Source organism: Meriones unguiculatus, chromosome 7 (assembly GCF_030254825.1).
Source record: "Meriones unguiculatus strain TT.TT164.6M chromosome 7, Bangor_MerUng_6.1, whole genome shotgun sequence".
NCBI classification, from domain to species: domain Eukaryota; kingdom Metazoa; phylum Chordata; class Mammalia; order Rodentia; family Muridae; genus Meriones; species Meriones unguiculatus.
Window position 1 is genome coordinate 96,834,244 of NC_083355.1, and position 554,450 is coordinate 97,388,693.

General features: G+C 39.6%; 2 protein-coding genes and 1 pseudogene across 6 annotated transcripts; 2 read left to right on the forward strand and 1 right to left on the reverse strand.

Moving 5' to 3' along the window:
- Positions 1 to 67,087: 67,087 nt before the first annotated feature.
- On the reverse strand, positions 67,088 to 418,505 carry Cep128 (centrosomal protein 128). 3 transcript variants are annotated; one of them, XM_060387986.1, is made up of 26 exons: positions 418,355 to 418,505; positions 416,165 to 416,321; positions 402,749 to 402,889; positions 396,872 to 397,033; positions 395,598 to 395,684; positions 387,044 to 387,170; positions 385,730 to 385,845; positions 376,381 to 376,472; positions 371,413 to 371,485; positions 362,990 to 363,106; positions 334,270 to 334,356; positions 331,667 to 331,741; positions 329,404 to 329,539; positions 326,809 to 326,960; positions 305,529 to 305,879; positions 298,343 to 298,993; positions 291,462 to 291,626; positions 273,405 to 273,581; positions 270,156 to 270,215; positions 261,775 to 261,967; positions 144,862 to 144,911; positions 127,756 to 127,779; positions 89,569 to 89,646; positions 86,163 to 86,273; positions 74,520 to 74,628; positions 67,088 to 67,271 (listed from the first exon to the last, which is right to left on the reverse strand). In XM_060387986.1, exons 4-26 carry the CDS (start codon positions 397,016 to 397,018, stop codon positions 67,135 to 67,137), a joined length of 3,315 nt encoding a protein of 1,104 aa, XP_060243969.1. In that variant the 5' UTR covers positions 397,019 to 397,033; positions 402,749 to 402,889; positions 416,165 to 416,321; positions 418,355 to 418,505; the 3' UTR covers positions 67,088 to 67,134. The 3 variants fall into 3 exon arrangements, with proteins under 3 accessions (XP_060243969.1, XP_060243970.1, XP_060243971.1); XM_060387987.1 differs by lacking the exon at positions 127,756 to 127,779; XM_060387988.1 differs by lacking the exons at positions 67,088 to 67,271; positions 74,520 to 74,628; positions 86,163 to 86,273; ... (1 more) ...; positions 127,756 to 127,779; positions 144,862 to 144,911 and adding an exon at positions 243,153 to 244,309.
- On the forward strand, positions 197,728 to 199,243 carry LOC132655065 (mitochondrial amidoxime reducing component 2-like; annotated as a pseudogene).
- Positions 418,506 to 430,112: 11,607 nt separating the features above from the next.
- Positions 430,113 to 552,620, forward strand: Tshr (thyroid stimulating hormone receptor). Of its 3 annotated transcripts, none has more exons than XM_060387989.1 (10): positions 430,113 to 430,861; positions 501,505 to 501,576; positions 508,264 to 508,338; positions 513,175 to 513,249; positions 515,565 to 515,639; positions 518,532 to 518,609; positions 521,309 to 521,377; positions 528,996 to 529,073; positions 544,456 to 544,644; positions 549,095 to 552,620. In XM_060387989.1, exons 1-10 carry the CDS (start codon positions 430,692 to 430,694, stop codon positions 550,506 to 550,508), a joined length of 2,295 nt encoding a protein of 764 aa, XP_060243972.1. In that variant the 5' UTR covers positions 430,113 to 430,691; the 3' UTR covers positions 550,509 to 552,620. The 3 variants fall into 3 exon arrangements, with proteins under 3 accessions (XP_060243972.1, XP_060243974.1, XP_060243973.1); XM_060387990.1 differs by having other exon boundaries at positions 430,604 to 430,861; positions 551,180 to 552,578; XM_060387991.1 differs by lacking the exons at positions 544,456 to 544,644; positions 549,095 to 552,620 and adding an exon at positions 533,010 to 533,548.
- The last annotated feature ends 1,830 nt before the right edge of the window (positions 552,621 to 554,450 follow it).

The window sequence follows — 554,450 nt, forward strand, 5'->3', positions numbered from 1 at the left end:
CATCTATCATCTCTTCTCTTCTAGGATAAACAAAGTGACATGGTAGTTGTCACCCTGCTAGCTGATGATGGAGCATCACTTCCAGCCTGTACTCTTCCGCTCTGTCATCATGGAGCACTGTATAAAGTGATCACCAGCTTCTGGCGATCCATCATGAATAAAGTTATCAGGCTATAAATTATGAGAGAAATCCTTCTAATAGCAGGGAAAAAAAATCAAGTGATCATCTTGGGAACAGAGTTGTTCTTAGGAAGAATGACAAGTAAGAGGGTCCTTTGAATAGAAAGTGGTAGAAAAGGAGATAAATGCACCAGACTGGAAATGTGGAAGAAATAAACACATGATGTCTGTTGTTAAGCATTCAGTGGTGCTTACTATGAGCATTCAGGTCCCAAGTACTAACCATCGCAATTTGTTTCACCTTTCAAGACCAGAGAAACTGATCTTGAAACTGTAAATATTTCAGAGAGAAAAAAAAAAAAGCATATAAAAGCTTACCAAACAATGTCTGCAGGTTTCACAGACACTTCTTTGTGTACACAGCTACTTTGAACCTATCCAGACAATTTTCCAATCTGGAACTTACATCCCTAAAAAAAAACTGGTAATACTTATATAGTGAGATAGACTTGGGTTTGCTGGGCCTCTCCTTATGCAACTTGGGAGTGCTTCTAGAAGAAGAAAGAATGTGAAACTGGAGATGCAAAGCTGATTGTGAAAATACAGTAGTCATTAATGATTATTGGTAGATTATCTAATATTTTGAACTTAAAAAAAAAACAAAAAAACATGATCATGTGAATACACCACAAGAGTTCTTGCCTGAGACATCCAAGGGCTCGTGCAAGCCAGGGGTCTTTGGATATCTTATGTGCTTCCTGAGGTAACTGTCCTTGGAAGCAAAAAAGAAGTGTGCATACTTAACAGGGTGGTGAAAAGGAAGTGATTGTCAAAGCTGCAAGTTGAGGACCATTTGAGATTAACTACAAACAGCCCAAAGTGTTAACTAGGCCACATGGGTGGCTCTTGGTTCTCTGGTAGAAACATGTATACCACAGCTGATCACCCACCTTCAGGTGGAGGTTATGTCAACCAGTTAAACCGTGAGTCTGGACATGTTTAACCTACTATAAGACAGTTACATATTGTGATAGTCTTTAAACCCCTTCTGGAAAGTAACAACTACTCCTCCTGACTGTGTCAAAATACATCAGACCAGCAGACAAACAATACCCACATTTGCCACATTTCTGTTCTTGTGTTTTGATACAAGGCACAGGGCAGGGCAGGGAAGGACAGGGAGAGGTCTGGTAAGGCCATGAGCATCCTGTTACATATAATCTGTCTGGTAGAACAGAATTCATCTCCTGAATTGCAATCGCTTCCCAGGATTCTTGGTTTCTCAATTATAGATGAACTCATTTTTTTTCCTTCCATCTTGGAAAAGTCCACTTAGTAAGAATTAAATGCATTTTTCTACATGTAGACATACAGTTAGACCAGCACCGTTTGGTGAAGATGCTGGCTTTTGTTTTTTTTGTTGTTGTTGTTTGTTTTTTTGTTTTCCCATTGTATGGTTTTGCCTCCCTTGTCAAAAATCAAGTGGGTATGTATGTGGGTTTATTTCTGGGTCTTTGATTAGATTCCATTGACCAGCCAGCCTATTTTTATGTCAGTACCATACAGTTTTTCATTACTATTCCTTTGTAGTATAGCTTGAGGTCAGCTATGGAGATACCTCCAGAAATTCTATTGTTGTATAGGACTGTTTTCACTATTCTGGGTTTTTTGCTTTTCCATAGAAAGTTTAGAATTGTTCTTTCAATATCTGTGAAAAATTGTGTTGGCATTTTGATGGGGATCGCATTGAATCTGTACATTGCCTTTGGTAAGATGGCCATTTTACTATGTTAATCCTACTAATACATGAGCATGGGAGATCCTTCCATCTTCTGGTATCCAGTTTCTTTCTTCAAACACCTAAAGTCCTTATTGTACAGGTCTTTGAGTTCCTTGGTTAGAATTACCACTAGATACTTTATATTATTTTTTATGTTATTTGTGGCTATTGTAAAGAGTGTGTTTTTTCTAATTTCTTTCTCAGCCTGTTTGCCATTTGTATATAGGAGGGCTACAATTTTTTTCAAATAACCTTGTCAGCCACTTTGCTGAAGAGGTTGTTTAGCTGCAGGAGTTCTCTGGGGGAAATTTTGGGTCCCTTATATATACTATCATATCATCTGCAAATAGTTAACTTTAACTTCTTCCTTTCTGATTTGTATCCCTTTTAGCCTTAGTTGTCTTACTGTTCTAGCTAAAACTTCTAGTACTATATTGAAGACAAAGGGCTAATAATCAGAATATATAAAGAACTCAAGAAATTAAACACCAACAAACCAAATAATCCAATTAAAAATGGGATACACAGCTAAACAGAGAATTCTCAACAGAGGAATCTCAAATGGTGGAGAAGCACTCAAAGAAATGTTCAACATCCTTAGTCATCAGGGAAATATAAATCAATATGATCCCAAAATTCCACCTTACATCTGTCAGAATGGCTAAGGTCAAACACTCAAGCGACAACACATGCTGGTGAAGATGTGGAGATAGAGGAACACTACTCCATTGCTGGTGGGAGTGCAAACTTGTACAATCACTTTGGAAATCAATCTGTTGCTTTCTCAGAAAACTGGGAATAGCCATACCTCAAGAACTATCTATACCATCCCTGGGCATATACCCAAAAGATGCCCCACCATACAACAAGGACTTTTGCTCAATCATGTTCATAGAAGCTTTATTTGTAATATCCAGAATCTGGAAACAATCTAGAAGCCCCTCAACCAAGGAATGGATAAACAAAATGTGGTACAATTACACAATGGAATACTACTTAGCCAATTAAAAACAAGGAAATCATGAAATTTGCAGGTAAATGGATAGAACTAGAAAAGATCATCCTTTGTGAGGTAACACAGACCCTAAAAGACACACATGGTATATAGTCACTTATAAGCAGAGTTTAGTCATTTAGTACAGTATAGACATACTACAATGCATAGACCCCAAGAAGATAAGTCCAATGGACATCTTAGGTTTCATGTTGGCCCACTAGTTAGGGGAGAGGGGATATCTCTGACATGGACTATGTTACCTGCATTCTGATCACTTCCCTCTGATGGGACTTCCCTACAAGGCCACAGGGGAGGAACAAACTCATTCCTTATGTGAATAGATGAGCTGGGATGTGAGGGTAGCCACCCCCCATTCTGAGGAATAGGGAAGAGGGGATGTGGGAGGGAGGGTGGCACTAGGAGAAGAGGAGGGAGGGGCCTATAGTGAGATGTAAATTGAATTAATTATTAAAGAAAAGAATTGAATGCAGGAATTGAAACCATTAAAAATATTACTTAGTAGGACAACCCATTTACAACACGACCCCAAGAGAAAGACAGAAAAATAAAATATAGATACAGGAATCAAAGGGACTGGGAGAATAGGATTGTAATGCCTTTTCTTGAGCCTGTTCTAATGCAATGAGTTAGGATAGCTTTCCTTTGAAAGCAATCTGGAAATGAAAGAAAAAGTTCTGAGACTGGCTGAAACAGAATTTTTCAGATGCCAGACACAAACTGGCTTCCTTATTTTGCCCTTGGACTTCTTGAAGGCTAGGGAGATTGAACCCATCCCTGCTGTTTGTTTGATTTGGTCTGAGATGAAGCCAAGAGATGTGGTGATGGAAGTTTGGAAAAACAATTAAAAAGAAATGTATGTGGTGGTTTTTCTGGGATCCTAATTAGCTGACCCATTTCTAGGTAACATTAGGGAAGTTGTGGGCAGTGATTATTATCTCTTTAAAGTCCTAATTAAAATGTCAAACTGTAAGGTAGAATGTCTTCAAAGCTGCATGTAATTTGATTGTGTTGGCCTGTTGAAAAAATGGCCTTGGAAATACAAATAAGCCAGCCACTAAAAAGATCCCAGAAGTCCAGGCTGTATTCCAGAAGTATAATCTGTTGAACCAATAGCATTTTATAACTAACCACTCACCAAGTAGTAGGCATCCAAATGTCAAAGCCAGTTTCATAACATGGTAACACATAGCATGCTGCAGAAGGGTGCCTGCCAACAGCACACTCAGGTTAAAAAAAAAAAAAGGTAAAAATAAGGTGTGTGGAGGTTAGTTCTACCTACTCATGCCTGTATGCACACCAGCCAGATTTAAATGTGTTTGTTTGATGAGCTTCCTAAATGGCTGGCACCCGACCTATTCTCTAAATTGGTCTGCTGAAATTTTGGTTCTCTAAAAGGATTTCTGCCTACTATGGTGAGCTTCTGTTACTGTCCAGCATCAGGATCTCAAGAGGAAAAAGTTCCCTGTCTCATCTATGCCTGGGCATTAGCAAAGCTATTCTTTATGTGCAATGGCAAGGCAACAAGCCTCAGACATAAATTCAAAAAAAAAAAATCAACTTAAAAAACAAATTTAAAAAGCCAAACTTCCCCAAAATCGGTTTAAGCAAGAAAGACATCTGTTGTTGTAAAACAGGTCTAGCAGTTGATTCACACAGCCTCTCAACACATCAACAGTGACCCACTTTCTTCCCATTTTCATTTCCAAACTACCCTTCTCTGTGCGCCTGCTGCTCTCGTTATCTGGTCTAGACATCAGTTCTCATATCACCGAATCTAAAGGAAGGACTGTTGTAGCTCATGAAAACTTTTGTCCTTTCCTAGAAGCCTTACCCTGGCCTTCTCGTCACATTTCACTGTCCATAATTATATCACATACCTGTTCCCGAATGGAACACTGACAAAGAAAACCGTTACAAACCAGACTAGCTTGATCATCATGAAGATCCAAGCCCACAGCTAAGGAGAGCTCCAGCCTTCCGACTTTTTGATGTCCATATAGGCCAGTTGTCATGTAAAATAAATAATTATTTGTAAGGAAAACAGTGGAAGTAGTGCTGGGTAGGCAACCAAGGTCCACCCAACAGTGATACAGCAACGTCAGTGATTAGGTCTACATAGAACTGTGTTTCTAATGATACACAGATGTATACTATTCCTTCATATTTTTATCTCTATCTGTGTCCATTTATTTCCTTAATACTTGTCCATTATCTTTGGCCTTGAATAAGAGAAAGAGTGAATTTTATCTTGGTTTTTACCTGTCCATCACAAATGTTGTTGAAGTACCTACTCTGTGGCAAGCTCTGTGTTTAGAGATATAAAATCAGAAGACAGTCTGTAATATCAGAAAGCTTGTAGTCTAGTTGAAGAATACATTAAGGCAAAGAGGCACTGTGATGGTGCATTGACGGAGAAGTACGCTACTATGACGCACTTCAGAAGAGAACATCAGAATCGCTTTGATGGCACAAGTCTTAGAAAGTAGAGAGATACACACAGGCACAGCCCGGCTCCTTGGCTTAGAGATTCTGATGTGAGATTAATGTTAGAAAGAGAACACAAGTTCAAAGCAAACTCTACAATGAGTCTTTATTGTAGAGTCTTTATTACTTTTGACTCATTCAGCTAACTTCTCAATCCTTGACACTTGCACACTGCTAAAACGGGGATTCTTAAATTAGGATTCATGGATTTTATTTGGAAGGTCAGTGAACTCAAAGGCTAGAAAAACAATTACATCTTTATTCTCATTAATCTCTAACAGAAACTTAGCATCCCTTCAATAATAAGAATTTGGGGCCAAAAAAGGGGGGAGAGGGACCAGCAATGTTATCATTATCCACAGCTTTGTCAAATAGAAACTGGAGTTTATTTCATACTAAAGTTGATGCAGTTGTCTCATAGAATTGCTCAAAATCAGACACCTTCAAGGCTCCCAGCTGATAGGCTCTGTTTAATAAGACACTATTTAAATTATACTGATGTTTTTCTTTTGATTAGTTCATTTAATATTATTAGTCCTTGAAGGTTTTTTGTTGTTGTTGTTGCTGTTCTTTACATTGTATTTTTATGCAAGTAAAAGCAATGGAGAGAAAGGGTTTGTGAATCCCACCAGACTAGTAGAGCTATGTTACTTTGTTGTGTCAGAGAGTCTCTGTGTATCACTGACCTGAAAAAGGTATGAAGTAAACCTTTGTTGTAATCATGCAACCTGCTCAACTATATTTTTAGTAGTGTTATCATCCTTGTGGCTACACACACATGCATGCATGCACACACAAACCCACGTACCCACACACACACAGGGAAGCAATTTGAGTTCTTTGAGTATAGAGATTGCTATTTCCTCTTTTAAAGAACAGTAGTATAACTGGAAAATCCATCCCACACCAAAGTTCATGAAATCATTCTTACTCCCTTTACAGTCAAGCTCATTAGCTTCTTAGGCACTTACTCTTTTTTTATCATTTTTAAAATTATTATTATTATTTATTATAAGTTATTCACATTGTATCCCCAGCTGTGGCCCCCTCCCTTTTCTCCTCCCAATCCCACCCTCCCTCCCTCTTCTCCTCCTGTGCCCCTCCCCTAGTACACTAATGGGGGAGGACTTCTTCCCCTTCTATCTGATCCTAGTCCATCACTTTTAAAGCCTTTATCATCATCAATTGTGGCTGCTGATTTGACTGAATGAGACACTGCTAGACATCATCCGTTGCTAGTACCAGATTTCAATATTGAATCAATTTCTAAGCCACATGTTGGTGTGCCTATCATCTGAGACCATTGGTAGAACCAATTTTGGTTATCATTCATGGTCCCAAGCAGGAGGTAGGAACCATATCAGTTATTTGAATACAGGAAATTGAATATCCGGGCAACTTAGACCAATATATTTGTTAATGTAAAAGTTCAAAATAAGGCTGGGCTGTAATTTGGTGGTAGAATGCTTGCCTAGCAAGTATAAGATTGGGTTTAATTTTCAGCTCTGAAAAGAATATTTTTTTTAACTCTAGACTACATTACTTAAGTCAGAATTCTTAAATGTTTTGTACAAAGGTACCTATGATACATGTTTTTGGCTTTGTGGTAATATGATGTCATGTACTAAACTCTTCTTTTTTCAGGGACAAAAGTAGCCATAGGCAATATGGAAAAGTTTGCCCATCCCTGCATGAAGGTGTCATAGAGATAACAGTCACCGAACTTAGCCACATGCTTTGCAGAACAAAGAAGAGAGGTTGCAACGTTTTTAGACTTTAAAGACTATAAGAAATGTCCCAATGTAGATGCTGAGACTTATGGGCAACCTTTGGGCAGAGTGCAGGGAATCTTAGGAAAGAAGTGGGAAACAGTAAGATCTGGAGAGGACAGGAATTCCACAAGGAGAGCAACAGAACCAAAAAATCTGAGCACAGGGATCTTTCCTGAGACTGATACTCCAACCAAGGACTATGCATGGAGATAACCTAAGATCCCTGTACAGATGTAGTCCATGGCAGTCCAGTACCCAAGTGGGTTCCATTGTAATAGGTACAGGGACTATCTCTGACATGAACTGATTGGCCTGCTCATTAATTACCTCCCCCTGAGGGGGAAGCAGCCTTACCAGGCCACAGAAGAAGACAACACAGCCACTCCTGATGAGACCTAATTGACTAGGATCAGAAGGAAGGAAAAGAAGCCCTCCCCTATCAGTGGACTTGGGGAGGGGCTTGCATGCAGAGGGTGGAGGAAGGGAGGGATTGGGACGGGAGGAGGGAGCGAACCATGGGGGGGGATACAAAGTGAATAAAGTGTAATTAATAAAGAAAAAGAAAAAAAAAAAGAAATGTCCCATGTAGCTCGTGGTGGTTTGAAAGAAAATGGCCCCTGTAGGCTCATAGGGAGTGGCACTATTAGGAGGTGTGGCCTTGTTGGAGTAGGTGTGGCTTTGTTGGAGGAAGTGAGTCACTAAGGGGTGAGCTTTGAGGTCTAAAATGCTCAAGCCAGATATAGTGTGACTTTCACTTCCTGCTTCCTGCCGATTTGGGTGTTCAACTCCTTTCTACAGTTTCCATTCGGTGCTCCTTCTCCAGCACCATGTCTGCCTGTGTGCCGCCATGCTACCTGCCATGGCAATAATGGACTAACCCTCTGAACTGTAAGCCAGCCTCAATTGAATGTCCTTCATAAAAGTTGCCGTGGTCATGGTGTCTCTTCACAGCAATGAAATGCTAACAAGGACATAGCTGAGGAAGAAGGGTGCCAGCCGAATTTGATGCCTCTGAAGAGAGTACAAGCTGGTTATTCAAGTGTGAGCAAAACAGCAAGATGCTTTCAGATGTGTATGGTGCCATTGTCGCTCCCAGGACGAACTGCCAAGCAGGAAGCTAACAGGAAGGAATAACATTCCTTCTCTTGGCAATCTTGCCATTTCTTCCTCTAGTGCCCCCTATGGGTACAGCCTACCGTGGAGGCGCTTGGCCAGGACAAATTGTGGCCTCAAGTCCCAGCCTCAGCCTCACGATGAGGACCTTAGTGTCTAGAACTGAAAAAAATAGCTTATTAACTGGTGCGCAGGTGGATTATAAGCTTTACCCAGCTACCAAAGGAGATACTGTTCCCATAAACAAGGTCAGCTAGCTCGACTTTCCAATGATCTCTGACGACTGAAGAGCTCTGAAGCAGTCTCTGTGCACTGCAGGGTAGTTCATTGTTTACATGTATGCCCTAAAACAGTAACCAGAATTAACAGTAACACCCTCTTGTCTGAAATTTTCGTTTCTGTGGTTGCCGTTACTTAGTCAACCCTGGTGTGAAAATATTAATGGAAATTCCAGAAATAAATGGGTCTTAAGTTTCAAGTTGCCATACAGAGAAGAAAGATGAAATCTCACAAGGTCCCTCTCTGTCTGGCCTGGTGTGTAAATCATCTCTTTGAAAATCCACCGTCTGCACCGCCTACCCTGTGACACTTAGGGGAGAGACCACAGTCACATAACTTGCATTACAGAATAATTATTCCAATTTATTATTAGTTACTTCAAGCACTTGCTGTACCCAATTTAGGAATTAAACTTTATCGTAGTTGTGAATATCTTTAAAAATGGTATGTCCAGTGTATTATAGAATTCAGACATGTATTGGGATCTTAGAATGTACACCACCCACTATACTGTCCAGCCTCTCTCCTTAATCATATAATATAGGATAAACATACTAAAATTTGTAGTCCTAAAGAAGCTAAACAACAAGGAAGACCCTAGGGAAGATGCTTAATCCTCATTCAGAAGGGCAAACAGGATAGACATCGGAAGCGGGAAAAGACAGGCAACAGGGCAGGAACCTACCACAGAGGCCTCTTTAGAATCTACCCAGCAGGGTATCGAAACAAATGCTGAGTCTCATAGCAAAAACTTGGACAGAGTGAAGGGAATCTTATGGAAGAAGGGTGAGATAGAGAGATCTGAAGAGGACAGGAGCTCCACAAGGAGATCAACAGAGCCAAAAACTCTGGGCCTAAGGGGTCCTGCAGAGACCAATGCTCCATGCATAGAGAGGACCTAGACCTCCTGCACAGATATAGCAAATGGCAGCTCAGTCTCAAAGTGCATTTCCTAGTAAGGGGAGCAGGGGCTGTCTCTGACATGGACTCAGTGGCCTCCTCATGGCAAGGGCAGCCTTGCCTCAGTCACCTCCTCCTGGCAGGAACAGTCTTGCCAGGCCACAGAGGAAGACAATGCAGCCAGCCTAATGAGATCTGATATGCTAGGGTCAGATAGTAGGTGAGGAGCACCTCCCTTATCAGGGCACTAGGGGAGGGGCATAGGGGGAGAAGAGGGAGAGAGGGTGAGATTGGGAAGAGATGACAAAGGGGGCTGAAGCCAGGATATAAAGTTATATAAATTGTAATAAATAATAAATTAAAAAATGAAAAAGGCTGTAATGTAATCAAGGGCCAGTGAGACAGTCCAGTAGGTAAAGATAATTGCTGTGAGCCTGGTGAACCTGAGTTTGAGTCCCAAAATAACACTGTGAAAGGGAAGAACCAACTCTCTAAAGTTGTCCTCTCTTCTCCTATACTCACACACTACAGCATGTATGCTCATATACAAAGCAAGTAAATAAAAGTTAATAAATAAATAAACAAATAAAACCAGGCATCAGTGGCACACATTTTTAATCTCTGCACTAGGGAGGCAAAGGCAAGCAGATCTTTATGAGTTTGAGGCCAGTCTGGGCTTCAGAGTGAGTTTCAAGGCTACACAGAGAAATCCTGTCTAGAAAACGAAAATAAGTAAAACAGATAGAGAGAGAGAGAGAGAGAGAGAGAGAGAGAGAGAGAGAGAGAGAGAGAGATGCCATAATCAATAAAGATAATAAATGCTTACTCAGGTCACTTTTGAGAGAGACATAGCCACAAAGGCTGAGAAAATTCATCCTGAGTTTACTGTTAATCTTTCTGGGAAGATGATGGTAGTTTCGTTATCTCTGGTAAGTCTGCTGGAAACTTTAAATTAATACAAAATTCAATACAGAATTTAAATAAAGTAGTAATGTAGGTACCTCATGGCTAAGAGTAGCAGATGTGGACTGATGATGGAAGAAAGAGTAATTTAGGAAGATATTTTATTTATGGAACCTAGTCCCTGTCCAGAAGGACCACACATTCTTTGCCCTTGGATGATATCCACTATTAATAATTACAGGAATTCTGAAAAATAAAAGAAAATATGACATGTTCCAGGTCAGCACGGCATAATTGGAGGGCTCAGGCAGGATTCCTGGTTTTGGTTTCCCTAGGGTGTTTTCATCAAATGACACAGTGGACCATATACTTGGATTTTTCCTTCCCATCCTTACCCATCTAAGTCTTTGGGAGAGAAGAGACAAAAATGCTTTCAAAAATTCTGTTGCTATCTTTGGAAACCATTTCTGACTAGCATAATCCAATTCTTGCTCATTTCCCTATACTTTGCATTCTGATGACTTTTTTTTTTTAATTTAATGGTGATCCCCTTATTAGCCATTTTGTCCCACATAAGACTCTAAACAATTGTCAAATTGTTTACTATATGGTCAGGACAGCTAAAAGAGAATATAGGAAACTAGTGATGCCAAGAGAACATAAAATGAGCTGATTTGTTTCCCAGTAACCCAGAAATGGATCTTCCCTCATGTAGAAGACTAAATGGTGTGATCCTAAAATAACAACTGTAAGAGATCCAAGTATGCCACCCAAAAATATACACCCAAAAGTATTGGCATAGGATTATCTTAAGATAATTATCTAGAGGAAATGCAGACACAGAAGAAGATCTGAAAACAGCATAGAGGTAAATGTCTGTAAAAGAAATAACCATCCACAATGGAAGTCTCCATTGTAGAGATGTCTTATTCTTCTTTACATGGGTACAAGGACATACAAAGATAGTAGTAGAGTAGTAGAAGGTTTACATCACAGAAAAGATACCAACTAAAATCTGCAGAATAAGCCTCCCCCGGATACTATACTTTTCCGAATTAGCTGTGGGTTTGAAAGAAAAAGGCACCCCTAGGCTCTTATGCTTAAATGCTTGGTCCCCATTTTATAGAACTGTTTGGGAAGTATTATGAAGCATGCTGTAGGAGGTGTTTCATTGGGGGAAAGGTGAATTTTAAGATTTCAAAGGCCCATGCCAGGCCCAGTCTCTCTCCTTACTTGCTGTCTGTGGATCAGCATGGAAGCTGCCATCTACTGCTGAACGCTATGCCTACCTGCCTGCCGCCATGCTTCTTGCCATGATGGCCATAGACATACTGTCTGGAACTGTAAGTAAGCCCCCATTAAATGCTTCACTTTAGAAATTGCCGTGGTCATGGTGTTTCATCACATCAATAGAGCATTAACTAAGACAGTCCCCACCTTAGCCTACCCCAACATCCTTATTTCTTTGGCTCTTTTGAAGATGGCATTTAAACCTGAATTTGAAGTCACTTCTTTGAGATGTATGCATTTTTCCCCTGTGTCTCCCATATATCCACAAGAATCTGTTTGTTCTTCTCGTAATCTGCACCTTTTCATACAACTCATCTCAAGTTAAAATTCAGAATGGTAGAAAGAAATTTACTTTTTTTTCCTCCTCTTTACGGGCAATAAAGCAAATCAACATTCACACACTACTGTATGCTGAAAGCAAGATTTAAATTGGGCCTCAAAGGCTCTATAGAATCTAATTCAAGGAAAGAAAGGCCTAAAAAGAGTGGAGAAATAAAAACAAGTTGTGAATAAATGTGGGTCAAGGGTTAAAGATATGATAAAAAGAACTGTGTGAGAAAAGGTTCCTGATAGCCCATTGTTGAATCTGAAAGGTAAATAAGAAGTCAGGAACTTTAAGCAAGAACATCAAATCAATGTATTACACATACTGAAAATAAAATGTTGGAAAGGTGTGTTATCAGGGTCAAGAATAGTCTGGTGAGAAAATGGCATACTTTCTAAGAATTGCCAAATGGGTCTGGTATTGTAGTCTGGGTACTGGTAGACCAGAATCTTAATTACATTAGATTCATGATAATAAACAGAAAGAGGCTGAGAATCCAGAAGTGTAGATCATTATGAAAGCTGTGCTCCAATGGTTGATTTATGGTGATAGTGTCTTTTTAGCATCCTGATTCCCTCTAGCCCATCAACCTTTACTGTGTCTTTTTACCTCTTTATACATGGATTGTATGGGATCTAAGCAAGGATGATAACACACCACAGAAGAGAAGGATGAACATGTTTTGAGTAGCATGCAGCTCCTGATAACCTGGAACATTCCATAAATATTGGTATATTTTTCATCATGTTCTTTTACTGAATACATTAAATTTTGTGTAGAATGTTTTGACATCTTTTTAAAAAAAAAATTGTAAAGCAACTCTCCAAGGACTATCCAGATCTTAGGGACAACTAAAGGCTCAGATGGGATCATGCCTTTGATAACCACACTAACCCTTTTACCTAGAACTATATCTCCTGCCCAGCCCAACCATGTGAAGAAAGCAAATATCTTTCCATTTTATCATATAGATCCAGGTACCAGGCAATCAAGGTCCATCCTATAGCTTTGAAATCATTCAAGCTCAATTATTCTAACTTCCTCATTTGGCCCAAGGTGATGGTGGATCTTGGTTGTCAAACTGACTAGATCAGTTATCAACTACAAGGGAAGACATCTGGCATCCCTGTGAGAGACTTTCTTGATCAGGTTATTTAAAATGGGAAGAACCACCCTAAGGGTAGGGAACACTTTCCAGTGACAAATAAATAATAAAATAAAATGGAAATGAAATAAACTTTGCTTTTTGCCTGCTTGCCTTCAGTCTTGTAAGCAATTTCATCAATCTTGCTGCTAGTGGTTTTGTATCCCTTTCCTGATCTTATAGCCAGCTTCTTCAGACCTCCAATATAGATAAAAGACCAGCATCTCTCCAGGAATCCTCTAAGCCTCAAGTACTATATTGGGAGTGCTGAGACATCCAGCCTCATAAACTGAAGAATTACCACATTCTGGACTTGTCCAGTGTAAAATGGTCATTGTTAGACTGCCAATTAGAAAAATCAGAAGATGCTTGGGGCAAAAATAAAGTTTATTATAATTATGATTCAAGAGACATGACTTATAACATGTTATATGGAACCATGTGAAATAAACATATCATAAAAATTATAATAATTTGCTAGCACAATGTATATGTGGAGCTATCATATCCTAGAATCTTACTCCTTTCTCTAAACTAAGAAAATAAGAGTGTTCTCCGCTGGGGAAAAGAGGTTACCTTAAATCATATCTGATCACATTTGCTTTATATTCAAGTCCTCATTTCATCTGGGATATTTGGCTAAAGATTTAATAAAATATTTTTGTTTTACCTGGCTGTTCCTGTTACTGACCGATCATACCTTCAATATACCTACCTGCATCCATACATCATGAAAGTACCATTCATTTCTTTGGTCTGATTTTAGTTTTATGTAGCTTAATTATATTATATAAGGCTTTATAGTAGATATGTATACTATGTTTCTACAAACTTATGTTTTTTTTATCTCATTACTAATCAAAAATCTCTGCATACAAAGACCTTGCACTAACCCTACAGGAGAATTTACATTTTATATCTCAATGGATACTAGCAAATAAGCTCATCTTTTGTATGTTTATCATGCTTGCTAAGGGGCAGAAGATGAAGGTACAGATGGAGATGTCTTGGCAACATGTTCTGCCTGGACATTGCTAACAGGCCGGTAAAATTTCATAAAAGGCATTTCCATTAAATGAATGTTTGTAGATAAAAGATACATGTGTATGAAGTCGTTTGCTTTGAAATAATACATTTATAAACCGCCCTCAGAAAGCTCTTTGGAAAACATCTTCAAAGTCAAATACAGGTTAACATGAAGACCAAATCATATTTTTAAAAATAATGGCATCTTAAACTCTAAACTATTTTTTTCCTGTTTCTGATGAAATATACAACAACAGCAACTTAAGGAAAGACAGGGGTTTTGGGGGGGGTCATAGTTCATAGGTAAACAGTTCACCATTTTAGAAAGTCATGAAGGCAGAGGCCTGAGGAGCCAGTAACATTGTGTTCCCAGTCAGGAAGCAGAGAACTATGAATGTTCATGCTCAGCTTACTTTCTCCTTTTTATTTAGTGAAGAACTCCAGCCTACAGAATGGTTGCACCCACAGTTACAGTGGGTCCCCCCACATCAATTAACCTAATTAAAATCCTTCACATGCATGCCCAAGAGGTTTGTTTCCCAAGGTGGTTCTGTCAAGGTGGCAATATTAACCATAGCCCGAGAACTTAGACCTTTCAAAGATAATAATTACTATTGTGTCTCATTTGTCTTGAAGAATTAAGTGGCCCTTGTCTATCTATTATCAGGAGATCACAGTAATCCACTTCTTTTGGACATTAACTTGTGTGGTGTTTTCGATGACTCTAAAGCAAAAGTTTCAACTTGATGTAGTGCTAAAGAGAAGATGGAGGTGGCGTCATGACAGGCAGGTTGAGGCTAGACTTGGCTAAACCTTAGTTTACATTCCGAAGCCCCACGAGCTCCATGTAAATAGCAGCAGGGCCCATTACTTTAGGGAGTATTGGACTTGTTGGTAGAGATCAGATTGAAACCTATCCCATAAAAACTTTTTTGGCTGCGGATTCCTCATATGATACTCAGAGTAGGAAAGGAGTCCCAGTAATAACACAGGAAATTGACTGCCACTCTGTGGTGTTGGAACTTGGGGTCAAACTTACTTTGATTTATGGGATAACAACATTATGTGATCGGACACTTAAATTGCAAACTACAGTTTCAACCCCTTATAATCTTTTCCATGTTTACATAACTCTAACAGGAGCACAGGACCCAGAATAATCATATTTATCCCCTCCTTATTCCCTTCTTAGAATTTGTTAAGATTCCTACAGAGTTCTATGACAGCCAAATGCTTAACTAAAAAACTAAAAAATCTCTTAAAGAGTTGCCTTTTCATACAGAACTAACATTACATATGAGAACTACTTTAACCTGGGTCCCAGTTTTCAAATGAATTTTATCAAAGAATACATGAGACTTGAGGGTGATGTTTCCCTCAACTGCATGAGAATGTCATCTGTAACTTTAAAAGCAAAAATTTCTTCTTCTATACTCTCTTTTTCCTCTATGGGAAAAAAAAATTGCGGGCATTGCCTAGGTCATGGATCTATCTTTATAATTTTATTGGTTCCTCCTATTATTTCCAATTAGATCCTGGATTGTCCCAAAACTATCAATGTTTTCTCTCTCTCTTTTCTTTTTTTTTTTTGCACAGTCTTTCTGATATGTCAATCCTCCTCTTTTATTTAAAACTCCATGAAACTGTTTTTTCTAACCTTACCCAATTATTTTTTTACTTTTTTCCACTTTTTAGAAATTTGTTATAATTTATGCACTTTATATCCTCATTGTAGCCCCCTCCCTCATCTCTTCCTGGTCCCATTCTCCTTCCTTTTTCCCCCTATCTCCCTCTCCTAAACCACATCTGACCCTATCCTATCAAGCCTCATCAGGACTGCATTCATCCTCTTCCTCTGCGGCCACGATGAATATACTCTTGATTATGAGGCCTTTATCTCTAAGCTAAGTCTGTCTTCTTGATGTCAAATGTAAATAATCTCTCCTTTTACATATATCACCTCTACGATGTGAACATTGAAGGTCACAAAGTTCTGAAACACTGAACATAGTTTTATACTTTCTCCTTGCAAGCTTCACTTAACCTTCCACCTTTCGTTTGCTGTTGCCCCTCCTTGTAGTCCAGGCTCTTCTTCTTATCTCTCCATCAGGCTCAGATGCCCATAGTAGCTGGGAGGCTCTGCTTGTGAAATTGTGTTAAGGTGCCAAATTAAATTTTAAAATTCATCTTACAGCAAAGCAAACAGGAGATATAATGAACTCAGGGCAAAAGGCTATTTCCCTGAGCAAAAATTCCTAGGAGTAAACCACTAATTTTGGTAGTTTTCCTGGATGGCAGATACAGCCCCTTTATACCCAGGAAGGTCATTCTTCTGATCTACTGTTCTGTGGGATATATATCCAATAAACAAGGAGTCAATTGCAAAGCAATTGAAAAGCATTAAAAAAACAACCTAAATAAGTGAAGGCAGGCCATAGTCATGCTGTGAGAGACTTCATGCCCTAATAATGTATTCTTTCCAAATCAATGTACGTATTCAGTGCAGCATATTTTAATAGCAAAGGTTTATTGAGTGGGGAATGGGCAGTCATGCATGCATAAGTAAAGCCTTGTCACACATTTTAGTATCAGTACAGTACATAGTTACAATACCCAAAATGTCCTTAAAGAATTGATGTTGGGTATTAAAGAAAGTGATTTTTTTTTTTAATAATGTCAAAAAGTACTCTTTGGGATTCGAAAAACATTTCAGGGCATAAAGCACACTAAACCATATACATTAAAGTGTATCATTTGTTGGGTCCCAATATGTATACATTTGTGAAACCATCACTGTCAAAGTCTATCTTGGGGCTGGGGAGAAGGCCCAGTGGTTGAGTACTGGCTGCTCTTGCAGAGGACCATGGGGTAGCTCACCACCTCCTGTCACTCCAGTTCCAGGGAAGCTAGCACCATCTCTGGCCATTAAAGGCATCCACACTTAAATGAGCATACTAACACAGAGACAACCAACACATGATGATTTTTTAAAACGTTTCCCCAAAATAGCAGCTGCCTGCAGATCTTTTCTTTCCTTGCCAATAGTGTTCTCAAGTGAGATATAAAGTGGAAGAAAGAATTTATTTTGGCTTATGGTTTTAAAGATAGAGTTCATAGAGTTCACAAAATGGCAGAGGCTGGCAGAAGGCAGCTAGATTAGAAAGCTAAAGAATCACATCTTTAACAGAAAGCACCAAGCCCAGAGAGCAAACTGTTGTGCGTACAGATTTTACCTCCTCCTGCAAAGTTCCTAAAAGTTCCTATAACCTCTCCATAGCGTGCCACACTCACCTGGGGACCAAGTGTTCAAGTCCCTGAGCCTATGGAAAACATTTCTCCTTCAAATAGCCTCACTAATGGACCAATAACGGGCCAATGACAGCAACCAACATTTGCCTTATCATTCCCTACATATTTGGTATTATTATCTAAGTCTTCCACATAATATTTCATCTTTAAATCCCAATGAGATAAGTGCTATTAGTCATTCTTCATTCAGGGAAAACTGAGACATGGGACAGTGCAATCAAAGAGTAAGTTCAGTGGCAGGATGGAGCCGAGCTGAGGAACAGACTCCAGAGACACATACTATGGTGAGCACCCAGTTTCCTTGTTCCCTGAATAGACACCTCTAGAGTAACTCCGGTAAATAACAGGTTAGTAGATGAGATGCATACAACTGCTGAGTAAGCAGTAACTCAAATAATTATCATTGACATTATTATTATTAGGACCAAGCAATAATTTTTCCATCATTTAACTTGAGTCAGTTCCTCAGTTAAATATCTGTAACCCTGGTAATCAAATATGAGTTTGTATCCCTTTGAAATATTTGATATTTAAAAGCGTAGGAAATTAATATTAAAATGAATCCCAATTTTCTACCAAAATTAATTTAGTGCTCTAATAGCAATCGTATTTCCTGACCACAAAGACAAACTAAGACAAATTCTTCATTTTCCTTAAAACACAGCCAAGGGGACACACTTTACACTTCACCCAGCAACAGTGTGTTTCACCACATAGGCAACTTGACTTTTTGATTAGCGATACCTGATTTACTTTGTTTAGCTTATTCTCTTAGTTCTCATGTTTTCTCTCACACATAAGGTGATAAACGGTCCCCCCGCAACTTGACTTACAATGTGACTATGAAGTCACCAAGGTGTACTCCTACATACCCCACCACACATGTGCACACACACACACAAACACACACACACACACACATGGTAGGGCCACCTATGATATTTTAAAATTGTGTATAGAAAAGCTTGTGAGCTTATTCCTGAAGACAGTCAACCCTTGTCATGGTGCATGCCTTCTTTCTGCACACATCTTGTAATAACCAGAGATTATGAGCTCTTATTTTAAACAAGGTTGGGACCACCTTGCCACATAGCTTTGCATGCCACATGACAAAAATCAGGCCTGCCAGCTGCATCTTGCTCCACTCCCATCCCAGTTCAGGATTAGTGCAATGACCTTGTCTAATTTGATGGCACAAACTCCTGTCTGGAGTCTTATTCTGAATTGTATTACCAGTCATATGACTGTAAGAAAATACTTCAGGCTGTCAGCACTAGGCAGCTGGGAGAAGAAATCATCCTTGGCCTTTTGTAGCTGTACAGAATGGGAAACACTATATAGCTTTGTGGGAAAATTAAGACAGCATTTGGCTGTTTCACCGGCTGGAAACCATCAGGTATTTCTCAGATGCCTGCATTCCAAATGAAGGGCAATGTTACTGATTGTAGCCCCTTCTTAGAAGAAAGAATTGCAAAAGACATTAGCCAGAATACAATCCTTCCTTACATCAGGTTTATTTCCCTGGCTCTATATACTTAGGATCTATGACATCACTTGCTCACCTCTCCCTCAGTAGCACCTCCTATGGTATACATAAATACAGTCCTCAGACCATCAATAACTGTATGATCTCTTCTGATGAAGCACTTTCCTATTCATCACTCAAAATGGCCAATTCCACCTCTACTTTCCATGCTCTTACTTTTCAGTCAAAATGAAGTTATCCTCCTACTTACTATAGAAAATGAAAGCCTTGCCAACAATTTACAACAGCAATCCTACTAGATGTGCGCTGACATCCAGTATGATATAGTATTCCCTTCTGTAGTGAGAATGGACACTGTTTTGTTATCATTAAAGAGGATAGCCCCTCCACCTGTGCTTTGGACCCCCTAGAACATCTTAACTCACATACAGCAACATCTGTCATTGACATCTTACATTAACATATCCAAATAATCCATTCTGCATGTTCAAAGTGGCCTCCTGCATAGTCAGTCTAAACCATGATTTCATAGCCTCCTCGCTTAACAATGTCGCCTCAGAGGACCTTATGCTCCTGGAGAAAAACTCTATATAAAAATAATACTATCAGTTCTCTTTCCACCTCTCATTTCCCTATCCTCCTCTCACTTGTCCTCAGGAAAGAAGAGATGAGTTACTTTAGAAAAAAACATTCCACTCCATGTTCTCCCCCCCCCCTTATTTTTGTTCAAATACTAACAGTGGATGCATTTTTAAACACATTGGAATAAACTTAACCAAACAAGAAAATACACACATTATTGAGCATAAAATATCATCAGGGAATATGTGAAAGAGTGACATCTCACATTCATAGGTGAGAAGGTTTAAAATTGCTAAGATTTGCCTTGAATTAATCTGTGGATTCCTTACATATTCTACCAAAATACAAGTTGGCCTTTTCTGTACCAGTTGAGAAGCTCAAACTAAAATTCATATGAATATACAGAGGAAGAGAGCAGCTTGATAACAAGGAGCTGGAGTACACCATTCTAAATCTGGAAGTTGGAAGAATTACACATAGCAGTTTAGAAACTTAACGAAGAGTTTCAGTAACTGAGATGGTAAAGTATCTGCACAGCATATCAGATACCTGAGGCAATAGGGATTAAAAAATAACTATATCTAAGAATAGATAAATGCAGTAAAACTAAAAATTTTTAAATTAAATTATACTAAAAGGGGGAGTTCTCCACTATTACCATCTGCCCATAGCTTGTTAAGTGTCATCAGGACTGCCTGGATCCTCTTCCTCTGTGGCCTGACAAGGCTGCATCATCAGGAGCGAGTGATCAAAGAGCAGTCACCTGAGTTCATGATAGAGGCGGCCCCTGTTCCCCTCACTCAGAGATCCACATGGAGACTGAGCTGCCAATCGGCCACATCTGAGCAGGGGATCTAGGTCCTCTCCGTGCATGTCATCACAAAACTTTAAATAAAGCCATACCACATGGTCCAGAAATTCCATTCCCCAGTACACAGCCAAAGAAATGTTCACACAACTTGTGCATAAATGCTCAGAGTAACATAACAACTAAAAAGTAGAAAAAACGATGTTCAGCAGCTGACAAAGAAATGTGGGAAGAATGGCGTATCCACATTTACCATTCACCAGAGAGAAGTAGTGGTGCAAGACCTAATGGGCTTCAAGAGTGTTGTGTTAATTGAAAGAAGCTAGTCGTTCCTGCCACACACACGGTAGGGCTTTGTTTATATGACATCTTCACAACAGGGACATCTCTGAAACATAGTCATAGCTTGTGTAGTTATGCCGAAGTGCCCGGGAGCTTTGAACTTTCACTCTGAGCAAGTGGAGTGCGTGCTCCATTCCTGTCCATCTTCAAAACCAGCAACACCAAGTCTCTCTGATTATCATCAATAGCCGCATCTCTTTCCACAACCAAGACAGAGGTCTTCTCTTAATATGGGGACGGGGAGATGGCCTGGTAGCTTTTTTTTTTTAAATCACATATTTCTCTTGTGGAGGACCTGAATTCAATTAATTCATAGGGCGCATACCAGGAAGCTCATAACTTTCTGTAACACCAGCTCCAGGAGATGGAGGTGCCTGTGCATACACACATGCAGACAGACATACAGGCACATAATTAAAAATAAAAATTTTGAAAGTTATGTGGGGCTGGAAACAGCTGAAGGAGTAGCATGCTTACCAGGCAAGCATGAAACCACCCGTTTGGCTTCCTAGGACCCATTCATAGCCAATATGTTAGAGTATATCTGTCATCTCAGCACTCCTACAGAAAGATGGGAAGCAGAGAGAGGAAGATACCTAAAAGCTCATGGGCCAGATAACCTGGCAACAGCAAGAGACCCTGTCTCAAACAAAGTGCAAAACAAGAACTGAAACCAACTAGACTTGAGGATAGATTAGGTGAAATATCTACAGTTATGTCAAACCAACACAAACATAGCAATTTCCTGAAACATGGACTTGGGGGAAAAATCATTAATTCTTTGAGTAAAATAATGCAGGCAGATTGTTTAGGCTCTGTGATTTAAATTCATACAGTTGATGTGTTTTGGAGTTTATTTGGAAATAGGTAGCCATAGCAATACTTCAAATATATAGCAAGATACTATCTTTCTAAGATGGGCAGACCTACTTTGAAGAGATGTAAATGGGGGAGCAAGTTTGTCTAAACACAGCACCCAAAACTTATATCTCTATGTTAAATGTAATCTGATGTTATTAACATGAGTCTATACCCAATAAAATCCATGGACTCTGTGAAAAAAAAAAAAAAAAGAACTGAAACCAAGGCTGTCTTCTGACCTACACACACATATCATGCTATATGCCCCTGTATGCACAAACATACACACAGAGAAGGGAGGAGGAGAGATTAAAAATAAATAAAGTTATGTTGGCTGTACATGGTTGTACAGACCTATAATTCCAGCAAGCCACTCCAACACAAAAGTTGGAGGCAGTTTGAGACAGCCTAAGCTACATAGAAAAGCTTGTCTCAAAAAAAATAATCAACCTAATAAAACTTCATGGATTGCTGTTCACTAGTTCCCTTTTAGAGTCCATTACCTGCATCATGAGAAAAAAAAGATTACTAGAAGCTTATAGCAGAATTTCTTTCTACCTTCTAGACTCATCACTTTTTACTATACCCTTACTGTGATAACTTTGCCGAAGGCTTCTGTTCTGTGATAGCTCATTGACATTACTGAAATGGCTGCTTTGCACATTTCCTATTCTACTCCACTCTCTTTGAGACATATAATTCCATTCCTCTCACTGACCACTCACTCTGCTCATGTTGCTATTGTGATAAAAGTCTTGAATGACCCATGTGCTATGCCATGTTTGAACCATTGTTCCTTTGACTCTGCAGGCCAGGACCCTGGAGAACTGTTTCTGTTCTGGGTGATCCTTCCTCCCCAACAATCTTTACCTGGATGTTTCCATAAACACAAGTTAGAGTAAACATTTCTTCCCGCTCCACTCCAAGTAAGAAACATTAGCAATGTGCACAGTTTCCTTGGCATCTTTTCTTCTCATTTGGAACACAGATTACCATTAAATGTGTTAGTTTCTTGGTTTATGGATTAAATAAAGCTTAGTAAATTTTAAATGTTATGTATATGTGTGTTTGTCTGTGTCTGTGTGTCTATGTGTGGGTATGTCCACCACCAGCAGAGCTCAGAGACCAAAAGAGGGTGTTGGATTTCTATAACTGGGATTACAGTCAGTTGTGAGATGCCAAATATAGGTGCTGAAAACTGAACCTAGGTTCTTTGGAATAGCATTAAGTGCTTTTCATCACTAAGCCATCCCTTCAGCCCTTGAAAATGTCAGATAATATACATAAAACAATATACAGTAAACGATTGACCACAACACACAAAATTCTTTTTCCTAAACTTCAAGAAGCTGTGTGTGTGTTTACCTCGTGGTTTAGGTTTGCAATGTAAAGCTTACATATGGCTTTCTGCCTACCCTTAGGAAAGCTAACACTGATTTATTTAAATAGAAAACAATTCTTACTACACCACTGTAGCATGCCATCCTCCATGGATACACATGGCATTACCATCATTTCTCTTTCTTCACTTCTCAGTAACGTGTTTTAAGCCTGGTGGGCTATAAATGATGGTTGTCTATATACTGGCCCACAACTTAAAACAGTATCCTCTGCTCTACTCACAGGCCTTTTTTTTTCAAAGCTCTGCAAAAATTATACATCATTTTTCTCACCAGAAAAGCTCATTGTGGATGTGTGATATGGGTGGCATCTGGTCAAAGATAAAGGCACCAAGGAGGAAAATTACAAGTTGACTATGTGATCCTGACCATCATTCAGAGAATGGCGTTCACTAAAGCAACAGTTAAGTGGCAGTTCTGAAAGAGAAGCTTTGAGTTCATCTTCCAAACTACCTTCCAAGTACCAGCCCCATAGCAAGATATGTCTCTAGAAAAGACAATTTCCTTCTTTCCTTTTTTTCTTTCTTTCCTTCCTTCCTCCTCATTCTTTAATTTCAGTTTCTTGAGACATAATCTCATACAGCACAGACTGGTCTTGACCTCACTATATTCCTGCCTCCACCCATCCCAAGTGCTAGAACCACAGGCATGGACCACCACATGCAGCTCTTTCTTCTTCCTATTAACTTTTACTCACTAAAAGTAGTGAGTATCTGCTCTGAATAATTTGACAAAGCAATAATAGTGGGGGTGGCTGTGGAGATTGCTCAGTCTTTGAAGTGCTTGCTGCACAAGCAGGCGGAGCTTAGGTTAGGTGCCTAATACCCAACAAAAGGTGATATACGGTAGCTTAGTCTCAGCACCAGGGAGGAAGAGATAAGAGGATCTCTTGAGTTCACTGGGAGACCAGCCTGAGTAGTATGCTCCATGGGTCAGTGAGAGATCTTGTCTGAAAGAATAGAGAGGGAATGATAATGATTCCTAGTCAACGTCAGGCCTTCCTCTTGCACATGTGCTCACACTTGCACCTGTATTTGCACATGCACACCGCCACATCGATGTACACAATACCACACGAACGTAAGAAAAGTGTGAGGGATAAAGCAATCCCAGAAATCAGATTTTTACTGCTTAACTGTTTCTTTAAGTTTAAGGATGATTGTGTGATTTCTGCACGTCAGTCAACACTATGTGAAGACATCTTACCTCTCTTTATTTCCAGGTACTTACTTAGCTTTTTTCCCCTTGATACAGACTTGGGAGGCAAAAGACATGGACTTCAGTATAACCGTCACCAGTCTTTGACATGAGCTATGTGATCTGGGAATAACTCATTAAAATCTCCTGAGTTCTGCTTCCATGTGTGTAAAATCAGCAAGTTGCATGTGTAAAGTAAGTATGTATAAAATCACAGTTCTTGTAAAGGGATTCAAATATTTTCTTACTCTGTTGAAAAGCATGTAGGGTGCTTGGGACAAAGCCAAGGGGTCTTTGTTAAAACTTAGCTCTTCATGTAGAACAACACAATATCTCTCTCTCTGTGTATGTGTGTGTGTTTGTGTGTGTGTGTGTGTTTGTATGTGTGTCTTACTTAAAACAAGAAGGTAGGCAAAGAGAATGCACAGGGTATGAGCCACTGGGCTTGGCACCAAGCTTTTCCAAGATTAAGAGAGGGAAAACAGGCTTTTTCCCCCCTCAGGCCAAGCTTGCAAATTCCCAAGTGTATCACGAGCTATAAAACATTCCATGTTAACACACCATTCAGACAGAAGATTGTTAGGTTCTCAAGCAAAGTTATAGACTTACCCCAGAAGGAGATGTATGCAGAGCAAGTAGGGCTGTGTAATCTTAAATTATAGTGAGTTAAATGGGAGCCTTTGAGAGATGATTATGTTCATCCATAGTATCTGCAGGGCCCTCTTGCCAGCTTACATACTGCTGCCACAATCAGAGCGCAGGAATCATGGATCCTTCCATACAGCCTTGCCAATTCCCTTTCGGAGGAGGAAGCTGATTATTCAGCTTGGAAATGCACCCAGATTCCTTGCTTCTCTTTCTGCCTACTTTCCTCCCCTACTCCTGATCGTTCTGCTTATAGAAGCTCTGCCAAGGCATAGAAAGGAACACGTTCAGGAAGTATTGAGTCAGTGTTTCATTGTTTTCTGGGAGCACAGATAAAAGTAATTTGGAAGACTATATTCCAAGACCAGACTTCACTCCTGATTATGCAAATGACATATCAATCAAAGCCCCAGTAAGATTATCTTGTTTTCTACACCAACCCTTGATTCTTTCAAAGTAGACAATCAAGGTCTAACCATCTCCTTTTCCGCTCATTACCATGAACAAATTAAATCTGGATGAAACAAAACTCTCCAAAGGTTTTATGTTTATTTTCTGCTTCACACATTAGATCCAAAATTGTTTAGAAGGAAATAATAAAGTGAATGCAATATTTGAACTGATGAGAACATGTTGAACAACTCAGGCTGCTTCCATTGTATGACAAGTCAACAGTAGATATAGTGAAGTTTTCTGCCTTGTGACTAGATTCTGTGGACAGGATAGATGTAAAAAAAAAATTTAAGCACACTATTCTCTAGCCACTAAACCATTGTGCAATATTTATTTTACTGTGGAGAGATTTTTTTTTTTCTCTGTTAGCCCCAGCTTGAGGTCATTTTATGCCCTGAAGCACATCATAGGATGCCCTCAAGCATATCTTGGGAATCAGAAGTGAATCTTTAAATCACCTAATTTCACATCTCAGCAGCTATGGTTTGGTCAATATCAGTTCTGAGAACACGCTGAGGCAGAGGTTAAAAACACAAAGACAAAACTCTGAAGTGAATGGAATAAATAACTTCTAGTGGAAAATTGTATAATTTTGTTGACTTTGTCTTTCATAACACTTCTTTCAAGAAAAGAGGAGCCCCTAATATCCACAGGACAGCACCCGCTTCCAGAAAGTATTTTAAAAATAATTACGTAGTGCCATTATTCCATGTGAGTTGTCAAACAGAAGAACTATGCCTCTGGAGTCTGCTTCTAGGTAATTTATCACTTCAGGTCTTTATTTGTTCAATTTGAAGATTATTGCTTTTCATATTGCCTGTGAGCCCTTGGAAGCCAAAAATGAGATCTGGGCATCGAGACTGAAGCAAGCTATCTTTTCAAAATACCTTTAAAAGGCTTGAGCATGCAGATCCAACTAGAGACAAAATGTATTTTTTTAATTTTATTTCATAAAATTGTAGAGGAATGTAGATGGCCACCAGAGAGTGGCAAAAATTGCTTTGTGATCATCATCAAGTAAATTAGGTCTGGACTTTTGTTCTGAAAAAAAAAAAAAAAGAAAAAGAAAGAATGGATTTAGAAATTCTGTCACATCATTGGCTTTTTGTGAACTATAAAGGTGGAGGTCTCTTGTGTACACTGTCCAAAATATTGCCTGTCATACAAGAGATAGTCAGATAGTAATTCTCTTTATGAGCAAACTTGAAAAGTTAGTTAAATATCTCTGTATCATGATCAGGATGACCCTATATGAAAACAAGATTTTCCTGAAAGTATCCAGAAAAAAAAATTATGTTTGTTCTGACTCGTTTGTCTGCCTTTGGGTTTGGGTTTGAATTCTTACTGTAACACAAAATTCATTAGGCAAGGCAGTAGCAGTTTCTTTCTGTATTGTACCAGCAAAGGCTCAATCTTTGTTATTTATTCTATCTCCATGTGAATTGCCTAAGAAAATGCTGGTAATTCCACACCTACTGTCCTGCTGGGTTCAGGCTCAGGATTTGCTAATTCTGGACAGAGAAATATGAAGCAACCTTAGGTGAGAGGACACTTGCTAAAACATGACCATAGAGGCTGGTAGGTAGGTAGGTGTAATGACTCCTGTACAAGCATCATGAGTTCAGATCCCTACCACACGTGTAAAAAGTCAATTGAGGACATGCATATCTGTAATCTGGAGTGCTGGGACTTGAGAGAAGTGGATCCTGGGAATTCACTCCCTGGCTAGCCAAGCCAGCCAAACCTGCAAGTGGCAGATTCAATATAGAAACTATGTCTCAGAGTTTAAGGTGGAAAAGCATTGAGGAAGGCATCTAGAGATCAATCTCTGGCCTCTGCACGATTATTTGTGTGCACACACATACATCATCCATCCATCCATCCATATACATACATATATGCATGCATGCATATATACACACATACATACAGAGAGACTACCTTACAATATAACTTCTCCCTTACCTCTGGCCTTTAGTCACTTGGGTGCATGATAGACAGAGATACAACAGTTATGTTTTTCTACAAGCATGACGAGAATGAAATTTAAAAAAAAAAAAAGGTCAAATAGCAGAGGGTAATTCCTAATGAAATCATTGAGCTGATGAAACAATCAGTCCTAGACTACATAATGATACTGCGCTGCTTAAGTGTGAAATTAGAAACATACTTCTGCTGGGGGCAGAGGTGGGTGTAACAATGGCTCAGTGGTTAAGTGCATTTAATCCTCCAGCAGAGGAGCTGGGTTCAATTCCTGGCACCCACATGGGATTCACAAACATTCATAGTACAAGCCCCAGGGAATCTAGCACCCTCTGCTGACCTCCACAGGCACCAGAAACACATGTGGCATGCAGATCTTGAATGAATCAATGTGCCACAGCACATTTCTCTTGATAAAAGTTTCCAGTCCACCCCACCACCCAACACCTGAAATACACTTAACCTTTCCAGAAGACAACACCAACAAGGATGGGAATGTGTAGGAAAGAGCTGAACCTAACTGCAGTCTGGAGTCAACCACAACTTGGGCTATGTGCAGACTAAAATTGATGAAAGCTGCATCAGCAGATCCATGACGGTGACAATAAATGTATGTTCTTATAAGACATTAAGTTTGGGTGCTTTGTGAACTCTTTGTATGAGACAGGAACTGCCTAGCATACTTTCCATGTTGTTTTCTACATCCTCAACAGGAGTGTAATATTTTCTTAATTGTGTTAAATCAACCCTGTGTCTTCGATGAAACAAATCTTTTTTCATTGCCCATATTCTCATCTCAATAATAACATCTTCAATAAAAACAGAGGCTACAGCCTTGCTTTGTACATTAGTCATTTTTCTTTATGTGTCTTTCCACCCATCTTTGAAGACTATTTGTGTGCTAGAAACAATGATGAAAATAGAACTCATCCCCAGCGAATTGTTAGCCTAATAGGAACAAACATAAACAATTAGGACAGGAAATGAGCATCCTAACTTCCAAAGTAGTCTTAGCTTCTTAATTAAATTTTAAGATGTCATGTAGGGAAAGATTTATTTTATTATTTCTGGATTCCATTGTAGCACCAAGCACAATGATTTTTCTAGAACGAGTAACATGGCTTATTGTTAAATGGCCAGGACATCACAGTGTCACTTTGCTGTGTCTAGCAACTGAATATTTGGTTAGTTGTTCCCAATAAAATGTGTCCACACTGTGTAGGCATGGTGTAAGTAACCAGGTGGTGATAGCCATCAAGAAACATAGTCGGGCATATAATTACATTAGCACTTACTGTACTTTACTAAGGGACACAAGCGGACTGTGGGACCAAAGGTGGGTAACCAATTTTCTTTGAGAAAGTAACTTTATATTTTTCTAAGTAGAATTGTGACTTTTAAAACATGTAAAAATTTTAGGAAACAAAATAGAAACCTACTCTCATTCATAGGAACACTGTGTACCAGAGTACAGAAGCATAAAGAAGCAGATGGCTTTAGAAATCAGTATGTAGGACATAGGTAGAAGCCACTTTGGGTGGCAGCAAAGTGGTGAAAGATGAGACTACAGCTGAAGTGAACTGAGCAGAGCCTTGCGTAGCCAAGTGATAAAACTAAAGTTCATGAAGCTCAAAAAAGCAAATGGGTGGTCTCGGCACCAAAGAATTGCCAGCACATGTTTTGCATGTTTGGGGTGTCATCACCTCATGACAATGCAGTAACTGGAATAGGAAAAGATAATTCAGTTGTGGAAAGAGCTGTTAGGAAAGTTATAGTGGACCAATATCCTAAATGATTAAAGTCAAACTACAACGGGAGGTTGACTAGACAGACATTTCCACAACAGAAGTGGTAGGGAGGCAGAAGATGGGGGGAGTTGGAGTGTGGTCTATTTCCAAGTCAGAGACTTCACTTGAGTCATCTATAAAGGCAGTTACCCAATGGAAAGGTCCCATCCGTTTCACCCGTTACTCTGCACTGTCACGTAAAATACATTAACCTTTTTGAGCCATGGGCTGCATTCTAAAAATGGGGGGAAATCTACTTCATGAAATTGTTTTGAGTTTAAATAAGAGTAAGGCACACAAAAGTCATCTAACTTACTGCCTGACATACCAGCATTGCTCAATCAGTCATTGATAAGTGCAGCAAATTAAGAGACGTGGAATGAAATGAATGGAAGTTACTTAAGAGGAGTAACACAGAACATGGGTGAAGGAAGTGCTATAATTATTGTAATAATCTTACCAATAATTACTCATGGGCTTTTGGAATTGGAATAGGCTTAGGTGGTTGAGGTGGTTGAGTTGATTATGTTCCCTGTTACAGTTTAAAGGTGAAATGTCAACCTCGTGATATGATACTTGGTCACCAGAGATTATGGAGCCTTTCAGACAAGGTGCCTAGCTGGCAGATGTAGGACCAGAGGGCAGGAATTGATAGTTAAAGGCTGGCTCTACTTCTGGTATGAGCTCTTTTCTGTAGAGAGCCTTGTTGCAAGCCCCTGGAACAATGGATAGAGCGCTAGCTTCTGGATCTTCCTGACACCATAATGGATTGTAGCCACTGAAAGCATGAGCCAAAATAAGTCTTCTACTCAAAATGAGTCTTCTACTCAAAATGAGTCTTCTACTCAAAATGAGTCTTCTACTCAAAATGAGTCTTTACTCAAAATGAGTCTTCTACTATTGTCACTTTTGTCAGGTACTCCAACAGTCTTAAGAGGAGTAACACAGAACATGGGTGAAGGAAGTGCTATAATTATTGTAATAATCTTACCAATAATTACTCATGGGCTTTTGGAATTGGAATAGGCTTAGGTGGTTGAGGTGAAGAATCCCTAGAATACTATAAGCAGAGCATTAGGGGAGTGTGTGTGTGTGTGTGTGTGTGTGTGTGTGTGTGACTACAGAAAAACAGAATGCTAATGCTAATAAAAATTTAGATAGTAAAGTCTAGACTTACAGCTTACAGAGTACATAGAACAAAGACTCAAGGACTTACATGAAATGCATATTAGATTCTTCAGGAATGAATATGGGTATTTTACGTATGCCTTGAAATTGTGAATGAGGCTTAATTTTTAAATACTGGACTATTTTGTTTAGTGACAAAATTTCAATACTGCGTATTATTTGATCTGTGGCAGTATTTGTGCTTACTGCCTTTACTCCAATTCTTGTTAATGAGAGTAGAAAGTGGAGCAGAATGATGTAAAAAAAAAATGTGCTGTTTGTCAAGGAGATGAATGCAAATGAAGTTGAAGTTGGGACAAGTCAGATATGGACAAATCAGCTATCATCTCTTCTCCCATTAGAGGCTGCATTGCTTAAACATACAAATTTATTTAACGAAGAGTGGCTAAAAGGATAGTATCTAAGAAACTAAAAGTTTATAGCACACCTTGCTTGGCAGGGCTTCCTAGAGTTATGTTTTCAAATTCAGCCTCACAGTCACGCTTAGCCTGCTGAAGCCAAGAACAAGAGGGGCAAGCTACATCCTGAGCTGGCAGCAGAACCTGGCATTACCCGTATGGTGCTGATTTTGTAGGCATGAAGAATGCAAGCGTTATAGGCTCATGGAGCCTTGTGCCAAGGCTTCAGAAAATTGCTGAAGGCCAGAACATGTGTAGTATGATTGGATTTTCTGAAGAGACGTCCCAGGAGGCCTATGTGTAAAGCTGTGAATGTGAAGACCGACTTGCAATGGAGATCCCAAGATGTTTGAAAATGCCAGGATGTGGAACATCTGCCAACCAGATCTCTGAGCACTGAGTGAAGATGGCTTAAGAGAGTCCGCATGTGCTGTAGGTGGCAGAGCCGTAGGGGTGAGACCACACAAGCTCATCAGATGGTGCCACCACAAGTCCCAGATGTCATATGTGGAAACTATAAGGTTTGGTTTTGCACTGCTAGTTTTCATTCTTGCTTTGGTCTGATCCTGTCTTCTTAAGCTCATTTTGGAAACAAAAGGTTTTGTTGATGCCACTGCATATTGGAAGCATGTAACTTAGGATTTTTATATGACGGAGGCTCACAATTAAGAGAGTTGGTGAATTTCAGAAGAGACTTTGGATTTTAAAGGGTTGAGACAGTTAAGAATACTGGAACTTGTGAAGTTGGACTGAATACATGGGATGCCCATAGCCCTTAGTTCTGTGTTTCTTTGTCTACTGAGATATCCAGGCAATGCTGTACGCACACATCACCATGGACAGAACCAAGCTCTCATGCATTGTCCTCCATAACAGACTGTCTTAATTCAACTGAGCTAACTATATCTCATTTGAAGAAAATACATTTATTAACTCTCTTTAATAAATACCACATAGATACAAAAGGATATTATCCTTTAAGATGGAATTATCAAGTTTCCATTATTTGGAAAGTTGGTTCACTTAGAACAGTTCATTCTTCAATACTGTTAAAAATAATAGTATGTCTCTGATCTACTTGTATTGAAACTAGACACTATTTTCATATTGCCTCATAAACATCAAAGAATAAAGCACAATTAAATCTTTAGGTAGAGAATAGAAATGTTTTTTTGCTACCAAGAAGTAGTTTGCAGAAAACTTCAGAATCTCATTTTTTTTTTAAATTTCTTTACTGATTAATGTGTATGTATGTGTGCCTGTGTATGCAGGTGCCTGTGTGAGCAGGTGCCTGTATATTTGGGCACCTGCAGAGGTCAGAGGACATCAGATTTCTGGAACTGGAGTTTTGGGTGATTATGGTGTGGTTGATGGTAAGTGAACCCAGATCTTCTGCAAAAGTAGTGTGCACTTTTAATAGATGTGCCTGTCACCTTTTTAGCCTTCAGAGTGGCAACTTTGAAAGAAATCAGGTGTTCCTCATATTAATTCATTCTTTGCTTATTAGCTTTTGAATGATCTGCCCCTCTTCTGGCTTGAAGGAGTGTATTTTACTTTGTATTTTATAGCCATTATAGATTCTGGCTGATACGCCAATCCTGTTTTTAATAATTGAACCTACATTGTTCCACACCTTTAAAAAATAAGTTGACTTCTCCCATGTTTATGTCCATAGTCTGTGCTTCCCCTGTGGGCCATGTTTGTATCCATGGCCCATGTTGCCAGCCAAAGCCATGGGGATGTCCATGGTCCTTTTGGCTACCTGAAGCCATGCTGATGTGCGTAAGCCATGTTGCTGCCACTAAGGGCCATGATGCTGTTAGTGGTCCTCGCTGTGGCCAAGGGTCATGTTGAAGTCCACGGTCTGTGTTCATGCTGCAGGCCATGTTGATGTGTGTGGCCTGTGCTGCTGCCTGAGGCCATGTTGGTATTTAGGGTCCTGCTGTGGCTGGTAGCCCTGTTCATATCCATGGTCCATGTTTCCACTAAAGGCCATGGGGATGTCTATTGCGTGTGTTGCCACCTGAAGCCATGTTGATGGCCATGGTCCGTGCTGTAGCCAGTAACCATGTGGAAGTCCATAATCCATGCTGCTGCTGAGTCTATAAAGGGCAAGAAAGCTTCTTTTGCAGTGGTATGGATGACTACAGAATCACAGTTGAGAATGAGAGACATAGAAAGCTTCTGTGACATCTCTCCCCGCCTTACCCATTAAAAGAAAGAAAGAAAGAAAGAAAGAAAGAAAGAAAGAAAAGTAAGAAAGAAAGAAAAGTAAGAAAGAAAGAAAAGTAAGAAAGAAAGAAAAGTAAGAGAGAAAGAAAAGTAAGAAAAGAAAAGAAACAGTCTAGAAAGGAAGCCATTGAAGAGAACTTTTATTTTCCCTTCCAGTGTCTTCTGTAATGCTGGATTTGTATGTAGGTATTGTTGAAATTTGTTTTTGTCATTGAATATCTTGTTTTCTCTGTCTATGAGGATTGAGAGTTTTGGAGGGTATAGTAGCCTGGGCTGACATCTGTGTTCTCTTAGAGTCTGCATGATATCCGTCCAGGCCCTTTTGGCTTTCATAGTCTCTGTTGAAAAGTCAGGTGTGATTCTAATGGGTTTGCCATTATATGTTACTTGGCCTTTTTCCCTTGCAGCTTTTAGTATTTTTTTCTTTGTTCTGTATACTTACTGTTTTGATTATTATGTGGCGGGAGGATTTTCTTTTCTGGTCAAATTTGTTGGGTGTTCTGTAGGCCTCATGTATTCTTATTGGTCTCTCCTTTAAGTTGGGGAAATTTTCTTCAATGATTTTGTTGAAAATATTTTCTGGGCCTTGGAGAAGGGAGTCTTCTTTTTCCTTTATACCTATTATTCTTAGGTTTTGTCTTTTCATACTGTCTTGGATATCTTGGATGGTCTGTGTCAGGAATTTTTTGGATTTAACATTTTCTTTGACAGATACATCGATTTCTTCCATTGTATCTTCTATACCTGAGATTCTTTCTTCCATTCTCTTGTAGTCTGTTGGTTATGCTTACCTCTGTAGTTCCTGTTTTCTTCCCTAAATTCTTCCTCTCCATTATTTCCTCCATTTGTGTTTTCTTTAATTTTTCCCGTTCTATCTTCAGGTCTTGATTTGTTTTGTTTACTTCCTTCACCTGTCTGATTGTATTTTCCTCTTTTTCTTTTAGTTCCTTCAACTCTGTTTCTTTTACTTCTTTCAGTGATTTAATTATTTCTTCTCTGAAGGCCGCAAACTGTTTGGCTGCATCTTCCCGTATTTTTTCACCGATGGCCATAATCTGCTTGTCTTTAATTTCCTCCATTTCTTTACGGATAGCCATGATCTGTTTGTTTTTATCTTCCTCTAATTCTTTACGTATTTTTATTTGTTTCCTCTATTATCCTCTTCATCAGCATAGACATTAGGTCATCTCCTTGATTTTCTATTATGTTGCGTTGTCCAGGGCTATTCGCCCCTGGATGGCTGGGTTCTAGAGATGCCATATTGCTCTGTCTTTTGTTGGTTGAGCTTTTACGCTGACCTCTACCCATTGAGCTGTTTTAGGTGTTGGCTGTTAGTTTCTGTGCTTTCTGGAGTCCTGAGGTAGCGAGAATCCCCTTGGCCGGAAGATGATTTTTCCTGAAAGAGTCCTCCTCTGCTTTTTGGTTATGGTCACTGTATGGCCAGTGTTTCTCAGGAATTGCCACTGCTCACCTCAGGTGTATAGTCCTGAGTAGTAGCTGTGGTCTTTGTTAGGCAGGGGGGGGCTCTCCTCTTACCCATAGAAGTTCTCAAGACAGCTGCCCCACTGCTGGGTTTCTCGTTATAAATTTAGTGAGCTGCTGCTGTTGTTACAGTTTTCCAGGTACAGTCCTCTTGAAGAACCTGCTGATTCCCTAGCTGTGGGGTTTTCTCCCAACAGGGAAACTCAGTCTGTTATCCTGGGGCACACAGTTCTGTCCGGGAAAGTGAGAGGAGCACCCAGCAAGTCTCTGGGCCAGAGGCTAAGTGCTCCGCTCTGGGCCTGGAGAATGTGCACCTAGGTTGAGTTGGCGCCTAGGGGCGCCGCTCTGGTCTGGAGGCTGGGTGCCTCAATCTGGACCGGAAGCTGTGTGTCCCTGTCTGGGATGTCCGCTGTAGGCACTGCTCTGGTCCAGATGCTGTGGGTGCAGCCCTCTTGAAGGACCAGGGATTCCCACAGTTTTGTCAGTCTAGCTAGGGGTAACTGGTTGATCCTTGGCACAGTATCTGAGGGCTGCTGTAATGGCTCTCTGGCTTTTGTAGGTCTGAGGATGCAGCTGTGTGCCCCAGTGCCCTAGCACTACTCAATAATGGCAGATGAGCACAGCGCTCATGACTGCATTAGAAAGCTAGAGCCTAGAGTCTGCGTGAATCAAAAAGTCTTTTGGTGCTGGGTGTCCTGAGTGTTAGACCTGATGATCCCCCCCCGCTGGGGGTTTCCTCCTGCCAGGGACACCCAGTCTTTCCTTTGGGGACAGCCGTTCTGTCTGGGGTGGCAGCGAGTAGAACCCACAGGCACAGAAGCCCATCCATGGCTCCGCCTTTCTGGCCGTTGGGATCCTGGGCATCTCCCTAAACTGGGTAATTTTCCTGAGACCTTTTCGGGGTGGTGGTATCAGCTGAGTGCTCTGAGATCAGACCAGCCGTTTCCCTCTGTGGGTTTGCACCCAACGGTGAAACTGAGTCTCTGGTGCCCTGGGGCCCACAGTTCTATCTGAGGCAGCGAATCAGGCTCGCAGGCAGGCTGGGTTCTGTGCCAGCGCCTGGGTCCCCCGGCTCTGGCTCTAGGGCTGGCTCCTAGGGCGCCCGCAGTCTTTTCCAGGGGATGTCTGGGTGACCTAAGGTCGGTCCCAATCGTTTCCTGCTCCGTAGGGTTATCTCTCGACTGGAAAATCCAGTCTGTGATGTTGTGGGCCCACAGTTCAGTCTGGGTCAGTGACCAGATCACGCTGGTGTGTAGCTCTGGGCTGGTGACCAAGTGCCTGGCGGAACCAGGGTCTCTTCCGTGGTTTAACCGGGTGAGTTAAAGCTGATTGAATCCCCCACCATGGGGTATCCTCTCACCTGAGAAACACAATCACTTGTGTTTTATGGCTTCGAGTTCTGATTGCTGGTCACTGTGCCTGTCCCACTGTGCTGCTGTTCAGAATGAGAGTCCTCCCGGCACCGCCATCTTGCCCTGCCCCAAAGAGAACTTTTAAAATTGTGCTAGTATTGCTGACTTCTGGCAAGGGCAGGATGGGGAAGGACTTTTTTTTTTTTTTTTTTTTTTTTTTAGGAGCTGCCCACTGGAGGTTGGCCCATCCTCTAGTGAGTATCTAGACAACACAAATTAGACTTTTTTTTTCTTTCCATTCTTTTGTTTTGGAGGAGGTCACAAAGATGTGTGTGTGTGAGGGTGGACCTCAGAGTACTGGGAAAAGAGTGTGGTCAGAGTACATAATGTGAAACTTCAAAATAATAATAATAAAAAAATATTATGTTAAAAAACAAAAAATAAGTTGGCTTCCCAGCTACAGAATATATTTCTTAACATCCCCTGAAGCCAAAGTACGTTCACAGCATGGGGCTTTCATCAACGGAAGAGGAGTGGAACCCTCAAGTGCCATTTCTGTGTCATCACCTTACAGACACCTGCCTTGGATTCTCTCCTGGTGTCTTATAAGGCTTGTAACATACACAAAGCAGTGAGCCAGCCTCGGCAATGTGGAGGACCATGATATTCAGAGCACACCACTGAATGGGGTAAAGCAGGGACCTGAGTGCTTTAATGATGCAGAGGAGTGGGTACGTTTTGCCATATCAACAGGTCAAACTAACACACAAGAAAAATACATATCGAACTATGTAAGCCAACCCTTTGGGAAGGGTCTGTATTATAGCATTTTAAGCATTAACTCAAAAGAATACTAATAGGTTTCTTTCTTTTCCAAGGACTATGTTCTATGAAATCTATATGGCAGATTTATAAATAACATGCTGATATGCCATGTAAACTTTGAAAATATACATCATCACAGCAAGGTCATTCCTGAGAGATTGCCTTGTTTGGTGTGAATCATGACTGTTGGATTTTGAGTGGCTAACCCTTAATTGTCAGCTTGGTTTCTTTTGTTGTTGTTGTTATCATTACATTTTTGTTTATAATGAAGCAGTAGTTGTTTTCATTTCTTACTAACTGTGCCACTGAATCCAGATTGAATAATCTAAAGATATTACAACTTGTCTTGCTTCTGATATTGAGAATAACTATGAATTAGACAAATATGAGCCTTCAAAGGGGAACGGACTTTAAAAAAGGATGACTTGCTGATTTTAATCTTGAAATAAATGTTGATATTTGTAACTATAATCACTAACTTGTAAATGCAGTCACCACCTATCATTCTCAGCTTTAGAGATGCCAAATGGGTTTCTTCCCTCAGCCTTCCCAGTAACTACTGACAGCTGTTGGAGTGGAAAGAACTCTTGGCTGAGCAGCCGGAAACTTCCCTGCTGGTCCCAGCCTTGACAGTTATTAAGTGTGAATTTGGACAGGTCATGTAACCTCTGTACAGAGTGAGTATGAAGTTCAGAATAAGATGAGCTATGGCAAGTATTTGAGAAATAAAATGCTTTATGTAAGTATATGCCAATGTGTGTATATAAAATAGTAACATTAGTAATAACAAAGCAGCCGATTTAGGTATATACCTAAATGTGTGTGTGTGTGTGTGTGTGTGTGTGTGAACTTTGTGTGTTTGTATTATTCAAGGACGTCATTGTGTACATTAAAACTTTTCAAATTTAGGATAGCCTTCTGGAGGTGCCTATTATAGATTAAGCTGTATTGCCAAGGCACACTGCGAAGCTTATGTATAACACAAGGGTCTGTCTAGATGACATTTAGAAGTAAGTACTTTATGGGAACCTCCTCCTCTTATTGATGGCTGGAAGCAAAGCAGAGAATAAGACTTTCCTAACACCATAATAACATGTTACTAATAACATATTGAATACCTGAGAACTCCAACCCTCTTCTTTCAAATAAAAGAATCTTGACAAACACCTACATTTACCCCCACAATTTCAGTAACATCCTATTCATCTGCCTTCCACTTTCTTGTTGAAAATAGTTTTTTGGCCAGCCCCACAGGAACTTGGGGAACACCAAGGAGACATGAAGTTCCCACAATGAAATACATGTCATTGTGATTTCCTCTTGAAGTCAACAGTACTCTTCTACACAATGTTTTTAGGAACTTTTTTCTTCAGTGGGTATTATCTATTATGAAATTAAGGGACAGATGTCAAACATGAGAAACTTAGTTTTTCACTAAGGCCTCCCCAGTCTACCTTCTAAAATCACCTCAAGTGAACAAAAGTTCTTTATATACATCTTGTTTGGAGTTCATTTTCTTCTGAGATGCATATCGCCCAGAGGAATCAGATCAGACAATATCATTGTCTGAAACCATCTATCAGTCTCCCTGATCTTTATTCACAAACAACCAGAAATAAAGCCTTGCATTCTCTGGCTTTGGTCCCAGAATGCATCAGAGCATATTTTTATTGGACAGTTTAGTATTGATAACCATTTATCATGAACTCCAAATTGCACAATAATCACTATATTAACATCTGAAACAGCATACAATGGCATCTAAGGGTTTTCCCTCTTCATCCCAGTCCTTTAAAAAAAATGATAACATGAGAAATAAATTTGCAATGTCTTCACAAAAGGGATAAAAATGGAGAGAGCTAGTCACTGAATCACATTCGAGTGTTCCAATGATGCGGTTGGTCTTATCACTTAAGAAAAGCATCACGCCAGGAGTCAGTACAGTTCCAGATATTAAGAAATGCTCAAAACCGAGGTATCATTCTTTCAGAAGTTGTAATATCTTTATCTATGGGTTAATATTTTCATTTTCTGATCTTCACAAGACAACAGTTCTGGAGAGGAATTTATTTAAAGTTTGCCTCCTTACACTCTTAATGAGCCACTCTTCCAGGGGAACCTCAAAAAGTGGCTATGGGATTACAGCGTGTGTAACCAGATTCTGAAGATCCCTGGCCAGCTTGATTTTTCCTTTTTGTTTTGTTTTGTGATAGAGTCTCACTGTGTAACTCTGGTTGGCTTGGATCTCACTAATATAGACCAGGCTGGCTTCACACTCATCGAGACTCTTCCACCCTGCTTCTCACTCCATTTTACTGGAACTACAGATTAAAGCCTAAGTTTCCTGACTCCCAGCCTCTGCCGTGCACAGACTGGGAGGAGGCAGTGAACCCACCCTCTCTGTCCAATATTCCCCCTTGCCTCTCGTGTGCATTTGTGAACTCACTATCAGTGAGAGATGCCTCAAGCAGGTATAGTAAACAGGTGTACTGCCTCAGGACTGCCAGTTTCTATAATTATAAATTACTCTTATCCCAGAGAACAGGTCCAGAAATAAACTACATGCATGCAATACTGACTAGTTGATCCCAGAATTACCTAACCTTCCTGTCTTCTAGAAGCTTTAAATACGTTGGGAAATTGATACAAGACTTCTTTTTTTTAATTTTTTTTCACAATTTATTCATTTTATATCCTGATTGAAGCCCCTTCCCTCAACTCCTCCGAGACCCACCCTCCCTCCATTTTCCCTCCTATTCCCTTCCCTAGTCCACTGAAAGAGGGAGTTCTGCTCTGCCATCTGCCCATAGCTTATCAAGCCTCATCAGGACTGCCTGGATCCTCTTATTCTGTGGCCTAGTAAGGCTACATCACCAGAGGCAAGTGATCAAAGAGCAGGCAACCAAGTTCATGAGAGAGGCAGCCCCTGCTCGCCTTCCTTAGGAATCCACATAGAGACTGAGCTGCCTATCAGCTACATCTGAACAGGGGTCTAGGTCCTCTCCATGTATGATCCTTGGTAGGTGCATCAGTCTCTGCAGGATCCCCTGGGCTCAGATACTTTAGCTTTGTTGGTCTCCTTATGGGCTCCTACCCCCTCGCCCCCCGCAATATCCTTGTATCTGCTTCCTTTCTTCCCTAAGACTCTCTGCACTCTGCCCAAAGTTTGGCTGTGAGCCTCAGCATGTGCTTAGATCCCCTGTTAGGTGGAGCCTTTCAGAGGACCCTCTATAGTAGGCTCCCATCCTGTTTCCTCTCTTCCATCACTTCTGGTGTCTATCCTGTTTGCCATTCTGAATAAGATTTAAGCATCCTCCCTATGTCCACCTGTAGACACAAGACTTCTTAAACAGTGAGGAAATAAGGAAGAAGAGAGGGAAGGAGCAACGGAGGGACAGACAGAGCAACAGAGAAAGATAGAGGGAGAGAAAGGGAAAGACAGGCACTGTCTTGGTACAGATATCAGATATCCTCCTTTTCACTGATTGGTCTCAATGCCATTGAAGTCTTCTCCAGTCCTTAGTATTCAAAAATTAATGTTTTCAACTTCCCTAAGCTCCTGTGTGTTTGTCACCTGAGCAGGTATGTCCATTTAATGAGATCCAGAGTGACAGCAGGACAGAGTGACTTCCAGGTCCTTCTGCTCCTTGCCTCCCTCTCACACTTTTTCTTGTCTCTTCTAAGAGGCAAAGGGAAGTCACCTGTCCTCCTCACCTGCGGGTTATAAGCCTTCACGTGGCTCTGTTATAGAGAGGCAGTCTCCATGATGGGCAGAAAGAAGTAATAAGGCTGGAAAGAAAACTCGGCTTACATAGCTGTACCCCAATCTCATCTTCCAAGCAGCTTCCCACCAAGACACTGATCAATTTATCATCTCCTCTTCTCTTTGAACTTTCTACCCAGGTAAGCAATATTTTTTTTTTGTAATCTTTTCTCCCCTCCCCTCCAAATATAAAATTTCTTCCAACACAATTCAAAGTATAGGTTCTATTTTTCTAAACATGAGAAAAACTGTTTTATCTCTAGTTTCTCATAATGTATTACAGAATGAACCCATATGACTTCCAGAGACTAATAACTAGAATATTTTTCTTATCATTTCATCTTCTGTTCTTGAATGTCCAAATAAACATTCAGGTTAAGTCCTGTCTTAATAGGTAAGAGAATTCTGAGTTCCTTTCTTTGTGTGAAATTTTATTAAATTCAGTACTGAGCAATGGAAAAAGAGAAAGTTATGAAATATTTGGCTACTGTAATGTTATTTGCCAGAAAGGCGGTGAGTTAGTATATTTTTAAAATTTCATCATGACCATTTATGATAGCCGGATGCTATTATTATTTATTTCTTAATTTTTACAAGTTGACCTATGTACAGGCAGGACAAAAAAAAAAAAAAGAAAACACTTTTTTTTAATGAAAAATCACATTTCATTGACTTTAAGTGCCTTCTGTTTTCCAGATGTTTCTTCTGTATTCCTTATTTTAATGAAGTCAGATTGGTAGCAAGATTTAACATTTTCAACAATAAATTCACTGCACGCTAACTTAATTCTCTTGAAATCTTGAAGCTGACCAACCCACCCATCCTTTTCACTTTCTCTGGATGGATATATACTGGATGTCTCTGAATTCTCAGACATGGGTTTATTCTTGATTGCAGATTTCTACTGGCCACCCTTGAATAGACACAGTTTTGTCACATTGCCTTAGGAACCACCATTAGCTGCGCTGCCATTCTACACCAGGCAGCCAGTTACAAAATTGCCTCCCCCTTCATTGATTTTTTTTTTTAATAATGACTCTCTTGTGTAATCGGCCTCATTGCAAAATTTCAGTTCATCACGTTGCATACTCATGATACATGTTTCTAAAAACTGGGTATTTTCTTTGCTCAACTTAGCAAAACCAAGAACTTCATTAACATCTACACATTTGGGTTGTGAAGTTCATAATATTGGCCTAGAGAACTATAGTTCCTAGCTTTTCTTTTGTGTTTCTCTTCTCTTCTTCATCTAAACTATATACTTTTCTATGTACTTCTACGCTTATAATAAAAACCTAAGTCCCACATCAGCTTGCTCATGCCTAACTCAAAGGTTGACTTTAACAAAATATTTTTTTTTTCTTTGACAGCAAGCACCTATAGAAAACCACATCAGTTAATACACAGAGTCATGGGGCCCAGTCCTGATGAATATATCTACAAAACACTCTCTCACTTAAGGATTGGGGAGCATTGAGGAAGAGGGGGTGGAAAGATGGTAAAAGCCTTATCAGGGAGTTGCTGTGAGATTGCGTCTCTTAGTGATGTCAGAGGCTGTACCCATGAAGTTTCAGCAACATGACTGCACAAAACATGAGCTGAACAGGAACACCACCAATGAACATGCCAAGTGGACAGCAAAGAGCCCAGGATGCCTCAACCCTACACAAACAACTACAGGCAACTAAGGAATGTCGGGAGTAGGAGAAATAATCTTCCCTAGGGTGGAGCATACCAACTGGTTATCCAGAAGCAAATGCTCTGCCCTGAAAACATACATATGAGTAACATTATACAGGCTGGGAAGGAGTAATGACTAATGGAAAAAAATAAGCCATGAATTTGAAAGGGAGTAAGGAGAAGTATATAATAGGGTTTGGAGAGAGGAAGAGGAAGGAGGATATGTCATAACTCTATTGTAATATTAAAGGTTAAAATTAAACAAGCACCTGGTTTTGATGTTGACCTCTGTGGATCCACAGGAACCCATATGCAGTTTTTCACGATGATCCTTTGCATGTGGGCAGTCTGAAAGTAAAATTGTGTAAACATGTTGTTTCTCTGCTGTGACCTCTGCTCTCCCCGTACCCAAAGCAGCTCCTCACAGTATGTTTGTTATCAAGACTTTAAATGTTTTGTCTACCTACTTAGAAGTCTTCATTTTAGTAATAACTATAAGAACCAATGGATTTTTAAAAGCTAAGCTTCCAGATTCTCTTTCCCAACAGACAAGAAACTGGGGTGAAAATCTTGACAGCGTATGAAAAAGCTAATAAATGTACTGACCCAAATTCTACAAACTAACAACAGCATTTCCACACATTACTGCCAGTCTCCACACCGCAATCTAGGCATTGCTACATCCACGTTTATATAAAAAAAAAAAAATGTGCTATGTGACATGCCCAGGGTCACTGAACAGAAGGGTGACGGAATCGGAACTCACAGCAGGTCTGAACAGGTCTAGCCAACCTACCTGTGCTTGCATACATCAGTGATCCCTCCCTGTCAGAGGGGATGGATGAAAGAGCAAAGGAAGTCTCAAAATCTCCAAGTGCCATATAACTAGGTGTTTTTTAAATAAAATACTGAAGCAGGCAATGCACACAGAAAACATACTCACCCCACACCTGCCCCATATATTTGTAAGATCCAAGGAAAAGAGATGAACATAGAATAAGTATTGCATGGCCTTAGCCTGTAAACATCTGGGCAGAATTCCATTTCTCCCTCTCATTTCTGACAGCTTATACCCTGGGCTATAATACTTAGCATTTTGGATACATGTGTGTTCACGACAGAACACACATACATATACATATGTACATATAATGTGTACTCATGAGGGCTACTCCAAGGGCTAAATAAAATAACTTACATGAAAGTGTTGAGAGCAAATCTCCATCAACAACAAGAATGGCTCCTTTCAGCATGTTAGTCTGTTTCAATTTTTTTCCTTTTCTTTGTTTTTATTATTATCATTTATTACAATTTATTCAATTTGTATCCTGGCTGTGGCCCCCTCCCTGGTCTCCTCCCAATCCCACCCTCTCTCCCTCTTCTCTCTCTATGCCCCTCCCCTAGTCCACTGATAGGGGAGATCCTCCTGCAACCCTAGCCTATCAGGTCTCATCAGGACTGGCAGTATTGTCTTCCTCTGTGGCCTGGTAAGGTTGCACCACCAAGGATCTCTGTTTCCAATCTTTAAGAAAGGTATTTGTGGTCTGATCTCTGATATTAGAAATAAATTGGGACTTTGTACAAATGTTCATTTAGGTGTCATCCACCCAAAGAGCATCGGACCCGTCCGATACCTTTTTCTCAGAGGCGGGACCTGGGGCATCAACCCGCATGCAATCAGACATGCTCTTCTCTGGGTCCAAAGCGGCTGACCCTGAGTGCAGTGCTTAGCCTCGCATCCTGAGCGTATCATTTTAGCTTTTTATGGTATCCAACCATGCTTGGGGAGAATGTCCTGCTTCAATGGCTGTAAAGGCCTGAATGATCATGGCTGCATCACAGTGTTGTGAGACTCTAATCTTGCATATATACCACAGGCAAACCAAGGAGGCCAACACCAGAAGGCCTGCTAACACTCCCATGCCCGCCCATTCCTTCAGATGATGCGTCTAAAACAAAAAGGGGGAACTGTAGAGAGCTGCGGAATGCTATGCCTTAAAGATGGAGCTGGTTTCCGCCTTCCACCTTCCCGATGGTGAGTGCTCTCTGTCACGAACAACTCCACATTTGGCTAAGGCCAAGGATCTGGCTTGCTTCCATGTATGTGGACCTATCTGCATTGCCCCCGTGGCACGCCTGGGTTGGCTACCCAGAGGCTATTTAAGCTGTGGGCTGGCTTTCCCCGGGGTCCGAGGATTGTTCAATGTTCCTGAATAAACTGCATTGAAAAAAAAAATAAATTAAAAAAAAAAAAAAAAAAAGAAAGGTATTTGTGAGGACTATAGCAACACATTCTTAGATAAGCACTGGGCAGTGGCTGTAAGGTCACAGTATCAATTCTGAACAAACTGTAGGTTCAGCCTGTGTGAATCTTGTGCATTGGTTTGTTTAGGAGACCAATTGAATTTACCACCTGAGCCTTTGTAAAATACAAGCACATGGAGTACTTACGAGTAAGCTCTTGGCAGACAGACAGACTGGCACTTAGTAAGCAGTCCACAATGTTATCATTATTAAATGTGTAAATAACACAAAAGAACCCATAGTTCTCAGCTGTGGTGATTTAATGCTTAGGGGACATTCTGCAATATCTGGAGACTTTTTTTTTTTTTTTTTTTTTGTTATAACGATTTAACCCAGGGATGTGCTTGAAATCTGTAGGCTGGGATATTGACAAATATTCTAATATATACAAGACAGCCCTTAGAGCAAAGAATTATCTAGTTCAAAATGGTAACAGTGCTGAGAATAAGAAGCACTGACCTCAGAAAATCACCCTTAGTCTACAAAGATTCTGTGGCATTTTCTATGGTATGGAGCAAAGGCTGATACTAATGAGATGGTTCTGGAAAACTGAGCACCCTACAAAAATGGTACTCACGTAATCTGTCAGATTAAAACTGAGTGAAATAAGGAGACAGGGCACTGTAGCACTTCAGGATGGTCAATATTTCTTTAAATGTATGCTTTAGTTCTAAAAATAATCACTGTTCTAAAATATATGGTAACACTCCTGTGGTCACTCTGGAAGTAGAAAATGATGACAGGAGTTCAAGGTCATTCTTGGCTACGTAGCCAGTAGGGAGGCACCTGGGCTACATGATAATCCCACTTTAAAATAAACAACTAAAGAGATGGCTCAGTAGTAAAGCATTTGCTCTCAAGCACAAGTGTTTGATCCCTAGGATCCCCATGAAAAGAACCATAGATGGTGGTGTATGCTTGTAAAAACAGCACTGGGGAGGCAGGGGCTAGTAGATCCCTGAGAAGACTGCTACCCAGCTAGTCTCACCTATTTGATGAGTCCCAGGCAAAGGAGAGGCCCTGTGTCAAAAATCAAGAAGGGTGTCACTAAGCAATGACTACGGAGGCTGTTCTTTGGCCTCTACACATGTGCACCTACACACACACGCACACACACACACACACACACACAAGAATTTTGAAACAACATGAACAAAGGGGCATTAATGGTTTCAATAATCAAAGATCCTAATATAATAATAATAATAATAATAATAATTATTATTATTATTATTATTATTATCACATGGGACTCAGGGAGTTGGATAGCCAAGTCACATATAATGGGTAGGAAGATATGTGAACAAACATGTTCAGGTTTTTCTAATATGGTGATCCTACTCAAGGTGTGCAAATGCTCTCTGGGTGATGGGATTAAAGAAAGCTAAAGATTCAAGGTTCTAAGTATCTCTGTGCATCTACCATTACAGGTGAATGGAACAGTCTTTTGCTGAATGAAAGCCTGGCCAGTACTTCCTGTGGGTCCACCCTGTTTTCAACTCCAGATTAAGTTGAAAAGGTACAAGGGTCACCTGAGCAAGATATATTCATAACAAACAAACAAACTGTATTGTTTGTTTTGCTGCTCTGACCACATACCTGATTAAACCAAAGGGTGTGTGTGTGTTTTGCTTTGGTTCATAGTTAAGGAGACATAATCTTCGCCAGGAAGGGACAGTAGAAGGAACATGATAGATGGTCACATTGCTTCCAAAATGAGAAATTGAAGATGAATGTTGATGTTATCTTGTTTTCCCCTTTTATACAGTTCAGGACTCTAGTCCATGAAATTCTGGCACTCATATTTAGGGTGGCATTTCCCACCTCAATTAACCTCATCTAGAAATCAATCCACAGACACACCTAGAGATTTGTCTCCAAGGTGATTCCAAATCCCTTTCAAATTGAAAATCAACATAAGTCATCACAAGTCTACCCTTCTTAGCGTGACAAGAAAACATATCACTTTAAAGATATACCCTCCCATACCTGGTTTTCATAGGCTCACGGCCATTTTATAATGCTAAGTAAATTCAGTCTAACTTCAAAAGTCCCCACAGTCTTTAAACAGTTCCACACTGTTCAAGAACAGTCTTCTAGGATGCAGGCACGCTCTTAACTGTGAGCTTCTATAGCATGAAAGTATGCTACAAGACCAACAAGATGTTTCAGCATGTGAAAGCATTTGCCATATAAGCCCAACAACCAAAGTAACGGTAGAAAGAGAGAATCAGCTCCACAAAGTTGTCCTCTGACCTCAAGCGCCATTTGACATACATGCATGTATGCCCATGTGCACACACACACACACACACACACACACACACATAACAATAAAGCAAAAACAAAATAATAAAGCTACATAATTTAATACCATATAGTCAACATTCCTCTTCTAAAAGGAAGGAAGGAAGGAAGGAAGGAAGGAAGGAAGGAAGGAAGGAAGGAAACAAGGAAGGAAGGAAGGAAGCAAGGAAGGAAGGAAGGAAAGGGAAGGAAGGAATAGCAAGGAATAATTGGACCAAAGCAAGATGAAAATGCTGCAGCCCCATATCTAATATCTGGGATTGTGAAGGAATTACCTAGACTCCAAAAGGCTTGGAGCATTTTACCATTCAAGCTCTGCTCACTTAGCACACGCTCTCTTGAGCTGGCATCCCACGTGTCTGCAGCTTTCCTCAGCACTCTTCCTTGGGTCTATACTTTAGCTTAGGTCTCACCTTCACAACATAAGTCAGTGGCCCCTCAGAGCCACCTTGCAGGGAATCCTACCCTGCCACGTTACCTGACCTCAATAGCCTTCTAGAAATTTGGCACAGACTTCCACTGCCCCCTCACTCTTACGTAATTATGTATATTAAACCAGTACTCCACACATGATACCACCAAGCGTTGCAGCCTGTTCCCCTTGAACCACAGTTACCAAGGCTTCTTCTGCCGGCCCAAGTAGTTGCTGTGGATTAGAAAGGCCTTCAGCTTTTTCAGCATCTACTGGAGAGTCATGTGTGGTTTTTTGTTGATATGGTGGATCACATTGACTGATTTTTTTTTTTTTTTTTATGTTGAACCATCCCTGCATTCCTGAGATGAAGCCTACTTGATTATGGTTGATGATCTTTTTGATGTGTTCTTGGGTTCAGTTTATGCGTATTTTATTATTTTTTATTTATATTCATAAGAGAAATTGGTCTGTAATTCTCTATCTTTGTTGAATATTTGTGTGGTGTGGGTATAAGAGTGACGGTGGCCTCATCAAATGAATTTGGCAATGTTTCTTGTTTCTTTTTTTTTTTTTTTCCATTGAGAGACCTTTAATGACTGCCTCTATTTCATTATGAATTATAGGTCTGTTTAAATTGTTTATCTGATATTGATTTAACCTTGGTAAATGGTATCTATTGAGAAAATTATCCATTTCTTTTAGATTAAAAACTCGTAATCCCCAGGGGGAGGTGATCAGAGAGCCTGTCACTGATTTCATGCCAGAGAAAGCTCCTGCTCCCCTTATTAGGGAAGCTATTTGGAGACTGAGTCTATGGGCTACATCTGAGCTGGGGTTATAGGTCCACTCCATGCCACAGAGGAAGACAATGCAGCCAGTCCTGATGAGACCTAGTAGGCTAGGGTCAGATTGAAGGGAAGGAAGACCTCCCCTATCAGCAGACTAGGGGAGGAGTATAGGGCGAAAAGAGGGAGAGTGGGTGGGATTGGGAGGAGACAAGGGAGAGGGCCACAGCCAGAATACAAATTGAATAAATAATAATAATAACAAGCTTTTTAAAAATTTGTAATCCACAATGTTGAATAAAATATGACATAATGATTCTTTAGATTTCGTCGGTGTCTATTGTTATGTCCTCCTTTTTGTTTCTGATTTTGTTAATTTGGATTTTCTCTCTCTGCCTTTTAGTTAGTTATTTTGGATAAGGGTTTATCTTATGAGTTCCTCAAAGCACCAACTCTTTGTTTCATTGATACTTTGTGTTGATCTTTTTGTTTCTATTTTATTGATTTCAGCCCTCAGTTTATTTCCTGCCATCTATTTGTCTTGGATACACTTGCTTTTTTTGTTCTAGAGCTTTCAGGTGTGATTTTTAAGTTGCTAGTATAAGATCTCTCCAATTTCTCTATGAAGACACTTAGTGCTATGAATGTTCCTCTGAGCACTGCTTTCATTGTATCCCATAAGTATGCGTATGTTGTGTCTTCATTTTTATTGAATTCTAGGAAATCTTTAATTTATTTCTTTATTTCTGCTTTGATCCAGCAGTCATTCAGTAGAGAGCTGTTCGGTTTTCATGAGCTCATAGACATTCTATTGTTTCTGTTATTGTTGAAATCCAGTCTTAATCCATGGTGGTCTGATAGGATGCAGGTCTTGTTTTTGTTTTAGTGTTTTCATTTTTCTTGTAAACTGTAGAGACTTGCCTTGTGACTGAGTATGTTATCAGTTTTAGAGAATGTCTTGTGAGGTGCTGAGAAGAAGGTGTATTCTTCTGTGTTTGGGTGAAAGGTTTGTAGATATTTGCTAGGTCCATTTGGTTCATAATGTCTGTTAGCTCCTGTATTTGTCTGTTTAGTTTTCTGATGGGAGCAGATGCAGAGGTCCACTGCCAAATGCTATGCAGAGTCAGGGGAACCCCACAGAAGATGGGAAGGAAGGGTTGTAGGAGTCAGAGAAATTGAGAATATCACAAAAACACAGCTCATAGAATCAACTAAGCAGTCCTTACAGAGACTCACAGAATCCAAATCAAAAATTAAGGACCCTGTGTGGGTCTGAGTTAGGTCTTCTGCATACACCTTATAGTTGTATAATTTGGTGTTCTTGTGAGATTCCCAAAAATAAGAGTGGGAGGCCTATCTCTGACTTGTTTGGCTGGGCTAGGGACCCTTTTTATTCCCATTGGGTTGCCGCTTCCAGCCACGATATGAGGATTTATGCCTAGTCTTTATTTATTTATAGGATTCATGCCTATATCGTGTTAGGCAGTAGATAGCAGATATCTCTGGGAGGCAGGCCTCTTCTTTTGGTGTTGGTAGGGGGTGGAAACAGAGGAAGTCTTGATCTGTACTGGATGAGAGGGAATAATAGGAGAGGTAGAGGGAGGAGAAACTGTGGTGAAGATGAAATGTATGAGGAAAGAATAAAGAAGAAGAGGAAGAAGAAGAAAGCCAACTGGCAGCTCGGTCCCCTTGGTTCCAATGCACTTGCATTCTGACCAATCAGAGCCTCAACTGGGCAGCTTCTTACTGCCCTCAACTTTAAACATGCTCACATCTTCCCATGCCGGGCTGCATGACTTTCTCTCTCTCTCTTTCATTGTAGATATGTATAAGAGTAGTAAATGGTAGCTATGCCACATACTAAATACTCTCCTGTCTTGAAGTTTGCTTTGTCAAAGCAATTAGCTTGATATTTATTATTATTAGGTTATTGTTTTTTTGTGTGTGTGGAGCCACCGTACATGTGTAGTAAAAAGAACTTGTGCAAATCAGTTCTTTTCTTCTAATATGTGGGTCTCAGGGATTGAATTCTAGGCATTGAGTTTGACAGCAAACATCTTTACCTGGTGAGGCTGAGAGACCAAAGACTTAAAAATCAGTGGGTATTGTTTTAAAGTTTAGCCTTAATGCCCTGAGGGGAAGAACTAGCCTCACTGCATTCTTTCCTGCCCATTAATTATACAGTTGCTAGGAAACTGGCCTATATGACCAGGCCAGAACTGTTTGTAGTCTTGGAGCCTAAAGTGGACCAATCATTTCAAAAGTCAATTTCCCTTACCCAATCTTGTAATGCCAAAGCATGTAAGTCCCTGCTTGTGTTTTTTCCCTTTAAAAACTCTGTACCCCTAGAGGCCGCATTCCTCTCCTGTTTCCACAGGAAGTTTGTGTCCAGTGATTGAACATGTATACAATTAAAAAACCTTATGTAAAAAAACCAAAAAACAAACAAACAAACAAACAAACAAAAAACCCATGTATTTACAGCAGAGTCTATTCCTGGTCTTTTGGAGGTCAAGAAATGGCCATAACAAGGCATCTTGCTGGCCCCTCTATTACTTTCTAACTCAGCCTAATGCAAGTTTTCAGGACACAGGTAAAATGTAACTGGGCATTTTGTCAGAATATACCAGGAATATTCATGTTCCTGTCTTAAATCTCATTGGTCAGGCCTCTACCTGTGTGCTCTTTGAAGCCAGCAATTTTCTACGTGCGGGTCAGGACTCGAATGGCAAACCTCTATCCAAAAATATTTACGTTGTTATTTATAATAGTAGCAACATTACCATTATGAAGTGGCATTGAAACTCCTTTTGGTCGGCAGGGCTCACTGCAACATGAGGAACTGTATTAAAGGGTGGAAGTATTAGGAAGGTCAGGAACCACTGCTCTGAGCAGTCCTACCTGACCTGTTTGCTTTTTACTGCTGTGATAGGCATCATGACCACCTCACAGCATACAGTCCCTAGCAGAGGGAAAACAGGTTAGGAATTCAAGCAGGAGACAGGAACTGAAGAAACCTAGTTTGAACTCCCCTACTTGCTCAGCTTTCTTTCTCAAACCCAAAACCAACCTTTCCAAAGGCAGCACTGACCTTAGAGCACTAGGCCTTCCCACAGCAATCAGGAAAATGCCCTACAGACTTGCCTACAGGCAATATGACAGCATAATCTCAGTTTAGGTTCCCTCTTCCCAGATAACTCCTGCTCACATTAAATTAAAAAACAAAACAAAACAAAAACAAAAACAAAAACAAAACCAACCAGAACATTGCCAGAAGGTTCCACCAACTTCTGCCGACAGCATTTTTATCATTTTCTACTTCAAAACTCCAAACCCATCAATATTTCTCTTGAAAACCAGTTCCAAAATCCTAGGAAACAGTCAAGTTCAGTACAATGCTCCACTTCTAGGTCTCATTTTTCTGAACTGGCTACATTTCTCTTCGTTGTGGCCACATATCTGAAAACACCCTGTTGGAGGAAGGGCTTGCTTTGGCTTACAGCTGGAACAGAAGTCTGTCAAGGTGGGGAAGAAAGAACAGCAAGAGCCTGAGGCAGCTGGCCATGTGGCGTCCACAATCAACAATCAAGCAGTGGAGAGAGGCAGATGCCTGGTATCAGCTGCCTTTCTCCTTAATATTATATCCCTGAGGCCAGCCCAGGGAATGATGCTGCCCACATTTAGGGGAGGTCTTCCTACCTCAATTACCCTAATCTGGAAAATAGCTCACAAAACATGCCCCTATCTCTAGGGTGATTCTAGATCCTGTCAAGTTGACAATCAGGGTAAACCAACACCAACCAGGCGAAGCAGCTTCTAAAGTCTGAGGAGGAAATATCACCCCTTCCCCCATCACACACAACACGGGGCTTGACCTCTATTGCTTAGGACTTGATCTGTGCTCAGTACTTGGCACAAACCCTTTTTCCTTTTCAATTCTTGGCAGAGAGGTGCAGTCCCAACACTGAATGCTGTTCTGACAAACAGAAGATACCAGGGTCGGTCTGCTCCCATTCTTGTGTTTTAGGTGTGAGCCACCCAGCACCTCCAGCCTCTTCACTGACATGAGGGCTACCTACTAGATGTAAGCAAGGGAGTCCGCAATCAATACTCGGATTGTACTGCGTGGCACAATAATGACTACAGCTACCACATGCTGCTGCCCATGGTGGCACAGGCCTGTAATCCCAGCCCTTGGTAGGTATTGACAGGAAGACAACTTAAGCTGTTTCGGCCAACCTGGTCTCAATAGGAAGTAGCGAGGCAGCTATAAAGTAAGAAGTTGCCATACACTAATTCCCTGGGACTAATCTGTATCTCGTCACTTGGAAAGGTGTTTTTTTTCAGGGACAATTAAGTTGAGGATCTTGATACTGGAAAGAGTGTTCTGGGTTATCTGTAAATGTTATCACAGGTATTCTTGTAATGAGGGTGCAATGGGAAATCTGGCATACAGAAAACTGTGTGACCACAGAAGCAGAAATTGGAACCATATGTCCACAAGCCATAACCAGCCAGACCTTGGAAGAAGCAAGGAATGGGTATCTCGAAGAGCTGACACCTTAATTTTGTTCACTGAAATTGACTGTGGACTTCTGATTTCCAGAAACAGGAGATCATATCTCTCTGTTGTTTGTTACCAGATAGTTTTTGGTGATTTGTTTTAGCTGCTATAGGAAAACTAAGGCACTGGGAATGTCTGGGGATTCTCCTCTCTCGGGCCTATATTACTTACCCTCATGTGTAAAGAAAAAAAGGAAATGTGTGAAGAGGGAGAGAAACCAGAAACACAAGTCAAGCAAGAGATGGAAGAAGATAGGATGAGGAGGAAGACATGAAGGAAAAGAAGTTGAAAGACTCAGGAGTGATGGGAACATTTCAGTTGTGTGGTCTCTAGTCACACTTAGAATGTTTCACAAACAGCAGGTTTGAAGCTGGCTGCTTTCCCTGTGGGAAAGGTGTACTTTTACTGCCCTCTTTACTGGGCGCCAGACAGCCTAGGGAGGCTTTGTGTCTGAGACCACTCCATGACCTTGAAAGCATTACTGTAGCTTCTTACAACTTTCTCACAGTTGCCAATGGCTTTCTTACTGAAAATACTATGATGCCCTCATCATCAAGCTTGTAGGGACACTTACCAACACTGAACACTCTTTAAAAGACCATACTTATGGCCTGCTTCCTCTACACAATGGCTTGTGACCTCAGTTGTTTCCATTTTCTGAAATACATATTCCACTCACAGGAAGTATGTCTGTCTATTCTGTTTCTCCAAAAACAGCCAACAATTCTGGTGAATCTCTTAAATGCACAAGGCTTCCTTTCCACAAAGAATTATGGTGTGTGTTTCCTTTCCGTCAGTCTGCACTGGGTTGGGCTGTGGTGGTCCTTGAAGAGACTGACTGTCCCCCATTCTGAGGGCTGTAATACAAACAGTCTCATATTCTTCATGCCATGCCTATTTATCATATTGCACAATGGTGACTGATATCAAGAATTACATCCCTGAGGCATGTGAGGTCTAAATCATAAAATATAGATTAATAAAATTCATTGTCTTTCTACCTGACAAAATTGACTCATACATTTTGGGAAAGTTTTCTGTTAAAGAAGTTGAGGTCAGAATGCATTTCTCATCATCTTAATTTCAACACAAAATGCAATTAACTGCAGCCCCTCAAGTCCCAAATATTCAAAGCATCTGGAGATTTATTTTGTCATCAAAAGAGTTACAGCTGTGTCCTGTGAATACACCTGAAGGGGTCTACTTTCCGTTATTTATTTTTCAATATGTGGCAAGTCAGTATAGAAATCAGCTTATTTTTAATTGACTATATGTTACTGCCTTACAGCTGCCCAGAGGGAAGACTGCATTCATGTGCTGTTTGCATTCATCACAGTGTTTCTTTACCCCAGTGTAACTGAAAGGGAACTTCAGTTAAACTTCCCATCTTCAGACATGGAAAAATTGTACCATGAATCATGTCCGAAGAGTCTAGTCATGAGTATATGACTGTATCTTATGATTTAATGTTTAACATGTACTTTTACAGACAGAGAATTCAAAAGGACATCCCTGGTATTCCCATTATGTTAAAAAAAATGAATGTAAGCCATGCTACGCAATTAAGAATCACAGAGCTCAGGGCATAGAAACAAACAGACAAGATGATTAATTAATATGCTCCTTGAAACTGTAGCTGCTCTTATTTTAAAATATATCACATTCCAGTAAATGCATTTCCCACTTTGGAAAAAATTACATTTCGGTTATGTGACCTATATGACCTATATGGTGCTTTAGGGGTGTATGTATGTATGTATATATGTATATATGCAAGCAATAGCTTTTGAAACAGGACCTTTCATTGTCTACTAACTCAAGCTTGCTTGGGAAAAGCTTTCATTTATTTTCCCTGGCTCCGTAAGAATGCTCCGAGAGAGTGATGCAGATGAGCCATAGGATTCAGTCATAATGAGGTGGTGAGGATGATAAGTATGCCACCTAAGGTGTCGCCCATGCAGTCACAGTGGTGGCATGGACTGTGTCACAAGTTCCTATTGTAAGGATCTTAATTGGGCTGCCATAATGGCAAGGGCTAAAGGCCCACATGCCACAGACAGCATCAACAGTCTAAGAAAGGGAGGCCTTTGACTGGGCTGGGTTATCAGGCTCCTTACTGTTCAAAGGGATGGCTACTCTTGGCTAACAGGGTGCTTAATATTCTCCTAGCACTTTCTGAAGCTCTTTAATGTCACTGTCATTTCAAGAAATCTCTGCCCCTAATTGGAAAAAAAGAACTTCGCTTCACCCAGAGCCTTTTTCCTCGGAGTAATATGAATATCCCATGAGCATATTAGCTAATGGAGGAAGGAATCTGGTGGCAAAATTCTACATTAACTTATGAAATTCACCCTGCTCTACTCATACATGATGTGAGGCCACATGGAAGAAAACTCCCCACTCACAGGGCCCTCTCTCCTCCCCTCAGCTTCCTCTATAAACACTCTCATGCCCTTGTCTGAATCAAAACCCACTTTTTGTTTGGTTTTGTGCTGTTTGTTTTTTAAGACAGGGTTTCTCTGTGTAGCTCTGGCTACCCCAAGAACCTGATCTGTAGACCAGGCTGGCCTCAAATTCACAACAATCCGACTGCCTCTGGCTTCCTGAGCGCTAGGATTACAGGCATGAGCCATCACTGCCCAGCCAAAAACCACTTTTACTGGCAGAGGCTTCTCTAAGCCATGGACACAGAAGAGTATTTAAATTCTAAAGTCACCTGACAGGTTGGTTATGTTCAGACTGCAGCAGAAGCACCTCCTCCAACCCACCAGCTGCCCCCCTCCTTGTTCGTGTGAAAGAAAAGTGGGGACATCACCACTATGTATCATCAAAGAAAGTGGCATGGTCTGGACAAAAAGCTCTCTGTGCTCTCCCTGAAATGCTGTTTAATTCACCCTCATAAGAGAAGGAACCCTTCCCCCCTTCGCCCCGAATTAATGATTCCGTATGATGACCCCTCTGTCCATCCCCTTCCTTGTGCTGGAACTTACACACACAAGGCACACATCTATCTTTCCTGAATGATCCAATCCAAGATAATTTTCAAGTGTGTTTGCTTAGGCAGCTGAGTGACAACACATGTGGACTCTGAAGCCATAATATGAATTCATACTTGCACTCTCTCTGTAATATGTGATCTTGGCAAGCCTGTCTCCTTATAACTCAGTTTTCTCATGCAAAAAATATCCTCAGATGAAATGGTCACATGCCAGTCTCACTGGGTTCTAGTAAGCATACAACACAACAGGAAGATGCTATTTGTATCTTGCCTCAACTCACACAAGAAAATCTGAAGACACAGCCATAGCAGTAGATGTAGTAACAGGGTATTCAGTAAATGGTTGATGTATCAATGCATTCTGAAAGGCTAAGTATGCTAATGCAAGGCTTGAGTTCAACGTGTCACTGAATTCTGTAGTTTACACTTCTGCACTTCTGTTTAGTAAGTGGAGAGAGAATCTAGTTCGTGGGATGGCTTTGTCAGGCCCAGGTGGTTAGGAAATATGGAGAACCACCATGTCCATGTGCTTTCTATACTACTGTACACAAGTCAGATAAGTCTGAAAGTAGTCACAGGATGATTATGGAGGTAAAGTACGAAACTCAGAAGTGCTAATTAAATTGTCACTTAGAAATCACAGAGCTTCTAAGTTAATTATAGAGACAGGATCCTAATCCAACACAATTTCAAAGCCAACCACAACATGTAAAGAGCAGGAGGAAGGTAGATTATGCCAATAAAATGGCTTTCCTAAAGGCCAGTATTGACTATGTCATTGAAAATAAAACTTATAATTCAGAGATGGTTTAGCCTCTGATTTAGCTTTGTAGCACAGATTCAAACAATCCCCTGTATGTTTTTAGTCACGTGAAGAATGCTGTTCCTAAATATCTCAACAGCCCATTCACAGGCTATCAGAGACTGAAAGTGACTAGAAGATTAATGAGGTCAACCTCCTCAGCTGGCATATGATGTGTCAAGGTGGCCTGGCAGGCCCAGTGTCACACAGGCAACTAGTGACAGAAACAACCAGAAGTCTGGACCTAACAGGACTCTTACAGAATGCAAGACTCATGAAGACATTCTGTTTTGAGATCCATGTAAATGTAGACAGATTTCAGTTCATGTCAAATACCCCATTTCCTACTTTAATATCTAAGCTTAAGAAGATTGTTAGGGTAATTCTAAAAATTCTCAGCACAGACAAGGCATGTCTGCATTTCTCTGGAAGGAAAGCGGGTAGAATTTATATTTAGGAGCTTCCATTTTTAAAATTTAACAATATTTTTGATATAGTTGCATCTTGTCCTGTGAGAACAGAAGTTAAATACAGACTTTTAAAGAGAACGTGATGTTCTACTTTATTCTATTTTTTAAGTAGTTAATGAGACTCTTCCCTTTAGATTGCTTTCAATTACCCAACAATTACAAGGCTGCTTCTCTCCGCATCCTTCACAGCCCTGATTATAATGCTGGGCTTCTGGCACCCTGATGGACCACTGGTGCTTCCTCCTGTACTTGGTACATTAGATGACTTCAGGACACAGCTTGCTGGAATTATGCTCTTCTATAGAAGCAGAAGAAATACATGTTTCCAGTTCCAATGACTAGCACCTCCAGAACTACAGTGTATAATATGCACTTTCTTGTTACATTTTCATCATTGAAGTACAAAGCCATGGTACTCAGTTTTTTGTCAGGCTGACAAGAAACAAGTTGCAAGAAGGTGTCCTTGTTGTAGTTGGTTTTTCCCTCGCCCCAAGCTCCCAGAATAATGACTCATAAGACTAAAAATATATACTTAGCAATACCTAGGCCATACAGCTAGGCTCTTCTCTGACTAGCCTTAAAAAATGACCCATTTATTCTGACTACATTCTGCCACATGGCTGGTTACCTCTGCTCAGGTACCATACAGTCTGTCCTTCACATATCTTCCATACCTGGCACTATCCCAGAATCCTTCCTGCCTACTGGATGTCCAACCTTCTATTCTACCCTTTCCCATAGGCCATAGGGTTTTTTTTTTAATTGACAGGTGATGCATCCATACAATACACAAGATATTCCCCTCTATATAGCTTACTTTTAAAGAGATGCATCATCAAATTATATCATGAAGGCCTAGGGAATGCAGCTATAAAATATATGTGAAAAAAAAACAAACACATAGAATAATGTGGGAATATAATTTAGTGATAGAGCACCTTCCTGAAACACCGCCTGGGTTTATTCCCCAGAATGATGAACAAAACAGAATGAAAGAAAAAGGGAAGAAAAAAAGAGGCACATTGGGTTATTTACCCCATGTCCCTTCAGCAATCCTTTAACACTACAAGCACAAACACAGTCAAATAGCTGCAAAATCCAGAATGTGAGACATTTAAGCTTTATGCCCTAAATTTCACACATGTACTTGGCGTCAGTCGGTAGAAAGGACTGTTACTGCAACAAGTCAGAAACAGAGGGCATAATAGAGGCAAAAACAAAGAGAAGTACATCATCCAAGTGATTTTTGTAGCAGACACAGCCCAAGTAAGAATTTATACTATGAAATAATAATGAAATAGCATATGAGTGAGCTGAGCAAGTTTTCCACACCAAATGTGTGCAAATGAAGGTACAGTGGTGGGACAAACACACAAGCAAAGCACAATCACATGCACATCAGCTGCTGGTGGCAGATCAAAGGTGCAGCAAAGATTTGCTGCACAGGGAGGGAAGTTCAACTTCAAAGTGTCAACAGTTGTAGAGCAATTGGTGCTCATGCATCATTATGGTGGCCAATATCTACCCTTGCACAAACACAGAGGAAATAGAGCCTGAGATAACACATATTTTACTGACAAGCATTATGGAGGAATTGAGTACATTAATCAGTTGTTAATAATAGTGATGTGGGGATGTTAGCTGGTTGCCATAGTTTCAGTGACATTCATGGCACTTGAAGGTATGTTTGAAACCTAGGCCAATATTCTAAGAACAACAGTTAAATGAAAGCAGTGGGCCACTGGTTCTGTTGAGTGCTGAAGCTGTGAATTGGCTCTCCAGACAAGTTAAACAACACTTTTGTTGGCTGTACTTGGGAAAGGTGGAAAAGCATAGGGTGGTTGGTTTTGAACACCGCACACACCGGCTCCTGTGTTAGGTAGAAACTGACACCCAATTTCAAAGAGCTTGCTGTCCACCTATGCTGGTGTAAACCCAGCATCATGTTTACAGGGCCAAGCCCAATGTGATGGATAAGCTGTGGTTAGGTGCCATTGGTTGCATCTGGAAGTCTTCCGTGCTGGTCGCAAGATTCTAACAGTGGACACATATCTACTGAAAGGAGTAAGAAGATATTTAACACTCTAATCATGTCTATAATTATCCAGACTTGTATATGTCTTGTATATGTATATGTGTATAATTGCAAAATGCACTGTTGGTATTAAGGTGGTGATAATTTACTTTGATCTGACTTTCCCAGTCTCTACTTGGATTATAAATTTTATAGCCTGGCTCCTCACCCAAGTAGTAGGTAACTTAAATAAACTTCCATGATGATACTGTTAAAAGGTTAAGTCATTTTGCTGGTAGGGAAAAAGGGGGAGTTTGTTTAGTTAAATTGATCAGGCATGTGCAAAATCAGAGCATTGAGATGAGTTGGGATAAACATGGATTCCACTCTGTTACTTACCAGGTTAGCCGGTGACAGTTATCACATTAGGAAATCTGGGATATTTCAAATGTCTGCCCATGTGGAAAGACAAAAAGATCCTCCACACATCCATGCTTTCAACAACAGGATTTTAATTTATTCTCTCTGAGGTGTTCTGTTTCTAATTCACTTGTAGCTACCCTTGGAGAATAGTAATAAGCACCAAATATTTAAGGGGACTAAACACGAGCCTGATCATTTACTTGCATGAACATGCACTGCTCTGTGGCACCAGAATCTTTGTACATCCCACTGTCAGTCCCGTGGGGCAAAATTAAGGAGAGAGGACAATTGACTTTAACCATGAGCATTGGTCCAAGAAATTCACAACACATTGTTCCCAGCTCAGAAGCAATGCTCTTGACACAATGGCAGACTCTTGGAGCTGTTCTGTAGGACATCTGGATCTCAGTGGCTCTGAACTGCCTTGCTCTCTCACATGATATCTGTCTACAAGAAGCTCGGCCCATATTCAGTGACAGCATGGAGAACTGAAATCTAATCTTCACACTGTACCTCCTGAACTTTAAGTTATTTCACATACATAAGACCACACCGTTTGGAATGTAAAAGTTGCCCAAAAGTAACACATTAACACAAGAACACCTATGTGGGAGTTTTACAGCAACATCCAAGCCATCCAGTGTCTGCCTTCATAATGTCAATGAGAGGTAAAATGATAAGGTAAGGGCCTTACCTTTCTTTCCGTTTGATTGTCTATCATCTAAATAAAACTTTTAAGTGCTTTCTTTTCTAAAGCTCATTATATTTTCATTTCTGAGAAGAATATTGCACAGGGAAGTGTTGCTAGATATTGAAAGTTTAGTATATTCAAACAGTTACATCTCCTATAACATATGCATATTCAAACATATATACTGCTTTCATCAACTTTATAAATGCATAAATGAGTACATAAACTTTTAAATTCTTAAACCGTAACAGGTTGAGTGGTAATACATACTGAAGAGTCTTTTAGGCAGGTAAGCAAGACTTAGTAAGAGCCTCACAATCATTGAAAATGAATAAAATTATAAAAAGTAAATTTAAATAAAAAATAAAATTAACTGAATTATGAAAACAGTGATTTGTTTTCATGTGAAAGGGCAAGTCCCAAGGAAACTTCTGCCTCTAGGTACATACTTGCTGACCTAAGCCCCATTCATCACTGAACTCTGCCAAAGAGGATGGGAAGTGGAATAAACTACATCTTTAAGCCTTGTAGGCTCATTTTGAAAGAGTTATACACATAATTATATCCCTTAGGTAACCAGAGACCACTCTGTAAATAATAGTGAGTCTTACGTTATAAGTCCTATCCTATCCTCAGTGATGGCTCCTAATTAAAAGAGGAGACCTGTTCAATAGAAACCAGTCAAGAACAACAGGCATAAATCAAGCATTCCTGGAAGCTGCCTTAGGTCTGTCACTGAGAGAACCTCAGAACTAGAGTTGGAACTGGCCCTCCTGGGGATAATATACAATACTGTTAACCAATACTAAATAGTATTCTTGTACACTGAATTACAGAGGGTTGAAAGAAACCACCAGGAAGGCCATCATCAAGTGAATATTGAAATGCAGTTCTTGAAAGCAAACATTCAACAAAATCACCTGGATTTAGTACAGCACAGACTGCTGGCTCCACCCCCAGAGGTCCTCAGGCAGCATATCGAAGGATGGGTAAAGTTTCTAGATCTAACAAGTTCCAAGGTGATACTGCAGTTGCTGGTTTTGTGGTCAGACTTTGAGAAACCGTGCTTGAAGGATACGCATTGTCCTCTCCAAACTATGATTTGCCCTCAGTGGAATCTAATCAGCAGGCTTACATGCAGTTAAAATTAAAACACGAGCACTGACCACTGTTAATTCAGAACAGTCAAACTAACCTCACAAAAGACTTCTCCAATGGAAAAAATGGGAAACTCTTTCCACCGTACACACTGGCTTTATTGGCTGTGGTCTCAGCTGAAGCACAGAATGAACCTTGGCCAGCAGTGTGAGGTCTCTCAAGCCTGCAGCTGTTGGGAGGAGGCTGCTTTGCCAGAGACTCTGGGCAGGAAGTACCTTGTTAGAACTGATATGTCTATGTAGCCCAGGAGAATAAAAAGGCATAAAAACTCCTAGGTTGTTCCAATTCTCTTTTAACAGCCACTCTTTCAAAGCCACCTTGGTAGATGGCTCTGCCACTATGGCTGCCTTACTTCTGGTGACTGACAGTTGAGGTTCATTGTAATGGGAATTTTTTTTTTTTAATGCTAAGTCATAAATCAAGCCTGTACTTTCACTCATAGTGAGATTAATGGTAGCATAAATAAAACAAAAATCCAAAGTGACAGACAGGCATGAGACATCCAGATGAAAAATTGGTAGAAAGAAGTCCACTTTGCATCTCGACCAAAGCTGCCAGCAAGAGGTATAGAAATAATGTAGCAGATTAGGGCAGCGCTGGCCAGATATAAATTTCACAGTATGCATCCAATATAACAGGGCTCCTTCTTACAATGTTCCATAACCCCAAGACCCCTTCTCAGAGACAATTTACCTCCTGACAAACAAGCAGTTTAAAAGGCAACACAGCTTCCTGTTTATCTCATTTACACCATTCCCAACATCCTTCACTGCCCAATCTAGCTAACTGCTCAGCAAAAATGGACAAACAAGTATTAGCACCACCCTAGAGATAACACTGAAAAGGAATTATGCTGGATGGTCAGAAAAAGGGAAAAATCTACAGAGGACATCTATTCCAAAATTAAAATTTTAAATCCTGTCTGCAACTCTTCTCATATTTTGTACCTGTTCTTTTGGCTATATGCCAAAGAAAGCACTATAAATATGTTCTCTGGTACTTCATGTACAAATGAACACAATGTGCAAATGGCTATGTATAAATAAGGAGAGGGAACTACAACATCCATTGTAGGATACAACAATTGAACAAAATCAAAGGTAGGCAACCTTGTATTCACACACACCACAGGGCTTCACATGTAAGTCTATGGTGAGCTATAATAGGGAAGAAAAGATTGCCAGCTGCAGTATTCCTAAGGTTTCAACCACAAAAGCATTCAAAAATGTGTGGTTTAAAAAGAAAACACACACACACATACACACACACACACGTCTTTAGGGGCCTCGTGCTAAGAAGATATTGTGCTTGTCCTGTGCACATGAGGCCTTTACTTTGATCCCCAGCAACTAGTAAGGCCAGGGCCGGGGCAGTAGACAGCCAGATCTCTGGGCTTTGCTGTCAGCCAGTCTAGAAGCATCAGCGAGCTATAGGTTAAATAAGAAACCCTGTCTCCAAAAATGAGGGGGAGAAGCAATTGAGAAAGGGACATGGACCTCTATCTTCATTTATATGCATAAGAAGTATACACTGATATATACACTGATTGTACAAGAAACTGAAATGCCACCCCCCTCCCCAACCACCCAACCCATCAGTTCCTCCATATAGCTGAGGGATATCAGCGGCCAATTGGCTTGGTAGACTAGTAACACCTAGGTTGGGCCTGGATTAGACACAGCCAGAGATATAACAGGAACTCAGGTGGGACAGGCCATGTTGGAAGGGGGAGCTGCTTTTTTTCCAGGCAGTGCAGGACATTTTACTTTGCTCTTAATCAAAAGCAAGAGTGGCCTCTTTGCAATGCAGCTGGGGGCTTGGAATCCAAAGTCCTGCTTCTCACATATGCATTTTTTCCTACCCTTAAACTAGATGTGTTGTGTTTATATGGAAATGAGACTAAGTGAAATGTTTCATGGTTTAGGTCTCTTTTCTCAAACAGGAATAAGTTGATATTTTTCTATTGCTAAACATTTGAAGACTTAAGAGTTGAAAGATGTAACTATTTTTATATTATATTTTGGAGTGTGGAATGCCTTTATATACAAACTCTTCGATTTGCTTTCCAGTTTGAGGCTCGTTCTTTAGTTTTGATCCAAGAAAGCCAGATGCTTTCGTGAGAACTGCTTCCTCATTTGAAGGCCGTAAAAATCACAACTTTGTTTTTGTTTTGTCTAAAATGGGAAGAAAATATTGGGATATTTGCTTGGGGGGGGCATAAGAATTTCAAAAAGGAATCTTACTCAGTGTTCATTCATAATCCTTGATAACATATGATATATAGTTATGTTTATAATATTCTCAAGTCCTAAGGAAAAGTAGGAAAAAGTTTGCCAAGTAAACAGTCTCATTTTACGTAAGAAGTTGGTCCCAATTAAAATACTATGTTATCTAACTATAAGATTCAATACATATTAGATAGACGTTAAAGGTAACAGTCTCTGCGACTCTAAATATGAACTGCTCACCACTGAGTTAGGATTTAAACTATAAACATGCATCTACCATAGGCATGAGAAAAAAGGGTTCTTAAGTAGATGTGTACTTTTTACCTGAGTAACTTTTAAATGATATCACACTCTGCTATACTGTGCTATCAGCTTTATCTCTCTGCTGGTAACATGAATAAGCAATACTAAGAATAAAGTTAGTTCTGGAAAACTGGGTGCACAAAATGTTATATAACCAATTAGTTTCCAACCTCTCAGTCAGACACTGGTCGGGGGAATAATATGACCTTAGCCAATGGGAAAAACAACAAGCCAGAATCCTTCCAGCTGTGTTTCTTCCCTCTGTGGCCTTCAGCAACTTCAACAGAGTTTAGCATGCTTAGGGGAGAAAGATGGCCAGAAGAATCAAAATTATTAAACCAAAAAGGTCAATCTTCAAATTAAGTCTCGGACCAGGTGCACTGCAGAAGGATGAAACCTTCCACAGTCCCAGTGCTACCAGCAACTTGACTGACCATCTGAACTCAAGCGATCACACACAGTCCAGGCTACCCTGCCAAAAAAGGGAGGCAAAAAGAGGCCCTGGCTCTGGGATATAAACTCAGACTATTAGTGCTTCCTTAGCATTTCTCTTGATTTTCAATGGAAGCTCAAGATAACTGCAAGAGATAGGAAAAATCTTGAGAGAAGACAGGGCCTCGGATTAAGTCCGTAGAAATAGACAGCCAAGGAATTTTGACAAATTGTTGCTCACAAAAAGTTGACTTGCCAGTGAGGTTCTGGTGGGATCAATATTTAAAGTCAGACACTTCATTCATCCAACAGAAGCATAGGGCATTGAATAAAATACTTGCCTTATTTTTTTTTTCATATTTTAAAAGTTCTTCCACAAGAGTTCTGTTCAGTTATAAAAACATAAGCTAGTATACTTTAAAGGATTTTCTGAGTCAATGAGTCCCCTCCATCTTTCAGGTCTAACTGGTCTATTGTAATTTTTGTGTGTTACCATAGAAATACTAACAATGGCTTCCCTAAGCTCAAATAATTCCTTTACATATGGAGAGCACACAGTCTCTGCTTGTTCATGAAGAGAAATACCTTTCAACCTTTGCCTTTGGGATTTAAACAGACTGTCAATTTTATCTCTTATTTTCTTAACCGTTATCTAGTTCTAAATAGATAAAGTATAGTGTTAATCCATATTATTGCCATTGCTCTTTGTTGCCCACCATAGATAGGGCAAGATCCTATTGTTGAAGATAGGGCTCACTACGGATGCAGGACATAGAATAATCAACTTCAAACTGACAAGAACTCTAATTATGACTAACATATAGTGCCAGAAGGTGCTAAACAGGCTGCTGGAGGAAAAAAACAACAATAACAACAGCAAAACAATACCAGTGATTTTATCACTGGATACAGCATGCTACTCATTGGTGCAACAGTGGCATAATGGTTATGGGAGTAGACAACCACTTTCTGAGGCCTGCTCCATAGGGGCTGTAGCATGCCTGGTACAGTAAACCTGATAAAAAAATTATAGGCTGGGAAGGACATAGGTGTTAGGGGGAAGCTACTGTTGTTACATTGCTAGGTGGTCATGCTGTCAAACTACCCTCTAAATGTTTCTGTTCAAACCCATAGACTTATGCTGCTCTTAACTTGGGTCAGAGAACCCTCACTCCCCTTTTTTACTTTGCAGTGGGTAGTGGTTTACAGAGAGACTCATAACTGGTCAAAGTACATAGCATAAATAACTCTTGAGTACTCAGCTGTGTCAGCAACCCCCTCATCCAAGGCTCAGTGAGGAAGAAGGAAGAGGAAGAATATAAGGGCTGGGGGAAGGGAAAGAGTGAAGTGAAATGTTGACTTCTTGACGTATCACTGTTGTACACACCAACTCACAGCAGCAATGTTGACTTGAAAAAGAACTGTACAAGATCAAGTCACTGAAAAGTACAGCATGGGTTGGGGAGGCACCTAGAGGCTCCTTTTCCTATCTGAGGAACAACTGGCAACTGATAGCTACTGAGGGAGGGAGGATGATTCTCCTTTGAGATGTGGCCACTGGTAGGCTGCTCATGCCGAGGCAGTTGGCCACACACCTACACGCATGTGTAGGCTATGAGACTGGGAAGTAGCTGTAGTAGGGACCGCTAGGACAATTGTGAGGGAGGTAGTGGTGGACGGATATAATCAATGTATATTGTAGAAATGTACAGACTTTCCAAACAGTAAGAAGTATGTATTGTTAAAAATACAGTGTTAGTCAAAAATCAGTAAAAGTACTAAATTCTCAGAGCTCTAAACTCTTATCCTAGATGCTACAGGTCACAGTGGACAGCAGGAGTGTGACCTACTTCTCCAAACGAGTTTCTCTTGCCCTCACCTTAGAACACTGAGAACTTCCGGGCTGAGAGAGGACCAAACAAATCTGTTAAATACAGATTTGTTTCTAGCTGGCCAAGCACATTACCGCCTTTCCCACGTATTTTATAAAACCAAGTGTGCTTTTGCACAGGCACACCTTTTATATTTTCTTTTTCCTTCTTATCACTGACACTTGGGAGGTCTTCAAGAAGAGGCTGCCACACTGAGTAAGTGGCCTCAGAGCTTATGCAGCATGTGGAAATTGATGTGAAACAGCTCCATGTCAGGTTGTAAGAACTGCACTTACATTCACAGAGCGGAGGCGGGGGTGGGGTTCATTTTTTCTACATCTTCAAGTGTTACGGTAAGTTAGTAAAATACATTTTGATTGAAAACACAGTGCTTTTATAAAATGTGAGAAATGTAACAAACAAGCGTATTTTAACAGACACAACATGCAATGTACATTACAAAGGAATCACTTTATTGTTCCTGCCTCTGTGCAGAGTCCTTCCACCACAGCCCAAGAGGACTCAGTTCCTGGATGATGACCCTTACTTAGAAATTTAATATAAAATTTCTTCACTGGTAGATGGGCACAGAAAGGCAGTAAAGTTTTAAGAACACTTTGATGTTGAAAAGGCTGGGATGTGAAAAGCAGGCAGGTAGCACCAAAGTATATAAGGATTCTTGAAGAGTGAATCCCACTGACCCAGGAGAGGGCTGCTGGGATCAGAACCAGAACACACCAAAGATCATCCGGGGTATGACTGGGGTGATCACAGTGGGGCATTTGACTACAACAAGACAAATAAATAAATGATGTTATGAAGTCTTTACAGTGTTCTATGATTCAGCTATCATTTATAAGTTCTTTTGCAATTAAAAATGATGATTGGAAGAGTTTTAGGATATATATGTAGTGACAGACTGTTGCGATGACAGATGAATGATGATAAACATTTAAAAGGTAGTCTAATTTTACATAGGCATCTACACAACATGTTACAACACATGAGAATTGATTAGGGAGAGAACACTTAAGAATTAATCGTGTGCAAATGCTCCTGAATCTAAACTGCTGGAAGCCTTTGCCTGGAGGGAACTCCTTTTCCTCCTTTTCGCCAGTCATTTTTGAAAGGCACCGATTATAAATTCAAGGTGGGGTTGAAAAATTGTGACACTGGAAAATGGGAAAATATAAAGCAAAACTGATCACTTTCTCTGTCGGTATGAGCTGCCTTTAAATGAGCTGTGTATCTTCATAAGTTGATATTACCTACACTGGTTAAATTTACTCTCACTCACAAAGACTGACTGTAATGCCATGTTAGCCAATGCTTCGCAGTTCCAGGGAGCCAAAACCACATGGTGTCTGTCTTTAGATAATCTGAGCCGGATAGCAATAGGACCATAGGCTATTATTTGTTAAATACTCAAGTAAAGTTGCAAATTACATTTTGCATTTTTTGTTCTCAGATTCCTCCTTCTTGGACTGTGGATTTGTTCCATTCACTGGTAAACTTGTGGCATCTTCCTTGATTGAAGCTGGATCTGGGGAAATGGTTTTTTTGGTAAATGCTGGCAAGGCTAGGGAAAAGAGAAAAAGAAAGCAACGTGAATATAAAACTTGAGCCAAAAGTCTAATCTTGTAGAAGTTAGTCAATTAGGCATTAATCTAGTTTTCTATAATTAAACTTTACATAACAAACCTGTAGCATACATTAAAAAAATCAGTATATTTTCAAAAATACAATTGATTTTAAAATTGATTTTTTTAAAGTTTGTATCTGAGAGTGGAAGGTGTGTGCTTTGTCAAAATACAATGATATAAGCACAAAGACTTTACAGAAAATAATTTGAAGGCTTCCTATCAGGGAATCCTCTCTGTTGCATCCTCTGGACTACTTAGTACTAGATCTAGAATCTAGGTTTACTATTTTTCTTATCTCCCTTCAAAGCCAGAGACCAGAATCTCACTGTTGATGTGAACTTGTCCCTTGAGGTTTCAGCTCTCTGATCCCTGCTCATCCACCACTCTCAGAAACCAATATAATAATAACGTACCATAATATGATTATTATAATAACTCTGTATTAGAACAGATAAAATCTCCCCCATGTTTGCAGCATCTGCTTCTCTCTGCCTGACCTATCTACCTCATTTAAGAGTGAGTCTTCGTGATTCTGTCTCCTAAACTCACCTGTGTCTTCTTCACACTCTTACGATTTCCTCGGTCCAGGCTGCCATTTCCTCTCAGTCTACTTTTATCATGCTAATCAGAGTGACCTTCCTTAAAAGTAGACCAGGGTACACCCTGCTACTTGACAGCTCTCCACCTTTATTCATCTCCTGGTGAACTTAGAATGGGATCCAGGGTCCTGCCAGTGGCTGTCCCTCTCCCTCCCTCCCTGGATCTGTTCATTCTCTCAGACCATGTGCCCTTTTCTCAGAGCTTTTGAACATTCTGCTTCTGATGCAAGGATCTCTTTTCCCACCCAACTCCAACTCGGCTGGCTTTTGTTATCACTTGCGTTTGGGTCAACTGACGCTTTCCGGAGATGCTTCTCATGATCACTCAGTTCAAGTAGAATTCTTGCCCCGCACCAATCACCAATCTAAATCCTTTACTTTTTCAATTCCTTTTTTCTTCATGAGATGAGATGACCGTGTCTGTCATCTTCATTACTGCCTCCTCCAAAACTGACCTCAGAGCCTGGTATATACGACACTCAAGTAGACACAAGTGACTACATTAAGAGCTTCTGCAAACTTTCTAGGTGCTTTCTAGAGAGAAACTAGAAAGTCTTTTGTTAAATTACAATAATTGGAGCTCAATTATTTGAAAATATTTAGCACTTAATTGGTTAAGAGGCAAAACCAAAGCCTAGTTTAATAAAATAAGCAAATAAAAGTGGCAGATATAGTATGCGTCCACAAAATAAATAATCCTTTAACAGACAAGAAACCTTTGTTCTTATTTTATCAATATCCCCAACATTTCTACTGCCACATATTTTTGGCATTTGATCCTGTATGTGTAGGGCAGATTACTTAAAAAGGAGCTTGTAACAGTTATTCAGGAAGGCCTTGAACCAGTAATATAGTACAAATTTTTCTGAGGACAAATGATTTTCATCCAAAAGATGTAAACTCCCATACAGAGTCCTTCAAAATGGAAACCAAGAACGCTAAGTTTTCTTTTTCTAGCAATATAAACTGAGGTAAGAAATAAAATTGATTTTCAAGGCAACTTTCTAAACTACTTTTCTGAAATTTAGAATATAACATGTAATTCACTTCTAAATTCTATAATTCTAGATAATGTTTTGAACTATCGCAAAAAAAAAAAAAGAGCCACAGTCGTTTTCTTAGGTTCACTCATTTAGTTTTTAAAAAATTTACTTTTTAGGGCAGTTTAAAATTTACAGACAATTTGAAATCTATGTTTATTTTAAAATTTGGTTTGGAAACACTAATTCCACAGGAATTAAGCATGTTAGTCTCCGAAGCTTGGAGAGTTCTAGAAGTTACCAGACTGCTACAGACCTCATTCAAGTCTAGTCTCAGCCCTGAGAGGGACCGGCCTGGGGTCGTGGGCCTTTCATCTCAAAGGAGCTACACATGCAGAGCAGTGGCCAGTCGCCACTTATAAAAAGTGAAAACGACGGCTCCAAAAGCCGACACTGTGACTGTCTTGACTAAGCCCCCACTGTCTACAGGCTGAAGGTAATGGAACCAGTCTTCTAAAAGAGGATCCTGACTCAGGGCCACAGCTTCCAGCCAGCCAGGATAAATTTGCTAGTGATCGTGCTTTTAATAATGGATTTCTGTGTTCTTATTTCCAATGGTAATATAAATTTACAATTTATACATTTCTTCCCTTCTTCCTGGCAGAGGGAATCTACCTTTTCATGAATTGACCTGAACTACACAAAGCTGACATAAATTACTTCTTAAAACAAACTTTCATTAATGCTGGAGCATTTTAGAGACCACAAATTATGCAGTGTTTTCCCATTTCCTTTGTTTTTTCCATGGTCAGTGGTTCTATGCTTGATTTGGTCACAGTCTCACTGAGCCCCTGCAACAGCAGAATGAACGCCGTGGCCTCCATGGCACAGGACAAAAGGGGCCTCATACAGTTCACATTCCATCACAAGCAAGAAGGTGTCTGCTCTGTGGGTCCGGAGAGTAATGTCCTTCCACGTCTACAGGGCCACAGTCATCTCCTCGCCAAGTTTCCACTCAGGTTGAAATGGTTCAGAGCTCCAAAGCCAGACTTTACACTCAATTGAGAAGTTAATAAGAAAATTGGACATTTGCTGGTCAGATAGAACAACTGAGGTTTTTGTGGCAGCATTTGTCTTTATAAGAATCATTTCTAACCAAAGTGTGCATCTATACATCAGATAGCTTCAAGCTATTATAGAGAACACCCAGAGTCTCCAACTATGCTCCTTGTAATGCTCTAGAGACAGCCACAAGCAAACTTTTTCTGTCTTTCCTCTACTTATGCAAAAAATGTCTACAAATGCTATTTTCTGATTTATCATTTTTAGACATTATCCACACCCACCCACTCCTTCACACCCATCTTTCCAAAAAAGCTATTTTTGAAGTTTCAGTTATGTCAATACTGAGTGTTTATAACTTCATGACCATGTAAATAAACACAGCTCACAGACAACTAATAGGTAGACTGCGACAATGTTTCTTGTTTTATTTTCCTCCCCAAGTTGACTCATATCTTACTTTTTATATGTTTTTCTTTTCTATGACTATGCTTCTAATAGGTCAATTAAATTTTCTGAGTTTCTTTTTTTGAATTTTTTCTCCCTAGGTAATCAGTCACATCAGATAACATTATTTCTTTGTTTCCTAAGGATTTTCTCAATAGAGTATCTCTTTAATATGAGATTTCTTAAGTGTGTGTCAACTCAGGCCAGGAAGCAGATGAGAACAAATTCAGAGACCCACAGCCAGACATAATGCAGAGAGTAAGAAACCTTGCTTGGCATACTCAGTTCCAAATGGGATGTCTCTATCAAATCCCTCATTTCAGGGCTCAGGGCACCCTGCATAGGAGGAGGCAGAAAGCATGTAAGAGACAGAGGGGATGGAAGACACCAGGAGAATAAGGCTCTCTAAATCAAAATGACAAAAGGTCATATGAATTCACCGAGACTGAGAGAGAACGCATGGTGCCATTACAGATCTGCACCAGGTCCTCTACACTTAGATTATAGCTTCCAGTTCATGTTTTTATGGGTTTCCTGAGGGTGTGAATGAGTGAGTCTCTGTTTTTGTGCCTTCTTTTGGGTTCTTTTCTTTCTGTTGTTTTGATCAATGCCAATGTGTTAGTTTATGTTATATGATATTATGTTATATATTGTATTATATTAATTCTATTCTATTTAATTACATAATACTTTATTATTATCCCAAAAAGAGCTGTTTTGTTTGTTTGTTTCTAATGAGAAACAGAAATGGGGTAGGTCCAGAAGAGAGGGGAGGTGGGAAGAAGCTGGCGGGAGTAGAGGGAGGGGAAACCAGAATCAGTATATACTACATGAGAAACACTATTTTTTAATAAAAGGGCAGAAAAAAAAAGAATGAGTGTCCATTAAAGGGATCACCAATCCTGAATATGAAAGAATGAGTAACACAAAGCCACAAACTCACTGGGACTCAAAGGCAGAGTTCTTCAAAGTTTTCCAGGCCAGCAGTGGAAAGGGAAAGAGGACACAGTAGGGAAAAGGGTGGAGAAGACAGAAGACGACTTCAAAAGATGAGAATAAAATAACCATACTTTTCAACAATGATCCTGGACTTGGGGAAATATTTTTCCAATGCCCTCATAAAGAAAATCCTTTTCAATCTAGAATTTTGTAGCTGACCAAACTTACAATTTTATAGTCAGCCAAAGCCTTGATAAAGCATCAGTGGAAGATTCCATTTTCAGTGATACAAAGACCACAGATATTTACTTTTTTCTCCTCAATGCACTTCCATAAAAACAAGAGGCAGAGAAGCAGGTATAGGAAACAAGGCATGGGAAGGCATAAAGGAAAGTGTCTGGGTACCCACATGCATCATGGGTTTCTTAGACAAGCTCCTTTACCCCTGGCCTGCAAGTTTTCTCTGCTCCCCAAATTTACAAACCATGTCTTGTCCATTTTGAACTGAGTTTAAACGTTTGTTTTTAAATTATTCTTACTTTTTTATGTGTACTATTTATGTGTATGAGTATTTTGCCTGTATGTCTGTGCGCCAGGTGCATGCCTGGTGCCTGCAGAGACCAGAATATAATTGGATCCCCTGGAACTGGAGCTGCAGACACTGGTGAGTTACAGTGTGGATGCTGGGAGCTGAAATGCAGATCAGCTGTAAGAACAGTCGGTACTCTTAACCACTGAGCCATCTCTCCAGCCCCTCCCTGAATTTTAAAAGTTTGTAAATTACATTTATTTGTGTGTTTGGGTGTGTGTATGTGTAGTGTATGAGAAAGAGAGGGAAATGTATGTACATCATGGTATGCATGTGGAGGTCAGTGGACAACTTGCAAACATCTGTTCTTTCTGTCCATTATGTGGGTCATCAGGTTTGGCAAGTGCCTTTATCATCTTACCAGATCTTGGTTTTTAAAAATAATCTCAACTTTTCTATTCTATTGTCCCATTCTTTCCCTTGGCCATACTTATTTTACTGTGTGCTTTCTCGATTTTATTTTCCACGTCCCTAGTTTCTTTGACCTTCATGTTAAGAACATTTTATAATCCTGAGACTTTTTACGCTGTCTTCCCTCTTCATAGACTCTAGCTTCAGTGTCTTTTCCAGTCTGAGGACACCTTCTCTAATTATCTTATTTGACACAGGTTCTGATCTACTCTCTGCTGAGCTTGGTGCCTTTGAATTTTTGAGTATGCTAAAAGAAGTTAGAACATAATTTCTCTAAATGGAATTAGTCTGCTACAAAAACAGAAGTATTCAGCTAGTGTTAACTAAGTTTTGAAAAGTACTGGAAAAATGGGAATAATCGTGGCAGGAAAATTACAAATATTAATTAATCAATGGAGGAAAATAATTTTTTACTCCTAAAATATAGGCAGTGACAAGTATTTCTTCATTCAGACTATACTGTAAGAATAACTTTTCCTATACTTTAATTTTATTTACTTTTGAATCACCACATTTAAACAGAAACCCATGTCTACCTATGAGGAATGTATTTAGAAAAATGATCAAGGCTGGTCACAAAATAGTACAATCAAAAGCTAAATCTCTTTGAATGTCTGTTATAATATTAAATATAATTCCCATAACCTTGATATTTCCTATTTCATGTCTTCTAACCACTTCCGTTTAGGAGCCATTTAAGCAAAATTAATAGGCAGTAGGAAAATGGCTGCTATACTCCACTCATGGTCCTCTTATCTCCAGTCTTTTCAGTGTGTTAGTAGTTAGGACTTCTAATGTTCTGAGGTACTCAGTTCCTTTCTTCCTGGTTAATAGTAACCCAGGGAAATTTTTACATTGCTTAAAATGAAAGACACAAATTCTGCCCTGTATATAAACCAGATTCGGTGATGCCATATCCAACTCGAGACGTAATCCACATTGAAGAGTGGCTGCAATGTCAGAATAGCAGAGGGTTTACACAGATACAAAAATCGCTTGGTAAAATTATTAAGATGGGAAAGAGAAAATGCTTAGCTTTTGGAATAAAATAATCATGATATAATGAAAACTAAACCATTTGTCAGAAACTGATAAATATTTATTAAATGAATCCATGAATATAAATAAGCAAAAATGAGAAACATCACCTTTGGATTTGACCTACTTCTTTTAACACTTATTTTGGTATATTATTTTTATAGCGGACTAACTATTTTAAATGACAGAATTATCAAATTTAATGTATAACCCTCCAGGTATAATAAATTGAAGAACTAAATTGTTATGCAAATTAGAATCTATTAAATAATATTTGAATCCCAATAGCTTAGATAAAAGTAGGCTTCAAAAAAGGACTTGTATATTCATTTACCTAATTTAATTGAATATTAATTGGACTTTTAATATGTGGTGAGCTAAGGAAACAATGGTGAACAAAGCAGACATCACTCATGTTTTCATTGAGTTCAATCTGTGGTGGAGGCATAATAAATCAGTAAATGAAAAGTCACTCAAATTATTTTTAAAAACCTATATATTTATTATCCTAAGATTTATAAAAATCTATTGTGCTGAGTTAGGGGTATTTAAAGTAGAAACTCCTATAAAACCATAGCTGATGCCTTCTCCAAGGATGAAGTACAGATGCTCAACTCGGGGACACATGGCAGTACCTGGCTCCTGGGCTGCTGAACCATGACATTTTCCTGTTGTCACAGGGTACAATCAGTGACATTTGGTGTGCACTCATGTATGTGTTCTTATTCTTTATACAAAGAAATACATCCGAATAGTTATATACAAAAATCTTCCTTTCTTGATAATTTCTATTTTCTTACAAAATAATTTTCTTTATCTGAGCAGGAACAGTTAACAATCTTTAAGCCAAAAATGGTTTTAATTAACAGTTTTACTATGGATGATTTACTTTCAGTTTTCTTTAAAAAGTTTGAGGTCTAAAAGGAATCCATGTTTTTTCAGTGAATTGGTTAATATCAGAAGTGTTCTGGGGGAACTTTTTTATGATTCATAATGAAAAATTTCTCAAACTTTTGCATGAATATTATTATCATATACTGGCCTTAAACTTTAATTTCCCCATGAGTTACATTTTTAAAAGATTCAATTTAATAACTGGTGGGAGACTTTATTACTTACAGTTAAAGTGTGAAAACCGTGGACTAGACAGGAAGTAACTGCGGTTCTGCCAAGCCGATGCGTGATCTAGGACAAGAGCGTGGGAACTTTCAAAAATGGGCCTGTCGTCCTGAGAAAGAAAGTGGTACACTTTAATCCCATGGTCACAAGATACATGGAAAAAGTGTCATGTGAATGTACTGACTGAGAAACTGGACTTTCCTATGCAAGCTACTTTACACATGCACGGGTCAGTGTTGATCATGGCAGAAAATAAAACACGCGTGTTAAGGCATTTATATGAAAAAGAAAAAAATCACTCACTGCTCTGCAGCGTCACATTTTTTTTCCAGACTTCCCCTCCCCCGAACCACAAGAATAGGCTTTAGAAACACATTCACCAAACGTTGTGTTCTTTGTGTTTAGTTGTAAACAATTTTAAGTCATCATATTATCCTAATCTTCAACTTCAGTGTTACTCCTACAACAGCCAGTGGGCACACTCTGCTCTGTTCAGCCATTATTTTCCTTGGCATTTAGATGGTGTCCATGCTTTTGCTTCCATAAATAACACTGTAAGAAATACCTTTAAATATGCAACCTTTTCCATACTTAGGTCTATCCCTTATGACAAATTTTTAGGTGAAAATAGTGAGTCAATAAAAACAATATGATGTTTAAAATGTATTTTGCCAGATGGCTTTCCATATGATTATATTAATAAAGTCTTACACAACCAACTTAACTAAAAATATCCATAAGAGGGCTCAAGGAAATGCTCAACATCAACATCAGGGAGGTGCAAATCAAACGACCCTGAGATTTCACCTTATACCCATCAGAATGGCTAAGATCAAAAACTCAAGTGATAACCATGCTGGAGAGGATGTGGAGAAAGGGAAACACTCCTCCATTGCTGGTGGGAATGTAAACTGGTACAACCACTTTGGAAATCAATCTGGCGCTTTCTCAGACAATTAAGAATAGCACTTCCTCAAGATCCAGCTATACCACTCCTGGGCATATATCGAAAATATGCTCAAGTACACAACAAGGACATTTGTTCAACCATGTTCATAGCAGCTTTATTCATAATAGCCGGAACCTGGAAACAACCCAGATGTCCCTCATTGGAGGAATGGATACAGAAATTGTGGTACCTTTACACAATGGAATACTACTCAGCAATTAAGAACAAGGAAATCATGAAATTTGCAGGCAAATGGTGGGATCTAGAAAAGATCATCCTGAGTGAGGTATCCCAGAAGCAGAAAGTCACACAGTATATACTCACTTATAAGTGGATACTAGACCTATAATATAAGATAACATACTAAAATCTGTACACCTAAAGAAGCTAAGCAAGAAGGAGGACCTCACTCAGAAAGGCAAACAGGATTAGACTCATTTCATTGGGCCAGAATGTAAAGGCCTCAACCCATTGAGCAATCTTGCTGGGTCAAGATTAAATTTCTTAAATATCACTGGAAGACAACAAACATTTTGTAAAGAGAAAGATGACAACAAGGTGGGACAATCATCTAAACACGCAAGGAAAAAGACTGGCTAGGGATAACTGGTGTCTGGGAAGAGGAATCAAGAACTTCGGAAAAGAATTCACATCAAATAACTGTGGGTGAGGTGATCTAAGGAGATATCTCAAAATATCCTTCATTCAGGAAGGCCTCACATAACATGGACTATCTGTTAAATTCAATACCATTCTTTGGACCACCTTCACCAGATTTGTTGTTGTTTTGGATCACATATACTGTACATAAATGCAAATACACAAAAAGTTTAAAATAAAAAGCACACATACACACACAAATAGATCCTCGTGTCCCTCTTCTTCCTCAAGTCATTGTATATTACAAGCACAAGCTCTATTACACATCTATACCAACCTCCTGATTTTTCTAATATCATTGTATGAGACAGTATTTTCTCCATTATCATTATAGCCATCATCATCTATATACAGATATATAGATCATAGTTTTATTTACATTCTCCTAGTATCCACATAATTTATCTCGTTATTTTCTTCCTAGTAAGCTCTGTGACAAACCTGTTGCTACAAAAAGGCCTGCTTATATTTTAATTTCCTGGAAGTGAAATGACTGTATGGTACATTTTCACATCCCATTAATGTTGTTGTTCCCCACAAATTTCGATAAGCTCTGTTTTTACTTTAACATAGTTAAATATTTATAACTTCCTTTGGCTTGTCTTTTTGGGCCATCACGGGTTAAAAATATGATGTTTAATTTCTAAGTATTTGGGTATTTCCCAGACAGCTTTTGGTTTTATTTTTGCTTGTATCCCATTGTGTATAATTTTTATAATTTCAATCATCTTAAAATTTTTAAAATAATTTTATCATATAGAATATAGTTGATTTTGGAGAATTTCAGTATGTACTTAGGCTGGTAGCTGGGGCTGGTCTGAAAGTGTCAGTTGCTGATGCTACTCTACTCTTCATTGATTCTTTTACCAATGGCATCAATTATAAGAAAAGAAAGGGTAATGTCTACAATACAGGCCCACTCTTGTTTATGGTTCTGTTGGCAGCTGTTGCTTCATGTGCTCTGATGCTCAGTTGGAAGTGGTCTTCCTTCCCTTCACATGGCTTACTCACGACTTGAGGGCTCATATTTCCTCTCTTTACAAGCAAGAACTATGGAGGTTTAAAGACTTCTAATATTTCATAGCCTCAAAATATTGCCAGAGAGGGCTAGAGAGAGGACCCAGCTGTTAAGAATCTGGATGTAACTTTAATTCCCTGTGGGTCACAACTCCCTGTAACTTCAGATTCAGGGGATCAGCACCCTCTTCTTCTGGTTATCATGGGCACTTACACATACACATACACACAGACACACACACATGCACACAAATAAAATATAAAATCTTTAAAACTTTGCCAAGACCTTCCATATCATCTTGAAACAGAACCAGCGAAATTAATTAGTCAGTTCTGAATTATGAAAAAAACTACTTCACAATTTCTTTGAACAATCAACATGCTAGAACATGAAAGGAGTATTTTCTTTTCCTATGTTGCCCTTTCACTCCTATATTGCTATTGAATCTGTGGAATTTCAATTTGAATATATTTTACAAGGTGATCAAAAACTAGATGCCTTCTTTTCAATGTGTATCTATTATTTAATCAAGCTATTTAGTACCAAGGAGAAAGTATTTATTAAAAAGGAAGACGCTTTGCAATGTTTGTAGTCCAGGCTTCTGCTTTTTAACAATTCTTTTATCCCTAAAACAAGGGCCTGTTTTTATTGCCGTCTTCAGTCTGAATAACCCAGTTAGCCAGAATTCTCTGCAAAAATTCAATGGATGAAAGAACTTGCATTTTCTAGTATTTTCCCTGGGCTTCTTCCACTTCTCTTTCATAACTCACATTGTAACTGGCTTCTTAAAAGCTGTTCCAACTTGACTCAGTTCCTCTGACTCAGTGATATCAAATGATTAATATTTAACGATGCACACCAAATACTTCTCTCCCAGGAATGCTGTTAGTTCAATGTTTATAAGTGATACGTTTAATTTTAAAGTTTTTATCAATCTCTTCCTTTGGAGAAAAGGGGGGCCGAGTATGTATTTGTGGATCTGTGGCAGGATGTTTTTCTAAACTTCTTTTTGTCAAATAATGCACATTCTCTCTACTCCCACTCCACTCTGAATATCTGATATTCCATCAGTATTCCAGAGCTTAACTTCTTCCTCAGTAAGATTCATTCTCATTGGAAAATTCGAACTGGACAGTTCATGTAAAGTTTACACTTCATGTTTCAATTTGTACTCCTGCTATTTCCGATTTTAATCACTAGGGTGGGTCTTTGATTCCCAGCAGCAGCTCATTTTTCCACAAATCCACCCACAACCCTCCATGATTTGTTACAGCATTCCCTGTAGTAAGGGGAAAATAGCATTATATGCTGATATGTTGAAATTAAAATTTGCTCACTGAGATGTCCCCACCTTCATTTCTCTTTTCTCTGTGGGCCTTCTGTCCTCTTGCCCTTGCTCTCCTCAGGTCTGATCTCCATCCACTTAACTCTCTCTGCCCCGTCTCCTACTTTGTCCCCTTTCTTCAGCTATCACCTCTCTCTATTCTTTTTTTATTAATTACACTTTATTCATTTTGTATCCCCCCCATAAGCCCCTCCCTCTTCCCCTCCTGATCCCACCCTCCCTCCTCTTTCTGCATGCATGCCCCTCCCCAAGTCCACTAATAGGGGAGGTTCTCCTCTCCTTTCTGATCTTAGTCTATCAGTTCTCATCAAAAGTGGCTGCATTGTCCTCTACTGTGGCCTAGTAAGGCTGCTCCCCCCTCAGGGGGAGGTGATCAAAGAGCAGGCCAATCAGATTATGTCAGAGGCAGTCCCTCTTCCCATTACTATGTAACTCACTTGGACACTGAACTGCCATGGACTACATCTGTGCAGGGGTTCTAGGTTATCTCCGTGAATAGTCCTTGGTTGGAGTATGAGTCTCTGGGAAGTTCCCTGTGTTCAAATTATCTTGTTCTGTTGCTCTCCTTGTGGAGTTTTATGTAAAAAGTGGGAAATAGTAAGAGCTGGAGAGGACACCTCTCTCTATTCTATTTCCCCTTCTGAATGAGATTTATGTGTCCTCACTTGGGTCCTCCTTATTACTTCTTTGGGTCTGTGCCTCGCTTATCCTGTACTATATGGCTAAAATCCACTTATAAGAGAGTACATAACAAGCTGGAGACCAAAGTCAGAGGATACTGGGAGGATATGAGGGAGATTCAAGCTGAGACTCCTAGTAGCACAGACCTTGGAGACTGAAGCGGACATCCTCTAACTAGACTAGTCTTCTAGTAAAGGGTGGGGAACACCAACCAACCCACATAAACTATGACCCAAATTAACCCTACCTATGAGATGTGCAGGGATAAAGATAGAGTAGATAGAACAGAGATTGAGGGAATGCCCAACTGATGCCTGGCCCAACCCAAAGACCCACCCTATCAGAGAGCGCCAGCCCCTGACCCTATGAACGATACTCTGCTAAGCTTGCAGACAGCTTGCAGACAGCCTGTCAGAGTTGTCTTCTGAGAGTCTCTACCCAGAAGTGCCTCAAAACAGATGCTGAGACTCACAGCCAAACATTGGTCAATGCAATGCATAGGGAGTCTTGGAAAATAGTGGGAGGAAAGAGAAAAGGACCTGTAAGTGATAGGAGCTCCACAAGAAAAACAACAGAGCCAACTATAGCCAGGGCCCAGAGGGGCTTGCTGAGACTGAAGCATCAACCAATGACCATGCATGATCTAGACCTAAGCTCCCTACAAAGATGTAGCAGGTGAACAGCTTAGTCTTCAAGTGGGTCCTCTAGTAAGGGAAGTAGGGACTGCATCAGACTCACTTGCTAACTTTTAGATCACTTTCCCCTGGTGGCACTGCCTTGACAGGCCGCAGGGGAAGAGGACACATTCAGTCCTGATGCAACTTGATGAGGTAGGTGGATGGGAAAGGGAACGCCCTTTTTTGGAGGGGAAGAAAGAGAGGGAGGGACTCAACGTGGGAAGAGGAGGAGGGAAGGGGCTACAAGGATGTAAAGTGAATAAAATAAATGAGAAAAGAAAAATGAAAAACAAAAAAGATCACTTGGCTAAGAAATTTTGGTTGCAGAACTATATAATTCCATGTATACCAAACTAAATTTAAATAAACAAATGTAAACTCATAAAAAAATTTGCTCACTGTAGATGCTGGCACATAGGAAACTGCTATTCTTGAAACTGTAGGTCCTTTTCTCTTCTTTTTCTTTGTTGAAAGAGTGTATGTAGCCTAAGCTACAGATCCTAAGATCCTTCTGTAAGTGCAGGGATTGCAGGTGGGCGCCATACTGCTCAGCTATAATAAGGGGTTGTACCAGATCACCCTAAGTCCTTTCACCACTAATACTTTATTACCTGAGCCTGTACTGAACTCCCAACTATGCGGGCCAGCTTTTCTATAGGAAATCTAAACTGATTTAACAACACTATAAACCTCAAGCAACATTCATGACTAGAGTAACAGACTGATGAAAACTGGACTCAATGGTACATCAAGAAAATTCTGTGTTACAGAAGACCATTTGATGTCTCTTTAGGAAGTTTTCGATCAGCATTAGTAAGTATTATTTAATTATTGACAGTTGTATAAACTTCTATATTCTACACCAAGGGAACTGGAGTATATAGAATAAAGCTGTAAAGGGATAAAAATTAATATGCTTAACTAAGTTATCACTTCTGATCCATAGCTGTTTTCAGATTAAGAAAAAAAAAGCTCCAGTTCAATCTGGGTTGTTTAAAAAAAATCTTTTGTTTAACTTTTTAAAAAGAGGGAAAATTAGCTAAAAAGTAGCTAAATATGGCAGCATGTAAGTCCTGATGAAGTTAAAGAAATAAAATGATTCATTTTTCCACATGATTTGATTTCCAAACCAATTTGGGATGTTTCACCTGAGCATTATTGGAAAAAAAAAAACACAGCAATTAGACTTTTGTTAGACTTCTCCATTGGCTGAACCTAGAATACAATCACCACTTTATTGTACTTGCCAGCCCTTTATTCTGGGATCAAAACTGAGGCAGATGGTGTCTGTGCTAAACTGCCATGCCATATAACAACAAATGGAATTGCTTAATCCTTCATATTCACTTACACTAATGTTTTCTATCTGTTCTTAAAATTTTACCTCACACTCTATTTAAGGTTCTCCAAAGAGTGACAAATTGGTTAGGTTAAGGGATGCATAGTGATATATTTGCATAGCAATTTACATTTATTTTCTCATCAAAGATAAGGAAAGGTGGCTATAAATGACATAATAGGGAAAGAAGGGTTAATGCTCTCTTAAGCTCTCCCATGGTTGCTCCCACTATTTCCAAGCAATGTCCATAAAATTGCATGAATAATACACCAGAGATATATTTTAGAGTATGAAAATAAAAATGTTTATGCATCAACTATAATCTTGAATTGCACTAGGAGTTGAGCACAGCATGTTTTAGAAACTAGTGTTGCAGATTTAAGTTGAAAATAGCTGACTTGGGAAAGTGCTGAATGCCATTAATTGCTATGAGCAAGGCATAAACAAATTAGAGAGATTCAACGAGGGAGAAATGACTTCCAGGAGCAAGCCAGGGACTTATATCACACACATGCTTACATTGAGCAAACACAGCAAAGGGCTTCAGCAAACTCTGTTTTCCCTTTGTAAAGACTTCGGAAAGCCATTATCAACACTTCATCACCTCGATCCTCTAATCCTGTAAAACATCTGCTTCTTCAAATACAAGCTGCACACCAACTCTTCAACTAGTAAGTTAAAAATCACGGTTTTCTTTTCAGAAACAGGAACAATGGGAACGGGATATGCTTTTAGTGATTTTACCAAAAATTCCAGTGTTAATTAAAGCCACATATTTAGTATGAATAAATGTAACAAATGGAGATTTTTTTTTTTTTTTTCTGGGCAAACCATGCTCCTTCGTGAATTCAGATTAGTGATGCTGTGTTACTGGCTCGCTGTGGACATTGTGTTCTATTTGAAACAGCTGGGACAGCGAGGAAGACTGCATTTCCTACAGAAACTCAATTAGGCTGGATGGAAAAGAGGCTATGAAATGCTTCTGTTGTCTACAGAGAGTCAGGGAGAGTGTGCTGGATTCGGCTTTGAGTTGAATTCTAAATATAAATGTTGAGATCAGGCTTTGTGCAATTAGCTTGGTTAGCTTAGTACAATCTTATATTATCGTGTTTTTCTATCATATCATGCTCTTAAAATTGTGCACACTGGGCTGCTCAAACAACAGGTTTCTAGAAATTGGATCATTTTTATCTTGCTGGTTGTCACAGGGGTAAACAGCAGAAGAGGTGCTCTAGGCCTGGGCTGAATGAAAATCTGACTTGTCTACTTCCTGCTCACGCTTCTTTCCCCGCAATGGTGTGCTCATGCGAGATGTCACACTGCTTTCTTACATAGGAGCGATAACATGAGAGAAGCCCGATGCCAGCACGGTCCTGCCTTTCCAACAGCTATTTGTCAACAGCAATACAGGACTCTACAAATGAAATGCTAGCAAAGAACCTCTTCCAAATTAAGACATGAACAAAACACTTCCCTGCACCTTGTCATCAAAAGCACCTTTCAAAAGATTCAACATCTCTGTCCAAAACCCTCAGGAAAGTTGATTGGATAACCCTTTGTTGCATCTATCCCTTTTCATCTTTACCATCACTGTTTACATGAAGGATTTAAATTGCTAAGGGTTTGTATATATTAGTAAAAGCTAATTTAATTTTCACTGGATGCTGGATTCAGAAAAATAACAAACAAGAACATTCTCCAACTAGTGTTCAGAAAAATAAGTCCCAAATAGAAGAGAAGCTCCCCAAAGACTCACAAAACATTATATAGTGTGTAAGGGAAGAAAGAAGAGTGTCAAGTTTTCCTTTTTCTAGGTAGAAATTTGCATTTTTTAATACAGAATGTCAAAGGTAGATATTTTAGGATTTATGGGCCATACCATTCCCATTGTACAATCCAAGCCTGCAGTAGTGCACAAAAGCAACCCACGTAACATGTACCAAATGGGTGTGGCTGCATTCCAATAAAGCTTGAAGTGCCCTTGTCTATGTTAAGGTCAAGTAACTTGGAGAGGAATGGGTTTATTTTATCTTATACTTCCAGGTAAAAGTCACTGAGGGAAGTCAGGACAGAACTCAAGAAGGAAAGGAACCTGGACAGAGGAGCTGATACAGAGGCCATGGAGAAGTGCTGCTGACTGGCTTGCTCAGCCTGCTTTCTTATAGAACCCAGGACCACCAGCCCAGCGGTGGCCCCACTTACAATGGCCTGAGCCCTCTCCAATCAATTACTAATTAAGCACACATCCTGAAGGCTTGCCAACAGCCTGATCTTGGGGAGCCATTTTCTCAGCTGAGGTTCCCTCCTTCTCTGATGACCCTAGCTTGTGTCAAGTTGACATAAGACTAAACAGGACAGACATGTTCTCAATTAAAGTTCTCTCTTCTCAACTTGTGTCAAGTTGACAAAACTCTAACTAGCACAGGCCTCTTCTCTCAGTCTTTTTAAATAATTTATTGCAAAAATGACTAGTGGTGTCCATAACTGGAAAGACAGTCTCACAAAACCGTCAGGCTACTACATTATTTAAGGTAAGTACCAGCTGAATTTGGTGATAATCTATATATTCATCATAAGAATGAGTAAATATGTGAAAATGTCTACAGAATATTAATTCTGGAGGATTAATTTGTGGGCCTCTGCTATACCTGTATCATCTATTTCTAAGTTTCTCAAGCTTATCTCCTCATACTTCCAAGTTTTTCCACCTGATTGTGTCTTCAGCTGTGAATGAAACTTTACACAGAACTATGCAGTTACTTGCTGCACATGTTAAACATTCATGCCTTTGCCATATGCTATTATGAAAATTGCACTGATTTATAGCATTTTGACACCACTAGACAGAATAGATTCATGAGATAGCAAATCATGCTGCATGGAGAAATAATGTTTTAAATGTTTAATATGTATCTAGACCTCTGTTAAACTGGTTAAACTGCTATGTAATGGAGTCATGTAGTTGTGGAGAAAACTTTTAAAACACATTAAAAATAAAGTCCTACATTTTGTGACTGTAAGCAACATGAAGTCCAAACAGTCAGTAATAGCATAGTCATCAAGAACATAGAATATTGCACCCACATAGACTAAGTTTTAAATACTGAGTCAACCATTTAATCACTCTGAAAATTTACTATGTTCTGTTTACAGGACAAATAATATTAATCTGACAGTTGCTGTAAGGAATAGGCATGACTTCACAAAAAACATGGAGTACCTGTAACAGTCTGTTCTAACATACTCAATAATTAGCAATTATCACTAGCTCCTATTGCCTGTATATCATATTCTATTGAAGTAGAAATAAATAATTCAGAATATATAGGACATTACAGGAATTTTGGCAGATGAATTAAAATGTCATACAAGACAAAAAGCTTACCACTGTAGCTAATGAAACTAACTTTAAAATAAGTGAATAGATACAGTATAATTGATATTCATCAATATTAAAATGGACACTTTTTTTCTGTAATTGTAAGTACACATCTGACCATAGATGGATTCTCTTTGAATCAACATTCTTTATAGATATGTTGGGGGCTGTAATTTGGTCCTGCAGTAGTCATTTGGCAATGCCTGGAGATGTTTTTGGGTGTCACAATTTGGTGTAGATGTGCTCCTGGCACAAAGGCGGATGCTGAACTGATTAGGCTTTAAAGATATTGCCAATCATCCCATAATACATAATATAGCATCTGCAACAGAAATTATCTGGCCTGAATGTCACAATGTTCAAGTCAAGGTACTTGGTTCTGGGCTAAGATCATGCAGGGCCAAGTGGGTTCAACTGTCTGCTCTCAGTGGATGGTGGGGCAGGATAGAGAATGGTACTCTTTCTGTCAATATGATCAAATGTTCTCATGCATCTATGTGCTGCTTACACATTAATGTATCAGAAATCCTAGTGTGGCATTTTCCCACCTGAAAGAGTAACTAGAAATGTTAAGGCTGCAGGCTGAATATAAATGGCACACGATACTGGACTTCAAAATTACAGAAGAGGACATTGCAGTCAGTTCTGAAGAGACCTGATAAGCTAGGGTCAGATGGAAGCGGAGGAGGTCCTCCCCTATCAGTGGACTTGGAAAGGGGCAGGGAGGAGATGAGGGAGAGAATGAGGGAGGAGGCTACGGCTGGGACACAAAGTAAATAAAAAATAAAAATTATTATAAAAAATTATTTCAGTGCTAAGAGCCACTTGTCTTCTTTCTTTCTTTTTATTAAACTTTCTTTTTATTAAACTTTTATTTTTTGCATTAGTTACATTTTATTCACTTTGTATCCCACCTGTAGCTCCCTTCCTCATTCCTTGCCAAACCTGCCCTTCCTCCCACATCTCCTCCCATGCCCCTCTCTAAGTCCACTGATAGGGGAGGTCCTCCTCCCCTTCCATCTGACCCTGGTTTATCAGGTCTCATCAGGACTGACTGTAATGTCCTCCTCTGTAGCCTGGCAAGGCTGCTCCTCCCTCGGGGGGAGTGGTCAAAGAGCCAGCCACTGAGTTCATGTCAGAGACAGTCCATGTTCCCCTTCCTAGGGAACCCACTTGGATACTAAGCTGCCTTGGGCTACATCTGAGCAGGGGTTCTAGGTTATATCATGAATGGATCTTTGTTGTCTCGTATAAATATAATGAAGGAGGGCAATCATTTATAGTATCTTTGACCAACCAACTGACCAACGTTTTCCTGGCTCTCGAACTCTTAAGTAGCATCAATTTCCACAGAGAGATACATGCTATCATAACAATGGCATGGATTTAAGGATTAAAAAGCTAAAAGTGCAATCTTTACAAAGGCTTACAGAATTAAAAAAAGTATTTTGTATATCAGGGGGAATCTTTTCTTTCCCAAATATCCTCCTGTCACAAACAATGCCATGGCTGTTTATCAGGTTATGGACTTAAAGATGCTTAATGATCCAAGACCCCCTCCAAAAAAAAAAAAAAAAGTATATGAAGAACATTACTTTAAAGTTCTTGATTCTGTACTTGGTGTCATCTCCACACTGTTGAAAATCGCTCTGAATTCTGTATTTGGAGTATCTGACATCAGTTTTCTCAGGTAAACTGGAAGAATCCTGGAAAAACAACAAAGGGTTTGAAATTGGTGGATGAAAGAAAAACCAGTGCTTGAAATTAGAGTAAGAAAATACTGATAGATGGGAAAGTAACTACAGTCACCATTTAGAAAGATACATAGAGGAAAAGCAAACAGAGAAAATGGACACACTGTACTTGGCCACAGCGGTAAAAAGGGTATCATACACTTAGAGAAAACTGTCCTATTCCAGCTGTAACAACTACCAATTGCGCCACAGCTGGGGGAGGGGCACGGACTGCATACATTTTGAAATTTAAGTTAATTAATCTTCATAATCACACAAATTCAGAGAGCAAAGAAATTAAGAAAGCAAGATGTTCAAGGCCTTCTATTTAATTTCTTCACTCCATTTTCAGGGGAAAGAAGGAACATGGCAATTAGCTAGGAGAGCCAATTATTTAGGAATTTAGTATTTGGGGGACAATTTAAAAGAAAATGAAGGTTAATGATTTTGATGTGTATAATTATCTATGGTAGGTAGAGTCTGAAATACTCTTAAAGAACCTTCATCACACTGACAGTTCAAGTGGGAAAGAGAATTGAAATTCCAGTTCCAAGCTTTCCATTTTCTTTTTTTTAAATTTAATTTATTTTTTATAATTTATCCATTATATATCTTGATTGAAGTTCCCTCCCTCAAGTCCTCCCAGTACAAACCTTTCTCCCTCTTTCCCTCTGTCCTCTTTCCCCTAGTCTGTTGAATGAGGGAGTTCTCCTCCTCTGCCATCTGCCCATAGCTTATCAAGTCTCATCAGGACTGCCTGGATCCTCTTCCTCTGTGGCCTGGCAAGGATGCATCTCCAGGGGCAAGTGATCAAAGAGCAGGAAGCCAAGATCATATCAGAGGCAGCCCCTGCTCTCTTTACTCGGGGACACACATGGAGACTGAGCTGTCAATTGGCCACATCTGAGCAGGGGGTCTAGGTACTCCTCATGCATGGTCTTTCATTGGTGCATCAGTCTCTGCAGAACCCCCTGGGCTCAGGTTTTTTTTTTTTAGCTTTGTCGGTTTCCTTCTAGCGATCCTGTCCCCTCCATGTCTTACAAGCCTTTCATTTTCATGAGGAAAACAGAGAAAAGAAAAGAAGTCATGAATGCTTTGGCTAGAGCACAGCAATCTGGGTTGGAACTCAGTGCCACATCCTTCCCACCTTATTAAATAAGTGATGTGTAAATACAGATGACAGAGATGAACTGTTTTTTTTTTTCTCCCAAGATGGGGTTAAAAGAAGAGGAAGAGAGAGAAGGAGGAAGGGAGAATGCAGCAACACTCAAGCAAGAATAAAGTCAAGCATATCAAATTAGGATGAGTATCTATGCAGTCATAAATATGGACTATCAGGAAACACACTTGTAAAGTACATTTTTGCATATATATTAGTGGTGGTGCCATGAGTAGTACCTACACGAATGATAATGTTCATGTCCCTCAATTTATATTAAGATAGTACTCCCTGAGACATTCAGCCATCTGGGACTTAAACACACACACAGGTCTTTAAATTCTTGTTCATGACACACAAATTGATAGAAAGTTATAGATACCATATACATGGATACATATATATAAATAAATGTATATATATGCATATATGTACACATATAAAAATAACCCATGTTTAATAATATGAAAGGTTTTTATATTTTTACTTAAGCTATATCTAGTTATTTAATGAAAGTGATTTAAATAAGCTTTTAAAAATTGTTTTGATGGCTTTAGGGCACACATGGACACAAAGACTGGGTTTCAAGATAGAAGCAATAGTGAAAAGAGAAAAATTAGAGCTCACTCAAAGCTAATTTACATATTCTAAACTTCAATTTCCTTATAGGGAAAATAGCTCTGAATATTAAAAAAAAAACACTGCAATGGACTTAGCTACTGTTTGTTACACAGTGAAATAATAACACTAATATGTACATTATTATAATTATAAAATGTAATGTGTGATAACAAGAATAGCTAGCATGTATGTCCTTTTTTGGATACAGGCTTTACTTTAAGTGAGTCAGAGTGTACAATTCTGAACTTAAAAACACATTCTCCCAGAAAAATTCAATCTAAGCAGATCCCCACACTGGAGTCTGTGCATGTGTAAACAGGGCTTACAGACAACCACTAGACTTTGAGTGATAATAATAGACCTTCTGGTAAGAGAAGATGACTTCTGAACTGCCCTCATGAGCATTCTGCTCACTGAGCACAATGGGGGACAAGTGAGCGGCTGCTGGAAGCCTAACTTCATAAGTTTATCCTGGTCTCATGTTAGCATCTGTTTCTTGCCTATCCCCCATTCATCTAGTTGACACTTACTGGTTCAGAGGGAAAAACAGTAATGGTGATGGTTGGTGGTAAGACATCTGTCACACTGGGTTGCATGAGGGTGAAGGGAAAACACATGGTCCTGTAGGTCAGAGTCCTAACGGATGGGGGTGTGAACTGTAAATACACATTTACATCATGAGAGAAAATTGACGCCTTAGTAGAGTAATAAGGAATGCTTGTTTTAGCCTATTTGCAGCTGTACAGCTTCAGGATGTGTCAACCCCTCTTGGATCATGATAACAACTGTTTAGTTACGTCCTTATCAAAATACTCATTGTATATTTTGAGAATCTGCATCATATCAGTGTTACTGTTTGTTTGCATTTCCTACTGAACTCTATCATCAAAAAAATATGCTATATTTAAAAAGAACCTAAATTAAGTCATATTTTTAGTAATTTTTAGGGCCAATTTGAAAAAAGGGGCTACACGCTTACAACATGAACCTCGTATCACTTCCAGCTTTGATCTTTTATTTATATCTAGTGCGCTGATACTGTAATAAGCTATAAATTGTTATGGCTGTACTTTATGTTTGCATCCCTAAGGAGACATGTGAAGAAATGAACTCTAAACTACCATGAACTTAATTTCACATGCCATGGGTAGAGGAATACGAAACACGATATCTCTAAAAGAAAAAGTATCTCAGTGTCCTGTTGTCACCAGAATTAATTCTTAGGATCTCCTAAATTATCATTACAGCTTTAAAGGAAAGAGTAAATTTCTAATAGTAAGATAAAAGTTTCTATTTTCCAATATTAATTTGCCTATTTTCAGTCCTGAATTCAAATGTAAGTGAACCCTGGTAAAATGGCGTTGTTGGAAGTCTCCAGTGTTTTTCAGAACTTCCTCTCTTCCCAGAAGTTTCCTTGCGCATCAGGAAGATGTCAAGTGTTCTAACTCAGACAAACAGAATGAAAGAGACAAGCCAATTCTTGCTCACTCTGAAGTCTTTGAAATCCTCTAGCAGGCTCAGTTTCTCAGGCACAGACTCCAGATGGTCTAAGGCCACTCGGGTACTCTAGGAAAAGAACAAAACAAAGCATAAGGGAACTCAATTTAAAACTTAATATTCTTAGAATCTAAATACTGAATACAAGACGCACCACCAGCAGATTAACTATAAATTTATAGCCAAATAAGAATAAATATTTTCAATAGATCTTTTAAATAAGAATTATTTCCTTTCACAAAGCATATGAGATGCATTTGCCAACCTGACTCCGGTAAAAGGCTTCCTAGATAATTGCTTTCAACTGACACGCTATGAAATTTTCTATAGAACATTTCATATTTGCATTAATTTACAAAAATTGCTTCAGTGAACACCAGAAATTAACCACCAAGTAATAGCGAGAAAAAGATGAGTTTGCAGTTACGTTTCTATGAAACATATTAGACACTCTCAAATGTTGTCATTAAGAAGAAAGACATTCACAACAATTATTTTTAGGCAAGAAGAAAAGGCAAAACAGTTCTCAAAAGACAGAAGAAATGACAAATCAAATATTTGTGATGGAGGCATGAGACTCTGTCAATTATACATCAATCATTTATTACAAAACCGTTGAATAGCTGCTCCTGCTACATCCACCAATATAAATGTCAAGAGGGAATGATCTGGAAATTACCTACCAGCAGCTCAGTAGTTAGAAAAACCTGGAGCCAAAAATGGTGTATATACCGGTAAACAGTGTCAGATTTTGAATTTGAAATTAATTTTAATAAAAAAAAAAACAACTAAAACCTACAGGTGATGTAAAAGTTAGCACATCAGTCTTAAAGCTCCAGATAAGTTAGTGGCTACCATGTTCCATGTCCCCAGCCTTAGTCTCTTCACCAGGGCCTCACCAGGACCTCACTGAGGCAGTGTTTCCAGGGCATGCATGTCCTTTATGTCTCCCACAGGCTCTGGGCATGGCGACGGATGGAAACATGAAAGTAATGGGATGTCTTTGTTCAACAAACTTTCAATTCACCCCTTTCCACCTCCCCTTTCTTTAGTAATTGTACCAATGAGTTCAATCAAAAGCCTAGCTAGAATTCTACAGAGCGAATAATGCTTGTTTTCTATTGCTATCCCCTTGACAGACACATAAGTTCTGCTTTTTCTGTTCTTCTGACTTTTTCAGTGTTCTGTGACTTGGAGTTACAGCTGTTTTCTAGTTTTGTCGTATACAAATCAGTGTTTCTATTCTTTATAAGCTTATTTAATAGCCTGGTTTTAGAGAGCAAAGCAAAGGCGGCCACTGCCATTTTGAATAGGACTTGCTGTTCCAAATTAGTAAAGTATTCTTCCTTAGGGTCTATTTAAAGGATTTAGTATTTTGTTCCTTCTACTTAACATTTATATTATTGTTAGTTTCTCTCCTTCATGTACTTACTTAAACTGCCATACCTTTTAAATGGCTTCACTTAATTTTTCCATGGATTGGAAATATTCATCAAAATGACATTTTTCTTAATATAGGACACAACATGTATGTTTTAGAGAGCAGGGAGTTCTGTGTTTTATTTTTAGTCACTATGCAGGCTCTATTTATTTAAGTAATAAAATTATAGATATTCAAGAACCATATTAGCTTTTGAAAATAAAATACAAAGTAAAGCTCTGATGACTATTTTAAGACAAAACTGTGCATTGAATAAAATCCTTTTCATAAGCAGATTCTAATAGACTTTTATTATTGTCTTTGTTTTTCAACATTTTTTTTTTTCTAACTTGGGACTGATCCTCCGAACCTGGGCTAAGTATGTTAAACTCATTTCTTTCTCAAAATAAGCAAACACTCTCTATAAAGCCTGAATAAGTCATTTTCAACCAACCAGGTGATCGTGACCCTTCTGTTTTGTTTTTGCATGCTCACATATCAATTTATTGCTAGTGTGATATATATTCAAAAGGCTCCACTACTGTGGCATCCATGAAAAGTTGTCAGCTCATTATTAAGTACAGTTATTTTTATAGTCCCTTTCTGTCACCTATGTCCCCATGAACTGTCTTCATATTCTCTCATAATTTATTTCAGTTGAGATGTGCATGTGTGTGTTGTATTGTGTGTATGTGTCTGCGAGGCATGTCTCTGTTGTATGTATGTGTGTGTACTAGAGAGAGAGGTGAGATAGATAGATAGATAGATAGATAGATAGATAGATAGATAGATAGAGTGGGGGAGAGATACTAGAGATTGAAGCCACACTCCTGTGTACCGCTGGGCTAACTTCCTCCTGTGACTTGACTCGCTTTATATTCCACTGATTTACTACTATGAAATATGTTTTCAGTATCAGAAATGCTGTCTTGTTCACAGGTCTTCCTCTTCATCCTTATATTCTATTCTATTGGTTTACAGTGAGTATGTATCTTAAACATAATAGAAAGCTCTGTAAGACACGTGACAAACACCTCCCTTGTTTACTTCCTTCCTCCTTTTGGTAGGACTTCTTATCTCCCAGGGAGGGTAGGGAGAACAATGCATATGCAAAAGATATAAACAAAACAAAACAAAAGTGATGCAAAGAAACAAGTGAATTTCACCTATTCTAAGGAAAATATCATGCATAAATACTTTCCAGGGTACTCGCAACAGTAGTGTATTAAGTTATGAAGATAATTAGGCCAGGCTGCAGGACCTGAGGGTCTCATAAGATTTCACCTTTACGTAATATTTCAGCAAGTGATTATTTTCTCTCTCTCTCTCTCTCTGGTCTCTCTCTCTCTTCATGTATAAGCTTAAAACCATTACTTTGGTGTAAAACCTTGCTTTAATTCTGCTCTTTTTTTCCTATTGAAACATAAAATTGGATGGAATTATACAATTGGATCTTACCATATTACATACATTTCAAGTTCACTTCGATCCCTGACCAACGGTGCTATGACAGGCAGCAAACACTCCAATAAGAAACGTGCTTGATTCCAAAGATTATACATGTCAACTCAGGAAAACTGTGTTTCAAGTTGCTTCAATTATGTGTGTGTGTTAATGTTGACCAATAGTTTAAAGGGTGTGAAGAAGTCCCCAACAATAATCTATAGACTAAAATTTCAAGTATATTTCAGTACACAGTAATAGAAAATGATGTGGTTAATTCAATTCTTCAAAACATAATCAGATGTTCACAGAAAGGCTTAAAACTGCTTCTCGCTAGTCATTATGGCACATGCCTGCAACCTCAGCAAATGGGAAGCAGAGGCAACAGGTGCTGGAATACCGAGTGAGTCGATCTCAGAATAGAAGAAGGTTCTTTTCTGAAATGTACTATATGAGAACAGTTATCATAGTATATTTTAAACAACGAAGAAAGCACAATGACATGTTAAAGAAGGAGTCCACCGTATATTTCTCTCTTTCCTCCAGAGGCTCAGGGAGCTGTACTTGCATGGCCTGGAGGCACTGGTTAATTCAAACCCTGTTTAAAAGTATAATGAATGATTAAACCAAAAAACATAATTAACCCATAGATTCAATGCTGCGTTACACTTTAATCTTCTCTGTGCTCCTCACACCGCCACCTGTAGTGTGGACATATGAATGTGAATACATCAGCGAGGTGATGCCACGAAGGACCACTGAGTGTAAGCACCTATGGACAATCACACAGTAGCAAAACTGGGTGCAAATTCCAGCAGCCTGAATACAGAAAAGGCAATGTTCTCACTACCAAAAATGAAACAAAAGAAAACCCCAACAACAACAACAAAACCCACCCACATTTATATAACAACAGGCTAATAAGGTATGGAAGTCACCTGCAAGCTGTAATCGTGGCTATTCATTCATTCATTCATTCATTCATTTATTTCCAACCCCTTTCCAGCTATCAACACTTTTTAGTCAAGCTCTGAACATGTGTTCTGGATGGGACTGCTTTTGTTAGAGAAGTTTTAAGAAGAAATCACGAAGAATTTCATCTTGCTAGGGCCTGGGCATTTATGTTCATTTCCATGTATACCTAAATATACATGCATATGCACAGCAGCCAGAAAGGCAGACACACACACACACACACACACACACACACACACACACACACACACAGGAATTTTGATACCATAATGTGTGGGACTAGAGCATAGACACTGGCTCACCAGAGTTTCCTCAAATAAATGTTGACTGAGCAAAGACAAATGCAGTTACCATGTTCCAAACATTCTAATAAACTCATGTGCCCTTATGAAAGGTCCAAACAAAAGTCTGTTGTTCGATTTTATTTTCTCCTCAGAGTATAAGCAAGTGGTGGACATCACTGGAATTTAGAAACTCTCTCTGTGAGCCCCTGTGGCTTGCCCACTTACAGATGTGTTCACATGTCTGTCAACAATGGCAAAGCACAAGCTGCCAACTTTACTCTTCCAAAATTTCAACACACATCAGACTCCTATGGAGCTAAGCAGTTGGAACTGGCCTACAGAACTGTTCCCTTAGATCTTCCTTTGTTTCAGACCAGAAGGAAATTGAATAATATCATATGACAGCATAAGTAGCATCAATTAGGAATTAAAGGGAGGAATGCATTACAAATCTTAGATCCTGTCTCCTGTGGAGAAAACTTACGGAACAAATGTGACCATAGGCTGTACATAGTTCTCTTTGTAAAAAGGCACATCTGTTCAGTTTCATTAACAGATAGCATATAACAAAGACAATTTTCTCACACTGGTAATGAAATCACATGTGTTTTGAGGTCTAGATGATAAAAGAGAATTTGTCTATATTTTTAAAGACTATGTGTATATTTCTGGCACAATGTACATGTTAAATAAACAAGGTTATGAAGCAATTTATTTGGGTTCAAAAATGCAATTCTATTTCATTTGGAAAGAAATCTACTGCTGAACTTTCCTGACAAATGACTGAACGGTGGTGAAAAGACCTGAGTAAACACAGTCCAAGGAAAGGAAGGGTGAGATCACATAAAGGACACACTGTATGCCTTTCACTAAAGGTGACTCCATCCAGCGCAGCTGTATTGGCATTACAAGGCCCTGTTTTTATCCAAGCTGTCTAACACTCCCTGGAACCAACCCGAACAGTAGCAGAGAACAGGCCTGCAAAGCCTGGTGCTGCTGATGCACATCCTTCATGAGGCCTAGGAAGAAAGCCCTGTTGGTTTCCCCAAAGATAAAGAGAATCCTCTATGTACTCTGAGAACAGGCCTGCAAAGGCTGGTGCTGCTGCTGACATCCAGTATGAGGCCTAATGGAGAAAGCCGTGTTGGCTCCTCCAAATGCCAAAAGTCTCTGTATTAGATCTGCCACTATAAACCTGGACAAAAGCCAGTGGTTGGGGAGGCCCTATGCCCTATGGAGAACCTACAACTGTTATTTTGTTAAATGTGCAGAGCACCAAATTGTCTACTGGATACTTGACCTTATACCCTCAGATGAGTTTAGCTCATACACCTCATCAGAGAAGCTTCTTTTTTGCAGTGAATTGAGGTTAATACTGGTCAAAGACAAAGGTTGATAGTAGACTGCTTAGTCCAAAATGAGGTATTATATTCCCTCTGGCTAAGGTTCAGGGAACATTGCAGAGGAGAGAAATGAACAGATTATAATGGGTAAAGGATGAGGAGGGGGTGCTGTGAAATTGTGTCTTCTGGAAACAAGGCCACTGTACCTATGAACTCACAACAGCTGTGGATGCCTGTACAAGACCCACATAAGATAAAGCCAGTCATCATTCCAGCACAGATATGGGAGAGGCTCATGATAACCCATCCCCTAGCTAAGTCACTGGCAATTGACGGCAGCAATAGAGAGAGTCAGTTTTCTGCAGGAGTGTTATCCCTAAAATGTTAACCCCACACACAGAAACACAAGGAATACAATATTCAGAGAGTTATAAAACAAGCAAGCAAGCAAGCAAGCAAGCAAACAAACAAACAACAAAAACTGAGAAGATGGCCTGAAGTTGGGAGTGGAACAGAAAGGAGGAATCTGGAAGAAAATGGAGCAAGGAATAAGTGATAATAAAAACACATTGTATACACACATGTTTGAAATTCTTAAATAATGAATAATTGTATTTTTTAAAAATATAAGGACATTTGCTCAACTATCTTCATAGAAGCTTTATTTGTAATAGCCAGAATCTGGAAACAATGTAGAAGTCCCTCAATGGAGGAATGGATACAGAAATTATGGCACATCTACATAATGGAATACTACTCAGCTATTAAAAACAAGAAAATCTTGAAATTTGTAGGCAAATGGATGGAACTAGAAAAGATCATCCTGAGTGAGCTAACCCAGAAAGAGAAAGACAAGAATGCTATTCACTCACTTATAAGTGGATATTAGCCGTACTAACACCTACAGACCTAAAAAAGCTAAATACCAAGGAGGACCCTGTGGAGGATGCTTAAATCTCATTCAGAATGGCAAACAGAATAGACACCAGAAGCGGTGAAAGAGAGGAACAGGATGGGAGTCTACTATAGAGGGTCCTCTGAAAGTCTTTACCCAATGGGATCAAAGCAGATGCTGAGATTCAAGGCCAAACTTTGGGCAGAGCACAGGGAGTTTTATGAAAGAAAAGAGGAGTGGGGATAGAGGGACATGGAGGGGACAGGAGCTCCACAAGTAGACCTACAAAGCTAAAGGATTTGAGCCTGGGGGCATCCTGCAGAGACTGATGCACCAATGGAGGATCATGGAAGAGGACCTAGACCTCCTGCTCAGATGTGGCCAATTGGCAGCTCAGTCTCCATGTGGATCTCCGAGTGAAGGGAACAGGGGCCGCCTCTATCATGAACTCAGGTGACTGCTCTTTGATCACTAACCCCTGGTGATGTGGCCTTGCCAGGCCACAGAGGAAGATTATCCAGGCAGTCCTGATGACACTTAACAAGCTATGGGCAGATGGCAATGCTAGAGAACTCTCCCTTTCAATGGACTAGGGGAGAGGAGGGAGGAAGGGTGGGACTGAGGAGAGTTGAGGGAGGGAGCTTCAATTAGGATATGTAATGAATAAATTGTAAAGAAAAACATAAAAATTAAAATAAAAGATTTAGAAGTAAATTAATTTACTTTAAAAATATATTAATGGTGAACATGGAATAAAATGTATTTAATATAATTTTAAAATAGATACCTTTTGTTGATATACACACATACATATGCACCCATGTTTAATAGATTTCACTTAATAAATCACAATTATTCAAAAAAGAGAAGATACTATCTCAAACGCAGATCTCTTGCTCCAGATTATAAATCAAAGTCAATATTTACCTTCTTATTTGCTTACAAAAGACACAGCCCTCTTTCCAGGTGGATGAGAAAACACTAAGAATGAAGTGACTGATAAGAAGACAGGGAGTAAAGCAATGTGTCTGTTGGCTGGAATCACCCCAGATGGTCTCTGTAAGTACTGTTCTTGCTACTTACTCCCTTCCATGAAGAGCATGTGAAAACAAATGTGGAGTACCCGGAGTTTTCTCTATGTGCTGAGCAATATGATACATACTTACAGTTCCTTGACAAGGGATTCTGCAATTTGTTTAATGGAAGTAATTGTATTTTTTAAAAACTGAAACTAAAATGTACTCAGGAGTCAGGGAAACTGAACATTAGGGGGGGAATTAAAACATTAGCCCTTACTGAGGAGACTCAAAGTTCCAGAAATGTTACTTACTTGTATTTTGTGCTTTGGGGAATATAACTTACCCCATGTCCTTCTAAGTCACGGTCTTTTATTTTTTCAAATGGGGATGAATCATGGTAGTCTTTGTTATCCTATGCCCACCACCAGCAGCTGTGATTATCAAGCAAAAGACCGGAATGAAAGTACATCGAGATTTGTCAAGTACTTTCCAAACATCAAGTATAAAAAAATGCTGAATCTGAGGCACTATAAACTCTAGTAACTTCCAAATATCAGAGAAGCGCTGAACACCAGTCTATAATTACAGTGAATAAAGACTATCAAAAAGGGCTATGTAGAAACAAGTTATTTTTAGAAATGCACCTGCATTATGTAGATATTATTTTAAAATATAAAAGAATAATGGCACATACATTTTGAACATATTGTACCCTCCTCTTTATTTGGTGAACATTTTTTCATAAAAAAGGAGCATTCTCTCTCTTTCTCTCAGAGAATAAGAGATAGCTTATTCTAGAACCAGGAACATACAGAGTTTTATTCAAATAATAATAATAATAAAAACATCAAAAACACAATTTTGACTAAAAGGTTAGGACTTTTTCCTGGGCTATAAAACTCAGATTATAACCTGTCATATCAGCTGAGAACACATTCATGAGGACTTCAACCATGGTAGAAGACTCTCATCTTCAAAGCCACTGACATTCACGTACCCAAATAACTGAACATTTCTGTCACTTTTTATATTTATTAAGTACCCTCATAACTAGATTTAAAATATTTTTCACAGTATTTAATATCCCACATATTTCTATGTGAATAAATAATACCAAACTTATTATAAATGAAGATGATGGCATGTCCTTTTACTTCATCATGTTCTCTGTTATGCCTCCTTAACCTAAACTCCTATCTTATTCAAAACCGATTTCATCTCAAGCTGTACTACAGGGCAACAGTAATAAAAACTGCATGGTACTGGCATAGAAACAGAAAGGAGGATCAATGGAACCGCATAGAAGACCCAGAAATAAATCCACACACCTATGAATACTCGATATTCGACAAAGAAGCCAATTCCATTCAATGGAAAAAAGACAGCATCTTCAACAAATGGTGCTGGACCAACTGGATGTCTACATGCAGAAAAATGAAAATAGATCCATATTTATCACCCTGCACAAAACTAAAGTCAAAATGGATCAAGGACCTCAACATAAAACCAGATACCCTAAATCAATTGGAAAAAAAAGTGGGGAACAGCCTAGAACTCATTGGCACAGGAGACAACTTCCTGAACAGAACACCAACAGCACAGGCTCTAAGAGCAACAATCAATAAATGGGACCTCATGAAACTGAAAAGTTTCTGTAAAGCAAAGGATACCGTCATCAAAACAAAACGACTGCCTACAGATTGGGAAAGAATCTTCACTAACCCTTTATCTGACAGAGGACTAATATCCAGTATATATAAAGAACTAAAGAAGCTGAAAAGCAGCAAACCAAGCAGCCCAATTAAAAAATGGGGAACAGAGCTAAACAGAGAATTCTCGACAGAGGAATATCAAATGGCAGAAAAACACTTAAAGAAATGCTCATCCTCATTAGCCATCAGGGAAATGCAAATCAAAACGACCCTGAGATATCACCTTACACCCATCAGAATGGCCAAGATGAAAAACTCAAGCGATATCACATGCTGGAGAGGTTGTGGAGAAAGGGGAACCCTGCTCCACTGCTGGTGGGAATGTAAACTGGTACAACCACTCTGGAAAGCTAGCTGGCGCTTTCTAAGACAAATAGGAATAGTGCTTCCTCCAGACCCAGCTATACCACTGCTAGGTATATACCCAAAGTTTGTTCAAGTACACAAAAAGGACACTTGCTCAACCATGTTTATAGCAGCTCTATTTGTAATAGCCAGAACCTGGAAACAACCCAGATGTCCATCAACGGTGGAATGGGTACAGAAATTGTGGTATTTTTATACAATGGAATACTACTCAGCAATCAAAAAGGAGGAAATCATGAAATTTGCAAGCAAATGGTGGGATCTAGAAAAGATCATTCTGAGTGAAATATCCCAGAAGGAGAAAGACAAACATGGGATATACTCACTTATATAGACCTATAAGATATGATAAACATAATGAAATCTATACACCTAAAAAAGATAATCAATTGAGCGGACATGGGGTAAGATGATCAATCTTCATTTAGAAAGACAGATGGGATGTGCATTGAATGTATGACAGGAGTCTACTGAGCGCATCTGAAAGACTCTAACTAGCTGTGTTTTCAAAGCAAAGACTCATGACCAACCCTTTGGCAGAGTACAGGGAATCATAAGAAAGAAGGGGAGTTAGTCTGATGGGGAAAGGATAGGAGCTCCACAAGGACCAAATATATCTGGGCACAGGGTCTTTTCTGAGACTGACATTCAACCAAGGACCATTTGTGGATATAACCTAGAACCTCCACTCAGATGTAGCCTGTGGTAGCTCAGTAACCAATTGGTTTCCCAAAGTGAGGGGAACAGGGACTATTTCTAACAGGAACTCAATGACTGGCTCTTTGGTCTCCCCACCCCCGAAGGGAGGAGCAGTCCTGTTAGGCCACAGAGGAGGGCTTTGCAGCCAGTCCTGAAGATACCTGATAAAACAGGATCAGATGAATGGGGAGGAGGTACCCCCTATCAGTGGACTTGGAAAGGGGCACGGTGGAGATGAGGGAGGGAGGGAGGGAGGGACTGGGAGGGAATGAGGGATCGGGACATGGCTGGGATACAGAGTTAATAAAATGTAACTGATAAAAAAAAATAAAAAAAAATAAAAAAAAATAAAATAAAATAAAAAAAATAAAATAAAATAAAAAAAAACCGATTTCATGTTTAAAAGATTCAAGTGTTTTCACTATATATGTATATAAATGTTTATCATATAAATATATATTAAGTATAATTTGGATAAAAAAATCCAATTTTTAAATTAAACTTTAAACCCATTTACTCTAGCTATAGATACTTAAATATTTGGGTTAATTCTTCTTATTAAAATTATACAAAAATCACAAAACAATATTTATAACTTATATCTTAAGGACTGATGTTTCTCGATTAAATTAACATCTAAGTTTATGTAGAGTATAATTAGCCAGGGTTTAGAAATTAATTAAACAGTGTTTAGGGCATGAATTACCCTACCTTAACCATCTTTGTGCCAGAACTAGCATCCTTTGACGAATAGTTAAAAACCTTCTGAAAACTATCAAGCAAGCGGACGGCCGGCTTCCACCGCCTCAAAAGCTACCGATACCATCAGACAACATCTGAGGCCAACAGGAAATCTTCTCCCATCTTGCTGCTCCCGCCTCTCTGATGTACCAATGTATTTTATATTGACTTCATTTATGACTTTCTTATGTAAAGGCATAAAAATTTCATAAAATTGCTTGTATGCTAGAACAAAATGCATATTTCCAAGAACATAGGAAACAAAGAAAATGTATGGAAATCTTGCATATGCCTAACACCTGATGTTAATAGCACCGTTACAGCTTTGTTCCTTGCCAACGCATGTATCAATAGGTAAACTAGATGTAGTATTTGATCCAATTCATAGTGTGGGTGTGTTTAAAGAGTAAACTGGGTACTTCAGTGCATGATCTCGCATACCCCATCAACTTTATCATGCATACCATTCCTTCCAGGGCAATGCTAGTGTACAATTTCCCCATGTCTGTGTGTGCACATGTAGGTAAGTGTGTGAGATGCCTATGTGTACATGTGGAGGCCAGAGACTAACTTTGAGTTATTACTATCATCTTTATTGAACAGGGTCTCTTGCTGGAACCTGGGCACACTAATTTGCCCGTGTTGGACAACCACGTGGCCCAGGGGTCTTCTTGTTTCTATCTCTTTGGCAAAAGGTTCTTAATGTGTGGTTCCATGTATGGCTCTTTACAGGGGTGCTGGGAATTGAACTCAGGTTCTTATGCTTGCATGACAAGTACTTTTCCAACAGAGCTATCTTCTTGGCCTTTACTTCCTGTTTTAAGTGTAAAGTTTACAGATAATAAACTTAAGGGAACTGGCTAGCGGTTGTTATGTTTCATATCATAGTTCGGTTGTGGTTCCTCAGAGAAGGCCTCCCTTGCCTTCTCTGATTCTACCAAATGAACTCTCATTAATCTTTCTTTGGTATCATTCACCATAGGTTAAATACATTTATCTGTATAACTGCTGGTCTCAAGAATATCAGTTATCATAACAAGAGTAGAAAATATTTTCCAAGCCTGCCACTAAATGTTTCTTAAGGTGAGATATACAGTAGATGATTTTTCAGTGGATAAATGAATATTATTCAATGAAAGAAAGGCTTTCCTCATTAGCTTACCTATAAATGTTACTGAATATCTACTTTGTACTGAACACTTTTCTACAGGTGAATAAGTGAGGAAAAAAATCTGTGTCCTCTGGGGGAGGGGCGCTACATTGTACTTGGGGAAAAGAGAGAATTCATAAAATATAAGGTTGTAATATAAACTCTGTAAAGAAGAACCTTGGTAACTGGTAGGAATGACAGGGTGTTATTTTAAACACCTGGAGGTCCTCAACAGCTCCTGTGATGTATGGCTTAGAGTGAAATGAAGGAGAAAAGGAGTTATGAGAATATTCCCACTCCAAGCACTAAGCATTTGAGATAGGATAAAGGACAAAAGCACTATGGAAGGACCCTGCCTTGTACCCTGCAGGAATGAATGCCTGAGAACCTGGCATGACTCACTGGGTGGGCATAAGCTCAGTGAGGTCAAGGTGAGGCCAAAGACACCTGGAGCAAGATTGCACTGATCCTGGGAGCAAGATCTTAGAGAGCATTTGAGGCTGTGGCCAAGTTGCAGTATTTGAATTCACTCATGCCCAAAGGCCAGTGAACAGATGATCAGCACCTCTTATTCTTAGTATTATAGACGAGTTTAGAGAACACTGCCCAACTCCTAATCAAAGGTAGATTTGTGGAGTTCAGAATTTGATTTTTGTTTACTTATTTTTCACTTCTAGGGAAAGTACCCAGGGCTTTGCACATGCCAGGGAAATATGCTGTCACAAGGCCATTACTCACTCTACCCCCACTCTCTAAGTTTGGGAATATTCAAGGAAGGCTGGGGGCCTGATAAATAAGATAAATGTTCTAAGGTCGTCCCCCCCCCCAGAGGCCACTGGTGTAGAATTCTGTGAAAGATCTCCTGGAAGAGTATGCTGAATTCCTGGAAGGCCACAGGTGTCACCCCAGTTTTCCTGATCTACCCCAATATCCTCATGCCTCAAGAACACTGATTGTGATATAAAGTTCTGTGAACATTCTATATGCATAACGCTTTTTCAGTAGTCTTCTGTTTAAGGTAACATGGCAAGATGCACTGGAAATAAAACACTGGCTAGTCACCAGGAGACACAGTGGTTTATCAGTGCTGACAAAACCAGGTATGTGAACCTGGGCAAACAATTCAACCCATGGCCCACAGCTTTCAAATACCGAACATGGGAAGTTCAGATCTGAACACACTAATGACTTTTGTTTTGGTCTTAGTTCGTGGTAGGCTTAAGTTCCTCCCATGGCAGCTGGAGGTCCTAAATGTTAAGCTAAAAAGGCTGTAAAGTATGCATGCATGCATGTGTGCATGCATATGAATATGTGAGTATCTGTGGTGGTATGGTGGCTATTGCCTCCAAATATAAAGTGGCAGGAGCAACTCTGTAATCACAGTGCTAGGGTTCTTTCACCCAGGAACATGTCTGCAGCTGAAGAACATCACTGTAGTACAAAGGACAATTAATAATAGGAAGACGAACAGAAGTCTGTCTTGAGTGTTTGCACCCAAGCTACCAACTCCAAATATTTATCATTTAATATTTGTTAAAAAAAACTTCCAGTCTTCCAGTTTATAACTGATCTAAAACAACAACAACAAAATTACATTAGTCTTCCCTTATCTAAATGCTGAGCTTCCAGGGCTATTGCCACAAAGGCTAGTCCACACTGAATTTCTCTCCCAAATGCTTCTAGCCATGATGACTTTGTGCACCAACGTCCATCTGCCCAGACTGTTCTATTTTGCTATATATGAAGCTTTAATTAGCTCCTGATTCTCCTGAGAGATTTGGCTGGGCCACCACTTCTAATGGCATTTAAAAGGCATGGGCCCTTAAGCCATCTGTCTAAGTTTAAATACTGGTTTAGTCACTTACTTGCTATGAGTCCTTAGGGAAGTTCCTGATCCATGGGAATATTTGGATCACATTTATAAATAGAAATGGAAAAAAAAAAACCCTCTCCTGCAGTAGAATTACGAGTAGGAAGTATGTTGACAAGCAAGCTCATAGAGGAGGACCTGCAGGTAGTAAGCAGGCAATAAACACTAGATATATCTACACTGATAACAGCAGTTATCATTTCATGGACTTTCCTATGTATTAGGAGCGACTGAGTCTGATTCCTATGTGAATATACAAACGACTCCTGTCACATGCTAAATCAATTAATTTTGTACGTGTCTAAGTAGGCAGCCAATTCCTCAAAGGAAGGCCAATGTCATCTACTTTTAGTGCTGAATATAAGCAAATCACTGATAATTTTTTTTCTTATGAGGGCAAAAAGTCCCATCCAGAAAATAAAGATAGCTAGAACTTAAAGAACAGTATCTCACATGTGGTGCGGGGATGTAATTCAAAGAGTACCCTGCTTCATATGCATGAGCAACAGGGGCATCAAGCACGCAGGCCAATGATGGGAACCCAGCAGAGGGTAGAAACTGAGGAAATGCCAGTGCTTTCCAGCCAGGCTTCCCTCAGGCCCCCGACACACACTTAAACATGCAATCATATTTACGTTGTTTCCATTTAACACAGAGAAGAGGGTCCCAACACAGAACAGTGACATGGAATGATTACTGTTCTGGTGAGACACATTCATTTGAAATCACCTGGATGAAATGAACATAACTGATCCATGTTTTTACAGGGAAGGGGCCTTCTCTTTGTAAGAGGTGTTCTGTGCTCTCTTAAGGAGGATGACAAAACACATTAATCATGTTCTGTTGCTCCACACACAGAGCCTGGATGTTGAAAGAGCTTCTGAACAGTTAATCCCCCATATGGATGACTCTCCTGTGACAGGCAGGTCAGATGTAAATAGAAATCATGCATGGTATTTTATTTTTATCATTGTAGCTTTGAGAATTAATTCACAAGTAACTGAGATCAACTGCCTATATTTTTAATGTTTCCTTTCATAATTAATCCTTTTTATGAACACTCAGAAACACTGCAATGGATCTTGTACAAGGCATTCCCCTGGTGACTGGTCAAAGCAGACAGAAACAGAGACTATCAAGTATATTTCTAAACCACCCAAATACAACTAAATTCACTATGAAGTAATTTTCACTAATAGAACATAACTTGGATCAAAGCACCAACACTTTGCTGCTAGAGTGATGGTTTATGGTAGACACATCTCTCAGCAGCTACCAGGAAAAGTAAACATTAGCATGTTTCTCATGGGTTAGCCAGGTGGAGCTTGAACTCACCCAGGTGTCAAATATTAAACCACTGGCTGAGAAAGGGGCACCATAAAAGCCAGTGGGCACACAAAACAGCTTTCAGGGTTATTTGGTTTGTAAATTCTTCTGACATTTGCCAGAACCAATTGTTTCCCCGAATCTGAAATTGCTAACATTTCTTTTTCTTTTCTTTTTCTTTTCTTTTTTTTTTTTTCAAATGAAAGTCGCACATTCATTCAACTGGAAAACAAGGAATTGCTGGGTCATGGTGGCTGGTATGCAAAGAGGCTGTCTGGCCAAAACATCTGAAATTCTTAACTCATGGCCCCTCCATGACTTCATATTTAAAACAAACAAACAAAAAAACCTTCCACTTACAAGGAACAAGTGTGACATCATTTGCTCAACATATTAAAAATGAAAAGTGGCCTGACCACATGATGTGCAAATATATGCTATGCAAACTATAAAAACATGTAATACATAGGAACTAAAGAGAATTTCAAGCACATTTACCATATAGACACCGGCTAGGATATTACCTTTATTACATACTTATTTGTGCGCAATCAAATCTATTACCATCCCTACACGAAATTTCACTTTACTGAACAGATTTCTTTAGTAGAGTAATATTCAAGATTTTAGTAAAAAGAAATTGTTTGGACCATGGTGATATAGAAAGAGTACACAAACATACACAGATACAAACATAAGTACTATTTTACAATTTTTCATTTCCTCTTTTCTTTTTCCTATTAATTTGAAAATCCTTAAGTATACGGACTGGCTATTAGAAACATTGTAGAGCATGTAAAATAGGCTAGAAATATTTATTCCTCAGGGTTCTGAAGTCAGGAACTCTAAGATCATGGAACTAACAGATTCCCAATCCTCAAGAAGATACAATAACTGCGTTTTTACTATAGCCTCACATGGGGGCTAGGTAGAGGGAGACCATTTCTCTGATACATTTCTTTTTCTTGCATGGTCACTAATTCCATGATGGGAGTTCCATCCTCATCTGAACCCTTTAAATTCCTAAGTTCCCATCTCCTAAGATCATTCTAAATGACATTATTATTTTGACATTTAATTCTGGAGGGACACAGACATGGCACCTATGAAAGGGACTACCTTCACATGCTATCCTTATAATTGATAGCACTAATATGTAATAATTACTGAAAAAAATGTGTGCTGAATTTGATGGCAGTTATTCTCAGTCATCTCTAATAACTACATACATATTTCAGTTTTTATATTGTTTTCCTAGTCCTACAGCACATACTCTCAAGCTTTAGCTTGAGAGATTTAGGTGAGAAATTTGTTGAGATAATTTCTAAGAGTGAAGATATAGCACTAAGCATGTCGGATGGCTACATGCTTAGTCATCCATTAACAGTATTCTTTTAACATATATACTGTCACTCTCTTAAAAAGAATTCAAGGCTTTAAAGGATGTGTCAGCGATGTAAAGAAAATACATATTGATAAGTAAAAATGGGGTCTATTATGTATATTACAGTATAACCTGAAGACGCTAGATGACATTCATATACCTTGAAAAAACCAGAATATCCATTTGTGAGTATAAAAACAATAAAAGCAGGGAAACATGGAAAGGCAATTTGCTATCACAGTCTATAATACGAAAATTTGCTTTTCTTTAATTTCCAGTATATCAGAATAATTAGTAATAAACATTTACTATCTAGGCCCAATGAGTGTTAAATTCTTTACATTTTATTCATTTAATAAAGAAGTCAGAAAAGAAAAGAGGTAGGACAAATAATTAGCTAGAAACTTTAAAAATAACTTGAAACACAATTTCTGTATCCATTCCTCAACTGAGGAACATCTGGGTTGTTTCCAGCTTCTGGCTGTTATAAATAAAGCTGTTATGAAGATGGTTGAGCAAATGTCCTTGTTGTATACTTGAGCATATTCTGGATATATGCCTAGGAATGTTATAGTTGGATCTTGGGAAAGCACCATTCCTAGTTGTCTGAGAAAGCACCAGATTGATTTCCAAAGTGATTGTACAAGTTTACATTCCCAATGGCAATGGAGGAGGGTTCCCCTTTCTCTACATCCTTTCCAGCATTTGTTATCACTTGAGTTTTTGACCTTAGCTATTCTGATGGGTGTAAGATGGAATCTCAGGGTTGTTTTGATTTGCATTTCCCTGATGACTAAGGATGTTGAGCATTTCCTTAAGTGTTTCTCTGCCATTCAATATTCCTCTATTGAGAATTCTCTGTGCCCCATTTTTTAATTGGATTACTTGATATGTTGCTTTTTAACTTCTGTAGTTCTTTATATATTCTGGATACTAGCCCTCTGTCAAATATAGGGTTGGTGAAGATTCTTCCCCAATCTGTCATTTGTTCTGATTACAGTGTCCTATGCTTTACAGAAGCTTTTCCATTTCATGAGGTCCCATGTATTGACTGTGGATCTTAGAGCCTGTGCTGCTGGTGTTCTGTTCAGGAAGTTGTCTCCTGTGCCAATGAGTTCAAGGCTCTTCCCTACTTTTTCTTCTAACAGGTTTAATTTGTCTAGTTTTATATTGAGGTCTTTGATCCACTTGGACTTTAGTTTTGTGCAGGGTGATAAGTATGCGTCTATTAGCACTTTTCTTCATGTAGATATCCAGTTAGATCAGCACCATTTGTTGAAGATGCTATCTTTTTTTACATTGTATGGTTTTGGCATCTTTGCCAAAAATCAGGTGTCTATAGGCGTGTGGGTTTATTTCTGGGTCTTCTATTTGAGTCCATTGATCCACCAGCCTATTTCTATACCAGTACCATGCAGTTTTTATTACTGTTGCTCTACAGTACAGCTTGAGATAAGGAATTTCTTTTATTGTAGAGGATTGTTTTAGTGATTCTGGGTTTCTTGTTATTCCATATGTAGCTGAGAATTTTTATTTCAAGTTCTGTAAAGAACTGTGTTGGTAATTTGATGGGAATTGCATTGAATCTGTATATTTCTTTTGATAAGATGGCCATTTTTGAATACAGAAATTGTGGTACATATACACAATGGAATACTACTCTGCTATTAAAACAAGGAAATCATGAAATTTGCAGGCAAATGGTGGGAACTAGAAAAGATCATCCTGAGTGAGGTATCTCAGAAGCAGAAAGACACACATGGTATCTACTCACTTATAATTGGATATTAGATATATAATATAGGATACACATACTAAAATCTGTACACCTAAAGAAGCTAAGCTATATGGCGGACCCAGGGTAAGAGGATCAATCCTCATTCAGAAAGGCAAACAGGAGAGACATTGGAAGAAGAAAACAGGGAACAGGACAGTTTACCACAGAGGGCCTCTGAAAGACTCTACCCAGCAGGATATCAAAACATATGCTGAGACTCATACCAAACTTTGGGCAGAGTACAAGGAATCTGATGAAAGAAGGGGGAGATAGAAAGACCTGAAAGGGACAGGAGCTCCACAAGTAGAGCAACATAAGCAAAATATCTGGGCACAGGGGCCTTTTCTGAGACTGATACTCCAACCAAGAACCATGCATGGAGACAGCCTAGAACCCCTGCAGACATGTAGTCCATGGCAGCTCAATTTCCAAGTAGGTTCTCTAGTAAAGGGTACAGGGGCTGTCTCTGACATGAACTCAGTGGCTGACTCTTTGTTCACCTCCCCCTAAGAGGGGAGCAGCCTTACCAGGCCACACAGAAAGACAATGCAGACAGTCCTGATGAGACCTGATAGGCTAGGGTCAGATAAAAAGGGAGTAGGACCTCTCCTATCAGTGGACTGGGGGAGAGATATGGGAGAAGAGGAAGGGAAGGTGGAATTGGAAGGCGATGAGGAAGGGGGCTACAGCTCGGATACAAAGTGAATAAATTATAATAAATTAATAAAAAATAATTGAACTGCAGGGAGACTAACCAAAATAGCAAATGTTTGTGTGGAAACCAAGCCCTTACAAAACATTAACACTTGGTGTTGGTAGTGTATCTATTAATATGCTCAACACAATCTTCATTCTAATTTACGTGATTTAACCTTCATTAAAAATTTTACATCAGAAGAAGAAGAAAACAGGAAACAACCTAGGAACCTGCCACAGAGGGCCTCTGAAAGGCTCTGCCCTGCAGACTCTCAAAGCAGATGCTGAGACTTATGGCCAACTGTTGGGCAGAGTGCATGGAATCTTATGTAAGAAGTGGGAAATAGTAAGAACTCCACAAGGAGAGTAACAGAACCAGAAAATTTGAACACAGGGGTCTTCCCAGAGACTCATACTCTAACCAAGTACCATGCATGGAGAAAACTTAGAACCCCTGCACAAATTTAGCCCATGGCAGTTTAATGTCCAAGTGGGTTACATAGTAATGGGAAGAGGGACTGCCTTTGACATAAACTGATTGGCCTGCTCTTTGACCACCTCACCCTAAGGGGGGGAGCAGCCTTACTAGGTCACAGAAGATGACAATGCAGCGACTCCTGATGAGATCTGATAGACTAGATCAGAAGGAAGAAGAAGAGGACCTTGCGTACCAGTGGACTTGGGGAGGGGCATGTGTGAAGAAGGGGGAAGGAGGGTGGGATCGGGAGGGGAGGAGGAGGGAAGGGCTTATGGGGGCATACAAAGTTAATAAAGTATAATTAATAAAAGTTAAAAAAAATTTACATTGATATGAAAAAAAATAACTTAAACCTACTAAATATCCATTTGGCTTTGGAGATAGGAGATAGATAGCTGAAAAACTGCTATTAATAAGTCTGGAAGAAATCGTCTTGCAAATTCTGGTTCCCAATTTTAAATACATTTCTTGTGCACTTTAATTAATCACTACTACTGGGCCATTCTTGGGTTTGTACTTTCAAAGCACAATGATTTTTAAAAAACGTAATTATTTCTCTTTAAAAAAGTTGATCAATTACTACTCAGTGATAATCACATTACTATAAAACAGGTTTTTTTTTTGAATAATGAATGATAGTGTCATATTTGCATTTTGTCTTTAGAAACATGTTCTCAGGATCAGGAAATGGCTTAGTGGGTAAAATATCAATTGTGTAAACATGAGCAGATCCCCAGCGTCCATATTAAAAGCCAGGCATAGCAGAGTGTGCCTGTAACCCCAGTGCTGGACTAAGGTGGGCACAGGTAGTAGAGGCTTTAGGGCAAGGAAGTCTATCTAAAATGAGCTCTGGGTGCAGTGAAGGATCCTGTCACCAAGAGTAGAGAAGTAACTAAGCAAGACATAATGTCAGACTTTAGACTCGCTATATTCCTGCCCTGTCATCCCATGTCGAAACTGTTCAGAAACAGATTCTTGAATCTTTAGTCATTTACAGAAGGCCATATCATTTATAGAGGTTCAGTTTAAATTTTTGCTTATATGATTCTGATTATCAGAGTCTGATGCTAACTGTACTTTTATTATATCTTCTGAGTTTCTGGAGAAATGTCTTCTGCTGTCCCTTTCCTTTTCTTTGTCATTATGGGATGGAGTGTACTAACTGGTTTTGTGTGTCAACTTCACAGAAGCTAGAGCTCTTGGAGAAGAAGCTTTATCTGAGGAAATGGCTCTATGAGAGCCAACCATAAAGCATTTTCTCAGTTAGTGATTCATGGGGGAGGGCCCAGGCCATTGTGGGTGGTGCCACCCTGGGTTCTGTAAAGAGGCAGGCTGAACGAGCCAGGGGAAGCAAGCCAGTAAACAGTATTCCACCATGGCCTCTGCATCATCTCCTGCCTCCAGGCTCTTGCCCTCCTTGTTTTTCTGTCCTGACTTCCTTCAGTGATGATCAGCAAAGTAAAAGTGTACGTCAAATAAACCCTTTCCTCTCCAACCTGTTTCTTTGGTCATGGTATTTCTTTGCAGCAATAGGAACCGAAATGAAGACCAGGGGTAAGTTTGAATTGTTATCTAGCATTTTTTAAAAGTAATAATTGCAACCAATGATAAGGTATCTTTATACCTTGATGAACAATGATAAAGAATCAGTTGAAAAATGTCTCCAGGGATTACTACCTCCCCATGGTACCCTTGGTAGAAAGGTACTTATACAGCAAATAGTCTTGGAAGGTACAACCTTTGCTTAATTTGGGGAAGAAAAAAGAAAAGTGATAAAAATATTCCTAATATTTTTATATTGATAAAAATATTCCTAATATTTTTATATTACTAAAAATATTCTGCTATATGCATAGGTCAGTGCTTTATTAAGTCATACTCAGAGAGGCTTTCTCCTCAGAAGATAGAGCAAATATAGAGGCCCACAGCCAGGTATACTACATAGAGAGACCTTAACACACTCAACTCTAAATGAAGGTCTCTATCATATGCCTCTCCTCAGAGCTCAGGGAATCCTGTGCAAGAGGAGGCAGAAAGAGTGTAACAGCCAGAAGAAATGGAGGACACCAAGAAAACAAGGTCCTCTAAATCAACATAAGCAGAGCTCATATGAATTCACAGAACCTGAAGCAGCATGCACAGGGCCTACATGGGCATGCACCAGGTCCTTGCTGTATTTACATTTTGAATTCTAGTTTAGAGTGTTTATGGATTTCTGAGTGTGTGAACAGGTGGGTCTCTGATTCTTGTGCTTTCTCCTGGGCTTCTTTCCTTCTGTTGGTTTGTCTTATCTAACTTAATGTGATAGTTTTTGTTTAATCTCATTATGTATTATTTTGTTGAATGAATGTATGAAATCCTCGCTACTTAGGGTAAAGATTTGTCACTTACCCTGCTGGGAGAGGGAAAATCAGTTTTCTCCAATAGACTGGTGCTAGGTATATCAACCACTCCAGGACAGGCTTATATTCAGGAGAAGCTGAGCAACATACTAGACTCCCCAATTTTTCCTCTCTCTCTCTCTCTCTCTCTCTCTCTCTCTCTCTCTCTCTCTGTGTGTGTGCGTGTGTGTGTGTGTGTGTGTCTCCATCTTGGCTGTGGTTTTATTTTGTTTTCTTGGGTGTGAGGGAGCTTGTTGTTGTGCTGGGACTTAAAGGAACTTAAAGTTGAGTGGATAGGGAGGAGGAGAAGATCAAGCAAGAACTAGGGGGAGAGGAATATGATCAAAATATGTTTAAATTAAAAATGCTTTGAATGATAAAGATTTAAAAAAACAAAGCTTTAACTACTTTCTTACCAGTATTCCTGGGAATACACATACCAAATTAGTTATCTTTGAATTGTATTATGTTAGCATGTTTGATTTTAATAATTGCTATTGGAGAAGCTGCCTTGAGTTTCATATAATTAAAAAAGAGAAATTCTAAAGAAAAAACCCACAAAATTAGGTCTAATTGGCCTTGATAAAATATTAACAGTACACCCACCATTGAAGGGTTTTCTATTTTTTTGTCATCTTGAGAGCCTTTTAATCGTCTTAATCATAAGTATCTGCTCACAGATTACTTATGTGGGGGCCGACAAACTCTGACAGACTTCCTGGGTAGTCCCCCAAGCTGCCTTGCAGTAGTGTCCCTGAGGAGGAACAATGTTTAGACCCCACTGTTTTGCATGTAGTAGCTGGTAACCCACATGGAATGGAAACTGGGATGGGAAGCAATGAGTGATACCATGGGGGTTTCACACAGCTGTGAAAGAAATGAGTGAGCGAAGGAGAGGCAGTTCAGATATTCTTAGTCAACTCCCTCAAACAAATTAACCTTGATTTGAGAAAAGAATGATGAAAATCAACACATTTGCCCAGTATGCTGATTTTCTTTAAAATGTATTAACTGTTTATGTTGCTTCTAAAGATGCTAATATTGTATATTGTCCAATTTGCTACAAATCATAGGACTGATCATCCAGAGAAATGACTGAACAAACTGACTCTTCAAGTTAGTCAGACAAATAATAATTTTAATTTCAGTAGGATTCTAAAAATTAAGCTCTCAAGGTTCGTGGAAGACTAACAAATATGTGAGGTATGACAAGGAATGTTATTAGTACTATTTTGGTAGGTCTTAGGAGAGAAAACACGCTGGCCTCAGCATAGAAGTGAAACTCACTGAGTGGCAACAAAAAATGAAGACAATAAGGGAAGGTAGAGTGATGACAGGCTCCATGGGATAGAATCAGGGGGACTGCTAAAGAGTAAAGAAGCTGGCCCAAAGCAGTGACTGAAAGCCATTGCTATGTGTTACCACCATCTAAGGAGCCAGACCTGAGGCTGTGGTGTGCCACACTAAGGCAACTGGAACTTGTAAGAAGGCAAAGTCCTAGTTAATACTGTAGAACTTTGAAGGTAAGAGTTAGAGGATTGCCAAGAAGCTCAGTTTAGTAAAGCCAGGTGTCAAACAGATATCAAGTTAATAAGCCAATCCATTTCCGTCTGTATGCTGCTCTTGTGTCTGGTGACAGGCATTTCAAAATTTAAAAATATATATATATTTTCTCACCTATGATCTCATTGGATCTTCCTAGCCTGTGAGGTATCTGGATAAGCATGAGATTCCTTCCACGATAGCAGACATTGGGTTGAGAGAGGCCAGGTGAGCTGCTGTGCGAGCACGAATTTCCAATCTCGTCTTCTAACTCCCATGTACCAAATCTCAGTCATTTTCTGGACATCTGGACCTCATCTGGCTTTGCCTGACAGGATACTAAACTCTTTGTACACCCAAAACAAGTAGAAAAAGACTGATTCCCAAATATGATAGGAGTGAAGACGGGAACAGGGTATGCTCAAAACAGAAGGACAACAGTACTTCATAGCATGCAAGTGGCAGTCAGTGAAGTCTACCTGCTTGACATGACGTATCTTGCTTGTGTCTGGTAGCAATAAAGCATGTCACAGACATGCTCCAGCAGCCTCCACAGAGGACACATGTATAAGGAGGAGCTACTAGAGAAAACCATTGAAATGCCCCAGAAAAACACTTGCAGAAAGCCAGTTATCCAAAATAATTAAGGGTACCCAGGAGGATAATGAGGAAAGGGCTACTTTAATGGTTTGGTTTTTACTGTTTGATGTTTAAATAGAATGCAGTTGGGGGCAATGATAGGTTGAAATAGTCCACTAATGTTAAATAATTAACATGAGGCCATCTAAGATATTTATATTAATAATGCTAATAGTGACAATTTATACTGTCTCCAGCCTTTCATCTGAGATCAAAGTTTATTAAAGGCCCCAAACAAACTTTATAAACACTTGTGAAAGTGGTATTAGAGCTGTTATGTAGATGCATGAAATGAAAAGAGATCAACTGAGGTGTTTAATACAAGAGAACAAGCGCAAGACAGGACTAGCACTGTAGCCTAGGGGCATGTCAGCATTCACAGGCAAGAAGGAAAAAAATGTAGATCAAAGCTGCTCTACGGAGCTCTGTTTACCCACAAGTTCAGGGCACATTCTGAACATGGTCTATGGTGTTAGCCCCTCATTTCTCTCTACTTCTTTTCCAATAGCCCTGAAAAACACAGAGATTAATGTTCTTCCTCTCCACTTAGTATGAGTCGTACACAATTTGAAGAGTTCCATCACATGCATTTATTTACCTTCACTAGTTATAGACTTAGTATGAGTCGTACACAATTTGAAGAGTTCCATCACATGCATTTATTTACCTTCACTAGTTATAGCAGAGAATACAGATGGACTGAATATTGTCACTAAACAGGACACTTAATTCTAACTCTAGGTTTTGCCTCACTAACAAAGTCATGAGGTCTCTGGCCTACACACTACACCTGTACAGACCAAGGATGCAATACAAGGATATTTAAGACTCAATCCAGTTTGAACGTTTTAAAAATGTAAGGCCCCTGGCTCAGGAGCTAATTGGCTGTATTTATGTAGTAAGTTAAGCATGGAGGGATTGAAAAGTATCTGATACACACTATTTCATGATTAAACTAGTATAGGGTGATGATGACAAATACTAACAGGATGGACATTTCATGAACTCTCTTGTAGCTCCTGCTAGATTAGACTGGGCCAATATGGGGAAGGAGCTTTTATGATAGTACTGACTCCACCCCAATCATTACAAAAACCAAGTAGACACGAAATGAAGAGAATGTTAATAACTCACCCAGGGTCATGTACTTGGCTGTCATAATAACATGAGTAGAACCTAGACATTCTCACAATTAACCAGGTATGATTTTTATAAATCTGTACCCATCACTGAAAAACAAGGCAACTATCATCTGAAACTTGTAATTCCATCAAATCTAGAACCCAATGAAAATGACCCAAATCAGTTTTTAAAAGCCCAGTTCAAAAAATAAAATGCATGTAGACTATACTACTCCTACATATGACATATTGAAACTGTGATGCCATTTTTTTGCTAACTGATTTGAGATCTGAAGTAAAAACCTCACAAACTGTTACACTGCAAGTTTACCTAGATACGTTCTTTTAAAGACAGACGGCATTTCTTACACACTTCACATTTTTCAGAAAGATGATTTTACTTTGCTTTATAAGGTATATTTGCATTATTTTCGCAATAGGAAGCAAGGGAGAGTACAATTTGTTACTGAGAGCATGCAGACCTGGACTAGAAAACACAGGCCAGGCATTTTGACAAGCAGCGTGACTCCGTGTCAGCATCGAATAGGAAGGGGCCAGTCTAACCTCCAAACACTGCGCACTTCCATAGTGGTGCTACCTTGCTCTGCCAGGGAAACTGTACCCCTTATACAGTTTCTCAGTGGTACACTCCCTATGTGTACACTCTTATAAAAAAGCTGACAAGGGTGTAACAAACAATCTTTTTTTTTTTTTCCTAAGCTGGAAAAAAATCTTGGATTTTCAACCTGACCATCACCTCTTGCCATTGGGTTGCGACTATCAACAGGCCACTTGGTTTAGCAGTGTGACTATGCTTGACTGTTAGCAGTCATCTTTTAGAGGCTTAACCGTTTGAAGATGACCCCATTATTAGGAAAGACAAATATTTTAATACTAATAAATACAGCGCCCAGCTTCTGTATTTGGGGAAAAGGTGGACGAAGGAGAATGTCTAGATTGTTTCACTCAAGGTCCCTCATGAGAGATTCATGAGATATTTCCGTCTGCCCTCAATGCGAATGCACAGAAGGTGGACCAATGCTGGAGCAGTGGGAACCTTGGCAGGGCAGGCTGGGACAGGATTTGTGCAAAACCTTTTTCCGGTTTCAGTTTGAATGGGTTCCCAGGAAGTGTCAAGTCCAAACAAATCCAAAATTTTACAATGTGGCTCAGCCAAGACTGCTGAGATTCACCTGATTCTGGGTCAAAAGCGTACAGAGCACACTGCGTTTTATTTGGTGAAAAGCCAACTGGACTGAGCTTCTCAAGCAACTTCAATGAGAAGCTCATAGTCCTGGCAAAACCAAAAATGAACATGGCTTCATCTTTGGGTTTGAAACAGCAAGTTTGGCCTTTATAAAGAGATAAAGGCAACTTTCACTTAGCTTCAAGGTCCTTGTAAATCCTGAGGGGAGGCACTGAAATAATTAACAGTTATCTGGCCTGATTCAGATTCATATACTCAGGTCAGTGTTTCCTGGGCACAGCAGGGGCATTTAGTAAGAACATTAACTCATTGGTGACCATATACTCTCAAGTGTCAGGGCACAATTCATCTTGTTAACAGAGAATGCCTGTTCTTCATCTGCTGAGCCTGCGAAGTTCTGTGCAAATGTCATCAATGGTGAATAATTACTGTAAGATTCAGGGTAGTGCAGAAAGAAAGTTGTAACAACTGGCAACCCCACTACACATAGGGGAAGTAAGCATATTTGGCAGTCCATTATAATTTCCAAAAGGACATAAACACACCCTTGTGAACTTGGTATAAACACGGACTGGACACCAATATTCAAGGTCACTAATATATGTGTAATCCAAATATGTTACCTCTAAGACAGCAGGATGGATTCCATAGGTCTTTGCAGAATTGTTTATGAGGCCACAAGTGTTTTAAATATAGTACTTCTCAAAATTTCAATGGGGTTTGTATGGTTTTGAATAACTTCATGTTAGAACTTACAACTATACAACCAAAAGTAAGGTAATAAGATGGTTGTAAGTAGTCAAGAAGCAGAATGGATGCTAACCCACTGCAAATTTATAACTGTACATCTGCTTTCAGTCAGTGGTTTTGTCAAAAACTGAATTACTCTCTAAGGTAATTATTTAAACTATTTAGATCCCCAACACATAAACACACACATAGGTTTTAACGTTGTCTAGCTAAGATTCGGTGAATGCAAAGGTGATCACATTTCCCCATGCTAGCATTTCCTGTGTCAATATCTGTGTACATGTTACTGTGTGTCCACATGCTGAGTGTGCATTTGTGTGTGTGTGCACACTCACACACTCATGTGAAGCAAGAGGGCAATACCGCCTGGCTTCCAATTACTCCCAATTTTATTTTTTAAAATAATCTCTCATGGAACCTGGCACTCACAGTTCAGGTTAGACGGCCTGGATAGAAGACCAGAGGAATCCTCTTATTTTCCATCTCCCTTGCTATGATCAGCTATTGACATGGGTGTAGGAGATCACACCTTGGGTTCTTGTGCATGAAACACTTTACTAGCAGAGGCATCTATTGCCTCATAGTTAATAGTGGCTTAAAAAAATAAAGCGATATGTTACTCATTTAGACTTATTCAATGAACTTTTTATCTCAGTTGTATGTTGACATTATTTGCTTAAATAAAAATTATCCTTAAAAAAAGCAATTTTGCAGTGCAACAAAAACTGTATTTGATAACTTAAAAATTAACGGAGATGGTATGAAGATGAACACGGCCATCCCCAGAAGTCATGCATTATTAAAGGAAAATCCCAGGGTCCGGGGTACCCACCTCCCTACCAGCTGTTGGCCATGAGGCCCCCAAAACAATACAAGCCACTTTTGTTGCAGTTGACTGCTTACCAGAACTAGGTGAGACTGTTGCTGAGGACACCACATGCCTTGATCACAGGACACAGTGAAATTGACCTGGAATTGGGGTGTGAGCTTCCTCCCTAGTAGGCAGCCCTCACAGTGCTCCAGTAGGAGCTATTGAGACTTCTGAGAGGGCACGGTCGAATCTTACTCAGCTGTGTGCCCTGTGTGCAGCAATACAAATTGGATGAGGAAGATGAGCTTACTGCCAAGTCTGTTTTGGGGGTAACCAAATGCCTTCTCACTGGATTTGATGACATCTTCATAGGGGGATTAAGGTGTGGAACTATAAGGTTGTTCAAAACACCCATGGCTGGCAGGGGAGGGGGGGTGTCTCGTGTGTAAACTATTGTTGCTACTTTCTACATGGACATGATATGGCTGTCATATTTTTGATAACTGTGTTTACATACACTGTGTTCAAAGAAGCTTCCTTTTGCAGTGGCCAGCAGTGACTACAGAAACTTTAATTAATAAATGACTATATAGAACATCAATATCCTCCTCTCCAAGGCTCAGGGAACATCACAGAAGGAGGAACAGAAAGAATGCACCACAAGGAGACCAATAAAGCTAAAAAATCTGAAGCTAGGTGGTCCTGCAGAGACTGATGTACCAACCAAGGACCACGCATGGAGAGGACCTAGAACCCTCTGCTCAGATGTAGCCAATTGACAGCTCAGTCACCACGTGGGTCCCTGAGTAATAGGAGCAGGGGCTGCCTCTGTCATGAACTCAGTTGCCTGCTCTTTGATCACTTGCCCTTGGCGATGTGGCCTTGCCAGGCTACAGAGGAAGAGGATCCAGGCAGTCCTGATGAGACTTGGTAGGCTATGCGTAGATGGCAGAGAAGGAGAATTCCTCCTTTCAGTGGACTAGGGGAAGGGGATAGGGGGGAAGAGGGAGTGAGGGTGGGACTGGGAAGAGTTGAAGTAGGCGGCTTCAATCAGGATATATAATGAATAAATTGTGGAAAAAGAAAATAAAAGAATGCAAGAGATGCAAGAAGTGTAAATTAGAGGTATAGAATGCTGACTTCCAGGAGTGACATGAATTCATAGCAGCTGTGATTAACTGCACATGGTCTGCACAATATTGGGCCCACCAGCAGCTTGTCATGGCGTGGGAAGGTTCTCATGACGCTTAACTCTTTCACAAAAATTTGTAAGTAGTTAACAGTTGATACAGCCACTTCAGGAGCTTATGTTCCTGAAAATGACCATACAGTAACTCATTTGCATATCATGAAAACCCACAACTGCCAATGTGCAGAGAGTAAGAGACCCTGGAACACCCAGCCCTAAGAGGGATGTTTCCATCAAAGCCCACCCATTGGAGCCCAGGGAACCCTGTGGAGAAGGAAGTTGAAAGACTGTAAGAGACAGTGGGGATGGAAGACACCAAGGACAAGGTCTTCTAGACACAAGATTGAGATATATAGGAACTCACAATTCTCGCTATACTGTTTCTGCCTGAAACACCTTGGAAGAACTTAGCATGTCCAGGAGAGCATGTTACCTCAGCAGGAAGTCACACTGTGTCACTAGTTATCTCCAGACATCACTGTTGGAAGTAGCAATAATCATTTTGAAGTAAAACAACAACAAAATACAAAAAGTACATTTTAATAACGTGTTTCAATTTACTTTGTTTTAAGTAAAATATATCATGGCCAAAAAACATGGATAAAATAAATATGTATAGGTTAACAAAAGTGACAATTTTTTTTTGTAGCTTTAATTACCTAGTTACTAATGAAGACCAGCACCTTAAGGAGTCTTCTCTGATTTATCAGTGTGGTGAATTACATTGGATAATTTTCCAATGCTAAAATAATCCATATTCTGGAATAACTTCAGTTTATTCATGACTACACTTTTAAATAAATCTGTATAAAACATTAAAAATGTATTTTTCTAATAATTTGGTACATTAATTTTGTACACATGGTAATAATTGAAAAGACACTAGTTTTCTTTATTTACACTGTCTGGGTTTGCAATAAAGTCATGCAGCTCATAAGGCAACCTGTGCACCTGCCTTCTCCCTCAGACTGTGGGAAAGTTTTTATGAAACTTAACTCTTTCTGGAATACTTGAGAAGCTTAATCTAAAATTGTTCTGTTTTCGTGAACCTTTGGGAGAAAATTTTTTAAGAATTCAGTCATGGGTTTATTCATTAAATTTATTCTTAGTCCTAGAAATTACATTTTCTAGGAATTTGGTCATTTCCCCTGATATTTCAATTGTAATTTACACACTCCTCCCCTTTCTGTTCCAATTCTAAGTGTGGTTGTATCTTCACTTATAAGAAACAATGTTCACCTGCACCAGGGCAGGCTGGTCAGACTGAATTTGAAGGTGAAGTTGCCAATCGCTTTGCCAGACCCGTTGCATGATCACTTCTCACTACTTCGTTAATTTCCAGTCTTCTTGCTGTTTTCTATTTTTGTTAGATTTATCTATGTTTATTATCCTCTTCATCTTAATGTGAATTTTCATCCCCTCTTTTTTATATAATCATCTAAGTACTTAAATTTCTTACTAAGCACTCTTCTGCTAATCTGACATACACCATCATCATCATCATTCCATTCTAGACAATTTACAATCTTCACTACAATTTATGTTTTGAACTGAGGGTTGTTAGGAAGCTTGCATTGAAATTTTCAAATGGCCATTGTTTATATGGTTATTTTTAAACCTCAAAGCTATGTATACCTGTGTGATTAAATTCTTGCCCAGGGATATAAACACACATGTGCATACAACTTTCAAACTTCATTAAGTGGGATATATCTGTCTTTTCTCTTTACTTTTCTTTTACTAGTTATAATGGAGTCATAATGACCACAGATGGACCAGGCAGGATTACACGGACCAGGCAGAACAGAAAGAAAAGCCTAAATTCCTAGATTTGGCCATGGCACCATCCTTCCAAGTACTCATTATGCTTGAACCGCTACCAGAAACTAATTTTATCTTAATGAATCTCCACTATTATATGGGGATGTCTGTGGTACCACAGTCATGCCAAGTTTCAATAACAAAATATGAGAGAGAATCTAAAGTACCAAGGTGTGGCACAGCCGTATCCACTTGAAACGGCAAGAGTCATGAAGCCAACACAGCTGCTTGACACAATTCCAGCAAAGCTGAGCAGATTGCTACAACTGCTGTCCTTCTAACTGTTGGGTTTTGGTCTCTGCATGTTGCATTCCTGGGGACTTTCTGCATTATGATGCATTTTAAAATGCCTTTTCCTGAGAACATTATGTCTGAGTCTTTTTTGAAAAATCCTAAAATTAACTTTATCTGGCCTCTATTTGGAAGTTTTCTTTATGCCCTGGAGATAATTAAGTATAAATAAGCACATAGCTAGATGAGGCCATCACTCCAGGAATCTTCTTGGGGTATTTGCCCCTCAGCAAATTCAAACAGTAAGTATGCAGGGTACAGAGACAACTGACAAATGCTGACTGGCCAGAACAGGTTACAGAGTCGAGGTGTTAGAGGCCTCTAAAAATGTAGTAAAAACATAGGGATCATACAGGGTATATTCCTGAATGAATAAAATTCAGTAAATAAGACTGATTGACTAGGGGAGATAGAAAGACCTGGAGGGGACAGGAGCTCCACAAGGAGAGCAACAGAACCAAAAAATCTGCCCACAGGGATCTTTTCTGAGACTGATAACTCCAAACAAGGACTACTCGTGGAGATAACCTAGAACCCCTGCCCAGATGTAGCCCATGGCAGCTCAGTGTCCAATGGGGTTCCCCAGTAATAGGAACAGGAACTGTCTCTGACATTAACTCATGGGCTGGCTCTTTGATCACCTCCCCCTGAGAGGGGAGCAGCCTTACCAGTCCACAGAGAAAGGCAATGAAGCCAGTCCTGATGAGACCTGATAGACCAGGGTCAGATGGAAGGAGAGGGCCTCCCCTATCATTGGACTGGGGGAGGGGCATAGGAGAGGAAGAGGGAAGTGGGTGGGATTGGGAGGGCATGAGGGAGGGTGGCTACAGCTGGGATACAAAGTGAATAAACTGTAATTAATAAAAAATAAAGTAATAAAAATACAAAAAAATTGACTAAAGTAAACTTTTTCTACTTTATAGTGTACATGATGAAATATATAGTAAAAAAAGTTAGATATTAGTACTTGCTATTCATGAAAAGGCTGGTTCAGATAATTTGTTTGTCTGGAGTGCTCTCAGACAAAAACTGCTAGGTTAAAAGCAGGCTGTCATATAATAAATGTGTTTGCTTTGGGGGAGAAATTCTTTGGATTCTTTAAATTGGAGTTATAGGGATGATAATAATAACAATGAAATCTGTTCTGTTTGTATTTTCTAATTGTGACTGAACTTGTAACCCTGGACATGTAATGAAAAATCACATAATCTGTACTTTTTGGATAATCATTAGCCTGTCTTTGTCCTATGAAACCTGTATAAATAAAGAAGCATCTGGTTGCTAGACAGCGCCAATGAAGTGGTCTCAAAGTTAGTCAGAGCTGCTAAATTCCCCTGACATTGTCTGACTCCCTTCCTCCCTAGCCTACTCCTTATCTCCCTTAAGGGCTGTCCTGCCAGCAAGGACACCACCCCCATTCCCCAACCCTTCCCCAGCCCTTTTTGCTGCCCTGCCAGTAAAGACAACCCCTCCTCACCAGCCCTCTCCGCTTCCCCCCAAAAGGTGTTCATAGAAATAACAATAAAGGGATTTGTAAAGTAAATGAAAAATGAGTTCAAGATCCAAGTTGAATTACTGTGAATCCTGTTTGTCTTCCTTACTTTCTAACTAGTTGCTCTTCTTCCTCTTGGCCTTGATCTCCACTTACTGAGTCTGTTAGCCCTTAATTGGAACAATGACATCACTGAATGTTCCCAATCCTTCATTTTCCCAAGCACATTTCTAAAGCTGGCTTTCATGTAAGTTGCTCCTTCCCATCTTTTTTAATTAATAATATATATATGTATTATTTATTACAACTTATTTAGTTTGTATCCCAGCTGTAGCCCCCCCCACCTCGTCCCCTTCCATCTTTATCACAGTCTTTCGCCACACCACTCGGTCAGGGCCAGGGTGACTACAACCTGTCTTTTGACCACATTTCAAACCACAGGTAAAGGCATGAAAGCCATTAATGGCTCTGTATGGAATTTTAAAAATCTACTACTCTTTGGCTCTCAATGTTCATGCCCAAAGAAAAGCTAGAATTCCTCCCAAGGATATCTCAGCATCTAGTGCCAACTGGTTCTCAAGAGGAAGCCACTTGTACTTCGGGTGTAGCAGATCAAGCCCTAACTCTTTGGTCAGACTGTTAACTATTACTACTATCAACTGTTGCCTATGTGGAAGGCTGTAGTGAATCTAGCCTGAAAAAATCGTGAAAGGCTTTGAAAAAGAACTAAAGCCAGGCGTTTCAGTAGGGTTTTTTTTTTCTTTTGTTGGATTTTCTGACCCCACAAGATCACTACACCTGGCACTGCTATCGAGTCTGCATAGTTCTGAGCTGCAGATAATTGACAGCAAATGATTCCTGTTTACAGATAATTGATTTTGTCTGGTTTCAATTGATTTCATTTTCCACTATGGAAGATGCTAATTCACTTCAGCACCCCTCCCCGTCAGTGCCCCTCCCATTCTTTCCTCCTCCTCCCTCCCTTCCTTGCCCCTCTCCTCTGTCTGTGCAGTTCTGTGTTCTTTTCAATCAATTATAATATCCTGCTCGTGCCATCATTAAGCAGCTAAATAAGCATATTTGACAGAAGCTCAGTGTATAATTACATGAGAATCATGATATCAACTGTCTTTAAAGTATTAGCTTGACAAACACTATGTTCATTTCTATTACATCCTCAATCTGGAATGTCTCCTTTGGCTCTTCCTGTATGACACTACCACCTCTTCATATTTCACAGACGAATTTCTTCTCATCACTATGTCTTCAAACTACAAAACCTGTAATTTTTATGATGTGCCCAGACACACTGTTGCCCTCCCATTTATCCTACCAGTCTTTCTTTTCTAACAGCTGCTGCAATGTGCACTCTCTCCCACTCAAGTGCTGTGAGCTGCACTTTTACCTCACAGCAGTAACTCACTTACAGGTAAGTAACATCCAGCCTCAATCTAACCACAAGTTTCTTAAAGGCACTGATCCCAGCTTATTTTCCTTTTCTTCTCCTTCCCTCAACACAGTACCTTGAGAGTTCCCAGAGAACCACAAGTCTCATATTACCACTGCCTATGAGCTGAGACTCTTAGTTCAAAATCTTCTTCAGGTAATCACATTTTTATTTGGGAGATCAATTTGACATATTTTGGCTGAAGAGGTTTCCTTTTCAGGACAACTCAAGGTAAACAGAGAACATGGTTAGTGCTCATTAAACACCAAATAGGGTAGGGTACTATCTGGAAAAACCCAAAAAATAATTAATGTATTTCCGGGGAAAATTTCCTGTCAACCACTGGACTGATAATATTTATACTTATTTTGCTACGTACAGTCTTATATAAGAGTAGGATATATAGAGTACAGCATTTTTCATGGAATGCACATTTACTGAATGTCTATCGGATATGTAAAGTTTTTGATCATGTTGATTCATTTACAAGCAAAGTATAATTTGAAATCCAAAGAGCTTGTCTGATAGTGATGCAGAGGGGAAATGTGAGGAAGGGTGGACCCATAAACACAGACATCACTGATGGCAACTGTCCAATGACATCATAGGATAATAAAAACGAAAAGCAAACAACAACAATAAAACAGCCTTCTTTGGGTGTTACAACTACCTGAACCCTTAAAATAACCTAACATTAGCACCCTTAACAGAATGATGACATGCAAAACAACACCTGCTCCCTCACAACACACACCACGCGAGTGATTCTTGCTGTGACCTTCACAGCTACAGCCAAGTGTAGGAAACCAAGATGTGCTTATGATCTAGAGACTGAATTAGGAGGGAATAATAAATGATTCAGATTACTTTCAGCATATTTGACTTTATGGACTATAAAATACTTTACCACTGAAGAGCCTACCACGTGAATTAAACTCTCCTTCTAATAATGCCATATGAAGTCAGAGGACTTCATAATATTTAAGGATTAAAATTACTATCAACCATTTTCATTTTTACAGTTTTACTTATGATTATTATTTTTTGAGAAAACTGTGACTGTACCAACCACAGTCCATTTAGTCATTTTATTTTTCTCATGATAACTTAATTTTTACCTTTCGTTCCAGGGGACACTTTGGAAAAGACATTTAAAAGATTCTACTGCAGGAAACTTCATTAGGAAAGATGTTAAATATATAAAGACCAACAAATACAAGAAAATGATAAAGACTTTGCATTGAGGTAACTTTTAGTTTTAGATACCACACTGATAAAGGTCTGATATTTAAATAAGAAAAAAACACACAATCACAATGATAATGGCAACCCAACACTAGGCTTTAATATTTTTCCAAGGTTTTTGTTTGTTGTTGTTCTCAGGCATCAAGATTTACTAAAATTATTTTACAGATGCAGAGTCAAGAATGACACTTTTCTAGATGTATATACATAATATTTTGTGCTCTCAGTCTAAGTCTGCAAATACACACATTGTGATTTTGTTCATATTTTTTAAAAGACTATTTAACTCATAAGTTTGTTGGCAAGACACTCCTAAAACTAAATACAAATGTGGAGAAAAACCAACAATGTACTCCCCCAATGCCATCACACTGAAAGGGGAATGATGAGTGAACATTGAGTAGTCGAGTTTGGACAGTGTCACTTTATAAAAACAAGCAAAATTTGGCTCTTTTGTTCTCCTTGTGGAGTTCCCCTCCACGTCTTTTTATCTCCCCCTTCTTCCATAAGGATTCCTGCCACTCTGCCCTAAGTTTGGCAAAGAGTCTCAGTATCTCCTTTGATACGCTGGTGGGTAGAGTCTTGCAGAGGTCCTCTGTGGAAGGCTCCTGTCCTGTTCCTTGTCTTTACCTATTTCTGGTGTCTATCCTGTTTGCCCTTATGAATGAGGACTAAGCATCTTCCCTAGGGTCCTCCTTGTTTATCTTCTTACAGCTATAGATTTTAGTAAGTTTATCCTATATTACATGGCTAATATCCACTTATAAGTGAGTATATATCATTTGTGTCTTTCTGCTTCTGGGTTACCTCACTCAGGATGACCTTTTCTAGTTCCCACTATTTGCCTGCAAATTTCATGATTTCCTTGTTTTTTTATTGCTCAGGAGTATTCCATTGTGTAAATGTACCACACTTTCTTTATCCATTCCTCCTTTGAGGGAAATCTAGGTTGTTTCCAGATTCTGGCTATTACGAATAGAGCTGCTATGAACATGGATGAGAAAATATCTTTATTGAAAGGTGGGGCATCTTTCGGATAAAATAGCTGGGCCCAGGGGATCCTAACAGAGACTGATACTCCAACGAAGGACCATGCATGGAGAGGACCTAGACCCCCTGTTTAATGGAAGCCCATTGGCTTCCAACTAGTAAGGGGTACAGGGGCTATCTCTGACATGAACTCAGTGGCTGGCTCTTTGATCACCTCCCTCTGGGGGGGGGTACAGCCTTGGTAGGCCACAGAGGAAGATGATACAGCCAGCCTTGATGAAATCTGATAAGCTAGGGTCAGAGAGAAGGGAAGGAAGACCTCCCTTATCAGGGAACTAAGGAAAGGACATAGAGGGAGAAGAAGGAGTATGGGTAGGACTTGGCAGAGCCAAGGGAGAGGGGCTGCATCAGGGATGCAAAGTGAATAAATTATAATAAATAAATTTATAAACAAAATTAAATTAAAAAACAAGCAAATTAATTTCTAGTTCTTAAACTTAAAGTACAGAGACTTTCCTTATTAGCTTTATTGCTTTATTCTTTCCAGCACATTAAAAATTTACCAAAAGAAAAAACACCACTTCTCAAGATTCTGTTAGTGTTTTATGTAGTTTTCTAGTGACTGTTTAATACAAAAATATGCATATTCAGTATTTGTATAAAAGTTCTATACATTGCTGTATTTCTGCTCTCACAACAGCAAGGCAATCTTTACTTCTTCCAATATGCCTTTTTATTGCTGAATAGTATTTTGCTATAAAGTAATACTATATTTTATTCTACTGTTTGTTTGTTTTTTTAACTTTCATTTATTCTGTATGGTGCTGGTGACTGAACTTGCAAATGTCAGGCAAGTACTGAGCTATACCCCCCAGCCCTGTTTTTCTGATTTACATGGCTTCTGTGAAGAAATGCTTATCAAAGTAAACAGCCATGTTTTCTAAACCTGGAAAAGCAGAAAACAAATCACAACACAGAATTCTTATCTAACAAGTGCTTGTTGTGGGTTTTCTCGTGCTCCTGTTTCCCAGGTCTGTAAGCCATCACTGAGGTACACAGGATTTTGTTTCTTGAAAAAGTTTTCATTTGTATAACCTAAGTCTGTCCTATGATGACCACAGCATGGTGCGTGAAAAGGCTGTACTTAACCGACTTACTTCAACTACAGACATGTTGGTTTCACTCATATATTTTAATAAATAATTTTCCTAATAAATAAAAGTAATTGTGTAGTGTTTAAAGCTAAAAAACTTAACTTATTCCCCAATACTGGATTTCTTCAGTAAGGTTGTCAGAAAAAGAACTGAAAACAATATGCTAAAAACCTGGACTTCAAAAGCGCTTGCCAAGCAACCATTGCAGTGAGGGTGAAAGGCAGAAACAAGCACAAGGCATGGATCATATTGATATTAATCCTGTTTTCCACAGAGTAGAATGACTCGGCATGTCTGTCCCACGACAGCTGCAGCCCCTTCCATACATTGACGCTCTTGTTTTGAAAGCTGCCGTTGAAAAGCCAACATCCACCTTTTAGTCAAAGCTTAGTGCCTTCCCTGCTTTGACTCTTAGCGGCAGTTTTAGAAATGCTTTCTGGAACTGCTTCCTTTGGTGGGCTCTGAAATCCCTATCAGAGAGCAGTAATTCTGATACAAGAAGGAAAATGACCCCACTTACCATTTGTAATGCATTTACACGGTCCTGCAAATGAAGCATAATAGAGAATTATTAAAGCAATGCTGTAGGTTGATTTTGTTTGCAGATTTTTCTGTCTACCTGCTATTAGCAAATATTATTTTTAAAAATGTGAAAACTGGAAATTCATTACTTGGATGATCTCAGCCACAAAATAAAAACAGACATAAAGGAACCACAATACCTCTTCTTATTGTGAATAGGACCTCAGGGCTTAATTTAATAGTAAATGAGTCAAATTCAGGTCCAGTTACTGAGAGGAATAGCTAACAGTACTACTCCACTGTTAAAATTTTTCACTTAAGGATATGTAAATGTTAGATAAATCTGAATATAGGAGTCACAGCTGGGTGGTAGCAGTGTCACACAAATGACAGACACTAGCGTCATTAGGCAAACAGTGAAGCATGTGACCTACTAAAATTTTGATGTAACTTCAATAGTTAAGTCATACACAAATACTGAATGAAAAATATTTCCATGCAGCCAACCCTGACTCCCAGAGGGCCCTGCTATATTGTTACTTTACAGAGTCACTGCAGTGTCTTAGTTTATAGAACTAAGATTAGATATGTGTGTGTGTAATATATAAGATTATAGGAACTAAGAACTATAAATTCTGCAGTTAGTTCTACTACTTTAAACTTACTACTAGAACTTGGTTTAAAGGAGTCACAGACAACAACACTGCTTAACAAGCCAAATGATTGAGAAAAATAATTTTGAAGTCAGTATCTATAATTGCAACTCTTCCTAGAGGTGAAAAGTGCAAACTGGACGTATTTACCAAGTTTAAAACTATTTGAGAGGAAGCTATGTCTTAAGGACAGGATGAAGACCAGCTTTTCCAGGGGGCCGAAGCCATGTGTCTTTCTTTTGCTAATTTAAGCAACTGGGGGGGGGAATCTATGGAATCTCAAATATTTCCCTTTAATCAGATTAACAAATCATTTACCCCTCACCTCTCACCCCTCTCTTCTGCATGGTATCACACAGCAACTAGGGGCAAAATGAAGTAGGCCCTCACTCACATCCTCTCAGCCTCACCAGAAACTGAGGGTTCTTCCCTGAGGAATTGTGAGCTGGCTGCTGAGCAACACAATCTGTTTAATTACAATTTGATGGCATAATCGGTAGGACTTTAGCACCGTGATTTTCATATTTCAGTAGTCTATGGTTACTAATGGAGTGTCACATATGAGCGTTATCACAAATGTAGATGGCACCTCAACTGGTCTCTACTCTGTTGCTCCTAGGCTCTCTACTCAGAGCAAACCTGGAGCAGCAGCATTCAGCAATGCTTCAGCGTCCTGTGCAGACTGAGCAGACAGAGCAGCACTGGCCACTTAATATTAAACACTGTACAGGGAACCCAAATATCTACAACCTTTACTTGGACTTGAAGTGTTTCCCATACTATGCTCTGTGGGCCGACACTTTCAGGGTTAGTATATTTTAAGAAAACACAAGAACTGCCTTGAAACAAGCACATTCATGTAATGTCAAAACAGAAGAACTCAATTACTTTCCATCTGCTTTAGTTTTTATCATGATTATGACAAAGATACCGTTCTGATTTATGCTATGTCTGAATTCTATCCATCTGCATTCATTCTTATCACACTTATGGCAGAGATTATCTGATTTATGTTCTATGTCTGAATTCTATCTAAATATTTGTATGATTTGTAAACATGTGCCTAATCCATAGGACTATGGGTCCAAACAGTCAGATAACACCATCTGTTTAAAACAAAAAGGCCAATCAGTACTACATCTACATACCAGTAACTAACTCCTACTTGTCTACAGCCTATTTTCTTTCCAAGTAGTAATGGGGTCAGGGTGCAAGAAAAATGAATAAAAAAAAAAAAAAGCAGAAGGAGCCTATGAGGTGGCTTATGGGTGGTGCTTGCCAACAAGCCTGATCACCTGAGTTTGATCTCTGTGACCCACACTGTAGAAGGAGACAGTCAACTCATTGGTGTCATCTTCCAACCTCTACAGGCATGCCCCGCCCCCAAATAAATAAATCGTAAGTGGATTTTTTCATATAAGTGAGGAAATTAAAGAAATAGGAAGTTCTTATTAACTTGGATTTTATTCATTCAAGATGTCTAAGAACAGTTAAGAGTCCAGTCATTGTTCCCATTTTTGAGCACAGTATAAATAATAGTTTAAAGTCTCAATTGAAGGACATAAATAAGACAAAATGTCTCTTTATCTTTTAAATTTTATGCCATTTAAACACTTATGAATGTAGAAAATCCTAAGTGACCAAAATGCAACCACAGCTCTACTAAATGCTTTAGTAGTAAGGTTTTTATTTTATTTTTCTCATTGAGTTGCTAGGTTTTGTTTCTATAATCTTTATCTTCAAGATCCACCTGTAATCTGGACACCCTTTAAAAATCCTTCTTTCTAAGTCTAAACCTTAAAAAGCATAGTGACATTAAAGGGGCAGTTAAAGGTTGGAGGCTCAGAGAGAGAAGACAACCTCCTCAGCAATGAAAATACTGTCATGGTAACCAAACTGTTTTAGGTGATAGATTTATCTTTCCAGTTCTAGATTGGAGTCTATGATGAAAATATATCTTCTCAGGAAAATGCACACTGTATACAAAACACTTACACATAATTTTGTATGGGCTTTTAAGAAAATGGCAGACTCTCCAAAGCTACCTAAGGACCTCCAGTTCTTTCACTCTCTACAAAAACATCTAAAATAAGATGTAGGAACAGTATACAAATAAGCTATTGAATTAAGCAAATCCACTTCTCCTTTATGAAATCGCTAACACCAGTAATGAGGAAGTAAGAAACAATTAAGACTAATACAGAGGCAAAAATACGAATTTCTGAGGAGAATATTACCTTAAACAACAGTAATGTGAAAAAAGAAAGAAAAGGAGAAAGTTCCTTCAAATATATTAAACAAAAGGTAGGGAGGACAAAGTCTACAAGTTATCTTTTTTTTTTTAATGATTCGATAATTCACTTTCTACCATTCTTTAATTGAAAGGTAAAGTTTAAGAAATGTCTACAGTGTCAACAAATAAGGATTTTAATATTTATGGGACTGCCACAGAGGGGCTGCACAGTTACTGGCTTAAATGGACAGCGCTAACAGCTATTCTCACCTGCGACTATCTTACACTATCTAGTGAGAATAATGCAGCTAGACACTGTGTTCTAATTTATGCTGAGCTTGACAGGCCATGTACACAGAGCTATATTTGAGAGGAAGCTTACAGCATGCATACTGTTAAGATATATTTTAACTTTTTAAAATGAGGTGACTACTCTACCATGAACCATAAATATTCATTTACTGATGGTCACAGTGGAGCGTGCATTAGAATTCAGGAATGAGCCGAGGCAAATTCATTAACATCCCTGCAGATGGGAAAGGACTGTCGGCCAGGTTGGGAATGAGCATGAAATGGATCACTGGTATCTGAATGGCGGATCACTAACAGTTCTCTTGAATCAGCTGAACCAATCAATTAGACACACTGAATTAGCTATCACGTTTAAGAGATGAATCAGAAGCCTACAGATTATAATAATACGAATTCTTTTGCCATAGGAAGGTACAGTCGAGGAACTCTACCGCCCTCCTAACAATCACACAGCATTTTCAGAGAGGGGCTTTAAATATATCATGAACACAGGAGAAAAGCAACACAGGCATACAAACGTAAGATGAATCTGCCCTTTCCAAGTCAGAGCCTTACATGTAAAAACAAACTGGTAATCCTCTTTGGAACATAGGATCATGACGGACATATAGTTTTCAAAAAGAAAATCCCTTAGTGAAAATCCCACACGGCCTACTCAGCTTCATCCCAAAGCCCAGTACCACTGTCAAGAAGCATTCCTCTTGCCAACACTAACTCTTCTTTGTATGTACGTACACGTGTGGCTGCGTGTGCACGTGGAGGCCAGGAGTCAATGTTGCGTGTTTAATCACACTCTTCCTCATTATTTTGAGATGGGGCCTCTCAGTGAATCTGGAACTCAATTATTTGGATAATGTAACTAGTCAGTAAGTCTGAAAGATCCCATTCTCTCCAGCTCCCTGTCACTTGATTATATTCATCTACCAAAAGGTCCAATTTTGTAAGTGGGGATGAAAATCAAGTCCTCATGCTTGCACAGCAGGCACATTACATACTGAGCCCTCTCACCAGGCACCCTGTCACCTCTGTCTAATGGACAATCATGCTACACCTGCTCTCCTTAATAAAGGAGATATCCTTTAATAAAGGATACTTGTATGAAACAAAGTGAAAGCAGTATATATATATTTTTCCTTTTGGATTATTTCCTCATAGCAAGTTTAACAGTTTGTTAGTTGTAATTTAATAACCAAAGAAGTTGAAATAACTTCAAAGACATTCTTACATTCTTCCCCAAATGTCAAGATAGTACAAGAAAGGAAGACCAAAGCTTTTACCGATTATCACCAACAAAGTGTTTCCTAGAGAGATTTCAAATAAGCTGAAATAAAATGAAGGTTAAAAAACACAATCTCAACACAGCAACATAAAAAAATCTCTACAATATAACATAAATTGGATCTGAATACACCACGTGCTATTATGATCTATACAATAAACATGTCCCCTTTCAACAGTCAAACAAAGTTGCCCTAAACTCTCAAAAGCTTGAGGATAGATGGTATTAGAGAAGTTTCTACTGGTGTGTTAACTATTCAATGTTCATTTTACCTATCAATGGGCAATAAGAGTTTATTATTACCTCATCTCTCCAGATATTGTGAGTGTATTTGTTATTTCATTAACTACTTGTGTGCTTTTCTTTTTTTCCAAATTAACCTACTTCAGGGTCTGAAACAACAAATCAAAACCAATGAAAGGAATGGAAAAAAACAAAAAACTACGATAACATACAAAGGTTTTATCCTAAAATATTGTTAGTAAATGGCCAAACAGACTTAGCAAGGAAAGCAAGCTTAAAGTGAGATGTCAAATCCTGGCCTGGACATAGTGCTTAATAATAGTCCTTACTGTCTAGCCTGGTGCGGCAAGTGTCTGAGACACAGAGATGATCAGGATTTAAAAGCAGACTCAAAGACTCCTCTATTTTCCCAGTATGCTCTCTTGAGTATCACTGCTGTCAAGACAGAGACCTGTGGGCCATCAGCTGTTTTCCGTACCTTCCTTCTGCTGCCATCTCAGATTAGCACTCATGTTCGTAGTTTTGCTTGTTACAAGACCATTACTGATCAGTCAGCTGGCTGTTTGGGAGACGGTGACACTGTCCTGTCACAAGGATTGGGTACAATTTTGTATCTACTGTTAAGGGAAATGCTGAAGGGCCTGAGTGATGGTTTTGAGAAATGAGGAATGCCAATGGGGTGGCTGAATGAAGCTTTGTAGATTTGCCTCTGGACTTCAGACTGGAAAATACAGCCTGAAGGGAGGGAGGGAAGTTTTGTTTCAAATGCTATAAATTCTTCCCCTTAACTTTATAAAGCTAACACTGAAGTTTGGTGTCTTTGCTCTATTTCAAAATCAAAAAGCAAATAATTTTATCTTTTAAAATGAAGGATAACTCCAAGATTCCTCCTTTAAGGTACAATGCAATGGAGTATAGAGGTATGTGTCTACAACCCTACCTTAAAGAAATAATGAAGGCGGAAGATAGAATTATCTTCTCGTGGGAGTGCCCAATTCCTCACTGAGATGGCTACTAACAGGAAACAAAGGCATTTGTTCAGTGTGGCGTCTGGGTTACAGCACAAGTGAAAATTATCAGCAGATAAAATAAGGCTGACGGCAGTGGCTGAGGCAATGTAAATGAGAGTAAATAAGGTAATGCAATTTCCAGGATTGACTATTCCCAAAGAGATGTGCAAGAACAGCACTTGGGTAGTAGAGGAAGAACGGCAGCAACTCGGAAAACAACACATCATAATCCTTCCAAGGATTTACACAACGAAATAGAGTGCTGCTCTCCAACTGTGAGGTTAGTCACACATTTGCAAAAATTCTCTGAAACCTGAGCAGGCCCTACTGCAGTGGTGATTATGCCATGGCTTATGAACAGGCCTCTGTCACATAGAATGTGTAGGAAATAACAGGTTGTGTTTTCAGGTAGAAAAGAGATATGTACCTGGCGGCCTCCAAATGTAGCTGGCCCAAGGAAAGGCCTGAGTATGACATCGCCTTTGCTTCCCTCAAGGGCACACATCTTCTTAGGAAGAAAACAATCACAAGAAACCCCATACAAGCACTGGACGCTTTAACCTAAGCCCCTTCTTCCCAAGGACTGATTTATAGCCTTCTCATTACCTGCCCTGTGTGTCACACACCACACAGTCCACCTTTGTGATTAAATGGCTCAGCTCTGTGCAATTCCAATAATCCAACAATCCACATACACAGAGTCATTAACTCAACCCTCTGCAGGGAACACATCATATACACCTACACACTTTTGGTTCACACATTCCATCCATGTGTACCTGTGTGTAGCTACTTCTCAGTATTAAATGTCAGAGTGGCTGCAGCTGAGGAAAATCAAGACCTGAGCTGGAAGTTTTAAAACAAACTATTTGGTTGACTTTGGGTTACATTTTCTTCTTCTTCCTATTTGTTTTGGTTTTAATTAAAACACTATTATTAATCTGCATTTCCTAATACACACAGACAGGTACAAAAGAAAGGTGGTTAAAGGATACAAAATAAGCCATAGATTATCTGTCTTTGTGTAACCACTAAGAAGCTGTTTTTTGGGTTTTTTTGTTTTTTTAAATATATATAACACCATACAGGAAAAACACAAGTAAATAATTTGTTTACATGTCCATGTCAGAAGCATACCTGAAGGCTGGATTATCCTCTATGCTCTAAAATAAAGTAGATGCATTTTCCAGCTATTCAATTTAAATATCCTAAATATTCCTATCTATGAAATACTTAACTGCTTTATCTTCAAATTGAGCTGCATTCTGAGTTTTCACTGTAGACTGACTAGCTTCTTCCCAAGGTGGAAGTTTAAGTAGCAGATTCGGCTGTTTTGAGAGAGATGCGAGTTATGAAAGAGTTCGAGAGCTCTCTTATCTTAAAGTTACTGGGAGTACTCAAAAGAGTATAGTGATACAAATAACACAAATATAGACCATAATTTCCAACTAATTTTTGAATTTCTACATTTAGCAAAAATCATACCATGCTGTGTTTTAAAATGGTTCCCCAGATAAGTCCTTATCCAACTTAAAACCCCAAAGTCTAGAGAAGTCATCACTTGAAATTTCAAACATTGTCCCCCCAGGCTTATAAAGAACATGAGGATTTAGTTTCATGTGCCCAAGTTGTCTTAATTTCACAAAACTGTACTGAAAGAGAGGGATACTCAGTCCTCAGGTCTAAGAAGAGATGAAATAAGCAGAATTATAGCTTTTCTAGTAGCCACCCCTGGGCAGTTTCAGGTACCATGACTTTTACTCAGACTTTCAAGTTTACCATAGATAATGGAACATGCAGAATGCTGAGTGGTTATAGACTAGGAAGGTCTGATCGTATGACATCAGACTTTTCTTCCATCTTACAAATTATTCTAAATTTTACTAACCAGAACTTTATCCTGTGTAGAAGTGAGACTTACTCCTAATTTTCCTGTGCCAGTTCATCTTGCAAAGGGCAAGCATTTTCCCATAAGATAACCATGAAGCTGGTCCAGGAAGTCTCGGGAGTGGTCAGATCAGGCAGCTACCTGTTTTCACATGACCATGCACTGTAATGAGCCTTATATTTTTATTTATTTGTATAAAACCAAAGGAGGAAAATACAAAGTGAAATAGTATGAAATCAAAATTTCGACATCCATAAACAAAGCTTCATTGGATCACAGCCTGGTGATTGCTTATTCCTTGCTTATGGCATTTTCCATGATAAGTACATTGTTTCTTTGTAGTTAGTTATGCTGAAGAATAGTTGTTTTAAAAACTAGCTTACTTGCCAGGCTTGGTGGGGCACACCTGTAATCCCAGAACTTGGGAGGCAGAGGCAGAAGGCTCTCTGTGAGTTCAAGACCAGCCTGGTCTACAAAGTAAGTCTAGGACAGCCAAGGCTCAAACCCTGTCTCAGAAACCCAAAACAAAACAAAATCAACAATAACAAAAGAATTACTTTCTGCTTTACAGAGGTCACTGTGTTTCTGGAGAGGATAGAGTGACATGTACACACACACAGTGGTGGTGAGCAGGGAGAAGAAAGAGGAGACATACATATGGATATGGTAGGCAGGGATAAGAGCGGGGAGAGAGGACAGAAAGAGGAGAGAAGAGAACAAGTGCCATATTATTTCTACCCAACCTTAAAACACTCTTTAGGGGTTGGGAATGCATTAATACCAATGCCCGAACTAGAAACTGTTTCTTAGGCCATTGATTATTCCTTTTAGCAATTTTTATTTTTATTTTCTCCCAATGCCTTGCTTCCTTTCTTTTCCCCTCCTTTGTTTCTAGTAATTTATGTACTTAGTTCTTCACATCTGTTGAGACAGGCACTATGTTAGATGTACCATCAATAAGGAAGATGAAGTCTGTCTTTCTTTGTGGAGCTCACTTTTCAAAAGAAAACAAAGATATAAATAGAGAAGGTAGCCAGGGATTGTGCCTGCGACATGGACAGAGGTTTTCTGTGCAGAGGTTGGGCAGGTTCAGTCCTTCTAAGAGGTAGTGTCTGAGTGGGTGCTTAAAGGATGGAAAGGAGAAAGTCACTGAGAGTCTAGGGAAAAGATAATCACAGCAGTGGGTAGCAGTGCAGAGGTCCAGAAATTAGAAGGATTTTCCTAATTCCAAGGTTTGAGAATAAAAGGGACACACTGTGCTCACCATACTGTCTACTGAAACATCTCTTTCAGTTGCCTGCATCAAATATCAAAAATGGTTTTACAAAGACTATGCACCAAAACTTGTATTAACTACTTTTAACGTATGTATGTTCTTAATTTTAATATTCCCCCAAACTCCCATGGGCAGATTACTATTAACTTCACTTAAAGTAAAAAGCAGACTGAGAACATTAGTGTTGAATTTCATAACATGTTTACATAATGGTCTTAGTCTGTAATACAAGTCTACTCCAAATGAATCCAATTCACATCTCTCTGTCTTGTCTCTTCTCCTCTCCTTTCCTCTCCTCCCCTCCCTTTTCCTCCTCTTCTCTCCCCCCCTCCTTTTCTTCTTTATTTCTTCTTTATTTATCTTGCTATGTATGCCAGGATGGCCTCAAACTTGCAATCCTCCTGTTTCATCCTCACTAGTCCTACTATTCTTGAAAAAACAATTTAATCAAATCCTTGTCTTAACAGTCTTGGGAAATGAAGCCAATGGAAATACAACATGCTGACAATGAAGTTTTGTGAGCAAACAAGTAATAAATACTGTTAGTTATCATGGCTATTTTGTGTGCATGTTTAGAGATCCACTGAAAAACTTCTGAAACCTGCTCCTTAAAATTCCTTATGCCAGAGGTATGCTCCTGAATGCCTGCAAGAGCTATCAGATGACAGTGCAACAAGACACACACTACATCATAATAAAATTTAACGTTCAGAAAAAAATTGTTATTTGTATACCTTTATACATATTTTACTACATAATAAAAGGAAATGTATTTTTGTTGTATGCTTTTTAAGTAGGTTCCAATATCAGGCAAGCTCTAACACATGGGTTCAAACTCAAACTCACTGGGAGAACAGCGGAAGGATAAAGGAGGAACCATAAACCTAAGACTGAGATAGCATGCATGCAGTTACATGATTCTGCTGGTGCTTTCATCCCAGTTCTTTGAGATGCAGACTGCAGCATCTATCACTATCAGGGAGCACAAATCCTCCAAGGCTGCTTGTACTTGTGGCAGATCTGTTGGTTCTCTTCTAAAAAGGATGACTATTCAACCAGAATGAGTAAAAAAGTGAGCAGATGGCATATAGGCAGGGTTTTCTACCTCCCTTCATGAATGAATGCAGAGATATTAAGACATGACATGTCATTTGCTGACACACTAATGCCATTGCACTGTAAAATAAAACAGTAAAGTTCTAAGAAATTAAATCCAGAAACAGATGCAGTACAGATGCTGGAAAACAAGAGTGCATTACATCTAATTTTAAAAGCTAAAAACAATCATGGATTATGATATGAGGAAATGCTTATTAGCCATTTTTCCAGCTCATTTTAGTTTTATCACCCTTTACACAATTTAAAATTTATGGAAACGTTTGAATGGTGCCTTTAATTTTTGCCAGAATGTTTTGAACTTGGTTTAAGACTGAAATTGAAGAAGCCTGAGGAGGGTTTTAATAACAACTTTCTTCAGTCTGTTTATTTAAAACATGATGAATAAGCACAAAGAAAAGGTGCAGAACTGAAAAAAGAAAAATGATCCTTTCTCCTTCCTAGAAGTGTTTGAGGTTTCTGGATTGTTCAGCATCTTGACCCAAGAACTGAAATCTTTCTTGCCTGCTGGTAGCCAAATCTATCTGCTATTGTCCTGGTTCCTGTGCATGTATGTAAACTTGGTGTCTAATCGCTAATGAATACTTTTAAAGTTATAGAAGTCAGCAAGATGCTTCATTAATGTTAAGTCATTAGCGTTATCCAGCTTCTTAAAAAACACACACACAATTTCCTGTAGTCTATTTATTTATTTTGAGGAAACAGCATGCCGAAACTTTAATCACACTAAATATCTAGTGTCTTTCAATCAATCATTCTCATAAAAATGGGAGAATGATAAGAAGAAGAAAAGAGGGAAGCCAGGAACCAGAGGTGGCGGTGGTGGTTTTCCTAAACTCTGTAACCCTTGAGATATGGTAAGAGCAGTGCCTAGGAGCCAGGTGGACTGTTAGTGGCTACACGAGCTTCAGTGTTTGCCTCTAGCAACGAGAACAGCAATGTCTACTTCAGAGGACTGCATGAGGACTAAATGGCATAGACTTAAAACATCAGCACAGTGAATGAAATAGAGAACTGCTCCGTAGCTAGCAATCCAGAACCCACCACACTGCCTTGATGCACAGAACGCCACTCTGGGATGGCTTGCCACGGTCTTTTTGCTGCTCGTGAAGTTGGCTGTGTTTCTGAGAAAGGTCACACTCTGTAGCCTATGCTGGCCTGGAACCTGAGGGCAGTCCCCGGCCTTACAAGCACGAGCCACCATGCCCAAGTTTGATTTTGCTCAGTGTTGACAGGAATTAGTAAAACCACTGAAAGGATTGGAAGATTTAAACATAGTGAGTTTTTAAGATTCTCTGCAGTATTTCTTCATATCCTAGAATCTCAGTCAGAGACCAGGAAGGGAGAACCTAGAAATGACAGCTATGGTTTCTTTTAGCAATATCCAATTCACAGTTACATCTATAGAGAATCATCTCATGGGTCAATAAAAACCATTCCAACCAGAAAGGTGTTAGTGCTGTGCTGGTTTCCAGGTGGGCTGCTCCTGGCAGTCTTTACTTAACATACTGCTTTTCACAACTCATTGTCATCACAAGGTGGAAGACAAAACAGAGTAACATGGCTGCCTTCCCATGTCTTAGGCCTGTTTAGGGTGTCAGATGACATGCATAAGCAATAAACTCTTAAGGGGAACAACACTAAAATGATCACTTAACTCCAGCAATGCAAGTGGAAATGCCCAGTTCTACAGGAATGTTGGCTCTGGAGGCTTGTAGACTCTCCTCAACAAGCTCAGCATCATTAAACACCATGAGGAGCTGAGAACATCTTTCATTTTTCTGAAGAAAACACAGGTTGCTATGTCACTCCCTGAGCCCCTGGAGCCCAGAGGGGGCTCTGAGTGTGCCATGGAGGAGGGCGGTCTGCCTCTGTGAAGTCAGTTGCCAGGGCGAGGGTGCTTGAAGGTGCCTAAATTGCTCTTGTGAGAGCAATTTATAAAATTTGAAAAGACACCGGACCGATAGTATTTTAGTAAAGTTGCTGTTACAGAGTGAAATTGGGGCTTTTAAAGACTATGCTTTGTCTCACGCTTTGCAAATGTTTCCAAATGGGTCTCTCTTTCAGGAGGCTTTCATATTGGCTGGACACTGAAAACTGCAGAGTCCAGAGACTTGTGCTTTTCATACTGGTAAATAAACAAAGCACGGCACACTTTTATATTTCTTTTATTCTCAAAAGAAAACAGCCTAGTCAATCAACCTCTGTGTATTAGATGATAGAAGACTGCTCTTGGAGTATCCTATTCTCAATTTTTATTTGGTCATAAATTGGAATTAAAATTAAGTTGCAAGTTTCAGGTGAAATAGGGTGATAAAATTTAATGATCACTAAAATACCAGGTGAAATCCACTTTATTGAGCTTGCTTCCTTGCTCTCCAGAGGCCTCCTGACGGAGTAAATTGAAGTATGCAAATCTAATGAGCTGAGACCCTGCTTCACCCAAAGACATGCTGCTAATGTCCATCCCTGTTGAGACCTCATACTGAATGTGAGGCTTGCTAACTGTCTTCACCTCTACAACAAACAGTGATTTTAATGAGCTATTAATCATCTTGCCTTCACAATGGCAAATGGTGGCCTGCCCCTCCACCCCCATAATCATGCATGCTTATTTTTGGTGATGTCATTGCTTGGGACACCCCACCTCTGCCCCCCTGTGTCTTAGAGGAAACGGACACGTAGTCATTTGCTTGTGTTCTGAAGGATGCATCCTGGGAAGACTGTGTATGTAGGTGTGTGATGTGATACATTCTGGTTTCTAGGTTGGCAGGAGCTATACTAACTCCCAAGAATCATCCCAGGAACAGACAAGCTATCGCAAGCCCTTGCAGCTTATAAAACCTTAAACAATTAATTCCAATTTGTCAATTTTTCAAACTGAGGACTCTAAAAATATCCTTCACAGCTTCTGGAACATGAATATTTCTGGGACATGAATTGCTCCAATTCATCAGAGGGAGAGGACAGACTCTATTTCACCATTACCTCCTTTTGAAGGTAATTTTGAAGACTCTTAGCAGCTGCCCCACCCCTTCATTTGTGCACTGGAAGAAAGCACAAGCTTTTGTTACTCTACAGTCTGGTGGACATGACTGGCAGAAGAACCTTGGAAGTGACCAAAGCAGCTTGTCACAAGTTCATTTTCTGCCATGGTCTTAGCAGTAAGACCATCTTCTGGGTCTGCTGAGATTTTAATGTACTATGCTGTTAGCTTCTGCCAGGGCATTTATTTCTATGTGCTGGTCACATTCATGGTGGCTTTTCTTGCCCAGTTATCTCCAGCAATGTGCCTGCCAACTCTATATTGGTATTCTCTATTATAAAACCGTCTAGATTAAGATTTCCTGAGCTAGTTAAAAAAAAAAAAAAAACAAACCTAGAAATTCATTCCTTATTCTATTTGTTCTCTTTATACTCTGTGCTGCCACAGGCTGCTCCTAAGTAGCCAGCAGAAAGTAATGACTCTAGAAAGCATTATCTCCTTCCTCTTCATTGTAAATAATTTGCTAAATACCATGAAGGTGGCAAAACCAAAAGCTAACACCTACCCCTCCAAGGAGGAAGGCAGGGAAGAAGAGGGCAGGTAGATTCTACAAGGGCAAGGGCCTCATCCAGGTTTTTAAATACCATTCTCCTGGCAAAAGGCACTATGTCAGTCATGTATCAGGCTCACAGTGAGCATGTAGAATCCAAACTCAATGAGGATGTGCCAAGGAACAAGACTTTCAGAGTTCACATCACAATACCGGAGGGTAGAAGTCAGGACTGCCTAATTCATAAGCTATGGAATGCCATCTCAAAGAGAGGAGAAAACTCACGTTCAGCTAAGCTTTGACTCATTCCAAATAAGACAGAGAGAAAGATGACTACAAATGAGCAAAAGAAGAAGGAACTAAGAGTTGTTGGGTCCTCTGCTCAGTGACCCTCAGATAGCATGCTGAGCTGTGTGTGTGTGTGCAGGTGCACATATGTGCTCATGTATGTGGAGGTCTGAGGACAACATCAAGTACAGTTTCTCAGAAGCTGCCCACTTTTCATGTTTAATTTATTACTTGTTCAGAACTCACCATGTAGGCAAGCTGGCTAGGCAGACCGCGGTTCACCTGTTTTCACCTTCCCAATACTGGGACAAACCCCCACACTAGCTGGCTGTTACATGAATTTAGTGACATTTTCCTGACAAAAGCCTTCGGATGCTTTTCTTAATCAAGTACTTGAGCAACTTAACAGGATTTTGTCATTATCTGTGATGTAAGTATTGGTATTCCCTATGATCTGATCCATTTTTTCACATTCTCCATATTCCTATGGTTGTTAGGTCACCCAAATGCAGTGGACAACAGAATCAACAACATCTAATTCTTAGTGCCTACTCCAAGGCCCTTCTGAGTTGTAGTCTCAGGATCACCACACAAACAGACCCTGCTCCTTGGCACTTCAACACATCAGTAACTAAAATACTCAGTTTCCGACACTCATTAATGAAAATAACCATCCATGAAATGGCTTCATCATGCAAGCCAAAGGCTTTTCCTAACACATTTTTACTTTCGAAAAAATAACACATTTTTTTTCCTTTTTCTTTTTCTATTTCCTTTCTTCCTTTACAGTCACTCATACTGGCTACTGTGACCTAATGCATGAAACTACCATCTGTTGCCAAAATTCACACAAATCCTAAGGGGAGTGGCCTTCTTGCATTCAACCTTAACAAGGCCCCAGTTATTTTCAACTTTATAGTCAAATAGATATATTCAAGATTCAAATTCCATTATAGTAGAATACTTGCAGTCCCATAAACCTGGGAGTGTGCCCAGCACCTAAATTTTCCCCAGATCCCAAATTCCCTGGATAAGTAAGTCTATTCAGTAAGTCTACTGAGTAGGTCTACTCAGACTGTCCTCTCATGCTGGCTCAACCTATCTACCATCAATCTATTCACTCCCTCTCATTTTCATCAGTCCTACCTACCACACACAAAGACTGGTGTTCTTATTACATGTTGACACACTTAACATTTCCTCTAAGAAGATTTTTAATATTTCACTGTACGCACACATTTAATGGTTTCCCATGAATTCTTCTAGGGAAGGCAAGAATATATCCATAATTCACATATGACTTATCTACCTAGCACCCAGCAGTGCTGTATACAAATATATTATCATTCATTCAATATTTGTTCAATGAGTCTATAGGAACTGCTTAGATTTAAGGACATAGAAAGCATACCAGCCCTTAGGAAAATAACATTAAATGTGACTGGCTGTGACACATGTGTATAAAATGATAATAAGCTCCTATTAAATAATTTTCTCTCCTTTGCCAGTCAGCTCCAAACTAAACACTTCAGGGAGATAGTTCTATGATTGGGTATTACAGATAAGAAGATGGGCACAGCCAAGTAAACTGAGTTGCCTGAGGTTACCCAATGCCTCAGAGGCAGAGCAAAGCTTGAAAACACAAGTTCTTGACTTCCTCTCTTTACTGTCATCATTTTTTTTTTTTTTTTTTTTTTTGGAAAGCATTTCTTACCATAGAATTACTGGGTCAAGAACTCATCTTACTTTAGTGGCCCTTCCTGAATTCTCGCCTATGGTATTTATACTGGATATATAAACATATTCCATTGGTCTTTCCTCTATTCTTTAACAGGACTTTGCTATGATATGCCTCTGAACTCATCATTCTGAGGGGTCAGCTTCCTCTAGTTTAATGGATAGTACCAGATACTAACTGACATGATGTCAATGCTTTATTCTCTGGAGGTGGGACATCATACAGAGATACAATGTATATCTGTAAATGCTCACAAGGAGCTGCCCGGTTCATTCTTTTGCATTTTGGCAAAAAAAAATGGCATCAATAATCAATAAACATTTTAGAGGCAAAGTAGGTACTACATTGATGAGGGAACTGATTCTAAGGTTTGTATTATGAGAGAAATAAACAATCTGTGCTACTATTTTAAAAGACTAGCTATAGCCAATAGATATGCTACCATATTATTTTGGGGCCGGTGGTAACTGTAACAGTTCTTTCTCACACTAATTTCAGGTGAGTAGGGTGGGTATAGACTTGATATTCTTCCTGACCTCACACTTGTTTGCTTTTTATATTGTAATATGGTGGGGAAAATGTTAAAAAATAACCTATACAAAACTATAGCTAACATGGCACCCTTACTACCTGTCTATAACTATACTAATTTTGAGCATTTTCAGTTCAGTTGTACAGTTTTCTTTTCATGTTTACATCAAAATGAAGAAAAATACAACTAAAAACTATTTCCCTTGTTTGCTGTGGTCAACCTGACCCATTCTTCATTTACTAGAAACAAAAATAGTCACTCCTAAAGCACTCATGCTAGCTTATTATTTTATCCTCCAGTCTTGCTTTACTGCTCAAGGCCCACAAAGATCCTCAAATGGGCAAAGTATTTAGAGTGCTTAATCTCCAGCATGACATTAAGTGAAGGGTTTGTCAATGAGTAGGCATGATTATGTCTGCTCCAATAAAGACAGACAGGAGAGCTACCCATTTGTAAGTTAGCTCTGTGAAAGTTCTTTCAGATACTGACTGAACAGCAATTGCTCAGAGCATGGAACATCCAGTTAGAATTCTAACAGAACCTTTCAAACATAATTTTCCTGCCCAAAATTCTCCTTCCCTAGTAAGTTGAAAGTCTATACAAGGTGAATCCTGCCTTCCATGGATGTGCTAGCATGCTGATTTAATTACTGGTAGAAGAAAAATATACGCTCTATAAATTAATTCACATCTGCCAGCTCCACTTTTTGAGAGCATGTTGTCTTCATCTTTAAATGCCAAGATTCCCATTATATTGCACCCAGGCATACAAGGTATTCAAAAGTAGCCTATGGGTAGCCTGGCACCTCCTTTGAATGGTAGGTGCTCTCAAAGACAACAAAGGGAAGCAAATTCAGACTTCCACTTTAATGTTCCCATGTGGTTACTTGTCACCTCATGTGGAAGAGCAGTCTGAGAATGATAAGAGAAACAGATAACAGATTAGAAAAGCAAATACTTTTAGCACAGTGATACATGGCCTATCTGAGAAATGACTCTACCTGAAGAGTTTCCATTTCTTCGTCTTTTCTTTGAGTCTCTTCCTGCAGACCTACAATACGAAAATAAACGCCCATGAAGATGCAGTGTAAAAACGGGTTGCTTCTTAAGTCAAATATTTGTTAAGGGGTGAGAAACAGGGTGGAAGCAGTGCACTTTGCTCCCAGCTGATGAACTGTGTGAGTACTCTCAGCTCTGTTAACCCCAAGCCAGATGAGAAGCCTGGAAGTCCTCAGCTTTCTAGGACATGAAGGAGTCATATCAATTCAATTAGAAACCAAAGGAACATACCAGCATCTGAAGCATTTTATCTAATGATTATATAATCAACATGTAGCACAAAATTCCTTAAAGAAAAATTTAGGAACAAGCCATTTTTTCTTAAGATAAGTTCTCAAGTCAAGTCTGAACCCCAAAGTCAAATTTTATAACCAAATTAAAACACCTTGCAATAATGAATGCTATTAATGGAAGCAGAATACCATGTCAAATGTAAAGTCTTATTACTAATTATCATTTTGTACTTAAAGAGTGGGGTGTATTATAGGTATATCTGACCAACAGCTTGGCAGGGTCTCAGAGAAATGAATGGCTAGAAGGTAAAATAGTCAAGTGGAGAGAAATGCATCTTAGTGCACCCGTACAGCCACAGTTTCTCAGTGCATTAATTTATGCACTTGCTACGAAGGAAAAACATATTTGGCAAGCAGATCTTTCTGCCTCTAGCTATACCACTTTGTGTTACAATCTTATTAGATTTCACAAACCTAAAGAAGGCTGGGCTGAGTCAGAACTTGGATACAAGTAGCAAAAATCACCTTTAGCAGTGAATATGCGAATTAGCATTGGCTCTGCACAGCGACTGGTTTACCTTTCCAAGGGGCTGTGCTGTATAAAAGTCAAACATAACTGGAAGAGATCCATTATACATATCAGAGAGGCAGACACAGTGTTTTAGCAAGTGCTAAACTAGACACAGCAGGAGGAAGTAACACAAAAGAACAAAGTAACACGGGTGTATGTCATACCCCCAACTGCTGCCCTGAAACTGAAGGAAATATCAAGGTAAGTGATAAAGGATGACGATGAGCTTTTGAGACTGTGCACTGAGAGGGCCACAGAGGTAGAAGGCAATCCCCATAAGATGCAATGCTGCACTGGGAAGTCACAGGCGGTTTCTGTTTGGTATTCTTTAAAGGAACTGTTTTTGACTCCAAAGGTTTCCCCTAATTAAGAGAATCAATGATAAAGTAGCACAGTGATGTTCAGAGGTATATTTTGGGGGCATATTTTCATTGGCATTTCAGGTTTCTTAGCAACAAGTTTTAGAAACAAACTTGGGGTGTGTTATATTGCCCAGTGTCCTCAGCTCTCCGGCTTCTTTCTCCTTTTCTCAGTTGTGCTGAGATCTATTTCCTGCATCTAGCCTAGCCCTTTGACCAGATTCTGCATAAAAACCTCTGTCACTGGTTTTTGCACATTTGTACTTTTTCACTGTTATTACCATATGGATAAATCCCAGACAATCTGCTCATGACAGGAGACACATGGCCCAGGATGTTCCCTACCCCTGCCATCCTGAAGGCTGCTCCAGTAGGCAGCCAGTAAATGCCCAGAAGCAGAGCTGCCCAGCTGATCTGAAGGTGATTACAGATGGCTCATACTGATGTCCAACTAAGAACGCACAAATTGCCAGCCAAGCCAGTACCCCTCCAACTCAGAGAACCATGACCTTAAGAATGGGATTATGAAGCAGTTTTGCTGAAGCCTAGCTAGTGATCATGGCTGAGAAGCAAAACTCTCCTGTGAAAGTGTCCCAAGTGAATCGACAATAAAGCAGCATAGTGTTGCTGCAGGATAGATTTTGGAGACGAGTTTTCATTGGCATCTCAGGTTGCTTAGTAACAAGGTATAGAAACAAACTAGGAAGGAATCTAGGAGAATACAGTATAAGACTGCCAAAGAGGTGAAGGACCACAATACTGTCCCCACTGAGTCACTTGTCACTGCCATGACAAATAATTTTGTTGTTTGTTCTCACAATTAACACACAAAGCCATGTTTGTTCTCACAATAAATACACGAAAGAGTAACTAACCTAGTTAGTGTTAAAGCCAAATCTAGAGCCTTGTTCTCCTAACTTACAATCTACCTAGCATAGCACACACTCACATGCACCACTCAGTACTTATGTATAACTCTCCTGCTATATATTCTTTAAAGGGTACACATTTGCCTTCCCCTGACTTCCTGTAGGAATGTTCTGATATCAACATTTGGGACTTCCCCATCTTTCTAACAACTGCTTCTCTACCTTTGACATCTTACTTAAAAACCCCAAATTGCATTGTTCAGATACCTTTGTTGGGAATAAAGAGTGGAATTACGAGCCTGTGTTGGTGAAGCTTAGCTGCTGACCATGACTGAGAAGAACAGTGTATGCCAACAGAAGAAAGCTGGAAGAGGACAGTGAGAGTGCCAAGGAGGTGAAGGAACACAATGCTGCTCCTGCTGGTGTGGCTGGTGGCCCTCTTCATAACGAGTGATCTCATTTGTTCTCACAAATCTCAGAAGAGATGGCTGGGATGAGAGGCTGGAGGGCCGCTTTGCTCCCTTACTCAGCGCTGGCACACTCAAGCTCTCCTTCACTATTTTATTATAATCAACTGCCACAGAAGCTGCTGTGACTAAGCAGCTTCTATGGAAGACGTTACTTAATGAAAAGAATTTAGTGCAAAGGGTGGCAGCCTGAGTGCTTTCCTTGGGGCAGCACCCAATTATAAACTAGCTGATGTTAACTCATTGTGTTGTACAGTGTTTGGAGGAGAGATCTTTCCCAGAAAAAAAGCAGGATCTCATAGGTGGAAAGCGAAATCTCTAGTTTTGTTTGCTTCTACTTTCTGTTTTGAAGGAACAGATACAGTAACACAGCACAGCAACAGTTTTTGGTAAGGTATTTTCACACCACTTCCTTTGCAGTCTTTGCAACCAATCTCTTGGCTATTTAAGGAAACCCTACACTGTCTTATTTACCTTATTTCTGGCTTCATCAAAGCAGGTAGTATACTCATCTTCAAAAGGTGAATTGCATCCAGGTGTGCATCACCAACACCCCTAACTAATAACTTGACTCTTCTTAAACATGCTGAAGATCAAGCTTAGAAATGAGTATTTTTTTTTCTTTAACCATTTACTATAAAACATCTTCCATCCTAACTTGGGGCAGGTGACTGGCCAGGGAGGCACTGGAGATACAGTAGCATTTACAACAATGCTTTGGGCAGAAGAACATTGAAGTTTAGACAGATGCTTTGAGCCATCAGCTGCTGTACCCAGTTAGTTAGAGGACATACTTCCTATGTGTCCTGTGTTTTACTAAGAACAGCAGAAAATAGAAGTTCTCAGAAGTTCAATATTAGTCTGTGTATCTTTCTTTGTGGGCAGTGGTCATAGTATAATGATATCAAAATAGTACATGGCATCCCACAAGGGACCACAGATGATGGACTTAGCCTACTACAGGTGTGGTTTTGTTTTGTTTTGCTTTCCTGAATGATCACTTAATAATCTTCTAGCTCAATATGACACAGATCAGCAAATATTTCTCCTATTTCATTATACTAGGCAAGGTAATAAAGGTAAATATAGTCAAACATGTCTGCCTTTCAATTAACATTGTTAACTCTCTGGGTTTCATATCCATGGATTCACCCAACCATAGCTTTAAAATCTTCTTTTAAAATTATGTAGGCAATGACCATTTGCAGATCTTTTCTCTCTTTGCCAATGAATCCTAAAACGATAACAACTATTAATATGTCATTTACATTGTGTTGGCTATTATGAGTAATCTGGGTTTGATTTAAAGAATATGATCTAAAGAATATGATTTAAAGAATGTGAGTTATATACATACTACATTACTAATTAACTAGAGGGACTTGCTGCCACCAGATTTTGGTATCTATAGGAACAAATACCCAGTAGGGAAAGAGAAAAATACATATAGAAAACACTTATAACGGCAGGTGCATAATAAAAATCAGACATGTTACTATTTTTTTCAGTTCACCCTAAGTATCCACTGTGGGATCAATAACATGTGTAAAAAGCATCAGCTATCCTTTTAAACAAACAAGCAAAGAGGCCATTCAGCCCACCGTCTTCAGACTCCACCTAGATAGAAAGATACATTACTAAAACTTTGTCATATCTACTGCCACCAACTGGCTGTCAGTGAACATGCCACGGTGACAGAGTCTGCATCAGACCTTAGCACAGAAAACGCAGGTAAAAGAGAACAGTAACATTCAGAACCTCTGTCTATCCCTTGCGGCTTGTGAGACCCTGAAACAACATGCCCGTCCATAGATGGGGCTGATCTGGCCCCGTGTGTGATGGCTCAATAAACAAATGGTTTTACAGCCAGTCTGTCTTGGTTATGTCGTAAGACACATAAACACAGGCACTCATGTTTTCATTTAAAGCTAATTTATTTCTGGGAAAATAGCCTCCCACCCCCCCAAAAATTTAAAAAGCACGACAGCCTACCTCATCCCATTTTGCTCCTTTCTAGCTCTGGGGTTGAAGAAAACCATGTTACAGAAGGAAAGTTCTGATGTAGTCAACAATTAATCTTTTGTTATTTCTATTAAGAGAAACTAAGGGTGTGCTCACTGAAAAAAAAATCACCATCCTAAACTGGTCAAAAGACTTTTTGCTTGAAAAGACATGTGACTAACAAAATGGGAAAGAGAAATGTGTGGTTGACTATAAGCATTATTTCAAGGTTAATAAGTTCCTTATGCTCAAATGATGGCATAAAGTCATGCCTATTCATATAGATAATACCTATGAACTACAAAAATTCTTGTTTTATGATGCAGGTACTAGGTTACAGTAGTGATGTTTTATAGGTTACAGACTGAATGAAAATAAAATAAAATAAAAAGAGGACATGACTGCTCGTAAGGAGTTATTACAGATATAAGGCAGAGCAAAGGAAGAGGCATCTGAAGAGTTCAGAGTGAACATGACCAGGTGGCTGAAGGAGGTCATGTCGAACAGTGGGGAGGAAAAAGGGGAGAGTTAGGGGTCAAGAGGCCAGGTGTAAGCCCAGACACCAGAAGGCCAGGAACGCAGCACAGCAAAATGGCTGGGTTATGTATCTAGGGAAGAGGAGCTGGAGAAAGGGGCCTAGCCCAGGCCCTGGGCTGGAGGGTTTAGGGTAGGAAGTGGGGTTTGCCAGCCAGAATGTCTCCTTAAATAGGTGTTGGTGTTGGAGACAGTGTCTGCTTTGACATGCTAATAGGCACCTCAGTTAGCCTTTTGTCCAGGGTTTGAGACCTAGCAAGGTTTCTTCTCTAGAGCCAAAGCAAATTTGAGCTTTTAGAAAAAAATTCTGCCACTACAATGAGCTAGTTGTAAACAGACCCTAGAAAGGGGATGCTGGAATGGGGTAGAACATGCTTGTTACAAAATACAACTCAACCTTAAATACCAGCAGTGTCTCCTTTGGGAATTCCCACACACAGCATGTATCTGTATGTTTATGTTGGCTTTGAAAATAGAGGAAGGCTGACATGCGTCAAGGCCTGTATATAGCCTCCAGAAGCTAGAAAACACAAGAAAACAGACTCTGCTCAAGACCTCATATGAGAGTGTAGCCTGGACTTTGGATGATGTCAACTCTGACCACTGGACCCTTCATAAAATAAGCTGGTATGGTTTTCATCCACCAAATTTGTGACATAATAGGAACCCCATACAACAAAGAAGTTTTAATAAATGATATTCCACTAAGAACACATTTAGGGCAGTAATGATCAAGAATCACAGGAGCAGGTAATCAACGTGAAATCCCTGGGGTACAGGGGACACCACAGGAGATACACAGAATTCAGTGAAATCCAAGCAAAGAAAGCTGTAGCAAACTAGGAGTAGTGAAAATGTAGCCCTGCAGGGCAAATTTTTCAATGTTACGTCTGTCATAAGTGGTGACTCCAAAGACAGTCCTATCTTCAGGTCCTCCAAAAGTTCTTAATGTTTTAAAAACTTATCCCTAGTACTATGTCTACACTGAAGTATAATTCTATAGACAAGGGTATACAATGTAGACATTCCTATAAAAAGTATATACTGATATGAAGATACAGGATCCAGGGTGGAACAAAAATATACCAAGGGAAGAAACTGCTTCCCGGCACTATGTCTCCAGCACCTGCTCTAATTCCTGCCTCACAATGTACAAGATAGTCACATGTATTTTGTTATATAATGAAGACATTCGTAAGAATCTGAGTCATAACTGTCAGATGATAATATCTAAAACAATGGAGAAACAGTTATAATAACTGAATGTTTTACCTGCATTAAAATTTCTGGATTAGGGTCACAAATTCACACAGTTTAAGCACTTTATAGTCCCCTGGCCCAAGTGAAGAACACTGAGGCTTCAGAAATATAGATGCCATATGAAGAGCAACTGAAAGAAGACGTGGCTAATAGCCAATTGGACAAAGAATGTAAAGCACAGTTCTGGGTGATGCCAATACAAGATCAAGGCAAAGATGAGAATCCAAATGGAACTGGGAACTCACCATCATTTAGCAACCACGTACCTACACACTGGAAATTGTTCAAATTTTGATAAAACACAAACTTCAGATTGAAGAAAACATGTGAATGCTAAAGAGAAGTCACCCAAGGAAACCCACACTGAGACACCTAGTAGTCAAAGTTCCTGGAAACCAAAGACAAAAACATCTTGAGAGCAACAACAAAACAAAACCAGCCAACCAAACAAATAACCTTTAACTTTAGGAGGAAAATAATTAACAACAATACAAACTGTCATAAAGAAACGTCATATTTTTAATATAAAAGGGAAGTGGCTAACAACCTAGAATCTTCTATTTAGTTAGCATTTTTAGGAATGGAAGTGAAATGAAGGCTTGTTTCCAAAAAAAGATAATAGTAGTGGGCTGGAGAAATGGCACAGCTGTTAGGAGTACTGGCTGCTCTTTCAGAGGTCCTGAGTTCAGTTCACAACACCTATATGGTAGATCACAATTATCTAAAACTGTCATCTCATGGGATCAGATGCCCCCTTCTGGTATGCAGACAGACGTCCATGAAGAGACAACATCCATAGGCATAAAATAAATAAATCCTTAAAAGGAAAGATTAAATTAGTATGTATGTGGTGTATCCAGGCGTCTAAAGTAAGCTCTCCAAACAGGAAGGAAATGTATTGAGAAGGAATCTGAGGCAGAGTTCACGGCAAAGAAAGACAGAAACAAAACCGTGGGTTATGAACCAAAGACAATAAATAGCTCTGTTGGTTAAGTGTTTGCTGTGAAAGCACAGACGCCCAAATATTAGGTCACCAGAGCCTACATTAGAAAGCCAGGCACAGTGACACACACTGGCAACTCCAGCATTGGAAAGGCAGAGGCAGGGGAACCCCTGGGTCTCACTGGTAGGAGAGCCTAGCCTACTCAGTGAGCTATGGGCCAAGGGAGAGATCCTATTTCAAAATAATAATAATAATAATAATAATAATAATAATAATTAAGATGGAGAACAATTTTCAAAAAATAATCAGTGTCAACTTCTGGCAACATAGGTACATGCACAGGTAAGTATATGTACTCCACATATAGTGTAACACACACACACACACACACACACACACACACACACATACACACACAGTCGATAAAGAAAGGAAATTTAGGAAATGCTTCAGAAAGGATAAAAATACAATAGTCAAATTTCATGAATTCAGTGGGTTTATTAAGAAAGGTCTGATGGCCGGTAATAATTATGAACTTGACAGGCTATGAAATCATTTAGGAGACAAGCCTCTAGGCATAGCCCTGGCAGATTTAGGTTAGCCTGTGGGCATGACTGGGGGATTATCTTGATAAGGTTAAATTAAGGTGAAGATTCTTCCTAAAGGTGGGTGGCATCATTTTGGTCCTGGATTGTATAAAAAGAAAAACACAAGGTGAGCAGAAGTATTTTCTTTGCTTCTTGATAACAGATGCAGGTGACCTGATGCCTCAAGCTTGTGCCACTGTGGCTTCTCTGTTGTGATGGCTATAACTTTAAACTGTGAGCCAAAAACAAAGCCTTTCTTCTTAAGCTGCTTTTGTTAGAGGATTCTGTCATAGCAGCAAGAAAAGAAACTAAGACAGGGGAACTCAGAGTTCATTTTCTGAAGTACCCCTAGGCACCCATGTGCCCTGGCTTTGTAGTATGGCTTAGTAAGTAGGTATAAACTTTTGTGAATCAGCAACATCTCTGATAGCCAAATACAGGAAACAACTCAACTGTTCATCAAAGGATGAATGAGTAAACAAAGTGATACTTAATTATATGTTGTATCTTTTGGTGATATGAAAAGGCTGGATAGGCAAACCCACAGACAAAGATAAATTACGAAGGAATATGAAGGTGGAGCGAAGAAAATGGACACATGTCCTCACATCTGTGGGATCTATCTGGGCTTATGTGTGAAATTAGACAGGAGTAATGATTATAAAAAACTTATATAAAAATGTACCCTTCAGAGTGGACTGTTGTTCTGTGTGAATCTTACTTTTGAAAAAAAATCAGTTTACCATCTCCTGAATGAATGAAATACAGGATATGGGCATTGTTGTTAAAATGACTTGAATAGAAAATCATCCATCCTTTTTCTACTACTCTATGGTGACTAAGAAATAGAAGTCAAAAGAATAATACTATTCTGTCTGTCTATATATCTAGCAAAAACAAACCCAAACACAAACAAACAAACAAATAAACAAACCAGTAAAGGCTATTGCTATTGCCCTTTGTTGCCCCTGTAGGTGAAAGGTGAGTCCCTGTTGCTGAAGATACCATAGGAAGCAGAAGCCCACTGAGCTGGAAATGATTTGAAAGCCTCCTCCCTGGGGCTTTCATGGTACTAAACGTCATCATGCAAATTTCCAAAGGGGGAAAGCAAAAAATAGCCCTACCTAACTATGCTGCCTATGAACCATAACAATAACCAGCCTTGCATGAGAACCTTAAGGTTGCAATAGTAGCACACATACTTTGGCAGTAACCAACAGCTGTCCAATTTAATTTAAGACCTGCTCAACAAGGGGAAAAATCATGCCTGGTACTAGAAACCTTACCATCTATCCAGGGCTACTGAATTCATAGATCTTGGAGACCCTATAACTACCATCTTATTAAACAGTAAATTATCTACATTGTAAATATTCGTCTTTATATTCACAAGTTAAATGTAGTTCTCCACCCTCATCAAGAAAACTTCTCTGCAGTATGTGGAGACCACTACAGAAAACCCCAAACAATTCCATTCCACAGTTGTGGAGACTACAACACAACTCCTTCACCTAAGGCGCAGTGATCCTCACAGAAGAGAAGGCAGAAATATTTTAAGACCTAAAGGATCAGGCAGTTTGCTGTGAGATTGTGTTTCCTAGGAATATAAGAAGCTACACCCATAAAATCTCACCAACACTACTGCCTAAACATCAGCTAAATAAGGACAATAAGAATAAATATGTTTAACTGGTTGGGGGAATGCCTAGGAGACCTAAATCACACAGAGAGAACTAGAGGCAACTAGAGACTGCTGAAAGCAGGAGAAACAGCTTTTTCCAGGAAAGAGTACATCAGCTGGGTGTCTGACACCAAGTGGTAAGCCCTGGAAACAGACATATAAGTAACATTACAGAGACTGAGCAGATTGTATATATGTATTTGGGAACAGGGTGGATAGAACGGAGGATTTGCAAACAGAAAGACTTCCAGCGCCCAGAGAAAAAGTTGGGTATGACATACAAGTATATATACATGCAACAACAAATAATGCAAAAACAAGACCATTAATTTGAAAGCATGGAATGGTATATAGAAGGACTTGGCATAATGAAAGAAAAGAGAGTAAATTATGTCATTATATTACAATCACAAAAAAATAAAAGAAATAATTTAAAAAGAAGTAATAAAAAAATTAAAGACTTGTATTAATATTTAAATGAGATGGAGTACACATCCTTATCAACTTCTAATAATTAACTGTATCACACCAACTTACAAAAATGATGATACTTATTAGTATTCATCACATACTAAAACACATTGAAAGAGTATTGAACTCACACAGCAGGACAGACACCATGCTATTAGTACAAGTTATCAGTAGGATAAAAAACACTCTCACAGATACTTATTCTTTCCTGAAACTGATATGATGCAACATATTGCCTTTCTTTCCTTAGACCTTATTAATGAAGAATTAAGTGCCTTTGCTGAGTTCAGTATGTGGAGAACAAGCTGAAAAAGCTATGAAACAATGAAGTTTAATTAAACGCCAAAAAGATGATATGTGTAATTCAAGATGTTATTTCATCCCAGGACTACAGAGATGGCACAGGGTAAAGTGTTGACTTTGCACGCATGAAGCATGTGGACATGAGTTTGGACTCCCAGACTCCAGATAAATAGCTGGGCACAGCGTTGTGTGCCTGCACTCCAGGTCTTGGGAATGAGGGACACTGAGAAGACAGAAAAAGCCCTGGTACTTGTGGGCCAGCCAGTACAGCTGAAATGCAAAACCACAGGTTCAGTGGACAGACTGCCTCAAAGAGTGAGGTGGAGAGAGAAGAGCAGGTGGCCATTGTCAACCTCTCATCTCTACACATATGCAGAAAAGAATTCTCAGGAAAGCAGTGGGATCCTTGGGTTCTATAAGTCTATCGCTCTTCTGTAAAGCATACATGCATTCTACTTTCAAATACTTTCCAAAATTTCCCGACTGACTTACGAATCCTGCAACCTGAACATGGCATCCTTCCTGTTCCCACTCTGCTCTCACACTAAACTTTCTAGGATTGTGGATCTTCAGCAGGATTTCTTAATATTCATTTAAAGATATTTGATGAGATTGGATACCAATCGCGTATATGGTCAAGTACAAAGAAGTATATCTGTCACTTTCCCAATGCTATGCAAAAACAACCAACTGAAACAACTAGAAGAAGAACTCATGGTGCACTGTTTCAGGCAATTTAGTCCATGGTGGGAGGAGACGCATGACAGAGAGTGGGAGGCAGAGCCACGCACATGATGTGGACCAGGAAGCAGATGAAAGGACCAGAAACAAGGATAGGCTCTAAGCCTCCAGTGATCCAGGCCCATTAGCCAGGCTCTATTTCCTAATGGCTCTACAACCTTTCAAAACATCATAACCAGTTTCAGAGCAGATCTTCAAATATCTGAGCATAGGAGAGGCATTTCACATTCAAACCATAACATGGGATAATGCCAAGGAAATTAACTCTATTATGATATTCTCTATGTATATGGAAGAAGGGCACAAGAGCTAAAAATGGCCAGTATTTCTTATGCTAGCATAAAGTCCAGACTCCTAAGCACATGGTTTATAAAAGATCTGCCTAAAAAGAATTACCATCTGTCTCAGTGAAGTATCTCCTTATAATGTCTGCAATAGCAACTCAAAGTAAAGCTAATAGGTTTTCAAAACTACACTGTGACAGAATAGGTGAGAAAATAAAATTTAAAAGAGGAAGGGCTTATTTCAGTTTGTGGTTTCTGAGATTTCTTTCCATCATCAGGTGGACTCACTGTTTGGGGTCTGTAGTTAAGCAGCCTATCTGGGAAGGGTGTTATGTGTCAGAGCAAAGAGGTTCACTTCAATGGGAGAGAAGCCAAGGAAGTAAGAGGGGATCAGTGTCTCAGTATCTCCTTAAAGATGCATGGCCAACAAATTAATTCCACAGGACTGGACACACATCCTACAAGTTTCCCCACTATCAACAGATCCAATCCGCAACATAGCTCATGGTCAGACTCCACTAAACATCCGTGTTTGTTTCCACGTCAATCACGCCATTATTCTTGTATATTCTGTTCTCATATATGCCTTGCATTTCAATAGCCTCAAATTCTTTGCTATCATATTTAGAAGCGTTAGTTCTGAATGCTATTTAATTAAGACTTGTTTGCTTAATAATGTTTTTGTTGGAGGGGATTAAACCCAACATTAGGAAAGCACTCTAGCTTGAGTTATGCCAGCAACCCATGGAATTTTAAGTAAATAATAAAAGCAAACTATCCAAAGTGTTTGCAGAGTTAAAGAAGAAAGAAGAACATACAAAGCATTGACACTGACTTTGTTCTATTCTGTTCTCTATATCTTTAGAAGGTTATGCAGCCTGGCACAAACCAGAATGAAAGTGAGAAGAGCAGCGCTCTCCTGCTGCTGTTGGTTACCTCAGTAGACTTGTCAAAACGAAAACTTAATGTCTTTTGTCCACAATGTTATAATTATAAATGAAATTATGGGATTCCATTATTAACAACTTTACAGTGCATGGCGTACATGTCTCTAGCATTGGAATGTTAAGCACTGCACTTTGGTATCTACATGTCATCGTCTTGGTTAAGTTACTCAGTGGATATGAAGAATAATTATTTGCAATGAATATGGATAGCAATCATCTCCCAAAAAATTTGTAAAAACGCAAAACAAAATCTTCACTTAGTTCCAGTAATTATTGTCATTGTTAGGCCAGCATGCTGATAATGAGCACCGTGCCAAATTATTCCAATTCACCCCTAATATCTGTTTTCTTTTATACCTAGGATAAACATACTTTACATAATCACACACCTTCCCTTTTCTTCCTCACAATTACAATGATTCCTCTATAACTTACCCAGGTCCTTCAAATTCCAATAAACAAATTAAATCACTGTTTCACTTGGAAGCTGAAAACAGCACACAATAGTTCCCCACCGCCACAAATGGATTATATAACACGAAAATTTTCATTTGCTAGATCAGCTTCTTTTACATCAGTGTCAAGGCAATAAAAGACTCAGAAGGCCTTCAAAAGACAGCTTTCCCCCAAACCAGACATCAGAGAAAACTTGTGAAGGGCAGTCAAGCATACCAAACCCGGTTTAAGGAGAGGAAGGGTTGGGGGTTTAGTGGGTTCAGCTCCTTACTATTAATGAGAATTTAAAATGTGAACCTCATTCCAATAGAAGGGACTGAGCAAACACCAAGCTGAAGAATAAAAGTAAACAAGACAGTTGCCAATGTGAGATTACAGGAGTGAAAGAGATGGAGCGCTCTCGTGCATGCTATGTTCAGATGGCAAATGGTTTGCCTGGATAATCTCACAGGTCGTTGCTTCCTTTAATTAGTAGCTTTCATAAACATAAAAAAGCCTCAAGTAATTTTTAATACTGATTACAACTGCCTAGTCCATTAACAAATTGTCACATTAACACTGCCACATTGCACTGCCTATCTTTAAAGGGTACTTGTTTCATTTTCATAGATTTTAATTAACTTTTCCTTCCCCACTGGGGTTGATTATTAAATGGCAACTGAGGCATTTTGCCTTTTAAGCTTCTGCCTTTAGACAATTTTAAGTGAAAAGGTGATCAAGAAAATGTAAGTAAGTAAGTAAATAAGTAAATAAATAAATAAATAAATAAATAAATAAATAAATAAATAGAAAGAAGTAAATTCCCAGACTTAGAGAGTGGGGATGATTTCTAGGTACAAAGAAGCCAGGCTCTGTAAACTCCACCAGCACACTGACTGACTCAATTTCATGCTGTCACAATACTTTGAAATTCCCCTCTTCCATCAGCAGCTTTGCTTTTTGCATTAGCTGGAAGCAGTACATATAATCATAACTGATAAGCTAGAGAGGGCTGGGTCTCAACAAACTGTGAAAGGAAAGAAAAAAGTGTTCATCTTCAGATCCCCTAAAGTAGAAACTGTTTTCTTTATTTGTAAGACAAAATGTCTTGCTCTTTCAGGCTAATACCTAAGGTTTAATACACGGCAAAGGCTCTACTCTCAAGCAGTGACCTCTTTGCCCAGCACTTCAGTATGTTGCGGCAAGAAATGCCTGGTGCTGAACAGTTGTAATATGCAATAATATGCACAACCTCCACTCAAAAGCATCTCATCAGAGAACTTCCCTGACCTAAAATGACCCAATATAATCATAGGACTCTTTGCTTCCATCATGATTCCTACATCCTTCCTTTGCTTGGTATGCATACATACATATATGCACATAAGCATACATTTACTAACAATGTCTAAAGCTGTATCTAATGACAAATATGTGCAGTTCATTTTCAAATGAGTACATACACTTAGGAGAAGACTGGAGACACATAATTAGTATGACCAGGAGCAGGGCAAGCAGCAACACACAACTAGAGGATGAAGGGTGTGAGATAATGAGAATCAGTGGAAAACACAACACCAGGGAGAAGTGAAAATGAAATGAGGCTGACTCTTAAGAGAAGGGCCCTTTTGTCAAGAGCTAAAAGATCATCACAAACTTTCAAGAGAAGAACTAAAACTGCCCAAATCCACTAAGCTAGCCTGTATATGTTAGGTATTCCATAATAAATATAAAGCCCTCCAGAAAAAGAACAATTCTATGTGGACTCAAAAGCTGTTAATCTTTTATGATAGATAATCAGGATGGTCAACTTAAACAGATCTGGAATCAACACTCTGGGCACTCCTGTAAGGAAGTTTTATGATCAGATTATTTGAACCAGGAAGACTTGCCATAAATATGAGCAAAATCTTCTGATGCCAGTACAGAAACAAGGACAGAAAAGATGCTTTGCTTTTGCCTGCCTACTTTCACTTTCACTGGCAAGTGCATCCATCGTCTTATAGCCATAGCATTCCTTCCTTGATATTAGAGTCAGCTTCTCCAGGCTTCCGATATAGTCCAATGACCAGCCACTCTCAAGGAATCCCCCTGTCCTCTAGTGCTAAATTGGGACCGCTGAGACAGCCAGGCTCGTGGGCTGAACAGCTGTCAGATTCTCAGTCTCTCCAGCGTGAGATGGACACTGTTGGATTATCTGGACCACATCCTGCAATTCAGTTTATTAAATCCCATATATATATATATATATATATATATATATATATATATATATAATTTACACATGTTTTAAACATTTAATATATACATACGCATACATATATATATAGAGATATAGATATATAGATACATAGACATGTATACATTCTATCAGTTCTGTTCCTTAGAGAATCCTAATACAATTCCCAAAGATCAATTTTGAAATCTGGCCTCTCTGTCATAGTTTTCAAGCGTTCAATAAGTAGGATTAGCAGCATCTAGGTCTACCTGTAATGGCTGGTTCAGGCAGGTCTATAAAGAATGGAAGCACAGCTGCTTCTCCACGGTCCTATACCAGGACGTGCTGCACAGGTTAACTCTGCACACTTAAGTTTACAGGTTCCCTACCAGCTTTGATTTCCCCTCCTAAGGTAAATCTCACTTCAGATTCTATGTCCACACACCCACCCATCCTTTCTGAATCCTCCCCCTCTCTGCTACTCACCTATGATAACTTCCCTTGTCAGTACCATGGTTTGCCTGCAGTTCTGGAAAGCCACCTATAATATCAGGCTGGGGGTGTGTCGAGACCAGGTCTGCCCTCAGCACCTGCTATGGAACTGAATTTTTACTCAGGATGAACTGCTTTGAGGTAAAGAGATCTAAAACATCACATACACACTTGTCCCATCCCATACGCTCTACTTGGACTTTTTCATACTCTTCAGAAACAGGAAACATTTGCTGTGGGAGCACCATGGTGTCACTGATCTTGTTGCCTTGAGTCTCTTCAGAGTCGGACATCTAGAGAAGTACTAGGCTCCTAATAGGTATTCATGAAATACATGCTGAATTCATGACTACATTTCAGTCCTTCCTTCTTGTGGAAAATAAGCTTCACAGAGCAAAAACATTTCACCCTAAACATTTGCAATGGATTTCAGTATATGAATGTTATTTAGAACTTGACGTTTTCAAAACCCTTTATGAGTGTGACTCAGTTTAATCTTCCATTATCCCTTTATATCTTCTAATCTGGAAACAATATTCATGGTCAAGTATACACTGAACTTCAATCCAAAACGTTTGCCTGTTTACCCTGATATGTCTGAACGCCCATGTCCTTCCAAAGTTTCTCATTAAATTTAAAACCCAACATGATGCTGTTATGAGCGGGGGTCCTAAGCATGTGAAGGTAGACTATTCGTGGATAAGAACACAATATTATAAAGATGTTAGCGCTAACTAGCCAGAGCCCTCTGGCTTTCATTGCCCCTCTCTTGACATATGAGGACACAGAGTTAAGTCCTGCCTCCATTCAGGAAGTTATTGGAAGCTGATAGCTGGCTTCTACCATAAAGAGAGAATGAAAGCATCTTCATCCTAAGAATTCTCAACTTCTATAACTGTGCAACAGTAAGTTTACGTTGTTACTAAAGTACCCCGTCCAAAGCATTTTGTTATAGTACAATGGAAAATGGTAATTCTTTGCAGTCAATATCTTGTTTCATGCTAAACACTGCATTTCTACACTATTTCACAACATGATTACATATTTATTCCTTACTTATGTGATTCCCCTTTTCTCAGTATTTGAAAAAACTTTGGAAACTGCCAGATATCCCCTCATATTTACTCAACAGTATGCCTGGAAATCAGTAATAATGAATATCAACTGCACAAATGTAGATTAAATATTTATGTTAAAATTTTAAATATCATTTTTTGGAGACTTGAACAGCTTTGAAAGGAGACTTGAAAATACTGGCAACTTGTTAAGATGCTACAAAAACTAAAATTTAAAATTTTTGCAGTATAGATTTTATTTTCAATAAATTATATAATTGAATATTTGTCACATATAATTTCAAATATAAGACAGATATTTTAAACTCAGTAAAGCATTTGGATAAGTAAATATTATGTAATTGGGAAGGGCTGCGCATGACTCACTTTTTTTTTTTACAGTAACCTTGCTTAATATTTCAAAATTTGCCTATAAACTGAGGTTATAACTGACTTTGAACCCAGAAACACCAACACATTAAGTCATGTATCTTGATCTCCATAACACAAATAATAGGAATTTCATACTGTAAAGATGTAAGTTTGGGGATTCTATTAAGACAATCTTCCACTGCCTAAAGTCACATCCGTTGGATGGGTGTCTGGGTGTTCATTTCCCCACATGATGGTAGATTTGCACTGGGCTTCCTAAAGTATCCCTTAGGCCAGGAACACATTTCAGACATAATTATGGGAACAGTCTGCGGCAGCGGAAAAAAGCTAATGGAACCACATGGAAATAAACCCATGTCATTGGTGTCATTACCAGTACACTCTAACCAGAAAAGCTAACCTCAATGTAAATAGCAGGCAAAAATAGCACAACACTCCATCTCTTAGAGAAATCAGTTTCTCTGGAAAAATTGCAATAAGATGGAAACACCTGAAGAGTCATATTTTTTTGGACCAAAAGAGAACACATATGGGTTTCTTTCTTTCTTTCTTTCTTTCTTTCTTTCTTTCTTTCTTTCTTTCTTTCTTTCTTTTTCTTTCTTTCTTTCCTTCTTTCTCTCTTTCCTTCTTTTTGTTTCTTGCTTTTTGGTTGGTTTGTTTTTTCCATTTTTGTATGCTCTTTTGATTTTGTACGTATACATGTGCCAAGAAAATATTCAAATTAGAAAAGATGGTAGGGGAAAAGGCATGCTTTACTTGCCAACACTTAAATAACTGTCTACCTATCTAGCAGAATTCTCAAAAGTCAATCACTTTCAAAATAAGCCACCAGCTCAGTGTCCTTGTTACTATATGTGCTGAAGCATATGTGGGTCGCATGCATGCGCAATTATATTTTCCTCTAATCTAATGTTAGCAAATTACATATGTGCAAATTTCAGATGACAAACATTTGCTTCATTTTGAATTTACTCTGCTGGCAATAACACAGTATGTTTTATACCTTACCTTTTCTAGTTGGCTTAAAATCAGTCAGAGACTTGTCTATCTCTTTCTACTTGATTTGAAAAAAAAAACCTATGCTATTGCTTTTACACTCTAGTCATTTAACATTCATTTTACATTAAAATGGATATTTTTTTAATTCATCAAAAACAACATAGGAAAAGATGAAGTACTAACTGTAACCAAAGATTTCTGTTTTTGTTTTTTTTTTTCTTCCTTTTTCCCCACAGCATAATATTTTTATCCCAATCACTTCTGCTGGCATTCCTCCCAGGTCTACCCTCCCATCTTCCTTCCACTGCCATCCCCAACCCCAAAATGGAAAAATACACCAAGACCACTTTGTGATGCCGCACTCATTGGAACATGGTCAAATTTGTATTGGCTTTCCTCACACTCACAGAGATCCACCGGCCTATGCCTCCCCAAGTGCTAATATTACAGGTGTGAGCCACCCCACCGGGCACTTTATCACCCAATTTAAAAGGACTCTTCAACAGCTTCCTGTCTGGACTGTTTCTTTCCTTTTCTTTTCTTTTTTGGTAGATGGGGTAAAGGTGGAGAAGTTGTCTCAGAAGCCTCCAATGTTTGTCATTCTCGGAGTCTGCAGCCATCGAGACCACTGCAAAAGAAATTTCTTTGCCCATAACGGCCAACAGCATCATGGATCATGGACGTCCACATGGTTTCAAATGGCAGCAGGGACCATGGACATCAAAAGGCAGCCCTGATCACAAACATCAACGTGGCCCCTAGTGGCAGCATTGTCATTGCTCTTAATGTTCTGATAGCTTACAGGAATCACAAACTTTAGCAATGCACATCCTGTAGAAAGAATGCTAAACACTACCATTCATCATCTTGAAGCTTAAGGGTTCACACATGATTTAAAGATAAAAACATTTGCTTTAACGATAAGACAAAGCACAAACACATGCATTTATATAGAAACCATTTCCACGCACTGAGTAAAAGTATAAACAAGTACCAAATTATATGGAAGAAAATTATGCAAACTCTACCCAACTAATCTATCCAAATACCTTTTGACTTCACAAAATTCATTTAATAACTACTTTACTTGTATCAATGACTTTATGCTATTAGTCACTGCTGGTTATAAGAAAAACTGAGAAAAAATACTATCCGTCGGGCAACATTAAATAAATTGTGGTATATATATAAAATGGAGTTTCCTCATTGCTGTTACAACCAATGAGCAAATATTATATGATGATATAGAAAAATTCTAAAGAAATAGAAGACAAAAGATACTCAGGTATATAGTGACCAGTTTCTGAGTACAAGTGAATAAGCAGAGATAGTATATTAGCATTTGTCCATTTAAACAGAAGTTATTCATGGAGAAAATACTTTAAAACTGATAGGGAAAACTAGGGCTAGAAGTTGAATTTTTCAGAATATCCTTCAATGTGTCTTATTAGTTTACAGTCATCAAGTCAATGATTAACTTTAAATTCGATGAAGGAGCTAAAGCATTCAGATTAGGGAATTTCATTTCTGTTATTAAATTATTCCATTAAGCTTTAAACACTCAAGAAGTAAAGAGAAAATAGTATAGACATGACACAGTCCTAATTGACTGTAGAGAACAAAGAAGACAACATCATATAATAATGGTACAGTAATCGTTTCACTGTTTTACCTATGGTAAATTTCACTTTGGAATAAAAATTATACATGCACTGTAGATTATGGTCAGGTAAATCAACTGGAAATCTAACAAACTTGAAGAAGAATACAGGGAGAGTCCAATTTTAGGGGGAAAAAATCATAACACATGATTTAAAGATAAAAACATTTGCTTTAACAATAAGACAAAATCATAACACCTTAGTTTGAGGTTATTATAGTCCCTAGTGCTCCACCAAATTAAGCTACAAAAGAAAACTAAACATAAATATGAGCAACACCAGTAAGTATTGTTCTAAAAACCTTAGGCAGTTGTGTACCTGCTAATAGCACAATAATGCTGTAAACTGTCAAGCATACTCATGGCTGCAATCTTCTGGTTTTGTTGGGGGAATGTTTTGTGCGCTGTGCATTCAAATGCTGATTTCTGTACCCAGAGATCTGGTGGCAGTCAATATTGTCATTATTATGAAGCATCTCCTGTCTCAATACTGTAAGAGAATTGTTCTCTATCAGCCTCTGATAGAGGCTGATTGGTTAATAAAGAGCTGATTGGTTAATAAAGAGCCTCTGATTGGTTAATAAAGAGCTGATCATCAGGGCAGGAGAAGAGAAGGCAGGACTTCCAATCCCAGTGAATGGACCCAGGTGGAAAAGAGGGAGAAAAGTTGCCATGAGGGAGTTACCATGAGGACACTGATGAGCAAGGAGCAGCCAGAGTGAGACTAAGATGGCAGGTAACAGGCCTGGTGGCTGGGAAGTAGGCCAGGCCAGCATAGTTGAGTTAGAATAGCTTAGTATCTGCCCAGGTATAGTGCCTAAGGCTGTTATTAATAAATAGAATAGGTGTCTGTGTTATTATTTGGGAGCTAGAATGGGCACAGAAAAGCCTATACTTTTAATTTTACATGGTTCTGTGAATACCAGCTATTAGAGTTTTCACACATTTTGAAGTGACAAGAACTGTTCATAAAATGTTTTTGGAACATATCAGAGTTATTTTATTATCTGATCAAACACTTAAAATAAACCACCTCAGAAATCTGAAAATAATTAAATAAAATGAGAAGGTAAAACAAGATAGAGCTGTGTGTGTGTGTGCGCGCATGTGTGTATCTGTGTGTGTAATAAGAGAGAAAAAAAAGTTAAAATCAGAAGATTAGAAATAGGAGTATTAGAAACTAGATGATTATATTACTTGGATAAATTCTCTGTTCTTATTAGATATGGAAGCTGGATAAATAGCATATTAGTTCTTAATAAAGCAGAACATTATAATTCCTTTTTGCTTAAGGGTGTTGTTTAGTTTTCAACCATAGTTTCAGCTAAAAAAAATGTCTTAAGGTGTAGCTTAGTGGGAGAGCACTTATCAAGCAGGTGGAAATCCCCGGGTTTGATCCTCAGATGTGCAAAGCACAACCACACAAAAGGATGATGACATTCTATGAAAGCTTGAATTATTTAATGATATTATATCTTAGCAAATATATCTTTGTTAGAATAAAATACCCTAATAACAGAAAGTAATCTGAAGAAATGTGAACATAATACACTTTAGATATCTTACCAATATTGGCACATTGACATACCAGCACATTCTGGATTAGAACTGACAATGCTGAATTCAGCTGGCTCATCAGGAGAGTGCCAATAGATCCAAACACAACTAGAAAGCAATTTCTAAAAACCCCAAGAAGAGAAACACCACATAAAGCTTAGAAATAAAAATCTCATGATAGAAAGTAAGGCTGTAGGGTCACTACATACAGTCATGGCTTACATAAAGATAACTGCACTGAATAATAATTACAGAAGAATTATCTCTATTATATTTAACAGGACTAGATTTTTAAGTGATACAGAGGAAGGGTTATGTAAAAAAAGCTGTGAAAATAAATGATCAAAATATTGAAGATACAAATAAAATGGAAAGAAAAATATTAAAGTAGATTAAAAGAAAAGAAAAACATTGCCTTTCAATGAAAAAAAGTTACTTAGAAATATTATAGTTGGTTTTCATTTATAGACTTATGTTATCATTACTGTTGCTAGGCCATCGATACTCAGGAGCAGACACACATCTTTTACAGACCTTGTTAAAGTAGAACGAGCAACAAAAGATGATCAAACATACAGTTCTATATATTTTCATTAAGCACATATCTGCATATAACTATTTATCTCATGACATTTTTCTGTCCTTAATGGCTAAGAAGTAATAAGCACTATATTAGTATACAATAAATAGTAACATATGGCAATAGTTAGGTTAGCATTTATTTATCATTGCAGGAAATCAAACCAGTGCTATGATGTAGGAATCAAGTTTTAGATATGAAAATTTCACATCACTTTTTTGTTTGTTTGTTAATGTGTATGGGTGTTTTGTCTGCATCTATCTATCTATCTATCTATCTATCTATCTATCTATCTATCTATCTATCTGCTATGTGTGTGCCTGGTGCCTATGAAGGCCAGAAGAGAGCATCATCTCCTAGAACTGGAGTTACACATGGTTGTATACTCACATATGAGTGCTAGGAATCAAATCTGGGTCCTCTGGAAGGATGGACAGTGTTCTTAATTACTGAGCCATCTCTCCAACTCATACAGCCTTTTTTATCTTTATTAATTACACTTTGTTCACTTTGTATTCCCCCTGTGGTCCTCTCCCTCCTCCTGTCCCAAGTCCCAATCCCTCCACCCTCTGCATGCATGTCCCTCCCCAAGTCCACTGATAGGGGAGGTCTTCTTTCCTTCCTTCTGATCCTAGTCAATTAGGTCTCATCAGGAGTGGCTGCCTTGTCTTCTTCTGTGGTCTGATAATGCTGCTTCCCCCTCAGGGGGAGGTAATTAAAGAGCAGGCCAATCAGTTCATATCAGAGACAGTCCCTGTTCCTATTTCAATGGAACCCACTTGGATACTGAACTGCCATGGGCTACATCTGTGCAGGGGTCTTAGGTTATCTCCATGCATAGTCCTTGGTTGGAATATCAGTCTCAGGAAAGACCCCTGTGCTCAGATTTTTTGGTTCTGTTGCTCTCCTTGTAGAGATCTTACTGTTTCCCACTTCTTTCCTAAGATTCCCTGCACTCTGCCCAAAGGTTGCCCATAATTCTCAGCATCTGCATTGATAGTCTGAAGGGCAGAGCCTTTCAGAGGTCCTCTGTGTCAGGCTCCTGACTTGTTCCCTCTTTTCTCCTTCTTCTGATGTCCAGTGTCTTTGCCTTTCTGGATAGGAATTGAGCATTTTAGCAAGAGTCCTCCCTCTTGATTAGTTTCTTTAGGTGTACAGATTTTAGCAGGTTTATCCTACATTATATGTCTATATGAGTGAGTATATACCATGTGCATCTTTCTGCTTCTGGGATAGCTCACTCAGGATGATCTTTTCTAGATCCCACCATTTACCTGCAAATTTCATGATTTCCTTGTTTTTTTATTGCAGCCATTTTTTTTAAAAAGAAGGAACTCAATACCCATACAAATTTGCTAAATTAAGAGATATGCAATTTATAATTCAAACTAATAGTTTGAATAAGCGCTAAATAATAGTTGAATAATATTAAATAATAGTACTACCAAGAAACCCAAAGTATAGTTTGGTTCTATACTCCAGGAAAATACCAAATAATATTACTTGTGGTAGCATATCTCATTAAGACTTACAGCCATAGACTATCTTTTACAGTAAAACTCTGAGATCTGCACACCTTGGCAAAGGCAACTCAAAAGGATGGTAACAGTGAAACAGTTATGGTCACCTGCTTCACAGTGAGGGATGTACAAGATTAAGATGGATGGGCAGGAAAAATACTACAGAGGCATCAACAGCACAGGGCCAAGAGTGACATGCTAAGAGGTGATTCTATAGGCAGGCCCCCATGCCATACAGGAGTAAGAGAATTCGTCTCGATTTATGTCACACCCTGCAGCCAGAGACACTAACCAGCAGAAGTCTAAGTACAGAAAGGCCGAATAGGCAGTGGCTGTAGCTACAAACTACAGGGACCGTGGGCATTTGCCTTCCTCAGAAAGGGCTGTGGCTGCTTCATTCATTCTGGCTTACGTGAACCTGTGTCTCCACCAGACTCAATTATTTAATAGGATTGAAAAATTTGCATTCAATTTCAGCATCATGTATTTTCTTCCCTGATTGTTCATTCAGTGAGAGCTCCAATACAAGGAAAGACGCTTAGCAGAAACCATCACAGTGACAATGCCATGAGAACAGCTGGAATTCGTGATGCACACTGTGCTCCAGTCACTGTGCTAAGGGTGTTTATGCATTTCCTCATTGAATCTTCGTCTAATTATGCAGACTATTATTTCCTCCATTCTACAGAGAGGAGGCAGGCTCACAGAGAAATCTCCTCACACAACAGGAAGTTAGCAAAGATGGCGTCCATCCCAGGCTTGACACTTGAGCACCTCTGCTTTCTATGTTATGTCAAGTTACCTGAATTTAAATGATTTCTTTGTGTGACATAGTATTATAAACTCAAGGGTTTGTATTTCTAGTCATAATGAAGGATGTGAATCAGATTCTTCAGAGAAAATATTAAGGGGGTCATGTAAGCTATCCAAACTTACTTGAGTTTTTCCATGTATCAGTAATGAATTTCACATTCACATTAGCAGTTATAAGAAGAGGGAGTCTCAGTGAGGGAAGAAAAGCAAATATAGACAAAATCACCAAGGCCTAACTCTCCTTGGCGTTAAAAACTAAATTACTATGACCATTTTTGTTTAATTAAGAGTATGAGAGCTCATTCAGCCCTAATAGAGGGTTTGTGCCTAATCTTATTGTAACTTGATAAGTCCTGTTCTGTTGATATCCTGGGAGGCCTGCTCTTTCTGAGGGTAAGCAGAGGAGGAGTGAAATCAGGGATAGAGGGTAGGTATGTGTGTGTGTGTGGGAAACTCAGAATAGTGGAGGGAGGGGTAAGTGTGGTTGGGATATAATGTGTAAGAGAAGAATTTTTTTAAAAAAGGAGAGCTATAACAACATTTGCATACGATGTTGTTTGTAGTCAAAAAAAAAAAAAAAAAACCAAACAACTAAAAGCCACAGAGTACATTACAATTAAATCTAGCCAGGCATAGAAGAAGGACTCTAGACATACACCAGTCAAATGATTCTACGTTATCACATTGGAAATCATTCTATTCCTTGAACAAAATTTTCCAATAGGTAGGGTAGTGATTTTGCAAGCAAAAAAACAATATAATAAACTTCAAGGGGAATAAAATGGTAATAACTAGCCAGTTACTATATGGAAGAGGCTTTGAAAATAAAGACCATCTAGATTAAAACTCAGTTCTGTGATTCATGTGGCATATGTTTGTAAGTCATCTAGCCAGAAACATACAAGGCCAGGGTGAACTAGAATTAACTACTCATGTGACCATTGACGTGAATGAGATAGGAAATGCCAAGTTGATGCACAAGACTTGCTGTACTTTGCTAAAGGGATATGCACTGTCTTTTAGTTATAGTATTACCTCTGTCAGCTTCAAGGGTTCAAAACCCACTTCACTTAAAAAGCAAGGTAACCCAGGGACATCACTGAGCTTCAGTGCTACAGGGACCCCATTTAGAAGTGGGGTGATAGCACCAATAGGCAGGTGTTACACTAGGTAGAAATGGAATTATATGGAACATATCACAAGGAGAAACATCTTAAAGAGCAATGAATATATGCTACATGAAGAGAAAATAAAGAAAAGTAACTTTAGAAAAGGAAATGTCTCAGACAACTAGGAATAGCGCTTCCTCAATATCCAGCTATACCACTTCTAGGCATATATCTAAAATATGCTCAGGTACACAACAAGGACATTTGCTCAACCATGTTTGTAGCAGCTTTATTCATAATAGCCAGAATCTGGAAACAACCCAGATGTCCCTCAACTGAGGAATAGATGCAGAAATTGTGGTACATTCACACAATGGAAAATTACTCAGCAATTAAAAACAAGGAAGTTATAAAATTTGCAGGCAAATGATGGCTACTAGAAAAGGTCATCCTGAGTGAGTTATCCTAGAATGAGAAATACACGCATGGTATATACTCATTTATAAGTGGATATTAGACATATAAACATGGATAAACATACTAAAATTTGTACACCTAAAGAAGCTAAACAAGAAGGACCCTGAGTAAGATGATCAATCCTCACTTAGAAAGGTAAACAGGTCATCGGAAAACAGAGAACAGGACAGGAGCCTCTGAAAGACTCTACCAGATAGGGTATGAAAACATATGATGAGACTCACAGCCAAACTTTGGGCAGAGTGCAGGGAATCTTATGAAAGAAGGGGGAGACAGAAAGACCTAGAGGGGACAGGAGCTCCACAAGGAGAGCAACAGAACAAAAAATTCTGGGCCCAGGGATCTTTTCTGAGACTGATACTCTAACTAAGGACTATGCATGGAGATAACCTAGAACCTCTGCCCAGATGTAGCCAATGGCAGCTCAGTCTCCAAGTGGGTTTCCCTAGTAATGGAAGCAGGGACTGTCTCTGACATGAACTCAGTGGCTGCCTCTTTGATCACCTACCCCTGAAAGGGGAGCAGCCTTTCCAGTCCACAGAGGAAGTCAATGCAGCCAGTCATGATGAGACCTGATAGGCTAGGATCAGAGGGAAGAGGAGGAGGACCTCCCCTATGAGCGGACTTGGAGAGGGGCATGGGAGGATATGAGGGAGAGAAGGTGGTATTGGGAGCGGACCAGGGAGGAGGCCACAGCTTGGATAAACTATAATAAATAAATAAATAAATAAATAAATAGATAGATAGATAGATAGATAGATAGATAGATTTTTTTTTAAAGTGAAATGGCTAGGACTCTTACAGAAATGGAATGATGAAAAAAATATAATTAGGAAAAATAAGTATATTAAAACTGATGCTATTCTAAGAACCTAAAATTATGGACAATGGGCAAAAAGAACTCAGAAAGATGGAAAGAAAATTTGTCTGCATAAGTGACAATTTGGTAGAAAAAAGATAACATTAGCAAAGGCCACTTAAAAAAATAAAATACTTTGAAAATGTTGACAGAATGTAATCGTCAGTCTTGTAGTTTTTATGAAGATAAATAGCCAGGAAAGCAACATAGAGACATTACATAGATGAAGAACTCTTTTATTCATTAAAAGCAGGGCTGGGGATATAGCTCAGTGTTAGAGCATAAGACAGAGCAAGTGCAAGGGAAATGGTAAAGAGTAAGCAGTGCATATTTCTTAGCGGAGGGTACACATACTTAAAAACTATAAGCTTCAAGTTACGTATGGATAGACTTGGAGCTTACTGTGCCAATGGTAGTTTTCTAATACTGACCTATATTCCCAACTCAGGGATATAGAAAGATTACCTATGGAAATAATATTGACAGTTCTAAAACCTAAATGTAGAAACAAAAACACAAAACAATAACCAAAAAACCAAAGATCCAAGAAAATGCCAAACAAGTTAAAAATACATAAAGCAAATAAATAGCAACGTAAGAATGTTAAAGATTTACCATAATGGTCATATCTAAAAACTGAAGGAAGCAAAGGAATCTGTGCCACTAACATCATAGTAAGAAAGACTCAGTTAGCTAGAAAGTACATCACTTACCCTGTTATTCTCCAAAGTAAAATGTGATCAAACAACACATGAACAACAGGCTAAAACAGGATCTCAATGCCCTTGAATTTATTTCAGTTCACTTCTGTTTGATTCTGATTGTATAAAATTTATGATTAAAAACTGCATATGTTAAAGCTCAAATGTTACGTCCTTACTGCAAAGGCAGTTCTCTGTGGCCAGATGAAGGCTGTATATGAAGGATCTATTATCACACTGAACATTACACTGAGCTTCTGCAAGGCTGAGAAGAACTTCAGTGACTGTGGAGAGAATAAACTTCAGCGAGCACCTAGACCCAAAACATCTCAACCTTTGTACCCATCCCTTGCCTTCCTTTGTGTCTGATCTAGTGTTCTTGGAGCCTAATAGGTAAAATCCCTTGGGATAGATTGAGTTGACTGCTCATGAGCTGCCAACCACCAAAGGCTAAATGTGTGGGTTAGAGTTTATCTGAGGCTGATATCATTGAGAGGGCCACTAAGGGGGATTAAAAGCAGATTCTACGTTTCAAACAAAACCCTGGAAAATTATTTGAAGTAATGGTGACACACTAATCAGGTGACACACCAAAGGAAAGACTTCAGGGAGACAGGAGGAGAGCTGCATTCTACTTTGTGAACTTGGTCAGCTTCTTTATTCCTCAAAGGTCAACTCGAAATCTGCTGTTATATTTTTTTTTGCTTTGAATTCAAAGATATCTCGCCTCAGCATTTTTCACTGATAATTCAAGTCTGATGCTGTTTATGAGTGGTGTCTTGTTTCTTTTTCCATTTAATAGCACACGCAAATCATGCCTCTTTTCTTTCAAAATGACTCATATGTTTCAGCACGCTGTTTACTAACTTGAAAACAATTCCTGTTAGTGACTGTTCTGATATCCCCAAGAAAAGGAAGGCTAAAATTAGAGCTTTTGGCGTTAGCTCTTTCAGGAGCAGGTATGTGCAGGCTGTGACCTTTCATCTCTCCATTTGCTCATTTCTTATAAAGCAATAGGAGAAGGGCAGAAGTCAGAGAAATGGAATTGCTTGCCTAACTTTTAAAATTGAAACTGACAGGTAGAAAGGACTAAAAAGGAAAACATGAGCACATGGATTACTTTAGGGAGCTGCTTAGGGGTTTAGGCAGCTAAAAATAGGTATGTGGATTAAAGTGGTTTTTGCTTGTTTCCTCCTCCCTTTTTTTGGTTTCTTTTACATTTAGACAAAAATATGGCAATTTTTGAAAGTTTTATTTTTCATTCCAGGGCACCTGAAAGCTTTTCTATCTCTGCCAACCTCATTTATTCAAGGTATATAACATTTTTTTTTTCTGAATCAAAAAAGTACCTTATACTTTGTAGTCAAGAAGTAGAAAGTGTTCTAATATATACTCGTATGCTGTGTAACAAAAACATCTGTACCAGGGTGCAAAGGAAACAAAGAACAAAGCAGAATGGCCCACGAATCAGCATAGGGAGCACTCAACCAACATTTGCTGAACCCAATGGAAAGGAAACAAAAGCCACTGCTTCCCTAGGATGACCAGATAACAATGCTGCCGACATTACAGGCTCCACCTTCTTCTTTTCACAAATTGCACTGAACAGTGTAAGAATTACCCTGGGGACCATAATCAGTCAGTCTTGAAACAGAATTCAGTGATTTCGGAGGACTCTGAATTCTATTCCTGAAATTTATAATTGGATTATGTACAATTGAATGGAGAGCATTATAAAAGATATGAACGATTTAAATGCATGAACAAGGTAGTTAAAAAAACTAGTAATTAATATATATATATTAATTATATAGCTGTATATATGTATATATACGTATATATATATAAGACTGTATATATGTATATATATACATATATGTGTATATATATATATACACATATATATATATATATATATATGTTTTTCTCTTCAAGCACCTTTGCCTGAGACTAGGACAAAATAAATCAAGTAAAAGCAACGTACCTTGAAAACACATTTATTTAAGCTGAATTTTATAACAATTTAAAGATAAGGACACTCATACATAAAATGTCTACTTAAGCTTCCCTGCTTAAAGTCAGGAAATGTGTGCGTGTGTGCATTTTCCTGTATAGTTAGTGAAGCTTTCATCAGATTTTCATGAGGTCAGTGTCTCAAAAAGCAGTGATTAAAGCTAATTAAATTAAGTAATACCCATAAAGAGCTAACTTAAAAAAAAAGTTAGAACAAATTAGCAATTCACGCAGCAAAAAAAAAAAAAACAACCTTTCTCTCCAAAAAGTTACCAGATTAATTCCCCCATTCATACCAATTTCACGAGGACCTGTATTGTACTACAGAAGTACATAAATATTAGCGTGCACAGAATCTCATTGCTGTAGCTGCTACTGATACCGCTACAATGTAAGGCTGTAAATGTTCCAGTAACAGCTACTGAGCAAATTAGTGAGTAAATAGTGCATTAAATTAGTATCATTTGTTGTAGTCAAGATGTAGTCAGCTAAATATGTATTTGAATCTCATTTTAAAAAAAGAGTTTGGAAGTTGTGTAACTCAAGAATGAAATGGGAAATGTAAAAGGATCCCAAAACTCATTAGAGTCTACTTTGAAAACAGTGACTGCTCACCCAAATGTTTGGCATTAGACAGAATACAAACAGAGTATAATTCCACGCAGCTATAAAGTCCTACACAAGAGTTCCCTTAATAGTTTTCCCCATTGTTGGCTGTCACTATGTCTCAACCAGTTCAAAAATCTCCTCAGTAAAGCTCTTTTAATGGCAGTTTAGTTTGCAGGAGCTTATGAACTTGAAAAAAAAGCTTAGACTGCAAGGATAGAAAGTTTAGTGAACTTCACACACACAGGTTACAGACCCATGCGGTGGTTTGGCAGATCCAGCTAATCCCTGAAAGAGAACTTGCCCTTTCAATTACAAGTACATGGTTTCAGACATAAGCTTGAGACTTTATGTGGAAACTAGATCAATGTACCTATCACCGTAAAGAGTGAACCCTAGAGGTAATCTGCTCCCCTTCCCCAAGTCTCGGCCTTCCAACTCCCTAACTCCTACAAAAGTACAACCAACAGCTGTAAACTGTACCCCATACCTTGCACTCCATTCCCCCACACCCACACACCCGCCTGCTTTCCTGAAAACCAGCCAGCACCAGGGATACCAGGTAAGCTCCGCACCCAAACCCTTGCCCACCAACTCCCCTAAAAGCACACCCAACATCAGTAAACTGCTCCCTATACCCTGTGCTTCATTGTCCAACCCCACAAATCTGCATGTTTTCTGGAAGGCCTGCTAGCAGCAGGAATACCAGGTCATGCCAGTACTAGAGATCACACTGGCAAGGTTACAAGCAAAAAGAAAACCCCAGAGACTGCAGATCAGGTCACAAAAAACCCAAGGGAAACACCCTACTGGACCTAAAGACTGACTATGCATGAGAATCCCAAGCCACTTAGGCTAGAAGACAGAGAGAAAGCAAAAACCAGGGGGGAAAGCATCTAACAAGCACTTATCCAACACAGATAAACTCAGAAATCAGCATCGTAACCTATAAAAATGGCAAAGCACATATGGGTAAAGGCCAGCATGAAAACATAACCAACAACAGCAAGGGCAATTTGGTACCAACAGAGCCCAGCTATCCCACCATGGCATGCCCTGGATATCCTAATACAGTTGGAACACAAGAAAATTACCTGAAATACAACCTCATGAAGATGATAGAGGCTTTTCAAGAGGAAATGAATAAATCCCTTAAAGAAACACAGGAAAATACAATCAAACAGGTAAAGGCAATGAATAAACCTGTTCAAGACCTAAAAATGAAAATAGACGCAATAAAGAAAAAAAACTGAGGGAATCATAGAGATGGGAAACCTAGGGAAGAGAAAAGGAACTACAGACATATCATCAATGAAATACAAGAGATGGAAAACAGAATCAATGAGATACAGAGATGGAAAACAGAATCTCAGGCATTGAAGATATGATAAAAGAAATCAATGGAACAGTCAAAGAAAATGTTGAATCTAAAAACACTTCTGAAACAGAACAACCAAAAAATCTAAGACACATAAAAAGGACCAATTTAAGAATAATAATAATAATAGAATAAGGAGAAGATTCCCATTTCAAAGACCCAGAAAATGTTTTCTACAAAATCATAAAAGAAAAATTTCCTAACCTAAAGAAAGAGATGCCTATAAATGTACAAGAAGCTTATTGAACACCAAATAGGTTGGACCAGAAAAGAAAATCCTCCTGCAACATAATAATCAAAACACAATATTTACAGAAGAAAAAGGCCAAGTAATATATAAAGGCAGATCTATTAGAATTACACCCTACTTCTCAAGAGAAACTCTAAAAGCTAGAAGGGCTTCGTCAGATGCCATACAGTCTCTAAGAGATCATAGATGCCAGCCCAGACTACCATACACAACAAAACTTTCAATCACCACAGAGAAAAGAAGATATTCCATGACAAAACGAAATTTAAACAATATCTAGCCACAAATCCAGATGACAAAAAGATAGTATACAAAAAACAAACAAACAAACAACAACAACAACAACAAAAAACCAACTTATATGGAACACTCCAACCCAAGGAGGCTAAATGTACCTGAGAAGACAAGAAATAAATAATCCCCTCACCAGCAAAATGAAAAGAAGGGAAGAACACACATACACTGTACATACATGCACACACATATCCTCTACCACAAACAATATCAAAATAACAGAAATTAACAATTGTTGGTGATTAATATCTCTCAACACCATATCCCCAATAAAAAGAGAAAGGCTAACAGAATGGATATGAAAAGAGGACCCATCATTATGCTGCATTCAAAAAACATACCTCAGCATCAAAGATAAACATTACCTCAGAGTAAAGGGCTGAAAAAATATTTTCTAACCATGTGGGCCCAAAAAGCAAGCTGGAGTAGCTCTTCTAATATCTAAAAAAAAAAATAAGACTTTCAACCAAAATTAATAATAAAAAAAAGATGAGGAAGGACACTTAATGTACATCAAAGAAAAGAAAATTCATCAACATGTTGTCTCAATACAGAATTTCTATGCCCCAAATGCAAGGGCACCCACTTTCATAAAAGAAGAACTATTACTAAAGCTTAAATCATACACCAAGCTCCACACATCAATGGTGTGAGACAACACCCCACTCTCACCAATAACCAGGTAGGTCATCAAGACAGAAACTAAACAGAGAAATAATGAAACTAATAAACGTCATAAATCAATTGGACCTAACAGATATCTACAGAAGAGTCCATCCAAACACAAAGAATATACCTTTTTGTCAGTACCTCATAGAATTTTCTCCAAAACTGACCATATACTTGGTCACAAAGCTAGTCTCAAGAGATACAAGAATACTAAAATAACCCCTTGTATCTTATCAGACCACCATGGATTAATGCTGAACTTCAACAATAACAGAAAAAACAGAAAGCCTACAAACCCATGGAAAATGAACAAGTCCCTACTCCATGACCCTGGGTCAAGGAAGAAATAAAGAAACTGAGGACTTTCTAAAATTCAATGACAATGAAGGCACAACGTGCCCAAACTTACGGAACACAATGAAAGCAGTGCTAAGAGGAAAGTTCACAGCACTAAGTGACTTATAAATTAATAGCACACCTGAGAGCTCTACCACAAAAAAAGCGCAAACACACGCAAGAGTAGTAAATGGTAGGAAATAATCAAACTTAGAGCTAAAATCAATAAATTAGAAGCAAAGAGATCAATACACAGAATAAGAGAAAACAAGAGCTTGTTCTTTGAGAAAAAAATCAGCAAGATAGACAAATCCTTAGCCAAACTAACAAAAGGCAGAGATAGAGTCTCCAAATTAACAAAATTAAAAATAAAAAGGGGGATATAACAACAGGCTCCAAGAAAATCCAAAAAGTCAATAGGTCTTACTTCAAAACTCAACAATATTTGAAAATTTAGATAATACTGCAGCCTAGAGAATGTAAAAAGAGCTTCACCAACCCTACCTCCCATAGTGGGCTGATACCCTGTGGAGCCGAGGAACAGTGCTATATGGGGAGCCAGCCTGAACCAAGAGTGAGGTTGAGGAGGGTCCAAACCTTGAAAACCTCTTTTTGAGACCAGTAGGAGTAGGACTGCTCTCTCTCTGCCTCCATGTTCCAGAGCACATAGCCTTAGGATCCCCACGTCTACCACCTGTGAGGCAGTCACATAGCCTGGCAGCCAGGGGCCAGGTTACAGCTTAAACTTCCCCTCTCCTTCTAAGGTCATGTCCAACAAGCACCTGGAATTCTTCATGCAAATAAGATATTCCCAGAATCTTAGCCTGACAAATGAAGCACAAACATGGACACACACACACACACACACACACACACACACACACACACACACAGGAAAGCTTCTATCAACTCCCAAAAGATTTAAGTAGTCTTTGTTTCCCACAAGTAAATTAGCTGTCTCACTGAAGCCAGCCTCCTTGAATGTCTATTTCTGCTTCCTCCTCTCAGAATCCACTGGCAGTAATTGTGGGACCACTGTGCCAGGAAGATCTGGTAAGAGGAATTCGAATGGCAATATACAAAATATAAAAAGAATTCAAGCCATCAACAGTCCAATTAGCCCAATTAAAAATGGGCACATGTCTAAACAGAGAATTTTAAAGAGATGTTAAAAGAGAACTTAAAGAAATGTTCAATGCCCTTGGTCATCAGGGAAATACAAATCAAAATGACTCTGAGATTCCATCTTATACCCATCACAACGGCGAAGATCAAAAATTCAAGTGACAGCTCATGTTGATGAAGATATGGAGCAATGGGAACACTCCTCCATTGTTGGTGGGAGTGCAAAGTTGCACAACCACTTTGGAAATCAATTTGGTGGTTTCTCAGAAAATTGGAACTAGTTCTACCTCAAGACCCTGCTATAACACTCCTGGGTATAAACTCAAAAGATGTTCCACCATATCATGAGGTATGCTCTACTAAGTTCATAGCAGCTTTATTTGTAATAGCCAGAAACTGGAAACAACCTAGATGTCCCTCATCTGAAGAGTGAATAAAGAAAATGTGGTACATTTATACAATGGGATACTACTCAGCTATTAAAAAAGAAGACATCATGAAATTTGCAGACAAACAGATGGAACTAGAAAAGATCATTATGAGTAAGTTAAGCCAGAATCAGAAAGACAGTTGTAAGTGGATTTTAGCTATAAAGTACAGGATAACCATGCTATAATCCACAGACCCAAAGAAGCTAACTAACAAGGAGAGCTCAGAAGGAGTAGCTTGAATCTCACTGAGAAGAGGAAATAGACATTGGTCATGGCTAGAAGGAGTGGGCAGGCAGGGTTGGGTTGGGGAAGGAAGCAGGGGGGATCAAGTTGGAGGAGGACGGAGGGAGAGAGGACTAGGTAAGAGGATGAGAATTGGTGTTGGGGCATCTCTGGGATCAACTAGAAACACAGGCTAATGGAAACTCCCAGGAATCCTAGCTGAAATTCCTGCCAATGGGGAATATGGAACTGAAAGGCTATATGCAGGCAAGACTTCTAGTGGAGAGTTTGGGATGCCAACCCAGCCACAAAACCTTCAACCCAAAATTTGTCCTGTCTACAAGATGTGTAGGGATAAAGATTGGCCCCGTTTGAGACCTATGCCATGCGAGAGGGCCAACCACTGACACTATTAGTGATATTCTGCTATACTTGCAAAAAGGAACATAGCAAAACTGTCCTCTGAGAGGCCTCATGTCGCAACTGATGGAAACAGTCAAATATTAGGCAGAGGTAGGGGAATCCTGTGGAAGAGAGGGAGACAGGATAGAAGCCAAAGAGGTCAAGAACACCACTACAAAATCAAGTAACCTGGGTCCCTAGTGGCCCACAGAAACTGGACTTCCAAACTCAGAGCACGCATGGGACAGATCTTGGTCCTCTGCAAATATGTAACAGTTGTGCAGTTTGGTCTTCGTGTGGTAATCCTAAGGGCAGGAGCAGGGGCTGTCTCTGACTCTGTTGTCTGCCTCTGGATCCCTTTCCCCTAACTGGGCTGCCTTGTCCAGCCACAATAGGAGGAAATGCCCTAGATTTACTGTAACTTGATACGCCAAGGTGAGATGATATCTATGGGAGGCCTCCCCTTTTCTAAGGAGAAAAGGAAGACAGGATAATTAGGGGGAAGGGAATGAAAAGGAGACTGGGAGAAAGAAGAAAGGGGAAATTACAAATGGGATGTAGTGTGGGAAAAAAAGTAAATGCTAGCAAAGAAATACTTCCTCTCTATCCCAGAAAGCATCACACAGAACTATGTATCAACAGCTTTGTGTTTTATAAACAGGTACATTTTATTTAGTTTGATTGCCAAATCATTAGCTATGGTAACAAGCATCAAATTATGAAAACCAATCTCCAAAAGTCTTACGTTTACTAAAAGATAAAGAGGAATATCATATACCTGAGCCACTTTCAAGATGTAAACTGGCACAACCATATCCTTTCAATGTGTGGAGAAACAGGAACAATCTTATGTGTGTATTTGTAGATTTTTGTTCCATAGGTAGAGTGACATGATTTCTCTGATAATAAATTTTCAAATTCTAAACACATACCCCTCAATAAATTTCTGAGATGAAAACATCTGTTCTAGGAGAAATACCATTTTAGAAATAAGTTATTAATAGAGGAACTAAGTAAAATACTTACATATAAGGAAAGTTTTCCACAAGCACAATGATGTGAGGCACATTTTTAGGAAAACCCTCAGGTTTCTACAAGGCTTTTAGTGCTAGCTGGTTGAAAGAGGCTTAAGATGAACTAAGTTTCTGTAATTTCCAATTCACATATTTCTCTGGTACTGAATTTCTAGAAACAACACACAAATTAGTTATCCTAGTAACAACACATTTTTACTTTTTTTTTTTGTAGAACTGTCTGCTTAAAATTTATTGTGTTCCAGTTGTATAGTTTACCATTCATTGCGCCAATCAACAACATAAACTAAATTGTAAAAAAAAGTCAGGCAGATAAAATACAGACTACATTTTTCTTTTGGGCAGTAGGGAAATAGCTTAGTGCCAAGAGCATGTAGGTAAGCATTCTCAAGACCACAAGTACAATCTTCAGCTGTGTCCCCCAATTTTCTTCCTTTTAACCACAAGCTAGGTGAATGTCACCTTGATATAATTATTATCTATACTCACAAGAAATAAAGCAGTGGCTTCTGCTTTGTTTGCATGACTGAAGAAGATGATCAGTGATCAGGGACATCAGGATTAAATGTTGATATAAGAGGTTTACTACGTTAATCGTCATGCTTCATACTATAAAAGTTTCATTGTGAAATTTTACCCATCAGCACTAAGGTAAAACATTCATATAATTCTCCTGCTTAGAGCATAAAAGGTGCCCTGGTGGCCCTATAATTAGGTCAGTACTCCTTGTATGCCATACAAGCTCACTTCATTCTATCACTAGCCTCTGCTTGCTCTTCAGCCAATTTTATCTTTTTAATTAATTCATTTTCAACACCCGCTCCTGCCCTTCCTTGTTTCATCCTTCATATACTATTACGTTAGTCAGCCCTGCAATGAAAACTCTCAGTCACAGTTAATATACTTCTTACCCCCCTCACTCCCACACCTAGGATGACTAAAAGGAATTCTGCTTAAGTTTTGCTGATTTTCTTATTTTCGGTTTTTCAAGACAGTGTCTCATGTGGCTCAGGCTAGCCTTAACCCTGCTATACAGACAACGATGTCCTTAAAGTTCTGATCTTCCTGTCTACATCTATTGGACGTTTTGAGGTCAGAAGTGATAGACATGTACTATGTATTCCTAGTTTATATGGTGCTAGGGACCAAGGCCAGGACTTCAAGCATGTAGAAAACACACTACCAATGAGTTATATCCCTAAGAGCTCCAACTATGTACTCCATCCACGGATGGACTGGAGCTCTAAAGAAGCTGGGAACGAGATCTCCCAGATCATGTGTATTTCTTGCCTAGCTCAATCCACTTCAAGTTTAGTCCTTAATAAATACATGACTAAATGGCCAGAGTGAAATAAATGTTCCCACGGAATACATCCATTCTTGATGAATTCCTAAACCACAGCAATCAAGCTCTAAACAATTACAAATATACCAAGATAAAGAGCTATCTACAGAGGCCTCTGAGGTTAAAGAACCTCATGTCTGGGATAGGAGTCCTTGAGCTACATAGATCCTCTCTAATATATAATACATGAATAATTCTACACATCTGTAATCTGTAAGAAGAGAAAAATAAATGAGACTAGATGTTTGTCACACAGTGTCCTACGTACCACTACTGAGTTCAGATTGTGTCATGTGACAAATGGAAACAACTACAAGATTTAAAGCCTTCGGTAGTCATGAAAATTGGTATTTCTAATTAACTCTGTAGGATGCTTTACAGAGGTGTACAAATCACTGAGAAATCTATGATGCCTACTAGGATCTTGTATTAACTATGCTCATAAATAGATGAGGTATTAGTGTTTTTTCTCTCTCTATTGTGTGTATGTGTGTGTATGTATGTATATACACACGTGCATGTAGATATATATGTATATATACATATATACAATGTATATGTATGTATATGTATACATATACATACAGAGATACACATACCCATGTACAGAGCCATATATATGCATATTTTAAAAGCTCTTGAAATAGCAGTGATGTCAATATAGATATTTCACAGAGATACAAATAGGCAACAAAACCAGCAAAATAGTAAATTTTATTGTACATTTTCCAGTATTTTGTATTCTGTAATTCATGAGTTTTAGCCTAGTATTTTTTTCCACATTGTACAAATGAGAAATTACCTAGCAACATCATTCCCCCATTGGTCTAACAATCACTTCTTCTCAACATCTAGCTCAGAAAAGAAAACATCAAAATCTAAATTTTCTTTCCCTCTTTACTCTACCTTCTTCTGCTTATTTTCTCCTTCTCAAACTATCATTTTATAATCTCCTATGAAATTGCTTAAATATTTTTCCACTTATTCAGGCCCTATGTTGGTCCACTCCCTGATGCTTCCGTTACAATTAAAAATAACTTCTAGCAATTTTTCTAATTGTGTTTCCTTTCTACTCTAGTATATCCCCTGCCACTGACATCATAATTTCCATTTTACCATTTGTAACATTTTCTTTCTTTGATAACAACCACACATGTTTTCCCATTGCTTAGATTAGCAATGTGAACATAGCACATGTATGAAAGGCCATTTATACAGGACCCAGCTTCAGGGTTACCAGGCTTCCAGATTCACCAATAAGCATGTTGTCTCTTTATAGAAACCAGTTGCTTCTGAATAATCCTTATACTTGGCTTGCTCTTTCAAGATACCTATTGCCTGCTCTTCATCAGCCTTAAAGAAATATGCCTAGCTTCACCTCATTCATCTCTGATCACTTCTCTAGCTTGCCAATGAAAATTCATTATAGTGTTCTCCTTGAAGCCAATACTCAATTACAGACAAGGCACTTGCTAATTGAATTCCCTTTGACTTTGACCTAGAATAGACTTGACACACTGAATTCCGATGCTGAGACATTACAGGATAGCTCACGTCATCCTACACCTCTGCATTACCCTTTCCCCAAACCCACCACTCACAGGGAAAATAAAATGACAAAGGCAGAGTACTCTCTCCAAGGTCATCCATGAGGCCTGGTTCTTTTACTATATTTTTCTACATTAATATACAAGTTTTGAGAAATACTTAAGAGATTAAAACTGTAATGACTATTTCTGATTGTTACATTGAGAGATTATGATGCTATACAATGAAAATGCTTTAAGTTAACTAATCCAAACACTTAAATAAGCCTTCACTGTGAGTAAGGCAGCATCTTAGATAAAGCAGATCGATCAGTGAGTAAAGGAACTTGTCTGAGACTTCAGCATGTTCCTATTACTTACTGATTCTTTGTCTTTCTGGTTTCTGAAACATTATGTGGCTGCATCTGACCTTTTTAGATGGGACTATACAAACTGGGAACTGTTTATGTACAAAAGTTGGTGACTATTAGACACTTGAAATGGTATAAGTTAATGACTTATTAATATTCAAATAATTAAAAGCCTATTTCTTGGAATAGAGCAATGGCTCAGTAGGTAGAAAGCTATTTGTTCATAAATTCCTAACATCAGATCCCGGCCTAAGTAAAAAGCCAGACCTGACAGCTCATGCCTATAATCCCAGTGCTCAGACGGTACAGACAGGGACATCCAGGGGCTTGCACTCAGTGAGACTGGTTGAACTGGTGAACTCCAGGTTCAGAGACAGACACTGCCTTAAAAACTAAAGCACATGGCAATTAGAGAAGACACTAGATGTCAATCTCTGGCTTCTACATGAAAACATACACAAATAGAAACACACAGATGGACACACACACACACGTATGCATGCATGCACATATGTACCACTTCCTAAGCTAGTATCACATCCCACTCCTTGGGAACACAGGTTGTCTTATACAGTCTTAGTTATCACATAAAGACACTCCTCTACTTATCTGGAGTGGTCCACTCACGTCACCTCTTATTCCAAATGTCTCTCATTTCTATGCTGTTATTCTTTCTGCTACTTGTTGCCACTATGCTTTGCCTAAACACACTTATTCTCTCTTCCAAAACTTTCTCCCCTTTCAATATTCATGCCATCAGTAGGAGCACTACAAAAAAGTTTCTTCATTTTATATACCAAAGATACAGGAACCATCATCTCCAATCTGTCACAGGATATCACCTAGGTTATTTTTCGACTCCAGTCACTGCTTACCATTCCACTGTCACTGCTCCAAGATCATACTGTATTTATTTCCAGGACTCGGTCCTATATTCCTAGCTTGTTTAAACCCTGCAACTAAATGACACTACTCTGTTTACTGTTGCAGGATAGTTGATCACATTGGGACCCCCCCAGATTATGAACTGTAAAAACCTGTTTCAAATTGTGATACAGCTCAATCTTTGATCAAAGAGCTACCTATTTACTGTAAACAAGTATTTATGGTTTGCCTCAGCCCTAACACACACCTTTAATCCAAAAACTTTCTGTATGTTGTAAACAGGTGATTGTGGTATGCCTTAGCCCTAGCACACACCTTTAACCCAGAGCTTTCTGTTAACAGGATTAAATAAAGTCAACCTTAGCTCAAGAGGCCAAGCAAGCAACCAGATGGACAGAAAGTGACATGGAAAAAAACATGGAGAGTGAAAGTCTGGAGAATGTATAGCAAGACTCACAAGAGTTAGAAAGGAGGGACATTGAGTTAAAGGGTATTTAAAACAGCATGGAGGAGAAAACATTTTCTCTTTCTGTGCGGTAAGCTGAGTAGGAAGGGTTCTTCTCTTTTACCACTATTGTTATTTAATTTTGAATACATATTTTGATAGTGGCACCTTTTTTAATACATTTCTTTTTTTGTGTGTGTATATATATGATGTATATTATTGCTCAGTGTAAGTGGCTAGAGTACAGTATGAATACATCTGATTAAGTGTAGAATGTATCCCCAGTTTTCCACTAGATAACATATATGATTTAGAAGGAAGAAGACCCAAACCTGAGATTAAGAATAAACTTTTATTAATCAATTTTAATTATTCTCAAAGGAAAAAAAATGGTCATAATAGTAAATACTATTAATATGTGAAGGACTACTACATTTACCACAGAGAACCGTATATTGGTAATTATTTTCACTCAGCCATCTATTATTATCTTCCATTACTCTAATGGCTTAAAACCTATAAAACGCCTGAGTCCAATAGACATTTCAAATGACTTACGTAAATGTACCCAGCTGCCACTTGACAGCTCTATAACATAAAGAATAAAACACACCCAAGAGGAGTAGATGGTAGGAAATAAACTAGGCTAAAATCAGTAAATTAGAAACAAAGAGAACAATACAAAATTCATTGACACCAAGTAGTGGTTCTTTGAGAAAATCAAGAAAATAGACAAACCCTTAGACAAACTAACTAAAAGGCAGAGAGACAATACCTAAATTAACAAAACTAGAAATGAAAAGGGGAACAAAATAACAGGTACCCAGGAAATTCAAAGAATCATTAGGTCCTACTTCAAAATCCTGTACTCCACAAAGTTGGAAAATCTAAAAGAAATGGATGATTTTCTTGATAGATACTACTTACAAGTTATATAAAGATCAGGTAAACAATTTAAATAGACCTATAACCCCTAAGGAAATAGAAGCAGTCACTAAGCATCTCCCAATCAAGAAAAGCCCAGAGCCAGATAATTTTAGCGCAAAATTTAAACAGACTTTCAAAGAAGAACTAATACCAATACTTTTCAAACTATTCCATAAAATAGAAACAGAAGGAACATTACCAAACACATTCTATGAGGACATGGTTACCCTGATACCTAAACCACACAATGACTCCACAAAGAAAGATAATTTCAGACCAATTTCCTTAATCAACATTGATGTAAAAATACACATTACAATACTAGCAAACCAAATCCAAGAACATATCAAAAACATCATACACCATGATCAAGTAGATTCATCCCAGAGATGCAGGAATGGTTCAACATACAAAAACTCCATCAATGTAATCCACCATATAAACAAACTGAAATATAAAAAAAACACATGATTATCTCATTAGGTGCTGAAAAATCCTTTGACAAAACCTAATAGCCCTTCATGTTAGAAGTCTTGGAGAGATCAGGAATACAAGTTGCATACCTAAATACAGTAAAGGCAATAGACAGCTAGTCAGTAGCCAACATCAAATAAAATAGAGAAAAACTTAAGCAATTCCTCTAAATCAGGACATGACTAGGAGGCCCACTCTCTCCATACCTATTTAATATAGAATTTGAAGGTCTAGGAAGAGCAATAAGAAAACTAAAAGAAATCAAGGGGATACAAATCAGAAAAGAAGAAGTCAAAGTATCTCTATTCATATGATATGATATATGATATAATATGATATGATAGTATACATAAGATACCTCCAAAATTCTACCAGGGAACTCTTACAACTGATAAATACCTTTAGCAATATGGCTAGATAAAAAATTAACTCAAAAAATCAGCCATTCTGTTTTTGTTTTGTTTCGGTTTTTTTTTTTTATTTTTTTGTTTTTTTGTTTTTGTTTTTGATAAACAGGGTGAGAAAGAAATTAGGGAAACCAAACACTTTACAACAGCCACAAATAATATAAAATATTTTGGAGTAACTCTAACTAAGCAAGTAAAAAAAACATATGACAATAACTTCAAGTCTCTGAGGAAAGAAAATAAAAAAGATATCCGAAGATGAAAAGATTTCCCATGTTCATTGACTGGTAGGATTAACACGGTAAAAACGGCCATCTTATATCAAAAGCAATTTATAGATTCAATGCAATTCCTATCAAAATTCCAACATAATTCTTTACAGACCTTGAAAGAACAATACTCAATTTATAAGGAAAAACCAAAAACCCAAAATAGCTAAAACAATCCTGAACAATTAAAGAACTCCTGGAGGTGTCTCCATCCCTGATCTCAAGCTGTACTACAGAGCAATAGTAATGAAAACCACATGGTACTGGCATAAAAACCGAAAGGTTGAACAATGGAATCAAATTGAAGGCACAGGAATAAACCCATATACCTATGGACACCTGATTTATGACAAAACCATGGGGGAAAGATAGCATATTCAACAAATGGTGCTGATCTAACTGGATGTCTGTGTGTAGAAGAATGCAAATAGTTCTATATTTATCACCTGGCAGTAAACTCAAGTTCAAGTGGCTCAAAGACATCAACATAAAATCAGATACATGAAATCTAACAGAAGAGAAAGTAAGGAACAGCCTTGAACACATTTTTGCACGAGACAACTCCTGAACAGAATACCAACAGATCTGGCACTAAGATCAACATTTAATAAATGGGACCTCATAAAACTGAAAAGCTTTTGCAATGCATCAACAGGACAAAATGGCAGCCTACAGAAAGAAAAAAGACCTTTACAGACTCTATATCCAAAACGAGCTAATATCCAAAGTATATTAAAAAAGAAAAAAACTTAAGAAATTAGACACCAACAAACAACCCAATTAAAAAGTGGGGTACAGAGCTAAACAGGGAATTCTCAACAGAGGAATCTCTAATGGCTGAGAAGCACTTGAAGATATTGAACACGCCTAATCATCAGGAAAATGCAAATCAAAATGACTCTCAGCTTCCATCTTACAACCATCACAATGGTGAAGATAAAAACCTCAAGTGACAGCACATTCTGGCAAGGATGTGGATGAAGGGGAACACTCCTCCATTGCTAGTGGTAGTGCAAACTTGCACAACCACTGTGTAAATCAATTTGGTGGTTTCTCAGAAAACTGGAACTACCTCAATACCCAGCTATAACCCTCCTGGGCATATACCCAAAAAGATGCTCTACCACACCAATAAGAATACTTGCTCAACTATGTTCATAGAAGCCTTATTCTTAACAGCCAGAAACTGGAAAACACCAAAACACCTAGATGTGTAAATATGATACATTTACACAACGGAGTACTATTCCAGTTAGCAAAACAAAGCCATCATGAAGTTTGCATACAAATGGATGGAACTAGAAAAGATCATTCTGAGTAAGGTAACCCAGACCCAGAAAGACACACATGGTACATACTTACTTATAAGTGTACATTAGCCATAAAATACAGAATAACCATGCTCCAGACCCAACAGAAGCCTAGGAGTGCCCAAGGAAGAATGCTTAAATCTCACTCAGAAAGGGAAATAGAATAGACATAGGAGGTAGATGAAGGGAGAGAACTGGATGTGAAAAGGAGAGGGGAGGCAAGAAGAGGGATCAAGTGCAGAGACGACTGAGGGAGAGTGCACTAGAAAAAAGAAATGAAATGAGTGGAGGGGCATCTCTGGGAAGAGCCAGAACCCTAGGACAGGGGAAGCTCCCAGGATTCTATGAGGGTGACTCTAGCTAAGACTCTTAGCAACAGGGCATATGGAACATGAAATGACCACCTCCTATAACTAGGCAAGAATTCTAATGGAGGGATGGAGACAACAACCCTTTACCCAAAATTTGTCCTGCCTATAAGAGGCTCAGGAATAAAGATGGAACAGAAATTGAGGGAATGGCCAACCAATAACTGGCCCAACTTGAGACCCATCCTATGAGAAAGAGCCAACTCCTGACACTATTAATGATATTCTGCTATAATTGTAGACAGGAGCCTATCATAACTCTGACAAGATTCACCCAGCAGCTGATTAAAAGAGATACAGAGACCCATAGCCAAACATTAGGTGGTGGAGCTCCAGGAATCTTTTGGAAAAGGATGAAGGATTGACGGAGCCAGAGAGGTCAAGGATACAACATGGAAACCTACAGAATCAACTAAACTGGCCTATAGGTGCTCACAGAATCTGAACCACCACCAAAGAGCATGCATGGGAAGGACCTAGGGCCCCTACACATATATAACAAATGTGCAACTTGGTTGTCATGTGAGCCCCCTAACAGCAGGTGCAGGGGCTGTCTCTGACTCTGTTGCCTGCCTTTGGATCCCTTTACCCTAACTGGACTGCCTTGTCTAGCCTCAGTATGAGAAGGTATGACTAGTTCTATGTCAACTTGATATGCTAAGGTAGCTTGATATCCATGGGAGGCCTCTCCTTCTGAGAAAAAAGAGAAGGGGGCATCTCAGGGAGGGGAAGAGAGGGAAGATAAGGAGGGGCTAGGAGGAGGGAAGGGAAGGAAGGCTACAATGGGTATTCGAAGTAAATAAATTATTTAATTAATGAAGTGAGAAAAAAATTACCCAGCTGTAGGCCAACTCCTCAAATTTTCTTCCACAATAGCACCTTATTTTTATCTCTCTGAACTCTCATTTCTCTGAAATCTTCCCTGGTTAAGCTTTTAATCACCCCATAAAGATGCTGAGTTCCATAGAGAACCATCCTTTCACTGAAAATTTAACACCTAGACAATGCTAAATATGGCTTGAACAAACAGTCATCTATAAACATGTCCCAATTTGGCCATCCTGAATAATACAGTCTTTTCCTGACCTTCAGTTCAAAATGCTAATAGTCATCTAGAAGATGTGACAGAGCAGAAATGCAAAGGAACCTGATATCCTTCATATAAAGCTGAAGTTGTTTTTCAGTCTAATTCTATCCCAAAGCCAGAAATCATGAGCTTTGGAGCCAGAGAAATAGCAAGCTCCATCAAGGCCAACTACCAGAGTCTCAGGTTAGTTATAGTCCTTGAGAATTTACTTCAAAACTAAGCATATTACATAATGGTTCTCCATGACCATAGATTTCTAAGTTTATGTCTTTCTCACTACAACTCAGACAGATGAACTTCTGAGTTCCTCTGGAAATCTCCCTGCTCAGTGTTTCCACACCTAGAAAGGAACAGGCTCTACTCACCAAGTGTGTGCAAACCCAGCTATACCCTCTCACAGCCCTGCTCATTTTTAGATTACATCTTCACCATTCACAATTAAAATTACACTCATATCCACCATTCTAAATGAAACTTTAAACTACCACTTTAAGTTAAAAAAAAAAAAGTACAGTGGCTCATTCATGTCCACAGTAAAAATTTTATAGTTTAGCATGGAATAAAAGTACCTTCCCAACTAAGCACCTACCTGTTTTTTTCGACTTTACTGACTACCATTTCCCTACTAACTTATGCTTTACTCACACACTACTAATGGTACCTTGACATCATTTCTCTCTTTTGATTATGAGGCCAGACAAGAATATCAAGTGTGCTGGTTAGTTTTTTGTCAGCTTGATACAAGCTAGGGTCATCTGTGAAAAAGAAACCTCAATTGAGAGAATGCCTCCATCAGAACGGCTAGTAAGGAGGTGGGGGTGGGGGTTCTTGGTCAGCCTTCCATGATACTGAAACAGGAGTATACAGCCTATCATGGCAGTGCTAGACCCTGGGCCCTGACGAGCTGTACGAAAAACATGTTGAGATGAACAAGCCGTGGAGAACACACGAGCAGGCAGCATTCCTCCACAGTCTCTACTTCACTTCCTACCTCCAGGTTCATGCCTTGAGCTCCTGCCCTGGCTTCCTAGTGATAGACTATACAATACAAAATGAAAAACAAAAAAGGAAGAAAAGGAAAAACAAAAATCCCAAACCAAAATACCTGTTCTCTCCAAGGCTTTTTTTTTTTTTTTTTTTTTGTCATAGTGTTTATCATAGCAATAGGAAGCAAAGTAGGACACAGAAACTATCACTGGCCCTTTTCTCTAAAAGTTGATATATTATAAAATGTTCACTATAAATAAACACCTACTGAGTTAAAATTCTTTACATTTTAAGACTTATTTTCAAATTATTTACAGCAGTTAATAGAGTCCATTCTCAGACCTGATGTGAATGTGCTAAAAGTCAAAACGAAGCTTTTCCTCCCTAGTTAACAAGGTTCACCCTGGGAGTGAAAGGTCTATTATAAATAATTAAAGTAGGCATGTCAGAACAACTTGGCAATATACTTCAATTCTGAATGGTAGCATGGTTAGTATGGGGAAAATACAAAGAAAAGGAGCTAGTTCTACCTTGAACTTGATCTGAAAGCTGCTGAGACTTCTATCAGCACAGAGATATTTAAATAGCAGGTAGAAAAGGATTAATGGGAAAATATGATTAAAACACAAGAGCCCCCCTAGAAAGATGAATACACGGATCTAAGCTTTGTCTAGTAACAAAGTTTTACCATTACTTAAGAGGAATAATTTGTAAAGCAGGATTTGTGACTAGGATTTATTGCTAGTCCAGAAACCAAAGAGAAATCAGTGACTCAAGAACAGAGGAAAAGACAGCAGAGATCTGAAATAAACTTGAAAGAAATGTTTCATTCATCAAGATCATTAACTGCTTTGAAATCGTGAGGGATGCTTCTGAACCACGAAGTAAAAAACACTGCTTCAGAACCTTCCTTGGTTGCCTAACCTCAAAGGAATATGCTGTGGCTCCATAGCTTCTGGCGTGTCAGCAGCGGTGCCACGGGAGGGGCCTGGCATCAGGGGAGATGGCAGTGTTGCTGGACAGTAACAAAGTCCAGTGGGCATCAGAAGAGGACACCTGGCAAGGCTCAAAGGCCTCACTAAATACACGGTACACTCTATCACAGGCAATGAACTTGGGAATGCATGGATACTCAGCAATACGCTCCTAAAATGGCACAGGTGGTAACTGACACCGAATGCAGCCTGACAGGAGCAGAGCATGTGCAAAGCAGGAAGCCTTTGGCTTGGCTCACACTCCACACACTATGTAACTGGCTTTTTCTAAATGGGATTATCTATTCAGCTCATTAAATATTCCTTGGTCATCACTGCAAATGGATGTGCAATACTGCATTAAATACTTTAATGAATGTATTCAACAAAGGACACTGAGGCAGATGTCCTGTGACTAACTCAGTGTTCTCATTCCTTTTGCCAATTATGAATATTTCACTTGGTATCGAAAGCTTAAGACCAACAAGCATGTGTCTTACTAACAGCAATTTCTTAAGGTGGAATGTTGAGCCAAACAGTGCTTTCATTTTGCATTGATAGAAGTAAACACCCAGGAGATAGGAATGCAGTGTCTGAGAATTCCTACGTCACTATCGCTTAATATTGCATTAACTGCCAAAATCTCCTTATAACCTAATCCCTTTATAACCTCCTTCCATACCTTTTCTCTACATCCCTGTTTAGTTTTTTGTGTCTTTATTTATTGATTGATTTAATGTGTGTGTGCATGTGTGTGCATGCATATGTGTAAATGCATCTGTACTATGATGTGTGTGGAAGTCAGAGATCAAAACTCAGGCGTCAGTTCTATCCTGTCACCTTTAATGTCCCGGGGATGAGCTCGGCTCATCAGGTCTGCACACAGTCATCTCTCTACCTGCTGAGACATCTTCCAGGGCTTCAGAGTATTGTCTCTACAGGAACTCATACTCCTATTCTGCAGCTCCCTCACTTGAGGTCTGGCATTCTGTTGAGTACAGAACATAAAATACTCTGAAACTTTTTTCCTGAAACTTAAAGAACACTGTTTTCAAAGCTCTGATTTTCCTCTGAGCCTTTAAGTACTATTTTCTTTTTCTTGAACTACAGTATTTTCAATGTAAGCTGTATATTGATTTTCACTCCTCTACTGATCCTTAAATAAAGGAATAGCTATCAAGACTCCTTTTGCAGTTTGCTATTGCACATCAGGATACTGGGCAATATCTGAAGATACTTCTGATTGGCATGGTAAGACAGGAGAGATGTGCTACTGGCATTATGGAATAGATGTAAGGGATGTGGACAAACAGACTAACGCACTAATGCACAGCAGAGTCTGACCCTCAAAAGAAGTATATATCCCAGAATATCAATTCTGCGGAGACTGAGAAACCTCTCATTGATGGGTTAATTGCATTCCTTGTTCTAGACACATTCACAACATTTGAATTAAGATGGTACAGCTCTACATTCAAAGCTGTTATCCAAAATTCTGTGCACACTTATTAGACCTTCTAGAGGTTAAAAATATAGACTATCATATTTCCAAAATACTCAACTTAGATAATTTTAGGATTTTTCTATAGTTTGATACACGAAATAGGGTCTGACATGTCAACATGTTTACAATCAGTTTATTCCTTATGTCCTGATGAATTACTTGCTAGATTTTACTTGCCAGTCATATATATATGACTCCTTCAAAAATCAATTCTGACCTTCTAGATAGAGCACTGGTTCTCAACCTGTGGGTCATGACCCCATGGGGCCGCATATCAGATATTTACATTACAATTCATAACAGCACCAAAATTACAGTTATGAAATAGCAACAAAATAATTTTATGCCTGGAGGGTCACTACAATATGAGAAACTGTATTAAAGAGTCACAGCATTATAAAGATTGAGAACCAGTATTTCAGAGTGAGAAAGTAGATTCTTCACAACATGGTGAATCACATGAGAGAGAACAACAAGGAATAGATACTGTTCCAAAGGCAGCAATGTTGGAAGGGCAGCCAAAGGCACAATAATGGTAAAAGAACAGTAGAAAGGTGTGAAGAAATAAAAGGACAGCACAGAAGAAAACAGAGAGAGCATATAAGGTTCCAGCCCCAACCCCCAGAGCTAGAGGGTAGGAAACAAAAGACTTCTGTAAAAGCCGTCTTTTGAGATCAATAATACTAAGCGCTAAGTCTGGGAAAGTGTTTTGCTTATTAAGACCACCAAACAGAACTGGAAGAGATATCCTAACAGAGACAAATAAATAAAGCATAGGAACATGAGAAACGTGAAAAAAAAAAAACTTACTTAGCATGTCTGCTAAGTAAATTTTAATTCTTCAATACTCAAATCTAAAGACATTGAAATCGCTGAAATGCTAGAAAAAGAATTCATTAATAAACTTGCAAGACAGGCCATTGACTTACGGAAGAAATAAACAAACAAGTGAATGAAATAAGAAAACAGATTTGAGACATAGGTAAGAAAATCAGTGGCATAAAACAAAAAGTCAGCAATGTGAGAAGCTAACAAGAAAGTTTCTATTAAAAATCGCAAAAAAAAAAAAAACCCACAAGGAATATTGAAAATAAACTCAATGAATCAAATAAACAAACTATAGTAGAAGCCATCACCAACAAACCAGATCAGGCAAATGAAAGAAAATGAGGTCAATGCTGAGGAAATGCTACCTTCAAACACCCAGATAGATAGATAGATAGATAGATAGATAGATAGATAGATAGACAGACAGACAGACAGACAGACAGATAGATAGGCAAGCAAACAAATAAATAAGTAAACAAGAAAGTTAAGCATTAACCTAACTTCTAATAATTCTGTGGTTTGATAAAGATATTAAGTCAAAGACTCTATAGGTACAGCACAAATCTGAAATGAAAAATGGAAAGTATAGAATCTAGTATGCGAAACTACAGTAGAAAAGTCCCAAAGACAAAAAAATCAAAATGACATTAGTGAAAACCTCCAAAGTCAGAAAAGCATATAGGACCTGTAAGAGGGCACAGTGTAGAGGCACTTACTTTTAACTCCAGCACTTAGCATGGGGGAGGCAGAGGCAGGTGGATGTTTGTGGGTTCAAGACCTGCCTGGTCTAAATAGAGAGTTCCAGGACAGCCAGGGCTATGTAGAAAGACCTTGTCTGAACTTGTAAGAAATTAATTAGCAAAGATTATTCTATACAACAAAGGTATATTTAGGACCTAAAATAGACAAAAAGTCAGTTAAGACAAGGACGGACACACACACACACATCATTTCATGATCACAAAATCAGAATCACAGAACATAATTGAAGGAATCCTAAATAGACAAAGAAAACAAACAAACAAACAAACAAAAAAAACCATCTAATCTCAAGAGTACAAGAATGAGTAAATTTCATGAGATGAACAAATGAGCAAAAGAGAACTAGAAAGGAATTATGCACAGTTCAACAGACCACCAAATCCATACAAACTAAGGAGATAAAGAACAATCCAATCTGGTTTTATATTGAGGTCTTTGATCCCCTTGGACTTTAGTTTTGTACAGGGTGATAAATATAGATCTATTTTCATTTTTTTGCATATACACATCCAGTTGGACCAGCACTGTTTGTTGAAGATGCTGTCTTTTTTCCATTGAATGGTTTTGGCTTCTTTGTCAAAAATCAAGTATTCATAGGTGTGTGGGTTTATTTCTGGGTCTTCTATTCGGTTCCATTGATCCACCATTCTGTTTCTATGTCAATACCATGCAGTTTTTATTACTATTGCTCTGTAGTACAGCATGAGATCAGGGAGATACCTCCAGATGATCTGTTGTTGTATAGGATCGTTTTGGAAATTCTGGGTTTTTTGTTTCTCCATATGGAGTTGAGAACTTTTCTTTCAAGGTCTGTAAAGAATTGTGTTGTATTTTGATGGGAATTGCATTGAATCTTGAATTGGTTTTGGCAGAATGGACATTTTCACTATGTTAATCCTACCAATCCTTGAGCACAGGAGATCTTTCCATCTTCTGAAGTCTTTTTCAATTTCTTTCTTCAGAGACTTTAAGTTTTTTATCAAACAGGTCTTTCACCTGCTTGGTTAGAGTCACCCCGAAGTACTTTATGTTATTAGTGGCTATTGAGAAGGGTGTTGTTTCCCTGATTTCTTTCTCAACCCTTTTGTCTGGGTATACAGGAGGGCTTCTGATTTTTTTGAGTTAATTTTGTATCCAGCCACTTTACTAAAGGTGTTTATCAGCTGAAGGAGTTCCCTGGTTGAGTTTTTGGGGTCACTCAGGTATACTATCATATCATCTGTGAACAGTCAACATTTGACTTTTTCCTTTCTGATTTGTATCCCCATGATCTCCAAAAGATGCTCAAGTACACAACAAGGACATTTGCTCAACCATGTTTGTAGTAGCTTTATTCATAATAGCCAGAACCTGGAAACAACCCAGATGTTCATCAACAGAGGAATGGATACAGAAATTGTGTTACTTTTACACAATGGAATACTACTCAGCAATTAAAAACAAGGAAATCATGAAATTTGCAGGCAAATGGTGGGTTCTAGAAAAGATCATCCTGAGTGAGGTATCACAGGAGTAGAAAGACACACACAGTATATACTCACTTATAACTGGGTACTAGACCTATAAGATAGGATAAACATACTAAAATCTATACACCTAAAGAAAATAAACAGGAAAGATGACCAGGGGTAAGATGATCAGTCCTTACCTAGAAAGACAAAGGGGATCGATATTGGAAGTAGGAGAAAACAAGTAACAAGGCTACCACAGAGGGCATCTGAAAGACTATACCTACAGTGTATCAAAGCAGATGCTGAGACTAATAAACAAACCTTCAGTAGAGTGTAGGGAACCATATGAAAGAAGGGGAAGTTAGTATGACCTAGAGGGGACAGGAGCTCCACAAGGACCAAATTTATCAGGCCACTGGGGTCTTTTATGAGACTGTTTCTCCAACAAAGGACCATGCATGGATATTACCTAAAACCCCTAGAGTGTAGGGAACCGTATGAAAGAAGGGGAAGTTAGTATGACCTAGAGGGGACAGGAGCTACACAAGGACCAAATATATCAGGCCACTGGGGTCTTCTATGAGACTGTTTCTCCAACAAAGGACCATGCATGGATATTACCTAAAACCCCTGCTCGGATGTAGCCCATGGTAGCTCAGTATCCAAGTGGGTTACCTAGTATAGGGGACAAGGATTATTTCTGATATGAACTCAGTGACTGGCTCATTGATTCCCCCACCCACCCAAGGGAGGAGCAGCCTTGCCAGGCCACAGATAAGGACATTGCAGCCAGTCCTGAAGATACCTGATAAGCTAGGGTCAGATGGAAGAGGAAGAGGACCTCCCCTATCAGTAGACTTGGAAGAGGGCTGGGAGGAGATAAGGGAAGGAGGGTGGGATTGGGAGGTAAAGAGGGAGGGGGCTATCGCTGGGATACAAGTGAATGACCTGTGATTAAAATAAAATAAAATGAAAAGAAAAGAAAAAAAAAGAACAAACCAATCAAGGTATGGCCAAGAAAACTATAAGAATCAGTAAATCTGACACAAAAATAATCTTAAAGGTAAATAACTTTCTAATTTAAAAGACTTAGACTGAATGGACTGACTACAAAACAAGAGCCAACTGTCTATTGACTACAAGAAGCACCATTCATTGGGAAAGAGACAAACTGGAAGTAACATATGGAAGTCATTATACCAAGCAAATGAAAGCAAAAACAAGCCAAAAAGCTATACTTATAAGAAACTGAAACTATACAAATGATAGAGACTACAAAATGTACTCTTGAATGACAGTCTATGAATAAATCAGAAACAAAATTTTAAAACTTTTAGCATCAAATAAAAATGGGCATACAACTGAACAGAACCTCTGAAACAGTCATAATAAGAGAAAAAAAACCAATAAATGGATACAAAAACTTAAGCATGTAGATTAGGTAAATATATCCAGAAATGAATACACATCTACAGGCACTTGAATGCAAATAAACTTGCCCCAAACCTTCACTAAAGAAAAGAGAGTATGCCCAGTAAATAGTTGACTGTAAAAGAATGACAGTAGACGATTATCTCTCACCTCATGTAATTCAAACATAGAACAGTTCAAAACACAGCAAAGACATTAAAATAAAATCTGAAACGTCAAACTGCTACTGGCTGCACTGAGTGGTTTAACATAGGTGCCTCCAGCTCCTCTGCTCTGGATCACCTCAGCCTCAAAAAGCAGCTGTGGTCACCTGGCTCAGGGTCACCATGCTGGGACTGGCTGCAATTGTGCTGAAGACTGTGGACTAGTAGTGACAGTGGCAGCAGATGAGCACAGTGATGAATGGATAGATCTATTCCTCTGCAAAGGGGTGTCCATGTGCAAGGCCTAATGCACCTACATGGGGCTGTGTGGGTTCAAAGTGCGTGACAGATTTCGAGCGGTAGTTAAAAATGATGGGCACATGATCACTGCCCCTCGGGAGCCTGCCTTGTCCTGGTCTCCATCACCTTGGAGAACGTCAATCTGACCCTCACAGCTCCAGCCATGGACCAGATGGTTTTGCCTAGCAAGCTTCCATTTTAAAATAAGATCCACAACTGTAGGATATTTGCTCTTGACATCCAAGGCGGAGCTTGTGGTCATGAGGTGGCTGAAGGGTTCAACAACTAACCTGCAGATGCAAGCCAACAGGTGGGTTCTGTCTGATACCAGCATTAAGACAACAAAGAAACTCTGCTCTTCATAGAATTGCCTTCAGAATTATGAAGTAGCTCCCCCAGACTGCAGCCCAATTTACGTTAGTTCTGCAGGATCCCTGGTTGATCTCAGCACTCTAAATTGATGATACAGAGATGAAAAAGGTATTAAGCTGCCCCAGACACGTTCAGACTACATTGGACCCACGCAGGAAAGTGCAACTGGAAACCCTGAAGAGCTTCCACATGTCTAATCTTTCTGTAAAGGATATACACCAGTCATCCTTACTTTGGGGGAATGTAATTTCATTTTTCAGTTTGGGAAAAAATACATAAATAGAAGCCCAAGAGTGGGTGAGCCTGATGGTTCCACCAGAGTGGCATGCTTTCAGGTCCTAGGAGATTTTACATCAAATCCTTACAGACATCCACAGCCACTGTCTGTCTAAAAATGAATCCCCATTTTTTTTTCCATAAGAGTTACATGCACCTGAGTCAATGCAAGAAAAGCACCAGATGAGGTATGAGAATCTGAGGGTGGATACATTTTAGACAATGAGGATTTTCTTAAATAAATGAAATATTACAATTATTCTCAATGTCATCCCAACTATTACATTTCTCTATTTCTTGTCTTTAGTATTGCTAAGTAAGTAAAGTTTAAAGAGTCAACTTTTAAAAAGCTGCTAGCTGTTTTTTTTTTTTTCAAATGCTTATACTTTATATAGGTATATTGTTAGAGGAGAAGCAAAAAACAAGTCATCATGTCCTGAATATTTTATGTGCTAACATACTTACAAATGCCTGTTAATTGGTCTGGACCTGGATGTCAAGATCTGTTGAGTTTTCATTTATGGTTATCTTTGCTTACCGTTATAGAACAGGGTTATGCTTAAATGTAGAAATGATTTCATAGATCATGGGTTTATTTTGTTCACAGACAATTTCTTTACATTTTATTCTGACGCTATTAAGCATATAATATTTATCTGTAATTGTCAATTTCTCTAATTAATTGAAAAGAGAATGGAATTTTCAAAAGAAGGAATGCGAGGAAATCATGAACAAATTGCTAAAGGTTATAACAAAAAAGATTAACAAGTTTGCTGTAACAGTGAAAATGTCCACCAGAGTAGCATACAAATGAAATAAACCACTTACAACTAAGTAGTTTCTTTGTCATTAATAAATGTGAGTCTCTTCAAAAAACAAACAAACAATAAAACAAGAAAATAAAAACCACACACACACAAACAGAAACAACAACAAAAAACAAAGAAACAAAAAACCCTGCTACTGGAAAGCAAAGGCAAAATAGTTCAAGAAACAAGAATAGGCTGGGACTTCCTAAGAACAGTTTCAGTACTTCAGGGAAAAACTGACAAATGGGTTTGCATAAAATGAATTAGTATCTGTAAAGAAAGGGGAGCATGAAAAAGAAGACACTCTATGGATATAACCTAGAACCTCTGCTCAGATGTAGCCCGTGGTAGCTCAGTAACCAATTGGTTCCCCATAATAAGGGGAACAGGGACTATTTCTGACAGGAACTCAATGGCAGACTCTTTGACCTCCCACCCCCCCAAGGCAGGAGCAGTCCTGTTAGGTCACAGAGGAGACTTTGCATCCAGTCCTGAAGATACCTGATAAAACAGGGTCAAATGAATGGGGAGGAGGTCCCCCCCATCAGTGGACTTGGAAAGGGGCAGGGTGGAGATGAGGGAGAGAGGGTGGGATTGGGAGGGAATGAGGGAGCGGGATACAGCTGGGATACAGAGTTAATAAAATGTAACTAATAAGAAAAAAATAAAATTAAAAAAAATAATTTAGTTAAAATAAAAACGAAAAGAAAAAGAAGACACCCTACAGAATGGAAGAAAATATTTCTCAGCTATGTATCTAGCATTGGATTTATATGCAGAACAATAAAATCATCATAATAATAATAATAAAAGAAGCAAACATCCAACCCACAAATTATCCAGTCAAAACTTTAGCCCCAGCTTACTTCAGCGAGGTTTTCCACTAGCTCCACGGAGCCAAAATATTATCAGAGTCTTAAAAATCCTAAAACACAGTGTAAACCCATTTTATACTATTTATTATTTACTGGGAACTTACTTACATTTTACTATAGTCTTGTTTTTACTTGCTCAAATGAAGTGTTTCCTTTATTCTTACATAAACACACACAAAATAATTTCCCAGAGGCAAAGTAGTGTTTCTGTTTTCATTATGTTATGTTTAAGACAATTACATATGTAATGAATATTTAATATGTGTAATGTTTACAAGATGAATGAATAAACAGATCAACTTCAACTTATGTAGTAAACTAATATTTTAAGTTAGGAATGCACAGGTAACTAAACATCGATATTGACTCTTATCACCATAGTTTATTATCAAGCATCTATCTTATGATCTCCATAGAGAATAACTGACTTAAATGTTAGTGTATAGAGTAAAACAGAGGAGAAACAGTTGAACTAATCTGTTATTGTCAATCACTGAAAAATCAAACATTTAGAATTTAAGGTCTCTGAACCCTCAACCAAGGTCATTCCAAGTGACCATATATATGCATATATGTATATATGTATGTATATAAGTAACAGTAACATGGTAGAGAAATAAAAAGTACCTTGTAAAGAGATTATAGTGGCCTCTTAGTTACTTACAAGAGATTATTTATGGGATTAATCATGGGATCCCAACACAATAATAATCAGAATCTCTTGGCAATTAGACTCAAAATTCTGCGTTATTAGGAGATTTCAAATATTATGCATATTAACTTTGGAAAGCAAGTGGAAGAAAGATGTGGCTGCATTTCTGACTGCAAAGCAATTTTCCAAGCCAATCTGAAGAGTTATTTAAAACTGTGGGATATCAGTCACTAGTAGACATTGATTAACTTAGTCTTCTAAGTTTCTTCATTATATAGAAAATGTAGTATTGTTTCCTAACTGCAGTTTGGCATAAGAAACATATTATTTTACAAAGCTTGCCTCTGTCATAATTACATTTGAAGTGTGTGTGTGTGTGTGTGTGTGTGTGTGTGTGTGTGTGTGTTTGTGCTCACTACTACTCGTATGTATTGTTAACATATAAGACAATTCTCACAGAGGGTCATGGTGAAAACTATGTAAGAGCCATCACTGCATCAAAAGAGACCTAGCTACTTTATCAAGTCCACTGATAATTACTTATCATTTCTTATTTACTTTGCAAAAACAGTCAGAAAAAAATAAAATATACACGCATTGACTCTAATGCCTGAGAGAGAACTGAAGAGTTTGAGCGACTTTGTTTTAGTTTCTTTTGGCAGAAGGTCAGGACATTAGTAGAAAGGAAGAATATAGAAAATGATCAACTAGATATATAGATGAGGCAGTTTCTAAAGCAAGAATAGAATGTCAACATTGACAATTATCAGGAAAAGAATTTATTCCATCATTACTAGGACAAAAAAAAATTTCTTTCATCAGAATGTTAGAGATGGCTTTGGATCCAAGTCTGAAAATGCGAATGGTTTAAAATCAGATACAATACAAAATTTGCACGGTGAGCTAAATATTTTATATGAGAAAGTAACCTAGGGGCCAAGGACTGTCCTGACAGCCATGTTTACACATGCATCATGAAAATATAAGTGAAAGTTGCTGTGCACTCTAAAAAGAAGGATAAGATGAATCCATTTCAAGCTTCAGTTGTAAGACTTGCTCATGCCATAGATCACACACTTTCTCCCCAAAGGAAGAAAAAAAAGAACACCAAACATTAAGTAGAACACCAAGCATTAAGTAAAAGAAACCTGATTGATGTAAGAAAGACATGGAAGAATTTGGGTAGGAATCTAGAGGACGAAGCTAGACAGATACTAGAGAAAAACTTTTTGTGGACTATAGCTTTTAAAGTAGGTTTTGTATGAAGATTAAGTATTGATATATGTCTGACTCAGGGCAGTGAAATGGAGTAGGTTGTTTTAGAAACCCAATTCAATGTAGTGGTAAGGGAATAGCAACATCCCTCAGTCCTCAACGTATTTATAGACCTATAAACTTCCCAACTGCATGTATGTATGTGTGTGTGTGTGTATGTGTGTGTGTATGAATCAAAATTAGGAAATATAGTGAACATCTGTTCTGTAATGACAGGAAAAGGCAATAAGGCAGTATTTCTAGAACAGTCTATCTTGTCTTGTTAAAAAGACAACCAGAAGTTATCTTGTCTAAGTACATTGCAAAGCCAGAAAGAATGATTCAGTAGTGAAGGACACAAATACCACTATAAAGTCATGACATGTAACTGTATCTTGCTTATGTTATTCCTGAATATCACTAATCTGCAGTTAACATGTAAACATTTGTTCAGTGAATGAATGGAAGAATAAGTGAAAGTTGATGGAAAAACAATGCATTCAATATTTTAAACTACAAAGACAAGAGAACAAAAGACATAAATGGCTTCAGTTTGGCTGGAATAATTGTAGCTGGTAGATGAATACAATGTTCTCCTAGATTTGAGGTTGGCTTTTACTGGATGCCTTGAGTCCTGGGTGTATTGTTTTGCTTTGTACATAAAGGAATGGGAAGCCACTGAGAGTTCCTTTAAAAGAAGAGACACGATCTAAACCCTGGGACAATTATTTGGTAATGCATAACTGGGTGGATTGGAAGTAATGGGGATAGATAAGGTTTCTTAGGAGAAGGATAAAAATGACACTTGGAACTCTCTTCTCATCAAAAACCTTCCTGAAAGTATGCTAATGTTTCCTTTTTTTTAAGGTCAATCTAATGCACCTGATAGTGCCTCAAATGTCTACAGTGCTCAACTCCCCTGCGTCCTGCTCTCTCTTCACTGTCCTTTTTCTTTGTCTGCCTTGTAACTTCTCTGGGTTTCCAAGGCTGCGTAGTGAGTGACCACTCTGGCCACACAGAGAACGCCTGTCTCTGTAACAGAGCAATTAGTTCCCAAGAAGATGACTGGTGGAGGGTGAGCTAAGGAGGCATTTCCATGGGACTTCTGTTATATTTGCAGGAAAAGATGCCTTCCCCTACAGGTAGAGAAAACACACAGAAAGAAAGATTAACCCTAGACTCATCTTTCAACTACCCTCATTTTGGCTGGTAGAAAACAGGTGGGTGAATAGGTGGCTATCTTTGACACCACTTGTCAGGAATCTCCTTTACAAAAATGGGTGAAGATGCTAAACAAATCAAGGCATGTACCTGGCTAGAGACCTTGGGCTTTCTGGATGACATGAATCAAGGACACTTTTCCACTGTGTATGAGCAGTTTCAATGTATCATTCCTATGACACAACTAAGAAGTACTAGTAAGATCTCCTCATGTCAGCGTGCATTACCCTGAACTCACCTTCTGTGCTATGTGCTAATTTACACTCCAGGTAGCATATGTCTGGTCACAGAGTTAGATTAGAAAATGGAGGAGGGAAAAGGGAAGAAGGTAGGAGGACAGGAAGGTGAAAGCTACAATCAGGGTGGAAGGCGAATAAAAAAATTAACAAAAGAAAGAAAGAGAGAGAGAGAGAGAAAGAAAGAAAGAAAGAAAGAAAGAAAGAAAGAAAGAAAGAAAGAAAGAAAGAAAGGCAAGAAAAATGAAAGCCCAAGGAGAAACTAGTTAATTCTCCAAAAGTTCTCCACTGAGATGTGAGAAGTGATAAGTTAAAAACAATCTATATCACATTGAAGATCTTCAATCACTTCTTCATAAACCAAAGAAAACTATATCAAACCTACCATTTCCCTTCTTGCTGCAGCCTGACTTAAAGGTTGCATTTAGTCAATTTCACTGAATGATAGGGCAGTCACAGGACAACATGTTAGAACACAGAGTGTGATACAGCAGGGCTTGAACACAGCAGGACTGAAGAGACAGGACCTCCCCAGTTTTTAGCCTCCACTTTGAGAGTTCTTTCCTCTCTCAGTCATAAGTTTTTTTCAGATATTAAATGGAGAATGTACTCAATTACCTATGATATTAAATTTGGATATAGTCTACCCAAGTCTAACAGAAAATTTGTGAATGGCATTAGTAATAAGAAAATCAAATCCAAATTTCACATTTTAAGGCAAAGAAATCAGAACTATTTTTTGTTTTGTTTTGGGGTTTTTATTTTTTTATATTATGTTTTATAATTTATTAACTTTACATCCAGATCTTAGGCCCCTCCCCATCTCCACTTAGCTCCAACCTATCCTCCTCCCCTAGTCCTCAGAGAGGGAGAGCCCTCCTCCCCTGCCATCTGACCCCAGCCTACCAAGTTTCATCAGGATGGCCTGCAACCTCTTTCTCTGTGCCCTGTCAAAGACCCCCGCCCCCACCAAAGGGAAGTGATCAAAGAGCAGCGTCCATGTCAGAGACAGCTCCTGCTCCCCTTACTAGGGTACCCACATGGAGACTGAGCTGCCTATCAGCTACATCTGAGCAGGGGTCTAGGTCCTCTCCATGCATGGTCTTTGGTTGGTACATCAATCTCTGCAGGACCCCTGGGCCCAGATTTGTTGGCTCTGTTGGTCTTCTTTCCTATCCCCTTTCCAGGTCCTTCTTTCCCGACTTCTTCCATAAGACTTCTTGCTCTCTGCCCAAAGTTTGGCTGTGGGCCTTAGCATCTGCTTCGATCCTCTACTGGGCAGAGTCTTTCAGAGGACATCTATAGTAGGCTACAGTCCTGTTACACTTCTTCAACTGCTTCCAGTGTCTATTCTATTTGTCCTTCTGAATGAGAATTAAGCATCCTTCCTAGGGCCCTCCTTGTTGTTTAGCTTCTGTAGGTCTGTAGACTTTAGTATGTATTACATTATATGGCTAATATCTGCTTATAAGTGAGTATATACCTGCATATCTTTCTGGTTCTGGGTTCCCTCACTCAGGATGACCTTTTAGAATTTCATCCATTTGCCTGAAAATTATTTATAGTGTCTTTTTAAATTCTCTTCCTCTGCTCAATTTCTAATAGCCCCACCCACTCTCCTTTTTACTAGCTCTGGTCCGCTCACATCCACTGGCCCAGAACTATCCCATACCAAGCTATATCCTAGCCTAAGAGATCTAATATGAATTGAACTCAACTAGATCTATTAACAGAGCAGTCAAGTTCTACGATTCTTAGCTTCACTCATTTTCTAAGAATGACCTGAACTCTCTCTGTGTGTGCCATGTACATGTGCACATGTCTGTATATGCATGTGGAGGCCAGAGGACAGCCTGGCCGATCACTCCTCAGAAGCTAGCAACTTTCCTTTCAAATAGACTTTATTGAGATTATGGTAAAATTACCCCATTTCCCCTTTCCTTCCTCCTTCCAAACTTCCCCATATGCCCTCCCTCGCTCTCTTTCAAATTCATTTCTCCTTTTTTACATTAATTGTTGTTATACATGTGTCTCTTCCCAAATATCTAAGTACAGCCTATGTACAGTCTGTATAATGGTACTTCAATGTATGTTTTCAGGGCTGGCCATTTGGTACTGGATAATCAATTAGTGTGTTCTTTCTCTGGAGAAGGCCATTTCTTCTGCTGTCAGCATTCCTTACTTGCCTGTAGTTCTTTGTGTAGGGCTGAGGCCTTTTGGGCTTTATTTCTACTTTGGGTGCTTATTGGTGTTTTGTTGTTGTTGTTGTTGTTTTGTTTCAAAACAAAGGATCTCATTGTTCCATTCTTAGGCAATTTAATTAGGCTGGCTAGCTAGCTAGCCACAGGCAGACACCTGTCTCTGCCTAGCCAGATCTCTGCACCTGGCATTTGTACCCAGGTGCCGGATCTTTACACCTGGCATTTCTACATAACTGCTGGGAACTGAACTCAAGTCTTCAGTTTGGCATGGCTGCACTTCACTGACTGAACCAGCAAAATCAGAATAGACAGGATGTTTTCGCTTTTCTTTCTTTTTTTTTATTATTTTAATTCATTTTTAAAATGGTTGGATTATTTGTTGTTGTTGTTTTACTTTGTTCCCCCCCCCCCCCAAGAGGCTGAAATCTGTAGCCTTATATCTGTGGTGGCCACAGAAAATGTAATTAGAACCTCAAAGAAATCTCATGAAGAAGCCCCCCACTGAGCATGTGATTACATAGTTCCAATTGCTACTTGACAACAGTGCGTAAAATGGTTATGGAGGGCAGGGTAGACAAGGAATGTCAAGGACTTTTCAGTGAGGCAGTCAAAAGTCACTTGTAAGCAAGAACGAGAGCTCTTTCCTAATCCAGAAGACTAGTAGGTGGCGCGTACTATATTCAGCAGGACGCCGAATTAGAATGTCTTTGCAAGGCCTCGAAAGTCAACCAAGGTAAAGTTCCAAGTCCCTTGGACATGAGACCTCATGCTATTGTTTAGACTTTTAGCTTTTAAAAGCGATCATCACAGCAGAGTCCTTTAGATTGATAATTTAAATCTCATAAGACCGTGGAAAAAATTAAAAGTTAATTGGTTTTTAATTCACCTAGAACAAAGTTTTAAAAGGTAATCTGTCATTTCTGATCTGACATTGCTTATGGGCATGGCAACTATACACGAGTTATGGTAGAGGATATGTAAAATGACAGAGGAAGAAAATTGGTTTTGAAACTTCTTGGGTTCTGCATCAACATTCTTTTGTCGTTATTTGCAAGCTTTATAGCCCTATTCATATTTATCCTTGTCAGCAAGTTTCCCATGGCTATATTCAAAAGGCAGCTGTTCATTCACACTCCCCAATGACTAAATCTATCAAAGCCAATGTATGGCCCAGAGACATGATCTGGTTTCTAGAAAAGCTGCCAGCTTCATTCCTATAAGAGACACACAGTATGTCTGTGGGACCCTGGCAGCTTGTGTATTTATTTACTTATTTTAAATTAACTATTACTATATCTCAACAATAATATTTAAAAGGTAGAACAATTACTTCTGATGGTAGCACGCCTCAAAGTAATAATTAGTGTGGTACTCTAATACTTCTACAGGTACTGAGCTTCTACACTGTCTTGATATGACAGACTTCTCCCTAGAAGCTTATAAAAAGGCCCAATGAATGAGGTACCCTTTTGAGCAAATGAGAGAGAATTTGAAACAGGTGGGCTGGTGACACAGCTTAGCCACATGCACCAGCCTAGTGCATGGAAAGTCCAGGGTTCTACTGCCAGCAGAAAAGGTGTGTGTGGGGTGGGGAAGCGAGAGAGATACCTACTCAGACACAAGTGTCTGGCAGAGCTCCCACAAGTGCTCCATCGAGAGCTATTCTGCAATAGGAACACTGCAGCCAAAATCATTTTAGCCATTAAGCTTTTTGATCCTTCTAAAATGATTCAGCTTCCAAAACAGTGACTTAAGATAGATAATACTGTTGACAAAACAACCAAAGTGAACCACACTTTCATTCTGGTTAATTGATTCACATGAACATGAAGTATAAAGGGAACTTAGACAAGAACAAGACAGTGTTCACCAAAGCAAAAAGAAGGAATATTGTGGCAAGAATACAAATGATTTCCAAAAATAGAACTAATAAATTTAACTTTCTTTCAAAGTACAGGCAGGTCACAGAAATTTTAGCTGGCAAAGACAAGCTAGAGAGAAAGCTACAAAGATTTAGCAAAAAGTTTGCTCTATAGCATGAAGTACATTGAAACCTTGTTTTAAATTTGCCTATCTCTGTCCTAAAGTAGTTAGTCTTAACATGCATTTCAACTTACACCTATTTTTTGTGTTTCTTCTTACGGTTTCTTCTTTTCCTTTGGAGCAAACATTTCCTGATTACAAGGAGCTAAACATGTATTTGCTACGTGAAGTGGGATAAGGACACCTTAGTGTGAAAGAATAAAATGACAACATCCCTTCCACACTTTCTGGCTGTCTTCCACTTACTAAAAGCTGGGTATGACTTGTAGGTTCCCATCCTACCAGGTCAGGAACTCACCAATATTGAAACTTAACATTACTATACCAAGGAACATAAGAAGCCAAATTAAGTAATTAAGGTATCGAAACATAACAGAGACATTTGTACTTGAATCAGAGTCAGAAGCCACCCCCAATCTGTTATCCCAGAAGCTGAACATTTGACTGTTTGCTTTTAACTCCTAGAAAGCCATTCTAAAAAATGACAGCACTCATGTCCAAAGTCACATGTACAGTCATAACGCATGTCCAGTACTTACACTTTATCAAATATTGCAGTGAATCTGATGACCTGTGTCCCTCATTAGTGGCTTGAGAGACCCATCTACTGGATACAGCACAACCCTAAACTGTCCTCCATCCCAAGTTCTTTTAACAGCAGTGTTCCTAAAGCCAAATGGCTTGTGCTAATGGCATACTTATCAGAGAATGAAGATTGGAGATAGGCACCAAATTCTTGTAAATGGATGGGCAGGTCATTTATACACACTAGAAAACACTAATATTATAACATCTGCAGTCTCTCCATTTATTTTTTCCCTTAATCCTTTCTTTAGCCATGTACGCTAAATGTGTCCAAGATTCAGAATAGAATCTGACCTTTTTACATAGAAAGTCTAAAATAATGGGAAAGGGCACACAATACTTTAAATATGACACATAAGGTTTTCAGTTTATACATATTACTGAACTACCATACAACTTTCTTTGCTTCTTGTATTATATAAATGCAATAAGAAATATTGCAATAACTAATACCCATACAGTAGCTTAATCTACCAAAGACCCAAGTGTAGATTACAGTTAATCAAAAACTTACTTTTGACCTTTTGATTGAAGTGATAAATATGAAAAAATATAACTAATACAAACACAGCTTTGCACAATCTTGGTGGGAAATAAAGTGGCTATTATGGAAACCATTTTGAAGTTTCCTTCAAAGGTTAAAAACAGAACTAATCTATATCCTACAATTCCACTAGGAGAAGATGTCCATAGGAAATAAATATGGTGAAGGGGCATCTGCCCTCCAGTGCTCACTGCAGCACTATTCACTATGACCAAGAAGTGCTCATCAATGCACGCATGAATAAAGACAGACATCCCTAGAACTCTATTCATTCATACAAGAGAATGAAGTCTTGGCAGTTGTGATGACATGGATAGAACTGAAGATCACTGTGCTAAGCAGAAAAGCCCAGGCACAGAAAGACAAGTATCATATGATCATACTCATATGTAAAAGCTCATTTCATGAAGCTGAAAACAGAAAGGTAGTAACAGACACAGTGGGGAAGGAAGGGCTGTGAAAGACGTATTGATTGTATCTTATATAGAAACAAGAGACTATGCTGTGCTGTGCTGTTGCATACTACAGAAAATAGCTAACACTTATGCGTTACAAATTTCCAGAAGATAAAGCGTTTGGAATGGTTTCGCTATAAATACTTAATGGGACAATACAGGCTGTGTAACATGTGGTGCAGGGAGGTATATGCTAAGCAGTGACTGAGAACTGAAAAGAGCTCACAGTCCTAGCACGCTGTCAAGAGAGCCTCAGTAACAAGCCTGTGTTTGTTATCTTCAGGTGCTAGGCTAAGCACACGTAATCCTCCCACCTGGAAAAGACTGTATTATCATTGTCCCTGTTTTATTCATGAAAGGAAATGAAGGGCTAGGGCTGTTAGACAGCATTCCCACAGGACGGAGTACAACTGAGCTGGCTTTCTTAGCCACTTCTTAAAGCTAGCCTGTGTACCTGCCATGTTCATCTTTTACTCTGATTTTCTAAATTACTGATTTTTACCTTTAAAATTTGTTCTATTCAACAGCTTTGTCTCTCACATCTTTCCTCAAAATATAAATACATATTCCTGTCAGGGAACTGAATCACATCTGTCTACAGAACCCTCACCATACAAACCAGAATCCTAGACTCTGGGTAAGAATCATGAAACTCCACTTTCTCTATCCAAAAATTACTTCCCTGTCATTGAGCCTCAATGAAACAGAAATATAAGGTTGAAACATGGAACTAGTTGTATAAAAATAAGTCAATAAATAAATAAAAAAATTCCCCTACCAGAAAAACAATACCATCGAATAGCAGTCTCATTTTCTTAATTTCCAACTGTGGTACAATATCATTTTCATGTACTCAAAACGTAGGTACTTACTGGCCAGTTGTGCTGTTCTATCATTGCTGGTCCACTACTAGATCTCAGAGACTACACTACTAAATCTCAATAATATTTCACAGGTACAGAGCCCCTGACTAATCCCAAAGGAAGCAAGAAGTTACTCTACTAACAGCTCAACTATTTTAATTGAAAACTGAAGCTCAATATGAGATAGGGATAAAAAGGAACTCTACCTTTAAGAGCAACAACCACACATATCATCTTATACATGTTACATTAATATAGTGTACAGTGATAATCAGATGGCAGTGCCCCTTAACAAGCTGGAAAATTATAATTTTTATCTTTAAAAAAAGATCTTTTCCAGTCAGTAGGACTTCAGTTGTATGCATTAAATAATGTATTCTCCCCAGAATACTTTGTTCTATGATTCACAAATTTCACTAATGTTGCCTCCCGACTTCAATTAATGGGATTTGAAAAGTGATCAACAAAATATTAATGCAAATGAGCGTTAGCAAGGGTGTATAAAATTGGTTAATGGAGCAAAGCACAGCACTTCCATCATTATACGAAACACACTGAGAAACAATGTCATTCCCTTCGATCAGATCTATCAGCAGGGACAGAAGCTTTCTAGATGGTCAAACAAACGTGATTTCAAATCCTAAAGAACTACATGGCTTTCAGACATGAACAACTTCACATCAGCAGAATGAGTAGAAAATATAGCAGTGGCATTTCAAATAAACCCAACATCAGAGAACTTCTGCTCACACACTGAATAACTAGCTGATTCAAAACAAATATATATATATAAATATAGAAAACGATATATATGTATCACACTATATATAGTATAGATTAAATATATAAATATTTTATCCATTCCATCCATGGGTACTGAAATATGTCAGGACACCAGATTAATTAGTCTGTCATAGAAAGGAGCTGACATACATGTCCCTTCAGAGAGAGCTAATTGTTCCTATTTAGCATAGAAAATATTAAGCATACTTTTGAATTTTGAATTTTAAAACTTTTGAATTTTTAAAATGTACATGTAATAAATAGTACATATTATGGGAAAGTGTTTGTTGGACTTGCTACCATAGTCTAGTTATGTATTACAACTATGTATGATGTATTTATTTGTGAGTTCAATACAATAAAACAAATAAACAACAAGAACAACAACAAAAGAGTTCACCAACATGGCTGGTCTATTGGCCGGCTTGCCCCAAGAATTTACTTACAGTGTTTGGTTCACAAGCCTGGGATAACAGGCCTGCCTCTTCTGTGGGGCCTGGAATCTAAACTTCAGTTACCATGCTTTTGCGGCAACCCTTTACTTACTGAACCTTGTCTTCAGTCTCTGAGATAATATCCTTACATTTCTTTAATCAATACCTATATGTACATATTAAAACCCAAGCTTTGAAACAGCTGTGAGTCCAGGAGGTCATGGCCAATCTCTATTTTTCCCACTCAAAAGTAAAAAGCTTACATGTCTGACCTTAAATTTGGTGATGTGCAATTACAAGAAGGGTATGCAATACTGCATAAAAATTAAGAATGGGGTAAAAGCACGAGCTATGTAACTGTATTCTGTAACTTAAAATGCACCTGTTTCTCCAAATGTAATTATTAGAAAGAAAATAGTAAGATATTTATCAAAAAACCTGAAAGAAAATAGAGCATTGGACAAAATCTGAGTTAAACAATATAAACGTAGGCCCTGAGACACTAAGGGAAACCAATCTATGCATTACTACCAAGCATCTGGAAAGGGAGTGTCACAACTGGGGACTAAGCTTTGCTTCACAGGCATAAGGGGCTAGCTGCATCTATGCTGCAGCTATAGGCTGTAGTTCTATACCTTACAGCAGATCTATCCAGGACAGTCTTGATGAGTAGAGGACGGCCCTGAGGCTTTCTGGTAGCAAACATCACTAAGGAATGACAGGAGTTTAGATCAAACGTGACCATTTGAAGGGCTTGGAAATAATTGGACTGATAAATTCTGAGATAAGAACAGCAACAAGGGGTTCAACAAGCTAAGTAAACAGGAAGAGAGCTAAGAAAGGCCCAAGAGTGGGATGTAGGGATGCTCTGGCTGCAGGGCAGGTCGCCAGGCAGAGAGAACAGTGGAACATACTGGATGTACTGGCAACCTAGGACCCTGTACTGAACAACTACATGCAATCCATCTTGAAGTTTTCACAGATAAAAACAAGGCAACATTTAGTGTTGAGACAGATTTTTTTTTTTTTTTTTTTTGAAGAGGTAGTACAAGTAGGGGCCTGGAAGATGGCTCAGACAGTGAAATGACTGCCACACAAGAAGTAGTAGAGTAGAGGAAAAGCTGCCAATGAGGGTGAGTACCGGCCTAAACCAAGGGCTGCACAGCTGACCATATGCTTTCAGATTATAAAGCTCTTTCCTATAGCAAATATAGGATTTTGCACTCATGATCACCCTCCTTCCACTAGCATGATTGCTGTGCCGCTTGGTAATTCAAGGGAACAATAAAAAGAACAAAGTAGGTTCACTTTAACAAGACACCAATGAAAAATCATTCTGACAGCAGGATTTGCTCCAGAGAGGACAGTAAGAGTATAAACTGTATAGCAGCCTCACTCTAATGGCACATGCACGCGTGTGTGCGCGCGCACACACACACCTCAGAGTGGCTCTAAAGTCATTTCAGAGTCCTAATGCTTCAGTGAAGTTTCTGTCTTTAACAAACATCAAGGCTAAATTCTTTTAATTTTTAGTCATTAAAAAGCCATGTGAAATGAAGAAATTTAGAATTTATACACCAGAATGTTTAATATAAGCATTGTCTCAAATACTAAGTGTCTAACAGAATGTCCCTGGGTTATACAAGTACATCACAGGCTGCATGGCTCCACACAGCTGAAAATCAGCTAAGCATGTGACATAACACTGGAATCTACCCATAATTTAAAACAAATAAGGTGCATTTCCTGATAGCACCAACAGCCAAAACAAGTATAGCACATCCCTAGGCTAAAGAAAAAGAAGATGCAATTAATGGGTGATGGCCAGGAGACATTGGAAGTTAATTAAAATGGGAGAAAAGCCATAAGGCAGAAATTGAAAGGGAAAAGAGGGACTATAGCTTTAATTGCCTCTCAGCTACAGCACTCACACCTTTATTGTCAGGCTCTAGAGCAGTGGTTTTCAACCTTCCTAATGCATCGACACTTTAATACAGTTCCTCACGTTGTGCTGACCCCCCAACTATAAAGTTATTTTCATTGCTCCTTTATAACTGTGATTTTGCTACTATCATGAATTTTAATGTAAATATCTGATATTTGACCCCTGTGAAAGTCATTTGACCTCAAAAGGGGTCTTGACCACAGGTTGAGAACCACTGCTCTGGAGAGTTTGACAGGTCCATAGTCATGTTCCTGATTCCATGCATATAGTTTTAACCTTGGTCACAACAACCACAGTAAAAGTTTCAAATTCCATAACATTAAGAAGTAGACAATATATAGGTTAAGCATGAAGAAAACATGCCAGACCATAGGAATCAGAGCCACTATCTGAACAATTACTCCCTAACCTTATGCTGGAATTAATAGAGACAGGGAGGTAGAAAAAGATGCTATTATTAAACTTTTTAAAGATAGGGAGGAGATAGAAAGCAAGTTGACGGAAGGAAGGAAGGAAGGAAGGGAGGGAGGGAGGGAGGGAGGGAGGGAGGGAGGGAGGGAGGGAGGGAGGGAAAGAGGAAGGAAGGAAGGAAGGAAGGAAGGAAGGAAGGAAGGAAGGAAGGAAGGAAGGAAGGGCAGACAGGAAGGATAAAAGAAAGGAAGGAAGGAACAAACGAACGAATGAACGAAGGAATGAAGGAACGAAGGAAGGAGACGACATCTGTACCAATGCAAGGAGCCAGAAAGCATGGCACATAGTGAGCAATGAAAACTCACTACAACAGCTGATACACTGGAATGAACTGGAGAATGAAAAAGAGGGAATCACAGCTCAGATCACAACAGCACACAATTACCTCTGTGGCAGAAAAAAATAGTAGGTCTTTTCCAAAAAGCAGCTGCTAGGACATATCTAAATATCAGGAGAAAACAAGCACTCATGGAGGGAAGTTTCCTGCTCTACTATGCTTGCTGATAACCAGCAGCCAGGGTCAGGAGCCCCTAAGGAAGACCCAAGTGATCTCTGAAAACAAAGCAACCCTGTGACAAGGAGATTGCTGGCAGACATAAGTCTACAAGCAGCAAAGATTCCTGCTCAGCCTGGAGGACCAGAGTTGCCCTGTTTGCAGCTCTAGCTCAGACTCACAGACTCATGTCCAGGACAGAAAACGCAAACAGTGAAGATTTGCAAGAATCACAGAAGGACTTCATTCTAGGAAACTATATTGGGAATAAACTATATGTGGGAATATTCCATACTCTCAATCAAACCCACCATTCCCTGAGACACGCAGAGAGGCCCAAGTACATGTTAAATGGGAATCTAGCGCAATGAAATGAAACCCTCCAGGACAAACAGCACCCCACATTAACTGACACTGCAAAGGCTTACTGTGTACTTTGCATAAATAAAGGGAATATTGTAAGGAGTTAGGACTATAACACTGAAAAAAGGCTAACATATTTCAGTAAAGAGCACATAAAGACAGAGTTCTTAAAGAAGACACCCAAATAAATATATAAGCACAACAAGCGTGAGCCCAGAAGGAAACAAAAGCAAGCAAAGAGATGTACTGACCAAGGAAAAAACTCCTACAGACTACAAAATAGCAGAGCTGCTATGTGGTAAGGCATAGTTTAAATACAGGCAGGCAGCAGGGGACGAGGGCTTGTAAATTAGCTATATCATTCTGTCCCTCTGAGAAAAGGAATGGATTAAAATCCGTTTCCTGGTATTAATAAATTGCGAAATATAAAAAGGCAGAATAAAACAACAGATTTTACAGGAAGGAAGGAGGGAGGGAAGAAAGGAGGGGGGAAGAGAGGAAGGGAGGGAGGAAGGGAGGGAGGAAGGGTGGGAGGGAGGGAAGGAAGGAAGGAAGGAAGGAAGGAAGGAAGGAAGGAAGGAAGGAAGGAAGGAAGGAAGGCAGGCAGGCAGGCAGGCAGGCAGGCAAGCTGGGGTGGGGAGTAAAGCAGCCAGTAAAGTGCTGAGGATAAAAACATGAGGCCCTGAGTTCCAACCTTAGAATGCAAATAAAGCAGGGAATGGAGACAAACCCTCGTGATCCTGATGCTGGGGAAGCAGAGACTGACGGACGGACGGGTATGGGGAGTGGCTCGCTACCTGACTAGGCTAACCTAACTGGTAAGTCAGTGGAGAAGCCGTGCAAAATTAAAGCAGGGGCTGGAGAGAAACACAACGGTGCCTTCCATGATGCTTAACAACCCGAGTACAGTCCTGGGATTTGCATGGTGGTAGGAGAGACTCTTGGAAGGTGTCCTCAGACTGCTACACATGTGAATGTCCTGTATGTATGCACAGTCATACACGTGCACACACACACACACACACACACACACACACACACACACACACAGAAATATATACCTACACACAAAGAATTCTATTGGTACAATCTCAGAAAGCACTGGGAAAACAATATATAGGTACACAAAGTGAAAGAGAGACAGACAGACAGAGACAGAGAGACAGGGAGAGAGAGGAAGTGAGGAAGAAAAGAATTGAAATTCACAGTTCTTCCAATAAAGACAAATGTAAGTGGTAAGTTCTGGAGAACTGGAGAGTGCTGAATCCTAAAGGCTCATTTTCATGCAGGACAGAGAGATAAAGTACTTGTCAAAATAACATTAAAAGCAAGTATGCCACACACAGGAGAGAATAGGAGGTTCCAATGATCTCTTACAGGAGTTTCACAGAAAGAAAATAAAGGGACCATCAGACTCATTACAGAATGAAATAATGGCTGAGACTCTAAAGACATGATTTCTCAGTTAGTAAATTTGTCTGAAATGTGAGATCTTAACAAAGAAAATATAACCACTAAGAATATCAAATGAAACCCAAAAAACATTATAAAACAGGATATAATCTTAAAGGCTGGTATAGACAGAGATAAGATGTAAAAGGAAAGAAGGACTGTCTGTGAGGAGATTTTCTCCTTTTTGAAATGACTTCCCAGAGACAACCACAATATTTAAAATTAAAAAAAGTACAACTTAATGTACAAGAGAGACTCTATCACCAACATCAACCAAACTGCCTCTCACAGGAGGAAAAATGCTCTCTCTCCACTGACATGGGCCACATGATCGGCCAATGAAACAAGAGGAGGGACAGGCACTGAACTGAACAGGTTCAGCGTGAGGCTACTCTAGCCTGCCTCTGACAGTGCAGGGACACAGGAGCTATTCCTAGCCAACAGGTGATGTGGCCAGTTGGAAGCCTGCTCTCAACACACCAGATACAGATGTTACTAGGCAAATATACACAGAAAGAATTTACCACCACGAAATAAAAAGAACTCTTGAAGAAATTATTTATATAGTGAAGTGAGACTTCAGGGAAAGTATAGGCTATATAAAAAGGATATCGCTTAAAATAAAAAAAAAAAAAACCTAGTCTTACTAGGTTCTAAAAATTCCCACAATATCAGCTTATGATTCTTTTTTAAAATATAAAACAAATGATAAATCTACACTTTTGAAAATATCATAGAAACAGATGGGAAAATACATTATCAGTTCTACCCAGATAATAAAGGATTAAAGGCAGAGCATAACAGGAGTTACCAGAGAGAGCTCAAAAATAAGTCCAAGTAATGACCGGAGCCACTTCTTACAAAGGAAGTAAACTTACCATCGGAAGGGTACTTATGAATTACAAATAAAACACTGTTCTTTATAAAACATGACCTAATGTTAAACAGAAATGAAAAAGATGAGAAATGAAAAATACAGCATACAGCTACAAACACACAAAAGCACATGATATTAGAAACAAAGAAAATTACACTAGCTTTAGCATGCGCAAGTTTGAGAAACTTGAATACACAAGCCACGAAGACTTAATAATAATGAACTTGCATGCAATAAGCAAAAAGGGAAGCCAGGTATGATGGGGCATGCCTTGAGCCCAGCACTCAGGGAGGCAGAGGCAGGTGGATCTCTGTGAGTTTGTAGCAACCCTAGTCTACAGAGTGAGTTCCAGGACAGTCAAGGCTTCACAGAGAAACCCTTTTAAGCAAACAAATAAATAAATGGTCAAAAGACTGGAAGCAAATTGAGAGAATAATGATACACAAAATCTTATTACAAAATTTAAGCACATGGCTCTCAGAATCATGCCTTGAGCAGTCAAAAAGATACAACCAGCATTACTCACAAAAGAAATGCAGGGATTCAATCAGATTGTATAGAACTGGTCTACGGGACCTCCATGCTCAACACAGAGGAGGTGGTCAAGGAGGAGGCTGGCTCAAAGATTTATTTTCAGGTAAGTTTGTATGTGATTCTACGCTTACGCGCTCTCCTGTAAAAATAAGCAGTTACCTACACAGTGTCATACATTTCCTTCCTGCTTTTTATTAAAACACAGTAGCAACTGGGGAAGGGAGATGAGGGGTCTTATTTCTGACAAGTTTTAGAAAAAGAAATACTGTGGACATGAGTTTGAAACTGTTGCATTGACAGGTTTCTGTAAAGTGGTTTGTAATTAAACTTTCAGATTTTCTTTAAGAAGTTGTGTTTGCTTAACATTTGTCTCATTAAAAGTTTTCTGAGTGGAAGGAAGGAAGGAAGGAAGGAAGGAAGGAAGGAAGGAAGGAAGGGAGCTAGCATCCACTAGCTTGTTTGAAACCTTACCCTCTAAAGGACTGCAACCTAGACTAAGCAAGAAAGGTCTTTATTCCAATAACAGTTTCCTGTTGTGTAGATCATTCTGTAAAGACTAAGATAATGTAGTGAGTTGATTCTATTTCGTTGTTGGTTTTGTACCAACCCCATTATGATTTGACTCTAGAAATTAAGTCTTCTAACACAGAAAACCAGCAAGAACAGAAAAAATATTAATATGGGTTGATTTTGTAACTTCCCTACCAACTTCATCACAATGCTGCTGACAAATGGAACCTGAGGTGCTGACAGGTGGCTCAGTGGTTAAGATCAAGTGCTGCTCTACAGAGGCCCCAAGTTCAGTTGCCAGCACTCATATCAGGCAGATCACATACCAACTTCACCTCCTTCAAAAAAAGACTCAGAACTTGTCCATCTGCGTCACATTTTTATTCTCCTCAGTGTAATTTTCTGAAAAGCCCTCATACTGTTATAAAGGCTGTACACACACATTCCCCCTCTGACAGAATACAAAGTTGTTTTGTTTAACATCCTCAACAACAATCATTACTTATCTTTTGGCAATGAGAGTTTTAATGTGTAACGTGAAGCCTTGTGCTGTAATATACTTTCCATGACCTTGAGCACCATCTTGGATGCTTCTTGAGCACTTTCAGATCTTCTTTGCTATGGTACCTATAGATGCTTGTTGCCCATGTATTTAATCAGATTGAATTTTGTATGGAGTTATGGAAGTTCCCCACATGCTTCAGATATTAAGCCCTTATTAGCCAAGTAGCTCCCACTTAACATAAGTACTTCCACATAACACCTTTTCTTTTACTCACTATATGCTTGGCAGTGCAGGATCATGTTTAGTTTGCTGTATCGCCCCCCATATGTGTGTATGTATGTATACATATGTATGTATGTATATACATATATATATATATGTACACACCCATACATAGTTTTTAGTCTGTGATTTTTGATAACAAATTGAAAACAGCTGCAGACAAGGTCAATGGGAAGGAGCCATTTCTACATTTTCTCTAAAGAGTTTTCCAATTATTTTAATCCTCATTGGATTGATTTTTGAGCACTGCATAAGGACCCAGAATTCCAACACATTCCTTTTCCCACAGTATATTCTTGGCATCTTTGCTAAAGTTTACTTCACACATGTGTGTTTGAGTCTCTATCTTTTTTCCCCTTTGCTGGAGATAAAACCGAGGGACTTGTGTATAATAGAAAAATGTTCTACCACTGAAGTACATTTCTAGCCCTTGGCCTCTCTATTACACAGACTACGAAAATATGATTATTTATGGCAGGATCCTACCATTAATTATAATAGTTTCATGAGCTAGTTTGAAATCAGGAAATGTGAATCCCCCATCTGTGTTTTTTCCAATGTTCATAGGTTAGAAAAGCAGATATGATTAAAGCATTCTGGCTACTCAGATCTGTGGGTGTAAGGTTACTGTTTAAATCAAATGCTGATTTTTGTACCCACCATATCTGGTTGTAATCCTTGTTCTGAGATTCTCCTGCACCAATGTTATGTAAAGGCTGCTCCCCAATTGTCCCCCAGTATGCCAATAAAGCAGCTTACGGACAGTTGATGAGCAGGGGAGAAAATAGGGCTGGACTTCCTGCCAACCAGTGAAGGAGGCGTTAGAGGAGGAAGTCGAGGATTGAGCCACTGGCAGAGGCTGAAAAGAGATCAGGAAAGGAGCTGGTTAAAGAAAGCTACACAGTGCAAGTATGCTGGGAGGAGACCAGATTGACATAGAAGTTTAAGAATGGAGTAATCCTGCTCAGGAAGCTTGTTAAAATAATATAATAGGCACAATTATTTGTGTGATAGCCGGATTAAGAGAGAAACTGAGAAACATAGTTTTATAAAAATAACTGGAACACAAATCCAACTATAGATTCCATGAAATCACCATCAAAATAATAATGGTACATCTTACATATATAGGGGCAGGGGAAGTGTACAAAACCATAAAAGATATGAATAGCTTAGAGGAGAGAAATCAGTTTTACCTTCAAAATGGCGATAGAGAATTTTAAAGTAGGAGCTGGAGAGAAGGTTCACCCAATAAGATGACTGCCTTCCAACATGAGTTTTTGGCTTCAATCCTGAGAAATCAGTACAACAGCACAGTGTGGTGGTACACGCCTAGTAATCCCACAGTGGGAAAAACGGAGGCAGCCTAATGCAGGGACACATATTTTCAAACTCTACTAAAATATGAGCAATGGAGGACAACCACATTGGAAATCAATCTGGCGCTATCTCAGACAATTAGGAATAGTGCTTCCTCAAGATCCAGCTATGCCACTCATAGGCATATATCCAAAAGATGCTCAAGTACACAACAAGGACATTTGCTCAACCATGTTTGTATCAGCTTTATTTGTAACAGCCAGAACCTGGAAACAACCCAGATGCCCCTCAACGGAGGAATGGATACAGAAATTGTGGTACATTTACACAATGGAATACTACTCAGGAATTAAAAACAAGGAAATCATGAAATTTGCAGGCAAATGATGGGACCCAGAAAAGATCATCCAGACTGAAGTATCCCAGAAGCAGAAAGACACACATGATATATACTCACTTATAAGTAGATAATAGACCTATAAGATAAAACAGCATAAACATATTAAACTCTGTACACCTAAAGAAGCTAAACAAGAAGGAGGACCCAGGGTAAGAAGATCAATCCTTACTTAGAAAGACAAATAGGATGGAAATTGGAAGTAGGAGAAAATGAGAAGCAGGATAGGAGCCTACCGTAGAGGGCCTCTGAAAGACTCTACAAAGCAGTGTATCAAAGCAGAGGCTGAGACTCATAACCAAACTTTGGGCAGAGTACAGGGAATCATATGAAAGAAGAAAGAGTTAGTAAGACTGGAGAGGACAGGAGCTCCACAAGGACCAAATATATCTGGGCACAGGGGCCTGTCTGAGACTAGTTCTCCAACCAGGGACCATGAATGGTTATAACCTAGAACCCCTGCTTGGATTTAGCCCATGGCAGCTCAGTGTCCAAGTGGGTTCCCTAGTTAGGGGACCAGGGACTGTCTCTGGTATGAACTCTCTGGCTAGCTCCTTGACCTCCCCAGCACCCCATAGGAGGAGCAGCCTAGCTAGGCCACAGAGGAGGACATTGTAGCCAATCCCGGTGATACCTGATAAGCTAGGGTCAGATGGAAGGGGAGGAGGACCTCTCCTATAAGTGACTTAGAAAAGGGCAAGGAGGAGATGAGGGAGGAAGGGTGGGTTTGGGAGGAAATGAGGGAGGGGGCTATAGCTGGGACACAAAGTAAAGAAACTATAATTAATATAAAAAAATAAAAATTATAAAAAAATCTGAGCAATGTTGGAATCTTTGCCTCTCCAGGTTCTTCCTGTACTGTCTGCTTCTTGCTACTGTAATATGTACCAATAAAATATATCTAGAAAAACTGGAAGAAGAGGACAAAGAGGATCATTCAGTTTCACTGTGAGGCTAATGAAAGGCCAGGAGACTAAATGTTTATGTCCTTTAACCTACAACTGTGAGAGGGTACCCAGCTGAATTATCACAAATGAGTGTGTTAAACATCTAATGCAGCCATTCTCTGCTCACAGACACAGGGGCACATTCACACCCCAAACTTTACTTTAATCTTATAAAGATCTGTAACTACTCTGAAAAACACTATAAACCTTAAATTATTTTAAAAGTTTCTTTATGGGCGAGAGATTCTACATTGTTTAATCTTTAAATCACTTTGATTCGATAACAGTTACCTTGAGCTATAAGAAGATTTAGCACTTTTTTCTTCTTACTTTTAAGTTATATTAAACCAATGAATCCTTACTTAAACCTCTGGGTCATTAGAGAGTAACTACAATCATTTGGTTGCTCTGTAGGATATGGTAGGTAATCACCAGACACGGGCCCACAAAGGACACAAACAATGGCTTCAAGTATTTCATTATGATGTTACCAAATGACGCACACTAAAAAAAAAAAAAAAAAAAAAAAAAAAAAAAAGAAAAGGAAAGCTAAAGGTTTCCTGTAGTGAACTAAAAAACAAAAATCTGAAAAAGCAGTATATTAAGCTGTTCACAACTTTTTATCTAAATATAGAGAATAGACTTATTTCTCTATGGGTATGTGGCTTTGAATTTGCTTGCTGGCTTGTTTGCTTGAGTGTGTCTGAGCCCCACTACCCAAGCTGAGATGGCCTTGAATTTACAGTGATCCTTCTTGTCTCTGCATCTAGAATACTGAAAATACAGGGTGAACCACAAGAACTGGCTAGGCTTTATGCTGTAAGAAAGCTGCCAGGGTTATCAGAGGATCAACAAATGTTGAGGTTTCTGACAACTTCTCTAGGAGTTCTATATGGCTCATCATTAATGAAAATACCATGAGCGGGACACCTAGAGAAGAGCATTAAACCTAAGATTGATTCAGCCATTCTTAAATTTTATATCATGAGCCACCACCATTGTCTTGAACGCTAAAATAAGACCCACAGAGATTCCCAATCTTCATAGGTAAATCAAAGTTAAAACTCCTTTATGTGTCAAAGATAAGCTATGAAGAATAAATGGATTCAATCATGCAACCCACTAACAAAAGACCAGAAACAGTCTGGCTCTGTGAACAATTCTAAATGAAATTCACTATTTTCCTGCCAGCTGGGGCAACTGGATGTTTTATTTTAATGAGCCATGGAAAAGACTGACTCATTACAGGAAATGTTGCTTTATGGTTTACTATTCAGAAGTCACTGACCTTATTGTAATATCTATATAGTCATCTGTTCCCTAGGATTTTTTTTTTTTTTTTTTTTTTTTGCGGGGGGAGAAAGAGCAGAAGGGACAGGTGGGAGAGAGCTTTATATCTTCAAAATTATCCTCACATATCAAAACTGACAGGCCTCTGAAATTTAAAAGCACCTTTCACAATTCCAATTTGGTAAAAGCAAAAACAGATTTACAACAAAGAGGTGACACATATAAATTCTGACCTTGAAATTCAGCATCCAATTATAATTATAGATTATATACTGGTTTTTGAAAATGTAAAAAGACACTAAGGTTCCTACAGATGCAATATAAATGCATTTTTACACTTTCTTACATGAAAACTTAAAGTAGAAAGAATATTTTATCTTCTCAAGAAGTATATAGGTCTCATTTTGTTTTCTCTGAAACATAAATTCTCATTAACTTCTAAAATACTTAGTAAACAAAAGGAAGTAAACTGAATTAACAGAAAACATTTTTAATTTAAAAAATGGAACAGTACATTAAACATTTGTCCAAATTTGGTTTCAATAGGCAGGCAGAAAGAAGTAAAGAAACAAAAGAAAGAAGTAAAGAAAGAAGTAAACAAACAAACAAAAAAAATCTAGTACACCTGAGTATTTTAGGTAAGATATTAAGTACAAAGGTATTTGTAAAAACAAGAAGTAAGAAACAATTTGGAACCAAATGTTGATTTTTTTAAAGCTATAGCTTGCTGCTTTCATCTGTAAACAGTGACAATTAGTGATTTCCACAGAAACGTGCTTAGAAGTGGATGTCTTTTACACACTTCAGAATTATAGACTCCTATGACAACAAAAACAGCAACAAAAAAACTATGTTAACTTCATCTGTATACCTGAGTTTTCCTTGCCTTCTGCAAAGGCTGTTTGAGATTGCTGTCAACCCTCTGACTTCAACATAGACAGTTTCCCACAAAATAGGTTGGACGGAGAAGGGTCAAGGGTAAACCACTCAATAGCTGAAATTATGGCATCAGTCAGCATGGATTCCCACAGGTGACCTGAAAGCCCTATGCTAATTAAAATGAATTAGAACTGCATGGTTTCAGCATGCAGATCAAACTTTCTATCACTTTTTCTTGGATGACATCACTGGAGATAATCTGTAATCGTGCTGTCCAATAAAATCAACTCAAAATGCTGCAATCAGATAAAAGATCATTTGTCAAAAATACCTTACGCTGTTCAATACAAAATAAACTAATTTTATTTCTTGAAGAAGAAATACTACAAAATTTTATGAGTACATAAATTGAAAATATAAAACAAACTCTCCCTAGAAGTATATTAGACTCATATACTCAAAGCAAACATATGATTCCTAGATGCTACCAAATTAAACACCTTTAAAAAAAAAATCCTTAAGGATGTGTCAGAATTTTCCGGGAGCCCACTACAATATATGATACAGTCTAAGAAGGGATCACATGCTTGTGTCAAGACTTTACCACCTGCTCCGTTACAGGTAGCTTACTCTATTCTGGCTTGACCTATAATACACGAAGATGTTGTCTAAACACCCAGCTCTAGATTTCTCAGCTATTTCTTTAGCATTATCTCATTTTAACAACACTGTTTAACATACATCATCAAGCAAAATACAATCAATTTTTTTAAACAAATGCAGGATTTGGTGATTTCTTCCAATCCTTCATATCTACTAATCTATTCTAGAATTCATACTCTAGAAACGGCCTTTTCATCAAATATAAAGAATGAATAGACTTGGTCAGTCATAAGCCTAGAATTTATCCACATAGTAAAAAAAAAAAAAAAAAAAAAATGAATCCACATCCTTTATTTAGTAAGTTATATAGGCTTTAGCAAGAAGCAATTCTCAATAATCCTCAAAAATAGTTATTTGTTGCTGATCACAGCTCACTTTCACACTTATTTCATATTGATTCCCCAACAGTTCCATCAGAATAAGGAATCAAATAGAAAAGGTCACATTCACTTTCTCAGTATGCAAAGTGCTACTAAAGTATGAGGCTAGGTAAGAATGCATGCCTGTCACCTCAGCACTAACGAGGCTGAGGTAGAAGGATCATGCATGAGTTCAAGGCCAGCATGACTCCACAGTGAGTTCAACGATAGTCTGGACTTCACTGAGACCTCATCTCAAAATGAAGGGGAGAAAAGAACAAAAATTATGAACTGGAAAAAACCCTAATGTCACTATCTTAGAGTTTCAACAGCTGTGATAAAACGGCACGACCATAAGCAATATGCGGGGTAAACGGTTTATTTTGCTTGTATTTCCATGTTACTGCCCATCACTGAATGAAGTCAGGGTGGGAACTCAAGGCCAGATCTTGGAAGCAGGAACTGAATACACACGAAGGAATGCTGCTGCTGACTTGCTCCTCACAACTTGCTGAGTTTGTTTCTTTTGTTTGTTTAATTTTTATTTTTTTCTTCACAATTTATACATTATATCCCGTTTGAAGCTCTATCCCTCAACTCCCCCAGCCCACCCTCCCTCCCTCTTCTCCTCATCTCCTTCCTCTAGTCCACTGAGAGAGGGAGTTCTCCACTATTACCATCTGCCCACAGCTTGCTAAGTCTCATCAGGACTGCCTGGATCCTCTTCCTCAGTGGCCTGGCAAGGCTGCATCATCAGGTATAAGTGATCAGAGAGCAGTCAACTGAGTTCATAATAGAGGCAGCCCCTGCTTCCCTCACTCAGAGATCCACATGGAGACTGAGCTGCCAATTGGCCACATCTGAGCAGGAGGTCTAGGGCTTCTCCATGCATGGTTCTCTGGTGGTGCATCAGACTCTGCAGGACCCCCTGCGCTCAGATCTTTTAGTTTTGTGGGTCTCCTTGTGAGGCTCCTGTCCCCTCCATGTCCTTCTAATCCCACCTTTCTCTTCCTCCAAAAGACTCCCTGTACTCTGCCCAAAGTTTGGCCCCACTGAGACTCAGGGCCAAACTTTGGGCTGGGTTTGTTTCTTAAACAACCAGAGACTACTTGCCTAGAGGCAGCAGCATCCACGAGGGTCAGGGCACTCCCACATCAACCATCAACCAAGAAAATGTCCTGTAGGCTCTTATAGAGGCATTTTCTCAAATGAGGCTCATTCTCTCTTCTCAAATGACTTTAGCCTGAATCAAGTGACATACAAACTAGCCAGCAGTCACTTAAAACTAAACAACAGAATTAAGACTGCACAAACAAATAGAACTTGAGCCTTCCTCAAGTTCATAGTCCAAGTAACACATAAGCAAGTACATCGAGCAAATATGTACAAGGCATAAGTAGAACAAGCTTGGAAAACCAATCTGGAAGGACCATAAACAGAAGACAAAGCAACAAACCAAGGTTAGATATAAAAGAATTAGAAAAATGGCATGAATTCTACACTACTTCGTATACTATACACATAAAACTTAATCTCAAGCACAACAAGGCAACTACATCTAACTTTTAAAACGTGGCCCAAACATGCTCAGTAGATGTTAACTGATAGATGTTTACATACATTAAAAAGGCATAAAGCTTTGAGAAGGTATAAAGGTATAAAAGATATAAAAGGTAAACAGGTATAAAGCTTTGCATGAGCTTATACATAAAATATATATGGGTATGTATATAGTTTATATATAAAAGAGTCATTATATTAGAAGCCAAGGATATTCTTCTATAAAATAGATATGTGGGAGTTCATAAATTTTGCCCCTTAAAAATCCCACAAATGTTTAGGAAACAGTATGAAGGACAGTAGGACAGTGAGCGATGCTCTGCACAATTAGATACAAAGTACAGCCACTGTGCATACCTAACCCCTTCTTCCTGAGATTACACTACCAAGTTGGTCTTGTAAGTGACTTGTTCCTGGCTTTGTGGCACCGGACATGACGTTTTAAATGAAGCTTGGTGTTTTACACTGCTCTTATCTTTATAGCTGATGGAAAACAACAACTTAAGAGATGTAAATACTTGTTACTCAGAAGAATGGGGCTGCTGAGGAGAGACAAAATTAACATAAAAATTCCTCATTTAAATCCACAGACCAACAAATAAACTATAAATAAATCTTATGCTCCTGGCCTTTCAGTACAAATGCACAAAGTATGCCCTTATATTCCACTTTTAAATGAGGCAAAGTTTATGTCAGAAGTTACAGAAGTTGGAAAGGGCAAATGATACTTAGCAGAAGAGCTAATTCTCTAGGTAGCAAAAAGTAATGGTGGCGATGATAATCTGTGAGCTGAGGATGCTGCGATCACACTCCCAGTTAAACCACTCACTATGGCTAAAGAGGCAGAAATTTAGGTCCCAGTCACTTGGGCCTACACCATTAAAGACCAGAAAGGTGATAAGTATTTGGTGTAGGCAAGGTGGAAACAAAAGAAAGGAAGGAAAACACCGAGTTATTATCTTAAAAATAATCTAAACCAGTGATTCTCAACCTTCCTAATGCTGGCACCCTTTAATACAGTTCATGTTGTGGTGACTCCAACTGTAAAATTGTTTTGTTGCTACTTCATAACTGTAATTTTGCTGCTATCATGATTATAATGTGAATATCTGATACAGCATCCTCAAAGGGTGGAAACCCACAGGTTGAGAACAGTTTATATGGACCCTTCTAGCTTTAAAATTTCCAACAAGGCGAAGAAACAAGTTATTCACTAAACTTTCTTCAAAGACTAGCTGTACAACTACAGTCTAAACAAAGCGTAGTTTGAGTAGGTCAGACAGGTCAGAGTAAGTTCAGTGAAGATTAAACATTAAAGATTAAAGGTTATGATAATTAAGACTAAATGAGTTTTTGTCATCTTATACTTGTTGATGAGATACGAAATTCTATCATGTTATACTCCCAGAAATAATTAATAAAGGTTTGCAAATGTGTTGAATTGGAAGTTATCATAAAAAATCTAAAGAGATATATGCAATAAAAACATTAAACAGTATGATCTCTTTGCTAGAGACAGGATGGATAACAAGGGCCCCAGAGATACACCATTATAACTGATAACCCATTTAGAAGAGTTTGTAGACAAGAAATTGAGTCTGGACTTTGACATCTGAGAATATGTTAAAACAGAGAGGCTGTAACTAGCTATCAGGAAAGGCAAGATACAGAATCCAACCAGAGAGAAGTGTTACAGAGTCAGGCCTAAGGCAACGTCTCTCAGGGAGGAGATGAGCAAAGCAACAAGTGAAGAACTGAGATCAGGAAAAAAAAAAAAAAAAACAAACCATCCAGAAGGCTGAAGACAATGGAACTTCTAAATGCTGGCTGCAGAACAACATCCACCAGCCATCTCTACACTAATAAACCTCAGAGGAAATATGCCAATAATGAAAATTATTATTCAAAGTATTCTGAACAGTGCCTGTGGTGCTAGAGGACACCAGCGAGAGGACGTACACTGAATATTAAAAGTATTTTCAGGTGTGCCGCATACAAAAACTCCTAATAGCGTAACACACTTAAGAGTCATGCCATATGGTATGAACACTGAATTTCTTGGACAGGTAAAATTAAAAGTACACAGTATGTCTTCCTCAATACCTAGTAAAATAGCATGGGTATGAATCATTTTAGAGAAGAACATGAGAATATGAGAATGGAAATCTCAGGCAAAAGCAAACTGTAACCTGGCATGACATCACATGACAAGACAAAATGGTGTGGAGAACTCAAATGCCTATCATGATGCCATTACTTATCCCTTAAAGGCCCCAGCTCTTCACACCATCACAGCAGATACAAAATTTCAGCATGAGTTAGAGGGAACATTTAAATCTGCAAAGTTATGCTGTAGTTCAGAAAAAGAGTATTTGCATTTAATGTCTGCAAAAAAAGAAAAACCTTTATTCCTCAACTGGAAATAAAATGTTCCTTAAATCTCCATTATTTTCCTATTTAGAAACGGTTTTGATTATTAAAAATGAATTGGAATCACTCTTACCTTTTGTGCAAAAATAGGCGTCAACTATTTTAAAAGGCATCAAATAGAGTACACACTTCTTTAAAGGGGGCAAATGAGGGAGCATATGAAAGTCCAACAGAAAGTTATGAAAGATAAAAATTAAAATATTAACAGTCAATTCTAAACTCAACAGTGTGCTTAAATTTAACCCTAAAACAGTTATTTGAAATGTAGAATATAATTATACACTTAAAAAATGTGGGGTTTTTTTGTGGGCTATATCACTGTACATAAGCAAACTGGCGATTTATGCTTACCTTGCCAAACAGATACACATTAGAAAAGCTCATCAATAATTTAAAGGAAAAATTATGGCAACTAAATAAAAATCATTTTTAATTTTTCTTGGATATTAATGCTTTAAAGAAGATGGTTAGAATAAGTTAAATAGGGATATGCAAGGATTCTGAGAGAGTTTTTTCCCTACAAGTACTTTGTTTTTCATAATAGAGAAAGCTTAAACTTTACTTTTTCATTAAAAGAGATTTTTCTTGCATAATTTTGCACATCAGCCATAAATAAAGACTGCTTATTGTCTGGCTTATTAGGTTAATCACATCACCCATAGTTTATGAATGGAGAGAACAACAATGAGAAGAAAGCAGAGAGATTGTTGTAAGGGTAGTTGCTGTTTTTACCCCCGAGAGACAGGATGTCTATAGTAGAAAAATGAGGAGTAAAAGAAATGGAAATTATTCAAAAAATCACCCTATAAAGGAAAAGCTACAGCATGGGAAACACTGGATCAGGGGCCGGAAACTAAACAATGTTTTGGAGAATAAGATGGCACAAGCTGAGCTTTGAAAGATAATTAGTTCACCACCAATTAAAGACAGACTTTGAGGCAAAACATTCCCAAAGAATAAGGACATAAACTTACAGAAGCTGTCACATCATTCAGGAGAGCGACAGACAGACAAACAGAGGGCGAGCGAGAGCGAGAGGGGGAAAGAGAGAGAGAGAAAGAGAGAGAGAGGGAGAGGGAGGGAGGGAGGGAGGGAGGGAGGGAGGGAGGGAGGGAGGGAGGAAGGGAGAGGAGACAGGCCTGCTAAAATATAAGTACTAATGACCCTTCGAAGTGTTGATAAAAGACCATAATATCTACAAGTATCTCTATGCCTCAGATATCTTCAAGAGTCAAGAGGTATGACATCACAGATAACATATAGGACGAAAGAAGAGTGGAGACAGGCAGTGGTCCATGTGAGATACCACTTTAAATTAGAAACTGGGGAAGACAAACAGGCTGAGAAAGAAATTAGCAAACAGAACACCAGCAGCCCAGGCTCTAAGATCAACAATCAACAATGGGACCTCATGAAACTGAAGATCTCTTGCATGACAAGGGACATTGTCAATAAAACAAAACAACAGCCTACAGACTGAGAAAAGATATTCACCAACAGAAGGCTAATTTCCAGAATATATAAAGAACTCAAGAAAGTAAACACCAACAAACCAAATAATCCAACTTAAAAATAGGGTACATATCTGCTTATAAGTGAGCATATACCATGCCTGTCTTTCTGCTTCTGGTTTATCTCACTCCAGATGATCTCTTCTAGTTCCATTCATTTGCCTGAGCCCAGGGGGTCCTGCAGAGTCTGATGCACCAACGGAGGCCCATAGGACCTAGAATCCCTGCTCAGATGTGGCTGATTGGTAGCTCAGTCTCCACGTTGATCTCTGAGTGAGGGGAGCAGTAGCTGCCTCTATCATGAATTCGATTGACTGCTCATTGATCACTTGCTCCTGATGATGCAGCCTCCAGGCCACAAAGGAAAAGGATCCAGGCAATCCTAATGAGACTTCACAAGCTACGGGCAGATACCAATTATGGAGAATCCTCCTTTAAGTGGACTAGAGGAATGGGATTGGGGGGGGGGGTGGGAAGGAGAGTAGGATTTGGGAGAGTTGAGGGAGAGGGCTTCAATCAGAATAAATAATGAATAAATTGGGGAGAAAAAAGGATAGGGTACAGAGCCAAACAAAATTCTCAACAGAGGAATATCACATGGCCGAAAAGCACTAAAAGAAATGCACAAAGTCCTTAGCCATCAGGGAAACCCAAATCAACACAACTCTGAGAGTCCATTTTACACCAGTCAGAATGGCTAAGATCAAAAACTCAAGTGACAATACATGCTGGAGAGGATATGGAAAAAGGGGAACCCTACTCCATTACTGGTGGGAGTGAAAACATGTACAACCACTTTGGAAATCAATCTGATGCTTTCTCAGAAAATTGGGAACAGCTCTATCTCAAGACCCAGCTATACCACTCCTGGGCATATACCTGAAAGATGCTCCATGAACACAGCAAGGACATTTGCTCAATAATGCATATAAAGGGTTCATTCATAATAGCCAGGAACTAAACAGAACCCAGATGTCCCTCAACCAAAGAACAGATAAAAAAAAAACTACGGTACATCTACACAACAGAATACTATTCAGCTATTAAAAACAAGGACATCATGAAATTTGCAGGCAAATGGATAGAACTAGAAAAGATCTTCCTGAGTGAGGTAACCCAAACCCAGAAAGACAAACAAGGTATAGAATCACTTATAAGTGGATATTAGAAAACCATACTACAATCCACAGACCTAAGTGACAAGGAGGACCCTAGAAAGGATAGTTGTGGATGTTTTGGTTTAGTATATGTAAAAATGTTTTTGTTCAAATTTCAAGTTGGGGATTTTAGTTTGTCCACATTTAGTGTCTCATGCAGAACATGGTCTTGCCAAGTGGAATTAGTTGAATTCTAAGTACTTTGAGGGGTATAAATATGACAGAGGAAGGTGTGGCTGCTTGAAGGAGGACTGTTTACCGCTGGCTTAACCTGCTGCTGCATTTGTTGTTTGCTGAACTGCTGGTTACCTGTACTTCTGCATTTCTGGATGTCTTATATTGGTATTGACCCCCAAAGAATCCTACAACCCTACCCAGTGGGAAGTAGCAGAGAGAATTCCAGCACCTCTCCCCACTAAAATCCCCCCCACCCGGGGTTGAGGGGTTGGAGGGGAGGTAAAAGCATTTAAGTACCCTAAATAAAGTAGGTTTGTTAAAAAAAAATCAAGTACAACAGAGGATACTTAATTCTCATTCAGAAGGGCAAATAGAACAGACACTGGAAGCAGTTGAAGAACAGGACAGGAGCCTACCACAGATGTCCTCTGAAAGAGTCCACCTAGCAGGGGATCAAAGCAGATGCTATGTCTCTCAGCCAAACTTTGGGCAGAGTGCGAGCGACGAGTCTTATGGAAAATTTGGGGGGGGGGGGGTAGTAGGACCCAGAGGTATAAGTAGTAACTGAGGATACTGTTTTGGCTTGGTAATGAAAGACATGGTGACATCAAGGGTTAAAAGGGAAAGGGCAAGTAAGATTCATCTTCTGATGCCCAGGATGGACTCATGGAACAAGACAGACAGGCTGTCAGCTACACCAAAGCCTGCTGTTTTCTCTATATCTGCTTTTAGTGAACCCAGCATGCTTATTAGCTGAGTGTAGCGTGGTTGTGATGTAAAGAATACCCCAGCAGGACTGTGACCTGGCTACAGAAGGCCTAAAGAGCAAGATGTCTTCTATGAATTCATTTTCCCTTCTCTGTGCTCTGCCTAAAAGGGAAAAGCTCATTACAATAGTGTGGGGAAAGGAAAACTGAAAACTGAGGGCAAAACAAAAGCTCTAGCCTCATAATCTTTGCTCCTTTCTGGAAAGAGACCAACTATCCAGCCTCCAAACTAACCAGAAGCCAAGGCCTTATCAAGTTGGCAGCAGTGCACTGGCAGGAAGCAGGAGGATTCAAGGCTTTAATGCAGCGAGTCATCTTGGTTCCAGTACATTTCCAAAGGGGAGCAGGGGCCACTAAGAGTGGCTGGCACTCCTACAAAAAGGTAGTCACACGCTAGAAAGCTACAGAGCAGACTGCCCTGCAGAATCCGGCCAAGTATATATGCAGGCCATTAATGCTGACTGAGTACTTTCTTTTATACACTTTATGTATATGTGTGGATCAGGTACGGGTCTATTACTAGGTAAACATTATCAACTGCACTGAAAAGGGAATAAAAGACAAAATTGCTGGGAAAGCTTCCAACGTGTCAATGCTCTAGGATTCAAACCAAGGCCATATGAGTGCACGTCATAACTGTTCATTTCACCCCATGGGTTGGGCATTTCCAACAATTGGTTGAATACCTGACAGCAATTATACGTTATTTGTGAATTCTACTACGGAAAAAGCTAGCTCTTAACAATAAAACAAAAACTAAAAACTTGAGGTATAGTAACACAAATACATGAAGAAACTGTTAAATAAAATGTTCAAGGAAGAGCATGTATATACCATGAAAATTTTTATTTTAAATATTCTTCACAATATTCAGAAAGAATGAAACTAACAGGAAAGAGAACGATCTTAAAACAGAATAAAAGCATACAAGGTACGTGTGTGTGTGAGAACCAGACAGACAGAGGGACAGAGACAGACAGACAGACAGAGTTTAGTTTGGTTCTGAGCAGCTGTATGCAGTATGTGGATTTCCTTAAACACAGAGAAGACAGACCAGCTCCATCACAAGCACCTTTCATCCTACACTTTACAGACACAGCTACCAGCCCCTCCCAGCACTTGTTTAGAGGACTAGAGAAATTCAGTGAGCAATAACATCTCAATTTAGAGTAAACTCAGAAAATGGATGCTGATAAAACATTCAACTACTAGAATTTAGAAACTACTCACTCATTCTACCAAGACAAATTCTTACATAATAGGAAAGACACACTAAGAATCACAATTTTATTTGTTCCTTATCACACAACTACAGTTAAAATGATGGTATCTGTAGGAAGCAGTATCAGTATGTAGTCTTAGAACATTAGATTTTACTAAGATTAAGTCGCGAATTGAGCTGCCAGTGTTTGTGTGGAGAGTGAAAAAAAAAAAAACTAACATAAACATTGTAATAAAATGTATTCTAGCCAAAGGATTCTTAAAACAAATCTTATTAGAGAAAAAAATCAAGTAACATGCTCTAAATAAAATTTACATTTCAACTATCTGAAATAATCAGTTACATGTTTAAAATAAACGAAATGTCAAAGATGGTTTCATATTTCATATATGTAATATAAAAATGTGCAAAGATTACATTCACATTAGAAATCAGAGACTGTGCTGTAAGTTTACATATTCTTCCCATCATATCTGGACCTGGATAGAGATGCACAGGGAGATTCAGGGTGGTTCCTGTCAGAGGAGATCTTCAGGAGGTAAAGAAGCCACTCAGCTACAAATGCAGAGTATCCAAAAAAGGAAACATACACCTGGGAAACACACAGATTCAACCTCTAACTTCCTCCCTCCTTTTCTATCCAGCTGAATTTTTTCCTTTGTTAATAAAATTGCAGTCATGGAAATTTTCCAGCTTATTCAACAGGAGGCAGGCAGATCAATTCAACAGCTGAGAAATCCCATCCAATTACAACTATCATCAATGCAAGGTTAATACTCTTAATTTACATCCAAAGCCACCTACCACAGCAATCCAATAAATTCAATGGCAAATAACAGAACATCTGGGTTTTTAATACTCCTTTACAATTTAAACCATGCTATGATGAGAAATCTTATTTACTTGGGCTTTTCTATTATTTCCATTGTGTCTTTGACATAGAATCATTAGAGTTAAAGAACCAAAACAGAAAACTAACTGTACTCAAAGCATTTTTTTTAAATTACACTTTATTTACTTTGTATCCCCCCATAAGACCCTCTCTCCTCCCCTCCCGGTCTCACCCTCCCTCCCCCTTCATCACGCATGCCCCTCCCCAAGTCCACTGATAGGGGAGGTCCTCCTCTCCTTCCTTCTGATCTTAGTCTATCAGATCATATCAGGAGGGGCTGCATTGTCTTCCTCTGTGGCCTGGTAAGGCTGCTCTCCACTCAGAGGGAGATCAAAGAGCAGGCCAATCAGATTATGTCAGAGGCAGTCCCTCTTCCCATTACTATGTGACCCACGGAGCTATGTCATTTAACAACCCAATAGATAACGTATGAGATGGTTAGTTCCCTCACCTCAGAGACACCGTCACCACAACTGGAATTTTTCCAAGTATTATTTATATATTATGCTTGGTCAATGAAATAGTTGATCCCTCCCCACTTATTAATTTGGTACATCATTTATGGTGTGCATTTTCTATCAATTTAAAACATATTTTATGAAATCAAAACTTTCATTTCTATTTCCCTTATTGCCTATGAATCCTAGCTATTAGTTAAATTTTGCCTGATGCCAGGTTATACAAGCATTGCCTCTAATTTATAGTATTTGAATTATACATTTAAAATATCTTTACCATTTAAAATTTATAGTAGTAGATGCTGTCAAGAATAATGTAATTTTTTTTACTTTAAGACAAGTCCGATTTTTATAGCATTTTTATTTAAAAGCCCATCCATCTTTACTGATTTCAAATCCCAGCTTTAATGTAAACTTGTAAACTACATTTCTCTAAGCATTTAGTTCAGTCTATTTCCGGATTTCCTATTCTGTATCATTGAATGTTCCTTTCTTTTTTTAATAGAAGTTATATATTACATTTTAATGTTTGGCAGAATTAATCTTTTTCTCTCCATTATTATGGTTTTACTGGATATTCTCCCTTTACATTCAAACAAATAAACTATATAATCAGCTTTCTAGTACCAGTTTTAAAAATTTTGTTCATGTCTATGTACACAGAGAGTAATTAAGTACATGAATGAATGAACTTTGTGTTGAATGGCATTCTATAAAGATGTTTGCGATATCTTAGCAAAAAAGAGTGGTCTTTCAGGTACATTTTATACTTTTCCTCAAAAGTATTTTAACCACTTTAGAAATCAATCTGGTGGTTTCTCAGAAAATTGGGAATAAATCTACTGCAAGACCCAACAATACCACTCGTGGGCATATACCCGAAAGATGCTCAAAGACTTCAGTTTAAAACCAGACACACTAAATCTGTTAGAAGAAAAAGTGGGGAAGACCCTTGAACTTACTGGCATGGGAGACAACTTCCTGAACAGAACACCAACATCACAGGCTCTAAGATCAACAGTCAATAAAAGAGATCTCATGAAATTGAAAAGCTTCTATACAGCAAAGGGCACGGTCAACAGAACAAAACAACAGCCTACAGATTGGGAAAGGATCTTCACCAACCCTATATCTGACAGAGGGCAAATATCCAGAATATATAAAGAACTCAAGAAAGTCAACACCAACAAATCAAATAATCCAATTTAAAAATGGGGTACAGAGCTAAACAGAGAAGTCTCAACAGAGGAGTATCAAATGGCAGTGAAATGCTTAAAGAAATGCTCAGTGTCCTTAATCATCATGGAAATGCAAATCAAAGTGACTCTGCGATTCCATTTTATACATATCAGAATGGCTATGATAAAAAATTCAAGCAACAGCACATGCTGTCAATGTTATGGAGATAGGAGAACACTCGTCTATTGCTGGTGGGAGTGCAAACTTGCACAACCACTTTGGAGACCAATCTGGGAGATTTTCAGAAAAATGGGAATAATTCTACCTCAAGACCTAGCTATACCATTCCTGAGTATATACCTAAAAGATGTTCCACCATATTACAAAGACATTTGCTCAACTATGTTCACAGCAGCTTTATTCATAATAGCCAGAATCTGGAAACAACCTAGATGTCCCACAATTGAAGAATGGATAATGAATGCAACTCAGCTATTAAAAACAAGGACATCATGAAATTTATAGGCAAATGGATGGACCTAGAAAATATCATCCTGAGTGAGGTAACCCAGACCCAGAAAGACACACATGGTATGTTCTCAATTATAAGTGGATATTAGCCATAAAGTACAGGGTAACCATGCTATAATCCCCAGGCCCAAAGAAGACAAGTAACAGGGAGTGTCCAAGGAAGGATGCTTGTATCTCACTCAGAAAGAGAAATAAAATAGACATCAGAAATGGATAAAGAAACAGGGGTGGAGAGCAGATGTGGAGAGAGCAGGAAAGGGAGAGGGCTGGGAGAAAAGGAGAGAAAGGAAATCACTGGAGAGGCATCTCTGAGATGAGCCAGGGACCTGGGACAAGGGAAGCACACAGGAATCTATGAGGGAGACCTTAGCTGAGACTCATAGCAGCTGGAGATATGAAGAGTCCAACATGGTCATCACGTGTAGCCAGGCAGGACTTTGAGTGGAAAAAGGAGGACACCATCTCACCCACAAAACCTCTGTTATGCTTGCAGACAGAACCCTAGCATTAACTGTCTTCTGAGAGGCTTCACGCAGCAGGATGAAACAGATGCAGAGACCCACATTCAAAGATTAGGTAGAGCTTGAGAAACCTTGTAGAAGAAGGAGACAAAGGACTGAAGGAGTAAGAAAGGTCAAGAACACCACCAAAAAAAAAAAAAAAAAAAAAAAAACTACAGGATCAACCAACCTAGGCCCATAGGGGCTCACAGAATCAGAACCACCAACCAAAAAAGATGCATGGGATGGACCTAGCCCCCTAAACATATGTAGCAGATGTGCAGCTTGGTCAACATGTGGGTCCTTTAACAACTGGAACATGGGCTGTCCCTGATTTTGTTGCTGGCTTTTGGATCCCTTTTCTCTACCTGGGCTATCCCTGTTTGGCCTCAGTGGGAGAGGATGCACTTAGTCCTGTTGAGACTTGATGTGCCAGGACAGGCTGGTACCCACAGGAACTAAAAAAGATTAAGAATATATAAAATAGAAACTCCATTGCTAAAATAAAATTAGTTATCTCATCAATTGCTTCTGACTAACCATGATTTTTGTTTTAAACCCTGAGCTTTTAGGCAATAGAAATGCATTTTATCCTTCTGCCTGATACTACCTGTTAAATACCTCAAAAGGATGAAATCATACATGAAGTAGGTAGAAATAGAATTCCAACTTTAAGAGAGTTTTGCGCACAGTTGCACAACCACTGTATTGGTCATCCCTTCCTTTCTTGACATTCTGCTATTAAACAATGCATTTCATTGACATGTTTATTACGAGATCCCACAAGTGCAGAATATCAGTTAATCCTATTTAATACAGAGAGAAGAAAAGTTAAATTCTGATTCAACATTAAGAAAATATATCCAATCCCAGTTACTTTCCTACCAATTACATTTATAGATATCTTTATACCACTTATCACAATAATAAAAATATAGTGAAAATAACCATAACTTATTGATCACAAAATTATAATATCTTACAATTTTTTGGAGTGCTATAACCACTAAAAGAATAGACTCACATTTCTACATCGTAAATGCTATTAACAGATAAGATGAAATAAGAGACATAATTATACTGTCCTGAAAAAGAATAACAATAAAATGATCTCTAAGGACATTCTGCTTTATATAGATCAGTGTCTTGCTCAGCCATCACCAGAGAAGCTTCCCCCTGCAGCAGGTGGGAACAAATGCATAGACCCTCAGCTGGACTACGTGCAGAGAGTAAGAGAGCTTGAAACACGCAGTCCTAAGTGGATGTCTCCATCAAATCCCTCCCTTCAGGGCTCAGAGAACCCTGAGAAAGAAGAGGTAGGAAGGGTGTAAGAACCAGAGCGGGTAGAAGATGTCAAAAAAACAAGGTCACCTAAATCATCAAGATCGAATGTCTTATGAATTCACAGAGACCGAAGCATCATCACAGGGTCTTCACGGTCTGCGGCAGGTCCTCAGCGTAAATATTATAGCTTTTAGTTTGCTTTTCATGGCATTCCTGAATGTGGGAACAAGTGGGTCTAAAATTCTTGTGCCTTCTTTTGGGCTCTTTACCTGCGGTTTGTTTGTTTTGTCTAATTTCAATGTGTTAGATTTTGCTTTATCTCATTTTTAAAATTTTGTTATTATCCTTTAGAAGCCTGTTTGTTTTCTAATTGAGAAACAGAGGGAGTGGATAAAGATGGTAGTAGAGATTGGGGGGGGGTGGGGGGTGGGAGGAGTAGTGGGAGGACAAACAGTAATCAAGATCTATGTTCAATAACAGAAAAAAATGTAAAAAGAGAGACTTTTAATGTTTTCAATTTTTTAAATCGTGAAATTAATGAATATGTGCATTCAAATGATACACAAATTTCTAGGAAATATATGCCATTAATTGGTTATTTTCTTGAGCAGAACTGATTTAGAATAACAAGATTTGACAACAAACCAACTCCAGAAAAACATTCACCCAGACATATTCAGAGACCACAATAAGATTTGGGAAATAAATTATCTGATATGTAAACTGCCCAATATTTTCTCCTAAAGTGATACAAATAAGTATTGCCTGCAATCATTAACTTGCATACTCTAAAGCATAAATAAATCTTAGAACATAAAAAAAAAACCTCAACAAATAGAACAAATATTCACTTGCTGCAAAAAAATATAGCTGCTAAAATTATGATGCTCTTTTGACATACGAAGCTAATTAATTCTGTTTTTCTAATTTTATGAAATGGTTTTCATGATTTCCATAGGTAAGGTCATATGTTCTCCACAGAAGAGTCACATGTTCTACTGAGACAATATAAGGCCAATGAAAACACTTAGGAATACCTCAATAAATTAGTTATTTATTGCTTGCCCTTTTGACTATGTGACCAAAAGATTAACTCATGAGGTCATACTGCACACATGTGAATATGTAAATGTTCACAGTGTATATGCATGTATTTTTATCATACTACTTTCTTGCATAGGATGAAAAACATAAAACCATGCTCTTTCAAACAAGAATAGCATAATGAGGAAATACATGACACTGCAACAGTGATATCTTTGTTCTAGAAAATGGAGTTAAAACATTCAGCAAACCAACAGTATTTACTTACTGAACTATGTGCATGTCAATTCACTTTGCTTAGCTGATTTTGCTATGAATACATAAAATTAATTTGTTTCTTCGAATTTAATTTCACAGATGACACAAGGGCACCTCCAGAAAATTAGTACCTAATATCATAATTCAATGTCCTCTTTAGAAATAATTTAATTTGAATTATGTCTTTAATAAATTAATAAGATGGTGAAAAAAGTTTGAAAAATTTGCATTGTAAAATACTAAGATCTGCCTCGATCACAGCCAAGGGACAGGGACAGATAACAGAAGGAAAAGGACCATGCGTGTTTTGCAAAGTGTTCTGGAGATTCCTAATCACTTCAACTTCTGCAGTCCCAAAGAAAACTTACAAGATCTGGGCACACTATCTTCATATTTTCCATCACAAAAACAGAGGTCCCACCGTTTAGGGGTTTTGCCTTAAGCACCAGCCACGTCTAGCACTGAGCAATGAAAACCAATAAACCAGTGAACACAGGCAAATCCTGTTGTGCTCTCAGGCAGATACTTCTCATCCACCATTATATCTGGGAGACCCTGCATATACTTAGAGAAACAGCCCAGCTACCTCCAAGCAGATGGACAAAGAATCCTAGGGCCTGGGTACCCACAAGTGCAGTGCAAGAGAGGGACCTTCTATAGCTGAATGGACTGGCAGACAACTATGACTCCATGAATGCTTCATCCTAGGAAGAGGTGAGCATTTCCCAGGCCTCTGAGAGAGGCTACTGAGAATCACAGTAACCATCAAAATTTCCTTTTTGCTATGTTTTGTCAGTTGCCCAATCAAACTATCTCGGTCAGCAACGCACCAGTGACTCCATGCTGATAGCCTGAACTGATGAATACACAAGTAAGAAGCCACAGGAACAATTTCCCAAGCTTTTCATTCCTTAACCAATGTAGCCAATTTGCAAATGCCCTAAGCTTACAAACTGTTACTTGGAAAACACAAGTTTGGACCAATTTCATCTTTTCACAGATGATGAATGGCCTGACCTAATAGGAAAGAACATGAGAGTTAAATCTAATCATATCATAAAGCAATAAAAGCAGAGATACCACCAAGTTAAACATATCCACAGCTGCTTCTCATGGATACTAATCAAGTCACTATGGAGGAGAGGAGCACTTTATGCGGAACTTGTTACAGGTAGGCAGCCTTCTCCTTGCACCCAGCATTGTCCTATAAATAAAACAAATCATCAGACTTGCTGGAAGACACATCGTGCCTTATATAAAAGACTTTATAATCTGGCAGCCACATTTCTAGGTTTTTCTTTCCTTTGCTGCCTTCCTCAGGTCTCAGATGATGAAATTAATACCTGAAGCTGTCTACTCCTCCATTCCATCAGTTGTTTTTCGTTTGCCCCATTTCCTTACCAGGTTGGCCTTTTCAGAACTCCATATATATCAGAAGTCGGATTGGTTCCTTCTTGACCTCTGACCTAGTACCTTCTTATGAACCTGAAATAGTGCCTTTCAGTTCCTAGACATGGTTCAGTTACTAGTCATAGTTTTGCTCTGTCTGTGTACAGAATACCTTCAATACTATGTAGAGCAATACACAGAAAGGGGCATTAAACTACTGGACTCTCACTGCTCCAGGGCAGAGACAAGCCCACTGCAGACTGCTTCTAAGAAGAACGCTTCTGATTAACAACATCTACAGCACCAGGTAAGTGAAAATGCTAATTCAATAATAATAGTTTTAATTTTATATAAGTTATATTTGTTACCCTACAACTAACCAAGTTTTACAGATGCACATGAACATACACTCAAGTTAGTTAAATGAAAAGGAGTGTTTATTAGAAATTATGAAAAAACAACTGGAAACTGGCCCTTTAGTGCCATAATCAGCATCTAGTGTTTATCTCCCACTCCATGAGGAGAGAAAAGCTGAAGAATCCAATTCTTTCATTATCTACCCATGTGGGATCCAATTTTAATATCTGGAAAAGACAGTTACTTGTACAAATATATTGAATATTTATTCTTTGCAATAGAGCAGAGATGTGCAAAATTTTAAAATTAAATCTCAGCATCTAATTGTACAATACTCTTCTTTGTAAATAATGTTGTTTCAGATGTGTGACTACAACAGGAATCTTAGATTTTTCTCATGAGTGCACCAGGTAAAAACATTAACTCAAGAAGAAATGTATACACAAACCTATATTAAAAAACATTCCTCAGCTGAGAAAGGCTGTGTCAGTTCATGGCATCTGTGTGTGTGTTTGTTTACTTAAAATCAAAGCACCAAAGATAGCAGAGTTTCTCAGTACTTACAGTCCACTAGTACCAGATAGAAAAGCTCTAGAAAAGAGTTAAGCTCTTTGCTGGTGAGCCTGATATGTCCTCTATGTTCTCCACACTCACCATAGCAACATCATTTCAAAGCCCACATGAAAACAAGAGCTAAGAACTACTTGCCCCACAGTTCACACACTCTTCCCATTGACAACACTAGACAACAGAAGATGCAGCCTTTATAAATTGTATATAATAACACCATATTCTGAAAGGCAATTCCTAATTTCAAATTCCTAATTTCTAAGGATGACACTTCAAAAAATACTATTTTATTTTAAAAATACAAACTTGCAATAAAATCTAAAAGACACACAAAAAAAGAAGCTTATAGGAAATAGTGCAGACATAAGACGCTTGCTTCCTACATGCATTTAATATTCAGAAAACTGGCCTACATGATAATGTCTCAGTATTTGATATCCTACCTCAAACAAGCCAGTCAGTCAGTAAACAAGAACTGCCTTGTGCTTAAACTATTTCCAGGTCTTATCCACGAGCAAAAGACATGTAATTGAAATGTGTAAGTACCATCATTTCAAGTGCTGGTCAGTGCAATGAAGAAAGCACCTGCAGGAGCCAGATGTGAAGATGAGATATCCAGCACCCAGATATAGAGCAGAGCACAGCAGCCAGTGTTTGTCGCTCTAGCATTCAAGAGGACAGGCTGGTAGATACCTGGGACTTGGTAATCAGCCGGCCTAGAAGAATCCAACCAATGAGTTCCAGGTTCAGTGAGAGACCCTTTCTCAAAAAGTAAGTGGAGAAGGATTGAGAGAAACGTGGTATCTATCTCTGGCCTCCACATATAGGCCTACAGGCATGCCATTGCCATAGACACAATACACATACACAGGAGAATGCCAGAGCAAATTAGAAGGTTTTATTTTTCTGTTTTGTATGTGCACGTGTTCGGATGTAAGTGTGCATGGGTGTTTGTGTCCTTCCATGTGTGGTATATGTGTGTGTGTGTCTATGCACACACACATTTTCGGCCAGGTCAACCTTGGGTATCTCTCCTTAGGGCTATTAACACTGTGGGGTACTGCTTTGTTGACACAGTCTCACTGATTGGCCTTCAGCTTGACAACTAGCCAAGCTGGTTGGCCAGCAAGCCTCAGGGATCCTCCTGGCTCTGCCTCCCCAAAGGCTGGCATGACAATTATGGGCCACCACGCCCAAATTTATTCATTTTTAAGATGGGGATGGACTCAGTTCCTAATGCTTGCACTGCAAACATGTTACCAACTGAGCCACAAGTTGGTTTTTTTTTTTAATTTTGCCTGTATAAAAATCACAAAAACCAAGAAAGCAGAAAAAAAAACAAACTTTGAAATACATGAGGCAGAATGAACAAGAACACACAACACCCTGCAAAACTGAAGCTGGCAGAGGAGGTTAGTAAAACAGAGGGACAAAGGACTGAGAGTCACTGGAGAGCTTAGTAAGGGTAGAATGCATGAAATCCATTTGCAGGATACATGACCTTCAGCTAAGTTCTTCTCCGTGTCCTTCCATCTCTTCTTCTGTAAGACAGGGAAGGTAGAGAAGCACCTTAGTCACAGGCTGTGTTGGGGATTGAAGAAATCAACACTTAGGGCAGAGGTTGGCAAGCAGAGCGTGAAGCTGCATCAACCCCTGCTGTCCTGACATTAATATTATCTACAGGCCCCTCCCCTTTTCCATGGCACATGCATTCAAAGATTTTTCTGTGTGTGCCTAGAACACAGGAAAGTAACAGTTTATATACTGTTTTTGACCCATATATACATACCTATAAGGCTTAATGAGTCAATGAGGAACATTAAAACAAACAAACAAACAAACAGCAGGAAGCTGGAGAGATGGCTCAGAGGTCAAGAGCACTGGCAGCTCTTCCAGAGGTCCTGAGTTCAATTCCCAGCAACCACATGGTGGCTCCCAACCATCTATAGTGAGATCTGGTGCCCTCTTCTCCTGTGCAGGTATGCATGAAGAAAGTGCGTTGTACACATAATGAACAAATAAATCTTAAAAAAAAAAAAAAAAAAGAATAGCAGCATCTGATAGTAAGCAAAAATAACAACATACTAGAATAAAAGTAATTTAAAACTTAAGTAATTTTACTTCTCATGTTTCCCCATTCACATTTCCAGTCTGCTGTCAACAATGATAATGAAAACTACAGAGTGAAACTCGGGGCTACTGTGTATCACAGAGGATCAGCTGAAATGTAACCATTGTGATTGGCAGACGATCTGTTGGTGGCTGGAGATATGGAAGTCAACCAGGAGCCTATTGCAGTAACATCAAGGCAAAAGATGAATCTGGACAACAATACAATATAAGATGGATCTGAGACACAGTATAGCAGCAGGGCTGAAAGGACTATCTAGTGAATCACACATACACAGTGAAGGAGAGAGGAAATAACTGACTCTAAATGTTTAAAAGGTTAATTGTGATTTCAAAAAACCATATACTTCATAGATTTGAAGCAGATGTCCCAATGGCTAGTCATACATTCAGGGTTGAATAATAACCGCAGTCCAATTTCAAGTGCTTTCCTTATTCATATAAAGGAGCTTTATACCACCAGTTCCCATGAATGCACTTGTGTTTGCATCTATCAGCCAGAGTAAATCCTTCCTCCAACCCCCCCACACAAACAGACGGTGTGTGTGTGTGTATGTGTGTGTGTGTGTGTGTCTTTCACTCAGGCTTCTTGCATTTCTCATTTTTCTAAATTCATTCATATTCTGAGATATTTTAGTAGTGTATTTATTCTTATTATTTAATGATAATCTTTTATGAGTTCCACATTGCATTTATCCATGAATTAGGTAGAATATCGGTATTATTTTAGAGTGGGGAAGTAAGGTGGGCACACATAAAATAATGCCAACCGACAGGACTACAAAGCCTCCTCACCAAAGGCACATGTAAGGGACAGTGCATGCACAAGAAAAGTGCACTCTAGTTAATGTAGAAGAAGGCAAGGACCATGAAAAGGACCCACAAAGGCTCACAACACATGTTGTTCAGCCTCATCATAGCTCCTGACCTTCCCCAGCTCTCTGGCTCACATCCACCTTTGGAAATGTGCCCTTCACAAGCCATTTCCATTTCTACCACATCTGTGTATCCCAGCTCCAGCTGTTTCTTGGGGACACAATAGCCTAGAAATTCCATGTATGCTGTATGCCCATGGTGGTTTTCCTTTTTAGCCACTGTGGACACTGCCTGCTGGGGACATAAATATGCATGTACAAACGTTTGTAGAACATATGTTTTCACTTCTCTGAGGCACATAACTATGAGTAGGAATGCTGGGTTCAGTGGTAATTCTATAGGTCACTTAGCGGCTACATCACTGTCTCCTCACCAAGGGAAAATAAAGGTTCCACTCGGCATCCTTTCCAAGAGTTGCTATGACATGTGTTTTTTACTGCAGCTACGCTAGTACACATGAACTGTTACCTCGCAGCAGTTTCCATTTGCATGTCCCTGGTAGCTACTGTGCGCACTTCCACGTGCTCATTAACCACTCAGTATGTACTTTCAAGAAGGGTCTATTCAGACCTTTACCCATTTTTTTTAATTTTTCATCAATTACACTTTATTCATTCTGCATCCCCCCAAGGGGATGCATCCCCCCACAAGCCCCTCCCTCCTCCCTCTGCTTGCATGCCACTCCCCAAGTCCACTGATAGGGGAGGTTCTCCTCTCCTTTCTGATCTTAGTCTATCAGTTCACATCAAAAGTGGCTGCATTGTCCTCTACTGTGGCCTGGTAAGGCTGCTCCACCCCAGGGGGAGGTGATCAAAGAGCAGGCCAATCAGATTATGTCAGAGGCAGTCCCTCTTCACATTACTATGTAACCCAATTGGACTCTGAACTGCCCTGGGCTACATCTGTGCAGGGGTTCTGGGTTATCTCTATGAATAGTCCTTGGTTGGAGTATGAATCTCTGGGAAGTTCCCTGTGTTCAAATTTTCTGGTTCTGTTGCTCTCCTTGTGGAGACCCTGTCCTCTCCAGCTCTTACTATTTCCCAGTTCTTACATAAAATTCCATTCGCTCTCCCCAACAGTTGCCCATCAGGCTCAGCATCTGCTTGGATAGTCTGTAGGGCAGAGGCTTTCAGAGGCCCTCTGTGGCAGGTTCCTAGTTTGTTTCCTGTTTTCTTCTTCTGGCTTTCAGAGGCCCTCTGTAGTAGGTTCCTAGGTTGTTTCCTGTTTTCTTCTTCTTCTGATGTCCATCTTCTTTGCCTTTCCGGATGGGGCTTGGACATTTTAGTTAGGGTCCTCTCTCTTGCTTAGTTTCTTTAGATGCACAGGTTTTAGTGGGTTTGTCCTATGTTGTATGTCTATATGAGTGAGTATATACCATGTGTGTCTTTTTGCTTCTGGGACAACTCACTCAGGATGATCCTTTCCAGGTCTCACCATTTACCTGCAAATTTCATGATTTCCTTATTTTTCATTGCTGAGTAATATTCCATTGTGTAGATGTACCACAATTTCTGCATCCATTCTTCAGTTGAGGGGCATCTGGGTTGTTTCCAGCTTCTGGCTATTACAAATAAAGCTGCTACAAACATGGTTGAGCAAATGTCCTTTTTGTGTACTTGAGCCTCTTTTGGATATATGCTCAGGAGTGGTATGGCTGGATCTTGAGGAAGCGCTATTCCTAGTTGTCTGAGAAAGCGCCAGATTGATTTCCAGAGTGGTTGTACAAGTTTACATTCCCACCAGCAGTGGAGAAGGGTTCCCCTTTCTCCACAACCTCTCCAGCATGTGTTGTCACTTGAGTTTTTCATCTTGGCCATTCTCATGGGTGTAAGGTGAAATCTCAGGGTTGTTTTGATTTGCATTTCCCTAATGGCTAGTGAGGTTGAGCATTTCTTTAAGTGCTTCTCTGCCATTCGGTATTCCTCTACAGAGAATTCTCTGTTTAGCTCTGTTCCCCATTTTTTAAGTGGATTACTTGGTTTGCTGCTTTTCAGCTTCTTTAGTTCTTTATATATACTGGATATGAGTCCTCTGTCAGATAAAGGGTTGGTGAAGATTTTTTCCCAATCTGTAGGCGGTTGCTTTGTTTTGATGACGGTGTCCTTTGCTTTGCAGAAGCTTTTCAGTTTCATGAGGTCCCATTTATTGATTGTTGTTCTTAGAGCCTGTGCTGTTGGTGTTCTGTTCAGGAAGTTTTCTCCTGTACCAATGAGTTCTAGGGTATTTCCCACTTTTTTTTCAAGCCGATTTAATGTGTCTGGTTTTATGTTGAGGTCTTTGATCCACTTGGACTTCAGTTTTGTGCAGGGTGACAAGTATGGATCTATTTTCATTTTTCTACATGTAGACATCCAGTTGGACCAGCACCATTTGTTGAAGATGCTATTTTTTTTCCATTGAATGGTTTTGGCGTCTTTGTCAAAGATCAGGTGTCCATAAGTGTGTGGGTTTATTTCTGGGTCCTCTGTTCGGTTCCATTGATCCATAATTCTGTTTCTATGCCAGTACCATGCAGTTTTTAAAACTGTTGCTCTATAATACAAATTAAGTTCAGGGATGGAGATACCTCCAAAAGATCTTTTTTTGTAGAGGATTGTTTTAGCAATTCTGTGTTTCTTGTTATTCCATATGAAGTTGAGAATTTTTCTTTCCAGGTCTGTAAAGAATTGTGTTGGTAATTTGATGGGCATTGCATTGAATCTGTAGATTGCTTTTGGTAAGATGGCCATTTTTACTATGTTAATCTTGCCAAGCCATGAGCCTGGGAGATCTTTCCATCTTCTCATATCTTCTTCTAATTCTTTCTTCAGAGGTTTGAAATTTCTTTTTAATTGAGGAGTTTATCATTTCATTATGGAGTTACAAAGCAAAGCTAAGTATCTTAATCAAGGCCAAGACTGAAAAGAAAAATCAGATAATCCTACTGTAAGATGGTGGCTCACAAAATATGAACTCTCTCAGGGACACAGATTCAATCATGACTCACTTTCAGTGATGCTTGTGCCTTGCACTGTGACCAGAGAACACAGAGTGAAAGATTCTAAAGAACATACGAAAATTCAGGAAATAAAAGTATCATAATAAGCTCAAATGGAACACTGTGTTGAGAACTCATTAACTACTGGAACTAACAGTCATATTTAATTTTGTGAGTCAACTCAAGAAAGAGGAAAGGCTACCTAGAGAAAGTGGAGTGTGCAGGAACAATGAAACAAGGATTAGAAATGTGTGTCATGCCCACAAGAAAAAACAGTGTTGGCACATGGAGCAAGATATATCCCAAAGTTGACATATGAAAAAAATAACAGTAAGTTAGATTTTTAAGGAACAACACTTGGTTCAAACAAAAATAAATCATAGACATTTATAATAGCATTCACTTTCTAAAACTGATCAAAAGAAACCCAAGAACTATCTATCTACTGAAACAAACACTAGGTTCCACAGTCAAAATGACATGAGGTCAAATGGGCATTGGTCCAGTTAGCAGGCCATTTCATATACATTTTCTCGGAGCTTCCATCAGCCACAAAATCCTTAAGCTCATGGGACTTAAAACCCCTAAATGAAGCCAGCACAAAAGAGGTAGAGGCAGGTGGACCTCTATGAGTTCGGGAGAGTCTAGTTCACAAAGCAAGTAGATAGCCAGGGGTGCTACACATAGAAATCGTATCTAGAAAAAGCAAAGCACCACAAAACAAAATAAAAAACGACTAAATGATAGGCCTCTTGCACTGCCGTGTACTTGAAGACATGCCTCACACTAGAGAGACAGCAAACCCTGACACCCTTTGCTAGCAGACTCTCATTGCTGTCACTCTATGTGTCTACAGACATTTTTAATGCGGATTCACTCACTCCAGTCTGAGGCTGATTTTACATTAGTTGACACCTAAATCATTTTTTTTTATTTTAACAAAAGTAAGGATATACAATATTTGCATCTAAAAATTACTAAAAATGCTAACAAAATCGTGTTCTTTTAATAAGAGTTGTATGATACTGTTTCTGAATACATTTTTTTTTTCAATGCAGTTTATTCAGGAACATTGAACAATCCTCGGACCCCGGGGAAAGCCAGCCCACAGCTTAAATAGCCTCTGGGTAGCCAACCCAGGCGTGCCACGGGGGCAATGCAGATAGGTTCACATACATGGAAGCAAGCCAGATCCTCGGCCTTAGCCAAATGTGGAGTTGTTCGTGACAGAGAGCACTCACCATCGGGAAGGTGGAAGGCGGAAACCAGCTCCATCTGAATACATTTTTTTAAAATGCTGACTCACAAAATGTAAATATAAGTTTCACTGAAGAGCCCAGAAGTTACAGGACACAAAAATACAATAATTTAAGCAATAAAAAAACACCTACACTAACAGTATACTCAGACATCATGTATTGGTACATTATTTTATTAGGTTTTCAGAAATTAAAGAAACTAGATGAGAACTCTGAATGCAGAATAATAAGAGCAGAAAAAGTCAATCACTATTTCCAAACGTAGAAAACATAGGTAAATGTGAGAATATCCTTAACTTCATGTAGGAAAACAGAGGCTATACTCTATTATATGTAACAGGTAAATGGCTGGGAGTGTTACCCTGCAGAGACTCTGTTTCTAAGAAGGAACAAAAGTCTAACTAGCTAACGCTCAAAAAAGGGTAAGGAAGTGGCTGTGTCTGAAACAAAGCACAGATATAATAAGGGTAAACAGGAGAGAGGCTCTGATAGCAGGGAGCCCATTGCCTGTCCCACACAGCTGCTTCTCTCTGAGTACTAACATATTTCTATTACTGCCTCTGAAAGAAATGTATAACCTTTCAATAAAACAATCAGGTTTTTTTTTTTTTCTTCTACTTTTAGTTTGAATGTTCCAGTCAGGAGGAACTGAAGAATGGCCTTGCCACATCTCTTGAAATTACCCTTGTTTGTGAGGCATTAGGCAAGGCTGGGCCCATTACAAAGCTGGCCATTTAGGTCAGGCCATGTTGTATGACAGGATATGTAGGTCAGGTCATGCAGGTCAGGCCATGTTGTATGTCAGGTAATGTACGTCAGGCCATGTAGATCCACTAAAACAAGTCACAGGAAACTAGAATGTTAACCCAATTCATACCAACTACAATTTTAACAACAGTAACAAATGAAGCAGAGGAGAAGAATGGATACAAAATTGTGGTACATTTACACCATGGAATACTGCTCAGCAATTAAAAACAAGGAAATCATGAAATTTGCAGGCAAATGGATCAAACTAGAAAAGATCATTCCTGAGTGAGGTATCCCAGAGGCAGAAAGACACACACATGGTATATACTCATTTATAAATGGATATTAGCCATATAATATAAGATAAAGACACTAAAATCTACAGTCCTAAAAAAAAGGTAAACAACAAGGAGGACCCTAGGGGAGAGTCTTAATCCTCATTTAGAATGGCAAACAGAATAAACATCAGAAGTAGGAAAGACAGGGAACAGGACAAGAACCTTCCACAGAAGGCCTCTGGCATACTTTACCTAGCAGAGTATCGAAGCAGCTGCTTAAACTAATAGGCAAACTTTGGGTAGAGTGCAGGGAATCGTATGGAAAAAAAGAGAGAGATAGGAAGACCTGTAGGAGACAGGAGCAGCACAAGGAGACCATCAAGGCCAAAAAATCTGGGTCCAGGGGGTCCTGCAGAGACTGATAAATCAATCAAAGACTATGTACGGAAAGGACCTGGACCCCCTGCTCAGATGTAGCCCATAGGTAGCTCAGTCTCCATGTGGGTTCCCTAGTTAGGGGAGCAGGTGCACTCACTGGCATGAACTCGGTTGCCTTATCTTTGATTATCCCCCTCCCCTGGTGAGGTGGACTTACTAGGCCATAGAAAAAGAGGCTCCTGACAGTCCTGTTAGACCCAATAGGCTAGGATCAGATAATTGTGAAGGAGGACCTATCCTATCATTGGACTATGGAAGGTACCTAGGGTAGGAAGAGAGAAGGAGGTGGGACCAGAAGGAGACAAGGGAGGGGGCTACAGCAGAGATACAAAGTGAATAAATTATAATTAATAATAATAATAATAATAATGAAAAACCATTTGGGGGCCTTTTAGTACCTTTTAGTACAGGTACTAAAAGGAAAGTATTTGTCCTCAACTCATAATTCCTGTGCACATACTACAGCAAAGGCAAATGGTCAGGTCACTGTACTTGGACGTGTCACAGGCAAAGTAGAGCATATACCTGAGTATGATACCGATCCTCTACTGGACAGCATTGTCCAAGAAGGAAACCATGAGACACTGGACATGTGAGATATGTCTGGTTGAAACTGGAATGTGCTGTGGAGCAATATGTCTAGCTTACTTGAAGGCTCAATTGATAAATAATGCTAAATATCTAATACTGACATGAGTAATACATAACAATATAAATATATTAAAATTAATTTCACACCTTTCAATGTGGTTATAAGAGAAGTTAAAATTATATTTTTAGGTCGTGTTTCTGTCTTTGTTTTTCTTGGATATTATTCTTTTACACTGTTGAACAGTTTTTAATAACTATGTAAATCTGTTACAGAATATTCTAGGACATGAATAAATAAAAAGATTAACCACAAAGAAAGCAGTTGGATAAATATGTTATGCTCAAAACATATCTATGGTTAAATTGTTTCAAAATATCGCTGAATAATTAAGGAAATGTTAAGCTGCTATTACTAGGTAAACATTCTTGGATAGCATTTCATGTGGTAAACAAGGATAATACATACTTACTGGTAGTACACTGTGAAATGAAATGTTTGTGGGACATGAGAAAGACATCTGGTACAAACAGAAAGGAAGAGGACACTCTTCACTCTTCTTATTCCAACCATTGGCAGAACCTCCGCAGCACGGGGCTAAGGCTGTACAACTACATGTGGCCCAGTATCTAAAGTATGTTAAGCTGATTGAAACTGTCATAGTCTCACTGCTGGGAAACAGTATCTTGCCATGCTGCAGGCAGGATCAAAATGGTAGAACACAACAAACACTGTAGCATTCATGTGATGCCAATCCCTTATTACCCTTCGTAATTTCTGCAAATACAAGACAAAACCATGTAGAATTATCTCTGCTCTTTGGAGTATATCAGTCACAAACAAATGACATGGCGAATATACTTATATTATTCTTATAAGTGTATGAGGGATAATATATTTTGCTATTCTCAAGTCTAATTTAAAAAATACATTACTTGAAGCATTTTTTATCTATGAAGCAGAATATTCACATATAAACAAGTAATTTATACAATTTTCTCCCACGAGCCTTGGCTGTATCCCAGTCACAGAACTCTTTCCTGCTATGTGTAAGCCATGGGTGCAATCCGCAGCACCACAAAACAAAACAAATCTAATTAGTCTCAATACTTTTGTTTCTGAAACTGGATTATATTTCTTGTCATCTTTCTCTCATTCTCAACAGACAAATAAGCCAAAGAGAAAAAAAAAGGTGGGGGGGGGATAAAGTAAAATTAAAGAAAGGACTACGATCATTTGGCAATAGAGGGGTCAGTTTCCTTCCTCCAGCCTTTTCAAAGGATACTGCCAACCAAGCATGGTAGGGCGGGCAAACGATTTCATCAGTGCAAAGTGACAGAAGCCTTCAAGGAAAAGTGCACAATGGAGTCAAACTGCTATAAACAGAAGTGAGAGTGTTCGCTCTATGACAACAGAAACGCATGTGTGTACAAAGCCCATGAAAATACTCACTACCAAATCAAAGAAAGAATATCTGAAGGACTTATATTCTAGAACTTTATTCAGGCTTGCAGCAACAGAAATGTCTTGAGTCGTGCCTAAATCTAACACAGCAAAGCTATTTTCTTCAAAAGTAAGGATGTAATACCCTTTTCCAAATGTCTTATTCTATAACTTAATTGCCCCTATAAGAAGCAAGGAAAAGAAAAAAGTGAACTATAAATTATGGAGGAAAATCTAACATAATGGTGAAATAGTATTCAAAAGCTGATACCCTTTTTGCATTAAAATATTCAGGGCTAATTATGATTTTAGCACTTGTTTTTTATCCTTGCTTTGTTCACTGGCCAAACTTAAACACTTCTCATCTCCTTCAATGAAAGTAGCGCTATTATGTTTCTGGAAGCATGGGCAGGGTTCCTCAAAGCCTAATTTTAAGGTCTTAATTGGCTGAGGCAATGGGAGACTATACAAAGCCCACTTCACAGAGAAGGGCAGGATTGCCAGGTCAGTTGAGAACAGATGAAGAGCTAACTGGAAGCTATTGCTGAAATCTTGCAGAGTGTTCTGGGAAGTTTTACCGAAGAGTGACTTACACAAAATGGAAGCAAACCGTCTACCACCACAGGGCTGAACCCAGAGAGGCTGGGCAGTATAAACAGAATGATGAAAACTTAAAAATGGTTATTTTCACTTAACCACACATCACCAAACCAAAAAGTCTGAATGGCGCCACTATCAGTTCTGTAATGTGCTTTGATTTTAGAGGTTCTGAGATTATTGCCTTGTAACCTCTAGGGTCCCAAGTCCTAAAGCTGCTACGTACTGACACTTCTCTCATCTCATACCATGAGATTGGCCTTCTGCTTTTACATGTGCAAAATATGAAAAGGAATTCATCATCAATCCCTCCATCTCCCAACCCAACATCTGTAGTTCCACACAATAATTAACATGTCAAATTATCTTGATCCACATGCTGCTTAATGCTTAATAATATGACCCTAATAAATCAATAATACACATGATAATAAAAAGAAGTTGGGTAATTGATTTCTTTGTCATCAATTCTAATTACTGGTAATAAATTTCACAAACAAAGAAAAGAAACCAATTTTTATCTGTGTAACTTAGACTCTAGAAAAGAAAAAGAGCTAAAATTAAGCTATGAAAACTTTTTAAATCGTTTTATGTTCACATTGACAATAAAGACACATACTAAAAAAATTATTAAATTAAATGGCACCTTACACATTTGGGTTCCCAGTGAAGAATTTATTACTGATTTCCAGTGATCACTTAGTGGGTCAACAGAGAATTCAGACATTGCTAACATTTCAATAAGAAAACATAAATTTGTCTTATTTTACTGTTACAAAAAAATTACAATGTGAAGCTAAGTATTCATGTAGTTGTCTTTTTTTTTTTTAGGGATGGGGTCCCACAAAATTCATCTTTCTCCTTGTTCTTTCCAACTTATTAACCCTTCTTTCATTTGCTCTCTTTTTCAGTACTGAGGAAAAAAACAAGGTGCTGCTTTTTATTATATTCTACCTTCAAGTAGCCTGTATTATAGGAAATTGTGAGGTTGCTTGTCTGTCTGTCTTCCCTGTGGGTCATGAAAGTTCAGCTCTTAAGTCTGGGTTTACTCTAGCTCATGTTCATCTTTCTCAAACTTTTTATCGCAAAAAATTTATTCCTTATTATCTATTAGTCCATAATACAAGTTCCCTCATTTTCAAGCTACCCCTAACAGGCAAGATTCACAGCCAGTGAAAACTAAACGCACAAGAAGAAACAATATCCAATTCCAAGAGCTAAACTATGCTAGAATTTGGTGCAGGAGTTCATACAAATAAGAGAACCCTGAAACATAAAGTCAAAAATCTAAGAAAAACATTTTTGGAGAAAATAGGCAACACAAAAATATGGAAATCTGAAATGGTACTAGTTACAATTACTTAATTTCCATGGAACAATCAAACAGTGATATCTTCTACTACAACTGTGAATCTACAAAGGCCTACATTAGACAGCCCCCATAAACCCTCTTAACATTTCACTCCGTCTAGTCTGTCAACAGCAATCTTTAAAAGGGTACAGAGTTGTAGGAAATAATATCCATGAAAAATACCTATGAGTCAGGAAGATCCTTTTTGTAAACAACTAGAACACCTTTCACCTTTCCATTGCAATCCCCAAATCCTGTGATATCTTCCTTCCCTTGTTGTATAGAAAAGAGTTAGTTTCTCATTGCTGCAACAGCCAAGGCTACAGGAGCTTAACATTTTATTAACAGAAAGCACAGAGAAGCTTATCTTTGTGAATGTCCTTGCTTCTGCCTTTGGTCATCTCTAGGGCATTTTTAGCACTGCATGAAGACAGAAAGAAGCAACCAGTATGGGGGAAGTATGAGAGGAAGGAGGGATAATTCCCTTATTTCTACTGGGGCTTATTTTTAAAGAACAACTCAATATGGATAATATAAGCTTGGAGCAGTTATTCTAATGAAATTATGTTTACTTCTCTTTGCAAACATGATAAACACATTTAGTCAAGTATTAATATTGGTATGTTTAGGGAGTATCTCATGGGAGACAGTAATCTTTTTCCCTTCTTCATATTGTCATTTATTCCTTCTTCTCCCTCCCCACACTGAGACAGGGTCTTACTATATAGCCCTGGCTGATCTGGAATTCAGTATACAGACCAGGATGGCCTCCAATTTACAGAGATCCTCCAGCCTCTACCTATACCCACCATCACCCCCAAATGCTGGGATTAAAGGTGTGTGTCATCAATTTTCTGGCTAATCATTCTGCATTTTAAAGGCACAACATAAAGACATGGCTTGGGTGAAAGACTGGGGAGCAGTAATAACTTCCATCATCCAAAAATATATAGGGTTCAGTTGGTCTATGTTTAGGGTAAAGCTGTATACACCATAAATTTTGAATTTATTTACTTAATTGAGCCTTGGTGAGCCTGTAAGTTGTTCAAAGTTACCACACACTAAAATAATATAAAAGAAAGTAAACATCCAACAGAAAAAGAATTATGTCTTCTTAACAAGCATTTCTACTGGTTGTCATGATGGCCAAAAGGTTTTTGGCAGACATTACAAGATGTCAAAGAAAAATCTGATCTCTTTATAACTTTGTAGAACAGACCTGAGGGTGAGGTAATTCTAATTCTAAAGCTACGAAAGTTACCAGCACATTTCTGGTTCAGTTTGCTTTGTCATATGGTAGTGTGAACACAAGCTTAAGTACCACACAAAGCTCTACCACCTGTAACTCTCTGTCTAGACTTGGAGACTTAAGAGCCTGGAGTTGTCTTTGAGTCTCAGCTGCTTCAACCGTAAATGAGATAAAGGACTTCACAGCTGTTTAAAGGTTATATGAAACAATTTATATAAAAACTTTTATGATATCAAGCTCTTATAAGTGTTGGTTTTCGTCATCACACAGTGGCCATCTCAAGAAAAATAAGAGTGAACTGTGAGCATAAAGACCCTATAATCACTTGCACAGGGCTATGGGTAGAAACATTCCAAACATATGACATGACTAGGAAATAATAAATACCTTTAAGTAAGATAAACGTTCATAGTCCCAGATCAACATTACAGAGGAAAAAAAAAAAGCCAAATCAGTAATCTCCCAAGTTTGAAGGGATGAACTATTTATCTGCTATGACATAATTTGGCGAATAATAAAAATGGGTGAGTCAGGCTGGACAGCCAATTAAGAACATACAAAAAAACATACTCAGTGGAATCTCACTGCTAATCTATGTGCTAAAAAAAAAAAAAAAAGCCTAAATTTGATGAGCCCTTCCTTGGTCTCTACCCCAAAGCTGAATTCTAGGAAATTATCTTTTGTTCAGCTATCAAACATCAATTTCAGAAACAGCACAGAGGAATTTCATACAGAACTCAGGAGAGCAGGGTCAGAGAAGCAAAGATTGGAAAAACAAAAACAAACAAATAACAAAATCATCAAAACCTGAGCTCACCATTTATATACAAAGATAAGGTAGGTAGACATGAAACTCTGTAAACCGAGTGCTTTCCAAAGCAATGCTTTAAACAGCACATCAGCCCTAAAACACTGAAAATGAAAAATGCATTGTCTCTCTACTGTGTAACTCATTCACAAACCATACATAAAGGCCAAATAATGAGTGAATATATATACCCAACTCATTATTAAGCACACTCTGTTCTGTGGACATCCACCACATTGCATTATTATCCTTTGGACACAGACTGCAAAAACATAAAATCAGTCTTCCACACTCTAGCTCAAAGTTCTCTCATCCCAGCACTTACAAGCTGAGGAAGACTGGTACAGCTTTGAAGCCAGAGTGGTCTACAGATCTGAGTTGGAGGCTACACCTGGCTACATATAGACTCTATCTCCAGGAACCAAAAGACAGGGGCGGTGGGGGGAGGGTGTTAAGTAGAAACCCAGTGGCCTCTATTTCCTTCTCATTTTCTTCATAAGATTATTCTATCTGTTCTCCACTGCCTGTTTTGAGACAGTGTACATTTTCCTTTCTTTGTGCTTACACAAAGTCAAGATCATTTAGTCCGAGTCACAAATCCCAAGAAGCTAACAATCAAAAATAATAATACTAAAATTTAAAAACTATACATGCTATTTATTTATTTTTTTTATTAATTACAGTTTATTCACTTTGTATCCCAACTGTAGGCCCTTCCCTCATCCCTTCTCAATCCCACACTCCCTCTTCTCCACCCATTCCCCTCTCCCAGTCCACTGACAGGGGAGGTCCTCCTCCACTTCCATCTGATCAAATTCAAGTTTTATAATTAACATAAAATTGAAAATCATTGGGCTGAGTGTGATGGTACATGCCTTTAATCCCTGCACTTGGGAGGCAAAGGCATTCAGAGCTCTGTGAATTCAAGGCCAAGCAGGTCTACAAAGGGAGTTCCAGGAGAAACAGGACTACACACAGAGAAACCCTGTGTCAAAATGCCCCTACCTGCCCACCCACAAAAAAAAAAAAAAGATTGAAAATCATGGTGTCAGTAGGCAATTCAATCTGCATAGAAGAACAGTGTGTTCAAAGAGCTAAAAGAATCATGGAAAAATGTTTATAACTCCTTTAACCATGATTTTTCCAAGATCCACTTCCCTGCCTTTATTCTTGATCCCACCCATTATTATCTTATTTCCTGTTACCTTTTCAATCTTTATCTTCATGACTTCTTCCAGTCAATACTTCTATCATATTGAAGTTTTTCTATGCTTATAAATTCAGCAAACATAACCATCTAAAAGTTATGTCCATATGGCCTCTATGAGCTAAAACCATTTTAAACATCTATACTTTTTTAAATACTGTTTGCATTTCTTTTTTAATATAATTTTTTTATTTATTAAAATTTATTCACATTGTATCCCATCTGTAGCCCCACCCTCTGGCCTCTTCCAAGCCTGCACACCCTCCTTCCCTCATCTTCTCCTATGCCCCTTCCCCATTCCACTGATAGGGGTCATCCTTCTTCCCTTCCATCTGACCCTAGCCTATCAGGTCTCATCAGGACTGGCTGCATTGTCTTCCTCTGTGATGTGGCAAGGCTGCTGCCCCATCAGGGGAAGGTGATCAAAGAGCCAGCTACTGAGTTCATGTCAGAGACAGCCCCTGTTCACCTTACTAGGGAACCCACTTGGACACTGAGCTGGAATGGGGCTACCTCTGTGCAGGGATTCTAGGTTATCTCCATGAATGGTCGTTGGTTGGAGTATCAGTCTCAGAAAAGACCCTGGGTCCAGATTTTTTTGGTTCTGTTGTTCTCCTTGTAGAGCTCCAGACCCTTCCAGGTCTTTCTATCTCCCCCTTCTTTCATAAGATTCCATGCACTCTGCCCAGAGTTTGGCTATGCGTTTCAGCATCTGTTTTAATACCCTGTTGCATAGAGTCTTTGGAGGGCCTCTGTGGTAGCATTTCTATCATTTAGGTATTTTGAAAATTTTCATGTTACACTAGGAAGGCAAATCACATCACAAAACAAAATGGAGCCAGAATTACTACTATTAGTAGTATAGTGCCCCTAATAAGTCAGAAATATCTTAGAGAACACCATCACAAGGAATACAAAATATAAATCATGTGACTACTGCTACTGTAAGATGGAACAGAGAACTGTATCCAAATAACAGAAAAGACAGATATTGCACCTACTCCAGAGAGTCATAAAGAATTGAAAACCATGACATTCAAATTACCTACACAGCCTAATTCATATTCCATGTCTGTACTATTTAATAAATGCCCAAGAGCTAGATATCATCCCTGAAAATCTAAAATATATCAATATGCTTCCTTTTTAAATTACACTTTTTGTTTCACTAAATACCGATATTATTCCAGGTTTATTAATGCTATTTCATTCATTTACTTGTCCATTTTCTGACTCAAAAATACTTGACATGCCTGCTGTACTGTGCTTTAGGCACTGGAAGCACAGCACTAAACAAACATTTACAAATCACTTCCTTCCTGAAACCTCCATGTTTCCATGTATCTACATGTCAGTGGATACATTATCCATCCAATACATTTCTTTTCTGTTTTGGGGTTTGTTTTGTTTTGTTGGGAGGTTTCGGGGGGGAAGGGGTTGTTTTGTTTTGTTTTTGTTTTTCAAGACAGGGTATTTGTGTGTAGCCTTGGCTGTCCTGCACTCGTTTTTTAGAACAGGCTGGCCTCAAACTCAGAGATCCATCTGCCTCTGCCTCCCTGAGTGATGGGATTACAGGCTACCACACCCAGCTCCAATTCATTTCTTAACTGTTTATGCTGGACTTTCACTGAGACAAGAGATGTGAATCATGTGGACAAGGACTGTGTAAATGTTTGCCCAACAGCAGCCGCTATTGCTAAGACAAAACTCTCCATCATTGAGTTAAGCCAAAAATAAATAAATAAATAAAGGAAAGTAGATTGTGTTTATTTCCTCTAGTGCATGGCCACTAGGATTCATGGTTCATAGACATTGACTAAAAACAAACTGTGAAATTATCCTGTGCTGCAAAAGTCTTACTTTCTCATAGGCTATGAGATAATCCCCTTTGTCATACCTTAGTAGCAGTTTCCCTTTTAAAGCTATGTGTACAAATGTTTTCTTTTTTGCATTTTGGATACTCATTAATCTTAATACAAAGAAATAACTACAGGGTCAAATACTATTTACTGACAAGAAAGCTGAGTTGTAATGTATAGTTAACTAGGGAACATCACATATGGTACAGAAGATTCATACAGCTTTGATCTCAAGCTTCCATGGCCGGGTGTTATCGTACTGTCATTAAGAAGAAATAGAAATGCATCATTTGACATCTCCTGTAGCCACAGCTGACAATATTCAAGTGGCCTGGAGCAACAGTTCTCTGAATGTGGCCTGGATGTGCAAGTCTCCACAATAGCATTATTAAGACATGATTTCTCCTTTAGTAATTAATCCTTCCATGGATATAAAAATGTAAATAAAGTTACTGTTCAAAGGAATACTCTGTCCAAGGACTGTCATGTAAAAGTTCCAGGTTTTCTTAAGGAGACACTACAATAAGCTTCCCCTGATTCTTAGTACGTTTTATCAATACGGCAATAGATGCTGGCTTAAGGCCAACAGAACCTGATGCCACAGAGTCTTAGGCATTATATCTCTTTTTCTGTGATGATGAACACTACTGTCATGTACTTTTCTAAGTCATTTGTGTGTAACATTTGACTCTGCCACCATTCTTCCAAACTCTGCCTTTCTTAGCCCATCACATTCACCAATGAGCTTACACCTCCTAATATAGGCAGGCATCTACTTACTGTATTCATTTTCTGCCACCATAGCCAGTATAGCATAAGCTGAGTAAGCTGAGTAAATGACTTTTCCTTTGGTTTACACATTGCCATATTCTTACCATAGTCTTACTTGTTGAATGAATAGATATTTTGCATCAATCTTTTTATCGGGGGAGAAGAAAGTGTCTTACCAAGTCAGTTTTTACAGACATCCCATAGATATAGATCAAAAGCCCAAAAGAGGACACTGTAGCCAAAAGAAATTTCTCAGGACTCAACATTTTGCTTTGATAGTTTCAGAAATGAAGACAGATGAGAAGAGAAGAGACAAGGAAAGAAAACACTCTGGGAGAAGTCCTAAGTGAGAAGTACCAACAGGCCTTTTCCAACCCCGTCTCATGAAGGCTAAGGAGGGGGAGAGGGAGCGTGATGGACCCACCTCTCTTCTCCTGGTGGAACTCCTCCAGAAGCTGCTCCTGCCTCTCGATGTGCTCAAACAGACACATGAGCTCAGACTCCTTGTTCTCCATCAGGTCCCGGAGCTCCTGTCTGCAGAGTGCCAGCTGCTGCCGCGTGGCCTTTTCTCGGTTCTCTCTCTCTCTCAGCTCCTCACACAGCCACTGCAGTTTGGTCTAAAAGTAAAAAAGACATTTATATCTGCTCATTAAAAAGTAAAATAAACGTCCAGATGATAACAGCCTAAGAGACAAAAGACAGGAACATTACAATAATCTCCACAAATGAGAAAGTAAAGCACAGTTTAAACCTTTAATTTGCTTTAAAGTTTATAGCAGTTAAATGTTATTTCAGAAATTAAGCTATGAAAGTGAAAGACTTTTATAAAATACTCAGTGCACTCCATTATATTTAGAGAGACCACACTAGAGTTTTGCTAGTTAAATTTCCAGCCGTGACACAGGTGTTAGAACCTTGGCTTGGCATACAAGACAATCTAGTACAGTCACTCTAAAGTTTAAAAAACACCTCAGAATAGAACTTTAAAGATTGGGGAAAGGAGGAAGTGAATGTCTTCACGGTTACAATGACTAGAAATACACAGTGCCACGCACCCTACAAATCAGGTAGATGGAAAGATTGAAGGCGCGAAGAGTAACATCAACAGCGGCACATAACTAAGAATGTAAGTTAACCCCGAAACCTTCTTCAAAGACTAACTTTACCGCCTTCATCACTCAATCAGTTCAAGCAGAATGTGAAAGACATGCATTTTTCTGCCTTCAATACCTTCAACACAGTCTTTACTACAGGCAGAAGCAAGCTACGTAAAGCATCTGATAAAAGTGAAAATCAGGCTGGATGAGGGAAGAGACAACTGCTGGAGTACACATGCAGACACTGAAGCCCTGAGAGACTAATGGTGCAGAGGCACATGATATACACATTTCTGCTCTGGAAGACTATCACAGTTGCACAAAGGGTTAGACATAGACATACGCTTATAACTGAGCAATTCAACTAAGTAGAATAGATAAATGAAACCCATGAGAAAGTCCTGCAGGAATGCTCAAGGCAGCATAATTACAACAGTCCCAAAAGAGAAACTAAGAGGTCCATCAAATGGCAAATGAATTAAATATGATATGGCAACAGAAGCAATGTGAACACAGCATGTCACAAAATGGATGACCATGAAAACAACATTTTTCTACATGAAAAAGGCAATCACAAAAGTACATGTTTGCATGATTCCATGCAAAATAAACAAATCACTTGAAACATGGTAAGTAGTGGTTGGAGCAGGATGGGAGCTGGTGAAAGTAGGCTAAGGAAGTGACAGTGAAAAGTTATGATTTTCTTCCTAGGTGCAAAAGTGTTATAAACTTGTGCTGATGGGCATACAACTCTATAAAAATACTGAATACACTTAGAAAATCTCACTTGAGTGAGTGTGTTGGGTGTGTGTGTGTGTGTTTATGTGTGTGTGCGTGCACATAGGAGAGTACCATATACACAATTACGGAAGCTAGAAGTCAGTATCAGCTATCTTCCTCCACTACTCCCTACTTCACTTTTTGAAACAAGTTCTCTCACTGAACCAGGAGCTCAGAGAGGAGCACGTATTGGAAGCTGGAGATCAAGGAGTAACATATCTGCAAGCAAATGAACAAGGGAAGAGCCAAAACTTGACTATTTCAGATCTAATAGTTTCTCCATATCCATCGTAAGGTAGAAAGAAGAATCAATACTGGTAGCTAAGTTTTGAATTTATTCAAGGACAAAACAAGAACCAAGAAGCAGCAAAGCCTTGGGAATGAGAAGTCAGAGTGGAAAATGGAGCTCTTGAACCAGTGAGATACAGAAACAAAGATGGTTATTGAAGGGTATAAAGCTCAAAAGTCACGCACTAAAGCAAAAGCGTAAAAATGACTGTATATCCTGAGGGATGTGATGAGAATCATTTTGTAAGGGTAGAACCCTAACCCTGAGACCTGGTGTTCCTATAGGAGGAGAAGACACCAAAATTCTCTCCTATAGGATGTACACAAAAGATAGAGCAAGACACAGACAGGGTGGCCTACATAGTCAGGAAGAGAGCCAAAGCACCATCTTTATTTTGGACTCACCTCTGCAACTATGAAAAAAATAAATGGCAGTCAGTGTGCGGCATTTTGCTATGATAAGCCAAAAAAAGACCATAATGTGACCAATGACTTTAGTCAACTCCTGCAAAAGGCTTTATCCTACTGTCAAACAAAATTAAGATTCAGTTATACTTAGAGTCTTCATACAAAGTGAATATAAATATAGAATGTATTAATAATCCCAAATAAAATTAAAATTTATGCAAATTTAATCAACCAATAATCAATTATAAGAAATCGTGTTTGTTAGATAAATACCCAGCATCTTCATTAAGTATCTTGAAAAAGTGGCTTGGAACCCAGGACTTTAACCATTGCAAATTATAATTAGTTGGCAAGGCTATTAATCATACAGCAGAAACCTTCCTATTAACCACTCACAGAAGCATTTTACAGATTGCATAACAGACTCATTTATTTAACAACATCAACAAGCATTGCTAAATAAACCAATATAGGGAATTTGGAAATAAGGCAGTTTTTATCTCTGTAGTTCCAGTTTATAATTGGGTGAGAATATTCATAAGCAGCTAGTAAAACTATCACAAGGATCTTTCTATTCCATGAGAGCTCTCTACTGAGACTTATCATAATAGAACAAAGTCACTATGTAATGACTCAAAACTCAAAACCAAAGAAAACAGAAAATTCATATAAAAGATGATAGCTTATATGGTCAGCAATAACACTAGGACCCATAATTTTGCTGCTTTAACTACTATGCTTCCATCATCAAAACTCTAAAAATAAGTTTGAAGAAAAAAAGTGCTTGCATAAGAACCGGTGGGTGGGGGGTGGCAATTTTTTTTTTTTTTTGGACTATGCTAAGTCACCAAAATAAACTGAACCAGATCATATACTTCAAATACAAGTACATTTTTCGGCGTATATGGTACTAGGGATCAAACCCAGGGACTTACATATTGGCTTAGGCCACTAAGCCAATCCCCAGTCATTTTTTACTTTTATTTTGAGTCTCAGTAAGTCTATCCTTAAAGAGCATTGGTATCCTCCTGCCTCAGCTTCCTAAGAAACTGGGATAATAGGCCAGTACCATCAGACTCAGATTAGGATTTTAATTTTTAAATAATACATTCTATACATTTTACTAACATGATTAAAAAAGAAAGGTCTCCGTAATAACAATATATTTTAACACTTACACTATTTTCCCCTAATCTGTACAGTTTCCATGTATATAACTAAAGCACATTTCCAAAAAAAATGAAACAAACATTGAGTATAATAATTTCATTTTTATTAAGAGGACAAAATATTAGATGATTATTCATATCCTAAACAAGAATATATAAGATCAAATATTTTTCACACAAAGAAGCAATATTCAAAAATGTAAAGTTTTGTTTGAATGCAGAGCACAAAACTAACAAAGAGTTCAGTTGTCAAAGTAAACAAAATCCTTCTCAGGAACTCAGAAGGTTCTGGGCCGCCTCAGTTCTCTGACCTGCAGCAGGATCTGCAACTTCTATGACCGCACTAGGATTTCTCAAGCCACTTGAGCACTACCATGGTAAACAAGGGACTTTGCAATGCTAGCACAAGTAACATTACTGACACAAGAAGAGGGGCTCTAAGGACAGAACAGCCCAAGGACCCTGTGTTTCCTAATACTGTAGAAGTATATTTCCTTTTCTACAATCTTGTAGTTCATGGCTCTGAATTAACTTTTAAAAAATGCTTGGGAATTAAACTATGTAATGAAGGCTGGGCATGCCTGTGATCCCAACAATGAAGGACATGTACTTAAAGTCCGTGTGTTCACTACTCATCCTTCTGTAATTCTCAGGCAGAGGAAAACACATTGAGTGAAAAAAATGTAAAATCCCCAAAGTTGTATTCTTTGGGATAAGAATTTACTGAGCATCTAGTGAGGCACATTGTGACAAGTGTGAAAAGTGTAGCAAAGAAACAAAACACAGGAAGTCCACCATGGGACTTACAGACTGGAGGAGTGAGTAGGGATTCAGTGGAAAGGACAACAGCTAAGAAGGATGCCACATTCTGCACATATTCATTTGTTATACTTAAAGGAGTAATTAACACTAGACTCGGAAAACATGTAAACCACAGAGCATTTGGGACTGTGCCTTGTGCATGACATTGGTTTTCCTTTAGGCACTGTCCTGAGAATGGAACTGACATCTGGAATGGACAGTCATTCGAACTTCTATGTGGCCCCATCCTGTAGCGCTTGCCTACTCTAGATTTGAGATTTCATCCCTATTATCTCATCAGCAATGTTTCTCCACTTCCATTTCCCTCCATTTAGACTGCCATGTCCTTCCTTCTCTTCAAATACTTCAAAATATGAATTGCACTATTAGCTAGTTGGCTGTAGAGGATTCTGCCTGCTCATTTATTTAGGTATTGAACTCTTACAGTTTGACCTAAAAAAAAAAAAAGTACATCTCAGCCTTCATCACTCTCTGACATGATATCAATCTTTATTTGAATGTTATCACCAAAATCTGTCCCCATTTTTTTGTACCTGTAAATTTTTGAACAATTTCCACGAATCAAACCAAAGTATGCCTCACTCTGGTTGGTCTCCCTGATTTCAATCTTACCACCTCTAAGCTGGCTCTCACATCTCTAGAATGTGATGCAACACACAACACACAATTCCTCCCAATAATACAAACATGAGCAAGCCACTCCCTTTTACAAATTCCTGTTTTAAAAAAAAAAATTCCTGTTTTTTTTTATTTTATTTTCTTACATTAAATACCATTCTGGGTCTAAGCTCCTGAAAACGAAGGGATGCCTTTCCCTATAAACCTAATCCCCATCTCTGTCTGGAGCGTCCCCTCTGCCATTTTCTACCTCACCCTTTCAGATTCTACTTGGATGAGAGCACTTGGGAGTTTCTTTGCAATTTCATGTCCTCTCGGCATGCATGTGCTTCCACGAGTCACTTTCAGGATCTATCAGAGACATCAGACCTTCATGGAAGTCTCTGCATGTATTCATCAAAGCTCTTGCATATACTATTCAAAGTTTCAGCATGTTCATCTACCTTTTCAAACAAAGCAGGTTCCTCTAGGGCTTATTAATGTTTGTGCCACAGAATGTAATATAGCATCTAGGATATCATATTATTCTCTGTTAAGCAAAGAAAACCACAGCCTCCACATGGCCTGCTAGAATTTACAACAAAATCTCATCTTTAATCTACGTGAACTACTTGCTTGGCATTCTCTAATAGCTGTCTCCACTCCCTTCCTATAATGTCCCATCTTGGTGCTCCACAAATCTGCAAAGCTGGACCTACTCAGTTGGACTTCATGTTTATGTCATGCCACCACTGCCCACAAAATTGGTAAAAACCCCACGCAGCCTGCTAGCTCTACAGTTAACACTAACAAAAAAAAAAAAAAAATCATTGAGTAGATTTATGAAAACAATTACCAAATGCCCTCCAAGGTCTTTCCAATACTGCGAGATGTCAGGATGGACTAGCTGAATAGCAATTCTACTTTCCATATAGTTTCTGTTTCCTGATTTCAGATCTTATCTCCAATACTTATAGAGCTGTCTAGTCATAGTTCACGGACATTACAGGGTTGTAGCCCATCAATAACCTAAGCCATCTTTCCAGGAACTAGATTCAATTCCTCCCTAGTCAGCTGGTCAACACGGTATTTTTTATCGCACCCTTTTACACTGGGACGGAGCAGTTGTCTCACGCAGTATTAAAGCTGGTCTGATCACAAGTTCAACCCCATTAAATGATAAGGGAAAACTGCTCACTAGCTCCCAAATTAAAGAGCTATGATTAAGAGTCATCTCTGCCTCTAATAATTTAACTGAACCACAGCAGTGAAAGCTTTCTGTTGAGAAATGATAAAGATTTTAACTTGAAAGAAAATTCTAAGTACATTGCTCTTCTTGTCAGAACTGCAGAGTTAGGGAAAAGAAAAAGAGAAATGTAAAATTAATGCACAACAGAAGTTCCCAGCCAAGGAATTCTGAGATACCAAAACATGTACATTCTACATTTCCTATGCAAAAGGCAAAGATACAAATTTGCATCTATTTCTAGCAAAAGTGGTTGAAATGCACAAGACTGGTGTTTTTGAAAAAGGTGAGGTAAATTCTGTGTTCATTCACAGTATTTTGATTCCTTACAATCCTACCTACTGCATGGCGGACCTTCAGAGGGCCTCACTGTCATGACACCACTTACCACCTACACCTCCTCGGCACCCTCAGCAGGGATCACTCAAATATTCTCAACTTCTTGCCACCATTCACCCATAATTACCCAATTGATTTCCACAAGACTGTTATTTTTATGTGTATGGGTGTTCTGCATATGTAAATGGGTGTTTTGCCTATGTGTATGAGTGTTTTCCCTATGTGTATGTCTGTGTACCCACTTGTGTTCCTAGTGGCTCAAAATCCAGAAAGGGACTTTAGAGCCCCTGCAGCTGGGGTTAGAGATGGTTGTGAGCTGCTATGTGAGTGCTTGGAACCAAACTCAGGTCATCTGGAAGAGCAGTCAGTAGACTTAAGCACCAATCCACCTCTCTGGTCTTCACCTGATTTTTATAAGACCACTTGAGTGTTTTAAGCCCATTTAAGTGTTTACGTGCTGAGTCCTTGCAGTAGCCAACTATGACGCACTTGCAACATTAGTTCCCACCATCTCACCAGCACAAACATTAGCTGTGTCTTAATTTCCTATGTGCCTTTGTCAATGTCTTCAAACAGCTGTAACCACATAGCACACTTCAAAGAAGCCGTCCAGACCTCAGCATTAGCCCTGAGAATCATAAGAGCCACAGTGACTGACACAAAAGCTTATACAATAGATGAATACTAGCTGAATAAACAAAGACTCTGAATGACAAAGCATGCGGTGGAAAGATGTTAATTTGGAGTCAGACGGTAGGTGATCTGTTCATTCATTCTTCACAACGCAATGAGCATGCTGCTCCTCCTGTGAGGCTTCATCTTTTTCATGTTTTTAAATAAGTACAGTAGAAGTGGGGAGTATAGTCCAGGGGCACATACAATGCCTAAGACTGGATTAAAGCACAGCAAACAATCAACCAGCCAATCAACCAATCAACCAACCAACCAACCAACCAACCAACCAACCAATCAATCAACCAAATAATCGACAGATTTAAAAGCCTCTTCATACAGGAAACTAGAAAACTTGAAGTATAATACATTATAATATATAATAATCCATCTACTGTAGTATAACCCAGTTTATACTACAGGTGCTTTTATTATGAAACTTGAGTGAAATAAAAAGATTTAGATATATGGAGTGACAGATGGTTGTGAGCTGCCATGTAAGTGCTAGGACCCAAGCAGATATATGTATATTAAAGCTGAAGAAAATTATTCTACAAAGAGCTGAAAATGTACAGAAGTAATATTATTTCATATATTTGCAAACTGATCGAAGATATAAGAGTACGAATCCCATAGTGAAAAGTGATGGAAGGAAGAGAAGAGACATTGAGGAGTGGGTAACACAGCACGTACATGTATGAAATTTTCAGACAATAAAAGGGTACCACAGTGTAAAATTTTTAAATAAAAATAAAAAATTATTTCACTTTAACTGTTGATAATTTAAAACTGTTTTGTTGAAGAAACATGCCACAGAGAAGTTATCTTTAGGGCATAAACTAGACTCTTCTCATCTTGTAAACAACAACCCAGGGAGGGATTTGCTTTAGACAAGCAGAGTCAGCAGGCTGTGAGCTTACATGGAAGAATCAACATGCACTTAATACAAATGTATAAAGCAAACATGACTTCTGCCTTTAGACACTTCCAGGGAGATCCCAACTAAATAAAAGTCAAAAGAATTCTGTTACACTCTGGTTCATAATTCAAAATTGTTATCATCCTTTACTTTCCAATTCTTTGCCTATTATAAATTTGAGTACTACAAGTGAAAAAAAAAAAGAAAGTTAATGTTTCTCATATGTACTAAAGTAAATCTTCTTTAGCAACCAAGCATTGTCTTCTCAGTTACACAAAAAAATACATAGCTAAGCTAGGCTTGGTAATGCACCAGGAGTCAGAGATGGGTAGATCCCTGTGGGTTCAAGGCTGGCTCGCTCTACACCAGCTAATACCATGCCAGTAGGGCTACACTGTGAGACCCTGCCTCAAAAGAAAAACAAAACAAAAACATAGATAGATGATAGAGGATTCCATGATGAAATACCTTGCTTTCAGCTAACCAGCGATGTGGGTCACAGTGTATTTCAGGGCCAGAGGTAAATACCTACAAAAGGAGAGAAGAATGTTAAAACAAGTTTGTTCTCTGGCACAAATATACACAAATAAAATTATTGACCACAACATCCAAATTATTAATTCTTAAATGTAAGGATTTGCCAAGAGGAAGTCTATATGAAACACAGTCAATTTCAAAGCACACTCACTAAGTGTCTATTAAGCTTTATTTTCTTGATGACAATAAACAGACAGCTGATGCAGACATGTGGATGATCTAGCTGCAAGGCCGTTACTAGTCTCTGGAGTGGAGTCCATGAGGTTTCACCTGGCGTGCAACCTTGACTAAAGCCTGTTTACTTCACCTTCGATTTCCTCTTGGTGCTGTTGCATTCAATGTAGTCCAAAGAGGTTTAGATGTGCCTACATAGAAACTGAATTCTGTCTTGTCTATCCATCTTTATAGCTTGGGGTCCATTTTGTTTTAGTAAAGATTGTGCTTTCCATTTCAAAATAGTCACACAATTCTGTATTAAACTGTTGCCTATAGTAGTTGCCCTGATTTCCTTCATAACCAACTCATTTGTAAACTCTTTCAATATCTGACGTTGCCTTATTAGCAAGCTAAACTGCACTCAAAAGCTGCCAATGTCTTTATAATTATAAGTACAAATTATATTATTCCCAGTTCTTCAAATCTGTGCTGCATAGGATATTTTTGTAGGACTTCTCCATGTTGTCATCTAAAATTATTCCTTCTTCTCTAAAGAGATGTCTATTCCTATTCTCAAAAGCTTCCCTATCTCCCAATGTGGGTGCACATTACTTCCCTGTCAGAAAAACATTAATTCTCTTAAACTAGCACTTAATACATTCAGTAGCCACAACATTCCATAAAAGTATTTTTATGTTACACCTAACTTTTCTCTCAATCACTTTTTTCTTTAAGTCTAGCCCAATTCTTGTGTAGTTTTTGTTTTGTTTCATTTTGCCTTGTGTTTTGAAACAGGGAGATGATAGGTAGCCCTCGTACCTGGAACTGTGTAGGCCTATCAAGCAGAGGCTGGGCTCTTTTGTCTCTGCTCCCATGATGGAATTAAAGGCCTATACCACCCACTCAGTTCTAACCAAGGCATAGATGCTCTGCCTTTCCAACCAGGCTTTCTCTAAAGGCCCAAATTCTCTACTTCTTCTGCTGCTGCAACAACTAAACATCTGTGAGCATACATTTGTCACCAATTATGCTTCCCTTTTTATGAACCTCCTCCATTAACTTTTTACTACCTCAATTAAACCTTCACCTTGAGTAATAACAAATATTTTGAAATAAGAAATATAAGCAATGTTCATGTTTTATGATTGGTTCCGTGGATTTACAAATGACTTCATGTTGAAAAGAATATCTTTAACCAGTTATAAGTAGCATAGCTATAGGAAACCAGTGCCATGAGAACAAATAGCCATCTAAGGCCAAAGTTTAAATCAAATACACAAGTGTTTCTACACTGCTGGGCAGGGAAAACATACTCAATACACAACAATGACTACACATCAAGATGCCATCAATAGTTCCTCAAGGGACTGTGACAAGAGCATGCTAACAGATCAGTGCTATGAAAGATGACAGAGAGAGCATGTACATCTATCTAAACACAGCACAACACAGAATGGCGTTCAGATTGTGTTGAAAGGACAGTTTGTTCCCTATATAAAATGATAATATTTAAGAATGTTCCTGTCCATGAAATACAGGTGTTTTCCTACAGTTTCAGGTAACAAGGCTTATTATGTATTTTATAACAAGATTCACGCATTTTGATTTTAATGCTCACACATGACTAAAAGTAAATATTTGAGCACTGAGTAAATGCTGCATTGCTAATATATGTTCCTCCACATGAAATTAGGATTTACAGGTCACAAGCTCAGAGAAGCCTTCGTATTTAAGAAAACAGCATTAGATAGAAAGAAGACAAGCCGCATACAGCAGACCCTGTGACATCCCCAGGACTCAGCTTTCCACTTAACCCAAACACTGTTCATCTCAGTCTCACCTTCTTCGCACAGGGACACTGCCTCAAAAGAAGGTACAGGGAATTACAAAATATCTACCAAATCTGTTAATTTTTCCAAGTGAAATATTTAAAGGTGAAGCCTCAGAAGCTTTAACTGAAATAGTAGAATTATATTTTCATTTTCTTTTAAACATCACTTAGATAAAAACAACAAAACGAGAAAGGAGGAAAGAGAACTCAAATGACCATTTTCTAGCAGAGGAATAAAGAACAAAGGAGCTCCAACATAAAACCAGCTATTTTCTTTTAAACATCATTTAGATAAAAAGAACAAAACCAGAAAGGAGGAAAGAGAACTCAAATGACCATTTTCTAGCAGAGGAATAAAGAACAATGGAGCTCCAACATAAAACCAGCTAAGCACAACATGATATCTGAGTGTGGTCATGTCATAAAATGAGATAAACACAGCAAACGTGAAACTGCAGACTAATGGGTTAGGGTCGTGTCAGGTGGAATACAGCATGGCCAGAGTCTACGCTTGTAAAATGTCTACCTTCAAAGAACTCAAACACCCATGGGACATACTTTTTTGTCATCTCATGATGACCCACTAATTGAGAAACAATCCATCCTTCTAAATGTGGGGGAGAATATTTTTATTAGAATTTGTTTACTTGATTGGGCTCCAGTCAGTCCACACAGTTTCAAGTCCTACTTCAGATTTACTCACGCTGCTCCTGATGTACCAGGCCCCTGCAGATTTTGCTCTCGTTCTTACACTGTATGACATGAGTACTGAAGAGACAGGTTGGTTTTATGGGCTAAGGAACATACTGCATACACCATACTTGACATTAAGTCTCTCACAAAGAACTCAATAGACGGTAACAACATCACTAACAGGCTACCATGCTGGCAATTTCAAAATCAAAGCCCCTTAACTCAAAAGTTTTTTCCTGGAGCAATATTGCTATCTCTTTGTCAAAGTGTATTTCACTGAGTGAGATACAGGCAACTCAACAGAGCAACTCAGACTTACACCAGGACCCTGTAGTAACAGTTTCTAACTCCTATGCAAAGCAAGCAAAAGGTTACTGTGTTTCATAAAAAAACTCTAAAATAAAAATGTGACTTCCATGTAATCACATGTTATAGTCCCATTCTAATTACATATTAGAAACTAACTGAAAATTTAAGACACTGAGAGAACTCATAATTACTTTCAATTTCTCCATTGACTCTCTGGAGAAAGTTTTGCAAGCTGCATCAATTTCTTTTCCTATTACAGCAAGAATGGATTCCTGTTCCGTCTCCAGACAAAGAAGTTGATCCTTGAGCTGCAGCCTGGACTCTTCCATCCTCCTTAAGTGCTCTTCTTCATTACTTATATGTTTCTCCTGTGGCATGAGAAATAAAACAGAATCTTAGTAAATGGAGCAGACACATTTATTAACCAAACCTAAACACTGGACTAGAAAACAGATATGACTGGCTGTCCCTTCAGTTAGCAAAATAGATGAACTGGGAGAATTTGTATACAAACAACCAGTAAATACTACAAAATTTCCACGAACAAAAGAAACAATGTTGAAAATGTCCCCTGCCATTTAATAATATCACTTAGTGGGTCAGAAGAAAAGCTAAAATCAGTATTTGATCTTGTGTAGACCCTAAACCTTTGTAAAACACCAGAAATATAAATTACCCAATATAACATTTGGTCGCACCATTTGAGAAAAATGTGTCATAACCTAAGTTCCCTCACAACATAGTCTTAAAAATTTCTAAGCTTTGAATGCTCTCATACTACCCACATGCTTTTAGACATAAAAATTTAACTTAAAAAAATACATTCCAAGTAAACAAATACAAGTAATAACAAGAGGTTTTTCAGGAGTCCTTGAAGAGATTACAAGTACTGTGGGGTCTCCTCTAAGCAGAACAATTTGCAATCATTACTATTTATTATATAATTCTCAATAGTCATGATTAAACAATTTCATTAAAACTGAGCATCCTCGATGTGAAAATGAAAAATCTCCAATGGCCCCCAAGTCCACAGCTTTAAGAACACTCATACGATACTCAATAGGCTTCACCTTAGGTTATGGATTAGGGATATTTAACTGGTAAAGTCAACACAGTCTAAAACTATCAAAAATTCTAAAATATGAGCTGCTTCTGATCACAAGCATTTTGAACAAGTGTGCTTGAGAAGATCAAAGCTATGTAACATAGGTCATGTAAGGTAATGAAATTACTAGAACTGTATAAATAACAAACTACAATCATAGTGTTTTTAATATGTGTTCAGTCATTAAACACTAGTCTAATACCCAGTAAGACACAACTAGTATGGAATAGTAAACCAGGAATAGTATGTGGGCATGAAACCCATTTTGAATTTCAAAGAAATAAGAAAAGAAACCCAGTTGTTAAAAAGTAATCGTGAAAACTAGAGAGAAGGATAAGCAGTTAAGAACACTGGTTGCTTGCTTTTCCAGTGGACTTCAGTTGAATTTCCAGCATCTACATGATGGCTCACAACGGCCTATAACTCCAGTTCCAAGGAATCTGATGCCCTCTTCTGGCTTCCATGAGCACCATACAAACATATGGTACACGGACAGACTTTTAAGCAAAAATAGGCCCAGGCATGGTAGCACACACTTTTAATCCCAGAATCCAGGAGGCAGACGTAGGCAGATCTTTATAAATTCAAGGCCATCCTAGTCTACAAAAGGAGTCCAAGATAGCCCCTGGCTCTGTTACATAGAGAAACCTTGTCTCAAAAAACAACCAAGAAAGTAAATTAATTAATTAAAGCTTTTCTTTTCTTTTTATTGAAAATATTCTTTCTCAAATAATATATGCTGATCATACTTTCCCCTCCCTCAACTCCTCCCTCTTCCTCATCACCCTCCAATTCCCCAGACCACTCCCTTTCTACCTCTCAGTAGAAAAGAACAGGCTTCTAAGAGACAACAACCAAACATGACAAAATGAAAGACAATAAGATAAAACAAAAATTATTAAATTAAAGTTGGACATAGCAACCCAATAGAAGAAAAAGAGTTCCAGGAAACAGGCACAAGAATCAGAAACCCAACTTCCAATGTCCATCCTATTTGTCTTTCTAAGTGAAGATTGATCATCTTACCCTGGGTACTCTTTCTTGTTTATCTTCTTTAGGTGTACAGATTTTTAATATGTTTATCCTATCTTATAGGCCTAGTATCCACTTATAAGTGAGTATATACCATGTGTGTCTTTCTGCTTCTGGAATACCTCACTCAGGATGATCTTTTCTAGATCCCACCATTTGCCTACAAAGTTCATGATTTCCTTGTTTTTAAATTGCTGAGTAGTATTCCATTCTGTAAAAGAACCACAATTTCTGTATCCATTCCTCTGTTGATGGACATCTAAGCCATTGGAAATAGAAGAAAACATGTAACAGGACAGGAACCTACCACAGAGGGCCCCTGAAAGACTCTACCTAACAGTGTATCAAAGCAGAGGCTAAGACTCATAATCAAACCTTGGGCTGAGTGCAGGGAATCATATGAAAGAAGGGAGCATTAGTATGACCTGGAGAGGACAGGAGCTCCACAAGGACCAATTATATCTGGGCACAGAGGTCTTTCCTGAGACTGTTTCTCCAAACAAAGACCATGCATGGATATAACCTAGAACCCCTGCCTGGATGTAGCCCATGGCAGCTCAGTATCCAAGTGGGTTCCCTAATTATGGGAACAGGGACTGTCTCTGACCTGAACTCAATGGCTGACTCTTTGATCTCCTCCCCCTGACCCCTGAGGGAGGAGCAGCCTTGCTAGGACACAAAGGAGGACATTGCAGCCAGTCCTGAAGAGACATGATAAGCTAGGATCAGATGGAAGGGAAGGAGGACCTCCCCTATAAGTAGACTTAGAGAGGCATAGGGAGGAAGTGAGAGAGGGAAGGTGGGATTAGGAGGGAAGGAGGGAGGGGGCTATAGCTGGGATAAAAAGTGAATAAACTCTAATATGAAAAAATAAAAATTTTCTTTAAAAAAAAATAATCAGATTGTTTACACACTCAGGAGTCCCAGAAAAATACTAAGCTAAAAGCTATAATATAGATGCAGAGGACCTGGTGCAGACCAATGTAGGCCCTGTACTTGCTGCTTCTATCTCTGTGAATTCATCTGTTCATTGCTTAGTTACTTCAGAAGGAATAACTCTTTATCTTAAAAAAATCATGAAAGGAAGAATAATGCCTTTTTTTTTCCCCAAAAACTTCACAGTGTACTTCACATAGTACCCTGTTACAGAAGGTCACTTCTTATAAATGTATATATAATGTATCCCCCACCCCTGCTACTATTTTTCTTTCTCTCCCTTCCATTCAATAGCCTCCTTTCTTCTATTAGGCAGTTTCACTGACTCTTTTCTTTTTTTTAAGCAGTTGGACTGGGACATCAACCCAGTGACAAAACTGTTGACCCTTGATCTCTCCTGCTGCAACATGTGTTAGGGTAATTTTGGTACAGAACTTGTGGGAGTGGTCAACCGATGACTGGTCCATCATGAGGCCCATACCATGAGTGGAAGCCTGACATTGCCTTGCTAGCCAGAAGCCAGAGGTAAGACAGCCAGAGTTCCAGCACAGAACTAAACATGACTGGCCAAAATAAATAAACTCAATGGAATGATTCCTAATGCTATTTTGCTAGCCCACCCGTCATCAGAGGGCCACCAGGGACCACAGCTGAACACTAGGCAGAGGCAGGGAACCTTGCAGAAGAGGAGAATGAAGGGCTAGTGAGCCAGAGGGGTTGAGGACACCAGGACAACAAAGATCACAGAAACAACCAAGCAGGGCTCATGGGGGATCACAGAGACTGAATGAGTCAGAGTTAGGTCCTCTGTGTACATGTTATGGTTGTATAGCTAAGTGTTCCTGTGGAACTTCCAACAGTAGAAGGGAAAGGGGATTTCTAACTCTTTTGCCTGCACTTAGGACTCTTTTCTTCCAACTGGGTTGCCTCAACTAGCCTTTATATGAAGGTTTGTGCCTAGTCATACTATAACTTACTATAACATGTTTGGTGGATATCCGTGGAAGACCTGTTCTCTCTCTCTCTCTCTCTCTCTCTCTCTCTCTCTCTCTCTCTCTCTCTGAAAGGAAACAGAGGAGGAATAGCTCTGGAGGAGAGGGGAGGGAGGGACTGGAAGGAGTAGGAGGGAAAATTGTGGTGGAGATACAATGTATGAGAGAAGAATAAAAGAAAAAAGTAATATCTTTAATAAATAAAAATACTTCCTTTAAATTCAGCTTACATTAAAATTAAACTAAAGCTCCTCTGCCAACAGGTACAGAGCCTTTGACAACTTATCTTCGCCCCTACATGCAGCGCCTTACCTTCTTCCATTGTCTCCTATTCTGGGCCGGTTTCTCAAACATGCCTACTTAGGTCTACCCTGTATACAGGGTTTGTACGATTCTGCCTGAAGTTGTTCTGTTTCAAAATAGGGCTTGTAGCTGAGAAACCATGATTAAATTGAATCTGTTACCTGGATCTGGCCCTCAGCTTTATGAACTTGGGACTGGAGTCATCACTCAGCAGTACAACAACACTAAGCTCCTAGCACATCAATGTACAAAAGAGAATGCCGTTCAGTTAACTCTATTTATTTCCAACAAGAACCATATGCACCGGAATGCTCACGTTAGTATAACCAATAGCAGTATTCAGTGAGAGAATGTTGTCTAAAGAGCAGGAAATACAGTTTTCTTTTTGAAGGAATATTTAACCACCCAGATAAAACTCTTTCTTTCCCACTGTCTTATTTGAGGAGGTTTCTGACATCACACAATACTTTTGCATTATCTATATGGGCCCTATGACCATTAAGATAAGATATGTTTGTCCATGCAAGAGTTCAAGTGTTGGAGTCTTGGTCTATGAGTAGCTCCCAGATGAGGATCACTGGAATGAAGGTGCTGTCCTCAATAGAAACAGGCATTGCTCTGAGAAACTGGCTTGCTTTCCCTTTAAGCTGAAGAGATTAAAACCAGATCCTTCTGGGAGTTATGGCTTCCTGTCTCACCTGAGATCTAACTTGCACATGCCCCCACCATAATATGAAGAAGTACAGACCCTCACCAGAGCTAGACTGCCCAATCATGGAGTTTCAGGTTTCAAAACTTTAAGCTTAATAAGCACTATATCTTTACATATTATCCAGCTTCAGGTTTTGTTATAGAGATGAGCAATAAAAAAAAAAAATGGCTAATAGAAGAAGGAACACTACATAAAACATTCTTCTATGTATTAGAGAGAGGTTAAATAAGACCCAAATTCCCAATAGATCTCTCAGGAAAATCTTCCATTTCTATTTTGCCCCCTTCCTCGAAGCTGGGGCTGTGTGAACACTGCTTTATATCACACAAAAACTTAGCTCTTTCCCCAAATTTTAAATTAGATGTTCCACACCTTGAGAGGGCAGACCAAATTCTGAGAAAGGGTGAGCCAGGAAACTGAATACAAGTTAATTCAATCATTTAGGCAGATTTGAAGGTATGTGGGCTTATAGGGGTAGGCAACACCATTTGGCCAGTCTTGAGGCATTCCCAGATACTCTGGTGAAAGGGCAACATGCTAGCATCCTACAAAAATACTACCATATCTTTAAAGAACAAAATTAAAAATATAGTGTTTTAGAAAACAGTTAGAAAGCTGAGACACCACAGCCTATTTTTACTGTTTCAAAGCAAAGAGCAAACACCTGGGGAGAGAGGACAGCCAGGGTTTTTTTTTTTTTTTTTTCTAAAGAATATGGAGATAGACAGATGAGCTTACTATATCAGTCTAAGAAATCTAAGAAGTTAGATATCCCTGCTAGTGGCCAAGTGTAAGAAAGAATCCTAAAGAACCACTGCAACCCTTGATTTTACAAATGAGAACCCAAGCCAAGAGAGTGCCAGTGGTGCAACTGAGATCTAGGAGCTTAGAGCCCAGAAATGAATGCTCAAACGCCCAGGCAGAGGTCATATTATCAAAACGCTAGAAAGGCAGAGTTCCTGCAAGTGACATCAAGATTATGTGGAAAAGCCACGCAAGTCATCATCTGGCAGTATGAAGACTAACGGAGTCTTGAACAGAAAGAACATCTCACAGCTTAATCCTGAAAGGTCCTCATTACACATGGAAACTCAATCAAACATGGTGGCCCTCTACAGTAATTTCAGACACTCAAGAGGCTAAGGCAGGAGACTGGCAAGCTCAACATATGCCTTGCCTATAAAGGGAGACTCTGACTCAAACTAAAATTGGAGGGGGAAAAAAAAGCAGCTAGAGATGTAACTCAGTGTATAGGTCCTTGAGTTCAATTCCCAGTACTGTAAATAAATTTCTAAATTAAAAAGGGGGGAAGGGCATAAAGAAAATAAATACAATCAAAACAGAACATCATAAAAGCAAAAATACATCAAGCATGTAAAGTCTCCCAAATCTTGGGGGACTATTCACCTACACAGGAAATATATTTATCCTGTCCACAGAAGTCACCTGATTAATTTAACCCTTAAGAATGTGCTAATCACACAGTGACAAGGCAGAGTTCCACTGACAGAGCAGCAGAGGTTTCACAAAGCATCCATTTTAGGACAAAAAGGGTTTATACTAGTGACATGCATGGCTAAAGGAAACACGCAAACTTTTACAAGTTCATAGTAACACACACACACGCACATACACACACTCATGCCCATTAACATATATTTCTTCACTAATGCTAAATTCCAGCGCTGTAACTATAGATACATATTTGAACAGACTCTTTATACCCCAAAACATTTACTTTCTTCAGGGTTTGAAGACTGTAAGAAAACATAACTTTAATAGAAACATAACAACTTCAAAAATAAAGGAACATGATCAAAATGCTATGTTTTGACAGACACAGTGGCAAAGACCTATGACCTCAAAGACTTGAAGGGTGAGGCAAGAAAAGCTGAAGCTTTCTCTTAACGACAAAGCAATTCAAGGCTATCATGAGCAATTTAGAGACTTTGTCTCAAAATATGAGAACAAAAAAAATTTTTTTTAATGATAAGGAGGAGGACATGGTAGGGAACACTAATTCCAGCATTCCAGAAGCAGACAGATCTCTGTGAGTTCAAGGACAGACTGGTCTTACATAGTTAGTTCTAGAAAAGCCAGAGCTAAATAATGAGACCCAGAGTGGAAGGAAGGAAGGAAGGAAGGAAGGAAGGAAGGAAGGAAGGAAGGAAGGAAGGAAGGAATAATAACAACTGAGGCTACATTTCAGTAGCAGATAATATGCTTCCCATAAGCAAGGCTCTGTGTTCACCCCAGTACCACAGAATGCCATCTATTTTGAAAGTTCCTAAAATGCCTTCAGTGTTAAAAGAGTACTAAAATTGGCAATTTGTTTCCAATATATTTATTCGATGAAATTAAAAACAATTTTACACACTTTAAACAAAAGTAAGTAACCTGTGATTAATATTTAAAAAATAAAAATTAACAGAAAATAACTTAAATAAGCAAGTATGAATTTTTTCCATCCCAAGACCATCTTTAAGACTTCATTCATGGAGAAGAGATAACAAATAGAGAAGATAAGGCATATACAGTACTTGAGAGTGAAACTAAAGCCAGTAAAGATTTAATTAAAATTTATTGCAACTGTGGCTTGTTAAACTAGAGCTACACACATCAGCCAAGAAGCTGTGATGAGGGATATTCTGTAACTCAGGAAAATAGCTGACTCTAGCTTTAAAAACCAGACAGGAACTCTACACAGCAAATTTTGAAACACCCCTGACCAAAAATTGGACCTGTCTAAAAGCCTAACCCCAAGGAAGACTCACGTTACATATGCCAATGGGGGAGAAACAGCTAAGGCACACTGTGAAATGACACCCATGTATACAAGGCATCCACTGAAGGTTTAGAAATGTGAAAACGAAGTTAACAAACTGCAACTCCAACTATCATGCAAAAGAAGCAGAAGTGGATTAATATTTTTGGAAGTCTTTTCTAGAGCTCGTCACATCATAGCCATCTTGTTCAGACATAATTAAACACAGAGATTACATAATAATAAATTCTGTAAATTGTGTGTTGATAGAAAAAGAATATGAGGTTTAAAAAAAAAAAAAAAAACACAGGAGGTCAGTGAGGTGGCTTAGTGGGTAAAAGCATTTGCCAAGGAGACCTGAGTACTTCAGTCAAATCTCCAGAACTGGAGTAAAGGGAAGAGGAGATAACAGATGCTACAAAGTTGTCCTCTGACCTACGCACACATACACCACGGCACATGGCCACACGTGCACACATCATATATACACAGATAGACACACAATAATAATAAATTAGATTTTTAAAGTTATGGCAACTCTACACTCAGGAAATCAGCTAGAACTTCATAAAAATACTTAACAGTCTTGAGAACAACAGTACTGAGAAACGAAAAGAGAAGAGTTTATTAATGACAAGAATTCTTTACTCATGCTAAATTCCAGTAAGATGCACCTTCCTGGTCAACACGGACACTAGAGTAACAATAGACAACCACAGGCTTCCGGAAGGAAGATGGGGCCATTTCCATAACACCTCATGTGACTTCATATTATAGCACTTGCCAGAATGTGAATCCTATGCCTGGCCCCTCCCCAATCTGAGCACCTTTGAGCAAAAAATGTTATACCCCTTTGTTGCCAAACAGAGCATGTCCAATACCAATCAATTAATACATTATTATCTATTCCTTTACAAGGATTTTCTTAACATAGCCTCTGACGTGTGGAGGATAACAGATCCCAATCATGAAACAAAACTGACTAGGAGTGAGGAAACAAATTCTTTGAAGCCAAGTAATTTCTTGTGTTTAAATAAGTTTCTTCAAAGGTGTTTTGTCACAAATTAAGTTTGAACTCACTGAGAGCATGTGTGCATAAACGGGCTGTTTCTTTATGAATACCTAAACAAGCAAATGAAAGAATGCGGTGAATCTACTAGTTGATTCTAAATAGTTCTAAACCAAAAATGCTATTTTGCAGGTTATATATAAATTCACGCTGTTCCTTCTCTTTTATGGAGATACTCTTATCATTTCTTCCTAATGATGGGGGAAGCAACAATTACCACTGCATGAGGAGTTAGCCGGCAATGCTGAATAAAACAGCAGAGCTTAACAGAAGGACAGACAGCACATTAGAACACAAGCTGTCTCACTTTGCACATTTTAAAATTCAGGTGGGAATGGCCCCAATCCACAGTGTTGGCTTCAACAGGCTTAAAAAGTTATCCATAAAACAAACAATAAAGTAGAAATTCAAATTTAAACTTTCAACCCCCATTTAAGGAAAATTGCCTTTGGCTCAGGCCTTTAAGCACCCTCTTCTAAGACTGTATGGAGTAATACAAAGATCATTAGCAGTATAACCAAAAGGTGGTGGGGTATGCATTGGCTATATTCCTAGAAATTATTATGCACAGTTAGAAAAAGGAATACCTTCAATGGGGTACTTTATGCATTCACTATGAGGATCATTCTGTGATTATTATGTATTTCTCTCAAGCTAAATACCTAGAAACAAAGATAACATTTGATATTTAAAAGTCATTTACTTCTGAAGCATTTCTACTTCTGAAATAAAATATGGACAAGAAAACAAACAAATGAAGTCTTAAATTATGCATCTGGAATAAATGTTGCTTAATTTTCAGAGGAAAAATTATACTCAAAGAGCAATAGTTGTACACTTAGATATGTCTCTAAAACCATCAGGATTATCTTCCTCTCCTTTTTCCCTTAAAGCATTACTTCTCATGAAAGAGAATGGAAAAGAGGTAAAAGTGAATCACCAAATAAAATACCTAATATTTACAACGACAACAACAAAATATCTCCTATTGGTTTTGACTAATAGAACACTGCTTGGTCATCATCTAATGAGAAAATCAATTGTGTCAATGAACACTTCAAACAGCAATGAAAGAAAAAGTCAATGAAAACAAACATGGGTAGCCATTTTGTGTTCCCTTTTGGGGTCAACCATGGCTAGAAAGGCCAATTAATAACCTCAAAGAGAGCTGCGTAATGCAGCTATATTTGGCTAAGGCTGAGGATCTGGCTTGCTTCCGTGTATGTGGACCTATCTGCATTGCCCACATGGCACGCTGGGGTTGGCTACCCAGAGGCTATTTTAAGCTGTGGGCTGGCTTTCCCCAGGGTCAGAAGATTGTTCAAGGTTCCTGAATAAACTGTGTTGAGAAGAACAAAATAAATAAATAAATAAATAAATAAATAACCTCAAAGAAGTCACAGAAGCAGGTGTGAAATGAAATCTCCATATGGCCTGGTTTGATCATACACAGCATTACTTGGCCTAATATTTATTGTGGGATCATAGACACCTGCAGAAATTTAAAAAAAAAAAAAAATTTAAACCAGTAGTAAAAAACACGTTGGCTTTCTTCTCCATGCTGTCAGCCATGAACTGAGTTAAGAAGTGGCAGGCCTCCCAACCAAACCAACAACTAATACAGCTGGCAAAGTTGGACTACAGCACTTTTAAAATCTGATCGGTGGGGTAAAGAGGCAGTTGTGTGGGCAAAATGTTAATGTTTGCTCTCCAAGCACAGGGACCTGAGCTCAGATATCCAGCACCCATGTGTAAAATCCAGCTGTGGCAGCATACACCTGTGACCCCAGCAAGGGAAGATGGAGGCTTCACTTTTGAAGTCTCACTTCACTTCACTTTTGCATCCTGATCGTTTTTTTTCTCAATAAATATTACATCACCCATGTGTGGGGTCAGTTAATTCTTTGCTAAAGTCAGGGGCTCCTTGGAGCTTAATAACAACTTATCCAATTAAAAGTAAATTATTCAAATAACAAATAAGAAATTATTCATTAATGACCACTGAGAAGTATTTTATTTCTCTTTTAATTCTTACCATTGTTACTTACTTTAACTTGCTGTTTTAAGACAGGAATCTAACAAAAATTCCTTGAACACCTACTTAGAGCAGTGATTCTCACCCTTCCTCATGCTGCAACCCTTTAATACATTTCTTCATGTTGTGGTGACCCCCAACCACAAAATTATTTTTGTTGATACTTCATAACTGTAATTTAGCTACTGTTTTGAATCATAATGTAAATATCTACATGTAGGAGATCTAGTATGTGGCACCCAAAGGGGTTGTGAACCCCGGGTTGAGAACCCCTGATTTAGAGTCTCTGCCTGAAGACACTATCCACTTAATATGTGGTGGCTATAGTTTTTCCCTAATTACAGAACTTACAAAATAAAAAGTATAAAAATACTTAAAATACCAAAGAAAGAAAATGGTATGCTTGAAGTGGTGCAAAGCATGAGGTACTAAATGTTAGCCATCGGAAGCTCACATGATCTCTTTTATTCTCACTCTCCTAGAAAACTCTGAAATCAAGAGCTTCTTCCTGCTCCCATTCAAACATCTGAGTCAAAAGCAGGAAGCTGTGATCTTGCCAAGTAGTGAACACTGTACAGACCACACATCTCACACTCATATATTTTTCCAAAATCAAAAAACTGCAATCATAAGCAGGCGTCTAAATGGAAACAAACTACAGTTTTCTAACTGACAGAAAACATTGCATGTTTTTATTGTGTGTAAAATGTCATGCAGTGTACACTTTGAGGATTCATTAAATTAAAGTGAGAAATGCTTCACTTCTGTGGTTATCATCTTTGTTTGAGAGCACTAACATCTACCCTCTTCACATCTCCAAGGCACAGAAACGTGACATACTTATTCACCTGTGCCCTAGATAGATAATATAATATAGTATAAAAATGTCAGGGTTTAACTAGGTTTTTCTAACAAAAATCAATCAATATTTCCATTCTAAAGCATGTCAAAAACACAAAATAATTGAATGTAGTAACTACAAACTAGATTCAGTGCAACAAATTCAGTGAAAAGACAAAAATGTGATTCTTTTTATTGACACTAACTGAATGAGAAAATGCAAAGAACCTGTGTTTATACTCTACCTCACTTTGTTCCTATCAAGTGTAAGACAAGGTATATTTTATCAGCTTTAGAGTCCAACACTGAAAATACTCACAAATATAAATGGTAATTATCATTGTATAAGAAAATTACTTCTGGAGTTTTGTCCAATACAGTCATGCCTCACTTTACAAATGATTTCAATAAAGCAATTAAAAGAAGGAAAAAAAAAAAAAAAAACCTCTATGAATCAGGAAGCACCAACATGTAAGTTCCTCTTCCTTCGATGGCTCACAGTTTGTGATTTTAAAGTATTTCTTGACAGTTGCATTAAAGTTAATTTCATCCCAATATAGAACTAATAGCAGAAAACAAGGTCCTCTAAAGACAGCTGAGGAAGGCTACTGAAATGAGTATTCCTTTAGATAGCTGAACATCTCAGATAAACTGTAAGATATTCAGACAGACCAGAGAAGGTTCCTCCTGAGTCTCAAAGAATGGCAAGAACAGGATTTCTTAGAACATGCCTTCTATTTCTGAAGGACAGAGGCAGACATTGGACACGTTGATTAAGGCTTTGGCAGGGTTCTATAATGTTTTAGGTAATTCAACCTTTCCCTCTAGCCACTGTTGCTTAATAAATTTAAGAGTTTAGCACACAGATTTTGTGGTATATGAAAACTTGGACAAACCTGAAGAGCTTCAACATTGTTGAGGCTACCTAACTAAGTGTGTATATGACCGCAACTCCTGATTTGGTGCATATGGTTACAACTATTAAAGGAGAAAAGTAAAATGATGATGGTCAGTACCTCTAGCTTTCGCCAGATATGGGTAACAAGAAGGAAAAAAATGTTTAATAATTCTATTAATAATACTCAAGAACATGTGTGTACACATATATTCTACACTTATAATTTTTCATTTTCTTGTATAGATGAAATAAAAAGTAATCAGTAAAGAAAATCACAAACACTGAAAATAAATGACCTTTTGATGTTTCTGTTGAAATTAGAAAAATAATACTGAACATATCTTTCATTTTCTTGCCATTTTTCTTATCGGTTATAAACATATCTGTGGGCTGGAGAGATGGCCCAGCTGATAAAGGCTAGGCTCACAACCAAAAAGATAAATATATCTGCAACAACTATTGGATATATTATTTGACAATATGGCCACCATGTACAAACTAAGGAAGGGAGCAATGTATCTAGTATAGGCATAATGGTCTATTACATGTTGTCATAATTTTAAACACCCAGTTATTTCTAAAATATTGCACAAGCATGTTCAACATTAAAATTCATCTTAATACACAAGCGATACAATCTACACAATTACTTAAAATCTCTAGAAGGATTAACAGCACCATTCATAAACCTTTACCCATTAAAATATAATTTTTAAAATAAGATTAAATTAGATTAAATAGTTCTCTATACTTCAGACCTTTAAAACTGTTACTATAGAGACACCATGCTTACTTGCTGAGCAAAACTGATATAATTTCCCACTAACTCTAGTGAGCTAATACAAAAGTCTCAGATAAAAGTAACTATTATAAATGTTAAGACAAAGGCCCACAGAATCAAAAGATTAACGTCAATAAGATCACATTAGAACAATGGAAGAAATCATAAATTTTCCCATAAAACGTAAGCAAACAGAATCATAAACTTTAATGACCGTACACATAGGAGAAAATTAGTTCTGCTAACATTCCAAAGGAGCATTCTCCCTGGTAAGAAGCTTTAAAAAAAGTCTGAGATGCATGTGAAAACATTCTGTGGGTTATATAACACTTGTTGCCTTTGTCATGATCAATGGAAAAATAATACTTGACAAAGTAACAATCAGATGTCAGAAAAAAAAATACATTTTTATACACCACTTCTACACTAAATATGAGTAAGATATGCAGAAGGCAGTTATTCAGTGCACTCAGACTCAGAGCAATCTTCATCCACTGATCAATGTCATCACTGTTGCTAACGCTTTATATGAATTTTAATACAGTCTTAGCATCTCCTACTATAGCTAATGACAAGAAATACAGCAAAAAGAAAGGACATAAACAGAATGATTTCAAAAGGTATTTAAATATATATGTATGTGAGAGACAGAGAATGTGTGTGTGATAGAGCGAAAGAGAAAGATAGCTTCCATATACTTGTGTTAATGTTAAAGATGGAGAAGCAAAAAATACTACTGTTAAGTAAAAGCTTTGCTTTTGGTTACCATATGGCCAAAGGATGTACTGTTAATCTGTTTTATTCCATGACATCACATTTGTCAAGTCACTGGGTTGCTTAAGGAATAATTTAAAGGCTACTTATTAGTCCTTAGCCTTTCCTTCACTAACAAGAGATTTTTTGACTTATCTTGTTGTTACTCTGTTTAATTATCCGACCTTGCAAAATATCATGTGTACATACATGCGCCTACCACTTACCTACCACGAGTCGGACCTCTGTACCTCAGCCTAGATATGAAAAGATAACCAGGCGTGATTTCTCTTATCCAATAAGAAGCATGGCCATAAAACTGCCCATCCCTCTGGTTCATAAACATTATACCTCCAAACACTTGTGGAAGGATTGCCAATTCTTTCACACTATCTCCTCTGTGAACCATCTGTGTCACATGATCAACCCTCTAGCTCTAAATGCTTCTCAGCAAACTTCTGTGGCTTTATTAGGTGACCACAGCCCCAGCAGCAGCATGCCCCTGGGTAGACCCTGAGCAGTGTACAGTGGTCTCAATGGGAACGGTCCCCAGGGGCTCATCTGTTTGACTGACTGGACCAAAGCTGTTAGGATCATTTGGGAAGGATAAACACATGTAGACTTGTCATGGGGAGTATGTCACAGGGAGCAAGCTTTGAAGTTTCAAAAGCCCATGTCCATCCCAGTCTAGTGCTGTCTGTCTCCTAATTGAGGATCAAGAAGTAATCTCTCAGATACTGCTCCCGTGCCCTGCCTGCCTACTGCCATGCACGCTGTCATGATGATCACAGACTAACCTACTCCGAAACTATAATCAAACTGCCAATTAAGTGCTTTCTTTTAAAAGCTCCAGTGGTCATGGTGTCTCTTCACAGCAATAAAACAATAACAGTGCTGGCTAGTTTTATGTCATCTTAACACAAGCTAGAGTAACTGGAAAGGAAGGAACCTCAAGTAAGAAAATGCTCTTAAGATCTTTCTTGCATTTTCTTAATGAGTGACTCATTGGAAAGGACATAGCCCAATGTGGGTGGGGCCTCTCCTAGACTAGTGGTCCTGAGTTCTATGAGAAAGCAGTCTGAGCAAACCATGAGGAGCAAGCCAGTGAGCAGCACCCCTCTATGAACCATGCATCAGCTCCTGCCTCCAGGTTACTGCCCTGTTTGAGTGTCTGTCTGGACTCCCTTCTATGATAAACAGTGATATGGAAGTGTGAGCCAAAGAGCAGGATCTTGAGGAAGCACTATTCCTAATTGTCTGAGAAAGCACCAGATTGATTTCCAAAGTGGTTGCACAAGTTTACATTCCCACCAGCAATGGAGCAGGGTTCCCCTTTCTCCACAACCTCTCTAAGCATGTGTTGTCACGTGAGTATTTGATCTTAGCCATTCTGATGGGTGTAAGGTGAAATCTCAGGGATGTTTTGACTTGCATTTCCCTTAGACTAAGGACGCTGAGCATTTCTTTAAGTGTTTCTCTGCCATTCTATATTCCTCTACAGAGAATTCTCTGTTTAGCTCTGTAACCCATTTTTTAATTGGATTGCTTGATTTATTGCCTTTTAACTTCTTTAGTTCTTTATATATTCTGGATATTAGCCCTCTGTCAGATATAGGGTTGGTGAAGATCCTTTCCCAGTCTACAAAATGTCATTTTGTTCTGATGACAGTGTCTTTGCTTAACAGAAGCTTCTCAGTTTCATGAGGTTATAGGCATATATACAAAACATGCTCAAGTACACAACAAGGACATTTGTTCAACAATGTTCGTAGCAGCTTTATTTGTAATAGCCAGAACCTGGAAACAACCCAGATGTTCCTCAATTGAGGAAAGGATACAGAAATTGTACTACATTTACAAAATGGAATACTACTCAGCAATTAAAAACAAGGAAATCATGAAATTTGCAGGCAAATGGTGGGTTCTAGAAAAGATCATCCTGAGTAAGGTATCCCAGAAGCAGAAAGACACACATGGTATATACTAACTTATAAGTGGATGCTAGACCTATAATATAGGATAAACATACTAAAATCTGTACCCCTAAAGAAGCTAAGCAAGTGCCCACTCACATCTGGCTCTATAATAAACTACTTCTTGTCCCTCTTTAGGTGAGAGCTGGATCAATAAGGGGGACCACATTGGCCAGGAACCTCAGCAGACTAAGAGGTCTGACTAGGCTTCCCCATCCCCATGACCTCACACACCCTCCACCCTACGCATCTGACCACTGAAGCCGTACCCACAACCATTTCGCCAACCTCCCCAAAGGCAGCTACCTCCACTTACCCACGATTCTCAGGCTTCCACGCTCATAAAACTACTGGAGCCTTACTGTAAAGTAGGAGGAATCATCTTCAAAGGGGATGTAGGAAGCAACCAAATTCATTCAAGTGCTTCCTGACTTAGATTCAGTGAAAATATTCTGGGGTGAAAATCTAGTTAATATGCCTATCAAATGCCGCAGCATTTAACACAATAAATACATTATAGATGGCCCAATCGTTTGTCCCCAAGCCCCGTGGCCAAGTAGAAGCTGTGACTGGCTGCTGCTTCCCAGCGTTAAAGCCCTTACCTGCTGCAGGCCCTGGCTACCATGCTATGTCCTCCACCTAGGGGCGGGGCTTTTCTCCCAGAGGCTTTTCATGATATAACCAGACATTTTGTTCCATCGACCCTTTTCACCCTTTTTTCCCTCCCCCTTTCCTTCCCTTGCTGCTCCCAATAAACCTGCATATATATATATATATATATATATATATATACATATATATATATATATATATATATATATATATATATATAAAAGAAAAAAAAGAAGCTAAGCAAGGAGGAGGTCCCTGGGTAAGATGATCAATCCTCACTCAGAAAGACAAATGGGGTGGACACTGAAAGGAGGAGAAAACAGGAAACAGGACAGGAGCCTACCACAGAGGGCCTCTGAAAGATTCTACCCAGCTGTGTATTAAAGCAGATGCTGAGACTCTTAACCAAACTTTGGGCAGAGTGCAGGGAATCCTATGAAAGAAGGGGGAGATAGCAAGACTTAGAGAAGACAGGTGCTCCATAGGAGAACAACAGAACCAAAATATCTGGGCACAAGGGTCTTTTCTGAGACTGATACTCCAATCAGCGGTCATTCATGGAGATAACCTAGAATCCCTGCTCAGATGTAAACCATGGCAGCTCAGTATCCAAGTGGGTTACCTAGTAAGGGGAACAGGGTCTCTAACATGAACTCAGTGGTGGGCTCTTTGACCACCTCCCCCTGAAGGGGGAACAGTCTTACCAGGCCACAGAGGAGGACAATGCAGCCAGTCCTGATGAGACCTGATAAACTAGGGTCAGATGTAAGGAGAGGAGGACCTCCCCTAGCAGTGGACTTGCAGAAGGGAATGGGAGAAGATGAGAAAGGGAAGGTGGAATTAGGAAAGAATGAGGAAGGGGGCTACAGCTGGGATACAAAGTGAATAAACTCTAATTAATATTAAAAAATAAAAATTTAATTTAATAAAAAAAGACACAAGAAAAACAGAGCAGCCCATAATAGCAGAGCACAGGTGGTAAGCACACACACACATACACACCTAGAATCAAAGCACTCAGGAGGCTGAGGTAGGAGGAGAAAGAAAGAAAGAAAAAGAAAGAGAGGGCAGAAGAAGAAGAGGAGAAGAACGAACAGAAGGAGGAAGAAGGGAGGAAGGATGAACATGGAAAGCAGAAGGAGGACTGAGAAAAAGGCAAGCAAGATAGTACCCTAAAATTTAAGCACATTTAACTGCAAATTCCAAACTAACTTCAACCTTGCTTCTGAATTCCTACCTGAAGGCCTCATAAGAAATTTAAAACAAATGTACTAGAGTGTAATTGTTTGAAATAACAAAACTCAGGACATTCTAATAAACTATTATTCATGGCACCAATATAAATTTCCTAAAGACTGAGAATATTTTTTATGGAGCATACATAAAATACATTAAAAAAAAAATCAGTTCTTTAAATCAGAATTCCTTCAGGCATTTTTTTACCTTTTCTTCTAGTTTCTCCTTCAGATCCTGGTATTTTAGCTTCAGTTTTCTGTTCTCATTTTCATTGTGGGTTAATTCCTCTGTCAGTTTCTCACACTTGGCTTTCAACAACTCTAGCTGACAGCGATGGGCTTTAGCCATATTCTTATCTTCCAAGTTTTCAGCCTGATGTAAAGACAAGGAAAAAAGAGAAAGCTGACTGGCTACAGCTAAATAATACAAAACATAATCCACACTGTATCTGTGGGGAAAGAACTGCAAGATTTTAGTGCTCTTGTTCATACACAGAAATCAAATACAAAGCAAATGTTCTTTCAACACACCTCAAAATCTTGCTAAGTGACAGGTACCATAATAAGGTGTTGAAGATGACAGATACAAAATATAAAGTAGTAAGAGTAAATAGTCAACTTGACCTAATAAAGGAGAAGTACTTCCTGGGTATTTTGACTGGTGGGGGTCGGGGGAGAGAAACTGCTGAGCAAGAAAAGCATTATTAAAGAAGATCCCCATAGAGACACTTCAAGATGATGCTTTTGAACGGTCAGTTTCCTCATCTACAAAAGAAGGGCTTAACCTTCTTCCTTCCTGGATTTTAAAAGACTAGCATGCTTCTCATACAATATAATGCTGATACTACTCTCCTGGGACATAAGAGAAGAGCATGAATGTGCTGTCCATCACCAACAGTGCAGTGAAGTCCCTTCTGATCTATATTTTCTTGGGTGGAACCAAAGTCAGCAGTTTTTTTGTTCACTTATTTTTGAGTCTGCAATTTAATTATGTTTTTCTTTCCCTTTCCTCCTTCCAAACCTCCCATTATACCTCTTCCACATCCATATGGAGACAAAAAGACCAAGGAGAGCCAAAACAAGATTAAGGAGGTGATATCACCACACAGGACTTCAAGTGTCAGCAACAGCGTTACCTGCTTTCCTTTCCCCACAACCTGAGCAGGGGGGTGCTATTACTGCCCTACTAACCCCTATTTCAAAACTTAAGGCCTTGGAGACTAGTGATTTACACACATATACCAGAAACAAAAGCATGCAGAGGGCCTGAGCCCAGGAATTCTTCCTAACATCCGCGTGTTCAGCACGAGTACTGTCGTAAGGCCTTAAAAGCACCTGAGCACAAGTGTCAGTCATAACAACACACCCACCATTCACTAAGAGTTGATAAGCAATGTCATACAATCTGTTTAAAATATGTAATACCCACCACATAGGTTTCTTTTCCTCTGTGGTTGCATGGAATACACATGCAAACTAGGCAAGCGCCCTCTCTACCTGAGCTACATGGCAGCCCTGCCTCCTTCATGGTTATGCCTATTACGTGTGATTAATTAGGTATGTAGGAACACAATCACTGGAAACAACTTCCTGAAAGAAGTTTTGAGAGTTTTAAACAAAATCTATATTTTATTTACTCCGCAATATTCAGCTAAGACCTGATGCCACTTTGAATTAACAAAGTAAATGGATTTTTTTATGAGCAATCCTGTATTCACAGCCCCCAAAAAATTTACAAAATAAAGTCCTCTCATTAGGAAAATTGCTCAATTACAATTTTAAGTTTCAGTAGACTGCTTTTTACTTTACCTTATGCCCTATAAAAAAAAAAGCACAGGTGAATGCGAACCATCTCCTGAAGGTCAATGGCACCTAGCACCTGCTCACAGGCCCTCAGGAGAAAGCTCCTTCCACCCACCCCCTTCCAGGCCAGGCTTCATCTGAAATCAGCTAAGATGGAGACACCTACACTACTGAGCTTACCACATTCTATGTTAGAGGTTTTTCTTTATTTTTAAGGAAATTTTTAAAGGTATCTATTTTTTTTTTCAATGCAGTTTATTCAGGAACATTGAACAATCCTCGGACCCCGGGGAAAGCCAGCCCACAGCTTAAATAGCCTCTGGGTAGCCAACCCAGGCGTGCCACGGGGGCAATGCAGATAGGTCCACATACATGGAAGCAAGCCAGATCCTCGGCCTTAGCCAAATGTGGAGTTGTTCGTGACAGAGAGCACTCACCATCGGGAAGGTGGAAGGCGGAAACCAGCTCCATCTTTAAGGCATAGCATTCCGCAGCTCTCTACAGTTCCCCCTTTTTGTTTTAGACGCATCAGGCAAGAGTAGAGGTCTGATCTCTGATATTAGAAATAAATTGGGACTTTGTACAGATGTTCATTTAGGTGTGATCCACCCAAAGAGCATCAGACCCGTCCGATAAAAGGTATCTATTTTTAAAGGTATCAATTCTTAATTTCCCTAATACTTTTACCTGTTGGAAGGCTATTTGTAAATTACAACTGCATTTCATTTGGAGATTTGCAAAGTCATGAGCTCACAGTCACCAAACAGTATAAAAGTACTTCCTATTCCTGTTTTGGTAGTAAAGCTTTAAAAGTGATATAACTTTACTAATAGTATAGAGCCAACAATGGCAAAAACATATCCTTCAGCTTTGGGCTCTGGTAGAAGGCCCTAGAAAATGACTTTGAGGAAATGTCATAAAAGCCTAGTATTCTGAAAATGTTAACATCACCTCGAGCATGTCATAATTATGCCAATTTTAAAACTAGGTATGAGGATGGAGACGAGGCAGTAGAGGCAGTGATGTATACCAAAAGCATAGGCGACACAGCCAAGCATTATTAGCCTCTCAGGAAAGTAGCAAATTATGTGGCATTGAAAGACACAGAAACCCAACATTATAGCACTAAATGCCAGAAGCTCTCCTGTGTATCATTCAGTGTGTGCAATCTGTGCAAACCCTTGCTATCAACTCATTTTACTAAAGAGAAACAGGTAAATAAGTAGAAAGGTGTTAACAAAATAATGAGCCAGGAAGGTTGTTCCCTTAGAGTAAGTGATCTCATTTAAGGTAGGCAAATGCTAGGACTCTAGTCTCTGGTTCTTCAAGCCCCTGCTGCACCACACTACAGAACAGCACCCACCCTCCTCAGATCTCAGGATTTCACATTTTTTTAAAAAAGCCTAAAGGATTCTGAAAATCAAGAGTGATTGTACAGTTCAATATTTTTCACTCAAGTAACTTCTGGTTTTTGGTCATCTCACCAGAAATGATTCCAAAGCACTTCCTAAACAAAAGGTGAAGAAATCTTCTATCCATGTTCCATGATGCATCAAACTATAGCAATCCCAGAGCAGGACAGAAACAAATCCTACAACTTCCAGATTTCCAAGCATTTTAATCCAACATCTACTGAGCAAATCACTTTATGTATGAAGCCTGAAACTGGGCCCCACTGGGAGATAGAAGAACAGCTGAGGTGTGATGACTATCTATTTGCCTGGAGACTCACACCCAAGGCTGCCTCACTGACTGTGCTAAAGGAAAACCAACAAACAGGAACACAAATGGTGGAGGAGTCGACCCCAGCCTCAGAGGAGATTCAGGCCACAGCAATGGACTTTCCAGAATTAAGCAAAACGTTTCCTGTTGTGTATGGAAGAACACCACTGCAAATGGAGAACAGTGAAAAGACCATTTTCATGAGGCATGCGGAAGGCACAAAGGCAAACAGTATGCACAAGGAAAGGGGGGCGAGTGAGGGCAAGCTGGGCTAGAGACAGCAAAGAATCAATGAACACTCTGTTGAGCAGGAAATGACGCTCAAATAACCTGTTTTCGGTGAGGAGATTGGGTTGTGTCTGAAGGCAGAAGGGAAAGAGTTAGGAGTAGAAAGAGGAAGTAGAGCCCCACTGGGAAGTGTGTGTAGGTCATCAGAACTGCATCCCTGTCTTTTTGTCCGTGACATAGTCATATAGTCATATCTAGTCAAGCAGGCCTAGCTTTATCTGCACTCAAGCCAGCAGATCTAAAAGAACAAATAAAGTTTTTGAAGAAGTGATCCTAGACCTACTCTATCCAAACAAATTATTACCAGTTCCCAGTCACTAACATGAAGTTTACCAATAACCTAATTAAGAGTGTAAGCAGCAGTGATGAAGATGAAAGGGTGCTTCGTTTTCAATGAAACTCAAATCTATAAGCTCTGGGGAAGAACCGTTTGTCAAGGCACTGTCCCATACAACTGACAAAACATTCCATGCTCACCATGCAGAGCCCAGCCTTCCTTTGAGGTTCACGTACTCATCCACACCTCTCATCCTTGCTGACAAAAGCTGATTGGACCAATTACCCTCTCCACAGAGGTTTCAAACATATGCTTCATGATAATACCATAAATGGCCAAGTGACCACCTCAGAATCCCTTAGCTTATTGTATTTCTGATCCCTCCACCCACATTCACACTGGAAACCTGCCAGATGACCACTTGAACCTTAACTCTAAAACTCTGAATGATTAAATAAAAATAAAAATATATATAAAAAAGGAAAACAGAAATGGAGCTTTAGCCCCAACCTCTCTCTTTCATTTGGTAGAATGCTTGTTCTTCTACTCTAGTTGCATGGCAATGCCCACAAGTTCCCTGCTGGCCTCTACCAGTCTTCCCATCAAGTATCTGCCTGTTGCTGCTCAACTCTACTTGTACCAGTTTTAACAATGATGTAGACCATCCCATTCAGGGAGCATTCTCAACAGCATCTTCCCAAACCTGCAGAGGAAGACATGCCTTGTCTCCCTTGGATGCAGAACACTCTGACCAATGACCCTTACATTTCCTTGTGGGTCTTTGTTGTAAAATACAATGAACACAGTTTTACTTTGTTTAGTTTGTCTACCACATGTGACACTAAACATTTTATTTTTACTTTATTTTATATGTAGGGGTGTTTTGCCTGCATGTATTTCTATGCACCAAAGATGATATGCCTAGAGCCCATGAAGAACACAGCAGGGCACCAGATCCTTTTGAACTGGAAGTACAGACAGCAGTGAGCTACCATATGGTGCTGGGAACTGAACACATGTCCTCTGGAAGAACAGCTAGTGCTTTTCATTTCTGAGCCATCTCTCTAGCTCCTTGGTCATATTTCTTGAAATATCCTTTGGGTTTCTAAGATATCATTCTTTTCTGATTCTTCTCCTGTCTCTCATGTGGTCTTTTATTCTTATTTTCTAGAACCTTTTTTCTCAGTTCTTTCATGAAGCATTGACATTCTAGAGATTTATTCTCCTCTGTCTCCTTGCATAATGCCCCAAATTGTGTGAGAGAAGCTAGCACTCATGAGTTCCTGAGTGTTTCAGGAATTTAAATTTCCCCTCACCTCCTAACCCTGTATGTCCTCAAGTTTTGTATAACTAGACTTGAGTAATTAGGCATAAGGCCCTCCCACCTAACTCAACATAGGAAGAAACTAAATTTGCCTTTGTTCTCTCCAGACTTTCTGTGCTGTCTGCATATTCTAAGTTCACAAATAGTGACATTATTCACCTACCTGTCAAACTAACTACTCAGTTGTTCTTGGTTCTAAATCTTTCCCAGGACAGCCAAGTAATAACTCAAGCAGTTGACTACCCGGGTTCAAATCATATATTTACCATTCTCCAAGTATGCCTATGTCTCAGTTTCCTTGTGAGTGAGAAAGCATTGCAAACTATCATCAGACAATGAAGATAAAGACAACTAGCACATATGAGGTTCCAACAGCTATAACTGACACAAAGTATTCCAAAATATTTCTTAACAGTGTTACAATAGCCAATCAATCAGAATGTAACATGAGCTCTTCTTTATAACCCTAATTCTAGTTTTGTTCACGTCCTCATCATTCTTAAGGGTCATTGCATGCTACTAAATAAATATTAAAACACATGTCTTTCATATTTTTCCTTTTCCCATCTGTGATGTTACCTTATGTGACATCATGTCACAGTGTTACATGTAGGAAACAATGATCTTTTTTTCTCAATAGCATGCAACAATAGTGCACCTTAAACCTGTGGTGTCAAGGAGCACTAGCAACAATCTCACCTATTCTCTCCTCCCTTCTGATCCGCCACCTCAGTTAATGGTCCTAAAATGGCTCCTGCCAGAAGGCTAGACAAGCCTGGGAACACTCTGGGAAAGAGTGTTCTACAGGTATCAGTTATTTTAATAGCATTTATTTAATTGTAACTACTTTTCAAGTAGTAGTTGCAGATCAAGAACTACTGTAGAAAAAATATTAAACTTAAACAATTATCCATTCATTCAACAAAAATGTGCACGGTGTCAGAAATATCTGAGGCACTGATATAACAGCTGAAAAAATATCCAACTTTTCATGAGTTTCACTCTAAAGGAAATCAAAAACATAAATAACTAATACGGAACCTATGCCATTTAAGTACAATAGAGAAAAAGCAAAGTAGGGAGATGGATCAATTTAACCTATCTGACAAGCATGACCTGCCCTGCATGAGGATAATGCCAATGCCATTATACTTTAAGAACATTTCCATAAATGCAAGACCTCAGTTAGACAATTACCCAGGCAGCTTTGATTTGAAACAGAGAGAGTAAACTGCACAGGCCTTGGGCTTCTGCAACTTATATGCTGTGTGCCTTTAGTTACCACACAAATGCAAATAAGAACTGTGGCTCCAGCTTCTCCAGCCTTGGCAGGTCTTTGCCTTTTGTATTTTAGGAGGTCATAAATGTTGAACGAGGGCACATTTCAGGTCCAGGACTTATTGCCACCTCTACCTTTCCTGAACTCCCAAAATAGCTAAATGTTCTGTTTAAAGGGTTCCCCTGTTCTGCAAAAGATGCTCCCAGGGGGCTGCTATAACTCATTTCGACCTGGCCAAACAGGCATGAATAAACTTCTTTATTGTTGGTTTTATCTTCCCTGCAATGCTTGGGAATACCAAATGATCTCTTAAAGTTTATGCTTTATTAACTTCATGAGCCACCAGGAAAAAAAAAAAATTCTGTCAGTATCATCAAGATAATTGAACACCGGTACCTTCAGTGTCCGGATATGATTCTCTGCTTCACTCTTTTCTTTCTTGAAGTGCTTCATCAGCTCCTGGATATTCTGTTCATGCTTCATTTTCACACAATTCAACGAGGATGTGAGATCTTCCAGCTCCCTCTGGTGAACGTCTCGCTCTAACTTTAACTGTGTGATAATGGTAGCAGTTTCTTCTTCTTTGGATTTTGCCTGGGCTGTCAGCTCAGAAAGGTCCCTAAGCACAGCTTTCTTGGCTCGCTCTTCCTCAGCCAGTTGATTCGCAAGATCTGCTCGGATGGCGCTCAAGTCCTTGATAGACTTCTGCAGCTCCAGAAGTTTGGATTTGTCCTGGGACTGGCTCTCCTTTAGCTCGGTGATCTTTTTCTCCAGGTGATCTTTCTCAGCTTTTACCTGACTTTGAATCTTACTCTGTCTTTTCAACTCACTTTCCAATCTTTGGATGGTGTCGAGGGAATTCTTGACCTCCAGTTCGAGTTCAGCTTGGTGACACAGAATGTCACTGAGCTGCTTCTCCTTGCAGTTAAGCTCCTCCTCCTGCAAGGCACGCTTGCTTAAGAGCTCATTCAGTTCCTTCCTGAGATTATCAATCTGCTGTAATGCTACATAAAGCTGGTTTTTCAATTCATCCTTCTCTTTTAGCATCTAGTGGGTTAAGAATAAAAAGCAAAAACAGGAAAAAAAAGGTTACTACAAAATATCCCATGGGTCTTCCAGGGAATAAAATAAAATTTAATCCATAAGGAAAGAAAATTTTACTAAATCATATTTTGCATATTTTAATAAAAAATAATTGTAGGCTGGAAATTGTATAAACATATCGTCATTATATAGCTACATAAAATCACATATTGTAATGCCACACTCGGATGAACAAGTATTTCAGATACCTATTACCAAAATGTACTAATCTATAATGATCAATAATTACTTAAGTATAAGATAAATAAGGTAAAGAAATAAAAGGGGAAAACGCTTCTATTGTGACTTATTAATTACTGAAATATTAAAGTATTACCTAAAATAACAGTGATGTATACTCCAGTGAGACACTTAAAAAGAACAGGTAAGAGATAGTATGGGGAACCTAGACAACCTCTACGAGGCAATGATACATGATGTGAGTCAACTGTGGTAAACTAATCAAATAATGCTAGTATCTGACAAGACACACAGCAGCGGACAACCGAAGTCTTGAGATCCCACAAAGACAGGCATAAGCTCTTTAAGGGGAGCACAGGTTGGGAAGGTACTCAAGAGAAATACATCACCTACAGGGCAAGGGATTACACTGGGTGACAGAGGCCCCTAACCAACCATGAGTCTCTGAGTGTCACCACACACTCATTAGGAAGGACAACAGCAGCCAGTGGAGCCACAGTTGTTTCCAGCAACACGCAGGCACCATGAGGAATGTTTATGTTTGCTGCGGATACTCAATACATCCCTCCTCTCTGTGATTTTGTATTTTTAGTTCTTGTTTATTCCTTTTTTTACCTTACCTGAGAAAAACGCTGTATATGCTTATGACATGCAATGACATAATCATTAAGATTCCTTTCAGAATCTGAAAGGCCAATCTCAAACAATTACCGATGTTTTATGTAACTACATAAAATCATATGTATATACATATGTATGAATAAAGAGATTAAAACTGTCAAGGGGGACGAAAGAGACCGAAAAAGAAAAAGAAAAAAAAAAAAAGAAAAAGAAAAAGAAAAGCAGGGAGAGGTAAGAAATAGAGGGTAGAAGACCGTGGAGAAAATGTGTTCAACATACCTACTTACATACATATATACATACATACATACATACACACCACATATGAAATAAAATGAAATGAAATAAAGAAGGAAAAAAGAAAGGGAGTGACTAAGGAGCTGACCTTTGACCTCAGAACACTGAATTTGTTTATCAATAACCATAATAGGTCAATGTAGTTAATTAATCACTTATCTTCAAAATAATAATAATAGTTCATGTTATGACTCACTACAATGGCTTTCTCTAGATTCTAGACCCATATTCTTGGGCTTCCCGGCCTCTAGAACTGTGAGCCAAATAAAATTCTGTTTGCTCAGCCTGTGCCCTTTAATTACTGTAAATTACAGCTTTATATAAGCTATAATAACAGCTACAGGCTCTAGAAATTAAAGAGAAACACTTTTTAAGAGAATCATTGTATTTATCCCACTAAAGAAGATGAAACTACTCTGTAGGACTAGTGTCGCAAGAATCTAAGAAGAGACAGCTTAACTACATGACACAGGCTTGGAAAAGATACTGCAGTCATCCTAGCCATGAGTTACGAGGCTTTCAGCTAGAGATGATGGTGGCGTCTCATTACATAGCTCTATCTGGTAGAACGTTCTGCTTCTGAAATTGGTTTAAACAGCAAGAATCTTTCTTTTTCTTGCAATGCAACAGATCCAGAAATACAATGATTCAATAACAGTCCTTTGAGTCCTAGGCTCTTCTACTTTACAATTCTTTAGGGTTCACCTTCTACCCAGAGTTGCAAGATCATCTCAACTCACATGTAAAACAACAGCTTGAGTTGGAGAATTGTAGGATGCTAGTCAGGTCTGGAATTTCTTTTGCATTATAGATACTGAAAACCAACTCATATTCATATATTTGGTTGAGGGCTGGGTGTAAGGGGTGTGGGGAGTCCAGGACAGCCAAGGCTAAACAGAGAAACCCTGTTTAGAAAACCTAGATAGATAGATAGATAGATAGATAGATAGATAGATAGATAGATAGATAGAACGGCTGAGTGTGGTAAGAATTGAAAGATCCCAGACTAAGATTTTGAAACTTAAATGTGTGAAGAAAGAGCAATTACAGACAAAGAATCTGAACTGTATGAATCAGCAGCTCTAGTGGAGTGACCTGAAGCCCAACGGTACAGTAGAACAACGATATCCTGACCAACTCTGAATGATGTGACAAGAATTACATTTAAGAAATAGGAGAAAGGAGAGACGGATGCCAAACCCCTTGAGAGATTTGAAAACAAACATAATGGGGAAAACAAAACAAAAACTCTCTGGTCTCTTGGATGACAATTCTGCTAGACTCAGGTCCCAGCACATTCCACAGACAGGACAAGAGGTAGGTCAAAGGTTTTCATGGCTAGATTAGTGTCCCAATCCCTCCACTTGTGGCCTTGCCTGGTTACAGAAGATGCTTGGTTCAGGCTGTGCCCCCTTCCTAGGATTCTTTGCTAGGGTAACTCTCAGAGATTCCATAGAGTTTCCATTGTACTTTGTCCCCAAAATACCCCCCAATTCCAGTCATTTCTCCTATATTTTCTTTCTCCCAGAGACTTCATCCAGCAAGTGATGGGAGCAGATAGAGAGTCCCACAGCCAAACACTAGGCAGAGTTGAAGAACTTCTGTGGAGGAGAGATAGGAAGGATCAAAGGAACCAGAGGGGTCAGGAATATACCAAGAGAACACAGCCCACAGAATCAACTGACCAGGACTCATGAGAACTTGCAGAGATCAGGAAGCTTGCAGGGATCTGACCTAGATCCTCTGCGTATATGTTATCCCTGAGTAGCTCGGTGTTCTTGTGGGAATACTATCAGTGGAAGCAGGGGCTGTCCTTCACTCTCTTGCCTGCCTTTCAAGAGTGACAACCTTTTCTTCCCACTGGGCTTCCCTGTTCAGCCTTGATGTGATGGTATATGCATGTTCTACTGTAGCTTGCTATGCTGAGTTTGGTTGATATCCCTGGGCGGACTGTTCTTTTCTGAAGGGAGATGACAGCAGCAGGAGGAGACCTGAGAGAGAAAGGTCAGGGGAAAGGTTAGGGGGAAGGGAGGGGAGGAAGGCAAATTTGCAGTTGGGATGTGATATATGAGAGACAAATATAAATTAAAAAAAGAATAATAACAAAAAAAAAAGCTATGAGAAAAAAAAAAGAATGGCATTAAAACCTTGGAAAGAGTAGAAAAAAGGACAGCTCCTCAAAGGCCTCATGCCAATATCCATATCACCATTTTAATCTTACTAAGAGGTACATGAGGGAGGTTGTAATGTTATTTGCCTTTTGAAAAAAAAATGCATAAAATGCCAATACTTTCTGAGCTACATCTCATAGGCTTCAGCACATACTCAAGAAGTGGAACACATCAGCAATGAGCCTTCTTTCCTTAAACTATTAAAATAGTTCAGACCTTACTGGGCAGGATATTACTTCCCTCAGCAGGGGAGAAATTCATAGATGGAAAAGATGGCAAATGAAGACCCTTAAAGTCAAACACAATCAAGCAAAAAGCTCAATACACAAGCCTGCTGATAATTCTGTCAACTCATCAAAAGAAAGAGAAGAAAATGCAAGGAACACTAGCTGCCCTAACAACAGCATAGGAAAGCGTGAGGAAAATTAGAAACATCGCTCAAATACCGTGATCAACTCAAGATTTCTAATTCTTCCTCTTTACTTTTCAAAGCACTCCTGAAAACCAGTGATTTCCAACATACTTAAAAACAAAATAAGGAGCTAAACTATTCTAAAGGACAGCCAGCTCACTGGAGCTATGGAGACACCACGGTCTCCCTGGGTGTTGACCTGCATACTCTTCCGGTGCAGAATGGTTCCTGGTAGAAATACCCATGTCCTCTCCTTGAAGGAAAGAAAAAGACTTGACATTTCTTGATTTTTTATGCTATTTTTCTGTGATTATATATGCTTTTTGCTTAAAGTTACATGTCCCTTAGTAAGTAAAATAGATTTGTGCCATGTGATCACAATTCCATAAATGTACATGAGAAGAATAGAAGAAATAAAGTGTATTTAAAGAGAAGCATTTAATCTTTTAATAAACCTTTAAGTGGCAAATCTTAGAGCAGATTATAAATTAGGCTACAGAGAGAAACAGACTAGGCATAGAATCATTTTACAAATAGAAAAACTGTACCATTAGACCACACAAAATGGATCAACAAAGCTCCCAAGCTATGTTTAAATAATTAATTCATTCTTTAAACTACAAGATGTTATATTTGTAAGTATCATTTTTACTTTAAAATACACTTGCAAATATACCCAAGAGTCATTTTATAAAACTAATTAGCTCAAAACAAAAAAGGGGACTATATTATGCCTTAAGGCAGTTTGTGATTTTTATTAAAAATTAAATATTAAGTAAATAGTCCTTATATTCAACAAGCTGTTCTCTCTCTCTCTCTCTCTCTCTCTCTGTGTGTGTGTGTGTGTGTGTGTGTGTGTATGTGTGTTATATAACCTAGGGCATTGAATATGTAAAGTAAGCACCTTACTGCTGACCTATGACCCCAACCCAACATCAGGATGCCTCCTCTGTTACTCTCCATCATTTTTTTTAAGCCCGGGTCTCTCAATGAACCTAAAGCTTGGTGTTTTGGCTAACCCAACTGTCCAAGAAGCTCCTCAGATGCCTCTGGTCTCTGATTCCCAGTCCTGAGATCACAGATATGTACCACTGTACCTGGCTTTCACTCGAATACCTGTGACCTAGTCTAAGGTCCTCATACTTGTTTGTACAGCAGGTATGAGCCATCATCCAACCTGCTAGATATTTTTAATTTTTTCCAAAATTATTCGCCACCTATCTATACATCACAGATTTACTGTACACTTGGAGCCTCAGCATAACATTTCTAATCCTTCCTCCTTGATTAACCATTGCTCAAACTGCGCCATGTAGCATTAATTTTTAAGGTTTTTAAAGGAGAAATTACAATGCCTGCTGTGATAATTATAATCCTACCCTAACTATAGCAATCACTTTAGAGCTACTTCTCTGCTTATCATCAGTAATGCTAAATCATAAAAAAATAATTTTATCAGGGATATTCTGGGACATGATTGTTTAATAATTTTTAGTATTCTGAAAACTCAATCTAATAAGTGTTCAGCACCGTAAATTTTGATACTGCCTGGTGGCACAGACCCTTCTAAATTTCCTCTAATGAAGTAAGATTCCCCAGATAGCTCACAGTCAATCAATAGCAACTCCTTGCTCTCTAGCTGCCTTCCCTTACAGGCTTTTTCAGGAAACCAGTTGCCAGGCCAGGCAGACAACAGTATAATCAAGGTAGAGGAATTTGCTCTGATCAAATCAATTTAGAGTCAAGTCCAAAGCTTTAGGACTGCTTTACCTCCTGGCAAGCAGCCACTCACTGTGTGTCAGATGAGTTCAGACGAAAGGAGCTCCACAGTGAACACAAGCTTCCTTGATCTTAAGTAGGAAAAATGCATACTGAAAGGATAATGCCTCATGCTTGTGACATCTGACCCTAAATAAGCATCTACCATTATAAATAATGACATATAAGTGAGGACAATTGATCCAATAAATGTAAATTGTCCTGCACTTTCATTTTTTCATGTTATTGTTACTATTTCCTAAGACAGTCCACTTAACCAAATGATTATTCTGAACCGTTTTGAGTTCTCGACAAACAACAAAGTACATATGATAAACCAAGAGCAAACATGGACAAAAATCAATCATGATGTTGCTTTTTATTCTTATTAACATCTGTGTTTAATTCAACCTAAAGACATAGGCGAAAATCAACAGAGGAACATCAAACCTATTTAAAGTAACTCACTATGCCAAGAAACATAGAACACTTAGAATCTTTCTGCTGCCGTCAGGAGAGCATAAGATAAGGAGCCTTGTGACCTGATAGCACTGCTCTGCCAATGAGACCGTCAGTGTCACTCATTTAGATCAGCCTATTAAAACACCTTCCAGAATAACTCATTAGTCACCACTACATTTTTAACATGTTTCTTTCTTCCCTACGCTTAAATCAAAATACTCAGCTAAATGAGATTTTAAAGCAATGTGGTTGGGGAACGCCACATGATGTTAATAGAGATTAAGTGACTTTTTTCCTCTGAAAAGTTAGAAGAATATTTAATTTAGGGAGCTCCTAAGTGAAACTGAGACAGAAGGTAGAAGATCCCTCAACTCTAAAAAGTCGCCAAATATTAAAATATTTCAGAATATTTGGAAAATCCAGACTCTATATAATGTTTCCCCTCAACTAAACAATACTTAATGGCTCTTTGTTCCTGGACAGATTGATATGTCTAGATATGTACAGACACAGCATGGTCCTCAAACATTTATTCAACGGATAGATAAACAAAGGGTTAAGAACCTAGCTCTTCTACCTGACTGTTCTTATCCGTCAGCTGGTCAAGGGTTTCAGCTTGTTTCTCCAATGCCCGTTCCAGCTTCTTATGCTTCAGCTTCCACTGGCGGATGGAGTCCTGAGCCTTTGTCTTCAGGTCTTCTTTCCTCTTCTCTGACTCTTCTCGCAGGGCTTCTGACCTCTGAAACTCACTGAGGTAGTGCTCCGCCTGCTTGGTGGCATCCTCCGCATGCTGGGTCAGCTCTGAGATCTGCATGTCAGCACACTTCCGATTGGCCTCACAGGTGTCAAAGTGAGTCTGGATCTCCTTAAGTTTATCCAGCATCTGCAGCTGTTGTTTTTCCTTGCACTCCAATTCATATGTCAGATTCTAGGAATTAACCACAGGGAACATTAAGATTACGTTCTTGTCAAGGTTGGGTGTGTACCGTGCAAACCCAGACCCTCTACTGTCACTGAGACCAAAGTCATCGCCATCGCCAGGCACGGTGGCATACACCAGTAACACCTGTAATCCCAGCACTCTGGAAAGCAGAGACAGGGGGATATCTATGAGTTCGAGGCCAGCGTGGTCTACAAAGTGAGTCCAGGACAACCAAGGCTACACAGAGAAACCCTGTCTCAGAAAAAAAAAAGAAAAGGTCATGATCATCTAATTTCATCCACAATCAATCTAGAATGAATGGTTCATTCTGCGTAGTTAATAGTCAAATTAGTGGGCACAAACTATTACCTTTCTTTTACACTGTATCTTTCTAATTGTCACAAAAATAGAAAGCAGTGCTGAGAAAAATCACGTGTTATTTCAGTAAAAACCTGGTGTTTTGTTCAACTGAAGCAATGTCAGTGATTTAAAATGTGTTAGGTTATTAGAAAACTCATAGAAGCAATTTTGTGGCATTTCACTTTCTGGCAGCACATGAAACTTTATTACAATAAAAAAATAAATCAGTAACAATAACATGAGCATTGATGATGGAAAAACCACTGTAGATAACACTATGCTTCAAAGTTCCTTTCGAGATTCCCTGTGAAGTGGCCACAGTTATTTCCAGCCACACCAATGTAATGTAAGTCTGAACACTGCTCTTAAGCTGACATGGACCACTGAAGTAAAGACTTTTAAACAAAGGTATTTATTCAGGACATTTCTTTAGTCAAGGCAAGCATCTTAAAAATCTAGCTTTCTTCAAATGGGAAGATGTTGAAGGTGGTTTTCTGTTTTAAATTTGGAAGTTTATACTAAATCATGATGGATAATACTTATTTAATATGAAAATAATTAAATATTTGATTAAATAATTAAATATAAGGATGAATTAAATTAATTATTAAAATAAATTATTAAATATGAGAATTACATATTGAACTAAAAAATGAAAGGATGTTGGTTTTATACAAGTAAAACAATGTTACTTCACTCATAAAACCTGCTTAGGAAGTCACAAGTATAGAAATAAGTATTTACAGTGTTTCACACAAGCTATGCCTCCTGAAAGTCACATTCCTATACCTAGAAATGACTAAAGTAACTAAAATGTCATTGGTCCAAATAATAATGAATCCAACAGGCTGAAAAGATGCTGTGATTCAGAGCAATAAACACCATCTATTCACAATAGGCAGGCTAGGGGCCCTTATAGAGTTCTGCCCTCAACAGTAGCATTTTCTGGCCTCAATTTCATTAGCCATGATCAATGGCTTAAAGCTAAGTATCAGTCCCCCACAGTTCAATGATAACCAAGCTATGGTTCATAGAACCATATAGGTTAGGTATAAAGGAAGGGAATGGGGCCAGGGGGGACAGATCTCCTTAGAAAAAGGAGGAAAGAATAATTATAGATGGAAATGGGGGAAGGCTGGAACAGGGGGATAAAGTGGAGAAGGGGAGGGGCGAGAGAGACAAAGGAGGGACTGCAGGGAGAGACAGCTAAAATGAAGGGCCATTTGAGGAAACAAAAGAGAGAAGTCACTTCCTAAAACATATTCATATAAAATGGTGATCTAAATGAAATCATCAAATAGAAGCCTGTTTATTTTCTAATGAGAGACAGAAAGGGGGGGGGTAACCAGATGGGCCAGGAGTTGGGGAGGAACTGGGAGGAGCAGAGAGAAGGGAAACCATAATCAAGATATATTATGTGAGGAAAAAAAAAAAACTTTTCAATATTAAAAAAAGAAAAGTCAGTTTGACATTATGACAAAAGTTATCTTCTTAAACAAACAATGCCTTGAAAAAAGGGTTCATTTTCAAAGCAGCAGGTTTGCATTTGATCAGTTCGCCATGTTCAAGGAAGCCTGGAAGCCTGGACTTAATTCTTCTTCTAACCAAATCCAACAACTGAGAACTGTGTTTGCATGGAAAATTCTAAGCTGAGATGGAAAACCCTAGTGACTGTGCTTTACCATTTGTCCTTATGCTAAACGCTTTAGCAATATTTTAGAAATCAACCTTCTTAATGAACAACAACCGCATGATTTCACACTTGACAACAACAAAAAGTGTGAACTTTGTTGCTTCCTTCTTACCGGTTTTGACAACAAATAACACAAAAGGAGAATGGTTACAATTACTCTGTGTAGGCACCTACCGTCTGGACACAGTGTAATTACCAAAAAATAAAATAAAAAACAAACCTGACAATTTAGTTGGAAAGGCTTCACAAGCAACTCCCAAGTTATGCTCAACAGCAGTGAAAGCTAACAATTGTGCAGAGCTGTCTAAAGGTCTTGATTCTACAGTGGGACTAGAGACACTTAGGAAGTGACATAAGCTGGGACCTTAGTGACAAGGTGCTGGCAGTAATACACAACTTGTAAGTGCTACCTGAAATTTCCTGAGCATTTATGTTATTCTAGACATTCGCATTACTTCCTTCATTCCCACCTCTACAGTAAGGCTTCACTGTTGTTTCATTTTGCTGACAGCCGCCCAAGATTGCTACACTTGTCTAAGATCACACATTCTGTATATGAATGAACAGGGACTGGACATAGTCTATTGCCAGAACTCCTGTTTGCCAATCTTTGCTAAACAACTGATCCTCGAAGAACCCTAAATCCAGCATGTCTTTAGTTATCGATCCCATAGTTCCATCTTCATGGAGAATTGTCGTCTTTAAAGCAAGAACCTTCTCCTACTCTCCTAGGCCCAGAGTAGAAGCTAAATACCAATCTACCCAGTTTCTTGACACCATCCCTCTTGCTATACCTAATCATTGTCAAGGATAGGACCTCTCCCTTAACATCCGTTCTTTGAGCTTTCAAACCTGGGTCCCTAACCTCCATATTTTTTCATTTTAGTCACTGTCTTGCTGACCTCTCAAACTCTTTCTGAACTGGTCATCAACAAAACTATGGGTGAAATAGGTAGTTTCCTAATCCTTACTATGAGCTTTGAATCTCTTAGGGGGGAAAAAGAAATCACATACAATATTAGTCAATTCAATCACAAATCAAGAGCCACCTACCAGCCTTCAGAAATTTTTCCACACCTCTATCCAATTTATGCAACAGTCATTCCAAACTATCTCATTTACTACTCTACCATCCTCTATAAGACTCTATCATCAGTACACAAATAAGCTAGAAATGCTATTTCCTGGAGGCAACTTCTAACCTGAAGAACTCTGTATAATTAGAAGGAATAAAATTATCTCAGCCCCTGCAGTATATCACTTCATGGTATTTATTCCCTGTTTAAATGATGTCAAAGGAGAAAGTCAAAAAACACAGAAACCCCCTTTTAATTAAGAATTCCTTTCCACACATTATCAAAATATTAATAGATCTTCCAACAAAATCTGAACCCTTTATACAACTCAACTCCATTTCTATTCTCACTCTTCAAAGAAGAGAAAATGGTGATGTATACTTATGTTAAAGACCTCAGGTTTGGTGAGATCTAGAAGGATATAGGGGACTCAGCACATTATAGTCAGAATTATGATAAAATTTAGTGAAATGAAAGGATACCAAGAAAAACCAGTAAAGAAAAGGAGAATGGAGTCTAAAGCCCACAGAAAATAGGAGCAAGTATCCAGTTCTCTCCCATTGGAGTTAAATGTGAAATGCATAAGCCGTCTAGCAGAGAATCCACTTGTAAAATGTTGTCAATTAGGGAAACTCATGTTTAACGATGGGATTTAACTTTGGGATGGTCACATAAGTACCATCTGCCTAACACATAACAAAATTCAAACTCCAAGACAAAAAAAAAAATTTCAACATAAACAACATTTACACAGTCTAAGCAAAGTAAACAGTAGCAAGATTTAACTTCAAATTCAGATTTGACTTTAAATCCCAACTCTAGGACTCTGAAGCCTAAACCAATAGAATTCATTCAGTTTACAAAATGTGCCAAAAAACACCAAACTCTCCTTGGAATCACAACCTACACAAGATCTCAAAAGTACCTGAAGAGTAAGTGGCACATTTAAGTACTTGAGAACAAACATGTTTTTATATTTGACCAGAGGCCATATTATGATCAGAAAGTTAGTGTACAACGTCTACATTTAGAAGGGAGGAGTTGAAGCAGACTGATCAATACAAGATGAAATATGTATATGACATATCAAGGACTGGCCACAAGTCCTAATGAGTCAACTACTATATCACTATCAATTACCTGAATATAGTCTAATGAACTTCAACATATATATGAATGGCCAGAAACAGAAAGGAATCATGAGAAATTGGAATTATATAAACATTAATGCACAGTTATTTCTAAAAAATTATGGAAACTAAGGGGGGGAAAGAATCATAGGATAAGCCTTGACATGAATTTAAATAAAAGCCAGGACCTGAGTCATTGTACACTGATAAAGAACTTGCCTAGCATCTGCAAAGCCTAGGGATCAAGTCCTAGTATTGGGGAGGAATAAAAAACAGAAAACTTCCTACCATGTTGGGCATTCTGGCTCAAGCATGGAATCCCAATACTTGGGAAGTAGAGATGGGAGGATTAACAAAAATTCAATGTTAGCCTGTGGTACACAGAGAGTTCCAGGTCAACTAAGACACACAGCAAGACCCTGTCTCCAAAAAGAAACACTACATAAACGGATAAATAAACAGGTACATGTACACCAGAGGTAAGCACTTTCTGCTCACGAGGCTCAAGACTGAAGACAACGTGCTAGGCACTGAGGAAAAGTACTACACGAGAAGTGCTGACTGGGCAAATGCAATTGACTGGGGGTGGGAGACACACTGACGCTAGTGGAGACATGATTTTAGTCAGTAGATTCAACAGAAACTCATCTATTCAGTTAAGGCTTCAAGGGGGAAGAAAGACAGAAGAACAGCAGGAAATGTGAAGTGTAAAGAGGAGAAGATCTGGCTGAAGGAGTGGAAATGAGCAACCGTGACCAAAAGAGTCCACACCATGCTCTCCTGGTAGCTGATGATGAAGAGTGACAGTTCTAAAAGGCTAAAAACAGACAGAAACGCAGGTCAGAAATCGAGCTAAGGGGAAGCCAAAATCCACTTGGAACGTTCAAAGGTTGCCCGGCAAGGGAATAACATGATCAGACATCTAACTGAGGAAGATTAATCACTAAAGTACATTATGCTAATACTCACATATTAAAATATTATAGCAACATCTAAAGTAATTGAACATTATCTATTTAAAGCAGGAATGGACTTTTAGAACCAATTCTTTTTCCAACTCAACTCAATTGCAGGAAAGTCAACAAAGCTGCTTTATAACAGGTAAGAACAACCTATAGCATTCAAGAGCATTGAAAAGGAAAAAAAGGGAAACCCGTCAGTTTTCCCAAGGGAAATCCTCTGCATCTTCCAGTTCAACACAATAAACATTTAGTGTGCCGAGGAACACACAAACTGCTAGAATAAAAAAGACAGACAGCATGATTCTCTGTTCTGATGTCCCAGAGAAGCACATAGTCTTGTAGCTGAATTCACTTTTCAGGCATGTATATATATGAGCAACTCTTCCCTGTTCCAAATCTCCTTTCCTTCATATTCACACTACCAAGTACATACTGATGTCCCATCCCTCAGTGCCTTCACTTCATCATACAGTGTTTCCCAATTAGCAATTCCTTGCATAAGATGCCTGAGCTACTGTAGGTACTGATTATCTGAGCAAAAGGAGATGAGTCACACTACTAATGAAAGTGGTTAAGAGGAGAGGCAAGGATGGGGAAATGGGGACAGAAACTCAGCCTGGAGAATTCGATTCTCAGCATCCCTAAGGCAACAGTGACCTAGTCTCCTGACCTCTCCTTTCCTTCAGGATTTTTCTTGATCACTTCACTATGAACCTTGGTACTGGTAGAGGAAAAGGCTTCAAAGGCCAACAGGAAGAAGGATAATATTAACAAGTAAATGTGACCAAAGGGACAAGTCTCCCAAATACTCACAAATAAGGGCTGGTGTAAGGAAGGATTCAGACTAACATGACTTCACAATTCAAATAATCCCAAACTAGGTGTAACCAAATGAAAATATAATCATTTGTAAACTTTGTGTTTTCAAAATTAGTCTTCACTAATTTCCCTTCAGAAAAGGCCACTTGTTAAATTTGTTCCATTTTTCCAGTTTTATAACATCTGAAAAAGCTGAGGAAGGAAGCCCTTTTAAATCCCAGTGAGAAAGTAACTATCAGTTGCAATATCTCTAGTAGCTGCCCTGTCAGACACACGTACACACACAAACACACATACACACACACAACTCACACACACATATATACACACGCACATATACACACATATGTATATATATCACATATATAATAGCTATGACTTTATGTGTATTTGGTGTTAAATGTCCTACAACAAAAAAATGAACTCTATAAAACTATAAAAATGTTTACATTATAGTCATGTAATGGACCGCAAAGAATAACCGCCCGGTGCAGCGGCGCACACCCAGAGAACAGAGGCAGGAGGAGCTCTGTGAGTTTGAAACCAGCCTGGTCTACAAAGTGAGTCCAGGACAGCCAAGGTTGAGAAACCCTATCTCAAAAAGCCAAAAGGCAAAGAAAAAAAAAAAAAACAACAACAAGTTTTACATAACTTTCATCCTAATCCTAACCCATTATAGAGAGTAAAAGTTATTTTTAATAAGTTTATTTTATTAAGTTATATTTTTATTAAGTTTATTTTTAAAATAACTGGTTACAAAGCTTTGGTAAGAACACAAGTGTCACTGAAAATATTTTCCATAAAAACTCATCAACAAAAAGAGAATCATCAGTACCACAGTGGAGTTTCTAGAAACATACCACAGTGAAAAGTAGCATGCATGGAAACATACCAGAACAACACATCAACACAAAATGGCGCCTCAAGCACTGCCATGCAAATTTTTGTCTTCACAAACAGAAACAGTAGCCCTAAAATGAACAATGGTCAATAAGCCCCTGGAACTAAGATTTTACATAAACAAACTACCATTTGAAAGAAATTCAACAAATTATCCTTAATGATGGCCCTCTGAACAGACTCACCTGCATAATCCTGAGCTACTTTGGTTTGTTTGTGTTTTGGGTTTGGTTTTTTTGGTTTTTGTTTTTGTTTGTGTTTTTGGTTTTTGTTTTTTTTTTTTTTTGGTATACAAATCAGATCTACAAAAGAGATATAGAGAGATCTGGAAAGCAGACATATGACAAAGGTTATATTCTTGCTCCCTCTTTGCTACTGATGGCAGTGAAGGAGACACCAGGCTGTCTAAGGTGAATGCCCACTCCCTGCCTCTGAGGCAAGGCAGCATCAGCTTTGAGTGCTTCTCGGAAGCCCAGACAGGACCTGTTCTGCTAATTATGTTAACAACACCTAGGGTTACAAAAGTATCTAGAAAAGTTTTTCCCACACTAAACATAGGTGTGGGTATTGTAAAGTCTAACCATCACTGAACAGACAAAATAACCAATAATTCTGCAGGATCTCATCAGAAATTCTCAGATTCTCAATTAGATCAAGACCCACTCACCACTGTTGGAAAATAACCTGAAACGCTATCACATGTCCTGATGAACTCATTTCAGGATAAATTTCGGCATTTTTATGAACTGGTACTGAAAGAACAACTCATCAATTGTCTAGTCAGGAGAACCAAGACAAGTCTCTTTGAACAAAAGAACTCAGATCAATCAAAGCAAGTCTGCGGCACTGAAACGTATCTACAGGAAGCCAAATTAAGCCATCACTTACTGAGGCCATAGTATATAAAGCTTCATCCAAAGTACAGGAATAGCACAATACATAATACATACTTAAAATCTGAGAGTAAATTCTTCCTTCAAGCAAAAGACACATTAAACTGATTCAAACTTTTAACAAGTGATGGAGAAATTAAACATCAAAGGCCACTTTAGTGCCATGTCAAAAAAGTTTTTTGTAACTTTCCATTACTAGCATATTAATTTTACATATACACTGCTATCGTTTTCTCCCTAAGAAGTAAAGAGACACACACGTGGCACTAATCCAAAATAGTTGGCCTGTACATCTTGGCAATTAAAAATCATTGTTTCTCCACACATCCTATGAGAAAATATGTTTCATACAGCTACTTGTACTTTTTAATGAAACATCACACCAAGCTTAGGCAAAGAACAGAAAATCATGTTCAGTTACTTCAATACATTCATCTCTGTGAAGAAATGAAATACTAACTTGTCCCATTAACTGTGATGCTCATACTAAGATTTTAAATACATATGTCTTCAGGGTGTTTAACTTAAAACACAAGGGACCTAGACATCAATTAATTGTATGCCCCCTGATCCTAGCAAGCAAGCATCTCTTAAAGTACATTTGTATTTTCTTAATCTTTTTTCACACCCCATTAGACTGATAATTTCAGCGACACAATTCTTGATGTTTAACTTAACTTGACACTTAGATAAAAGAAAATTCAGGGCTGGGGACCTGCCTTGATGGTCAAGATTCGCTTGTTGTATTTGCAAAGGTCTGAGCCACAGTCCCCACGTGGCAGTTTGGAACTGTCTCTAAGTCCAGTATCAGAGATCCAATGCCATCTTCTGATGTCTATGTGCACCAGACATACACATGGTCCACATACATACTTGCAGGCAAAACACTAGTGTATGTAAAATAATAAAGGTAAATCTAAAAGAATTTTAAAGAACAGAAAGTGTGGGTTTTTTTATATTATATAAAAACTATACTGCTTTAAGCAGAATGGTTTGGGGTTCCACTGTCTAAATGGGGCAGAACAAACTTCTTACAACATGCTGAGCCATGTAGCAGGACAACACAGGCATCAATAAAAAACATGTACCCTGCCTCACCAATATTGACGTAGTCAACAAAGATGTCTAGAATGAACCACATGGTACAACTAAAGAACATTATGGCCAACACACATGAGAAACTCCGTAAAGATGACCTGTAATGTTATCACAATGCATCACTTCAGAGCAATGCATTTATATTTCAATACGCTGTCATGAAAAGCCAATCAGTTTAAATTCGTCAGAAGCGAATAGTGGAAAAGATAGCAGCACAGTTAGATAAGCCAGATGTTCGATAGAGAGATCAGGAAGCCAGCGTGTGAAAAGATCCCCGCTAAAGCCTCTGTCATCTCAGAGAGCGGGAGCTGCACATACGATATACGCGTGGTGTCACGGCAGCACGCTGCTCAGAAAAAGCCTTAAACGGCATTTCCACCCAATTTACTAAATCATTTTTTAAAGGACGAAGAGTGACTCAGAAGTACATAATACAAATATTATCTAAAATATCCCATTTCGTCAAAAATTTTGACATTCTGAAAAACATAAAAGTATGGTGGCATATAAATGAAAAAGAACATAACCTTTGAGGGAGTCCGGATAGTGCACTTATCAAAGAGTCACAGCCGCTATTATAGCAAAGAGCTAAAAGGAACTACTTTTGGATGAAGGTATGATAATAATATCTCATCAAATAAAGCCATGAAAAGGCAGAAGCCGCTTGTATTATTACTAGCCTAGTTGCTGTGACCAAATACCTAAAAGAAGGAATTAAGGTGGGGAGGATTTATCTGGGCTAAAGTTCACAGGGTACAGTACATCACAGCATAAGATCAGGCTGAGCTGACAACAGCTTGCAGGAGTCCACTAACATCTACTAACACCTTGGCAGTAGACAAAACAGAAAGAACTTGGGCCAAGAAGAAGCAAGGTTGTAGCACTCACAGCCAGACCTAAAGACTCAACCTGTGCCACCATGCCTTCTGCACCACAACTGCCAGAAAACAGGCTCCGCCAGCCAGGAACCAAGAATCCAAATAACTGAGCCCATGAAGAACATGAAAATTCAAACTATGACTGCATTTTTAATGGGAAATCTGGAACTAAAATGTACGGTTATAAACTAAAATAAAAAAATCCACATCAAAGTCTCAATAGTTAATTTGTATTGCCAAAAAGTCTACAATCAAAGGAGATCATACAATCTGAAGTAAAAAGAACTAAAGAAAAATGAACATAGCCTCACAGAAATGTGAGACACCAAATACACGTAATAAGAATAACCAAATGGAAAGGAAAAAGGAAACAAAACTGCAGAAAAACACTAGAAAAAGCCAACACTTTTATAAAAATCTCCAGAAATTGAAGTAAACTATTAGTTTATAAGTACAAGGAATTCCAAGAGGAGCAAGTATGGTATTTAAATTCATGTGCATTATAGTCAAAATGACAAAAGACAAGGACCTCAAAAAAACCTTAATGACAAGAGAGAAAAGTAACCCAATATAGAAGGGAATTTGGTTAGATTATAATCTCACCTCTTATGAAGAGTAATCGAGGGCTGGAGTGTATCTCAGTTGATAGATTACTTTCCTAGGATGCAAGTACACAATGCTCTGGGTTTGCTCTCCAGTCAGTTACACTTGGCATGCTGGCACACACCTGTAATCCTAGCATGCAAGAGGATCAAAAACTCAAAGTCATCCTTGGCTATAGAATTCAAGGTGAGCCTTGCCTGCGTTAAGACCCTATCTCAGATAGGTAGGTAGGTAGATAGATAGATAGATGGATGGATGGATGGATGGATGGATGGATGGATGGATGGGTTAATAAGTAAATAAGCTGAATGAATGAATGAATGAATGAATGAATGAATGATGGAAACGAGAAAAAAACATACCTGCACTATATTTTAGAGGCTGAAAGAAAGGCAATTAAAGTCTTAGATCCAGCAAACTATCCTTTAAAATTAAAAGAATACTCCCTGATTAAATGAAAGAGAATGGTGCTAGAAGATCACCCTTACTTAAAACACTTAGAGAATTTTAGGATGAAAGCAATTGGTACTTATGCATCATTCACATGTACATGATGTGATAAAACAGTGATCCTACCACCCTGGTCACAGACGTCCTAGTTTGCCTTTCTGTTATTGTGACAAAACACTAGGATCAAAAAGCAACTTTAAGAGGACAGGGTTTATTTGACTTATACTTTCTGGAAACAACCAATCATTGAGGGAAGTCAAAGCAGGAACTCAAAGCAGAACTGGCTAGATGGAAGAATAGTGCTTTCTCTGAATTCACCATCTTCCTTGATCAGCTAGCTTTCTTTTTTTTTTTTTTTTTTTTTTTTTTCAATGCAGTTTATTCAGGAACATTGAACAATCCTCAGACCCCGGGGAAAGCCAGCCCACAGCTTAAATAGCCTCTGGGTAGCCAACCCAGGCGTGCCACGGGGGCAATGCAGATAGGTCCACATACATGGAAGCAAGCCAGATCCTCGGCCTTAGCCAAATGTGGAGTTGTTCGTGACAGAGAGCACTCACCATCGGGAAGGTGGAAGGCGGATTCTTATATAGCCCAAGACACCTAGATAGGCATGGTGCTGCTCACAGTGGGCTGGGCCTTCCCATATCTCTTTTTTGTTTTTTTTCCCACAATTTGTTCATAATATATCCCGATTGAAGCCCCCTCCCTCAACTCCTCCCAGTCTCACCCTCTCTCCCTCCTCCCTCTTACTCCCTTCCCCTAGTCCACTGAAAGAGGGAGTTCTCCTCCTTTGTCATCTGCCCATAGCCTATCAAGTCTCATCAGAACTGCCTGGATCCTCTTACTCTGTGGCCTAGTGAGAGCTCATCAACAGGGATGAGTGATTAAAGAGCAGGCAACCGAGTTCGAGACAGAGGCAGCCCCTGCTCCTCTCACCCACATGGCAACTGAGCTGCCAATCAGCTACATCTGAGCAGGAAGTCTAGGTCCTCTCCATGCATGGTTTTTGGTTGGTTCACCAGTCTCTGCAGGGACCCCTGGGCTCTGACTTTTTAGCCTTCTTGGTCTCTTTGTGGGGCTCCTGTCCCCTCCATGTCCTTCTATCCCACCTTCTTCTTCCATAAAACTCCCTGTACTCTGCCCAAAGTTTGACTGTGAGTCTCGACATCTACTTCGATCCCCTGTTGGGTGGAGCCTTTCAGAGGACCCTCTATAATAGGCTCCCATCCTGTTTCCTCTCTTTTACTACTCCTGGTGTCTATCATGTTTTCCATTCTAAATGAAATTTAAGCATTCTCCCTAGGGTCCTCCTTAGTGTTTAGCTTCTTTAGGTCTATAGATTTTACATTTTAGTGTGGCTATCCCATGTTATACAGCTAATATCCACTTACATGTGAGTGTATACCATGTGTGTCTTTCTGTCTCTAGGTTACCTCACTCAGGATGACAACACACCAAAGAGGTGCCCACAAGTCAACCTAATTGAGGTACGACTTGTCAATCAGAAGAGAAACTTCTCAGGAAACTCAAGCTTGTGTAACTTTAACAATAAAAACCATCCAGAACAATAGATAAATAGATGAATGAACCCAACCAAGTGTCAATAAGGATACAGTCAATGTGGTAAGGGCATAAAATTTGTTTTTTCCATAAAGCCATAAATCCCACCTATTCAGCTATTAGTTTCACCTATTATATGTGGATTTTTAAGATTTCAGAATAATTCTTTTTATAATTTCCAATTATAATTATTAATTTGTTAACATATACATAACTATTATTTTAAAGTTGATTTCTGATAACTCTAATATGTGAAGAATCTATATGCCTACATCTATTTCTGGTTGTTTCTTTGGTTTGGTTTTTGTTTTATTTTGTTTTTGTTTCTTGTGTTTGTTTTTTGGATTGTGATGACTGAATACCAGACCTTGTATGACAAATCATATGAATGTTCTAAGTGATGGTATTTTCCTCCCCAAAATGCTTGCCATTGTTGGAAGTAACCACTGGAAGGGGGACAGATGACATCAAAGCAGATTCAAAACTATGCTGCAGTGTGGCAGCCCTTTTGAGCCTTTAGTGTCTTTTCAGTTCATCAAGACTCCAAGGGGTTAACACATAGGGTAACCCAGCTAAAAATCTGAGAGGTTCCCAAGATTCTTCATCTTCAGGGTGCCCAGAAGTCTACCCTATGCTTTCCAGTTTGTGAATCTACAGGGAGAAAGTGCTGTAAAAATGTCAAAACCACTATGGCAATTCAGACTTTCAACAAAATACTTGAAGCCTCCTTTCTTTGCTTTATTAATAAATCTCTCTTTCAATTTTTTTTTAATATATGCCTGTAGTGATTTATGTTAACTGCTAATTTGTCAGGATTCAGAATCAGAATGGGAAATGCTTCTGGATATAAACATGAGGCTGTTTCCTAAAAGGCTTAACTGGGGTAGGAGAGACCTCTGGTGAGTATGGGTGGTAACACCCTATTGCTGGGATCCCTGAGGGCATAAAAAAAGGAGAAAGCTGTCTCTGCTTCCTGGTGCCCTTCCTTCCCTGTCGTGACAGACTGTGTCCCTTTAAACTGTAATCCAAATGAGCCTTTCTCTTTTAAGGTACTTTCAGTCAGATAAAGGTTTTCATTTTAACTAAAAAGTAACTAATACAAAGCCTTACCATCCCTTCTGCAAAAACCTAGTGCACCATTACAGGTGGTAACTACCCCGTTCTTTAACTTGTACCTAACAACAGTTTGCCTGACTCTAATCCATCATTAGAGGTCCCTTGAAAAAAAAAAGAGTCTGTACATTTGATTTGAACCCAGTCTTTACCTAACTGAAATGTAGAAAATTAAATGCAGTCAATGGATTTAGGGAGGAAAATCACTAACACTGAGATAGACAGATAGATAGATAGATAGATAGATAGATAGATAGATAGATAGATAGATAGATAGATAGATTTAAGAATATATAAAAAATTTTAACTTAATTTTTCACAGAGATAATTTTACTTTTTACAAACTTTAAAAAGTGTAACAGGGTTATCGAGGCTTGGGTAAGGCTGAGTACAATCTATCCTCATTTTATGCCCTTTTAGAAAGCTCCCTGAAACAAACATATAAAAGCAATTTAATTTGCCACTTAAAATGATATGCTATCAAATTAAAATTACTCTAAAGATAAGGTAACAATAAAGACCGCAGGAATAATGTATGAGCAGCTAAATTTGCATGTTATAAAGCCTGCATACACCTCTTATTGGTATCTGCGGTAGTCAGGGACTTACACACCACCACAACGGCATCTCATTTGCTTCAAATTACTCATCATTCCAAGGCAAGTTATTATGTCCAAAGCTGTATTTTATGTTTTTAATTGCTTTAGACATGAAATCAGCCTATAACTAACATGAAGCTATCAATACTTCAATTTGTGCATCATGCTTACTATCCTATTTCCTTCACATGTCACTCAAAACGCACAACAGACACAACATGCAGACACAAGTCCTATCCTTATAGATGTCTTGTTGCTTCCAAAATGAGGGCTTACCATGATCTTGGAAAAGAAAACTTGAAAATATTCTCATTCATGAATCATTTCTTTATTAAATACCTTGAAGTGATACACTTTTAAATATCAATGATGCATTAATGAAAAAAAAATTAAGACAATTTGTAAAGGAACTTTAATCCAGCAACATGGCTGCTCTGGCAAAGGATCACATCCAAAGACCTTCTAGGTCTGTGTGATCCAGCTGAACTGACACACCATTAATCCCTCTGCCTGGAATACAGACAACACCCTTAGTGTTCACCTTTCTTATTAATCCCAAATAATAAAGGTAAAGTTAGTTAGTAGAAGGAATCACACATCTACCTGAGGGGCAGGCAAAATGACAAATCAGAAAAAGACTTGACAGAATGAGTGAGGAACAGGACACGCCCAACTCTCAGAACAGATAGGAAAGAGAAGTGACTTTAGGAACAGTATAGTAGAGTTGAGGGAGAGCAGAGAGAGAGTAGAGAAGAGAGCACAGTAAAGTTCAGAACAGAACAGAAAAGCACAGGCGGTTTGGAGCAGTTCAGTTGAGTGCAGTTAAATAGTTGAGTTTGTGTAGTTCAGTGCCGTACAGTTTGTGCAGTTCAGAAGCAGAACAATTCAGGAGAAGCCGAAAGAAGCCAGTTTGAATCAGCTTGGAGAGGAGTTTTGAGCCAGAACAGATGAGTTGTACCAGCAAGCAAGAGTTCAGAAAGAACGAGAAAGGATAAGCTTATTCGTCAGTAAGTCTCAGAGACTGCAAACATTCTAGGCCTAGGTTAATAGGTACAGGGGCTAGAAGCTTCCAGGCCTAGGCCTAGGGATAGGAAGAACAGAGTAGAAAAACTCTGGGCTCAGCCCAAGCTGTGTTTTGTACGGCTTGGGTACGGCTCTTATCACCACATAGGAGAAAATAAAAACAACTTTTACAACATTCAGCCCGCTTTGACATGCCAGCCTACAGAATCCCTCATGCCACTGAGACAGTAGAGAAAACAGAAAGGCTCTCTTATTTTCCAACTTCTTAAACTCCTGGGCTTCCGTATTGATGGAAGGCTGTGGGAATTAAACTAAACCCTCCAGGAACTGTAAGTTCTGCTTGGGTCTGGCATTTTCACCTGTAGTAGCTCTGTCAAGAGACAGCTTTTGTAAACTCTTAGGAGCACTGAACGCACATTTACAAGCTTAACAAAGTGCCACAATGTTAGAGGTAAACTATATCCCACCAACCTCAGTAAATGTGGCCTTAATAATCTACCTTGAACACGAAAAATTAGGAAGAGTGCCTCACTTTACAACATACATTTGGGTTAGAAGAAGGCTATTAAGGTTTTAAACTGAGAATTACATGCAGAATAATGAAGGGCTTCAGGCCTCTGTCGGCAAGCACCCTGCTACTAAGAGTGGCACTTCAGTACCAAGTCACCAAACCTGCACAGGAAATGTAAAACTCAAAAGACCTTATGCTTCTCTATCTCCAGGATACTAAAAAGGATTTAGGTGTTTTGTTTTGTTTCATTGCCCTCTTTTTTATAAGTACATTCTGGAACTACCATTCCAATGTTTTCCTTATAAATAATCATGTCAGTTGTCACTCCATTATTACTTTCAACATTTAATCTAAATTATGTTTACCAGCTTGGTTTGATTTGGCTTTTTTGTTGTGGTTGTTGTTTCTCTTTCAAGTTCTTAACTGAATTTAAAAGTCAAATTTTTTCATAAAGAGTTAAGTTAATGGAAGACAGAGGCAGAGATTAAATCAGGAAGAATCACTGATCAAGGGTGCTTGGAATTCTTATGAATACAAATAACCCATCAAGGTTAATGAGGTTCAACCTGGGTTTAGAAGAAAGGAAAATATGCTTAGTATTTTCCACACATTTACAGACTTAAGTTCTTAGGTAGAACTTGAAGCACAGATTAACTAAAATGAAACACAGTTTCCTTCCATTTGTGTTTTCTAAGAGATACTTTCACTGTCTTCACCAATATAAAAAAACTGTTTCAAATAAATACTGTTGAGAATATGTATTTGAAACAACAAAAGCTAATGAAATAGTTAGACAAAACAAGGATTTCCCCAAAGATTGGGAGTTCTTACAGAGACCAATGTGCTTTTCAGAAGTGGCTCTGAGCTCTTTCTGAATAAGTATGCTATGAGGACCCTAGTTCGAACCCCCAGCACCGTCATAAAAAGCTGAAGACAAGATCACTGACACTTACTGACCTCTAGTCCAGTTCCAGGTTCAGTGACCCTTCCTCAAGGGAATAAAATGGAGAGTTATAGAACAGGACATCTGATGTCCTCTGCTGGCATAGGCACATACAATTAACATATACACACATGCATGTGACACTGACACACATACACATGAGCTCACATGCACACAAAAACACACACACACCACAGCAAGAAAGAAGGAAACAAACACATAAACAAAGAGGCTGAACAACAAATGTTAGCTTTCAAAATTACTAAGAGTTTTCTATAATAACCTTCACTGACAAGTGCAGAGCACATGATACAGGTACATGATACATGACACATGATACACTGTGTGGTAGCACAGGGGGACACAATAAACCTGATTTTTAACCCCCACACACGCAGGAGCTCCCAGTATACCACAAGTTTGCATTATAACATCAATGCAAACTAGTAAATAGCCCACAACAAAATCTGTGCACAGCAAAATGTCAAAACAAAAGGCAATGAAATCATGAACATCACAGTGAAAGGAAGGGAAAACGATGTTAAAAAGCAAGCAACCTCAGGAAGACACTGGGAAAAAAGAGAGGAAATCTAGCTGAATGGGGTCTCTGGCAACAAAGATTCCATACTGGGGAGGGAGGGTGAAAGAGCTAGCAGCCTAGCTGAGCCATGAACACATAGCCCTTTAGACATCATTTTCTCTTTCTGTCTTTTACAGGCAAGATTTTTGGTTTCAAATGCCAAAACCTAGTCACTGAAAATTAGAGATGATAGTAGTTTATTGAAATTTCCCCAGGCTCCCACAGAGTAGGAGAGTGGACCAGCACCCTTGCTGTCTCTACTGAGCCGCACTGCAGATGGGAGCCTACAACCTACATCACTTTAACCGGAGGACACAGAACACACGTTTGCAGATGAGAAACGATACTCTCATATGGTGTCTTACAAGACAGAAACATCAACGTCAACTCTGTCTTGGTGACGGGGCTGCAGGCTTAATCCCGTAGTGCTTCATGCCTTATTGTGACCTACTTTGAATTTTTAAAGGAATACACCAGATCACTTTAAGACAATGTAAAGACAGTAATAAAAATATTAGTGAAAGACTTACAGCTGGAGCGATTGTCTGTTATGTCTGATATATTCCAAAAATGGCTTTTGGAATGGATGGACTAGGTTAGGATTTCCACCAAAAAGATACAAAATACAGAAACAAGGGAAAATAAAGCATAGAAATTTGGGAACTTTTATCTTTTAAATGTTACTTAACAAGACGTTATATGAGAATTTACAGAATTATAGGAAAGTCATGGTTAACAAGAAATGGTATCATTGATTAAACAAATTCTAAGGACCACTACCACACACATGTTCTTGGGCCCAGCCAATAATCTCATATTGTTACTTTTTTTTTTTTTTTTGGTTTAATATATTTGATCTTTAAAAAGGAACTATAAGAAGTGCTGACAAGAATCAGGACCTGAGTTTGATTACATGTTTGTAACCCAGCACTTGGGGGCAGACAGGTAGATCTCTAAAAATGACTAGCCAGAATAGTTAAATGAGGGAGCTTCAAGAACAGTGAGGGGCCCTGTCTCAACAATACAGGTGAGGGCCAACAAGTGTAAGGGGGCTTGCCACCAAGCCTAACAACTTGAGTCCATCCCCGGGACTACAGGGCAGAAACAAATGACTCTTCCAAGTTGTCCTCTGACCTCCATCAGCTTAGTGGTATGTGTACATGTAGAGACACACACAATAAGTAAATAAATACATAAGTAAATAATTTTGGGTTTTTAATATGTTCTTAAGTGAAATAAAATTATATCACCTTCCCTCCTCCCTTTGCTTCTTCTCACTCCTCCCAACAACTTGCCCATTCCCCATACTCTCAAGTTGGTAGCCTGTTTTCCTTCTGTTGTTACGTACTCATACACATACACAGACACACATATAAAGACAACTTGCTGAGTCCATTTTTGCCATTTATGTGAATGTGGCTTCACAGCTAATCTTCTGCATTAGACAGCGAATAAGGAGATTCATCCGTGGGAGAGGCTAATTCTCCTACCAAGAGTCATTGGTTGTCTACAACTGCTGACTACAGGTGGAACCCCAAAGATATATCTATAGCACCGCTCCTACATCTATGGTGTAAGGAACATCCCAGAAGGCAGGGAAGACATATTTTAACAGCCAGACTATCAGGAAATCTGCTGTGAAGCTGTCTCTCCTCGAAAGGAATGCATAAACATGACAGGAACAACAGCAAGATCAACAGACGTGCCAACATGTAGTGGGCAGGGGGAGTTTTGTAGTGTCCCACTCCAAGAAACAGTTTTTAAAAGTGCCAAAAAATATGGAGAAGCCATTAGGGGGATGGGAAGCACCCCAGGTCAACCTCTGGTGTGAATACACACACTCCTCCACATATACATACACACACACATATACACAACTAAAGGAGATTACTTTCCATAAGGTGCATAAAGCAACAATGGCCCAATTATCTAACACTCCCACATTATCTAACACTCTAAAACTGCAAAAGAAACTAAATAGCATTTGACTGCACTGAAGAGATATTCTCAGCTGCCAGCACGCTACATCTCAGTAGCCTATAACTCTATTTCTCATAGAGCCAATACTAGATATCACTTTGTGAATAGAATCACTCACTAGATATGAAAAATAAACAAGGCATAATTACAAGTTTTGTTAAATCCAATCCCAGCACTCAGACTACAGAAGAAGTTTGAGGCTGGCCTGGGTTATGTAGGAAAGCAGACTATGTCTCTTAAGGGGGTAGTGGAATTGCAGAGAAGGAGGGAGCTGAAAAGCAGAACAATTTTTCCTGAAGATGAATACTACCACTTTGCAGTATCTTCTTAAAGGCAACTGGGAGGAAAACAATGTTTCTAGAGTGCCCTGAAAGGCGACAGACAATGAGCAATACTGAGGATGTGAGAGTAAGCCTCTTTCCAACTGCTTTGCAAATCAAACTCTATGCAGCCAGTCCTAACCTATGTGAAAATCATTCTCATGAATTATTGCTAAGCTGGAAACAGTGGAAGTCAGGCTCCTTGAGACCATGAGTAAGCTCTATAAACCATTTTTAAATGCCCATGGACTTCAGGACTTCCCACACGCCATCCAATCTATACAACAAAAATAAAAAAGAGAAGAAACCAGGAAAAGGATGAGAAAAGGGAAGATGAGAACTGAGACCATGGTGTGGTTAAGAAAAACTAGCCCCAGTTTTTTGCTGTTTTATACCTTCGGTGTTTGTGATTGATTTGTTTTGTTTTAGCTCTGCTTCTGCTAAATAACCCTGTTTTAGCACACTCATCAGCAGGGTCAGGGGCCACACTAATGCCAGTGAAGACAACGGGAGGAGTCATAGTGTTGCTCTGGGGCCATTTCTGGTACTTATTAAATATCTAGAAAGCTTTGGAATGAGTACGCCAATATTTTCTTTATCTTTACTATCTCTGTGATCTAAATCTTGAAACAAACCTAAAAGGTATTTTTAGTGACAGGCTGATAAGATAAAAGAGAAACTCAGAATGAAGACACATGCAGCACTTCCTTTGGGTTATATAAAGTTAGGGGCTGTGAGCATCAATTTTCTACCTATCATTATAATTATGAAAACTCTTCAAATACGGCAACTTATTAGAAGACAACTTCACTAATAAACAGATGCGGGGGAGAGCTGATACATATCTATTTTCAAATGTGCCATCTATGTTTGATCTAATTTGCATAATTATAATTAGAATTAAGTTATTTCCTTTCATGAGGTCCTTTTCTTTGATTTTTAATATATTCTGATAATTACCTCATCTATGCTAGATAAAAGACACACAGGAAATGGCAGCTGCCTGCTTTTGCTTCATCCATGGCTACCACATATTCATGAGCACCCGACAACTCCGATTGCTGGAGCCATCACAGAGCTACCTCAGCAAACGGCTACAGCAATGGAACTCTGAAGCACTGAAGCATTCCAAAGATCCACCACGTTCGCCCCAAAATGAATCACTGCTGTCTCAGAACCAAATGCCACTTCAAGTTTAAGAACAGCGAAATTTTCATTATGAAATAATGAAGGAAACTAATAAGATTCCTCATTTCAGAGTCCCAAGAGAAAATCCAACCTCTAAGGAGGTGCTATATTGAAATCAACTACAAAAAATTAGTTTGATTTTACATTATTCACCTCCCAAACTAGCTCTCAAAATAATACAACTTTTGATTAAAAATTGTTTAAGTGATTCTAGTAAATAAAATTAAAATGTAGATTAAAGGTAGGACATCACCTCTACTTGTGCTGCCAAAGTTGCTTTCTCCTGGTCCTTCCGTTCCAGGCACCGCTTCATTTCCTCCAACTCGGAAGCCATGGCGTTGAAGTTCAGCTGTACTCGCAGCTCGGCCATCTGATTCTCCAGATTCTTCTTTTCCCGCTCTACTCCTTCAGAGGTAAAGGTCAAGTTCCGTGGTTACTCTCTAGCCAGAGGAAAACTTACTTTCCAACAGTTACCATTCAACCTTTGTGTCTGAACATCCTAGCTAACATAATCCACTCCATGAGTGTTGCAGACCTCTCCAGCGTGTCGTCTTGAGCCTCACCATTTCACTCCTCAGCCTTCCGCTAAATCAAGTACAATATCAAGTCTTATATAGTTTTCAAAACTGCATAGGCTGCTACGCCATCCTATTTGGTGTCATAATATTTTCAGTGTTTTCTAATTTCTATTACAACTTATTTCAGGACACTCCTATACTTTTTGTTCACTACATTTCTCACATGTCCACATTACTTGCAAACTTTTAAACAGAAACACCGAATTCAACCAGGGTGCTATATACAGATGCTACAGAAGCTTACACAGTAAAATGTTGTTCTTACAGAGAAAAAGTTCTCCTCAGTTTCTGTAAGACTGACTACTCTCCCTATTCACTAATTCTCCATAATTTTGAAGGCTATACCTGAAATTAAAACACTGAATAATATATATTTATCATTTAATTCAACATAAAATGCTTGGTCAATGAAACAGAACATTTTATCATGTTCTTCACATATGAAGATGGACAACATAAAAATCCACTGTCAATGGGCTTACAATACAAGAATGAAAAAACACACAAAATGCTATCTTTACTCTGAAAGATTAGCAATTATAATATATACTAATAATTTCACACTACCATTTTTCAAATAATATTCTTTCTAGAAAAGAAATAAAGTAAATATGATCAAATCAGATTTGTAAATAATTTACAAAAATACATTCCAACTTGAGAAATAGTAAAGGGCTCAAAACTACACAATGAAAGAGAAGACATACAGGCTCTTCAAAAGCATAAGAACAGCCTTATGGATGACAATAAAAAGGACACAGTGAGAATGGGGAACGAAGCTATACTTACACAATAGATACAGATTTCACTAAGATAAGACAGAAAAGAAATAATTTCAGATGCTACTTTGTGTTTTAGGCTGAAGTATTTGGAATGAGGAGTGAAAACATCAGTCAAGATAAGGAGAAAAAAAAGTTTTTTTTCACATTTTACTTAGAAAATACTAGATTTCAGCAAGACCTTATTTATACAATACCATGAACAAATGAAGAAAATTTTAATGTTTGCTTTCAATTTCTGCACAAAGCCAATTCAACAATGTAAACTGGGATAATTCCTTCCAGAGTTGACAACACACTTTCCAAAAATCAAATACTTTAATCATATAAACATATGAAGATGAGTAATAGCAATATGTTTTGTGTCAAATAGGAGCAACTTTTTTTAGCTATTGATAAAATATTATTGAGAATTCCAGCAGAAAGGAAGGAAGGAAGGAAGGAAGGAAGGAAGGAAGGAAGGAAGGAAGGAAGCAAACCCCCAGAAGCAAACTTTTCTTACTCTAGTGGTTCCCTGGCACCATTTTGCTTTATTAGCTCGTCAATCATCACCTAGAGAATCTAGATTAAATTAAAACCAGCACTAGATAAGGCATGATCAGTACCAAGTCACAAGACACACTTCACTTGCTTTCGTACTCATACAGAATAATGGGGGACACGATTGCAAAGGCATTAGAAAACTATGCTCTGAAGAGAGGAAGGTTCAGTTGTAAGCCTGCCAAGTGCACATTCTGTCGGTGTGCACATGGAAAGAACCAACCAGTAACTTCACCCATTCCACTGAAGCTAGGAGAATGAGTAGGAGCAGACTCAGGAGTAGTTCTTAGCAGTGACAGCTAAAGCCTAGGATTAAATAGCATCTCAGAAGAAATATTAAGTATGAAAAGCCATTAATAGAACACTAGGCAAAATCAGCCTCTGAACACTGACCATGAACAGAGGCACAGCTACAGAAGAAGAACTAGGAAAGTTCAGAGACACAAACATCAGTGGAAGAGATTTAAGAACTAGAAACAGACAAATGAGGTAAATATAAAAGATCCCTCTGAATTGGACTATGATCAGTACATAATCAAGCTGAGACTGGATTCCAGGCCCCAGCCTCAAGATAACAAGATCCTAATATTAATTATTCATATATTAAAATTGGGGAGAGAGGGATAAAATAAAGGCACATTTACAACGTAATTACAAAGACACACACACACACACACACACACACACACAAGGAAGAGAATAGAGAAACCACAAACTTCAACAAAGCCTTTGGGTATGCTTTCATAGACAACACCCATGAGATAAACAGGGCTGATAATGGAAGTGGGTTGAGAAACCAAGTAGAATGGCTATTCAAATTAGATTTGAGAATATGGCCAACTTGTTGGAAAACCTTGTGGATGATTAAGAAAATTGAAAAGATGAATTAAGCATGACGTGAGGAGTGCACCTCTGGGAATGGGAAGCCACATCCGGCATCCAGAATTATACCTCTTCTAAACCTCCAGTCATCTTCTCCTTGAATATCCTGGTGACTTGACTGTTGCTTACAAACGTAAGATGCTTGACACTGTAAGCTCTTTCGGTCACCTTCTGCTTTGATAAGCTGTGTGCGCAGTTCTTCCACCTAAAAGCAATTTTAGTCAAAAACCAAACTGTTATCAATTTTCAAAAGCAGAAAACAAAGAAACTTATAGATTGCTATAAACTGTGACCTAGGGAAAAACTTCCACTTCTAGTGGGCTATTGGAGTACAAGCTACAGACAGTTTAATACCCAGACTATCCCACACATAGTGGAACAGGCTTCCATCCCATGCTTTTCATTCTTCCATTACTTTCAAAGGAACGTCTTTTCCTTCCTTGTGTCAATCGTGACAAACAACTTCAACATCTCTTAGTTTTTCCTCTCTAGTTCTGGGAATTTAACCCAAAACTTTTTTTGAGGAAGACAAAAGTGCTACTACTGAACAGTACTTTGAATAAGAACGGCCCCACAAGCATTTATACATTTGAATGCTTAGAATTGGCATTAGAAGGAGTGGCTTCCTTGGGGTAGGATGGCTTTTGGAGGAAGGATGTCACTAGGTGTGAGCTTTGGGGTTTAAAATGTTCAAGCCAGGCCCAGTGTCTCTCTCTTCCTATTGCCCTCTGGTCTGGATAGAGAACTCTCAGCTACTTCTCTAGTACCATGTATGACTGCATGTTGCATTGCTTCCTGCAATGATGACAATGGACTAACCCTCTGAAAAAACATAAGTAGGCCCCAATTAGATGCTTTCCTTTATAAGACTTGTTATGGTCATGGTGTCTCTACACAGCAATAGAACACTGACTAAGACACTAGTGTAACTACATTTTAATTTTTTGAATTTTTCTTTTCAGGCAGGCTTTTCTTACATTCCAGGTTAGCCTCTAGCCACAGTTCTCTGCCTCAGCCTTCTGAGTTCTGAGATTACAGGCATGTGCAATCATACTTGGCTCAAATACAAGTGTATTTGACCTCAGATCACCCCATTACTATTTTTCACCTCTAACCTATTTTATGATCTTCATTTGTTTTCTTTCATGGCAACATGCTCTGCTGGTGATTGACCTCAAATGAGGAGATCATGACTTAACACATTATGATATCAAAATAGACCTCAAAAGAGCAGTAGACCACTGAACTGTAAGCTTCTGAAGCCATGGGCTGCCTTATTCATCTTGATATGTATAAAGAGAGCCTGGCAAATTTTTACCATATAACAAATACATCCCTATCAATCATAATCAAGTTAGCAATGGAAAAACAACTTGGCTAAAGTCACAATGACCTGCATCAAAACCTGCAATTAAAGATTACAAAGTGGCACTTAAAAATATAAGATGTTGCCAAGATAAAAAAAAAAAAATGATGACAGCATGGAATTAAATACCAACATCAGGAAACAAATTCTTAATTCTGTGAACATTAGTTCTTTGTGATTTGTGAGCACTGACTACAGAACAAGTCAATTAATGTTTTAAAGGCTCTGCAAAGAAGGTGCCATGGTGCATTCTCAGTACCACTGTGGGGATGCAGAGTGTCTTATGAACACCTATGACAACAGACACCCTGGCCTGCAGAGCATATCCTGTAGTTGAGGTACGAAACCACATTGACAAACAGGAGGCACGTTCTGATTTAGTGAACACAGGGAGAGAGGCAGTTAGGTACACATCCACCCTTATTGGGTACATGTAACATGACCATTTAAAGTTACTCAAGTTTAGATATCAGAAGCCCCCAACTGCTATTAGGGCTTTGGACTATATTACACCTAAAGAGTAAGCATCAGCTGTGGTTAAAAGGAGCCGAGCAGCATCTTGACAACAAGAGCAAAGGCAGTGATGTATTCAAAGTAACTTAAAGATGCAAAGGTCTGTCCAATATATTTTCTCCTTCCTCCTTCTTCTCCACTGTCTCCTTGAATAAAATTAAGCTCCCGGGCAGTTTTACCTTACACATCCATGCACATGCACACTGCTCTGCTGAGAGAGATAAGTTGCAATTTAGAGCAGCAGTCAGCAAAACACATTGTCACAGCAGAGCCCAGGTCTGGCTTTTCTACAAGCTCTCCGAATCTTTATTTCTGTATTCTCTGCTACCATACATGCCCTAGGAGAAAAAATTCTAGATCTAGCTCTTTTTTCCCTCTCACGAAGACATGTGAGAGAGGAGACTCAATCCAGATTTAATAAAACAGCAGACTGTCTTAGTTTGATAGACTCACCTGATGCAAAAGTGTTTCTCTGGTGCCTTCAGACTGAGTCAGCAGCTTCCGCGAGAGCTCCAATTCCTTTTCCAGCTGGAGTTTCAACAAGATAAAAACATGTAAAATGAGGCATAAAATAACTATGTCCAAAGGACAAAATGGGCCCAATGGAAACTATTGTGCTGTTTTCTTCTTAAATTGTGGCCCATTGGGTGGGATGGGCATTTCACCATAAACACACATTTAACTTCCATTAAAATTCTATTAATTAGCTAACAAAAAGGGAGCTACATAAAGCTTCCTAGAGGTTTGAGACCTAGTCAGTTTCATCTCAGCTATGATCCCAGCCTCCTACCCCCACCACGAGCTCAACTCATCTCTAAAATACTCATTTTTACTAGTCTTTTGAGATCACCATCCAGTTCTTAATAATGCTGATAGAACTCTAAACCAGGGAGCTGGAGAGATGGCTGAGTGGTTAAGAACATTAGGTGCTCTTCCAGAGGATTCTGGTTCAATTCCCAGCACCTACATTGCAGCTCACAACTATCTGGTCTGTCACTGAAATTCCAATGGATCCTACTTTATATGTGCTAAACTTGTTTACATTTTAAAACATAAAGTAGTATCAAAAATTTGTATTAAGGTACATTTAGGTGCTTAAAATGTGCAAGTTATTTTAAATAATCATCTCACTAAACAAATGACCATGTTTAGCAGCTGCATGAACAGTAGGTGTGCATGACAAGGAGCCTGAGGCAGCCTCAGGGCACAGGCACAGGCATTTACAGATCAAAATGACTGAAAGTATTCACATGCACACAAGCCTATGGACAGCTGCACACAAAGCAAGTGAGGTCTGTACAACCACTGTGGCTCTGACTACTGTCAATTTCATGTTTAACAGTCAACAGTGATTACATTAAAAGCATTGCCTTTGACAGAGACAAGGTGAACGGTACAAGAGACTTCTCTATACATTGTTTTGAAACATCCTATGAATTCTGTAATTATTTCACCGTGGACTCTGGTGTATGAGTGTGTGTATGTGTACATGTGTTTGTACCCTCGTAAACGTGCACCTTAACATCAAAGGCCAGCATCATTATTAAGGTATAAGCAGATACCTTAATCACTTGCCACCTTGTCTTTTTGAGACAAGGTCTCTCACTAAACGATAGAGCTCTCCATTCAGCTAGAATGGCTGGCCAGCAAACCCTCACGCCTCTCCAGCACTAGGATTACTGGGGTGACCCATCATGCTAGGCTTTTATTTGGGTGCTGCAGGTACAAGTCTGGGCCCTTGTGTTTCTGTGGCAAACACTTTACTGACCCCACCTTTCTAGTCACCAAAATAATTTATTCATTTATATAATAATTCTTTAAAATTATTCTTGTAGCTGGTAAAATAAATGTATAAAAACAAAGTACCACCAGGCCCATTAAAAAAAAAAAAGACATTATTGTTCTCTTAATCTTATGATGAAATAAAGAAGGAAAGAAAACCACCCTTCAGTGGACATGGCTTTGAAGTCAAGCTAGCCCCTACTGGTCAGACACTTACCCTAATGTCAACAGTTGCAATTCCCAAGTGGCAAACCCAATGGCCTAACACACCATCCTCACACAAAGGTGGTTTGGTGCAAGATTAATGTTTACAGAGAAAAGTGAGATCTTTCAGGAGGTGAGGGAACTTTCCTCCAAAGGTCCTTATCTTGGGCTTTTCCCTAAAACTACTTATCTGAAAACTAAGATGGTATTTACCTCTGAATCACATTGTGGAGCTAAGGTTCTGACCCCTGTGTATTCATAGAGTGGTATCTAACAAAGGTCCTTAGCATCTAATCAGAATACAGGCTGTGGTGGTTTGAGTAAGAATGGTCCCCATAGGCTCATATATTTGAATGCATAGTCAACAGGGAATGGAACTCTTTGAAAGGATTAGAAGGATTAAGAGTTGTGGCCCTGTTGAAGTAGGTGTGGCCTTGCTAGAAGAAGTGTGTCATGTGGGGTGGACTTAGAGGTTTCAAAGGCCCATGCTAAGCCCAGTGTCTCTCTACCTAAAGATAAAGATGTAGAACTCTCATCTACAACCACAGGGCTTACCTGCATGTCACCATGCTCCCTGCCATGATAATAATGGACCCTCTAAAGCTATAAACAAGTCCTTAATAAAATACTTTATTTTACAAGAGTTGCCTTGGTCATTGTGTCTCTTTTCAGCAATAAAACAATGACTGACTCAGAGGATATTTTAAACCTGTACTGTTAACTATACCTATCTATTATTAAAAAAAATAAATCTATACAATATGTCTAGCCTTCACACAGTGGATCTTTCCTAACTAACCTGCAACAGTCAAGTTTTTTCAGCCTTCTCAGCAAAGAAAGGGAAAGCTTATTCACCTCTTAGAAAGGAGAGAAATCCAAGATGATATGAGAGCAAATGACCTGAGCATGCTTTCAAGAATGAAGCTAGAGTCATCAGCCACCTTATTTCACAGCATGAAGGCATCACTGTGTTCTATTAAATGATCTTAGTGACACTTTTCATGGTGTTCAACAAATACCAATGACCCCCAACTACAATACTGATCAAAAGATAACTTTCAAGGTCTTACTTGGCTCTTCTCAGTTTCAGTTTGTCGAAGCCTGATTTTCAGCACATTCTCATTCTCGTCTGATTTAGTTTCCTGTTTCTTTAGCGCCTACAATGAAAGCAAATGAAAATATTGTATTATCCTAGCATATGCACAAAACTCAAAGCTACCACTAGGTTACATTGAAGCAGGACCCAACAAAATACTGAATTGCACAAAATCTATAATTAACTTCCAGCCTTTTCATTCATAGAAGCCCTAGCAACACTTCAGTGAGGATCATATACAAAGCCCTGATCTCTCAAATCATTCCCACTGGTTTCATCTATCTTTATCTTTGGGAACACAGTTACTACATACTTAGAGAGGCTAGCCTGCTAAAAATTTGGTACCAAAGTTTACTGCACCTCAAAGTAATCCTCTTGAAGGTTGTTTTAGTGTTCTGTTGCTGTGAAGAGACACCATGACCAAGGCAACTAAGAATTTCAGTACGACTTGCTTACAGTTTCAAAGACCTTATCCACGATCATAAGGGAACACGGTGGTACACATGGCGCTGGAGATGTGGCTGATGCAAGCTGACAGAAAGAAAGGAAGAAACTGTGCCTGGCTTGGGCTTTTGAAAGCTCAAAGCCCACCTCCAGTGACACACTTCCTCCAACAAGGTCACACCTCCTAATCCTTCCAGTCCTTAGTAACACTTCCCCTCCCCGGTGACTACGCATTCAAATATATGAGCCTATGGGGGCCATTCTTATTCAAATCACTATAAAGGGTGATGTGATCTGCTGGATTGGGACAAAATATCATAAAATAGTCTTTTTCATATTCCAAAAGCACACCATCTCTGACATCCATGATGGCCATTGCATCACCATTATGCAAATTACACTTACACAAAACATGACAGACCATTAAAATTCTACTCTACCTGGAGAAATATATACATTCTTATCTAGTTTCCCCTCTTTAGTGATAAAAGAAGCTTAAAGAAAGTTCTTCCAAAAGCTAACCACAAAAATGTGTGCCTGGATTTGTTTTGATATCAAAAAGAAAATTAAACAAGGGGAAAGAACTGAAAACAGACTTTCCTAATATCTAAATGGCATTCTGTTCAAATAAGGAAAAAAAAATTATTTGACCACTTAGCACTTACATTTAGCAAGGTATATGTAAAGGTCATACAAATCAAGGAAATGCAAACTCCCTAAGGTCTTCTCCAATAAGGCAGCAAAAAATAAGCAAATATGGTTAAAAATCGACTTCAGTGTAAATATGCTACCATAATCCATTTGATTAACCTACACATTCAAACACATCTTAAATCTACTTCCTGTGTGTCAAGCACTGTTAGTAACTGGAAGTTACTACAGTACGCAGGTGTAAAATACGCATGGCCCCACAGCCCAATAAATAAGCTCCCTTCACCATGGTTTCTCCTCTCACTAAGTAGTAAAACACCATGAAGGGGAAAAGGCAGAGAAGCTTTATCAAGATAAGAAGTAGTTTGCTGTAATAATAAACACTTTGTTGGTGATCAATGTGTTTAGGAAATTTTTTTAAAAATATTCAATGCAATACATATATTTAAAGGCCATGTTAATCTTCATGATAATCCTGTTATTACACTTATTTTATCATCAGAATACTGAGACATAAAGAACTAAATAACTAGCCAGGTGTGGTAGCCCAGGTCTATAATCCCAGCACTCGGGGAGGCTGAGGCAGGCAGATCTCTGTGAGTTCCAGGCCAGCCTGGTCTACAAAGTGAGTCCAGGACAGCCAAGGCTATACAAAGAAACCCTGTCTCTGGGAAAAATAAATAAATAAATAAACAGCTTGCTCAAGAATACTCTTCTAGTTAATGACAGAGAAAATGAGATTCAGGCAGCCTGCCATTTAACCACTGAATGATACTGCCTTCTCCATCATGTCAGTATCTATCTGATAGGATTGTGGTGCAATCTAGTTGATATTCATGAACATATAAATCAATGCTCAGCATATAACAAATATACAATAACATCTAGTAAGCATTATTTTTTTATTACTGAGAACAATGAAGTATTAAAATCATAATGCCTTTCAGGTAGCTATCAAATTACTTTAATGTATGATATTTGTTCTTTATTGTAGGGCAAATGAAATTTGAAACAATATTTAATTCCACATATATAATGTATTCAGTTTTGGTTGAATACAATATAAATGTTTCATGAACAAAATCTTAAAAATCTGAAAATTGTTATTGCCATCCTTATCTTTTCCATGATTCCTCAAACTCTTCCCTAGTCTCAGCCTCAGTCTCTATCTATCTATCTATCTATCTATCTATCTCTATCTCTATCTCTATCTCTGTGTGTGCTTGTGTCTGTGTTTCTATATAACCCTAGGTGACAATGAGACACAAAGACATAAAAATATGAAAAAAAAGTGACATAAAGTTGTTGAAACATTTTAAAATACTTTTATTTTAAAGTAAAAGTAATTCCATATCTATATACCATGTATTTTAATCTCTCCCTTTAATTACATCTCTACCCACTACTCCTATGGTCTTTTTCAACATTGCTCCTACAAAATTTTAAGTTGTCTTATTCCATGACACCTTCTTTCCAACGTGAGTTAATCATTCATCTTTTAATACTTCTTCAATGGATCAAAACCCTGATCAGATGTTATGCATGGTGATAACTAGGGAAAGGACTTCTTCAGGCAACTGATAGCTTTCATCTAAACGGCCTCCACTTCTAGATTCAAACTCCTGAGTAGAAACCACTCCTAGTGAGCCAGGCCGCAGTGAGGGCTGGTCCAGACCAGGTAAGGTCATTTGTCCTTTTCACAACATGAAAAGAACAAAGGGAATAAACAATTCCAAACAGACAAGACTGTCCCAGACACAGGAACCATTCCTTTCCAACGCTGAACTCAAAAGTCAAACGGAGAAGACACTGGAACTCTAAGGAGCAGTGTAGGATTAGGCGACCTTGCAATGCGGCTTACCCCTCCTGGCCTCCGCTTACAGATCGAAGCAGGAGTCATCAGCTGCTGAGCCTACAAACCTGACCTAACCTCATGCCTCAACTCTGAGTTTAATTTACGTAAAAACATCAACTCCCAAAATTCCTCAGTGAAGAAATTTTCCAGTTTACCATCTGGAATTTATCCATTTCTTCCCTTTCCCATGATTTCCAAAAATTAAATTTGAAAAAGTATAACATTTAAGACTAGAAAAACAAGAAAGATGTTAACATTTCCCAAGTATTTGCTTACTTTAGTGTTTGATCAAACACACTAAAAATACTTATATTTACATATACACAAGCTTATTTAGATGTATTTAAGGACATTTAAAAATATCATTCAAGATTTTAGGTATTTCAAAACAATTCTTATTTATCAAGAGGCTACATTTCCAAAGAGTAACAGAAAAATCTGTCTTTAGAGTGAACTCTTCAGAAGACAAAGACCTCGTCTGTCGGTCACATTGTATTTTTAGCACAGCACTTGGCACATTTTAGGTGGTAAAGCACGCCACTGGCTGCATAAATAAATATTCCTTTATAATCGCTGACATTACTTTGCAGTTGGCCAGCTAGGACCTTTACATACCAGCAGCCTTTCCAAATTTCTCCTACATTGACTTATTTTATTTTAATTATGTGTGTTTGTTTGCATCTATGTATGGGTATGTGCAGGTGCCAGCAGAGATCAGAGAGGATGACATCAGATCCCATAGAGTACAGGAGACATGTGGATACTTGAACTCACAGACAGGGAAACCAGGAATGCTAAACACACAGGACTGTTGCTTCAAAGAGAGAGATGTAAAACCTGTTAGAGAACAGGACCCACAAGGCTGGAAATGGACTGGTAACACCCTGATGACCTCTGCAGTATCTATATGGCCAGGCCACGTTGGCTCCCCCATGCCTTCATTCTGAGCCTGTTTACCTTGGTCAATCTATACTGCTCTCTGCCCCTCAGACCTTAGCATATATGCTATTTACCTTGAGCCTGCTTCCTTAGTTTATTTATAGAACATATCTTTATGGAGGATGCCACTTGTACTTTACAAGAGTTTCAATGTAATCATGTCTTACGATTAATTGTGCAAACGGCACTGAGTTATCACAGAAGACTTTTTTTCCAAACTGTGTTGTGCTTAAATATTCCTAAAATAAACCATCCAGTGTCAGATTCTCAAAGTTTGAACCAACACCAGCCTCTGTCATGTTGAACCAGACTTCCTTCTTGCCTCTCATGAGTAGACATTCTACCGGTCATGGTGTTTGCAGAGACCCTACCACCACTGCCACAACAGAACTGGAGCTGCAGGTAAATGTGAACTATGAGTGCTAGGAACCAAATACCTGTCTTAATCGATCAGCCATCTCTCCAGCCCTTCCTCCCACCTTTCTTTTCTTTTCTTTTTAATTAGTTTATTTTTATTCACTTTATATCCTGGTTTTAGCCCCATTCCTCCTCCCTTCCCTGTCTCTCCCTCCCTCTCCACTCTCACCTACTCCTCCTTTCTGAATCACTATATTCTCTCAAGCACCAAGTTATCCATCTAGAGAAACTTTTAGCATTCTAGTGATGATATAAACTAAGCATTTACTTTTGTGTTTAAGTCAAAGAGGTGATATCCTTTTACAATTGTAAGAAATCATTTTTATCTTTTATTGAGGTAAAAGAAAGAACTCATTAATTGGCTTTAATTTTCTGTTTTCTTTTGTTTTTGAGATGAAGTCTCACTCTGTAGCCTTGGCTGTCCTGTAACTCGATGTTGATGTCAACCAGGCGGGCTCTGAACTCAGACATCTTTCAGCTTTGCCTCCAGACTTCTAGGACTAAAGGCATCAACCACCATGTCAGTCCTTGAATTGGTTTAAACTATTTTCCTTTAAAATACTGTTAACTTTACAGAAGAATCGCAAAGATAGCGCAGAGATTTTTGCATATTATTCAAAAAGTTTTTTCCTAAACTAACATGTAACAAACTGTGTTACATTTACCAAAATTAAGATTATGACAAATTAGGCTAAAGATTCCATCCCCACTAAATGTACTTTTTATTCCAACAACTGATCCATACTGTACTGTATTCAGCTGACTTCTTTTCGTAGTCTCAGACTGATCAAACTGTTTAGTTTCTGGTTTTCCCTTGTTGCTTAAGAGCTCAGCATTTCTGCAGTACGGTGGTCAGGTGTAAATTTGGCAGGGGGTGGGGAAGGGAACAGATACTACAGCTAACGTGCCTTCTCACTATGTCCCTTGCAGGGTGACATGACTCATGGTAAGGCTACCCTTAGATGCTAGGGTAAGGGAAGGTGATGTCCAGGGAGTTTCGTTAGCTTAATTCAGCCCCTTCTCCATTCCACATTGTGTTTGTTAAAAGGCAGTCTCCAATCACACCCACTTCAAAGGAAAAATGAGTCCCCACCCCTGAGAAGAAAATATCAAACAGTGTAGTTAAATGAGCAAAAAGCATCATTACAATTGTGCTGGAAGGTATATTGAGGCTACACAAACATAAAACTTCAAAGAATTTTAGCTCACGTCCAAGTCCATAGTTCACTATAGCAGTTACTTAAGCCTTTTTTTTTTTTGTCAACCCCAAAATCTCCCCATCAGAACATAGATTCTAATGCCATCCAGATACCTAGTAAGTTCACTCACAGGTTGTATCCACCAGTTAATAAAACCCTGGACGTCATTACATAAACCCCAAAAGGCATACTCATATCAAAGTTTTTAATGAGTGATCTAGAATTAATGTAAAACTATATAAGAAAGTGGATGGAATACACTCATGGCTTCTCCATCACACATGCCTGTTTTCTAAGTTCTCCTGGGGTATTCCCACCACCTGTCTCTTCCATTGTATCTTGCCAGCATGAATGTTGGTCTCTTTGTGGCCTGCTGTACTTTGCAGACTTCTGAATCCCACCTGCATTATGCAGAGCAACCTGTCTCCTCCCCCCATTATCTCCTCTGAGCATCTAAACACATAACCATTCCTAGCACCTCAATTTCCCCATCTCGTAAAGAAAGAATTTATCACTTAACAGGCAGTATGGGAAACATCCATCTTCATTCTCACACAAATGGATATTTACTTTACTTTTCATGTCTCATAGTCAATGTAAATACTTATTATTCCCATTGGTATTAGATAACAATAATTTCAACTTCAAACAAGTTATGAACTTAAAACTATTTTTAATTCAATTATCCACATGAATAGGTTTAATAAAAAACACCCTCCATTTCTCTCAAATATGCAGGAACATAAAATAATCTCTATTCTTCCTTACCCACTTTCCAGTTCAGTACCTGATCACTTCTTTACAATAATGCTTTTTAAAAACAATACAGCTTTCAGCTGTAAGCCACTTACTACCTAAAACTTTATTTGGTATTTTCTTTTTCAATATCTCTAGTCTAAGGATCTGTAAGTCTCAGAAATTGTAGTCATTGGGATCCCCAGATTCTATTGTTTCAGTACAAAGTGCAAATATGAGGCACTGAGGAGCCATCAGAGCAAACGACACCACTTCTGCAATATCAAGAAATGCCATCACATTCAAACATTATCTCAGCTTTCACAGCAGCACGAGGCGGCAGACACATCAGCCCAGGTGCAATATTCTAGCTGGAATATTAAAGCAATTCCTCTATGTTACATAGTTCGGCATAATAAAGACAGGGAAGTCTACACCATTCAGTCTGGATTAAAACACCTTCAATTTCCAAAAACAGATTAACACTGAAAAAGAAACAATTTACAAAGCTAAATCTAAATTTTGAGCTATTTCTTTACACATTAGCCATAAAGATTAACTCATCTACTTCCTCTCTTGAAGGGTCTAAACCCACACTGGAATATGTTTCTATTTGACTAGACCAGGCAACTCGAAATTACAATAAAACTGACCTGGTAAAAGCAGTTATGAAAGAAAAGAAAGCCTCAGCATCACTTGCCAATGAATGTCTGTAACTGTGCTGCTCTGCATTTTAAAGCTTGATTTTCTTAGAGCAGCTTAGCTACAAAGCTATAGCATGCCCTGCTCCAGAATACACATTGTCTTTTACAGTTTTAAGATCACAGGAATAGCATAGAGCCTTAATAGAGGGCCCCTGGGGCACATTTAAATCTTTAATAACAACAATTTTTCTATATTTCTTGAGTGTGCTTATTTCCATTAAAAGGACAAACACATTGAATACTGAACTATTACAGTTCTTTAGAGGCAGATTATTCTAAACACTTATTACTGTTATAGATTACCAAAAACACAATCTTTCCTTGACTGAGTAGAGGGAGAGAAAAAAAGAAAAGGTGTGTAGAAAATCCTGCATCTTTCACAATGGACATGTTTGCCAAGCAGCACTAACAGATGACACATTCAAATATGTGGAACAAGTAGAAATTAGAGGCTCCTTGTGTTTGCTCCAAACAGCCCAGCAAACTTGGTTATAATAATTGCACTCTTTAGTTAAAGATGACATGCTAACTCCCTCAGAGGCTAGCCCACTGAAATTCCCAGAGGAAGCCATGAACATCACGTGTCCTGATTCATCCTCAGCAGGGCTACAATGCAGACCTCTGGTCACAGGGAAGAACATGGAAATGATTCACTTATAAACCCACAACACTAAAAAAAGAAAAAAGGAAAAAAGGCAAGTCTGCACTCGTCTGAAACATGAGTCAGAATCATTCTCCTTGAAGGTACAATCTGTCAGGTCAAACTTTTGTTTTCAATAACAATAAAGATATGTCACTGAGAAATAGAAAAATAGATGCCTTTCCTCTATTTTTACATTTAAATTTTCCCCATAAATAAGAAATAAAAGTCAGAGAACAAATATCTTAAACTTTCCAGCCTATACTGTGATTACAATCCAAATTAGATCACAAAATATACAAATTGAAGTTAGAAGTTGATACTTAATGTATGTTAAAATTGTTAACAACATCTTTGAGGACATTTGTTTAACCCCTATCAAAAAGAATTTTTTTAAGGAGACAGGATTTATGAAACATTATGACAGAATTTTTTTTTTTTTTTTTTAAGAAAGCAATCTGGTGTCTGGCTCCGAAATTCTCTGTAAAAACCTGAATTCAACTCGAGAGCATCGAGCAAACAGACTGACACATCCTGGAAGAAAGCTTTCTGTGGTACAGCAAGATGCTGCTGCTCAGAATGAGTGTTACTTGCTTAAAGTAATGGAGATTTTTAGTTCATCAAGTTCCACGCATTTCCAAATGCTGTTTTTTCCTAAAATCAAGTCAGAGATTGCTCCCCATGAGAACTCGCTCAAGTCATGGAAAATCTTAGCCTTTAAGTCCATCCAGTTGAAGATTATCTGTGCCAACAAAAACCAATGCCCAAAAAACAGTTTCGTTCAAGACAAAAAAACAATACACTCATACTCTAAATCTCTAAACAAATAAGTTTCTGACTCAAAATTAGCTACATGGATTTTACAAAAATTGTTAAAAAGCAATTTATTTTAAAGCCATAACCAAGGAAAGAAAATTCTACAGTAAGAGCTACAACTAAAACAAAAGTCCCTGTTTGGTAAGTGAAAGTAGGACATCACGATGGAAATCCCAAGGGGATCCAAGACACATGCCACAGTGACACCCGCTCATCTGTGAGGAATCAGTGTAAAAAAGAAGTGACAGTGTTAGGACACAGTGGTGCATGCTTTTAATCCCAACACCTGGGAGGCAGAGGCAGGCAGATCTCTGTGAGTTCGAGGCCAGCCTGGTCTACGGTGTGAGTTCCAAGACAGACTGAGCTACATAGTAAGACCCTGTCTCAAGAGGAAAGAGAAGAAAACCAGCTGACACGTAAAGCCGTTGGCTTTCCTGATATGAGTGGCAAGCACATGAATGACCACAAAGACCTGGTTTTTAATGGTCATGTATAGACTCTACTACATGGGGTTAAGTGGAAGTTATCAGAAGTAAAGTATTATCTGATACTTACAATCTGGTAATTATAATCCTGAGCCATGAGTCTTAACTACATCTAAGGATTTCAAACATAAAGTCCAGAGTTTTGCTTTGGAAACGTACCTCCATGCCATCTTTTTAGCTCCTCTTCTTGTCTGACTAAGGTGTTGACTATGGCGGGGAGCCAAGAGATTTCACAGAGAATATTGTGGTAGGAAACATTAGAACTTACTCTAATGTACTTTCCCTAAGGAAAATTTGGGAAACTTCTCAGTTCCAGTCGGAATATATTAGTGAAGTTACTACTGGAGGCACCTGGATCCAATGAGGTCATGGGTTCAAACACCATGAATGCCAATTTCCCTCACTGTGCCTCACAGCCATGTTCTTTACCCCTAACACCTTAGCCAAAGACCACATGGATGACTGACTAGGCCAGAGATCTGTGATGAGTCAGCAAAACTCCACTACCATGACTATGAAAATAATTCAAAACTAAAAGTCCTCCTGACTAGTGTCAGGATTTCAGCCTTCCAATGTTTTTACATTTGCCCATCTGCAAAACAAATGCTTCATTACTGCTTAAGAAGTTAGTGTGCTGAAATGCCATGCAAGTCTTTTAACATCTTTAATTCAAAAACAACAGTGGTAATAGCATTATTCCCTGAAAGACCACTGCTTTTCCTGGAACACATTGTATTTTTATGCAATCTTTTACTTACTAAAAACTTGCAAGTAAAGTTAAATGTGAGCCTAACAAGTGTACTTCCCAGGATTTCCTTCAAAATCAAAAGGCAAAATGCTCTAAGAAGAGAGAGGGTCTGTTTTCATCCGAGTTAGTTTCCTCTCAAAAAAGAGAGCTGTGGTTTTATTAGGAAATCAGAGCAATGTGATACTCCGTTTGACTCTCTAAGTAGGACCACTGAGTTAGAACTGTTGACAAACAGAAGATCATAGATAATTATGGAAATTTGAATTAGAACTTCTCAAGGTTCATATGTCTGCACAGAAAAGCCTGTAAACATACAACATCTTTCACTGTTCAGAGTTAGAGAGTGTTATTTTATGCCTTTGGGTTTGGAGATTTTTGGTTATTTTCTAATAAAAATAAAATGGGATAGACTGGCTGAATAAAGCTATCTGTAGTGGGCTGCTCTTTGTTTGCACAGTATTATTATGCACTCAGTAGCTGCCCAATAAATATTAATTGATCATGATGGAAAAGGATTTTATAAATAGATAGCCTAGCAAAAACCCACTGAAAGATGTAGACAGAAACACTGCCCTTCTTTAAGAAAAGCATAACACAGCGATTACACAAATCATACTTACAGAAAATCTCAGGCTATGGTTAGTCAACAAGAGCAAATGACAGTTTTTATCATCACCATAGAATCAGCAAGAACGAACACTTAACTGCATATCACTCTACAGAGGCACACACAGGCTCCTGTTAGCCTTATTTGTTATAATGTATAATGAGAAGATGCATATAATGGAATAAGAGCCCATAGCAAAGTACACATGATTTAAACAATACCTTGAGAGCTTGTAATGTGTAGTATGAACACAAAGTATGTGTCAGCCCTAAACTCAACTTACAGTAGAAATGAGTATCCATAACATAAACTTCCGACACTTCTAAAAACAAACAAACAAAAAAAAATTGAGGACTTTACCAGAACACCTATACATATGCCGATGAAAAGATTTGCTTAAAGCTGGAGTGAGGACATAATAAGGAGAACTGAAAGCTTCAAAATCCCAAACGTGAATAATCAGAAGAGTGATCAGATCCTATAAAGAGTAATTTCTAATGCAGTAGGAAGAAGGAAGCTATAATCAACCTTAGAAAAGTACTACACACAGAGAGAGACATATATACCCAAACACACACACACAAACGTATACTCAAACACAACTTTTAAACTACTTGAAAAGTATAAACTAGTATATGTTATAGGATTTTAGAGAAAGGCAATAGAAATAAGAAAGTGAGGGGAGCAGAACATATACTGCAAGCATTTAATAACTAATAGATTAAAAAATGTTTTCTTAAAAAGTAAATGCCTAGCCTGGCGGTGGTGGCATACACCTTTAGTCCAGCACTTGGGAGGCAGAAGCAGGTGGATCTCTGAGTTTGAGACCACCTGATCTGCAAAGTGAGTTCCAGGACAGCCTGAACTACACAGAGAAACCCTATCTCAAAAAAAAAAAAAGAAAGAAAGAAAGAGAGAGAGAGAGAGAGAAGGAAGGAAGGAAGGAAGGAAGGAAGGAAGGAAGGAAGGAAGGAAGGAAGGAAGGAAGGAAAAGAGAAAAGAACAAAACAAACAACAACCTGAAAGCCTAAGAGGAGTGGACCTAAGTGTTCCTTACGTAAAAAAGATAGGTGTTTTGAGACAGCTTACACTACACTATCTCACACAAACACACTTTCTCAGGAGTCCAAACGCTAACAATGAGCAGGCTGCTGCTTTTACGCTACATAACACAGTTCTAAACTTTCAACTTATGCCTTAGTCATTTTTCAATACTAGGTCTGTATCAATGGAGCATTTGAATAGAGGTAGCATTTCCCAGGGCTGGAACGGCTTGCAGAGGCTGTGTCTACAACGTTTGTGAGCCACCAGCTTCCCTGAATGGAAATGAAAACCCGTTACAAAGTCAATTCCAAAGTCTCCAAACTCTTTTCCAACTCTGCTCCCAGAAGCTCTGGGGGAACAGCTTAACCCAAAATCCAAGAAAAATTAGGAAGAAGACTACAAAACACATCTGAAACCTGCTCATTACAAGCTGTGCCTAAGTGTGTCCCAACATCTTTACAAGACAAACTCTATAACAGGTGATGGTTATTTTCCATCCATTTCTTTTTTTATCAGCATGCTGACACTGATGACTCTTTCACATCCCTTGCAAAGAAGAGCATTTGCTGCTTCCTTGCCACGAAAAATAATAAAATAATCCATACGTAACAAACACAGAAGAGCAAGAAAAACAATTAACATGACATAAAATGATAAGAGAAAGAGCAGTGGTGTGACTCAAAACCATGTCAGTCAGAATTTAAGTACTTCAGCCGTGGACCAGAAAAGTCCTCATGTGTTAACAATTAAGCAAAGAGGCAAAATCACACCTGGAAAGACATTTCCCAGACTGATTTGAAAACACTAAGTCTCTACTTTGAAACACTGCTAGTTAGAGTCTTTCAGGTGCCTTCTGAGGTAGACTCCTGTCATACGTCCAACGCACATCCCATTTGTCTTTCTAAATGAGGATTGATCATCTTACCCGTGTCAGCTTTCCTGTTTGTCTTCTTTAGGTGTATAGATTGCATTATGTTTATCATATCTTGTAGGTCTATATAAGCAAGTATATACCATGTTTGTCTTTCTCCAATGTTTCAAAGCAGATACTAAGACTCATAACCAAACCTTCAGCAGAGTGCAGGGAATCATATCAAAGAAGGGAAGTTAGTATGATGTGGAAAGGATTGAAGCTCCACAAGGACCAAATATTTCTGGGCACAGGGTTTTTTTCTGAGACTGATACTCCACCAAGGACCATGTATGGATATAACCTAGAACCTCTGCTCGGATGTAGCCCGTGGTAGCTCAGTAACCAATTGGTTTCCCATAGTAAGGGGAACAGGGACTACCTCTGACAGGAACTCAATGCAGGCTCTTTGACCTCCCCCCCCCAAGGGAAAAGCCATCCTGCTAGGCCAGAGGAGGACTTTACAGCCAGTCCTGAAGTTACCTGATAAAACAGGGTCAGATGAAAGGGGAGGAGGTCCTCCCCAATCAGTGGACTTGGAAAGGGGCAGGGAGGAAATAAGGAAGGGAGGGTGGGATTGGGAGGGAATGAGGGAGCGGGATATAGCTGGGATACAGAGCTAATAAAATGTAACTAATAATAAAAAATTAAATTAAATTAAAAAAAAGAAAATGATACATACAAAAAATGTCATATGTTAGTATTCCCACCAGAGACAAATAAATATGCCCTACAGCTCAAATGAATATGCCCTAAAGCTATGTCTAAGATTGGTTCAAATCCTCATTCTACAATTTTCCATTATTGTTGAATTCTGTATTTCCATTTGATTTTATGGTTGTATAATAAAAAGTTTTATTCTTTAAAAAAAAAAAAAGAAAGAAAACACTAAGTCTCAGCAAAACTATGCTCTTTCAAGAACAAAGTTTCCCGCAAAGGCCTAAAAAGGTAACCTTTTCCCCTCCAGGGTCTTCCTCAAGAGTCCATACATGTCTGGAAATATTGCCTTACAGAAATTCTGAAGAGGACTCAAAGGCAAGGCAGTATCTGAGATGTTAAACTCAAAGCTACCAGCAGAGGGCCCAGAACATAACACATGACAGTGTTTGCCAAGTGAATACCTTACTAGGTGGTGTTCTGAGTATACAGAATATGGACAGCATTCTTTCTTTCTTTCTTTCTTTCTTTCTTTCTTTCTTTCTTTCTTTCTTTCTTTCTTTCTTTCTTCTTTCTTTCTTTCTTTCTTTCTTTCTTTCTTTCTTTCTTTTTTCTTTCTTTCTTTCTTTCTTTCAACACCTAGCATGGTCTTACTATTTATTTATCAGGCACTGTTACAGGAGGTGAGACAAGACCATGAGCAGAAGCCATGAAAGGCCCAACAGACAGATAAGTGATAATAATAATTAAAAAAAAAAAAAGTGTTGCTTAAAAAAAAAAGAAAGAATAAATATAACAAACTCTGAAGGAAGAAGGGCATTTTCCTTGGATAGCTAATAAAGGCTTTCTGAAGTAAAGTTCTAAAAGACAGGCCTGCATAAGCCATGAAACTATTTCAAGAATCAACTTCTGAAAACAGGAAGTCCAAAAGTCCAAAATCAAGAAGTGCAGAATGTGCCCACAGAATGGCACTAAGGCCAGTGTAGCTGACAGTGACACCTCTGAATTTCCTGTGGGTTCATGGGCCACAGCTTGTGCTTGACATCAGGGGACAACCTATAAAGTCCATTCTCTCCATCCACTGTGTGAGCTCAGGAGATCAAACGCAGGTTATCCCACTTTGTACCAAGAGCCTGTACCGCTAAGCCATTTTGCTAGCCCAAGGTCACTGTAACTGGCCTATGGTTAACAAGAGTGGGAACTACAGAAAATTGCAGCGAGAAGAAATCTGGGACCAGATACAAGGAGCTTTTAATGGTAGGCTTTTAGATTTGTTCTGTGATAAAAGAAGAATGTGACATCACCTGAATTTCAGGCAGGTGACACAGGTGAGACCCGAGGCCAGAGGCCTAGTCTGTTTGCATAAGAGGAAGACAGCAGCAGAGACAACAGTTTTTAGCAGTTGCAAAACAGATAAAGAGCCAATTTTCACAAATATTTTTAAATCAGAGTTGACAAGCTGTGAAAAATGAGAAAAGCAGATGACAAAGACAACGGAAACCCACAGAGCTCTCAACACTTAAAAGTACAACTATTTGTCATCAAGATGATTATCCATCTTTTTTAGAAGATGCATGATTTCTTTGGATGAAAAGCACAAAATAAAATAAAATAAGACCTAGCACCTTCTGAAGAAGTCCGTAGGTCAGAGAGACAAGAATGGAGAAGCAGAGCGGCAGATCCCACGTCTCCACAGACACTGCCACTGTGAGAGGCAACAGCAATATGACGTGATCCCCATCCAAGTGTGGGGTGGCTAGTGAGGCTGCAGAAACCTCACTGTCAGGTCACCAGCTCTAAGCCTGTGTTCTTCCTACCATCCTCAGTCCATCAATTATGTAAAGAACCTCACAGCTCTGAACACGGCTCAAAAGCTCCACTGCAAATTGACAATTGATTATTAGAAATAATTTGTTCCTCCTTCTGGAGTAATAATTAGCACCCATTTCAGTTTGAAAAACAGAATTCAGGAATCTGAATAGTATAAATTAATTAAGTACGGTAAGCAATAATCATGCCTGTTTATCAAGAGAAAATGAGATTCGCTGAAGGAGAAACAGCCAGCACTACTTACTCGGCTAAAGGTAAATGGACAAGTGTAAAGGGGGGCCATGATCGAGACGAAGAAATAACATAGGAAAAGGAGAAAGAAAAGAAAGAAAGAAAGAAAGAAAGAAAGAAAGAAAGAAAGAAAGAAAGAAAGAAAGAAAGAAAGGGCTCATGTGAAATTAAAGTTTAGAAAAGAAGAGTTTCTAATTTGCTTGCTTAAAGCTCAGAAACACGAAAAGTGGAAAGAAATAAGGAGTGTGCATTATTAACACTTATATATTGATGGTCTCTGCTTTCCTGCATCTACACAGACTACCTCCTGGAGAATGAAAGGAAGGAGGAAGGACGCATGAGGACCTGGATAGAGTATGAAACTGGCAGTAACAGGCCAGCTGAGGCTACATATCTCAAGTATCATATGCAGGACTCCGTGTGCCACTTAATTTTCCAACAATGTGAGGCAACCTAGTTTCAGATTTACATTTTAAAATGGCAAAAAGTTAATAGTTTTGTTTTTAGTAGGGAGGCTCATGTCAAGAACAATTCCCAGAAACGCTAAGAGCTGGGGTATATATTCTGTAGGGAATCCATCTTAAATAGACCTGGAACTTGTGAAGAAACAATGCCTAACGGTTCATCATTGATGGTTCAACACTGACGACTAGTGGTCAAAAAAAAATACAGGGATTCCTTAGCAAGCATTTAGCCTATCATTTTTTTTCCCATTTTTTTATTTTATTTTATTTTTAATTAAATTTTATTTACTTTGTATCCTCCCTCTAGTTCCCTCCCTCTTCCCCTCCCAATCCCTCCCTTCCTCCCCCCCCTTCTCCACCCATGCCCCTCCCCAAGTCCACTGGTAGGGGAGGTCTTTTTTTTCTTCCTTCTGATCCTAGTCTATCAGGTCTCATCAGGAGTGGCTGCATTGTCTTCCTCTGTGGCCTGGTAAGGCTGCTCCCCACTCAGGGGGAGGTGATCAAAGAGCAGGCCAACCAATTCATGTCAGAAGCATTCCCTGTTCCCATTACTATGGAACCCACTTCGATGCACTGAATATGACCTACATGAAAATTTTTATTTGAAGCATTCAGAAAAACACTAAGGGAGAGAACTGTATCCAAGGTTCCTTACACTTTTATTCTGAAACCCAGCATGGAGGGTTCACATTTGCAATCCCAGCACTCAGGAGGTAAGGCAAGATCTGGAATTCCAATCAGCCTTTCTGTCTTAAGACTGTTTTCTGTCCACTTTGGACAATGCTCCACACAGAAGCCACTCGGGATCTGCTGTTGAGCTACAGAAGAGACACTTCCATACATCATTTCATCTTCACCCTCAGACCTGAAGAAATAACTTGTCAAAGGGGGGGATCTTGCTTTTAGAATAGATAGATGTGAGGTAGCTTCATTCTAAACTTTCTAACACTGCTACATACTAAATTAACAAATGATTATTGTGGTATCATGGGTGTCTTTAAGTTTTCAACATAATGTCAGGAGCAGCAGCCTGCTACGTGGAAATGTTACTTATATAGTATTAAACTGTGTTTGATTATGTTGCTCCTACGGAAAGGAACAAAAGGAGGAAAAGAAGATAGATGATAACATTTCCTTACATATCAATAAGGCTAAACTTTTCTAATGAGTTTGCTTTGCTTAAGGAGCTTATGAAATGAGAGGAAGAATTAAAATAAAGAGGAAAAATTACATGCACAAATACAGAAACCTTGATAGTGCTAGTATGAAGAAACTCACAATGAGCCAGGCACGGTGGTCCTTGTCTTTAATCTCAGCACTCACTCCAGAGTTATAAGTACAAGGAGGCAGATCTCTGTGAGTTAAAGGCCAGGCTGGTCTGCACAGTGAGTTCCAGACCAGCCAGGGCTACACAGTGAGACTCTGTCTGAAAACAACAATAATTAAAAACAAACAAACAAAAAACAACCTACCACTATGCAAGTTTTTAAAAACAACTAACCAAGAGATTAAAATAGTCAAGAAGCCACAGACACCAATTAGAAAAAGCAAAACTGAGAAAAATCCCAGAGAAATCAAGCCTAATATGCTGAATAGGAATACAGAAGAACAGAACAAAACTGAAAACAAGACCTATAGAATTTACATAAATATCTGCGTCTCGTCCCCTAAAGATTCACACATAAAATGCTGGACACAGGAAGGCAGAAAATTGGGCAATAGTTTCAGCGCATAGAACTAGGTCAAAATGGAAGTGTCACTAAATTTCAAAAGAATCAAAAGTATTTTAAAAAAAAAAACAGTTTAAAAACTATAGCTGGGCAGTGGTAGTACATGCCTTTAATGCCTACACTCAGGAGGCTAAAGTAGCAGATCTCTGTGAGTTCAAGGTCAGACTGATCTACATTCAAGTTCAAGGAAAGCCAGGGCTAAAGGAAAAATTTGTCTTGAGAAAAAAAAAATTATACAGAGTTGCTGAAAATTCCAAAAAAGTCATGTAGAAAATCATAATATCCACTGTAATGGATTTAGAAAGAAAATATCCTAAGAGAACAGTACATCAAAACAAATGGTAATTTAGTGATAAATTTAAAGTATGGACTTTTTTAAAAGAAACTTATTTAATGTGCAAGTCTAGAAAATAAAATGGAATAATTTTTTAAAACAGGAGAGAAAAAGTCATAGAGCAGATACTGAAATAGACAAAGTTGCTCAGAAAGAAAACTAATAAATATGTTCATATTTCTAGTAAAGCACATGAAAAGGGGAAAGGTATACCTAATAATAATACTATACTGCTCTACAAATCAATGCGCCCTATAAAGAAAGTCTGCAACTGTCAAAACAACGGCAGGAACAAATGACCTTATGCTTGCATTCTTACTAACATTAAAGAAATAGAACTCTCTCTTAAACAAACTGAACCAGAAAAAAAATAAAGCTGAAGCTTATCAAAACTCACTTTTTAAGATTAATGCAACCTTGCTTTTATTTTCTAATTTTAACTAAAAATTCTTTTTTTTCATAGAATATATTTTGATTATAGTTTCACCTCTCCTAATTCCTCCCAGATCTTCCCCACATGTCCTCCCACGCAAATCTACTCTTTTCTCCCTCTCTCATTAAAAAACATGCATCTAAATAATAATATAATGAAATAAAAATGATAGAGAACAGGAGCCAAAAAGAAAAAAGCACACACACACACACATACACACACACACACACAAAAAAAAAAAAAAAAAAAAAAAACCATAGATTCAGACAGGAATCTATAAAAATTCAAAACTGGAAACCATAATATATATACCAAAGACCTGTAAGGTAAAGAAACAGACCTGACAAAGCACTCTGAGACAAAGGACCTCCAAAAACCGCCATTGCATTTGTTTGTGTTGGCTCACCTGCATAAAGCTGGCCCTGCCATGTTGTTTGCATGCCCAGGAAGATTCCATTGGACAGAACTAACTTTTCCTGTGAGAGTGGTTATCCACTGAGGACAACTTCAAGGTCAGGGATGGAGCTTGTGTCTTCTTCCCTTCTCAGTTCTGGGACCCCATTTGGCTTAGACCTGTTCAGGCCCTGTGCATGCTTCCACAGTTTCTGTGAGTTCATATTATCTCAATCCTGTTGTACGTAGAAGGCCATGCTTCCTTGGTGTCCTCCATCTCCTTGGGCTTTTACAATCCTTCCACCTCCTCTCCTGCAGAGTTCTCAAGAGCCGTGAGGGGAGGGATCTGATGAAGGCTGCACATTGTGTCTCTGCACACTGTCTAGCTGTGGGTCTCTCTATCTGTTCCCATCTACTGCAAGAGGAGGCTTCTCTGATGATGGCTGAGCAAGACACTGATCGATGAGTATAGCAGAAGTCACTGGCAGTCATTTTGTTGCTATATTCCTTTAGCAGAACAGAAGTATTTGGTTTTCCCCTAGGTCCCTGGCGTATCCAGTCTCAGGTTCTTGACCACCTGAGCAATGTTGGGTATGGATTCCATCTCATGGAATGGGCCTTAAATCCAATCAGATCTTGGTTGGTAACTCCCACAAGCTTTGGGCCACTGTTACACCAGCATACCTTGCAATCAGGTTAGCACTGTAGATGAAAGGTTTTGAAGCTGGGTTGGTGTTTACCTTTCTCTTTTCAGAGTTCAGTGTACCTCCCATTACTGTGAATTCTAGTTAGGAGGACTGAAGGCTCAAGGTAGGCACCAGCTCAACTTCCTGGTGTTCAGTTGTGTAGGTGCTATCTTCAGCAACAGATCCTTATCATCACTTTGTAGAGGGCAATAGCCTGTGTTATTTGAGGGTTCCCATGAGGCCCCTTTGGTCAACAACTCAATTGGATGTAGCCCATTCCCAGCTATGGTAAGAGATGCCTAGTTGGGGGCACCATTTCTCCCATTATTTGGTGAGTCCATTTAGATTTGTTTCATACATGTATATATTTTAAGAAGTTTCTACTGTATTAGTTTTCCATGTGACTCCTCAAATAAGTTTTGGTTTTAGTTAATCCATTCCCTCTTCCCTCCCCCTCCCTGTTTGATCCTCCATTCCAACCCCATCACCTACACCACCCCTATGCCTTATCCATTCATTTATTCTATTTCCTCTTCCTAGAGTGATCCACACCTTCCTCTAGCCATTTATTCTATGCCTAACTACTGTAGTTATATACATTATCGACAGATTTACCTCTAAGATCCACATATATACAAACACATACTATATTTGACTTTTTAGATATGTGTTACCTCCCTCGGGATTTTTTTTTTCTAGCTCCATCCATTTACCTGAGAATTTTATGATTTCATTTTTTTAATGACTGAGTATTTTACTGTATAAATGTACAACATTTTCTTTAACCATTTATCCATTGACTGACACCTGGCTATTATGAACACAACAGCCACAAACAAGGTTGAGCAAGTGTCTCTGTAGTAGGATAAAATATCCTTTCAGTAAATGCCCACGAGTGGTATAGCTTCCTGAGGAATTATCACTGATTTCCATAGTGTCTGTACAAGTTTACACTCCCATCAGCAATGGATGAGTGTTCCCCTTACACCAACCACATCCTTGCCAGCATGAGATGTCTTTGTTTTTTGTTGTTGTTTTTCTTTTTTTAATTGACCTTGGCCATTCTGACTGATGTAAGATGAAAAAAAATACAAACCAAAATTACTTTGAAATTTCATCATAAAGTAACTTTGGTTTGCATTTTCCTGATGACTAAGGATATTAAACATTTCTTTACTCTTCTTTACTCTTTAAGTGCTTCTCAACTATTTTTGTTTCCTTTTGAAAATTCTGTTTAGATATGTATCCCATGTTCTATTTGGGTTGTTTGTTTTTGTGATATCCACTTTTTTGAGTTCTGTATGTATTTTAAATATTAGCGCCCTATAGGAAATGTAATTAAAAAAAAAAAATCTACTTTGTAACCTTCCACTTTGTCCATACGATGGTGTCTTCTACACCGAAGCTTTTCAGTTTCTTAAGTCCCATTTATTACTGTTGGTCTCAGTGTCTGTGCTGTCCATGTTGTGTTCAGAAAGTCTTTTCCTGTGACACTGAGCTCAAGACTATTCTCCACTTTCTCTTCTTTCAGGTTCAGTATACCCAGCCTTATCAAAGAGGTCTTTGGTCCACTTCAAGTTGAGTTTTGTGCAGGGTGATAGGTACAGATAATCTTGCATCTTAACATCACGGAAGGTAGCATAACAAATGCTATAAACTGATTGCTGCAGTGTTGACATAAAAATGCTAAAGAAAACACTAGCAAATTAGTCCAGTAATGCATAAAAACAACATATCATTAGCAAAGTTAATCTCAGCTTATAAGTCAAGCTCAACAACTGCTGCTCACCAACAATACTAAAAACAATCACATGTAAATGCCTAAGAGGAAATGAGGTAGCTAAGGGTTCTCAGATCCTTCATAACTGATCATAATTGTAAATGAAAATAAAACCAAAAGACACAAAAAGTCATGTTGCCAAATAAAGAAGAAAAACAAGTGTTTATATGATCAGTGGTTGTTTAAAAACCTTGGAGCACCTCAGAAACACATCAACAGGAGAATAAGGCCACAATCTAAACTGTCTGTGATCCTATTCCACGCTGCCACTCAGTTTCTACCCATGGGAGGGGACCAATCTGGGAACTGAGAGGAATAAAAGGATAATTAAAAACCATCGTGTCTCTAAGACTGTGGAATGTAAAACACCTGCAAACTAGTTACTCTTCTACATACTATTAATAACCAGAGACAAGGTTTCTCTGTATCGCTCTGGCTGTCCTGGAACTTGCTCTGTAGGCCAGGCTGGCCTCAAACTCACAGAGATCTGTTTGCCTCTGCCCCCTCCCTGAGTGCTGGGATTACATGCGTGCAAACTAGTTACTCTTCTACATACTATTAATAACCAGTCAGATGCAATGGAAGGAAGCATTTCATTCCCACTAAGAAGAAAAATCCTAAGGCACCAAAGAATAACTTTAAGAGCATAGGACCCTCAAATTATTACTGAAAACATTACAAAACACCTTTCATTCAAATTAGTCTACGTTTTTAATACAATTATGATCACAATGCCAACAGGGCTTTTCATGAAGCATAATGAAAGGTTTTCATTATCATTAACCATACCATAATGAAAGCTCTGATGAGTAAAACAGAATTATACCAGAATTGCATTAGGCAAACAAATCAAGAATGAGACATATATGGAGCACACAGATGTAGTGGGAAACTGATATATAACAGACATGGCATTCAAATGAGAGTAGAAAAACCAAGTCCTCAAACATTATGCTTAGGCAACTGTCACAAGCTCTTTCTCTACTTTAAAAAGCAAAACAAACAAACCTTTCAGAAAACTCAAACAACCCAATAATTTTACATGAATAAAAGTGATAAACAAGAAATCTACAAAAGTAAAAATGCACAGCCAACAAATATGCAAAACCCTGCTCACACTAGTTCGGAAAATGCAATGATACAGAAATGGCTCACCACCTTACAGCCGGCCCTCCTTTACCTTCAAGATGAATTGGTGTTCTCAAAGCCTTGCCTCATGTCAGTTTGCTTTCTCAGTTTCCTGTTTGCTGGAGAAGTTACCTTTCAGCTTCCTGCTCCAGGCAGCTTCTGCCATACTTCCCTGCCATCAGAGACTTTACCTCTGAAACTGTTTGCCCAAATAAACTCTTTCTTCCATTAGTCACTTTGTGTCATGGTGTTTTAATCACAGCAACAAAAGTGATTAATACAATCGCCAAACTTAAAAGGATATATGGAGAGATGACCTCATAAACTCTAACCATCAAGCCACCCCAGAGACTTCTCCTGAGATACTTGCACAGGACCCAGAGCCTGTAACCTTCCTTCCTCCAGTGAGAAAGCCTGCCATTACTGTGCTGGAGCAGTCAGAGCAGCTGTGTTGAGAAAGCCTGCCATTACTGTGCTGGAACAGTCAGAGTGGCTGTGTTGAAACACAAAATGGAATCTTGGAGCTTGTGGCAACAGGAAGACAATGAAAAATTCCCTAGGAACTAACTCTAAACAAGAAAAGGAGGTTGACTTTGCTTCCACCAATTTCAGTGGTGAACACTGGTTTTCATTACATGGTCCCTGGACTTCATCTGCCCCCCAAAACTATCTGGTATGTTAGGACTGCCCCTTGAACTCCAGCTGAAAATGACTTTCAACCACCAACTCCTAGGATGTTCTTAGTGAATCTTCCTAATTTCTTAACAACTTGTAAGAGTCATATTTTAAGCCAGGCATAGTGGCACAAGCCTATAATCCTAGCGCTCTGGGAGGCACAGGCAGGCAGATCTCTGTGAGTTTGAGGCCATCTTGGTCTACAAAGTGAATCCAGGACAGCCAAGGCTGCACAGAGAATTTCACAAAAGAAAAAAGCAAACAAAAACAAAAAGTCATATTTTTTCTCTCTTTGAGACACAGATTTTAAAAATGCAGAAGAGTGGCTGGCTAAAAACTCCAGGCCCTCTTACCCACCCATGACTTCCACTCCTACCAAAGCCGCACACACACTTATGGTAATGACTATTACCATCAGCATTTTCAAATATGGGAAGAAAAAAAAAAAAAAAGGAAAGATTTCTCCTTAAACATGACCTTTCCAAAACACTTGAAGCCATTTCAGTTGGGAACAGGAAAAAGTCCAAATTAATATTTTCCAGATTCGACCACTGTTTATACGCCACAAGCACCTCTTAAAACGTATAGGTCACAGCTTACATTAAAGTGAGAAAATATGAAGTTAAGGTTTCTTATCAACAGTGATCTCTCTCTATTGTACTGTTAAGAGATGCAAACCACATTGCAGCTCAGCTCCAACTTTGAGCCAGCTGACAATCACGGGGCACACACTCGGGCTTTGGCTCCTTGAAAACCGGAGTGGGAAGCAATCTTCCTCTCCCCTTTGTAATTTTGTGCGTTCTGCAGAGAGAGGAAAATAAGTGTGGAAAATTCCTCTAATTTTCTCTTGCAAAAAAGAACAATTGTCACTTCAGTACTATTCTTATGCTCACCAGATGCAATTTGCTTTCAGAATAAATGTATAAAAATCAAGATTTAAAAAAAAAACCTACCCACATGCTCTATCTAATTATTCAAACTAAGTATCCTCTAAGTAATTGCCAAGTAACAGGGGCATGCCTCCTTTTGTGAAATGGAGAAAAGAAAATGGAATTTTTTTTAATTTATTTATTTTTATTAATTACAGTTTATTCACTTTATTCTCCCCATAAGGCCCTCCCTCCTCCCCTCCCGGTCCTATCCTCCCTCCCCCTACTTCATGCATGCCTCTCCCCAAGTGCACTAATAGGGGAGGTCCTCCTCTCCTTCCTTCTGATCTTAGTCTATCAGATCACATCAGGAATGGCTGCATTGTCATCTTCTGTGGCCTGATAAGGCTGCTCTCCCCTCAGGGGGAGGTGATGGAAGAACAGGTCAATCAGATTATGTCAGAGGCAGTCCCTCTTCCTATTACTATGTAACCCACTTGGACACTAAACTGCCATGGACTACATCTGTGCAGAAATTATAAGTTATCTTCATGCCTAGTACTTGGTTGGAGTATGAGTCTCTGGAAAGACCCCTGTGTTCAAATTTTTTGGTTCTGTTCCTCTTCTTGTGGAGTTCCCGTCCTCTCCAGATCTTACTATTTCCTACTTCTTCCATGGGATTCCCTTCACTCTGCCCAACAGTTGGCATAAGTCTCAGCGTCTGCTTTGATAGTCTGCAGGGCAGAGCCTTTCAGAGGCCCTTTGTGGTAGGTTCCTAGGTTGTTTCCTGTTTTCTTCTTCTTCTGATGTCCTTTGCCTGATGTCCTTTTGATGTCCTTTGTCTTCTTCTTCTGATCCTCTTTGCCTTTCAGGATGGGGATTGAGCATTTTTGTCAGGGTCCTCTCTCTTGATTAATTTCTTTAGATGTACAGGTTTTAGTAGGTTTATCCTATGTTATATGTCTATATGAGTGAGTATATACCATGTGTGTCAAACTGCTTCTGGGACAGCTCACTCAGGATGATCCTTTCCAGGTCCCACCATTTACCTGCAAATTTCATGATTTCCTTATTTTTCATTGCTGAGTAATACTCCATTGTGTAGATGTACCACAATTTCTGCATCCATTCTTCAGTTGAGGGGCATCTGGGCTGTTTCCAGCTTCTGGCTATTACAAATAAGGCTGCTATAAACATGGTTGAGCAAATGTCCTTATTGTATACTTGAGCCCCTTTGGGATATATGCCTAGGAGTGGTATGGCTGGATCTTGAGGAAACACTATTCTTAGTTGTCTGAGAAAGCACCAGATTGATTTCCAGAGTGGTTGTATGAGTTTGCATTCCCACCAACAGTGGAGGAGGGTTCCCCTTTCTCCACAACCTCTCCAGCATGTGTTGTCATTTGAGTTTTTCATCTTGACCATTCTGATGGGTGTAAGGTGAAATCTCAGGGTCGTTTTGATTTGCATTTCCCTAATAGCTAATGAGGTTGAGCATTTCTTTAAATGCTTCTCTGCCATTCGATATTCCTCTACAGAGAGTTCTCTATTTAACTCTGTTCCCTATTTTTTAATTGGATTACTTGGTTTGCTGCTTTTCAGCTTCTTTAGTTCTTTATATATACTGGATATTAGCCCTCTGTCAGATAAAGGGTTGGTGAAGATTCTTTCCCAATCTGTAGGCAGTCCTTTTGTTTTGATGACAGTGTCCTTTGCTTTACAGAAGCTTTTCAGTTTCATGAGGTCCCATTTATTGATTGTTGATCTTAGAGCCTGTGCTGTTGGTGTTCTGTTCAGGAAGTTGTCTCCTGTGCCAATGAGTTCTAGGGTCTTCCCACTTTTTTTTCTAACCGATTTAATGTGTCTGGTTTTATGCTGAGGTCTTTGATCCACTTGGACTTTAGTTTTGTGCAGGGTGATAAGTATGGATCTATTTTCATTTTTCTACATGTAGATATCCAGTTGGACCAGCACCATTTGTTGAAGATGCTATCATTTCTCCATTGTATGGTTTTGGCATCTTTGTCAAAGATCAGGTGTCCGTAAGTGTGTGGGTTAATTTCTGGGTCCTCTGTTCGATTCCATTGATCCACCATTCTGTTTCTATGCCAGTACCATGCAGTTTTTATAACTGTTGCTCTATAGCACAGCTTGAGATCAGGGATGGAGATACCTCCAGAAGATCTTTATTGTAGAGGATTGTTTTAGCAATTCTGGGTTTCCTGTTATTCCATATGAAGTTGAGAATTTTTCTTTCCAGGTCTGTAAAGAATTGTGTTGGTAATTTGATGGGAATTGCATTGAATCTGTAGATTGCTTTTGGTAAAATGGAAAAATGGAATTTTTTTAAAGTAAGGCAAATGTTTCCTTTCAGCTCACACTACACTTTCAGGGCAGAATCTTCCTCCCCACCCCCACCCTGGTTGAATTGGCAGTGTCTACTAATATTTGAAAAAAAAGGTGCCAATCAATAATGGTGAGTAATCTGTAACCACATATATTTTGAAAAATTTAGGAAAAAAATCATTTTAAAGCTGATAAAAATCCTAATTTGTTTTGATTCTTTGATTTTCTTATTTTTCACATTTTTATACTTCATAGATATATTAATTACTGAAAAGGAATTTCAACAAAGTGATTCTCAGTCATAGAGAAAAAATATATTCAAAGTAATAAAATAAGAATCTTCAGTAAGATAGACAGATGGACAGATAGAGAAGGAGAGAGGGAGACAAGAAGGCAGAAAGGCAGTCAGACAGATGAGAGGTAAGGAAAACTCTTGCCACATAAGAAATCAGTGTAAAAGAAATCAGTGACAGAGTTGTTCCTTTTCATTAATAATTGACACCACTTAGAGTAATAATTGTTTCACAGAAAAATGAACAACATCCACCCAAATTAGCAGGTAAATTTGAAAAACAGGATCTTTTCGAGTCTCCTCGTAGAACAAACAATTTGAAAGGAATAATAGCAGTGCTGCAGTGGAGCAGCCTGGCTGGCAACCCCATAGTCATGTGCTCTGTTGTCACTAGCTTGTGACCCATGATATGGAACTCTGAAAGGGACACAATTTAGTCTTCTGGGTTCTCTGCCAAGAATCCAAAAACCCCTAACTCAAAGCCCCCCTATGAGCATTGTACTAGAATCCTACAGAGTCATCATTGATGAAAACAGAAAGACTTGCAGAAATCAACACTGTGTGGCCTGGGTTTTACTCTGGGCCAAAGAAGAAGTGACTAGCAAAACTTGCATGAAACCTACAGTTCATCATAGTGCTGTGCACTGTGATCACCATCCTGTGGTTCAGAAGAAAGCACACAGGATAAATTAGTACAAAACATTTCTATTATGGATGGAGTTTTGGCAAGAGGAGCAAGGGATGTTCTTAAGCCCAGACATGGGAGAACCGGGAGAAGTGCCAGCTGCTGAAGGGGGCATCAGACTCAAGATGAACGGTCATAAAGGAGCTATAACCAAAGAGAACTAAGTTTTCAATATCATAGAATTAGCCGACTTCCAGGATCAGAAAGGAAGCCACTTGAACACGTCCTGAGAAACAATGGCTTGATGGTGGCTTTGGAGGCTGGACAGCAATCTTTTACAGAGCATCATAAACAAGATGTTGTCGCAAGTGGCTGCCATTTACCTATGGCCATGTCCCTTTCTGACAGGGAATGTTCTTACTAAAGTCTGTAAGTTTACCTTTAAGTGCAGGTGATTTGAATTGCAGAGCCTGAAGCACACACTCAGCGGACTAGTTCATTTTGTTCTGTGTGGTTTAGACCCTATTGCTTTGGCTACACCTGTGAATGGCGACTTAGGAGCCAGGCAAGAATTATCCCTGCTGCTGGGGAAAGAAAGATCTTCAGTTATCACATTAGAGTGTCTAACCCCGTCTCTAGAAAGATGGCATTTCCTATTTTACTTCAGACTGTATTTGCAGCCTTTCTTGGGTCTAAACAATATAAACTACTTATAAAAGGCCCTTTAATGTAAATATATTTACATTTGTCCTGGCTGGTTTTTGTCAACCTGACATAAGTTAAGAGTTACTGGGGGAGAAGGACTTACAATTGAAAAACTGCCTCCCTAAGATTTGCCTGTTGGCAAATCTGTAGTGCATTTTCTTGACTGATGATGTAAGCGGGCCCAGCTTACTGTGAGTGGTGCCACGCCTGGGCTTGCAGTCCTAGGTGCTGTAAGAATGCAGGCCAAGCAAACCATGAGAAGCAAGGCAGTAAGCCACACTCTTCCATGGCCTCGCTCCATGGCCACACTCCATCAGCTCCTGCCTACAGGTTCCTGTCCTACCCCCGCTCCCCTCGGTGACAGTCTGTGGCTTAGCGGTACAAGCCAAAAGAAACCCTGTCCTCCTCAGGTTGTTTATGGTCATGGTGCTCTATCTCAGCAACAGAAGACATTATACCTGCTGCCTTCTCAAGTCCATTTCAGAATAAAATGCTACACACTCTGGCTGTATTAGAAAAGATGATGAAGTCAGGCTGGTAAAGCATGAATAATGAGGGGACCCAATTTCACACAAGTTCTTTGCTCTAATTTTTCACACCAGACATCTGAAATTTCAATATAGAAAGAAATGATCATCTAGAGAGTTACGTGCGGCTTCAGAATGCTCTGCTGGCAAACTAATTCACAGATGGGCAAGCTTGCTCCAAGTCCAGACTTGCCAACACCATGAGCAGGACATCTTCCATCAGAACCACTCAAATCTGCCACTTTGTCACACAAGCATCCAAGGATGCTATTTGAATAAGCAGGAATGGTTGTAATCCAATGGAACTTTATTTACAAAATGAGCCACAGTGCAGTGCTCCCTGGTATCCACGGCCCCAAAATAATCAGAATAATTACATTTTTCGTACACACTGTTGAGCTCTTTCCAGACACCAGCATTAACTCATTTTTATCCTTCTACCCAGGCCATTAGGTAGAGATTATTATTCCCATTTTCTATGGCAGAAACTGGAACTAAGAATTTAAAAAAAAAAAAAAACTTCCAAGGGCAAACAAACTATGCTCTCAACTATAACTAGATGCTATACTTCTCTTGTGCGATGAATTACATATGACGTCATGTGCAACCTATAGAATTGTGACTACTTCTTATCCTCCTAGCCCCACCTCCCAAGTGCTTGAACTACAGGTGGGCACTACCACATGCAATTTATGTGGTGTTCTGCCAACTAAGCCACATCCCAACCCAGAATTATAACTATTTTAGCAGTGACTAAATAACAATCCAAATCCCAAGAAAGCACTTCTCACAAACCTCCTGAAGCTTCAAGGACACAAGTCCCAGCTGGTCATGGCGTCTTTCCACCAGCTCTCTTTCTATGCGCATCTCTCTTTCTATTTCCTGAAGCCGCTGCTCCACTCGATCTGAAACCTCAATATGAACACAGAAAAAGTGGCATTAGGGAGTAGCAGATGAAACAGAGCTAAAGATATCCCAGAAACACTATGTTTAAAGTATTGACTTGTTTATAGAACTCTTTCTAATGACACCATTTAGAACACCTGGCCCAAAAGTTAATTAAAGTTACAAGCAGTCCTCAGTTTTCAAAATATCCACACCTACATCCCACCAACAGGACTCAAATGTTTCAAACTGCAACAAAGTACTTGCTGGGCCTTCAAATAGACTGACTAGAAAAGAGCGCCCTCTGGTGATGCCAAGTGAAATTACCAGCTTGCCAACAATTGCCTTTATTACCTAATTCATGCTAAACTGTCCTATCACTTTCATTCTTTTTATCTTTTTTATCCATGAGCTTGACAGTCTGAAAGACCCTGCTGTGAGTATGCAGTACATCACCCAAAGTACCTCAAATGAACTTGTCAAGCTTTTCAACTGTTATTTATTAAAAGTAAAAAGTTGAAAAGATCAAACACTAAAGGCAAACTGAAAAATGTTTGATTAGGACTCAAAAACAAACATGAAAGAATTCTTCTCTCTGACACAGGTTTTCCTTGGTAAAAACTGTTGTACAAATCCAAACATATTTTATATGTGTCATCATATAGCTCCATAACACAATTTACACTGGCAATGTATATGTCTGGGGAACAGAAGACATTTCATATTCATTCAAAAGAATAAATAAGGCCCTATTATTTAAAACATCTCCCTGCTAGTTCTATGTCTCATGGAAAGTCAAGCATGATCTGCTTGTGGAGCAAGAGATGGCTCAGTAGGTAAGGTGCTTGCCACACAACCATGAGAAGCTGTGCTCAGATCCCCAAAGCCCAACAGGAAGAGCAGAGTGGCAGGCATGCGTGATCCTAGATCTCCAGCAAGGTGAGGTGGAGGTAGACTCCCAGGCAGCTCTGGGGCCAGCCAACCTGACAGACACAGCACTAAACAAACAAGGCCGGAGGCAGTGATTGACACCTGAGCTCACCCTCTCAACCTGAGGGGCACAGCCCCTTTGCAGGTAGGAATGATCATCACATAGGAGTTGCCGAAGACCATCGGAAACACAGATAATTAGGTTAAAATTCAAACAGTAGCAAAATTACAGTCATAAAGTAGCAACGAAAATAATGTTATGGTTGGGGTTCACCACAACGTGAGGAACTGTACTATGCGGTCCCAGCATTAGGCAGGTTGAGAACTACTTCCTTTCATGCACACTCTGGTAAAGACACACAGAGGCACAGATCTTTTTAAGAACACATGAGGAACCTTTCGGAGGTGACAGGAATGTTCTAAACTGACTGTGGAACAGTTGCACCACTCAGTGAATTTACTACAAAGCATTAAATTACATATTAGAACAAATTAATTTGATGATAAATTATAGCTCCATAAGCCTGTCATTTAAAAAGACATATAAAGCCAAGTTTGGTGGTACATGCCTATAATTCCAGTGTTAAAAAATAAAGATAGCGGAGTCATGAGTTCAAGGATAACCCTGAGCCACAAAGTTTGAGGCTAGCATGAGCCCTCAAGTGTCTAAAAGAGAAGGGAAGGATTTTTATTGTCAACTTGACAGGTCCTGGTGTCCTCTCAGAGAAAAGCCTGCATTGAGGCATTTTCTAGATCAGATTGGCCTGTGGGGGTTGTATTGGTCGCTAATTAATGAAAAGAGCCCAGCCCACAATGAGCATTACCATCCTGCCACAAACAGTTCTGAGCTGCATAAAAAGCTCTCCTCCAAGGTCTCTGCTACAAGCATCTATTCCACTTCCTGCTCTGACTACCCTCAATGATGAACTATGACCTGGAAGTATAAGCCACGTAAGTCCTTTCTTTCCCTCAACGACTTTTGGTCAAGGTATTTGCCACTGCAGCAGAATGAAACTATTTAAATAAGTATTTGTTATTTGCCCTATTGTTGTAATCTATGCGATACCCATATTAGACTACATGCAGTATAAACTAAATCCTTGGGATTTCATTAACAACCACTGCTGTCAGAAACAGCTAGATCACTGGTTACATTTTTCAGTTTTAATAACCCAACTATAGAAAACTAGTAAATTGAAGTTTTCTCCATAAATAAACAAAATATGTATTCCAATCACACTCACCAAGGTAAAATATAAACAAGTAATGAACTAAAATTTCCTCTGTGAGGACTGAACAACTTGGATTATTACAATTAAGTGTTAACAACAACAACAAAAAAAAAAAAAAAAAAACCACTCACTATAATATCATGCTATCTCCTTTCCAATACATAGCTTGAATCAAACCAAAAAAGCTATGATTCACAAAGAAGTAACAAGTCATATTTTGGCATGTGTGACAACAACCAACACTTTCTGCCTCTCAAAGAAAAATGTATTCCATAAACTCTGAAGATATATTTTATTTACTGAGAAAATGCATGATAAACAATTGCACCCTCAGCATAATAATGTGCAATAAGTGTGATTAACAACGAGTCCCAACAGAAAGTGAAACTGGTGAGAGTTGGAAGCTCTCGTTTATCTTCTTTTATGTATGTCTTCAATATTTAAATTCCCCACACTGAACCGGCACCGCGCTGGCAATTCTATTTCTTCTTCACTCTAGAGGGGAGAACAGCTGCAGCTTCTGTGAGGTTTAACACTCCCATAACGAAACTGCATCTTTGACAGCATGCCGTCCTGAATCCACAGACACAGCACAATATGCCACACGGTCCCAAGCTGTAAACGTTGACTGTGACTGCAGTGAGTCACGACATCTAAATAAGCTCTATACAAACATCATGAGGCCTTCAGAAGACCTGCTAACATTCAACAATATATGCTTTAAGCTTTAAGCCTGGATGATTTCAATCAGGACTGCTTATCAAGTGAGGTTTGAGAAGCCCTTATTCCAGCCTTACTTGCCAGGAAGACGTACCGTGCAGAAACAAACAAGTGTAACACAGCTTGATATGAACTGGCAGGTGTATAATTCAACACAATACACAATCAGACATCTCAAACTTTGTGGATTAATAGAAAGGCGCCTCCTTAATGGTGGGGCACACTGCGTGACTGGGTAACTGGTCTGTAGCTTTATCTGACATGGATTATCTCCATGAGGCATGGCAATGGTGATATGAGAGAATTCAGGCTTATTTGCACGCACCTCAACCCACTGCTGTTTGTTACTGGACCTGTACACTACAGGTTTAGAATAAAGCCCTAGAATACACGGAAGACAGTAATTGATGGTTTTGCCGCTTTGTGGATGAAATGGTAACTGCTCACTTTAGGTGTCTCATCACACAGAAAAAGGTGAAACGTAAGAAAAAGTAGTGTGCACTGCCAAAGCTGGTGTTAACAAATTCCAAATTCAACCCAACAACTATGAAATAACTTCCAAAAGAACAGTGTAGTGGTGTAAGTGGATCCAATCATGGTTCACTCGGGTATGAGAACCTCAGCAGAATACAGGAGATATCTGAGGGCAGAGTACAACCTGTCTATAGGGACTGGGGAGACGGGTCAGTGAGAAAAGCACTTAATGAATAAGCAAGCATGAGTTCTAATTTCCCAAAACCCATACCAAAAAAGCCAGGTGTGTCCCTGAGGGAAAATAGACAAGAGCACCACTGGGGCCTGAGGGCTGCCAAAATAAGCAAAAACGGTGAACTCCGGGTTCAGTAAAAGACCCACAAAATAACAAAGACAAAAAAACAGAGAAAAAAAGAAATACAATCTGGTATTTCATAAATGAAAGTCTCCAACAGCCCATAAACATCCAAGGAGATCATTAGTAATTGTGAAAATGCAAACGTAACCCATGCTAAGACAACATGACTCCTAGTTTTAAGATGGAGCTGGTGAGTGCTGGGAAGCATGAAGGGCCATTCGAATCAACAGACCATGGGGGGTGAGGATGAGTCAGCACCACCGGCTCAGAAATCTATTTACTGGTGTCCACTAAACCTCAAAGTACCTAGTGAATGCACTCCCTTCTATGTATGTAACAATAGAAATAGATGGACATGGGGCTGGAGAGACGGCTCAGAGCACTGACTGTTCTTCCAAAGGTCCTGAGTTCAATTCCCAGCAACCACATGGTGGCTCCTGACCATCTATAATGAGATCTGGTGCCTTCTTCTGGCCTGCTTGGACACATGCAGGCAGAACACTGTATACATAATAAATAAATAATCTTTAAAAAAGAAATGCATAGACATGTGCAAGAAAGTAACAATAGCTATGATATCTGTCCATAACAGCCCAAACTCTGAAATAACTCAAGTATGCATCACATGGAATGTTAAAAAATATATTGCAATACATCCATGCAGTGCTGAAGACAAAAGTGAACAGTCCAAGAGCCTGAACCAATGCCCAGAATCAGCACAAAAGTAATGAACAGCAAAAGGGGTCAGACTCAACAAAAAATGGCCTATATATTCCGCTTAGATAAGAGTGTGTAACAGGAAGTGTTAACTTATACCATGAAAAGTGCAAACAGCAGTGACCCTAGAAAGAACTGAGGAGTGGGGGATGGGAAGAGACAATAGGACCTTTCTAAGGACATGGCAAATGTGCCATGTCCAGATGTGGAAGGTAGAAAAAGGACATGCTTACCTGTGGTAATTCACTAAAACACACAATGGTACATAAACCTTTCTAGATGTTAACTATAATTCTTAAAAACCTTAAAGAACATGGCAAAGGTTCAGAAGTCTTACAAATGACTGGTTCCATTCTAGAATTTACACAAAGAGCAGGATGATCATTTAGTAAGTTGAAGAGGGCCGCATTATAGAGGGCTACACTCAGCTCTCAGTTAGCTACTGTCAACTAGACAATGACTTATAATTTCTTGCTGCATAATTGTTCACTTAGCTAAGAAATCAGTACATCCCCCAGAAGAGTTTCACTTGTTATTATTATTATTATTATTTGCTTGTATGTATAAATGGAGGCTGTAGGTTAAACGTGGGTGTTCTTAGAAGCCATCAGCCTTATTTTTTTTTAAAGACTTTTACTTTTATTTGTATTTGTGTCATTGTATATACATCTGTGTGCACATGTGTGCACGTCTCTGTGTGTGTACATGGGCAGACCCAGAGGCACCATGGAGGTCAGAAGTCAACCTTCCAGAGTTGGTTCTCTGTCTTAGTGGGTTTGGGATGGAACTCAGGCTTGCGTGGCAAATACTTGCAGCCACTAGGCCATCTCACCAGCCCCAGAAATTACCAATGATTGAAGTACTTGCTGTTTTAAACATTTTAAATTGGTACAACTTAAATTCATGGTGACATGATACACCTGGAAAAAACATCTAGGACTTCACGTGAAAACGTAAGTGTCCCCTATCCAGGTCACATACACACTCCTGAGTTTTAACAGCAAAGAGTCTGTTTACCACAACAGAAGACAGATAGTAAGTCTTCATTTCCCCATGGCTCTTCACAAAGAAACTAACACCACAGAAGAAAGGTGGGGGATACGAGGCCTTCCTGTAGTTGAAGTGGGCATATTTCACTAGAGCCATCACTGTGTCATCTCTTTGAAGACAGAAGACATCCATCTCTTGACATGTGCAGCTAGTGACGGCATACAGACTTCCAAGATGAACTCGACCTGTCTGTAGTGGACTGTAATCACAACTCAAGAAATGAAGTGTGCTTAAACTAGAAAGCTAAATTTCAATAAAATATTCCAGGAGGAAAAAAAAAAATCTATTAACTTTTCTTATCTTAGAAAAACAAAGTGTGGAAAGTGAAAAAATTGTTCCTGGAGTTGACAAGTTTGTTAACACTTTATTAAAATTTTCTATTAATATTTCTCTCAAAAAAAAAAAAAAACAGACCCTGAAGCAGGAGGAAAAATGATTTGGCTTTTTTTGTTCTGTTTTGTTTTTGTTTTTGTTTTAGTAGGCAAAGATCACTTATGTGGATAATAGAATTTTAGACAATTTTAAGATAGAGAATGATAATTAGCCCTTGCATATGAATGAACTTTATACATTAGTGTCATTCAATATTTATAAAATATACTTCATAAGTTCCATCTCTGATTTTACATATTAAGAAATACATTTTTACAATGAAAAATATAAAATTAATTTCAATACTATCAAACTTTTAGAATTTAATATCCTTAAAATAATATTTTAAAACAGTCATTCAAAATATATTTTGCTTTTGAAACTGCATATTTTCAAATATATGGCATCTCTCTGTCTCTGTGTATGTGTCGATCAGTATTGGTGAGTGTGCATCTATGTTTAAGGGTGTGTGTATATCCCTGTGCATACAGAGGCGGCTGCCAGAAGAAACTGTTAGATGGCCCCCTCTATGGCTTCTCCACCTTTCCCCTTGAGACAAGAGTCTCTTATAGAGCATGGAACATTCAGTTTCTTTGGCTAGTAAATCTCGATGAGCCTCCTATCTTCTCGTGTTCCCTAATACCTGGGTAAGAGGTTAAGAACACTGGCTGTTCTTCCAGAGGTCCTGAATTCAATTCCCAGCAACCACATGGTGGCTCATGACCATCTATAGCGAGACTCGTGAACTCTTCCAATGTGCAGGCAGAATGATGTATAAATACTGAATACATAAATCTTAAAAGAATTTAAAAAACTGATTTGTTTTGTCTGATGTTTTGAAACCGGGTCTAAATATGTATCCCAAGCTAGACTAGATTCAAAGATAAAGATTTGATTAAAAATAAACACATGAACAATAAAACTTGGTCATTAGGAAATTTTAAAATGTCAGCATATCACTGGGTATGGTGGTGCACACCTTTAGTCCTAGCACTCGAGAGGCAGGAGCAGGTGGATCTCAGTTGATAGAGGCCAGCCTGGTCTACAGAATGAGTCCAGGACAGTCAGACTACACAGAAAAAAGAGGAAAAAAAGCTCACCCATATCAAACAAAAGAGCCTATTACATTTCTTGTCTAACAGAGCGGTTTAATGGAGGACTTGCTACGCTTTCAGAAGGTTCAGTAGATCACGAACCTTCTGAAGGTTCAGTGGCACAGCAGACCAGCTCCCATCATGGCAGTCAAGAAACAGAGAGCGGAGAGACCTGGAGCTTGGCTGCCTTCCTCCTTTCTCCCCTTTCACTGCATCTAAGCCCCAGCATCACCCACATTCAGGGAAGGACACTCCCTGCAGCTAATGCTCCAGGAACAGCCCTCACGGGCTCAGCAGTGTGTGCCCCAGTTCTTCAGGAGCGTCTAAATCCAGTTATGCTGACAGAGATGACTAACAGTCACAGTGAACAAGGATGCCTCACGGCAGCGGTGACAGTGACGAGAGCCGCAGAGCCGCTCTGAGCACAGCCAACAGCGAGTGCTGCGCAGCACTGCATGAAGCATCTGCACTGCTCCACTACCAAACCAAAGCTGTGGAGAAGCCACTCCTCACCACCTTCCTCTCAAGCTCTCATTAACAATTCTATCATTTCAATTTGAGAAGTTAATTCTGCTATCTACGACCATTATGAGATTTCAAACTTAAATTCATTAAATACCAGAACATTCTATAAAAGGCACAAGAACATATTTTTTTGACCAAATCACATATTGTACTCAAAAGTTATTCTGCTAAGTATCATTAGATTCTCTCCTCCCCATCACCAGAAAAGGAGAGTTCCCCCACCCCCATACCAACCTTCACCAGCATATCAAGTCACATCAGGGCATCTCTTCATGCCCTGAAACCAGGCCAGGCAGGCAATAGAGTCCATGTTAGAAACAGGGCCCTCGCCCTCCACTCGCCAGGCGCCCCATATGAAGACTAAGCCACCCATCAGCTACGTGTGTGCAAGGGGCCTAGCTTCAGTTTCTAGTTCAATAAAAACATGACATTTTAATTTTCATTTTTATCATTGTTAAATATAAAATAAAACAAGCCATTACTTAGAATGATATGGCAGAATGACAGGGACATCACAAAAATTACTATTCCATTTTTCCACTAAAAATTCATTAAAAGTTCTTCTTCAAATATTAAAAAAAAAAAAAAAGTATCATTAGATTCTGGCCAATCTGGCCGCCATGTACCCATTTCTCTGCAAGTGGAAATAAAGTTGGGTTTGGGAGTTCGGGTTTGGTTTTAGGATTTTTTTTAGGGGGGCAACAGCGTCAAGCTAGGTATTCAGACTATTCTAGACCCAGCTACACTACCCAGCTGGCTTCAAACCTGTGAGCCTCTGCCCCGGCCTCCCAGCTGCTAGGATTACATGTCTGAACCACCGCTCAGCTTATGAATAAAACTTTATAAAGGAAGAATGCTCACCACATCTTGTTTCTGGGTTTCATTAAGCTTTTCAGCCAAGTCTTCCAAAACCCTTTTTGTTTCAGCATCTGACCTAAGCAAAGGAAGAAAGAGGTTTCAAGGTAATTAAGTATTTTCTTTTTTTTTTTTTTAAGGAACAGTGGTTCTTGTTGATGTCATCATGGTTTTGAACTAGGAAACATGGGCCTTACACTTCCAAGGCAAGTGTTTCTCCACTGAGCTAAGCTTTATCCACCCCTTACAGTAATGGACATTCCATAATTCTCAGCTGAGTTCTCCTGGAGAGCTGCTAAAACATGCCAAAGGGGCCCTAACCAGAGCGATTCTGAATCAGTAAATCAGGGATAGGACCCAAGACCATGTATTTCTGCAAATTCCTATGTGAGGCTGAAGCTGTGAATCTGGGGTCCCCACTTTGAGCACCACCAACCCGACACTGGGTTCCTCCAGCAGCCCTTGGTTTCGAATTAGGAAGAAGCAAAAGAGGCATTCTAAAAGACAAAGGAAAAAACGAAACTCTTCATCTCATAACCTATTTGAGATATACAAATTCCATCCTTATCAGTACATCAAATTGGTGATGTCAGCAATCGTGTAGTCTAAACAGACTAGCAAGGAAAGGTCTTCCTTCAATCACTCTGCTCCCTTTACATGAACCCCCAACCAGATCCAACCACCTTGTCCATTCTTAATTCTTTAGCTTGTTACCTTCCTCATTTTCAATCAAATACTTTCAATCGACTCCTCCTTGTTCTGAAGTATGTAGCTCACTAACTCCTCACTAACTGGTCATATTGATTGCTATGGGGAACTCTACTGTTACGCAAAGTGTCCTTCTTCCTTTATAGACTGGGGCTCTTTGACTCACCTATCATGCACATTTCAGTCAGCCTCACACCTGGATGTCACTTTGGGGCTTTCATTTCCTCCTAATTCTCATTATTGTTGGAGGTATTCATCATGTCCATTGTTATCCACCCCTTTCTACATAAATCATCCACACACATAATCTAGTCCCTTCCCATTGGCAACATTCTTCTCAAAGGCCACTTTTCTTCCTCTAAGCAAGTGAATCCAAAGCTCGCTGTGTGGCTGTCATTCTGGGTTTATTTTCACTGACTTCTTAGGGTAGCTTTACTATTTCTTCTTTTGCCTCGTATTTTTTGTTTGTTTGTTTGTTTGTTTGTTTGTTTTTTGTTTTTTCCACTTTACAACTACTTATTGCTGGCATACAGGAAAGCAACTATCTCTGGAATACTAACCCAGTGTATCCAATATTGCTGCAATAACTTTCTAATCTAAGAAGACACCTTTTTAACTGCTGTATTTCAATGTATCCACTACTTTTTCTAATTGTTATCTTCCTCTTAGTGTTAATATTACTGTATTTATATAACTTTTATTTAGAAAATTTCCCAGAGAGTGGTACCTTCTGGGCTGTGGATCTCTCTCAAGGTGAATGTGTTCTTTTTTTTCTCCCTCTTGACTTTTAGATCTCCACACACTCCTGGGATCCCCAAATCTTACCATCTGACCTCCCCCAAGTGAGGTCCACATCACAGACAAGACTCCTACAATACCTGACCTCTTCAGCACTCATCTCTGTCCTTGATGCTCTTTCTATAGCTTTTCTCTTTAAATCACCCATTACCACAGCACTTTTACACACCAATCACTCTTGAAGCACTCCTGAAACTCAAAAATCTAACATGGACTTTTTTTTTTCTTAGCCTAAGGAATGACTATTTTACATTTCCACGTGAAGGTCTCACAGGTGTTTCAAATCTAACATATCCACGAAAGCCTCTTGATTTCTACCCCTCAGCTCCCTCAACCAATCTCTCATATATCGTAAAAGAGAACTGTTACTTACTTTCTCAAATAGAAACCCATGAGTCACCCTTGATATACATCCTTCATATGCAATCCATTACCAAATCCTGACTCTTTGGTCTCCAAAAACACATTCTGAAACAGACTTCTGTCCCTCCCTCTCTTGTCATGTACCTGTTGAAGCCATCACCAGCTCCCAAACACTAATGCAACAGACTTCCAATTCACATTCCTCAAATCAGTTCTCCATAGTGTCCAATTTAGTCCTTTCTAAAAGCTCACTCCCCTGTACTTTCATAACTCAATATATTTCTGAAATGTAAAAAAGCAAAAGAATTAAACAAGTGTGGTGGCACACATCTTTAACTCCAGCACTCAGGAGGCAGGGGCAGGTGGGTCTCTGAGTTCAAGGCCCATCTGATCTATACGGAGAGTTCCAGGACAGCCAGAGTTATATCGTGAGAGCCTGTCTCTAAAAATAAGTTAATTTAATTAAGTTAAATGAGAATCCAACACTTCTCAATCAAATTCTTTCCTATCCAGTATGTTTAGAAACATGAATATAATTTGTGATATAAGAAAAGTATTCAATATTACCCCTCCACAATGCAATGTCATCTCATTTCACAAATAAATAAATATAAATATAAATATAAATAAATAAATAAGTCTGATTCCTACTGGAGATTAAATAAAGTTTCTCTGCCTTACCTGTGCCTCCAAATGACACTTCCCAAATGGTACAGTCTATAGCTCAGGAGAGACACAGGACAAAACTGCACTTACTAGTACCACATAACCACATAACTCATCTCTGCGACTTCTCCAGGATCTACTTCCAAAACAACATTTCCTCAAACTCATGTACCCAGTGCATAGCTTACACGCTTGCTCCAAATGCATAAATTCTATATAGTGAAATCATTCCAGACTAAGAACAATGCTTTTTGTTCATTTTATCACCTTGCAAGAAGAAAAACAAGCATTTGGTTGTCTGTCTTATCAGTAATCAAGCTCACAATTCAGTAATATGCTTCATGCACATCCATGTGAAAATGATCTTGAACCACAGTGCATTGTATGTGGTAAAGGGCAAAAGCTCTGAGGTCCTACTGCCTACATTTGAACTCTGACCTCATTACATTTCTCATTTTCCATCTCCAGCAAACAGTGATTTGATCTCAACACGCCCATTTCCTAGGCCATTCAAAAATCATAACTATGTCATAGTTATTGTAAAAACAAAAACAAAACAAAACAAAACAAAACAAAACAAAAAAAACCTGTGTCAGCTTAGGCTAGCTAAAAACGATGGCAGGGTCTTGTTTTTATTTCCAGCTTCCCCGTCCTCCTCTTCTAAAATCAGGGAGGTTGCACTGACGGCACTTGACCACCTCACAGCTAGAGTTTGAACTCGCTGACACAGTGCAGAACTGGTACGTGATAGAATTTAGCTGGAATCAGCAAATGAACATGGAAAACAAATTTCAACTGACTTTTCTCACTCCCTAACCTTTAATGTATATAAACTTTACTTCTTCTTGATTGTTTATTTATTGGAAGTAAAAGCACATGCATCATGGAGATCAGAGAACAACTTGTAGGACTTGGTTCTCGCCTTTTGCCATTTGGGGACAGGACTCAGGCCTTTACGCACTGTACTGAGCCATCTCAACTGCCCTAGAATTTAACTCTTAAAAAAATACAAAAACCATAATTTCTTTTTAAAAAATAACCTTCAAAGTAAAGCAATTGTTAGTTTCAATGACAAAAAATGAAAGAGTGAGGAATTCTTGTATTCCGTGATGGCTTTTGGGAACTCTCTAAAACTGGCAAAGTACAAAGGTAGGGGCTGTTTAACTCCAGGCTTTCAAAGATTGCAAGCAATCTAAGGTATGAGATTCTAAATGTCTTGTTTCTATGCAAGGACAAGTTTCATGTTCTATTTTTTTCCTTGAACTGTAAGAGTCAATAAACAAGCTAGGTAGTCTCTATTTCTGTCTGTGTGTCTGTCTCCTCTCTCTCCCTCAAATATTAAAGGACATCTTCTTTGCTAATGTCTCTCATAATGTATCTCATTATAATAATAGCATTCTATTAAGTAAACATATTTACATAAATCTGAAATTTATTTCTTTCTTACAACCAATTTTCCTGCTTTCCTCTTCTAAAGTCAGGTAAGTTGCATAGACTATGCTGGGTATATTTGACAGCTAGAGTTTGAACTCACTACAGCATGAATCAGTGAGTCATGATAAGCCATACATTCAAAGGATTTTGAAGCTGGGTATGCACACCTGTAATCCCAGCACTCAGGGAGGCAGAGGCAGGTAGATCTCTGTATGTTCGAACCCAGCCTGGTCTACAAAGTAAGTCCAGGACAGCCAAGGTTACACAGAGAAACCCTGTCTTGAAAAAAAAAAAATCAAAAGGTTTTGAACTGTTCTATTAATAAATATTAGAGAGTAGGGCATAGCTCAGTTGCTAAAATGCTACTCACACAACCACAATGACCTGTATCATTCCCTAGCACCTGCGTAAAAAGCTGGGCGTAGTAACATGTGTTTGTTATCCTAGCACTTGGGAAATAATGACAGGAAAACCCCTAGAAATTGCTGGCCAAGTATCCTAGCCCAAGCAGGGAACATCAGGCCCCAGTGGGAGAGACGACTATCTCCAAAATTAGGGTACCAGGATGAAGAGACGGTTCAGTGGTTAAGAGCAATTTTGTTCTTGTAGAAGACCAGGCCACTCACAACTGCCCGTAACTCCAGCTCCAGGAGATCAGGCACCTCTTCCGGCCTCCAAACAGACAGACACACACACCAAGCACATAGATGAACAAGACATACACACATACAATTAAATTAAAATAGTCTCCTAAAAATAAGCCTGATGGCTCCTAAGAACACCCAGGTTTGACCTACAGCCTCCATTTTCACACACATATATCTGAACGTACAGGAACACACATGTACAGGTGCATATAAACACACACAAAAATAAATTTTAAAACACTCATATAAAAACCCAACATTATTTTCTTAATCTATATAAACATGTCAATTACATAAATGAATGTATTCTCTTAATAATAATCTATTGTGCCCAAGGAAAAACCTGTCCCCATTTTACCGGTTTCTTCTGGAAAACTCCCTGTTGAAATCATCTCCAAGCCGAGCTTGTTCACTGCTGAGGTCTCGGAGGGACTGGTGAAAAGCATGGAGCTACAAAAGCAAAGCACATTCGGCCTCTTAGGGTTCTGCTAGTTCTCCCATAATGAACCAATCAGAGTAAGAACTCCCAGAAAAATAATCAAATTTGCTGCCATCATTAGTAATCAATAAACACTTGTCATTAGACATGCCTCTCAAAGGTCAGTCTAACAATGGCCATCATACTCCCCCTAGCACAGCAATTTCACTCCTTATGTATAGTCTAGAGAGGTCGAGTAATTCAGAACTACAAATTCTGTGGTCACTGTCATTCCTGCCACTGAAGTGCAGAACTAACCATGGCAAATGAACATGCTGTATTACAATAAATCTTCATCACATCAGCCCACACACCTAGTTGGCCAACATCACTTGTCAAGACACTATTACTTACACGTGAGGAACCACGTATAATAAAGCATGCACCACATTATTCCTAACAAGAATGCTAGATTCGGCCCCACAGTCCATCAAGAGCAGAACAGAATATTTCACATGTATTCTTTGAGAAGATCACCCAGAAGTGCAAATGCTATCAAAACAGCTACAAATAAGAAGGCTGGATGGCAAAGCACGGTGATGTACGATAGTTTATACACAGCTGTAGGAGGCAACAAGCAATCAAACACAGCCAAGACTTTCTTTAAAGCAAAGAAATAATGAATGGAAGTCAGGATAAGGCTGAAGAGATGGCTCAGCAGTTAGGAGCACTGGCTGCTCCTCCAGGGGACCTGAGTTCAATTTCAAACAATAGCATAATGACTTAAAACCACCAGTTTCAGGGGATCATACGTCTTTTTCTTTTTTCTTTTCTTTCTTTTTTTTTTTTTTTTTTTTTTGCCTTTGTGGGCACCAAGCATGCACACATTATACAGACATACATGCTGACAAAACACTCACATGCATAATACTGTTTTTAAAAAAAACTTTTTTGTTGTTTTTAAAGTCAGGACAGGGTATACCCATTCCTGAAAGAAGGAGCCTAACAGAGGCTTAGGAGTATAAACAGTCTATTTTCTTGTCCTTCAATCTATTGTGCCTTAGACATAAATATATACACTTTACATGTGTATGTGTGCTACCATTTACAATAAAATAATTTTAAGTTACAAAGATTTACCAAAACAAGAAACATTCATTTCAATAAATGTTCATTGGACAACTAATCAGTGCCAGAAAGCTGCTGGGAAATAGGCACATGACAAGCTAATGTGAGAGAAAAGCATATAAACAGAGCATAAATTTTCACTGGAGCATTCCGAACACACACAGTTAAGAGGAAACAAACAGGCTTAGGGATAAACGAAAAAGAAGAAGTGAAGCAGATGAACAACAGAGTCCACTTAGAAACTCCCAACTTGTGAGACAGAACCTGAGGATCCCTGCCTTCCCCATCAGCAATCTAACCTTCAAAACCTATCAATTGTATCCATTTAATAGCTTTAAAATCTACTTCTTCCTCTCCAAATCCTCATCCTTAATCCAAATGACCATCACTTCACACCAGAACACACGGCCCTAATTCATGTGTCCACAAATGTCTACAGTTGAAACAGACTGGTCTTCAGTTCTCGTTCATCTTTCTGCGTGTGGCATGCCTTAAATTGCCCAGAAGTGCTGTCTTCCCTCTTGCCAAGCTAAGTGTCATAGCTCAGAGGACTCTATCCATTTTCAGACCTCTACTCACTCAGCCTTTCTTCAAAGCTTTCTATGACTGGAAAAGGGCACATGTCCACCACACCTTCTGCTCCACGGCGTGTGTTTCTTTCCATGATAGTGTGCGTCTCAATTCATATCACTAATGTACTTACTTAATCAATATCTAGCCACCCCAATCTAGAATATAGACTCAATGGAAAGGAAAGGGTTTTGCTCATTACTGATTTTAAGTATAAACACTTTCCCAAAATCAAAAGAACTAAGTATAGAAAGTGAAAAATAAATGAGTAATGTTAAAACAGTCCTCTCTGCTGTTTAACCCTACAGTCTATACTAGCAAGTTATACTTATCAAAAAATACTACAGTCACGGGAAAATTCCTACAAGGTGTTTTCTAAGGCCTTTGATCTGTTTTCTATTATGCTGCAGCAAGCAACGGCCTCAGATGAGTATCCTGAAACCACCTTTGTGCACCCAACCCTGAAACTATCAACACAAGCATGCCTAAGCTAAAGCTGCTCCTATCCCTTTTCTAATTAATTTAGCTTCCTAAGGCAATCAAGAAAAAACTCAGCTCTGGAAAGAAAAAAAAATTTTTTTTAAGAAGAAGAGAAAGAAATACACTATAGATGATAGAAACTTACTACTTCAAAACTCTTTTATTGGACACTGCAGCTAAGGTAGAAGTCTGGCATTACCAGATAGCCCCTGAGTTCTGTGCAAAACTAATGTACTCCGTTCCTTGTCAGGGTTTCCTCCTCTCCCCGTGATCTGGGGAAACAAACCCCAGATACTCTAAGGAGACTCTTACAGCCCTCAGTGAAAATTACAGGCCCAATCCTTTTCTGATAAGAAACCTGTTCAGTGTGCACCTGGGGATTCCTGGAAACATCCACCCTATGCTAATGAGACCTTGGCTTTCAGCACATAACTTTTACTTAGCCCTACCCACCCATAGGATAATTAAGTGCTGTGTACCCCTTCTTATGACAGCACTGTACCAATGCATATAAATAAAGTATCCCTAGCACCCTTAGCCACAGCAAATCAAGCACATTCACCCTCAAAATTCCTCCCACTGCCCAAGGTTTATAATGTCCCTGATTTACAAAATCACTCACTTTCTCTCTCTCTCTCTCTCTCTCTCTCTCTCTCTCTCTCTCTCTCTCTCTTTCTCTCTCTCTCTCTCCATTCCTCCACCATGACTACCTTCTGGGGAAGAACAAGCTCACCTTCTCCCTGAAGAATTCACCGATGGATGCCCAAGGCCTCGCTGCTAGCCAGGGAGAGGAGGTGAGGCGCTGACTGCCAACTAAGCGGCTGGCAGGACCTGTGTTCCGGCCATGACCCCACAAGGCTCAGGCATCTGAGAGAAGGGAACCTGAGACTCCCAGCTTCCACCCATTTTTCTGCCCAGAGGCAGCAGCACCTGGGCTGGCCAGAGAGGAACAAGCACTTGGGGCAACAGTGGTGGGCACTCCAAACAACACTCTTTGGGGAGCACCTTTTCAAATGTCTTAATATAAAGTAATTCCATCAATTACTCAACAATCCAGTAACATCAATAGTAGAAACAAATCAGTCAATCAACCATACAAATGAGGTGATACTCTTTTATGAAAATAACTCATAAGCAAAGAGACTGAAACTTTAGCTGGTCCTCACAGCTGAGTTAATAATCTACCTTGAGGACACTTAAGACCTGATATCTTTCTGTTTTAATTTGGGTTTCTATGGCCGCAACCAAAGGGTAAAGTTTATTTCACCTTGTAGTCCATTGCCCAAAGGGAGTCAGGCCATGACTGCAGCTGATGCGGAGAAGATAAAAAACAGTGCCTACCGGCTTGCCCCTCATGGCTTGCTACATTCTCACGCCATCTGGGAGCATCTCTGAGGGAAGGCACCGCCTACAGTAAATGGGCCCTTCCATGCTTGCTTACAGCCCAGTCTTATGGAGGCATTTCTTAACTGAGATTCCCTCTTCCCAGATATGTCTAGGTTTGGGTCACTCTCAAGAAAACCAACCAGACATCTGCTGTGTACTCAGCCTCCTTGTGTAACCTGCCTTTAAGGGAACAATGAAAATAATCAACCTTACTTTCCTTGAATTTCCCATATAATCTATAGCTTTCATCTTAAGTTTTCTTCCATATCCTTGACCCAGAGAATAATGCATGTCTGTCTGTATATGTGTGTATATGCTAATCATTTGTTGAAAACAGAAAAGAGGTCAAAACCAACCTTACACAACAAATACCTGTCCAACAAATATTGGAAACAGCATACTGCTTGATAATGGCATTTTGCAGTGGTACTGACTTCTTTAGGATCAGCTGAGATCAATTTTAGTCAATGACTTAATCCCTTGCCAAACTGTTCCAGGCAGGGGTGGTTCATGCTTTTAATCCCAACACTCAAAAAGCAGAGGCAAGTGGATATCTGTGAGGTTAGGGACAGCTTGGTCTACAGAGCAGGGCTACACAGAGAAAGCCTATCTTGGGGGAAGAAAAGATTTCTGTAAAGTATTCCTCCTTCCTGCACAAATTTTTCTGTACTGTACATTACATACAGAGCAAAGCCCTTTGTTAGGGACAGACAAGTGACAGGGACATATGAGTTATATTTAACAGACAAACTACAGACTGGCCAGAAATCACAACTATACAGACAGAAGACACGGGGAGAGACATGGAGGATTCAAACATGGGCTCACTCTTTGCCAAATTAACCCAAGGGAAGTGCTTATTGTTGGTGCCTCAGAGGCTATCTTTACTATGTTTAACTGATGAATTTGTGGTGTTCAAATCTGGACCAACTTGGCAAAACAGCAGCTAATTTATCAGGGCTTTCTCAAGAATGAATCACCTGCACAGGAAATGAACTCAATGTATGAGCTAGTATTGTCAACTTGATACAAGAGTTATCTGAAAGGAAGGAACCTCAATTGGAAAAAGAAAATCCTCCATAATATCTGGCTCTAGGGCATTTTCTTAATTAGTGATTAATGAGGGAAGGCCCAGCCCATTATGAGTGGTGCAATCCCTGAGCTGGTGGTCCTGGGTTCTTTAAAAAAGCAGGCAAAGAAAGCCATGAGGAACAAGCAGTAAGCAGCACCCCTCCATGGCTTCTGCATCAGTTCTTGCTTCCAGATTCCTGCCCTGTTTGAGTGTCTGTCCTGACCTCCTTTGATGATGAACACTGATATGAACGTTTAAGTCAAACAAACCCTTTTTTTCCCAAGTTGTTTTGGTCATGGTGTTTCATCACAGCAACAGTAACCCTAAGACACTCTTTTTCTTTTTTTTTATTGTTTGAAAGTTCCGTACATGTATATAATACATCTGTATATATACATGTATATATACAAAGCCACCACCACTTGTCCCTCCCAATTCCATGTACTTTGCTTTTAAACCTACTAAGTGTACCTAGTGCTGGATGGGCGTGGGTCTAGAGAATGTATAGCCTTTCAGGGATTCATTTATTAAAAAAAAAAAAAAGATGTCACACTGCCAACAGCTCCTCAGATAGGCGTGGAGTTTCATGAGCCTCTCCCCTTCTATGCTGGGGTTCTGACTGGCTTGATATCTTGTATAGCTCTTTAGAATAGCTGCTATGATTTTGTGTGTGCAACTGCCTTGTCATGCCTGCCAAATACTTTGTTGCTGCATATGTCTACTACCTCAGGCTCTGAGAAGCTTTCCACTACTGTTACCATAATGATCCCTGAGCCTTGGCAGGGGACTGTAAGATATAGATGCCCCATTTAGAGCTGAGTATTCCAGCCTCATTATATGCACACTGATCATCTCTAGGTCTCTGTATTCAAAATCACCGACTACAAAAAAGAAAGAAAAAAGGCCTCTCTGAGGAGGTTTGAAGTATGCTCTATTCAACAAAGTTAAGGGCTAATGGATATACAACTTTGGGGGAACGAGGGGCAGGTTCTTTCTCTGTCCATTTAGGAGACATAGGTGGTCATTGATTTTGGCTCAGTTCATGGTACCAGACATGATTCCATCTAGTGGAACAGGCTTTAAACCCAACTGGAAAGTGATGGATCACTCCTCTGACATTGGTGCCACTATTGCCCCAGTGGGTCATTTTCCCAGGCCAGTTGTTATTATAGCTTTCGGGGTCCACAGCTGAGTAAGATTGCTGATTATTTTTCTCCCCTGGCACCATATATAGACCTTCCCAGAACTATAAAAGCTAACAAGTAGAGATGAAACTTTCAGATGAGTACTATTTCTCCATTTCTCAGCTAGTGTGAATACACTAGTTTTTAATCTCTCCCTGTCCAATCTCAAGCATGACTAAGAGCAATGGTACTAGTTTGTAATGTTGGGGCGGTGGAAAAATATTACGGGACAACACTGACAAAGAGCTCAAAAAAAAGGTGGCCCAAACCTGGGACTTTGCAGTTTTTATTTGGCAGCCTATGGAATCTGGAAGAATCACTGTCCCCATTATAAGGTAACTATACTAGAATTTGGTGTGTGTGTGCATATTTTTAGGAAGCTTCTGTAGTAGTAGGTTTCTACATGGCTTTTTCTTTTTTTTTTTCATCAATTACACTTTATTCATTCCACATTCCCCCATAAGTCCCTCCCTCCTCCCCTCCCAATCCCACCCTCCCTCCTCCCTCTGCATGCATGCCACTCCCCAAGTCCACTGATAGGGGAGGTTCTCCTCTCCTTTCTGATCTTAGTCTATCAGTTCACGTCAAAAGTGGCTGCATTGTCCTCTACTATGGCCTGGTAAGGCTGCTCCCCCCCGAGGGAGAGGTGATCAAAGAGCAGGCCAATCAGATTATGTCAGAGGCAGTCCCTCTTCACATTACTATGTAACCCAATTGGACTCTGAACTGCCCTGGGCTACATCTGTGCAGGGGTTCTGGGTTTTTTTCAAATGCCTTCAGTATTAGTTTTCCTCCCCCATACTCTCTTCTACCCAGCCCTCCCAATAGCCCATTTAACCCTTTGTTTTACAATTTTCTTCTCCTAGTTCATACCACCTACATTCTTCTATTCCCCTACCTCACATCCAATCCAAGTACTACCACATGGCTTCTTACTAGTTTTACTAGTTTCCTCACTTCTGTGTATTCACTACAATCTAAACTCACATATCCAGCTACGGTAAGACACTGTTCACTGCCCACTAACCCTCCTTAAGTCCACCCAATGGCCCCAACAGGCCCCCTCCACTGTGCTCCATATTCCAGCCCACAATTCTGGCAGAAGACTTCTTGCTTTGCCAGAGGCCACACTGATACTAGGAACTCCAGATAAGATACAGCCCTCCATCTGTTAATAGTCCTTAAGGCCCACCCAACAGGCCCCAACAGCACCCCCTCCCCTGGGCTCCATACTCCAATTCACAACCTTGGCAGATGTTGTGAATCAATCAAGCAGATGTTCTGCTTGATAGGAGGCCATATCATACTAGAAACCCCAGAGACCAAGCAGGTACCCAGAACCACAGAGTCACACAGGTACCTGGAACCCCAGGGGCAACAATGGCACCCAAAACCCCAGAGAACACACAGGGTGAAAAACCCCCAGTGGAAGCCTGGTGCCAGGGTGCACGCCTATAATCCCAGGACCTGGAGAAGCAGGGACAGGTGGATCGCTGTGAGTTCAAGGCCAGCCTGGTCTATAAAAGGAGTCTAGGACAGTCAATGTGACACAGAACCCTGTCTAAAAAAAAAAAACAAAAAAACAGTGGAGACACAATACTGGACCTGAAGACTCATTGGTCACCAGAGTCCCAGGCCACTCAGCCTAGAAGACCAGAAAGGAAACAGAAACCAAGAGGAAAAAAACCATCCATCTAAAAAAGATAAACTCAGAAATCAGGCCTTAAACCTATAATAATCCTAAACACAGATGAACAGAGGCCAACATAAGAACACAATCAACAAGAGCCAGAGCAATATGGGACCACAGAGCCCAGCTATCCTGCTATAACAATCCCTAGATATTCCAACACAGCTAAGCAAAAGAAAATGGCCTTAAATCCAATCTTATGAGGATAACAGAGGCCCTTAAAGGGGAAATGAATAAATCTCTTAAAGAAATCCAGAAAAACACAAACAAGTAAAGGAAATGAATATATAAGCCATAAAGAAAACACAAACGGAGGGAATCCTGGAGATGGAAAATGTAGGTGAGTGAAGAGGAACTACAGACACAAGCATCACCAACAGAATATAAGAGATGAAGAAAGAATCTCACACATAGACGATACGACAGAAGAAAATGATACATTGGGGAAAAGAAATGTGAATCTAAAAAGTTTCTGACGTAAAACATCCAGGAAATTTGGGACACTACAAAAAGACCAAACCTAAGAATAATAGTAATAAAAGAAGCAGAAAATCCTCAGCTCAAAGGCCCAGAAAATATTTTCAACAAAAATCATAGAAGAAAATTTGCCTAGCCTAAATTAAAGAGATGCCTATAAACATACAAGAAGCTTACAGACTGCCAAATAAATTGGACCAAAAAAGAAAGTCCCCCCATCACATAATAATTAAAACACTAAATGTATAGAACAAAGAAAGAAGATTAAAAGCTGCAAGAGAAAAAGGCCAAGTAACATATAAAGGCAGAGAGATGAAAATTACACCCGCCTTTTCATCATAGGCTCTAAAATCCAGCATGGCCTAGACAAATGTCTTGCAGACTCACCAAATCTAAACAATAGCTATCCACAAATCCAGACCTATAGAAGATACTAACAGAAAAATGCCAATCTAAGGAGGTTAACTTGGATTACACCCTCCCCCCCAAAAAACCCACAGGAAATAATTTCACACCAGCAAAACCAAAAGAAGCTCACACACACACACATTCACACACTAACACCACCACTACCAACATGAAAATAACAGGAAAAAACACACAAATCTAAAGATCTAAAGATTCAATGATAGCATCAATATATGACAGAGAACAAACAGTATGTTTCTTTGAGGATCTGGGTTACCTTACTCAGAATGATTGTTTCAATTCAATTTATCTGTTAATTTCAATTTTCTTTCTGGCTGAATAATATTCTACTACTACATGTACCACATTCTTCATCCACTCATCCATCTAGATTGTTTCCGTTCCTGGATACTATGAATTTGTTGTCATTTGTTTCATTGATCTAACCACTCTGGCTGGGATAAAACTAAACTCTCAAAGCAGCTTTAATTTGCAGTTGCCCTTACAGCTAAGGCTGCTGACCTTTTTAAAAATATTTTTTGATCATTTCTATTTTTTTTTTCAAAATAGATGTATGATGCAGATTTGTAAACTGAAAATATATTCCTAAATTGTAAGAAACGCTCTTCCTGGTAGGGACAAGTGCAAAAGACCAGGCATAAAGGAAGGTTATATGGAACTTGTCTGCACTGGGGAACCCCTCTCAATCTTAAAGAATAAAATAGTATTTGTACATTAAAAATAAAATATATTTGGCTTAAAAAGAAAAAAAAATCAATGCAAAGATATTGATGATCAAATTCTTAGTTAAGATATGCCCATAAAGGTCTAGTGTCAGTCATTTATATAGAAACACAGGATGTGACAGATAAACTACACAATGTTACAAAGTACCTGGACGGTGTTGTCTTTCTCCTGAACAAACCGAATACCAGTTCTGGATCTGTTTCGTTTAAGACCCTGTGGATCATAGTCCTTCAGAGGTGAAGTAGGTGTAAAGCGGAGACTCTCTTTCCAATGTAAAAAGAAAAGGGGGGGGACATTAAAACACTGCATGAGAATAATCTAAAATTCCACTTGATACCTGCTGACCAGACATGGAGATATGCAGGTACTCTTAGCCTAGAGCTCCCAAGTAACATGCTGTAGCCACAAAGATCACAACATTGCTCTTAAGGCAGACAAAATGAACAACAAACATAGCCTGAAAACAGAACGTGCCAAAGGGTCCAATTTTTAACACTGTCCCAAGCATCAACATTATTTTCTCCTACATAAAATAATTATTAAATACTTATAATCTCTATTTCTCCCCTAAAACATCCCACTAATAAAATCAAATCCTACAAATATTAAGTCAATTAATCTAAAGACAAAATACTGCATAGCAATCAATAGACAGACTACATAAAAAATAAACAAGTGTCCAATTTTAATCGCTACTATGAGTCATAGCAGTATTCACAACTCAAGGTGCCAATATTCATCTAAATAAATCACTCCCATCACTGTACATTTTCAAATATGATTCTCAGCACTACAAGGAAATATGAGATTAATTATAAGCAGAGTGTTTAATAACTTTTAACCCAACCATTGGCATCTAGCTCAACACCAAGGCTAAAAATAAAATCTACCTGCTTTTAACATGAGTTACAGCATAGTTGATAATCATAAATTTTAAAAACTACTATGCCAGGACAAGATCACAAAGAAAACATACCACAAGGTAAACTGGATTTGTTTTGAAGCTTGGGCAGCAATTAAAACTGAGGCTGTATTGAGTAAAGCTACAGAGTCTGAGAAAAATGAAACTCACAAACCCAGACTATCAAAAGCCCTTTTTAAAAAATACGAACTACTAGCCGAGTGCAGTGGCACATGCCTATAATCCCAGCACTCAGGAGGCAGAGGCGAGTGGCTCTCTGTGAGTTCAAGGCCAGCCTGGTCTACAAAGCAAGTCCAGGACAGCCAAGGCTACGCGGAGAAACTCTTTCTTGAAAAACGAAAAAACAAACAAAAAAGTAAATAAACAAAACCCACTACACTGTCCAACAACTGCATGTACTGACCTTGTGTATGTATATAATATACGTGTTTACAATCTTGTACATACACTGTATCTCTTTGAGAATTAAATGCATTTGGTTTGTATTCAGAAACAGTTTTGAAAGGAAAAAAGGCTTTTAGAACACATGAAGTGCTTACCTGTCACAGTACCACTATCAAGGTCGCTTGCACTCAGGCTGATGACAGAAACACTTCTCCCTCCTGAGTTTCTCCGTAAGCGCTGACTCCTCAGTTGGCTTATGGACTGCTCCAAATTTTCCTTTAACTGAAGAAAATACTGAAGAGTTATTGTTCTTAAGTAACTGTTTCTGAAATATGACTTCCTGAAAAAGAAAAATTGCTATCAGAGGAATTTTGAATTGAGTCATGTTAGGAAATAGAAAAATTAATAAACATAAGTATTTGAAGAACAAATGCTAAGGTCTGGCTTATAATGGTATCTAGCACTACCTTATCCCATCTTCCTATTGCCAGAAAGAGGCGCCCCACCTTGTTTAAGGTCTTGAAGACTAGACTGAAATGGCTAACTCACATAGGTGGAGAAACATAACAAGGCCAGCCAACACCTTGGAAGGAAAAGAAAAAGCATTCTTCTAAACATTCTGTCAGAAAGCCCAAACCTGTAAGGCTGGGCCAGGAACAGTTACTGAAGAGACTGAGGCTGTTACAACAAGGTGCACACCAAGCAGCACCAGAACCCCACATCCACTCACTGTGAGAGCAAACATCAGCACATACCAGGGACTGGTGGTGTTAAGGAACCCACGCTCGCACACGCACACATATGAACACCTGGAGCACTTAAAGAGCTACAAGTGTGAGCCACCATGCCGGGGATTCATTATTATTTCAATGGTACACATTCAGAAAAGGTACAGCCCTGGAGGAATAGAACTCAGCAAATAAGATAGATTGACTAGAGTAAACTTTTCTACTTTATAGTGTGGATGATGAAACATATAGTAAAAGAAGTTAGATATTGGTATTTCCTATTCATAAAAAGACCGGTACAGATACTTTCTTTTTGTCTAGAGTGCTCTCAAACTACAAATGCTGACAGTCTAAAAGCAAGCTGTCATATATAAATGTGTTTGCTTTGGAGAGACATTCTTTAGATTCTTTAAATTGGAGTTATAGGAATACAAATAATAGTAAAATCTGTTCTGTTTGTGTTTTCCAATTGTGACCGAACCTGTAACCCTGGACATGTAATAAAAAAATTAAAAAAAAAAAAAACAAGAACAACAAGTCCCTCTGTGGAAGGCTCCTGTCTGTTCACTGTCTTCTCCTACTTCTGATGTCTATGCTGTTTGCCCTTGTGAATGAGGATTAAGCCTCTTCCCTAGGGTCCTTCTTGTTGTTTAGCTTCTTTAGGACTACCCAGTAGGGATGGAAGCAGAACTCACAGCCAAACTTTGGGCAGTGTGCAGGGAATCTTAAAGGAAGAAGAGGGAGATAGAAAGACCTGGAGGGAACAGGAGCTCCACAAAGAGAGCAACAGAACCAACAAATCAGGGTCCATGGGGTCTGCAGAGACTGATGCTCCAACCAAGGATCATGCATGAAGAGGACTGATAACCACAGCTCAGATATATAGACTCAGTCTCCATGTGCTTTCCTTATGCCCTGGAGACTGATCATTAAGTCATATTTTATATTTTCTTGGGCCTTCTTTTTGTACCCTTTATGATCCCCTATCTTTAAACTACATTTTCAAAGAGTTACTAAGTCTATAACAAAAAGTGACCTTGAATCTGTAACCTATTCTCCAGCCAGTCAGAGTTTGTGAATTATCTCTGTTTACCCTGCAGCAATTATACTGTTTCAGTTTGCTCAGGAGCAGATACCCCAAGGAGATTCCTCGAGTAATGGCCTCATCTAGCAATGTGCCTTCTCTGTACTTAATGATCTCCAGGACATAAGGGGAGCAGGGGCTGTCTCTGACATGGACTCTGTTGCCTGCTCTTTAATCACTTCTCCCTAGTCGGGGAGAGGGGGCCACAGAGGAAGAAGATGCAGGCAGTCCTGATGAGACTTGATAGGTTGGGGTCAGATGGTAGGGGAATAGGGATTCCCCTTTCTGAAAAATAGGGAAGGGGAATAGGAGAAAAGAGGGAAGGGGTGGAACCAGGAAAAGATGAGTGAAGGAGCTACAATGGGCATATAAAGTGAATAAATTATAAAAAATAAATTCAAATTTTTTTAAAAATCAAACAAATAATCCATACGTTTTGGATAAGCATTAATCTGTCTTTATTTTGTGAAGCAAATAAATAAAGAAGCAAGAGCTGCAAGGCTCCCCTGATCATCACCTGACTTACTCCTCTCTCTTCTTGCTGAATCCCTATCTCCTCCCTGGGCAACCTTGTCAGCAATGACCCTCAGCTGGGGAAGGCTACCCCACCCTACCCCAAAGGCCCCCTGGGAGGATATATTTTTAAAGATGCAGAACAGAAGAAATAAAGCATCACTTCAAAATCTAGGAACAATAAAAGGTACTGGAAACTGATCACTCGAGAAGCAGGATAAATTTTAGAACAATGTACAGCCTACTATCAAAACTTTGCATAGACGGGTAGCGAGACGGTTCAGCAGCAGTTAGGAGCCCTGGCTGCCGGGTGGCAGGAGAGAACCACCTCCTGGGAGTTGTCCTCGGGCTATAGCCGTAGGTGTACATGTACCCACACACACAGAAATAAAATAACCCTCAAATGAGCTTAGCAAATGCTTAATAATGGGGATTTTCACACAGATTCAAGAAACTGCAACTAAATACTTAGCAAATATCCAAAAACATTATTTAGTCCTTAAATATTAGCATAATCAAGTAGGCGTGATTATGTTCCAAAAGGTTTAATAACTTGTTCAAAGTAACTGAGGTAATTTCTAAGGAAAAAAAAAATCAGAATTCAATTTCAATTTCAACTCCAAAGAGTACATTTCTTCCATAAGCCTCAAGAAAATCCTTTTTGCATCGTTTTATTTTTTATGACATGTAAGTGCAAGGATGTGTGTATTGTAGAGCCTATAGCAGCGCACACACACAAAGGTCAGAGGACAACTTTCTGGAGTCAGGTCTCTCTTTTCACCATACTGGTTCCAGGGACTGAACTCAGGTTACCATGCTTGTATGGAAAGCTCCTCTACCCTCTAAGCCCTCTCACCATTCCGCTAGGGGGAAAAAAAAAAAAAAAAAAAAAACACAAGAAACTTGGGGATATATTTTTCAACAAGAGAATAACCTAATTTAAAAATCTGAAGTACACTGATAAAGTGGACTCAGCAGAATGTAACTAATTAAATATCTTCCCTACAGACCACCATTACTTAAGTTATTGAAAGACAGGACAGCTCTTACCTTCAAGCACCTAATGAATTAGTGCAAATCAGCCAGGGAAGGAGAAGGAACCCTTCAACTCTGGGCGGTGACAAATGGCTAATGTCTGGCTTAAACCACTTTCTGTGGTGTCACCAGGGACTTTTGACAAGTGAAACACATTACATAAAAAGAAAACCCTGGACTTTATTTAACATTCTTGAGAATTCACATACCAGATGGCAACTTCATATTACTCCCAAAGAAATATTTTAATCAAATTATTAGGAAAAATGCCTATTGATACAAGCTTCCATGCTATAATTTGATTTTATGTCTTTATTCCATCTTTACCTGTAAAATGTACTTAATTAACCTGCTGGTTTGAAGCAAGAACTATACTTTAATGCTGTATAACTACTTTAGCCTCATCACCATGAGCCCAAATCTCTACTGCAGGCAATATTAACTCTATGTTGAATACTCAGCCTTCAAGAGATTCCTTTCTTTTTAAATAATTTATTTAATTTTATTTTATGTGCATTAGTGTGAAGGTGTCAAATACCTTGGAACTGGCTGTACAGACAGTTGTGAGCTGCCATGTTGAGTGCTGGAAATTGAACTCAGGTCCTTTGGAAGAGCAAACAGTGCTCTTAACCACTGAGCCATCTCTCCAGCCCTGAGGTTCCATTTTTACAACAGGACAAGAATCCTGTTCTTTCACTAACAGTGACAAAGGGTTCAAGAAGTGAGAGGAAGCTAATCCACTGCATAGCTCTTCCAACACTGAGAAGCGAAACATGTTCTAAATCTACACATTAAATATTAAAACAAAACCTCACTCATCCTCTGTGATGACAATGTCCTCGGAGCTCCTAGGAAGTTCAGAATGTGAGAAATAACTCAGGGTCAAAAGTTTGAGAATCCCAAAAAGTCCAAGGTACACTGTACAACTAAATATGACCACCAACCAGAACACACACAAGAAAGGCATGTGAAAACCTCTGCTGTGGTGAAGGGGAAAGGAAATGCTGCCACAGGCAACCTGACTCTACTCCACTGCTGAAGCACTGAGGAGAACCACTGCCCTGTAAGCACCTCCATCCTGGTTGAGTTTCAGACTCCCAACTCCTTCCCACCTCCGTTCTGAAATGGGTTCCATCTCACTCATTCTAGGCCTTGTGCCAGCTGTAATAACGACTTTATGACATTGGTCTTATTCTTAAGAAGTGCAAGTGGTCTCCTAAATCTAGTCCCTCAATGTGTGATCATATTATCCTCCAAACTTTAAATTTAAGGTCCTAATTTTCAGAAACATAAAGTCACAGCACAAAAAGATGGCTCAACATAAGAGCATGAGCAGCTTTTACAGAGAACCGGAGTTCACCTCCCAGGACCCATTTGGGCAGCTCATAACCACCTAGAACTCCAGTTCCAGGGGATGCAACATTCTTCTCAACTCCTCAGGCGCGCGCGCACACACACACACACACACGCACGCACGCACGCACGCACGCACGCACATAAATAAAAATAACTGCATTGTGAAATTGTAAGTAGCCAGGACAGCTCATTGGAGTAGCTTAGCTAAATCCTAATGCTAGGTTCTAAAACACGTCATACTGTTGACTATGTTACTTAAAAGACAAGAGGCAAGTCACTGACCATTCTGTGACCCAGTTTTCTTATCTTAAAAATAAAAAATATAAATACAATTTCTTGTAGCATTGTTAAGATAATAACATTTAAAACCTAAAGTAATAGGAAAATCCCTAAAATGACTACAGAAAGTTAGCCACTGTTCCTGCTGAGACTTCGTGATCCTCCTAAACCACTTGACTCCTCAGAGGACTTCACAGGTTAAAAGCAAAGAATTAAACTTAGGGTTGGATGCAAGAGTCAAAGGCAGCTTGCCACAAAGATAGCTGTACAGCCTAGCTTATCTATACTACTGATGATCGCCAAAGCATGGAGCCAGCACAGCACCCACCAACAGATGATCAGGACAATGTGACAGATATCATAAATGTGTATGTATGCAGACACATATAGGCATGCAATGGAATATAATTCTGCCATGAAGAAAATGGAAGCCATATTATTTGCAGGAAAATGGAGATCATCGTGACAAGCAAATTAAGCCAGACTCAAAAAGACTAAATGACATGAAAGTAGAAGGGAAGCTATTTGAGAAAAGAAGATCAGAGTCAACGGAAAAGAAGACAAAGGCAGTAGTGGGTGGATGGTGTAAAGATGACCAAAATACATCCATGTGTGAAAATGTCACAAAGGGCCTCAAGTTAAAGTGAAATAAAAAGTAAGCTTAGCGTTGGAGGTTATAAAGAGTCAAGGGAACAATAATTAAATGCAGAATATTCTGATTAAAGAGCCTTAAGAGCCCTAAAAGTTCACAACCTATAGGCTTTAAAAGACCACAATGAATAATCATTGTAGTTCCCTTGATGAGTAGAACCAACTCAGTAGAAAAACACCACAGCTCGTATTCATATTTCCAAACTATTCCCTTTAACCATTGATAAATTATGTTCACAGAGTTAAACCACCAACAAGTATTTAAACATACCAACTATATATCCATTTGCTGAGGGTCAATAACAGTCATTCATAAAATCTAAGTTAACAATAAAAGCTCCTGTCTTCCCTAAGGCAAAAAAGTTGATTCCATTTTCTAAGAATGGAACATATATTTTAAAAGAAAAATAACAATTCAAGCAGGCAATTGATATTCATCATGCTGAAATTTTAACAGTTGAGTTATCACTGGCTAAAATATATCATTCTATTATAAAGCATATACAAATTAAAAAGTATATTCCAGGGACTGAGATAGCTCAGACAGTAAAAGCACTTATTGCCAAGCCTGATAACCCAAGTCAATCCCTGGAATCCCCAAAGTTAAAGGGAAAATCTACAAGTTATCCTGACTTCAACACACATTTTAAAACAGGCATGCGCACACACACAACGTATAAATAAAATGTGACTTTTTAAAGACTGTTTACTTTTATTGCATGGGTATGAGTGTTTTGCCTGTAGGTATGTACACCATGTGCATGCCTAGCGCCTACAAAGGCCAGAGGGGATTCAGATCTTCTGTAACTATAGTTACAGATGGTTATGAGCTGCCGTGTGGATGCTGACACCTGTACTCAGGTCCTCTGTAACAGCAGCAAGTGCTCTTAACCACTGCGCCTCCTCTCCAGCCCCAATAAAATGTGATTTAAACACAGAGAGAGAAAAAGACACAGAGAGAGAGAGAGAGAGGGAGGGAGGAGCAGGGAGGATGGAGAAGCAGCTTGGTTGCTAAGGTACATACCGTCCAAGCATTAGAACCTGAGTCCAACCCCAGCAACCACACAAAAAGCAAAGTGTGGTGGCTTATAACTGTAATTTCAGCCTGGAGAGATGGAGAGAGGCGAATCCCTGAGGCTCACTGGCCAGCCAGCCTAGCGTGGCCATGGAGTCCCAGGTCCCAGGGAGAGACATTGTCTCAAAATGATAAACAGCTCCTGAGGAACAACACTCGAGGATGACCTCAAGCATGAGCACACACACGCACAAGTGCACCCTCACTCGTACAAAGTTAGACACATCCACAAACACAGTAATTTGGCTTTTTAAAAGATGGAAAGTTGTACCGTGTACTTTGAGGACTTGAAGATAATAAATAGAAAGACCCAGGTAACCCATATAGTGGCATAGTACATAACTTAACAGCAGCTGTAAGTACATAAGTTACAATCAGTTGTCAATGAGAGGCCATGAGAATCATTCATGAGAAACCCTTTCTCAGCTGCCTGTCTTCCCTCTCCCCACAATTCTAAGCAGTAGGTGAAAATCACTGCTACGCTGCATCTCACCTGGGCAGCATAGTAAAGCGGGCTCTGAATGTGGGGCTGGAAGGAAACTGGCCCTGAGGGTGTGAGCATGGAAACCATGCAGCACAGTAGGTGAGGGAGAGACGTTCTCCCCTACCCTCATCCCAGAGCTGGCCCTGGGGTCAGGAAAGCATGAGAGCTGGCCCTGCCTTCACCTGCTTCAACACTCAAGAACAGGCCCTACACCTCTCCTGGGCAACACAGCAGAGCTGCCCTGGATGAGGGGGTTACAGGTGAGCCAATACTGAGGGTATAAGCCTACGAGAGCCAACCCTGCTTCTTGTCTACAGTGTAGTGGCATGGACAAGGGAGAGGTACCCTCCTCCCCTCCTTGTCCTTCACCACCTATGGCAAACAGGAGAGCTGTCCCCAGGGTCAGGTCATAACAGTGGGAGAGCTGGCCATGCCCCTCACTGGCTGCAACACTCAGGAGTGCAGGCCCTGTCCCTCGCCCGGGCAGCAGGGTAGAGCTGGCCCTGCTTGCAGGGTGCAGTGGGATGACCAGCTCAGATTCCTCTCAGTCCCAGAACCAGACCTTTGAACTGGCCCAACCCAACATCTACCCCATTGATGAACTGCTGGAATACTGGTCCTACAGATCCAAAACTACAGGATCTCCATGACACAAGGCAACACACGATATCAGAGAGGAGTCCCAGTGAGGTTCCAGTATTGATAGAGCATTAGAAGCCAGAGGCCTCATAACAGACCAACAACTCATTGCAATGAACATGTGCAAGCAAAGAAGTGCGGACAAAGAGGTGTACTATGGGACCCTGTAATACACTACAGCTTCCACAACAAGGTTTTTGTTTTTTGTTTTTTGTTTTTTGTTTTTTGCTTTGTTTTGTTTAGTTTCTCTGTTGTGGGGAAGCTTGCAAGAGTGGAGTGTGAGGGTGAGGGTGCTAATAACTGGCTGTAATTCCATCAGGTGATCTGATGACTCCTCTAGCCTTCACTGGGCCTAAATGCACACCAACACTCACAAACATAAACCTTAAAAATAATGATAACAAACATGTGTCACTTTAAAACAAACCATCCTCAAAATTCCTACTCCCTTCATGAATGGAATTTGTGGTCCGAGTTTAGCAACTCTATTTAGTCCGTGTCCTTTCTAAAACTAAATCAATGAGGTTAAGTTGAATCCAAGTTGGAAATCTGAGTTCTTTTACTAAATTTAAACTGGAAACAGTAAGGCAGTTTAAAATATATACTTATTAACATTATTATCTACTTATCTTACTTATATCCCCCCTCCCCTAAATATGCATTTCTATATTGCTATCTACTTATTTACCTAAGTCCCACTCCCCTAAATATGCATCTCCACATTGCTATCTTATTTTACTCAATTCCCGTTCCGCTAAATAGGCATTTCCATATTGTCATCTACTTGTCTTACTGAGTTCCCTCTCCCTGAAATATGCCTTTCCATATGGTAAGTAAACAACTGAAGCGACTGAAACTTCCTTACCTGCTCAATGGCACCTGACTGTCTGATGCTATAGTCTCGGTATTGCCCAAGCATGTGATCCACTTGCTGCAGGTTCCGACTGGTGTCCTTGAGAAAGAGAAAACTCAGTCACCCCAAACACTGTTTTTCTAAACAATTTTAGTATTGGCAAAGAACTAAATCAACTTTGTAAATGGTACAATATACGCCAGGTAATGCGGATAGCAATGTACTTCACACATCAAATCAATACAATACTGTGAGAGAATCCCAAATCCACCTGCAATGTATTCATGCAAAATCTGAAGCATATAATATACATGTCCTTATTCAATGAGGGAAAGAGGGAGAGAAAGAAGGAAGGAGGGAGGGAAAGAAGGAGGGAGATTGGCTGGTTGAGGGAAGGAAAGAACAAAAATGAATCATGAAGAAGCAAATGCCCTCAGGCTTGTAAAGAGAGTGAGTCATTAAATGTCTTATACTCCAGTGACTTCCTCCCTATAGAACTTGATTAAGAGGAGAGAAAATGTGCCCTTTACAATGAACAATAAATGTATTTCTAACCAAAACAGCGAGTTTCTACCTAAAGATGCTTGGTTTTACATGAGGGATTATAGAGTAGTTTCTTTTGAATATGCCTACTTACTAATGTGTCTCTTTGGCAAGAAGGTTAAGATTCAAACTTTAAAATTCCATGGTTACATTAGCTTAAATAAGTTTACAAAGAATAGATGTTGTTACTCTTATGTACAATTATTGTTTCTCCAACAATTACTCTCTTCCCATCTATCATACTAACCTAACCCAATTCAAGACAAATTCCCTGTTTATATATGCAAAGGATTAATTAGCTGCAAATAATTATTTTCTAAGTTTGTTCACCATGTGCACATGCTATCAGCCAGAAAACCCTGTCAAAAAAAAAAAAAAAAGAAAGAAAGAAAGAAAAAAAGAAAGAAAGAAAGGAAGGAAGGAAGAAAGAAAGGGAGAAAGGGAGAAAGGGGAAAAAGGAAAAGAAAGGCAGAAAGGAGGACATAGCCAGCCAAAGCAATGCAGCAGATTTAACCACTGTGACAGCTGGCTTTGAAAGGAAGAAAAGCCCAAGACAGGGACATGAGCAGCTACAAAAGGCAAAGGAACAGGGTTTCCTCATTTTACTGACCTACAGAACTGCGAGTTAGTAAACATGGTTGGTCATTTATTACGGTAATAGAAAAAATAAAAAAAACAATATTCTGACTGTAACCATTACTAGGCTCAGACTATAAAAAAAAAAAACAAACTATTAAACCAACCTTTAAAGTACTGGTTATAGTGTTGACCTTTGCAGTGACATCTATTGTAGAATGACTTCCAGCTCTCCTGTGAACTGACCTGGTTGCCAATCGACTCAACGGGTCATTATAGAGGAGGTGGTCTGAATTGCTAGGTGATTCTGCCATTGATGTATACAAATCCTTCAAAATAAATCCAAGTCAGTGTCAAGCAAGTGAACAGCTCAGAAGGAAGGAACCCACAACTTACTTTCTCACATTTTAAAGTATTTATTACAATAGTCTTTCAGCAAATAGACATACAAGGAAACACAGAAATTCATTGCCCACGTAATTGTTTCTGTGGTTTGCTCTGCCTTGAGAAAAAATGCTCCCGGGTGGTTGCAGTGGGTTATCAACTAGAAGTACCACTTCCTAAGATTTGTGCTCTGCCGCCAGGATTAAAAGTACTTTCACATTACTATGTAACCCAATTGGACTCTGAACTGCCCTGGGCTACATCTGTGCAGGGGTTCTAGGTTATCTCCATGAATAGTCCTTGGTTGGAGTATGAGTCTCTGGGAAGTTCCCTACGTTCAAATTTTCTTGTTCTGTTGCTCTCCTTGTGGAGACCCTGTCCTCTCCAGCTCTTACTATTTCCCATTGGGTTACATAGTAATGTGAAGAGGGACTGCCTCTGACATAATCTGATTGGCCTGCTCTTTGATCACCTCCCTCTGTGGGGGGAGCAGCCTTACCAGGCCACAGTAGAGGACAATACAGCCACTTTTGATGTGAACTGACAGACTAAGATCAGAAAGGAGAGGAGAACCTCCCCTATTAGTGGACTTGGGGAGTGGCATGCAAGCAGAGGGAGGAGGGAGGGTGGGATTGGGATGGGAGGAGGGAGGGGCTTATGGGGGATGCAGAATGAATAAAGTGTAATTGATGAAAAATTTAAGAAAAAAGGGAAAAAAATAATTTAAGAACCTTAAATGACTTTCAAAATTGGAGGAAAACATGGAGTTAGTCAATTGGCATGGAGCACGTCTCGCCCCTGGGGGCAATGGTCTCCTGAACCTACTCAGACCTCGGACACCACCACTGCTAGTTCTAGAACTGACGCAGGATGTTCCAACGAGGGGTTAAGGCTTCTCATAATGTTTCCTATAAGCCCACACGTGTTTGTCTATATCCCCCATTTTTATTCATTATTAGCCAGATAGAGCCAAGTAATTGTGGTAATGATACTTGCTTTTTTGCCCAATGCTGGAATGCTAGTAAAGTTAGGTATGCCCTGGTTACTCGCATGCCTCACTGGGTGCCTGTGCCCATTGATGCCCCTCACGCTATGACTCTCTTCAGACAGAAAAGGGATCTTGGAACTACAGCCACCATTGTTACTACCATCTCATTGACGGCTGTTGGAGCTACCACCAGGGCATTAGCCATGAGTCATACTGGGCAGACTGCTCAGACCCTGAATAATCATTTAGCCAATGTAGCTCATGCCTTAGTTGTACATAAAGGAATTAATGCTCAACTAAAAGGAAGCTTGATGGTGTTCAATCAGAGGATTGACCTCTTGCAGGAGCAAATTGATACCCTATGGCAAATCGCTCAACCTGGCTGTCAATGAAAGTATGCTGGACTTTGTGTCACTAGCATACAACATGAGAATTTTTCCTGCGCTGCAAATCTGTCTAAACAATTGTCGAGCTATATTTTAGGTAATTGGACTGGAGAATTCGATACTATGATGGAGCAGCTGAGAGTGGCCATTGTCACAGTAAATTCTACCGGAGTGGACGCAGGACTAGCCACAGGATTATCAACATGGATTGCTACAGCCATGAATCATCTGAAGGAATGGGCGGGCATGGGAGTGTTAGCAGGCCTTCTGGTGTTGGTCTCCTTGGTTTGCCTGTGGTATATATGCAAGATTAGAGTCTCACAACAGTGTGATGCAGCCATGATCATTCAGGCCTTTACAGCCATTGAAGCAGGACATTCTCCCCAAGCATGGTTGGATACCATAAAAAGCTAAACTGATACGCTCAGGATGCGAGGCTAAGCACTGCACTCAGGGTCAGCCGCTTTGGACCCAGAGAAGAGCATGTCTGATTGCATGCGGGTTGATGCCCCAGGTCCCGCCTCTGAGAAAAAGGTATCGGACGGGTCTGATGCTCTTTGGGTGGATGACACCTAAATGAACATCTGTACAAAGTCCCAATTTATTTCTAATATCAGAGATCAGACCTCTACTCTTGCCTGATGCGTCTAAAACAAAAAGGGGGAACTGTAGAGAGCTGCGGAATGCTATGCCTTAAAGATGGAGCTGGTTTCCGCCTTCCACCTTCCCGATGGTGAGTGCTCTCTGTCACGAACAACTCCACATCTGGCTAAGGCCGAGGATCTGGCTTGCTTCCATGTATGTGGACCTATCTGCATTGCCCCCGTGGCACGCCTGGGTTGGCTACCCAGAGGCTATTTAAGCTGTGGGCTGGCTTTCCCCGGGGTCCGAGGATTGTTCAATGTTCCTGAATAAACTGCATTGAAAAATAAATAAATAAATAAATAAATTGACTAACTCCAAAAAAAAAAAAAAAAAAGTACTTTCACATACAATGTCTAACAACACTTGTCAACAGTTCCATCCACAACAAAACAAAAACATTCTCTGAAGACCTACACTTTGGAAGCTTAGGTGACTCAGTTTTGACTTCCGGCATCAAAATAAATGCTGGGTATTGGGGAACAGGGGATCCCCAGAGCAAGCTAGCTGGCTACTGTGGCCAAATCAGCAAGCTCTGGGTTGGAGAAACCCCAACTCAATATATAAGGTGGAGAGCAACTGAGGAAGGCATGGGACCATGGGACATCAACCTCTGCCCTCTGTGTGCACAAGTAGATGTTCATATGTACTCACACACATGTGAACACGATATACCACATGCACATGTCTAAAAAAGACTCCAGTTCTTAATATTAGTCCTATACCTATTCTAAGCTGTAAGAATATACATCTAAACATAAAAATATGATAGATACCCTGCAGGAACCATAATAAAATTCCAGTTTGTGGCAGGATGAAAACTTTCCTACAGTCCAATTAAAAATTCCAGAATTAGGGGAGGGGCATAGGAGGAGATGAGGAAGGGAGGGAGGGAGGGAGAAAGAAAGGAATTGGGAGGAAACAAGAGAGTGGGCACAGACAGGATACAAACTGAATAAATTGTAATAAATGATAATAATAAAAAAATGAAAAAAGATACAAAAAATGCAGATTTAAACAAATAATGTGACGCAGAAACAAATGTTACAATAATGCATTTATAAAAAAAAATGATGGCTTCAACATCTCCAGCAAAATAAGAAAGCCTACCTACCAGAATATACTTTCAGCAGTGAGAAATTCTCTAAACTTGCTTTTCTCCCACCTTTACTTCAACTGTCTATTTGATTCATATGAAAAATTATTTGTACAAGAAAATATCATTTCAGAAAAATTATTAATAGAAGTTAAAGAAACGAAATACATCTAGAACAAAAAGTACCAGAGAAATCTAGATTGAGCAAAGCAAAAGCTTACTGAGTAGAAGTCCAATAATTTCATCTTCTGTTTAATAAATGGTTAACTCAGTCTTTAATATAAACTGTTATAATATTCCTAAATTCTATATGGACATTTTTTTGGCTTATTATGTACAGTGTGATGAAATTTCTTTCATGACAGAATATTCTGAGTCTCTGGGACCTTTATTTTCATTGGAGCTTAGAAGTGCTCTAGAGATGATAAAGGACTCTTGCTGTGAATTTAGATTCTTTTTTAAAATATTAAATTACAGACTGTCTTCACCACTTCAGAAAAAGAATTCATGAGAAATCCAAGCTCTTCACACAGACTGAGACCACGAGCAGCTGACCACCCTGCAGACACCCTGCATCTCACATGCCCTCAGCTTCCTCCTACACCAGTCGCTGAAGCAACTGTTTGGCCTTGCCTTTGCCAGGCCACAAATGCTTAAGCGCCCCAGCCCGACCCTCTGCAAAAAAAAAAAAAAAAAAAAAGTTCACAGGATATCCATAATATAGTTGTTCCTAAGTGCAAATGTGATTAGATTAATAAATGTGATTTACTGGGGCATTAGAGAAGCTCTGGTTGTGTCCGTGACAGTATTTCTAGACACAGTAAGATGACCTAATAATTAGTGGATTACTTCCTTCATAGGCTTATACTATAATGACATTGTTGGGTGTGGTAAAGGGTTAGAAATAGGACGTAGTTGGAGGAATTGGCCACTGTACTCCCTCTTTTCCTGCTCCCTGTCCACCAAGAAATGAAGGAGACTGCCCACCACAGTGCCCATCACTAAGATGTTCTGGATAAGCAAGCACGGACTTAAGTCTGTGAAACTGCGAGCCAAGAAGAAAACATCTTCCTCTCTTAAGTTGCTTCTGTCATGTTATCTGTCACAGCAACAACAGCAGTAACCAATGCAAAATCTGAAATGCTTTTAAGACTTTGGAAATCCACATCTGCATCTCTCTCTCTCTCTCTCAAGAATCTCTTCAGTGTGTCCTTTTACTCTCAAGTAATTTCCGTCATTCTTTAGCAGTAGATGCAAAAAGAATCTGTATTTTCCAAGTGCCAGCTACAATGTGAGGTACTTATATGTTTATACAGACAACCCAATTTGAATCACATAGCATAAAATGAACACTGCTGGGCCTGGAGATCTAGGTTTGTAGTAGAGCCAGCACCACACAAACCAGAAGATAATAGATAATAATGCTGATAATGAATAGTATTAACTACAACCACTCCCTAACCTACAGAGAACACTGAGGCTAAAAGGTAAGAAATGAGTCCAGCTGCACACGGTGAGTGCTCTTAGCAGGGGCCAATTCACTAGCCTTCTCCATCTTCAACTGTGTTCCTTTCACTATACACAATGCTGTTACGTAGTATGTATTAGTAATCTTAATGGTTACTAAGAACTGATAAGCAAAGTAGCAGAATACACTGTGTTCTATATGTGTGTCTATAGTTTCAACTCCCTCTCATCATTTATCACATGAAAACCTTAAACAGATACAGGAGAAAACATTTCATGAAGAATCCTGAAAACAAATCAAACCACTAGCCCCCAAGTAAAGGGCTTTTGTTTATTAATTTTTCCTGTCATTGACAAATGAGGGAAAGAATAATTATGTCTGGGATCTCTTATCAAAATTCTATCGTCAGTTAAGACATCATCATGGAAAAGAAGGTGACAATGAAAAGAAGTGTGCTTACTATTACAGTGGTTGATGGGAACAGAAAACAAAATAACCGTCTTTAGGACAACTTGATTCCTGGAAGAGTGCCAACAACGTTCATCTTCGTCTACAGTTAATTTTTTTGGATACACTTGCACATCATACTCTTCAAGTAAATAGACATTTGAACTTCAACTTGACTAAGAGTACCTAAAGGCCAAATTGCCATGGCTCTTTCTCACCATTTGGGAAAATGACTGAAATAGTTTGCCCAGAGTCTAATATGCATATGCACACCATCTAGAACTGATCACTGGTGATAAGTATCACCATAGCGTGCTTGGAAGGTTTGAAATAGAACATTATATTATAAACACAATCCCAAGACTCTCTTAAGTCATCCCCACTCCATGTAATTTCCACTGCATCCCTCAAAGGAGGACAGACAACATGATTTCATGTGGAGCACCCTTTCCCGTGCATTTATCCTTTACCCCTGCAGAGGTTTCTCAAATGCTTTTACAGAACACGCATTACGACTAAACTATGTTGCGAACAATCTGTAACAGGAAATCATAGTGAAACTAGATAAAATTAAAAATGTTAAATTACTTCTTACCATGATGTAACACAGAAGGAGCAAGTCCTGTCACTTACCACGGCTAGGATTACATACTTTCAATAAGATACGATCACTTTTCAGCATGAGTTTCACAGGTGTGCTCGAAATGTTCTGCTATTAATTTCAATAACTTTGATCAATGAGAGCTGTTCAGACTCCTGCATCTGGTGGAACTCCTGCAAAGGTATGAACATTTAAGGAGATAAGCACCTGAGAAATTGCATGTATTTTTTTTAATCATATGAACATTTGGCAACTATCTTAAGTAATTTTTATAATTTAAATTTCACAGAGAGTAAACTGAAGAAAGACTACGCTTATATAAATAGATTTTTTCCAATGCTAATAATAAAAAGTTGGCACATCTCTCCACTATTACTAACAACTGAAAGGTTAAGAATGACTCCCATAGCAAACCTGAATGGAAGCCTAAGTGTCACCACACAGAAAGCAGCTACTGTGCCATTGATACTTTCCTACCAAAAGACACTGATCTATCATGGGCCAAAGAACTCTTGACGTTGGTGAGAAAGGAAGAAAACAAAGAAACCTTGGCCCCTGGAGTTGGCAAGAGGTGTGCACATATGTCAAAAGCAAGGGTAGACAACAGGCATGCTAATGTGGACAAACGGTTTCTCATGGGCCCCAACACAGACAAACAACTACAGCCATCTAAGGGATGCCGAGATTGCAGAAAGTAGTCTTCCATTCGGGAGAAGCTCCCTAATTAGTTATTCAATCCAAGTAGTCGGCCCTGAAATCATGTACACACAATACTGGACTCAAAAGGTTGGTGGTGTGTTGGGGTGTGTGTGTATGTATCTACACACGCACACATGTGCACACGCACATCCATAGAAATAGCAAAGAAGAGAAAACCATAAATTTGAGAGGAAATGGGAGTGAGGTGAGCAGGACATGGGGGAGCTGGAAGAAAGAAAGAAAACGGGGAATGGAGGAAAATTATGCAATTTTATTTTAATGACACTTTTGTAAAGCTGGGGTAGATATATGGAGGCCAGAAATAAGTTTTGAGCACCTCCTCAAAAAGCACAAAGTAGTGGCAATTATGTATTCTTTATTAACAACAGATTACTTTACACTACAGTTTAAACTTAGTTTTTAATTGTGCTATACCCTAAGATCACTAGCATTAAAGAAAACTGACTCCAAAAATCTCTCTCCCAAGGGAAACTAGCTAATATGTAGAGTCGGAGTAATTATATGTTGAGACATACGCTGAGTGATCACAAAAGAAAATTCACCAAAAACACTCTAAGACATGTAAATTACACAATGAAGATGTTTTCCTATCCTACTGCTTCCATTAAGTAATAATGTCTGTGGATAGCTGGGTTTCAGGTAAAGAGCATGCCTAAACTCTCCAATGAGTATATACAAATTGATACAACCTGCCTGGCCATCAGCACTCAACTAGCTGCCAAAAACTGTTCATACCTTTGACCTAAGAATTACACACCCAAAACTGACCCCTAAACAAAATTCAACTAAAAATCTGTATATAAAGATATTTACTGTGAAGTTGTACTAAAGAGAAAATGAAAACTATGTGAATTCAAAATAAAAAAGAATGGCTAAGGGCTGGCTTTCCCCAGGGTCAGATGATTGTTCAAGGTTCCTGAATAAAGTGCATTGAAAAAAAAAAAAAAAAAAACTACAGGATCAACCAACCTAGGCCCATAGGGGCTCACAGAATCAGAACCACCAACCAAAAAAGATGCATGGGATGGACCTAGCCCCCTAAACATATGTAGCAGATGTGCAGCTTGGTCAACATGTGGGTCCTTTAACAACTGGAACATGGGCTGTCTCTGATTTTGTTGCTGGCTTTTGGATCCCTTTTCTCTACCCGGGCTATCCCTGTTTGGCCTCAGTGGGAGAGGATGCACTTAGTCCTGTTGAGACTTGATGTGCCAGGACAGGCTGGTACCCACAGGAACTAAAAAAGATTAAGAATATATAAAATAGAAACTCCATTGCTAAAATAAAATTAGTTGTCTCATCAAAAAAAAAAAAAAGGAATGGCTAAAACAAAGGACCCCCAAGTGGGACGGCTTATTACTATACAGTGGAACTCAACAATGAGACAGTAAATAGCCACTAAAACTATGGCCTTAAAGAACAGTTTGCTAAATGACAAAGCAGGGCTAAAGTATGAGTTCCAGTTTTCTAATAAAAGTTATATGTTTTCTGGGTATGTATATAAAGTACCAGAATGTAAACTTTGAGGCACAGGAAATAGGAGGGCAGTGGGGAAATGAATTATTCCCCCAAAGAATATTTACCCTCTGAAATATATCTCCAATTTGTATTCTTCTAAGCGTTTATTCTTTTATGAATTTTCAATAATGAGTTTGTATCAATATATAATCAAAAGAAAATACAAATATATACTAAAAAGAAATATAAAGATCACCTTCAAGCACAACAAAGTAACAAGCTGACAAGCTAGAAAATGAACTCCACAGGCTGCATTCTCCGAGCTCTCTTTTCATTGGTACCTGTTTCCTTTTCCTGCCTGACCCCACTTCCAAGTTCCTGACGACCACCGAGGTGACACCATTTCACTAGTTCTCACCCAGCGATGAGCCGAACAAACAAGTTCACAGGAGCTGTCTCCACATTTCACTTCAGCCACAGAACCACTTTCCATGAGTTGGGAGCCAAAAGAAACTTTTTTGGCGCTGTATATTCTCTCTATTAGTTATGCTGAAGAATAGTTATTTTAAAAACTGGCTTACTAAAAAATACAATCCAAATGCCAGAATAAACACACATATCAAAGGACTGTTTGAAAACCTGAATATATACAGACTTTGCTTATTGCAATCAAATGCTGCTTTGGAGAACAAATTAAGAATGGTTCATGAGTGACACAGTCAGTATTGCAATCTGAGGCTCAAGGAAGCATTAAGACCTAATGTTCCTCAACTGAAGAATGAATAAAGAAAATGTGGTACATTTACACATAAGTATTATTCAGCTGTTTTTAAAAAAAGTGACTACGTGAAATTTGCAGGCAAATGGATGGAACAAAAAATAATAATAATAATCCTGAGCGAGGTAACCCGAACCTAGAAAGACAAAAATGATTTGTACTTATTTTTAAGTGGGTATTAGCTGAAAAGGATAACCACACCATAATCCATAGAGCCAGAGAGGCTAAGTAACAAGGAAGGCTCAAGGGGATTGGGGGGAGACTGGGAGCTTATGGAGACAGGAACAGGCTTAGGCATGGAGAGTACAGGGAGATACAGCTGGAACTGGTGGGCACTTGGGGGATGCTATGGAAACCTAGCACAGCAAAAACTCCCCGGAATCTATTAGAGTGACCCTAATGACGACTCCTAGTAATGGGGGACATGGAGCCTAAACTGGTCATCTTTTACAACCAGGCAAAGCTCCCAGTGATGGATCTGGAACGCTAATTTTGATCTACAATTTGTCCTGCCTATAAGATGTGCTGGGGTAATGGTGGCACATAATTTGTGGGAGTGGCCAACCAATGACTGGTCTAACTTGGCCATTCTAGGAGAGGAAGTCCATGCCCAAAAGTGCCAATATCCCTAGATATTTATCCTAGACCTTGGATAAACCCCAACACAACTGGTCAAAACTAAAAATAAAAGTCAATTAAATGATTCCTACAGATATTCTGCTATATTCATAGACTAGTGCCTTGCCCAACTGTTGTCAGAGAGGCTTCACCCAGCAACTGATGGGAGCACATATAGAGACCCACAGCCAAAACAGAGCAGAGCTTGGGAAACCCCGAAGAATAGGAAGGATTATAGGAACCAGAGGGGTCAAGGACACTATAAGAACACAGGCCACAGGATCAACTAAGCAGGGCTCATATGGGCTCACAGGGACTGAAGCAGCAATTATGGAGGCTACAAGAGTCTTCACCAGGTCCTCTGCATTTGTGTTATGGTTGTGTGTAGCTTCATGTTCTTGGGGCAGTCTCTGACTCTCTAGCCTGCCCTTCGGGACCTTTTCCTCCTGCTGGGTAGCCTCATCCAGCCTTGATATGAGAGTTTGTGCCTCGTCATATCTGTTATACCATGTTTCCATGTTCAGTTGATATCCCTGGGAGGCCTGTTCTTTTCTGAGGGGAAATGGAGGAGAAATAGATCTGGGGGAGGTGGAAAGGGAGCTAAGAGGAGTGGAGGGAGAGGAAACTGCAGTCTGTCGGAATATATTCTATGTGAAAAGAATAAATAAAAAATAAAATAATAAAATGGAAAAGGCAAAAAAAAAAGGAGAAAGAAAAAAGAAACATTAAGACAAGTAGAAAACATCCATGTAGGCCCAGGGAACGTTTTCATCATTGTTTAAAAAAAAAAAAAAAAAAAAAAAAGGAAAAATTTCAATTGGATGAGAAATCCATCCTCATCATTATAAAAAAATGTCACTAAGATACACGATGACAGAAAAGAATGAACTGTCAAGTCTGAAGAACGACTTATGAAAACTGATTTTAAATTCTGTCTAAGGATGAAAAGAGCATTTCCTTCAGCTGGAGAAAAAAACAGTAATTACTCTCCTACACTCCTTGTGCAACAAAACTGACGAGAAAACACTATTTGCTTTTCAGATCTGAGCATGCCCAAGGCTCAAGAGAGGGCTAAGATGGGTGACCTTGGGTAAAGGCCTTTAAAATCATAAAGAAAGCATGTCTGAATAGCAGACAGAACAGTTCTTAGATGAGTTTGTTTAGCTGCTCCTAACACATCAATACTTAAAGGTATAAATATTGTTGCATCTGCCTTAATGAACCTTATAAAGAAGACATACAACCACCAGAGCAAGCAATGAACCCTCATCCATTCATGCCATCTAAACAAATGCCTATATGCAGCCGTGGCCACTGGCGCCAGAGGGAGAAAGCAGCGTATTGTAATGGGAGGGCTGCAGTGAGCCTTTATAAACTCAAGTCCACCCCTTTTGTTATTTGACCTAAAGAGCCATCACACGGTCTTCATTGTAATGAGGCACATTTGTATGTATGAGAGCTGTGATTTATTGATTCTCAAATCTCTTTTCCTCAGAGTCAGTTTAAAACAATTAGGATTTGCAAGCTGTTCCATAAAAGATAAGCACCCAGCATCAGGGGTGATATTTCACAAAGACTGACTAGTGCATGTTAAGTGGGTGATTGCTTCTATAGCCTCCATGTGTCTCAGCTGTCCCTATCCAAGGCAACTGTCCTCAAAGAAGATGTTCAAGGTAATGACATTGATATTGAGAGAGGGAATGTGTTTTAATCATCGACCAAATTCAATTTTCAGAATGTCTCAACAGCCATAGCGCTCCGGGGTGCAGACCACCCTTCAGGTGAAAAAGTCACCAAGTTAGCAAAGGTTGCCATGTACAAACAGCTGTCAGTTAGTTGTTCCTTTTTTCTTTACACCGGTGCTCTTCTGTAACTTCTCACCTCAAACCCTTCCAGGAAATTTACACAAGATCAAAATCCACAGTCCATCAGCCAGTTCCTCCACATGCAGGAAAACAAGGTACTCCATAGGACTCTGAACCAGATACTCAAACAGGTCCATTCTGAATCTTTACTATATTACAAAGGCAAGAGAACACAAAAGATACAGTTAACACATATCATCATAGCATGCAGGGGGCCAAGACAGAGGCTCAAAAGGTCAAAGTCTGTCTGAGCAACTTAGCAAGTCTCTGTCTCAGAACACTGCGAGCTGGGGCTGGGACTCAGTGGCGGAGCACTTGCCTAAGACGTGCAAAGCCCTAGAGAGACAGACAGACAGACAGACAGAGAACAAAGATGAAAGTAAGTAGATCACAGTCCTTGGTGAGAAGGACTGGCAAGAATATTCCATGAGAGGGTGACCAGTAAGATAAAAATCCCATAAGTCAGATCAGAACCCAGCACTCAACATGGAGGGTGAGTCGAAGGCTGACAGAGAGCGAATATAAGGAAATGGGGTGCAGTCAGAGGCTGTCTCGGAGAAACTAGAGATGGTCCAACCCCAGAGAGCTCCCACCCTTGCGCCAGGGCAGCTCTGCTGTCATCTGATTTGCATGTTGTGGCTTCATAGGCTACAGGCGGATTTCTCTTAAGAAGTCTAATATTGAAGCTGGAGAAACGGTTCAACAGCTAAGGTCACTTAACTGCTCTTGCAGATTTGTATCAGTGGTTCTTTTTTATTAAGATTTAATTATTAATTATGTGTACAGTGCCTGCATGTACACCTGCATGCCAGAAGAGAGCACCAGATCTCACTGTAGATGGTTATGAGTCACCATTTGGTTGCTGGGAATTGAACTCAGGACTTCTGGAAGAGCAGCCAGTGCTCTTAACCTCTGAGCCATTCAATTCCTTCTTTTGTCTTTTCAAGATAGGGTTTCTCTGTGTAGCATTATGATTCATAACAATATCAAAATTACAGTTATGAAGTAGCAACCAAATAATGTCATGATTGGAGTCAGCACAACATGAGCACTGTATTAAAGGGTCGCAGCATTAGGAAGGTTGAGAACCAGTGGCCTATTGCGACCACCTGTAACTCCAACTCCATGAAACTGGACATCTCTAGACTCCGCAGGCACACAGCACACAAATTGTGTGAATACATACACATAATTAAATAATAAAACTAAATCGTTTTTTTTTAAAGAATTCGAATACTGTCAAATTAAAAGCATGTGAATGCCAGAACTGGAAGGAGGAGGAAGAATCTTGAGGAGTGACATACCGAGCACATCACAGAGAGATTTCCAGACAGGCGACCACAGTCTCTCAGGTAAGCACCAACAGTAATGAAGGGCAGAGGAGATGAGCTACACGTGAGCCGCAAAACACGGTCAAAGCTGAAGTTTGAGTTTTCAGTTCTGATGGTTGGCAGAATAATGGATGCTACAGACAGCAAAAGAATTACTGAAGAGAAATAGACTTTACAAGAATTATGTTGTAAGCTCTTCAGGTAGGAAGGAAGAATCATGGTGTGTCCTGGAAAGCAGTAACAGAGTGAAGATGCCTAATGGGCAAATGAAAATAGGGTATATGGAAAAGTTTGAGAGTGCTCAGTACGAAAGCAGCTGAGACCACAAAATTTAAAAAACACAGTAACAGGCAGAGACAGGCGGATCTCTGTGAGTTTGAGGCCAGCCTGGTCTAGAAAGCAAGTCCGGGATGGCCCAGGCTACACAGAGAAATCTCATACATTGAAGGGCTGGTCCCAGCTGAAGGTGCTACTGTGGGTAGTTCGAGAACCTTTACGAGGTAGAGCCTAACTAGAGGAAACAGGTTACTAACAGAATGGCCTTGAATGACATGTCTGTCCCAGCTCCATCCCTGCTTCCTGACATCCATGAATTGAACAGCTCTGTTGGCCATACTCTTCCTCCATGATGTCCTGAAACCATAAGCCAAGAGATAGAAAAGGTCCAGAGAAATGGCAATGCCTACTGCCAAACCTGAGATGAATGTGTTTGTTACTTGTATTAAGGCCAGAATTACACTCTTGTATTTACTACCAGATAAAACAGATAAATAGCACAATCATACCCCAAATAACAGACCAAAATTAAATCATCTGACAGTACAGACAGCAACTATTATGTGTCCTAACTGACCAGATTGATTGAACAAAAGATTGTCAGATGGCAACTGGATCCCTGAGCTTCTGACATCATTTTGTTTAATTCAGACAATGTAACTTGGGAGGACTATAGAACAGACCCGGGCAAACAATGTCTACTTGAGACTATCTAGGTTATCTTAAAACATGAATCTGAAAACAGACATCACTTGAAAAGTCCAATTTCCAGTTTTCTAACAATCAGTCGAAGGTTCTGTCAGTGTGAGGACAGATTTTCCACAGGAAGGTGGATGCACACAGCACAACACACCCTAGGCAGACTCATACCTGTCTGTTCACTCCAAGCTCCTCTACACCTGCCTCACACAGTGGGATGCTTGGCTGGCTCTGTTAGCTGAGTCTGCAATCCCACTAAGGATTAAAATAAAATAAGACAAAGCTTATGAGCCCAACTGTGGAGACGTAATGAGCAGACATGCCTTCCTTCTGGTCTCCATGGTGGACAGAACAGTAACACTGACACTCTGGCAAACATCTAAATTATCCATGTCTGCAGACCTGAAAACTGGAACAAAACTGCTACTTAACATTAAGTGAGCTACAAGGAAAGCCTTTGCACTAACATGGAGAAACTAAATCAGGATGTTAATACATTAAATTTCACGCAAAATCTTCACATCTATGTACTCTTTTTCTCCTACTTTAAATAGTTAACTGCTAGTTACAGACTCTGCTTGCCATCAGCAGGATCTTAACTCTAGCAGCCTAAAGAGAAATGAGATTGTGCCCTGGCTCTTGCTCTCCCCCCTCTCCTATCTTTTCTACCTTACTCTCCTGAAAGTCTTCGCAGACCAGACAGTGGAGGACAGAGGACACATAGATCCCCTGTCTTCCAGCCTAGAGCAGCAGAAAGCTGGCTGCCCAGTCAACTGAACAAGTCTAGCCACGCTAAGCAGGCAGCATAGCTAAGTCTCTGCAGAGGACCGGACATTTATTGTTGTACGTCTCCAAGGTTTTGTTTGTTTTACAGCAAAGGCTAACTGTTATATAACTGTACTTTACTAACATAACAATTGACTTGATCTGGTTCTGAAGTTATTTCCTGAACTTTCCCCTCAACCCTCTGAGGAAACAGGATGAACTTAGATTGTAGACATATGTGACAGCCTTCCAATGATGGAAGGAAACAGGATGCATTCGAGTCAGAATACACACACTTAAGCAGGTAGTGTAGCACATGACAGTTGCTTCTTTTTTTGGTAGGGAGCAACTATAAAAATATAATTTTAAGAGATTTGTAAAAAAATAAAAGCAAAAAGCAAGCTATTTCTTTGCATTACAAAGCACACTTTTCTTCTTAATTTTACAAAGAAATAAACTACTTGATTTCCTAGAACATTCTTCTCACTCTCAGAATCTTTCTCAAGGACCACATTCCTAGGCGTCCATGCTTGACTCCTACTTCCTGGTCAAGATTCAGATGAGAAGAAACGCCCTTTAGACGGCCTTCTCTCTCTGCCAAGCTCTGGCCGCAGCACACTGCACTGTCCTCCCATGGTGGGTATTGCCTCAACCCAGCCTAGGCAGTCTGACAGGCCTTTTACCAGCCACCTAGGAACCCTCTAAATCTCAACACAGACTGCTTGATTCATGGTTTGCTATGCTTATATGCATTTTATCCCACAAAAGTTTATTTGCTGGAAGCTTAATCACTAAGATTGGTGATCTACACACGTCAGTGATTCTCAACCTTCCTAATGCTGTGACCCTTTCATACAGTTCCTTGTGTTATGGTGACCACCAACCATAACATTATTTCCTTGCTTCTCCATAACTGTAATTTTGCTACTGTTATGAATCGGATATGTGACCCCCCCAAATGGGGTCGTGACCCACAGGTTGAGAACCAATTCTCTACATGCTGAGCCCTGAATGGAAGACACTAAGACACAAAAGGCGCCCCCGAAAATGGGTTCATCTTCAGCACCCATGAGTAGGTTAGGTCCTGTGCAACTGGACTACACAATGGAAAAGTAGATCCTTACAAAGCCAACTTGGCTGTCAGGGGCTCTCCTGCTCCCTCTCTCACGGCTTGACCTGCCATCATGTAAATACCCTCATCTGGCTCAGGAATGTGGCTCAGGAATGACCCCTGGACAGTGCTGTTAGGACTCACTGACAACGAGAATTTTGAATCATATTAACATATTTCTTTTATAAAGCACTCAGTTTCAAATATTCTCTTAAAGAAACACAAACTGGATCAGATAAGGTTGGAGCCTGGCAATCAGCATAGTGTCTGGCACGTGCTTGTCATTCTCTATTAGCAGTCGTATGGATTCCGGCTGGGGTCCAGGAACTCGACTTCTGGACAGAGAACTGGAGATTTTCTCTCAGGGTCAGTCAGAGCACCTTATGGTGAGACCCAATTGGCCTAAGCCGGGATATGGAAAAGGTTTTCCACAGAGTGTTAACAGTTTGGCTCTTTTAGCATGAGATCACCCAGCTCAGGCGTTCCAAAGCCTGTACCAGAGTGTTACAGCTCTTGGTCAAGCTGCTGTGCTGAGCATGGCAGAGGCCTAGGCAGGCCAAGGCCCATGCCTGGTCGGCTTGCAGCCAAGACACAGGCCCAGTGAGGCCCAGGCCCAGTGGGACAGAGGGCAGGCCCAGTGAGGCGCGACCCAGAGGATAATGAAATGACGAATCTCAGACTATCTTGAAGTGGGAAACCTCGAACCTGTGTGCCTTTATTTGGGTGGAATCAAGGGCAATATAAACCTTAGGCAGAGGGAGGGATTTCAAGCGTTAATGTGTTTGATTCACTTGGGTCAGGGAGTCAGGGCTATTTAAATAGTCCTATCACAAAAAGGAAAATACAGTACTTATTTATCCTGGAGTGTCAGGATCTCCAACTATAATTGAAAGTCACTGCTGGACTACTGAAAGTCTAAAATCCTTAATTCGGTGGGACATTTCTAGGAATTCCTAGGTGCTTGCTAGAGCAGTTTCCTTATCAGGGAAAGGGTCTAACCTGGAATCTGCCCTGAGGGCCATGGGACCTCCTTACAAGATGTGGAATCACCCAATCATGGAAGCCCTTCAGAACCCCGCTGAGAAAAGGGAGTCTATCATCATAGACCAAGTGCAAATAAATGGCTATCCAAAGACAGCTGACTTCAAACTTATCCAGAGGAGCCCCACAGCACTGGGCCTTTACTAAATTAATTTGCAACTAGATTTCTTTAAATTATTCAGTCTTAATTAATCCAGAAGCAAAGTTCAAAGTCTGGAACTTTACAGAGAACAAATACTACTTAAACAATTATTAAATGGAGACTTTTATTAACAAAGGATCTGAATTAATTATTTGGAGTCTTAAATCAATATTGATTGAGCCATGTACTATTAATATGAATACTATTAATGCTAATATCTGTTATATGGTATACAAGGCAGCATTTCAAATTTATGTAGCATATACTAAAATAACAGGTGCCTGGATCAAACCTAGGTTCACTCACTTATTTGTGAAATCATTTGAACTCGAAATGGTCATTTGCAGCTACGTACAGTCTTGAATTACCTGTACCAACCTCTGAACTCCAAATTCCATAGTATCTTCTTCCCCTGAGCTCTTCATCCAGAGTTTCTGCATACCAATTGTTGCTCATGAACAAACCCAGTTTTGGCATTTCAAAGCCTTAATCTGCCCACCACCAAGCTTTTCCATTTGTCCTCAATCTATAAAATTGACTATCCATCCTTTAAAATAACAATCATAGCCCACTTCTTCCGCAACATTGCTCTTCATTCGAAAGAGTATAGCTCCAGCTCAGCTTTCATTCACAAACCATTCAAGTGTAAGCTTGTTCATTCACAAGCACTCATTCATTCACTCAGGAGTACCTGTTTCATGAGAAACCCTGTACACACGGCAGATTCTAAATGTCCATCAGCTAAATAGATTCATGTAATCAAGAAGCTGCCTTCTCCAAAATCCTCCAGTCACTTAGCAGTATACAGATTTAGGTTAAGTTATTATATTAATCAGAGAAAGATGAATATCTGACAGAGGCTTGCTAAGTCTCTTAAAGTCATTTCTAATTATCATAACAAGACACCAGAAGAAAAGGAAAAACTCAGAATATTTGCATTATATGGGAACTGGGGGAATAGTTAGCTCTTTACAAGCACACAAAAATAATAACACTCCAGCAGTAAAAGGCAACAAAGGACACATAAACAGGCAATTCACAGGAAACAAATGTCCCTAACAAATGCATAAATATACTTCAGCTCACTGAGGAACTGCAAATTAAAACAATTAAATGATGGCCTTGTTTATCTGTTTTGGACAGATGGGCAAAGCTAGCGCATCCTCAAGGTTGACAAGGGCAGTCCATGGAGTATGAGTATGTTTTAAAAGCTGACAGTATGGCTCAACAGATAAAAGCACTTGTCTATGCAAGACAGACCTCTTCAGTTCAATTCAATCCCTGGAGCCCAGGATGGAAGGAGAGAACCAACTGCCAAAAGTTGTCCTCTCGCTTCTACACACGTGTAGCACACAATAATAAATAAATAAAAGTGTATTATCTATAAAACTGAGAGCAGCTTTTCTAGAGAATAACTTGGCAAAACACGTAAAGTAAATATGCCTGCTCTGACTCAGAAATTACACTCCTATGACCACTGTCAAGAAAACAAAAGTATATGCATGTATGTGCATGTGTGTATGTGTGTGTGCATGCGCATGCAACTTATGTGTAGGGTGTATATATATATATATACATATATATATGAATTTCATTTAAGAATTATAAGAAACAATTGAGACCACTGATGAGGATACATTAAATTCACATAGTCACTACGCCACAAAGGTAGCAGTTAAAACAGGTAAGGCAGAGGCCCAGAGTAGTGAAACATACCTAAAAACCTAGCACTGAAGCAGAGATCCTGAGTTCCAGATCAGCCTGGGCTGTATTCCAATCCTTGTCTCAAAAGAAGAAGACAATAGATAGACACTATTTGTATGACCATTTAACAATGCATTGTTACATATGAAACAGACCATAAAGACTATGACTATATTCAAACCAGTCTCATGATCCCCCTAACATTATTAAAGACGTAACAGTGAATCCACTCTAAAACAAAGTTCCAAATGTGTCAATTTGTGTGGGTAAGAATTCCTGGAGTACATTAACCTACTAGACTACATCTTTCTAACACTAAAATCTTTAATTTTAAGAATTTTGCACATCAAATCTTGAGTAGAAATTCATTACAAAGCCTCACAATGCCTGTGTGTCAGCAACTTTTAACCATCAAAATACAAAAGAAAGAATTTTTCAAAGTCCAGAATTTTTGAATTTTGAATTTTGAATTTTCACAAACATTAAGCTTTAACACTAAGTCTTTGGTACCGATGACAATTTGTGTTTAAAAGAGTAGGATCCTTTAAATATTTAAAGAGATCAATCTAAAAATGTTGCACGTAAGTCAAATCTAGTGAAGAACAATTATAAACAGCCACGAGGCCCTGTACAAGGGGCAGGACTGGAAATCTGGAGCTGGAGAACCTGGAAATAAAGATCACTCTTTTGACTCAAGAATTTCCAAGCAAAGAGGCTACTTGCACCTCAGACACCTCTTATATCTCCACTTATTTGTTCATCTGAATTATTTTACTGTGTCATACACAGCCACCCTGTTTTAGTTTTATACTAATATCAAAATGGAGCTTCTTGCCCTCCACGCATTCTTTCTGTTGGCACACCCTTTTCCACTTTGAGTATACAACAAATGTAAAAGATTTCCTCAGATGCTAAACTCAAAAAAACAAAGCATACTTACACAGTACACTCCCAGAACTCTGTGTTGCTGTCCTTTGAGCTCAGCGCTCTCCTTAGGCACGGATGCCTGCCTCTTATCATTTCTTCATGGGGTTCAGGGCAAAAGGTCTAGTCAAGCAGATGATCTTTTTGGTTGCCTCTACACTCCCCCAAAACACCTACAAAACCATGAAACAGAGCTATAAGTTGAATTTTTTTAATGAAAATTATTTTGTATTTCTCTATGCACAGATGAGGAAATATCACAGAATAAATATACACTCCTATAGTCACCCAAATACCCAAGTGGTATCCAGATGCCGAGCCTGCAAATTTCTAGTAAGTGGCATCTTCTGCCCATGCCAAGGCATCTCTGAGCTTGCTAGCTCATGCTAGGGGATGAGTTGTACCCCAAGCCTCGGCAAAAGTACTGACGATATCTATCAGCTATGAGACTAAACTAGGAAGATTAACCTGTTTTTCTGAATTTGCTGGCTCATTTGTAAGTCAAGGCTAGCCTCCCCCTCTTTAAAGACATATTCTATATAACTGATCAGTTTTCACAGTGGTAAAACAAATAAATAAAAGTATTGTGCGTTTGGTTATAGGAAAGCGAAATGGGTAGAAATGCTCTCGACACTTTATGACTATTTTTAAAACTGTAAGAATCCACAGAAAGACCATCTAAGAAAACCGCTCTCAGTGTCTGTCAATAAACCATTTCAAGAAGGGTATTCAGGGGAAAACAAGTCACTGAGAGACTGAGAGATTTTCAGAGTGGCCAGTGAAGAAACGGTTTAATACACATTTTTCTAACACAGTAGCAAGATTCACTATATGGTGAGTCCTAGGAACAGTGAAATTTCTCTGTCAGTGGATCCCAAACTTCCTAATGCTGCAACCCTTCAATACAGTTCATGTCATGGTGACCACCAACCATAAAATTATTTTCATTGCTACTTCATAACTAATTTTTGCCACGGTTATGAATCATAATGTAAATATCTGTGTTTTCTGATGATCTTAGGTGACCCCTGTGAAAGGGTCAGTTTTGACTCCCAGGGGGTCGTGACCCACATGTTGAGAACCACTGTTCATGCCAATGTACAGCTGTCAAAGGTCATCTTCCCTCTGGGTTGTCCAATGAAGCAGTCATATGACTATGACTCTAGAAACATGACTAGTTCAAATTGATACACACCATAAACATAAAATATTAATACATGCCAGATTCTGAACATCCAGTACCTTTTCCAAAAACATAAAATATAGCCAGAGCGGTGCCACAGGCCTTTGATCCCAGGACTGTGGAGGCAGAGGCAGGTGGAGCTCTGTGACTTGGAGACCTATCTGGTCTACATAGTGAGTTACAGGCCAACCAGGGCCACACAGTGGGACCCTGTCCCTGTTTGTCTGTGTGTGTGTGTGTCTCTCTCTCTGTCTCTTTCTATATATATGTGTGTGTATGTATACATATAAAGTTTGATATTCACATGTTGAATATATATTTCATGTACTGTGTCAAATAAATTAAGATTAATACCAGAAGTTCCCTTTTACTTTTAATACAGGTACTATAAAATTAAAAAACGCCTGTACAGTTCGCATGATATTTCCGTGAGATACAATCAGTTTTAGGAAGAAGTACCGAGAACCTGCTGTGTGTTAGGCACTGAGCCAAATACTGTGCATAAGCCTGACAAGGACGCTACAACACCTAGCTTTACTTGACCTTTACCTAACAGACCCAGTCCATTAAACCAATACAGGATGCAGCTGGGATTCAAAGTTTGGTATTTCTACTAATTCCAAAAGAGGGCTGCTAACCGCTATGACCGGAGCATCTCCTAAGTTAGCATAGGAAAATCAAGTGACTAGCGACTAGAAAACAGAGATAAGCACCAACTTATACACCCGGGGCAGTCGGCCATCGTAAAATCGCTAAAACGTCTAGTAAGCTAGCCCATGGCAAGCTGCTCCAAAGCCAGGACAACGCACGTTCAGAGCGAGATGCCCAGGACCTAACCGCGGACGACCTCCGGACGGAAGCAAACGCACCATCGACCCCACCTCACCAAACACCGCACCCACACACCCGGCCCACCCAGCATTCCCTTACAGCTCTGGTATCTCCACCCTGGGACAAGGGGAAGTAGGACTCAAATGTCTCTATAGGGGAAGTGATAGAAAGGGTACAGAGCAGGGCAGGTACCTTAGATGCAAGGTGTCTCCAGGTTCTTAACGCCGGATCATCGCCGAGGCCCCACCCGGCTCCCGCGGCTACCAGCGACCCCGAAGGTGCAACTGACCTAACGCGGCGGAGCAACCGACTCAGCTCACCCCCGACTCGCAGCTATGGCAACTTGAACTAGCCGCCCAGGCGCGGCTAGAGCACAGGACAAGCCGCCGCCGCTTGGCCCTCTGGGAGCTGTAGTCCATCCCACGCTCCAGAGCAAGGAGCTATACAGAGAAAATGACAGGAGATAAACTTCAAATCCCAGCATGCTCTGCGCAGGGCCTCTAGTTGCTTTCCCGGAAGAAACTGGATACGCGGTATTTACTGACCCAGAGCCCTGCCTTTTTGCCCCGCTCTCATTTTGTTTTTTTAAAGGGCCAGTAGCCTGTGAAACTACAAACTCCTGGTAGAAAGTGAATTCAAATGCTACCTTGACATTGAGCATAATTTTCCTTATTAGAAAACATCAAAGGATAAATATTAGCCAGCAATGAGATGTAAAAATTGCTCTAATGTCTTGTTTTAAAGGCTTGGGACTGGAGGGAAGTAAAAAAAATATATCAAGTGAAACACTCTCCTCCTGGAATTACTCGACTAAGACATCTCTTCAGTGGCAAACTACAAAAGCAATATGAGGCGGTCTATTCATTACTGGTATGTTACGTCCTCACTAGAACATGAAAGACATATCTTCTGCTCAGATAAAAAATGTCAGTTTCAACCATAATGAGAAAAATTAAAATCTCGACGAAGGAAGAAGCTTTGAAAAAACTAAGAAGTGCAAATCCATTAAGCATGTCGCTAGTCTTTTCCTTCTACCCTGGCCAAAAAAAAAAAAAAAAAAAAAAGACACTGACCTGACCTCCTCCAAGCTAGAATCACCTTTTTTTTTTCTTTTCTTTTCTTTTTTATTTTATTTTTATTGATTCAATTTACATCTCGGTCATGGGCCCCTCCCACCTCCCCTTCCAGTCCCATCCATCCTCCCACATCCCTCCTCCCCTATCCCTCAGTATAGAGGAGACACTTACCCACACACCCCAGCTCTTTTACTTGCCTACGGACTGAGTTCTGAGTTCGTCTTCCTCCCCTGTGGCCCTTCAGGGAAGTCCCATCAGGGAGAAGTGATCAAAAAGCTGGCACTATAATCCATGTCAGAGATATCCCCTAACTAGTGAGCCCACTTGAAGCTGAAGCTGACCATCAGCTACTTATATGTAGAGTACCTAGGTCCAGAACATGCATCGTCTTTGGGTGCTTCAGACTCCACAGGCCTCGCTGGGCCCTGTTGATTGGCTCTGATGGTCTGATGTCACCTCCAGGTCCTCTGTCCTTCCTCCTACTTTTCCACAAGACTTTCTGCGCTTGGTCCAATGTTTAGCTGTGAGTCTCAGCTTCTGTTTTGATCCACTGCTGGGTGAAACCTCTTCGGGAGACAGCTATGCTAGATTCCTGTCTTGTTCCCTCTCTTCAGGCACTTGTGCTGTCTATTCTATTTCCCTCCTTGAGATTTAAGCATCTTCCTGTAGGTCCTACTTGATATCTTCTTTGAGACAGGGTTTCTCTGTATAGCTTTGGCTGTCCTGGACTCACTTTGTAGACCAGGCTGGCCTCAAACTCAAAGAGATCCACCTGCCTCTGCCTCCTAATGTGCTGGGTTTACAGGTGTGCGCCACCTTGCCCAGCAGGGATGATCTTTTCTAGTTTCATTTATTTGCCTGCAAATTTCATTATTTCCTTGTTTTTAGTAGCTGAGTAGTATTCTGTTTTGTGTAAATGTACCACAAATGTTTCTTTATCCATTCTTTGGTTGAGGGACATCTAGGTTGTTTCCAGTTTCTGGCTATTACAAATAAAGCTGCTGTGAACATAGTTGAGCAAATGTTCTTGATGTATGGTAGAGCATCTTTTGGGTATAGGCCCAGAACTGGTATAGCTAGGTCTTGAGATAGAGCTATTCCCAGTTTTCCGAGAAGGCATCAGAGCGATTTCCAAAGGGGTTGTACAGGTTTACATTCCCACCAGCAATGGAGGATGATTCCTCTTTCTCCACATCCTCAACAGCAAGTGTTGTCATTTGAGTTTTTTATCTTAGCCATTCTGACGGGTATAAAATGGAATCTGTCTTTTTTATTTGCATTTCCCTGATGACTACGAATGTTGAGCATTTAAGTGCTTCTCAGGCATTTGAGATGCCTCTGTTAAGAATTCTGTTTAAGAAATAAAGAAAGAAATTAAAGTCTTTCTAGAAACCAATGAAAATGAAGACACAACATACCCGAACTTGTGGGACACAATGAAAGCAGTGCTAAGAGGAAAGTTCATAGCACTAAGTCCCTTCAAGAAGAAATTCGAGACAGCTCATTCAAGCACCCTAATGGCTCACTTAAAAACCCTAGAAAAAGAAGAAGCAGACACACCAAGAAAGAGTAGACGGCTGGAAATAATCAAACTCAGGGCTGAAATCAATCAATTGGAAACAAATAAAACAATTCAAAGAATCAATGAAACCAAGAGCTGGTTCTTTGAGAAAATCAACAAGATCGAAAACCCTTAGCCAGGCTAACTAAAAGGCAGAGAGACACCACCCAAATCAACAAAATCAGAAATGAAAAGGGGGATATAACTACAGACACTGAGGAAATCCAAACAATCATTAGGACTTACTTCAAAAGTCTATATGCCACAAAATTTGAAAATCTAAATGAAATGGACAATTTTCTTGATCGATTTGACTTACCAAAGCTGAATCAGGACCAGGTAAATCAACTAAATAGTCCTATATCCCCCAAAGAAATAGAACGGTCATCAAAAGTCTCCCATCCAAAAAAAAGCCCAGGACCAGATGGCTTCAGCGCAGGATTCTACCAGACCTTCAAAGAAGAGCTAACACCAATTCTCTTCAAACTATTCCACAAAATAGAAACAGAAGGAATATTGCCAAATTCATTCTATGAAGCCACAGTCACCTTGGTACCTAAACCTCACAAAGACTCAACAAAGAAAGAGAATTTCCGGCCAATCTCCCTTATGAACATTGATGCAAAAATACTTAATAAAATACTTGCAAACCGAATCCAAGAACACATCAAAGATATTATCCACTATGACCAAGTAGGCTTCATCCCAGGTATGCAGGGGTGGTTCAATATACGGAAATCCATCAATGTGATCCACCATATTAACAAACTGAAAGAAAAAAAACCACATGATAATCTCCCTAGATGCTGAAAAAGCCTTTGACAAAATCCAACATCCATTCATGTTCAAAGTATTGGAGAGATCAGGGATACAAGGCACATATCTAAACATAGTAAAGGCGATATACAGCAAGCCTATAGCCAACATCAAACTGAACGGAGAGAAACTTAAAGCAATCCCACTGAAATCAGGGACAAGACAAGGCTGCCCACTCTCTCCATATCTCTTCAACATAGTTCTGGAAGTCCTTGCTAGAGCAATAAGACAGTTGAAGGAGATCAAGGGGATACAAATTGGAAAGGAAGAAGTCAAATTATCACTATTTGCAGATGATATGATAGTATACGTGAGTGACCCCAAAAACTCTACCAGGGAACTCCTACAGCTGATAAACACCTTCAGCAAAGTGGCCGGATACAAAATTAACTCAAAAAAATCAGTAGCCCTCCTGTATACAAAAGACAAAAGGGCTGAGAAAGAAATTAGGGAAACAACACCCTTCCCAATAGCCACAAATGACATAAGGTACCTCGGAGTAACCCTAACCAAGGAAGTCAAAGACTTGTATGAAAAAAAATTCATATCTCTGAAGAAAGAATTAGAAGAAGATATGAGAAGATGGAAAGATCTCCCAGGCTCATGGCTTGGCAAGATTAACATAGTAAAAATGGCCATCTTACCAAAAGCAATCTACAGATTCAATGCAATGCCCATCAAATTACCAACACAATTCTTTACAGACCTGGAAAGAAAAATTCTCAACTTCATATGGAATAACAAGAAACCCAGAATTGCTAAAACAATCCTCTACAATAAAAGATCTTCCGGAGGTATCTCCATCCCTGATCTTAAGTTGTACTATAGAGCAACAGTTTTAAAAACTGCATGGTACTGGCATAGAAACAGAATGGTGGATCAATGGAACCGAACAGAGGACCCAGAAATAAACCCACACACTTATGGACACCTGATCTTTGACAAAGACGCCAAAACCATACAATGGAAAAAAGATAGCATCTTCAACAAATGGTGCTGGTCTAACTGGATGTCTACATGTAGAAAAATGAAAATAGATCCATACTTGTCACCCTGCACAAAACTGAAGTCCAAGTGGATCAAAGACCTCAACATAAAACCAGACACATTAAATCGGCTTGAAAAAAAAGTGGGAAATACCCTAGAACTCATTGGTACAGGGGAAAACTTCCTGAACAGAATACCAACAGCACAGGCTCTAAGAGCAACAGTCAACAAATGGGACCTCATGAAACTGAAAAGCTTCTGTAAGGCAAAGGACACCGTCATCAAAACAAAGCGACCACCTACAGATTGGGAAAGAATCTTCACCAACCCTTTATCTGACAGAGGACTCATATCCAGTATATATAAAGAACTAAAGAAGCTGAAAAGCAGCAAACCAAGTAATCCACTTAAAAAATGGGGAGCAGAGCTAAACAGAGAATTCTCTGTAGAGGAATACCGAATGGCAGAGAAGCACTTAAAGAAATGCTCAACCTCACTAGCCGTTAGGGAAACGCAAATCAAAACAACCCTGAGATTTCACCTTACACCCATGAGAATGGCCAAGATCAAAAACTCAAGTGACAACACATGCTGGAGAGGTTGTGGAGAAAGGGGAACCCTTCTCCACTGCTGGTGGGAATGTAAACTTGTACAACCACTCTGGAAATCCATCTGGCGCTTTCTCAGACAACTAGGAATAGGGCTTCCTCAAGATCCAGCCATACCACTCCTGGGCATATATCCAAAAGAGGCTCAAGTACACAAAAAGGACATTTGCTCAACCATGTTTGTAGCAGCTTTATTTGTAATAGCCAGAAGCTGGAAACAACCCAGATGCCCCTCAACTGACGAATGGATGCAGAAAGTGTGGTACATCTACACAATGGAATATTACTCAGCAATGAAAAATAAGGAAATCATGAAATTTGCAGGTAAATGGTGGGATCTGGAAAGGATCATCCTGAGTGAGTTGTTCCAGAAGCAAAAAGACACACATGGTATATACTCACTCATATAGACATACAACATAGGACAAACCCACTAAAACCTGTGCACCTAAAGAAACTAAGCAAGAGAGAGGACCCTAACTAAAATGTCCAATCCCCATCCGGAAAGGCAAAGAGGATGGACATCAGAAGAAGAAGAAAACAGGAAACAACCTAGGAACCTACCACAGAGGGCCTCTGAAAGCCTCTGCCCTTCAGACTATCAAAGCAGATGCTGAGCCTGATGGGCAACTGTTGGGCAGAGTGAATGGAATTTTAGGTAAGAACTGGGAAATAGTAAGAGCTGGAGAGGACAGGGTCTCCACAAGGAGAGCAACAGAACCAGAAAATTTGAACACAGGGAACTTCCCAGAGACTCATACTCCAACCAAGGACTATTCATGGAGATAACCCAGAACCCCTGCACAGATGTAGCCCAGGGCAGTTCAGAGTCCAATTGGGTTACATAGTAATGTGAAGAGGGACTGCCTCTGACATAATCTGATTGGCCTGCTCTTTGATCACCTTTCTCTGGTGGGGAGCAGCCTTACCAGGCCATAGTAGAGGACAATGCAGCCACTTTTGATGTGAACTGACAGACTAAGATCAGAAAGGAGAGGAGAACCTCCCCTATTAGTGGACTTGGGGAGTGGCATGCAAGCAGAGGGAGGAGGGAGGGTGGGATTGGGAGGGGAGGAAGGAGGGGCTTATGGGGGGATGCAGAATGAATAAAGTGTAATTGATGAAAAATTTTTAAAAAAAGGGGAAAAAATAAAAAATAAAAAAAATAATTCTGTTTAGCTCTGTTAGCTCATTTAAAAATATCTCCCATTTTTAATTGGATTATTTGGTTTGTTGGTGTTTAATTTCTAATTTTACCTGATCTATGGAAGTTTTCCTGAAACCTAAAAAACAGCTATCAGAGGTTCTCAACCTGTGGGTTGCTACCATCAGAAAACATATTTCTGATGGTCTTAGGAACTGAGACCTCACACCATAGCTAAATTAGTTATGAAGTAGCAACAAAAATAAAATTGTGGTTGAGGGTCCCTAAGACCATCAAAAATACGTGTTCAAAGCCTAAAGCCAGAGCTTGAGCTAAAGCTCTGCTTCTTCTCCACGCTGTCTGAAAGACCTCTCACTCAAAGTCCCTCCTACTCTTTAATTCCTGTCAGCTGGTTTCTTGCTCCACCTCCTGACCTAGAGTTAACTTTATTAGATCCCCTATACAGAAAGCTCTTGGATTAAAGGTGTGTGATAGGGATCAACCAAAACAAACAATAAACGGGGTTTTACAGTTCACAGTTTTGGGGTTCACAACAGGATCAAATATCCTGCAACAACATCCTCTGAGCGTAATGTCTTCTACCAATGATGGGAAAGAGTAATATCTCATGTATAACAAGTAGGAAGCATGCACTCATTATCTGTTTATCATATGAAGCCCTAAACATATGTTAACTGAAATTGGAACTAAATCACCCTGAAATGTTTGTCAGACTTTATTTTGTTCTTGATGCTTAGTTTTGTTTGCTTGCCTGTTTATTTTTGTTTGTTTGTTTGTTTGTTTTTGCTGTTGTTGCTTCCTTATGATGGTTTTCCTTTGAAGGTTTAGATAAGTTCTGATGATTAAAACCAGAGCCTCAAACAAAGATTGCATTGGTGAAGCCTAAATGTATGGGCTGTGAGACCTAGAGCATTAATTCCATATCCAGTTTCTTGAACAGTCAGATCAAATAGCAATGTTGGCTTACCAATATGTAGCTTTTGAGCCATAGCAAACACATTAATGGGCTAATCAATGAAGAGGGTCTGGAATGGGGGTGGCCTGAAAGCATTGATATGCTCATCCTAGCTCAGCTCATCCTGAATGGGTATTTATAAGAAAGGAAGGACAGATTTCATATAAGGAGCTGTTGGGTAGCAGACAAAGAATGTCTTAGGGTTTCTATTACTGCAAAGAGACACCATGACCACAGCAACTCATTGTAAAGGAAAACATTTAATTGGGGCTGGCTTATAGTTCAGAGGTTTAGTTTATCAGGATGACGGAAAACACTGTGACAAGCAGGCAGACATGGTGCTGGAGAGGAGCTGAGAGTTCTACTTCCGGGCCCACTGCAGCAGGAAGAGAATGCCACACTGAGTGGGGCTTGAGCATATGAGACCTCAAAGCCCACACCTAGTGACACACTTTCTTCGATAAAGCCACAACTACTCCAACGAGGCCACACCTCCAAAAATGGCCTATGGGGGCCATTTTCATTCAAACCATCACAGATTGGCAGACAGAGACAATGCTGTCTCAAGCAGAAGCCACAGAAGTGTTTCACTGTTACCCTGCAAAGCCATGCCACTGGGAAACGAACAGCAACAGTGGGTTAATCATGTCCAGGTTGCTGGAAAATATGTATCAAATATTCTCAAATATTTATTTTTACTGTTCTCTCTCCCCCAATTCTGTTTAAGCAAATTAGGTTGCTCTGCATCCAGGGAAAAGAGGGGAGTAGAGAGTGGAAAGGAAGAAAAGGGATCACTTCCTTGCTTCTAAGCATTCAATACAAAAACTCTCAAACAGGCCCAGCTGTAGGATTTGTAAAACCCAACACAAAATTAAAATGTGAGACCCTTGTGCAAGACTGCCTGTGGTACAAATCAGATGCTCAGTGGATAAAGGTATTTGATAGGCTAGCCTGGAACCTGAGGTCAGCCCCCAAACTCTTGGAAAGGTAAATTGTGAGAACAAAGAAGTCATGATATAACCAAGTGGTGTGGAAGAAAGTGACATAACCCAAAAGCTATCCTCAAAAAAATAAACAAGTAAATAAAATTAACACTAGGGAGATAAAACACAGAGAACAAGAGAGTCCTGGAATTAGGGATGGGAATAAAAGAACAAGCCTAAAAGCATAGGAGAAACATCTAAACCCAGAAGGTAGCTAGCCTCCACATTGGCACCAGGGGAAAATACGCCCTCTTCAAATCAGCCTGTAGTTTGCCCAGACTTCCCACATGAGTGATGGCTTCCTGCAGCATTAGACTTTATTTGATTACATTTGGCTACCACAGATGGACAAGCTTCTTTGTGATAGTCACATACAAATTATGTCATAAGAATTAAAAGGAGAAATATTCGTCATTTTTATTTGGTTGGGACTGGATGGAAGAGGGATTAACCCACTTTCTACCCATCAAGAAGCAATCTTAAGTACTGTTGACAATATCTTTACATTTCCAAGCAAGCTACACATCTCTAAGAAGAATTAAAGTAAAGGACATAATACTGCCCCAGTGGTATTACCAACCCGTAAAACTGCAATCCTTAGTCATTTGTTGTTTAGAAACATAACTTATCCCATAATATTCTTTTCCATCACTCACTTATGATTTTGGGTAGTTAGTACATTGTGACAATTTTATAACATTGCAATACAAGTACACTTGGGTCAAAATGAGCAACTAATAATATACTAAGCCATTATAGAGGATTATTATGGTAGTCAAGCAATACAGCTTCTGCTACACCTTTTGAAAAGGATTAAACACAAAAGAAATGCAAAGTGCAACCTTCTGAATTATGGACAGTGTTAATGGTTCTTCTACGAAAAAGGAAAACACTGTATTCTACAGCTATTCTCTTCTATTTGTTACGTTTAAAAGGAATTTTTTGGTGTGTGTTTAATGGATACATTTTTCTTTTAATGCATTTTTAAACTGAATCATCATCTCATGTGCTTCTTTTTCCTGGCTCAAAATTTGTGTTAAGAAAAGAAAATTGCCTTAGTGATTATCATAGTCACTTGTTGAACAAGCTATTAGGACATGTCATCCTGAAAGCTTGTTCCAATTTGCTGAGTTGAAATCTCTAGGCGTGAAAGATTTTGCTCCTATTATCATCTCTACTAAACCAATTTTATGCTGTCTGAATCTTTGTTTAAAATGTTATAGATTTCAGCACATCGCTGCTGTTCCCAGTAAAGACCGCATCTCAGCAACCAAATATACCTTTGCCTCAGAATTAAACAAAACCACAAAGTACTTGGAAGATAGTGGACATCAGGTGAAGAAAGTGATTTCTGAGAGACAGGCAACAGATGAGGCAAGCCTCACGACTGCCATACTCGTTGAAGTATCTTGGCTGAGGTGTCAGGAGAAAGCACACAGGGAGTGAGTACCCACTACATGCTGTAAATTGAGAAAGGGACTTGAAAGCAGACGCATGTGAAGATTTTATGACAAACTATCGAGCAAGAAAAGAGTCGTGTGGAGAAAATTTTCTGAGAACCACAACATGTCTCCATAAACTATTCAGAAGGCTGCTCACTGTTACACACAGTGAAGAAAACAAAGCTGGAAAGACATGTCTCCCGAGTTCAGAGGAGGAAACACCTGTCACTTACCCAAGACCCAGAATCACAGTGATTCCTAACAACCAGAATGAAACATTTAATATCTCAGCGATCATTGACTTGCCTCTCTGTGGGTCATTTCATTGCCGGCTGAGACACTCACAGGGACCCTCACATTTAACCATGTTGGATAATAAATACCAAGAGTATTCACATGGATGTAAAACAAAGTGCCAAATGCTGAAGCATTTACAGTTGGTAGCCATACAAACACTTAAAGCTTAGGGGACACTGTGAGAGAAAGAGGTGGAAAGATTGTAAGCACCAGAAAACCAGGATGTCTTCTGAGACATAGTGTCACTCATATTTATATACATGGCAGGGAAGCCGCGGCCATGAAATCTCAACAATATGGTTTCCTAAACAAGACAACAGCAAAACTAGTTGACATGCCAATGTAGATGAACTAGAATATAGGAACTGGTAGATTCAGTAGTGATATGAACCAAAAATACACTCACTGATTTGAGAATTTTAATGAAATCAACAAGCACCTAATTATGCCAATGAGAAAAGCAGAATGAAGACACTGAAGTGGCAATTTGGGTATGAAAGAGTTGACAGCAGAACAGATTATGTGTGTTTATAATCAACTATATAGCCATGGATTCAGGAATAGGTAATAAATCTTTTATAAAATACAAACTATCCAAACTTCCTCAAAGAGAATGAAAGAACCTGAACACTATATTTATTTTTAGAAGTTGAATTTGTAGTGAAAAAAAAATCCATGTTAAAATAGTTTCACTGGTAAATTATACCAGAAAAGAACAACATACTAAATTCCATATGTAGAGAGGAGGAAATGAAAGAGAGAATCAATTACTGAGAATAATTTTATAATAAAGACTAGAGTAACAGACCACCTTTCCTTAGGCACATCTACCCAAAACTCTCAAATAGAATTTCAGTAAAGCTACTGCAAGAACACCTTCGGAAAATCAAAGGGCATTTATCCCTGGATAGGATGGGTTTAACATCCAAAATGCAAGCCCTGTAACTCTCCACATTTACAAATTGCTACGGAACTACCACAGTGAATACTGGGAACAATTTCATTCCCCAGAAAGATCTCTGGGTGTCTGTTTATAGTCAGCTTCTCTTTCAAGATTTCAGTGCTTTGGGGTCTCAGAGCACACGCTGCCTGTAACTTGCTATGTAGCCAAGGACCTTGATCCTCTTGCCCCTGACTCCCACATTCTGGGATTACAGAGGTGTGCCACTGGCAACAAATTGATGTTCTTCTGCGTTTGGAACCTTGGATATGCTAGGCAAGCACTCTACCAACTGACCTGTATCTGCAGCCCTCGTTTTACCTTTACTGAGAATGCCATCCAATGTCACCTAGATGAATGGTCACACATGAAATGGTTTAAATTTAGCTTCTTATCACTCTAGATCTGTATAAGATCTAGATCTTATCACTCTAGGTCGTTTTACTGTGGCATGGTATCTGTGCATTCACTGTTTTCCTGAAGGACGTGTAGGGTTGTTTATACTTAGGGTGACTACGAATAAAGTTTCTATAAACACTGCGCTGCACGTACCTTAAACGCACAGTTCGACGAATCTTAATATTTACCTGCCCTAATACTCTTGTATTTTTAGAGTCTTCTATCCTAATATTTCTTTCTACCCCCAACACCCTAGCCTTTTCCTCCTGTTCTAGAGTTGCATGCAAAAGAACCCGTGTAGGGTATCCGGAGTTAACATTCCTTTTGCTCCTAGAAGATTTAGCAAGCAACTGCACTTTAAAGAAGAAAACTGACGCAATCTAGTTTACATTTGTAATTAATACTTTTGGTTAGTGTGAGAAGAACAATGGGCCACTTAAATGTTCTTTTTGAAGGTACGGATGAGAATGAAAACAATTTCTGGATGTCTAGGCGGGTTCCCTCCCTATGGTAAAACCAGAACGTTACCAGCGGGCGATGGGACCTGCTTGCGCAGTTCCCAGTTCTCCACAGCAGATGGCCCCAGAGCCCAGCGCCCGATTGCTCGGAGTGGCTGCAGTTCGGAGAGACTGGCTCCTCCAGGACAGCGGGTTCAGAGGCTTCAGCTCGAGAGCCACCGAGGCGCGCGGCGGCCCCTAGCTGCTCCTGCTGGACAGCTTCGAGGATCCGCTGCGAGCGTCACATCTCCCTTCAGCTACACGCTAAGCTGGCCCCGGCTGTGCTGTTCGCTCCGGCAACTTTGACCTGGAGTAGCCGAAGTTCCGCGGGATATTAGAGTGTCCCACAACAGTCCCCTCCTTGGTGACATTAGACAAAACCCATTTGGGTGGGCTCCCGGTCTGCACCGCTCGTAAAGGGTGCTCAGCAGGGGAAGGTGGCTTCGAGAGTTCGAAGACAAGGGGGAGAGGAAGGCGTGTCTAGGGTTTAGAAAGAACTAATGGGTGGCACCGAGGGGAACGCGAGGGGACCGAGGTTGGGTGTCTCGGAACAGAAGGAGCTGCCAGGCTGATCCGGCCGGCTTGTTTGGATGGAGAGTTGCCTAGGCAAGCGGTGCACTTGAGAGCCTCTCCTTCCCCCTCTCCAGAGTGCTCTCCAGCGATGAGGTCACAGCCCCTTGGAGCCCTCCTCCTCCCTCCGGTTCCCTCCCGCGCCCCGGTCTCCTCCAGCGTCTGGCGCAGGGCAGTGGGAATGAGGCGATAGAGCGCGCAATGATGAAGTAGCGCAAGAGGTCTCTTGGAAAATGAAGCCGGGGTCCCTGCTGCAGCTAACGCTGCTGCTCGCCCTGCCTGGGAGCCTGCGGGGCAGAGGGTGTGCGTCTCCACCCTGCCAGTGCCACCAGGAGGACGACTTCAGAGTCACCTGCAAGGAACTCCACCGAATCCCCATCCTACCGCCCAGCACCCAGACTCTGTGAGTAACCAAGGCCGACTCCCTTTCCCCCCTGGAATTATGGTGTGTGGTGGGATGCGCTGATATCTGGGTAGTCCCTGAACAAACTTAATCGCCCGTACTTGGGAAGGACAAGTGCGCGGCTGACACAGGGAAACAGAACCCCTAACAAAACTTTGGTTTAAGATGGGAGTTGTGCTTTCTGAAGAGTTTCTATTCTGTCTACATTTGGCCAACTCCCTGCGCCCGTCGGATTTTAGTTTCACTTCAGGTAATAGGTTAAGACATAAAACAACTAACTTTTGAGATTGGGAAGTAATAAGGGAGCGGGATACAGCTGGGATACAGAGTTAATGAAATGTTACTAATAATAAAAATATATTAAATTAAAAAAAGATTTTCTTTCTAGAAAAACTTACTTTTAGAAATTATCTTAGAAAACAAAATTTCTATTCTCCCCCCCCCATTCCCCATTTCTCCTGAGGTGAGAAATTACCTTAGCCTTAGCTGTTTGACTTATCAAATAATTGTTAAAAACTTAATCAGAGATGGGCATACTGGTTCTCTCCTTTAATTCCAGCCGAGAGGCAGAGGCAGGTGGATCTCTGTGAATTCCAGGAGCTCTGTCTCAAAATACCCAAAAATGTAACCAGGAGCCCATTTAGAAATGCACCCTTGGACTTCTCAGAACAGAGAGGGTTCCAGAGGAAGTGGGGAGGCAATCAAAAAAGGGGGGTGGGAGAGGCTGTGAATATGACCTAAAGCTACACATGAAATTATCCAAAAATAACTTAAAATTACTTAAAAATAAAAGTACAATATGTCCCTCATCTAATATGTATATATCCTGTGAACTGTGCAACCCACACCACCACTTAACACATCCAGAATTTCTTTTGGATATACGTGGGGGAAAGGCAAAGAGACGAAATTTCACAAGGCACGTTTTCATCTTTGTGCTAAATGTTAGTTTCTTAACCGATCCCTGAAAGAGATTGGCTAAAAATACAACAGAAAGAGCAGTAAGACAAAGGGGCTGCCTAAACCCAGAGGAAGTGGAGATAAATGAAAAGCAGTTGTACTTCAAGGTTCTCTTAAGAATTTATCTTAGATTGGGACGGGAGGAGGGAAGGAACCACGGGGGGGGGGACACAAAGTGAGTAAAGTGTAATTAATAAAGAAAAATAAAATAAAATAATAAAAAAATTATCTTAGAAGAGCAGTCAACAGAAGGTGATTGCCTCCATGGGTACAAATTTAAGTGTTTTCTTTGGTCCGTTAGTTAAAACTAAGCCACCCACCGTTGTTTCTTATTTCCCATGGATTTGTTATTGCAATAACCTCTAAGAAGCACTTCTTTCTCTACGCTGTCTTCACAGAATAAAACACACTTTACCATCATGATTAAAAACCTTATAGTGGATACAGATAGTCCCCAAAATAGAAATCATGTACAAACTTCAAAGGACAACCTCACCGATCTTAGTTTACCTGTTTGTGTGCTTATCCAAGCAGGCTGAGTACCTCCAACACAGGGTCCCTGTCAGGCAATCTCGAATTGTAAACCAGCCAATTTAGATGGAACTATTTAGATGTTCAAAAAAAGAAAAGCTTAAGTGAATGAAGGCATAAACACAGATTCTTGTCTCTGATTGCCAGAAGCCCAAAGGCTTCTTCAGAGAGTTATAAGTTGTGAGGTTTTAAGTTATGGAAGAGAGATGAGGTTCTGTGAGTTACACAATTACCCAGCAAATGTTGAGAAAAGGGAATGCTGAAAGTGTGATCATTTATTCAGAAGGACTCCATTTTTTTTTCTTCTGGATGAAAGAGGCTTCTGATGCTGTGATGTGAAAGAAGAAAATCAGTGAACCACAGAGAGTGACTGCACAGAGGCAGACAGACCTGACCTTGAGAGTAGTCGAGCCAGATGTTAGTTCTTAAAGAAAAAGGGATGGGGAAGACAGGGTGCTTTACTTTTTAAGTACAGGTGGGTGGTATGGTGTGTTCACTCATCTGATGACCTGAGAGATGTTTTCCCAAGGTTTACATTGTTGGAGTGTACCCCTTCTTTAAACTTTCTTAGTGCTTTTGTTAGCATGTATTGCTTATACATAAATATGGGTATATATATATATATATATATATATATATATATATATTATAATGTATTTGATCATATTCACCCTCACTGCCCTCTCTTGATCTTCTTCCATTCCATCTGATCTTCCCTTTCTTCTAATGAACATCTGCCTATGATAAAACCACTAAAGAAAATGTCTTTCCCTCCAGAAGTAATCATTAACCTCCTATAAATCCCCAAGTAGGGGTGGGGGCTCATGAGCCATGCCATGTCCAGACAGCGTTCTGCAATGCTCAACCCCATCCTCGTTTAGAATTTTCTGAAGAGCATTTTGGTTTATAATGCAAAGCCTTGTGCTCTTGTGGGGCCGTTTGCCTGACTTTGCCATGTTCGCCAGGGTGCCATACAAGCTGGGGTTGGCTGTTTTATATGTCGCTAAGGTGCTGAGGGTGTTTCTTCCATAGCCTGATCTAACTGTGTGCTATGGTGGAGAGAGTGAAACACATCTCTTTCTACACTGCTGTGCACCTGCTCTGTGGTCTTATGAACGGGAAGAAGATCATGACAATCTGGCTCTGGATCTTTTTCTTACTTGACTCTCCAGAGAGGCACAGTGTGCCCTCATTATAGCAAAGGGACTACTATCCCTTGTCTTCATTTGGAACATTCAAACATCTTTGATATGCAGGAAGTCTGAAAAAACAAAACAAACAAACAAACAAAAAAAACTCCTCTCACTTGAGAATGACACAAGGAAACTTAGATAAAGCAAGAAATTTGTGTACATAGTGCCAGTGAGATGGCACAGGGGGCAAAAAGGCTTGCCCCATAGCACAACAACCTGGGTTTGATCCCTGGAATCCATATGGTGGAAAGAGAGAACTGAGTCTCACAAGTTCCCCTCTGACCTCCACATGAACACCATAGCACACACATGTGCCCACACACACACACACTACACACAATCACCCAATAAATAAGTGACTGAAAATTTCTATCTCTGGAGGATTTTGAAAAAAGTGAAAAGCAAAACAATAACATTTGACATAATAGATAGATAATATTACCTCCAAACCAAACATACCAAGCTGGGCCATCAGTCTCCTCTATTCCGAAGGTTTCCAAGTATGGCCTCTCTGCATAAGAGAATGCCGTTCTAGAGCGACGTTCTGTGTGTTTATGCTGACTCACCTTGCCTTGTCACCTTTAATCCAGTAGAATGATAGAGCAGGAAGCCTGGCATTCTCCCCATTGGTGCTATAATGGTAGCAATGACCACCTGCACCCGCTGGACTTCCTACATTGTCTCGGATCTTGGGCTTCAGTGTAGTAAGCGTTTGTCCACCATGTGGGCATGTGTTCAGAAATGCTGCTGAGATTTGGGGGGGGGGTGGTTCTGGTTTTAACTGTTTGCATGCTGTACCTAAAGGTTTAATTGGTGTCTATCTCAATGTTTTCTTAACTAAATGACTGTGTACTTCCAGGAGTTGGGCCTTAGCTTCCATTTATAGTATTTGCTACTTGGTATGCTTAAGTAGGTATATTTCTTTAACTGAAGTGAATTTATTTAGAAAAGCTTTTAGCCTTTGTACAATCCAATCTATCCCTAGAATGTTTTTTAGCTTCTGAGACTTGCTATTGAATGAAGTTGCCCTTTCTTGTTCTTTCTGAACTCTGGCTGGCAGGTTCAACTCAGCTGTTCTGACTCAAACTCTTCTCCAAACTGACTGATTCAAATTGGCTTCTCTCAGCTTCTGACTGAATTGTTCTGCTTGGCCTCAAACTAACTCTAGCAATCTGCTCTAATCTTCTGACTTCATATCCTCTGGCTCATTGTGTCTTTACCCGTGTCTAGTTTGTTCTCTCTTCAACCTGTCTCTGTAAAACTCTCCTGGTAAAAAACTGACCCTTCTCTCTTCGCTTTCTCTGCACTGCTCTCCTAAGCTGCCTCTCTTTCCTCTTTGCTCTCATGAGAGTTGAGCATAACCTATTCTGTCAACTCTTTCTCTGATTCGTCATTTTTTCTGCCCCTCAATTATATATCACTTTCAAACATGTGTGATTCCTTCTACAAAGTAACTTTACCTTCATTGCTTGGGATTAAAGGTGTATAATAAGTGTGTGTCTATATTCCAGCCAGAGGGATTAAAGGTATGTCATTCCAGCCAGATTACACAGACATAGAAGGTGTTTGGATGTCATCAGAGAAGCCATGTTCCTGGATTATAATTCCCCTACATGGAAGGCTTCTCTGGCTGTTGAGGGCAATAGCTGTTTACTTTCAGATACCGAAGTGACATGTGATGGGTTTCCACACATTCACTGCTTGCCATCATTTGACCTTTATAGTAAAACCATGTTCAAGATACTTTGAATATCCATCTCCTACAACTACTGACTTCACTAGTGCTTCCTGAATTCTTCTGACACAGTACTCCATCTGGAGAGATGACAGTGGTTTAGAGCACTGGTTGTTCTTCCAAAGGACCCAGGCTCACTTCTAGCAGTGACTCACAACTGTCTGATAGAGTACTCCTCTGAGAAAGGAAAAAGTAGACACCCAAGATACGGAGGCTCTAAAAGCAGCCAAAGCAAGTGGGACATTCCTCTGCCAACTCTGTTTTTTCTCTTTTTAAGGCTTTTACCTTTTTCCCACCACACAAGTATTATATGGTGTCATATAGTTTTCAGGAGCAGTGTCCTTGAATGTATGTTATTACATCTTTACTTAATTTATTCCATAACTTGACTCAAACAGGTGTCTTGAATGTCTAGAATGGCAGGCACTGTGGGAGTATTGTGAGGTAGTTAGGTAGACAGGGATAGGTTCATTTAACCCAGTAGCATCAGAGCACAGGATACCTGGCATTCTCCTCTGGCTTTTACACACATGCGACTGTGTGCACACACGTGTGCACACTCACTAGAAACTGGATTCTGAGATGATGAGTAGCATGCTTCACTGGAACTGTCCATTGTAGCTGGGTTCTGTGTGTGTATGCAAGTGTCGGAGTATATGTATGTGTGTGTTTGCATGCAGATGTATGTACATGGATGTGTGTGTCCTTGCATGTGCATGAGAAGCCAGCAGAATATGTCAGGAATCCTGATAAGAAGTCTGAATTTACAGATTTCAGTTGTTTCTGTCTCTGCTGGCTAGACTGAAGGCTAATTCTATTTTCTTTTATTACTTCTGACCAAGCAGTAAGCACAGAGAAAGCTAATTCACAATGCTCAAAATACATTGTTTTAAAAAATTACTCTTGTGTGAGTGTCACTGGACAAGTTATCACCAAGACACTTTGTCTTCCCATCAAAGTTGAGAAATTGCTTCTATGAATCAATCTACTTGATTGTTGTTTTCAGATTGTACGGGTGTGCCATTTACTCTTCAAACTCAAGCTTACTACTCAAGGGATTCTGATGTGTTCTAAAGGTCCGCCATTCTGCTAGGGACTGTGTGAAAATTTATATGTACACAAGTCAGCCAATTTCTTATATTTTTCGAAGATAGCCTTGACCTGCCAAAAAGTTGAGAAACTGTGCATTGGAATAATCTGTCCTATCTACTATAACCCGATCTGTTTTATTACAAAGAACGCAGAACACGTGTCTTAGAACTAAAGGAAATTATGCCTGACCCCAGAATAGAATGCTTTCCCTTCTGCACACATTGTGAGGATGATGGTGTTACCCATCCCTCGAAAACACTTGATACAGAAGTTCATCAAAAGCCCTCAGTCTTTTAGGTCAATGGTATAACAACGTATTTTGCATATGGCTGGTGCATTGTATCTCATATTAAATTCTTAGCACTGGACTGTCTAGATGGCTCATCAGGTTAAGGCGTGTGCCACCCAAACTGGTAGGCTGAGTTCCATCCCTGGGATCCACATGGATCCAACAACCCCTGCAGGTTGTCTGCGACTTCTACATATCCAAAGGAGAGCCATGGCACACACATGCACATGTGCACACATACAGTTAAATTAAATGTGATAACATATCCTTAACTGTCATATTTGGCCATTTAAATTATCTACTGTTCATACCATTAAAGATACAGGAGACATAAACTGAGGTAAAAACCTGCTAGCTCAGGGAGGTAACTTTCTTTTCTAAACTATATGCAAAATATCTATTTACAAGCCTGATTCTACAACTAAACTGCTGGCTCTTTAGATATCTTTTTTATGTGTGGCATTCTACCGAGCTGATCTACCTTTCCCTTGAGCTTCTCTAAACCCAAGGGGGCTCCTTAGCTCTCGTTCCCAGAGTAATGTTTTACCTGTGTCTTGCCAGATGCTTCTGTGTTGTTCTTGCAAGCCCAGAGAGAGAATCCCTACTTCTTACCCAGCGCTCCCTCCAAGCCCAGAAAGAGAGAGAGCTCTATCAAAGAAATATCCAGCTCCTCCCCTCATCCTTGGCAGGCTGAAACATGTCACCACCATGGGGGGGGGGCGAAGAAGGGAGGCCAAGCCAAGCCAAACCATTTCATCTTTACAGTGGGGTAGCTCAAGGTCGTCCAGCTGTTGTTCAAAACTATAGGTTGGATTTTGAAGTGTGTCATTCAAGAGATGGCAGACTCAACTGTGTGGATCCTTAAGAGCACCAGAAAATGTTCAAAACCAACTTCTTGTTAAGATGGAAAGCAGGCTCTTGTGATTTTAGGGCTTCCTGTAAATGTTATTCTATTATAGGTGCACAACCATCCTGGATTTTCTGATACAGAATTAATGAAAATGCTTTCCCATCAGAGTATATCAGAAATTCGGATATTTCTTCATTATCTTAAACATCCCATATTGCTTTTTTTGGACCTGGGAAACTTTCCCTAGGGTCCAGCTTTGTCTTTCAGTAGACATGATCTCTTTAATTATTCAGTGCATTAAGATTTGGGCTTATATTTTCCATGCATTTCCTTAGTTTTATCCATTCCTGGTGATAGAATTATCTCTGCCAAAGAAATGAGTCAACTCAAGCCCAATTAGAGTATATACATGCAGGTTTGTTGGGGGCAGCTCTCTGGTGGGTTCACAGGAAGGTGTCAGTGAACTCACCATGCAGATGGAGACAGAAGGGGGACCAGACAGAGAAGAGAGGAAATGCAGAGAGAGAGGACCAAAATGTCTGGATTACATAGGGAAGAGCTTCTAGGGGAGAGGAATACAAGCCCCTGGGTTTGAGAGTTCAGGGCAGAGGGCTGGGGAGCGCTATGCTTGCCACGCCTTATAACAGGTAGGGACTGAGGGATTCTGGGAGAACCGGGGAAGGAGGGCGGGGCAAGTCCACTTTGGTTAAATGGGCATCTCAGCAATTTGTCCCAGGTCTGAATCCCAAAAACAAATACTCAACGTCAAAGAGAGGATTAGAATAGTCTTTTCTTATTTCCAGGTGTTGTCACTTTGTATCTTGTTATTTCAATCATTTTATAAGCTGAGAAACTAGAAGGCCAGTTTTGGGAGAGGTATTTGCACATAGGATCTAAGAAACAGATAAATGAGGGAGTCTCCTGGGAGGGAGGCTTTAACAGACCCTTTAGCTGTGTGGCTTTCATGTCAACTTCTGAGTTTACGAACATTGGTCTATCCAGATGAGAAAACCAGAAATTCTACCTTTAAATAAACAGTTTTTGGCTTTGGGGTTTTGGTTTGTTTGTTTGTTTGGTTGGTTGGTTGGTTGGTTGGTTGGTTGGTTGGTTGGTTGGTTTGGTTTGGTTTTCCGACTCAGGGTTTCTCTGTATAGCCTTGGCTGTCCTGGAACCTGCTCCGTAGACCAGGCTGGCCTCGTGGATATCCTCCTGCCTCTGCCTCCTGGGGTGCTGGGATTAAAGATGTGCACCACCACCACCCTGGCTAAATATACAGTATTTTATTGTGTCTGATTCCTCCTTCTCTTCCTCTGCTCTCCTTCCCCTCCTATTTTCCTTCATCCTTCCCTTCCTCTTGGTTTTTCAGTAAATATTTATGTTAATACTAGTCTGACATTAATGATATAGACTAAATGACATCCCAGACCTTACATTAAAATGGGGGAAAACAGCTAAAATGGGCAGGATAGGGCAGAGTCAAATACAAACAATGGCAGGTGGAGGAAAATACACCTTCAGAGGAAAAATATAAAGACAGGGAGAGGCAACGAGAATGTGGGAAGCTGCCTTCAAACAGTCAGACACAATGCCAGCTATCCCATCCCTGGTTTGCAAACGGCATTGTCCCGTAACTACACATGGTAGAAAGCTGAGCTCATTGGTCCTAGCTCTCATTTTAAGGGAACCGAGCTGGTCACAAAAGCAAAACATTTACCTACATGACCTAGTTACAACCCAAAGGTCTCATTTTCTAAAACTGTCACATTGGAGATTCCACTTTCAGTCCGGTGAATTTATCAGAGAGGCTCAGCTATTCAATCCAAAACAGACCGTCTCACTGAAAAAGGTGACATTCGAATGAATTCCTAAATGAATTAAACGGGGGAAAGAGTAAGCCAGGCTCATATCCAAGGGAATTAAATTGTGGAGAGATGCAAAGATCCAGACGTGAGAGTGACGAAAAAACGAGCAGGTCGTATTGAGAAACAAAATAGGCAATGTGGCCGAAGTAGAGAGAGTACGAGGAAATAGTCTTGGGAAACAAACCCTGTTGTGCTTTGTAGGTCATTATATATAATCGATAGGGTATGTGTGGTATCTGTATGTATACTTTACACACGTACATACTAGCACATGCATGCATGCCCTGTATCTGAAGAACCACCCCACCCACCTCCCAAAATGCAAAACCTGACTTACATTCTTGCTAGGATTGCCTTGACTGATGAGCTTGTCAATCGGGTAAGAGACACTGATGGTTTGAACCAGGTGAATAGCAGGAAGAGTGATTTTTTTTTTAAATGATGGCATCCAAGGTTTATTTTGAAGGTAAATCCAACAGGATTTCCTAAGACTAGATGGTCTTAGCAAAAGCAGCAGCTCATGATGTCTTCACCAGTGTTCTCGTGAAAGCAGATATGCGTGAGAACCCTGACTGAGCAGATTGCATCCACAGAAGAGGAGAACGCAGAGAGGAAGGTGTCAGAGTGGGGGCATTTGCAGCTGGCATGACCCAGTGGTTGCTGTATCCCAGGAGGTCACAGAGAACTCAGGTGATAGATATCTCGGCACGCTGGCTGTAGAGAAGGGGGTAAGGATACATGTACCCCTGTTCTCATCCCTGGAAGGGACTGACTCTGCCAACCTTCCAGGTTTCTTGGTCACAGGTGGTGAGCTATATGCTGGGCTGTCCAGTTCTTCAGTGTTTACATTCTTAAAAATTATCACGATGCAACCTAGATGTCCCTCAACAGGACATATGTGTCTTTCTGCTGGGGGAAGTCAGGGAACAGGACAAGTCTACCACAGACGGCCTCTGAAAGACTCTACTAATCGAGGTATGGAAGCAGATGCTGAGACTCATAGCCAAACTTTGAGCAGAGTGCAGGGAATCTTATGAAAGAAGGGGGAGATAACAAAACCTGGAGAGGACAGGAGCTCCACAAGGAGACCAACAGAGCCAAAAAACAAAAACAAAACAAAAAACAAACAAAAAACTGAGCCCTGGGGCCTCTGCAGAGACTGATACACCAACCATGAATAATGCATGGAGAGGACCTAAAACCCTGGCTCAGATGTAGCCCATAGACTCAGTCTCCAAATGGGTTCCTTAGTAAGGGCTGTCTCTGGCATGAACTCAGTGACAGGCTCTCTGATCACCTCCCCTCTGGGGGCTGCAGCCTTGCCAGGCTACAGTGGAAGACAATGCAGCCAGTCCTGATGAGACCTGATAGGCTAGGGTCAGATGGAAATGGAGGAGGACCTCCCCTATCAATGGACTAGGGGAGAGGTATAGGGGGAGAAGAGGGAGGGAGGGTGGGATTGGGAGGAGATGAAGGAGAGGAACACAGCTGGAATACAAATTGAATAAATTGTAATAAATGAAAATAATTTTAAAACTTTTAAAAAATATATATATTACCATTAAAAATTGTCACAATGCTTATTTGGGATAAATTATTAATTATTATTAATTATTGAATTAATTATTAATTCAAATTGACTCTCATTCATTTTAACAGTGTTTGGTTTGGGGATTTTTGTTGTTGGTTTTAGAGACAAGGTTTCTCTGTGTAGCCCTGGCTGTTCTGGAACTTGCTCTGTAGACCAGGCTGGCCTCCAATTCACACAGACCCACCTGCCTCTTCTGGTGAGATTAAAGGTGTGCACCACCACTGCCCAGCAACAGTGTGTGTGTGTATGCGTGTCTGTGTGTGTGTGTGTGTGTGTGTGTGTATGTGTGTGTGTGCGCATGCGCACACACAGAGAAGGCAAGGGGTCAACTTTGGGTGTCTTCTTCAGTTGCTCTCTATTTTTTTTTTTTTTTTTTTTTTTAGACAGAGTTTCTTACTGAAGCTGTGGCTCACAAATTCAGTTCAGCTAGATGACTGGTCAGCAAGCTCCGATAACCCCGGTCTCTACCTCACCAACCGTGGGATTTCAGCTGTATGCTCCATGCTCAGCTTTTTGTGTCAGTGCTAGGCACGTGTCATGTTCGGAGCACAAGCCCTTTAAGTAAACCATCACTCCAACCCCCATTTTAATAATTTTTAACTACAGCAAGAACTAAACGCCCCTTCTTTACTCCCTTTAAAACTCACCACCAGCCAGTTTCATTTGCTGAATTATGTGTGCTGTGTCAACTCTGTGCCCAGACTCATACTGTGTTTTCATATACACACACACACCTTACTTTTACCCAGTGGTTACATTAGGCTGGTGTTTGACTCTAAGCTAGACTCAACAAGACCTGGCAATGTCATCCTTCTTCCCATGTATGTCATCACCAGTGAGAAAGTCGTAATTCAAGCACAGACCTCCTAGTATGAACCCAAGGCTTTCTCTATTCTAGCTCCATCTTTCTAAATATTCTCTCACTCACTTTCTTTCTTTCTTTTTCTCTTTCCCTTTCCCTCTTCTCTTCCTCACCAGCTCTGTCTTGGTCCCGACTATAAAAATTCATATCACAATCCACGCTGCAGTTTCCTGCTTAACAGCACTTATTATATTCACACTATTGCATGATCATTAGCTCTATTTAGTTGCAGATATTTTTCTCAGCATCACAAAAGGAGATCCTATGCTACTCAGTTTGGCATTCAACATACCATGTCCTTCTCAGCCCTTGGAACTGCTGAGCAGCCATGTTCTCTATGGTTTTCCCTCTTCAAGACCTTTTAAATATAATAGATGTTAAGGATCTGTGCTTTCCTGTACCCTTTAATACAGTTCTTCATGTTGTGATGACCCCCAACCATGAAGTTATTTTGTTACTACTTCATAACTGTAATTTTGCTACTGTTGTGGATTGTAATGTAAATATCCGTGTCTTCTGATGCTTTTGGTCCACCCCTATTAAAGGGTCATTTGACACCCCAAGGGGTCACGACTCATCGGTGGAGAACCCCCGCACTGGAGGCATGCATGCCCCTGAAGGTTATAGTAATAATCCCTGGTCTATTTCTTTCCTTCTGCTTCCTTTCTGCCAGGAGAACAGTCTCCTTCCTTTTCCAAAGGATGCTGCTGCCATAAGATTCTGCCTCACCACAAACCCAGAATCAGCAAGGTCAATGGCCATGGGCTGAAATCTCTGAACCTGTGAACCAAACTATGTCCTTCCTCCATTAGCTACTCTCCATCAGATATTTTTTTAACACCACTGAGAAAAGAAACCAGGTTACCTAGGACCCACCTTCGTTACAGGTTAACTGTTAGTATGAAGAGTGGCAGGTCTGAGAGATGTGCCATCCGGCCTCATGGAACCTTCAGTTTGTAGAGGGCAAACTTCTGTGCAGAGACCATTCAGTATCTGCCTGGCATCAGGACTGTGCCACTTTATTAAGAAAGCATTTGTTCACCTCGCAAAAGCAGCTTTACAGAGAACTACAAGAATGAGTTTCCCCTTTCAAAGAATCATGCTAAGGAGTTGCCATCCGCAAGGGATAGTAACTGAAATTCTAATTTGCAGGTGTCAGTCCTAATAGAGACCATAAATCCGTAAAAATTTAGCTGCTCTGTGTCAGAGTTTGGTTAACAAGCCTGTTAGTGTTTCCAGAGCCTCCAGATGCCCGTATTTAATGCTTGGCTGGCCTTCTTACCTAGCATAACCAAACAGGCATTTCACAACCACCCTTGGCCACTGCAATCTAAAACAACACAGCCAGAAGCTCTGAAATGTGTTCCATGAAGCATGAGAGAAGTCATTAAGGCTCTGTCTGATTTGGTTCTGTGTGACACAGGTCTGATGTTCTTGCGAGGATTCCTCTCGGCGCCTTGCACAAAGCCTGTCTCACGACCAACACAAACAGAGCAGGTCATGGGGAAGTTTTCCTTTTGTATTATTTCTGATGCCTTCATTATTAACAGCAGCAAAATGGGGAAGGAAAAAATATCACACATAAATCTGTGTCATCTAGAAGTCTTGGTGGCGACCAGAGGACTGTTGTTTCCCACCCTAACAGAAAATTTTATTCTATGAATACGTGAAAGTATTACCAGCGAAGTGGCTAGGGCCAGTTTCCTCTCCCAAATAGAAGCTATGGGCACATGAGATGTTCTTCCAAGGCCTAGAAGTTAGGAGCCCTTGAGTGCTCATGACCTAGTAGCTGGACTGGCAGGTTACAAACCCAGAGAGCTAAGGGCCAACAGCTGCAGCCTTAGGAGATGTAGAAACTCAGGTTGAAGCTTTATTGCTCTGGACCTTAACTAATGGCATGCCCCCCACCCCACCCTCCGCCACTACCACATCCCCACTTGGCAGCTAGTGTAGTTCTTGCTTTCCAGGAGTACAGAGTGACAGACAGCAGCTAGCAGAATCAGGGACCCCTTGCTTGGGATCCAGTTTTAAACAGGCTTCAGGCACTAGGACCCTCAGCTCTAGAGTGTTAGCACTTGAGACAAGTTAGTATTATGGTTCTCAGGGCAAGGGTGCCTGAGACTCTTGGTCCTTCAGGGTTTGTAGCTCACTGAATTCCTTTCAGGGACCAAGGCCTACAGAGTCTCTGTTCTAGCTCTTGACAGCCTTTTATCTTTTCCCTGTAAAGTCAACTTTCTTCCTCCTTTGTTTTCTTTCTACTTTCTCGTCTCTTTGGCTGCCTCTTCTGGCTGTTGTTTACCTCTTGACTGTTCTTCGAACATCAGCTGCCCTCTCTTAGTACTGTTGTTACTGTGTTCTTAGGGTCACAGCCTGGGCCTTGGCAATCCTAAGAAGCTAGGCTCACCTACCTGCTCAAACTACGCCAACTAAACAGGCAACTGATAGCGAAGAACAAAGAAAGGAGACTTATTCCGTGCAACCATGCTGGAAGACCTCCCAAGTCCATCTTTGACCTCATCCATGATGAGGTTTAGGCTTCACTACAAAGCAAGAGGTAGATTTGAGAGATGGCTCTGTGGTTAAGAGCACTGGCTGTTCTTCCAAGGACAAGGGTTCAATTCCCAGCACCCATGTGGAGGCTCACAAATGTCTGTAACCCCAGTGTCAAAGGATCTGATGCCCTCTTCTGGCCTGTGTAGGCACTATACATGCATGCAGGCAAAACAACTAATACACATATAAATAACTAAATAATTACAGGAAGGAAGGAATAAAGAAAAGAAGGAAGGAAGGAAGGAAGGAAGGTAGAAAGGAAGGAAGGGGCCTGCATAACTGGTAGAGCAGTTCTACCCAAGATGTGGACCCGTCCATCACTGGCTCATCATTATCAGCTCCACTCTCCCCCAAAAGGTGTTCCGACATGTTGTTAGAGCTGTTCTTGGCAGATGTTCATCCTCTTGCTGGCACTGAGGTTTCAGCCTTTTCCTTCTCCCAGCATGAGATTCCTGGAAAAATTCTAATTCCATGAGGACCACTGTTTCAATAGTCTGATTGCCAGAGGGAGGGGCAGGAGTGTCTGTTAGGTCTTTATCGCTGCCAGCATGCTTACACTGCCACTGTGGCCACTGCCACTAATCCACTGCTACCTCAGTCCTCTGCCTTACCACGCCATCCAGCTTTACCAATGCTAAGCAAGAGCATTGGCTGGAAGAGCCAGCAAGAAAATTGTTCTGAGAAAGCCATACCTGATGTTGTGATGCCAGGGGGCAGTACAGGAGGGTGTCGCTCAGCTGACTCAGACATTAACCTCAACAGCCTGCTTCTGAAGCCAGGAGGGAATGCGGAGATCCACGTCTTCATGGAGGACTGTGTTTGTATTAGTCACAGTCCCTAATACAAATGAGGTAGTGTGCTTTCAAAGCAACCAGCTCAGTATGAGAGAGGGCAGTCCTCCTGGCTGTGTAGCCATAGTCCTTCCACTCAAGCCAGCAGGGACACCAGAGAGGGAATGGTCTAACAACTGTCAATCATTCCAGCCTCCAGCATCATAACTTATTTAAAGGAAAATACACATTTGAGAAGGTCCTAACAATAAAGGCTTATTATTAACAGTGATGTGTCTATATTTAACAGTGCTCTAACAATGTTTAACTCTTGCCTCATTGCCCCAGGGAGTAGTGGGTGGCCCCTGCAATCTATCACAAAAGGTTATTTTCATACAGTTTTTTATAGCAATGGAGAGTATAAATCAAGAGAGCTTTAATAAGTCACAAACCTTTTACGAAAGCATCTAACCATGGCTTATTTTTGGTATCTGTTAAATGAAAACTATAAACTGGTTTGGGCCTTCAAAGAACTGTTAGGTAAATCTCTTCAATATTCGACATGCTTCTTACTCAGCAAGGATGGAAAGTTCTGATTTGACAAATATTTTGTTGTCTCCTGGCTGACCAAAAACGTGACCCAAACACCCAGCTCTGTTAAACATGGACTTTGAGGAAAATAGACTATAAAAAAAATGAAAAAAAAACTGAATATTTAACTTAAAAGCCCCCAAAGTTCATCTCTTTCTCCCCTACCTTTGTAACAAACACCGTTTTCACTCTCCTTTCCTCTCTCCCTTCACATGCTCATAAGGAATGTTTTGCAAGTTGCTTTCTTGGTGCTTTTATTTCTCATTCACCCCTAACATAGTATGATCTGGCTCTTGTCCCCTTTACTCAACTGAAAAAGTTCTTGCTAAAGTCACTGCAACATTTGTTGCAAAACCCAAAGGCTGTTTTTAGACTCTTTCTCAGTTTGAATATTTGGTGGCTTGGCCCTGCTGACGGCTTCCCTTGGTTCCGTCCACATCATACCTCTTGACTCCCTGGGACCTCAGTGGGGACATCTGACCAGCCCAGCAGGCAGAGCTGCCGATGTACAGTGAAGAACATGCTGAGCTGCTTTTGTGCCGACTGCACTGTTGCAGCTACCTAATAAGTGGGCTCCGGTGGGGTGTTGGACCTCATGACCGCCACACTCCACCCCTTGCTAAAGAGGTCGAACTCTTTGCATACATTTGAGAAAGGTTGCCCAGGACACCAGTGGGCTTCACTTCCCCTGGGGAAGCTTACAAAAGAGTGGTAGGGGGAATAAAAGAAACACATCTCTAACCTGCTGCTGCAATTAGTTTTAAGACCACAGTTAGTAGTTTTAACCCCTTTCCCAAAGCTCATTCTAAATCTCCCTCACTTCCCACCTTTCTTAGCTATGAAAAGAGCTGGTGATAGGGTCAAGGCACTCATTGCCAAAGGCTCTGCAGCCACAACTAACATACCTTATTTAAGCTGGGACCATTGCATTTGTCTGTTTGTGGTCAGGTCTAGTGATATGCCAAGTGGCTCTTCTGAGCGCCAACACATTCCTCTCTGCTATAACAGTGTAACAGCAGCCTGTTGCTTCTTCCTTAGAGTCTGTTATTCCCCATAAGAAGTTAACTACGGTAATCTTCTGGACTCTGTATACAAGACGTCTTGAATGTCTAGATCATGGTATAATTTGTAATTCCATGCAGAGCATGAAATGATGGGAATAGAAAGGTCAGAGTCCTCCAGTACATTGTTGGCTATAATAGCCAGTGGGAGCATTTCTACTTCAATCCTTAGTTTCATATTCTCTCTAGTGAGAAAACCTACATGAGAGGCTGTGATTCAATGGGTAGCCCACACAATGGTACCCCAACATGGTACACTATTGGCACTTCAGTTTTACCTCTGATCTTCTACATTGTGTGATACTTGCTGGAAGCAGAGAAGTTTCATGGCTGCAAGGTCGCTCCTTTATCTTCTGTAACTGTGTCTGACAGTTGGCTGCTGTGCCTTGAGTATCCCATGACCATGGATCAGATTCAGAAATCTCTCCAGATACAGATGTTCCATGTCTGTGGGGAAGAGAAACAAACAGTTACTCAGAATAAGTGTTTACACCATGGTGGCAAAACACTGTCTCTTCTAAGAAAAGACTGGCATCTACTTGGAGGAAATACCACACTGACCTCTGTTGCTGTCAGTGATTGGCGTAGTTTGACCACCTTTAAGTGGGAGAGCCTGCTGTTAGCACGCTTGTTGCTTCTGTGTCTGTCACTGTGTCAGTGCCTGTGAGTAAGATTGGCAAATGCCATCTTGCTGAGTCACAACTGCCATTGGTGGTTCTATGCTTTTTCTAAAATGGCTGCTTTCAGATGTTGGTTAAAACATAACACAGGGGTTGGAGAGATGGCTCAGTGATGGGGAACACCGGCTGCTCTTCCAGAGGACCCAAATTCAGTCCCCATAGCTGATACAACTCTCTCAGTACCCGCTTAAAGGGAGAAGAAGAGAACCAGTAACACAGAGTTGTTGCTCTTCCAGAAGACCTGAGTCTAGCGCCTAACACACGTTCAATAGCACCTGGAACTCTAGCTCCAGCGACTCTGACCTCTTTTTCTGACCTCGGAGGATACCTACACACGCAACATATACTCACACAGACACACATACAGACAAAAACAAAACAACAACAGCAACAACAAACAAACCTCAAAGTACAGTTTTCATCGGATGCAATTGCTTTCACACCCTTGTCAAGCCAAACACTGTAGATCAAACCATAACGTTGCAGAGTGTAATTGTCGAACGCGTTGCTTCAGAAGGTAAGCAATCATTTCGGCCACTTCGTGGAAGCTCCGTCATAGGTCTATCATGCCCCCATCACTCATGTAGTACCAGCTTCTCCTTGTTATGAATTCCTTCTTCTCTGTGTGTTTTTCTCAAGTGACCTCTATCCTGCACTCAGTGATACACCCTTCAGTCCTTCTAACAACAGCGCTCTGTCTCTTCTCCAGTCAAGTAGTTGGCAGTTCACAATTTTCTCAACCCTAAGTTTCCTTTAAATCAGGCACAGCAATCCTAACCTTCCCAGGTGCCACTTCCAAAACCATACCGGTTGCACATAAAGCAATTTGTTGTAGCACTTTGGCTCTTGCTCTCTGTCTGTGTTTATGATTGCTGGTTGTCCTGTTTTGTTTTGTTTTGTTTTGTTTTCCCCTCGTGAGCCTTGAATCTTGTTTTTTGTTTATTTGTTTGTTTGTTTGTTTTGTTTTTCCCCATGCAGACACTTGAAAATTGGCTCTGTTTTCTTCTATTCGTTATGTCTTAACTCTAGTTCAAGTCTTATGAGACATCCCACGTCTTTTCAAAATACAAATATATATATGATTGCAGCCGAGGCTTTAATTTGACAGGACAGTTCGCTTGGGATTCCTCCACCAGGTCTGGGGCTCTCTACTGCCCCCTGCTGGAAAGTGGCAGACTAGCATTTGGATTATTACTGGGAAAATGTTACTTGATGTAATTAATGTAATTACCCTTCAGGTTCTCCCTTCTATGCTCACTCACCTCTCATTGCTACTGTTTCTTCATCTTATATTCACTCATCACCTGTGTTTAGAATAACTTCTGAAGATCCCATACTTCTACCAAAAAGTTGTGATTCCATAGATTCTAGGACTTTTTTTTTTTGTGGTGTTGGTGGTAGTTTATTTGTTTGTTTGTTTGTTGTGTATGTGTGTGTGTTCTGGGTTATTCCTGTTATTTGAAAATACTGCTCTTTTTATTCATTTATTAAAAAGACTAGAAATCATTTCAGAAATTATTTTCTCTAAAGGCTTTCTAATCTGTCTTCATATTAAGATTTTCCTAGAAAATTTCCTTGAAATGATGCCATTTCTACCTTGTATATCTGAGATACACTATAAATCTGGGAGCTGGAGAGCCAGTCCAGAGTTTACTGTGGATACTGCTCTTACAGAGGGCAAAAGTTGGATTCCCAGCACCCATGCTGGGCAGATAACAACTGTCAAGGAATCCAACATCTCTTGTTACATGTACCACACGCCCCAACACACGTGACCAATAATTAAGCACTTTCAAAAGAAGCTATAAAGCTGCGTTTTAACATATTTATGCAGTTAGGATATGCAAAACATGCACTTGGTAAACATTTCAATGATACTAATAGGAAAATGCTAAACGTCAGCAGGAGGGCAGAGCTAGCACTCTCTACAAAGTCGTTAGCAGCCTGATGTGGCTCCTTAATCCTTTAGCAGCATGCCTGGCGAAGAGTCCAGATTCTTCATATGGAAAAGAACTTCAGGTCTAGTTAGTTTGAAGTAGAGCTGAAGGTTTTTTTAAAGATCATTTAAATAGACTTTTAAGCAAAGGGTTGAAGAGAAAGAGGTGTTCAGAAAGAGCTACTCAAATGTTCCTGGGTGCGTCTCAAGAGTTAGTGGGCTCCTCCAGAGCAGCCAGTTCACCGTCGTAGCATTATTCACTATTTTGATGAATCTCAAGTTACATCTCAAAAGGTTACTAAGAAAACTTTTTTGTTTTCCTTTTCTCTCTGTTTGGACAAGTGAGATTATGATGTGGTCCCAGAGATGCCTTAGATGGAGTAATTATCTCACAGGGTGAACCCAGTAGCTGTTAGGATTGTATAAGGATTTGGTATGAGCCCTTTCTCTATAAAGGAGTTTCTGGTGAGATCCCCAGAATATTGCAAGTTGATAACTGGGAAGCGAGGAAGGCAGCACGCACAAAGTAAACTGTTCTAGAATTCTTATCTTTCTGCTGGTGAGAGGCTTTGACCAGACTCAGGGTGAAGTGTTCCTTACTGTCTCTCATGCCCATAATTTTCTGCATCAATAAAGAGTAAGACATTCTTTCTTTTCCTTTTGGGTTCCCTAAACTGCCTCCGGCAAAGCATCCTGTATTCAGATTTTTGACGTCCCATAAAGACAACAAGTCAATGCATTTGTAAATCTTTCCACCGACCTCATGTGTCTGATCCATCAAGCATGGGGTACCTCTGATCTGATCCATTTTTCTCTTAAGGTTCTTTCTTCTCTTGACATGGCTTATGCTCACTGTCCAGCATCTCTGCTAATCTTGATGCTTTCTTGTTACCTCCAGCCTCTACCAACATGGGCATCACCCGAGGCATTCCCCTTGACTTTTCTGTCTATATTTTCTTCCTTGGCAATTCTCCCCAGACCTACAAGCTGCTCAAACAATATTCTCAAGCTCTTGCAATATTTCAATCTAGCCATGGTATTTTTCTGTTTGTTAGGCATTTTTGTCTGGTTGGATAGGAGCACTTGGAGCTCACTGCCCAAAACAAATTCATTATGTCTATCAATAGAAAGTATTCCAACTTACCCTTGTCTCTTTCCTGCCATTTTTAAGTCCCCCATTTTTAAGTCTGCCTCCGAGGGATCCCATCCTTACTTCATCTTGGTTTTATTCAGCAGAGTTTCTCACACTCATGTCGTTCGGGATTCCCACTCCCTGCTCATTGCTCATAAGCCCTATGAGGGTATCTTGAAGGCGGAGACTGTAACACCATGCTGTCTAGGTTTTCAGTACCTCACTTCCTCTCTGACACACAGTAAGAACTCTAAACAAGTTCTGAGTCAGTGAATACAGATTGAGGGTTAGATTTTTTTTTCTTTTAAACAAGATGGTAAGTGTCTTCCGTTTCTACTTTCTGCTTTGCCAACTTCTTTTATTTAGGCACCTGCATCTACTTCTTGCTTGAGCCAAACTGAAATATTCATGGCTCTTTTGAGTGTGCATCTCACTTTTCCTTTTGGATTGTTTCTCTTCCTGATTGAGATGACCATTAGTCCCATCACTGTCCATCCTGCTCCCAAAAGTCCTTCTAGGCTTGGATCCAGTGTCTCATTCTTCACAAAGACCTCTTCCTAAATCCCAAGGCCCTGGGTTCCCATAGAATTTGAACAGCACCACTCTTACAGAACTGCTTACAATATTCTATTGGACTGAATTTATTAATAGTAGAGTTGGTTGTGGAAGGGATTTAGAGTTTATCTGAGACAACTCTGTACTTAACAGCTAAAGAGTATGAGTCAGGCTTGGATCTCAATTCTCTCAAATTCCTTCCCAAGGGCAATACTATCTATGCAATTGCTTTACTTCTCTTGTAGAGTATAAGGACAAGGGTTCAGCTTTACTCAGCTCTGCTGCCTTTACAATATCCAGGGTAACCCATTTCATACAGTAGATCCAAGAAACTTGTGGTGGTTTGAATAAGAATGGCCCTCACAGACTCATAGATTTGAATGCTTGGTCATTAGGGAGTGCCCCACTTGACAGGGATTGGGAGGTGTGTCATGGTGGGTAGGCTTTGAGGTTTCAGATGCTTAAGCCAGCCGCAGTGTCTCTTTCTCGGCTACTTCTCCAGCACTGTGTGCTGCCATGCTTCCTGTAATGGCGATAATGAACTAAACCTCTGAACATGCCTGAAGATGGCTAAGCAGTTAAAAGCATTTGGTGGCTCTTGCAAAGTATCTGGGTTCTTTTCCTAGTACACACCAGCTCCCAACTGTCTGTAACTTAGTTCCAGGGGATCCAGTGCTTTCTTCTCATGCTCCTACAAGTCCTTCTAGGCTTGGGTCCAGTGTCTCATTCTTCACAATGACCTCTTCCTAAATCCCCAAGGGTCTGAGTTCCCATTGAATTTGAACAGCACCTCTCTTACAGAACTGCTTACAATATTCTATTCGACTGTAGGCACCATACCCACCTGATGCACAGACATACATGCAGGCAAAAACATCCATACATATAAAAATAAAATAAATAAGTCTCTTAAAAACATAGATCTAAAGGGATACTTTTTTCAAGGTGCTACACAAGTAAATGGTGAAATTTATGAATCATACTGAAGTACAGACTGAAGAAGTTCTAATGTTTTCTCTCTTGAATGATTTTCAGGTCCATATATGATTTTCAAAAGTCACCAAATTCTAGTGCTTTGTATTCATATTCTGTCATGAGTCTACATTAGTGGTTTCTAACCTTCCTAACTCTAAGGCCCTTTAGTAAAGTTCCTTATATGGCAACCCCCAACTGTAAAATTATTTCATTGCTACTTCACAACTGTAATTTTGTCACTATTATAAATTATAACACAAATATCTGTGTTTTGTGCTGGTCTTAGTTAATGCTGTGAAAGGGTCACTTGACCCAAAGGGATCATGATCCACAGGTTGAGAAACACTGTTCTAAACAGTAATAAATAATAACAATAAGTAAATAAATAAATAAAAACAATAATAAATAGATACATAAATAAATTCTCTCATTCCTCAATAAAATGCAAACAAGTCCATCCTTTTCTCTCTCCAATCTTCTCAAAAATAATTTTATTGATCTTGATTTTTAATAATTTCATAATGCTTATAGCACACATTGCTTATGATAACCCCTACATCTCTCTCCTGCCTCTTCATCTATCCTGTAACTCTCTACCCCATATGTAACTCATACTCTTAGTGAAAGTTAAACACCAGTGCGCACTTAAGAGAGGCAAAACATTCCCTTTTTCCAGACAAGTAGTTTTACCTACTCAGAAAGAAGACTTGAGAACTCTCATACTTCAAGACACCCTGAATATTTCCCTTCAGCCAAAAAAAAGAAAAAAAAAATCACAGTCCAGATGTCCAATAACCAGGTCTGGATCCATGTAGAAAGAGGGAGAAAAGAAACAAATTTTGCAGATGGAGAACAAAATTTGAAGATAATGAATAGGGACAGATCAAAAGATTACACTTCATTTAACTGTTAACACTGTCACTCTTCTTGGATTTTATTGTCAGATACTGGAGAGGAGAGAGGAAAAGAAGTGTGGAAATTAAGGATAAAATTTAACGTGAAGGAGGCATTAGAAAGCCAAGTTTAGAGCAGAGCAATGGCAATTAAAGGATAATATGACTGCCAGAGGACACATTAGCCAACAATTACAGATGACTAATTCAAGACTCAGAGAGGTTCTTTTCTTTTTTTAATCACTTTATAGCTTGATCCCAGTTCCCTCCTCCATCTCCTCTGAGTCCCTTCCTCATGCTCCCTCTCCCTATTTCTCTGCTCTTTCTCAGAGAAGAGGGGGCCTCTTAGGGGAACCAACCCACCCTTGCCCCTAAAATCACAGCAAGACTAATCACATCCTCTTCCACTGAGGCCTAACAAGGCAACCTAGCTTGGGGAAAGGGATCCAGAGGCAGGCAACAGAGTCAGAGACAGCCTCTGTTCCCATTGTTAGGGGACCCACATGATGACCATCCTGACATCTTTTTACTTATGTGTTGGGGTCCTAGATCCAACCTATGCATGCTCTTTGGTAAATGGTTCCATCTCTGTGAGCCCCCAGGGTCCCAGGTTAGTTTACTCTAAGTCTTCTTATGGTGTCCTTACCCCTCCGAATCCCTCAATCCTTCCTCCCACTCTTCCACAAAACTCCCTGAGCTCGGCCTATTGTTTGGGTATGGGTCTCTGCATCTGTTTCCATCCGCTGTTGGATGAAGCCTCTCAGAAGAGTTATGCTAGGCTCCTGTCTACAAACACAGCAGAGTATCCTTAATGTTGTCAGGGGTTGGCTCTCTCCCAGGGGGTTGGTCTCAAGTTGGGCCAGTCATGGGTTCCCCATTCCCTCAATCTCTGCCCCATCTTCATCCCAATGCTTCCTGTAGGCAGGGCAAACTTTGGGTTGCAGGGCTTTATGGGTAGGTTGGCATCTGCCTCCCAGAGAGGTTCTTTTGACAGACTGCAAACCCACAGAAGTACCATAGTCTTGCAGATGGTGCATGGTATGGAGCTTGCTCTAAATGAACTTACACCAAATACTATATGGGTTATATCCCACAGCTCTAAAGTGACCCAAGCCACAAGTTGATGAGGGCACTACTATGTGGAATTCTGGGACAAAGCTCCTTTCAAATACATTTGTAGACACATTAAGTAGGTGGTTACAGCAAAATGAAGAAATCCCAACTGTGGGCCTCGGGTGCTGGCTCATGACTCTTAGCTCTTTGGTTGGCAGAACCATCCTGAAAGGTTTGTATCTATTAGGCACAGCATGCTAGGTCTGCACAGAGGTGGGCAAGGGTATGGCTATTTAGTGGGTATGGTCACTTAAAAGAGAATGCCCTCTGAAGGCTCGGATATTTGAATACTTGGTCCCTAGCTGTGAACACTGAGGAGGGGTAGAAAGCATGGCTTTGCTGGAAGAAGTCTATCACTGGGGGCAGGCTTTGAGGTTTCAAAGCCATGAACCATTCCCAGTTCTCTTTCCCTGCTTCCTGCTTATGGCTCAGGATGTGAGCTCTAGCTGTACTGCTCCAGCAGCCATCCGTGCTTGCTCCCACAGCCCCCTCCCTGTAATAGTGATGGACTCTTACCTCTCTGGAACCGTAATCCCAAATAAACCTTTCCTTCTTCAGGTTGCCCTGATTACGGTATCTTATCACAGTAACAGAAAAGTAACTATTTTATAGGGGCTGAGGATATCCCTAGATAAACTGAAACTGGGCTCTAAGAGCTACACTATTCAGAACTCTCAACAGCCATTGGGGTTCTAATCAGTTCATCCACCTTGTAAAAAGTTTTCAATCTGAAGGTGCAGCTTCCGTCTTCCATTCACGAGGACTGCGGCTGCTTTCTTTCTGTGCACCAAAGGATCTTATAGCATCCATATCACACGGCCAGATCCTCCTTGGGCTAAACAGTCTATATATAAATCATATGTTTTCTATTTCCATTTCCCTATATGCTATGTTTCACAAAGAAAGTAGCACGATTTCCTTAGATTTTAGTATGCTTTTGGTGAGTCTTAAAGAAAGCTCTTTCAAAAGCCAGCTTCTTGTGGATTCTTCTTGATTTGATCTAACTTCTGTATCTTTTTTTTTTAAAGATTTATTTATCATGTACACAATGCTGTCTGCATGTACACCTGGACACCAGATCTTACCATAGATGGTTGTAAGCCACGATATGGTTGCTGGGAATTGAACTCAGGACCTCTGGATGAGCAGCCAGTGCTCTTAACCTCTGAGCCATCTCTCCAGCTCCAACTTCTATATCTTCTATTTAAAAAAAAAACCACTATATCTTGTACCCTGATAAATACCCTACATTCTACACAAGCAGTTGCAGTGTTCCGTTAAAAGGATAAAATTAAATGAAGGCCTGAGCAGGAACTGAATCAACAATTCTTGCTCCTTTCTGTGACATTTCAATTAAATCCATTAAATCCCAAGGCTTCAGCACAAACCCAGAAGCCTTATTTGAGTATTCTGATGTTCTTTGCTTAGCCAAGTAAAGTTACCTCCTTCCTTTCAGATTCGAATCACTTATAAATGAATTATCGGGCTATATGACGACACAGACTCCCAGGGTTCTTCATCACTGTTAACTTTCTACCTCTTTGTGACCCGTAGCATGGTCATGACATATTAATTTGCAAAACATCCTGAAGAGCTTTGCTCTGCCAAATTAAGCTTTCAACCAACCAGCAGAGGGAGCGCCAAAAGGTGCCTCAGCATCCTGGCATCTTCCAGAGCCTGGGTGCACCAGGAAGCCTCCGTGCACTCAGGCCTGCTCTCTGCAGGAAGAAGGGTTGTTCATGTGAGAGTAGAATAAGGAGGAAAAGGCCAGTTTTTAGATATAGATTTATCCATCTAATTAGTGATTTGCTCAAAGCACCGCTTGTACTGCCTGTTCACCAAGCATGACTTCACTCGATACCTGGGACAGAATGACCTGGAAAAATAGCTGGGACAATGGTCTTTGCCCTCAACAGTCTGCTGACTGCATCTGTAAAATCTTCCCTGCCTGCCTGCCCCACTTGGTGGTTTTATAAAATGAGAATACAAAGTGGACCTGGCATCAGAATGTTTTGGGAGTTGTCCCTGCTCCAATCCACTGATGACATCTCCTCTCTTCCACTCTCCCTGGTGTGAGAGTGCTTAAGCAGAAAGATTCCCAGAGAAACTAACTGAGAAAAGCTGGGATTCTGTCTGTGGCACCGTTAGGAATCCATTCTCTTGCCTGAGATCTTTAGAGGAGGGGAAGTGTGCTTTGCACAAGTTTTTCTTTACGACTCAGTGGCTTTTTTTTCAACCCTAAATAAATTGATTCTCTGGATGGTTAATGAGATGACAAGAAAAGGAAAATAAGCTCCCACAAAAACTGTTTAAGACAACAACCATGGTTCATGGAGTTTCAGATTATTAAATTATCGTGTCTGTTATTACATGTAAAGAACATGTAATAATTCATGATAGTAATACTGTCCCCTGCCACCAAAGACAGGCACTTATTAATCTGCATGTGTGTATGTGTGTGTGTGTGTGTGTGTGTGTGTGTCTGTGTGTCACATCAGCCCTTGGAAGTAGGTCTTGTCGTTCCCATCTATAAAGGAAGAAATAATGGCTTAGTGAAGAATTCAACCAAGGACCCAAGCTAGAAAGGTCTTTCTGACTCCAAAGCCCAATGTTCTCAACCATGTTAAGAAAAGTCACACCATCTCATAGGTATTTTTCACTGCACAGATCATTTTAGCCTCTGTCATCTCCACGTCTAAATGGTCCTGTGTGGTGAACACGAAGAGTAACAACCGCTTCTCCCAACTCCTCTTCACCTCCTCAGCTCCTAATTTTAAAAATTAGGTTGGGACTGAAGAGCTTGTTCAGTAGTTAAGGACATTTGCTCTCTTTGCTGAGGACCTAGGTGCAGGTCCCAGAACCCACATGGTGGTTTACAACCCTCTAGAACTGATACCTTCTCAGCTCTGCCTGCACAGGGTGTGCACACAGCATACAGATGTGCATGCGGACACTCATACACATACATTTATTTTTAATCTTTAAAAAAAAAATTAGGGAAACGTCAAAAGGAGGTTTTTTTTTTTTAATCTTTGCATCAAGAGTAGATCTGGGAGTGTGTAGGTGCCGTGAGGTTGATACACCACTCTGCTTTGTCTCTTGCAGCTGAGGGGCTCAGTTTTTCCCCCAACACCTTAATCCCAACACCGCCGTTTAAACCTTGCGTTTTTGTTTGGAGAAATGAGAAGAGTATTATGTTATTTACAAAGATCAAATGAAGTAATGTATGAAGACACTTATCAGATAAGGAAACAGTGTACAAAGCCGTACAATCCCATCATTAAGATGATCTTGGGTTAGAGGCAGGAACCAAGTTATGTGTATCTTCTGGCAAAATGACAAGACAGAACAGATTTGTGTCTTTTATTTGCTTCTCTGGGTTAGTGTTCAGTGTTGCTCATCTTCTACTCTCTGAATCACCTTTCTTGCTCTCATTGTCCTGTCTCTTAGAGAGGAATGTTGCTTGAAGAACAGCTGTAAGGTATTTAAAAGGTGTATTTATCCTACTTAATTTCTGATGCATCTGCTTGTCCAGGCTGTCCTATGAGTTGCTATTCATTTATATGGGAAGCCATCCCGCTGCTCATCCTGCCCCTGATGAGACTTAGCATCAGTCCTCATGTACTTTGGAGTGACCACACACACACACACACAAATTCATGTGAGTTGTCATCACTGACAGTACTCAACTTCTATTGTGGCTGCAGCAATCCATCCACTGCAAGTCACAAACAAAACCGTGAAAAATGACCCTCATGCACCTCTTACCAAACATCACAGCCCAGGGACACTGTGCTGCTGGTTACCGGGTGTTGCCCTGTCATGGCTGGCTGAGAGCTATTGTCTTGCTACTCAGAATCATGAAAAAAAAAAAAAATCAGTGTTCACTAGCCTGCAAAAAGATGAAAGTACAGTTTCTATTGAATAAATATTGCTTCCACACCATCACAATATCAAAACGATAGGTCCAAACATCAGTAAGTCAAAGACAACCTGCACATCATTGCGAACTTCTCTGTTGCTCATTTTTTATGCTTAAAACTAAGAAATTATGGGGGCTGGGGAGGCTGAGCAGACGACTCAGTGATTAAGAGCACTGGCTGTTCTTCCAGAGGACCCCGGTTCAATTTCCAGCGTCCGCATGACAGCTCCCAACTGTTTGTAACTCCAGTTCCAGGGAACCTGACACCCTCACATACCCTCACACACACACACACACACACACACACACACACACACACACACACATGTATATGTATGCAAAACACCAATACATTTTAAATAAATAAACAAATAAGTCTTTTAAAAACTAAGGAATCGTAAAACAGCTGGAAATGAAGAGAGAGAATCTTTGCATTGTCCTCTGTGCTGCTAATCTAGCACAAACAGTAGGCTCCTCTTATTCTCCTGGGAGTCTGCCCCCAAATGTGTGCGCATGTACACCATGACATGGAGGTATAAGAGGCACGGAATGAGAAGCACTCTGGACTTGCTAGACCTGATTGTTCATTTCAGTGTTGTGTGCTAACGCTGCCCAAGGCAGTAGGAGTGGGTGCTGAACAAGACAAATAGGTTGTTCCCCATGTGTTCCTTAAATATGCATTTCAGACAGCAGGTATTGATGAAATAATTACAAGCTGGTGAATGTTATGAAGGTGAAAAATGACATTCTAGACAGCTGATATTGACACAATAATTACAAGTTTGGTGGGTATTGGAAAGGTGAAAAAGTGAGCTTCCTGTGACTCAAAGTTAATATTTTAAAAAATCAGGTAAAAGCTACTGTGTGAACTCCAGATGATTTACAACCTCAAAGACTATTGAATTTCTTAAATAGTGACTATTATAAAAAAAGAACTAGAATGGCTAATCTTGGCTCCATCTCGCCAACGCTAATAAAAAAAAAAAATGAGGGCTGATACGATGACTCAGCAGGTAAAGGTGCTTGCTGCCAAGCCGACCTAAGTTCAAACCTCAGGATCCACACGGAGAGAGTCAGTTCCCACAAGTTGTCTTCTGGTCTCCATATGCACACTGTAACACACACTACCCCTAACAAATGAGTATAATGAAACAATTTTGTTTTCAAATAAGAAAGCACAAACTGCTTTTGAGAAAATAAATGTAAGAAATAAGAGAGTCATTGGTCTAACCTCAGAGATCACTAAACAACCAAAAAACAAAACAGAACAAAATAAAACCCAATTGCATCGAGGAGAACCTAAGGGTATATTCTACAAGGATAATTAATTCTGCTGACTTTTCCTCTTCTTGGCTATCAGAATTTTTGCGTCTTTTGTAATCATACCGCATTGGAAAGCCTCGTGGCTTGGACTGATTTATGCTTACTACAGATTTTGGTTTCCAAAAGTCCACATCCATGACTAAGTAAAGAGGTGGTCTCAGGCTGGCTGGCTTCATCAAAATGCTTAGACATTGGCTGCATAATTGTGTAACCAACAAGAACTTTCTGGCACCACACATGGGAAGAAAAGGGTATAGAATAATTTGTTTGTTTAATTTGTTTGTTTTATGAGACAGGGTTTCTCTGTATTACCTTGGCTGTCATGGATTCACTTTGTAGACCAAGCTGGCCTTGAACTCACAGAGATCCACCTGCCTCTGTCTCTCGAGTGCTAGTATTAAAGACGTGCGCCACCACACCCAGCTACAATAATTCTCATGGACTCTCAGAATAGTGGAAGAAGAACTTACCAACTTTAAACTCCTCCTCGACATAACAATCTCTGAAGCCCAAATTCTTCCTTTGAATGCCTGTAATGAAGAAAAAAGATCTGTGAGTGTAGAGCCATGTATGCATAACGGTACATACATGAATGGCAGCAGGCAACCTCCAGTGTTGTCCCTGCCTTCCTCCTTTACTAAGAGGCCTCTTAGTTCTTTACTGCTCTGAAAGGCAGGATAGCTGGTCTTTGAGCTGCTGAGTATTCTCTTCTTCCCATCTCCTTGTATAAGCGTTGAGATTGTAGACCCGTGCTACCGTGCCCAGATTTATATGGATTCTGAACTCAAGTCATCGTGCTTACAATGATAATCTCTTTACCCACTGAGTCATCTCCCAGCAGCTTTTATGCTTTCTCTAAGATTACACATTTTATAGAAAATGTATAATTATTGGTCTTTGATGGATATGTGAGAGCCCCATAGTCCAAATCAGATAGAATTTCACTTCTTAATGATTGCTCTTCTCTGCCATTAACAAGTTCCCCCTCTCTAGGCTACTCATTCCAACTTCCCTCATAATTCTTTTGCAACATGACTCTCTAGACTACAACCAGTGTGGGTGTTGGAGATGGAAGAGGTGGAAGGAGATCAAAATGTTTGGTTCTGTTATGGAATTTATCTGTTCCTTCTCTCAATCTTGTGACATTGTCAGATTTGATCAGCACACTGATCCCTTCATGAACGTTGTCACATGAGGTAGCTCAACAAGTCAGTCTTTTTGGGTGGAGGAAATTATAACATTATGTTAGTTCTAAAATTAAACCTGGTTTTGAAAACGCTGCCATGATGTTGAGTCACTGAGATAAATTATTGTTTTCATTTCTTATATATCATCATTTTAGTAATGCTGGCAAAAGCAATATAAAAACAATCCCCAATTTCCTGGGTTCTGTTCTAGATGTTGGTTACTTAGAATACATTTTACACAGATATTACATATTCAGACCAGCTTACCAAAATCTTTTAACTCCTGGAATACCTGATCATGACAGAAATCAGCCACAAGCAAAACATAATCTCGGGTTCTGTTGTGTTATAGTTTTTAAATTTATTTTTATTTTTATTAATTACACTTTATTCACTTTGTATCCTCCATAAGCCCCTCCCTCATCCCCTCCCGATCCCACCCTCCCATCCCCTTCTTCACGCATGCCCCTCCCCAAGTCCACTGATAGGGGAGGTCCTCCTCTCCTTCCTTGTGATCTTAGTCTATCAGGTCTCATCAGGAGTGGCTGCTTTGTCACCTTCTGTGGCCTGGTAAGGCTGCTCCCCCCTCAGGGGGAGGTGATCAAAGAGCATAATTTTGTTTAACCTGCACCTTACACATATCTAGAAATATTCTAGTATCCAGCATACTGTGTAACAATTTCCTTTTCTGGATTAATATGGCCAAGCACCACTCTAGAGGACTCCAGCTGCTTTCCCTCTTATATTCAGCTGGATTAAAGATGCCCTGGCTGTGTTCTCTGAAGAAAAAATCCTAAAATCCTTACAACCTGAGCCCAGTGAGGGCAGGAAAATGAGCACAGTAGCAAATGCTCTAGGTTTTGTATACATAGTACCATGGGGTAGGTAAGATGGCTCAGTGAGCAAAGGTGCTTGCTCCTAAGCCTGACAAAGCCTGAACATGTGTTTAATTCCTGGGCCCCAAATGTTGGATGAAGAGAATTGATCCCACAGGGGTTCGAAGGATGTGCACATGTTTCCCTCCCTTAAACCCCCCCAATATAGTATTTAAACAAATGTAAATTTTAGAAAAGCAAATCAATAGCTGCTTGTCTAGGTCTTCACTGGTTCCTCTCAGAGTTATAATCTTTCTTTCATAACAGCTTTGGGGTGTCTTTCTTTCCTTCTTTCTTTCTTTCTTTCTTTCTTTCTTTCTTTCTTTCTTTCTTTCTTTCTATATTTTCTTAAACAGGGTCTTGTTACGTAGCCCTGGTTGGCCTGGAACTTGCTAAATCAACCATGCTGACCTCTATCTCACAGAGTTCCACCTCTCTGCCTCTTATGCCCTGGAATTAAAGGCACAAGCTACCATGTCTGCCCCTTCCTTCCATGTTAGCCCACGTCACAGCATCATACCCAAGCTCATTCACCTTTCATCCTGTTTTCCTGAAGTCCCAATCGCATACTTCAGTTTCCCATCAGTTGTCCTCTAAGCACTGTCCAAGGCTTTAAAGGGCTTCTAAGATGATTCCCAGATGACAAAGCCACAATAACAAATAACTTAAAAGAGAATGCTGCAAGACACAGAAAGCAAATAGATCCCTAGTCTATCCAGTAGGACCTCTGCGCCTCCATCCTCTCACCCTTCTTGGTGGAACTTAAACCTTGCAGACAGGAGCCACTGGTGGGTCAACTAAAATGCACTGTTTTTTTTAAGGAAAAGCAAGAACAGGCTGGTTCTGGACCTCAAGGAAAAGATGAGGTCAGTGCAGAACCTGAATTTTGATAAGGAAAAAGAACAGGGCCCCTTGTGGGATTGGGAGGGAGGGGCTCATGTCTGGAGTACTCATTCTTGCTTTTACTTCTCTGTTCAAGAAGGAACAGTAATTACAAAGGCCAACACATCATCCAACCTCCTTCCTCCTTATCTGAGAAAGGCTTGGTTATTGCAAGAGCACTGATCCTTATCCACAGTGTAAAAGGACACAGTGTAAAAGCTCTGAACATGGATTTTTAATTTTTTTTAGTTTGGCCCAGATTGACATAAGGTTATCTGCAGTCTTTTTTCATTCACATATTTACCACAAAAATGTCACTTAACCATGTGATTGTTTTGAAGTAAGACCATAGATCTAATTTGGTGCTGTATTAGTTACCTTTCTGTTGCCGTGATGAAACACCATGACCAAGGAATCTTATAGAAGAAAGGCTGTATTTGGGCTTTTGAATGCAGAGGACTATAGTTCATAATGCTGAGTGTGTACAGCAGGCTACAGGTGGAATGGTTAGAGAAGAAGCTGAGGGGCTCGCATTTTGAACCGTATGCAGGAAGCAGAGAGAACAAGCAGAGAATGATACAAGTCCTTGAAACCTCATCAGCCACCCCAGTGACATATTTTCTTTAGCAACAACTACCTCCTAACTCTCCCCAAATAGTGCCACCAACTGAGGACCATGTATTCAGACATCTGAATCTATAAAACACATTCTCATTCAAACCACCACAGGTGCCATGAATTTTACATGTATTAACTTTCTAAAATTTGAATGTCTCAGAATATTTATATTTGAGAGATTGTGGCCCTTTTATTTTCCATTTCTCTCTTTCTAGAAAAGTGAGTTATAAGAGTACGAACAGCATGTCCTGAGCTGGATTCAAATCTGGTCTCTGATCCCAGCTGAGTGACCTTGCTCAATTGCTTTAACCTCTTTGTGCCTGTGTTTCCCTCACTTGTGACATGGGGACAGACACAGCTACTTCTGTGCCATTATAAAGATCAAAATAAATAAAGCATATCTTGTTTTAATTGGTATACAAAGTAAAAGGTATCATTTTCATACATATCTACCTTTATATTTTGCTCTCATTTTCCCCTACTATCTTCCTCCACTCCTCACCCTTTCTTGGTTGATTCCCTTCCTCTCCCCAAATAGTCACTCCTTCTATCATGTCACATATATTACATTACTCCCTCTTGTTTCCTCTCCTCCCTTTAGACCTCTTCCTGCTCTCTCATTTTCTGCATCCTACTTTTATGACTTATACATCTAGATTCTGTCTAAGAAAACATGCATTTCTTATCTCTCTGTGAGTATGGACATCTTTTGCAGAATATTTGATCACACTGTGAGATTGTGTTGTTTACTGGGAAAAAAAATCTGTTTCTATATGTGGTGTGGCTCAGCCCTAGCACACACTTTTAATCCAAGAGCTTTCTGCTTGAGTATTGTAAACAGGATTAAAGTTAACTCTAGGTCAAGAGTAAGCAACCACTTGACAGGCAGTGAACATAAGAAAGGAAAAAAAAACATTGAGAGTAAGAGAAAGTCAGGAGGACAAACAGAGAGATGCACAGGAAGTAGAGGAAGTCAGGAGGACAGATAGAGAGATGCACAGAAAGTAGAAGGGAGACATTCAGTTTGAGGGTTTATTTGGTGGGGAAGGAGGCTTCCTTTTCTTTCTGGGATGTCGGCTGAGGAAGGTCAGCTGGGTGCCTTCTCTGACTCTCTAAGTTATCAGGCTTTCATTCCAGCATCTGGTTCCTGGAGTCTTTATTGGTAAAACCTAATGTTTGAGATTTTTGTTAAAAACTACAGATGTCCAAAGCATCTCTGTGGTATGCTGCTTGGAACCCTTGGACAGGACAGATTTGACTATTCAGGGTCTTTGTGTTTCCATGTGAATTTTAAGATTGCTTTTTATAGTTCTATGAAGAAAGGACATTGGAATTTTGATGGGGATTTCACTGAAGAGGTAGACTATTTTGATAACATGACAATTTTATATTATTTATAGTATTAATTCTACTAGTGTATGATCTTTCAATCTTGTAGTGTCTTATTCTGTCTTACAGAGATTCCAGGTTCAGTTCCCAGCACCCACAACCACCTGTAACTCCAGTTCCAGGAGATACAGTGCCCTCTTCTGGACTCTGTGGGTCCAGAAGCACACACAGCACACATGCAAGCAGGCAAGCAAAGCAGTTACACACATAAAATAAAATTAAAAAAAAAAACTCTTTTAAAGAACAATGAATAAACCTAATGAAAGAGATGGAAGACTTCTCACAAAGATAGATAAAATAATAAAATGTAATATTAACTGAAAAATAATGAGAAGTTTTGGCTCCATAGTCGTCAAGAAAAGTGGTCTATGGTTTTGTTTTTGTTTTCTTTCTTAACTTCTGTGTGTCATCTGGTTTTACTATCTGGGCAATACTGAATATGTAGAATGATTTGGTGTATTCCTTTCCTTTCTACTTTCTGGGACAGCCTCAGGAGTAACAGTTTTGGCTTCTCCGTAAAAGCTTAGAAGACTTTAGCAGTGAAGCTTTCTGGTCCTGGGGTTTTTATTTGCCAGTAGGCCTTTTATTTCTTGCTCAATATCATAGCTTGTTGTAGATCATGTAAGTTGTTTATATTCACATAATTTAATTTTTAGGAAATTTATCAGTTTCCTCTAGTTATTCCTTTTTGGGGAAATGAACGGGTTTCATTATTTGTTTAATGTCCTGGTTTTCATCTCCAATTTTATTAATTTGAATTTTTTCTCTCTTTTTGGGTTAGTTTGGCCCAGGCTTTCTCAATGTTATCTTTTTTTTTTTTTTCCAATAAACTAACTCTTGGATTCTATATATTGGTTTTAAAGTCTCTATTATATTGATTTCTGCCATGATATTTACTATTTCTTGCCATCTACTGAATTTAGACTTGACTTGATTTTCTACAACTGTGAGGTATAACCTTAAGTTATTTATTTGAAATCTCTCTGGTATTTTTAACGTAAGCTCTCGTTGCTATAAACCTTCCTTTTAGAACTGTCTTAGCTATATCACACAGGCTCTGATAAGTTGTGCTGTTATTTTGAATCTAAGGTTTTATGTAAATTCTTTCCTGATTTCTTTTAGCCACCCCATGGCCGTATAAGAGTGTACGGCTCACAAAGGACTCACTTTTATTCTTTTTCACTAGGTTGTGTGGAGGTAGGCTCCAGTGTGCCACCTCACCCAGAAATTCCAAAATGAAGTGTTTGTTTATTTTTGAGACAGGGTTTCTCTGTGCAGCCTTGGCTGTCCTCACTTATGTAGATTAGGCTGGCCTCGAACTCACAGCGATCCACCTGCCTCTGCCTCCCCGAGTGCTGAGATTAAAGGCGTGCACGACACCTGGCTGATGAAGACATTTTTGTAAAGTGCTTAGACTAAAATCATGCATGTAGGAAAACTGCAGCTTACTAGTATCATCCTTGCTCCTTAACCTCCTGTGGCCAACACTGTCTGAGTCCTACAGAGGGACAAAGTGCATTCTTCTCCACTGTGGATCCTCCAACCAGGGGAATCACCATCTCACCCATCTGGCTTTGAGGCTATTGAGAGCTATGGCCTCACTCTGAGGAATTTCCCCTCAGTAAAGCCCCGATTCTTGGCCCTGTGTTAACCAGTCTTCCATCAGCTTGCTTCTCTTTGTGCCTTAAAGAAAATATCACTTATTCTCTGTTACTGTTTGTGGCTGCGAATTGGTAAATGTGGTTTGTCATCCCACCACTCAACTGTGTCCCAATTGCTTTCCAGGGAGGGCCCTGAGAGACTAAACTGCCTGCTTAATATTTCTTAATATTTCGCATCCTGCTTAATATCTCTGCAACGTATGTCAGCGACAAGCTCAGTTCTTTCGCTGCCTAATCTCCTGGTAGTGTTTTTTCCCATGACTTTTTCATGAAAGGCTGACCTGGAGGGTCACAGTCTTTGTCCCCGTTGCAAACTGCTCAGGCTTCTTAGACACTGTCATCTAGTTTAACATGTCTGCTTGTCACGGACCCCGAGATCTTCCTTCAAGCTACATTCCTCATTGCCTTCTGGATATTTTCACCCGGAAGATTAACAGGGATCTCAACTTCAGCGTATCTCAACCAAATTATCATTCTACTTGTACCCTGACCCTCCAAAAATATCACACAGCACATATACTTCCTGATTCCTGAATCTCGGTCACATCTACTAGCTGGAACCAGAGAATCTCAACTCTCTTCTTCCTATAACTCTTGTATGTGATTGGTCACTAAGTTTCACCAGTTCTTTGGTAGTGGCAGCACCAAATCTAACCACAGATTTAGCCTGGGTGCCCATCAAATATGCGACTGCTGCTTGACACTTTTGGTCATGGCCCATAGTACAAAATATATTTTACGTTATGCCTCATGTTACAGACATATTAATGCACACATGTCCTGCTTTATCTTTCTAAGTGATGGTCATGATAGCCTTGGTAGGTTTCGTAATCTATCACTGAGTTACAACTTACAATATAAAAACATAACCTGGAATAAAGATATTCCACCAAGCCCTCCCTCTCCTAATGCTTCTGACAGTGACTCGATTTTTGAAACACTTCAGACGAATCTGTAGGAATTTCCACGGGTACTAGCTATAATTTGACTAAAGAATGCTCCTCATGAGATGGTCCTGCCACCTTGTATATGTTTTATCCAGTCATCAAAACAATTATGACTATTTAGTTGGCATCCTGATACTCATAATCCAGTAAGAGTGACTTTTTGCTGATTTGGTATTTATATTAGCAATTAGTCAGGGTCCTAACAGGGCCGAACCCTAGGTATTTTAACACCTCTGTACCTTTACACATATTAGTTCTCCTTCCTTGCATTAGGCAAATATTTACATTCCACATTTATTTTTAAAAAATCTATGTTTTCTCCAGCGGTTGTGGTGCACGTATTTAACCCCAGCAGCAGGGAGGCAGAGGCAAGTGGATCTCTGTGTGTTCAAGGCTAGCCTGCTCGACATAGCAAATTCCAGGATAGCTAGTGCTACATGGACAGATCTTGTCTTTAAAAGGAGAAAGAAGGTCAGTGTTTTCATGAGGCTGTAGTGGGAGTCGTGGGACTGAGTCTCCTCTGTGGGCCTCTGCAGCTGTTTTGAGGTTTTGTTTGCAGCAATACTAGCAGCACCTCGAACCACTTCTGTCAGCTCACCTCAGTGACGTCTGCAACAGTCACCTGAACATCACTTTTCTCTGCTTTCCTTTGACTCAGAGGTCCTTGAGGGTCAAGATTTGTTAGACAGGGAGGAATACATATGTATAGCAAACAACCTTAGAGAATACACGGCTTTCTGATGAAGAACATTTCTCTTGAATGATGAAGTAGCTACAGTAATGACTGCCACCCTCAGGACTAGGGAACTGGAACGGAAAGGTGGAGTTACTCCCACAAAGTGTATAACCACCAAGTACGAGAACCCCGGGATTTGAAAAGAGCCCTTGAAATACAGATGTCTCCGCCATTATGTTAAAGGTAAAAAAGAGTAAGAATCAAACTTAACGTTTGCCCACCTGCTAGTCTCAATTCTCATGAATTCTGTATTTTTATTTTATGTAAATGTAAACATTTTACAGAAGTTATCCTAAATATAGTGTGTGTATAAATATTTAGGTTCTCATACAGAGAAATGCATTTCATTTTGGCAGAGTCATACATATTAGCTATTCTTTTTTTTTTTTTTTACTTTGTTTTTGCCCTTTCCCCTCCCCCTTCCTCATACCTTTTACCTTCCTTCAGCTGGTTTCTTTTATCAGATACTCTTCCCTTTTGCTTTCATATTACGTGTATTCCATGCCCTCTCTATTTCACACCTCCACTAATACCTCTTCCTCCCTTCACATGATTCCCTTTCTAGTTTTGTGTGTACTCACACATATACACATGCACATATATGTATGTATATATATATACATAGTTTTAAGTCTAGGTTCCACATATAAGACAAATATGGTGTTTGTCTTTTGAGCCTGGCTTATTTCGCATAACATAATGATTTTCAGTTGCATCAATTTTCCTGCAAACATCATGATTCTACTTTTCCTTATAGTTGAAGAAAATTCAGTTGTGAATTTCCTGCCTTCAATGTAAATCTTGGCTGGTTTCATCTTGAGTGCATACCCAAGAGCTGGTAGAGCTGGGTCATAGGGGTAGCTCCCTGTTTTCTGGTTTTTGAGGAGCCTCCATACTGATTTTATAGGAGCTGTATGAATTTACATTCCTAATGTAGTAATCCTGGCCAGGATGTATTGTCATTTGCTTTCTTGATGGCCATTGTAAGGTGGTAAGATGGATTCTCAAAGCAGTTCCAATAAGCATTTCCCTGATGCCTAAAGATGTCAAATTCCTCCACAAGTATTTATTGACCATTTATATTTCATTCTTTGAGAACTGTTTTTTCAATTCATTAGCACATTTATTGATTGGTTGATTTTTTTCAGTGTTTGTTTTGTTGTTCTTTATGTATTTTAGCTATTAATCTCCTATATGATGTGTAGTTGGCAAACAAAAAAGTTATTTTCTTCTGTAGGCTCTCTTCATTGTTGTGATTATTTCCTTTGCTGTGTTCCCAAACCTTTTAAGGGTTGTTTCCACTCTAAGAGTTATTTTAAATTTAAACTGTAAATCTATATATACATGTCTTATAGGCAAATATTATTATAAATGATACTAGGTATATATAAATTATAAACCCATAAAAATAAATTCAGAGAGTATAAGTTTTCAAAATTATCAGTATAGTCTAATATTTTCTATATCTCAGGCTATTGCTTTTTTTTAGTCACTGTACCCTGGAGAGTAACTGGGAAGTATTATATTTAACAGGAAAAAAAAAAAAAAACAAACCTGTTTTCTTCTTACATAGCAATAACACTGGTCCACCATGAATACTGTGTTATTTGCACAGTGCATTCCAAGGGACACCACTGAAGACAAGCATGTTTAGCTTCAAATGGCTTAGTCTGTTTAGGGAAATCATGCCGACCCCACAGATAGAATATGATTCTGTTGGCCTTGGAACCGGTGGGTTAAAGAAGTCTTTAGTTATGTGGCCAGTAATACGTGTTAGGACTGAACTAAGAGATGACAAGGGTTCCCTTTCTTTGACAGTCTTATGGATGTATGTAGTGAATTCGATTGTGTATAACCTCCATTACCCACCCCCAACTCCTTCCCTCTCTGGCTGAACTCTCCAGGGAGTCTCCTACTGTCATGTCTTCTTCATGTCTGACTCACAAAATTTCAGATTGCTTGCAAGGGTGTGGTTGGGAAACAATTTATTGGATTATGGGTAATTTATTAATGGCTATACCACTGACCATTAACCGTCAATAGTCCCTCACTGAAGGGAGGCCTTCCCATGACGAAGTTAGTGTTCATGAGTTCAGTCTTGTGTAGGTCTTTACAGGTAACCACAGCCTAAGTGAGGTCATGAGTTCAATTGCCATGTCATGTCTAGAAGATGTCTTTTGTTTTCAGCATGCCTCCTTATCCACTGGCTCTTACATTCTTTCTGTCTCCTCTTCTGTAATGTTTCCTGAGCCTCGGCGTGGGTGATAAAGGATTTGGCACTTCACTGAGGAAGCACGAGTTCTAAATAATTTGACCTATCTCTAAAAAAAACTATGGGCCTTGCACAAGATAATTAATGGTAACAGATACTTTGATTAAATTGCTCTTGTCTGTATTAGTGTCACTGATACCATACTAACCCTGAGAAGTAAGTAGGCCACGTTCATTTTATAAATGAGCAGAAGTTTAAAGAGGACAAATGCCCAGATAATCAGGGGCCTAGGTTTTTCCATGGCACTATTGATTCATATACTGTCTTGTTTAACCTCACTTAGATTTTACTTCTTTAAAATAAATATTTTAATTTTAAGATTAATTTGAATTAACAGAGCAATTGAGAAGTTAGCAAAGACAGTTTTCACATTTCCCATACTCTAGATTGAAATAACAAATTACGTAGATTAGGAGAGTTAAGCAATAGATGTTATTTTCTCACTGTACTGGAGGCTAAAATTCCAAGAACAAGGTGTATATATAGGGATTTTTTTCCTGACCCTTTTTTTTTTTTTTGACTTGTACTGTGTCAGGAGCCATTCTGTTAAAGGAGCTCTCATTAGGCAGGTAGATCTTCTGGGAAGGTGATCGGTATTTTGCAAGGTATGTACCATGATGTACCTGAGAATTGTTTCCAGTCTCTGACACTCATTTTTTGTGCACTGCTGTATCTCTACACTCTGGTATGGTGTGAGTCTTCACTTTCTGGGTATATACATACTCTGAACAAACTTCCTATGGGATCTTAATGAAGATATACTGCTGTTCAAATGAATTAATTCCTAATTATGAAATTCCTGATTTGATTCAAACAATTTTGAAAGTTAAATTGTTTTAGAACTTCTAAAACAACTTTAGAAAGTCTACAGCTGCAATAAATACCTTTGTGGACCTCCAGATGACTCAGTAGGAAACAAGTTTGAGACAGGCTGTGTCTTCAAGATAAGCCTGCATTATGAATCCTGTATACACCATAAATATAAGCAAGTTGGTTTAAACTTTCCATGAACCCAAATTATAATGGGACTACAAAACAATGTCTAATTAAGTACAAACCTTGATGTCATTATATACAAGCTGTTCTGTTGTAATTCCTTATACCTTGTCACCTCATGGTATTATATACTGTCACTTTAAATTTACCTTGTTTCTTAGAATGAAAGACAGATAAAATTATTGTCCTGAATGCACTATAAACTTAGGGATACCTGAAAAATGTGTGGCCATGTCAGTCTTAATTGAAAAGACATCTATTCTTGTAACTTTTAGACCCTGCTAACCTTTAGACCTTGTCAACCTTTGTCACTCTGAACTTACTATGAACTAATTAATGGATACATAGAAAAGAGATGTTTAATTTTAAAACATCTAACCTTTTGTATTTTAGAATTCATCTGTTTTTGTGACTAATTGCTTTTTTGACTATGAGCAATCCCTTTTCTGGGAGCTTTGTCTCAAAGGTATAAAGACCATACAGTAAACAAACAGTGGCAAAACCATGTACACACTGTTGGCAGAAGCCCAGTGGTGGAAGCCCATTGAATGAAAGCTGGCTGGAATTTGCTTCATGCGTGAGTTGTAAATATGTATGTAGATATGTGTTTACATGTAAATATGTCCACCTGTCTGTTTTTTGTACATATGTTGCATGAGTGTATGTCATTGTCTGTGTATATGTAAGGAGCTCCTTTTGTATTGCCCATTGAATGTGTGTATGAATATGTACAGGTCTATACGTCTGATTGTCTGCGTGTACATATGGACTGATGCTATGGAACCAGCAGCCTAAACTTGCTGCAGCTTCTGCAGAGGGGAAGCTGGCAGAAATCAACATCATTGTCACGTGTAAGCATGTGGGAATTCGTTGAAGTTAAAGTTCTTAACTTCTCCCACCTTTTCGTCCACCTTGAGCTTGTGTGCGTGAATGGTCTTTGCCTACTTTCTCCCCATTTTTTCTTTTTCTTACCGATTTACAAACAAGTTAACAGCGATTCAGGACCTAACCATCAGCCAAAGATAAGCAGTAAAAGGTTTACTTTAGCCTGTGGAGGCCTCTGCACAGGAGCCCTTGTGCAGGAGCTAATCTCAGATCAAAGAGCCCCTTTTTAGAACTCTCCAAACCCCAGTTTTGGCTAGAAGCCCCTTTTACAGTCCCCTGCCTCCTTTTTTTTCTGGCTGCAGGAAAAAAGGTGACCAGTTTTCCTCCTTAGCAGCCGTGGAGCTAGTCCCTAGATGTAGAGAAGGAATCCTCAGCTCCCTCTCCTATTTCTTTTTCTTTCACTCATCTTTCGTGTTTGGTTGCTGATCAGTTGCCTGAGCCATCAGCTCGGTGACCCAAGAGCTAAAGTTAACCCAGGATTCTGCATCTCATCCTAGACCCCACCCTGGAACCTTGCCAAAGCAGAAAGATTTTGGCAATTGGACCCTAGAACACCTCAGCAGTAGTGTTTATGTTAGTATTGTACATTTGTTATAATCACTAACCCATGCTGACACACTATTCCTGTTACAGCCTGTACTTAGATTCCTACATTTTTTTTTTAATCCAGTGACCATTATATGTTATAAAATGTCATGGTGCACACCTTTAATCTTAGCACTTGCGAAGCAGATCTCTGTGAGTTCGAGGGCAGCCTGGTCTACATAGTAAATTCCAGGACAGTCAGAGTGAAACCCTGTCTGGAAAATTAAAAATAAAACAGAAAGCCCAAAACTTGACAAACTGCTACAAAAAGTGATACATTCAAACAACTAATAAAATAAACATGGGGGGGTCAAGATGGCGGCGCCGGGAGAGCACTGTGTCTGAAAAGCAGGACAACACTGTCCGTGCAGCAACAAGGAGACTGAACTCTGGGCCCTGACCGATCGTGTTTCCCAGGTGAGGGGAGGCTCCCACGGCATGGGAATCGGTAGGGTCCACTCTCGGCTGTCCAGCCAGAACCTGAAAGAGATCCAGGGTAACTCGGGCATTGGGTCTCCAGGCGGGAGCTGCACGCCTGTATGTCCCGATCACTTTCCCAGGCTGATTGGTGGGCTCAAGGGTGCCAGAGACTGGGAGTCCCAGTCACAAGAAAACCCCACAGGGAAGGAAAATTGCAAGACTGATCAGAAGGTCTCGCTGACCGAGGGTACCCACCACCATCACAACTGAGCTCCCACTGTGCAGAGAGCGGCTGTGCGCCCAGCTCAAAATCCCTACTCCCTCTTCAGAAGAGGCACGAGACGTCCAGCAGATTCTGCCACAGACCACATTGTCTGTACCCCAACCTGAGATTGGGGCTGAGAAAACCCAATCCTTTCGGGCACGCCCCCAATCACCACCATAACCCTGCCGTGGCAGAGTAGAAGGATAAAGAGGCGCACAGTGGCTTCACAGTGCCGGGACCCCAGTGCTGCCGGCTGCTCCTAGCGAACAAACTTCAGCTCGGGATCTGGGACTGTGGTCATTCAACTCATCCTGAGACTCTCCTGGGTCCAGCACAATAAGGTCTAGCACCAAATCCTAACACCGGCAGCCCCCCGACCCCTGGCAGAGAAACCCCAGCTCAGGATCGGGACTGAGAAGTCCCAACCCCTTCTGGCACTCCCCTGAGAGAGCCGCCATATGCTTGCCCTAGTGGAGGGGAAGGTCAGAGGGGAAGGACAGAGAGGCAACCTGCCACAGAACACAGCACCCCCTCTCTAGCTCACCCAGCGGCCCCTGGCAGAGAAACCCAAGCTCTGGATCTGATGACACTCAACCCTACCTGGTACTCTCTTGGGATCAGCAAACATAGATTCTACCGCCAGGCTGCTTCTGGCAGAGAGATCTGGGCCCGGGATCTGGGATTGAGAACACTCAACCTAACTCTTTCCCATGCTACCCAGGATCAGTCAACGTAACCCCTCCTGGCAGAGGGAAAGGACAGAGAGGCAGCACACAGGAAAGGTGGACACCGAGTCCTGCGGCCACAGTGCCACAAAGCTGACTGTTAGCCTACCTGCACACTCTCCGCAGCAGGACCAAATCAGAGAGTAGAGAGCAAGGGGAACCCCTGTGCATTCCAACTGGTCCTGAAAGAGAATGAGTGAGCCTTCTAGGGAGAGTTTGCCCCAGACCCAGGGTCTCTCCACAGAAGCAACCAGACGAGATCCCTGCCACCCACACCCCTAGTGTGGGCATCAAAGGGATTCTTGGGATAATGACCCCAATGTTGAAGCCTCTGCCTTGTGGGTCCACCAGTGTAATCCAGGCAAACAATCCCTGGATCTCAGACAGAACTGTGTAATAGTGGCCTGCAGGCCACAGCAATAGTCAGAGAATCCGCGCATGCACACTGTGCCCGCTAAAAGCGCATGCAAATAGTGCCAGCGTCACATTCCTTACTTAGGCAAAACTGAAACCACAACGCACACTCCCAAACCAGTGAACCTCTCTCATCTTCCTGAAAAAACAGTCCAGAAAACAGAAAGAGACGATCATAGCCCAAACTACAAACTCGAGAAACAAACAGTGAGGGTTATAAATAACCAGATGGCTAGAGGCAGACGTAAGAACACACCCAACAAAAATCAGAACATAATGACCTCACCAGCAACTCCACAAAACAATGGACACTTCAATTCACTAGATATACAAGAAAATGACCTCAAAACTATGTTTCTCCATCTATTAGAGGCCCATAAAGATGAAATGAACAAAGCCCTCAGAGAAATAGCCAAAGAAATCGAAACGAACAAAGAGGAAACAAATAGAGCTCTCAGAGAAATGACCACAAAAATTGAGGCAAACAAAGAAGAAATGAACAAAGCTCTCAAAGAAATGTCCACACAAATGAAAGCAAATAAAGAAGAAATAAACAAAGCTCTCATAGAAATACACGCAATTATAGCCAAAGAAGTAGAGACACAATTAGTGATACATAGAGAGGAAACAGACAAAAAAAACATACAAGAGGCCTACAGAATACCAAGTAGACTAGACCAGGAAAGAAATTCTTCATGTCATATCATAGTCAAAACACTGAATCTACAGAACAAAGAAAAAATTCTAAAAGCAGCAAGGGAAAAAGGCCAAGTAACATATGAAGGTAGACCTATCAGAATCACACCAGATTTCTCAACAGAAACTATGAAAGCCAGAAGGGCCTGGACAGAAATCATACAGTCCTTAAGGGACCACAGATTCCAACCCAGACTACTATACCCAGCAAAACTTTCAATCAACATAGACGGAGAATTCCATGACAAAACCAAGTTTAAACAATATCTACATAGTAACCCAGCTCTACAGAAGTTACTAGAAGGGAAACGCCAAACCAAAGAAAATAACTACATCTAAGGAAACAGAGGAAATAGATAACTACACAACAAAAAAACCCAAAAGAATACAAGCAATGAAACTCAGTGACACCACCAACCCCACATCAAAAGTAAGTAACAATTGTTGGTCACTAGTATCTATCAACATCAAAGGACTCAACTCCCCAATAAAAAGACACAGACTAACAGAATAGTTGCTGAAACAGGATCCAACATTCTGTTGCATCCAAGAAACACACCTATGCAACAAAGATAAACACTACCTCAGAGTAAAGGGCTGGAAAATTTTTTTTCAAGCAAATGGTTCCAGAAAACAAGCTGGAGTAGCCATCTTAATATCTAATAAAATAGACTTTCAACCCAAGTTAATCAAAAAAGATAAGGAGGGCCACTATATTCTCATCAAAGGAAAAATCCACCAAGAGGACATCACAATTTTGAATATCTATGCCCCAAATACAAGAGCACCTACATTCCTAAATGAAACAATATTAAAGCTTAAATCACACATTGATCCTAATACCTTAATAGTGGGAGACTTCAACACTCCACTCTCATCAAGGGACAGATCAAATAGACAGAAAACAAATAAGGAAATAAAAACACTTACAGAGTCCCTAAATCAAATGGACCTAATAGACATCTACAGAACTTTTCATCCAAACTCAAAAGAGTATACCTTCTTTTCAGCACCGCATGGAACCTTCTCCAAAATAGACCATATAGTTGGTCATAAAGCAAGCCTCAACATAGATTGAAATAATCTCTTGTATTCTATCTGACCACCATGGACTAAAGCTGGACCTCAACAACAACAGAAATAACAAAAAGCCGACAGGCACATGGAAACTGAACAACTTGTTACTCAATGACAGTTGGGTTAAGGAAGAAATAAAGAAAGAAATTAAGGTCTTCCTAGAATTCAATGAAAATGAAGGCACAACATACCCAAATTTATGGGACACATTTAAAGCAGTGCTCAGAGGAAAATTTATAGCACTAAGTGCCTTCAAGAAGAAATTTATAACATCACATACAAGCACCTTAATGGCCCAACTGAAAACCCTAGAAAAAAAAGAAGCAGATACACCCAAGAGGAGCAGATGGCTGGAAATAATCAAAGTTAGGGCTGAAATAAATCAATTAGAAACAAATAAAACTATTCAAGGAATCAATGAAACAAAAAGCTGGTTCTTTGAGAAAATCAACAAGACAGACAAATCCTTAGCCAAACTAACTAAAAAGCAGAGAGAATCTATCCAAATCAGCATAATCAGAAATGAAAAGGGTGATATAACTACAGACACTGAGGAAATTCAATCATTAGGTCACACTACAAAAGCCTATATGCCACAAAATTTGAAAACCTAAATGAAATGGACAATTTTCTTGATAGATTCCATCTTCCAACATTAAGTCAAGATCAGGTAGAAAGACTGAATAGCCCTATATCCCCCAAGGAAATTGAAGCAGTCATTAACAGTCTCCCCTCCAAAAAAAAAGCCCTGGGTCAAATGGTTTCAGCGCGGAATTCTACCAGACCTTCAAAGAAGTGCTAACACCAAATCTTCTCAAACTATTTCACAAAATAGAAACAGAAGGTACATTACCAAACTCATTCTATGAAGCGACAGTCACCCTGATACATAAACCACACAAAGACCCAACAAAAAAAGAGAACTTCAGACCTATCTCTCTTATGAACATTGACGCAAAAATACTCAATAAAATACTTGCAAACCGAATCCAAGAACACATCAAAGATATCATCCACCATGACCAAGTAGGCTTCATCCCATGTATGCAAGGGTGGTTCAACATACGGAAATCCATCAATGTAATCCACCACATAAACAAACTGAAGGAGAAAAAAACACATGATCATCTCCTTAGATGCTGAAAAACCATTTGACAAAGTCCAACACCCGTTCATGTTTAAAGTCTTGGAGAGATCAGGGATACAAGGCACATATCTAAACATAGTAAAGGCAATATATAGCAAGCCTATAGCCAACATCAAACTCAATGGAGAGAAACTTAAATCCCACTGAAATCAGGGACAAGACAAGGCTGCCCACTCTCTCCATACCTCTTCAACATAGTACTTAAAGTCCTAGCCAGAGCAATAAGACAACTAAAGGAGATCAAGGAGATATAAATCGGAAAGAAAGAGGTCAAAGTGTCACTATTCGCAGATGATATGACAGTATATATGAGCAACCCCAAAAATTCAACCAGAGAACTCCTCCAGCTGATAAACACCTTCAGCAAAGTGGCAGGATACAAAATCAACTAAAAAAAAAAAAAAATCAGAAGCCCTCCTGTATACCAAAGACAAAAGGGCCGAGAAAGAAATTAGGGAAACAACACCCTTCACAATAGCCACTAATAACATAAAGTACCTTGGGGTGACACTAACCAAGCAAGTGAAAGACCTGTTTGAGAAAAACTTCAAGTCTCTGAAGAAAGAAATTGAAGAAGATATCAGAAGATGGAAAGATCTCCAGGGCTCATGGATTGGTAGGAGTAACATAGTGAAAATGACCATCTTACCAAAAGCATTCTACAGATTCAATGCAATTCCCATCAAAATACCAACTCAATTCTTTTCAGACCTTGAAAAAAAGATTCTCAGCTTCATATGGAGAAACAAAAAACCCAGAACTTCCAGAACAATCCTGTACAACAACAGATCATCTGGAGGTATCTCCATTCCCAATCTCAAGCTGTACTACAGAGCAATAGTAATAAAAACTGCATGGTATTGGCATAAAAACAGAAAGGACGATCAATGGAACCGCATAGAAGACCCAGAAATAAACCCACACACCTATGAATACTCGATTTTTGACAAAGAGGCCAAAACCATTCAATGGAAAAAAGACAGCATCTTCAACAAATGGTGCTGGTCCAACTGGATGTCTACATGCAGAAAAATGAAAATAGATCCATATTTATCACCCTGCACAAAACTAAAGTCAAAGTGGATCAAGGACCTCAACATAAAACCAGACGCATTAAATCGGTTAGAAAAAAAAGTGGGAAGACCCTAGAACCCATTGGCACAGGAGACAACTTCCTGAACAGAACACCAACAGCACAGGCTCTAAGAGCAACATTCAAAAATGGGACCTCATGAAACTGAAAAGCTTCTGTAAAGCAAAGGACACAAAACAAAGCGACTGCCTACAGATTGGGAAAGAATCTTCACTAACCCTTTATCTGACAGAGGACTAATATCCAGTATATACAAAGAACTAAAGAAGCTGAAAAGCAGCAAACCAAGTAATCCAATTAAAAAATGGGGAACAGAGCTAAACAGAGAATGCTCGACAGAGGAATATTGAATGGCAGAGAAACACTTAAAGAAATGCTCAGCCTCATTAGCCATCAGGGAAATGCAAATCAAAATGAGTTAGAGTCTTTCTAGAGAAAGGGGAACCCTCCTCCACTGCTGGTAGGAATGTAAACTGGTACAACCACTCTGGAAAGCTATCTGGCGCTTTCTAAGACAAATAGGAATAGTGCTTCCTCCAGACCCAGCTATACCACTGCTAGGTATATACCCAAACTTTGCTCAAGTACACAAAAGGGATATTTGCTCAGCCATGTTTATAGCAGCTTTATTTGTAATAGCTACAACCTGGAAACAACCCAGATGTCCATCAATGGAGAAACGGATACAGAAATTGTGGTATTTTTACACAATGGAATACTACTCAGCAATCAAAAAGGAGGAAATCATGAAATTTGCAGGCAAATGGTGGGATCTAGAAAAGATCATTCTTAGTGAAATATCCCAGAAGGAGAAAGACAAACACGGTATATACTCGCTTATATAGACCTATAAGATATGATAAACATAATGAAATCTATACACCTAAAAAAGATAATCAAGAGAATAGACATGGGGTAAGATGATCAATCCTCGTTTAGAAGGACAGATGGGATGTGCATTGAACGTATGACAGGAGTCTACTGAAGGCATCTGAAAGACTCTAACTAGCAGTGTTTTCAAAGCAGATACAAAGACTCATAACCAAACCTTCGGCAGAGTACAGGGAATCATATGAAAGAAGGGGAGTTAGTATGATGGGGAAAGGATAGGAGCTCCACAAGGACCAAATATATCTGGGCACAGGGTCTTTTCTGAGACTGACATTCAACCAAGGACCATGTATGGATATAACCTAGAACCTCTGCTCGGATGTAGCCCGTAGTAGCTCAGTAACCAATTGGTTTCCCATAGTAAGGGGAACAAGGACTATTTCTAACAAGAACTCAATGGCTGGCTCTTTGACCTCCCCACCCCCCAAGGGAAGAGCAGTCCTGTTAGGCCACAGAGGAGGGCTTTGCAGCCAGTCCTGAAGATACCTGATAAAACAGGATCAGATGAATGGGGAGGAGGTCCCCCCTATCAGTGGACTTGGAAAGGGGCAGGGTGGAGATGAGGGAGGTAGGGTGGGATTGGGAGAGAATGAGGGAGCGGGATACAGCTGGGATACAGAGTTAATAAAATGTAACTGATAAGAAAAAAATAAAATTAAAAAAAAGAAAATAGCTTTGTAATTTATGATCCTTTGTAACATTGCTATCTAAGAAATCTTTCGTAAGATAGAAACAAGTATTTGTGGCAATTGTAAGAAAGGTAATTAGGAAATAATTTTGTCTATTATGTGGACATGTATATATCATCTAAAGTAAAGATTTTGCTGGTTATCAAAAGCTACATAAAAAATTATATTTAATAGCTGAATATCTTGAACTAGAACTTCAGTGTGGTGGTCTTTCTAATATTGCCTTTTTCTGCCCCTCTCTGGAAACTTCATTTTTTTCCTCAAATACACATACAGCTTTATTTCAAAATTCTCCTATTTGGCTGTAGAAATTCTGGCACATCCAATGCAATTGCCTTTGCCACAGCCCTGTAATTCCAATATACAGAGCACATTCAAGTCACACAAAAAAAGAAAAATCAAGTTGACAATGTACCTTGAGCCCACACAGGCATTGTCTTAGTTTACTGTTTGTTTTTCAGATGTATAATTCTCCCCCGGAAATAATTTAGTCTTACTTCAAAATCATATGTATCCCGATTTTAATTTTTCTTGTGAAATGAGTCTATAAGCTTTTAAACATCACAAGTATGTTCATGTGAGTTTCATTAACAACTTTAGACTTTACGTTGCTGAACAGCCTTGGCATGGCAAGGACGGTGGAGGCTTTTGAAAATTTAATGGATACAATTTTCATAATGAGCTAGTGATGAAGGCTGTTATGGCTGTGTATGGCTGCCTTAAGGTCCTGTTTGGCGTGCTTTTTGTGTCTACCAATGCTACATTTTAGGGACTCAGAGGTTTTGGAAACTATTTGATTAAGTAGGCTGTTTGTGTCCTAACTCTTTGTCTCAGCTGTTTTCTTCTTTGCTGTAGAACAAATTGTGAATGAGCTTTCACTGGCGCATGTCTTTCCCAGCATGATTATTTTTACCTTCTCAAAAACATGAGCCTTAAGGTGTTTCCATCAGATATTGTGCTGCACTGATAGAAATAATATATTATGTTGCACTAGTATACTTGGCTACACCCGCTATCCAGTGGTTGTTTCCTTCTAAAACTTGACAAGTCATTTACAGCCATACAAAAATCACATAGGCTCATCAATGCAAAAGATTATCACGGAAGATGTATTTGTTTACATGCTTATTATTTTCGAACAATAAAAAAAATACAAGAAGCTTAAATAAATAAATAAATAAATATCTAGTGAAAATTGCTAAAAGGGGAAAAGTATAATACAACTAATAAAATAGGCATACATCTAGCAAAATTCATTGGTAAAAAGAGAAAAAGCACAACATATTTCTTTGTGTACAAATATAGTAACAATTTAAGATACAATAGTATCTTAAATATAGTAACAATTTAAGTGAATGGCTCACTCCTCATAAACTGTAAAAAGTTAAAAATTGGTGCATAAATGTAGTTCTCACTCTCATGGAGACCATTACAGAAAAGTATAGCCATTCAAAATACAGCGATGTAAACCCCAAGCACAATGGATACACCTGCAATTCAACTCCTGAACCTACGGCTTGGGGTTATTACAGTAGAGAGGGTAAAAATACTGTAGAGCCAGAGGATCGGGAATTTACTGTGAGATTGTGTGTCTTAGGAATGTCAGAAGCTACACTCTAAAGTCTCACCAACATGGCTGCCCAAACATGAGCTGAGCAAGGACAAGACCAATAGACACCATAACGTGAGCAGGTTAGTAACAGGGGAGCCCAGGAAGCGTCAACCCTCTATGAAGGACTGCAGGTAAAAACAAACACTAAAAGTGGAAAAAATAGGCTTCTGGGAAGGAATACACCAATTGGTTATCCAATACCAACTTGCTGTCTGTGAAAACATACATCTAGGTAATGTTATACAGATTGAGAAAGTTGTACTTATGTATTTAAGAATATATGTGTATACATAATATATATGTATTATGTATAGATGTATTTAGTAGTATATATACATTTATAAATATGCATATATAATAAAGATATATATGTAATAATAATTAATGAAGCGAGGCCATAAATTTGAGAATGAGAAAGAAGGGAAGGAAAAATTATGTAATAATATTATAATTTCAAATTTTTTTAATTGGAGTATTTACAAATAGTTATAGAAAAACTTAATGAAAATAATAATTCCCATTCCCCCATCCCCTGCCTCCTTTTTTTCTCTCTTTATCCTAAAAAGAGTATTGACCACACTGGAAAATACGTATATCCTGTATATTTCTTTCTAAAAAAATCTTAAAAGATATACATGTTTATAAACAGATATAGGTATGTTCCCCTTAACAAATATATGTTCATATAGAATTTATTAACGAGGTACCCTTGTGATAAGCAGTGTTAATATAAAGAAAAACATACTTGTTTGTTCTCTAGTAGTTTTCAAACCGATAGAACTGTGCACTCACTCCCACCTGAGCACTAACTTCTGCTGTGAGTTATGGCTTTTAAAGGGAGGTTCTCTGGGCACTGAGCAGAGCAAGCAACTAGCTTGGATCCACAGCTAGTGAACATGGGAACTTGTATTCTAAGTCCAAAGGTTCTCTTCATTCCACACCATACACATGTCCAAGAGAAGGGAATGTACTCTGCTTTTTAAGAGTGAGTCCAGGAAAACCTTGTCTAGTCGTCTGGCACTGCTCATATTTACCTGGCCTGATTTAGGGTATCATTTAACACTAGTTTCCTGATGAAAAGATCTTCATGAATTAATCCTATGTAAATATTTCCACCATTGAGTGCCATGTGGAAAAAATGCATTCTAATTCTTAAGTTAGTATTAAAACAGGTAGAATATGAATTTACAAAGTTAATCATAATTGGATAAATAAAACAAATGTTTTATAATATCTCGATGACTCAACTATTTTATTCCCAAAGACAATTGAGATCCATTCTTTGTCAGCGGTCCTGGGAAAAAAATTTGTTTCATTTGCTTGCAGTCTAGAAAAAGCAGTGGAAATAGTGTCAGAGATGGTCTCTGTGGAGCCTTGAAGGTCTACCTGTAAGGTAATGCTTGTCATCCTAGTAGATATTAAATGCGCTGAGCTTAGGGTTGAATATACTGGCTAGAAATCAGCAACTGAAGCATACTTTAAGGTGTCCCCACTGGATGACATGATGCCAAATAATAAAATTTCTGTAAATGACCAAATCTAGAATGGTGGAATGCTGTACCAGGCATATATAAAGGAGAATAAATGATGTGATTTGTATGAAAGGCCAGATAGAATACCTGAAAACAGCCCTTAGTAGACTCCTTCTCTATTTTCTCCCTTCCCTCTCAACTTTGGCATCCTCTTGCTCTTGTCTGTGAAAGCTCGGGTCAGACTCAACAGTGTCATCCTACCCTCAATGCTGTAAGATCTCTCAATATCCCTCTGCCATTACAATTTCATTGGGTGGGAGCAAGATGGCATTCAAGCTGAGGTGACTCTGTCTTAGAGTTCCCACACAAACCAGGAGGTATAGAATGACTTAGAGACTGAGTTATATTTCCTGTCATTATTAGTCATGGTGCTTTGGTAGAACACAGTGGCAGAACACTATTGCCTAAAAGCTTTCCAAATACTTGGCTCTTCACACAGTTTTAGCTGACTGTAATGACAGTAAGGAACCAAAGAGAATCCAAAAGAACAGAATTTCTCCTGGAGTTTAATTTTGTTTTGGATTGATCCTTCCTGAAAAATAAACCTTACGTTTATTTCAGTCTCATCATGTTCTGGTGACCTGAGTGTTTGGAATGGAGTCCTCAGACTCTCTTTATGTGAGAGGAATACAGAAATGGTCTGGGTTTGAGTATTCAGGTTGTGTTCACAGTTTTGATATAAACTTTAAAACTTCTTTGCGTCATATGTAAGTTCTTGAAGCATAAAAGTTGAACTTTTCAAGCAACCTAAATCCCTTTGCTTGACCTTAAATAACTGTCTTCTAGTTACGAAGTTCTGGACTGTGTCAAGAAAGTGTCTTTGAAAACTAGTTCTGAAAACCCAAGGCTGCCAAAGAAGTTGGCTAGTTGAAGAAGAAAATGATAGAGAGCTATGTTTTGTGGTAAGAGGAATGACACAGGGGAGAAATGAAGAATCATTGCCAATTTAAAATTTTGTATTAAACTTCTAGCACATAGTTGTCAAGACCACCAAGAGATTTTCTTTTCATGCAGATACAGTTACAGCAGTGTTAGGTGTCTGTTCAAAATCTACCATGTAAATGTTTAATTATCTTAACTGACAAATAAGATTGTTTATATTTATGAACTAAAACATGATGTTTCAAAGCATTTATACATTTTGGTATGGCCAAATCGAGTTAATATATGCCTCATCTCAACATGTTTATCATGTTTTCTGATAATTACACTTAAAAATTTTCCTCCCAGTAACCTCTAAGTGTGTAATATGTTATTATTAACTGTAGTTATTATTTTGTATACTAGATTTTTCAGAACTCTTATTTAACAGAAATTCTGTATCCTCCCTTCCCCCAGCTCTTCCCCTAACTGCTGGCAAACACCACTTCATTTCCTGTTTCTAAGAGTCCATTTATCATTTTTGGCCTTTCACTGCCTACGCTATTTCACTTAATAAAATGTCATTCAGGTTCAACTGTGTTATCACAACTGGCAGAATTTTACGCTGTTTTAAAAGATTTATTTATTTATTTATTTAATATATAAGTACTCTGACTGCATGTACACCTGCATAACAGAAGAGGGCGTTAGACCGCAGTATAGATGGTTGTGAGCCACTGTGTGGTTTCTAGGAATTAAACTCAGGACCTCTGGAAGAGCAGACAGTGCTCTTATCCACTGAGCCATCTCTCCAGCCTTTACGCTGTTTTTAAAAAGCTGAATATTGTTCCCTGGTGTAGCTAAAGCATGTCTACTTTATCCATTCATCTTTCAATAGCTATTAGGTTTTTTTCCCCATATCTTGGCCATTATGAATTTTACTGCATTGAACACGGGAGCTCAGCCATCTCTATAAAAATGCTAATCTCATTTATTTGGTTTTATTCCAGTTGTGGGATTGATAGGACATATGATCGCTCTGTTTCTACTTCTCTTTCTTTTATTCACACCTGTACTTTTTGTAATGGCAGTTCCACATCGTATTTACATCCACAATGTAGAAGACTGTAAATATCTCTCTCTCCCCTTTCTTTCTCCACACTTGTCAGCTCTGTCTTTTTGCTAAAAGGTGTGCTGATGAGCATGGCTTTGATTGTATTTCTTTGACAGTTAATGATGTTGAGCATTTCGTCACATACCTCTTGGTCTTTTTACACGTCTGGTCTTGAGAAAAGTTTGGTTTTGTTTTTTTGCCCAGTCTTAGTAGGGATTCCTTGCTGTTGAGTTCTTCATTTCCTTATACACTTTGGATATTAACTTGCCAGACAGAGAGTTAGAGAATATCATCTTCCAACTTATGAGTTGACTTGCCATTCTGTTAATTAATTCTTTTGTTATGCAGAAGCTTTTCAATTTGATCCAGTTCTAATCTCCCCCACTTTGTTTTCTCTTCTTGTCTGTCCTTCTGAGGTTATACCCAAAAACTCATTGCTAAGACCACTATCAAGAAGCTTTCTGGGCTGGAGAGATGGCTCAGAGGTTAAGAACACTCTCTGTTCTTCCAAAGGTCCTGAGTTCAATTCCCAGTGACCACATGGTGGCTCATAACCATTTACAGTAAGATTTGGTGTGCAGGTAGAATGTTGTAAAAATAATAAATAAAATCTTTTTTAAAAAAAGAAGCTTTCCATGATGTTTTCTTCCTGAGGTTGTGTTTAAAGTCTTTGCCATGGATTTTTATCCATTTTGAATTGGATTTTGCATTTCATATAAGAGAAGGACATTTTATTCTTTTTTTTTAGCTTTTTTTTTTAAGATTTATTTGTTTATTAGGTATACAGTGTTCTGCCTTTATGTACCCTTGCACACGAGAAGAGGGCACCAGATCTCATTATAGATGGCTGTGAGCCACCATGTGGGTGCTGGGAATTGAACTCAGGACCTTTGGAAGAGTAGCCAGTGCTCTTAACCTCTGAGCCATCTCTCCAGCCCCCATTTTATTCTTTTTGAATGCAGAGATTTAGTTTTTCCAAAACTACTTGAAAATACTATCTGTGTCCTGAGGTAAAGTTTGTCTCTGTCTTATGAAGACATGGTCACAACATTAGATGTATGTCAGAAATCTGTGTATATATATCCTCAAATTTAAATAACTGAGGAGAAAGGAAAAGCAAGAGTTGAGGAAATAAACAGGGAATAAGATTTAACAGTTGATAAGAGATGAAACATTAAATAGGTACCGTAGAAAAAAACTGTATTTGGGCTATGTCTCCCCTTTAACTACCTATCTCACTGACTAACACAGACTTTTTGTTTATAATAACTGTTAAACATTCCTTAACAAATAATTTAATTTAATGCTCATCCAAAATATATTTCTTTTTTCAAAGGTATTTTTAAATTGTTTTTATTTCACGTATGTGTGAGTATGTGTACTATGTGCATGTCTGGTGTGTTCAGAGGCCAGAAGAGGGTGTCGGGTCTCCTGGAATTGAGTTAAAAAGGTTTGTGAACTGAATCTGCCACTGCTCCTAACTACTGACCCATCTTTCAGATGGGTGCTGAGAGGTGAACCTCCAGGCTCTCTTAACTACCGAGCCATCTTTCCAGACTCTTAATTAATTATCAAATAATTTAACTTCACCTTGATGAAGATTCTGCTTCATGGAATTAAATTTTTTAGTTAAAGCATTAAGTGAGGCTGGAGAGAGATAGCCCAGCAGGTAAAAAATGCTTGCTGTACAAACATGAGGGCCTGAGCATGAATCCTCAGAAAGCCAGTCACATAGAGCAAGTATCTGCAACCGCATGCAGCCCTCATATGGGGAGACAGAAGGCAGAAACAGGGAAATTCCCAAAAGTGTGTGGGCCAGATGACTGGTGTACACAGCTGAAAAACAACATCCTGTGTCAGACAAGGTGGGGGCTGAGGACCAACATCTGCAGTTGTCCTCTGACTTATACACATGTATTCTGGCAAGCATGTATTCATATTCACATACCTAAATGCACACACAAATGCATGCATGCACACACACGCACACACACGCCAAATTAATCAACTAATAAAATGAAATCAGGGGCCCTAGCCCTGTGTCCCCACTCTATGACAAAGTGCTTGTTTAGTATGCCTAAGGACCTTATTCAATCCCAGTACTGGAAACAAATAATTAACTAATTAAAACAAAATGCAAAATCACCTTATATTGTGAACAATCTTCACCTTTGGTTTACACAGATGAGAAAGGAACTCATGCAGAGAACAGGAGTGACATAACAGGAATGTTTTTTTTTTTAATGGGGACTTTTTTATTAATTACAGTTTATTCACTTTGTGTCCCAGCTATAGCCCCCTCCCCCCTCCCTTCCCAGAAAGGTAGGCCCTCCTCCCCTTTCTTCTATGCCCCTCCCCCAGTCCAATGATAGGGGAGGAAAGCACAGATGTTTAGGATCAAATTGTGAATGAAGGAATAGAATGAGGGCTCTATGAGGACCCAGGGCACCAGGAAACTGAAAAGAAGGCCACAGAGAAATGTACAAAGGTGCTTGGTGGTAGGAAAGGAGAAAGTACATAAACTGCATTCTTAAGGGTTTTTACCACATTAAATCATACTGTTTAGAAGTCTGAGGTCTGTGCTTTAGGTCTTGATACTGAAAGTGAGTTCTGCTAGAATCACAATACAATATGAAGTATGTTGTTATCTTCTTTTCTATCTTTCTCAATTAATTGGGGCAAAGGTAAGCTCCACCGAAAACCCTAGCAGAGATAAATGTGAACTAAATTCACTCTATTAAGAATTTTTTTTTCCCATTTTGTAAAGCCAGATTTTCTAAGCCTAACGCTATCACTCAGAAAAGGACCTTCCGAGACATAAAAGTGCTTTTGACTGAAACCAATGACGGCCTTCCAGGCAGAGATGAATCTAAACATCCCCCTCCCCCATTTAGTCTACTCCATTCAAAATGTAAAATCCTATGGTTTCATTTTATTATTTTTAAATGAGAGGTCTGCTGGAAGAAATGTGCTTTTACTGCTGTGTTTTGTCATTGTTGTTACGATCAAGATTATCAATAGGCAGTGTGTTGTAGTTGTAGCACACAGAACAAATAAATGAACTGATGATGCTGATGGTGTTTTCTCTTTATGGTAGTGGGGTATTTCCAGGGGAACAAGCCCCTTTGCTGCCTTTTTTTTTTTTTATAAAACGATAGCATCTTAACTCATTAATGTTATGAAAGAAAACAATAATGATTAAGTTTCTTATTTCTTTCAAGAGCCTAAAAGCAAGCATATCAAGTCATTTTTTACTCTGCTATCCACAGAACTAAAAGGAAAAACAAAAACTCAGTGGATTTCATGTTTTCTGAATAGTTCAGAAAGCTCAAAGTCCAACAAGTAAGCTCATGAATGCAAATTGTCTACGTAAATAACACTGGATAAAGAACATTTTTGTTATTTGCTACCACATAAAAACCTGTCCCAAGTGGAGAGATTTAAAATAGGAAACACTTCATCAGATTTGCATATGGGTGATGAAGGGAAAGCTGGAATGTTCTCATGACAGCAACAGAGATCTCTTAGTGGTAGTCACGTGACAAGCAGCCTGGGCTGGAGAGCCCAAGATGGCTCCAGTTACAAGTCTGTAGCCTTGGTGACACTCACCTGAATGCCAGTCTTGGGTGGCACTTGGCAGCTCCTTTGTGGTTTCTCTGCATGGCAGTCTCTGGGTAGTTACACTAACAAAGCGGAACCAAGCGCCCAGAAGAAATTCCCCACGTCACTCTCACAAAAGCAACAAGGCTTCTTATCAAACATCAAGAGCCCAGAACTTGACGTCTACAACATTCTGTGGCCAGACGAAAGGAAGAGTAGTCCCAGTTCACAGAGAGAGGAATTCGTGTCCATCTAACATAGAGAGCCCTCTCCCAATGGCATTTGCCATGCTGTATTCCTTCTCAATATAATAGGAGTGAAAAACAAAAAGACAAAAGTCTGATCCATAAGAGAAAAATACCATTAGATCTCAACAGGCCCCAACTATGGTGATGATTTCACAAGCCATGGCATCAAAACGTCTGTTAAGTCTTTTAAATCATAACAAAATAGCGACCATAATAAAGAGAAAAAAGTGGACTCCAAGGAAGACTCCAGTGAAATGGCTAAGGTTAGTAATGTAGAAAATAAAAACATGGACAGGATTAAGAGAATCAAACACTACAGAAAATAAAAATTAATCCAAAGCTGGATTCCTTAGGAATGGAAGGTCATCTCAAACTAAACATAAAGAGGAACAGGCTTGAAGCAAAGATAAGAGACACCTACAAGACGGCATGGCAGCTAAAAGCACTTGTGGCCAAGCTTCTCCATGTGAGTTCTATCCCTGGGATCCACAGGAGGAGAAAGAGAAGCAACTTCCACAGGTTGTCCTAGGACTTCCACATGCATGCTGTGGCGTGTGTGCAAATGCATGCACCCACACACATAAATAAATGTAATTAAAAAGAATTTTTTTTCAATGCAGTTTATTCAGGAACCTTGAACAATCATCTGACCCTGGGGAAAGCCAGCCCACTTTAAATAGCCTCTGGGTAGCCAACCTCAGCATGCCACGTGGGCAATGCAGATAGGTCCACATACATGGAAGCAAGCCAGATCCTCAGCCTTAGCCAAATGTGGAGTTGTTTGTGACAGAGAGCACTCACCATCGGGAAGGTGGAAGGCGGAAACCAGCTCCATCTTTCAGGCGCGGCATTCCGCAGCTCTCTACAGTTCCCCCTTTTTGTTTTGGACGCATCAGGCAAGAGTAGAGGTCTGATCTCTGATATTAGAAATAAATTGGGACTTTGTACTGATGTTCATTTAGGTGTCATCCACCCAAAGAGCATCAGACCCGTCCGATACCTTTTTCTCAGAGGCGGGACCTAGGGCATCAACCCGCATGCAATCAGACATGCTCTTCTCTGGGTCCAAAGCGGCTGACCCTGAGTGCAGTGCTTAGCCTCGCATCCTGAGCGTAACATTTTGGCTTTTTATGGTAGCCAACCATGCTTGGGGAGACTGTCCTGCTTCAATGGCTGTAAAGGCCTGAATGGTCATGGCTGCATTACGCTGTTGTGAGACTCTAATCTTGCATATATACCACAGGCAAACCAAGGTGACCAACACCAGAAGGCCTGCTAAAGCTCCCATGCCCGCCAATTCCTTCAGACGATTCATGTTTTTTAATGGCCCAGTCTACGCTCTAGCACCAAGGGAGAGGAGCTCCCAAGTCCCAACTTCTAATGGAGGAACTGTGGACCATTGATGACATCCGGGGAGGGAGACTCTGCTTTTTTCTAAGAGTTTGGCTGCTGGTAGGTGGACCATGCTGCAGTGGAAGCCTCTCACTCCTGAGTGTGTGGGTAGCACACGTTGGACTCTTTGGGTTTTTAAAAAGCATATGAATTCGGGGGTTTATGTGGGCTGATGGAGAAACGAGGATGGATCTAGGAGGAGTCGGAGAAGTGGAGGGTGTATATGATCAAAACACAGTTTTGAAATTTTCAAAGAATTAACAAGAATATTTTACTTGAAAAATATCTCTGCCTCTGAAGTGCTGGCATTAAAGGCATGCACCACCACTGCCTGGCTCCACATAACTAGAGTGTAAGAAGATTAGGAGAAAAAGAAAAAGCTTAGGCCAATCATAAATCAAATTTTTCAAAATCTAGAAATTCTAAATTCATGATTTAAAAATTCTATAAAATCTGAAAAGAATAAATATGACGAATACTATGACAGAGTATATGTAATTGGCTTACTATAAATCAGTATAAAGTGATCTCAATAATAGCCAGAAAAAAAATTGTGTTCGCATCGTCTACCTAGAGTAAGAACTTACACACCACAGGAACTAAAATGTAATAGAATTTAAAACACTAAAAGAAAATAAGCCCGCCTCTCTAGACCGTTAGATGTACAATGATATCTTTCCACAATGAAGCTGAAAAGAGACTCTTTCAAATGAGCAAAAAATTAGCAAAGTCATTGCCAGCAGAGGAAAAAGGGAAAGAGAGGAAGGAACGGAGTGGGGAGAGAATCAAACCACATTAAAGGCAATTCTTCTGCCAGAACAAAAACAGAAACCTGAATTTGCATGCATGATGGAAGAGCAATAGGAAATGTGGGTAGGATGAACATGTCGTTTGAGAGTAATGCCAAGGAACTGAAACACAAGCACAGACATAAAAAAATAATTTATGCAGACCTTTTAACTCTTGAAATACAAACTAAGAATAAGAATTTTCTTTTTTTGCTATTTTTAAATGAAATTCTTTTTCTTTTCCCAAATAACAGCAGTGGCAACAACCAACAAAACTCATGCACTCACACGTGAGTGCGTGCACACAACCACGCATGCACACACAACCACGCATGTACGCTCCTACCCACTTCTTCAACTGCTTGCCTCTGGGTGACACATAGGTAAAAAATGCATGCATCTTCTCTCTTGAACATCTAACTCACTGTGCTGATGATTTGAAAGGTCCCTAAGCCAAGCCTTTTTCTCCTTGGATATAACTAGCGTGTAATACATTTAAATTTTAACAAGAGGTGGTGAACTTTCAAACTGCCACAAGGCACATGAGAACCAGGGGTAAAAACAAGCCTGTGCCAAAGCCAACACTGCCATTTCTCTAAAAGAAAACTGAATGCCAGCTGTATCTATGAACATTCTTATTGTTGTTGTTCTGAAGATCAAACCCAGGATCCTGTGAGGGCTGGACAAGTGCTCTGCCACTAAACTACATCTTCGGCCCTCGATGTTCTTTTGAGAAAGGAAGTTGCTGCTGAGTTCAGGCTAGTCTATGTAGATGAGGATTTGCAATCTTCCTGCCTCCACTTTGAGTCTGAGATTACAGGCATGTGCTAGTATGCCCAGATGGATGTCCTTTCAGATAAGATCCCATGCATTATAATTACTGATAACCACTCAAGGTTTTCTACAGTTTAATTCACCTTCATGTCTACTTTGGCATCTCAGAATATATAACTGAGGAGGGAAAAGAATATTACAACTCCTTAGTTGATTTCAACTTGGAAAGTCTTGGCCTCCAACTTATGACCCTGATCCCTTTACCTCTGTTTCTAGATCCTTCAGACCCTTTCAATAAGCAAAGGCCTTCAGATTGTACCTGAAATCAATTCCTTGAAAAATATTTATTCTTTTACTAATTTTTCAAACAATTATGTTTTCCCTTTTCCTAATTCCTCCAAGATCGTACCCACCCAATTTTTTGTTGTTTTTCTAAATACTCTCTCTCACACATACACACACAAACAAATAAAAAACAAGAAACAAACAACAAAGCTGGGCCTGGTGGTGCATACCTGTAATCCCAGCACTTGGGGAGGCAGAGGCAGGCAGAGTTCAAGTCCAACCTGGTCTACAAAGAGTCCAGGAAAGCCAAGGCTACACAGAGAAACCCTACCTCAAAAAACCAAAACAAACAAATGACAAAGAAACACAAAAATGAAAATCAAAACAAACAGAAGGTCAATACACACACACACACACACACACACACACACACACACAAATGGCAAAGCAAAGCAAAATATAACAAAAAGTCCACAGAAATACCATTAAGTTTGTTTTGTGCTGGCCAACTACTTCTAGGCATAGAGAATGCCCTGGAGAGAGATTGATACACTCAGAGACAGGTCACTGAAGAAAACTGATTTCTCCTTTGCCAACTGCAAACAGTGTCTTGGCTAGTGGTGGGATTCCACGTGGAGTCCCCCTCTTAGTATTTGGACCCTGTTTGGCTTGAACCTATGCATGTTGCCACAATCTCTGTAAGGTAATATGTGAATCGGTCCTGTTGTCTGGAAGTTACTGTTTCCTTGGAGTCATCCATTACCTCTGTCCTTTACAATCTTTCAGCCTCCTCTTTCACATAGATCCCCAAGCCTTGATGGGAGGAGTCTGATGAAGACATCCTATGTAGGACTAAGAGTTCCGAAGTCTCTCACTTTGCATGTTCAGTGTGGGCCTCTGTGTTAGTTCCCACCTACCAGTAGAGGAAGATTCTCTTATGGGGGTTGAGCAAGGCACAGACCTATGGATATTGAGAGTGTGAGTCATTTCCTCACTATATTCTCTTAGCATAATTATAATACTAAGTTTTTCCCTAGGCCATGATCTATCCCGTCTCAGGTCCCTGAACACTTTAACAGTGTCAGGTATGGGTTCTGCCTCATGGGATGGGCCCTCGATCCATTTTTAATGCAGCTGGCTACTCTTAGCACACTGTGACACTATTGTGTCAGAGCATCTCACAGGACATGTCACTGTTGTAGGTTGCAGAATTTGTAGCAGAGTGATATTAATGACTAACCTTTTTCTTCCAGTAGTATGGCAATACTATCCAATATCATGAATGGTGACCTGTAGGAGAGGAGCTTCTAGCTAGGTGCCAGGGTGACCTCTTCCTTGGAGAAGATTTACACCACACAGATTTGTGCTCTATTCAAACCAGTAATACAATGATCACCATACAGCTATAAAAATGAATTAGTAACTATAATACACATTTCTTTCTTAAAATTTTATTTTGTTAAAAATTTAGTTGATGGGTGCTCTAAAAGATCCCATTCCTACTTTATGAAGGAACATACATCAAGGAGCATGAGACCAAAGAAACAGAGATAGATAGAAAGATGTGGGATTGCAGGGTGAAATTAACTGGAAGAATTATTAATTGAAGCCTGGCAGTACAACCATTTGAACCTCTCCACAACTTGGATTAGAAATATGAATGTGCTGATGGGTTAGGACAAAAGTAATCTCCTTCTATCTGAAATAAGCCTAGGTTATCATAAGATAAGATCTTGGAATTTGGCATTGCCCTCACCCCACTGTGGGATCTTTGAATGAGAATGACAGCCATTGGCTCATATAGTTGAGTGTTTGGTTCCCAGTTGATGAACTATTTAGGAAGGATTAGGAAGTGTGGCCTTATTGAGGGAGGTGTGTCACTGTGAGAGAACTTTGGGATTTCAAGAACCCAAGCCAAGCCCAGTTGCCATTCTCTCTCTCTCTTTCTCTTTCTCTCTCTCTCTCTCTCTTCCTCTCTTGTGGATCACGTGGAAGCTCTCAGCTACTGTTCTACCACCAAGCCTGCCTGCTTGCTGCCATGCTTCTCACCATGGTGGATCCACTCTCGGAAACTAAATAAGCCCCAAGCCCCAAATTAAATGTTTTCTTTTGTAAGTTACCTTGGTCATGGTATCTTCTCAAAATGTTATTGTTTTTTTTTTTTCACAGTGTTATTCTTTACACTGTAGTTATTGCCTGCAGTTTTTTTCCTTTTTTTCTTTATATTTTTATTAATTACAGTTTATTCACCTTGTTTCCCACCTGTGGCTTCTTCCCTCCTCCCTTCCCAATCTCACCTTCCCTCCCTCTTCTTTACCCATACCCCTCCCCCAGTCCACTGATAGGGGAGGTCTTCCTCCCCACCTTCTGATCCTCCTCCATTATCAGGTCTCATCAGGAGTAGCTGCATTGTCTTCCTCTGTAGCCTGGTAAGGCTGCTCCCTCCCACCTCAGGGGGAGATCAAAGAGCAAGCCAATCAGTTCACATCAGAGACAGTCCTTGTTCCGATTACTATGGAACCCACTTAGACACTGAACTGTCATGGGCTACATCTGTGCAGGGGTTCTAGGTTATCTCCATGGTCATTGGTTGGAGTATCAGTCTCAGAAAGGACCCCTGTGCCCAGAATTTTTGGTTCTGTTGCTCTCCTTGTGCCTGCAGTTTTTATATTATCGACAAGTAATTCAACCACAGCATGGAAATCCCACTCTCCTACCCATAACACAAACAGAATTTTTTTTTTTTTTTAGCAAAGTACAGATTTGAAATTTGTTCTTACGTAAAAGTAGTCTATATGCAAATTATCCCAGGTTTTAGCATGCATGATCTATCTGTTTGCAGTCCTGATCTGAAATCCCATGACTGGAACACAGCTTTCCACGGCATACTGAAATTGCATATTAAAACATATTCATCTTTAAGAGTTTCAGCTCACAAAATAAACAGCAGACAAATGATAAACATCACATTGATATTACACTGACATTGTCCCAGCCACAACTTCATTCTATCTATAAAAATTATTTATACCTATTCCCTCTCTCTCTCTACTGCCAATACTTTCTGTGTTCGTATGGACTAATTTAATACTGGCTGATAGATTGGTACAGCCCCGAATACACAGCCAGGCCTTTGGGATGCAGAACTTGCTATTAAACTAATAAATCTGATATAGAATCACAGAATATTCTCAGCTTATTTGCCAAGAGATAAAGATAAGCCACGTGAATGAGAAATTTGTTGTGACTGGACTACACAGGCTTAGCCATGCCAAAGATCATCCTTAGACCCAGTCATGCACATCCCCTTGTCCTTCATATTATTTATTATTGCAGTGGGTGACCTGGAGCTGTGGTCAACTTACATCTCCCACAGGTGTGTGCGAGTGCACACACACACACAAACACTATGCATTTGAAGCTGTAGAAATTTTTGTATGATTTGAGAGTATGACAACTCGGGATGTATTTACTTGACTTGTTTTAGGTAGCTATTCTGAGAACTGTAGGCACAAGGTTACTTCTAAAAAGCTGTCTTTAAACTAGCGAGACAGCTCAGCTGGCAGTTTTCTGTGGAAACACGAGCACCTGAGCTTGATTCTCAGAAACCACATTAAAGGGGAAAAAAATAATCAACATGTGATGGCACAGACTTGTAATTCCAGCTCTGAGGAGGTGGAGGAAAGTGGGTCACTGGGACTCACTGGCCATTTAACCTAACCTACTAGCCAGTTCCAGACCAATGAGAGGCCCTGTGGTTCACACACTCACACATACACACAAGCTGTTCATGTGTAAAAGAAATTTGCTTCTACTTAAGTTAGTGGAGCAACAGCAGATTCAAGTAGAGACTTGCTCATGAGGCCCCCCTATCTTCCTAGCAACTCACAGGAAGATTATTAGTACTCACACCTGATCCAAACAGAGATCACTACCCACTACCAGGTGCTCTGTGAGCTGCTACTTGAGGTGTCATTTATGTTAGAAGACACCTTCTCTTACCCTCCCATAATACCTGTCATTGCCCCTCCAAGGATCCCTCTGCCTAGCCCTCCTCTGAGTCCTGTACTTCATCTGTGGCTTCCGCATTTTTGCATGTTGATCAGTTTGCTTACTTTCCCCCTGTTCGTCCTCCTTCTGCCAATTTAATTCACAGATGAGAACATCTACACCTTCAGAAATAACAAACAAACTTCGCGGCTTCTCTGTGTAAAGAACATTAAATATGAGTCTCTTCCAATGCAGCCACTCCTGATGAGATCTGATAGACTAAGATCAGAAGGAAGGAGAGGAGGACCTCCCCTATCAGTGGACTTGGGGAGGGGCATGCGTGAAGAAGGGGGTGGGAGGGAGGGATCGGGAGGGGAGGAGGGAGGGGCTTATAGGGGATACAAAGTGAATAAAATGTAATTAATAAAAATAAAAATAAATATGAGTCTCTTCTATCAAATGCTACAAAGATTGTGCTCAAGACAAGTGTCTTGGTTAAGATCCAATACTATTGTGATGAAGCACCATGTCCAAGGCAGTCTATAAAAGAAAGCTTTATTTGGGGCTTAAAGTTTCGGAGGACCAGGGTCCATGGCTGGGAGCATGGAACTGGCCATTCAGGCATGATGGTGGAGCCGTAGCTGAGAATGCACATCTTGAGACCCAACCACCAGGCAGAGAGAGAGAGAAAGAGCTAACTGGGAAAGGCACACATCATTTGAAACCTCAAAGCTGCCCCCAGGGACACACCTCCAATGTGGCCACACTTCCTAACCCATCAGAAAGAGCAACGCCCACGGGGGACCAATTACTCAAACACAGGACTATGAGGCCATTATCATTCAAACCACCACAACAAGGAATTCAAATCTTTTATTTTTATCTCCCCCAATTCATAAGACTTCTATGCAGATGTTTCATGCTTCCCCAGCTCCCTACCCCTGCAAAAACCTTTGTTTTTATTCAAGGACACTGCTGTGTTCTAGGATTAAAGCGATCAACACCTTTTCCCTTTAATTCTTTTAAAACTGACCAGTCTCCAAATAATGTGAGGTCAGATTCCAGCCAAGTTGGGAAATGACACCACCTTCATCAGAATAAAGTCCAAGTTCACCTCCTGTGTGCTTGCTCCTTTGCGAGCTGTGCACCCTCTTAATCAAGAGTGAAGTTTTGCCCTGTGGTGGTACTTCCGTTGGAGCAATGGGCTCTTTTCCTGTGACCAAAAACTTACTTCTAAACACCTATCCTCCATAAGAGACAAGGTGTTAAAATACTGGTCGTGCTCATATGCTAATGAAATTTTAGTGAAATAAGCCTGTGTGAGAGATTACTATGAACAGTCTAATTGCAGAGACCTTCCTTATTGGGAACATAGAAGTTGGCTGCCTCAACTACCATTTCCCAGATTTTCCTATTGCTGCTGTAAAAACACACACAAAAAAAGACCATTTAAAACTGTATCCTGTTCTCCAAAATCTACAGATCAAGTCATGACATTTTCTATTTATTTCTGTCTCTGTATTTTATTTTATACAGACATATAAAATAGTTGAGAAATCGAAACCTTACCCCCTACCCCTCACTTTAAACTCAGAAACACAAAAGTAAAAGGGGCATTTGTGGCAATTAGAAATTATGACTCCAAACCCACAGGTTCATATGGCTCTGAATTAGTGTTCCCAAGAAGGCAGGGAAGATAACCTGACTCTTGTCTCCATAAGACAAGAGACCCAAAACCTCTTGGTATACGTTTTGAACCTCTAGGTACAACATATTTGTAGTTCTCGGCACTTCAAATATTTGCGACCAGAGGGCAGTGGCCAAAGTTCAAAGTCCAATTGTTAATGTAGCAATGGATCAAAAGCCTTGCCTCTGGGAGTTCCAAGAAGCTAGGCTTGGTCAGCTGTCCCCAGCATAGCAAGTCAAGAATAATAATGAAGAAGGGAGATTTAGTTAATGTGGCTACTTTGGAAAAAGGAACCTATAAAGGGGTTCAGCAAATCCCAAACGCATCCTGGAGGTACTAGCATGAGCCTCATGGACAAATGGTTGGGCAGGAAGGGAGGAATAATATGCATAGATAAGCATTTTTGATCAAGTGTGGTCTAGCGCATGGTCTCCTTCTGGTTCTGCAAGACAGGATGAGAAGTTCTTCATTCTTAGAAGGGCGTGGTGGGGCTCCCACAAGGTGAGTAGTCCAGCTCAGCAGTGCAAACCTCACTATGGTGGTTAACTACCCTTCTTTATGAGGGTAATTTGCTTCACGATGATAGCGATGACCTGGTCATTTTCAACCCTTGTCCTGAACTAGGATATCTTGTGAGGGTAAGACAAACTGCCCTCAAGCTGAAGCCGGCGGGGTGGGGAATGAAGGCAGCAATCCATCATGGTGGCTACTACCCATCAATTATGGTGGCTACTGTCCTGGATAGGTGTCCAGTGACTAGGTGACAAGTCAGTATCCCTTAGCAGTCATCTTAGGGCACTCCTTTTATAAGTGAAAGATGGTATCTGGTGTGTTCAGTAAAGTCGTGGGCCTGGCTTTTCCAGTATGTGCTCATGGGTTCCCAGTGTACTACATATACACAGGGGGTAATTTTTTTACTTGTATGCTAGCAGCCTGTGCCTCATGATTCATTCTGAATGGTGATGACTCTATTTGCACAATCAGGATGCACAGTCACCTTACCTCTGTATTTGCCTTCAAAGTGAAGCTAAGGCAAGGCGCAGCCCAAAGCCACTGTCCCACAGGATGGAACAGCTTAGGCAGTACACTAACTCAGAACAGGGCAAGGCTTGGTCTCAGGGCTTGTCTCATTAAGAGAAAAACCGGAATCTGTATGTAGACTTCGTGTCTTCATTCTTTCATTAATTAAACGCCACAGTTTCACCTGTCTTCTCTATCTTTATCTGAAGAAACACAAATGCATACATAAGTGCTGGGAAATAGTCCCTTCAAAAAGCTTATTGGAGTTCATCAGACTAGCCACATTTTTTTTTTCAAACTAAAAGAGAGAGCAAAGTGTATGTAAATATGAGGTGAATTTTAGAGAGGCAACCAAGGTCATTTATACTGGAGGTAAAAAGAAATGAATTCAAACATCAGCTGAAAAGGTGGTTTTTGTATTCCAGCTACACATACTATGAATATACCCGGCAAAAGAACTTGTAAGTTAGATTGTGGTTGCATTTCAATTTATGTGACTGTTTTTCATTCTGACACTTCTCTTATTGTTATAGAAATTAGTCTGTGTTATGATTATTCTTGCATTAAATTCCACCAACAAGTAAGCTATTTATTTTCATCTTATGCTAAGATGGCTGGTACCACTCTCTTCGTTTTCCTTGAAGATTTATTGGACATATTTTATTGTTACTAAGACAGCTGCTCATAAGTCTATAATTTGTATTGGTCTGTGTGTACGGGATGGGTGTGAGTAAAAGACAGAGACAGAAGGAGGTAGACAGACAGATAGACATACAAAGAAAGAATAACTTGCTCCAATTTCAGGTGTATATACAGTTTTGTGTTTGAGGAAAAAAAAACTTTAAGAAACAGGTATTATCGGGCTGGAGAGATGTATCAATGGTTAAAAACACTGGCTGCTTTTTCAGAGGACCCAGGTTCAGTTCCCAGCCTCCACACTTCAGCTCATAACCATCTGTAACTCTAGTTCCAGGGAATAAAATACAATCTTCTGGCCTCCACAGCCTCCTGCATGCACATGGTGCAGATAAACTCAGCACATACACATAATATTCTCTCTTTTTCTCCCTCCCTCTCTCCCTTCCTCCCTCCCTCCCTCCCTCCCTCCTCCAGGAAAGTATATAAATACTATTTGAGTTTTAATTTAAAAAGATTAAATTTTATTTATATGCTATTTCTGTTCTTCATCAAATTGCTAGAAACTATTTCAACTTTATTGTAACTTCCCATTTAATTTGACATATATTATTTACTTTTTAAAAAAATCTTATTTTGTATTATTATTATTATTATTTTGAGATAGAGCTCACTATGTACTCCAGGCTTGACTGAAACACAGTTTTCCTGCCCTGCTTCCTGAACACCAGAATAATAAATGTACACCACTAAACCTGACCTGTTTCTACCCTTTGGATAAGGCTAAGCACCCTAATTTATAGTCAGTGAAAGGTGTAGTGGTCCACATTACCTGCAAGCAATGTGCAATCTTATAAAAAGTATGCCCTCAAAATATTTGCCACAGGACCGCTCTATAAGACCACCTTTGGATTCAAGAAACTCAATCTCTTTTCGTAATACCCAACAGGTGTGCATTTTATCCTTTGTTTTCCTTTTGCGTGGCCTCATTTTTACACAGAGATTTTAATAGAATGAATTGTTCTCCTATCGTTTTAACTCCAGAATCTGGGATCTGCATCAATAAGCTTCTAATCAGCCTTTAAGAGGATGTAACTTCAACTGAAAGCAATTTATGGGATCTGAATTTATTTTATTTTCTTCTTTAATAATAAAAATTACATTCTTGTAATGAACACACAAATAAAAACACCACACAGCTAGATTAGGGTAGCCACCCAGACACTGAATTGCCTAATACTAAGGCAACATTGACTGTCATGGTCAAATACTCAAGTGGTTGAGAAGGGGTAAAATCTACCTTTTTCACTCACCTACCCTCTATTTCACAAAAGTTCCTAGTCCTGTTACAAACTAAGTTGGCCTGCTAGTGTTCTGACTAAGGGTGTTACAGATATTTTTCAAGTACTGCCAAAGAAAACAACACAGATGAAAATGGGGAAAGAGAACAGAGAAAAAAGGAGGAAGAAGAACTAAAGCTTGTAGAGAAGTACCCTAGCAATCTAGAAACAAAGCTGCGCTATAACAGTCTATTAGCTCTATGTGAAGTAGTAAGTGACTGATACATATTGCCAACATTCAAGAGGCAAAACCAGACACGGGGGAAGATGAATAATAGGCGCATCTCTGTCTTTTTGCAAAGTGGGTTGGGATACTGGACATACCTATTCTATACAGGATTCTATTAAAGTAATCACTAAATAGAGAGGAAGTAAAAATAAAATGGAACACCTAAACAAGAATCATACTGGAATACTTGAAGATGCTTCCTTATTTATGAGGAATCCCAGAAAGAAAAGCTGCGGGATTTTCAGGTCCAACAAAGATGACTTACAGTTCTGAGAAAGCATTAGCTGATTATCTGTTCCCACCATACTGCAGTAGAGCTGGCGTTCTCATCAATGAACTGCAGGGACACGCCATGTTCTTTTCCAGTGAGCAAATGCAGTGTGATGTCGGATGAAGTCTACTGCCAACCCAACAAGGAAGTATGAGGACTCATTTTCTGCACCTGAATAACATTCCCAGGTCTTTCCCCAGGAGGGGAAATCACAATGGCTTTGTCTTTTCTGTTTGTGTTGTAAGAGGTCACCATGCTTCTGAAAAGGTGTCATTTTTTGTAATTAAGGTGAGTGATTAGAAAAGACCAATAACGGGAACTCTTGTCTTGCTGTCATTTCCCCAGGAAGCTCATCGAGACTCACCTGAAGACCATTCCAAGCCTTGCATTTTCAAATCTGCCCAATATTTCCAGGATGTAAGTAATTATTTTAATGTACAGAGAGCTTTGCAGTTGTGACATCTTGTTCTCTAAATGTGTTCTGTCATGAAAAGCACTTGCTACTATACTTGCATAAGTCTATGACATCTGCATTTTTAATGTATTGAAATTTTTTGTTTATATAGTACTTACTTGCTTAGTTACAGCTCTATTTTCTGATCCCTACAGGACCTTTTAAATCTAATGCAAAATCAATTTCATTTCGTCATGTCAAGTTCACCTTTTTATGGTTTTTAGAATATCTTAGGATGTGACAAAAGCCTTAGCTGAGAAGCCCCAGACATTTATGTTCCCCCTCTTAGCTATCCATTCTAGAGTTTTGAGTCACTTTCACCAGTAATACAATGCAAACATCTACATTTTGTCACAAATGCAGCCAATCATTTTGGATTTCTCTCGCTTAAAAATTAATAAAAAAAATTAAGCTTTAAAACACAGATGCAGTATGCAGACAGATGAAAATAGGAACTTGCACATTAGGCTGACAGTCATGGTCTATGTGTAGATTTGTACCTATTAGTGATTAACTCCAATTGATCACCAATAATGCAGCTGTGTCCTTCCAAGGAAATAAATGAAAACGCTTCTTCCTTAGAATCATTTAACCAAGAGCAAGTCCAGATTTGAGTTTTCTACTTTACACTTCCTGTGTCTTCCATCCTCTGTCTATCTGTTGTTTGAGTGTGAATCTGTGACTGCTTGAAGGTTGTCTTGTGTCTTTTTCTTCCATCTGTGTGTGTGTGTGTGTGTGTGTGTGTGTGTGTGTGTGTGTGTATGTTCTGTTGTGTGGCTGTATCTGTCTGTAGCTGTGTGTATCTCTCTCCTCTCACAGAGTTTTTCTCTGTATATATTGAAAAGCATAGAAATCATCACATGGGTAAGGAATGAGACACTTTACAGAAAGCTTTGAGTTTTTCGAGGATCGAATCACCAGCTCCCACTGATCCCAGCTGACCAGGACAACAAAGAGTCCTACCAAAATCATTGTTTATCAACCAATATCCATAAATGAATGCTTCTTAACTTTTATGGTAGGTTTTAGGAAGTGGCTCTCAGCAAATGACACACTTGTGTTATTCTGGGTTGGGGCATAAATTAAGATTAGTCTTATGTATTAGCTTGGGTTGCAAAAGCTGACCACATGGGAAATCCAAGGCCAGGTAATGTTGATTGTTACTTTGTTTTCCTAAAAGCAGGTTAAACAGGCTGAGTACACAGTGAGGGTAGCAGTCATAAATCTCAAGTGACCTCAAGAAATTTTATCATCTCTGACTGTGAGGCCCAGCAAAAACTTTAGTGTCTTAGAATGTAAGAGGTGTTTTGGGGATTTTGCATTGCCACCGTCCACACATGAAATGAATGAGGTGTTTGTTCCACACGGTGGCAGGTTAACTTGGGCACAGCCAACAATACCAGAAGCAACCTGTATAGCTCCTGGTTAAATTCATTCAATATATGGCCATGTGTTGAACATCTGTTGCATCATTTCGATGATTCTCAACAAGAATCAGCTCTGATATTTGATTGTCAAAACGGCAGAGGAGAATGCTACTGACCTCTGTAGGGGGGAGGAGAAGGATGTGGGAGACATCCTCCCCTTTACGGTATGGTCACACCTTCTTTGGGTCCGTGAATTGTAGTATGTCTATCCTGTGCTATTATGGCTAAAATTGTCTTATAAGTGAGTACATACTATGTGTGTCTTTCTGATGATAACCCTTTCTTATCCCTCTTCTTTTCTCCTCCTTTGGAGGTCTTGACAACCTCCTACAACTAGCATGCAATTAGAACATCACTCCAAATATTGCTCCTCTGATGTACCACAGTACCTCAAGCTCATTCTATCCAAACTAAACACGCTGCCTGCATCCATTTCTTCACCTTTAGTAACACTGCCATTCAGTATCTCGTGAGCCACAAACCTCAAATTCACCTTTAGTTTTTCATTTGCCCTGATGCTCCTAAAACAGCTGTGTATTGTCTGGTGTCCTGTTCACACCTTCACACATGTTTATGGAGACCTACTCTTGCCTCACACGGTACAGAATGCTCTGAAACAGCAGTAGACAATATTCACAGAATCTTTGCTTTCATTCCCATTAAAGTGGTAAGAACCACGATGGAGCCAGTTACTGAAACTGTTAAGTAAAAAAAAAAAAAAAAAAAGAAAGAAAGAAAAAGGAAAAGAAAAGAAATAAAACCAGAAATGGGCAGCAAGAACAGGATGCTACAAGTTGTATGAAGGAATATCAAATGTTCTATAGAACTAAGCCGTCAGATGATTTTAAGCAGGCAAGCAAAATGCTCAAGTGTTTACTTCCAAAATCTCACGGCTGTGCTGTGAACAAGGGACAAGATGCAAACAGGAAGCTACTGAAGAGACTGATGTAGTATTCTGGGAAAAGGGGGAGAAAAATTGAGTAACAGTGATTGATTGGAATTTTTTTAAGGTACAAAGATTTGATAAATAAATAAGGGAGAGTGTATAAACATAAAAGAGATTGATTTAGAAGTGAGTGAAATAAGGAAGGATTGTATCTGATTTCTGAATGGGAGATCTGTGTGCTTAATGAGCATATTCATTGAGATAGAAAAGAAAAATGTTATTTTCAGTGAAGGGTAAATGGCAAGTTAGGAATTTCATTTGGGGCATGCGGTATTTGAGGTATGTGATGTTCTGCAGACACATGACAGAGACATAATTTTTCATTTAGCCAACAAATATTTATTCCACTTTGGCTACGTTCTAATATTATTTTCAACTGGAAGAAAATAGATGCTGAGCCAAAACATAATTAAGTTATATATTTATTCAGGTAGAAAGAACACATATGAAAAGGGGAAATTTCAAGGTTTGTGCAGGCAGAGTGGAGCGAGTTGAGCAGAGACTGAGATTTTGAGGGGAGTCATAGAAACCATCTCAAGCACAAGAGGAAGACTGTAGAGAGGGAGACGCTAAAGGGTGAATCAAAAGTGACCTTGCAAGCTTGTAGTCCCGAAGAGGTGAAAGAGGATTGCGTCCAAGCCCAACAACATGATATAAGAAAACAGTCACTTTCTAGACTGTCACAAGAAAGTTATTGGTGGGCAATGCAAGGCATTCTTATCTCCAGTTTCAGCCTTTCCTACACGATATAAAAAGTTTGTCTGCTAGGACTGGTACTGAACAGCCAGAATCACAAATATTATATGATAAAGTACAGGCAACAAGGGGAGGCTTGACAAAGAAACGCTCATGAAGACGTGAAGAGTTCATGGAGGCTCTCACCAGGAAGGCAGCACTGGGTTTGCCAGTCTAGATATCTCCTGCATCTTTCAGTGTACTTAATACTTGGTGCTTATATACTCAATATTACCCATTTGTTAGTCTGCATCTTCTCATTCTGTGAGTTTCCTGAGGCTAAGGAACAAGGCTCTTGTCAGCATTCAGAAAGAAACCTGACAGGAAGTAAATGTTCAGTCGATACCTGCTGGATGCATACACATCCATCGATAAGAGTTAAAGATATCGTATATCCCAGGGGTAACAAGTGGAGATCACCAGGATGCTCCTAGGATTGCCTGGTAAAATAAAAACTCCCACCAGTTATTCTGGAAAATGTCTCAAAGAAGAAAAATACCCTGGTTTGTAGAATAGATTGTATGATCATCACAGTAATTGCATAACATTTACATGTGATGAAGAGATGATGTCATTTTTTTTTAAATAAAAGTAGGATGAAATAAACAGTCATTATTTCAAGCCCAGTAAATAAATGGTTCCTATATTTAAGCTATAACAAGCCATGAGGTCTGGTGTGGTGGGCAGAATGAAGGTCCTCTCTGAGAATTCAATAGAAAATGTGGGGCAAAAGCCACGAGGCAAACATTGGAAAGTAAGTTGTCACCTTCAGAAGGAATCTTGCTCTGCTCTCACCCATGAAAAATTCTCTAAGGTCCCTTAACAGTAAATTGATCCTGTGAAATGTTTCCTGAGATAGTGTTTGTATCAAAATAATTTACATGTTGTTGCTTAGCCACAAAGGACAAAGGGCTGGGAAACCTGATAAATCAAAGGCTGTTTATTTATAAATACTTCCAAACAAACAGCACAGGGGCACAGGGATAGTAACAAACAGCCTTGCTTAGGATACCCAGAGTCTAACAATTACTGGTCCTTTTACAAAGAATGTTGTTCGATTATCATCACCAAGGAAGCTCTTGAAAAATGTGCTTGGCTCAGCCCTCATAACCATGAGTCAACGGTCTTGACATCTGTGTCAAGTTCAGTTCCATGTCCAGGGCTGAGAATCTCTGGTAGGGGCTACGTTCATCATTCATTTCCCCAGCTGTCACAGAAGTGCCTCTCAGGAGAAGATGGTGGTTGATTCTGTGAGTGTTATTCTCAATGTAAGAGCGACTTTGACAAAACCACCTGAAACATTGCCGCCTATATTCAGGTTCACAGCTGCCCATTTAAAGGGGCATCTTTTCCCCTCTGTTGGTACCTAAAACTTTTATTTGCATGGTATTTTGCTTAAAATTTTTAAGACAAATCCTGACTTTTCCACTTCATTCAAAAAAAAAAAATCAAGAAGACTGGTCTTAAGAGAGAATGCAGTCTGCATGGATTAAATGCATTTAGTGATTCACTCTGAGTTACCAATAATGCATTGTGTCCCTTTGAGGAAAGAAATAAAGCACTCCCCCCCCCCGGAGCCAATTAATCAAGAGTGGGCCCACATTTGGATTCTCTACTTCGTGCCCTCTGTGTCTTTTGTTCTTTGTCTGTTGTGGGAGTCTTAATCTGTGTCTCCCTGAGCACTATCTGGTTGATCTGTCCCCGTCTCTGTCCCAATGTCTGTCTGTCTCATCTGTTTCTCTCCGTCTCTCTGTGTGTGAATGTGTGTTTGTCTATTGCATGTCTGTCTTTCGTAAAAGGCTTCACTCTTTTAATTGAACAGCACAGAAAGTATTGAATGGGGGAAAGAACGGGAGACTTTACAAAAATCGTTAGCAGAGTTTTACAAGGTATTAAGTCACGGGCTCCCAATTGATTAAAAAAACAAACGATATTCATAAATGGATGCTTTCAGCCTTTATGGTTTTAGAAAGTTCTTTCAACTGCTGCATTTGCTGCTTTCAACAAATGATAGATGTGCATTGGTATGGGACAGGGGTATGGAAGAGTATGTAATTTAAGGTTACAGCTAAACATTAACTCAGGTTGTAGAAGCTGATTACACGGGAAATCCAAGGCAAGTAAAGTTGATTGTTACATTGTTCTTTTAAAAGCAAGTTAAACAAACAGGCTGAGTACTCAGTAGGCTAGCAGTCTTAAGTGACTTCAGGGTGTATTGTTAACTGGCTGTGAGTCCAGCAAAAGATCCAGTCTTTTAGGATGTAAGAGGTATGTTCAGAATAATTCATCATCACAGCAATCAAAACCCTCTGGAGTACTCCACTAGAGAAATGCAATCTTTCTCTTCAACTTTTTGGAAATTACATTTCTATTCACATGCTACTAGGCCTTCTATTTAAAATGTTTCTTACTCACTCTAATGCTCTTTTCTCACGCTTTCTAGTTTTGTTATTTTCAGTAATGCACCTATTCATCTATTCATTTATGCATTCACTTACCATGTATTTCCTGAGTCTGCTTAATGCGAAGAACTGTAAAAGCACTCATAAATCAATGGTCAAAAGCAGACACAACCTTCCACATTAGATAACTTACAGTCTATTGACATGGCATAAATCAAATGTTACACAAATAATTAGAAAAGCACACTGTGACTATGCATGAAGGAAACATTCATAGTGCTTTGAAGATGTACCATTTGACTTTTAACCTTTTTTGGAAACTGGAAAGTTTCTGAAAAACATGACATTTGAGCCCCAAAGAGGCTCATAAAGTATTGGGAATTTTTAGGCTTACTGGGATCAAAGAAAAAAAAAAAATGTAGTTAAGGACTAGTTTGTGGATGTTCCGTGACTTGGAAAAGCTCTAACAAAGAAGCTATACAACAAAAAGTGTGTTTGAAAGCCAGAACTGTGGAGGTAGAAGCAGATGAATGCCCGCGGAGAGCTGGCCAGCCAGCCTAGTCTACTTAGGTGTCCCAAGCTAATGAGAGGCCTTGTCTGTAAAACAATGTGGATGGCATCTGAGTTATGACAGCCAAAGGCTCCTCTAGCCTACACGCCTACACACAGGTACTCATGTGGATACACACGAACACACATATATGTACATAAAATAGTATGCATATGTCACAGATACTTGCACGTCAATATTTATTGTGGTGCTTTTCATACTAGTGAAAGTATGGAACCAACCTAGGTGTCCCTCAATAGGAATGGATAAGAAAATATGGTCTACAGACACAATAGAATTTTTTTTTCCCATAAAGAAGAATGAGGTCGGTCTCAGAAAGACACATATTATAAGTGTTATCTCATTTTTGGGTTCTAGACATTATAGATGCTTAAAGTTGCATGTACATAGATGACGTGACAGTAGAAGTGATACTGTCAAGGGGAACAAAGAGGACTAATGGGGAAGGGGGAAGCAAGAGAAGAGAGAGCGGGGGAATGGCTGTGAGGAAACCAGGATGGTGAATAAAATAGGAAGTTTGGAGTTCATTGCTAATCTTCCACTGTGTCTTATTTTTTTGCAATGTTCAGCTATTTGTCAATAGACGCAACTCTGCAGCGGCTGGAACCACATTCTTTCTACAATTTGAGTAAAATGACTCACATGTAAGTACAAGGGGAGGTACAGCATAAACCCAAACAGCAGCCGCCGATTAAAATATTGTTACATGTCTTTTTTGTGGTGTGGGGTGGGGTGTGCACAGTTTGTATTTGTACGTCAGGAGACAACTTTCAGGAGTCAGGTGTTGCCTTCCACCGACCGGGTAGGTTTGGGGATTGAACTCAGGTCATCAGACTTGGTAGCAAGTGCTGTTCAAGGCTGAGCCATCTTACCAAACCCACAAAGAACATCTTTGAGAATCTGTCAGCATTAGACTCAAGGTGAAAGAACTGCTAAAGGGAATGAGCAAGAAAAAGAAAGATGACCCCCATCCGGCCATACATTCTATACAGAAGAAGAAAGAACAATAGCAGAGGGGGTAAATGCGTAGGTAAATATACACAGGTGTTGACTTACAAAACAAAACAAAAAACAACAACAACAAAAAAAAACAGTGGGACTAAAAATATAGGCAACTCACTCTCTGCATGATAGCCTGGCATCCTGAAAATAGACAGACTGAAACTGGATAAAGAAACTCACCAGTCAATGATGAAACTCTGAGTACTTTGTGACATTTAAGATCTTTGTCAAAACATAAGAATTTCTCTTGCTGTTGCAAACATGCAAGTAAAAGAAAGATGGTAAATCTCATATTGATTGAATGTACAATTTTTAGCACCAAAAATATTTAGAATTACAGTATTTTATTGGTTTGTCAAACTTTATTACAAACCAATAAAACTGTGCTTATTAAGAAGTTTAAATGTGCTCGCCCAGTTTTGCCTTTGTTGTATGAGGTACAAGAAAGAATCTTTCTAATGTCTTGGCAAATTCTCAGACTGGATTCTAACATTCAAGCCTCTTTCTTTTGATGAATAAACTACCTTCAAGAATTTACTCAGTGTGATTTTGTTTTGCTTTTGAGGGGATTGGGAGGTTTTTGATGGTTGTTGTGATTTCGTTTGGTTTAGGATTCTGAAACCATGTCTCACCTTGTAGCTCAGGCTAGCTTCAAACTCATAACAGTCCTCCTGCCTCGGTCTCCTAAATACTGAGATTATAGGCATAAGATACCATGCTTTGTTTTGAGGTAGAGTGGGGGAGGGTTGAAATAGGGTTCATACATGTAATCTAGGCCGATCAAGAATTCACTATGAACTACAGGCTGGCTTTGAAGATGGCCTCCTCCTGCATCAGCCTCCAAGTGTTGGGATTATAGCCACTCACCACCATCACAACCGAACCCTGCACTTCCATCATTATCCATCAATTCACTCTTTCAATTAGCCAGTGCCATACCAATATGCTACTAAGGAACTCACAGGTAGCATTGTATCCTTTATTGATTGTGAGTAAACTGAATCATGGTGACAATTACCAGCAACTGAAACAGTGATGTGATTGATCACCTACTATGATTCCCATCTATTATCTACCCAATGATGTGTGTGATGACCACCTAGCAGTAAAGCTTGTACTTTATTCTGCTGCTTGGCTGACATCCTGTAATAACTGTTACTAAAGCTATCAGTTATCAGTTATCACAATAACTGATCTTTGTCTATATAAGCACAATGCAAGGCAAGGAATGCCTCTATACACAGAGTTAAAGTACAGGGTATTAAAAAAGTGGTTATGAATGATATTAAAATGTAATAGCCTTCAGATTACCTGAGAAGTAGTTCTCCTCCTTGCTTCTCTGTTGTTATGATAAAACAACTAACCAAAAGCAACTCGGGGGGAGGGCAGAGAAGGGAGGAAGACTGCATTTATTTGACATACAGATTACAGTCCCTCACTGAGGGATGCTGAGGCAGGAATCTGGTAGCAGGATGAGAAACCACAGAGGAACACTGCTGAGTAGCTCACTCACTATGGCTTGCTCACCTTCTTTTCTTACCCAGGCCAGGCCTGCCTGCCCAGGGATTGTACTGCTCATAATGCCTGAGCCCTTCAATTAAGAAAATGGCCCCTAAACATACCCATGGCAAACCTGATAGAGGCAATTTCTCAATTGAGATTCCTTCTTTCCAAGTATGGCTAGATTTGTTTCTGCTTAACAAAAAACCAGCCAACATAATGGCAAAAGTTCCAACTTCATATCAGACTCATAAATCACAATGTAATCTATGGGAAAGTGACTTAAATAGTTGTAGAAAAATGGATAACTATCTAATAGTTGGAGAGATGAAGAAATTAACTAATGAATGTTTAAAAAGACAGGAAGTAAAAAGAAAGGAATATTTGCCTGAGCAAACAATAAATTCAATCCCAAACAATCATTTCATTACATATAAAATAATGACAATACCAACTCAATTTGAATTAAAATACAAAGATACAAAGGTTTCCGTACTAAGTAATTTTAAACGTCTACTTGTATACTGCTTGTTAGGGGCATATTTCAATGCAATTTAGAAGGGTTGAAAGTTGGTCTATATGACTGAATGACTAAGGTGGGGAGAAAGTAGAACATATGAAGGAAATCGTAACTAGAGAGCTGCTTAGTAACACAGGACACTTCGTTTTGTTCCTGTGTTCCCACCTTAGGGCCTCTCTCCTGTGCTGCTTTCCCATACTGTTCATGAAGTACTTGAGGATGCATGTTTACCAAGCTGTCTGAAGCAAGCCACTTTCTCTGCTCCTGATCTCACTGAGATTAACAAGTGTTTCCCAGAACACTCTAGGATAGAGATTAGATGCACTTAGTACATGCGTAATTATTGATCAAAACACTACCATTAATGCTACACTTTCGTCTAAACATGCATTTCATTTGAAATGAAGGGGAATGAAGATACTAGTTAAGTATCTTTTGTTTTGGTGATGAGCTCCTTGAGATGTTATTCAGAGAAGAAACAGAAACAGTAGTGGGAGGAGGAAGAGGAGAGAGAAAAGAAGGGCAGAGAGAAGTAAGGAGAGGGTGGGAGAAGAGTGTGGAGCGGGAGGATGAGCAGGAGGCGAGCTCAGACTCCATCAGGTCGCTGGGGCATCCAGGCTTCTGAAAGCAACGCCTTCCTCTGGTTTCCCCCAAACTCACCTGGAAGGCTTTTACACTCCACCCTGCTGTGGTGAACCCAGCTGTGTTTCTTCTTTACAGTGTACTGGGTTTCTTGAAGCATCGATAGCTTCCTGCCTTATCAGACTGTAATCTCTAACTTCCAAATTGATTCAAATTCGCTTTCCCGGGCATGCTGGGATCTTATTCCAGTTTGGACTTTCTGGAGAGAGGTTCTTCAGTGCTTCCCTCTTTCCCTACTGTCTTTTCAAAAGGATGTGCTGGTTGCACTTTACAATATCTCATTTAACCTCTTTTGTGTTTCCCCTTACTCCTTGCAGCTCCCCCATTCCTCTCCTCTCCTCTCCTCTCCTCTCCTCTCCTCTCCTCTCCTCTCCTCTCCTCTCCTCTCCTCTCCTCTCCTCTCCTCTCCTCTCCTCTCCTCTAGACTGTCATTTGTCACCTTACTTACCCAACTCTTGTGGGCAGATGGTGGTCCATTGCCCTTCTGCCCACTGCCCATTGCCTTTCTTTGTGACACTCATTCAAGTTCACTTGTTCAAATAATTGCCTTTTATAAAGTAATTTTCTAGGCTGGGAATCATACCTAGACAATTTTCAACTTTTCCTGCTTTCCATTTGTTTGTCTCTGGTAGCAGTTCAAGCTCTTCCCTTCCCGCAAATGACAAGATCTGGCAAGTATGCCAATTGACTTAGAAAGAGGGAGAAAAAGCCACCTGTCCAAGGTAGGATTGTCATGTGAAGGTAGGCTAGGGTAGCCAGTGACTTCACTCTATCTAGAACAGCGGGAATTCTAAAGATACATGCCTTTAAGTTTCAAAACTATGATAAATATAAAGGCTAGATTTGACTCTTAGATGGGGTGTTGCTTGGGTAGAAATCAATTTAACACTTAACGCATCTATGTCCTTTAGAATGTAAATGGTTAGTGCTTATACCTCAAACACTGTTGGGCCTTTTTTCAGAAAATCCCTGTAGAAACTGTTAAATTATTTGCTCAGGTAAGATTTTCCTGGGAAAATAGCATTATTTCATGAATAGAATGAACCAGTAACATCATGTACTTATAAACAGTAAGACTCACATTGCAAAAGAGGGAAGTAAATAGTTTCTGCTTTCTAGACCCTTCCTTAACTTTGCTAGTGACAGCCCATGCCTAACAGTTGTTATAGTACTAATGTTAACTGTATATTCTTGATCAGTGAATGTATGAACCTAATTATATAAGTTACAAACTCATATCCTATCACAATACATATACTGAAGTCTTATTCGACATCCGAAAATAAACCCAAGCAAAGCCATTTAAGCGTACTTACTCCTTTCACCTGCAATTGTAATTAACAGACTCTTGGCCCTTTGTGCAATGTTGTCATCTGTCGTGATTCACTAACCTCCCATTCCAGTGCTCAGATGTCATAGCAACATTCCTGGCTCCTGTTAATAGAAAGATGTCTGTCCTCTGACCTCAGCTGCTTGTACAAACAGCTGGAAGGATTTTCTTTTCTACCAAAATCTAAAAAGAAAGAGAGGACAAGAAGAAAAAAATGAAAAACATCAAACAAACAAAACTTTGAGACTACAGTTGAGAGAAGAGTAGTCCATAAATTCAAATGGACTGAGATCAAGTCCACAATTGCAAGAGGGGCAATCGTGTCCAGGGGAGGAGCTAGGAACCTGTGGTTAATGGCATTGGGTTCCTGTCTTAACACATAAATGCAACACCGTCTTTCCATGAACTTTCGTTAAACTTGATTTGTCTGTAGTGAAAAACAGGAAGGTATGTATTTTGCTGACAGTGCTCCTGCAACTCTTACAGAGAAATCCGGAACACCAGAAGCTTAACTTACATAGACCCTGATGCCCTGACAGAGCTCCCCTTACTCAAGTTCCTGTAAGTACTGACTTCTTCCTTAGTGTGCGTGTGTGTGCGCGTGCGTGTGTTTGTGTGTGCACATGCACTTTAGAGTTCTGATGCTTTTTCCAATCAAGAATCTCCCTAAGATGTTATTGTCTAACATCATTTTAATGGTGTTTAATAGTCACTTCTTGTGACTTTTCACTCTTTTGCATTGGGCAAAATACCAGAGGACCTGGCTCTCATGTTTAAAGCCTATCCCAAAAAAATCAGCACATAGTTTCAGAACCAGAGACTGCTCGAAGAGACATGAGGAAGAAAACAGTAAAACATACATGTAGTCTTTAAGTGTGAACGAAACAAAACAAAATCTTCAGAGCCAACTGGCTAATTTTGTTTGGAAACAACAAATTTATAGTTATATTTATTTTTAATTATATTTATATTTCTTGATAAAAGCAATATTAGAAATTTCAAAAAGCAATGCCTCAAAATGGAAGGGACACACTTCTCCTTGGCTTTGGTAATGACATATAAGCCATAAACTCCATCAGAGTGTGGGGGGGGCATGTTGGTTCTGTTTCTTTCTTACTGCTTAGCACACAATAGGTACTTCAGAAAAATATCTTGAAAGGATGTTTGTATTTGACCCAAGGCCCTCTAGATACCAGCTGGAAGAACCTTCCTTCTTATGTAAATTACAATTTTAAAAATTAAAAAAATAAAAACCAACCTCAATCCCTGTTCCTAGAAATAATCACTATTAACATTTAGTTCACTTCCATTCAGGCTTTTAAAATAAAAGCATACCCCTCAGATATTTTGTGAGGTAACTCTTTAAGGATAGATAGAAGTTATTCGGGAAGTGCAGCATCAGAGGTAGTAAGGGCATGCAGAGGGTTAAAGACAGAAACTTGGAACCACATGGCTCAACTGGGAAAACTAGAAACAGCCCAGTGCTGACGAGGTGGGAGCAGGAGATGACAGGAATAATGGCATGTGTGATTGAAAAGTATCTTGTGAGACAAGGCAGTCAACCCTTTTATGGACTTGCTTTCAATGCAAGGGGTGGTCAATCCAATAATTAGGGGAGACATCAAAGAAGAAAAGGACTCATTTAGTGGTTTTTAGAGAATAGAGAGGTCATGATTCAAGTCTCATTAATCTTACATGCCTAGCCTCCACTTAACTCATTAGCCTTTTTGTCCTACTCTTTTCCATGAAGCCCCAACCACAATTGAACTGTTGCCATATTTCATATGGAATATCACTTCTCTCCTGGATTATCCCCTTTATTCATTTTGAGTTCTCTGGCTCCTGCTGACTCTTCAATCCAATGTCTTCCTATTTAGAAGGAACCAAGACTGAATTTGCTTTTGAACATGTATCAGTGAAATGAGGTTTTTTTTGCACTAAAAGAGCTGGTAGGATCTAAGTCTCTCCTGCTCTGTGCCAGGTCTTTCAAAACTCACTGTGTTTTCAGTAGCTATGTTCTAGTAGTTGAGAAAAGTGTCACAGGAGTCAAATCCTGGAGGCATTAGGAACATCTAAACTTTGTATTCATGTTATATTTTGCACATCTTTGAGTCTTGACATATTTTTCCCTTGATGACATGAATTTTGGAAGGAGAAGCTACTGTCTTTCGATTATTTTTATTTTCCTTTCTGGATGTGTTCTTTAAATGGAACTGCTGTATACTCACAGGTCACTACTGAAAAAAATGTTCTTAGCAAAATAATAATGTAATATGATATAGTTTTTTAGGGGTGTGGAGGAGACACAGTCTCCCTCCATAGTCCTGGCTGATAGCCCTAGTTGTCTTACAACTCTCTATGTAGACCAGGCTGGCCTCATAGAGATCCTCCTGCCTCTGTCTCCTGAGTGCTGGAATTAATGCCACGGGCTACCATGCCACCGTGTAGAATTTAAAACAGGAAAGATGACTCGGAGTCGTGTAGTCATGAGTTCTTCTCCATTGGCTTTTTACAGTCCCTCCCCCAACATACATGCACAATGTCTTCCAATTAAAACAGAGAAATCTCTTTTTTTTTCCTTCCCCCCTTCCTTTCCTTGTCCTTCATCTCCTATTTCTAGGACTCTCACTAGGTTCACTTAATCCACAGAGAATCCTAAGCAGCACATAGGTATCACTATTATTGACTGAATTTACTTTGAAGGACTGTCATCTCGTTCTGGGATTAACACTTGCCAGAGTCATGAGATCCTGAATGGAGGACTTGGGGGTTGACCTCATAAACTCATGCTTTCAGCTATTACAGTATTCTTTCTACTTGTAGATTTTCTTGCCTAAAACTTTCATTTCTTCTTCTTCTTTTTTTTTTTAATGTAGTGGAATTTTCAACACTGGACTTAGAATATTCCCTGACCTGACCAAAATTTATTCCACTGACGTATTCTTTATACTGTAAGTATATTCAACACCCAGTGTTTTGTATATTTTGAATACCCCTGACAAGAACTGGGGTGCAGTATTGGGAATTGGTAGAAGCCAGGAAAAGCCATAGATTCCAAGAAAAAGTGGTAAGAGGATAACTGAAGGATGGACGAAGGCATGAGTAAAGACTGGGCCAGGAATTTACTAACTGTAGGCCACTGGTGATTCTGACAAAAAAAAAAAAAAATTATTTTTGGAGGATGATGAAAGCAGGAAGCTGGGTTGGAATGGGTTTGTGCTGGCTAGTTTTATGTCACCTTGAGACAAGCTAAAAATCATATGAGAGGAGAGAACCTTAATTAAGAAAATGCCTCCATAAAGTTAGGTTTTCGGCAGGCCTGTAAGGCATTTTCTTAACTAGTGATGGATGGAGAGGGCGCAGCTCATTTTGGGTGGTGCCATCCCTGGGCTGGTGGTCCTGGGTTCTAGAAGAAAGCGGGCTGAGCAAGCTGTGAGGAGCAAGCCCACCAAGGCCTCCACTCAGCTCCTGCCTCCAGGTCCCTGCCCTGCTTGAGTTCCTGTCCTGACTTCTTTTGATGATGAACTGTGATGTGCAAGCATAAGCTAAGTAAACCCTTTTCTCCCCAAGTTTCTTTGGTCGTGACAGCAATATTAATCCTAACTAAGACATGATTCAAGAGAGAAATGAAGGGAGGGGAAGTAGAGCAAGGGAAGAAAGCCAACTCTTGAGTTTCACTGATGTTCTAATTTCATTTCTGTTGTCAAAGACAACAGTATGGGGGAGTTGCTGGAGAGATGGCTTAGAGGTTAAGATCATTGCCACGCTGTCAGAGGACCCAGGTTCAATTCTCAGCACCTCCATGTCAGCTCACAATGGTTTGTAACCCCAGTTTCAAAGGATCCTGTGTTCTTTTCTGATCTCCATGGGCACAAGGCCCTGGGGAGAACAAGCTGGTTTATTTGGCCACAGTTCCCAGTTAGAGACCATCATTTCAGGAAAGTCAAACCACTGGGCACATCATACCCAAAGTTAAGTGAGTGCAAAGAGACCACAAACATATCCTTGTTTGCAGCTTATAAGCTTCCTGAAATGATGCCACCCATATTCAGGGAGGGTCTTCCAACCTCAATTAAGCAAGACAATTCCCAGCCTATTTTATTTCATGTTTTACATGAAATGTTTTATATATTTAATGTATATGTGTCTTTATGTGAAGTGGGGGGGGGGGGGGTGGTGTGGAGGTCAGAAGACAACACTCAGGAGTTGGTTCCCTCCTTCTACTATGCAGGTTCTCAGAGTCAAAGCAGGTTGTCAGGACTGACAGCAAGTGTCTGTCTCACTTAAATTTTAAGTGGGAAAAATAATTTCTATAGGGAATGGCAGAATGGGGGAGAGGTAGCTACTGATGACAATGATAGCTTGTTTTTCATATTTTCACTTGCCTATGCATTATACTTGCTTCACTCAACCACTTTAAAAAAGTATTTATTTAATCACTTTACAGCCTGATCTCAGCCCCTTCCCTACTCTTCTCCCAGTCCGATAATCATGACCCCTCCCCTCCATTCCCACCTCTCCTTCTTTTCAGAGAAGACAAAGCCTCTAAGGGGAACCAACCCACACTGGCACCTCAAGTAGCAGCAGGACTAAGTGCATCCTCTTCCACTGGGGCCTGGCAAGGCATCCCAGCTGAGAGAAAGGGATCTAGAGGCAGGCAACAGAGTCAGAGACAGCCTCTGCTTCCATTGCTAGGGGACCCACATGAAGAACAAGTTGCATCAGGATTGAGCAAATTCTCTTCTCCTGTGGCCTGTCGAGGTAGCCTGACCAAGGGAAAGTGATCAAAAAGCAGGCAACAGAGTCCATGTCAGAGTCAGCCCCCATTCTCCTTACCAGGAAACCTATATGAGGATTGAATTGCCCATCAGCTACATCTGTGTAGCAGACCTAGGTCCAGTCCATGCATGATCCTTGGTTCCACTCAACCACCTTCTAAGGCATAAAGGGAAGTTATTGTTTTTTCTTTTCAATAAACAGTAAAGCAAAGGACTAGAAAATCCAAATGAATGTGTGCTCTGAGCTCCACATAGTGCTTTGTAGTGACTGATGTTTTTTTCCATAGACCAATTGTCTTACCTGATCAGAGAGATGAAAAAGCACATCTGCAGGGGAACTGCAAAGCTTGAGTTCACACTTCAGAGTTAGCAAAGTATAGGATGATTAGATGCAAACTCATTGTTTTTTGGTTTTGGTTTTGGATTTGAATTTTCTTTTTCTTTCAGGACAGGGTTTCTCTGTGTAGTCCTGGCTGTCCTGGAACTCACTCTGTAGACCAGGCTGGCCTCAAACTCAAGAGATTCACCTGCCTCTGCTGGGACCATTTCATGACATGCTGCAAAGTCTGAATATTTTTTCCAGGAAAAAAAAAAATACCATGTTTCTTTGCTACAGTAAGTTCAGTTTAAACATTAGCAGTCCTCTGGGAGCACCTGCCTGGCAGTGTTTTACAAATAGAGGACATTCTAATGATACTCATGAAATGAAATCCACTGATCCCCTTCCCCTGATCCTTCTATTGACATAGAAAACTCTAGTTGCTATGGACATAGTGTTACAGATTGAGACATCTCTGAGCTCCATCTGCTCCGAGATAAGGAGTAAGGCAGAGACCTCAGCTCACACTGGAGCTTGTTTGCTTGATGCACACTGAACTCGGAATGTGTGTCTATCTAGAACAGCTGTCGCCACCTCATGTGACCACCAATGATTAGAAGCTGGTCAAAAAGAAACAGCTAAAACTGAGATGTGTGATGGCCAGTTTTTTGAAATGCACATATGCAACCAGAATGCATTTCTAGTGTACTTATTTTCTCAACTGTTTTCATCGCTTTCTCTTGCAGTGAAATCACAGACAACCCTTACATGACTTCAGTCCCTGAAAACGCATTTCAGGGACTATGCAATGAAACCTTGACCCTGTGAGTATTTCACTCTTGCTGGCACCTTAATTTTGTCAGATGCTGTTGTCATGGTTTTTCTAGCTAAAAATGATGTCTGTGTTTTACAGAAGCATGCTACCTTCAAATGCATACTCTGTATCTAGAAGGGATCCATAGAGTTGAGTGTCGCCCTGTGGCGTGATACTCTACAGACAACACACAGGAGGGTGTGATAAGAAATGCATATTCTCTTATGCAGGGGTTGGTGCATTTGTCCCAAGAAGGGCCAGGCAGGCTACACCTGTTGTATTGCATTGCAGCAACTGTCACCGAAAAGCACAAGCAACCAAACACGTGCATAAGTCACTGGGCAAGTCTGCGTGACAACTAAGTCCCTTTATGGAAACAGAGTATGGCTTAGATGTGGCTGTTTGTGGCACAGCGTACTAAATCCAAATATCCCCATTCTTCAGAGAGTGGTTCTCAACCTATCAGCCGCAACCCTTTTGGGGCAAATGACCCTCTCACAGGAGCTGCATATCAGATATCCTGCATATCGGATGTTTACATTATGATTCATAACAGTAGCAAAATCACAGTTATGATGTAGCGACGGAAATAATCTTATGGTTGGGGGGTCTCCAAACATGAGGCACTGTACTAAATGGTCCAGCATGAGGAAGGCTGAGAGCCGCTGCTCTAGAGGTTTCACAGAGTGAATGTGACTTTCACAGAGTTGCTGGATACAGAGTAGTGCTACTCAGGGCTTTTCCCGTTCTGCAAGCACTTTCGCTCAGAGATCAGAACAAGTAGCTCCTTGTTCAGTAGAAAACGGTGGTTTTGCTCAGAATTCATGACCTGCTCTTTGGGTGTCCAAAAGTCGATGCTAAGGAATTGGGGGTGCAGCTCTGTTAGTATAAGTGCTTTTTCAACATGCATGAAGCCCTGGGCTCCACCCCTATTACCCCATAAACAGGGCATGGTGGTACATGCCTGTAACCCCAGTACTTGGGAGGTGGAGGTGGGAGGATCTGAGGTTCAGGATCAACCTTGGTCTTATGACAAGTTCCAAACCCGGTTTCAAAACACAAAAGCAAAGCAAAGCAGATGCTAAATCAGCTACAGCCGTGAAATCTTCTAATGGAGAAGATCTAATGAGATCTAATTCTCTAAGCTGGGAGAATCTCGTCCCTGATTAGCCACAGAGTGGAGTTAGGGTCACCTTTGCAGACCCCTTCTCTCAAAGCTGTTGGGTTTCTCTGTCTGTCTGTCTGGTTACCTCTATGGCCACCTGAGTATTCTACCTCTTGTCATACTGCAGTCTAGGGTTCTGTGCTGGGTGCAAATCTGATTCACTTACTCCCTAGCCAAATTGATGGAAGCCTCCACTCAGTTTTTCCCAGGGACCTCGTTTGCAAAGCCACTGCTGATGTGTCCACTTGGGTCGTGAAAACTATCACAGCTGTTCTTCTCCAAGTGGAGCAGGCCAAAACATCCTTTTCCCAACGTGGGTGGAGCTCTTGGGAAAAGACAAGTAATTGCAGCTCAGCTGCTTTTTCTTTTAGCAGCAGTGGGCTCTTAGCCTGCTCAGTCCCTAACTTCGGGGCCATATATGCCCCCGGTAAAGTTTTCCATTGTGTTTGGTACCATTCTTCCCAAGGAAACTCCTACATTCTCAGCTTCTTTGCAGAAAGTTAGCTTCACCTTTTAAAACTCTTTTTCTCGGGATCGCCTTTCTCTCTCAGATGAAAGCTGTCCAATGCCTCCTTTGGGGCCCAGAGTTGGAATCCTGGCATGAGCCTGTCAATTATCAGATGATTTTTTTTTTAACTATACTTAAAAAAAAAAAAAAAGTCCTTTCTTCCTGGAAACTTAGTGGAGATCAAAACATTAAATGGGGAAAAAAAAAAATTAAATGTGTAACGAAAATGCCTAACAGCAGCGTTCATGCCTGCGTCCCCAATCCTTTTTATCTCTGCCATTTATGTCTTTCAAGACTTAGTTGCCTATAAACTTTTTAGCCTCTAAAATATAAGTCAAACCAAGTTCAGACTAACAAGTTCTAGGCAAATCATTCCTGTGTCTCCCGTCCTTTTAATAGCCCACATTAAAATAACAACAACAAAAAAAAATCCTAGGGACTGGAGAGATGGCTCAGCAGTTAACAGTGCTTCCTGATCTTAGAAATGACATGAGTGTGGCTCCCAGCACCCACATTGGGCAGCTCACAACTGCCTGTAACTCAGCTCCAGGAGATCTGGCACCCTCTTCTGGCTTCTATGGGCACCTGTACACAGAGGCGTACACACACACACACACACACACACACACACCAGGAAATAATAAAAATAACCTTAAAACATCTTTTGCAAACCTTTGTTCTTCAAAGTAAGTCTGCTTCTGAGGAAAGGCTGACTTACTGGCGCCCAAAGTCTGGTGAGTGGAGCTCCAAACTGAGAAATATCTTATGTCCCAAACAAGGCATACTAAGGTTTTCTTGAGGAATGCATATGGATGACTTGTGAAATGTTATGCACATTTCTGATGCATAACTAAAGAGATGAAGTCCAACTATTAAAAAAAAAAAAACAACATATATCCCACAAGCCATCTTTTATTTACTTTTTTATTCCATTCTGGAAATCCAGTAACCCAGAGCCTTGCATATGCTAGGCAAGGACACTACCACTGAGCTACATGGTTCTTAATTTTTTCTTTCTCTTTCTTCTTGATTTTAGGAAACTATACAACAACGGGTTTACTTCAATCCAAGGACATGCTTTCAATGGAACAAAGCTGGATGCTGTGTAAGTTTAGGGTAATCATGGAAACTGTTATCATTCCCCATATCTCACTCCCAGAAGGATCATCCAGAGGCTCTGAATTCCATTAAGATCTATTTTAAATATCTCAAGCCTTGGAAGTAATGCTAAAGAAACTTGACAAGGGCTATCTGAAGGTGACACTTAATGTTGACCCCAGCTCTAAATCCCAAGGCTGTCATTCTTAATAAAATGGAGACATGCTGTTGTCACCATCAGTTATCTTACAGATGTTTATATGTGTGCACACGTGCATGTGTGTATACAAATGCTTGTCTGCTATTACACAAAGTAAAAGAGTATCTTTGCACACCCAAAGATGTTTTTAAAAAGTTACTCAATTTGTTTTGACATGTTTTTTTCCTTTCCTAAAAATGAGTGATACCTAAATGAACAAAACAAAACAAAACAAAAAAAAACAGACTTACATTTTATTTGTCTTGCAATACTTTTTTTTTTTTAATGTAACCCTGCTGTCATGGAACTAGCTATGTAGACAAGGCTGGCCTTGAACTTATAGAGATCTGCTTGCCTCTTCCTCCCAAGTGCTGCAATTAAAGATATGCATCAATTGACATTGCAATACTTTTTATTTCTTTAGCAGTTATATATATTTTTTAATTCCAAATTATCTGGTATCTTTACCTAAAACTTAACTGCTCATTTCTTATGATGATGTGTTACTTACTGCTTTTTGTGATTCTATACTCTCCATTCCTTAAAACAATCCTACACAGTTGATCATTGCAAACTCGGAAAGGCCTTATGAGTCTAAATGTATTGTGTGCTACTTTGCTTCTCAAACACTATTAGGCATGCAGACCATCTAGGGATCTTGGGCAACACAGATGCTGTTAGCTAGGCTGTGGGATTCTATATTTCTAACACACCCTCTCACAATGCTGCTACTGTAGCCCACAGACTGCATTTTGGGTAAAATAGCTACACAACCATGTGAAGAGAGTCTGGGTGGAAAAGAAAACACGTGGAGATTAAGTGCTTTGTGTGATATTTTGGTTTACAGGTTAAGCACTAGGTTCTGGAATGATCCCATTTTAAAAGATAAATGGTAACAAGTGCTGGATTCCTTATAGTTAGGCAAAGTTCTCTACGTCCTGTTGAGGTGGAGTCTAGCTCTTGGTAGCCTTTGGGGCTTCCTTCTAGTCTCTATGAGAGGAAGGATTAGCATATCATTTTCTTGGGTATTTGGTAGGCCAGGAGTTATTATGGTCTCATTTCAGTCATTTCTTTTAAATATATAATGACAGGGGGAGCTCTGAAAGATAGTACAGGATTCATAAGTTCTTGTACATAAAATTTACAGAATAGGAAAGCCCAGCTGCACTGGTCTCCCACCATCCTCCATTTAGTTTTCAGTGTACTGAGTGCCTGTAATGCCCAAAGCACTATGCTAGCCACTGGCAAAGAAAGGATAAGCAAAAGCAGTGTGCTTCTTGCTCACAATACAAATCACATTCTTTTGGAGTCAATACAAACCCAGCTACACCAATGACCAAAGGATGATAGAAAGAAATGTATCCACTTTAAAATATGCATCAGCTAGAAAACACACAAGGGTTGAATATCCCAAGGTGTTGGCCTCCTTCCTTGGAGAAATCAGCATGACTGTCTCTAAGTTTATCCCATGGTTTTTGAAGACCAGCATCTACTATTATGAAAATACCACCAAATAGTTTCTTCTTTTATTCTAAAGCAACCACACAAGGCTAACGGGTTCCCAAGCTTCAGGTCCTCAGCTCCTGCCTCTACCTCTGATCCCACCATAGAAATGCTGGAATTACAGATATGTGCCACCACTCCAGGCCTGTACTTGGGTTCCAGGAATCAAACTCAGGTAGTCAAGCTTGCATGGAAAGCGCTGTTAGCCCGGCCATCTCTCTAGACTCTCATATGATATTTTGTAATGTAACTCAATATTTACTGGGGTTTCAAACTAAGGAAAACATATTATTCTTCTGTAGTAATTATCCTAACATCATTTAAAGATTGTAAATAGCATACTCTCTCTAGAACTGTGTTTAGCTATCTCTAGGTTCTAGCTTAAGTAATTTGTTATCCAAAACAGAGTCATCCACCTCATGCCAATGTACTGAAATTATCAGGCCTGACCTCAATTACACCGGTTGTTTTAGTGTAACTGAGTATCGTTATTTTGGCCAAGTTGGATGAATCCCACACTTGAGGACAAGCGCTGAAGACATAGCGGCAGTCTTGTCGTTAGAAGCTTGTGAAAATCATGACAAGAGGGTAATAGCTCATTGCCCTGCAGGTCCAGAGAGCCAGGCACGCTGTCATCACTCAGAGGACAGATCATTTAAGATGAGCGTCCTTGCTCAAGAGAAGTTGAACTGCTCTCAAACAGAAGTCATGTGCTTTCTCTGGACCTTTCTATTCTCCCTTTAGACAGTCTTCTAGAGCCGAGTGATGAGTTTTCTATTGAATTCTAGTTCTTTTGCTTCTGTCTGGAAATAAACAGTTGGACCAAGAATAAATAAATAAATACAACTCCGATGTGCTAACAACTTGCCCAGACAGTAATCATTGTGAGCAGAGAAGTCAACAGAAATGACTTGCTAGTTAGCATCACACATTAGCTGATTAGAAGTAATTCACCACAGCTTGGAGCCCCTGGGAAAAGATGACGGTAGAGAAGATTATAGGATTAAGTAGGCTTCTATTTCTCACGGGATAAGTATTTGAACAGCTTGTAGGATATGCTCCAAGGTTGGCTGTCCTCTCTGCCTACTGCAGTCTTGAACACTTTCTCACCTGTTACTGTTGATAAACAAGTGTCCCAATCTCTGAAACCGACAAGATTTCCACAGAGCAATCCAGCTTCGCTTCAGACTAATGTGATCTCTACCTTTCATTTTCTAAATAACAAGGGCCACGTGAAAAAAAAAAAAAAAAAAAAACAACAACAAAAGCAAAAACATGGTTCCCCACAGAAGCACTCCCATGTGACTGTCACAACATAACTAGGTGCCAGCCCTGATTTCCCCTAAAGGAATTATGCAGGCATGAGCTGAAATTCTCTCTTGGAAATGGAATGGATCCCTAAACTCCTCAGAGAACCAAGTCCAGGAGCAACAGGAAATGCCCTCATCTAGTACATCATACTTTGATACTGATCCCTCCTGTTGCTGACTAAAACCTGTCCTATTTGTAGGTTACCCAGAAACAACACTTTCGTTCCTCATCAAACAAGTCTTTACTGAACATTTGTTGCGTATCAAGAACGAATCCAGGGGTTGGAAAGATTGCTCAGTGGTTAAGGGCATCAGCTGCTCTTGCGGAGGACACAGGTTCAATTCCCAGCATCCACATAGCAGCTCACAGCTGTCTGTAATGATGGTTCAGTTCCCTGGAACACACATGCAGGAAAAACAATCAAACATGTAAAATAAAAATAAGTAAATCTCAAAAAGGAAAAAAAAATTTTAAAGTGAGTTTAAGAGAAACTGAACACACACACACACACACACACACACACACACACACACCTCATTTTACTGAGGCTGTCAATTGGATACTTTCCCTAGATCATTGCTATCTTCATTTTTCTATCCCCATTGTTCTCCCCTAACTGTGACATACGTCATTTTCAGTCAGAGTAGAGATTCTAAAGTATTGAAATATGGAAAATTTGACAACTCCTTTCCAGGAAAAGTTTAATTTATTCATCAGGGTCTCAAAGAACAGAATCTGTTCAAATAATGAAGAGTCATTAAGTAGACAGGGGTCCGCAGCATGTTTTACTTTTGAAGGAACTACTAAGGTTTTCCTAGGCCCTTTCCCGTGTTTACATTAGCAATCCTGGCTTTTAGGAAATCTCTTCTTTTGCCACTTCTGACAACTCCTAAACGTCTGAACATTCTTTGTATTCCTCTTCTGCTATCACCTTCAAATAAAACAGCCATTGTCCAGAACAGGTTCTCATCTGGGTCACCACAATTTCTGATTGACTTGCCCATGTGTACAGCACTGTTCTGATCAAGGTATAAGAAAACTGACATTCCCTGAAAATAGCATGCGGTTAATGAGATTAACGGAAGCACTTCCTTTCTGGATATTAAAGCTTCCATGTAGATAATTCCTCACCCTTAGCTTCTGGTGGAAGCTGGGAGGAGAAATCAGAACCAAAGACTCAGAGTGAAAAGACTGGAAACTACCAGGGACTCTCAGGATATGGAAGAGGCTCATGAGCCCATGGTCAGCCTGGGCTTCATAGTGAGACCCTGTTTCAAAAAAACCAACAGACCAAACAGGGAAGAGTAGCAGGTTCGTTAGTAAGCCCCTTATCAGCTTCAGAGATTAAGTATCCAAATGACCTTATGTCTTTTGAAAAATTGGGCCTCTGTCACGCTGGCTCATCTCTGTTCACATTGGCTGCACCTCTTGCTACATTCTTTCTCCCATTCTGGACTCTGGCTGCCTTCTCCAGTTTGAAGCCGCCTGCAACATTTCTGGTAAACTACACTGCTTATCAAGCAGTCTTCTTGTCCTCGGGGGTGTATTAAGTATCAGATGAGAACACTACAAAATTGGACAACTGATAATTTCATTTTACAATAATTTGCGATGATTAGAGCACCCGATTTCTAACCTCGGTCACTGGAGATGAAGAAGACAAAGGAGAGGAGTTCAGCAGAGCTTCCCTGATTTGGAGCAGCCTGCAATAAAATGTGATCTACAACTATACCGGCCCAAGGATTCAGAAGGAGTTACAAACTGGTGCGGCCATTATGCCCAACATAGTTGTCATATTACAAAACCATGCTCACCAAGAGCCTCTCTCCAGTTGTTTTGTTTTTCCAAGATGGGTCTCATCCACTCCAGCTACAACCAAAATAAAGATCTTCACAGACATAATGCATTGACTGAATCAATGTGTGAACATGAGAGTTCTGCAACTCGAGCCTTATAATGCATTAACCCACCAGGAACATGTACATACGCTGCTCTGGCATCCTCCTCAGGTGTCTGAACATATGGAAGACTGGTCCCCTCTGAGTGAGACTTAACACTCTCTGCCATAGACAGTATCTGGAATGCCCCCCTCCCAAAGCCCATGTATTAACGTTTTGGTGTTCTCAGCTTGGTCTTAGTGGGAAATGATAGAACTTTTAAGAAGTAAAGATTAATGGGATAAAGTTGGGTTATTGGCAACATTCCTTTTGAAGGGAATATCAATCCCAGGCCCTTCTTCTTCCTCTGTTATCAGCTTCCCAGCCACCTTAAAAATAAGTAAGTAAATAAATAAATAAATGAGCAGCTTCCATCTGCCCCATACTCCTGCTACGGCAAGCCATGGACCCAAAGATAATGGCATCAACTCATCTTCAGTACTGTGAACAAAAGTAATCCATTTCTCTTTTGATGCTGACTGTATCCATCATTTTGTTATAACAGAGAGCTACTGGATACACTCTAGAAGTTATATGCTCAGCCACTACTTAGAAAGGCCATGTGCGGGCCATTCTTTGTATATGGGCTGTCTCAGCATTCACTGCCATCAGCAAGGTCAATTTCCCCAAATCCACCATAACATATGCTAAGTCTTCTTCTATTTTTTGTTATTTTTATTAATCAATCAATCAATTAATCAATTAATTAATTAATTTTACATCCAAATCGAAGCTTTCCCTCCCTCCTCTCCTCCCAGTCCCTCCTTCTCCCTTCTCCTTCCTCCTCTCATTTTCCCCTTCCTTTCTCCTCAGAGAAGGGGAGATGCCCATGAATATCACCCTGTCTTGACATATCAAGCTGAGGTAGAGCTACACACACATCCTCTCCCACTGAGGCCAGACAACATAGCCCAGTTAGGGGAAAGGGATCCAAAGGCCTGCAACAGAGTTAGAGACAGCCACTACCCTAGTTATTAGGGAATCCCCCATGAAGACCAAGCTGCACATCTGTTACCTATGTGTCAGGGCTTAGGTATTTTTTTTTTCTTTAAACAGTTGTAAGTGTCACCCTCAAAGTTTGAAAGTATCAGCATCACTATCTTGAAGGAAAGACATATTTATTTGTTTGTTTGGTCATTCACAATTCCCACCCAGTATTTATGGAGCTCTGACCTTAGCAGTGATATAGAGCATATAGCTTAGAGCTTAAGGCATAGAGCTTTCCATTCTGGTTGAAAAGACATGATATTCAAGTAAGAAAAAAAAAATACTAGATAATTGCAGAGTCTGATAATATCAGGGGGAAATAGAGAGTTATAAAGCAAACTAGTGCTACTTTAAATTAATAGTTTTTGACTATTACTTAAAAAATAATTGAAAAAGTCTAAACGGTATTCAAATTTGTAAACCCCATTGTTCTTACTTGTCTGTTTAATTCCTCAGCAAGCCCAGAAAGAGGGTTGGGGGGGGATGATAAACCTCTTCAGCCTAGTGGTTGATTGTTCTAGTCTTACCCACAATGCTCCAGGAAAGATACACCTGGATCCAACGAACTAGAAGGAACTTTATGAAGAGTCTGGAGAGAGAATTCTGACTGACAGTCTTCATTTACTCTTCTCTTATTAGCCATCGTCCTTGAGAACGTGCATCACATAGTACAAAGCACACTGGCACAATAACTAAAGCATACTCTGTCGTGAAGCAGACCTCCCAAGGGTCTCTATTGTATTATTTTGCATCAAGCCACGGTCACTCGCTAGTGTTTAGTTGCCTACACTGTGCCTTCAGGTTAATGTAAGTGTACACACTGGGGTCATGTATAACAAAGATAGTTGTACTTTATTTTATCTTAGATAATTTTACTCTCTAAAAACACATGGGGCAAGGAAAGGGCCAATTGCAAAATCCTCGGGTGCTTTTGTACATTTGAAGGAAATTTTATTTCAAACACATTTTGTGACCTCATAAAAAATAGCATTTTTAGAAATGGTGTTTAAAAAGGAAAGGAGCATCATACCCATCACTTTTCACGAAGGGTATATGCTTTAATCTCATTTACATAAGCATCCACATAACAAAACTGGTGCTATTGGATAAAATGCATAACATTCAATTAATTTTGAATTTGAGATAAGCAACAGATAACTTCACATAGGAAATATTTACACTTGAAAATTATTCAGTGTTTATTAATAATTCGAATTAAACTGACCTCCCATATTTTAATTTGCAAAAGACAACTCTGCTCAAAGGACTGAGTCTGTGGAAATCCCTACCACCCCCACCACTCCCACCACTTCCATCCCATCTGCTGGTTAAGTTCTAGCTTCAAACATATGAGGAAATAATGGTCGATCTTGAGAAGCAAATTTGAGTCAGGGTAGAAAACATAATCACCAGGAAGTAGGAAATTTGGGCAACGGTGATAAACGTAGATATGCAAACCAGACATAATTCACCTTCAGGGATCCCTGGCACAGTGAACTTTTGAATTCCTAGCATGCAGAATGGTCCTTAAACCAGAAGAAAGTAAGGTGTCTTCAAAATTAATGTGACCTTGCTTACATCTTATTTTGGTATTTATTCTAATGTTATATGATGGCTTAAGGTTGCCTAATTCATATTCTCTCTCTCTCTCTCTCTCTCTCTCTCTCTCTCTCTCTCTCTCTGTCTAGCTACCTAAACAAGAATAAATACCTGACAGCTATTGACAAAGATGCTTTCGGAGGAGTATACAGTGGACCAACCTTGCTGTGAGTAACACAATGAATGGCTAGTAGCTTTATCTTTTTCTCTTTTACTTTTCTGAAATGAAAGAGATGTGAAGAGAGGTGATGCCAACTCTCTTAGTTAGGTTTCTACTGCTATGAAGAGGCACTATGACCACAGCAACTCCTATAAAAAAAAATCCTTAATTAGGGCTGGTTTACAGTTCATCGGTTTAATCTGTTATGGCCATGGCAGGAACCATAGTCAAGTGCAGGCAGACATGGTGCTGAAGAGGGGCTGAGGGTTCTACATCTGGATCCATCCCTCTCCAGGCAACTTGTAGAGGTTCTGTTTGTGGGCTAGTGGCTGTTTACAAAACTCTAAGATATGAAATTTGCAAATAAGTAGAAAGCACTCCGTCTTTACACAGAAATGCAACCATCTGATGCCCAGCACAGAGAAGAAAGACTGTAAATTATAATCTGATTCGTGTCTGGGAGAACTTATATTTCTAGGAAAGATGGGATATAAATGTGATTTCTAATAGTTGGATAATGCACCTATTTGTGCATCCGTTCTCATTACACACCCACGTGTAGTTGGTGATCATGTCCTATCAAGTCTTTCCTTCAAGCTTCTTTATCATTGTCATCTTCTCCATTTCCTTGGGTTTGCCTTAGTTTAACATCTAATTAGTCCTTAATAAAATTAAACACAGTGCCTTAAAGATGTACAAGACAATCCATTAGAGGCAAGAGGAAAGTATGTGTTTATAAAAATACAAAAAATTTAAGTTGTGTTAACATGTATACAGATGACCACCAACACTAGTAGGCAACAGGTGTATCCCGAGAGGAGAGTGGATGATTGGCAGTCCTATGTACCTGTTATCTTTACTCTTTCACCTTCAAAAGTTTTATTGTACTTTGGGAGTAACTGCTTCCTGGTAAGTAGGTTGGTGGCCCAGTTTTCTTAAAATGTGGTACACTCTGCAGGAAGTTTCTCCTAACTCACAGTGAAATGTAGCTAAAAGAATGTACAAGAGACAACAGGTGCAATCATTAATTCACACTAGTTGTGCTTGTCTGCACTGAGTCTACCCAGCACACACAGCAGTGGCCTATGAGTAGTCAAGCTGGATGAGGGAGGGGCTCGGGGTTCAGCCCCCACACCTGAGCTACTGTTCAGGGATAGATGCTGCAGGACAGGGAGCTGCTTCAGCTATTCTATTGACAGTCTATTCCAGTGACTGTCTCCAAACCAGTGGCCATATAGACAGCCCTAGCTAAGCGCAGTTTGTCACCAAATGAATAAAAGAGATGTAAATCTGGTGTAGGGATATATAGGGAAGAGGGGGAGGCTGGTGGGGAGGGGAGAGGATCAAGGAGAGTAAACAGAATGCATTATATCCATACATTATATATGAGATATTATCATAATTAATAAGAAATAAAAATGAAAAGAGGAGCAGTGTCGGTCTAGTTTGGGAGGTGCTTTTACAGAGTTTGGAGCACACCGAATATTTAGCAAGAGGTCTATTCAAAATATATGAATAAGAAAGAGGCAAAGAGAGAAACAGATCATTACAAAACAAAACAAAATAAACTATAGTTGGAGAACAATGAAATCTCAATACACAGATTAACACAGATTAGATATGGATTTGATTAAATAAGTCCTGAAACTAGTAGGCAAATAGAACTATATGAAGAGGGGGAGTAGGTAGAGGTAAATGGTGATGGAAGAGTGTTAAATTCATGTTCTATAGAAGAAAGCCAGCCTATGAAATCTAAAACAAACACATGGAGAAATGTTGACCATTATGGAAGGAAATAGCCAAAGCTGAAAGTGATTTCTACTGCTCTGGAGGCATTAGAAACTAGACTGGAGAAGATTAGAGATGAGACTGATGTCTAAGTGACATCTGACGTTTTTCATTTACTTCTTAGGAAATAAGTGCACTGGAGAGATTGCTCTGAAGTGAAAAGTGCTTGCTGCACAAACTCTGCACAAACTCTGGGAGCCAGAGTTCAGACCACAACCCCTCTATAACTATAAGCCAAGGCACAGTAAAGAATTTACCAAGATGGCTGCTCCATGATTTGCTAGGAAGGTTTTAATTATAGATATGAGAGAGACAGAGAGAGAGAGAGAACATCCAAAGGTTGGAGGAGTCCAGAGCACATAGAAACAGATTAGACACGGCTGATTCTATCTTCCAGAAAAGTGAGACTAGCAAGAGAGCAAATAATGTAGGCCGGGGAAAATCCTTGTCATTTTTAAAGAGTGGGAACTAAGCTGTAATCTGGAACATCCTGGGAGATGGCTTACTGGAGAAAGAGAGGGGAAGGAGAGAAGGGCCAGGAGGACTTTCACACACACACACACACACACACACACACACACACACACACACCAAGTTCAAATAAATAGGACAGAAGGAGTCTTGAGGTCAGCAGTGGCTTTGGTAGATGTCAACAGGGAACCAAATTACTCTTCCACTAGAGGAAAATGAAATAAGGAAGTAGCTCTTCCTGGCAGACAGATACTTGTTTCACAGGTTTCTGAGGAATGCTGAAAGCATTCACCAGCAATTCTATAGTCCAGTGTGAGCTGAAATAAAACTCATTTCCAGACGTATGCACTGCCCATTAGAGTTTGAGACCTACCAATAATAAGCCAGGTGTGTTTCTTGCAGGCCTGTAACCCAGCACTGTAAGAGGTAAGGACAAGAGGATCACTAGATTATGTGAGTGAGTGTGTGTGTGTGTGTGTGTGTGTGTGTGTATGCATGCGTGTATGTGCACGCGCGTGCTCCAATTCTTGGAGACAAGCTGCCAAAATGCAACACGGCAGAGAATGAAAGAGAAAGACACCCGATGCTGTCCTTTGGTTTTTCTGAATGCAGAGCTACATGTACTCATCTATACCACCACACATAAACACACATGCACCCACATAAGCCACATTTACACAAGTATACACACATATACATATACAAAATAACATAATAAATTAGGGGTAGAGAGATGGCTTAGGGCTCTAGGTTCAGTTCCCAGCAGACAGACCACACATACACATAAAACAAAAGAAATAAATCTTTTCAATTAAAGAAATAGTACTAAGTTTTTTTAAAAAATGAAATAAAAGGAGGAGGACATGACTACTTCTAAACTATGGAGAATACTTAGAAAGCAGGCAGAGGGAAGAGTCCAGGCTGAACTGGACCATGAGAGGAGAGATGCAGAAGGAGAACAAGAGAGGAACCACTCACCAAGAGAGGTAGCCTGGGCCGAGGAAGTGCAGTAACCAAAATGGCTGCATTATATGGGAATCAGGCTAGAGGGAGGGTCACAGAAGCCCAGGCCCTAGGAGGCAGGGTTTAGGATAGAGGGCAGGGTGAGGAGTCCTGGAAGGAATCACAGGTACTAAGTGAAGTTTATCGTGGGTTTGAAACCTAATAAGTATCATGCATTATATTTAAAAAAAATCAATTAAATCAAATAAAATATAAGAAGAACATTTAAAAAACTAATCAGCACTTGAAGGTTCAGTAAGAGCAAATGAACAATATCATTTCTTAAGTGCCAAGAACAGATGTTCTTTTAAAATTGCTTATGCATGATCCATAATATCATTTTAATTTTTTTCTTGAACCTGTATCAAAATCTTTATTTTCTTTTCCACAATCTTTCCCTAATTAGATTTGAAGGTCCCATGGGAAAAGGACTATGCCTTACAGTTTTGTAATGCCCTCACCACAACAGAAAATTTATCAGATGCACTGTAATTGAGTGTCAAGTAGCCATGGCTTGGTTGCCATTTGGTCTATAGGCTAAATGGACAATCTGAAGAGCATCTAAAGAAAAGGGAGTATTATTATATGTATTTCTGTCTCATATGATATCTTGGTAAAAGAATAGTCGTTCCTAACAGTCAACAAAAACATTAAACTTGCCTATGAACCGTCTTTTCTTAAGGTCACGTCTCAAAGAAGAATTTGATTTCTACCAGACACAAATCTGAGATACCATCTATTCTTCAGTCTTTAGTATTTTTTTTTTCTAAGAAGGCCTTTTAATTTAGCTTGGGAATTTAATAGCAGTGTTATTGTGTTCTGTCATAGAGATATTAGCCCTTTCCATTTTTATACTTTCTATTTTTTAATGCTTTGTTTCCTTCCCTCTTTATTTTGAAAGAGAAGCTCTTTGTGTTTATAATAGCAAAGAAAACAACGCGTTGAAATGTAATGCTTTCCATAACAATTAGGGCTCTACAGATCCTAAATTATGTAACTCAGCATTTAGCATAGTGATGGTAATTACCGTAATAGTCCCAACTAGCATTAAAAGTACCTCTTAAGAAGAGACAATCGTTGTGTTTATATCCTTGAGTCTGTGTTACATTTATCAACAAAAAGCATTCGTTGATGTCAGCTGTTTTCAAATTCTTCATTTGAAAATCCTCAGGCACGGCACTGCCAACTTTCTTGGCTTAAATAAAGTAAGTCTTTGTTTTCTTCAGCTCTTTGTGATTGTCACAAGGTTATAGTATTAGCAGAAATTTTGTGGTAAAGTTCTTTCTAGCATCTTGATGCATGCTTGATTTTTTTTTTAAGACGTACTTTTTTAAGTACATTAGTATTTTGCCTGCATGGATATCTATGTGAGGGTACTAGATCCCCTGAAACTAGAATTCCAGACAGTTGTAAACTGCCACGTGGGTGCCGAGAATTGAACCTGGGATCTCCGAGAGAGTAACCAGTGCTTTTAAACTCTGAGCCATCTCTCTAGCCCTGGTTGGTTGTCTCATTTTCTCTTCCCATCCATAATATATGAGATCCTTATGCCAGCCAACCTTTTTTCTTTCTTTCTTTCTTTCTTTCTTTCTTTCTTTCTTTCTTTCTTTCTTTCTTTCTTTCTTTCTTATCAATATGTGTTTGTGAGTGACTGTGTGTGTCTCCACAGATTACATACATTAGGCCAACATTCTAACCACTGAGCTACATCCCAAGTCCTTAATTTTTTGTGACAAAGTGTTGTTTTTGTTTTTTTGTTTGGTTGATTTTTTGGGGGGGCGGGGGTTGTGGTTGTTTGTTTTTTTCAAGACAGAGTTTCCCATGTAGGCTTGGCTGCCTGGACTCGCTTTGTAAACCAGGCTGGCCCCAAATTCACAGAGATCCATCTGCCTCTGCCTCCCGAGTGCTGGGATTAAAGGTGTGCACCACTACGCCCATTAAGACAAGAGTTTTGAGACAGCCCTTGCTGTGCAGGTACTTCCCAGCACACCTAGCTTCACTGTTCATCTCTTTGAGTCTAGTCATTACAGTGTGTGTAAGCAGTATCTTATTGTGATCTCATTATATGTTTCCCTGAAATTAGTGCTGATCATCTTTTAATATACTTACAAGCATTTTTATATTTCCTCTTGAAAAGTGTCTGTTCAAATCTTGTGTCCATTTTTCTATTGGGTCATCTGTCTTTTTTTATTGAGTTTTGATCCTGGGTAACATTTTGGTTCTAAAAGAATTCGTTCTAACTCTCACTCTTCTGCCATCTCTAGTTTATACTCTCTTGCTCTCTTTCTTTTCTGAGGAGAGCTGACTGACCTAAAAAGAGGTAAAGGCAGAACTCGTTCACTCACTTTTGTCATGGGCATTTTGTCGAATGTCTGCTAAACTCCATGGAAGTTACGGTGAAGAGGCTACAACTTTTCTTTTAGACAGGTCAAAATAAGATTTAAGAAAATTGTAAATACGTGACTATAACATAAATTTAACGTGAGAAAAGCCATAAGAAATATTTAGAAAATCAAAATACTAGCCCCGGTTAGTGTGATTAACAAAGACCTTATTAAAGAAGGAGCCAGAGAGTGGGGTAGAATTAAGTGAGAAAGGGCAAAGGGCAGACTACGAGAAAATATAAGCAAGGTTCATACCACAGAGTTTAAAAGATTCATTGAAATCATACTGTGGAGAACCTGATCAGAGGAGGAAGAATAGCCCACTGAAGCGTGGCCATGAAGACATTGGTAGTTGTCAAAGAACAGGGCATGGCCCTCTTCAACACACCACACGCCTTCTTTTCATTACCTCTAATCCTGGCTTTATCAGTCCTGGGTACTTGGTTCCAGTTTGCTCTTCTATATTTCTTAGCTACTTATAAGGAATTGTACCTCCCTTGAAGAAGAAAATCTAGCTCTGAAACCTGTGTCAGCTTGGATCCTGTCTATCTTTCTGGACTTCTCAGAGGAACTCCTGTGGCAGTTATCTTGGAGAGGGGCACCTCCTAAGGATTCAGAGTTAGTAGATGTAACTCTGATAGGCTGTTCTGCTTTACTGACTGCGAAAGCATTGCAAACCTAAGACAAACAGACGTGTTGTCGTGCCTGGCTCAGGAGCCAAGTTGCCGAGGGAACAGCTCAAGAACCTCATGCTTCTTAAGACACAGCCCCAGCTTTGTGGTCACAGCAAAGCCACTGAAAGAGGATCACAGAAGGCTTTGCAGAGTCTATATTTGGACAGTTATAGCTCCCGCACTGTGCATATTAACTTCTGGGCAAGACTGGGGATGGACAGCATCGGCCCTACGAATCTTCAGAACAGAAAAGTGGAACTAGAAACTACAGATACATGTGTTTCCTCCCAAGTCCTCATTTATTAATTAGATCTCTTAGTACTGCAGCTACTGACATGGAAAAAAATTAATGTTTTAAATCACAGCAGTCTATAGTGGCAGCATTACCTTTCAACAACTATTGAGACATCATTTGCAGAGTAAACCCTAAACTCATAAGCTTCCTTTTGGAAGGAAAGAGGTGACAGAGTTAGTGGGAAGATCCTCAGAGTCAGACAAATGTTTATTTGTTTTTATTTAATCAACTGAAAACACAACCATTATCATCTTCAAAGGGTTTTTGGTTTGTTTGTTTTTATTTAAATTAAAAAAAAAAAAGAATTTACTAAAATCCTGGGAACCACTACCCTGAATCTTAAGATTCATTCAAAATAAATTCTTTCATATCTATGCTAATGCTACTAGAATAATGTTTCATTGCGAAGAAAATAATTTAAAAATCTATAAACTCTCTTGTAGCACAATTTTACCACAATTAATTGCCTGAATAAAGGGTGGCTTTGTATTTGTCTTTTAGCATGATAAAAACAATGAAACATAAGAAATTTTGCTGAGTGAACTCCAGGAAAAAAAAAAAACACTGAAAAAATGTAAACGTCAAAATGTCATACCAACTCATAGTTTCTTAATTAGTCAGCATTTGTTCACCAATATCCCTCCACAGTGATGAGCCTGGAAAAAAAAATACAGTTATGTTTCCAATCCCCCCCCCCCCCCACCGCCCAGGACAGGGTTTCTCTGTGTAGCCCTGGCTGTCCCGGACTCACTTTGTAGATCAGGCGGGCTTCAAACTCACAGAGATCTGCCTGCTTCTGCCTCCCTGAATGCTGGTGGCACACACTTTGTTTCATCGCTTTAAACACAAATAAATCTTTTAGTGAATGCCTACAAGACTATGCTAAACATATATGTATAAATTTTATCTTGTACTTTCAACTTCAAAAATTATGGCCTCTCCATCACAATTCCTCTCATAGGTTTTGATGGTTTTATTAATATTGATTCAATTACTTATTATTAAAGGAACTGAGGATTCATAGGTCTCCGTAGCAAAGGTAAAAAAAAAAAATCAAGTGTGTTATATTCTGCAGCAACTTTTACTCAAGATGCTATAATTAACTAGATGAGGAAGGTCCATCTGCCTGGGTTTATATAAGCACAACATGGAGATTTTAGTGTGTAGAACTAGGCACACAATTTGTCCCTTGCAAACATAGGTGGGTGCCAACTTCTTTGTCTTTCTTAGAATTCTGTTCTTACAATAGTAGAAGGAAAGAGGAAGTTGTGGGATTTCACATGGGCACTGTCTCTGACAGGACACAGAAATCCATCTTGTTAATTGTGGCTCAGACTCCCTTTGTTCTCATCCCCTTGTGATGGACCTTTTCTGTTGCTGGATTCCAATTCGCAAGCATTTTTCACTGTAGGATCCATAATGCAACAGGAAACGCCATGAAGTCTCATGGCTCGAATCATGGAATCTGTAGGCTTTACCTATCTACTAAATGTTTGATTGTAGTTAAGAAATTACACTGAGGAAATCAGAATGCAAAGTAGAGTAAAATAAGCTTTGAGTTCCTTTAAAATGACCCTAAATTTGTCCGGTTTCAGACAAAACACTCTTTCTCGATTAACATGATAGTTGGGAGAGTGTCTGGTTGAACTGAGCCTTTGGCAGCATTTCTCTGAGCTGCTGAACAGTTCAACATGATCAGTAAATGGTGGCTAAAAGTAAAAGATGATAAGTTGAGTTTGTGCTTTTATTTCCTCTTCCTCTTCAGATCATCCTTTAAAAGATGAAAAAAGAAATTTTAAGATATATAAATCTACAAGGGCAAAGAAGACAGGTAAGGGCATATCCACAGTCTGGAGAATCATGAAAGAGAAAAGCAGAGAGGAAAAACAAAACAAGAAGTTTTGCCGAGTGAACTCCAGGAAAAAACAAAACAAAACAAAACAAAAAAACACTGAAAAAAAGTAAATGTCAAAATGTCACGCAAACTCATAGTTTCTTAATTAGTCAGCATTTGTTGACCAATATCCCTCCACAGTGATGAACCTGGAAAAAAAAAGTACAGTTATGCTTTCCAATTCCCTACCCCCCCCCCACCTCACCTAGTCAGAGGGGTCCTGCTCTGCAAAGAACCTTTGTGGTACAGGAGTTAGAGGTGATGTGTGTGGCCTATATCAAGAGAGAGACATGGAACTAAAAGAAGAATTCACTGAATGTGTTTATTTGGAAACACTGACCCTCTATATTAGTTACTTTCTCTATTGCTGAGATAAAATGTCCTAACAAGCAACTTAAAGGAGAAAGGGTCTATTATGTTGGCTCGAAGTCCAAGGGTGCAATCCATCGATTCAGGGAAGACATGGTAGCAGGCTGGTCACAGGGCATCTATAGGCAGGAGGCAGACAAAGATAAAAGCAAGCACTAAGCTAGCTTCCTCCCTTTTACTTAGTCCATTATCCCATCCCTTGGAATAGAAGGTTTTCTCACTTTTAAGATAGGATTTTTCGCCTCATTTAGCCCAATCTCAATAACCCCTCACAGGCATGATCAGAGCTTCATCTCCTCGGTTATTTTAGACTATGTCAGGTTTTCAGTCAGTATTGACCAACACATGCTCTAATCCATCCAGGCAAACATCATAATATTTCCTTTACTAGGATTTCAGATCTTGAGATTTCAAGTCTCGATCCAAGATGGCGGCCCCAAGAGGCCGCTGTGTCTGACAAGATTTCAAGTCTCCTTTATGAAGAAGTTAGAAGACTCTGAAACAAGCAAACAAAAATAGACACCCATAACCTGACATTTTATAAATACAATACTTTTATTAATTCTTTGAGAATTTCCCAAATGTATATAAATATATTTTGACCATATTCATTCCTCACTTCTCCCCCTAACTCTTTCCAGAAATACTCCCTACTCCCTTCCTCCCTCCCAACTTCATGTCCTTTTGCTTTTTAAAATAACCCAGTGAGACCAATTTGTGCTGCCAAAATACTCAGGAGTGTGGGCTATTTGCTGGAGCATGGAGATCTACAAGAGGCCACACCCTTAAAGAGAACTGACTCTTCCTCTCCCAAAAGCCATCGAGTGTCAGAAGCTCAGCAGCTGGGGTAGGGGCTCATGATCGGCTCTCCTCTCCATGTTGGAATATAACCTGACATTATAGAAGCCAATAACATAATGGCCACCTTTCTTCACAATTGCCCTACAACAAAATCAGCCAGTGCCAATGCTCAGTCTTAAGTGTTAATGAGTAACTAAGGGTCACCAGGCAAAGAATACGTCTAACATGAGAGATCAAAACCCAAGTAAACAAATGGGAAAGTAAGCCTGAAGAACAGACCTGGCAGAAAACAGCAAGGAACTTTTCACAAAACAATAATTAGTGACCGGATAAATCTAAGACATTTTATCCCGCAATTATAATAATGACAGCCAGCATTTACTGAGGGCACATCAGCAGCCATGGCTAAGTGACTATTAGTAAATGGGGGAGCCACAATCAGACCTGAATTTCAAACTCATCCTTTATATTTGTTTCTTTGCCTTGCTAAATCCGGTGCAGTTATATCCACTCTCATGAATGTTGCGCTGGGCTTCCTGTGCATTCTGTTACCAGAGGAACAAAAGAACAAGAGAGGCTCAAAATGTGCTCTTACAATTGACAAAGCATATCCAAAGACTTCGGTCTAAGTCAAAAACACTGCCTAAACAAGACATAATACCAGCTTTTCTGAAGCAAAAGTTTAAAATTCAGTGCAAGAAATGGGCAAGGCAATGAAGGAATTGTACCAGAAGACTAAAGAGCAATAGGAGGAATTTACAACAAAATATATAGATGTGTCTGAGGAATACCAGAGGTTCCTTTTTCAACTCCTGGGAATTCCAGGAAGGAGAAAGAGAAAATGTAAAAAAACGAGTCACCTGAAGAATGATACAAGAAAAGTTCCCAGAGATGAACATTTCCTGAAGGTCCCAGATTGAGCAGGTTCCAAACTCCTTTGCCCAGGACAAAATAAATAAATAAATAGGTAAAAGTTCACAAAGTGGCATGCCTAAAATCTCACAGAAGAGATAAAGAGAATGTTCTAAAGACTTCCAGATGGTTTAGGATGTCAGTTGTAATGTGTGTAAGCTTGAGTTTAATCACTAGAATATACACACAGGCAGGTACAAACACACACACACACAGCAGAGAGAAAGATAGAAACAGAGACATAGAGAAGCAGAGAGAGAAGCAGAGAGGGAGACAGAGACATAGTCAGAGAGAAGGACAGACAGAGTGAAAGCAAGTCCAAATTACGGGAACTTGGATGAAAAGCAACAGTGGTTGTTAGAATATAATAGGGCAAATATTTTAAATTTTGAAAGAAAATTGATGTTTTTAATTTAAGTTTGCAACCCAAAATACTACAGACAGGTAAAGCACTAATTGATGGTAAGAAGGGGATATGCTAGCATGCTGAAAATCTCTTTCTATATGGCCATTCTAAGAACTTGTTCGGAAACTAGCTGAAATGAGGGAGAAAAATCAAGACAGGTGGCATAGAATTTAAGGATAGAATTCCCTCCTGTGGAGGGAAGGGAGCATTTTCTTCCATTTCCTTGAAGGAACCATGGCTTTCATGTCACTGCAAGATGATGGGATGGGGTTTTCGACAGAACTCTCTATTCTTATTCTGGGACACATTCATAACATTTTTTGCAAAACACGGGTGAAATGTAACTGAGACCTAAGCTAGGGTGCTAGGAAGAACCACAAAAACGTATATGGATACATGAACAACTGAGCTGGAATCTGACGACTGGGGGAGCACAGTTTTATTTTACGATAGACACGTATGGCATATTATGGCATTAGCGGTAAAACAAGAACAAGGGAGACCACGCGGAAGAACACTGCATCCTCAAGCCCCGGACGCTGCTATACCGGAGGCAGGAGGGATTTTGTGGTGCCGGTTGTACTGCTCCAAGTGGAGAGGCAGTGCGGTCTGGCCTGGGAAACAGAAAGGAGCTGCTACCTCCATTTCTGATAACATTTGGAGTGTCTGGAGCTTGAGATCTCTGGAGACCGGGTCAACTTAAAATACAGGTAGAAAGAGCAACAACAAAACCCACAGTGGCTCTTGCCACTTGACCCAGAGTGTGAAGCATGTGTGGGTAGAACGACCTCCTTCAGCAGAGTCACACCAGGACGCTGTAATTGCACAGTACGTACAACGGATGCTTACAGCTACATCAAATGACCTTGCATCCCAGAGACCAGTGCTGGAGAGGTAGTCAAGGACCAGATCTGCATGGCCTTGAAGGATAAGACATAAGGAGTGGATAGGGCACGGGGGAATCGCTGGGAAGTTAAGCAGGAGAGTGATATTTCTTGATGTTGTCTTTATCAAATTCTTAATCATTTCATTTTATCAGGAGCCAAATGCTGGGGTGAAAGCCTGCTAGCTCAGAGAGGCAGAGAAAGCACCCAGCTGACCTTCCTTCTCAGCCAATATCCCAGAAAGCAAAGGGAACCTCCTTCCGTCAAACTGAATGTTCCTCCCTTCTACTTCCTGTGTGTCTCTCTCTCTTCGTGATTTCCTCTTACTCTCCATGTGTTTTTCCTATGTTCACTTCCTGTTTGATAGAAGAGGATTTCATTTGACTTTGCTTCCATATCACTGTTCATCACTGAAAGAAGTCAGGACAGGAACTCAAACAGAGCAGGAACCTAAAGCTACAAGCTGATGCAGAGGCCATAGAGGGGTGCTGCTTACTGACTTATTCCTCATGGCTTTCTCAGCCTGCTTTCTTACAGAACCCAGGACACCAGCCCAGGGATAGTATCACCCACAATGCAAAACCAAGTTGTAAAAACAACAAAATAAAATCACAGAGGCACATCTCAATGTTTTAGCAAGTTTACAGTTTTTTCTGTGTCAGGCCACATTCACATACTGTGTCTGTCTTACATCCTTGGATGGGACCAAAGCAGGGGAAATTAGCTAAAAGATGCTATCATCTTTCAGTACCACAGACAGACGGACGCACCGTGGAAGAGAGACATCTAAGTTGCTTCAAGAGAAATGAGAGTTGAAAGATGGCCTGACCTTGAAGACAGCATGGTGTGGGGATTGAGGGGAGAGTGAGTGTGTGCGGGTGGTAGGCATCCAAAGGACAGGAGTAGCTACACTTCACAGCTATGCTGAAGGCTCTCTCTCCTCCCTCTGCTCTTTTCCCAGCTGCAAAGTTATTTAGGCCAATTTCACAAACAGCTTTTTCTAGTGTTAATCACCTGGAGAGCATTCAGTGACAGGAGCCAAAGTTCATTCTTGTTAATAGGCGAGGTTGGAAAACACAGACTGTAGAATTTTAAATTAAAAAAAAAAAACTAATATGACACCTTCTCCCACAAGAATTATAGTTCTGTGGGGAAAACAAAGATAATATATGAGCTTTATAGTTGTTTTTTTTTTTTAAGGGAACTGTATCAAGTTCTGGCAGTCTTGAACCTTGATAATATGATCCAGTTAAATCCAGCTGCAATAGGAGAAGTTGACAACATTAGATTTCAGTTGCTAAGCAGATACTATTAATTATGTTTTTTTCATTTTGTTTTTTTTATTTTTTTAATTTTTGAGATTATACTATAATTACATCATTCCCCTCTTCTCTTTCCTCCCTTCCAGCCCTCCCATATGCCCTTCCTTGCTCTTTTAAATTCATGGTCTCTATATTTTATTAAGCCCTGCTATTTGAGTATATGCACATGTATGTATACATATTTCTGAATACATTAATGTAACATGCTCAGTCTGTATATTGTTACTCATATGTACTTTTTTATGGCTGACCACTTGGTATTTGATAGCTTCCCTTGGGAAGACTATTTCTCCCAGAATTCACTCTCAGAATTCCAGAGATGCCTGTAGGTCTCTGTGTCAGGTTGAGGCCTTATGGTAACCCTCCTCCAAAGTCCTCTTTAGCCTGTCTATTGGAGCTGTCCTTGTTCAGCTCCTATTCTGGCAGTCTTGTTGGTGAGACTTTATGGGTGCAGCTTCTGGCATTCCTAGAAGATGCAAACTTACTGTACTTCTGGTTTACAATTTTTCTGCCCCCTCTCCTGCAACGACCCCCCAGCATTTGGGTTTAGGAATTGTTTTGGAGATGTATCCATTGGGACTGGGCTCCACAACTCTGCATTTTGATTGGTTATGGTTTTCTGTATCGGCCTACCTCTGCTGCAATGAGAGGTTTCTAAGGAGGGGTGAGGACTGCACTTATCTGTGGGCATAAGGCAGATGTTTAGAATGTAGTTGGGAAGAAGTGGCATTGTATGTTCTCCTCCAAGGTCCATTACTTCACTAGCCCTGCTAGTTGGCTAGGTTTCCAGTGCCAAGCTTGATTTTCCTCCTGTTAAGTTGGTCTTAAGTTCAATTAGAGAGCTACTGGTTACTACCTAAGCATGTGGGCAAGTGTTTCATACAGCCCACACTAGTTTGAACTCAAGGATGATGGCTCTGAACTCCTGATTCTCCTGCCTCCACTTTCCAAGTGCTAACATTATAGACATATGCCACCATGCCATGCTTATATTAATTTTTAATTTTTATTTAATTTTGACTCTTTTTTTTTTTTTTGAGACAAAGTCTCACTTGGCTGTCCTGAAACCTGCTATATAGATCAGGCTGGCCTAGACCTCTTAGAGATCTGCCTGCTTCTGCCTCCTATGTGCTAGGATTAAAGACATGTACTATCAATCCTAGCCCATACTGAATATTTTAAATATAAATATGAAAGCCTTGGAGAGGAAACGTATGGTGACTATTTTAATTGATAAAATAAAAAGTAGAGAGATGATAAGTCAAATATTTGTAGCCATAGTCAACCTTTTTTCAGTGCAAGAAAAATTATCAACAAAACATACAGTCTATACTCTTTGGTACTAGAGAAGAGAGAATTGCTCCTTAAAAGCCAAAATTCATCCTACATTAATAACTAGCATTTAGTATACAACTTCTGGCCACGCCACACCTCCCACAGTTTAAAATAATTATCTCTCTCATAAGAATACATTTATAGTCTTCTAAAAGAAAACCCGTGTTTCAGGGGTTCTCTGAGACATGACTTACTATGTAACTATTGAATACTTAAGTTCTGCATAATGGAGAGTGTGTTCATAGTAATTGATGGCGATCTCTATCAAAGGAGTAGTTCGTGTGTCTTCAGACCTGAGCCACACATGTCCCAGAAAGTGACCAACGGTTTTGGTGCCGTTGACCTTGATTTTTATTTTGTTTCTGGCAACTCTTTAATGGTTGTATGATGTCATTTTACAAAGTAAGGCTCGCATCCCTCGAATCAAATGTTTATAGATTTGTATTGAATAAATGCAAGAATCCCACCCAGTATAAATACTATTTCTAAGCCAGGTGCAGGCCTGTAATCCCAGCACTCAGGGAGGCAGAAGCAGGTGGATCTCTGTGAGTTTGAGGCCAGTCTGGTCTACAAAGTGAGTCCAGAACAGCCAAGGGTATACAGAGAAACACTGTCTCAAAAAATTAAAAAAATATATATATATAAAATATATATATAATAAAAATAGTAGTTCCTATTAGAAACTCATGCTGTGAACCAGTAACTGTAGAAAACAAACTCAGATTACATAGTCAGTAGCAGAAACTTGTCATCTCCCCATTAATCTCAGGGCTGTTTGGCAGCGAGGGGCAAGGACAAGAAAGCCATAGCTAACCACTGCCTGCCTGTGTTATTTTCTTCTCTGCATCCCAGAGATGTGTCTTCCACCAGTGTCACTGCCCTGCCCTCCAAGGGCTTGGAGCACCTGAAAGAACTGATCGCAAAAAACACTTGGACTCTCAAGAAGCTTCCACTGTCCTTGAGTTTCCTGCACCTCACACGGGCTGACCTCTCTTACCCGAGCCACTGCTGTGCTTTTAAGAACCAGAAGAAAATCAGAGGGTAAGTAGTGGGGGCCTCAAATAAGCAAGGAGAGGCCATGATGGAAGATGGATTCCTTTGTAGATTTGGAAAATTATTTTATTTAGAACCTAGGAGTGAAACAGTGGAGCCATCCCCATGAGCAGGAAACCCAATGGCTTAATAGTTGTGGGAACAAAATGGTTGCAGATGAGAAATAAGGCCAACATTGCTGGATTGCAGTGGGGCAGGGGGAACCATAAGAAATGATGTCATGGAGACAGGCTCACTATGAAGCTGACTTGTCTGGTGTCTACAGACTTGGAAGCAGGTTTCGTTTGTATCCCAACCCTATCCACTCTTAGCCTCGTTGTCTCAGCCTACTTACTCAACTACTCCAAGCTTCAAAGGGTCAAGATCATCACGTCATCATCCATAGGGGCTTTGAGAAGATGAAGAGGTTGAATGAAAGACATCTGGAATCGAATGGCTGAAATGTAACAAGTAAAAAGTATTAACCATGACAGATATTAGTCCAATATCTGGCTACTTACAAGACTGCCCGGGAGACACACTCCTTTATGCTTTACACTCAAATTGTCAGTGGTTTTTTTACTCTGACCTCTTTGGTGCCTGTGCCACCTCTTGTTTGGAATCCTCCTTCATTTTCTACCTCCGTCTCCTTCAGTTACCACAAAAGTATCCACTAGAGGACTTTCTACACTCATTTTAACCAGAAAAAAAATATCAGGAGCAGAAGCAGATGCAAAGAGGAATGTTGAAGAGCTAGGCAAGGAAGACCATTGTGACCATAAAGCTACATGGACATATGGTGTTGCTGCCAGGTGCTATACTAATGCTACAGGACACTGAATGGAAAGGACCAGGGATGAATGCACAGATAGAGTAGACCTCACTGATGGGTGTGACCCTGGTGAGGTAGAAAAAAATGTAAACCTTCCCAGTCCCAACTGATATACCTACAATATAACCCCTGCACCTAAGGCTCAGGAATCCCTGAGAGATGAAAAGATTATAAGAGCCAGAAGAACAAAGAGGGGGGCTGCCATTAGATTGTGTCTCTTAGGAATGTCAAAAGATACACCCATGGAGTATCTCCAACACAACTACCTAAACATGAGATGAACAAGGACAACAACAATAGAATGCCATTTTATTTTTACATTTTAATTTTTATTTATTCATTTTTACATCCTGGTGGTAGCCCCCTTCCCCTCTCCTCCCAGTCCAATCCCCTCCCCGTTTCCCCTATCATCTCTCCCCTACTCTGCAGAGAAGAGAAGCCCCCTATCCACCTACAACACCATAACATGTAGCATCAGGACTGATCAAATCTTCTTTTGCTGTGGCCTGGAGAGGCATCCCCACCAATGGAAAGTGATTGAAAAGTAGGCAATGGAGTCTGTGTCAGAGTCAGCTCCCATCCCCCTTACTAGGGAAGCTATATGAGGACTGTACTGCCCATCAGCTACTATTGTGTGGAGAGTCTATGTCCAATCCATGCATGGTCCTTGATTGGTGCTTCAGTCTCCACAGGACACCCTGGGCCCTGGTTGGTTGGCTCTGTTTGTCTTCTTGTAGAGCTTTTGTGCACTCTGGGTTCTCCTATCCTTCCCCCAACTTTTCCACAAGGCTCCTTGCACTCCACTCAATGATTGGCTGTGGGTCTCTGCACCTATTTCAATCAGGTGCTGTTTGGAGCTACTCAGAGGAGAGCTATGCTACGCTCCTGTCTGCAAGCATAGTAGAGTATTGTTAGTCGTGTTGGAAGTCAGCTGTCTCCCATAGTGTGAGTCTCAGAATCATTGGTTGAACATTCCCTCAAGCTCTCCTTTATTTTTGTCCCTGCCCATCTTATAGGCAGGGTAAATTTTGGGTCAAAGTTTTTGTGGGTGAGTTGGTGTTCTCCTCTCTCCACTAGGAGTTGTTCTAGTTATAGGGTAGCCTCTTCAGTCTCTATGACCCCTGCTACTAGAAGTCTCAGCTAGACTCACCCTCATATCCTCCCAGGAACTTACCCTGTCATAGGTCTCCAGCTTGTCACAGAGAAGTACCTGCCCATGGTTGTTTCCAGTTTCTGGCTATTATGAGTAAAGCTGCTATGAACATGGTTGAACAAGTGTCCCTGTTGTATGGTAAAGTATCTTTTGGGTATATACCCAAGAGTAATATAGCTTGGTCCCGAGGTAGAGCTATTCCTAATTTTCTGAGATAGCACCAGATTGATTTCCACAGAGGTTGTACAAGTTTGCTTTCCCACCAGCAATGGAGGAGTGTTCCTGTGTTCCCCTTCTTGACAACATGTACAGACATGCTAATGTTGGTGTGAGGAAGGACTGTAGGCCTCAACCCTACACAAAGAACAACAGGCAATTAAGAAATGCTGATAAAGAATTAAAAAAAAAAAAAGAAAGAAATACTGACAGTAGGAGAAATAGCCAAGGAAGAGCAAACCAATTTGTTATCCAATACCAAATTGTCAGCCCTAGAACCATATACATACAAGTAACATCCAGACTGAGCAGAGTTTGTTTAGTTAGTCAGTTTTGTTTTGTTTTTCAAGAACAGGGTTTCTCTGTGTAGCCTTGGCTGTCCTGGGCTTGCTTTGTAGACCAGGCTGGCCTTGAACTCACGGAGATCCACCTGCCTCTGCCTCCCTGAGTTCTGATTACAGTTGTGTGCCACTGTACCTGGTCAGGTTGTATCTATATAATTAGGAACACACACACAAATGTAACAATAATTATTTTAAAAAGGGTCATGAATTTGAAAGTGAGCAAGGTAGGGTATATGGAAGGGGTCAGAGGGAGGAAAAGGGAAGAGGAAGTGATGTGATTTTATTTTCAAAAAATAAAAAACGAATGTAACAAGTAAATCCCATTTCTAATACTATACCTACGCGCTGTAGCCATTTTATTCACTTGTTAGCAAATATTTGATGGGCATCTCCTATGTGCCTGGCATTGTCCCGGCTATAACAGAAGTACAAGGAAATTTTTTTGCATGTAGCTTATAACCTACTAGAGGAAGTCAATAAACAAAGAAGGAAATGTCATTCGGGGCTGTGAAGGTCTAAAACACCAGGGTGGAGTGGTTTATTTAAGAAGACCAGGAAACACTTAAGGAAAAACAGCAGCATATGTTTAAAATTGGATAATGACTGTCGGTGACCATGAGTGTATCGGCAAACGGAGTACGTAGTTCTGGGGCTCAGACCAGGAATAGTGTTAACAGCAATCACAAACACATAGGTGGCACAGCCCTTGCTCCCAGCACTCTTGGAACAGCTTGGAAAAGATACCTATCTATTCATTCAACACTCTCATTCCATTCACAAATGAGCAAGTTTCACAGACCTGTCCACCCCGTTCCAGCCAGTAACTAGAGGAGCCATGTTCTGAGTTGGTTCCAGTGTCCATGCTTTTCAATCACGACTCTTCTTGAAGTGGCTCAAGATGATAAGAAATAAGATCAGTGTCACTGGTCACGGTAGGAGGGGTGACGTCCTATAAATGGGTGCAGCAAAGGATGGGAAAGATGGCTCATGGAGGCGCTTGCTGCCAAGTCTGATGGCCTCAGTCCCACACCCAGCAGCCACATGGTAGAGAAAGAGAGCTGACTTCCACAAGTTGTCCTTCTGAAGAAAGGGAAATTAAACATTATAAACAAGTGTCAGAGAGGATTTACCAGTGTTTGCCTAGAGAATATTAAGTTACACAAAAGTAGAATTTAACTGAAAAAGCATGGCCTCAGACACAACTCGAAGATAAGTTACATACTAACCGAACTTAGAAAGTGTAAGATGAGGAAGGGCTGAGTTGTATTTGTAAGAAAAATTAGAAGTCAGACCTACCGAGGATGTATTTCTTCAGAACTCACTCATACGAAGCCCCTCCCCTCATCAGAAAAAGCGGAGAAAATGACCTTGGCTGTCGACTGATCAGACAGCAAAGCTGATTTATCTAACAGAGAGCCATATCTCTGCTTCTCAGTGTAATCTAAAGGTCACCAAAAACTGCAGCTTGGTTTAGTTGCTGTTACTCCCTGCTAATTGCTCAGAAAAATGTATCTTGGGATGGGAGCCTAAAAAGCCACCTGTAGATGAAAGCGTACGTAAGGTTATATGTCATAGATCGAGCTGGCAAGCTGTACCAGATTTCTGTCCGTGGCTTAACCGGAGTCTGGGTGCATGCTTTTCTTAAAGAGTTCTCATTAACCTTTGAAGTGCCTGGCGTGAGTTCTGATGGGGAAGGTTTAATTCTGCCATTACACTTTGAGCTCCATATCGCCTTGTGGTGCATGCACACATAAGAAATTAAATGTTTTAAATGACGTAGCCGAGGGCCGGCCTGGCCATAGCATCCATAGCACCATGAACATCAAAATAAATCACTTGCATATCTTCCCAAGGGCTATGGGGAATCAAGGGTGGACTTTAAGCACTTAGTGACTCATAGCTGTTGCCTTGCAGAATCCTAGAGTCCCTAATGTGTAATGAGAGCAGTATCCGGAACCTGCGTCAAAGAAAATCAGTGAATGTCTTGAGGGGTCCCACCTACCAGGAGTACGAGGATGATCTGGGTGACAACAGTGTTGGGTACAAACAAAACTCCGGGTTCCAGGAGAGCCCCAGCAACTCTCATTATTACGTCTTCTTTGAAGAACAGGAAGATGAGATCTTGGGTTTTGGCCAAGAGCTCAAAAATCCCCAGGAAGAGACTCTCCAAGCCTTCGACAGCCACTATGACTACACCGTGTGTGGGGACAATGAAGACATGGTGTGCACCCCCAAGTCGGATGAGTTTAACCCCTGTGAAGACATCATGGGCTACAAGTTCCTGAGGATCGTGGTGTGGTTTGTCAGTTTGCTGGCTCTCCTGGGTAACGTCTTCGTCCTGCTTATTCTCCTAACCAGCCACTACAAACTGACCGTGCCCCGCTTCCTGATGTGCAACTTGGCCTTTGCAGACTTCTGCATGGGGGTGTACCTGCTTCTCATTGCCTCTGTCGACCTGCACACGCACTCTGAGTACTACAACCACGCCATCGACTGGCAGACAGGCCCCGGATGCAACACAGCCGGTTTCTTCACCGTCTTCGCCAGTGAGTTATCTGTGTACACGCTAACAGTCATCACGCTGGAGCGATGGTACGCCATCACCTTCGCCATGCGCCTGGATAGGAAGATTCGCCTCAGGCACGCGTACACCGTCATGGCTGGGGGCTGGGTCTCCTGCTTCCTTCTTGCCCTGCTCCCTATGATAGGAATAAGCAGCTATGCGAAGGTCAGCATCTGCCTGCCAATGGACACCGACACCCCTCTTGCTCTGGCCTACATTGTCCTCGTTCTGTTACTCAATGTCATTGCCTTTGTCATTGTCTGTTCCTGCTATGTGAAGATCTACATCACCGTCCGGAATCCCCAGTACAACCCTCGAGATAAAGACACCAAGATTGCCAAGAGAATGGCTGTGTTGATCTTCACTGACTTCATGTGCATGGCCCCCATCTCCTTCTATGCCCTGTCAGCACTTATGAACAAGCCTCTTATAACCGTTACTAATTCCAAAATCTTGCTGGTTCTCTTCTATCCCCTCAACTCCTGTGCCAATCCGTTTCTCTACGCTATTTTCACCAAGGCCTTCCAGAGGGATGTGTTCATTCTTCTCAGTAAGTTTGGCATCTGCAAACGCCAGGCCCAGGCATACCAAGGTCAGAGAGTCGCTCCAAACAATAGTACTGGTCTTCAGATCCAAAAGGTTCCCCAGGACACGAGGCAGAGTCTCCCCAACATGCAAGATGCCTATGAACTGCTTGGAAGTTCCCACCTAACTCCAAAACTACAGAGACAAACTTCAGAAGACTATAAACAAACGGCCTTGTAAACTGACGCTACACCAGTCCCAGCGGGACTGACAAAAGGCTGGTTTCTTGAACACACATTCCAATCCCATGACACAGGAATGCATAGCTTCATGTAGGTGATGTTTCATAGGGTCAGAGTTCATCTCTAGAGAGTATTGCCTCCAAGAAGGGACAACAGCTATCAGCAGATCTGAGTCCTGGGGGATATGAAGTCTATGCTCTCCAGGGGACTTGCTTGATGCTCATCTATGACACCGTGCAACGTGTTCCACGGATAACATCTGAACCATTCCCATACCCATCTTCTCCATTTTCGTGTAGGGATTTTTGTTTCGTTTTGTTTTTTACAAAAGATTCAACAAGTGGCCAGTGTTCATTTACTTAGGCAGCTCCATATTGGGTCCTTTGATATATAACCAAAGGCAGTTTTTATCCCTTAAAACTAAAGTGTCACACTTGAGAGGTGGAGGCAATGGGGATTCAGGGTTCTTCTGTGGCGACATAGTGAGTTTCAAGCCAGCCTGGGCTACATGAGACCCCATCTCAAGGTACCAAAAGAACCTTGGAAACCAAACACAACTAGATGACACATGATTGCTTTTACTAAATATAAAAAGGGGCAAAGTCTAACTCTGAGAGGTTTTGGTTTGGTTTGGTTTGGTTTTTTCTGAAACAATTTCCTCCTCTCCAGGCTCCACCTGCTATAATCTGGCTGCAATGCATCGACTAGAGAAACCGCTAAGACTTTAGCTTCTGTGGCTGAGCAAACTGAGAATTGTCTTCCTGTACAAGCTGTGAACTCTGGAAGACATTTCTAAGCAACATATAGGAATGAGGCCAGAGTTCTCTCAGTCACCTGTTGAATAATACAACTATGCACCATTTAACTGCCTGGCTTCAAGCAAGTCCCTGAAACTTCAAATTCTATAGACATGGAGGCACATGATCTAGATATATCTCTCCCTCAATAGATATATTTTCATGACAAAGAGAAAAAAAAAAGCACTACTTAAATAGAATCTATTTTTTTTCTACTTTGTGGGGCTGCTGTCTACTTTTTAGAACCATTACATACGGCCCCAAAAGATTTTTTCTTTATTTCATTTTGATCATCATGTCTGAACCAAAAATTCTGCTGAGTGACTATATGGAGCCATATCCTAATTATTCATCTAATTATTATATCTATACTGCTGTCAAGTCCAAAACAGACATGAATTTATGTAACGGGATAATAATACAGCTGGGTGTGATGGTGCACACCTTTAATCCTAGCATTCAGGAGGCAGAGGCCATAGATCTCTGAGTTCGAGGCCAGCCTGGTTTACAGAGTGAGTTCCAAGACAGCCTGAGCTACACAGAGAAACCCTGCCTCAAAAAACCAAAACAAAACAAAACAAAATATAAACAAATAATTGAGTTATTATATGACTGCATAGACTCACTTCAAAACATTTAACTCGTCTTCACAGATCTGTGGATTTTTGTTTTTTTGTTTTGTGTTCGCGCTCTGCAGCTCACGCCACGCTGACACTGCCAGGAAAGAAATCTTTTCATCTGACATGGCCAGTTCCTTCTAACCCTGCCAATCACAATAAAACTTTTATACCCCAATGGTAGCCTTGCTTCAGACAGTCAGGAACTGTGTATTCAGGTGTGCCTCCCAGGTTGCCCGTCTGGTTAGCTCTCTTATTATTATTGTTAAGTGTCCCTCCAAGCAGATCTGGCATTTGCCTCTTAGTGCTCATGAACCAAAGCAGGAAAGACAAGGCTTCTGTCACTTTCAGTCTGTGAAGGAGGGTTCATGGGTCATCTAACACAGTCCCTACCTGACTGGCCTGGTACTTTGTCACCGTCGCATAAGCATGGGCCTTCCCAGCAATTCACTTGTAACAATGAAATTAAACAAACGTGTTACCTTGTGGCATATGTTTCTCTCTTGTGACATTTTGAATTTTCACATCTGGACAGATAATATGCTTCATCTTGAGTAGCTGATCTAGTAATTTGAAAGCAAAGTCCTAGAAGAGTGACTTCAACAAATATGTTATTAAAATTCACATTGACAGCATGAAATAACTTTTCTTTCTGTACTAATGTTTATAGTATTTTTTTAATTGGTCAGTTTCTTTTGAGGTTAACCTTACCTGTATGTGTGCTAAAATCAAAGAGGGGAAAACACTGTGCACAGTTGCTAAGAAATATATATTGGTTGAAACTGATTGATTAATAACTCCTAGAAAGTTGAATAGGACTCATTAACACACATCTATGGATAAGAGCGGAACAAGAGTAAAGCAGAATGTATCAAATGATGAGCATTGATGCTGGAAATTAAAGTGGATCAGCAGTTAAAGAGCCCTTGCTGCTCTTGCAAAGGACTAGAATTTGGTCCTCAGCACCCACATTACGTAGCTCACAATTTCCCATCACTCCAGGGGAGCTGATACCCTATTCTGACCTCTGAGTGTACCTGTATACATGTGGACATGCACACAGATAGACACATACATACACATAAAAGTAAGTGTTCTTGTGATGGAATAGTGAATCAGTAAGTCCTTCCCTTTAACTGGTACCATTTAATTATCTGAAGACTGACTAACATTAGTGAAGACAAGTTCCAGGCTAGGAACTGGGAAATGGCCTGTCAGTCAGGACCTGCTGCCCAAGCATGAGGACCTGAGTCTGAGCTCCAGCATGTGAGAAGTATATACTTGCAATCCCAGCACTGGGTGAGCAAGGATGGTCCTGCTCCTGCGACTTGGTGGTCATCCAGCTTGACAGATGGGTAAGGTGCAGCTCAGTGAAAAACTCTCTCTCTCTCTCTCTCTCTCTCTCTCTCTCTCAAAAAAAAGTGGTAAAGAACATTTGAGGAAAACACCAACATCTACCTCTGACCTATACACACACACATACATATACACAAAACACTTACACATACACACACCAAAATTAAATAAACAAAATTACCCACAGGCTAGATTTCATGAAATTCACGTCCTAAAATTTCGTACATACTGCTCAAAGCAATATCTTTCAAAAGACACCCCCCATCTATTGACTCTTTCTTCCTGGATAGTCTACCACACAACATAATTTATCAGGTAAAAAAAAAAAAAGCAGAATGTATATAAGAATGGCAGAGATGAAGGGATATAAAGAAAAAATACAATAAAATAACACACTAACAGTTTAAGAACAAATAGTTTGTCCTGCTTGAAGTTTGGTTGGGAGGAGATTGTTCAGCCTAAATATCTAAAGAGATAAGAAAGGAATGATACATTCTGGTTGTGTGTGTGCATATGTGTGTAGTGTATGATGTGTGCATACGTGTATGCGCAGGAACACATGTCTCTGCTCACAGGGAAAACCAGATGACATGGGATACTTTGTTCTGTTACTGACTGGTCACTCACTGGGCCTGGAGCTGGGCTTGCGTCCAGTAAGTGCTAGCACTCCTCCTGCCTCCCGTACCACACAGCACTAGGGTTATAGGCTATATAGTTACTTCTCTATTGCTGTGACAGGACTCCATGTAAGGCAGCTTACAAAGGGCAGAGTTCACCTGGGGCTTATAGCTTCAAAGGCTTCGTGTCCGTGACCGTCATGGTGAACAGTGTGGCAGCGGGCAGGCAGGAGTGATGCTGGAGCAGTAGCTGAGTGCTGACATCCTGGTCCAGAGAGGATGAGAAACTCAGAAAGCTCATCCTTAGTGACCTCTCCAACAAGGCCACACCTCTGATCCTTTCAAAAGAGTTCCACCAACTGAGGACCAAGCATTCAAAACCTATGAGCCATGAGGGCTATTCTTTTTCAAATCACCACAGAGCTGTAGGTTTGGCTATATTATAGCTCTCTTTTTGGATTGTAGGGATTTGAACTCAGATCCTCATGCTTGACCCGCTGAGCCATCTCCTTAGCCCTGCATTTGGTTTTAAATGTTATCCAGGTTGTAGCTC

Bases quoted from the DNA above. Each gene is read 5' to 3' on its own strand.
- Cep128 (XM_060387986.1), bottom strand. From the start codon at position 397,018: ATGGCAGAATCACCTAGCAATTCAGACCACCTCCTCTATAATGACCCG. The intron at 329,540-331,666 runs GTGAGTCTATCA...AATTGCTTTTAG, and splicing joins GAGAAACACTTTTGCATCAG to GTGGAAGAACTGCGCACACA. The intron at 74,629-86,162 runs GTAATGTTCTTC...TTTCTTTCTCAG, and splicing joins ACAGAATCAAGAACTTTAAA to GACGACAGGCCCATTTTTGA.
- Tshr (XM_060387989.1), top strand. From the start codon at position 430,692: ATGAAGCCGGGGTCCCTGCTGCAGCTAACGCTGCTGCTCGCCCTGCCT. The intron at 515,640-518,531 runs GTAAGTATATTC...TTTCTCTTGCAG, and splicing joins ACTGACGTATTCTTTATACT to TGAAATCACAGACAACCCTT. The intron at 544,645-549,094 runs GTAAGTAGTGGG...GTTGCCTTGCAG, and splicing joins AACCAGAAGAAAATCAGAGG to AATCCTAGAGTCCCTAATGT.